The sequence below is a fragment of the Microtus pennsylvanicus genome, chromosome 16 (assembly GCF_037038515.1).
Source record: "Microtus pennsylvanicus isolate mMicPen1 chromosome 16, mMicPen1.hap1, whole genome shotgun sequence".
NCBI classification, from domain to species: domain Eukaryota; kingdom Metazoa; phylum Chordata; class Mammalia; order Rodentia; family Cricetidae; genus Microtus; species Microtus pennsylvanicus.
In genome coordinates, this window is record NC_134594.1 from 13,595,404 (window position 1) to 14,172,119 (window position 576,716).

The window sequence follows — 576,716 nt, forward strand, 5'->3', positions numbered from 1 at the left end:
GTCAATTTAGAGGTCTTGAACGACTTGTATTAAATATGTTATAATGCATCTTCTGACTAAGATTTAAAATTTTTCATTTCCCACTTTTTCAGTCGGCATACACAGAATTAACTTTTATATTAACATTTTTTTATCGTGACTTTGGTAATTGCTTACCACTGCTAGTAAGGTTTTTAGATTCCACAAGATTTTTCCACATGGCAAATTGTATTATAGACACAACTTTGCCTCCTTTCAATATTTATTCTTTGTGTTTGTGTCATTGCCTTACTGTATTTGACTTGGCTCTCAGATCAATTTTGGGGGAATATGGCCAGGTACAATCTCACACCGCTCCCTATCCCGCTGGAGAGAAACCTGGGCAGTAACTTAGTTCCCACCGTAGCTTCTCATGTTTGCAGAAATTTGGTTAATGTTGTAGAATAATGTTAAAGTTTGTCATATGTTTGTTTTGCATCTATTAAAATAACTCTCATCTTTAAACTGTGAATAGAGTAGATTTAATCCATTGATTTTGAATATTAAACACTGTATTAATTACACAAACCGCAGTTTATTGGAATGTAATACGCATTGTTTGTTTCACCAGGTAAAGCTTAATGATTTTAAAGCAATTTTTATAACTACGTTTTGGAGGATGTTAGCTTCTGATTTTCTTACATCCGTGTAACAATACCTTGTGATATTATTTGAAATTATCCCCTCACTCTTCTGAAAAAGTCTACAAGACCTTGACTTCATTTCTTTCATAAATGACCTAGAAGTCACCAGGGAAGCCATTTGAGCTGAGAGAGAGCCGTAGGAGACGCAGTAAATTTCTGAGCTCCCATCCTCTGCCAGACTCAAAACTCCTCATTTTTCTCACGTTGGTTTTATAAATGAATGCCTTAAGGAACACGTCCACTTTATCTGTCTAGTTAATGTGCTGATGTTCAAAGCCTTAAGGTAAGACTCGTCTGTCTCCACAATGGCTGTGGGCTCTATGGTGCAATCTCTTCTGCGCTACTGGTCAGCTCTCCTGCCCTCTTGCTTGGGATTTGCCAGTTTTATTCATTTCATCAAAGACCAAATTGGGGGCTTTCGAATAGAATTCCCCTGTTCATCTGTTTTCCTACTTCATGTATTTCTGGTCTATTATTTACTCTTTGCTTCTCTCTCTTCACTTCTGGTTTACTTATTTCTTTTTCTAACTTGGGATGGATCCTGGGTCATTGCCTTTCAGAATTTTTCTTTCAAATATGAGTGTTTAATAGCTAAAACTTTCCTTCGCACCCCGCTTTCACCGTCCACCAATTCTGATATGCTCTGTTGGATTAATGTTTTCAACGTTCCATTTTAACTTCCCTTTTTTTTAACTGTTATTGCTTGAAATGTATTTTAATTACTGCTAGAATAATAATATGAATTAATTTATCATGTGAAATTCAGCATCTCTGAACAATGTCATTTGCTATTCCACTTGTCCTAGTGATGAACTGCCCACGTGACTCAGAGTTACCTCAACTGAAGAGCTGATTAGTTCAGACTGCCCTATGGCAACGTCAGTGAGGACTGTCTTCTCCCATGCCCTTTGCCTGGCTGCGGAGCTGCCCTTACAGCAGAAAGTATCTCTGAGAATATTAGCTAATTGCTTTTGGCAGGTATGCGGTGACAAGGTTTATCCTTGGAACCTGGGCACTTGAAGTGCTTGCGTTCTCCCGACAGGTGGCAGCATAGTCTCAGAGTGGAGGGCCAAGGTGTAGCACTCTTGTGGGGAAATCGGCGATGCTGTCGGTAGCAGAGGCCAAAGTTGCCCTCCATCCCCGTGACACAACATGAATGTAACATCCGTGGTCACACTCCAGCCCCTTGACCAGCTCTTAGCCATCATCAATCACTTTAGAACAACGCCATGTCGTGAAGCTTCCGCTTCAAGCTGGAAAGCTATTAGTGCCCTTATCATTGGGAGCACCATGTGGGCGAGAAGCCGTGGACAGATACTGCCTGCCTTCCCTCCTCTCGGAGACTCGCTCCGGCCCTCCCGTCCCTGCTCTGCACGGTGTTTCTTTGGTCTCCTCTCTCTCTTCCGGGTGGGTTTATCAACCAGCGGACGGTAGTGTGGTAACTCCATCCAGTCTGCTCCAGGCCTCCACCAAGCAATGACTGGCCTCGTGTGAGTCAAACAAGAAAGGAGGAGGATGACTGGAAGTCTAGAAGCCGCTGTCTTCCAAGAACATGAATGTTTGTGTGGGGGCCAGTCTGTGTGCAGCCCCGGAGTTGTGACTGAGGCTGGCAGGGCAGGTTGGAGAGGGGGAGGGAGGACCTCGGGTGGGAAGGACTTGAGGTGCCCATGAGTAGTGTCAGATTCTGTTACTGAGAATTCTCTTTTTAGGGTGTAAGTCACTAGAATCTGGGCTCCTTTGGGAGAGAATTAAATTGTGATGCAGATGGCAGTTATCTAGATAAAACATAATCAGTTCAGAGGCTCAGCCATACCCTGATGCTACCAAAAGCCCCCCCCCCATGATGAATATATCATTAATCTCTTACCTACTTTTAAGCTTTGAAAAATAAACTTAGAAGAAAAAAGTCACTGTGACAATATCAGTGAGGGTTGATGTTCTCAAAAGTCTGCTCCGCCAGTTCTGGGAGCCCTGTCGCCTTGTCTTCTGTGTGCTTTGACATCCCGGAGTTCGGAAATTCTGGAGACTATTCTTTGACACGGGAGCGCTCTCCCTACACCTGGAAGTCAGCAGGTGTAACGGCTGTCAGGGGAGTAGACACCCAGACCCTCTTGCCTCTGAGGCAGCTAACAAGTCTCAGGTTCCCTGCAGGGTCAGGGCAATCTGGGGCCGTACCTGCCGTAACCGCGCAGCTAGCTAGTCAACTCTGCCTTCACATTCTCTTCCCGCAAGGGATTGCTGCCTCCTACCTTTTCCGAGGAACCAGACACCACACACACGTGCATGTGCACACAGACACACAGACACAGACACACACACACACACACACTTCGCTCTCTAATTTATGAAAGCATTAAGACTCAAAATAGTCATTTTTCTGATATATCAAGCAGCTTTGATCAAATGATTAGAAAACATTAAGAACATTAAGTCGCTTTACCTATCAGTAAAAGAATTCTGCCCACTATAAACCCAAAACTTTTCTTTAGGAAAAAAAAATATTTTATGATCCCAACATTTGGAGAGGTTGAGTCAGGAAGATTGCCATAAGTTTGAGACCTGCACGGGCTTCATGCTGAGTACCAACCAGGCTAGCAGCCTGGGTAAGGCCCTGCCTCCAGAAAGAAAAACAAAACTGTTTAAAGTACAAATGCCTTAAATGGAGTTCCGTGGAATGTTGGAGAAAGAACACCAATGTGCCTGGAGTCCGTTGAAAAGTAGCGCGGGGTGCAGAGGCGCAGGGAGACAAAGAAGCCCTAGGCGGCATGGGGGCCACTGGGACCTCTGAGTTGAGAGAGTGGTGGGTTGTGGCTTTTTTCTATATGTAGCACCGTGTACCTGTGGAGGGTCAGAGACAACTTTCAAGAGTCATTTCTCTCCTTCTACCATGTGTGGGTTCCGGGAGTCAGATTCAGGTCATCAGGTCCCACGGCAACTGTTTGCAGCCACTGAGGCTTCTCACGGGCCCCGGGGTTGGGTTTTCAAAGGATTAGACAGGTTACTTGTTACAAATAGGTGTTGGCGAGGGGGACGTACAGAAGCAGAGAAATTGCTTAGACCCTCCAGCTACCCAAGTGGGAGTTCTTGGTGGCCGCAAAGCAAGAGTTCATGGTGGAGCAGCTAGAGAAAGCGTGACTCCAGGAGCTGTGGAGGGCCCTTCAAATGTTTGCCGACGTAAGCAGCCAGAGTCAGTGCTTGAATCCGAAGCAGAACAGCAAGGCTGAGACAACCAGGAGGAGGAACCACGTGCTGCCAGGCCGGTATCTCCAGGAACTCATGTGGCCGGGGCTACGTGACTGAGGGAAAGTACTGGGAGATTCGGGAAGAGTGGAGGCCTGGCTTTGGGTGCAGAGGCGGGAAGAACACAGTGGTTCTGGGTGCCTGACTAACAGGTGGTGGGTTACACGTGCGGCTGTTTAGAGAGAGCAGGATTCAGGATCGTGGCCGTGAGAATAACGGTGGGGTGAACGGCCCAAGTGCTCAGACAGACATTTGAGGTTCTGGGGAGTTTCCTAACGAGAGCCCTCCCCACCGAAGCCGCCTCAGCAAGAAGCATAGCTTAGTGATGAGCACGGCATAGTGACCCACAGGCAAGGGACACTGAGAACAAGAAGCTGAAAGGCACGCGGGGCCAACATGAACCGGGGAGTGGTAACTGCACGCAGCTCAGGTGTGATGGGAGAGGCAGGCAACTCTCAACCCCTTCCAAACCTGCTGGGCACTCAGAAGGGGGCTGCAAAGGAAAGGGGATCGCTGAGCTGGAACTGGGGATGGTCTCATTTCAGCGGCGGTGGGTAGGAAGAAAATGCCATCTTCCTCACAGCCATATAAAAGCTGCCCGCTCACCTTTTCTGCCGGGATTAAGGGTTTTCAGAGAATCACAACAGACAGTTGTACTGACTGGGTAGTATTTAATATATGACCAGGTCTTAAATAAGAAGCCATGAACACAAACATTCAAATCCAAATACATAATAAATAATCATTAAGTTATAAAGTACATCATTCATATTAAAACTAAATTCTCAGGTGTAACTGTAAATAAAACAGAGCAATAATGTAGATTAATAATGCTATGAATTTATTCACGAGTACAAAGGAGACATCTTCAGCTAAAATACTAACAGTCGTAACTAATTTTCTCTGAACCCTCATGACCTACCGCAACCTTTCATCCCTTCCTTCCTTCCTTCCTTCCTTCCTTCCTTCCTTCCTTCCTTCCTTCCTTCCTTTCTTCCTTCCTCCCTTCCTTCATTTCTTCCTTCCCTCCTTCTTTCCTTATTGAGGAACTAAATATTATACTTGAGCTGAAATTTAACTCAGAAGTGGGGTCAGATGTTTCTGTAAGAGTACCCAGGATATTAATACTCAGACCTACAAAGATCAGAAAACAAAAAACACAGAATAGACTTAGGAAAGCCCAGTAGCCCTATTCTACAGACAAGGAAATGAAAACCAAAAGAACGTAAGCAAGTGGCCACATTTCATGGGCAACAGCATGTCAGATCTACGCGTTTTCACCCGCAGGTGGACGAGGATGTCCACAGGCTTTCCTTACAACCCTCTCAAGGACTGGCAGAGTCTCGGACACAGAGAGGTGGAGGTACTGCCGCCTAGGACTTGCTTTGTCCAGTTTATACGGTCTGACTTTCCTTTGGCTGGTGGTGGACCTTCCGCTGGGAGCTTTCAAACTTTTCAAGCTCTCAGCTGGGCACCACTGAATTATTCTTACCTCCAGAGTTAGAAATGCTCAATGACCTAAGAGGCTAGAACAGATTTTTTTTTTAAACGATAAACACACCAAAATAAATATGTTGTCTTAAATATAAAACCACAGTGTCAAGAAGTCGACAGTTACAAAGCCAGAAACAACAACAACAACAAAATAAAACATGTAGACACCCTCTCTCTCCGCCATTTCTTCCTGAAGGTTTGCATGTCTGCTTCAGCGTCCAAGCCTTGAGCTCAGCAGCCTGTGCTAGCACCATTTGACACTCAGGGGGGCTCTCTGTATATAACGGCATCACGAATTGCACATTTGCACAATTTCTTTACAATAACACATTTTAAACTTTTAAGAGAGTACATTGTTTCTGATTGCGACACTTTGCTGGGAATTAAATAATCGGCTGTAGATTAGAGCTGTACACTGGGTCTGTGTTTGTTTCTAAAGCACTTCTAAGAACAGACATTTCTTCCTTGGCGCAAAGCCCCCCCACCCCCCACCCCATCCCCCACCTCCCTCCCCAGTACATGCTCATGGGCCCTCAGGTCCATTTTAACAATAAGAAATTCTCAAAGAGGTTGTACTATTCCAGGGCAAATAGCTTTCTGACTTTAACCTCACATTGAAACAGACTGTCAGAATTTACATCAAATGCCAAATCTTTTAACCTCTGGGGCTAAAAGATTGAAAAGTTAAGTAAAAGTCTGTTTAAAACTGGGACAGAACCTCTGGTCTCTCTTAGTTTATCTCCTGGTTTTTACTTTAAACAAATGGTCAAATTTAACTTATCAAAAGGGTTCACGCAACGTGTCTTCAATGCGCCACGTGTTTGAAATGTCTTTATCTCAGAAGGCTCGCTCTACAAAGAGGGAAGGAAAGAGCAGAGGTGGGAACGGAGTCTGAAGGCTGGAGTTAGCATTCTGATCACAAGACACCCACACCATTTGAGATGAGAGCTACAAAACTTCGAAACTCGATTGGCTCCAGAAGATTCTGCTGATGTTCGCCCCACCATGGGTTTTAGTTCCGTCCTCACAAGTTTAAAGTATTAGCTTATAAAAGGACTTAACACCGGGGGAAGGCAAGTTAAGCCTGCTTCTTCATATGCTATCGCCACTTTAGAAAGACAAGGAAGACCGGGAGTGAAGTCCATAAATGGGTTAAATTCTAACATATTTAAATATTTTGATAGCCCTAATAAAGAAGAAAACTCTTCCCCTAGAGCATCAAGAGACTAGACATCTGCATGTTGGATGTTTGATTCGAATGAGCAAGCCCTCCAGACATGCTTTTAAGTACAAGGTTTTCCTTAAAGAATAAAGACTTCAATTTCCGATTTCATCCTCCGCGTCTGTATTTTCAGCTTACACCATTCAGTTTAGGATCACAAGAGATCTTATTCTTGCAGACCGACAAATTCCCTAGCTGTATTTTTAGTTAAAATCTTTAGTTTTTTTCCCTTCCAATCAAAGCATATCCCCGCTGGGAAAGATGAGAGGCCACGGAAATCCACGACACAGGAAGCTGAGCTCTCCGAGGAGAGACTTCCCACGTTGACAGCACGGAACCTGTCAGTGAACGCAGTATCTGTGTAGTAATTTGGCAAAGGATCTTAGCCTACAGCTTTTATGAGTCATTCCTATTGTAATACATTGTACTTCTCCAGTCACAATCCAGGAAGCGAGGTGCACCCCTGTGTTCATGGGCGTCTATAGTGTCCAGTGTCTCCTCGGGTCCTTGGGAATCTCCAGGTCCTGTGCGTTCTAGGAAAGCTGCTGATGTATCATCTGTGGAAACAATGGTCCATGAGTCACGGGGCACAAGAGGCAACGTGGAGACGACAATGAAGAGGAGAAATAAACAGAGCAAAGGCGCGTACCTTTTGAAGGAGCCATTTTAGTCTTTCTAGGAATTCCTTGGGTGTTTTTTTCTCATAAGAATCACAGGAAGGACATTTCTGGAAATCAAAATAAATAAACAAGACGATAAAAGGTTACAGTCTTTAAAAGCTTTCCTGTCTCATAAAATACTTATGCAAAACATATTTCTTCTATTGAAAACATAAGTCATGTGCAGTAACAAACATTAGGAAAAATTTGCAAAATTGTTCTAGAATTCATTTGTGATGCCATCGTCAGAGACAACTGTTTTGTTTTGATGTTTAAAATAGGATATCCTTTTTGCTCCTTTTATTCTGTTTCCTTTGCATTCTTGCTACCCGGGTTGATACATGCTCTTGGTTGTTATTTTTATTTCCTCATTTATTTATTTAGTCAATCACAAGCATTTCCTAAGAACTAGATACACTTTCAGTACAGGATATGAGGCAGCTGCTTTGTTTTCTGACACAGAATGGTGCTTGCACTATTTTCAGATACAGAAGTGGTGTCTAGCTTCCCCTCCTAAGCCCAATTCTACAAAGATTATCTCCGCAGATAATATTTCACATTGCATCTTTGTTTGACCTGATAAATTCCTCGAAGTGTATCAAGGAGAGCAAACCCTTATGAATGTTGTTAGCTGTCCTCCTTGTCGTTCTCTCTCCCTCCCTCCCCCTTTCTCCTTCACCTTCACGCTTAGTCCTGTTCTGACACCAAAATGCCAGGCCATTTCTGATGCTCACTCACGTGCTCACGTGCTGTTACAGTGAGAACATCCGGTGGAAACACAGCAGCTATGTTCTTCTTGACACAGCTGTTGGTGAAACCTGGAGAAAGTCGGCCTTTTCAGAAGACCTCACTTTCCTTGCCCATGAATGAAGGCATGAAGGCGCTTAACCCAGAAGAGTTGGGCTCCAGGTCTAAGTCCCTGGCCCTGAGTTTCATAACTGGGCTTAGTTCCTTACTTTCTTCCGTCCCTTTCTCCCTCCCTCCTCATCTTCATGTCTCCTTCTTCCTTCCTTCCTTCCTTCCTTCCTTCCTTCCTTCCTTCCTTCCTTCCTTCCACCTTCTTGAACACTCATAACCCAGGCTGTCCTGGAACTCTCAATCCTCCTGCCTCAGTCTCTAGGTACTGGTCTCATAGGCATGCACTACCATCTCAGGCAGTTCCTTTCTTTGTGAAGAAACTTTCAGAGGTACATTTTCACATAATAACCTGGTGGAGCAATCAAAAGAAACCAGACTTCTTTTCATAATGTAGTTACTACTTAATTTGAGTCTGTGTGGAATTTCTTGATGGACAGATGACTGGTAAACACAGCAAAGCAACTTCTTTTATGCTGTCTCTGCTGCTTTTGACTAATATCTGAGTTACTCAGTTACTGAGTCTCTGAATTGCAGGTGAGTTGGTCAAAGAAAAGATAGTCAAGAAGATTTCAGAGTCCCAAAGAAGGAACCTGGAAAATCTCCAGCCTCACAAAAGGTGTTCCACTTAAATCCAATGCTAACTCTGCTTTTGCCTGGGACAGTAATATTCTAATCCTGGCATCTCGGAAAGTTGGGATGTAGTCCCTGGTGACGATGGCACAAGCAATGCCAGCACAGGAAAGAAAGGAGAATATTAACATCTCTGCCTAACGGTTTCTTTCCTCTGAAAGCTTCCCTTAGCTGCCAGATAGTGGTAGCCAGGTCTGGTTGGGCTTCCAGACAGAGTGTGAAGCCTTGCTGGTGACAGCGCATCACGAAATGTGCCTTCTGTGAGGTGGAGGAGCTCTTCAAGAAGGCCTGAAGGGCTCTAGCTGTGTGTATGTGGGAAGCCTAGGACGCTAGAGCTGGTAAGTTAAAACAAGGCAGGCAACACACAGCAAACAAGAGAGATGGCAAAGGACCGTCTTACAGCTGTGCTCTTCTGCTTTCTCCCCTTCGTTTGGGGCAGCCTCCTCCTCAGCTGAGTGACCAAGTCACTGATGAGCGTTCTGTTTCCTGGGCTTGCTGGCTTGAGTTTGGCCTTCTGAAAACAGGCAAAAGCTGACCGCTCACAGTGCTCCTGAAGGAGAGGTAATTAGCATATGTTAATACTGCAAGAGATGATTAGTTATGTTAATGTCCTGAAAGAGATAATCAGCATGTGTTAATAACCTGAGAGAGATGATTAATCAGCGTATGTTAACAGAGGTTGTTCCAAAGGTTAAAAATGACCATCCAGACCGCGGTTTCTGCGTGTCCTATCTTGGACGTTTGTTTTAGAGGCTGCATTAGGTCTGGTTCTATCTCCTCTTAAACCCTGCTGAAGACAGAAGTTCCACTCACACAGCTCCGGTGTCTGGGAGAAAAAGGAGCCTCTTCCTGCTGCACAGACATGAGCAGGGGCCTCACCCTTCACAATTTCCTGTGCCCGGTGCTGTGCTGATGCCACTCTGAGGTTAAAATGGTGGGCATGAGCTTTATGGGACTGGATGTGTGTGTGTGTGTGTGTGTGTGTGTGTGTGTGTGTGTGTGTGTGTGTGTCTGTGTGTGTGTGTGGTGTGTGGTGAGAACCCAGGACCACCACACATTTACTAGGCGAGCAGTCTACCACTAAGCTAACAGACCAGTCTTTCTAATCTCTGACAGAATTTAGTTTAAGAGCCCAGTTGCTGAATTCTGAGGCTGTAATTGTGACCAGAGGCAACTCTGGACACGTGACCCAACAGTCTGGCTAAGAATCTGCCAGTTTTGTCCACTGTGCACACAGGAGTCTCCATGGGTGATATGCCTGGAGCAGGCTTCTAGTCTGTGCAGCGCCTGCTGCAGGTCTGGTCATCAGCAAGTTGCTCAGTTACTATTTGTGGAACTGACCAGCGAAGTGAACGAGTTAAGAGCACTGCAGTACCTCAGAGAGTCATTGCACCTGCTCGGGCTATCAAACATCTTATGAAGCCCCAGTCACTTCGTGCATCAAGAGTCCAAATACAGAAGGCAAGACTTGCTTAGCCAGTGGAAAGAAGGAGGACCCCTTCGGCAGAGCACCACCACAGAGAACGGAGAAGAAGAAAGATTTAGGAGCAAAGTCTTCTCTTTGGTTTGGCCAAATCACTACTGGGCAGTGAAGAAGCCCACGTCTTAGCAGTGGATTCCCCTGGAAGGGAACGCCAGGAAAGAGTTTTGTAGCTGAGTTACAGCCTGGGCTCTGGAAGAGCAACACCTGAAACTGGCCTAAGAGCTCCTTCCCAGTTGCTTTCGCCCGCATTGCTGCTTCCCTCAGCAAATGTCTCTGTGGTGTTACTCTCCCCTTGACGTTGTCACATCTCTTTACCACGGTGCACGGAAGCCACTAACTTCCAACCAAAGGCCTCCCTCCTTCCCTGCTACGGAGAGAGCCTGCGTCTTCTCAGGGACAATCAGCTGAAAGAGCAGCCTGCTTTGCATTTTTCCAAGCCCTGCACTAGCCCCGCTGTGAATGTTGACTAATAACACAAGCCCATCCGCCTTGCTTTGCATAGGTAGCCGCAAGCCCAGCACGCCTTATCTAGTTCCTTCTATCAGGGTAGCTTGCCTGTCACCAGGGCAAGGTGCTGGCCTTCCCGTGTTTGCCAAAATGCTTATTTAATAGAAACTATTTATAAACGTTAATTATAGCACTTTTTTTTCCTTGAAAACCACATGTTCATGTTTGTTGAAGTTTTTTTCTTTTCTCTTCTTTTTGACCACAACCGGCTTAACTTACTGGAAAAAAATAATATTCATATTTAAAGAGGTAAATTTTCCAGCTGAAACTGAAAACGCTAACTGCTTCACCCGTGATGATCTGAGAAACCATCATTTCTCACAGAGGTTCATTTTGCTGAGTTGACATTTTCATTTGTACACTGAAAGAAAATTAGGTTCCAGAGAAGCTTGGGGAGGGGTCCTAAGAGCAAACTCCCTGAGACTATCCTGCCAGGAGTGACCAGGCCCAGCCAGCAAAGCTTCACAGGCAGACTAGAAAAGAGATGTGACATCAGGTTGTGAATACACCGCTGTCCCCACCCTTCTCCAGCCACCACGGAGAGACACTGGCCTGCTTTGCTTCTTGTCCTACAGGAAATGTGTGACCAGGTACAAGAATCAGCTGCAGCAAAGGCAGAAAGGCCCTGAGGAAGTAGGCCCAGCCTACTGCCTGAGGAATGTGGAGTTGCGTGGGAGACCTGGAGGGAATCCAGTCTCAGGGCTCCCAGGAGGCTCAGAGTCAGAGGACAAGGCCAGGTGCTCCGGGAGGCTGTCCTCGCTGGGCCTCACTAGAGAATATGGGGAATTTTCTAAACCTGCATGGTTTCTGCATGGAAGGTACAGAAAAAAGCTGCAGAAAGGAGTTACAGAACCGGCCCCTCTTTAGCCAGAGATTTTAATAAAAGCCATACTGGCTTGCTAAGCTCTGCAACTGGATATCTGAAGAAAAAAAAATAAGATTAATTTCTTAAAGCCTATTTCTGACCTGGTTAGAGTCTTATCTTTTGGAAGGAAAGCCACGGCCCTTGAGCACAGAGTCTCTCACCAGCTGTTAGGAGACTTGCCTTCACTCTCACAGACTGGCTCTGCTCACAGATGGGGGTCCCTAATGGCAGCATGCTGATTACTCGGCTGTCAGATTCATTCTACACATTCTAGAACTTTCGCTAGCATTCCCGACCCCTAACGACCAGACGCCAGCGCTCTCATCCGCATCCCCAACTGTGCCAAGCAAAGTTTCCCTACAGACTGTCAAGTGCCTGCTTAGGGAGGGGCAGCAACCCCCTGGAGAGACGAGAAAAGGAAGAGCAAAAGAGAGCCCATTACAGATCTCTGTAGTTTGGTAGAGTTTGCTCCAGCCCCTGCTTTGGATGCTGGCTCTGAAAACTTAATATACAACTTCCGCGGCCCTCACTGCCTTCCTCTCTGCCTTGAGTCTGTCTGCCAGCATAGTTTGGAGATGGTAGAGATCTACTTAGCGCCGCCTGATCAGATCATCAGAAAGATGCAATCTTCTCAGGGAGAAGGCGGGTGGTCAAGATGCATTTATGTATACAATCACAGATATTCGGCCAATGTGTGTGAGCAATGCACATTAGCTATGTAATGATGATAAACATTAAAGTGGCCACTGGGAAATTCAGACTTAAAAAGACACCTTCACTAAAAAAGCATATGCACGAAGTAGCCATTGGGTCAACCCAGCTGAAAACAAGGGCTTTTCCTGATTTTTACTTTGCAAAGGGTAGATGGCAGGCAGGAAACCCCGGAAAGACCTCTACCCACAGCCGTCAACACGGTGCATGAGAGGCTGAGAAACAGACATATTAAGAAATATTTTTTGCTTATTGGAAATGTCCTTTCAATAAGTTGCATGTGCTACTTTCATTTTAGCGATAGCTGGTTAGGAAGGCCCTAGTAAACCCAAGAAGTGGTAGCTGGTCGCGTTCAGAGCCAGAGCGAACTGTAGAGCGAGCAGAGGCCGTGACTCATCCACTTTCTAAACTTTTACCCTGCCATTTACCATAACTCCTCTGTTGAATGCACCGATGTGGTGCTCCAATTACTGGCAACCCTTTCCTGGGTTTTCTAATTTATGTCATTGAAGTCTAGCAGAGAGAGCATCTCCCCAGTTTCATTCACAACGTTAGGTACCAAGCAGAAGAGCAGACCTAAGACGTTCTTGGGGAAAAGATTGGCAGAAGCCCCTCTGCGCCATATGCCAAGCCTCTCCTCGGAGGGACTGGGACCCGAGTTGGATTGAGCTGTTGAAAGTGACCCCTTTGAAAGACCTCGCCAAAGGCTAAAGATGAGAAGACTCACTGAGGCCAAGGTACACGGGAACTACACTCAGGGACTTTGGATTTCCGCACTCAGACTCTGTGCCTTCCTTACAATCTAAATCTTTCTTTCTTTTTAAAGATCTGTTATTCAGATGCAAATGTTGCCTCTTATCTTAAACACGATTACAAAGAGGGTCACAGAGCGTTCATGCCTAAAGCACTGAAAATATGATTATCTGTTTCTTGTTTAGAAACTGAGCCCAGCACAGATTTTTTTTTAATCCTTATGGGTTTGTCTTAATAACTTTGCTTAGGAGCATTCTTAGAGGCTTTAGAGGACAAACATATATTTATAAGGATACAATATAATATGTCATTGCATGGTTTGCTGGTAAATCTTTGGATACATAGCCAAAAATGCAAATGAATATTTTACCAATTGTTAATCCCCAAAGTCTTTGAAAAGAAGCATCCACCTAAATCATCATTCTAGAGCTGCGTTAGACTTTAAAGTTTGCATAAAATACATTTGCAAAATTTAATTCAGCTGATCTTACCTTTACATCTTGTGGAGCTGGCAGAAGGTCAGGATCCTAGCCGAAAAAGATTGAGTTCTGAGTTAGTGATATATAAGTCAAAAGGCTGCTTTTGCATTAGTTGAGAAATATTATTTAAATTGCATTGTGGCAAGCATGGTCTTACCAAGTCATTCACATAAATTTTCAGCTGTTCAGCAATGTCTATCAGGTGACGAAGTCTAATCAGGAGACGATCTGGCCCTTGGGGGCTTGTTTTGTGAGCCACTGTCCCCAAGCAGATGACTATCAGACAGAGAAGGGTCTTCTCCATGCCACCAGAACTGGGTCTCCAGCCACCAGATGAGCAGGGCCTGGGTCTGGTTTTCACTTCAGCCTGACTGTGGACAGGTTGTTTCTGCAGCTACCTATTTATTCATCCTTCAAGGAGAGGCAGAGCCCTCCCATTGCAGCCTGGAAATCTTCGTACAGTGGACGAGTGTGAGTAAGTCGTTTTTCTTTTCCATTGGCTAGGTGTACGTGTGCGTGTGGGGGCAGGGATGGACAGACTCCACAGAATGTGCCCCATCTGCATCTTAGACAGGAAAAAGAGAGACATGGGTGAATTCCAGTTTTCAGTACTCACCAAGAAGTGTGTGTGTGTGTGTGTGTGTGTGTGTGTGTGTGTGTGTGTGTGTCACATAGGAGATACAACCAGATTTCAAAGAAGTAAACACAAACACTTTGATCCCTGGCACCTTACCTGGTTTGTCTGACAGTCAGAAAGAGACTTGCACAATGAGTAAAGAGCCAGCATATCCTTTTCTGCAGGAACTTTTCATAGGGTAATGACTGTGCCTCTTGACTGAACAACCATCCTGTATCCCATTGCAAAAAAATGGATGAGGTTAACTTTTAGGGAAAATTAAGTGATAAGGTAGTTTCCTAACTAGCAAGAAGACTTAAGATCCTTATCAGGTTTCAGGTGTTAAAACAGGATTTGCTTCCAGTTTTCACCAATGTATCTCTAACTAGCACTATGGTGCTCCCTGACTCTTGATGTAATAATCTGGTTTATAAGTACAATAAACTGGATGAACTTGTAGATCTTACTCTGTCTTCATTAAAGTAAGGACCCACAAATTCTGTAGTGTCTACTGTTTGTATTTAATACATCAGTTTAACAAATGGAAAAGGCAAATGCTCTTTTCTGTCCAAGTTCAAACAGTATCTTCAAACACGAAGAGCAGAAGCATTTCTGCAGGACATTGTCTCCACTGGGTTTAGGCAACAGGCTTAGAGCTGCACTTGGGACCAGGCAGAGGCTGATAAAGTCTCAGAGGCCAGAAGTGGTTTCTAGCACCTGCCTCTTCTGAATTTCTTGTCCTGTGACCCTTCAGCCATTGGGAAAACTTGGGTATAATACTCTAGCTCAATGGATGTTTAAGCCATAGTCAGGTGTGTCTTACAAACAATCCTCTTGACTGCAGACTCTTATTCCAGAATGTTATTCTGCCAATCTAGAGTTTGTAGCTGACTTACTCTGAAGCTTGGACTGTGAATTCTTCTCATGGAATATCTATTCAAGCTTTGGTCTTATGCACGAATTGTACCTTCTTACAGTATGATGAAGAAGCGCTTCCTGTAATCATTAAATTCCATAAGGGAAGTTGCCGTATAAGCTTATTAACCAATAAGGGCTAAATTCCATTGCTTTGCCCACATGGTCTTTTCTACTACCTGTTTTCCCAATCCACCTCAATGGATGTCCCTTCCCGAAATCACTATCCATGGTGATTAAGAGTTCATTTTCAAAAGCAGAGTTCCCGAGTTCAAATCTAGACCTTAACAATGAATTGCCCTATTATCCAGGCAAGTTCTGGTGAAGGGAAGATAGGAGCCTTAAAGCTTACAAGCCAAAGGAAAGGGCTAGGTAAAATACACGATGAAGTCCCATGACATTGACTGATCCTGGATGCGGGTAGAAAGAACATACAGGCCCACAAAAAGAAGGACTGGATCAATGGTAAATTACACGCATGGCATGTTTTCAGAGGTGGTTTGAACACCTGAAGTCCTGCTGCCCACAGGAAAGCACTGTTCTTGGTCTCGATGCAAATCCTCCATCATATCCAAAGACCTCCTAGCCCTTGCTACAAGCCGCCTGCCAATAGCAAGTCTCAAGCACCCCGCCCTACATCCCAACCTAGGAGCTTCCCGTGGGAATCCCTAGAGAAAGTTCTACAGCACTGAGCAGGTTAGCATCATGGGACTCACAAGAAGGAAGGCAAAGGGTCATGGTCAAAGCAGATGTGATGACCCAAACAGGATGGTGTGTCACACACAGAGTCATGGGAGACTCATGCCCTCAGAAGCTGGGAAACTGAGGTATGACTGACTCTAGAGCCACGGCTCTCAACCTGTGAATAGCAAGGGGTCACGGCTCTCAACCTGTGAATAGCAAGGGGTCACCTAAGACCATCAGAAAACACCAATATTTACATTACAATCCATGACAGTAACAAAGTTACAGTCATGAAGTAGCAACAAAATTAATTTTATGGTAGAGGCCACCACAACACAAGGAACTGTATTAAAGGGTCACAGAGTTAGGAAGGCTGAGAATCACTGGAACAGAACACTCTGAAGGAACACAGCCCTACTGTGTGCTGATCAACCCATTTTGCACTCCTGATCTTTGGAAATGCAAGATACTTGCTTTGGTTTGATTTTGGTTGTTGTTGTTTTGTTTTTGTTTGGCTAGAAATATGGTATTACTTTATTTTCTCCTCTTATTGAAAATGGATTTTTCCTCACATAATATATCCTGATTATGGTTTCCCCTCCCTCTGCTCCTCCCAGCTCCTCTCCACATCCTCTGCCATCTAGATCTACCCCATCTCTGTCTCTTATTAGAAAACAAACAAACATCTAAGGGATAATGATAACTTAAAATATAATAAGATGAAGCAAAAGCTAACACATTGGAAAAGGACAAAATAAGCAAAAAGAAGGAAAAGGTTCTAAGAAAGGGCATAAGAAACAGACATAAACAGAGACCCACTTGCTTGCATACTCAGGAATCCCATAAAAACACTAAATATATACTAAAACATAAACACAAACATAAAAACACTATATATACGCAAAGGACCTGTAGGGAAAATTAGAGAGGGAAAAAATGGTAATATAATAATAAAAATTTTAGAAAAGATAAAGTTTAAAAAAGAGAAGAAAAGCCCTGACGTGACCTTCTGAGACAAGGAACCTCCAAAGATGATATTGGGTTCACTTCCTGCTGGCCGTCCACTACTGCCCATGCAGCCTGCCCTTAAGAGTATCTGTTTCCCCAGCGAGACTCCCTCGGAGGAAACTAAATTTTCTTTTGGAAGTAGTTATCCACTGGAGATTATTTCTGGGCTAGGGATCAGGGCATGTGTCTATTTCTCCTTTCAGCTCTAGGTCCCCATCTTTTGCAGGACCGTGCCGGCCCTGTGCGTGCTGCCACAGCCTCTAAATTCATGTGTGTGTCAGGCCTGTTAACTTAGTGAGCCATGTTTCCTCGCTGTCCTCCATCCCTCTAGCTTTTCCATTCTTCCCACCTCCTCTTCCACAAGGTTCCCTGAGGCTAAGGAGAGGACCTGATGGAGACATCCCACTTAGAGCTTTGTTCCAAGGTCCCCCACTCTCTGCGTACTGTCTGGCTGTGAAGGTCTGCATTTGTTCTGTTGTAGGGAGAAGTTTCTCTAAGGATGGCCGAGCGAGGCACTGATCTATGAGTATGGTTGAACTTCATTGGGAGTCATTTTATTGTTAGGAGCTCTTTGTTGCTTGTTTGTTTCCAAACAGTAGCATTTGGTTTTACCCCAGGTCCCTGGGCTATCGAGGCGCTTATTCTTGGTTACCCAACCAGTATATCAGGAATAGGTTCCATCTTGTGGATTGGGCCTTAAGTCAAATCAGATTTTGGTTGGTTACTCCCATAAGATTTGTGCCAAAATTGTCCTAGTATATCTTGTAGGCAGGATGCCATTGTAGATCAAAGTATCTGTGGCTGGGTTGGTTCTCCTTTGGTAGCACAAAGAGTGCCTTCCTATACCACGAACACTAATACATAGGAGTGAAGTTTCTTTGTAGGCACCAGCTCAACTTCCCCATGTTCATGTCTTCAACCACGGAGCCTTACACTCAGTTTGTGAAGCGCAAAGTATAGTCTTAGCAACAGCCTGGGTTGTATAGTGGTGTATTATTTGTATTTTAATAAATACATCTTGCCTGAAGACCAGAGGCAAAGCTAAAGCCACTAGAGGTCAGGTAATTGTGGCACACACCTTTAATCCCAGAATTTGGGAGACAGAACCAGATGGATCCCTAGGAGTTCAAGGCCACCCTGGGCTATACCAGATCAGTGAAGAAACAAATCCAGGTAGTGGTGGCCTACACTTTTAATCCCAGTTCTAGGGAGTCATATGCCTTTAATCCCAGCACTAGAGGGAGTATAAAATGAGAGGAGAGAGAGGCTGTCTGCCTAGTCTGCCGTCACCCAGCCTTGGTAGAGGTAAGAGCTCTCTAGTGGCTTGACTGCTTTGCTTTTTTGGTTTTTCAGGTTGAACCCCAGTTTCTGTCTCTGGGTTTTTATTATTCATGCTACTGGGTTGTTTGGCAGTTCCCATGGGAACCTTTTGGCCAACAATTTAAATAGGTGTAACTCAGTCCCCGTAACGGTAGCTTTATTTGAAGTTATGAGCTATCCAGCTGGGATTCTATCTACCCCATTACTTGGTGATTTCATTTAGATCTCCTTCATATATGTACATATTTTAGGAAGCATCTACTGTATTCAGTTTCCATAATACCCCTCAAATGGCCCTTAACTTCAGTTGTCTTTTCCCATATACCGTCCCTCATTCCCATCTCTCCTCTCCCTTCCTGCTTGATCCTCCCATTCCAACCACCCTCCACCAATTCATAACCATCTATTCTATTTATCTTCCTTAGGAAATCTGTATGACCTCCACTAATCCCTTACTTTATACCTAACCTCTGTGACTCTATGGATTGTAATTTAGTTATTATTGACTTAATGGTTAAGTCCATATATAAATGAATATTTACCATATTTGTCTTTCTGGGCTTGGGTTACCTCATTCAGGATCATTTTTTTCTAGTTCCATCCATTTACTTGCAATTTTCATGGTTTTGTTCCTTTTAAAGGGTGAGTAATATTCCATTGTGTAAACTTGCCACATTTTCTTTATCTATTAAATCTGCTGAGGGATAGCTAGGTTGTTTCCAGTTTCTGGCTATTCTGAAAAGAGCAGTAAAGAACATGGTTGAACAAGTGTCTCTGTGGTAGAATCAAGCATCCTTTGGGTATATGGCCAACAGTGATATAGCTGACCCTTGAGGTAGGTCAATTCCCATCTTCCTGAGGAACTGCCACACTGATTTCCATAGTGGCTGTACAAGTTTGCACTCCTACCAACAATGGATGAATGTTCCTCTTCCTCCACATCCTCATCAATATAAGCTGTCTCTTGTTTTATTGCTCTTTGTCATTCTGATAAGTGTAACGTGAAATCTCAGAGCAGTCTCATTTGCATTTCTCTGATGTCAAAGGATGCCAAACGTTTCTTTAAGTGTTTCTTGGCCATTTGAGTTTCCTCAAAAGACAATTCTGTTTGTGTCTGTGGCCTATTTGTTGTTGTTGTTTTGTTTTGTTTTTAAAGACAGGCTTTCTCTGTGTAACAGTCTTGGTTGTCCTGAAACTCTCTTTGTAGACCAGGCTGGGCTTGAACTCCCTGAGGTCTGCCTGACTCTGCTTCCCAACTGCTGGGATTAAAGGCGTGTACCACTGCTATCCCAGCTACTGTGGCCCATTCTTAACCGGGTTATTTTTTCTTGATATCTAGTTTCTTGAGTTCTTTATATATTTTGGATATTAGTCCTCTATCAGATGCAGGGTTGGTGAAAATCTTTTCCCATTCCATAGGCTGCTGCTTTGTCTGATTAATGGCATCTTTTGCCTATAGAAGCTTTTCCGTTTCACAAGGTCTCGTTTGTTAATTGTTGATCTTAGTACCTGTGCTATCTGGTTCTGTTCAGGAAGTTTTCTCATGTTTTCTTTTTTTTTTTTTCTTTTTTTTTGGTTTTTCGAGACAGGGTTTCTCTGTGGTTTTGGAGCCTGTCCTGGAACTAGCTCTTGTAGACCAGGCTGGTCTCAAACTCACAGAGATCCGCCTGCCTCTGCCTCCTGAGTGCTGGGATTAAAGGCGTGCGCCACCACCGCCCGGCAGTTTTCTCATGTTTTAGTGACTTCAAGATTATTCCCCTTTTCTCTCCTATCAGGTCCAATATATCTGCTTTTATGCTGAGGTCTTAGGTCCATTTGGAGTTGAGTTTTGCACAGAGTGATACGTATGGAGCTATTTGGATTCTTCTATATGCAACCAACCAGTTCAATCAGTACTACTTGTTGAAGATTTTTTTCAGTATGTATTTTCTGCTTCTTTATCAAAAATTGGTTTCCATAGGCATGTGGACTTATGTCTGTTTCATTAATCAACTCAATTCCATCGATAAACAGGTCTGTTTTCATGCCAATACCATACAATTTTTATTACTACCGTTCTAGAACAACTTGAAATGGGGATAGCTCTGCCTCTGTCAGTTCTTTTATTATCCAGCATTGTTTTAGCTATCCTGTGTTTTTCATGTTTCCATATGAAGCTGAAGATTATTCTTTCAAGATCTACGAAGAATTGTGGTGGAATCTTGATAGAGATCACACTGAATCTCTAGACTGTTTTCAGCAGAATAACTCTTTCTACTATGTTATATCTACTGACCTGTGAGCTTGGGAGATCTTCTTACCCTCTGATAGCTTCTTCAATATTTTCTTCGAGTTTCTTAAAGTCTTTATCATATAAGTCTTTCATTTGTTTGGTTAGAGTTACCTCAAAATGTTTTATAGTAGTTTAGGTTATTGGGAAAGGTGTTGTTTCCCTGATTTCTTTCTCAGTCCATCTGTCATTCATATATTGGAGGTCCCCTGATTTCTGTGAGTAAATTTTTGTATCATCTACCTGACTGAAAGTGTTTATCAGATTTAGGAGTTCCCCAAAGTAAATTTTATGGTCCCTTGTGTACACTATCATATCATCTGAAACTAAGAATCCTTTGACTTCTTCCTTTTCAATTTGTATCCCCTTCCTTGATCTCCATCAGTTGTCTTATGGTTCTAGCTAGAACTTCAAGTACTCTACTGAATAGATATGGAGTGGAAAACCTTATCTTGTTCCTGATTTTAGTGAAATTGCTTTGAGTTTCTTTCCATTTAAGTTGATGTTGGCTATGGACTTGCTGTAAATTGCCTTTGTTATGTTTAGGTATGTCCCTTGTATCCCGATCTCTCCAGGACTTTTATCATGAAAGGGATTTTGTCAAAGGTGTTTCCTGCATCTAATGAGATGATCATGTGGTTTCTGTCTTTCAGTGTGTTTATATGGTAGATTTCATTTATTGACTTATGAGTGCTACACCATCCCAGCATCTCTAGGATGAAACCCATTCGATGATGGCAAACGATCTTTTCGATATGTTCTTAAATTCAGTTTGCAGGTATTTGGTTGAGAACTTTTGCATCTTATTGCTCATAAGGGGAAATGGTCTGTAATTCTTTGTTTTGTCTTCATGTGTGGTTTGCGTATCAGGGTAACTGTGGCCTCATAAATGAACTGAGCAATCTTCCTTCTGTTTGTATTTTGTGGGATGACTTGAAGGGCATGCACATCAACTCTTCCTTGAGTGTCTGATGGAATTCTGTCCCAAAATCATCTGGTCCTGGGCTTTTAATGATGGCTTCTATTTCAGTAGGCATTGTGGGTCTTTTTAAATGACTCTTCAGATCATGGTGTACCTTTGGTAGATGGTCTGTATGGAGAAGGTTATCCATTTCTTTTAGATTTTCCAGTGGTTGGAGTACAGGTTTTGAAAATATGCTCTTATAATTCTCTGGATTTTCTCAGGGTCTGTTGTCATGTCCCTCTTTGCTTTCTAATTTTGTCAGTTTGGATATTCCCTCTCTGCCTTTTCGTTAATTTGCATAAGGGTAATCCGTCTTATTTGTTTGCTTATTAATAGTCAGCTAAGATTAAGGAGTTATTTCAGTTTTCTTGTATCTGTTGACACTTGCTTTGTGTTTGAGTATGTGGTCAATTTTGGCCATAGTTCCATGTGGTGCAGAGAAGAAGGTATAATCTTTTGTTTGCATGAAACATTCTATAAATATCTGTTAGGTTCGTTTGGTTCATAATGTCAGTTGGATTCGACATTTCTCAGTTTAGTTTTTTTGGTCTGGATGACCTGTCTATTCGTGAGAGTGGGGTATGGAAGTCTCCCACTATTAGTGTGAGGGTCAGTATGTGACTTAAGCTGTCGTGGTGTTTCTTTTATAAACTCAGGCACCCTTGTGTTTGGGGCATTGATGTTAAGAATTGCAATGCCACTTTAGTAGGTTTTGCTTTGATGAGTATGAAGTGTCCTCTACATCTCTTTTGATTGGTTTTGGTTTAAAATCTATTCTCTTTGGATATGAAAATGGCTACACACTAGCTTGCTTCTTAGGTCTATTTGCATGGAATATATTTTTTTATCCTTTTCCTTGATCTTAAGGTATGTTTCTTGGATGCAACAGAAGGACGGATCTTGTTTTCATTCATTCTGTTCATCTGCCTTTTTACTGGGTCATTGAGTACGTAACAATTTGCTGTGGAAGCAAAAGGAAAATAAAATGCTAGGCACAGATTTTGCTTAATTTTAGACAAGGGTCTCATATATCTCAGACTGGCCACGGACTTGTCCTATAACCCCCAAATAAGCTTGAACTTCTGATCCTCCTGATTCCGCCTCCCAAGCAGCAGGATTAACAGGTGTGGCTACCATACCTAGCATGTGTCATCCTGGGTGTGGGATCTGAGGTCTCCTGCACCCTGGGCAAGCACTCTGACAACAGAATTATGTCCCAGTCCTGTAGTGTTTACTCTTGGGGAAAAGGTAGAAAAGTCCTATGGGAGGGAGGAGAAACAGCACAGACCGTGGCAGTACTGGGATTTTGGAGCATGCGGGCAGAGGAACAAGGAAGAGTGACCATGAGAGGACAGATGTGCACAGCTGCCATCCATTGCTTCTTGTCACCTCTCAGTGGCTTCGACTCACGGACCCGCAGTCATTTGTGTAATGTGGAAGCCTGCTGTGACACCTGCTTTCAAAATGAGCATTTTTCTCAATGGGATGAGAGGGAGAATACTTTGGAATACAGCATGAATTTTGGGTTGTCTTGTGTGTGCTTTTTGTCTGTAAGAAGCAGAGGGTGACTGTAGTCAGCACTACTAGCAGAAAGCAGCACAAAAAACAGCACCAAGTACACTCGCCTCGGGCTTCAGCCCTGATGTAATGAGCCACGCCCATCGACTTTGATGCCAAGGGCTCCCATTTCCCAGACTTCCACACAACCGTAGTGAACCACAATAGCACCCTTTCCGAGGCCTGAAGGGGCCCCCATCAGAGGCCTGCACCTGGGGACACCAAAGTAGGTCTCCTTTAGATAAAGCACATTGTACTTGTAGCATATACTGCTTCATAATGGTTTGATGCACTTAAATCCTTTATGTTATATTGCAACCTTGTATATCGAGCGCCCATCTCTCTTTCAGTCTCAGTTTTTAGTGTTGCTCCTTAACCCCATTTTTCTCCTAAGCCTGTGGTTTTCATGGTTTTCTTTTTGCATGGCACAGTGACTTTTGTACACACATGTCATATTGTAGTAGAATTGACTGTATTTTGTTTGTAGCATCACTCTTAGGTATTATCAGTAACCGTTTAAATCCAGGTCACAGGCAAGGATTTTATTTGTTTTATCCTTTTTTTTTTCAGTTCTAGAGATTGAATCCCGGGTCTTGTGCATGAATACTCTACTGTTCGTAGGACCAAATCCAGGTCCATTTACAGGAAAGGTTTTTAATTGAGATATAATCTTGCTGAGTTGTCCTAGCTAGCTGAGTTCAGGCTAGCCCTGAACTCACTAGTAGCCAAACCTGGCCTTTAACTTGACACCATCTTCCCCTGTCTCCCAAGCAGCTGGAATTATAGCCCCTCTCTGGTAGTCTTGGCTGGGGTGTTCTCTGACATTCACAAGCCTCCTGGAACCCATTTGCAGAATTTGGTGTTCTTGTCGTAGGGGAGAATGGTCTTCAATTTCATCAGCTGGCTTCTCAGAGAAATCATCTTGCCACTGCTTTATTTCCCAGACTCCAGAGCCTTTTGCCAACTTCAACAGCCCAGTGATTTGGCCCAACAAAATCGATAGCTGGGCTTGGGAAGCCTGGTCTGGTGACATCATATGCACAGCCCACAGTGTCCTTACTCCTAAGACTGCTTAGAACGTCAATGTCAGGAGGTAAATTTCCTTGGATGTCACTCTAAAAGCTTGAAAGAGAGAAGAAGAAAACTTTAGTCATCTATATAAAGAGATTCATGGCCACATTTCAAGCACTTTCTGTGACAGCCTATGCTTAGAGAACAGGGTGAAAATATGGCCAAGGGAATGCCAGGTTAGTTCTACTCAGGGACGGCAAATGAAATGGACAGTGTGAGCTGAGCCGTTGAGGAAAGCTTTGCAGATTTATATGCCGTCGGGCTGGGGGCACCTAACTCCTGCACCCTGTCTGCGGGCTCTTCCTCTTGCCTCTAGTTGCCAGACTTCATTTCTACCCTCGTTTACACGGACCCTCAGTGTGGACCTATATGTCTTGCTTACCTGGCCTAGGAAAGAGCTTCCTGAGGGTTGGATGATCTGACCTTATGATATGTGTTGACCCTGCAGAGGAGGAATTCATGAGGATACCATATGTGTTCTAGGTGGGCCTGAGCCTTCTGTAGGCCTGTGTACACCTGGAAACATTTTCACTAGAATAATTCAAGGCAAGTTTTACACTTCCCAACAATATTCGAGAAACCCCTGAAATATCCTTGCTTGACTAGACAGAGAGAGAACTCTAAACAAGCTCAAGGGGATTTGCTAAGGTCCTGGCTATATGCTCTACGCATGCTCTATCTGTCCTACAGACTTTATCCTCTTCTTTCCTTACCCCAGACCCTGCATATGTGTTCATACAGACTTGATCACTTTTATCAGAAACATCTAAAAAGTATGTTGTACACTTGCAAGTGCCTCGAATCTAAAGAGGTCAGTTCACCCAGAACCCAGCTCTAACTTCTGGATCACTCTCTCGTGTATTCACACCAGGACGGCCCTTTCCATTCCAGGGTTTCCTGGAATCACACAAGGCCAGTAAGGCGATCTCCCTTCACTGTTAACTCGGGGGGGGGGGGGGGGCAGAAGCCTTCTCTAACTCCACACCCTTTCACCCCTATTCTGAGGGGCCACGCTACTTGGGTCTGGTGGTGGGTATGGCAGAAAAGCCACCCCACCCAGCTGTTCAAGGACAGTTGTATTCATTCTTAGGGCTTAGAGCCTCTTTTCTCATGGGGACGTAGGGAGGGTGCATCAGTGATGGGCTCTCTGGGGAGAGGTCTCGTATACGCCACTGACATGTATTCTGGAAGTGTCTTCCTGCTGCTGCAGATCTGGTCCAGAGGGCTGTCCCCAGCAGCCATGTGGATCTCTCTCCTTAGATCTTAGTGACATGTGCCTAGCGTCTCTCTCCTTAGATCTTAGTGACATGCACCTAGCATCTAATGGTGTAGCAGTGAGACTGGAAGCAGATGTCTTTATTGGAGAAAAAGAACCCAAAGATCAACATGGTCACACGCGCGCGCGCGCGCACACGCGCGCGCACATGCGCGCGCACACACACACACACACACACACACACACGCACGCACGCACGCACGCACTCAGGCACGCATGCACGCATGCACGCACACGTACTATACACGCACGCATGCACGCCCACCCCCTCAGCGGATCTTGGCCTCTCCTAGCCTCCTGCTCCATCTGGTATCGAGAATGGCCCATTTCCTTTCCTAGGGTGGGGTCTGGCTGTAGCATCAGCGAAAGGAAATGCCTCCTGAGCGCTGGGACCGAAGGCATGGTCACCACAGCGCACTTCAAGTCACTTATTTAGCCAAAGCCGCCACGTCTGCCATCTGAGTGCACGGCCAGCAACTTTAATGGCAAGACCGGGATGAAGGACTCTTTGGTCTTCCACCTCTCCGACCATCCACCTGATGGTTACTGCTGTGCTCAGAGAACAGATTTTTCATGTTCTTGGGCCTGGATCCTGAATTCATTGGTACTAAATGTCACACACTACACTACTGAACTGTATTCCCAGCTCAGGGAGCAACTTTTAATTCAACGGATGTTCTGGTCAACATTGAAAAAGTCGGGCAGTGGTGACACATGCCTTTAATCTCAACACTCGGGAGTCAGAGGCAGGTGGATCTCTGTGAGTCCAAAGTCAGCCTGGTCTATAAACAAGTTTCAGGACAGGCTCCAAAGCTACATAGAGAAACCCTATCTTGAAAACCAAAAAAAAAGAGAGAGAGAAAGAAAGAAAGAAAGAAAGAAAGAAAGAAAGAAAGAAAGAAAGAAAGGAAGGAAGGAAAAAATGCTATTTAGGCCATAATATTTAATATCTATGTAAACATTATATGTATATTATATATTCATCATTGATTCTAACATCTGAGGGAAAACAGCTGCATCAAGGAGAATGATAACAATAGCAAGTAGCAAACCATGCCCCCAATCTTTCTCTCTTCGCTCTCCCCCCCCCCCCATTCATGCATGCACACACACAAGCCTGGGAAGTTCTGGTGTCCCCTCTTATCCCTTGCCTCAAGGCTTCCCCTATGACTGCCCCCCATTGTGTTTTCCCATCCTACTTCATGTCTTCCTCAAACCCTCACAGTGTGAAACCAAGACACACTTGAATTGCCACTGATTAGATTACTCATCCAAATGTTTATCTTAAATGTTTGTTTAAAGTAAAATTAATTGAGCATTGTTTTGTTTTTCTAGAGAAGAGAGGATTTTGATTTGGGATGTGGGGTTCCCTCTCCCTACCTTGAATTAATGATCTTTTAACAGAAAAGTAAAAATATTGTTTGTCTCGATAGATGCAGGTTGGGGAGAGCAAGAAAGTGATGCCTACTGAGTTTCTAGAAGTAAGACAGCGTGGGATCATCCTAGCTGCTGAATCTGTTAAGGAGCCCTTTCTACTTTAGAACGCATCTCTTGTCTGTGGCTTGTTGCTATTTAAAACTCTGAGTTGCTCTCACTCAGGACTGTCCGCAAGCTGCTCCACAGCTTCTCCACTGCGGATAGTTAGAGCTATCCGTCAGTCACCCACCAGTCCAGCAGGGACCACAGAGAGAGAACATTTCCATGCAGTTTGTTTAGGATGAGAAAGAGTGTGTTTTTTATTTTTCATTTATCTGCTAAGTTTTATATAATACGAGAGAGATATTTACGTGGAAGGTATACACTCCTCACAGGTCCATAGTTGGAATATAAAATATAGTTACTACCGTTGGAGTTTTTCCTGGATTCATTGGTGGGAAAGGGGTAGCAAAAAGAAGGACATTAGACTGGAAAGTTCTGGAGCTGGCAACCCTTTGAGGGGACAGTCAGCATCCTTCGAGGGTGTTCTCTAAGGTCACCTGGGGGAGATGAAGAGTGGTCTTAGTCACATGCAAACCTGAGGTCACCTAGGGGAGATGAAGAGTGGTCTTAGTCACACGCAAACCTGAGGTCACCTGAGGGAGATAAAGAGTGGTCTTAGTCACACTGAAAGAGTCTATCAGACAGCGGAGACAGAAGAGGGGAAAGTGAGAAAGTACAGTGTGTTCTGTGCCCTAGACACACTGGGGAAGAAGCATCTCCACTCCAGATGCTGGCCAGATTGGGAGACATTAATCCGCCAGCATTAACAGGACATGTATGAGTTTCCTTATCTTACCATGACAGCGAGCGAACCACTGTCCTGAGTGGACTCTGGAGGCTGCGCTGAAGGAACCAAGAGAGGTAATGAGCAGAGGTCTGCGCCTGCCTCCCTCCTGCCCAAGCCCAAACCACAGAAAAATCTCTTCTTCCTCTGCACACCAAGTCCTATGTAAGATTTAGTTCGGAGGGCTACAACTATCTTTTGACTTTGCACTCCAGTCCTGTGTAAGATTTAGTTAGGACAGCTACTTGCTATGAAAAAAAAGGTCTTAGGATGACTCATTTTGCCCATTTACAGAGGCCTCTCAGAACGGGAGAGTTGCCTGTTCTGGCTAACCACACACGGACACGCTATGGTGTCACCGGGTCTCCTCTCCACCATGTATCATGGGTTACTAACAGACACTTTCACACTTATGCAGCATGGCAAAAGTTGTTCGTGCCCACGTGTGTTTCACTAGGTCCTGAACACCACATTTATCTCTTTCTATCTCTGAAGCCGGGCTGCCTTTAGTTCTCAGTACATATTAGGTCAACGACGTACAATAAACCAATCTCAACATATGTGAGGCAATGACCGTCATAATCACCATCCATTTTGAGGATAAGAAACCAGAGGCTGGTGAGTTGGCTCCCCTGATAAAATCCTTGCCCTGCAAGCTTGAGAGCCTGAATTCTAACCCCCAGGATCCAGGCCCAGTAACATGGATGTCTATAACTTCAGTGCTGGGTGGGCAGAGGCAGGGAGATGTCAGGGACTGTTTGGCCAGTGTCTTAAGCCCTGGTAAGGCATAAGTTTCCGTGAGAGAACCTGTCTCAAAAAATAATAATAAAATAAATAAATAAGAAATAAAGAACTGAGGAAGGCATCAGATGCAGGTGTTAGCATCTGGCCTCTACATGCATGTTCCTCCATTCAGATGCATGAGCCTACACACACACACACACACACACACACACACACACACATACACACACACACACACACACACACACACACACACACACACTCACTTACAGTGAAAACCCAGAGGCTCATAGAGCTTAGTGAGCTTATCTAAGGTTACCTCTAGTCATTCTGCATCCAAGGCAATGACAGGCTAGGAAGACCCTCCTTGTCCTGAGGACCAGCAACACATTGCTGGCATCATATAAAACTGCCTATCACTTGCCATTTCTGTATATTTCCTATCCAGCCTCTCTGTCTAACTGCTCTCTTCACAGTGAAAATTACCAGTCTTCAATGACATAGCTAACAGGAATTCTTTAAAAAGAATCTTTTTCATGCATTATCCTTTTTGAGTGTCCTAGTGATGGCTGTCACCTGTAAGGTTGGATGTGTGAGCTTTGGGGCCATTGCGACATGAGCATTGGTCATCCCAGGGGATAACGCATGAAACAAATTTCCCTGGCTACGTGAGAGTCAGGAAGAGTCTATTTAGCAAGAAAAAAAGTTCCAGGATAATCGTGCACTGTCACAGGAACGTCTGGAGGAAAGGGGAGGAAGATGCAATGAAGAGCTTGGGCCACAAAAGCAGAGCACCCTGGCTGTTAGAAAAATGATTAAGAACAAGACTGACAGGGAAGCATGGTGTACTTCCGGTTCATGTGTGCATGAGGTGGGGAAAATACATGGTTTCCCTGTCACTTATCAAAAGCAGATGGGCAAATGACGTGTTTGGCGTTTGTCACCTAAGAAGTCTGTGGCTTAGGAACATGCTGAGTCAGTTTGTTACTTAGGAATTTACACTACCGTGAGAGTGGACTTCCCCAAAAATGGGATTCTGAGCCAACTGTCTTCCCTGTGTGGGGAGGCCAAGCTCACATCCCAGCCTGGGGAGGCGGGGACATCCTCTTTCCCCTCTGACAAGCCAAATCAGGAACCCAAACCAGACCTCATCCCTTCCACCGGTTTTCCCTTACCTAACAGCTCGGTCATGGGCAGACTGAGTGCTGTTCTGAAAATCAGAAGTCAATGCTTTCAAGGAATTTCTTTAACAGTGAGTTGAAGATCCGTGAACTCACCGCTCAGCTTTCAGTCAACAAGGGCACTAACCTAAAAAGAGAAGAAAAGCAACCTGCTACCTAAAACAATAAATAGGAAGCATTACGTCATCAGACAAACATGCGTTGAGCCACACAGACTTGGTATGTCTCTAGATGCTATCAGGTCACTCTGTGAAAGACTAAACTAACCTGCAATCCATCTGCTGGGGAAAAGGAAAGTGAGCTGGTCTGTGCGAAATGACAGTCGAGATGAGAACCACATGACTCTCTCTAGGTCACACTGTCTTCCCTTGCCTCTGTAGCACACTGCCGACTTGTAGCCCACGCCGCGATACCGGCTTCAGTGTACAATCTCAGCACATCAAATGCTTTCTGTCTTCAGGATCTCGGTAGAAATCGGGACCATTAGCTAGTACGTTAGTTGAAGCCTTAGCAAATAAAATGTCGATGTGAGAATTTGGGGAAAGGTTTAATTTTTTTTAAGTATTAGTGTAAAATATTGGCAAGATGTGGATGGAAACTTGAGTTGGTTACTTCTGAACTTACCTATCTGGGAATACCCAGTGATGCACCGCTATGGGACAAGACCATTACGGTTTATCTGCAGGAATCCATCTTGACGATGTTGGCAAAAATTCCGTGGTCATTTTTTTCTCTCTTGGTTCGTGGCTGGAAAGCCATGTCATAGGCTGATGTGAGGGCGGGTCTTACTGCTCTGCTCAACGCTGTCTTTTCACGGTGCACAGCATGGAGAGACCCTTCAATCCTTGTGCTTGAATGACAAAATGAATGATCAGCTTGTATTGTCAGCAAGTGCTTAGGATATAAAGAAACATAGAGTAAGAAAATAGTTTCTGGCTCAGTGCTGGGTTCTGCAAAATAGTCTGATTCGGTGTCTATGAACCAAGCATCATGGGCTGCTTCCAGAAAACGCAGGGTGGTGTCTCCTCTGTTGTCACATCCACCCAGAGAAAGCTTGCCAAGGCATTCCAGATAAAATAAAGTTTCCGGGTATGAGCTAGACTCACTGCTAATTAGCAAAGAGAGGGTCACCTGAGTAAGCCAGGCAAGTACCTTGAACAGTTAGAAACAGTCCCTGCAAAAGAGTAGTTTCTGAAGATTGCTCTAGAACCAAACACGGGCAGTTTCCCTCTCAGGAGCAGCTTGATCTGGGCAGTGCTCACTGTTAGCCTTTGCTAGCAGCAGAAGCAGTAAGGAAATTATTCACCAGGGCTGTTCCGCTGTTTATTAGAAGGAGAGAGAAGGGTGGCCTTCAGGAGCCCTCTGTTCAGACAGCTACAGTCAGCAGAGGTGTGGGCCTCAGAATGGGGAGGATGTGAGAGAGGAGGAGGGTACTGGTTGGCCTCCGCTTCTGGGGAAGCAGTAAAATTTATAATGCAAAACGCCACGGAGGAGTGCTTCAAATGGAGACTAGCAACCCAGAGATTGAATCTCATGAAAATTTAACTTAACAGGAGTAAAGGGATGCCTTAAGAATGCTTTCTTTTAGTTTTTTTTAAAAATATGTGCAGAAAATAGATTGTGTTTCCTTTTCTCCTTTAAATCAGAACGAGTGTCAATCATCTCCCACAGATGAGCGATTGTGTCGATCACCTCCTGTGGTTGAAGCAGTTCTGTCAACCACCTCCTATGACTGAAGTAATTCTGTCAATCAACTCCCATAGATGTCTCGGTACAATGAAGTTAGACATTGTGTTCCCCTGTATCTGGAGTCTTACGTGTCTGTGCACAGTGACAGCACCTTTGTTTATTTAAGATGTATTCATGTAACAACTAATCATCCTATGCCTATACTTTGGCATGTATGAAAACGGGGTGCCTATTAGCTGTGTTCCTTAGGGCACAACTTGCAGGTTTTTAGCAGGAACTTCCTGCTACATGCAAAATTTTTGTGGAAATAAAATCAAGATAGTTTCCTGTCTGCAAAAAAGTCATTTTCAACAGAATGTCTCCTTAGAAGAAGACAAACGCCTGGGCTAGAAAGGAAGGTCCGACTCCGTTCTGATATCATTTCACAGGCCTGGGAGGCTCGCAGTACTCTTCAGTGAATCTTCACAAAAAAAAAAAATGCTTTGACTTTTATTCTGCTTTTGATAGCTTGGACTAAGAGTAGGAAGAATATCTTCAAATCTTCTTAGCTAAAAAACACCCAAAAAGTTCTGGGTCTCACTGGTCCTTATGCCAAATCAGAGAGCAGGACAGGAGTTAATCTTTTACCCAAATACAGACTGGGGTTCTGTAGCACAGAGATCAGGAGACAAGGCTGCAGCTCTGCCTGCCTGATTTTGTGCCTGGCTGTATGATGTCCCATGAGTGGACTCTGAAGGACTTTCTGAGCCTTGCCTTCATTTGTTAGATGGAGATGATGATTCTAATTGGTACCCAGCTCATAAAATCATAATGATGTGTAGAAAGTATTCAGTACAAAAGACTAGATGAAGCTCAGCAAATACTCAATGACCATCAACGATCATCATCGATCATGCAGTCACTGTGACGCCAAGTATTCAATAACTATCCGCCATCATTGTCATCATCATCATCACACAGTCATTGTGCATCCCAGGGCTCAGTAACCATTAGCTGTCGTCATCATCAACCCATAGTCCATGCGATTTCAAGAGCTCAATAACCATCAGCCCTTATGGTTATCATCATCATGTAATCACTGTGAATCTATATCTCCAGAGAACCAGCACATCCAACCCCACCCAATAGAGGTGTAGCATCACTCAACTCTGCTACCCCATGTAGCCTATCCAATGGCCACACACTCCCGACTCAGGTCTCATGCTTATGATAACATGATAACTCATCTTGTATTCTTTAACCAGGCTGATCCTGCTGGACACTACTTTAATAGTCCGGTAGACACTTGCTGCCTTTTTGAGGGTTTTGCCTGAATCATAAGATGGGTGCCTATAAGGATCTTCAATCAGCTCTCAGCAATAGCCCCTCTGGATTCTTAAGAGATCATCTCTCAGGGGGATTCCAGGTATACTTTCTACACAAGACAGTACACCAGTCAACCTCGCATCTATAGTCAATGGCTCCAAAACCTAGTGGTTAGAAACAATTGTCTTGGATAGTTCTGCCAGCTCGACACTCACTACAACCATGTGAAAGGAAGGAACCTCGGTTGAGGAAATGTCTCCATAGGATCCAGCTGCAGCACACTTTCTTAATTGCTTGATGAAGAAGGGCCTAGCCCATTGTGGATGGTGTTATCCCTGGACTGATGGTCCTTGGTTCTATAATAAAGTAGGTTAAGAGAGTTCTGATGAGCAACCCACTAAACAGCGCCCCTCCACCAGCTCCTGCCTCCCAGTTCCTGGCCTGTTGAGCTCCTGTCCTGACTCCCGTCAGTGATGAACAGTAACATGCAAGTGTAGGCTGAATACTTTTCTCTCTGAGCTTCTTTGGTCATGACTTTTTACGGCAGCAATAGTAAGCCTAAGTAGGACAGCAACCATCCCAGGGCCTGGGTTTGCTCCCTGACAGAGGTCTTGATTAGCATGCCTGAGTTCTTAGGTTTGATCTCCAGCATCGAAAGCAACAAGCAAAACCGCCATTCACCATCTTTCACCCCTCTGCGAGACTGTGGGTGGCTTGCTAATGCAACCAGCTGACCTCAGCTGGTTTGGTCATGCACCCATGACCAGTGCTTGACTTCTCCCCTCCTTCCTTGAGTGAGTGTCTCAAGGGGAAGGAAGTTGAAATATAATACCAAGCGGTAACCAAAACCTGCGGTGACTCTGACCATGACGAAGCCAATACAGAGATGCACGAGTTCTATTGGTGGTTCTTCAAGCAATGCAGCCTGCCTCAGTTTCCCTTTAGATCAGAGCCCACATTCGGCTTTGAGCTAGCCAACCTCAGCCCTTTTCCTCCTCGTCTCGTCTCGTCTCTTCTCTTCTCTTCTCTCCTCTCCTCTCCTCTCCTCTCCTCTCCTCTCCTCTCCTCCCCTCCCCTCCCCTCCCCTCTCCTCTCCTCTCCTCTCCTCTCCTCTCCTCTTCTCCCCTACTCTTCCCTTCCCTTCCCTTCCCTCTTCTCCTATTCTCTCCCCCCACTCTCCTCACACCGTAGCATTCTTTCACATAAGTACCCAGATGGGTTGGTTGCATGCAGAGGAGGTGTACCCAGCCTTATGTGTCATAACTGTGTTACTTCAGCCTGTTCTGTTGAATTTAGTTTCTGAAAGTGTATTGCCTAGAAAAGAGTGATCACAAAAGTTTTCTGTCATACTGTGAAAGTCGATCTCATTTTGATAGGTTTTAAAATTAGACTAGGGTCATACTTTCTGTGGTATTTCCAGAGAGGAGCAACTGGTGGGGGCAGGGACCCACCCGCAAATTGAGTAGTATCTTTTAACTCTCAATTCCCAAGAAAACGCTGGCTTTAGCTGCTTGCATTTCCCTCCAACACACTTGGTTCTGAAGCTGCTGCCACCACCACGCCACTGCATCTCCGTCTCCATCCTTCCGATGTGTATTGAACACCAGAACCTCTCCCCGGGGCTCCAGACCTTCACCGCCAGGTTGGGACTGCTAAGTCTTTGTGGACTGAGCAGCTACCAGGTTCTTAGTTTCTCTAGTATCCAATGGCCATTGTTGATCCACTTAGCCCATACTGTGTAAGCCAATCTAATGGAACCCCTTTGTAACACGTAATATATATCCTATTGGTTCTGCCCCTGCATCAAACCCTGCTCAAAGCAGTTTCTTATGCTTTAGAAGAGAATGAAGACAAGTCTACTGAGGCCCTTTACAGTCTGTCCAATATGCTTCATGCTGTTGTCTTCCCAACGTTGAGTATGTGACCTTGCACAAGTTTCCACGGAATGGGCAGAATCCATTGCTGAGAACTCAGAATCCATGCTGAGAACTCTGGTACAACTCATCACGGTCTCATCCTGTCCCACACGACCACTGCTTCTCAAGGGCCAACTCTACCTGCCCAGGTTTCTTCCAGCCACTGGGTCTCAGGATCACTTTTATCTTCCGTCACTCAAGGCAAGTGAGGCGGTTCTATAAATGCCTGCACATTTCTCTGCTAGTAGTGACTGTGCTGGGAGCCCTCAGCTGTCAACTCGATCAGACTAAGAATGCTTAGGCGTGAATGAGGCACGCTTTTGGACTTGCCTATGAGGACTTACCCAGAGCGGATCAACTGGGGGAGAAGATAGTTCCTGAGCGTGGGCAGCGCCATCTCATGGGCTGAATTTCCAAACGGAATTTAAAAAGTAGAACTTACGCTTCCTGGCTGCAGGTGCAGTGTGGCAGCTACCTCAGATTCCTGCTGCCTAGAGACTCCAATCCCCTCACATTGTGAGCCACAATAAACCCTTAGTGCCCTTAATTGCTTATTAGGAGATTTTTTTTACAACAATAAGCAAAGTAACTAATAGAGTCACCCAACATACGAACGCAAACATTTCTACCTCTTCTCCCACTAATTTTCATAATCAAGTGTTTTACATCATTCGTTCATTTTTAAACAAATACATGGAATACACATTTTGTGCCAGAATAAAAGACAAAGAATCCCTATGCATTCGGAGCTTGTAGTCTGACTGATGGAGACAGAAAATAAATCATTAATAATACAAAATAGGAAGTGTAACCAGAAACTGTTGAATGTCTAGGATACAATGGTCCAGAAGCATAGGGAAAGGGAATGGAGTTAGGAACTGGTTTCTAGTTGGATGAAAATAGGCAGTGAGAATGTTATATCTGCTAGGAGAACATACATCCCTGACAAAGGGACTGACAGTTGAGGCTCTGAGGACAAGCTAAATGCACAAATCTCAAGTTTGGGAGACTTTGGGGCTGGAAATGAAAATGGGACCCGCCTGCACCAGGTGTTCAAATCTAAGTTGTTTTTATATTACCAGAGGACTCAGTGTAGATCATGAATAGGGGAAGTGTTCGCAACAAGCCTCAGAGTTCAAACATTCGCAAGTTGGTGGTGATGAAGAGCAATCGGCAAAGAAAATGCAAAAAGATTTCCTATAGGCAGGAGAAAAATAAAAAAAAAAAAGGAGCCCAAAGAACTGAGTGAGCCAGCACACACCACTGGGAGATGAAGGACAATGGCGGAAAGTGGGCCGGACATAAGAAGCCACCCAGGCAGCGATGTCAGGGAGTTGGTGAGGATAAAACTCAGAGGAGGAGGGGGTCAAGAAAGAATAGAAGAAAAGGAAGAGAGACAGCTGTGGAGTTGTTGGTTCGAAGAGTCTGCCGGAATGAGAGCACAGAAATAAAACGTTAGAGAAGGTGCAGCGCTCAAACGTCTTCGAGATGGAAAAGTAGCGCCTGTGTGCTCATGGGAGTGGCGGCAGGAGCAAAGCTGCAGGCAGCAGAGTGGGACAAACTCTCTAAGGAAGTGAAGAGGGGGTTGGGAGCACAGGCAGCTGCAGGGACCACATGATGCTGCTACAGCAATGTGGCAGCTAGGAGCGAGGATGCAAGCCTACAGTCCCGGAATTCAGGAAGCTGGGGCAGGAGGATCCCTGTGAGTTCAAGGCCATTCTGGGCTCTAGATTGCAACCCTATCTTTAACAATTTTTTTTTAATTAAAGACATTGTGGTTGTTTCTATCTCCCAAGAGAAAATGGAAGAAAGGAGAAAGAGAAGACAGGATGTGAGACAGCCTTATAGCGGACTCCTCTGTCTTCCCACCCATTTGAGGATGGTGGTTACATCATTTTATAAAGGTCGCTTGGCATGGCTGCATCTTTTTCTCCGGTCAAGCTCAGCTGTAGGTGTGAGATAAATTTAACTTTAACCAAGTAAAGGAAGTGAGTTGAGAAATGAGCTGATAACACGGGAGGGAGGGAGGGAGAGAGAGAGAGAGAGAGGGGGGGGGGTGGCCACATGGGAAGGCAGGAACAACCCACAGGCAGGAGGATCACTACATTGAAGGCAGAATGAAAGGTGTTTGAGGCGGTGTGCACTCCGAGCCCACTGATAGAGGGGCTCCTGGGAGCATCGGGCTGGACGCCCGCCGGCCTCTGTGTTCCTTCGGCCTCGGGTTTCTGGATTCCGAGCCTCCTGGATCCACGTTTCAGCCGGTAGCTGATTACTCTCACCTGCTTTCATTCTCTGCACCAGGAACCTCAGGTCCAGGAGTATCAGCAGCAGAGGTGTCTAATGAGCCCCCCCCATCCTGGAGGCCCTACAGCCCCACTACTAGAGGAAAAAAGTGGAGCCCCACCTACCCCAGGCCGCAGCTCCCCAGCGGTGATGCAGCCGCCACCAGGCATGCCTGTACCCTCTGCTGACATTGCTCCTCCACCTTATGAGCCACCTGGTCATCCAATGCCTCAGCCTGGCTTTGTGCACCCTCACATGAATGCAAATGGCACCTACATGCCTGCAGGTTTCTACCCTCCTCCAGGCCCTCACCCACCTATGGGCTATTACCCACCAGGATCCTACCCACCAGGGCCCTATCCTGGCCCTGGGGGCCACATGGCTGCAGTCTTGGTCCCATCAGGGGCAGCCACTACAGTGACAGTACTACAGGGAGAGATCTTTGAAGGTGCACCTGTGCAGTGTGCCCCCACTGCCAGCAGGCAATCACCACCAAGATTTCCTACGAGATTGGCCTGATGAACTTTGTGCTGGGTTTCTTCTGCTGCTTCATGGGGTGTGACCTGGGCTGCTGCTTGATCCCCTGTCTCATCAATGACTTCAAGGATGTGGCGCACATGTGTCCCAGCTGCAAAGCCTACATCTACACATACAAGCGCTTGTGCTAACGGAGCTAGACTTGGACTCCCCCACCTATTACTCTGGCCCCGTGTGCTTTGCTCCCCATGCTCAGTGGTCACCATCCCTCAGCCCCCACTTAGGGTTGGAAGTTTTGCCACTGTACCCTGGAAATCCTGTCCTCACCTTGCCCTTCCCTGAGCATCTGACTCTTCTAGCAAAAACTGTGTTGGATTTAAGGCCAAGGGCCAGTGGGTGGCATGGGGGTAGCACAGATCTTGTGTGTTGCTTGGGCATTTGCCATCCAGAAGATAAGCTGGAGGGTCTCTTACTGGGCTCCTCATTCCTCCTTTCTGTTAAGATCCACGCTTGGTCCTTACTCTTCCTGGGACCAAAAGCACTCAAAGCATCAACAGGTCCCAGACTAGGGCCTACAGTGAGGGTTATGCCTGGAACCATAGTTGTTTCTGACCTGAAATGAGGTCAGGGCATCATCTAGAGTTAAGTGGACCCAAGCAATATAGGGTCTTAAGGCCTGGGCTTATATGGAGTATGTTGTCTGGGGTGCCAAAGGTAGAATAAGAAAGAAGTAATGACTGCCAACTCTGGGCCTCGGAACTCTCAGGTATGGAAACCCAGGACTTCTACCCACTGTCCAGGAGGTACCTAGGAGCTGCCTGGCATAAAGCGAAGAGGACACTGGGCTAGTTAAAGCCCTGGTAGCCAAGAACACTTACCCCTGTTCTTACTTAGCTTCCTTTGAGTCAGCCAGTGTGTAGAGATCTTCTTTCTGGCCACACCTCTGTGAACCCCTATATTTTCTGGGGCCAGAAAGAATGAATGCCCATGAGCCTGTCTTGTCTACTTTGTGTCTGTGCTGTGTGTGAATACAACTTGTGCCTGGTGGCTTGCTGACAGATGGCAGATCAGAAGAGCCTCCTCATAGGTTCATTGGTCTCTGGAGTAAGTGCCAGTCTTTTTTTGCCGTAGATGAGACAACTGTGGCACTGAGCTGGGGACCAGGAAGAAGTCACAAGTGGTGGGGGTGTCCTAGGACATGAGTCTTGCCCAGGATGTAAACCCAAACTTGTTTATTTCCTAAATGGGTCTGTGAAGATGCTCACGTGGGCACTGTGTCCTGCTGCTCTCCCTCTCCTGGTCTCACACTACCCCTGCATGGCCTCCTGTCACTGTGAACTGTGGCCTGGTTCCAGTTTGTAGTTTCATTAAACTGGCCCTTTCACTCTCCTGCCCTGGGGGGGAAAAAAAGAAAGAAAGGTGTTTGAAGATGGGATACCAGAGAAAAGAAACTGTGGAGTCGGGAGGTAGTGGCAGGTGAACTGGGTAGCTGGAGTTGGGTTTTAAGCCAGTCAGGCAATGGTTAGGAAGACCACGTAGGAGGCCATGGGAAGCATGGATGTGTTTCCACTCGAGACAGTGGATACCTACAAATGCAGTGCAACCCAGAACTGTAATCTCACTTAAACATGGACTATTTTGTAATTACATTTTTTTTTGATAACACAATTGTTCAGTTCTCACATGTGAACTTTGTAGATGATGGCGTCGTGTCACAGGACCAAAAGGTTGGACAATCCTGGTAGGCGAAACCTCTGAAAGAGTCAAGGCCAGAGAACTGGCAGACCAGAATGCTAGCATGGTGTGAACATTTACATCACCGACTGTCGGGAGCCATGTTGCGGAGAATGAGTGATAGCTAGGAGCTACACTTTCAAGAGATGAGGGAAAGGAACTTGGATGGTGGGGACACTTAAAAGGAAGAGCGGTCATGTCTGAGCCTTGTAGCGTCTTATCCAAACCACGTTTAATTTTCCAAGCAAGGACAAGAATGATCTGGAGTCAGCAATCAGGCGTGAGATGTTTGAGATCTTTGCTCGTCCTCTCTTCAGCTTTTAGAGTATGCTCTTTCTGTCGGGTGTTTGGGGAGCAAAGTTTCTCTACCCTTCCTTCTAATGCTTCTCCACTGTGGTCCATTCCAGACACCTAACCTCAACCCTCACTGTGTATACAGTCACCACGCCCTTCCCTCTCGGGAACCACACAAATGTAACTGCTTTTCACTGGGGTCCAGGAAACCATGGCTTTTTAGATTCTCTAGGTTAGTTTAGTGAAGCTGGCGAGTTAACACACGCTGGCTCAGGGACGGTTTTCTGCATTTGAAAACATTCCTGACCCAAGGAAACTAGGACCAAACCGTTCCTTTTAAAATCTAGCACACTCTTAATGAGTTTTCAGAATTGTCTTCATTAGGGTGTGAGGGCGGGCACTAGGGAAAGGGCAAAATCTTGGAAGTGGAATGTCAAATTAAGGAAAACTTGCCGTCCTTTTTTATTGCCATCCAGGCTTTGAAGCCTCCTGTCGCCGAGTCCTGCTCTGTGCATCCACCCTCACCGTGATTCCCCTCCACACCCTGTGGAGGTCAGAATGTGCTGGCCTAGCTGACTGGGTTTGCTTCAGTGCTGGCTTCTGCGTAGGAGTGCTGTGCGCACCAGGCACTCAGCACCTGCATCCTCATGATGTGAAAACTGCATATCCACCATTTAAGCATTACCTCAAATTGCATAATTTGCTCTCACAAAGTGGAAAAAAGAAGTTTCAGAATGCGCATGCAGCCTCCACTGGCCTCCTGCAGTTCCCAGATGGGTGAAGAATTGGGTCGCTGGAGGTGGACGGCCCTGAAGACGAAGCCCCGCGGGTAGATTGGGATGCCTCTGATGAAGATCCTGGCCTGTCTCTCATCTCTATCATGACAGAGAAAGGAGACATTTGAGGAGTGTGGAGTCCTGGTTGTAAAGTTCCAGAAGGCCATTTGCTCTACCAAGTACTGAGGTGGCCCTCACTCACTGGGATAGCCGAGAGTCTCCCGGAGACTCCTGAACTGGTCTGATGAGCTGGCATTGCCCTGGGCCCCCAGCTAACACGCTCACACCTGCTCTTCATGTTAGCTCACTAGTTCCTGAGAATGCGGACGTCGAGGAGGAGAGCCGGAAGGACTCTAGCGGCTGATATGCGGGAAATATATTGCGTGTGGCAACTTGGAGCCACACCTCAAGGGTTCGTGAAATGGGAGTATTTCATGAAGGAAAATCCAAGTTGATAGCAGCTAAGGGGGCTAATCAGTTAAACGAGTAGCAAGCATTGGATCTTAGACCCGTGAGGATTTTCTCCCAAAGCAACTCCTTTGCAGATTGTACCCAAAGGACAGCACACAATGTAGGTTGCTCTTCCTTCTTCATAACTTCCAGCAGGTCTGGGGGCACATCGTGTAGCTGTAAAGCAGATGCCTCCGCGATCTGCCCAGGAATCATAAATGACAAATGGGCGGGGAGCTAGGGTAAATGAGGGCGATGGGGACTCTGGCAGACGGGGCTACGTCTTCTACCTAAAGGGCACAGTAGCCCGTCATCACCTGGCCTCAACGCAGACACAGTATTCCATGAAAGAGGCTGTGATATCTTCTAATATTAAATGTTAGGTCAATAGTTTTGTTAAATATACTGTGTCCCTAACAGTATGTGGAGATATGGTGGTCTGAACAGAACACTCACCGCCGGCTTTAAAAGTCACTTCCAAACTCTCTCCTTGCTTTTCCGTTATCAAAGCCGGGCGGTGGTGGCACACGCCTTTAATCCCAGCACTTGGGAGGCAGAGGCAGGTGGATCTCTGCGAATTCGAAGCCAGCCTGGTCTACAAGAGCTAGTCCCAGGACAGGCTCCAGAGCTACAGAGAAACCCTGTCTCAAAAAACCAAATAAATAAATAAATAAAAAATAAAAACACCCTGACAGAAGCAACTTAAGGGGAAAGGGCTTTCTGTTATCACTGGTTCCTTCAACTGTCCACCCAGTGCGATTGCTGGGTAGACTGATTCTAACTGATCACCAGTCAGCTTGGTCATGGGGTTGGTCTAACTGCTTTGGACTTGAATGTGTGTGCAGAGCTGTAGACTATGGCTGCTGAGAATGGAGAACCAAGAGGCAGCCCAGGCATCTGTAGAGATAGGCGTGTCAAGGGAGCGCAATGAGTAACCGTGTGGGTGACTGAGTCAGTGAATTACATGTGGGGGTGTAAGCCTCGTGCACAGGTGAAGCTGGTGTAGAAGAATACAAAGAATACACACAAGAGGGAAAATGGAGGGGGGTGACCGATGTTTGAAGGGAGGAAAAGCCACATATCCTTTTGCCTAGTGCTCCTAATAGGTACACTGAGGAAGCAGTGACCATTGTTCATGAAGCCCAAACTGGGCATTTAAACTATTAGAAGCAGTGGGTAAATGCCCAAGGGAGATTAAAAACCAGGATTTTTTTTCCTGGTTTCTGGCTTCACGTGTGTGTGTTTGAGACAGGGTCTCGCCAGTCTTTTCTTTCATGACATGTTATTATATGAACACCAGACAGTAACCTATGTAAACACAGTGACGGTGAATATCATAGAACTCCTCTGAATGACTGGGGGCCATGTTAACGTATTACTTCTATCTAATTTATCTGTTCACACCCCCAATATCTCCTTCCCAAGTCCTCTGGTTCGTTTGAGGGTGTGGATGTATTGGCCTCTCTTTCAGGTGAGAGACATAGAAGACCGTCTCCAAAAGCCACGGTGTGGGTGAATGACAGCCGGATCATTCCAACAGCCATTCTGCCCTTCCAAGCCAGTCCTCACCTTCACCTGGGCAACACCAATGTAGTCTAGACTGTCCGTTTGTTTCGTTTTTATATCTATTTATTTTTAAATTAAATGATCACAGGTGTTTACTGGAGGAATTTTTTTAACATAGAGAATCACAATTAAAACCACCGTTTAAATTTGGTCTCCATGCAGCACCGTACTTTTTATTGAGAATAACTGTCCTGTGTCTCCTACTCTGTTCCCCAGGGAAGGGTTAACAGACCAGTGTGAGTACCTCCTTCCTTACGGGGTCCCACTCTCTATATGTCTTCGTGTGCACACAATGTAATGTCAGAGTTTAGTAGGAGCAAACGGATTATTAGGTGATTCTGGACCAACTTGCTCAGCTGAGAAGAGCGGACTATAGATGTTGTCTGAATAACCTGAAAACTAGAATTCTCTAGAAGACTTCCCAAAGCATAGACAAAGGACTTCGTGTGGCTCCGTGCACCAACAGCTTATGTTCACTTCGAGGCATTCCTGATTTCGTTGTCTGGGTATGCTAACCTACAGGGGGCGTTACTGCCATCTGTTGGCAGTGTGTGGAAGTGATGCATTTCCTCCTAGGGGCATGAAAAGGTTCATTCTAGGCAAGTCCTTAAATATGGGACACTCTATGAGGAAAGAAGGAAGGGAGGAGAGGGGGACAGCAAGGAGAGAAGGAAGAGAAAGAAAACAGAGACTACATGCAGAATCAGAGCAAGTCCAGATATCAGCAGACCAGAGTAACTAAACCCTCTTTGCTTCCCATCTTTAATGGGAATTCTGTCCAGTTCATAGAGATGTTATAAGAATTTGCTGGGTGGTGGCGCACGCCTTTAATCCCAGTACTTGAGAGGCAGAGGTAGGCGGATCTCTGTGAATTCGAGGCTAGCCTGGTCTACAAGAGCTAGTTCCAGGACAGCTAGGCTGTTACACAAAGAAACCCTGTCTCAAAATAAAATAAAACAAAGAATTAAATGACAATACATACCAATCTGAGTAAATGCTAATCCAGATCTCAGTGGTTGAACACAGTGGTGGTCAATTCCCAGTCAGTTCTCTTCTGAGTTGTGACTAAGGATAGATTCTCTCCAAAGACTACCAGTTTCTGTGTGAACTTTCCAGATTACCTAGGATGCTGACATGCTCGCCAGGAGAGGAAAGGGTGTGGATGCTTGCAGGAGAGGCATTTGTGGGCCAGACCTAGAAGCACATGCATGACTTCTACATACAGTACATGGCTTGCTAGATTTCAGTGACGGAGGGGCATCAGCTACTAGAAAGGTTGGAGATGGTGGCACAGTGTGCCAACCGATGAATATGTGAAGTACAATTATCCCACACCCTGGTAGCTTAGATGGGGAGCCTTTCTATGAGAAGCATCTTTAAACTGGTTCTTGGAGGAGCTAATGGCTGTGGTGAGTGGGAACGGGTGTGGAATGCTACACAAGGACCCTCTGAAAACGGCCACAAACAAGAGGGTACGGTGAGGAGAGGATCCTGGCTGAGAAGATGATGCACTAGGCGGGACAAAGAGTAAACTAAGATGAAGTTTGACAGGTAGAGGGAAGAAAGAGTTACTGAGAAGATACCAGTCTTAGAGAATTGTCCTAGGTCCAAAGGATGCCAGCAGAAAGCCTGCAACCCCATGAAAATCAACTGGCAATGGTAAGAAGAGATCTGAGTATTGAGTATGTCGCAGCACTTGACATGATGAAACCTTTTATCAAATTCCTGAACTTCGAAAATCTGAGTTGTTGCACTAAACAATCCTCCAAATAAATGTTTTTTCAAGATTCCAGGAGTTCCATTCCAGGAGTTAGGGAAAGGCTTACGCAGTCATGGAGAAACCTCGGGGCTATGGCAAGGACCAATTGGTTCCATTGGCAAGAGAGTACGCGCCTCTCAGAGAATCAAGAGGTGCCTAAGGCGTGAGTCAGAACCAGCTCAGAAAGCACCTAGCAGACTTCGCTGTTTGAAGCATGCCAGCCAGTTTCACGTGGGTGAAGTTTGGTTTAAAGTAGACAAACTGAAAACACAAGCTGTTTGTTTAGATTGTGCAGTTCTGTGGGAGGCTTAAGGGTGGTTCGGTGGGGGAAGAATTTTCTTGGTGGCTGGTGTAGCGCAGGGCTAGCGCACTGAGCTAGCAAGTACAGGGTCCTGGGAAGTCCCTTTCTGGGAACACCGAGTCTCTTGGAGAGAACATGGCCCCAGTGTGAACGACGTACAAGAAGCAGTGTTTCCTTGCCCACGTCTGGTAATGTCCTTGTTGAGGCAGGAACGAGCCCAAGTCCAGTCCCGTAAAGGTCTCTGGAGCCCCAGAGCGCTAGAGCCCAGAGAGCACCCTTGGCTCTCTCCGACTCTCTCAGCATTTAAGAAGCACAATGTTTGGCCGGGCGGTGGTGGTGCACGCCTTTAATCCCAGCACTCGGGAGGCAGAGGCAGGTGGATCTCTGTGCGTTCAAGGCCAGCCTGGTCTACAAGAGCTAGTGCCAGGACAGGCTCCAAAGCTACAGAGAAACTCTGTCTCGGAAAAACTAAAAAAAAAAAAAAAAAAAAAAAAAAGAAGCACAAAGTTTGTCTTTATTTCTAAGGCAAAGGTCAGTCTTCCCATTAGCTGTTATCTGTTGGGTGCTACTTCTTTATTTACGCAAAGGAAACGGTCCATTGAAAAAAAATGCACATGACCTTGGCAAGCGAGTCTGCTCTGGGCCTTTGTTTTCTTCTCTCTCCAATGTAGGGCTCGATTATATAATCTCTGAAGTCTCTTTCTGACCTGAAACAACAAATTCTAGAATAACTTCCTGTTTCTGGCAAAGCGACATGAATCTTGAGGTTACTTTATCGCATCGGAGTAAATCTCTACCATTGTTGAAAACCTTAGCACGCCACGGAGGAGCAGTCTGGCAGTGTTCTTTTTTTTTTTTTAAGATTTGTTTATTATGTGTACAGTGTTCTGTCTGCAGGCCAGACCGGAAGAGGGCACCAGCTCTCATTATGGATGGTTGTGAGTCACCACATGGTTGCTGGGAATTGAACTCGGGACCTCTGGGAAAGCAGCCCGCGCTCCTAATGGTTGAGCCATCTCTTCAGCATTCTTTAATGGCAACAGCACGCCTTTAGTTGTTGAGCCCAGAGTTGCTTCCTTTCCATCCCAGACAGGAGGGGACAGGCGCTTCGGTACAGCTACCTGCTTCCTAAACACACGGGGCTCCCATCACGGCCCTGCTGTGGAATCTCTACCTGCATGCGCTTCCCGAGTGGACGTGAGTTTGTCCGCTAGCCACTCTTAGACTGCTATCTGATTTCTGCTTATGTAGAATAAGTAGAAATACCAAGAGCCCTTCTCTCTCTGAAGGATATTTCTTCTAATGCCGAAATGTATCCCAGGTAGAGCAATTTTAACGCGGTGTCCAGCACAGAGCACGCAATGGTGTGAGCGGTGACAGTTGCTGGAGAAAGCCAGGCTTCTAGATCACCTACAACTGTCTAAGGGTAAACTAATTCGAATTACGCTAAATTCGTAAGTCAGTCTCCCGTCTTGAAAGCGCTCAAGGAGCGCTGTGGCTGGCTACCGTCCCATCACACCGTTTTGAACAGAATAACCCCACCACTATAGGGAGCCCACAGGACAGTCTGCCCACATACTGACCAGTCACAGAAATGGCAAAGCGCTCGGAAGGCACTTGGCTGTTCTTCTTGCCACCTCGCGAAGTGGGCCATTCCACTCTTGGAGAAGTTCGTGTTAGAAAGTTCTTCCCAAGGAATCAAAAATCCTGTACACCACCCTTACACACACACACACACACACACACACACACACACACACACGGCAATTTTAATGATCCTTCTCTCTAGAAGTTCAGACTTTAGCTCAGTGGTAGAGTGCCTATCCAGCATGAGGCTCTGGGTTCCGTCCTCAGCACTGAAAAAAAAAAAGTTCTTAGAGTTGAATTCCGTAGTCTTACATTTGATCTTCCTTTGTTGTGGTCCCTTGTTTTAGTCTTATCCCCCACCTCTCCCTCTTCTCTCTCTGTCTTGATGGAGATCACACCTACTGAGCCCCAGCCCCCTGGTTTTATTGATTTTGCACTATGCACTCCCGAAGAGCGTTCCTATGTCTTCCCCAGCAGAGCAACACTTACACAGATTGTGCGTTAGAGTACCAGCACATAAAGCAACCACCTTTCTCCTCCCCCAGGCCTAAGCACAGAAATCTCTAAGTGGCTTGCTTCAGTCTGACAGTTCAAAAGCATGTTATAAGTAAAAGGGGAAATTAGAAGCCTTGGAGATGATTGATGTACTACAAAATGGTGTCTAGACGAGAGGTTCTGGGTGTTGGGTTCTGCCTGAAAGGGCATCTCTACATGGGTGGAGACAACAGGGGAGACACAATGTTAAGGACCACTTACACCTTCGGATCAAATCAGCAGACGCCAGTCGGGTCTATGCTGAGACAGCAGAAAACCAATAAATTGTTCTCACCCTGCAGTCACTGGCAAAGGGGCCAGGTTTCCCTTTGCAAAGTTTGCACCGAGATGATTTCTGCCGACCCTGGGGATTCTGGGTACCACTGATAAACCAGGGATCGTCTTAACAGACACAAGGACTGATAGCTGATTCGCTTCACCAGCTTTAGCATGCCATCAAACGTGTGATGTTTTACTCTTCTGTCTTTTTGGGGTTGCCCACCACTCAGCTCCCAAATAAATCACACACAGAGGCTTGTTTTTAGTAAAGAATGCCCAGCCTTAGCTTGGCTTGTTCTTGTCCACTCTTAAGTTATTCCGACTATCTTTTACCTCTGGGCTTTTACCTTGCTATTTCTGTATATCTTTCTTTATTTCTTTCTCCATGACTTGCTGTGTATCTGGGCGGCTGACCCCTGATGTCCTCCTCCCCTTGTCTTCTCGTTGCTCACTTCTTCCTTGTTTCCCCTTCTATTTGTTCTCTCTGCCTGCCAGCCCCACCTATCATTTCTCCTGCCTTGTTTTTGGCCGTTTATCTCTTTATCAGACCATCAGGTGTTTTAGACAAAGACTCACAGCTTCACAGAGTTAAACAAATGCAGCAAAAACAAAAGCAACACACCTTAAAAGAATATTCCCCAACAATCAAAATCAGCACTGCCTTCTGTGTAGAGGCACCCCGCCACTAACACCTGGTACTAAGTACAGTACTAGATCTACAGTTGACCACACACACACACATACACTCACAAACATATACACATATACACAAAAAACACGTTCATATACACACATGCAAATACATATACACTATACATACATATAAACACATATACACAATAATTCATACAAACATATACACACATATCTATATATACACACATACACAGATACATACACATACATGCAAAGACACATGTCTATCCATAAATTCTGCATCCATTAATTCAACCAATCACCGGTTAAAAATATTTGAGAAAAGACCAAGTCTGTACTAAATACATGCAGATTTTTAAAGACTTTTATGTTTTCATTTAAGTGCGTGTGTTACATGACTGTGTACATATACACCAACTGCATGCACTCCCACCATGTCCAGAAGACAGCATCAGATTCCCTGGAGCTGGCTTTACAAGCAGTTGTGAGCTGAATGCAGTGGGTACTGGGAACTGAACTCAGATCTTCTATAAGGGCAACATGCACTCTTCACCACTGAAGTTCTTCTTGCTTTATCCCCTATGTGCAGTTCAATGCAATACAGACTAATACAACTGGTGTAAATAACCCAGAGATGATTTCAAACACAAGAGGATGTACATAAAGTATATGCAAATTATGCAGCAGTATATGCAGGGACATTTGGGGATATCTGCAAGGATAACTGTGATAGACAGATTTTATATATATACATATATACATATATATATTTAGAGAGAGATGGTAGATCAACATATATACATACACACATATATATACATACACAGAGACTACATATAGTTCTTTTTATATAGTTCTCTATATTTTGTTTTGAATAATAATAGTCTTATACCATATATATATATATGCATTTATAGTATACCTATCTCTAGTTACATTAACTTAATGTGTATTTTAATGTGACACAAATATCTATGTGCACACGCACATAGACACTGAAAATGGTTTTGGATGATGCAGGCGAGATCTCTTATTGTAGTCTTAGAAGAGCAGGAATGGATTCTTGGGACCTAAGAAGGGACCCGTTTCTATATACACACATATCTATATATACACACATACACAGATACATACACATATATGCAAAGACACATGTCTATCCATGAATTCTGCATCCATTAATTCAACCAATCACCGGTTACTGTCTCTCATACATTTTTGGTTTTCACCTTTATAGCAACAAAATAGTTTTATAATATCTGATTATACTCAGCAGCCATTATCCATCTACATCTCCTCCAAGATGAGTTTCACGGTACAGAATTAAAGTCTATTCCAGGCTGCGCTCAGCTCATGTTCTATAGCTTTCCCCCCACATCTGTGTGGTGTCTCTCTGCCTCCATCACAACGTCCAGCTCTGGGCCGATGAGATGGGTGTGTTTGCCCAGCTATTCACTGTTAGCAGCAGATATGAGCATAGACATGAACGGTCATAATCCAGTGTTCACTGTTACACACAGCGCGATGGCAGCAACTGGCTCCACAAAGGGAAGAAGGAACAACATGAGGGAAGGGAGAAGCTTGCCCAGGAAACTCTGCAAACACGAGCCGGGGAAAGGATGTGAGGCCTTGGGTTTGGCCTAAGTAGAGAGCAAAGACCAAGTGGCCAAGACCAACCTACAAAGGCCAGAGGGACCTCGCTACCCAGAACAGTGTGCTGTTCTCTGTCTAGTCACTAACAAGGCACCAGGGAATCAGAATTCCATTTGATTTTAAAGACATTTAAAGGAAAGTGTAGGTAACTATTTTTTTTTACCTTTTACAAATTAATAATTTGCTTGTAATAATTATCTTTAATATGTGTGTGCACATGGTGGTGGTGGTAGCGGTGTGTGTGTGTCTGTGTGTGTGTGTGTGTGTCTGTGTGTGTGTGTGTCTGTGTGTGTGTGTGTCTGTGTGTGTCTGTGTGTGTGTGTGTCTGTGTGTGTGTGTATGTGTGTGTCTATGTGTGTGTGTGTAAGTCAGCTACACAGCCTTGGGTGTCATTCCTTGAGAATCATCCACCTTGTTTTTGAGATGAAGTTTTTCCTGAACTGGAAGTTACCAAGTAAGTTAGGTTGGTGGGGTCAGGGAGTCCCTTAGATCTGCTCTCTCCACGTCAGGGCTGGGATTATGTCCGGTCTTAGTTTTTTTTTATTTTTAAAGGTGAGTTCTCAGGCTCAACACAAGGCCAGCATGCTAACGTGGGAGTCCTTTCCCAGCTAAGCTCTTTCCCAGACATAAGAACCCTTGGCAGGTTTCTCACTGCAAAGCAGAATTTTCTATGGCTATCTATGTTGATAAAATAATTTGCTACTCTAGGTAACTGAGCAGAAAATATAGAAGAAAATTAGGTCTTTTGGAAAGCTAAGTCCCATGTTAATAAGCTGATGAAAATATGGGGTTTCCCTCCCGTAAAATGTAGATGTATAGAGCCATCAAGATGGCTCCGTGAATAAAGGTGTTTGTTTCCACAGCGACGAGTTGAGCTCCGTCTCTAAGACCTGTATGGGGCAAAGAAACAACTGACTCCCACAAATTGTCCCCTGACTGCCACACACATACGATGTCATACAAATAGATGTAAAAAATTAATGTAGATGTAAAATATCACATACAATTCCAGGAAGTTAACGGGACTTCTTTTTTTTAAAAAAAAATCCCTGAATTTAAAGGTTATAGAAGTAATCCATTGGTAGTTTTGTTTTGACAGATTTGGGCTTTTTTTTTTTTTAAGAAAATTGTGTGCAGAGCCTTGGGGACTCACCTATAACCTACAGAGTTCTAAAAAACCGGTTCAGACTCTCATTTTAGCAGCAAGTTCTGAACACACCTCCCAAATGCTGTGTGTGGTGCTTTTGAAGTCTTCTGAGTTAGAAGAAACCTAGGGTAACACCAAGAACATGATGCGAAATCTAGGTCATAGACTGTTCTAGGACATCCAAACAGGAAGCGGGAGGAAAGCAATCCTATAGAACATGGTCAAAAGCAATGCCTTCAGATGCCAAAAAAATCAAACCCTTCCCCAGATCTGTGACTGCATATCAGAGTGAACCCAAACCCTCCCAGATCTGTGCATGCATATCAGAGTGAACCCAAACCCTCCCAGATCTGTGCATGCATATCAGAGTGAACCCAAACCCTTCCCAGATCTGTGCATGCATATCATAGTGAACCCAAACCCTTCCCCAGATCTGTGCATGCATATCAGAGTGAACTCAAACCCTTCCAGATCTGTGCATGCATATCAGAGTGAACTCAAACCCTTCCAATCTGTGCATGCATATCAGAGTGAACCCAAACCCTTCCCTGATCTGTGCATGCATATCAGAGTGAACCCAAACCCTTCCCAGATCTGTGCATGCATATCAGAGTGAACCCAAACCCTTCCAATCTGTGCATGCATATCAGAGTGAACCCAAACCCTTCCCCAGATCTGTGCATGCATATCAGAGTGAACCCAAACCCTTCCCCAGATCTGTGCATGCATATCAGAGTGAACCCAAACCCTTCCAGATCTGTGCATGCATATCAGAGTGAACCCAAACCCTTCCAGATCTGTGCATGCATATCAGAGTGAACCCAAACCCTTCCCCAGATCTGTGCATGCATATCAGAGTGAACCCAAACCCTTTCAGATCTGTGCATGCATATCAGAGTGAACCCAAACCCTTTCAGATCTGTGCATGCATATCAGAGTGAACTCAAACCCTTCCAGATCTGTGCATGCATATCAGAGTGAACCCAAACCCTTCCCCAGATCTGTGCATGCATATCAGAGTGAACCCAAACCCTTCCCCAGATCTGTGCATGCATATCAGAGTGAACTCAAACCCTTCCAGATCTGTGCATGCATATCAGAGTGAACCCAAACCCTTCCCCAGATCTGTGCATGCATATCAGAGTGAACCCAAACCCTTCCCCAGATCTGTGCATGCATATCAGAGTGAACCCAAACCCTTCCAGATCTGTGCATGCATATCAGAGTGAACCCAAACCCTTTCAGATCTGTGCATGCATATCAGAGTGAACCCAAACCCTTCCCCAGATCTGTGCATGCATATCAGAGTGAACCCAAACCCTTTCAGATCTGTGCATGCATATCAGAGTGAACTCAAACCCTTTCAGATCTGTGACTGCATATCAGAGTGAACCCAAACCCTTCCCAGATCTGTGCATGCATATCAGAGTGAACCCAAACCCTTCCCAGATCTGTGCATGCATATCAGAGTGAACCCAAACCCTTCCAATCTGTGCATGCATATCAGAGTGAACCCAAACCCTTCCCCAGATCTGTGCATGCATATCAGAGTGAACCCAAACCCTTCCCGATCTGTGACTGCATATCAGAGTGAACTCAACCCTTTTCAAGATCTGTGCATGCATATCAGAGTGAACTCAACCCTTTTCAAGATCCGTGCATGCATATCAGGGTGAACCCAAGCCATGTGTGGAGAGGGCTCCAATTTTAGGACTTGCTAGCTTTCAAACTAAAATGTGATTCCTTTCTTTCTTTCTTTCTTTCTTTCTTTCTTTCTTTCTTTCTTTCTTTCTTTCGTTCGTTCGTTCGTTCTTTCTTTCTTTATTTATTTATTTGCCAACAGACTCTTGAAATGGCACTGGACAGGGGAATGGAAAAGATTAGATTAGGAATTTGTGTACAGGGGGGCCAATCACAAATTAATTGCTCTCCTTCTGAAAAAGTGAAAATCGGGTTGTTTGGGTGAGGCAAGAAAACCTGGCATTTGTAAACAAAACTGGCTTTGAGAACCTTCTAGTCCTAACACGTGAAGAGCCTTCTCTTGAGATTAGTGTTAGAGAAGAGGAACTCAGCAGAGAACTTCAGAAGGTGGGAAGAAGTGTGAATGGGCCCGGCTAAGGGAAGAGAGGCCAGCGAGGAGGGGTCCTGGCTCCCTGGCTGAAGGCCCAGACAGGAAGGAGGGGGGCTTCTCTGTGCCTCTCACTGTCCTCGTGCCTGGACTAGTCCTCCTGAGTTTTTCTTGGCGCTCAAACAGTCCGAAACTCAGAAATCCCAGCAGGTAGGAAGAGGGCTATGGAAAGCGTCTGATGGTGTTGGCTATCCAAGAAGACTCTGCAGCCAGGCTGAAGCCAAATGTTAGGGGCCAAGCCACCACTGAGATGAGATCACACCAAGCCAAGAGGGCCCAGAACAGACCTCAGAACAGGCAGCCCACTCTCAGAGGACAACAGCTCCTCTGGCACCAAGATGCCCATCTCTCCATCGTGGTACCTCAGAGCATCCAAAAGCCCCTCATATCATCACCCAGGAGGGAGAAATCCTGAGGGCTGGGCATATATCAAAGACTGAATTTACCAAAGCAATTGTCAGAAGCAGCTGGGATTGCCATTTGTCAGGCATTTAAACAGACTGAGAGTTAAGTCACAGAGATACTGTGCTAGTGATTAGTTATTCCTCGATGTGTCTACGTCTCCCTTGTTCCAGCAGAACCTGGGATCACAGAAAGAAGGCCTCTATGACGGAGAGCTGAACAAGCTATATGTTCTGTGCACGTGAGTGTGTACCCCTGTGACGCAATTCTGCCACCAATGCAGGATTATATCATCTATTACTTTCTTAGAAAAATTAGAAAATTGATTGTCAAGGTTTATAATTTCAAATGCACTCCATGTCCTTAGACATGTCTAATAAAAACTGACTTTTTATGATCTCTGTGTGTGGCTATACACATGGGTATAGCATTGCATTTCTATTTCCTCTTTCTCTTACATTTCCGGTGTGCTGAGCTGGGGTATTTGGTTTTCTGAATGATGCAATGGGTTAACAAGATAATGTATCAGGAAGGAAATCTTTTAAGGTCCAAGGACCTCGACACTACCTTTGGTTTCATTTTGATTAAAGAGGTGGGATTCCACGCAGTGGAAAGTTGCGCAGGTGGCCGTCTGGGAGCATACACCCCCTCCATGAGCAAGGGGCGGGGAGACAGACACTGAATGCAAGTGGCAGAGGGGCCTCTGGCGTCTCATGCTTTGCCTCCGGTTCTTTACTGAATTGGGTCTTGATGCTCACGACCCAGGCTCCGTAACAAGAAGAAAAAGTGATGTTTTCACTTGTGAGGTTCTAAACCTGCTAACCCTCAGAGAAAGGAGTGGGTGATTGCCTGGAAAACGACTCATACATTCCTTGAACATTTCTGTCTGAAAGCAACCCCTTTGCGAACCTCTAGGGCCCATCAGGACCTCCAGTAACTGTGGGAGGTTTTCTTTTCTGAATAAAAATGACTAAAAGTATTGATCAGGACTATACTCTCTCTGTATATTAATGTTTTGGGGATGTCAACAGTCAATCAAAACTTCAAGTGCAATATTTTGGAAAGTTAGGCATGACCTAATTCTAGTTAACTGGAAATACTTCTAACTAAAAGATGAATATATTTTGAAAGGACAGAATGCTTAAATGATACTTTCCAACGAATTGGAGTATTGAAACAAGAATTAATAAAATACAATAGGATGTAAATTGAACATATTTACTTTTTAAAAAAGACATATCTTTTTTTTTGTCCTTTTTTTTTTTTTTTTTTTGGATTTTCAAGACAGGATTTCTCTGTGTATCTCCGGCTGTCCTGGAACTCACTTTGTAGATTAGGCTGGCCTTGAATTTACAGAGATCCACCTGCCTCTGTCTCCCTGAATGCTGGGATTAAAGGTGTATATCACCAGTGCCTGGCTTTTTCTTTCTTTTGTGAGGTAGGGTTTCTCTGTGAAACTTTGGATCAAGCCTGTCCTGGAATTCACTCTGTAGACCAGAATGGCCTCGAACTCACAGAAATCCACCTGCCTCTGCCTCCCAAGTGCTGGGATTAAAGGTGTGTGCCTCCATCACCCGGCTAGCTGCATTTTTAAAATACCTTGAACTGCAGAGATTATCAGCACGAAGATGGATATCTTAACATCATGTTATGTTTGGGTGAGTCTTTCAAATGAAAGATAATCCAATTTAATGAGCAGGGCTTAGGCTGTATGCTAATGAGTACACGAGCCATGAACCACTCATCAATTGAGACAGAAGAAGATTGTGTCTTACAAGAGTGTCCACCACCCGGTCAGATGAGGCATTTCCAGTCTTCTGCCTTTCACATCTGTGCCGTGAATACACACTTGGTGGTTTCCCTTCATTCCCTCTCCTGTAGGGAGGAAGAGCGATTCACACAGAAAGATAGGTTAGGCCCCTCTGTGCCAGTCACCCACATTCAGAACTTTGACAAGTGTTTCTGGGAGCCGGCGGTGAGCCACTCCAAAAACTCAGGTCCGTCTTCCCAAGAGGACAATTTTACCCCAGGGCGCCAAGCAGAATTAACTTCACCTCCGAATAAGGAGTGTTTAGGAAACATGGATGCTTAGTCACGGGGTGTCACAGAAGGCTGTGACATGGTCAGAAGGAAAAGGCGTGAGGATAAACGTGGAGACTCTGGGGATGACACCTCTGGGCTTCCAACCCAACTGGCTCAGGCCACCCAGGTCTCTATTCTTGACTGCTCAGGTAAGAGGGAGGAGTGACGAGAGCCAAGGGAGGACTGAGGAAGAGAACCGAGGGCCCAGTTCTTGCCCAGTCTTTGGGAGGACTCCTTAGCTTCCTTTGCTAGGATTTCTAGTAAAACATGTCAACACATATGTGTGTGTAGATAAAATTTGTTAACAGAAACATGTAGTTTAATGTGCACTGGAGATGCTGGCAAGCTTGGGAGTAGGCTGGATGCTCCAGCTGTGCTAGCCTTACGTCGTCTTCACTTCCTCGCCCACTCCCACCAGGCGCAGTTCAGAAGGTCCAATAGAAAAAGAACCCCAGGAACTACAGCAGCTTATGACTGTGTTCCTCATATCCAGAGACATCTCCTTGTCCGTGACTTTAACTTCCCCATGGTCTCCAGTTTTATAATTCTTACTGTAACGATGGCAGAGCACAAGGACAGCCGCTGTGGGTTCGCTCATACCGAGCCCTGTACGAGGTCCTCTATGCACAGTGATCCCTCCCATGATTCGGGGAAGTTGTGCTTTTTGTACTTTTATTCATACATTCTTGTGTGTGTTTGTTTGTTTCTTTGTTTGTTCGTTTTAGACAGACAGCTCGTAACTTTGGCTGTCCCGGAACTCACTCTGTAGACCAGGCTGGTCTTGAACTCCAGAAATTCACCTTCTTCTGCCTCCTGACTGAATAAAAGGCACGTGCCAAGACCACCACTCAGCTCTGAGTGTTTCGAGGTAGCAAGAGCTCTCTCTTCCTCGACAAAGTCCTTGAAGAGTTGGCCCTCCCTTGAAGTCTGGGAGAGCGGGGTGTGTAGACCACTGCCCCCAGCCTCTGCTGTTCAGCAGCAGCTCCGGCACTCTTGGTGACCGGCCATCTGCCACCAAAGGGTTTGAACTGACCCCCAGGCTATGTGGTGAGCTCTCACTTGGTTCAGCCACATTCTGTACTTTCCTCCCAACACCCTTGCCAAGGGCTCACCGGATTTCTAGATTTTCTTTTTTTGCCCAAAGGGACACTATAGTTCTTCCTCATGAGGTCTCCTGAACGAGACCCTGGTGATACCCCCTTGACCCTCTCGTGTCTTCCCCCCACAATCTCTCTATGAATTCTATGACTGCCACGCCTCCCTGAGTCCCATCCCTGCAGGCACAGTCTCAATGCTTGAAGATGCTCTTAAAATGCTCTCTCCTGCTCACAGAGACAGTTGTCAGTGTGGGCGAGATGACGGCTGAGGGTCACAGACAGCAGGCAGCTTTCCTTGGAATGACTTGGTGACTCTGGCTTAGACTGAGGTCTTGGTCTTGTGACTCTCAATTTAGGACTTTTTTTATGTATTATAGTAGACAGTGTCCCTTTCTGTCCCTTGCAAACATCACACGAGTCCATGGAAAATGCTTATCTCGCTGTGGTTCTCAGCAGCATTCACACGTAGCAGCTTTGAGCCAATTCATTAGATGCCGAATGCTGAGGAACATTAAGGACTTGAAAAGCTGGAGAAGTGATTCACTGCCACCACTAAGAAAGCTTCCCATGGGAGAAGATCTGTTGTAGAGAGTTTAAATAAGGCTGAAGTAGACCGTGCACAAATTTTAAGACAGCGAGAGCTAGAGACAATGAGCGGGGTAACACACAAACCTTTGTGGTTGCTTTTCTCTCAACAGAAGATCGTCTTACTAGAAAAGGGCTTGACTAATCCCGATTCATCCTGGAGAGGTGCCACTTTTTGTTTTAGATTTCTCTTGAAGACCGAGTGTTCATTTTCATCCTTTTTCTCTGTCTCCATCCTCTACCGCTTCTCAGATTCATTCTCTTCTCTGCCCTCTCTTCCTCCTCCTTTTCCTTCCACTGGAGGGGACATTAAAGTTTGTTCTTACCCAAAGCTTCACCTAGTCCATTACAAAACTAAATCTATCCAAAATGGATTTTATATTTGGCTTCGTTTATCCTTTCTCCTCGTCTACAAATGATAAGCTGTTGCCTTCTCCCCCCGAGAGAGAAAAGACTGTTGCCATGCAACAGGTTGCCTGTAAAGAGCATGGGCATGTAAGAAGGGAAGAAGGGACCGGTGCTCATCGTGTCCTTGCACACTTTTGTCCCTGAAGTTGGAGGCAGAGATGACAAAGACAGAGAGGCTCCGGGCCTCCAGACTCAAGAGAAGGGTGTTCCGTTCCACAAGCATCTGGGGGTCTTGCTAGAGACCGGCCCCATACCCTGTGTTGGGAATACAGAAATGAATAGACTTAGTCAAGGGGCTCCCATGATGTTGACTATGGGTGGAGAAGAAGACATTGTTGTCTCCTTCCTGGTTTGAGAGGAAGCGTTTTCAGTTTTCCCTGTTACTGTAGTGTTGGCGATGGTTTGCTGTATACAGCTTTATTAGGTTAGTAGGGTATATTCTTCTATTCCTACTTTGTCTGGACTTTTATCATGAAGGGAAGTTGGTCTTTTTTTGCATGTGTAGAGATAACCACCAGATTTTGATAAAGACTCAATTATTATTGATGGATAGCCAATCAGTGAGCTCCTTAGGTAGTCCATGCTTGTCATTGGTTCCCTCAGTGGGATTTGCTCGCTAATGCCTCCTGTGTCTGAGCACAGCATCAGGTATTTCTGATCCCACCTTTAAGTTCAGGGAGGAACTGAGTTTGATCCTCAGCACTCATATATAAAACCAGCATGGGAGTGTGCATTCATAATCCCAGCCCTGGTGGGGCAGGGTCAGAACCTGGGCTCACTGGCTGGCTAGCTTAGCCTAGTGGGTAAGCTCTGAATTCCAAAAACGGACTGTGTTCAAAGGAAGATGGCCACCCAACACCAGCCTCTGATCCTCTGATCTACACACACACACACACACACACACACACACACACACACACCACTCGCGCATGTGCACGGTGGGGGCAGGGAGGTAAAGTATGCAAAGCCCCAGGAAGTTTCTGAGCTTAGATTTCTTCACAAGAAGACACAACCTTTAAGGTTTTATCCACTTTAAAGAAATGAGGCTTCTGATAATAGGATGTTGCAGCCCCAGTGTGGTTAGACACCTCTGAATTCCACAGACGCCGCTGCCTCAGAGGAGGCTGTGGCTCCAAGCGCGGGCATAGCAGCCAAATACACAACTCTGGGTGTTCATAGGGCATGTTTAATGACTCCTCACTTTGCTGACCTGCCTGATCGGTCACTTAGGTGTAATACTGTAAAGAAGCAGGGATGTCACACATCAGAGATGATTGCACTGGTTTTTTTGTTTGTTTGTTTTGTTTTGTTTTGCCATGCTGCTCTCAAAAATGAGATCTACCTCTCAACAGTTTTCAAACATTCTGACATGCCTGCATGGACGCCTGTTAGCGTGAAGGATAATGGGAGTGGAGTTCTCTCCATGGCTCGACTGGGCATGAGGCAGAGTGCAGGGTGATGATGAGTCCATGGCTTCATAACCTGCCCCGTTTCGTGCTGGGAAAGTTGCTTGTTCTTTCTCTGCTTCCAGTTCCTCCTTGTAGGGGAGTGGTAGGCCCTACCCAAGAGGGCTGAGGTAGGCTTTAATGCTGCTAGTATTATTTCCTTTTAAATCAGGACAGTGTCTCTGCTGGCCAGACTGGGGCAGAGATTAGAGAGCTTTGTGCCAGACACATGGGAGGACACTGTGTGGTGCATTCGCTCACTGCTTTTACTCTCATCCTCATGCAGATGTTAGGACACAGCTGGAAACAGGTAAGTTCTTTGCCGGAATAATACTAATGACCTTTCATCCAATTCCTGTGGACCCTTCCTGCCATCTGAAGCCCCATGGCGTTCTTTCTTGCACTCATTTCTGCCAGTCCTCCGGCTTTCTAAACTCCCACCAGCCTGGCCCATTCAGTGAAGCTGCGGCACCCTTGGGCTTCCCTAATCCAGATCGCCAAACTCTCTTGCATCCCTCCCACGTGCCTACTCAAGAGCTTGAAGAACCACGTGGTCGGTTTGGTCACGGTGATCCCCACACTTTGCTGTGCTAATTTTCTGCGACCTTTCACATCATTGGGAACAAATACCTCAGGGAAGCAACTTCAAGGGGGAGAGATTTATTTGGCTCACAGTTTGAGGGACTCTCTGTCACCACAGTGAGGAGCTTCATCATGGTGAAGCCATTCCACTCGTGGTCACTGGGGTATGAGACACTGGGCGTTCATAAGACATTGGGCCAGGAGGCAGACAAAGTGGCCAGGGATGTATTATCCCCAAAGATCCTCCCCGAGTAACTGACTTCCACCAGCTAGACTCACCTCCTAAAGCCTCCACAGCCCTCAAAATAATCCCATAAACCAGGGACAAAGCTCTCAAAACATGAACCTAAGGGAAGCATTCCAGATTCAACAATGGGGACGGGTGGGTTAGAAGTGATTTTTATTAATGAGAAGCTAGGTTGACTCTGCTTGAACCCAGGTTTAAAAGAAAGAGCGATGGAGGTAAAGAAGCAGCGGTGGTGCATTCTTGTAATCCCATCCCTCTAAAGGCAGGTAGATCTCTGGGGCCTGCAGATGGGTGCCTAGAGCCAGCCTAGCCTACTCCTGAGCTCCAGGCCAGAAAAAGAGCTTGTATTTAAAAAAAAAAAAAGGCTCCTGGGAAGCAACACCCAGGGAGCTGACTTCTGGCTTCCACACATGTGTAACCCACATGAACATCCTCTCATACAAACGCACGCACCTACACACAAGCAACTTGCAAAGAGGAATGGTTTGCCTTGGTTCACAACTCCAGAGGATTCATCCCGCAATGTTTCCTGTTACTTTGGGCTGTTGGCAACATGGTGCATCAGACTGGGGACACACGGCAAAGAAAGATTGTTTGTATCACACAAGTCAGGAACCAAGAGAGTCAAAGTCCTAACGCCCCTTCAAGGGCATGCCCCAGGGACCTTACTTTCCACAACCCACCTCTAAGAGGTTCCTCTCCCCCCCCAATAACACTGGGGGCGAGACCAAGCCTGTTAGACATGGGTCTTTGGGAGACATTTAAGAGACAAACTACAGGAAACATTTTTTAAATTCTGGAATTATGCCATATATATGCATAATTATGCCATATATAACCAAGGGTCATGATTCAACACATTGATTATGATCTTTAAAAATTAGAAGACACAGTTATAAAACTGGTGAGGATACAGAGGAAAAAGACCCCTTGTATGGCTGGTCCCCTCCATCCCTTTTGTTCCTCTGTCCTACAGAAGAAAAGGACTTCCTGCAAGATGGCTAGCAAAGGTTGTAGCAGCGATTCTAACTCCGCCCTGCCCAGGTCGTTGACAACCTGATTCCAGTGGCGGAGCCATTTCTCCTTTGGCTTATCTTGCCATAGACCTCCCCAACAGAACTCTGTGCGGGCAGTGGCTCCACCTTCTGAACTTCTCTTCACTTAGAGGCCCCACAGTGTTTCTTTCCTTCTCTTCTGCTATGGAAGCTAGCCCAGGCCAAACCTCCTAAAAAGAGACTGCCTGAGAGGACACAGCCAACAGTTTCAATAACCACCAGACGTAAGCAAGCCCCCCTCAACCGCCCCTTCGACCCCCAAACTGCAGGTGATTCCAGGCACAGGTGTGACAGATAAAACCAGCAGAAGAGTTGCCAAGAGGGCTCATGGCAGCTACAGATCGCAGAACTGTGAACAGATAAAATAAGGGTTGTGTGAAACCACCAAATTTTCTGGTGGTTTTAAGACAGCAATAGATAGTGATCCAGCCTTAATCTGATTGACGGGTCTCTTGAGATTGCAGGTGCCCTTCCCGCCCCCTCTCCCACTCTCCTCTCTGCAAGAAGAGGCCCCCTTATTCTCTTTCCTCCTCTGGACCATATCTTTCAGAGCATTGTTTAGGTGGGGAAGCATGTTCCTTCCCAAAGGCCAATTAAGCCAGGGTCAGATCCAAACATTGCCTTGAAAGAAAATAACTCCCAGGCATCAGTTTGGAAAATAATACAACTTTTCCAAGTACTATAATTTTATTTTTGTGTTAATAGCTTAAAATTTGACAGGGAAATCTAAACAGACTTTAAATCTTCATTTGCCTTTAACAACGTATTCTGTGTTGCCTGTCAGAATCAAAAGCAACTCATTGACATTCTGAATGTTTCCCATTTCTCAATATTTTAAGACAGCAAATAGTAATTCACTTACTCCTTACAAGATTTGTGAAATTTGCAAATTGGGATTTTTATTGAAAACCCATTGTCCGTAAGTAGGACTTGGCCTTGACGCACGTCTGCTGCTTCTAGGGGAAGATGCTGTGTGAAGAGCCCACCAGGATCTGCAGCAGATAATCCTTTTACATTCCTCCCCGTCTCTTCCCCTAGCGCTTCTCTTTCATTAATACACCTCAAAGAGAGCATGCTTTATTGTGCAGACATAAAATTTTTCCTTAAGTCTTATAAATTCATTGTTGGGACATATCACCATAGCCAAAGAATTAGGGGGAAAAAAGCAGTCTAGTTTATTGACCCTGTAGAGCACACTCCACACAGGAGATTGATTGCTCAGTGAGAGAGACCCAAGGCAGTGGCGTGGCAGGTACTCTGGCCAGCAGGGGCTAGAGAGCTGCCTCAGCAGCTAAGAATGCATGCTGCTCTCTGGAGAACCTGAGTTGGTTCCCACCATCCACACCAGGCGACTCACAACTACCTGGAGCTTTGACCCCCTCTGGCCTCTGTAGGCACTCACATAGGTATGGCATACAAAACTGAATGCACACATACACATAAAATTTTTAAATTACATTTAAATTAAAATTATAAACCCTCTGGTTCACAAATCTGTAGGGATAATAAGGACAAAGGCAAATGGCTTTCGGCTCCCAAAGACAGAGAAGGTGAACATGTGGGAAGAATTAACACTGAGGTCTCTTTGTAGACGCCCTGCTGCAACCTCTGGGCTCAGCTGTCTCCAGAAAGAGAATCGTGCAGTCTTTGGGTGCCATCTGCTGCATCTTGATTGCCTATAACTCAGGTTTGCCTCTGTAAAATCAGAGAGGCGTCTTCCTCAGGCACAGCCTCCCTTACTTCAGTGCTCATCTTGAACACAGTGGAGAGTCCCGCTTCAAACATAGCAACTCTGGAGTGGTGTGGAGTTAGCAGAGCTACAATGACTGTGAGATAAACACATGGGTATGGCGGCAGGACTGTGAGCCTAGCCCTTGGGAGGCTGACCGGAGGACTGCCTGTTCAAGGCCAGCCTGGCCTGTGTGTAAAGACTGTCCAAAAGCAAATTAAAAGGAAGGGAGGGAGGGAGGGAGGGAGACAGGGAGGAAAGGAGGAGAGGAGAGAGGGAAGGAGGGAGGGAGGGAGGAAGGAAGGACTGAAGGAAGAGAGGAAAAATAGATGAAGAAAGAGGGAGGAAATGAGTATGTTAGACTAGAAATATAGTAATACAGGCAGCCTTAGCTTTGCCAACCACAATTAACACTCTGCATTTGTGTTTATGTTAGGACATTGCAGGTCATTTTTAAAGGCTATTTTCTGATGTATGAAATTAAGATTCTTGGACAAATATAAAATGAGAATGTATTAGAGGGTTAGCTCCCTCACTGGGGGGAGTCAGGAAGACGATGCCCTTTGTGTGAACTAGCTCCTCTCTCTCTCTCTCTCTCTCTCTCTCTCTCTCTCTCTCTCTCTCTCTCTCTCTCTCACCCACACACACACACACACACACAATACACACTCACATACATGCACACATACATACACACACACATACACACACATACATGCACACACACACACACAAGTTGCAAGCCAGTGGAGAGGACCGGTCAGTGTCCACAGCTCCCCGCTTACTCTGTATGGAAATACTTACTCAGAAATGGCAGTACACAACTTAGAAACACCCATTAGATGAGGCCTGCTGAGTCCCCCCCCCCCCACCAGCCGCCTTGAGAAAGTTGTCCTGATACAGAGAACTACATTTCCTTGGTGAACTGAGAGTTGGGAATCAGTGATTGACGAGGCCTGAGTTCCATCATGCTGTTACCTGATTCCCTGGCCATGTCTGTGCATGGTGTCTGCCAAAGCTGCAGTGGTCCTTTGTACGGGTTTAAATCATAACTATGAGGGAGGCTTGCTTCCTCTTGTTCTCTACTTACAAACAAAATAAAAATTCTGCCTCTCATAGGATACTTTTAGGCTGTGTTCTGACTAGCTTTATGCCTGTTTGATCCAGCTATACTCAGCTGAGAGGAGGGAACCTCAACTGAGAAAAAGCCTCCACAAGATTGGGCTAGAGCATTTTCTTAGTGATTGATGTGGGAGGGCCCAGCCCATGGTGGGTGGTGCCAACCCTGGGCTGGTGGTCCTCATTTGTGTAAGGAAGTAGGCTGAGCAAGTCATGAAGAACGAGCCAGTCAGCAGCACCCTTCCATGGCCTCTTCATCAGCTCCTGCCTCCACATTCCTACCCTGCTGGAGCTCCTGCCCCATCTGCCTTATCTATGGAAGTGTGAGTGAAATACCCTTTCCTCTCGGAGTTGCTTTTGATTGTTATTTCACCAGAGCAATAGATACCCAAAGACAGGCTGTGCAGCAGTGTGCACGCACACATGGGAAGGAAGTGGAAACTTAGCAGAAGTCATGGAGGCCTGCTTGCTTACTAGTAACTTTACATGACACTGTGGATCCTACAGATGGAAAAACCGGGGGAACGCCTCCCTAATTTGTGTTTGTAACCTTGGAGATAGTCGTGGAAGTGGGTGCAGGACTGTGCTGGGCATGGCCTCAGGCTGGCCCAATCTCTTTGCGGAGATGTTCTTGAGACTAACAGGAGGGTGCACAGGGACAGGGAGATGGTGGACGGAACAGCCGAGCTCTTTCTGCCCTCCCCTCCAACCGTTCAGAGCAAGCTGTCTCTGATGCCTTTGCCCAGCCAATTATATGACCTGACGTATAGAGTCGCAAGCAGGCTGTTTTTAAGGTCCCTTCACTGGGTCCACCGTAGGCACCTGTGATCAAGACCCATCTATTCAGGCAGTTTCCCTGAATCTTGGGGACCAGCTCTCAGTAAGTCTCTGGTTTCTATTGCCCTTGCTGCCTAGCTCTAAGTGGAGCTCACGGCGTGTGTGAGCTCTGCACACTGTGCTCAATAGTGAAGCTCACGGTGTGTGTGAGCTCAGCACACTCCTGCTCAGACAAGCTGTTTACTGCTGCCCAGTGAAGCTGCTTTACAGTTGGGGTGTTAAAAAACTGATGCTGCTGCTGAGACGGGCCAAGTCATGGAGCAGAGGAAGAAATGAAAGTGTGTGTGTGTGTAGTGTGTGCATGTAATGTGTGTAGTGTGTATGTGTGTGTGTGTGATTTCATCTCTTCTGTATTAGACTTTAGCCTCTAGACTTTAAGACAATAAAATGGAAGATCATAAACTCTTTAGCTACATAATTGTTCTTCTGTATGTTCATTGAATGAAAAATTGAACTATGTTTTTCTTCCTATAGCCATAGACTTTATGCACCTGAAAGAGCTCTGAGTGTATTCAGGTCATAAAAAAAAAAGTCTATCTTCTTTGAAGGTGTGAAAATTCGAGAGATGAATATTACATGCATAGATGACAATTTTGAGGGTAAATGTTCTGCTTTGAAGATTTTTATCTAAGCCCAGTTCAGTTTAGAAATCAGCATCAAAACTTTTATTTTTATTTAAATTTGTTTGTTCTCAGTTGAGTGATTTCTTTTTAACTCAAAGGGTGTTCTTGATGGCAACATATAAAAACAATCACATTTCTTTGTTTCACTCTTTCTTCTCTTTCATCCTAGTCATTGCTGGAGCAACGGAGACTGTTATGACTGGGCTGGGGAGGGTTTCTGGTAACTGTACACCTACACCGTGCATCTCAGGAAGTGGAGCCCATACCTGGTGGCCAGGACAGCTCACAACTTGATGAGTCATCTGCCAATGTAGGACTGTTGTTACTAATGTTGAAGATTTCGTCTCAACCGTGTGTGCTGCAGCAGTAACAGAAGGTATGGATCCAAGGGGGAGGGGGACGTATCACAAGCCTAGCCCTGCACCCCTGCACACACACACAGTTATAGTCACGTGGGTGCGCACGTGCACAATCGTGATTGTAAGTAAGCTGCGGGGTTGGGGATGAGGTGGAGAAGAGAATTAACAGTGATTAGCACCTCTGATGTGGATGCCAGGTGACACCCATTTATCCATCTCCTCGCTGAAATAACCCTAGAACAGTCCCCCAGTGACTACTTCACAGATGAGAAAAGTGTGTCTCAATAGTCAGTTAGCAGAACCCTGTTCGGAAACAACTGAAGCCTTGAGTAGAGAGGAGGTGTGGCTGTCCTGTCAGGAATAAACATATTTTTGTTTGTTTGTGGTTTCTTTGGTCTTTTGGGTTTTGTTTGTTTGTTTATTTGGTTTTTTTGTTTGTTTGTTTGAGTGGGTTTCTCTGTGTAACAGCCCTGACTGTCCTGGAACTCTGTAAACCAGGCTGGCCTCAAAGTCACAGGTACCCGCCTCCCTCTGTCTCCCCAGTGCTGGCATTAAAGGAGTGCACCACCCCAGCCCAGCAAATGAACATATTTTTAAGGAACGCTTGGACCCCTCCCTCTCCCATCAGCTATTGAGACAACAGACCTCACCCTGGGGGACTGCTTAGTGATGCTTATTTCTTCCTTTGGTTGAAACCTTACTCTAATCTAGAACCCTGAAGATGGACTGGGGTCGAGGGAGATGTCACTAAATCTCTATGTTGCTCTTTTCACATTGACTAAATCTTTTTCGGTTCCCTCTAATAATTCTCCTCTTTGCATGGCCTGTTGAGGACACGTTGCCAAATCTAGTTTGTTAGAGCTGCTGGGGCTCAGGCTCTTACCCTAACTCTCGTAACAAACATAAGACTTTATTTGTTACCCTGGAGTTACATCTAGAATCTCAAACTAAAGCCAAAAACCCAACAAGTATCCCACATTTTAAAAGCCAAGATCTGCCGTGCCCTGGAGCCAAACACATCCTCCCAGGCTAGGGTGGCTGAACTGCTCCTCCTGCCCATGGTACCCCCCACCCCACTTCCTTTCACCAATAGGACCGAGAGGGAAAGTGGAGTCGCTTCCCCTCTGAAGCCAATGAAAGGAAAGTGTTGCTCTGTCTTCAGCCTCCAAGAAGAGACTGACATTTCCATTCCCATGGTAGAGACTTGTTCCCAGGTGGACTTGTTGCTTAGCCCCCAAAAGATCCAAATGGGGGCAGAGGTTTGGAGAGAGACAGGATCTCAAGGTCCAAAGGCCACGCTGTCCTTCACATGTCATACCCGCCGCTTGGCAGTTGAAGGATGGGTATGGCACTGTGTTCTCACGTGAAGTCTACAATGAATGAACGTGTGCGGCGGGGAGGAAGAAGCTGACAGTGTGACACGTCATGGTAGCCCAGTAGCACCAAAGGGGAGACGCCAAAAATAAACCTCATTAAGAAAAACCATTACTGAAATAGCTTGACCGGAATAAGCCCCTCATTTGCACAGGGCTTTGAACCTCTTCACCAGCGCATGAAAACAATGAATGGGAGCCGCGGTCAGTCAAAAAAGAAGTCTATTTATTTGGCTTCCCTCGTTTCTACTTAAATACAGTTAGAAGAGAGGAGAGGAGGAAAAGACAGATCCAGGGCAAGTCCCAGGCATTGGGACTCCCTAAAACTGATCAGAATGGGTATCTATTTCCCATGGCTCCCAACATGTTCCCGCTGTTAGATATCCATCGTCCTCTTACCTGGCTTGATGGGAGAGTTCATGGCTTATTCTATTCATTAGAATTCTGAGATGGAGAGAGAGGGCTCAGTGGATCAAACTTTGAAAATCCACCCGCTGCTGGGGCAGCAGAAGCTCTGTCTCTAGCCACACAATTGCAGGGGTCCCAGCTCGCCATTCAGTCAGGGTGGAAGGTGCTGATGTGGTGGGGGAGGCTGGCTTCTGCTGTGCAGACACAGCTCGCCCTCCCAGCTGTGGAGAGTGTAAGTGTCCCGAGAGTGGCAGGGACAAGGAAAGGAAAGAGAACACAGCAGAATCTGATTGTGGCTGCATAACCCCAATACTCTGAGCATCGAGGCAGGAGGCCAGCCTGGGCTGCACAGCAAGGCCCTGTTTCCAGAAATCAAGGGCTGGTGGTGAAGCTCTTACCTAGTGTGTGAGAAGTGTTGGTCCCCAGCAGCGCAGGAAGAAGACAGATAGAGACCGGCGTGGGGATCTTAGAGAGTCTGGTTGTAACAGAAATACTTTGTATATCACAGTGAGCTCACTTTCATTGTCTTATAGAATTTGGAATGTAGTTTTACAAAGAAATGTTAATTGATAAATATTTCCATCAAACAAACCAAGACTTTCTTACAGCTATCAACCAGCGGTTGCAAACACTAGGAAGACTAGTCAAATATTTGACATTTGGGGTTTTAAAGGCAGAAAACATGTACCCGAGTAAGTAAAACAACACGGAGAACACAAAGTAAAAGCAGGTTGTTTCTGGAGTATGTGTGTGTATACACAGATGCACACACGTGCACACCAATATGTACACTAATCAATCAGAACATACTAGGTGGGTGAGCTCTATAGGCAGACAATTCCATTCTTTTCTTTTCCCATCATCTTGACTAAATTCTTGACAAGAAGGAACTTAAGCAAGGGGTGGGGTATTTTGGCTCCTGTCTTAAGGGTATAGTTCATCAAGGCATGGTGCGGGGGGGGGGGAGGGGGGAGGCAGAAGCAGCTCACATCTGTGGCAGCAGGAATAGGAATGCGACACCTAGAACTTCTGGAAGCCCAGAGGGACCAGGAGCAGGGGCTGGTTACAAACCTCCAGGCGGGTGGGTTCCCCAGCAACCCACTTCTGCCAGGTAGGCCCCACCTCCAGAAGCACAACTTCCAAGACAGAACCACCAACTGGGAACCAAGTGCTCAACACAGGAGCCTGTGGGGACAGTTTGTTTCTGCCGTGGTCCCACTGAAGCTTGGATCTGTGTGGATGTCTGTAGCCTGTGTTACCACAGGGGCCCTTGCAAATCATGTGTTGAGCCAGGGAGAACTGGCCCTTCCCCTCAAGGGCCCTGGGATAATGACCAGATGACCCATAGGAAAGCTGGCCCTGTCCCTACTAGGAAAGCCACACCCCCGCACTTGGGAAAGCTGGCCCTACCCCTCACAAGTGTGAGAAAGTGGGAGAGTTGGTTCCACCCCTCACCTGACGGGAGTGAGCCCAGTGGCTGGGTCAGAACAACCCAGCTACCACCCAGACACACATCCAAGACTTGAAGCTGGCACTCCCCAATATCCACCCCATCTATGACCTGCTGGAGGGCACGAAGGGACTGGGCCTACAGAGTCATAGCCTCAGGATCTCCATGACTGAGGCAACCACAGAATATCTGTGAGGAGTTTAGCTGAGTGCCATGCCAGAGGCCAGAGGCCTTGGACCTGACCAACAACACACTACATGATGAACATTTACAAGGAAAGCTGTGTTTATTTTTTATCTCATTTTTATTATTTCTTTTTCAGTTTTCATTTTTGGGGGTGTGGTGACACTACAAGGGTGAAGGGCTGATACGGGGAAGGGGACGGGGAGATGAGTGGGACTGAGTGAGGTACATGCTGTGAAATTCCCGAGGAATCAATGAAACATTATGTTAATAATAAAAAAATCAACTATGTTGTAATAATAAGTAACCTTGCTCTGGTGGGAAACTGCCTTAATTCTCTTTATCTCTCTGACCTTCCCCTTGTTAAAAGAAATATGAAGGGCCCAGATTTTAACTGGCTTCTTGAAGACTTCAAAATAAATGTCTTAATCATGATTGTAATAAAAATACCATCTCCAATATGTCTAGTTTCTTTCAAAGCTCTGAGATAGTTTTGTGGTGTCAGCTTGGAGTAGAGACCATGGTGCCACCAACAGCCAAACACCCCGATTTCTAAAATTGGTCCTGTTTGCTAATTTTCCTCTGAAGGTGTAACAGCCTAAATCGGAATCTCTTTTGCCAGCTCTGCACACATTTGCCTGACAGTTTGGAACAACACCTTTCTCCCCCCAGAGGAGGGCATTGTGGTGACGTAGATACTTCAAGTCAAGCATGATAGCGGTCTATCCAGAAGAGCACCGTTTAATCCTTTAACACGGTACAACTGTGTTTGTGTTTGAGTACAACAGACGTGCTTTGAACTTCTGTCAATCAGTGCCAGCGATTGAATCACAGAGCTTCAGGTTAGAAAGAGCTGGAAGGAGGCTCAGCTACTGGTGCCAGCTCTGAGGCTTTATCCCAGTTGCTCCCAGGAAGGCGCATAGTGCAACTTGGCAGCATTTGTTGTCACTCGCTGAGATCATACATATGTGTAGATCACCCCCAAACAGCCTTGTCTTTTAGTTGGCAGATGTTGAAGCCATTCCTGCCGACCCAGAAAAAACGTCACAGTGACTGTAAAGAAAAGGCCGGTGGGCTGGCAGGTACGAACAGAGGCAGGAAGAGGGGAGGCGAGAGGAAATGGATCCACTGTGACACAGAGTGTGAAATTCCCTCGCGAACGCTCAGCGCCTTTTTTTCACATAAAGGTACTATTGGGTACTTTTCCATTAAATTTTCAGAGGGCTTGACCTCCTCAAAAAAAAGTCTCTGACTAAAAGGGGTTTTCCTCAACCACTCGCTTCCTTCCCTGCCTGGTCCTACATCAATCAATGATCCTGTATTTGGCCCCTCAGATAGTTGCCATGGACACAGGAGCAACACTTTCAGCTTTCTAGCCTGGTTATGGGAGATCCTGCACAGAGTCACACCGAGCTGGCAGAGAGCCTCCCTAAGTAAAGTGTCACCTAGCAAGTAAGAGTTTCCAGGAAAATGGTGACACATGGGAATGAAAATAGATTGTTCAACTCATCTAAGAAAAAAAAAAGTCCCTTTGATTCATAGACTGTCTGCCTGAGTGAAACATGAGAAACCATCTTGTCTTGATTCACCTTCAAGCACCTCAGACGACAAATAAACCCTCCCCATTGTCACGAGGAGAAGTCATATTAACCTCTGTAAATCAGAGAAAGGGGATCAGATAGTGTGAAGTGGGCCATGTGGTTCATCTAACAGAATTCTGAACAGCACTTTAGAGGAATTCTATAGTACATACCCCTATAAAAAAAGACTATGAAATCCAGAAAAAGTAAAATGGAAAGGATTCTGAGAAATGATGTTGTGTGAAATTTGACATGAATAAAACAATAGTCTATAATCTCTCCATATATACTTGTATAGGCTAAAAAAAATCACAAGGACTTTAAACATATGCTTACCATTAAAATGCTTGCCTGTCATGTTCGACATAGTAAACACAACAGAGTTTCGCTGTGAATTAGAATCAGCCATGTAAATACCTGGTGGGATTCTTCAACTCAATTTCATGAAGTGAATGAGGCCTCAAAGAATGACTAATTGTGCCGAGAGATTACATCTAAATATGTAGCTTGTGTTTAAGCTCATACAAGTTTATTGAGAGATGGTGTTAGACATTATTGTCTGTCACACCTACGAGCTTAGCTAAGGTGGATTTTAAAATGGGCTCTCGCAGCTGGGCGGTGGTGGCACATGCCTTTAATCCCAGCACTCTGTGAGTTCGAGGCCAGCCTGGTCTACAAGAGCTAGTTCCAGAACAGGAACCAAAAGCTACAGAGAAACCCTGTCTCGAAAATCCATAAATAAATAAATAAAATAAAATGGGCTCTCACTCAAGTTAGATCATTATCTTTTTCCATGGTTCATGTTTGACTGATTTCCTAGTATGTCCCAAAGTTCCATCACCAGAACCTTTATTTATGGGAGAAAGCAAAGTTTGTTTTCCTGCTTATCTGACTATTCAGACTCCATTTTAAATCCCATCATGGCAACGCTGAAGGCACACTCTTGTCCCAGGATTCCCTGTGTTCTCCACCCAGATGCTGCCATGATAACCCCCTTCTGGCAAGGATGGTTTAACTCCAGTGCTTTGGGAAGGAGGCTTGTTACTCGGGTTAGCAGTGAGAACAGTCAGGCAATATTCCTTCTTGTATCACATTAAATGCCTCTGCTGGATGTCTGTGGGTGCCGTTATGCAGTAGCTTTTTTCATCTGTAGATTTTTACTTATCATTTTTATATGGCTTGGCATTTAATATGTTCACGATACATGTTTAAGAGAAGTTTAAAAAGTGCTTACAGGTTTTTATTAAAAAGTAATATACTGGCCAGGCAGTGGTGGCACATGCCTTCTATGCCAGCACTCAGGAGGCAGAGGCAGGCAGATCTCTGTGAGTTTGAGGCCAGCCTGGTCTACAGAGCTAGTTGCAGAGCAGCTAAGGATGTTACAAGGAGAAACTCTGTCTCAAATATATATATATATATATATATATATATATATATATATATATATATATATATATTACATATACACACATATACGTATATTTCCATCAGCTTAAAATTAATATAAAGATCCTTATGATGGACATAATATATTTTGCCTATGAATGTTTCTTATTTCTATATTCTTATTTCTTTTGTATATGTTAGACTTCTTCAAATTTAGTTACATATCCTTTTACTAACTCTCTCTTCAAAACAGGGTTTCTATGTGTAATAGCCTTGGCTACCCTAGAACTTGCTTTGTAGACCAGGGTGGTCTTGAACTCACAGAGCTCCATTTGCCTTGGCCTCTTGAGAGCTGGAATTAAAGGTATGTACCACCATGCCAAGTCCTAAGTCATTTATGAAATGTGGAAAACATGCTTAATTATCAAATAAACTGGTATATTTAGAATAACACCAAATCAAATATATTTTTTAATTTTATATTAAATAAATAGCTTATGTATTCAAAATACTTCCCATTTTCCTCATTTCAAGATTAGAATGAAAAATAGCTTCTATTCTTTCCCAGTGCCATACAGAGAAAGAGAAAAGTCCCCCTGAAGATCAGTATAACACACGCTTCTTTTGGGCTGCTGATGAATGTCTACTATGACATACTGGTGCTCTATTTCTCCATCTCTAGGCAGATTATATATATATCTAGATGTTAAAATTCACTTTAATAAGTATTGCTTTAGCCTCATTTGTACATGTAATTGAGTTTTTCTTTTTAGCTTACAGTTTTAAAAATTTTTGTTCATAAAAATTCAAATAACACAGAAGTGTGGCGGATAAAGCTCACAATCCCCCTGTCTTCTCAAATCATGTTCTTGTCAACTGTTGAATGAAACTCCTTTAAAGCTATATTTATGTTAAGTAATTTAGTTCCTCCTACTCATACTCAGAGGAAACAGCGGGCATCTTTGCAAGTGTGTTAGGAGGGAAATTCTGCCTCCAATTGTCAAATATTTTTCCCTGAATATTCAGCGACTATAATTATAGGATAGGATAGAATTGTGTGTGAAACAATTGACAGCATTTGCATAAATGGTCAGTTGTCAGGGAAGTGGGTTAAAGAATAGTGCAGCTTACTGGATGAGTTACAGTCTTCGCATTGGTCTGTCTCTAAAAGCATCACTACTTTATGTAAAACTATCCTGATGAGCATGAATCAGGCCACACCCTCACTGGGCAAGCAGAGACACGACCTTAATGCCCTCTAGTGGGAGAGTTTGGTCCCCCAGCACGCTCAACAAGGCCACCAATTCCAGTGTTGAAACTTGTGTTCATCCAATGCTGTTAGCATCGCTCTCCGTGGTTTTACTCACTGGACAAATACTAAACTTGTTTTAAAAATCAATCAAGCCAAAGTGAACTATCCCAAGAGAATCAGGCAAAATTGAGGGAGACTGTTTTGATACAAGATATTAAGTATCTCATGTTCTGAAGAGAATGCATCACCGATCTTCCAAGTATTTGTCTTGACTATTACTGGCCACATTACACCTCCCTACCACTGAATTTACAAATACTATTTTTAAAATGTTTTTCTGTTTAGCTTCATTTTTTTTCACTATAGTCATTTTCTGAAGGGTCCCTTCCTTTCTTGCTCCAAATAACAAAAATTCTGTCTTTTTTCTTCCCTTGGAAGTATAAACTATCAGTATTGTTTGTGAGAAAAAAATTCCAGTTTGGGGGCCTGGTGAGTGCAGCAGAGTTAGGAGCCTGGGGTATGACTTCTAGTCATTCAGACTCGCTGACCCCATTTCCCAGAGGGTGGAAGGAGGTGGGACTTCAGCTAAGCTATCAGCACCCAGCTGTGGCTCGACAGAGTAAGCTAAAACAAGACCACGTGAGGGAGGGTTTGAATAGAACTCATTTTCTAAGCAAAGGCGACTTAGTCCTGCCTTCCTGGCTTGTTGGAACACAGTCCAAGAATGGAATCATGCGAGAATTCTGGGTGCTTATGAAAAAACTCCAAGAAAACAAATCTTACAAACTCAGTTTCTTCAAACCATGGAGTTGCTCTTGGAATGGGTTTTCGTGTTCCTCCCAGGTGTAGTGCATAGGAGTGAGTTTACTTCGGATTTTTCTTTACAACTGGCTATTGGTATTTGCTTATATGCTGCCTCTGTGGAACATGTTTTTGCCCCGTGTGGCTTGCCCGTCATTTCCAGTTTGTCCTTGTGACTATACACTCTACTCTGGTGACTCTTCTTAACCCTTAGAGAAAATTCTCTGGTGCTCTGAACAAAGTTGGCTATTGCATGGGACTTTAGTCCACCTTATTTTTAGGCTCCACAACCCCAGGTCCCACCGCCCCTGGAGGGACAAACACTCTCATAACAGGTTTTTCCTGCGAGGTGTCAACCCCACCCCCCCAATTTCAGTACATTGTTACCAGACAAATTATTTTTCTAAAACATTTACATTTCTCTTTGGATCAGAACATACTGAACTAATCCATAGTGCATGGTCAATTTGCAATTCTTCATTAAAATGGCTGGAAGTAGAATAAAGCTCAATGCTCAACCATGGGCACTCAAAGAAAAATCATTTTAATTTCTTAAACATCAAATGTGGTATGGTACATAAATTTATAATCCAAATGCCTACAAAAAATGAGGCAGGAGGAGATCATGAGTCCAAGGCTAAACTAGGCTTCATAATGAGAAAAAAATATGTTATATACCAGACTGGATCTGATTTAAATTGGCTGGAAGTTGAGTCCAGTAAAAAAAAAATTTAGATGGAACTCTACTGTAGAATAATCCTTCTGTGCATTGTGAATGTATATTACTCTGACTGTTTAATAAAGAAACTGCCTGGCCAATAGCTAAACAGAATAAGGTTAGTCAGGAAAGTCAAATTCAGAATTCTGGAAGGAAGAAGGGTGAAGTCAGAGGAGACACCAGCAAATACAGGGAAAGCAGGATATGTAGAAAATGAGGCAACAAGCCATAAGCCACATAACAAAGGGTACATAAGAAATATGGGTTAATTTAAGTGTAAGAGTTAGCTAGTAACAAGCCTGAGCTATTGGCTGAGCAGTTGTAATTAATATAAATCTCAGTGTGTTTATTTGGGAGCTAATGGTGGGGCAGAAACTTCTGCATACAAATGGCATTCCAATGTGGGTCTGGAATTTCCACATAAGATCTGCTAAAGTTTAAATAAGGATTCTAAACATGCAAAAATGGAGTCATGCATGGCTTCTTGGTAACTGACTTTTCTTAGGTAGGTTCTGTTTGCTAGTGGTAAGCAGAGACATGCTTCCTTTAAGAGACAGCTTTTTGTCTCAATGCTAGTGGCAAAAAAACAGCATGGCTCTTGCTACTGAACAATTAAATGGGATTTATGAGCACCAGGGTGTGCACTGCTCAGTGACAGCATGGACTCAAAAACTCCCCAGAGTTGGGGCATTGCTCCAAGAGGAAGCTAGGTTTCCAGGGAACCAAGAGGGGCAGAGCCAGCCACCAAAGCAGAGGCTTTGGTCCTAGTCATGCAGATTAACAGTTTAAAGGCTCATTCTGTCAGAAAAAGATTACAGATATACAATAAAAAGAGATTCAGATGGAAAAAAACCTATGGAGAGAAAAGAGAAGGTATAGTTATAAGAAAAGAAACATATATTTTTAAAATATTAGTAAAATAAATATCAGTAAAGTCCTTTAAAAGGGAGTAAAGTGATAGAAAAAATAAGTCACATAAAGATGAAAATGCACAGAGTCTGGATTCTATATGCGATTGGGTTGTCTTTAAATGTTTTTTGACTGCTAAGGGACACTGGTTTATAAAAGGTACTAGATTAAACCAGCCGACATATTTTAAAAATAAAACATATAGTTATCCTCCTGGATATTAGAAGTTGACAAGATCGCCAGGCAAAAGTTGGGAGCAGGGGGGTGGGAATGGATTGGGGGGAAGAGGAGATGGGGAGAGAGAAGGGAGAAGGGGAGGATTGGTGAGAGCTTGGGGGAATGGGATAATTGAGATGGAGGAAGGGTGGATATGGGAGCAGGGAAGAAGTTATTCTAACAAAGGGAGCCATTTTAGGGTTGGTTAGAGTCTTGGCTCTAGAGATGTTCCCAGGTGTCCAAGGGGATTTCACCAACTAGGTCGGTGGGCAGCAGAGGAGAGGGTGCCTGAGCTGGCCTTCTCCCATAGACACAGTGATGAATATCTTGCATATCACCATAGATCATCTGGCGAGGGATGGAGATAGAGACAGAGACACACATTGGAGCACTGGACTGAGCTCCCAAAGCCCAGATGAAGAGCAGAAGGAGGGAGAACATGAGCAAGGAAGTCAGGACCGCGAGGAGTGCGTCCACCCATGGAGACGGTGGGACTGATCTAATGGGAGCTCACCAAGGTCAGCTGGACTGGGTCTGAACAAGCATGTGATCAAACCGGACTCTCTGAATGTGGCTGTCAATGAGGGCTGACTGAGAAGCCAAGGACAATGGCACTGGGTTTTGATTCTACTGCATGGACTGGCCTTGTGGGAGCCTAGTCTGTTTGCATGTTCACCTTCCTAGACCTGGATGGAGGGGGGGGGGCTTGGACTTTCCACAAGGAAGGGCACCCTGACTTCTCTTAGGACTGGAGAGCGAGGGGGAGGGGAAGTGGGGGGAAGGGTGAGGGAAAAGGGAGGATGGGAGGGGGTGGAAATATTAATAAATAAATTTAACAAAATAAAATTTAAAAAAAATAAAAGGTACTAGATTAAACCAGCCGAGATATTTTAAAAATATTTTGACTTCAAAATTTAAGTCAAAAGATATGTTACTTTGGGAAAGGGATTATGCTTTTATTTCCACAGAAAATAAAAAGATTGTGGATTTATTCAAAATTAAGATGATCAGGTTTTATTGAGGAAGAACCCCATGAAATCCTGACTCCAAATAAAGAAATAAACCTAGAAGAACTACAGGGCACAAGATGTATATTTTACCTGCTCAAACACATAACAAAAAAATCACCTTTGGCTTAATAATCTACAATGCACAGTCTGTACATCTATTAGTGCAGATGTGTATGTTACCTTTAAAAGTTTATGTACTTTCAGAACAAGGGTATCAGACACCAATAAAAACGAATGGCCCAGGTGATCCAGCAATCCAGAACATGCTGGGAGGAAGGAAGGCAGAGTCCGAGGAGACACCAGCAGACACAGCGGAAGCCAGATGTGCAGAAAATGAGGTAGCAAGCCATGAGTCACATGACAGAGGATAGAAAAAGAAATGAGTTAATTTAAATGTAAGAGTTAGCTAAACAAGCCTGAGCTATTGGCCAAGCATTTACAACTAAGCCTCAGCATTTATTTGGGAGCTGCTGGTGGGACAGAAACTTCTGTCTACAGAACTCACCTTAAACAGCATTCAAAATAGTTTCTGAGTGATCCTAACTACGCTTGTCCTTCAGTTTAGTTCATAGCAAAATGTCACATGCTAGGTAGTCCATGACAAAAGGACTGCTGTTAATCTGTGATGCCTTCTCTGTGAGCACCCATGGCAGAACACAGTGTGCAATCCCCCTCCTTTAAGTATACTTAATTTTTTTAAATTACATTTACAGGGATTGGACAGATGACTCAGCCGTTAAGAGCATAGGCTGGGGTTCAATTCTCAGCACCTGCATAGCAGCTCAAAACCTGTAAATCTAAAGCCCCCTTTTGGCTTCTGTCAGCACCAGACCCTCAAGTGGTACACAGACATATAAGCAGGTAAAACACCCACACACATGGTAATAAATTTAAATTATATTTATGTGTTATGTGAGCTTGCACACTGTAACATGGATGTGGTGGTCAGAGGACAACTTCTGGGAGCCAGTTCTCATCCTCCACCGTGTAAGACCAAATTCAGGTTGTCAGGCATGGTGGCACATGCCTGACCTGCTGAGTCATCCCATAAGGCTTGCAGACTCTTTAAAGCTGTCTTAACCTCATTAATAAAGGAGGGACTCTCATAGCCTCATCTCTTAAAGAACCCATTACCACACTGCTTGAACTGGGGTAGAGAGTCTCCTTCCAAACTCAGCAGTAATTACTAGAAGAAAATTAGAAACACTGAATGTCACTAGTTTTATTAATAATTTACATATTTGAAGAAATTATTAACAAAACAAATTTGTCAGTTTTTTTTTAAGTCACACAAAAGGAAATAATGGAAAATATTGCTTTCGGGTTTGTTATAAACAATTTCACTGGGATGTGGGAGCTGTAGGCAAAGGCTGCTTGCTTGTTCCCAGCTGCCCAGACCCGAAATAACTACACAGAAACTATATTAATTACAACACTGCTTGGTCAATAGCTTAGGCTTCTTATTAACTAACTCTTACATCTTAAATTAGCCCATTCCTATTATTTTGTGTATAACCACAAGGCTCATGTTTTACCGGCAAGGTCCCGGGGCTCTGTCTCCTTCAGTGGGTACATGGCATCTCCCTGACTCTGCCTTTTTCCCTCCTCTATCTACTTGGAATTCCTGCCTGACTCTATCCTGCCCTGCTATAGGCCAAAGCAGCTTAATTCATTAACCAACAAAAGCAACACATATACAGAAGGACTTCCCACACCAGGGAGCCAAGTTTATTAAACTGAAAAAAATTTAAATGTCTTTGGAACCTAGAGCTTTAAAAATAACATGTGAAAATACTATTTGGGGGGGGGGTCAAGGTTCAAATAAGTCATGCTTTTTTTTTTATTATTCTTGCTATTACAGACTTGATGGCATTCATTGGTGGGGACACATAACTTCTTGCATGGATTAGACACCAAGGGACTAACCTGAGCATATAAACTAGAAACAGAGAAGAATGAGATAAAGTAGTACATTACTGAACTGCTTAACAGGCAAGCTGTGCACACTTCCTAGAAGCCAGAAAGCAGAGCTAATAAAGACTGGTCTTCTTCATCATCTTCAAAAACTCTTCCTCGTTAATCTCTCCGTCACCATCACGGTCCGCTTCATCGAGCATTTCCTGTAACACGAAACATGGTAGACTGAAACCATTAAAAACGCCTCACGATGGAAACGCAGCAGGAATTTTTGTTTTGGCTGTGTAAGTTCAACTAAGCTACACAAACCGTGTGAAACTACACACGCGTCATCATTACAAAATAAACAAGATTTACCTGCAATTCTTCTTCTGTTAAGTTTTCCCCTAGTTCCTTGGCAACCCTCTTGATGTTATTCAGTGATATGGTGCCAGTAGCATCATCATCAAATAATTTAAAAGCCTTCAGCATCTCTTCTTTCTCATCCTTTTCATTCTTTAGGAAATGAAATGTCATGGGTTAATTTGTTTATTTGTTTGTTCTATCACGCTGAACTTAGTAGGTCTGTAATTCTAGAGCTGTGTGTGCACATCTGTGCCAGGAGGCTGAGTTCTCAGCCTAGAGCTCCTTTCACAATTATTCCGACGTGCCCACACCTGCCATTGAAGCACATCAGACAGCAAGCTCCAAGATCGGGGGTGTTTTCAGGGGCAGTGGCAAAAGTGGGCACTCAGTGATTGCCAGGGACAAGGCTTCAAGTTTGGGCTCCTTCCATCTTGCCCTATGTCAGTATTTCCCGAGAGACGTCTATTCTACAGTCTTTACCACCCTGAAAACATACATTCTTGCAGTGTTATCGTATCCCATCCACCCGTGAATACCCATTTCCAACCCCTCCACGAAATCTCTATGCTCCATACCCAGACATGCACAAGTCTCTGAGAGCATTTCTTTGAAAAGTAGAATGACTATACCATTTTCACACTCATAATGGCAAAAAAATCTTCGAAACAAATCGTGCCAGTCCCTTCCTTGTCGATTTCCGCTATCATCTGTCTAATTTCCTCTTTCTTTGGCTCAAATCCTAAGGCCCGCATTGCAATCTGCAACAGGAAGGGAATGTATTTTAATATGCCGTGATCTCATTTTGAGCTTTTAAGTTACTAATTAATAGCTGTTTTGTTCTCTAACAAAATCTGAGCATAGAGCCAATCCTACTGTGACAGAGTACACAACCTTGAGAATTCTGGGTCTTGACTTACTCATCAACCAAGGGCACAATTAAAACGTTAAAAGATATTGTTTTGTTGACTCAGGGCAGATAAACATACATACCTTTCAGAAGACTACCGTTAAAGGTGTAAAGAGTACCACAGATACAGGTTATGGGCAAGCCTAGTGGTAGAGCCCTGGGTTCCATCCCCGCAAACCAAACACACACACACGCACACGCACACGCACACGCACACACATACACAGACACATACACATGCACAGACACACACACACATGCACACACACAGAGACACACACGCGCGCACACACACGCACACACACACACACACACACACACACACACACACACTAATGTGATTTTTCAAATGTCCTAAAAATAATTCCAGAACCTTCAGTTCTTTCACATCTATGGTTCCAGACCCATCCACGTCGAATAAGTCAAAGGCCTCTTTTATTTCTTTTTTTTGGTCATCATTCAATTCTACTTTTGCTGCTTTTTTCTTCCATTGGTCTAAAGTTGTTCGATAGCTGGATGCCTGCAATAAATATACAAGTGGGTGAAAACTACATTACTAGAATGTGTACATTCAAGTATCACATTTCCTTCTATAGAATGAGTGTGCTCCCCACCCCCTCCTTGTTGCTTTTGGTTACTAATTTTTTTTTTTTTGTCTTTTGAGACAAGGTTTTCCTATGGAGCCCCAGACTGGCTTGGACCTCTCAATCCTCCTGCCTAAGCCCCCTGAGTAGGGTTATGACTCTCTTGATTGAAAGTGTCGTGTTATTTTTTTTTCATTTAGATTTTCCTCATAAAACCAGAGCCTCTGAAGGGAGAAGCAGCTAAGGAAGATAGCTGAGAACTGTGTGGCGTTGTCTCACAAAGCGGTTAGTCTCAGTTTATCGGGAAAGTATTAACTTGAGGAATGTGTGGTCACATACGTATCCCAGTGTTTGCCGGAGGAATGCTTAAGAGAACACAATTATCACCCCGCACTCTCCCTCCGCTAGCAAGGGTCCCAAAAGTGAAAAACCATGGTTTTGGTGAACAGCTACTTCACAGATCTGGATGAGAATGTTTGGCTTAGTATGTGGAAGATAAAGGTCTTTCTGTTTGCTTCTTTCTGTCACCAAGCTGGGCCACAGAACCACTATAGATTCTTCTCTCAGCAGGTGGAAGTGAGAAGGTCCTAGAGGTGGCTGTGGATCTAAGCGGCCTGCTTTATATTAGTTATGTGCTGTGAATTTTGATAAGTAGTCTTCTTAGATCCTAGGGCAGCCATCTGAGTCTGCCTTTCCTCAGGAAGAAGTCAGTGGTCCCTTATCTGTGAGTGGCCTGAGTTGGTGGACCCCTGACCATCAGGACTGAGTCAGTGACCCCTTCCCGTCCGTGGCTGAGTTGATGGCCCACGTCAGTGGCCCACGTCCTTGCATCCCTGTCTTGAAGCTCCTCAGTTTGGGCACCGTCTCCGGGGCGGTTTATCTTAACGTGGACCATTCCTCATAGACTGCTGGCGTTGGAGGATAAACGAAAAGGGAGACTCATCTCTGTCCCCTGGCCTAATCACTAAGGGCATCCAAGGATCCTGGCACGAAAGTCAGAAAACTGAGAACACCCGAGTCCCACAAAACTCACCATGACCCCAACCCGCTCCCCAGCCTCAGCCCGCGCAGCCCAACAACCACCCTCCCCTTCCTGGCAGGCGCTGGGGGCGGGCCGTTGCTAAGGGCGCTCAGGGTGCGCAGGCCCGCCCACTCGCTCCCGTGATTGACGGGCGTTGCGCCCAATGGAAAGGAAGGAGTGCTTTGCTCGCAAGCTGCCGCTGGACTGGCCGAGTTCCGGCGCTGTGTGGAGCGGCGCGCGGTGAGGAGGGTCGTGGTCTCCTTGGGCGGGGAGGGTGGGAGCGAGAGCCCTGGCTCGCGTGCCCTCAGACCCTCCGCACACTGGAGCAACCGTCCTGCGGCCTTCCCGCCTCAGAGCCGCTCGAGGGTACGCGGCGGCGCGAAGCCCGAGGTGCTGCTTGGCGCTCGCAGACGGGGGCGGGGAGTGGTGCTCGCCGCGCGCGGGGTCCTCGCGGGGTCCCCGGGGATCGAGGGTGGCTGGAGCCAGGCTTTCTCCTCGGCGGGAGAATGCAAAGCAGTCGCTTCCTAGCGTACTGAGTAAAGCAGGCACATTTCCCAAAGCCTCCGTCTCACCTCGCAGTTTGTAGTCCTTAAATCTCTCCTTAGGCTCCTGGGGAATAGGTAAGTTTATCCTGATATTAGAAGCCATTTTTCCCGTCTTAAGTTCTCCCAGTGTGAATTCAGATGATACAAATTCAAAATATTTTGTGAATGAAGTAGTAGTGTTAAAGCATTTAGCCGTAATCTATTTGTATCTCATCTGGAAAGTTGGCCAGTTTTCAAAGTCATATTTAACACTAAAGAAACCTCTGAAACCCAGAAACGAATATTATATATGTATGTGTCTAATATATGTACGTGTATATGTATTACGCATATACAAATAATATATACATATATATGACTGCTACAGTTAAACCAATTTTACATCACTTTTCTTTAGGAATTTGGATATTCTAGTTTTAAATTTCATTATTATTATTTTTTCGAGACTGGGTCTCACTATGAAGCTCTGGTTGTCCCGGAACTCACTAAGTAGACTCAGACTCATAGAGATCTACCTGCCAGTACACCCAGCTAAAAAAAAAAGTAATGCTAAGTTCAGATTCTGATTTCTAGACCTTGATTAGGATACCCCAGTCTTGAAAAGTGACCATTGCTCTTCTGTACATAAAACTTTTAATTGCTAAGCAAGATAGTAAAGCCGTACACATTATTAAACTACCGAATTTACCCAGCGCACTCTATCTGTCATGCGCCATGACGGCTTCTGGTGAGCTTGAAAGAAACCTAGTAAAAAGTAGACATTTACTTTGGGGCAGTTGATCATTTAGTTATGTTTTGTGTTTTTCTCAGAGACAGTTCTAATTATCATTTGAAGGAGGAGGCCCCTTTAAAAGCAATCAAAGGGCCCCAACTAAGAGGTCCAAAGGTACTTGAAAGAGGAACACTAGCAGTAACATCCCTTTGCTCCTTTAATATTTATACTCAACTTTGGGATGAGCTGGCACTTGTCAAATATTTGCTGAATGCTATGCTAAGTTGTCAGCAGTGTTCTAGATACCAGGAATCTAGTCTCAGTGACTAGAATTGTCGTCTGGAAAATCGTGTCAACAGAAAACGCTGGCCTGTGCGTCATAGATGTACAATGCTCATTTTGTAAAGTTTCAGAGGAGAAGAAGAAAGTTTATCTCCTTGGAGCAGATAAACAGTATCTGGCGTATGCAAGGGAAAAGGTTTATGGTTTGTAATAGGTTGACCAGGGTAGATGTCCCTGAAAAGGAAATTTGGGGAAGCATTTCAAGATAGTTAAGGCAGAAGATTTCCTGGAGAGGAGCATTGCAAAGGACAGACATGTAGAAATACTGAGGTAGGGAGCATGCCTTACATATTCTAAAAGCACACAGGAGGCCTGAGCGGGGCAGAACAGATAAGTCGGGGAGGAGGAAGCGAGGGTTTTAGTGCTGTGAGGACATGGTCTTTACTTGGGGTGAGTTAGGGAGACTCAGATTCTAGCGTAGAAGGGGTGTGACTCCCTTTCATGGGAGTGCCCATGCTGGACAAAGGGCTGAAGACTATTCTGAGAGCTTCCAAGCAGGGGATGTCATGGTTAGACTATCGTGTTAGCTGTAGACTGGAGGTGAACAAACTTGGTTCTCATGATGAAAATTCTAGTTATACCCATCAAGAAATAAAGTATAACCCCTGAAAGGCATGTCTAAGTGTTCTAACCTGAATATTTAGCCAAGGCAAGGTATGGTCTTTGGAAAGAAGATTTCTGAAGTCAATCTCCCAGTTAAATAATCTGATTCTCCCTCTCATTGCAGATATTAAGTTGAGGAAACAGTATTCCGACATTGACCTGTTTGTGGAGGGCGTCAGTGCGGGTCACCGCAGGACGACAGTCGGGTTGAGTTGGTGCAGTGCCCAGAACAGTTACCAGAGGTATTTGATCACTTTTGAAATCACCCATCTTCCCATCCTCTTCACTGTTACTGCCTTTTTATTCCCAGCCTTATTTTGAGTTTGTATTAGTGATTAGCCCATTGCAACCTCTTCAGAACCATTTAGGACTTCTCCCAAAGTTAGGACTGCTAAGACAATTTTTCAGTTATTGCTCAAACTGGAAATAGATTCAAATGCTAGAAGATCTCTTTTGAGTATTAACGTTGATATTTGTTATATATGACTTTTCTTTGCAGATGCTTGAAATTTATCCTGTGTATGGACAAACCTTTTGTAACATAATTCCATACAGACTGAGTTTGAAATACCTATGGGTTTTTCCTCTTGTTCCAGGTAGTTTTCCACTCAAAGAGTGGTGTCTTAATTATGATCTAGAAATAGACCATAAGCAGAACTCCTATCACGGCCCCCCCCCCCGTAAAAGACATAGACCCCGGCAAGGCAAGGGTCTCTACAGGGCTTCGAAGCAGTCAGAGGGTTTGAAAGAGGGAAACGAAGAGTCTAAAGAAGAAAGAATGAGTTGGGGTGGAAGTGAAGCAAAATGTAGCTGATACAGGAATTGACAGTGTAAACTTGGGCCGTGGTTACACGGAGATACCCTTAATGTGAGGAGATTTTGCCCATGTTTCTCAATATCATGCTTCATTTTCCACAAATAGGTTAATTATTTTAGTATCGACTTTATATTTTTGTTGTGATTTCATTTATGATATGTCTCAAGCATCTTATACAAGGTAAACTCAAATTTTGTTAGCAGTGAAAAACAGCCAGACTTTTAAACTTGTCCTTTCAACAAATTTTTCTCCATCAACTGGATATTCATGAAGGGAGAAATAGATCACTGCCTCCAAATATCAGATTATGGCAAATTATAAATATAAATGTAAGGAAAAGAACAGTATTTAAAAGAGAAATTTCCTGGCTCCAGAACTTAACTGAAAGTTACAGCTTTTGCAACAATATGGTGTTGGCATAAAATGATTACATCCTCCAGTGCAATTGCATTGACAGCCCAGAAGTAAACCCATGTGTGTATAGCAAGTAGCAAGTTCATTTTTGATAAGGGTACTAAGAACATACAAGAGGAAAAATAGTTCATTTAACAGGAGGTACTGAGACACCTGGAGAGCCACATGCACAAGAACCCCCGCCTCACACCATATGCAAAAGTTAGTCTCAAATCAATCAGTAAGCTAAATAAGGATAGAATTCTGAAGAAAATACTGGGTTAAGTATGTTTCACCTTGGATATGGCAATGGATTCTTCATATACCACCAAGAACATGAGCCACAGCATCCACAAATAAGTATTAAATTTTACCGCCACTAAAAGAACAGTATTTAAAACAAATTTCTTGGCTTCAGAACTTAACCAAAAGTTACGGTTTTTCTGAGTGAAAGAGCGTTATCAAACAGCAGAGACGTCCTATAAAACACTAGATTGTATGCAAATCAGATAGGGTAGCCCCTCAACATCCATCCATAGGGGAATGATTCTAAGACTCCACCATAGAAGCTAAAGTCCACACATACATAAGTGCTTTATATAAAATGGTAGAGTACTTAAGTCTAGCCTATACAAATACTTAGGTATATCCTTAAAATTAATATAATAATAAACTAAGAAAATATAAACACTAGTTTCATAGTTGTTATAATTCATTGCTTAAGGAATGATGACAGAATATAAGTTACCTGTTCAAAATAGATGCAGAGTTTATTTTTGTGTTCTTCAAACATTGTCTTATGAGTGCTTGTTTGGATCCACGAGTGTGAGGTTAGCTGTTGTTTCATAAGGGTTTGCTGTCTGACGTGTAAAGAGTGCTTCCAACTCAATAACAGAAACCTTTTAATAGCCCGCTCTTAAAATTGGCAGAAAACTTCAGTGGGCATTTCTCCAAAGAAGATAGACACATGTCCTAGGCCCATGAAAAGATGTTTAATATCATTAGTCATTAGGAAAATGGAAGTCAAAACCGCAATGAACGGTCTTTTCACATCTGCTAGTGTGTTTAAAATCTGACAAAAGCAGAGTTGTTGAATGTACTAGTGACTGAACAGTGCTGTCGGTCACACACGAACACACAAAATTCATACCCACCCAGAACGTGGTTCTGTTTGAAAGTAGTCTTTGTAGAGGCAATCAGTTGAGATGAAGTCATACCGGGTCAGGGTAGTCTGTGAGTGCAGTAACTGGTGTTTTAATTAACAAAAAGGACAATCGAAGCAGTCAGATATTAAAGTTATGCAACTAAAAGCCAAGGAATGCCAGGAGCAAGTAGGAGTTGGAAGAGAAAAAAAGGTATCCTTCCCTAGAGTCCTGAGGGAAAGCACTGCCCTGCAGCGCCGTCATCTCGCCGGTATGACTGTGTGTTGTCGCCTCCTGTAATCTGGAGTAGCAGCCTGGGGAAACTAATCCAGTAAGAATGTGGAGAAATCAAAACCTTTGTCCATTGCTACTGGCAATGCTCTACTGTTTGGGAAAACATCTGGGCAGTTCCCTAAGCTAAACATAGAGTTACCAAATGACCCAGGAATTTCACTTCTAGATTTGTAGCTAAAAGATCTAGAAACAGGTTCAAAAATGTGCTTGTCCAGAATCTTCACAGCAGTCAAGCACACAAGCTCGGTAGCTAAAAGGTGGAAACAGCCCAAGTGTGTAGCAGTGGAGAAATAGGTGTATAAAACGTGGTTCCTACTAAGTGAATTATTGTTGAGTAATAAATGTGGAAGAACCCCCAAAATATGCTAAATAAAATGTGGAAAGGTCACATATTCCATGATTCCTTTTATATAAAATACCAAGAATAGGTCAAAACAGACTGCAAGCAAATTAGCAATTACCAGTTACAGAAAGAAACAGAGTTACTGCTTAGCAGTTTTCAGACTTTCTTTTGTGACTATTAAATCTTTAGGAACAAGATAGAGGTGGTAGTTATATAACATTGTGGATATGCTAAATCTAAATTGTATTCTTTAAATTAAGGCCACTTCATTTTATCAAGATCAGTAGCCTTTCAAGGTAAGTAAGATGAAGTCAGAGAGAGTCAGAGGATAGAGTGATTGAAACCATTGACTTTAGAGTTTAGTAGGGAGATGATGATACAGGGGAAGGAGGTGAAGGACAGAAAAAGTAAGGCCAGGTAGATATAATGAATCTAAGGATTGCTCAAATTAAATCTGAGGGTATGTTTTAATATAATGTTTTGATCTTATCAAGGAATATGTGTGAGTGTATTGTAAGTGTTTGTTATGTAACACAGAAAATTTCATTGAAAAAAAAAAAGGACTTGGGAGTGAGTTCATATAATGCTGTAATTATTGCTGGGCCTGCCCATCCTTTCTACCTTTGTTAGTCCTTGAAATCCTGTAGGAAGCTGTTCTGGAGGAATAAAACCTGTGCTCAAGCCTAAAAGATGTGTGGACTGTAGCACTCTTCCCTTCCACAGATGAGTGTCGCTAGTTAAGAAACAAATTTACCAGAGTTACGATCTGTATTAGAACAAGATTCTGATTAAAAATATTCAAAGAATCGTGAAAGCCTTATGGTATCATCTAGCTTCAGTTCCTCATCTAGTGGAGTTCACACCTCCTCGGGTAGTAGTAGTTTTATTACAGATGGTTTCTCAGTTATAAAGTACCATTGTTAGCTGGGTACACACCTTTAATCCTAGCTTTAATCCCAGTACTCGGGAGGCAGAGGCAGGCGGATCTCTATAAGTTTGAGGCCAACCTGGCCTTCAGAATGAGTTCCGAAACAACCAGAACTTCACTGAGAAATCTGGTCTCAAAAAAAACCAAAAGAAAAAGCAAATTTAAAAAAGAAAATGAGAAAGCACCATTGTTTAAAACCTTTTTAGTATTGAACTAATAATCTTTCTCTTGGTCTCTTGATATTCATTTTGGAGGTGATTTCTAAAATATTATCTTGAATAATTCCAGTTGCCTTTGGATCTCCTTTAAATAGTACGCTTTTTCCTTCGTAATGTAATCAGTTCCCAAATCTTTCTCCCCATTATCTGGCTTCATAATTTTAGAAGATTAAGTGGCTGTTTTATTTTGAGTCTGGTACTTGGTTAGTCAGTCAAACTTAAAAGGATGGCAATATAACTGAACGTACATAAAACTGTGCTCTCCACTGTCCTGGGCACTGTCTCCTCGTGCTAGCTGTGAAGTAGCTTCTGTGATTAGTCTCTTTTCCCAGGTGTGTAAACTGAAGGGCTAGCTGCCTGTTAGCAGTGGAGCAAAATTCAAGCCCTGGCTCAGGTTTAAGAAGCTTTCAAACACTATATCAAGTGATTTCTTATTCTTAACACAAGTGGTTTCCATTATAGGATAAAGCTTGTTTCTTAACATAACATGAAATATCCTCATAACCCAATTCCTCCTCTACTGGAGCCTTAGGTTCTTCAACTCCTTGCCATGTGTGCCATATTCTCGTAATACCAGACTCCTAGTACACAGTGATTTTCCTTTTCTTTCCCTTCCTTCCTTCCTTCCTTCCTTCCTTCCTTCCTTCCTTCCTTCCTTCCTTCCTTCCTTCCTTCCTTTTTTAACATAGTTGTACATTCACTACCACCCCCTTGCTCAGTTTGCACAGTTTTCCCGCAGATGACATGATAGAACATGCCTGTAATTCTAGCACTTTCAAGGTGGAGACAGGGCGATCACAAATTTAAGACCATCTTATATAGTTAAAACCCTGTCTCAAAAGAATCGTAGCACAAATGTTTTAAGTCTCATTCTGCAGATTGCCTTCTGGAAACCTTGCTTGTTGCCTGTATTCCTCTCCATTTCCTCTGTCATGTGGAGTGGTCAGCCCTCTCTCTACTGCCCGGTCCCCATGCCCTTCTGGAAGCCTTGCTTATTGCCTGTACTCCTCCCTATTTCCTCTGCCATGTGGAGTGGTCAGTCACCGCCCTGTCCCACACCCTTGATTTACTCTTCTGCATCATCACACTGATCACAGTAATTGAAACTCTGTCCAAAAGTTTGAGCTGTGTTTTCTTCTCATTATAGAGCCCTTGTCATCAGTCACCCAGCAAAGTTTCAAGTGTTGGTTTATTTGCAGATAATTGCTCATGGTGATGGCTTGCAGCATCATAAACAAAAGAAGGCACATGGGACTTCAACAGCTTTCATCATTCGCACAAACAGGAAGAAGTTTCCTAGGCCCAGTAAAAGCCACCAAGTTTATTACAGATGCAAAGTGTCATGAGAGTGTGTTAATCAGCTCAACAGTCAGACTTCTTGAAGGTTTGGATTTAACCTGTGCAGTGGGGCAGCTTCTCAACGAAGCAGTTCAAGCACAGCATGGTGCAAATAGAATTGGAACCAGCACTCTCTTGTTTCTTGTTGGTGCATGGAGCAGAGCTGTTGAAGAATGTCTCCATCTGGGTGTTCCCACTACAATAATAGTGTCAGTAATGTCTGAAGGCTTGAACTCTTGTATTGAAGCAGTAGTTTCCCTTCAAGTACCCATATGCCATGTATTTGACCACATGGACAACTCAAGTATAGTTTACAAACTTGAAGCAGTTGATGTCAACTTGCGTCCTTCAGGTCCTGGGTTGTTACAGGAAAAACATGATTTCAAAGATGCTACATCTCAGTTACTGTCCTCTTACAGTCTTTCTGGGAGACATGCTGCATCACCCAAATTCTTCAAAACTCAGGCTAAGGTTGAAACAGAAGAAAACCTACCACAGACTCTGCGAAACAGCCTGCATGCAGATTCCTTCTGCAGAAAGTCAGCATTAACTCACAGTAGGCATTTTACTAGGACAGATAATAGCCACGGGATAAGCAGACCTGATGGATTTCTAGAACAGTGTGGGTCATCAACTCCCAGAACTTCTTCATGTAATGCATTGGTAGAGTTAGCAGTCGGCTTGAGCCATGGAGACCACCGCAGCATGGCATTGGCAGAAGCAGCTGTGAGGCTGCAGTGGCAGAGTGTGCATCTGCAGCGAGACAACTGTGAGGCACCGTTTGTGTTTGATGTTTCAAGACTCCTCACTTGCTGTCTCCCGGGCTTACCTGAAACTTGTTCTTGTGTTTGTTTAGGATATGTCACCGTCGTACCCATGTCTAGTCTTGCTCTGATAAAGGAATTGCAGGATCAACCTTTCCGGGTGATTCTCATCGAGGGTGACCTCACAGAGAGTTACCGCCACCTGGGATTTAATAAGTCCGTAAATATTAAGACTAAGTTAGATATTGGAAAGCTTCCAGAAGATAGTGCAGAAGAACTGTGGGCAAAAAGTGTGTTGCAGGTGTTAACCCAGTTCAGTGTGAACCTCGTCCTGGTACAAGGAAACGTATCTGAACACCTAATTGAAAAATGTACGCACAGTAAGCGGCTGGTGATTGGGTCGGTGAATGGCAGTGCGTTGCGAGCATTTGCAGAGGCTACAGGAGCAGCACCCGTAGCCTATGCCACACAAGTGAACGAAGACTGTGTGGGCTCTGAGGTCTCCGTGACCTCCTGGACAAGTCCTCATGATGTGAGCAGGGGCAACAGAATGGCAGTCTTGTTAAAAACAGAAAGAATTAATTTGATTACAGCCGTACTCACCAGCCCAGTAAGTGCTCAGATGGAAGCCAAGGAAGACAGGTTTTGGTCTTGTGTATATCGTTTATATCATGCCCTAAAAGAGGAGAAGGTCTTCCTTGGTGGTGGTGCTGTTGAATTTTTATGTCTTAGTCATCTTCAGATTCTTGCTGAACAACCTTTAAATAAAGAAAATAATGCTTGTTCAGGATGGCTTCCTGATTCTTCCTCTTGGATGGCCTCGTCTCTGTCCGTCTATAGACCTACTGTGCTGAAGTGCATGGCAAGCGGGTGGCGTGAATACCTGTCAGCTGTCATGTGTAACACCGCCACTCGCCCATCAGCCGTGGAAGCCAGCACGTGCATTCAACATCATGTACAAAAGGCCACCAGCTCTGGCTCCCCTTCATCTTACATCTTGAGTAAATACAGTAAACTAAGTAGTGAACTTTTTCATTCAGGTATTTCAGATAACCTGGAGCTAGTTCCGAGAGTTTATGATACTGTTACCCCAAAGACCGAAGCATGGCGCCGAGCATTGGACCTAGTGCTCTTAGTGCTTCAGACAGACAGTGAAATAATTACCGGACTCGAACACACACAGATAAACTCACAGGAATTAGATGGAGTTTTATTTTTGTAGGGTCAGCTAAATCTTTAGGAAATAAGCAATATCGTATTAATAAATTTTAAAGTGTGTGGGAGTGTGCATGCATGTCCAAGGAGGCCAGAAGAAGGCACCGGATCCCCTGGAACCACAGTTTTAGGTTTATAAGCTGACCAGTGTTGGTCCTGAGAACCCAACTGTGCAAGAGCAGCAAGCCCTCTTAACCTTTTAGCCTTTTCTCCAGTTGTAATAAATATTTATAGTCAGATCATAGTGTCTAAATTATTAGCAGTTGTCAAGAATGAGTTGATGTCTATCAATAGCTACAGTTCTGAATTTTGCCCTATTTATAAGCTAACGAATTAGCCTGTTCTTATTTCACAGGTGCTATAAGATACCCCTGGATTAGCAGCAGAGCGCTTTAGCCATTCACAGCAGAATCTACATTCAGAGTATTGTGTTGGTTTTATCAGTCCCACAAGAGCAGCACACAGGGCCAGTGGCAGGACCTGGAACAAAGGGTGTTCTCTTGTAAGACAAATGCAGAACTTGTGATATTTACTGCCAAAGCAGAAATAAGTCCACTTATTTGTCCAACAGGAGCGATTACATCCTTCAGCAGTGCTTATGGCAAACCAGCCATGGATATGGACTAGATAAAGATTGGTCAAGCTTTTATATTCTTTGCATCTATCTATAGTAAGTATAGAGATATCTTTATATTATTTGCATCTAAGTAAGTATGGAGATGCTGTCTCAGTTACTTTTCTATTGCTGTAATAAGACAGACCAGGGCAACTTATAAAAGACTTTAATTTGGCTTTATGGTTCAGAGAGTCAGAGCCCATGACGACAGAGCAAAAGCATGGTGGCAGTGACATCTGTGAGCCCACATCTTCGTCCCCTAGTAGGAGGTGGGGAGTTGAGGGGAGAGTGCAGTGACATCTGTGAGCTCACATCTCAGTCCCCTAGTAGGAGGCGGGGAGTTGAGAGGAGAGTGCAGAGACATCTGTGAGCTCACATCTTGGTCCCCTAGTAGGAGGTGGGGAGTTGAGGGGAGAGTGCAGAGACCTCGCCCAGTGTAACACACCTTCTCCAAAAGGGCCACATGTTCCAGACCATCCCAGATATTTCCACCATGGCCTGCCTTCTTTCCATTATTCTTTAAGCACATCTTTAGAGGACTGTCTTGGTCTTTTTTGTCTTTCATTTTCAATCCCCACAACCAGTATAATCACTATTAACATTTAGGGGATGGTTTTCTAAGGCTTCTTAAATTTGTATGTCTGTAAATACATTTTGACCCCAAAGTGGCATCACTGTATATAGTGACATTTCAACTGTATTTTAATAAATAAAGACTGCCTGAAGATCTGAGAGTAAAACAGCCCCACTGGTCAGCCTTACAGACCAGGTTATGGTAACACACACCCTTAATCCCAATAGCCACCCTAGTTGCCCTAGGGTGGTGCATGCCTTTAATCCCAGGGTGCACGCCTTTAATCCCAGCCCTAGAGAAGAATATTAAATGGGGGTGAGGGTGAGAGATGGGAGAGACAGCTCTCACACAGTCTCATTCTGAGATTCTAGGAGGCAGGGTCACCATTTCAGATAGAGGTCAAGGTAAGAGCCAGTAACTGGCTGTTTTGCTTTTTGGATCTTCAGGTTGAACCCCAATTTCTGACCCTGAGTTTTTATTAATTGTGCATCAGCTGTACATATTACAAATTGTCTACTTCTGTGGATTAATCTATTTAGCGTTTACCTAATATTCTTAAGAGTTCAGTGGTGCCACCATCGCTCCCGCACAGTGACTCACCACTACCTGTTTATGTGAGTTCTTCTCTGTTCAGTCAGTCCTGGTTTGGAAGACTGTAACAAGTCTTTTTCTGTCCCACCAGCCTGCTCCCAAATAATGACATGGGGACTTATTATAAAAGCTCGGCTTATAGCTTAGGCTTGTTCCTAACTAGCTCTTATAACTTAAAATTAACCCTATATTAATCTGTGTTCTATCATGTAGCATTACCTCTCTTCCATCTTGCACCTTCTGTTTCCTCTCTGTGTCCCCTGCCTTCTCCCGTGAGCCTAGATTCCTCCTCTTCCTTTCTCTCTCTAGAAATCGCACCTATACCTCTTGCCTAGTATTGGCTGTTCAGTCTTTTGTCACACCAATCATAGCAAGTACATCTTCACATGGTATACAGATACCCACAACAGAAGATGTAGAGGGATCTTTGCAACTTTAAGACTTTGTTGCAGTCTCCTAAAGGTTGTTAATTCTCCCAAGCTTGTACATACATAATTCATCTAGACTTTATCTTGGTAGACTATATGAATTAAGAACCTAAACCTTTTTTAGTATTTATTCACAATGTTAGGTTGTTGTTGCTCCTTCAGATAATTCATAGCAATGAGAAGGAAATGCTGGGGTATGGAAGAGAGCCCACATCACCATTTCTGTTCTTTTTCCCCGGGAGGTCATAGTGTTCAGCTATTCATTTATTCGTTTATCTGTTTACGGCCACCACGAATGCATTGCCGCACAAAACACAGTGCAGCGTTGTAATAAAAAAGTTAGCAAAAGCCTCTTCCTGTGTTGCCCACGGTTCCCCTCCTGAAGCACTCTTAGAACACTCAGTACTTGTCAGTACTTAGTTTTAAAAAGACCTAGTGAGGCCTTCTTTCCTCTGACCTGTAGGTGGCAGACTTCCTCTCCCGTGATCCCCAAATTTGTAGTCATGTTTAAAACCCCCAGAACTAAAGGAGATTGTTTCAGAGGAGGGTAGCACCAGTCTGCAGGGCCTTCACTAACCGGGGTTCTGTGGGCAGTAGTTTGTTCCCTGCTTGGGAGGCCTTCCTCTGCCGTTAGCAAGCCTTAGCTTGGGAAAGTGAATCGAGTTTCCTCAAACTTCTCCCAGGTGACAGTTGACCACATCACCCTTACTATGACCTCCAGCTCTAATGCTGATTTAGTTACAGTAAAGCTCATTTAAAGGGGTAAAAAATAGAGCTTTTTTCCCCCCTTAAATAAAGCTAGACTTGAAAATGTGAGTGAGCTTAATGCTGTGAGATTTGGAGGCTGCAGAGCCGTGTCTGCCCCTCCAGCAGGCATGATGTATCCTTTACTATAAAATGGTCTTTTGTGTTAGATGGTTTTGCCTTCTGAGCATGGTTAGGAGAGCTCAGTTATGATGGTAGGCAGGTTAGGTGTTTAAATGCACACAAAGCTTCCAGTTGCCATAGTTCATCGAGATATAACTCATTGTGAGCTAAAGGACATCCGTACTGTGTAAAGAGCTAAACCTTACCCTTGGCTGTCGCCCACAGTAGCAAATAGCAGGAATATTTCCTAAGAGCGGAGTGCCAGCTCTGATGTCCACGTCTGTGTGTGTCAATGTGAAGTTGTGCCTATTTGACCGCAACACATCATTCAGTCTGTTTCAGACTATTCTGACGTTTGTTTGCCTTTTCTGGTTTTTTTTTTTTCCATCTTGGTAATCGCATTAGAAAAATTTCCAATGTGTTTATCTGGTGTTCTGAAGAAAATTCTTTATACATGGTGCATGAATTAAAGAAAGCTAAGACGTTCCTGACCTATTAGCAGTATTGAGCAGTGTGGTTTGGTTAGAAATGTTTCCTGTGCTGACCTCTTGAGCAGAAGGGGGAAAAGCTATTTCCCGATATGTTTCCACAACGGAATAAATGTAAAATTAGACCTCAGACAAACTAGGTGTAATAGTACAATTCCAGCCCTAGGGAGACTGAGGCAGGAGGATCACGTGGGATACATGGAAAGATCTTGTCTCCATTAGGGGGAAAAGGGACATTGGAGATATAATGCATTTTCCCTTTATCTCTTGCTCGAGTAAAATAACCACAGGTTTCCTAATGTGTTTCAGGAGAGTAAGGATCTGGTGGGGCATCTCTCCAGCTTCAGAACCCAGACCCAGAGCCTGACTCTTGAGCTGGAACCTCCTGGGCAGCTAGGATTTCTGCAGTGGCTTAGCCTGACTGTGCTGCAGGGTTACCTGCTTTTACAGCTGCTCAGGGCCCATGACCTTTCTTATCCTGGGGAGGAAATACATACAGTTTACTCTGGGGGGTTGTTTCTGTTTGTTCTTAAGGCAGCATTGTGGGTATCCTAGGCTCTTCACATTTGATGCAGGGGTAAGGGTGTCTCCACCTTGCATGTGCTGGCAGTGTAGGTGTGCACCACTACATCCACTTTGTGCTGTCCTGGAAATGGTACCCAGAGCTGCATACGTGCCAGATAGGTGCCCTGCCAGCTGAGCCACATCCCTAGCCTCACAGAAGTAGTTTGTTCTCTCCGTAGCTCACACTAGTGTTTAATAAAAGAGCATCCAAACAAACAAACTGATAACAAAACAAAACCATTGCGTTTGGGAGTACAGTTAGGAAAGCCTTCACTGAGCTCCGCAGGCTTCCTTTGAAACAAGTTGGCTGCTGACAGCACTTGGGGCGCACCAGCCTCAGGTTGGGCAAACACCCAGAAGAGTTGCCCGGTAATGATGGCCGCTTGTTAATAAAGGCTAGTTTCCAGGGGCTCAGAAGGCAGATGGGAGCATTCTATGATTATATAATGGTGGTTGTTCAATAGTAGATGGGCTAAGAACCATTGACATGAGCGTTTAAGGTGGAGAATTTTGTATTTTATATATATCTTAATAAACTCACTAAGACCATTTTTATAATTTCTGAGCCAAAGGGCTAGACTCGGGGTTAGCAGCTGTTTGGGCGAAGAAGGAAACCAGGAAAGCAAGACAGGTAATAGGAGCTGCCTGGTCAGACTCCTTACCTGGTGTTGGGTACAAGATGAAGTAACTTTGTGATCATTTTGTCCTACATATTCATGATTTGTGCTTTGGAAAGACAAGGAATAGTTTAAAGAAGTTCAACCTCCTTCTGATAATGAAGGAGAGACTGGCCCAGATTCCACTTTAACATATAACAGAAATAACTCACTGTCGAGAAAAGTCAAAGTTCTTTAAATGACATATTTTGCAGGTCTTTGAAGTGTTGAAGATTATCTAACTGAAATATATCTATATATCTAGAAAACCTAATGTAACTAAAAGTTTGATTATTATAGATGGTTATAACTCTGTATTTAACTATAAATTACATTTTTAATGAACTGTATAATCATAATACCTTAAAAGAGTAGAAATATACATATAACAAAATTGATCATAAATTTGTATCAATAAACCAAAGTTCTTACCAATGTAAAATATTCATTACTATATCATATCCCCTGCCTTTTGTAGAAAGAGATTGACTATGACTATTAACCATTTACACCCAACCCCTTTTAAATGAAAACAAACATTTATAAACAGTCATTTTGGGAATTTGAACATAGTTTTCTCCCAACTGTTTTCTGTTGTTGTTGCATAAAGTATTTTTAGGGTTCATGGAGACCTTTGGAGGGGGTATTTTTCCATCAAACCACATTAGCCTGAAAGGAATCCACAGGTTCCCATCTTCTGTGGAAACAAAAGCAGAACCTCCTTTCCAAAGTAACACATCCTTAGGCTCAAATTATGAAATCAGGATACCTTTAAAATATGTATTTTGGTTTAGCTTAGCAGCCCCCAGAATCAAATGTCTCTCTGCAGTTAAAAAAATTCAAAGGAAACACAATAACATACAGTATCCAGATTCTCTGATTTTTCCATCTTTCTGTGACTTTTTTTTACTGTATTTCTTTTATTTTTATTTTTAATTTTTGGTTTTTTGAGACAGGGTTTATCTATATATGTTTGTCTGTCCCACATCTCACCCTGTAGACCAGATTGGCCTTGAACTCATAGAGATCAGCCTGTCTCTGCCTCCCAAGTTTTGGAATTAAATGCATGTGCTACCATGCCCGACTATATTTCTTTTTCAAAAAGACTTTCTCTATCCTTTTTCTTCTCTCTCCCAAGCCTACATATATTTTTAAACACAATGTAAACCATTTAGAGGGTTTTTCATCCAAATCTGTCTTTACTGTATAGATCTTTTATCTTTTTCTGACCACATGAGTCTTTAATTTGCTAAGCAATATGGCTAGGATTAAAGCTGTGGCTTTGGTGGCTGGATTTGTCCATTTCTTAGCTTCCTAAGAGTCTAGCTTTATGGTAGAGCTACTGGCAGGAGCCATGTTTATTGCCACAACACTGTGGGGGTTTCAAGGTCCCTGCCACCACAAAGAAGCATACTGCCAGCTACTCATAAACACCATATAAGTGTTTGGTGGCAGGACCTCTTAAAAGAGCTGCAACGTTTTGCAGCTAAAGCTGAGTAAGGAAGACTCTCTTAGAGGAGCCAGCAAACAGAGCCTACTGGAGAAAAAACGGTTACCAAGAAGCTTTGCTTGACTCTGTTCTTGTCTGTCTCGAATCCTTCTTTAAAAAATAAAAATAAAAAAAAACCCAAAACAAAACAGAAAAGAAAAAAACTTTCTCAGGCTTTATGTGGAAATTCTTGCCAAATGTTTGGGCGTCATTTGTAAACAGAGACTGCACTTTCATTTCCCAGCTGCCCAGACCCGAATAATCACACAGAAACTATATTACAACACTGTTTGGCCAATGGTTCAGGCATATTCCTAGCTCTTACGTCTTAAATTAACCCATTTCTATTAGTCTATGTATTGCCACGTGGCCATGGATTTACCTCATTTCCTACCTGTCTTGTTTCCTTAGTGGCCAGCTGGTGTCTGCTTGACTCTGCCTACTATTTTTCTGTGTCTCTGCTTGGATTTCCCACCTGGCTTTACTCTGCTAAGCCATTGGCCAAAACAGCTTTATTCGTTAGTCAATAAAAGCAACATATATACAGAAGTACATCCCACATCAAACAGCATGTAATAGCAGAATGTTTCCCTGAGAAGTTTGCAGAATGTCTCTGAACTCAGATGAACTGCTTGCTTTGTAAAAATCAGTTCTCTTTTAGGACCTTAGGGCAGCTGGTCAGATAACCTTTGAGACTTAATCTAGCCTGTTTTTAACTTGTAGCTACTTTTCAATATTCAATTCTATAAATCAAAACAAGAACAAGATAAAACTCAAGGATGCTTGGATTTCCACCCCAGGTATATGGGTTATTTTTTCATTGCTGTGACCACAAAGACATGACAAGAAGCATGTTGAGGGAGGGTTTGACTTCACACTACCATGGTTGGGAAAATACAGTGGAGTTCATAGTTGTGGTGTAGGTGGCTGAACTCCTCTTTCTAACCAAAACCCAGAGATACTGGCTAGCTGTAGGATGGAGCTATAACCCCGCAGGCTGGCTTCCCAACCAACTCACTTTCTTAGATATATCCCCTGTCCTGAAAGATCCACAACCTCCCGAAGAACACCACCACCAAGTGTTTAACAGACAAGCCTGTGCGGGCATTTCACATCCATACCTAACACTAGGGTTCTTGCTTAGGAATTTCCCGCAAACTTTATTGTGGTTTAGTAGTGATAAACCAGAAACAGTTTCCATGACTGTTGCCAGTTTCTTTGCTCACTTGCTGCTAATGTGACAGTCCTAGACTCTGCTTCCTCCTTCGCTGATGGCTTTTCCAGGCTAGGACTGGTTCTTTCTGCTCCTTTCCTCTCAACTCCATACCACCTTTCATATTTCTCTGGCTCTTCTCATATTTCTGAGAGCTTCAGTTTTGAGAAATGACGATAAAATATTGAGTTCTGGAAAATAGCTTCCTTCTGGAGAGGTATGTGTCCGCCTCAGCATTGCTCAGCGCTGACTCCTGCTTCTGTCTGTGGAGCTGACTGTCGCATTGCCACTGATTTCTTAATCTACTTTGAATGCAACGCATTCCCTTTGAAGTGTCATGAATATCCAGAACTCTATTCTGTTAACCACTTGTATACTATACCTTTATATTGTTATATGCAAGTTTTTATTTATTTATTTATTTATTTATTTATTTATTTATTTATTTATTTATTTATTTAAAGCATGGCAATTTAAAACTTTCTCTGTTCCTCTTGGCCAGGATATCTACATAAGAACGTATAATATTAACTTTTTCTACTTGTTAGTTGTTCTAATAGTTTTTATCACTGATTGACAAAACTGTCAAATCTCTTATTAATGATACATTTTATTTTAATTTAAGGAAAACAGAATCACATGCAGAGCAGCGCATCTTGTTCCTCAGATGGCCTGTGAAAGCCATGCTTTCATAGCTAGAAGAAACTAGGTTTCCTCCTTTTTAAAAAGCTTTTTCTGTTATTTAAAACTTTTTTTTTTGTGGTTTTTCGAGACAGGGTTTCTCTGTGGTTTTGGAGCCTGTCCTGGAACTAGCTCTTGTAGACCAGGCTGGTCTCGAACTCACAGAGATCCGCCTGCTTCTGCCTCCCGAGTGCTGGGATTAAAGGCGTGCGCCACCACCGCCCGGCTATTTAAAACTTTTTAGCAGAGTGTTTGTCTTCTTTTTTGTACCAATTGTTCAAGCTAAGCCCTTAAGTACCCTAAAATACAATATTGGCACAACTTTAGAATTATTCTGACTGCGTTTAATTGCAAATCTTTGGTAGACAGGGTGTGTGACTAAAAGAAGCTAACAAAATCCAAAGCATGTCAGACATGGAGCTTGTGTCTAATGCCAGAGCCTGTGGGCCATGAAAGTCGCATATCAGATCTCCTGCACATCAGATATTTACAATACTCTTCACAACAGTAGCAAAATTACAGTTATGAAGTAGCAAAGAAAATAATGTTATGGCGGGGGGGGGGGTCACCACAGCACGAGGAACTGTATTAAGGGTCACAGTACTAGGATGACTGAGAACCACTGGCCTAGAGGATTGTTAGATGTGATACTAGAAAGCACACACTTTGTATATCAAACTTGCAGAAGGAGAAAGCCAGCATCTGAAATTGGGCTATTGCTGTATTGCTGGGTGATTCCAATAATCTCAGGTTTATGCTTTTCGTTCTGGATTATTAAAAACTGTTTAACGTTATACTGGAGATTGACTGTCTTCCTGCTGCTTTCCTGGGTGTGGGCGAATATGCATAAAAAAGACCCAGCTCACCATCAGCTCTGGGGCCTCAGCTCATCTGCACCCCTTTTCTGTTTATCTTGATAAGACTGGTATAGAAAAACAACAGTGCCTGGGTTCTTTTGCTCATAATATTCTTTCCTGTGAACATTCTTTGCTTTTGTTTTGTTGTTGTTTTCCTGACGTCTGGGCATTTTGATCTCTTCAACTGTAAAAATCCACCAGTGCTGGAGCAAGCCTTGGCGTGATACAATGGCTCACATGCCAGCATCGGTTTAAAGCAGTTTTGGTTATGCTTTGCCGTAACCTCAGGCCATCAGGAAGGCCTTCTGGGAAGACTGGCGTTATGGCCTTCCAGATCTCACCTTCCAGATGGCTCTGCTTCCTACTCTTGGTTCTTGCTCTACTGTCCACCTGGAATGGGAAGTAAAGGGCAGCGGGGGGAGGGGGGGAACTCACCAGGAAATGAGATAAAGATGTGTAAAGACCACATAACAATAAGATGAAACACACATTTCCCATCTGGATATTACATAATCTGGTAGCCAGATTTTCTGTTAATAACCCCTGCTCATCTGCTTAATAATATTTGCTTTGTAAAAATCAATATTCTTGAAAACGCATTGGTAACATTTAAATAAAATGGAAAAATGCATACAATTCTTATATTTTAAACAAAAAATTATTTTTATGGAGAGTTACTTTTAGTAATACTTTAAATCTTCTTCAATACCAGTCCTTTTATTTTTTTAAATTCTCATGGGAAGGAGCAATTTGGGGACTGGGGAGATGGCTCTGGGCAAAGTATCTGCTGTGCAAGCATGAGGACCTGAGTTTGGATCCTTGGTACCCACATAAAAGCTGAGCATGGTGCACATCTAACCCCGTGCTATGCTGGGGAAAGGGGAGGGGCCGCAGGAGAGGCTGGGGGCTCTCTGGCCACCTATCCTAGCCAGTCGGTGATTTCCGGGTTCAGTGAAAGACCCTATCTTGATATATAAGGAAGAGAGAGGAGCAGAAGAAGGGCCCTTCCACCTCCACATACTCATGCACACAGAGACTTGAACACAGAAAAATCACAAAACAAAGGACCAGTTTAGGAGAGATAGGAAATCAGCATTGTCTGAGTAATATAAACTCTCTGCATTCTAATTCATCAGTTCCTGAACTGGCTGGACATGTGGTGTCAGTGATGCTAACAGGATCTTGAATTAATGTGTGATATGGGCATTAACTCAGTTTTTCAAATATGGTGCAGGAGAATTATCTGTAATCTGTCAATAATGTTTTAAATAAACGCTGATTGGCCAGGCAGGAAGTATAGGTAGGAAAACCAGACAGGAAGTAGAAATGATGTAATGAGAACAGAAGAATTCTGGGAGGGAGGAAGTTGATCCCTCCCACTCCTGCCTAGACCACCGAAGCAGCAGGATGTGATCTGCCCCACTGAAAAAAGGTACTGAGCCACATGGCTAACATAGATCAGAAAAATGGGTTAATCAAGATGTGAGAGTTAGCCAGTGAGAGGCTAGAGCTAATGGGCCAATCAGCTTTATAACCTATAGAGATCTATGTGTGATTTTCTTTGGGGCTAAATGGCTAGGGAACTGGGCAGGACAGAAAACACAAACAAACAGGCCCCCCCTTCATTGTTACACAAATATGTATGAAAGGCATTTGTGAGAATATGAATCTTGCCCCACCCCTGACTCCCACACTCAGGTTCCCTGTGTCTTGTGTACTTGAGGGTATTTCCTGACTCAGCTACCTTCCACCAGTGTGTGCTGCAGTGGCCTCTGAGTAACCAGTTATATATAGGGAGAGGGTTATCAGTTAATCAAGACATTGCTTCCATGAACCTGCAGGGTAGTGATGGAAATAACTGAAACAAAACTGGAATAGAATAGAAGCCGCAAGACCTTGGTGTAGGAGTTCAAGATGATGCCTTTTGGTGGGAGAAATGGAAAAACTCAGACAGATCAAGCATTGTTTAGTGTGGACTCTGCAGGAGCTGAAGTTTGGCAGAAAAATTGTGAGGCTTGGTGTGAGATTTGTATCATGGGCAATGACTCAGGCCCCCATGCCTAGAAGAGTTACAAACTGTCCCTCTATGCAGAGGCAGTGTTAAAAGTGGCAAGACTTGTGGGCAGGAAGGGTGGGAGGAGCCAGAGATGTAGAAGACAGTGCAGATCCCTTGGAGAATCTTCAGCAGACAAGTTCTTCGAAGAGATTACTGCTTAGACATCATTTGGCTACAGAGACTAGTTGCAGGCATAGGCCTCACCCAGAGACCCAGGGCGGGGGTAGGGGGTGGGAAGAAACCAGAAAGGGCCCTAGAGCTAGAGAAGCCCAGTCGCACACCCTCAAGAGTGTGTTCTAAGTATTTTTTCTTCTCTTAACCCTTCCTCTACGTTCAAAGTCTCTGCTTCATACTGGCTTGTTTTGAAATAGTTTTCTGTAGAAAACCGAAGCCAGAGATTCGGTTCTACCTGAACTGAGGTCCCTAAAAAAAAAAAAAAAAAAAAAAAAAAAAAAAAAATGGAAGTCCTCAGGCTGCTGTTGGTTCCATGGTAGAGTCCTGTCCTGTTCTCTGCTCCTGCTGATAGCTCCATGTGTGTTTTCTCCCCAGGCCTACAGCATACCTGGGCCTTCAGTATTTCAAACCACTTCCTTCCACTCCAGCTCCCTTCTTTCCTTCACCACCCACTCTCTTGAGAGATTTTCCAGCACCAGTCAGTCATTCTGCTACTCCCTAGCCCTTCGCCATTCAGCTGCGGCTGCTGTAAAGCTTCCCATCAGAACTGTCTCTGGCTTTCAGGCTGCACCTTGCCCTGAGTTACTCCATGTTACAAGCAACGTGGCTCCATTTCGAGTGTAAACATAGAGACAGGCCAGCTCCGCACCTTAGGATATAAATACCACCCCAGAGGCACAGACTGGGACCTTACTTCTGGAGTAAGTTACCGGCTTAGAAACTCATTAAGTCAGTTAGGGGCACATGAGCACATGGATGTATTACAATCTTATCAGGAAACCAGGCCTGATAAACTTCCCAAGTGTTCCAGACCAAGGAAGGGATGCAACTCCCTCACGTAACACAGGGCCCTGCAGTGGCAGTTCCCAACACAGATATGTCATCTAAGAACTCGATGTGTTTGTCGAGGAACCGCAGGCAGAGAGCGCTGGCTGGCTCCAGTCCTGCTGCTGATGTGGCGAGCTCATGCGGCTGTTCATTGCAGCCAGCACTGCCCCTTGCCTCTGTGACTTCCTTGATTCTGCTGTTTAATTAGACCCCGAGTCTCGGCTCGACTTTGATCCTGCAGCAGCGTTTCTGGCAGATGTCTAACAGGGCTCTTTTGCCTCAGTTCTCACGGGGACTCTGTCAGCTTCCTCCGCTCTGCCTCTTGGGCCTGTTGGTGCTCCTTGAACTCTGCTGTGGCCTCTTCCCATTAAAACCATTGTGAGACCTACAGATGGAGATATAGATATATTTACTCTGTGATATGTAATGTATGACCTGAGAGTTAATATTAGTAATTAAGATTAGAATAAAAGAACATACGTTTGCCTGTACTGGTTATCCAGGAAGTCGGGATTATATGGGAAATTACAACCAATAAAACCACTGTACCTTTTAAATTAATTGCTATTCAATAAATTCTGGGGCTAGAGATGGCTCATTGGTTAAGATTGCATCCTGCTCTTGCAGGGAAAAGTTCAGTTCCCAGCACCCACCTTGGGTGGCTCATGACCTCCTGTAACTCCAGCTCTAAGAGACCCAATACCCTCTTGCAGCTTCTGTGTGTGCCTGCACTCATATGAACACACCCCCACAGAAACACAGACATTGACATAGTATTTTTTAAATCTTTAAAAATACTTATCAATAAAGAAATTCTGACATGATTTGCCAGAAAGACACAAACATGTTTGTCTATGTTTCTGACATAGCACACTTACCGTGAGGGAACATTGCTTGATTCCAGTTTCATAAATAGAAATTACTGTACGATTAAGAACAGGCTTTGTAATTTAAATGAACAAATGCGTTCCAGAAACTCACCAGGGTAGAGTGAGAACACCTAATTCCTCTCAGCTCTAGAAAGCTGGATCAGAAAGACTTTGCCAACTCATTCCTACATAAGTGTTTTTGTTTCTAAACAAATGCTGTTTTTAACATTTTGTCCTTTTAACTAGTAGTGCGTCATCAGTAGGGTAGCTCTAAATTGGCTTTTGATCACATCAGCATTTAGAGGGTTAGAATGCTGACTGTACATGTGATAGCTCATCTAGTGTAGCATTCCCATTGTACAATGAGGAAGGTAAGGAAGTTTAAATACTAAACTCCAGGTACCAAGTCTCAGTTTTGATATATCCACACTATAGAATATTATGCTACCACTAAAATGATGCTGAAGATATACTGATATGTAAAAATATAAACAAAAAGACAAATAGCAACATATGTGTAGTCTAGTTTTATATTAAAAGTCCATAAAAATGCATGCCCATTTTCTTAGGAAAGAGCATAGAAGCAAACTTAAAATATGCTCTTGCTCAAAAATTAATTTCAAGATGGCAACAGCAAGCTGGTGTTTAACCTGAGCACAGAGTCCTCTGAGGCTGTCTATGTCTAAACAACTCTTCCTGTCCTTCTTTTGTTTGTCACCGTTACATAAATTGTGTTTCTTGCTTTGGTAATAACAAAGCAATAAACAACAGAATAAAAGTTGTCAAGTAGGGTGGTAACTGGAGCACACGTTTGTGACTACAGGGACCCACATGACACTTTACTGTCTTTGTTGCCTATCCCCTTCTCCCTTTCCTACCTTCTCCAGTGTAAATACTGCTAGCTTCCTAAAGGTCCATATGTTGGCCCCAACTGAGGGGCCTGAGAGGTGGTGAACCTTTAAGACCCAGTAGGACCTGGTGGGAGGAGATTGAGTTACCTTGGGAGGGAAGCATGTCCTTCTGGGACTGGACTTTCTTGTAGAGAGCAGGCTGCTGTATAGAGGTGTGACTTTCTCACCCAATACATTGCTGCTTCTTGCCACACAGCGTCTTTATCTCTTGTACATGATTTTGTCATGCAGTGCCATCTGCCATGAAGCTCTCACCGAACACCGATGTCAGAGTAATTAACTGGGAGCTTTAAAAATTATCCAGCCTCAGGTATCTCATGACAGTAACACAAAGCAGACTAAGACTTTGCCTAAATATGCTCCCCCAGTTGTTCTGGTGTGTGGGGGTCACAGTCAACCATGAGCTGCTGGCCACACCCGGGTCTAAATCAATGGAAGACACAGATGGTACTTCCCCAGACTCCTTAGTCTGGTGGTGGGGGTCACAATTAATCAGGAGCCATGCACAAAACTCAAGTCCAAATGGATTAAAGACCTCAATATCAGTCCGAACACACTGAACCTGACAGAAGAGAAAGTGGGAAATACTCTACAACACATGGGCACAGGAGACCACTTTCTACGTATAACCCCAGCAGCACAGACATTAAGGGCCTCATTGAATAAATGGGACCTCCTGAGACTGAGAAGCTTCTGTAAAGCAAAGGACACTGTCACTAAGACACAAAAGCAACAAACTGACTGGGAGAAGATCTTCACCAACCCCGCAACTGACAAAGGTCTGATCTCCAGAATATATAAAGAACTCAAGAAACTAGACCGTAAAAATCTAATCAACCCAATTATAAAATGGGGCACTGAGCTGAACAGAGAATTCTCAACAGAAGAAGTTCAAATGGCCAAAAGACACTTAAGGTCATGCTCAACTTCCTTAGCGATCAGGGAAATGCAAATCAAGACAACTTTAAGATACCATCTTACACCTGTCAGAATGGCTAAAATAAAAAACACCAGTGATAGCCTTTGCTGGAGAGGTTGTGGAGAAAGGGGTACACTCATCCATTGCTGGTGGGAATGCAAACTTGTGCAACCACTTTGGAAAGCAGTGTGGCGATTTCTCAGGAAATTCGGGATCAACCTACCCCTGGACCCAGCAATACCACTCTTGGGAATATACCCAAGAGAGGCCTTATCATACAACAAAAGTATATGCTCTACTATATTCATAGCAGCATTGTTTGTAATAGCCAGAACCTGGAAACAACCTAGATGCCCTTCAATGGAAGAATGGATGAAGAAAGTATGGAATGTATACATATTAGAGTACTACTCAGCAGTAAAAAACAAGGACTTCTTGAATTTTGCATACAAATGGATGGAAATAGAAAACACTATCCTGAGTGAGGTAAGCCAGACCCAAAGAGAGGAACATGGGATGTACTCACTCATGTTTGGTTTCTAGCCATAAACAAAGGACATTGAGCCTATAATTAGTGATCCTAGAGAAGCTAAATAAGGAGAACCCAAAGAAAAACATATAGGCATCCTCCTCAATATTAACCTTCATCAGGCGATGAAAGGAGACAGACAGAGACCCACTTTGGAGCACCGGACAGAAATCTCAAGGTCCAAACCAGGAGCAGAAGGAGAGAGAGTACGAGCATGGAACTCAGGACCGCGAGGGGTGCACCCACACACTGAGACAATGAGAATGTTCTATCGGGAACTCACCAAGGCCAGCTGGCCTGGGTCTGAAAAAACCTGGGATAAAACCGGACTCGCTGAACATAGCGGACAATGAGGACTACTGAGAACCCAAGAACAATGGCAATGGGTTTTTGATCCTACTGCACGTACTGGCTTTGTGGGAGCCTAGGCAGTTTGGATGCTCACCTTACTAGACCTGAATGGAGGTGGGTGGTCCTTGGACTTCCCACAGGGCAGGGAACCCTGATAGCTCTATAGGCTGACAGGGGAGGGGAACCTGATTGGGGGAGGGGGAGGGAAATGGGAGGCGGTGGCGGGGAAGAGACAGAAATCTTTAAATAAACGGAAAAAAATAAATAAATAAAATAAAAATAATAAAAGTAGAAATAATAACAATAATAAAAGACACTGCCTGAATAATTTGATCCTAAAAGCAGCTAGAGAGAGTCTGAGCAAAGCCTTCATATCAGGGAGTTGTGTGTGCAGTCATATTGGAGATGGAATCTGAGAGGGGTGAGAAGGGCTTCTCCATGGCGGGGATGGCACCCTGGTACCCAGGCTAGATGAAGAGAACACCCACAGAAGGGGACAGTCACCCAGCTTAGCACATGGAGGCGCAGTGAGGTGAGGAAGAAGCACATTTGGGAGAAGTATTGAGGAGAAGAGATTGGTTACCTTGCAGAGAGATCCAAAGAACAAACACACAACAGCATTTGGAACAGTGTTTCTCCCTGTTATAAAGAACTACACATATAGAGAGGGAGAACACTGGTGACAGGGCTAATGTGTATAAGATCCAAACTGGATGTGTCACTAATCTAGTGTTGTCCATAAAATAAGTGTGAGGTGTGTGTGTGTGTGTGTGTATGTGTGTGTAGGTGTGTTTGTGTGTATGTATGTGTGAGGTGTGTGTATGCGTGTGAGGGTGTGTGTGTGTGTGTAGGTGTGTTTGTATGTGTGTGTGTGTATGCGTGTGAGGGTGTGTGTGTGTGTAGGTGTGTATGTGTGTGTGTGTAGGTAAACGCATTCCCCATTAAGAAAGCTGAGAGCAGAATCTTCTCAATAGTGCAGAGCTGATCTTGCATCTAGATCTGTGTCTAAATTGTGTTCCGTGCAGACTCCCCCCAAATAAGAACAAACGTCTCAAAATCTCATAAACACAAACTTCTTACTTTCAGGGATGGGGCAGGATAAATTATATATTTGATCAATTTCATGATGTCAGAAACTAGCAAACCATGTTAAATGGATGACTGGAGCGTGTTAAAAGAACACAAAGCCAACTTGAAGGGCTAGGCAATTCGGGCATAATTCAGCTGTCTTTAAACAATGATAGGAAAATGCATTGCCTAACTGAATAAACAGCCGTGAGTCTATGCTGTATACAAGTGGGTGGATAAATGGGTGAAGGAAAGGAAGCTTTTCCTTACAGTAACATCAACCAGCAAGTGAAGGAAATGCTATTCAGATCACGCAAGAACCTCATGCGTCTAAGCAAAGAGACCACTTTCAAGTGTAAACTGCCAGAAAAGACAATGGGGCTGGTCACAGACTTGTTTATGTGACCTCACTGAGTCAGACAGTTACATTTATGTGTTCAACACATAGCTCTTAGCAGTGCTCCTACATCAGCAAGTGTTATCCTCAACATGTGTGTGCAAAGTGAAGTCTTCGACTTGGCATGTCCTCTGAAAGTGCATGACCAGGTATCACTCTGAGAAATGATCCTATCAAGTGGAAACAAATTTTATGATAAGAAAAGTGAAAATTTCCCAAAACACCAGTGAACAATGAAACTTGCAATGCTCTAAGTGGGTGATGATGGTTCATTGGGAATTACACTCTGACTCCAAGAAAGCCTGTAATTGTGTCTGGGATTGAAGTCCCGTAATCAACTCCAGATTTTGTCAATCAAGAGGATGAGCGGGAAGTTCTGAGGTCTTATTTCAACAGAAGTGGAGAAAGCAGCATAGAACTAGATAAATAGTCAAAACCCAAAGTAGTCAAAGTTGTTCCTTTGGCCAGAAGTGCATGGATTTAATCATGATGATGAGAGACTGGAAGACAATGTTAGTATAACTCAACAGCATGCGAGATTTTTCCTATCAGTCAAAAGTCATGAAATTTATGTTGGGGGTGGCATTACTGAATGTCCATTCAAAAGAACCACTCCCAAGCCGAGGAGCCTCAATAGACTGCTAGAATCTAGCAGTTAGACTGCTTTGGGCACATCAACTAATAGCCATCGCCCAAGACCATATGGAAGGGAAAATAGGGAGGTCGGTGATTTGTGGGCCTTGGTTAATTAAATAGGTGCTTTGGCTGAGAGGCCCTTGAAGGAGTCCAGAAGTGCTTGGAAGGCAGGACCTGTATTTCTCTATGACTGCAAGATTGTTGAAGTGAGCATACGCAGGTTCAACCGGGTGGAGCTTCCAAAGCCATGCTGGCCAGAGAGCTCTTGGGAGCTCGAGAGAGAGAAGTGTGGGCCATGCAGGGCCATGGACATGGTGACTGCCTCTGGTCTTAAGGCCGAGATGGCAATCATGGTAGGAAGGCTGGGGCAGAAGAAAATACCTAAGAAGATAGAGAAGCACTTCTCCGGCTGCTGGCTCCTGCGGACTGTGATACTACATAGGGATCTCAATACCTTTTCAGCAGTGAACTCTTGGCGCTTACAGCTTAGGTGCAAACCACTGTTGGAAAGATTCTAGGTTGGAGATGTAGCTCCTGTGCCTAGCACACCAGTACTGCATAAACCAGTTACAATAGTGCATGCCTGTAACCCTAGTGCTCCGGAGACAGAGGCAGGAGGATCAGAAGTTCAAGGCTACCTTTGTCTATATAGCAACTTTGAGGCCAGCCTGGGATTACATGAGTCGTAAATACATGAGTCTAAATAAATAGGGTTTATTTTATTTTTTAAAATTTATTTTATTTAGTTTATTCCACTAAAATATGTGTGAAAAAGCAATTGCCATTTGACAAGTTATGTATCTAAAGTACATAAACCTTGGGAAAAAGAACTTAAATGGCCAGAAATATCGGGAGGGGGAAATGAGTTATACACACACCCATTTGATGGAATTTAATGCTTAACAAAAAGTTCTACCAAAAATCTATTTTCATTGTATACAGTATTGGGATAAATTAGGACATTTTCACACAAATACACTGTGCATCGAGCATCCCTCCATGCTCTGCTATCCTGACCTTTATCTCCACCTCCTGCTGGTCCTCTGTCTTCTCCTAGAGCAACTGTTCTCAACCTGTGGGTCGTTACCCCTTTGGAGCCAGCCTTTCACAGGGGTTGCCTAAGACCATGGGAAAAGACAAATATTTACATTACGATTCATAACAGTAGCAAAATTACAGCTATGATTTAGCAATGAAAATAACTTTATGGTTGGGGTCACCACAATGTGAGGAGTTGCGTTAAAGGGCCATGGCCCTGCTTTAGACAATCTCACTTATACCTTCAAATGATAGGTACGGATGCCCATATGAAAGTAAAGGATATGTGTTTGTATAAAGTCTAGAGATCCCAAATAAGAGACAACATGAGAAACCAAAAGCTACGGAGAAACCCTGTCTCGAAAAATCCAAAAAAAAAAAAAGAGAGAGAGAGAGAGAGACACAACATGAGCTATTTATCTTTCTGAGACTGCCTTAATTCACTTAATATCCATTTTCCTGTAGACATGAACTTAAAATTTGATCCTTAAAATACTAATTCTACAAATTAAGTAGCAAGGTAGGAAGCTACAAGGCTAAGTAAGAAGAACGTTAAAATATTTGTATGTAAATAATCTTAGCCATGGCTGCAGCAGAGCACAAACAAAGCATGAACACTTGGTGTCTTAGGCGAGTGGAATGCGAGCGAAGTATTTATTGTGGTCATTATCTTGTTGTCATGAAGTTGCTTAAGCAATAAATGAAATCAAACACTTAAAAATAGGAAATAAATGGGTGGAAGCAACCACAGCTATTAGAGAATGCTTGAGGAATTTTGCTGTAGAAGGAAACAGAAAATGGGCCATTGTGTGGAAAGGGGAGTGGGCTCCGGGAAGGGAAAGGCTGTTTTGAGATAAGCAGCACTTATGTTTGAACGCTGGTGAGAATGAGCAGCCAGAAGGGGACCAAAACCCAGCTTGCTGTTGCAAGGTTCATCTGGGTACCTAAAGGATGCGAGAGAGTTGGGTCCTTGACCGCAGAAAGCTGAGGGAACTCTGCCCTGGTTGGTTACACTGTCTCCACGGCCTAAGCTAAGCAAGGATTTGACCTTGGGTTGTGGCTGTTGGAAGAGAGTCCCAGACCAAGGCAGGTGGAGGGATTCCAGAGGGGAACCAAGCAACCAACCACGGCTGCCATGATGGAGTACATCTTCTTGAACTGTAAAACAGAATAATCCCTTCTTCCCTTGAGTGGTTACAGCCATGCCAACACAGCTCATCTGTTCTCCTTTGGGTTTCCTTTCTGTTCTTGAGCATCCACCGCAGGGCCCATCTCTCTGCAGAACTGGCAGCCCTTCCCTTCCAGTCTGCAAGTTGATACTGAGTGATTTTAGCCAGAGGTGACGCCTGTCTCTCTGGTGACTTCAGCACGCCTCTTTGAGTCTGCTCCTTTGGGCCCTCTGTGGGTAACAGAACTGTTTCTAGAACTAGCCAGAGTAAAACCTCATAAATCACAGAACGAAAATACATACGTGTTCATTTTTTTCTACGGTAATTTAAAAATCTACATAAAATCATTAAAGAACTGCCCCTGTGTATGAAGTTGTTCAAAGACAGCTTCTAAGACATTTAGTGTTGAAGGGAGACAGAGGAAGCAACTTCACATCCTGCTTTTGAATAAGGCTTGAGAATACAGAGTGGATTCAATAATAAAGCTACAGAAAACTGCATTTAAAGATTTCTTTGTTTTGTTTTGTTTTGTTTTTTGTTTCTTCGAGACAGGGTTTCTCTGTAGCTTTTGGAGCCTGACCTGGAACTAGCTCTTGTAGACCGGGTTGGCCTCAAACTCATAGAGATCTGCCTGCCTCTGCCTTCTGAGTGCTGGGATTAAAGGCATGCGTCACCACTGCCCGCTCTAAAGAAGATTTATATTGATTTATATTGATGTTTAAGTGTGTGTGGGGTTACGTGGGTATGTGCATTTGAGTACAGGTGCCCACGAGGCCACAAGAGGGCGTCAGATTCCTGGGAGTTATGCGTAGTTTGTGAGCTGTCTGATTTTAGGCTGGGAACCAAATTCACGCCCTCTGGGAGTGGAAGAGCATCATGTGCTTTAGCCACTGAGCCATCTTCCTAACCCAGAAAACTACATTATAATATATAGGATATATTATCTTCATAATATATTGATAAATGGAAAATCAAGCTATAAAATAGTGTGTTTCATATGACTAAATTTTGTAGAAACAAAGCAAAGTAAAATCTACGTGTATATTTCTGTAATTACATCTATCTTCATACATTCTCTTCATCTGTCCATGACAGGTTTGCCAGCAAAATGTATCAATAACAATTTTTGGCTAGAGGCGTTTAGCTTACCTTCATGTAGGCTCATTTATTGGCATAAATAACATATAACTGAACATAAGAGAGCCGGCAGTGAGAGGAACTGAGAGACGCATTAATCACCCTCCCCTTTAAGTTATCTGAAGTCTGTCTTCTTAGATTAGATCAACAGAAAGTAATGTTCTTCGAACATCACTTTAATCCCCTGAAGTAATGCTGTTGCATAGCTATGAGTAAATATTGAACCCTTGGTTTTTATTAAGATGAAATAAAGAACATTTTTTTTCTCTTTTGCAAAATCATAGTTACAATCACTGATCCTTCTGCTACTCACTACTCTTGTAAAGAGTGACTAGCTGGGGTCCAGGAGCATTGCCACAAGAGATAACCTTTTAGTGAGTTTTTCTCATAGAGCACGAATTACTTCCTTCTTTGCCCTGCCTGCCTGCCTGCCTGCATTAATAGATGTAAAGAGCTGGTACAGATCTTGTATAATTAGGTGCTAGCCTATTAACTGATACATTATACACACTCTTAATTTTACTTAAAATTAAATTGCACATGTGCATGTACACACATACGTGTATGCATGCTATGTGTGGGCACATGTATATGGGTGCATGCACGTATTTGGGCATGTAGAAGTCCAAAAAAGTGTTTCTTCGTCATTTTCTATCTTACTCACTAAGGTAGAGTCTCTTCCCTGAACCTAGAGCTCACTAGTATGGCTGACGCAGCAGCCAGCCTGCTCCAGAGATCCTCTTCCTCCTCCTTCAAAGCCTTGAGATTACAGGTGGACCATCACAATCACCTCACATTCATATAGGTGATGGGAATCACACCCCAGCCCTCACACTTATGTGTGCATGGCAAGCAATTTATCCAATTAGCCATTTCTCTAGCCCCTTGTCTTAAACTTTCAGTCTTCTGTCATATTTTTGATAGTCAGTTCTTCTCAAAATAGTTCTCAAAGTAGACAGGTAAGTTCTGAGACTTCCAAATATTCTATAATAAATAAAAAATTGGAAAATTAATGCTTTTAGCTGTCCACATGGATTTATAAGATTGGGGTTTAAACAGTTGTCTTGTGGCCAACAGTGTGTCCTGCGTATTATTCTCTTCTGTACATGAGCCTAACCTATGGCTCTCATTGAACTTTTACTATAATTTCATTAAAAAATAGTAACTTCCCAAACAGTATATTGTTTCAGATACTTTAGTGGCATGTACTATCCTAATGTAAAAAAATAAATAAAAATAAAATTTTCAAATCTTATTCCAACTTTCAAAAAATTACTACTCATTTCTTCTGGTAGTTTGAGAGAAGGCCTCGGCCTTCAGAAGACTGCACTGAGCTGGAATGCTGTATTCTCTGGAGGACTGCAGGCTGAGGTGACTAAATGACCTTTTCCATGCCGGTGGGGAGTGGGTGACTGCTGTAGGTCAGGACTGAGGTCACTGGCTGGAAAATTACAAACAAAGTCATAATTTTGGCTGAGGGAAAGTAAACTTGGACTCCAGACAAAGCCAGCGCTTCCTTAGTGATGAAAGAAAAAGGTCCCATTTCCCCTGTGTCAAGGCAAACACTGGGCATGAGCACCGTCTGGAGGGCCAGCGTTTGTCATGTTCCTGAGCCTGGTGTGTGGACTGCCCGTGTGTGGTCAGGGTGAAGCTACTGATGTCTGGGACATGTCTGGAAAAGCAAAAATGTCTCTCAGGGAACAGAGCTTTGAGCTGTAGAGATGGAAGAAGCCTGCGGTGGTCAGGATCCTTTTGTCCCAAAAGGCTGAGCCCTGGAAGGGTCATGGTGACTGCATGTTCTGCTTGGAGACCTGCAGGAGGAGTATTCCTTTCTCTTGCTCGGTGAAGCATTACTCTGTCCCTGAACAAGAAGACCCTGCCGCTACATGGGAACCTGTACATGCTCTTCATCCTGCATGGTGGCCACACTGCCACCGTTTTTAACACCATCTGTATTTCTGTATTGTCTGAGGATTTCCCCAGTTGGTAGAGTGCTCACCGAGCATGCCAGAGGCCCCAAGTTCAACCCCAGCACTGTATCAAGCTCAGAATGGCAGCTTGTGCCTGTACTATCAATGCTTGGGAGATGGGAACATGGGAACAACAGGACCGGGAATTTAAGGTCATCTTCAGCAAACTCATAACCAGCCTTGGAAACACAAGATCTTGTCTGAAAACAACAGTTACAAAGCCGGGTAATGTTAGCTCTTTGCATAGGTAGGTGCGGCAGCTCCTCTTGGTCTCTGCTAACCCGGTATCTGCCATGTTCCACTGGCCAAGTCTTTTCTTTTAACCCTAGCTGCAGAGCCCTTCTTAGATCCACACTGTTAATTTTAGTTTAACCTTCCAATTTGTGGAATGGCTTTTCAACTTTAATTTTGTCAACTGTCTACTTATTAGGATCCTCAGCTTTCTAGTGTGGATGCTTGGGCAAGAATGACGTGAAGTTGTGTTCATGGTTAGTCTCAGAGCTAGACTTACGGTGTCTTTAAGGTTGGATGACTCTGTTGAGCAAAGTTTGGGGAAGAATCTTTGACATCCATGCACATGGAGACAAGAACATTATTGCAGCAAACACATATATAGCTTGCATGGGGGTCAGCACTGGAGCCTCAGTGTATGGCCATGCAGTTCTCTAGGTACCTGGCAGCTAGAGCGAGCCGAACGGAGCCATAGAACATCTGAGACACAGCTGGAGCGAGTGCCAGCTGCTAAGAGATGCTGACAGCATTGGACCAGCTCTGTCCACACACACGGTGCTGCTTGTTTCCTGTGGGAGCAGCATGGTCGCAAACACACAGGAAAAGGTGTGAAGTGAGCTCAGCAAATCGAGCTCAACCAAAGAGAAAAGATGGATTTGGACGGACCCAAGGGCATCCTCATTATTTGTTAACTTTTGGGGTTTTGTTTTGTTTTTGCCTGTGGGTTTTTTTTAAGCAGAAATATATCTTAAGTAACTAAAAGCTGGCATAAAAGACAAAAATAAATCTAACTCAAGTTATCAACGAAGTATTTCAAAGAAACACAGCTTTAAACTTGTGTTTTAAATTGTTCCTTTAATAAAATACTAACTGTCTGGGCTGCTGGAGAGAGCACCAGTGGTGCTCTTGCAGAGGACTTGAGTTTGGTTCTGAGCGCCCACATACAGTGGCTCACGACTTCCTGCCTGGACGCCAGGTATACACGTGTTGCATGGACAAACAGACATTCAGGCAAAGCAGTCGTACATGCAAAATAAAAGTAAATAAATATTTTTAAAAATGAATGCAATACTAAATTTAAAAACAAGAAACCCATGTTAGAATACTAGTTACATGGAAAGGGCTGGGGCACTGCCCACTTGAGGAGTCCCCTGTGCCCTTGTGAAGGTTTAAGGCCAGGCACGAAGCCACCACACATTGTTTTTGTCTCTGAGCCTTCCTTTCCTTGTATTGCCTGAGCTCTGGATCCATGTGTATTTCTGTTTCACCACTACTATGGAACTGAACGCCAAACGTATGAACCTGGGATGAGTGAGGCAAAAAGAAAATAAAGAGATACCGAAGTCTCTCAGAATATAAGGGGAACCATTTTGTTTTTCTAGTTGAAAGGATAAGATGAAGCTCAGAAGCCATTAGAGGGAGAGAGAGAGAAAGAGAGTGTGTGTGTGTGTGTCTCCCTGGCAATTTATAGGACATGGCTAGAGGTGACTCATGGGAGCTCTGGTTTCTGGACTGTCTGTTTGCTGTCCTTTTCTCTAACACTCTCTCTTCCTTATTTCCTGTGCTGTCTTTCCAAAGATTCATTTTCGGACTTAGTCCTAAACGACAGTGATTGTACCTCCACGCTCACATACAGCATGCAGGCTTCTGACTTATACATGATCACACAGGCTCCAGCACACACAGGCCTCAGCACACACAGGCTCCAGCACACACAGGCCTCAGCACACACAGGCTCCAGCACACACAGGCTCCAGCACACACAGGCTCCAGCACACACAGGCTCCAGCACACACAGGCTCCAGCACACACAGGCCTCAGCACACACAGGCTTCAGCACACACAGGCTCCAGCACACACAGGCTCCAGCACACAGAGACTTCAGCACACACAGGCTCCAGCACACACAGGCTCAAGCACACACAGGCTCCAGCACACACAGACTTCAGCACATACAGACTTCAGCACACACAGGCTCCCCTCTGCGTACTGGTGTGCTCTTTTTCCTTTTAGACAACCTCACAAGCACCGTAGGGCTCTTGGTAGAACCCCTCCAGGTTTTCCTGAGCCCAGGGTATTTGAGGGTTCCAGTATTCTCTAACCTTCCTGGTCAATAGTAAAGATTTCTGTAACCAATCCATCAACCTGGCTTTTGTTGGAAGTTGTACTGTAAAGCAGTCTAGACTGGTCCTTTCTGAGTGTCTCTGTACACTGTCCCCTGACAGAGGAGCTTTATGTTTTTCTTGAGGATTTCATACCAGATTATTATATCGCTTTATTATCTGTATGTTAAAATAAGCCATGTAAGTAGAAAACAATTGTACATGTATTGGGTGTGTCCTAAAAAGCCAAAGAGTATAAACACAGTTTGATGAGAACTCTTCCTCTGTGGATGCTTAGAAGCAGGTGTTCCTGAAATATAGCATGCCTGGACAGTGGATACATTGTATGTGTTTGTTGAAGAGGGTCACTTCAAAAACATGACGTGTGTGGGATGCATAGCAGGACATCCTATATTTTTCACTTGCTTCCTAGTTTCTCAGTACATGTAGAAAATAATTTCTTAAAAAAGCAACAATAGTTCATTAGAGAGGTATTTCTGGTAATGACAGGCTCACAAACTTTCTTAAGTGAATTACTATACTCACTAATTAATATTTATTACATAAGTCATTTCATTGAATGTGCTCCTATTAATAACCATTCATGCTTTAACTTTGAGTTGTTTTTGACTATTAGCAATTTATCTTGGAAACCGGATTTTCATAGAATTAGTTTAACCATTTTCTAAAGTATGGTTGGTATTTTTTGTTTGTTTGTTTTTTATTTTTTGATAATGGGTTTCTCTGTAGCTTTGGACCCTGTCCTAGAACTAGCTCTTGTAAACCAGGCTGGCCTTAAACTCACAGAAATCCACCTACCTCTGCCTTCCGAGTTCTGGGATTAAAGGTGTGCGCCACCACCATCCAGCATGGTTGGGATTTTTAGGATAAGGAAACATTTGAATAGATATTTCCCCCTGATATGGAATACCTTTCTGTATGCTGTTAATATATTTTATTGCCATTGGTTAATAAGAAACTAATTTGGCCAATAGCCAGACAGAATAGAGCCAGGTGGGAAATCCAAGCAAAGATAAAGGGAAAAAGAAAGCAGAGTCAGGGAGATGCCAGCAGCCACAGGAGAACCAAGATGTGAAGTAATGAATGCCAGGGCCACATAATACCACAGCCATGTGGCAATACATAGATTAACAGAAATGGGTTAATTTAAGATGTAAAAGCTAGTTAGTAAAGCCTGAGCCATCAGCCAAACAATTGTAATTAATATTAAGCCTCTGAATGGATATTCAGGAACTGGTGAGTGGGAGAGAAACCTCCAGTTACACCCTCTCTCCTGACTTTGGAGGGAACTAGGTGTGGAATGGAACATAGTTCCATAAATATGTGGCCCACACCAGCCAGTTAACTATTTGACATTGATGCTCCTCAGATTTGTAGTTGCTATCCCTTATCTTGTATGCCTTGCAGATGGAGTGCTGGGTGTGGTCCTACTACACATTCCCTGGGCATTCTCAACATCTGGAAGGGAACTGCTTGTCTCAGCGGATCCTCAGTGAAGATGAGAGTAATATTCTGGAGACAGATGTCAGAGAGCTGATGGGGCTGAGGATGTTGTCCCCAAAAGGCACCTCGGCATTTAAGAATACAGCAGCATTTAAGAAGGGCCAGCATAATAGCAAGGCTGGGCAGTGCTGGTGCACTCTGGAAGCAGAGGCAGATGGATCCCCGAGTTCCAGGCCAGCCTAGTCTGCAGAATGAGTTCTAAGACAGCTACTATAGCACTTCACAGAGAAGCCCAGCCTTGAAAAACAAAACAAAACGAAGGAAAAGAAAAGGGAAAAGCAGGACAGGTGCTCTCACAATCCCTTAGTATTCTCTTATTCAGGTTGTAAAACCCGCATTTGAGAGATGTCCACCTTATACCTTCAGGCCAGGGAGTTCCCATCTCTGAGGACAGGGTCATAGAGAACCAGAACAACCAAGACTCACTAAGTTCCTCACACCAACTTGTTGTGAAATATTAGTTGAAGATGTGATGCATTTGTTTATGCTGTGGAATATTTGTTTAATGATACTAGGATGTGTTGGGTTCTTTTACATGGCATTTGTTGAACTCTTAGGTTGCATTTGTTTGACTCTGTGAAGCTGTGCTACTTTGCCTGTCTAAAATACCTGATTGGTCTAATAAAAAGCTGAACAGCCAGTAGCTAGGTAGGAGAGAAATATAGGCGGGGCTGCCAGGCAGAGAGAATAAATAGAAAGGAAGAAGGGAGGAGGGGAGGAGTGAGAAAAGGAGTAGAGGCGGACAGGAGGGGCTAGCCTCCTAGCCACCCAGCCAGCCACAGAGTGAGAAGGAAAGCAAGATATAGAGAATAAAGAGAGGCAAAAAGCCCAAGACAAAACGTTGTTAAAGGGAAATAAGATAATTTAATTTAGAAAAGCTGGCTAGAAACAAGCCAAGCTAAGGTGGGGCATTCATAGGTAAGACTAAGTCTCTGTGTGATTATTTGGGAGCTGGGTTGTGGACCCCCAAAAGAATAATGCATAAAAAAATTTAAAGAATGAAAACTAACTACTCCAGCTTATGCCCATTAGGTGGCTCTCCCTTCAATCACTGTTCTCCGCAATTATACACAAGTCCCAACCCAAAGACACAGGTTCCTGTGTAGCATGGGGCTTTTGTTTCCTTTTCAAGATTACAGATTTACATTAGATAAGTTAGTAATTTTCTCATGTTAATTTGTCTCATGTCATGGGGGCTTCAGCCATGAGCCTAGCAGGAGGCAAGGGAAAAACGATCGTACGCACACTCCTCTGATTGCTTGGGGAAAAGGCGTGATCTTAAAGGTTTGGGGAATTTTCTAATGCCCGTCACACACTTGAGTCAAGACCTCCGTGGAGACTAAACGCTCTTCAGCATGACCTTTTACAGCTAGCATACAGTGGAACCTCTAGAAGCTTCCCCAAGCCCGCACAGGGCAGGGTACTCTGTTGTGTCTGAGTCCTCGGAGTAGTCTGTACCTTAGCCACCGTGGACCACACATCTCAGATGCTTCGAGCATAGACCTAGCGGTGTGCAGCTTTTCCAACTGGTATTTGGTAATCACCTTCACTGGAAAGGTGTGTCCCCAGGAGAGAAGGACTTAGGGGTGAGAATCACCTCGTTTCCGAATACAGAGTGCAAAGAATCTGAATCTACAACCTATTAGGGTCTACTGAAAATCACCAACCGCAATTAACTGTAATTTTGTGAAACTCAGTTTTTCCCAAGAAACATCTAACAACTGAGGCAGGGCAAGCGCCAGCTCTGCGCTTCTACGTGTTGCGAACTCCGAAGCCGTTTTCATCTTCCCACGCTGTCTAGGGCTAAGCGCCCAGAAAGGGAACCCAGGCGCCCCCTTCTTGGCCTCTGTCTCCTGCACCCTATCTTTCCACAGTTTACATTCTGCGGGGACTGGAGATTTTCAAAGCCTGACTCGATCTCTCCCCGGATCAGACCCTTTCTGCTGTTTTGCCGGTGGAAGGCCCTCGCCGCATTAAAAGACAGAAACCAAGCGAGAAAGTTGCATTTAAACTTTAGGAGCTGCGTCAGCGCAGTCGCCTAGAGAAAGCTCCTCCAAGCCGGACAGATTCCTTGCAGTTTTCAGGCGCCAGGCGTGAGGAGGAGGCGGCGCGGGGGGCGGGGGCGCGTGGGGCTGGGGTGCAGGCGGGGACTTGGGGTGACGCTGTCCCGGGCCGCTGTGGCACACAGGGGTTCTCGGCTTCCGGCAGAGTCCTGCGCCGGGCTGCGTGTGCTGCGGCGGGACGCGGACCGGGAGACTGGCTGCCCGCGGGCGAGGCGCGCTGGGAGGCCGAGGCCGGGGTCGGGGCCGGGGAGCCCCGCGATCAGCCACAGCGGGGTCCCGGGGCCGCGGAGGGGCCATGGCTGCCGGCGGCATCACCACGCTTCCCGCACTGCCCGAGGATGGCGGTGCAGCCTTCCCGCCCGGCCACTTCAAGGACCCCAAGCGGCTCTACTGCAAGAACGGCGGCTTCTTCCTGCGCATCCACCCCGACGGCCGCGTGGACGGCGTCCGCGAGAAGAGCGACCCACACGGTGAGCCATCACCTCCCACCCGCGAGCGTACGTGGTCTAGACCGACCTGCTCCCTCTCCCTCGGGGACCTGAGGACACTGAGATGAGGCGCCCTTCAGTCCCTAGGCATGGGAAGCAGATCCATTCCCGTGCCCTCATGAGTAGGGTCCCCGCTCTGCACCTCCTACCAACTCCAGGTGGGCTGGCTCCATAGTCTCTGGTCCCTCACGGGCCACCCGCTGCTGCCGGGTTGCTAGGATGCTAGAGGCGAGGGGTCCGCGGCTCTTGGGGTGGGAGTAGGGGGAGTAGGCGTGTCTCCTCCAGTGCTCTAGAACTCCTTGGCATTCTGCAGTCACCCAGGGAAACGGAGGCAGGAGGACATGTTCTTCAGCTGAGCCCTGCACTTCAATTCGGACTTGGTGACCAGAGCGATGTGGACCCTACCCCCATAGCTATCACTCACTTCCAGCACCCAGCTTCTCCAGGTTATTCCAAAGAGAAAAGCTAAGGAAGTCAAAACAGACAAAAGACTAGCAAACCAACCTTTGGCTTCCTTAGAGAGCAAGACAGATCTCGTTTCAGTGTGAAGTGCAGTGCAGATCCGTTGACAGCGCTGAAGGGAGGGTACAGGCTTTGTGGTGGAGTGATGGTGAGATAAGAATTACAACCTCAATTTGTGGAATAAAAATATACCCGGTAGTAGATGTAGAAAAGGTCCTAAGTCAGTAGGCTCAACCGTAAGGGCTCCAGAACATCACCTGCGGCGTTTGCTCTAACAGGTTGAATCCAGCCCCTGAGTCAGGGATGAAACACCTGCATTTTTGAGTTTGTATTTTCAATAGTGCTCCCCCAGAAACCACACTGGGGGGAGCCACTGTCTGGAAAAGGTCCAAGAGGGCTAGTTTAGGTATCTAAGGGTTGAAGGTGAGAGAGATGACCTGCGGTTAAAAAAAAATAGTTTAAACATCTGCTTAGGCCGGGGGTGGTACTGCATGTCTTTAATCCGAGCGTTCGGAGAGGTAGAGGTAGGCAGATCTCTGTGAGTTCAAGGCCAGCCTGATCTACAAGAACTAGTTCCAGGACAGCTAGGGTTGTTACACAGAGAAACTGTGTCTCGGAAAAAAAGGGGGGGGGGAGGGTTGTTTAAAGGGCTGCAGGCTGCATTCATCTCTAAGAGTTTGGGTGTGTGGGGTCTGAATTATTTTATTTTTATTTTTATTGGGGGGGGCTGAGAGAAGAGTGGTCAAGGGCCCGAGTTCCCAGTTCCCAGTTCCCAGTTCCCAGTCCTGAGGTTTTCCATTCAGGAGCTTTGTCTTTGTCTTAAGATGGCTAGGGAATTCTATTGGCTCTGTAAGGAACAAGAAGACCAGAATGCCCCATGAACAAAAGGAACTGCCCTGCGTATGCAACATACGCTTTCATATTTGCTGAATATTTTAAAAGCGTAATAATAGAATTTTTAACCGACATATAAGATATAAAAGTTGGACATATTAAGGGGAAAGGTTGATTTCCCACACACTGTGCAGTGTTTAAATAGGTTTTTAAAAATCCCCATCTCCTCACTTACATTTTTTATGGTCAGACCTTATCCCGATGCTTTCTTTCCCCCTTGAAATGTGGCACAGTGGTTTCTGTCATCACTGCTGGTGTCACTGCTGTGTCCACACAGCGAGACGTCTTGTTGCCACCTCCTGCTTTGTAGGGACCACTAAGAGTAATTTGGAAAAGATGCTTGAAAGCTATGATATGAATTAGCACTGTGTCTCTATTTTAGTTTATTGTGGATGTTTAAAAGAAAAAGTATCTTTGCTTTGAGATTTGTCTGCCACTGGCTCAGCTGCTAGGACAGGCTGCACATGTGTCCCAAGTGGTTTTATTCTTTCCCAAAGCATGTGTTGTTTGAAAGCCTGTCATGACTAAGGGCAGAAGGAATACCTTCCAGTCTGGGTTCTGTGTGGAGCGTTACCTAATGCTCTTTTTTAAAATGCTGTATTAGTTGCAGGATTATTTTTTCTTTGAAGCTGTTTACCTTATAGTAAGACAGAAGTGAGTAGGGATAATTCTGAATTGCATAACGTATTGCCATACTGTAAAAACAGCTGTGCATTCCCCCAAGTAGCGCGTGGTTATTGTACCATTTTTTTTCTTTTCTTTTTCTTTCTTTCTTTTTTCTTTCTAGAGATTTTTCTGCTTCGGTTTCCTGCCTCTTGAGTTTTTACAGGATTATAGGCTTTATAATCTTGGGATTGACCATGTGTCACAATGCCCAGCTCAGTTTGTAATTTTTCTTAAATTTTATCTTTTAGATTTATCTTATTTATGTGAGGGTTTTGCCTGCATGGATGTGTGTGTGCCACCTGCATGCAGTGCTTGTGGAGGTCAGAAGAGGGCATTGGATTTCCTGGAATTGGAATTAGGATTACTGTGAGCTACTACCACGTGGGATCTGAACCCAAGTCCTCTTAAAGAGCAGCAATTGCTCTTAACTGCCTAGCCATCCCTCCAATTTTGTAGTCTTTAACTCCGTGATTCTCAAGCAGAGTAATTTGGCAACTCTTAGAGGCATTTGTAGACTTCATAACCTAAAATGGTATTTCTGGGATTTATTGGGGGCACTCCTGGTGTTTAATGGGGTGCATTCCTGGGGTTTAATGAATGTTATTCCTGGATATTTGGTGGGGACCTGTTCTGTGTGTTTATTTAAACACTGCTGTGTGTTTAGTGGGGGAGCACTCCTGGATGGGTGCTTAGTGGGGGAGTACTCTGGGTGTTAATGAATGGCACTCCTGTGTGTTTAGTGGGGACCATTCTGGGGTGTTTAGTGGCAAGTACTTCTGACAACTTAGTGGGGACACTCCTGGATCTTCAGTGGGTAGGGAGGGACCCATACCCTTAAACATCATGCTGCACTCAGGACATACACACAGCTAAAACATTCTAAAACTAAGGTCTGGGATCTTCCTGACTTTATCGTTAGCAAAGACAGGATGCTGACGGTCAAGACAGTCTGACAGTCAGGAGTAGAATAACTCGTCCAGATGTGTGCCGGCAACTAGGTCCCCTAGAGGACATCTTTCTCCCAGCAAGAATACCTAATAGACCCTTTTGTGTGGTCTCATGTGTACGGTACATTTTCCTAGCACGTGAAAGGTACACTGATGGTTGAGCAGATCGGGATGAGGCTCAAGGGAAAGATACAGGAAAGCACAGTTAAGGGCAAATTGGCGGTATCTCCTCAACCACACAGTTCCCCAAACAAACAGAGAAATAAAAGCAGCCGCTTTCCCGCTGCAGTAATGGCTCCGATTCTCAGCTCTCTGTGGTCTCAGGCCTCAAAGTGTCCATTTGGCCCAAAACTATATCATCCAAGCTGTATTCCTTTCTAGGTATCTCTTCCAAGTTGCAGAAAGCTCTGGAAGGCGGGCACAATCTGATGGCACTGCTGGCTGGTGTTGACGGAAGCTGGAGTCGGCAGTGTTTTCCTCTTTGAGAAAATACCTCCATAAGGTCGGGCTCTAAGCAGACCTGCAAGGCATTGTCTTAATTAGTGATTGATGGGAGAGGGTATAGCCCATGGTGGGTGGAGCCGTCCTCTGGGCTGGTGGTCCTGGGTTCTATAAGAAAGCAGCCTGAGCAAGCCAGTAAGCAGCAGCCTTTCATGGCCTGTGCATCAGCTCCTGCCTCCAGGTTCCCATCTAATTTGAGTTCCTGCCTTGGCTTTCCACAGTGGACTGTGATCCAAGCTATGTAAGCCAAATAAATCCTTTCCTCCCCAAGTTGCTTTTGGTCATGGTGTTTCACCACAGCAATAGTAACCCTAGCTAAGACAGTAACTCGGAAAGAAATCGTGAGTGTTAGGGAGTTTTGGGAAGCATGCTTCGAAGACTGTGCTCTACACAGTGGGTGCTGGCTAGGTGGGTCGTGCAGTTCTGCTGGAGAGGAAGGAGCAAGGTGGGGACAGGGGTGAAATGTCCCTGAAGGGAGGCCAGAGATGACAACCAAACACGGATGTGTCCAAGGTCACAGAGTCCGGCATGTGGAGGAGTGTGAGATGCTGGCTGCTTATGGACCTGCTAGCAGTGGATATATCCCAGATGCTCTTCCTTAGAGGAAATGGACGCAGTTAGAAATGCTGCATCTACCCTGAGCTGATCCCTACTGCTCGTTGGGAACCAGTCTCTGCTTCCAGGCATCGGGGGGACCTGAGATGGGCAGAGGTTGTTAGCTAACCCACACCCATGAGGAGGGGGGTGATGGTCAGGTCAGCTTGCTCCCTGCACTCTTTCCCACTGCACACACTCCACACCGCACCAGAGTAAAAACATGGATTGTGAAATTCACAGATCTCGTTTTATAGAGGCTTAGAGTAGCAGCCGGTTCACTGAGTTACCCCCTGATTCGCTCTCCTGACCCAGCTTCTTGCCCACCTGGCTGCTGGCCTGCTTCTACAGCCTCCTCGCTCTCTCCCGCTCAGTAGTCGTGGTACCCTCTGGATGCCTGTGGCCAAGCTTCCTCAGGACACTGAGGGCCAGTTGCTTCCAGGGCTCTGTGAGCCCAATATTGCTGTTTTCTGAGGATTCTGGGCAAAGCAGCCTTAGCTTTTCCATTGCCCAGTGTAAATGCATCCTTTCATTAATGATTCTTAATGCTTTGGCCTCCCCCTCCTTTGGTCATATCTGGCAAGTGGCTCCTGCCAATTTGCCTTAATAAGCATGGTATTTACTGTAATGCTGCTTTGTGCAGTAAACAGATGAGGTCAGGCTCTTGGAGCTGATGAATCCTGGAAATCGTGTAATCTGCACAGAGAGAAAGGACAATTCATGAGTCACAGATATTACCACACCTTAGGAGTCTTTACAGATGCACTCCATGCCAAGTGACTTCAGCCCCGAGAAGGCAGCATCCCCCTCTGATGTGCCCTGAGGGCTTTTGTTGGGTTTATAAAACATCCGTTATATAACCAGACCTCTGACACTACAGCAATCTGAGTGTTCTCTGGCTATGTCATGCAACATGGACAGACATGATTTTAAAGTTCAGTTTGAAAACAGAGTCTTGTAGAAACAGTAAACAAACCAGATCCAAGCTTTGTACGTCACAAATGAAAAGTCCACAGAGATGCTGGGAAGCTGTCATCAGTGGGGCTGGCAGAGGCATTTAGGGTCCCTGCTACAGGACACTGCTTCTTCTCCCGGAGGATGCTGACAGTGGGATGGCTGCTGCACATGTCAGGAGTCTTCTCGTCTTTTCCCAGTTCCTGTCCTTGTTGATTTTCCAACACTCTTCCCGGGCCTCTTTGCCCTGACACATTTGTAAGGCGGCTGGCCTGGGGCAAAAGCCTGTGATCTGGAAATGTGCACATCTGGGACATGCATCTTAGCCTCATTAGCATATTCTGTGCAAACAAACCTGTGCGTGCGTGCGTGCGTGCGTGTGTGTGTGTGTGTGTGTGTGTGTGTTTTAGCAAAACAATGATGCAGAGTCTGGGCCAGTGGGCTGTCATGCGCTTGGTAATTAGGATGTCCACAGGACATTTGCCAGTCGAAGATGCTCTACTTTATACACCCAAACCTTTCTTACAATGCGGTACTCTTATAAAGGTCATGGTGATCTCATGTAAACAGACATCTCACCAAGTAGGGCACTATCGGTTGGTCAGGTAAAAAGCCTGCAGGTTTTCCCTGGGAAATCCTCTCTGGTGAGAATGCTTTGGGAGAAAGCAAAGCCACTAAAAGGTCCCTTAGATGTCACAGGCCAGGAAGATGCCACCATTGGAAGTCCCAGGAGGTCCTTGAGAGCGTGGCACAAGGGACTAGTGCTGGTGGGTGGGCATGTGTGGACTAAGCAAGCCAGAGCCACCCAGTGGCCAGTTGCAAAGTCCCGTTGCCAATGGGAACCTGCACAGGGGCTTGGGATGGTGTGTCTCGGGAGCATGGCAGTGCAATCCTAGGAGCTGTCTACGGAGTTCCAATGTTCGTAGTTTTGGGCGACTGCAGTGCCCAGCGCGGGGCTGGTTCATTAGCATGCGTACCGAAGTCTGTCTTGGGTTTGGCTCATCCTGGAGCTGCTTTGTAGTTTTCGTCTATCTTGAAAACATTACATTATTCCAAGTCACAGAAAATCGTTTTCAAGCTACATAAAATGGCTTCACTCGTGTTAGTAACAAACTAGAAATCATTCTTATACCTACAGGCCTCCAGTTAAGCATTAGATAGTAAGAGCTGGCTGCAATTTTGGGTGTTTCCTCCTCCTGCCCACTGTTAGCTCAGCAGCTAGTTATCTGCCTGTCAAATTTACTCTTAATAATTGTGTCTGGGGATCTTCTGGAACTTGGGAGGGGTTGAGAACAGGTTGTGACTTCCCTTTTGAGCCACAGCCTGTGGCTCTTAGAAGTCACACTGGACTCTCGTTAACCCTTGTCTGAGATTTTAGCCAGAGGAAATGTAGCAACGGTGAGCCAATAGCCAGTGTTTAACTTTGACTCATCCTGGCCGACCTGTTACTCTTCCGACACAGGGCGACCTGCCTGTGGTGACCCTGCTGCTCGTCCACCTGTTTACAGAAACCTGGAGTGTGTGTGTGTGTGTGTGTGTGTGTGTGTGTGTGTGTCCTTTCAGAGGGCCACTGACCCCAATCTAACCTCTGTCTTGGATTATCAGTAAAAGTTCCAGGTTTTTAAGGTATTGTGGATGTTAACAATATAAAGGAAGACAGGTGGAAAATAAGGATCACATCCCAGGTGCAACTGAACTATCAAAAAGCAAGCTCTCAATTAACAATTAATCCTATATTAGTTTATAACAGAAATTTGTCTTACTAATAATTCAGATTATCCCGTAAAGGGGTGGTTTATCTAAAAGAAGTATTTCCAGAGGAGTAATGATCCAGCCGGGTTCCATGAGCTTAGAGTTCTTTGTTTGTAACTCAGGCCCTGAGAGAGGATGCTGGGACTCATGGAGGGGCCCCGCCTCCTCTGCGAGATGTTTGATTCCGTACATCTTAAGTGTCGGAGAGTGATAGAGGCATTCATTCCCCAGGGATGTCTGCTCAGCTGACTGTTATAGTTTCCAGTGTGCATCCAGACACTTGCTGAGACTTCACTCGAGATAATTTTATCTACCACTGTTACAGTGGGGAAGCTTAGGGAATCTTGGAGACTGGGTTTTCTAAGGGTTGTCAATGGAAAAATAACACATTGCTCAGTGCAAATGAATGTTACAGCTTTTATTAGCGGTTCTGATTTCTTGAAAAGCATTTATGATTTTTGTTTTATATCTGACAGAATGTCTGATTATATCGTGTGTGTGTGTCTGTCTGTCTGTCTTGTACCTGCATGCCCACTGAGGCCAGAAGAGAGAGTAGATCTCCTGGAGCTGGAGCTACAGATGTGAGCGGCAAGTGCTGGCCACTGAACTTTGGGCCTCTGAATCAGAACAAGTGCTCTTAGCCGCTGAGCTCTCTGTCCATCCCCAGCATTTTGTTTTGTTTGAGATATGAGTCTTACCCTGTAGCACAAGCTGGTCTGGAATTTTTGGTGATCCCCTTGCCTCAACCTCCCTAAGTGCTGGGATTGCAGTTATGAGTCACCACAGCCAGCAGCATTTAGGATTTAAAAAAAAAAAACTATGTGTGGGGGCTGGAGAGATGGCTCAGTGGTTAAGAGCACTGACTGCTCTTCCAAAGGTTCTGAGTTCAATTCCCAGCAACCACATGGTGGCTCACAACCATCTATAATGGGGTCTGGTGCCCTCTTCTGGCCTGCAGGCATACACACAGACAGAATATTGTATACATAAAAAAAAAAACACCCAACTATGTGTGGTAGGATAAGTTTTCCTCAGGGTTCTGAGAGCTATTGGTTCTTTCTCAGTGGCTCACGCCCTGGAGTCCTGTGCTTCCTTCCACTTTACTTGATTTTCCTTTGATAAACTCTTTTAACTCATCCTGGTGCAGGATTCTGTGTCAGTCACTGGGAGGCTTGCTTCCAGTTCAACCATGTAACCTTTCCCAGTTTGTCACCCTCCAGTGACTTGTGGCCCTATCGCCTGCCTCTGCCTCTAAGGAATCTTTTGTTTTCATTACTCTGCAGGATGCTCCTGCCCAGCTGATCTTCCTGCAGGCTCTCTTGGGCCTGCTCCCTAGCTTGCCTGCTCCCTGCGTCTCTGCTTTGGGCTCTCCCTTCCTCCTTCTTTCTGTGTATGTTCTAGAATTTTTTCAGCACATCATTTTTAGTCTCTAGTGATACCAGCTCCTGTTTCCCCTGTCTAAGGACAGGCACCCCAGCACAGCCTCTGTGAACACATCATTGCCTCAGATGGGCTCCTTTCCCCACCGAGTTTCCATGTCTGGTTAAGCTGCGTTTCCAGAGGCCAGAGAGCTGCCAGCTGCCTTGCGCTTTCCTCAGTGTGCGAGTGTGCATGCACGCACGTGGGTCTGTCCCTCAGTCTTGTGGCAAACCCTACTCTCCATATCTCCTACTCCTTTCCCGGCACTTTAACTAACCCTCTGATATTCTCAAATATGGCTGTGCTAGTTTCTATGTTAAGCTACTCGATGAAAGGCAACTTAAGGAGAAAAAGGTTAGTTTAGCTCAAAGTTCCAGGTTAGCAGGGAGCTAAACATGGCAGGAACAGAGAGCAACTAATCAAATCGCAGCCACAGTCCAGCAGAGAGAAGAGGAGACCAGCAGGATTGCTGCTCAACTCACTTTCTTAACACTCTTAACACAATCTAGGACCTAGACCCAGAGAATGGTGACCCATCCGCTCACAGTAGTTAACATAATCAAGGTAGTCCCACAGGCCCGCAGACACGCCCACAGATAATGCACACACACACACACACACACACACACACACACACACACACACACACATACACACACACCTGATCGGGACAGTTCCTCACTGAGACTCCCTTCCTCCTTGATTCAAAATCATTTCACAGTTTAACCTTACCATCCCTGGGACCTTCAGCATCATCTGTCCCTGTCAGCTGCCCACGCTTGGTCCCTTGATGTCTCCAACATGGCAGAGCCACCTCTTTCCATAGTTGGTCTTTTCTAATGCAATTCTCCAAAGACTTTTTCTTCTCAATTCCCTCTCTCACCTCCACCCCCCACTCTCCACTATTCTTAACTTTCTCTGGGAAAATCCACTTTAATACCTCAACAGTCTTCTATTGCCCTTTCCTCTGTCCTGGGGAGAGCTCATAGAATCTGCTTTCCCATAGTGCTTGGCTCCTTTTCTGTATCTGATGGTCTGTGTCTGTCTATTGAGCTGGGTCTGTGAGCTCCTTGAAGGGAAGGAGTAGGTCAGATTTTCTTATCCATCCTCACACACAGTGGCCACTCAAAGATGTTTGCTGTGTTAACTGTCCAGGGCTTTTCACCTGCTTTCCGACCTCCTGGTCACATCCCTTTCTTAGTTCAGCCAAGGTGACCTCTATACCTGGACCCATCTCCTTTTGTCCCAGCCAGGTCCTGTGTACCATCCACAACTCAGTCGGGTCACTGAGTTCCTGTTACATGTCGCCCTTGGATTGAGCTGATAATGGTTTTTAAAGCACGAAGGTAATCCTCGATGTTCCCCAGGAACCCCGCATGTTCTGGGAGTCTGAGGTTCAGTTACTCCCTGAGGCTCCTTGTGCCTCAGCAGCTTAAGGCAGGTCCAGCGTGAGGTGTATGAGGGTTCAGCCAAGCTCCCCTCTCTCTCTGTTGCTTTCCCTCCCTTCGTTCTTATCTCCCTTATCTTTCCCTGGAACTCTTTCCTTCAGCGCTCACTTTCTTTCTCTCTCCCTTTCCGCCTCATCTTTCTTTACCTCATACCAGGCGAGCATTCCCCACAAACTGTGGCATGTGAGGGGTGTGAAATGCGAGTGGCCAGGACAGCTCCACCATTCTTTTGTGGGGGCATCCTTCTCATTAGTCTGAGGAAGCAACGCCCGTCACTTGCTACTGAGGAAGACTTTCTCCTCAGCTCTGGAGGAGAGATGTTTCTGTTTGATCTTGATGCTCAGCTCCACTGTCTCACAGATCTCCGTGCTCAGGGCCTGAGGGCTTCCCCATCACCTGACTGGGGAGCGCAGGCCCGGGGTGCACACTTGACTCGGGCACCTCAATGCCTAAGTCACTTTTCCTCCCGGTGGCAAACCAGAACCACTTCAGAAAGGAGGACTGAGGACATCTGGCACGGCCGCTGGTATCCTTTGGGGCTGCGAGGAAATGGCACAGAGAGCTCCATTCAGATTTGTGAGCCAGTATTCATCATAACAATCCGCAAACAATCTGCCAAGCGGCTGTGACCGTGAGTCAGCCTCTTTGTGATGGGATGTCTGCAGGGGAGGGTGGGGGCGAGAGGGCTGAGTGACCACCCTGAATAACTGTCTCCTCTGCCTCCTCTCAGTGCTGAATCATTTTACAAACAGGAAACAATTCACAGGTTTTGGAACGGTCATTATACAAATAGGAACCGGAAGAGCGTGAATGAGCAGAGCAGCACCTTCATCACAAAGTTCCTTTGCAGGGGACAGTGGCGGGGGGGGGGGGGGGGGGGGGGGGGGGGGGTGCGGAATTTTTCTAGCCTTGGTCCCATTTAAAGGTGGTGTATGCGTAGGATGCTTGCGGATGTTGCGTATGCTTCTCTATGTTGGGGACGGAACGGTGTCATTTACTCACTGGATGCTGGGGACTCGCTGTGGGGACTCACTGGATGGTGCAGCCCCTTGACTTCGGGGGCTCTGGTCCTTGGATGGTGTGGTCTTGCATTTTACATAGTTGGTGTTTTCTGTTATTCTTCAGTTTACTAGAAATAATGTTTATAGATCCTTTGTGTAAGCCATGTTTAAAACTTTCATTTTGAATGTGAAACCTCATAACCTTATTTCTTATTTATATCAGCTATCCAAAACCCGATAGTGCAGAATTGGAATATAATTAAAGTGGGATGGAAAAGGCAACTTTGATGGAGTTCACTAATATGTGAAGAAACAATCTTCAGAAGGTGCCAGAGTTAAAAATAATCAGATGCAGTGATATAGCCTCAACAATTAGAGTAGGAAGGCGAGGCACGTGTTGATTTCTGGAGAGGTTCATATGAAAGTCATGATCCATGGAACTATCTAACTCGGTTCAGATAGTGGAGATTCCTACACCAAGTAGCTGATTCCCTGTGTCCTACAGCGGGAGAAAGGCCAGGTGCTCAACTGTCACTACTCTATCTCAGGACCATAACTGAGGAATGAATGAAGGAAGGAAGGAATGGACAATTTGAGGGCATGCTCTGTTTCATCTTTAGAAATAGAATCTTTTAAACCTAAAATACAAACTTTTAAGTCAAAGATTATTCCTCATTTTACAGGTAAGAAGGGCTTTGTTTTGTTTTGTTTAACTTTAGACTTTTCAAGCCATAGTTTCTATGATAGCAAGCGATGGATTGTGCGTTCTAGAATCTTCCTGTTGAGAATGCAGGCTCACAGCAGAGTTCCACGGGGACAGAAATAAAAACTGGTTTTGTGGCAGTGAGATCTAACTTCTGATTTTGCTTGACATACTGAAAACTACATCCATGTTAAAGAGCGTGGCAAGTAAGAACCCAGGCTCAGGGGCCGGCTGAGGAAAGCTGCTGTCCCATGAAGCCAAGGTGGCTGTCCCATGAAGATCATGACATGGGGGCATGGGAGAGCCCTCCAGAAGAAGCAAAGATGGCTTTTCTCTTTCAGGTTGTCTCAGTTTTGTAGGGATAGATAACCAAATATCTATCCTTGGTCTTTGAAGTTTTGACATTGCCTTTTGGATGGGAGAAATTATTCAACTAATTTAACTGTTGGCTCTATTTAAAAACTGGTTTGAAGTAATTCTGGGGCCGTGGTATGCCAGAGTTAAAGGAGCCGACCGTCTGGCCTCCTCCCATTTGGCTCTTGTGTTCCTTCTCTTAGGAAATAGCTGTCTTAGTACTAAAGATTTCTTCACTATTGATGAGTTGTTTTCTAAAGAACTTTTTTTCCTTGTAAAATAAGATTTATTGTTAATTTACACGTGTGTGTCTGTCTGTGTGAGCGGGTGTGCCCCAGAAGACACGCAGGATCCTCTGGAGCTGGTGTTACAGACATTTGTGAGCTGTGCAGTGTATGTGCTGGGATCCATGCTCTGCTTCTCACCATAGAGCAGCAGGCACCCTTAACCCCGGGCCATCTCTCCAACCCTTGGAACTCAAGCTTTCAAATGCCATTCTAAAATTAGAAGTAATTTAGGAGCAAAGCTACAGAAGCATGGAGTGAACCCTGAAGTCAGGATCTGGAAGATGAAAACCCTGGGCAGGATGGTTCTGCAGAAACGCAGAGAGTAACTAATGGCCATTTTAACAGCATAGGAAGAGTCTTTCAAGGAATCTGAGATAGCCTTACTATAAAAACATGGTGTAAGATTTATAAGCAATTCAAAATAAATTGAAAGTAGACATACTTGGATCCCTCTTATTTGGTTTCCTGTACCATGCAAATGTATTGAAGGTGCCTGTGAGGAAGTGAAGCCCAAGATAGATGAAAAGACATCAAGAAAGAGCTCTATTGCCTGCACCCATAAGACTTCCTGAAGGCAAATTGCTCTTTGCTCGGAGTCTTCTGCCATGTGTGATGTCATTGCCATCTTCCCTGTGGATCAGTCCCTAGGTGGTCTCTCCACCATCCTTGCTTCCTGACTAAGCCACTCACGTCTGGTCTGCCTGGCCTTCCCTCATGCTGGCATCTGCCCGCTTACCATGCCATTCTACTTCTAGCCCCAAATACCGACTTCCTTGCTGCCCAACCCGCCCCATCCGTGCTAGTTCCTGAGGCCACAACAAAACACCAGCTTAGACAATGCACATTTATCTTCTCAAATCTTGTAAGCTAGAAGTCTGGGATCAAGGTGTTGGCTGACTTAGATTGCTCCTAGGCCACTCTCCTGGGTGTGGGTCGGGTGCCCTCTTCCCACCTCCACACCTGGTGTACAGACCCGTGTGCCCCCTAGATGTCCCAATTTCCTGTTATGAGGACACCATTCTTATGAGAGCTGAAGACAAGTATGCATTCACCTCTTCTGGACATGGAACCAGTCCATCTCCGAGCCAGTATTCTATCCCTCAGGCCCGGTGAACAAGGCTTCCTGCTATGTCTCTCTGTTCCACGTACTCAGGTGACATCATCAGTAGCATGAGGGTTTGCTCACCTCAAAATTATAAGCTTCAGCCAGACAGGTAGGCTCAGGCCTTCATACTTAGCTACTCCAGAGACTGAGACAGTTCCAGGTCCTCCTGAACTACCCAGCATCTTCAAGAACAAGACCTTGCTTCGACATTTAAAAACACAGAAAAAGGTAGAGCACTTACCATGTGCCGTGGCTTGAATGTGTAATGCTCCCACAGGCTCGTGTGCTGCAACAGTTGGTTCCCATCTGGTGGTACTTTTTTGGGGTGGTTCTAGAACCGTTATGGGGTAGGGCCTTGGTGAAGGAGGTTCGTCGCTGTGAAGTGGGTCTTTCATATTACAGCCAGGCTCAGTTACACCCTGGCCTCTGTTTCTTGATCCACCAAGATAAGCAAATAGCTTCATATTCCTGTCATCATAACCTCATTTGGAGGTAAGCACTCCTTGAGAGGCCCTGTCTCCAAATACAGTCACATGCTGCAGCACTCGGGTCCTTTGGGATTTAACGTCTGAGCTCACAGATATAACTTGGCTCTTAGCACCATCTTAGTAGCTGAGCTTTGTGCTTTGCTGGAGTATTTATTCAGATACCCCGACTAGTTGTTACAGCTGGGCCTGATTCTCTTCTGTTCCGAAGAACAAATGAGCTTCTCAAGGCAAACCCTAGCCTTGAGTGGGTCCCTAGGAGGCAGAAGCATAGGATAGGAAACCGAGTATGTGGGCAGTAGTGGTAAACAGCAAAGTGTTCTAGGAATAGGATTGAGAAAACTGAGGAAAGAGTAGCATCATGAGGAGTAACCGAGGCACCGCGTGGAAGAGCAGCGATGGCCATCAGCTGCAATGGCATATCTGCATTTCTCAGAGCTATGCTCTATGGGAGAACTATGCTCCCTTCAGGAGAGCTTCACGAGTTAGCTTCTTAGGCCAGATCCTACCTCATTTGTTTAGATGTTACCTGTGGCTGCTTTTTTCATGGCAATGGCCGATGCCCATCAAAGCCTCAAGCTTTTATTATTTAGCCCTGGGGTTTTATTTCTATTTTTATTTTGATTTCTTGACTATGGTGTTACTGCTGTTCCCACTATTAAATCTAATATAATAAGCTCAAAGCTTTTACTCCTCAGCCTTTTGTGTATGGGCAAAATTGCTATCTCCAGACTGATCTCTTAAAGTGTTTATTATCTAATGTCATGTAATACATTGGAAGCACATTTCCCACTAAATGCATGGAAGATAAAATGGTGATACTAACTTATTTATCTGTTTATTATACTAGAGTGTCTTAGGGTTTCTATTGCTGTGAAAAAACACCATGATCACAGCAACTCTTATAAAGGAAAACATTTAATTGAGGTGGTGGCTTACAGTCTCAGAGGTTCAGTTCATTATCATCATGGTGGGGAGCATAGCAGTATGCAGGCAGAAGGAGCTGAAATTCCCACATCTTTTTTGTTGTTGTTTTGTTTTTTGAGACAGGGTTTCTGTCTTGAAACTAACTGTCCTGAAGCTCCCTCTGTAGACCAGACTATCTTCAAATTCACAGAGGTCTGCCTGCCTCTACCTCCTGAGTGCTGGGATTCCTACATCTTGATCAGCAGGCAACAGGAAGTGAACTGAGGCACTGGGTGTGCCTTGAGCATATACGAAACCTCAAAGCCCGCCTCCACAGTGACACACTTCCTTCAACAAGGCCACACCCACTCCAACAAGGCCACACCTCCTCATAGTGCCACTCCCTTTGGGAACTGCTTGAATTCAGGGCCTCGTGCATTCTGGTGTATTGACTACTTCTCACTGTGACAAAATGCCCTATGCAAAGCAGCCAGAGGGAGGAAGGGTTTGTTTGGGCTCTCAGTTTGGGGACCTGGTGCAGTATACCAGGGCAAGGATGCATTGTGGGGGGAGTGGCCTGTGACTGTGGAGGCAAGGAAGTCAAGCTGTTTGTTTATTTGGAGGCACATAGGGAAAAACAGAATGGTTAGGTCAAAATCAGGGCTATAACCCATAAAATACCTCTCAGCCCCGCCACCCCCAGCAACCCACATCATCTAATGATGCTTCAGCTCCTAAAGGTTGCTCCACCTTCCACGACAGTGTCACCAGCTGGAGACTATTCGAACACGTGGATCCGTGGGGGCATTCCACATTCAAACTCTAACCTCCTACCTGTGGCTCCCATTGGCTCCCAGCCATCTCACGTCACAACGTGCTTTCAGTCCAGCTTCAAAAACCATCATAGTCGTACTCGTACTCTTCCAACAAGGCCCAAGACAGAGGAACGGGCAGAGCAAGGAAAGCCTGCACTCAGGCAAGATAAAACCCAGCAGGGAAAACAGACTCCCGTCTGGTATCCAGGATGGTCCCACCCATCCTGCCCTGCAGCCCAAAGCCTACGGCCTTTCTCTTGGCTACGCTTAGTACCTGTACCTCTCCTTGGCAGGGGGCCCGCATCCCGGGCATCTATTATAACCTACGTTCTCCACTACAGCCGGCTACCCTGGCAGCACAGCTTTACACAGTGGCCTCTGGGGGGCACCTTACAGGGAATCTTCCCAGCAGCACCTTGCCTAGCCTCTGTGGCTTTCTGGAGCGTTAGGTCCCTGTCTAACTGTTAACTCGATGTCTAGGAGGCAGGACCTCCAGCACAGCGCTGAGAATGTCTGTGAGGGACCGTCTTGATTGTTAGGCCATCTTCTCCTTCTTGAATGGACCCTGATGGAGGTCATCCACTCCTTCTTCAACGGACCCTGGTGGAGGCCATCTTCTCCTTCCTGAATAGTCCCTGGTGGAGGCCATGGCTCCTCCTTGAATGGCTCCTCCTTGAATGGATCCTGGAAGAGGCTATCCCCTCCTTCTTGAATGGAAGCATTTCTCATTTCACCAGTCAGAAACCTTCAGCTATCTCGCCAGGAAGTCACCTTGCACCCTAACTCCCTTCCGTTTCATAGCTCCTCCTTGAACACCAGGAGAAGTGTACCCTTCTCCTGGGGTAAAGTGAGAGAGACAGAAGAAGTATTCTTTCCTGTGGCCGTCAAGGAGGAGACAGGCTCAAAAGTCCAGCCTTCTGGCCTCTCAGAGATTGGTGGCAGCCTGGAATATCAGGGAGTCTGTTGGGATGGGAAAGTCTGTGGATACCTTAGGAAGGAGAGAACGTTAGGGGAGAACAAAATCTAAGGCAAAAACCCTGCTGTAGGAAGAGCAGCATCTGAACGCCCTCCACACACAGCCACCTGGGAGCACTGCGGTTTGATTGGATTCACAGGGAGCTGATGTTTCCCTGTTGTTTCTCTTACTGAGGGTTGAACCCAGAGCCCCAGACAGGCTTTCGGATGTTATTGCAAATCCAAGTTAGTATTTTTTTTTTGCTAGACTTTTCCACCCAATTTTACCAGCAAAGTAATATTCCTATGCAGGCCATTTCTTTGGTTGGTTGTGTATGTGCCTTACAATTCATTTTTCTTGGAAGGCGCCACAAGGGTTTGCGTTACCCAGGGTAGCTTTTTTCTCCATTTGTTCATGAAATTTAAAGGAAAAACAGTTGGGATATCTGTTTGGTTACACCTACTTTGAATATTTTCCAGACCTAAGTTACTTTTGGCCGTGTTTAATGAGGTAGAACTGGAGAGCTTTTGTGTTTCCGAGTTCCGGAGAACCTGGGCCTGTGTACCGCTTCCACAAGGGGACGGGTGTTCCCGGAGGGAGCACTGTTTTTCTGGAAGGAGCCTAACACACCCCGGCTGACAGGAAGCTTTCCCTCTGCTTTCCCATGAGGCCAGGGAACAGAACCTCTCTAGGGTCCTCCGGTAGGGTGGTGTTGAGGGTGGCCCGCACCAGGCTGCATCTTCTCCTAGCTTGGGAGTTTAACATGGGTTCCACTCGGATGGTCTCAACACCTTGAAAACAGATGCAAGCCGTTTCTCTGAGCAGGTGCATAGTCTCTTAGCAGGTTCTCACAGTCATCCACAGTCCAAAATGCAGTAAGAGGAGAGGATCACAGATGGAGAAAAACCGCTTTCTCGCTGCCCAGCTAGCTGTCTCTGCTAATCTTTGGAACTGCATCACTCTGAAAATGGAGTCATTAGATTGTGTGTTGGTGTGAGCCTGCTTGGTGAGTGAGTCCAGGAAACTTGATTCTCTGTGAACTGTGAGATGTGGAGAGGTAAATTTTAAGGAATGGCATAAGAGAGTATAGAGGCAGCCTGGAAAGGAAACAAGAGGGAGTGTGAGGTGGTCCGAGCCCAAGAGCCATTGCTATCAAAGTCTGTCCTTCTAAGTCAGGTCTTTTTGGCTGAATGAGGACAGCCCACACAAGGTCAGAATAGACCTAGACTTGAGTGTCCCGAGAGGAAACTGAGTCAGCCCAGGCTCCCTGTGGTAGTCAGCTTCCTGCTCCTGTAACAGTCAGAGACGGTCAACACATGAGGGAAAAAGGTTGGTGCTGGCTGACAGTTTGGAGGTTCCGGTCCAGGATGGGTTGATTGGTACTGTTGCTCCTGCTGCTGTGGGAAGGTAGCGTGTTGTGGCAGGAGTGTGTAAGGAACACCGCTGCTTGCCTTAGGCCAGGGAGAAAAGAGAGTGTCCGGTGAGCAATGAAACCTTGATGCTCTCAAGGGCAAGGTCCCTAGAGGTCTGAAGATCTCCCACGCTGCTGATGACGCCAGCCTGGACACCCATTATTGCCAATATGTTTCTGCTATGCCCAGTTATGCCAGTGCAGGACAGAAAGGCTTCATGATGATAGCTGAAGGTGGCTGTACTGCGAAGGAAAAGCTGGGGGACTGAGTGGCAGCCCACAGTTAGGTTGCAGGGACGGGAAGCTGGAAGGCAGTGGTTTCTAAGAGAAAGACGGAGCTGCAGTGGCACTGAATGGGCAGAAGGGAGGAGCAGACAATGCCCCTGTGGAGTTAAGGAACACAGCTGTAGAAAGAGGCTCCACCAGCAGCGTGGCAGATCTGGAGTGCCGTGGGCAGGGGTCCGGACGGATCCTATTGGAACAGGCAAATTGTAGGTTGCTTCCTGGTTTACAAGTTCTTCCCATGAGTCTAAAAAGTGCAGATGGGGTCTTGGCCCTGGCGCTCCAACAGGTAGGGTCTGGTAATCATCTTTTTCACTGTTTGAATTAGCATGTGTTCATTCCTCAGAATGATTGGCTTCACTGTGACAGTTTCATACATGAATATGATGCACTTTCATATCTCCTGCATTATCTTTTCTTACCCTCCCCCCAACACGCACGAACGCACACGCATGAGTGCTCACTGGCCCCAGCCCTGGGCTATCCTCTCTCTCCCATCACAGCCCTGGGCTATCCTTTCTCTTTCCCATCACAGCCCTGGGCTATCCTCTCTCTCTTCCATCACAGCCCTGGGCTATCCTCTCTCTCTCTTCCATCACAGCCCTGGGCTATCCTCTCTCTCTCCCATCACAGCCCTGGGCTATCCTTTCTCTCTTCCATCACAGCCCTGGGCTATCCTCTCTCTCCCCCATCACAGCCCTGGGCTATCCTCTCTCTCTCTCTCTCTCTCTCTCTCTCTCCCATCACAGCCCTGGGCTATCCTTTCTCTTTCCCATCACAGCCCTGGGCTATCCTTTCTCTCTTCCATCACAGCCCTGGGCTATCCTCTCTCTCCCATCACAGCCCTGGGCTATCCTCTCTCCCCCATCACAGCCCTGGGCTATCCTCTCTCTCTCTCCCATCACAGCCCTGGGCTATCCTCTCTCTCTCTTCCATCACAGCCCTGGGCTATCCTCTCTCCCCCATCACAGCCCTGGGCTATCCTCTCTCTCTCTTCCATCACAGCCCTGGGCTATCCTCTCTCCCCCATCACAGCCCTGGGCTATCCTCTCTCTCTCTCCCATCACAGCCCTGGGCTATCCTCTCTCTCTCCCCCATCACAGCCCTGGGCTATCCTCTCTCTCTCCCCCATCACAGCCCTGGGCTATCCTCTCTCTCTCTCTCTCTCTCTCTCTCTCTCTCTCTCTCTCTCTCTCTCTCTCTCTCTCTCCCATCACAGCCCTGGGCTATCTTCTCTCTCCCTTCACAGCCCTGGGCTATCCTCTCTCTCTCTCTCCCATCACAGCCCTGGGCTATCCTCTCTCCCCCATCACAGCCCTGGGCTATCCTCTCTCCCCCATCACAGCCCTGGGCTATCTTTCTCTTCCATTACAATCCCATTCTGCTTTCATATTTTTGTTTATCTCTAGCTTCAGCGAATGAGAGAAAATACAACGCTCACCTTCATCTGCCTTATGCTGTAACTATCTCCAGTTCAACTCATTTTCCTGCAGATATCCTGCGTTCTCTATTATGGCTGAAGAACACTCCATGTGCGCATCCTCCATGCTTTCTTTGTCCATTAGTTTAGTGGTGGGCATCTAAGCTGTCTCCACATGGGGTGCTTAGGGTTAGTGCTGTGCAGCGAGGCGGGGCGAGAGTACAGTGGGAGTCAGAGAACAGGGCCTGCAGTGAGAACCTTGTAAACACTGGGGATAGAAACAAAGGCACTTGCAGCTGTGAGGGAGCTACACAAGCGGACCATAAAAGGCAAACAGGCTTTGAGAAGCAAGGCCAGTGATGGCAGCCTTGCTGGCTCGCTTCCATGCGAACTTTCCCGTTTGGGAAACACACTCTAGGTCCTATTCCTTGTTTCATAGTCTTGCTTTAATACATTGCTTCTGGTGCAGCTCGTTCAATAGTCTGAGGCATAATTAGGATGGTTGATAACAAGCCAGCCCTATTTCAGGAACTCCAAACCATCCTAGACAAGGCGATAACCAAGAACCCTGCAGCTGCAGTTGGTGATTGTGAGACCCAAGAGCTCCACATAGCTAACAGCACTTGAGATCCCTGCAACATCAGAGAAGGCAACACCAGCCAGAGTCTAATCGCCATCAGGGAGTCAAGGTCAAGACTCACAATGCCAGGGAGCTTAATGTGATTGATTGACAGCAAGCCACCTGCAAGGTGGGAAGGGAGGAACAGTAGCCGAGTGATTGGCAGGCCAGAGATAGTCACAGTCAGTATACCAGAGTCAGAGGTGGGCAGAGGAGTCACAGGCAGTCCTAACTGAGTGGAGAGCACATGAGTAATGCATGACCATGCCCTTGTGCTTGGGGGACAGGCCTGCTATACAGTGGGACCCCCTCCCCCCTTTGACTCAGCCTGTAATAGCTCAGAGGAAAAGAACAATCTCAGTAGATATGACCTCAGCCTTCAGGCAGCTTCTGCCATGGTCCTACAGAAACCACCAGATGAAGGAAATCCAGCAGCCGTTTCCTATCCCCTCCCACTCAGAAGCTTTTCTCACTTTTATTTTTTTCCATAACTCTTAATAAAGCTTGCCCCACTTTGCATATGGGAGTCCTTCTCTTTCATCTTCATTTGTGTAAAACAATGAACTCGGATCCACTGTCCCAGGTCAGTCTTTGGTGACCATCGGTGGCTGGCACCTTAGGCCCTTGGCTCAGTGATTTAAGCTAAGTAGTGAAAGATCGAATTAGTCTTGCGGACCCTGCATCGTTAGCTTGGGTGCGCAGAGCTTTCTAAGGCATACCTAGTCTGATCCCTTTGAGTATGCTAGCTGTCTTTTGAGGTTTGTTCGCTTTTGTTTTTTATTTTGTTTTCTAATATTCAGACTAATATACATTCCAAACAACATTAGACCCACCCACGCAGCCCCCATTTATCACTGTCTTCTGTTGATATTCTGTTTTCTTGGTTGCTTCTTTCTTCATGTGCAAATGACCGTCGCCTTAGACCCAGACAGTAGGCTGCTCCAGGACAGGCCTGGGAAAGTAGGACATTGAGCAACATTCTACCTGTGTATATAGTCCTGGTCTTAGGATAATTTTTTTTTTTTTTTTTTTTTTTTTGGTTTTTCGAGACAGGGTTTCTCTGTGGCTTTGGAGCCTGTCCTGGAACTAGCTCTGTAGACCAGGCTGGTCTCGAACTCACAGAGATCCGCCTGCCTCTGCCTCCCGAGTGCTGGGATTAAAGGCGTGCGCCACCATCGCCCGGCTCTTAGGATAATTTATTTGCAGGAGTGAGTTTTCCTCTCACCTGAAATAGCTCAGCTGGGAGCATCTCTGACAGGATGCTTTGAGAAGTGGGGCAGGGTAGAGAGGACTCAGAAAGGATGATTTAAACTGGGGATAAGCAGGTTAAGGGAAGTAGACCTGGGAGTAGTTGGGGTTTGGGGGCACAGAAAAGAAGCGAAGAGCGAGCAAGCGGGATGTGGGTGGAAGCGTGCTTACTCAGGCTCTTGAGCCTTCCGTGTTTAGTGCTCTTGGCTGTGTCTTCACAGCGGCTACAAATGTGACCGGAGGAGAGCAGTGAAAGAAAACAGTGATTTGTTCTCACAGCAGGGGAGGGAAGAGAGCCCGCCCCCTGCCCCTATTCCCGCCCTGCACCGTTGTGGTTTTGGGCTCCTCAGCTAGGGTGGAAGTGTCTGTAGTGGAGCCAGGAGAATTTGCCATTCTCCTCCTGCGCCTATTTTATGGCATTTTAAGAAAATTTTATAAGCTCCAGCAGTTGCCTCTGCCCACTCTAGAAATGGAGTCAGGTCAGGAAAGCCGCCTCAGCGGGAGATGCCTCTCAAGTCTTGGGGTTCTCTTCCATCCTCCCAACACTGGCCAAAGCCCAAGGCGAACAATTGCCTGGGTCAAAGCATGCTCTTATGTTTCTTTGTAGTATAATTCTTAAAAGGTATATTAAAATTGACACATAATTGCACATATTTATGGAGTACATTTTCACAACATAAAGATGGACGGTAGTCATGGGACCTGGAAGAGCATGGAAGGACGCAGGCGATGGCTGCTGGGGTAGAGCTGGATGCTGGGTAGAAGGTCTAGCATCTGGGATACCTGCGGCCAGCACGGATTAGCTGCAGAGTCTCAGTTGTCTGGTAAAGAAATGCGGCGTTCCTAACAGAAAGGAATGTTAACTATGTGACGTGATGGTTTTGCCAGCCGCTTCTCTCCATTTTTACGGCCCTGGCGTGTCACGTGACTTGCTGCGCGTGACCTTTTCATGTGCTCTGAGTAAGGTCTACAAATGCCAGGATTTTGTTACCTGAGTGTTTCATATATGTAGACTGTGGTATCTATATATCTTTAACCATTCGTCTGCCAATGACACCTGAGGCGAATCCACATCTTGCTGTTGTAAACAGTGCTGCAATAAACTTGCTAGGGACGGCATCTCTGGCACACTGACTCTCCGCGCCGGCCTAGGTCTCGGGGTGGGATCACTGCACTCTGTGGGGCAGAGGGTCTAGTGTTTGGAGAACTCCCGTTCAGTTGTCCATGTGACTGAGCTAATTTACATTCCCTTCCTCGGTATAAGAGCTTCACTTTCTCTATATCCTTGTTATTTTTTTTCCTTTTGATAGAAGCCAAGACACAGGTTTTGCGATTTCCAAGGGGGCCTAATCCTTAATGGATGATATCTCAAGATGCCATCAAGAAGGATAGCATGGTATGCCTCATGGAGGCACCTGGCTGTGGTTCCGTACCCAGCCACCGAGGAAGGTGAAAATGCTCGGCTCTGACCCCAGGACACTGTGGCCTTGAGCGTGGTAATTTACCAAACTGGCTCCTGCTTCCTTGATGGTTATGGAAAAACTCAAGACTGCATGACTCTGGGCTGGGACGTGGGGACTTTGGTCTTTGGAGGCTCACAAGTGTAGGGAAAGGAGTGAAATGGGCCACAGAAAAGAATATTCTTACGTTAGACAGGCACTGGTGCTGGCCTGTGAGTACTAACTGTGCTTCTGTACTGGAAAGCCTTGAAACTAAACCATCATCTCAAATGCGGGTTCCTGGGACTCGGGGAGCTGCTGTCTTTGGCAGAGTTGGGTGGGGGAATGTATTGCTTGGCTGCAGGTGCCTCCTCTGCCCTGCCCTCACGTCCGCCCACACTTGTCCGGCCTCACTGGCTCTCCTCTTGAGGCTGTCACCTCTTCCTTTGTGCAGCTACTATGTTGTCATGGATATCAGCCTAATAACCGCAGCGGTTTGAATAAAACTGACCCCCTCCCCAAGGCTCGAATATTTAAATGCTTGGGTCTCAGTTGGTGGAACTGTTTGGGAAGGATTAGGAGGTGTGGTCTTGTTGGGGGATGTCACTGGGGGTAAGCGTTGAGGTTATAAGTCTCACCATTCTCAGCTCGCTCTCGCTGCCTCGTGGCTTTGTCTCACGAGGTGAGCTCTTAGTTGCTGCTCCAGCACCGCACCTGTCTGCCTGCTGCCGTGCTCCCCACCATGATCGTCATGGACTCATCCTCTGGAACTATAAGCCCTGTATGAATTCTTTCTTCTGTGAATTGCCTTCATCGTGGTGTTTCTTCATAGCAATAGAAAAGTAACTAAGATAATAACCCAAGCAGAGTCCTTAGGATGGTTCTGTCTCATGCTGCGTACTTGTTGGACTTTTTATCCTGGAATCTCCCTTCTAGAGTCTGGTGCCTCACTGTTCCCAGCGCCCTATTAGCCTATTGCTGTGTCACAGAGATCTCTAAGCCCAGCCCCCTAAAGTAAGCATTTCATTGTTAATCAGGGCGGATGGCGCTCCGCTGTGCCAGGTACGGCTCTGCTTGCTCACGGTTCTTACACAGCTGCAAACACACACGGCCTCCCCCATGACATCTGAAATGGCTTTTCTTATGTCTGGCACCTTGACAGGGCAATGGGAGCTCAAGGCTCTCCTTGCTCATGAGGCCTTTCGCCGAGTTAGGTCTGAGTGTCCTTACAGAGTGTCTGATCTGAAGAGCAGAGAGGTTCAGAGACTGAGGATGCTCACATGACGTCTGCCTTCATCCCTTTGACTAAATCTCACAGCGTGTCAGGACCACGTCAAGTGTGGGGAGGACGACAATAGTGCTGAGCCCAGGGGTTCTGGTTCAGTGCAGCCCTGCGCACGGCTGTTAGGGGGCCATTCAGAGCCCCCCTCCCTGTCTGAAAGCATCTCTATGTGGGTACACCTTTGGCAGCTCTGTTACAGACACTGCTAATGTACCAAGGGCTAACGAGAGGTGCTGCTATTGAAGCAGAAACTCCAGGCTGTCTCCATGTTGCTCTTGACATGACCAGCATGAACTCCCCATTGAAGCAGAAATTCCAGGCTGTCTCCATGTTGCTCTTGACATGACCAGCATGAACTCCCCATTGAAGCAGAAATTCCAGGCTGTCTCCATGTTGCTCTTGACATGACCAGCGTGAACTCCCCTTTCTTCTTCTCATTCTTTACCCACACGCAGACTTCATGGAAGCCAGGCATTCCGTCCAGTGTTGGATACTCTCTGGCACCATCAAAATCACGTGTGTTCTTTAACATTTGGGCAGAATTATTGTAATCCCCAGTACCGATTCTTCAAATGCTTTCAGCTCAATGAAATTCTTTCAAAGAGCCTGAAGTGTCTTTATAGTTCTGATTATATAAAACTCACTCTTCCCTTCCCACACCTCAGGAACCTCATTTGTCTTTTTCTATTCCGTTTATAAAACTCAGAGCTAGAGCCTGTCATCCATGCCCCAGAGCCAGAATGAGGAGGTGACAGAGTACCTCAGCGAACCACAATGTAGGGAAGAAAGCATTTATTAATAGGGGCTTGCAGTTCCAGAGGGGACAGGGTCATCATGGTGGGAAAGGAGGGGTGTGAGGCCTCACCTGGCAGTCAGGAAGGCGACATCATACCTCATGTACACACAAGAAGCAGAACAGGAAGTAGGGCCAGACTATAGGTCCTCAAAGCCCGCCCTCAGTGACCTGTTACCAAGGAAGGTTCCACCTCGTGTATGTTCTATAACCTCCCAGACAGCACCCCCAGTTAGGAGCCAAGTGTTCAAACATGTGAATCTACGGGGTGTTTCACATTCAAACCACAACGGGAAGGAAGTTACTTAAGAAAGTTGACGAGCATCCATGTTCAGGAATGTGCTAGGACCCAGCAATACTGTGAGGCCGTCTGAAAACCCTGACGGCTGAATGGGAAGAGAGGTTATTTTGTGGCTTTGCATGTTACCAAGGATTAAGGACGAAGCAGGAGAAGGAGGCCAGAAGTAAGATGGCTCCAGCATTCCTGTGTCTTTTCTGCTGACCGCCGGACTCCCGCCTCAGCGGGTCTGTTCCTGTAGCTGGCGTTTCTGGGGGAGTGTGCCGTGGTACTGAGCTAGGTACACAGAGGATGCTCCATCAATGCTGTGTGAAAGATATAGGCAAAGCCAAATCAGAGTCAAGCTCTTACAAACACAAGCAGGCAACGCGGAGGCAAAGTAAGGGGAGGCTGCCTGTAAGTTCTCTTCATCTTCACGCAGCCTTGCTGTACCAGGGACTGAGGCTGTGCCTGAGTCTGTGAAGGCTTAGCTAGTGATGCTGCAGACAGGAGTGCTTCCTCCTGCTGCTGGGGAACACAGGAAAGGCAATCTAGCCTGCCTCTTCTCTTGTAGATCTCTGAGACTTCGGGACCAGACAAGATAAATATAGAACAACACAAGGCTTTATATAGTAGACCTCCAGGCTAGTGCGAGTCTAACAAGTTTAACCATAGGCTGTTGGTCCTAGTCTGTGAGCGTCAGCTGTGTGTTCAACTCAGGAGCAGCCAGGGACAAGATGGCATGACGTCTCCCTTAAAGCTGTCAGCATGAGGAGTCAGCCTACTGACAGTTAGTCCCAGGCCAGCGCAACAGAGGGGAGAATGGTTATCTCAGCCCTGCTGCGGGGTGGGGGGAGGCATTTTTTCCTGGAGACTTTGAAGCAAGAAAATAGTTTTCAAGCTCGCTCCTGCATCTACCCAGTGTCTCTCACGAAAAGAAGGACGAAGGAGGTTTTCCCTGCAAGGGCCTCGGAAATCTTGAAGCCAGTCCTCGGGCTCTTGGCAGGGAGCAGGGTTTTCCAGAGTGGGGCTCGTCAGTGATTGAGGGACGTGCTGCAGGGCTATTTTCATGAGAGTCAAATAAAACTCTCTTGTCTCCAAGCTGCTTTGGAAGGTGTTTTCCTAATGATTTCCCCAGTCACACAGAATGGCTGTTCAGTTGCTGGAACACGTTGGGCAGCTTCCCGTCTACCCACACCACTCTGCTGTTCTGGAGCCGCCTGCATTGAGTTTTGTAGATGAATGTTGATTCTAATCCAGAAGGAAGTGCCAGGAACACAAACAGCCCGGCTAACTGGCACTTACCCGAGGGGAGGTCCGGGGCCAGCCAAACCGCTTGCATTATCTCCCCAGAACCCTTACCTAACTCTGAGAGAAGACGCAGGCACTGTGGAAGTGTCCAAGAGAGTTTCAAAAGGGAAGAAATAGCTGCCAGGAACAGGCAGGAGTCAGTCCTCTCTTGGGTACATTGGATCCGTTGCAGGAATACTTGCTTGCAGCTTGTGTTTCTGGCTAATATCTTTCTGAGCCTCTTATGAGTTTAAGATATTCTAGCTTTTAATGAAGGGTTTCAAACATATTGGTGACCACAGCTAAATGCCAATAGCAGATGTGTGTGTGTGTGTGTGTGTGTGTGTGTGTGTGTGTGTGTGTGTGGTTGGACCCTATCAAGGCTATCTGTCAGTTGGGTATTGTTTTCTACAGTGTCAGAGTTCCCACTATGCGTTCCTACTCTTTAGTCTTAACCACAAGCATTCTTCACTGTTAAGTGTTTCCTGTGTGGCCCCATCTATGTTTTTGTTGCTTGATTTTAAATTAATTAGGAGCCATTGGTTTTTAGGAGAGGGTTCAGGTTCACAACATTTGGAGGAAGACCTAGAGATGTCTCACAATCCCCCCTCCATCCATAGCCTCTCCATCATTGGCGTCTTACACTGCGCTCAAACCTTGGTCACAGTAAACCCACGCTCATCACTGACACAGAGTCTGCCTTTCGTGTTAGCGAAGGTGCTGTGCATTGCAGGGCTTTGGACAGATGCAGTGTGACACCATTTCTGTCACTGTGTCACATGCGGTCATCTCACTGACCTGGGAATCTGAGCTCTACATATTCACCCCAGTCTCCCATGGCCACAACCCCTCTTCCTCCCTTTCCGCACGGTTCTAATGCTTCCCATAGTTGGTCACTCATTTCTTTTTAGTTCTGAGTTTTATTCCATTGCCTGGATGTAGGATGTACCGGTTTGTTCTGTGATTAATATAAAGCTATCGTGCCTGCAGTCACATTGTAGCATGAATGAAGTTGCAGTGAGTAGCCCAAAGTTCTCAACTTGTTTGGAGGTGCTGCTCACTTCTGGTACAAGTACTTCCGTGTCCTCGAATGCTGAGACAACCAAAGGGGTTGGCAAGGAATTTTCAAGAATTAATTTATATCATGAAATGAAACTTTAAAAATACCAGCCATTGTTTTCAGCGATTATGTTCCTCAGCTTCTGGTTGCTGCCAACCCTGACTAACACTCTGACTTCACACGGTTTATTCCTGTGAGGGCTACTGACTTGCTCAGGGCCTCCTGTTGCTGGGCCTGTGTCCTCCCACAGCTTCTTAAGGCCTCTTCCAGAAGACACTGACTTCTGGGTAGTCCAAGCGTGCTGTGTGCACCCACAGCTTCCTAAGGCCTCTTCCGGAACACACTGCCTTCTGGGTAGCTCAAGCATGCTGGTGTGCAGCGTGTGTGAAGAATGTGTGGGGAGCAAATGTTCTGGAGCCACCAGAGAAGTTCCCTGGGGTTGGTTACTGATAAGAGTTTTTAAACACCCAGCTGTCTGAGGCACAGAAAGTCTTCTTGTTGACTCTTAACCCCCAACCCTGCACCTTCTGAAGCTAACATAGCAACCCATGGAGGCAGAGAGGTGTCTGAACCACAGCTCCCTTCTGCCTGGCCCTCGTTTGTCTCGGGTGAAAGCAGAGACCATAGGACAGAGGCGAAGGAAACTGAGAATCCATGGTGAGTTCTGGATAATTGAGGGCTTAGTAAGTAGAATAAGCCATCGGGGAGATAAAAATAACCCCACAATGACACATTCATTTTATATATATTTCTATGATGGTAAGAAAGATGAAATCATTAAAATTCGTTTAATCAACTAAAACTTCTGACCAGAGTTTTGTATTATGTTGTGATTTTGTGACCAGCATGTGTTTAAGGACCTGCATTCAGGTTGCTCTTTCTGCAGGAGCAGAGCCCCTCTATCTAAACGGAGCCTGGCTGAGGTCTTTGGGCAGCAATGGCTCTAGGACAAGACAATCTACAGGCCATGGGGGGGCAAAGCCTTTGGTCTGTGTGTGACTCTGGCCCTGATTCCCCTACTTCCTTCCCTTCTCCTTCTAATGGAAACTGAAGCCAGTAGAAAAATAATACCTAGAGGAAACTTCCTGCCTCGTGTGACATAACTGCTCTCAAAGAATCTGTAGACCTTATGCCCAGATACAAAACGTTGATTATCAAACTGTGAATCGAGATTCTGAGCAGTTGACTAATTTTTTATGTTAAATTTTAAACTTTTGGAGAGCTGAAGATGAATTCAGATGCAATGGTAAGGAACAATGTAGATTTCATCGCCTTCCCTCCAGCTCCCCCATGTGAGCATCTCGCAAAGCTGTTGTCCAGTATCCCAGCCACAATGCTGACGTCAGCACAGTGAAGACATAGGCTACTCCTGACTTAGTTCTTTTCCTGTGGCTGTGATAAAGTACCCTGAAACAAGAAACTTAAGAGAAAGGGTTTCTTTTGGCTCACAGTTGAAGAGATACAGTTCTTAGGGCAGGGAAGACATGAAAAGACGGGGAAGGCATGGTGGCAGGACCAGAGGCCGGATGGTCACATTGCAGCCACACCCAAGGGTGAACAGGAAGTGGGGCCAGGCTTGAAAGTCTCAAGTCCTGACCCGGATGACCCACTTACCTCCAGCGAGGCTCCATTCCCTAAGTGTCCTACAACCTTTCAATAGCTGGGCCTGAGTGTTGAAATACACAAGCCCATGAAGACATTGCACCAAAACCATAGTTCCACCATCACGGGGCCCCTCCACTGGCTGTCATGCAGCCCAGCTAACTCCCCAGCACCGTGCCTGGCGGCTACAGTCTGTTTCCCATTACAGTGGTTCCCCGGGCCACGTATTTTTAGAAACACTTTAGAAGCATTGAACACATACAGGACTAATGACTTTTATAGGGGAAGCCAGGTGTTTATTTTTAGCTTCATGTACTCGGCACTGCCTTGTTTTGCTCTTCCAGAAGACAGCGTGGGGTCCTGAAGTCTAAATTCTCGAGGTGTCAATATTACAGCTGTTTTCACCATAAATGCCCCTGCCAGAGGCTGACAGCACTCTCTCACTTGAACTATATGACCCCCCACAAAGCGGGCCAGAGAGAGTCCATGGTGGCTGCATTTGGGGCTCTTGTGTCTCTGAACTAGTCACCAAGGAAAGGGTAAGGGAAGGGCCTGGAGAGATGGCTTTGTGATTGAAAACACTTGCTGCTCTCCCAGAAGACCTGAGTTCTATCCCCAGGTGGGGAAGTTCCCAACTTCCTGCAACTCCAACTCCAGGGGATCTGTTGCCTTCTTCTAGCTTCTGTGGGCACTCACATGCACAATCAAACCCCTCCCCGTGTGTACACATAATTAAAAAATTGCAGAAAAGGAAGGCAGAGGAAGGATTCTCCATCAGCTCGTGACTGTGAGGCAGACCAGGGTTCTCTTGTCTCTCTCTGCACTGTATCTGCTTGAGTCCGTGTTGCATGCGGAGCTTTGGAACACCACATTCTGATTAGATGATGCCCCTGGAGGTCTAGAGCCTTTGTCAGGGCACACAAGCCATTGTGCCAGTGGAGGGATGCCACCCCAGTGAGACCTTGTCTCAAGGAGAAAAGAGTCGGGCCTCATCGGACGTGTTTCTAGACGTGTACCAGCTTTTCTCTGTAGACCGATAGCCTGAGTGTGTCAACCGTAGGGAAGGGAGGGACAGCCTGGCAGTGGCGCTCCTTTGAGAAACTGGGAAACTGACTTTTTGTGGATTTTTATTGATCAGAGTATCCTATAATGGCCCTGTTCTTGGCATGAATCAGATAAACAGTGCCACAGTTTATCTGTATAAATGTATAAATAAACAGTTTAATGTATAAATGAAATGGTGTACCCTAGAAGTAGGATAATTATGGCAGGAGATTCAGAATTTTAAGCATGTTACATTGTGCTAATTTTGATTAAATTTTTATGTAGATTATTATCATTGATAGTCCCATTTTATTTTGCCATTATTAGGGTTGATAACCAGAAAGAGTTAATGGACTCCTAAGCCTATGTTCTGGCTGGGCAGTGATGGAAGAACTCAGATATCTAAGCTGCTTGGCTTTCCTTTCCCCTTTCTCTGTTCCCTTCTTCCCCTGTTTTCCTCTATGACACCAACTTTAACCTTGTGTGCAAACACAATTCTTAAAATAAACTTTCTGCGTGTCTGATATGATTGATAAAATTTAGTTTTCTGGTTGAGTTCTGAGTAGGGTTTGGGACGATAGACCAACGAAGAGTTTTTAGAAAGCCTTTTACTGAGAGGAGCCTTGCGAAGCCTCTAAGCCGAATCCGCTTACACACATGCGTGTTGTTGGGCACGCCACACACACACACACACACACACGCACACACGCACAGAGCTGACAGCTTCCGTCTGCAGCAGTGGCCCGGCACGCTTTCATCATTCTTAGTTATTCACATGTTCAAGGGATCCCCGTGGCAGGTCCTGATCAAAGATGCACAGTGGCTTTCAGGTGAACGGTGGCCATGCTGTGCAATTTAGTTATCAGGGACTGATGAACTTTCGTTCCAAGGAGGCAAGCAGACCTGGTTTAGTTATCTGTTGACTCAATTGCACTAGCACAGGCCACCACTCAGAGAGACACAGCGTCTTTCTGAACGAGGAGAGAACGAGTGTGTGGCTGTGCTTTGCGGTAAGGATGTCCTGTGTTATGCGACCTGTCGCTGTAGGTCAAGACTGTGACCTTGATGTATATGTAGTTTTCGCTGCTTTCAGACTGTCTTTGTGTGCCGTGTGAGAAGTTTTGCTTGGGTTTCACAGACCTTGGCTGAGAAACGACTTTATTGCTGGCCCAAGTAAAGAAAACCCGCACAGCTGCCGCAAGAATGCATGTGTGTGAGGGGAGAGGCTGGCTTCATAGGTCTTGGTCACAATTTCATTTCCAGGTCTTGAAATAATTGCTGGTGCGTGAGAGGCTTCTGAGCCCGAGCTACTGACTGAATTACAGGGGAATGAGCAGAGAGGCCGTGTGAGATCGGCATTATTATTTCTGTCTCAGTTCTCCAGGGAACAGGGAAACTGGATGCTTTATGATACAGACAATGGGACTTCCTATAATAAGATAATGCACAGATACACATTTTCTTGATGTGTGGGATGGGAGAGGAGGAAGGGTCTTACTATGTAGCATTGACTAGCTTAGAACTCATTATGTAGACCAGGCTAACACCAAACTCGCAGAGCTCACCTGCCTTCTGAGTCCTGGGATTAAAGACATGTAACACCATGTATGGCCAGAAAAGAAACATTAAAAACAATATCCCTGACATAGTTCGTAGATCATGCTTGCTCTCTCCCACAAAGTCTCTTGCCCCCGATTAAATGTAAGGTTTCCTAACAAATAGGTAATTCCCCAAATAATAAAGCAAAGTAGCTAACATAAGAGGCCACGGTGCTTAAAATCAGTTTTCTGTCTCTCTTCTTCCCCGTCCCCACACTTCCCCAGGCAGTCTTGCGCCATAGCAGGTGTTCTCTCTGCAGGAGAGAGGGTGAGAGGAGAGGGTACCCCTGCTAAAGAGGGGGCAATGCTGCTGCAGCGTCCACCCTGGCTGTCAAATTCAGGCTTTTGTTAAAAGCCACCCTCATGGTTTCCACGAGTTTCCCGTGTCCGACATCCTTCCAGGTTATATTTCTGGTTATTGCAAACTAGTCTCCTCCAGGGTTGTTTGTGGTCATGGTTCCAAAGGCCTTGCAGAGGTCAAGGCTAACAGGTGCTTTTTAGCCTGTTACCCGACTTCCGAGCTGTGATGACGAGGATCTCAGGTCTCCAAGGTTCCTGGCTTCAGTGGGCTCCTTACCACTCCTGACTTCTCAGGTCGATGCTACCCAAGGGAGAGGAGTGACTTTTAAGTAATAGTTTTCTCCAAGCAAGCCCTAGACACTTTGCTATTACCATTTTTATTTTTTAAAAAAATTACATTTATTTACGTAGCAAGCCACAGGCCACAGTGTGCTTATGGAGGCCAGACAGGGACAGCTTTTGAGAGTCAGTTCTCTCCTTCTACCATGTAGGTTCTAGACTTGAACTCTGGTCCTCGGTCTCAGCAGCTTTGTTCTCTGAGTTCTCGTCAGCCCATTCTGCTGTCGTTTCCCTAACGGACAGTCTGGGATGTGGGCAGAGAATGGCCCTTACCTGCTGTTACGTTAGACAGTCTTGCTAACTAGCTGCGCTCGTTCTGGAGAATCTTTACTTTGGAGTAATTTTAGATTGTGGAGCGTCACGTGATTTCACAGTGGCTCTGTACCCTCTCTAACCCTTTCTCTAGACTGATCACTTATGCAACGATCGCTGTTTCCACAACTGAAAGACAGGGATGTCACAGAGTGAACTAACCCCAGCCTTATTCGGGTTTCTCCACTCCTCCCACGGGCGTCAGCTTCTCTGGTCTAGGACCCAGGCCAGGCAAGCGCATTGCATTGAGCCTCTTGATTTTTAACGTAGAAAATGGTCCCATCTGCAAATAATCATGCCTTTCCCTTAGTTTCCAAATCTGTATGCATGGGCATGGTGTGTGTATGTATGGTGTGTGTGTATGTGGTATGTGTATATATGTGTGATTGTATGTGTGGTATATGTATGATGTGTGAAGTATGTGTGTATGGTTTACTTATGATATGTATGTGTACGGTGTGGGTGTGTGGCGTATGTGTGTGTATATGTGTGTGTGGCGTGCACTGTATATGTGTGTATGTGCTATTCACTGTATGTGTGTGGTGTGTATGAGCGTAGTGTGTATATGTGTGTGGTATATGTTTTGTGTGCATATTTGTGTATGTGTGTGGTGTGTATATGTGCATGTATGTGTGTGTATGTGTGTGGTGTATTTGTGTGTATGGTGTATGTGTATGTATATGTGTGGTATATGTGTGTGTATGTATGTGTGCGTATATGGTGTTTGTATGTATATGTGGTGTGTATATGTGTGTGTATGTATGTATGTGTGTGGTGTATGTGTACGTGTATGGTGTGTGTGTATATGGTGTATGTGTGTATGGTGCATGTGCATGTGGTATGTATATGTGTATGTATGTGTGTGTAGTGTGCACTGTACTCTTGTCCCAGATGGACTGAACGGCTTCTCTCCTGTAGGTTCAGCTCGCTCTGTTCCTCCCACATTCCCTTTGATTAGTGCCTGCTTCGCCCTCTCCTGGGGTTGTCACCCACTTTACAGTCCCCATCTGCTTTGGGTGCAGCCTGTGCTCCCCAGGAACCCACCTTCCACCGACAGTGAGTATGTCTTGTGTGAGGTGCACATTTCTCTAACTGTCATCTTCTGGGATTTCCTATGCATGCTCTGACGTCAGCGTCCGTTGGGAATGTCTTTCTGCCGTCTCTAGTCACCTAGCCCTCAGCTGTCTCCCAGCTATTCAAGACAGAAACGTACCCGCGTCGCTCCTCTGAGCTCTCTCTCTCTTCCCTGTTCTCTGCCTCCCTTTCTTTTCCTTCCCCTTCTCCTTTGTCTCCACTCATGAATCCTCTCATATGTGTTGACTACAGTTCAGCTCACGGTTTCTTCTGAACTCTCTTTCCCTGATCTCATGTCATACTAGGAAACTCCTTGACACAGAATCCCGAGCAGCCTTGGTTCCCGGCACACATCTCACGCAGCCAGGCCTGACTGCCTCACACTCCCTCAGTGGGCCAGGCCTTCCAGCTTCATCCTTTCTGCTGTGGATCTTCTATGAGATGCTCTCTTGTTAGTTATCTCTTCCTGAGCAACTGTTACTTCCTTTTCCATCCAGTTTTCCCGGTTCCCAGGAAACCTCTGATCTCAGGCTAGGTTAGGCATCTTCTGATGTGCAGCATTCCTATCTCTTATTCATGTCACAGTTTGGATATTACCCCCCTCCCCCCATCATTGTCAGCTCATGTTTCAAACGCTTGGTCACCAGCTCATGGGCTCCAGAAAAGGTGATTAGCTCTTGAAGGTGGTAACTTCACCAAGGAACGACTCCATGGCTGAATGGACTAGCAGGAGACTGGGACCCGGTTACAGGAGGCTGGTCACATACTCTTCTCACTCCCCCTTTCCGCTGCCTCTCAGCTTTCCATTGATGCAAGGTGAGCAGCTCTACTCCATCCTGCCTTCTTCACCATGATATTCTGCCTCCTCATGGGCCCAGAGCAAGAGCTAACTGTGCTGGCCTGTTTTTGTCAGCTTAATATAAACTAGAGTTAGCTGGGGAGAGAGCATTTCCTCCATTGGATTAGTCTGTGCAGGCATTTTCTTATTAGTGATTGACATGGGTGGTACCACCCCTGGGCAGACTGAGCAAGTCAGGGAGAGCAAGCCAGTGAGTAATGTTTCTCCATAGTCCGTGCTTCTGTTCCTGCCTCAGGCTTCTCCCCTCCCTGGCTTCCCACAAGGATGGACCATAAGTTGTAAGCGGAGTTAACCCTTTCCTTTCCTGACATCTAAGTCAACATTCTGTTGCTGTGAAGAGACGCCATGGCTACGGCAGCTCTTACAAAAGAAAACATTTAACTGGGGCTGGCTCACAGTTTCAGAGGTTTAATCCATTATCGTCATGGGCAGAAGCCTGCCGGCAGGCAAGCAAACATGGTGCTGGAGAAGTAACTGAGAGTTTACATCTTGATCCACGGGCAGCAGGAAGAAAACTATGAGCCACCAGGCCTAGTTTGAGCTTCTGAAACCTCAAAGCCCACCCCAGTGACACATTTCCTCCAACAAGGCTACATCTCCTAATAGAGCCACTCCCTGGTGACCAAGCATGCAATTCTATGAGCCTGTGGGGCCCATTCTTCTTCAAACCACCCCACCTAAGTTGCTCTTGGTCAGTGTTTTCTGACGGTGGCAGAAAATCACACTGGGTCATCAGCTGACTCAACCCTTTGACTCTGCGCCAAATTATCTTTTCCGCTGTGAGCTGTTGTCTCGTCTTGACAAATCTCTCACTGGCTTGGATCTCCCCAAGTAAAGTAGGCTGGCTGGCCATGGAGCCCAGGGCCCTGCTTGTCTCTAGCTCCCCAGGACTGGGATTACAAGGACACAGCACCACGCCCAGTTTATATGCGGGTCCTGGAGTTGGAGCACAGGCCCTCGTGTTAGGTCAAGCTCTTTTACTGGCAGCATCTCCTCAGCCTTCAATGTCACTGAATATCATGTGGATTCTATGAAAAAGCTTCTTGGATAGAATGATTAATTTGGACCATTCAAGTACAGTGGGCACATCAGAAAGGATGACATGCCATACTGGTGGGGTTAGGATTTTCACACATCCTATTGAAGTAAATGATTGTGGTACTCTATCTGGAGTACCTTGGACCTGGCCTGGTGACCGGAACATGATAGCACTAAAGTCCAGCTCCGTTGCTTTTCCCAGTGATAGTGTGAGATTTCCCACTCCTATTATATGTTTAGGTTCTGTGTTTTGATTGTCTTCTCTTCATTTTATATTATCTTTTAAATTCAGTAGAAGAGTTTGGCCTGGGGGATTTTGTGCTTTACTAGGCCAGTGCTCTCTGGAGCCAGGGGTGACTTGCACAGAGAGAGCTGGAAATGACCTACCCAGCAGGACTACTGTTTTTCATATGAATTCTCAAACACACATAAGATAGAGTAGAATCATGAAATACCATGTTTTGCATAGATTTGAAGCACATCAATTGTGTTTTACTTCCCCTACCTACTCCATACAGACAGACACATACTGCTGGAGTATTTTAATACTAATCTCCTGTATTAGGTCTCATTTTATGTATATAATGATTTTCTGATAGGAACAACAGTGTGATATAATAACGGAAACATATCTAGCAACTTTAATAATTATTTTAGAGTCTTTCAGAAGTTGTTCCGTGCTGCTTCTTTAGCTACTTATAAACAGTAGGGAAATTAAATTTACCTTACAATCATATTCCATTGGCTTTTAAAATTTCAAAGTGTCATTAGGGTTTTCTACTCCTGTGGGTAGTGCCCAGATGGACCCGTGGGCTATTTGTACTGGAGGACTTATGACTTCCTTTTTTTTCTGGGACCAAACACATTTGATGAACACTCTGTACCCGACCCTGTTATAATGACTTACATCATAGGTTTTTACTGGGCAGAGTTGTGAGAAGTTTGGCAGTCAAGTTTGGTATTATTTTGAGTTTGAAATGACTGTCATGGGCTCACACATTTGACTATCTTGTCCCCAGCTGGGTCCTGTGTGGGGACTCTTCTGGTAGGGGTGGGTCACTGGAGGAGATTGCCTGGCCCTGCTCTGGTCCCTTTGATCTACCAAGGTGGCTGTCACATTGTCCCACTGAACTGCCCATCACGCCTTTCCTGCTACAATGGACTACACCCCCTGAAACCTTGAGCTACAATTGAAAAGAGAGAGAGAGGAAGAGAGAGAGAGGGAGAGAGGGAAGGAGGGAGGGAGAGAGAGAGAGAGAGAGAGAGAGAGAGAGAGAGAGAGAGAGAGAAAGAAGAGGCAGAAGCTGCCTCTTCAAGAGGGAGACAGAAAAGGAAGGGACTCAGGCTGCAAGCAGGAAGGAAGACCTGCCTGCCTCAGTGGACTGGGGTGAGGGGAGTGGGCATGGCTTGTCTCTTAAAGAGACAGAACAGATCATTACAACAATAAACTTTCCTTCCTTTAGTTTGCTTCTCTCGGGTATTTTGTTGCGCTCTGGGCTTTGTTAAGAATTCACAAAATTGCCAGGTGGTGGTGGTGCACACCTTTAATCCCAGCAATTGGGAGGCAGGCAGAGGAAGGTGGATCTCTGTGAGTTCAAGGCCAGCTTGGTCTACAGAAAGAGTTCAACAACATCCAGGGCTACGCGTAGAGAAACTCTGTCTTGAAAGACAAACAAAGGAATTCACAAAATTTATTTGACACCAGGACTTGTTTTTAGGTAACATTTGTTATGCAAAATACATTTTTGGAAAGGCTGTCCTAGCAGGCAGATGCTCCCTTGAAATAGCAAAATAGAAATGTTTAACTTCATTTTACTCTCAATTAATTTGATAACTTTTTGTCCAAGACACATTATTATAATCAGTGTTGTTTTCCTGAAATCTCCATAATGTAGTGCAGTGTGCCACACTGAAGGGGCAAATCATGTGTGAACATACTGGACTTCCACCGATACTTATAAAATAAGAATAGCTAAACAGAAAGTCCCTCAAGAGGAAAGATAATACATTGGAAAATGGAAAATGGAAAGAAAAGGTAGAAGTAAGCTGTGAGGAAGCCAGGGAGACTGTTCAGGAACAGCAGTGGACTGAGTTGCTCTTTATTTGTGAAAAATTGGCCAAACACGGCTTTAAAATTGTTTCACAGACATCTTGCAAATGTCCTCATTCCCACGTAGTCTTAAAATACATTTATTTTATTAAAAACAAAAGCCCATCAAAACTTTGTTCTAATTAACTCATAAGTAGGAACACCACAGAGCCGGTTTAAGAAAGCCAGTCAAGGCTTTCCCAGTTCTGTCGCTTAGAGTGGCCATGCTGAAGCCATGGAGCTTTGCCTGGAGTCTCACACTGATCACCAGCTGCGTGTTCATTCACGTGTCTACCAGAGGGAAAGACTAGGACAGAACCGAAGCTAGGAAACTTAGCCTTCTATCCTCTCTGATGCCTTTGCTGTGTCCAGTCTTTCCTCATCGCCCAGTGCCTGCTCATTCTCCTTTGTGAATGCTATCCCCACGCCTGCTCCTGTTTGTACACGCGCACTTAGAACCATACTTAGCGCAGGGTCTACATGGGAGGAAGGGCAGGAAGGTTTTCTCTGAGTTCAGGCTGCCTTACTTAACATTACCCTTTAAAATTGTACCTGTTCTGAGATTTTCATGGGCTTCTTCTTTACAGCAGAATAATATCCATTTGTTTGGTGAGGACACATAGACTAGGTAGTTTCTTTTCTGTAGTAAACAGCAGCAGACACAGGTGTGCCAGTCTCTCTGTGGTAGGTTGTCAAGCCTTCTGGGTATATGCCCAGGAGTAGAATAGCTGGAGCATATGGTGACTGTTTAAAAACATGAATGTGGGACGGGGTCAAAGGAGGCCAGCGAGGGTAGTTGTTCCCCATCCATTCCCTCCTCTGTCCTCTGTGTGCATGGTTGGGCATGGCATGAGGACTCTGCATCATCCCCTTTCTAGCCCGGCTCAAGTGACATCCACCCAGCTCCTTCTATACTTGCTGATCTTCACATTAGATCAGTACCTTGCTGGCACGGTGTGTGTGTATGTGTTTGTGCGTGTGGTGTGGTATGTGGTGTATGTGTGTGTGTTGTGTGATGTGTGTGTAGTGTGTGGTGTGTTATGTGTGTGTTGTGTATGTGTAGTGTATATGTGTTTGTCTTTGTGGTATGGTATGTGTGTGTTGTGTATGTGTGGTATGTGGTATGGTGTGTGTTGTGTATGTTTGTGGTGTATGTATGTATGTATGTTTGTGGTGTGTGTGTGTGTTCTGTGTATGGTGGGACTGCCTCTTTGCTTTCTGGTGCCATAAAGATAATTTTTCTGTGTTACTTACAGTCAAACTACAGCTCCAAGCAGAAGAGAGAGGGGTTGTGTCTATCAAGGGAGTGTGTGCAAACCGGTACCTTGCTATGAAGGAAGACGGACGGCTGCTGGCTTCTGTGAGTAGTCCTTTCTTGGGGTTTTCTTTCATTTGTTTTGTGTGGTTCTTTACTAGCATTGGACCTGAGTCTTTGTTTGGGTTTTATGTGCATCACTTTAATCTTTGTATCTCCCTAGATAACAGCAGTCTCTGCATTTCATAGACTTTAGGACTCTAGTAGGGAGGGACACACAGTGCACGTGAGGTCAAGGCCAGGCATTCTGCAGTCCAGTTGACTCTAGACTCCAAATGGCTACAGGTTGGCCTTGGCAGGATAATCGGCACGGCTGTGTGCAGGGCCCATAATTTTCGTTTGGTAGCTAAAAGCATTTTAAGACCCTCTACTAGAGTAGCCCATGCCTGTAGTGCAGAGTATGGCAGATGCACTGGACAGCAGCCTTCCAAAGCAAGTATTCTCTGCCCCAGTGGGTCCACTGTGCAGGAAGGCAGAGGAAGTGTAGTGTGGGTGCTTTATTGAGTTCCTTCTGTATTTCACACATATGCATAGTATACATGCATGAGAAGGTTGGAAGTAATTTAGGGAAGACAGGGACCAGCTTGCGGAGAGTACAGGGAGGTGGCTTCTACGCAGGGTCTGAGGTGAAAAGGATCCCAGGCAGAGGTAGAGCTGAAGCTGTGGATCCAAGAGGCCACTTAGCGTATCTCTCAAATTACACGCCGCCGCTCACCACAGCTGGAGTGTGAGCTGGAGAGGACAGAACACAATGAAAGGGACCGGAGAGGCTGGCAAGGCAACCAGCCAAGCCTGCTGTCAATTCTTACATCATGCTAACCATGCTCGCTGCGAGGCTGCAGAGTTCCCGGGCCAGCAGGGGTTGCCTCTGGGTGAGAGCACTCTGGCGGTGGAGCAGAGTGGCTTAGAGGAGCCTGGGAGGCTAATCAGAGTTGAAGAGGAAACACTGCTGTGGCCAGAACAACTGTGGGCATCTCCTAGGGACTGGGGAAGGAGGGCGAGGTAGACGGAGGCACACGACGCTGGGCCCACTTTAATGAGCTCTGTTTATGCTGCCCGCTGCTGTTCACACGTGGTGAAGCTAGCTGTTAGAGTACTAAGCAGCGCTCCAGCAAGCTATCTTTTACCCCTTTATCTGCATTCTTCTGTACTCCCTGCCTCTGCGGCCTTGTTTTGTGCTGGAGGACAGTCCTCCTAGGCTTTATCAGCAGTTTTCCTGCAGTCACAAGGCCACATCTGGGCCAAAGTTTCTGCCTGGTAAAGGAACTGCAGACTCTCTGGACACCGCCAAAACACAAGCAACATTTGCAGGGCTGGCCTTGTTTGGATCATAACCGGCTGTGGACAGCGCTCGCCCGGGAGCCATGAGGCTCCATTCTTCCCTTTGTTTTACCTGGTGTGTAACTGGATTGTGGGGAGCCTAGATGGCAATCATGAAAGGAACCGTTCTCAAGAACTCAGGCGGGTTGGCTGATTCGTCTGCAATGATTAAAAAGCACCATGGCTGTCAAGAGCTCTGGGGATGGAAGCCGCCCTCTCGCCACCACCATCTCTGTGACAACTGGGTCACAAATGAGAGGAAAGAAGTCAAAGATAATAGCGTTGAAAATGGAGTTGTGTCCAGGTCTTCATGGAGAATTCTGTTTCTCTTGACAAATGGGTGTCAAACTTTGTAATGTATTAAACTAGACCGTGTTTCCAAGTCCCTTCCTCAGCAAAGGTGTTGCAAGGTGAAGGCCATCTTGCCCTACTGAGTCTTACTGGATTTCTGTCCCCTTAGTGCAGGCCAACTCTTCATGATGCAACAGACTGCCACCAAGTTGATAGAGTAAAAGTCAGTTTAGGAAACTGTCACAAACTCTCAGCTGGGACAAAGTCCAGTTGTTAAACACACACACACACACACACACACACACACACACACACACGGACAATTCAGGATTTATCAGGCTCTTCTGGACAGCTGGCGTGTGTTCCAGCCCCCATCCGAGGGCTCAGCCCTGCCAAGTCACAAGCTACTCTCTGGACTCAGCATCTAGTTCAGATGGCTGGCTGCCATGCAGTCTCAGAAAGTCCCTCTTCTCTGCTGGTCAGGGTGGGCTGAGTCTTCTAGTGAAGAAGTCGGTGCTGTCCCTCACAGCAGGAGAAGTGCCGATGGCCTTGCCAAGGGGCCCTTCTCCCTGAGTCTGATCTGCCATATTGAGCTGTCAACAGCAATGACTTCTGGAGTAACTCCAGTGTCCTGATCGGGAACCATCACTTGGAGAAGCTGTTTGTAAGCTTGTGCTTGCTCAGGCTTAAGTCTGGCCACCTTCTAGCTGGCCCCATGTCACCCGGTGTGTATGTGAGGGCAACACAGGATTGCTGTGAATGTCACCCACTGAGTGAAAATGGGGACATAAAACGCTTCTAGGGATAGTTGCGAAGGCTTATTGTACATATGAGAAGAGAACAGACAGAAGCATCTGGAAGAGTCCAGATTGAGCACAGCCAGCAGAATAGACCAGGCCATGAGAGGAGAGAGGGCAGAGAACATGCAAAGAAGAGAAGAGCGGGGGGAGCAAGTGAGGGAAGGGGACCAGGAGCCAAGAGTGGAGAACCAAGAGCACAAGCACTGAGGACCAAGAAGGAGGCCAAGAGGAGGGAAAGAGCCCCGGGCCAAAAGGGCTGGGTTCTAAAAAGCGAAGCTGGGGAGGGGAAGGGAAGCTCAGGGCTGGAGCGGTTTAGAGTGGGGGTGAGAAGAGCTGAGAGGAGCCAGGATTCTGTAGCTGGTCTTGTGCAGAGAGAGCCTGGCAGCCAGGGTCCACTGTGATGTGTTAATAGGCTTCCCAATTAGCCATTGTCTTGAGTTTCTTTGGGACCTAACATTCACTAGGTAACTCCCATAGTGGCTCCCCAAACACACACATCCTCCTGGCGGCAACAGCACTCAGAGAGCTGAGCTGGCTTTACTGCTGGTTGAAGGTGCAAGAAAGGACTGCAGCACCTTTACCTGACGATGTCTGACAGCATTCAGGTTAAAGCTTGCTTGTCATTTAAAACTGTGTGTTTCTGTGTGTGTGTGTGTGTGTGTGTGTGTGTGTGTGTGTGTGTGTGTATTCTCATATGTGTAACTGCTTGTTTGTGTATGTATCATTATGTGCAGTTCTGTGGAGTCCACAAAGAGCAGCAGATCTTCTGGAACTGGAGGCAGTAGACAGTTGTGTACCTTGTTTTGGTTTGTTTTGCCCAGGATCTCTTGCTAGAGCTTGCCCAGTAGGCTAAGCTGACTGAACTGAAAGCCCCGGGGTCCTCAGCCTCCACTTCAACAGTGCAGGGATTGCAAGCACATGACACCATGCCTTTTTTTTTGTCCTTTTTTTTTTTTAAAAATAAGATAGTGTCCTACTATGTAGCCTCAGCTAGCCTGGCACTACCTATGTGTAGCTGGAGGCTTTCTGTCCCACCCACCTGTTCCTAATTAACCAATCTGAGGCTTAATCTCAATTGTAATTGTTTGACCAATGGCTCAGACTTCTTATTGGCTAGCTCTACATATAAATTAACCCATTTCTATTAATCCGTGTAGCAACATGAGGCTGTAGCTTATCGGTAATGCTCAGACATTTTTTTTGCCTTTGGTGGCGACATGGTGTCCCCTGACTCCGCCTTCTCCATATCTCTGTTTGGATTTCCCACCTAGCTCTAGTCTATCCTGCCATTGGCCAAATGAGCTTTATTTATCAGCCAATAAAAGTATCACATATACAGAAGGACATCCCACATCACCTTTGTAGATCAGGCTGACCTCTGACGCATAGAAATCCACCTGCCTCTGTCTCCTAAGTACTGTGATTAGAGACATGTGCTACTATGCCTGGCAGCGGCAGGCTTTTTAAACGTGAGTCTGGAGCTCAGATGCAGACCCTCATGCTTGCATGGAAACCCTTTGACGGCATCTCTCCAGCCCTGGAAAGCATTTGTTAAAAGAGATGATCCTCTTTTCAGAGCAAGGAAATACGAATGTCCAAATAGCAGCTGTACCCCACTGTAAAGGCCAGTATTTGGAAATAAAGTTGTAGTTCTTTGATACATGGCAGGCTTCTTACTCAGTTTCTTTTTGTTTGTTTGTCATTTTGTTTGAGACAGAGCTTCTCTGTGTAGCCCTGGCTGTCCTGTCTGTAGACCAGGTTGGTCTTGAACTCACAAAGAACCACCTGCCTCTGCCTCTTGAATGATGGGATTAAAGGCATGTACTACCACTGCCCAGCATACTTGAGGGGTTTTAACAGGGAGATAGATTCTATAATGCAGAAAAGTAGGGGAAATGGTGTTTTAGGGTTCAGTATGCAGCTTGAATGTCTGCACTGGTCAAATCTGTCAGAAACAAGAGTGGTTTTTTAAAGTTGCATCATTGTAAAAAGATGAATTGCTAGATTGAATGCAGAAAGTATGGTCAAGTCAGAATTGATGCTCTCAGAAGCCACTCCCAACAATCCTCCACAGCCTTTTTATAAGATTGAGACCACATTGGCTCTTAACTTTTCCCATTTGTGGTTTTTATTTAGTTTTGAAATCCTCAACAGGGATACTTGCATCACATCTGCTTTGAATTCTCAGAACTGGCACAATCAAATACATTTTGAGATTCCTATTGAGCAAACGTCTTCATAAGCCAAAATTGCAGAAATCAAAGTACTGTAAATGAGTAAATAACTCAGAAAACAGAGCATGGGGAAGTGGCTCTAAGGTTCAAACCTAAAACGGAGCAGAGGACCAGAGCCAACATGCAAACTCGAGAGGTACTGAGAAGCCGTGGGGCATCTTGCCGAGGCACAGATTTCTCTAACTCTGGAAGTCATCTGATCTGGTGAGGCCTGGAGAAGGGACAGAGCTTGTTCAGAAATTGTGCACGTTAGTTAGGGGGTGAGGCAAAGCTGAAACCCGGGCTGACTGGCTGGCTGGAAGCTGTCGTGGATGTTAGACTCTTGGAAAAAGCCGTCTGAGTTTCCCCAGAGAGTCTGTCGTCAGTACAGATAAACCACAGTCTATATTTCAACTCAAAGCTGGCTCTCTCGGGCCCTGTTTCTCCCCGATTCAGATTCTGCAACATCAGTGTAGCTTTGACCTATCTAAAATATTTTATTTGCTCATTAATTTAGCAGGTGTTTATTGACCACTTACTATGTGGCAGGCATGGGTACCACAACAGATATACTAAATAAAAATGCCACATGGATTTTATAGGAAGGGTGCCACCAAGTAGCTCTGGTTATTTCGAGACAGAGTTTCTTTGTGTAACAGTCCTGGCTGTCTTGAAACTAAGTCTTGTAGACCAGGCTGGCCTCGAACTCACAGACATCTGCCTGCCTCTGCCTCCCGAGTGCTGGGATTAAAGGCGTGAGCCACCGCCTGGCTGCAGTTTACTCTCTTACTATACTAGTTTTATTAATTCTTTGAGAATTCCTTATATTTTGCTCATATTCATTCCCCATTCTTTCCCCTAACTTCTCCAATATCCATACCTACCTTCTCACCCTTCCCAACTTTATACTGTATTTTTTAAAAACCCGAGTTTAATTTATGCTGCTCATACACTCCTGGGTGTGGGTCATACAATGGAGTATCAGGGGTCACAGCCTTTAGGAAAACTGATTCTCTGCCCTAGAAGTCATCGCTGTCAAGGGTGGAGGCTGGCAAGCCCCTCCCACCTCCTGCATAGAATGCGGGTTGGCTTGATCTTGTGTGACTCTTGTGCGGGCAGCAACAGCATCTGGGAAAGCCGTTCTCTCTTTAGGGATGATTACATTCAGCCCCTGGAGAAATGATTTTCTGCATGTGTACATGTGATGGAGGTGGTGCGGGTGGTGCAAGTGTGTGCATGCGCATTTAGAGGCCCAAGGTTGACATCTCGTATCTTCCTTATCACTATCCACCTTATGTACCAAGGCAGGGTGTCATGGCAGTTTTATGTCAGCTTGACAGAAACTCTAGTCATTTGGGAAGAGGGAACCCTAGCTGAGAAAATGCCCCCAACAGATTAGCCCATGGGCAAATTTATGGTGTGTTTTCTTGATTGTTGATTGATGTGGAAGGGCCCAGCTTATTGTGGGCAGTGCTGCCCCTGGGCTGGTGGTCTCATAAAGCAAATTGAGCAGTCCATATGGGAGAAAGTTAGTAAGCAGCACCCCTGCATGGCCTCTGCATCAGCTCCTGCCTCTAGAGTCCTCTCCCAACCTCCCACAGTCCTGGACTGTGATGTGGAACTACAAGCTAAAATAAACCCTTTTCTCCCAAAGTTGCTTTTGGTCATAGTGTGCTATCACGGCAATAGAAACAATAATGAAGACATAAGATTTCTTGCTGAATCTGGAGCGAGTTTGGCTAGTGTAGCTAGCCAGCTTGCTCTGGGGAATTGGTCTGTCTTCAGTTTGCTGAGCTTACAGGTGACCACCACTTCTACCTGGCTTTTATGTGGGTTCTGGGCATCTCAACTTTTGTCCTGATACTTGCCTACCAAGTGCTCTCTCCACTAAGCTCTCCCTCCAGACGGAGGGGTTCTTTCCTGTAACATTAGCAGTTCTAGATTGGTCTTTGTAACACTTGTGTTTTAACTTTGTCGTGTGGTTTTACATATTTAGGGGGGACAGTGCATGTCTGGTATAGTTATATAATATATAACGATCACATCAGGGTAAACTTTTCTTAAAAATACAATTTGCTTTTATAACAGTTTTAACTGTGCAGGAAAGTCAGGAAAATGGTTCACTAATGGATCTTGCACTAGGGCAGCTGGCTGCCTGACACGCCGTGATACCAGTAGCTAAAGTCCACACTGACTTACAAAACTTTAATTTTTCCCTGAAGACCCTATTCAGAGCTAGCTTTGGTCATCCTGTCTCTGGAGTTTCCTCTAGACAGTGACCATTTCTTAGACTCTCCTTATTTTTCACTACTTTGACATTCAGGCAATTTAAGGATCCTCCAGTTTGGGATTTCCTGGTGTTTTTCTTGTGGCTAGACAGAGTCCCAAAAGTTTGAGAGGACAACCGCAGAAGTACAGACTTCATCATCTGGCTGAGGGAGTGGGTGTCTCCGCTCTGAAGTTAGTCTTTCCTTTCCTTGGAAAGGGAGTCACTAAGAAGGAGTACATTGTTAAGAGATGGAGCATCATAAGGAAGTCACCATGCAGCAGTTACAGCTAGGGAATGGTGTGTTGCAGGCAGGAAGTCACCATGCAACTGTTCACACCGAGGGGAGGTACTTTTCAGGTAGGAAGTCACCATACAACTGTTCACACCTAGGGGATGGTGTCACTGTGTAGGCAATCACTCTTACAGGGTGGAATATGGTGGTTTTGCTTTTTATCATTGAAGATGGGAAGTGTTACCTAGATAAGTTATTTGAAATTTCTTTATGTAGGATATTTGTCTATTCTCCATCTACTTCTCAGTTCAATTATTTTGAAAAGTATTTAACCAAAGATTTTGTTACTGAAACGTTTGAGAACCCTTGCGTTTGGCTCTGTGCTCTTGATACCTCTCAATGTGTTTATTTTGAGCACTCCATTACTTCTTGGGCACCAAGACTCACATGTACCCCCCGCCCCAGTGTGACCTAGAGTGACTTATTTCTCCAAGGAGTCTTGTTCTTTTTATTAGAAAGTGGAATCATACATGACTTAGTGTGCTTGCTGCTTCTGGAGCTGTTGTTGCTTCCAAGCTCTGCCAGAGATTTGTATATTACCAGCCTTCTTATATGCATATGTATGAATATCTCTCTATATAGTTATCTGAGTTTGCATTATACTAAATAAACATGGGTTACTATGTCCTGAGGCCACCATCTCATCCATGATCTGTTGGTGTCATGGAATATTAGGCCCCATCTTGCTTGGCTCTCATTTTTCACTCCAATAGTGCCTTGGAGTCACGCCATCTCTTCACAACAATAGAAAAGTAACTAAGACAAATGGTTTCTTGGAAGTTTTGTACATAGTACCCTGTGGCATCCCAAATTCACAAGTATTTTTCAAAATCCTATTCTGTATTCATTAGTGAAGGAAAGGTTTCAGTGGTTAAGAGGACTTGTTATTTCAAAAGACCCAGGTTTGGTTGTCAGCACGCATATGGTGGCTCACAGCCATTGTCAGCTTCAGTTCCAGGGGATCTGATGCCCTGTTCTCACCTCTGTGGGCACATACATACATACAGGCAAAGCACTCATATACATAAGATAACTAAATCTACAAAAATATTAAAGTGGATCCTAATATACCTACTAATACATATCATATATTTGTATATTTATTTATACATCTTGAATTTATTTGTATGGTTTAAAATATCCATGTTATGGTATAAAAAATCAGAAGCTAACACTAAGATGCTTCAACGTAAAATTTAATAATGGTTGGGCCATATTTTCAGTCTCCCATAGTAGGAGAATGAAAGTAACCCAGATTAAAAGCACAGCAGTCTCTTTATACCAAGTGAGCAAATGATTAAAAGTGGAATTTTGCAGTTATTTTTTATGATCATAGGAAAGGGACATGTTATAGGTTTATGGTTAGACAGTTAACTTACTATGAAACATCTTATGGTCAGTCAATTCTCAGAACCATAGAAACAGTTTATGATATGATTCACAAGATTATTGGGGAAGAACCACCTAACATTGTTAACTAAAGAGAAAATGGAGTCAACTTTCCCTTATAATATATGATAAAAGGTATATGGCTTTCTATATAAGTATCATTTGGTTGACATATATTTATTAAGAAGCAGTGATTTTTTTTCCTGTTTTCTTTTAAAGGAATAGTTGATTGCCCATGACGCAAGGCTACTCTGTGAAGTTGATTTCTCAATATTTCCCTAAATAATGTGGTAGCTTTTTAGACTCCTTTACTTACATTATTTCCAGACCCAGCGATCTGAAGGCTGTTTTCTTTCTTTCTTTCTATTTATTAAAGACTTCTGTCTCTTCCCCGCCACCGCCTCCCATTTCCCTCCCCCTCCCCCAGTAAAGTCCCCCTCCCTAGTCAGCCCAAAGAGCAATCAGGGTTCCCTGCCCTGTGGGAAGTCCAAGGACCACCCACCTCCATCCAGGTCTAGTAAGGTGAGCATCCAAACTGCCTAGGCTCCCCCAAAGCCAGTACGTGCAGTAGGATCAAAAACCCATTGCCATTGTTCTTGAGTTCTCAGTAGTCCTCATTGTCTGCTATGTTCAGCAAGTCCGGTTTTATCCCAGGCTTTTCCAGACCCAGGCCAGCTGGCCTTGGTATACAGGCAAATTGACACTAAAAGGCAGAGTCTCTTCCTCCTCTTTAAAATGAGAATTGCAGAAACCAGTATGTTCTAGATTGCTTATTCCACAGAAACCAGTACATTCAGCTGGGCAGTAGTGGCGCACACCTTTAATCCCAACACTGGAGGCAGAGGCAGGCGGATCTCTGTGAGTTTGAGGCCAGCCTGGTCTGCAGAGTGAGTTCCAGGGCAGCCAGGGCTGTTACACAGAGAAACCCTGTCTCAAAAAAACAAGAAAAAAAAAAACCCAAACAAACCAAAAAAGAAACCAGTACATCCTGGGTTGGTTATTCTTCAGAAGCCAGTGTGTTTGATTGCGTATTCTTCGGGAAGGCGTATGTTCTAGAGTGCTTGTTCTTTGTCACTGGCTGGCATGTGGAGATGGTCAATTGCACCCCATTCACTGTCTCAGACAACCTTAGATGTTTCTACAGTGCAAACTAAGCAACTTTAGCCACTGCCAACGCTTGTGACTTCAGGGAACTTACTCTGTTCCCCATTCATTGTAGAAAGAGTACTCTGAGTTACCTTTTAACACTCTTTCCCTTAACCCCACGAAAAATGGAAAACTGAAAATGTCTAACTGTAAAGTTGCCCCAGGGATGAAGTGTGTGTGAGCCATACCTGGAGGCACTTCCCTCCCTCTGGTTCTTGTACAGCACGTGGCCCTCCTGGGGTGGTTCTAGGCACAGCACGTGGCCCTCCTGGGGTGGTTTTAGGCACAGCACGTGGCCCTCCTGGGGTGGCTCTAGGTACAGCATGGTGCCCTCCTGGGGTGGCTCTAGGCACAGCACGTGGCCCTCCTGGGGTGGTTCTAGGCACAGCACGTGGCCCTCCTGGGGTGGTTCTAGGCACAGCACGTGGCCCTCCTGGGGTGGTTCTAGGCACAGCACGTGGCCCTCCTGGGGTGGTTCTAGGCACAGCACGTGGCCCTCCTGGGGTGGTTTTAGGCACAGCACGTGGCCCTCCTGGGGTGGCTCTAGGTACAGCACGTGGCCCTCCTGGGGTGGTTCTAGGCACAGCATGGTGCCCTCCTGGGGTGGTTCTAGGCACAGCACGTGGCCCTCCTGGGGTGGTTCTAGGCACAGCACGTGGCCCTCCTGGGGTGGCTCTAGGTACAGCATGGTGCCCTCCTGGGGTGGCTCTAGGCACAGCACGTGGCCCTCCTGGGGTGGTTCTAGGTACAGCATGGTGCCCTCCTGGGGTGGTTCTAGGCACAGCATGTGGCCCTCCTGGGGTGGCTCTAGGCACAGCACGTGACCCTCCTGGGGTGGTTCTAGGTACAGCACGTGGCCCTCCTGGGGCGGTTCTTGTACAGCACGTGGCCCTCCTGGGGTGGTTCTAGGCACAGCACGTGACCCTCCTGGGGTGGTTCTAGGTACCGCATGGTGTCCTCCTGCGGGTCCCTGAATAGGTGTAAAGTTCTGAGTCTGGGGCAGTCTGAACTTTCCCTCCATGTGGGCTGCTCCGACCCCGCTGTCTGATCCTAGGGCTGGCATGGTCCCTGGGCTACCACTGTCCAGGAGGCGCACTCCTACCGTCTCGCCACATCTTCACCTATAGCCTTGCTCACGTGGTTATCTTGCTGTCCTTCTTTTTCAGAAGTGCGTTACAGAAGAGTGTTTCTTTTTTGAACGACTGGAATCTAATAACTACAATACTTACCGGTCAAGGAAATACTCCGGTTGGTACGTGGCACTGAAACGAACTGGGCAGTATAAACTCGGATCCAAAACGGGACCTGGGCAGAAGGCCATACTGTTTCTTCCCATGTCTGCTAAGAGCTGATTCACTTTAGAAACTGTTAATGAGAGAAACGAATGTACGCAACTAAGTTTGGACGCCTGGATAAAAACTCATTATGTAACAGTAAGATACTTAACCGTTACCTCAGTAAAGAAAAGCAACAATTTTTGGAAAAAAGTTTAGAATTCTCCCTTTTATAGCTTTAGTTGTGACCCAGTGATGATCAGAGCCACAATATTTTTCATTTATTTTCTTTATTAGAAAAGAGGATTTAAAGCGATGTGCATTTACAAATTTCCATCATGGAAATCATGTATGTGAGAAAGAAAGCTGGTGCCAGGTATGAGCCGCAGACTGTGCCCACCTTTGGTTCACTCAATCTGTCCCCGTGGTGGCTGTGTAACTCTCCGGCAGTTCCCTGTGATAGAGTTTGTAGAACAGGCCTGTGTACACTGCCGGGAGTTCCTCCATGCTGAGGTCAATTTTGTCAAACCCTTCCCTGTGTCCATATAGCAACAGCTTAGCTACCCTGCTGGTTATAGGGGTTGTGTTTTTAGTCCTGGCCAGGTTTTCTAGATCCATCCATTCACACTTCAAGCATTCCTGCCGGCAGAAGTTGATGGTGAAGGAACACGGCTGCAGGCGGCAGATCAGGTACAAGTCTGACTTCCCGAAGGCTCCAGGGTGCCTGTGCTGCTGCCGGATGCTCAGCAGAGACCTGAATTCTGACTTCACCCCAGTCTCTTCAAACACCTCTCGGACTGCTGTGTCGCCTACGTGAAAGAGAGAAACAGACAGAGATTTCGTTCCTGGAGATGCTGTCAAAGGTTTTCAGTGAAAATCTGGAAGGTTAAAAGCAAAACTTTGTCTTCGAACTGCTTTCTTGACGTTGTGAGATGCACTTTGTATTTAAGGTGCCTCTGAGACACTGAGGGTCTCCTTGGAGGCTATGCATGCGTCAACACATCATCTGGTTCCCAGAGGCAAGAAGACACTTGCAAACACAGCTGCAGTTAATCTTCTGCTAAATCCTTCAGGAATCTGTAGTGCTGAGCTTACTTGAGTGATCAGTGAATGGACTCTGACTTGTTTGTGATCTAAGCCCACTGCCCCACAGGGCAAGGCCCTTCACCATGGTTATGCCCCCTCCTAGCCGCCGGTGGAGCCTAGCCTGATTTGGAAACTGCTTTCTCTTGAGATCAGATTCCAAAGAACTTGGGATTCAACCCCTCAACACCAAAATGCAATAGCTGTTTAATCAAACATTTTCATAAGGCTAGAAGTGCACATAATTTTATAATACAACAAGGGTTTTCACATTTTATAAATATTTTTAATTAAATACAAATTTCCATGGCAGGACTTTCATTGCCATTAACATAGGTTTATGTCCAGGAAGACTGCCTGAATGGACTTCACTAGTTCTGATGCTCTATAGCTCCCTGTCCTAATCGCTTTTCTGGTCCTCTTTAGAATTATTATAGATTCTTTAACACCCTCTAATGCCTCGCTGGATGTTTGCCAAATAGCACATAAGTTTGTCTTGCCAGTAAATCGACTAATAATGTCGATGCGATGAAGAGCTATCAAAAGCACATAGTTCCTGTGCACACAAACCACAGACTGTCTTCCCTGCCCCCTGGGCACATACCCGCACCTAAGACATGCTCTTGTTTCTAAGAAACAGTCCTAGAAAGGCTCACAGGAACAATATCTTACTCTAAAACACAAGACATCTATCCACCATTCTTTAATTATATACTGACTTCCCTGTGACTGAGATTTGTCCATAGGTTAAGCATGGTTAGAAATTACATTTCATAACCGAAAGCACCAAGACAAGGCATACCTTGTCTACACCGTGTAGATACCTGCTTCGGCGTGTGTGAGATGCTGGGTTCAGATCCTGGTACCACATAATGAGAGGGAGGGAACAATGGCATCAAAGAACATTCTAGGCTCACAAAGTCTCTGGTAAGAAAATAGTTTTCATCTAGCATACATTATTAAATTTATTATTAAAAATTGTGGCACTAGTCTTAAATGTTTATATAGTGGCCTCTAACTCTTGTTTAAATATATATAGTCTTTAATATGCATATATATACATATATATGTATGTATCTCTAAATGCTCTGAAAATGACCTTAGGGATCCCGCTCAGTTCTTAGCACCACTAATCTGACCAGCTGTCTTAAATGACAGAAACAGGACAGGGTAAACGGGAGAGTGAGTGTCCTGCTTAGCAGTCACTATAGCGCATGGTGGCGGCAGGACAGACACTGCTTGGGTAGACCAACTAGCCGAAACCAGAAAATGCAAGCCAGTACTTTTGTTTCTGAGATGTGGGACATCCTCCCCTTACACTTCAAAATGGAAGCCTCCCCCTCAGTTCCAACGTGAATTTAAATTTATCACGATAAACTGTTGTTTCTTTCCAATTATTTTAACAGACTTTAAACTCAGCTGAAATAACAGTCACTGTGTGTGCATAATCTAGAAGCTCATTTTTGCTGCTGAAGAGGTACATGCTTGACTGTCAGGCTGGACTGCTGAACAGTAGGACAGGGCAGAGGCTCCAATTTCTCCTGTTTTGTAGGACGTAATGATAGGTGTCTTGAGATGATCTAAGTGATGGGAAACTTTCTTTCTGTGAGCTCCCTCGGGCCCTGCTGAACATCCCTGATTGCTGAAACAGAATTTGGTTTTCACCCATGGTAATATCATATTTTAGGAAGGCATTTTGTTCCTTTGAATTGTACAAGACACCTTTAAACTCTATACTTAAAAACTTCTATTGGTTTCGCATTTTCCCAATTCAATTTCTTAAAAAACTCTTGGCATATCAATGTTTTACCTACCTACCATTACCAGAGAACGAAAGATTCCAAACAAATGAGTTCCCAAACTAACTAGCATTTATTTACTGGTATTTAACTGGCTAATTACCAAACAGTAAATATCAAACTGTTCAGGATGGCAGCATTCCAAAAGTGCAGTTCATGCCTTCCTAAACAGAGGTGTCAAGAATCTAATCTCCAGGTGGTCTAAACAATCTGACTTCTTCATTAGAGAACGAGTACTTTGTCCTGGAGATCACTAGAAACAGGCTGTAGAAGAGAATTCCAAGGCTACGGTGAATACCAACTTCCGCTTTACTTCAGATAAGTTATTTTGTTAACCACAGATACTTAAAAAAAAAAACTAGTAGGGCATTTAAAATGATTTAGGCTTAAAGGTAAGATTCTGGAATTATACTTAAACCTGAATTTACACATACTTAACTTGAAACTGTGTTTTTTCATTTACATCTAAGTCTGTCTGAAATTCTTAGGATCTACTGGAGTTCAAAGGAAAATAAACCCACCTCAATACATTTGAAAAGGCATGTCCCAAGAAGGAAAGGCACATGGGGCTGCAGACAGCTTCCCCTCTGTGCAGGGTGAGAAAGCTAGACTTGAGTTACCTTGTTCACACACACTCACATACCACATAGGTAACGGGAGAAAATGAAGAAGGTGGCCTTATAGAAAAATGGCCTTGGCTCTCAGTATTTGGCACCCCTACAAAATACAGATATTTTTTGAAGACATGGTCTAAGTAGCACAGGGTGGCCCGAAACACCATCCTCCTGCCTCAGCCTCCTTAGTAGTCGGCTAAATAGGCATGTGCCATCACGCCAAGGTCCCCAGAATACACAGTGTCAACAGACTGCCTGCCAGAGAACTCAGCAGTCAGCGAGCATCTAAAACCAAGGTTTGCTTCACACACCTGAATGTCATCAACGTGCTTATGGCTTGTTAGGAGCTGGCCACGTAAACACATACAGGGCGTTTGGATCTATGTAAGGAGCTGGCCACGTAAACACATACAGGGCATTTGGATCTATGTAAGGAGCTGGCCACGTAAACACATACAGGGCATTTGGATCTCTGTTAGGAGCTGGCCACGTAAACACATACAGGGCATTTGGATCTCTGTTAGGAGCTGGCCACGTAAACACATACAGGGCATTTGGATCTATGTAAGGAGCTGGCCACGTAAACACATACAGGGCATTTGGATCTCTGTTAGGAGCTGGCCACGTAAATACATACAGGGCATTTGGATCTATGTAAGGAGCTGGCCACGTAAACACATACAGGGCATTTGGATCTATGTAAGGAGCTGGCCACGTAAACACATACAGGGCATTTGGATCTATGTAAGGTGTAAACTCAGACTTCATGGACATACACTCAAGGAGACTGCTTCATACAGTGCTGGTTAAAGAGAAATGAGGATGTGCATGTTAAAGGAGGGATCTTTGAGAAATAATATTAATATCTAATGTATTATTTGCTGATCAGGATAATATTGAATTTAACCTAATGGTTTAAGGAACAGCCTAATTCTATATTTTGAAGATCAGTAACTGAGTACTTAGCTTCCATCCTATCTCCCTATAAGCTGATTTGGTGGGAGAGGGGAGATACGTCATTTCTCACTTGAGACTTCCTCATAAGGTATTTTGAGGATAATAATAAAACATATTATTATGTTTTAGATTATTCGTAAATAGTTGGCAAAAATTTTAAAAGATAATTATATCACTATTTCCTTGTGGTTGGCTTTATTATATTTCAAGCTCATTTTTAAATTATTATTCACCCATATGTGACCATAATGTTGTCAAGAATTCAAAATTTAATAATTTTAGCCCTATTTAAGAAACCTTTATAGTGAACTTTACTGACAAACGTCTCAGGTCGCTCCTTTCCCTATGGCCACAGAACGCCCTGGACAGGTGTGTTAATGCTCCCCTAGGGCTGAGGTGTGCCAGAAAACGCATGCTCACTGTGCATCAGCACTCACGAAATCTGCCTAAAAATTTCTGACTTGGTCTGAACCAATTAGAAAATTTAAATTCTTATTCTTAGATATAAAGCAGAAAAGGAAACATGAATTTTCCAAACATTTTCAACCTTATCAGAAATACATAAATACATACCGATATCTTCTCCAGGCTCTGACAGGCCTCCTGGAAACTTCCACATATTTTTCAGCTGCAGTACAAAGTAAATAAATAGCTCTCATTCTCTCCGGCCTCTCTCTGCCGCTCCTACCCTAGTCCACCCGCAGCTGGTTATGGTAGTAAAAACGTGTTTATTTTACTCTATTTCCTCAGCTTTCTTACTACTGCAGTTTTTCTCATCTGAGGGTGATGGTGATTGATGAAATCTTTCCCTCTTACTCTTCAGGAAGCAGAAGCGGTGTGATTCAGCTAATGTGATAACCTTATATTACTGAACCTTTGGAGGGAAATATCTATTGATTTGTGTACTTTACAGAACTCGGCTGCTAGTTGAATATGAACAATAGGATCTTACAGATGCTGCTATAAGTAGAGTACAGATTAAATGTAACCACCAAGGTTTGCTACTCCGTAGAGTTTTACATGCATTTACTGTATCTGTTTCTGTTCAGAGATTACTCAAGACTTCTGCGTGTTAATAGTTTTATGTAAAATGTTACTGCTTTTTATGAATAGTGTGAATAAAATTACTTTGGTTTCTTGACTATCATTTCTTTGTATTTTCCCATTGATCACTTCTAATTTGGGGGGGGGGGAGGAGGATGCTAAGGAGGTAAACCTGATCTCTGGAAGAAATAAGGATAGGGTGAAATAATTATGAGCTGGCACCAGACAGTTTATTCAAGGCTGACATGATTTGTCTCTTTGTAGAATTCTTCTGTTATGTGTTCAGCGTACTATAAATCTCAAGAATGATGTGACCTCATAAACTAGCAGATCTCATACTCTTCATTCGTAAAACCTTTGTGGACCTTATACTGTGCGCTGTGCCCTCTGGCTTCCTGGAAGTGTGCTTCTGAGAGCATGCATCACCTCTCAGCTACGTGGACTTGGAGGCCTGTGGCAGGGTTCCTGCTTTCCATACACTGTTGCTTACTTGGTACAGGATCCAAGCTTTCCATCCTTCTGTGTCCAGCTCAGGCCTGACATGAACTCATAAAGCATATTATGCCTCACTTTACTAGCATCGAGATCTCTCTCATCTGCAAGGATACATTGTCTTTTGGGTCACACTTTGAAATGGTTCTGGAAGCTTTGTTTTTCTGGAAACTCCTATCTGTAATAAGAATGAATGATGCCATAGGGCATTTGAGAACTTGGTATTATTATGACATTGGCTGCCCATACACCGCCTTTCTGTTTTCACAGCAAAGCCTGACAGTGCCTACGATTTGCATTTTAAACCTAAACCCGTGTCTGGCTCCCAGGGTCCCACACATGGGTCCTACCATGTCTGTCAATCACATTGCCTGCTCTCCAGTCATTACCATTAAATGGATACATTTATGTCCAATCCAAACATAAACCTTACTAAAGGCTAGGTCCAGTACTACCTTAGGAACTGCGTAAGTTTATGTTGATGGTAGAAAGTTTTGTTTGGGTCAGAGATGTGACTTTAAGCCTCATAAGTTACTTAGGATAATTTCAGATAGCGTTTCTGAGAAATTATGATGTTGTAAGTGTATATAATAAGGAAAATGTTTAATTTTGTTCATCAGTGTTTAACGAAGGGTCCGAAAGTGTAGAGTTAGATATTCTTGCTGGGCTGGCTATGGCTCAGAGGCGGCACTGGCCCCGACTTGATTCCCAGCATCACAGAAGTAGAAAAGGCATTCTCCCTCACGTTGACATCAATGCCAAGCATGAAAACATTTATCTTTTTAATTATTTATCTTATGTGCATTGGTGTGAAGATGTCAGATCCCCTGGAAGAGGAGTTACAGGCAGTTGTGAGCTGCCATGGGAGTGCTGGGAATTGAACTTGGGTCCTCTAGAAGAGCAGCCAGTGCTCTAAACCACAGAGCTGTCTCTCCAGCCCGTGAAAGCATTTCTAATTGTGGTTTTCCTCTTAATCTTTGATGCTTCTAGTAGCTTGGACTCCCCCTTTGACCTTTATGTACTGTTGCCGGTCTCTCAGGAGAAATCCCACCACCAGCATTCCTGACCACAGTGACGGTTCTGCATGGCATCCTTCACACAGTCAATTCTAATTTCTCAGTTTATTTCTCTAGCCTTTAAATTTTTAAAAATTATTTTAAATTTTTATTTATGGGTACGAATTCTCTGTCTCTCTCTCTCTCTCTCTCTCTGTCTCTCTCTCTCTCTTCTCTCTCTCTCTCTCTCTCTCTCTCTCTCTCTCTCTCTCTCTGTGTGTGTGTGTGTGTGTGTGTGTGTGTGTGTGTTACATGGCTGAGAGCACCAGAAGGGGTCAAATTCCCACAAGCCATAGTTAGAGGTGACTGTGAGCCTCCTGACATGGGTGCTGTGAGCCAAACTCTAGTTTGAGTAGCATTTCTGAACCATTTCTCTAGCGCCTAGCCTTTTATTTCTTTTCTTTTTCCTCCCCTCATCTCCTCCTCTCCCATGCTCCTTCTCTCCTCTCCTTTTTTTTTTTTTTATGTAGCTTTGGTGTCTCCTCTCCTTCTTACCCCAGTAAGAAACTCCACCAGTCTGAGTTTGAAATGTCACATCCGCTGAAGCATCTCTGGAGGCTCTTAGGGCCAAGAATCCGTTCTGCAACTGTCTAGAGACTGAGCTGCAGGGCTGTCAGGATGGCATGTCCTCAATCTCTGTCCTCGCCATACTGGGAGCAGAGCTGGCAATGCTCAGGATGCTCCCTCAGTAATGTGTCTTCCCAGTAAACACCATCAGCTGTGATATTCTACAGTCATGAGGAAGCAAGACCCTGAGGATCTCACTGGCAATGCTCAGGATGCTCCCTCAGTAATGTGTCTTCCCAGTAAACACCATCAGCTGTGATATTCTACAGTCATGAGGAAGCAAGACCCTGAGGATCTCACTGGCAATGCTCAGGATGCTCCCTCAGTAATGTGTCTTCCCAGTAAACACCATCAGCTGTGATATTCTACAGTCATGAGGAAGCACGACCCTGAGGATCTCACTGGCACTTTCAGGCCTCTATCTCGACTCGATTTAAATATCTAAGTGTTCTATAACTGCTCAGAAATAACTATTAAAGTATCTCTCAGTATTCCTTTAGCCAGCTCAACATTTCTGCTACATGATCTTTTTCCCTAGGGAGAGTATCTAGAAAGCAATCTACAAGGCAGGGACAACTTACTTTATTTCGATCTTGTACAACCAGCACTTTTCTGGTACTATCATCAAACACAGCACCTTTGGGGGGGAAAAGATAATTGCAGAACATTAATTCCATTCGCCTTCAACTCCTCCCACAGTCACCTGTGGTCATTAGGATCCCACCCATATTTGAAGGTCCAGATACCTCAACCAAGAAGACTGTGAAGCACTTCTCCGCTAAGGAGAGCCTTGCTCAGCTGACCAGTTTTCTTTCTTTTTCTCTTCTCTCCTTTCTTCCTGTTTGTTTTCTTTCCTTCCTTCCCTCAACAATTTAGAACTCCCAGGGTACTTACAGCCTATGTTAAACTTGTACTAGAATCATCTGCATAACTTTTACTATAGATTGTCTATGTCTCATGGCACAGATGAACATCTTTTTCATACTTTAATAATTCTCTTTGGTGTTCAGTTATGAGACACCATCTATTGAGTGTTTAGAACTTTCTCTGTCTCACAGATCTAGAAGCTAAGAAGCCCAGAATCATAATGCCGATACATGTAGTGTCTCAGAAGGGCTGCTCCTCAGAGAGAGCGCCCCCACAGGGGGAAGGGGCTCTAATGCCTTGCTGAAGCTCTGCCCATGGGATACAGCCATCTGTGCAGGCCTCACCTATTCATACAGCACCTGGGGACGGGGTCTCTAACCTGACACAAGCATTCATCCCTCAGGACTCAAAGCACTGAAGACACAACTGCACTTCTTGCTCTAATTCTTACTCCTGAAGCACAGTGCAGGCCTCTGCTTCCCGAGAGAGATCCCGACTATCTTGATATCCATCAAGACCTGTCTGAGACCAGTTCCGTTTCCTTACTGTGCACGCATATATTTTATAGCACACTCATACATGGAAAGCTTTATTCTCCATGTGCTTTCATTCCCCCATTCATCATGCACACTGCTCAGTACACTGCGGACTCTGCTAGATGTTAGGACCCAAACCAAATATTTCTATAGTATTTAAATATTTTTACCTTTATATTTGTATGGGTGTTTTGCCTGCATGTATGTCTGTACCATGTGTGTGCGGTACCTAAGGAGGCCAGTGAGGGTGGTGGATACTCTGGGACTGGAGTTACAGAGTATTGTGAGTTACCATGTAGGTGGCAGGAATCAAACTCCTATCCCCTGGAGGAGCACGAAGTGCTTTTAACTGCTGGGCCATCTATCCAGCCCCTGTTTTTAGTATCTTTTGTTTGGGCAATCCTGGGTCAAAACAATAATAACACTTTAATGATTTATAATAGATTCCTTGACATGGGCTAAGTTAACCATATCCATATATGAAGGCATTTTCTATATACTTACCCATTGTTTCAACATTCATTGAGTCTTTTTATGTAACAGACAGAAGTCCTCTGTGTATTAACTGAGCTCCTGTTATGCAGGAGGCATTTCAGCAGGTGCTGGGGATACAGTGGTAAACACAGCAACACCTCCCGAGACCTCATATCCTGTTGTGTGTGGAGGGGAGACAAACTGAAGGTAAGCTACACAGAATGTCAGAGAGGCCACGCTTGTGAAGAGCAAGCCTTTTTGTAACTGAGGGCCAGAGAGATGCTCAGAGGTTAGGAACCTATACCGTCCTTGCAGAGGCCCCGAGTTCAGTTCCCAGCACTCATTTCAGATGCCTTACAACTACTTGTAACTCCAGTTCCTGGGATCTGATGCCCTTCCCTAGTCTCTATGGGTACCTGCTCACACATGGCAGACACGAACACACACATGCTATAAATAAAATTTACTTTAAAAATTCAGCATTAAAAAGTACCTGAAATGAAACACTGCACTTGGTACTTGGAAGCAGGAAAGGACACCAGTAATTGTAATTAACTCCAGTGAGGGAGGGGTCGAAGATGCCAGTCTCATTGGACTTTCCAAGGGTTAGAATGCCAAGAAACCTATTTTTAGATCTGAAGATTTTGTGATTCCCTAGCATCTCTTTTCTTTAATGTATTCACTACCATCATAAATATAGAGTGAAAAGATATTAAACACAATTGGAGCGACCCCTGCTGGCCACAGGACAAAGCATAAAGCAATAGGGGATTAAACAGAAGTTCCTTTCTAGCACATTAGATAGACATGGTGTGGTTCCTGTGCAGTAGCTCAGACATTTGTCATATGGTCACACGAGTGTCCTAAGAAGTGACCGAGTTCACACAGCCATCTGTGGGAGAGCTGGGCTTAATAGTCACGCTTCATTTCAAGTGGGCACTCTCATGGACAGCATTGCTCTATTAAGATACAGCAACTGTTCCGTACTTAACGATGTCATCATCCATCTATCATCCATCCATCCATCATCCTTTCAACCCACCCACCCACACATTCATCCATCTACCCACCCACCCATCCACTCATCCATCATCCATCTATCTACCCATCCATCCATCCATCCATCCATCCATCCATCATCCTTACACCTACCCATCCATTCATCCACTTACCCACCCACACATCCATCCATCTACCCACCCACCCACCCATCCATCCATTCATTCATCCACCCACCCACCCACCCACCCACCCATCCATCCATCCATCCATCCACTCATCCGTCATCCATCTATCTACCCATCCATCCATCCATCCATCATCCTTACACCCACCCACCCATCCATCTATCCATCACCCATGGTATACTGGGTGCCTACTTTGTACTTGGCTCTGTATTTTCTTGAGGAAACAATGGTGAACAAGACACAACATGTCTGGCTTCAGGAAGTTTGCATATTGTTGAGGAGAGTAAGTACATTCATAACTTTGGGTTGCATTGGATGCTATGAAGAGAAACAGATCTGGATAGAGTGTCATAGACTGGTGGAATAGGCATGGAGGAGGTCCCTATCTTAGGTAGGAAGTTTGGGAGCTTTCCTGAAGTCAGCAAAATGCTTCCAATGCAAGCACGGGAAACTGGATCCAGATCCTTCGCTTCCACATAAAAAACCAGGCACAGTGCATCTGCAGACCCAGTGCCAGAAGGTGGAAGATCCTCTTGGCTTGCTACCTCACCAGCCTAGCCAAATCAGTTGCTCTTGGTTATAAACCACAAGGCAGATGGCACCCAAGGTGGCCTACACACACACACACATACACACACACACACACACACACACACACGATGGCTTTGCATGACTTCCAATGAAGCATCAGCCTATCACCAAATGCAGGGGAAGAAGGCTACAGATAGAGCATTAGTACTGGACATTCCCATAAGCTCACTTACAACACTTTAGATATGCAAACCAGCCTAAGACCACATACAGATTACATGCAAAACCCAAATTACTAAGGTAGCCATTAACATGCATTGTTCTTTTATTTATTTAAGAATTCCTTTCTATTTTAGTTTTTTTTCCCTGCAAACCTAAGAATTCCCTTAATCGTGGTCACAAAGGATGGTCCTGAGAGCTGCAGCAACAACAGCCGGCACAGAGAAATTAGCAGGAGTCAGAATCTTGGGGATGGAGGTAGCTGCTCATTTAGCAAGCCCTCTAGGAGATTTTAATGACCTCTGCAATGAGACTTTCCTGTTCCGAAGCCAATGGAGAGTTCAAGGCTCTACACTAGTTATGTTGTTCTCTCAAACCACTACCATTCGGCACAGAAACAATGTAAAAGTGTTAGGGAGTCACAGTCAAACTGCCTGGCCTCACGTTCAACCTAGAAGTTATCCTGCATGACTTTACACGTTTAGTGCGTATTTAATACTAGGATGTGTGAAACAACCATGAGCGTTGTCGTAATCAAGATGGGGTTCCTTGTGTCAATCCTAACAAAAGGAGATAAAGCTGGGAGATTAGGCAGACAAGTTCTTAATATGAATGCCTGATAATAATGATTACGAAGGACTGCTGGAACCAGAGCTGGCTGAAGCCAGCACACAGAGTACCCCACGCCACCATTATCCTTACTGTCTGTGTGCAAGGATTACTCTTTTAAGTACCTGCTCTAATAGTCTCAATTTATCCCCCCCACCCCACCCCAGTGTATGAGACTCTGGCCATGATGCTACAGTACATCTCTACTTGGCTCCTGGAGAGAAGCAGCGGGTTAGGAGGGAGCAGCTGCTAAGCCAGGATGGGACATGCGTCAAGTCCCAGTTGGCAGCTGTCTTGACTGTGCCTACCTACAGAGAGGCCCATAAAGTGATGCCATGGCCAAGACACCATGCATATGTGAGAGGACAGACCTAACCCCTGCCCTGTTTCTCTGTACTATCCCAGGTAGGGAAAATCTGGCTTCTTGTTGTCATCACCCTGTTCCCCACCTTCCAGTCAGAGCATGGGAAAGGTAGGTCAGATCCACTAGGAAGACAGAGCAGATAGCTCTGAGAGAAAGAAAGAAAGAGAGAGAGAGAGAGAGAGAGAGAGAGAGAGAGAGAGAGAGAGAGAGTGTTCTGAGTATGCCTGTGTCTCAAAGAGCCCAAGGACACTCAGCCCAGCACCCTGGCTGAAAGAATATCTCATGTACTCCAAACATATAATGCAAGGAAGACCTGGGAGATTGTGCTTCGGGGTTTAAAGTTTTGCAAAACAGGTTCAGGCACTGTTAAACAAAACATTCATACACAAAAATAAATCTAAGGGCTGAAGAGAAGGGTCAATTGTAAGATTACTGTTGTTCTTGCAAAGGGCCTGAAGTCAGTTCCCAGAATGCACACGGGGGCTCACAACCGCCAGTAACTCCAGTTCCATTTGATCTGACACCCTCTTCTGTCCTCTGCCAGCTTCAGACATTTATGCGGTGTGCTTACATGCATACTGCAAAACACTCACACATATAAAACAACTGGCTGGGTGTGGTGGCACATGCCTTCAATCCCAACACCCTGGAAACATAGGCAGGTGGACGCTGTGGGATGGAGGCTGGCAGGACATACATAGCGAGTTTCAAGCCAGCCAGATCTTGTCTCAAAAATGTTTAATTGAAAAAGAGGCCGAGGACTGGAGAGATGGCTCGCTCAGAGGTTAGTAGCACTCCCTGCTCTTCCAGAGGACCCGAGTTCAATTCTCTCAATTTGCCTCCTTGAATATGCTCCAAATTTACTATGACATGTGTATTCTATTGCAATACACTTGAATCACAAAAAAGTTACTTTCTGGAGAATATCATTGTTTATTTGGGGTGACATATGCTTTATTTCCTTATTCCAATTCAGTGCCACCCCTGAGAAGTGGCGGTCAGTCATCTGTGTGGAACACGCTCAGTGTGGCCTTTCGGAAGCCCGCTCCTCCCGTTCTCTGTGCCACCCTGTGATTCACATGACAGACAGCCTTTGCTGTTTTAAAAGCACGATGCCACAGTCACGCAGTGCTCACTGAACCAGCATCCATGGACAAACTCGCGGCTCAGCTGCCAGAAGACATGGCAAACCTGTGAAATGGTATTTCTGGTAGGCATGGCTCTGAAACTGACCTGCAACTCCTACTTGGTGTGTAGCGTATCCTGGCAGTCTGCTGGGTCCTTCTCCCAGCCAGAGGGTCAGCGTGGAGGAATCGGATTCTGCGTGGTGGAAGTGAAAGCCCAGGGAAGCGGCAGGGGCGATGAAGTGGCTTTGCAGGATGGGGACGTGCAACCATGCAGCCACCCTTCCTTCAGAGCGCCACCGTTGGATGGCAGCTAGAAGAGAGGGAGGGAGATAACAATCTGTAAATCTTTTCTGGGACATGAGCAGTCACTACAGCCCAGTTATGCGATTCTTCTTCACCTATCACTGTACTCGAGTTTATAACCACACCTCCTAAGGACAGGTCAGCACACAGCATAAAGTGGACTTCAAGTAAATATGGGCTTAATGATTTCTTAGTTTCTTCTTTCCAGTGTTGGGGACCAAAGCTAGGGTCCTGCATGCGCTACAGGACATACCACAACCGAGCCACATCCTCACTCCATTCTGTTTCTTTTAATGCCCTTAATTTTATCATTCTTAATGATAATGTTTTTTTAACCCTTCCTGTGAGAGTTCTGATGTTAATTTTTGGTTTACAAACTGTAAGGTGGTTAAAAATAGAAGTAAAAAAAGTCAGAATTCTCTATTACTAGCTTGAAGAAATTTTAAGTTCTTTTTCTTCTGATTTTTGATTTTCACATGTCTACAGCTTATATTATGCCCTTTATAATATGTTAGATATTAAGCAGTCGATAATAGGAAATATCACTATTCTTACAGTGAAAGTGGATTTCTCAACAGCAGCAGCTTCCTTCATGTATCCTATGCTACCCAGCTAACTTTTACTCTAAACATTTGTTATTTAAAACTCTCTTTATTGTAAACACCATTCTGAATATAGATAGGTTTTCTATCTTAGAAATCTTTAATTATTTTATTTTCCTGTGAGATTAAGGCAGAGGTGGCGGCGGGGAGGGGCTCACTTCTTTGAGCCTAAGGTGTCTTAGAAGCTCCCGGTCAGCCAAGAGCTCAGACCTTGAAAGACATGTGACTTGTGGGCGGGGAAATGCGGTGTCACAGCTGAGACCTCAGCAAAGCCTCTCAATCACTGCTCACTCCCCCGCCCTTCATCCCACCTTGGTTCCCAGGTACGTCATTATCCATTTCCTGGTCACCTGCCTTTCTCTTCTCTTCCTTGGCCTTAGGTAAACTCCTCCCTGCTAAGGATCATGGGCTCACCATCTATGGAGGTCAATTTTCCTAGCACAGTGACAATTTGTTGGTCCTTAAGAGACTTCTTGATTTGATCCACCATGAACTATAGCTACAGAATCAGATTCAGATTCTTCCAACTGAATCATTTTTAGTTGAGGTATAATGGCAAAGAGCAAGGTGCATTTGAAGAATTCTGACCTCTTGCAGACACCATAGCCAATGCCTCCATTGAGAACATTTCTACCACACATTCGCCCCCCACCCCACCCCTGTGCTCCTTCCCAGGCAATCCTCCAACCAAATGAAAAGGCTGCCTTCTAAAGCTGTGGTGTTTGATTTTCCCTTTAAACTTTACCTTGGACCATCTGTGTTACCACTGCTTCAACTAAAACACGAGGTTGCCCAGTTCTGGCCTCGCTTAAGTCTTAACTTTTCCTCTCCACTTGTTACCTCAAACCATCTCAAAACTGAACCCAGTGCCCGACGGAGCTTTGTCCAGAGGCCTGTTCATGTCATTCCTCACAGCAGAATTGGGAATCTCAGACCACACTCCGTCAAGAATGCTGTCCTTCCTTTCTGTCCCCCTCTAAGAAGCATGGTCCCTCCCTGCATCTCCACATCTTGTACCTGTCCCTGGCAGCCCAGCTCCTGTATGACCTCTCCAACAAGATTTTCTTAACCACTGCGCAGGTGCTACTATTGCGTGAACTGGAAAACACATGCTGTCTGTGTAACTCCCTAGAATGTATCGCACACCACCTAACCTGCCTGCTGGTTTTCTATTTCTAGTTAAAATGTCATGAACTTGCAATCCTCGAAGTAGAAGCAGGGCTATTTCGCTGCCACTGCAAATCGTATGCGATGCCAGTCATGGTAATTACTTCTGTAATCCTGGTGATCTGGAAGCAGAGGTAGGAGGGTCATGCGTGCGTGATAACATTTGCCTGCCTCAAAACTCCTCTGCCAAGGAAGAGTCTACATAGGGCTATAATATGTAGGGTGATAGCACACTGTAATCCTAACACCTGAGCTGTCCGGAACAAAGCAGCAGTGACCGGATAGTGACCTTTACGTGCAAACATGCTTTAGCAGCCATCACTAACACATGACAATGCTTAGTCTCCTCCAAGAGTCAGGCATCCTATCAGGCTTTCTTCTCTGATTAGTTCTTCTTTACAGGCACTGCCGGTTAGCTTTGTATGACTCCATCACAACAAACTCATAGAGCAGCGTGGAGAAAACACAGACCCAGAGCCAGGGGAAGGTACACACAGCCTCCGTGCCTTGGTGCCATGGTCAACTGGGATGAGCGTGTACGCTTCAGGTTATGAAGATGACATCAAATCCTATTTGTTAGAGTCTTAAAACGATAATTACAGTGAAATGTTTTATTAAAGAAATGCAAAAAAATTGTACTTCATAGCTGAGGGATTTCATTCAGGGTGTCTTTTGCTCATCCGTCCCCAGTAACTAGGGCTGGCTAGCGCTATTCACTAAGAAGTCTTTTCAGGGGTCATCTGGTTAGTGCCTGGGAAAGCTCGTGGAACAGTCTGGGACTTAAACCCTGGACACGTTTCCAAATCCAGCCCACTTTCTGGAGTGGCGCTTGGATTAGCACTGGTCACCGGCACTACAAATCCACACGTGTAAACATCCCAGCGGATGCGTGGATCCGATTCTCCTACTGGGGGTTCTCAGCACTTACTAGCAGGAGAGATGATGTGAAGCAGACTGGTTTGAAGAGGAAGGTGACGCAGCATTGGAGATGCTCACTTGCCATGCTGCTCACAGGGTAAGGTTCATCTGTGGTTGCCTGGTTGTGTGCAAAAAACCTTTCCACAGCCGAACTTCCATACTGTGTTTTCAGTTTGAAAAACAGACTGCTCGAATAAACCACACTTATCCCAAAGTTAGGGCTCCTTCTCTCAAGCTTCCTTTCAGCTACTTGGGCTCATCATATGTTCCTATTGGAAACGGCAAAGCTCTGCGGGTAGAAACAAGAACTGGTTCTTGACCTGTCAGCTCCTACCTGCCCCGACTGGGAGACGGTTTTGCCTAGCAAATACCGTGACAGAATCTAAGTGCCAGCAAAACTAAGGCTGCAAGGTAGCAAACAGTGAGCTTATCAGCATTTCCTAAGAGTTAAAAGTGTGGGTGCAGCGAACCAGCGGCAATCGCAAGGGCGAATATCCAGAGTTTAGACCCGGACGTGGCTGAGGGCACTTGCAGGTCACAGCTAGAGGACTGCGGGGTGTCCTTTCAGCTTTCACTTCAGAGCCCGCACGCTCCGCCCTGGTTTCCGGGGCCCGAGTCCCGCACTTGCCCTGCAAGAGCCTCCGGAAGGCGGCAGCGTCCAGCCCGTGCAGCCCGCGGTGCCGTGCCAGATGCACCGAGACGCCCCCAAATCTGTCCAGCTCGCCTTGCAGCTCGCCCGCGTCCCGCGGGCTACCCGAGGCTGCGCGCGCCCCTGCTCGGAGCCAGGCTAAGCCCGCACGGAGGAGCGGTGACAGCCAGCAGCCGGTTCCCTGCAGCCACCTCACCGTTGCGCGTAGCTTGTCCGACTCCTGACGTACGCCTCCGCCCCGCCTACGCCTGCCTCGCATCGTCCCGCCCACGCCTGCGTCTCACCGTCACGCCCACACCCGCCCCGCCCACCTGGCCTCGCATCGCCCCGCCCAGTCCCGCCTCTCTCCCCTCGCATTGCCCCGCCCACGACAGCCTCACCCGCCCATCTCGCATAGCCCCTCCCACGCCTCCGGGCTCTCCCCGCCGGGTCTCACCGTCCGCGGCACGCCCCGCCCCTTCTCGCCCCAGCCTCGCCTCTCCTTCCGGCGATCGCCCCGCCCCACCTCGCCGAGAACAATCTCGCGGCGTTTTCCGGCGCTCGCTCCGCCCCTCTCGCCGGGAGGAGGGCTGACCGTAAACTCTCGAAAGGTGTCGCCACCCGCTGAGACTGAGCCGGGCTTCCTCTTCGGCGGCAGAGTGCAGCGGATTCGACCGTGGAGTGTCTTCGGTGGCTCCAGACCGGAGAGAGGGGAGAAATTTTAGTGTTTTTTTTTTTTGGCTACTTTTACCGACACTTGCTTCGGGTCTCTGCAAAGCGGCGGAGCACCCGCAGTCCGCTTTTCAGGGGTTATAGCGTCAACGAAGGTTCCCGTTCTACGCCCATCTTCCTTTACGAAAGCGTCACGAGAGCCCCTCGCTCACCAGCTCAGACTGCGCTCTACGTGGAGCATTACGGACGAACGCGCCGAGCCGCTGACCTCTGACCCGGAAGTTTTCTCCCCGAGCCGCGCACGTTGAGCCGGCTTTGGCTCCGGTTTGTTTCCGACAGCCTGTGGTCATGTCTTCCAAGAAGAACCGAAAGCGGCAGAAGGAGAGCGCCGAGGGCACCTCGCCTTCGCTGTCTGCTGCTTCGTCTCGCTCGGGGACTCCGGGTCCACTGGCCCGGCCTGACGTGGCGGCGCCGGGGATGCTGGTGGTGACCAACTTCCTCGAGAAAGGTGAGGAAAGCGCGGGCAGCGGCGAGGCTGAGGCGCCCGAGGGCGGTGCGGCGTGTGTAGGTGGGCGTGACCCGGGAGCCCGCGGGCTACGTCGAGCCCGGCCGCTCCGACGCTCTTTGCACAATATTCCGAATTTTCCTCTTACTATTCGTCCTTCCTTTGCTTCCTCGGGCGGCGGCACCGGAGGGCAAGTCCCTGGGCCTTGCCGAGCGAGACTAGTAGCCCTCTATGGCCGCGCTCGAGATGGCCTCGGCTCCTTGGAGATTTTACTGCCCAGCTAACCCTGCAGAAATGGTTCTTACTCAGCAGGCTGACGCTAGAAAGCCAGATAGCGGTTTTTGGTGGGGAATCCGTGCTGCCTAGCAGACAGCGTCGTGTCTTTAGGAAGGACGGCGTTTTCTTCATTGACCACGCAGGTTCTGATATCTAGTTGTTGCTGTTGGTGCATTGCACACTAGCGGTAATGGTCACACGCACAGCTCATCCAGTTTTCGCAGAAGCCGTGATGGATGAGCACCGAACGAGGGCCGTTTTACAGAGTAGAGAAAGCTCACGGGGTTCCATCTGGGTTACACAGCCACCAGGGGCAGGGTCCATGTTTGAGGTCAGATCTCTTTGATTCCAGAGCCGTTGTCTTAGATGAGTTTTGTTGACTTGGGTGAATGAACAGACTTAGATCTGAAAAGTCAAGACTAACTAGGGACATGGTTTTTATGTTCGGTAAGACTTTAAAGACACTCTTAGCGTGAGCATAGTGTTTTTATTCTGACGTAGAAATTAGAATACAGCTTGCTCTGTACTGTAGACTCGACCTCTTTTCAAGTAGACCCTCCCCGCTGTCGTGTACAGACGTTCATGTTTCTTCTAGTTCAAACCTCTGGGAAAGTTCCACGATTCCTCCCTGCCACCACGCTCTGCACACCTTCGTTCTCCGCCTCCTTGTCAGTCCCACTCTCCTGGTCCTCTTTGACTTGCATGCCATCGTCCCCTGGGAGCTGCTCTGTAGTGGTCACAGCTCTTCTGTGTTGGCAAGCCGAGTGCACGGTTTTCAGTACTTGCCTTTGGATGCTGGTGGCCTTTGGCATTGTAGGTCTCCTCCTCCTCAAAGCACTTTGCTGCTTACTTTATTTATCGTTAGACTTTCATAACTTTTCTCCATGTGCCTTGGTGATCATTTTCTTTGCAGGTTTAACCTCTTCCATCTGACTCCGAAATATTGAAGTTCCTTAATTCTTAAGTCTGTTACCCTCTTTTTTTCTCTTAATTTATGGCAAGGATATCCAAAGTTAAGTTTCTCGTTTATATCATCTTCAATTTTGATTCATTTTTGTAAAGCATTCTGTTTTTGAGTCTTGATTCAGTGTGTTTTACATTAGAATTTCTCAAGCACTTCCTGTGGCAAAAAATGGCCAGTAGGTCACATATTGACTATTTGTAACAAGTAGTTTGTAGATTATATCTTGACTAGTATTGTCCATTACTTCTTCCCTTAGTTTTTCATAGTCCTTGTAGAATCAATTTCCTAAGTCTTCTACTTCCAGTAATACAAACTTTAGTCCTTAAATCATTCAGAAACTGCTGGGCGGTGGTGGCCACACTTGCCTCTAAAACCAGCGCTCAGGAGGCAGAGGCAGGTGGATCTCTGAGTCAGCCTGGTCTACAGAGTGAGTTCCAGGACAGCCAGGGTCACACAGAGAAACCCTGTCTCAAAAAAGCAAAAAACAAATGGAAATCTAGGGGTTAGACATAGCACAGCTTTCTCACATCTCTATCTGCTCCATTACTGAGTTGTGTATAAGCCAGATATTTTCTGTATTCCTTCTCACAGCGTTCCTGCTGCTTCTATGTCAAACCCAGACACCACCATCTTTCACCTGAACTGCTACAATGGCCGTTATTTGATTTCTCTCCTTGAAATTTTGTCCTCTTACTCTTTTTTCTACTTTGTAGTCAGAATGATGTTTTAAAATGGAAGTCCTATAGTGATACTACTGTTCTTCCCCACGGTTTTCCATGGTTATTAGGGTTATGGTTGGAATCTTGATGTAGTACACTACCCTGCATGGCTTTTGCCTTCCTGAAGCAACTTTCTTTGTCGCTCATCTTTTTTAGTCTCTGAAGAATGGATCATACTCCACAGCATCTGTGCTTGCTTTTCCCTTAAGAAAAATAATCTGTTCTTCATAGTTATTTCTTCCTCCTCCTCCATACCTGAATTTTAACACCACTTTCGTTGATTAGCATTCTCTAATTCTTCCTAATTAGGTCAGATCACACAGAATAGGCTAGGTCTCACAGTCAATTTGAGATTGTATGGTCTTAGTTTGTAACTATACAGTTACTCAGAGCTCATTGGATAGCTAGTCCTACTAGATTACAAACTCCATGAGGCAATGGAGCAAGGGTGGATGATTGTTTGAAATTGACTTTATGAGCTGGTGAAATGACGGGGTGAAGATCTTGTGGCACAGACATAAGGACCAGATTTCCGATATCAAGCACCCATGTGGAGGCGGGGAGGATGATTCAGTGGTAAGAGCACTTGCTTTGCAAGCAGAGGACCTGAGTTTGAATCCTGAGCACCCATTTAAAAAGCCAAGTATGGTTGGGTGTGTCTTGTATTTGGGAGCTAGAAACAGATGTATTTTGAGAGCTTACTGGCCCAGAGTAGCCAAAAACTATCAAGGTTCTTTCTGATTGAGTAAGGCCCATAACACAGAGTTATAATGTAGTGATACATATCTGTGGTGCGTGTGGAGGCTGTCTTAGTTTCCTTCCCATTGCGATAAGATACCTGGGAAAGCAGATTAAGGGAGAATGGATTTATTATGGCTCACAATTTCAAGTTATAGTTCATCATCACAGGAAGGCACAGTGGCAGGACCTTGAGAGAACTGTCCACGTTACATCCACAGTTAGAACAGAGAACAGTAAGGTCTTGTATGTGTTCATTTTTTCCTTTTGATTGTGAATGTAATGTGATTAGCTGATCCAAGCTGTGAGTGCGAGTTTGATCCTTGGAACCTGCATGGTATAAAGGAAAGAATAGATTCCTTAAAATTATCTTCCACTACCCTGTGTATGAATGCACCTACTAAAAAGGACTGGTAGAATTCTGTGGTCAGCTTTAGTGGATTTGGATGTTATAAGCAGAGAAGTGTATAATAGTGGTATATTAAGACACAAGGACTTGGCTGAAAGTTTGTACATGAGCTCCATTAGCAGGGAGATGTGGAGGGGTTTTTTTTTGTTTTTTTTTTTTAGGAAGGTTTTGAAATCCTGGATTATGTGGTTCAGAAGGGAAAACAAGCCTCTGGAGGTAGGTAGATGTTCCGGTTGTAGTCTTTGAAATCTAGCACCTGACTTGGTTCTTTCTGTGCTAAGTGCAGAGACTCTTGGAAGTATAGTTAGTTTTTGTAGTTGGTGCCATTTGTGACAATGCTGAGGACAGAACCTGAGGCCTTGGCCATGCTAGAGAAGTGCTCTACTCTGAGTTAATATTCCCCATCACAATATGTCCTTAATGAACCAAAAGATTTCTTCTCCTTACGTTAAACTTTGTAGGTTATTCTCACAATTTACCAGTAAGCATTCCAAAAAGTTGGGTTTTACGTTAGTTTAAAAAAGAGGATTTCTTCAGGATATGATAAACTCAATAGTATGTTTATATGAATATAGGATTTTCATTTATTCTAAAAATGCCTTAATTTCAGTTATAAGAGAGTATAAAATAAATTCTCTCTTTTTTTTATAGTAGATGGCAAAGTTCCTAAGACATTCCAGAATTCCCTTGTTCATCTTGGACTTAATACTATGAAGTCTGCAAACATATGTATAGGCCGACCGGTGCTCCTTACCAGTTTGGATGGAAAGCAGGAGGTAAAATTCCTTATCCTTTTACTAGAAGCATTGGAAATCATTCTGGTTTTAACTTTGAATACAGTCAGGAGTCAGTGAACAGAAGTTTTTAATTGTATGTGTGAATCAGGAGTTGATTCTTTCCTTCCATGTCTGTCTCAGGAGTCAGTGAACAGAAGTTTTTAATTGTGTATGTGAATCAGGAGTTGATTCTTTCCTTCCATGTCTGTCTCAGGAGTCAGACTCAGGTTGTCAGGCGTGGGGGTAAGTGTCTTTGCCTATTGAACCACTTGCTGACTCTAAAAAAAAAATAAACTTTTAAAGAGAGCTGTAGAGATGGCTCAGCAGTTAGAATATGTTCTTCCAAAGAATCTGAGTTCAGTTCCTAGCACCCACATTGGTCAGCTCACAATTGCTTATAATTCCAGCTTTTGGGGAACCCGATGCCTTTGGCTTTTGTGGACACCAGCCCATGTGCATATACCCTCACACCACACATATGTACATATACATAATTAAAGTAATAAATCTTTAGAAAAATAAGTCTGTCATGTACATAGTAGTCAGTCAAATACCATAGAGAAAGGGCCATTGCTTTTTTGTGTATTTTACAGGGAGGTAGTGCCCGTGTCCCTTTAAGCTTTGTTTCTCCTAGTCGTTAAGTTCATTTCTGTGCAGAAACGTGGTCTTGAGGTAAGAAGAGCATCTTCCCTACATACAAATACTTACTGAGTCTCCCTGGATTTGCCCGTATTTCTCCTTGATGTCATGTGGATGAGGACTTCAAGACCAGAGCTTTTCCCAGATTTTCAGCAGCCTGACTCTGCCTGTTGCCAATCCCTGCCTCTGCCATAACCCCCTTCCCCGCTCCCTGCTTCTTTCACCCATGGGAGATGTTTGTTCTTTCATGAGAATGTGTGTGCATGTGTCCTATGCATGTAGAGACCACAGATGTTTCTTTGGTTGCCCCACCTCATTTTTGAGATGGGTCCTGTCATTTGACCTGGAACTCATAGATGTGTCTGTGCTATTTGGCCTGTGTGCTCGAGAGACCCAGTGCCTCCTCAGCACTGAGATTACAAGTGTGAGCCACCACACCTGGCTTTTTCCATGGGTTCTGGAAGTTGAACCCAGGTCCTCATACTTGCATAGCAAACACTTTACACTCTTCAGCCCTAAGACCCAGGATTAAAGAGACTCTTTTTGTTCGTTTGTTTGTTTTTTTTGTTTTGTTTTATTTTTGAGACAAGGTTTCTCTGTAGCTTTGGTGCCTGTCCTGAAACTAGCTCTTGTAGACCAGGCTGGCCTCGAACTCACAGAGATCCACCTGCCTCTGCCTCCCGAGTGCTGGGATTAAAGGCGTGCACCACAACTACCCAGCTGAGCCACTGTTTGCAATGTGTCATAGAGAGGAAGTACCGGACTGTGTTCATTACAAGTTATCCTGCTTTTAATATTTTTCTCCTTTATTTATTACCATCTATTAATGTTTTTGTCTTTTTTTAAGTCTACCTTCTATCATCTCAATATGAGCTCCTTTCTGATCTTCAGAGAAGATGTAATAGTTGTTAAAAATAATTTGCGAACTTACATAGGATTTCGTTTTATATTTTTGAATTGCAGTTTATCCCACTACAAGTTGTGTGAGATATTGTTTGGGAATAATGATTGTTTTCTGTGTAGTGGATGTGCTTAACATTCCCTTCCTTATAAATTGATGGTATTATATGTACTGATTTTCTGATACTGTTATTTTTTTTTCTCTGAGTAGGTTTATACAGCCTGGCCGGTTGCAGGATTTCCTGGAGGCAAAGTAGGCCTGAGCGAAATGGCACAGAAGAATGTGGGTGTGAAAGCTGGAGAGACCATTCGAGTCCAGCCTCTTTTGGGAGCTGTGCTCCAGGCTCAGGAAATGGACTTGGCACTGAGGTTTGGTTCTTTTCTTTGGTGACTATCTAGCTCAAAGCTGCCCAAAGGAAATGTAGTGAAGGGGATTGGAGAGATGGATCAGTGGTCAAGAGTTCTTGGAAAGACCCAGCTTTGGTTCCCGGCACCCACATGATGGATCACAGCCATCCATTACACTGGTTCCATTGAATCCAAAGCCCTCTTTTGACCTTGGGGAGCACCAGGTACAAATGTGGTACACAGACATACATGCTAGCAAAACTTAAAATAAAATAAATACATTTTTTAAAATAAAGAGAAATATAAACATGTTCATTTTGGGTTTTCTAAATAGACGAAGAAATGGATTTATTCACACATACACACTCTGGCTCCTTCTCTAAATCAAATCTTTAAAACCCAACACGTCTGCTATATTTGTAGCTCATTTGTCTGTTTGAAGCAAGTTCTTACCATATAGTCCAGGCTGACCTTGAACTTATGATCCACCTGACATAGCCAATAGATACTGGAAAATTTCTCCTTTGTGTTTGGGGTGGAAACCAGGGCTTTGCATATACTCATACTCCCATGTCTAGCCTTGATAGCCACATGTTAAATGAGTAGTGATACACTATGATAGCATTGGCCAAATGGGTGGATACAATTTATGTATAAGGGACTCTGATGCCCTGTAGTTAAGTAGCCCTGACATTTTAAGTGAAGGGATTATAACTGAATACTTAGCAGTGTATTTTATCTTAACTTGCAGTTAAATCAAGGCACTTACAGCTTATTGTGACTAGCTAAGAAATCGTTCTTTTCTCTTTGCCACTGAAGAATATTTATTCTAATATGAAAATGTCAACTACTTTATAATTAACAAAGCATAAGTTAACTTCTTAATGAGGCATAACCCCCAGAAATATCTTTTTTATTTTTTTGTTGTTAATTCTTTTGAGAATTGAATACAATATATCTCAGCCGTATTCACCCCCCCCTTCACCATCTCTTCATTCTTTACCCACCTAGGTTTATGTTCTTTTTGTAAGCACTAATTTGTGCTGCCCACATGCCCTTGGATATGTGGCCTTCTACTGGAGCAACATTGACTAACCAGGGTCTACATTCTTAGATAAAACTGGCTCTTCCTCTCCTAGCAGCTAGCAGCTGCTCTCCCAATAGCTTCAGGTCTAGGGGCAGGGTTTTGTGCCCAATTCCCTTCTCCCTGCTGGGATTTGGTGTGGCTTGTTCTTCTACAGGCCATGTGCATGGTGTCACAGTGACGGTTAGTTCATATAGGCAACTCTCTGCTGTGTCCAGAAGATACTGCTTCTTTGTATCCACTGTCTCTGGCTCTTAAGCTCTTTCTGTCCCCTCTTCCACAATGATCTCTGAGTCTTCAGAAGAGAGGATGCCATATATGTGTCCCATTTGATGGCTCAACATTGTGCAGTCTTATATTTTTTTGCACCTTTGCTTGTGGTCTCTTTGTCAATTAGCTACAAAAAGAAATGTTTTTAATTTTATTTTTAATGTGTATGAGGTCTTGCTTGTGTGTATGTATGTACATCATATGTGTGGCTGTGCCTGGTGCCTGCCGAGGCCAGAAGAAAGAATAGGATTCCTTGAAACTGGAATTGCAGGTGCTTGTGAACTGCCGTGTGGGTACTGAACTGAACACAGGACTCTGAATAGTAGCAAGTTCTTTTAGCAACCGAACTGTCTCCATGTGTTTTTATTTGTCTGTGTTTTGAGGCAGTTTTTCTTCAACTTTTTAGCTCAGTCTGGTTTCCTCCTACCTCCTCCTTTTGAGTACTTTAGATACATGTCACTGTAGGCAGCTCAAGAAATAATTTTAACTATGATAGTTCAAGCAAAGAACTTGATTGCTCACATTCAATCAAGTAAAAACAAAGACCTGTTACTACCAAGAGTTTTAAATTGCTCCTACTGAAGGGTGAATATAGTGTCTCACCCATCCTCCAGTAGAATTTTGAGTTAAATTGATTGCTGATGAAAGTCTAACCCAAATTTGCTTTAATAAACAGAGCCTTTTGATAATTTAATGCCAGCTTAGTAATAATTTAGGCAATGTATGTGTAAGAATCAAAAAAAATTGTTATCTTGAGTTTAAAATGTTTTCCTTTTTTGTATATTCCAAGCTTGGGTTTTGGCATCATCCCTCTGCCCCCTTTGAAAACAGGAAACTGTTTTCAGAACAGTAATGAACATTTCAGAACTCCTTAATGAACATTGTTTTAGATAGCAAAAGCAAAGACTATAATATTGAGAATCAGTTTTATATATTAGGAATATCAGTCATTTAAATCAGGGTAGCCAAAGAATTTTATTAGTGATATTGGAGCTATTTCTAATGGAAATGACTTTTATCTATACCTGTTCTTCAAATTTGTAACTGTCTTTTATTCACTTAATAAAGTAAATAAGTAAGGGCCAGAGAGACTGCTCAGGGGTGAAGAGTATTTGGCGTTCTTGTAAGATGGCTCAGGTTTTGTTCTTGGCACCCACATGGTTTTCTAGTCACCTGTTTTTCTAGTTCTAGGATATTCAGTGCCTTCTGGCACTTAGATTGTGTGTCCGCATACATGAAGGCAAAATACACATATATTTTAAAAAAACAAATCTTAAAAGTAATGTAAGTATAACTTGATTTGGTGTTTTACAAATATAATTCAATTTAAGTTAAACTAAGTATGTAGTTGATTCTCGTTTCTTTGTGGTAGTTATGTTCTCTGAGGTTTCTTTCCTTCACACTGATAGAGAAAACAGAGCCATTGTTCTTGGTGAGGAATTTGTATAGCTGTGTATCTCTTACATAGACTGTGATCTTGAATACCTAGTTCTGCTAGGATTCTATGTATGCTGCATCGGAACAGGAGCACCATTATGTTAAGAAATTTGCCCGAGGCTATCTCCGTGTGGAGTTGAGTTCAAACCCCCTCTGACTGGCCCCAGAGCTATATTTTGCACTGTACCACATCCGTCCTGCATTATCTCTGAGTCAGAGCTGAAACAAAAGGCAGAGTATCACCTTAGTCTACCTCAGTCGACGATATAGTTAATAGATGACCCAAACTTTGGGGTGCTGTCACATCCATAGCAACCACAATTACTATGAATTCTGCATGTAAAATTAATCTTCAGTAAAATGAATTTGTAACATAGCATTCACAGATAGGAGTTTTGGCCATATTAATACAGTTTATATTTCTATTAAATGAGCTTGTTAATCAGTCTCCCCTGGCACAAAATTGCCTCTGTTCTATGGGTCACTGACAGTTGGACAATTGTGGCTTCCTCTGTTTACGCATTCCTGCTGACACATGGAAGAGGGAGAGAGTGTTTGATAACTTTACGTAATTATTTAAAATATTTTCTTTAGTAGGGTGTGTGTGCATGTGTATACAAATGTATGTGGGGCTGGAGGTGTGCTCTCTTGTGTACAAGTGTGGATGTCTTTCTCAGTCATCTCATTCTATTTTTGTCTGTTTGTGCCTATTTGTCCACACATTTGTTTCTCTTTCACTGAATCTGGAGTATGCCATTTTGGGTAGATTTGCTGGCTAGAAAGTTCCAAGACATTTACCTATTATATCTTCCTTTGCAGTGTTGGGGTTACAAGCCCAACTTTTATGTGGGTGCTGGAGATCCGAAACAGGGTCCTGTTGTTTGGGCAACAGATACCCTCCGAACCTTCTCTTTAGCCCTTTGGAAACTGTTTATAAACAGGCTTTTAAAAGTAGGTGCAGTGGTATTAGATGTGCCTACTTCCCGTACTCCTGTATACAGCTCTTCTGGTGGAGACAGTGATTACTAGGACGATCCCAAACTTCTACCAATCAGAGACCCTTCAACAAAAGCATTCAAATATTATGAGCCCTATGTTTTCCTTAGGCATATCCCTCAGAATCAATTTTCATTGCAGTTAGTACCTATTTTTCCCTACTTGTACCTCTTCAGGTAATGCACTATACAGGATTTGATTTTCCTGAAGATCTAATGTGTAAATTATGCAAAAAGGATGAAGTTAGCTATGAATAAAAGCCTTTCTCTCTTCTAGGCAAGTTCAGAAATGGAGTAATCAGTTTAGGCAAGTGTGTTTTCAGATGTGTTTGACTGATACACACAGAAATACCCTTCTCATTATGATTTAACATGCATGTTTCATGAATATCTAGATAGATGGATAGCTATACATACACATGTATATGATACGTGTACATGAAGTATATGTGTATAAGAAAATGTTTTATAGAACAGTATTTACCATTTCCATGCAGTGTGCTCTGACATTTCATATGGGATTGGTTTTTATGGTTTTGTGTTCTCCAATGAATATTACCTTACGTTTTGAAGATCACTGCCCTTAACCTTCTGTAGCATCAAACTGAAGATATTTTCCTGCAAGAAATATGTATCTTAAAAGTATAAAAAACTGCCTAAATTGTGCCTTTTGCTTTTAGGTTTTAGACAAATTGTTCTTCTGTTCTATAACAGCCATGCTTGGCACTTTTTCTGTGGTTTAGTTTTTAATGTACCTAATGCTGATTTCTGTTTGTTTTTCTTTTCTCTCTGTAGTGACAAAGATAAGGAAATTAACGAAGAAGAACTGACTGGTTGTATTCTGAGAAAACTAGGTGAGAATAGTATTTTAAATTGTCTTCAGTTTTAAGCAACAAAGCAACAAACAGTGCTTGTAGACTCTTTTTTTTTTTTTAAATAACTAAGTGACTGTTCTCTTATTTTTGTCCATCTCTCTGGCCCAGACTATTTTCATTCTTCAAATACCCATTTGAAGACAAAACTGGTGGTAGAAGTAAAGCGCGCGCGCTCTCTCTCTCCCTCTCTCCCTCCCTCTCCCTGTGTGTGTATGTGCGTGCATGCATGCATGCATGTATGTATTGTGCCGCAGTGGTTTGGGTCCTCACACCCTAAATAGGGGTAAGGGAATGAAGAAAAGACAAACACAGAGAGACATATACAGAAAAGCTTGGGTCTAATGTGCTCACTCTGAGGAAGTAGCAATTGCTACTTCCACCAAACAGAAATCTCAGTATTTTATTAGGTACAACAAAGAGGGCTAATCTCGGGAGGAAGTGTCTGTAGGTCGACAGTCTCAGGCTGTAAACATCTGGGAGGAAGAGGAAGCTGCAGTTGCTAGTTTAAACACACTCTCACCTGGACCCCGAGGAAAGCTTTGCTCTCCTCCTTTGGAACCTGGTCCATAGGGTAAATAGCTTTGCTAATTTAAAATGGGTTTGAGACTTTGGAGTCCTTCTCATAGCTGTGCACATGTCTTCAGTGCACACTGACTCAAGGCGTCAGTCACTCAGGACTTTCTCTTCTCCATACACGACTGCATGCTTGTGTGTACATGCCTGCGTGTGCTTGAGTAGACGTGGAGGCCAGAGGTCGACACTGGGTGTTTCAGTCCCCACCTTCTTTATTTATTTAGAGTCTTTGACTGAACCCGAAGTCGGTGGGTTCAGCTAGACTAGTTGATGAGCAAGCCGAAGGCTTCCTCCTGTTTGCTTCTCCGGGGCTGAGATTACAGGGGTGCATAAAGATGCTAGGGATCTGTGCTCGGGTCCGTGTGTTTGCTCAGTAAGCACTTTACTTTTAAAGATTAACTTATTTATTGTGATTGTGTTGTACACAAATGTTTGTCTGCGTACACCACATAAGTGACTAAGTTGAGATTTTTGACCTTTGTGCTTGCGCATTTTCCAATGAGGAACATTGCAGTGATGGTGTGAATGTGCCATTTAAGCTTAGTTGGTAAAAATGGATCTTTTTTGCTATGATTTCTAGAATTTTAGATTTACTGGTGTATAGGATTTGGAAGAATGAGTTTTTTATACATCTGATACTGTGTCAGGGGAATTTATCCCCTCTGTTTTTTGTGACATTTTCTTTATTAGTGTTCCAGGTTTGTTAATAGCAAGTAAGTTGCTGTTAAAACTGTTAAATGGGAAAATTATGCTGATGTCTATATATTTAATCAATTTTTTTTTAGATGGCAAGATTGTTTTACCAGGCAACTTCCTGTACTGTACATTCTATGGACGACTCTGCAAGTTACAAGTCTTGCAAGTAAAAGGGACAGATGGCACTACATTGGGAAAGCCTCAGAGTGCCTCTGACACCCAGGGAGTGGCCTCTGAACATTCTAGCGTGGAGAGCAGTGACGTGGATATATCTTTCCAGCTCAGCCAGTTAGATCTGAAAGAACCTCAGAGCCCAGTGTCACAGAGTACCCCCTGTAAATCCGCTAATGACAGGACTGTGAGTGAAGCAGGGGAAGTTTGGTCGGATGTTACACAGAGCCCCAGAGACGGCAGTGGACTTGGACTTAAATGGAGTTTGGATTCATCCAGAGAAGGAAATACACGGCCTATCAGTGAAGAGAAACTACTGAAGTCTACCAATGCAGGAGCAAAGAACAATACTGATACATTTTATTTTATTTCTTCAACAACAAGAATCAACCTTAAAAAAATTTGTACAAATTCAAAAGAACAAGACAGCCAATTCAAAGTAACTTACGACATGATTGGAGGCTTAAACAGTCAGCTGAAAGCAATAAGAGAAATAATTGAACTGCCTCTCAAGCAGCCTGAACTTTTCAAGAGTTACGGTATGTCACCTTTAGTTTGCTATGTTCGTGTTCCATTCAAACTCAGGCAGTTGGTTAGCCCCACTCTGACGCAACTCCTCATCCTCTTGTCCTTAGCTTCTGTGTTGTCTGTTGTACTGTCTTTGGGAGATGATAGTTGAACGGCTTTTCTCGATGGTTGGTCTTTGAAGTTGTGATTTGTATGAGTGACAGGTGTGTCCCCTGTGTTAGCATCTTACCCAATGTTGGTGGACTGGATCTTCAGAAAATACCTTTATTTTATTTTTGGTTTTTTGACACAGGGTTTCTATTTGTATCTCCAGCTGGCTGTCCTGGAACTCACTCTGTAGACCAGGCTAGCCTCAAACTCACAGAGATCCGCCTACCTCTACCTCCCTGAGTGCTGGGAATAAAGTGTGTGCCACCATCGCCTGGCTGAAAAGTATCTTGTTATGCTAGATAAGTCATAATTTCTAGAGAAATAAGCAGATAGTCATGGTTCAGTTAAACCTTGTTAAGAAATTTAGTTCTTTGTGTGTCTGCCTTGAAGCAAATAGTTAACGAAGTAACTCACTCCTAGGAAACTCAGAGCTATTTCTGCATGTTGTTGTACAAATTCTGTGCTTCTATTTCTTATGTAGTGCCACCCATTTTCCCCCTTTCTTAGGAATCTTCACGTATGTAAAAGGAACTCATGGATTTGTGTAATTTTTTTTTTAGTAATTTTTGTATTAAGAGTACAACTTGGAAGAAATTATGTTGTGTTCTGATTGCTGAACTGTGCTACCTGAGATGGCGCAAGACAAGGGCTCTGTTTTAAAAAAGAAACAAAAACACCAAAAAAAATTCATGCTTCCCTCACTGTGTGATTTGTAGAGATAGAGAAAGTCATTGCTGGGCTCAAGATTTGGGATAAATAGTACATCTTTCTGGGAAGTAGGGAGAGGTAGGATTCCATTTCTAACTTATGTTGGAGGTTGTATGGCAGTTTAACAAGAAAATTAATAATCATACTGAATGCACTGTGTATTTTTGTGTTTTTTTTTTCTTGTAGGAATTCCAGCACCTAGAGGGTTGTTACTCTATGGTCCTCCCGGCACTGGGAAGACAATGATTGCTAGGGCTGTTGCTAATGAGGTTGGAGCTTATGTTTCTGTAATTAATGGTCCGGAAATTATAAGCAAGTAGGTATATGATTTAAAGTAAATGTTCACTACTAAGTTTATATATTTCAGGTGTGGCTTCTTAAATAGTTGTGTTATATTTTTGCCTAGATAGTCCATGCTTTAAACTGTTTTTGAGTATTTTAAATTTGCCCCTCTTTTTCTGAGGCATGGTCTTACCTATGTAGCTTAGCCTGACCTTTACTTTCGATCTTTTTGCCTTCATTCCCCAAATGCTGATATTTTATATTTGCTTCTAAATTTGCTTTATATTATGCACAAAATTTGAAAATAAAAGTAATTTTAAGTATTTTAGAAATGCTTGAAAATTCAGACCACTTTTTTATAGAAAAAAAATTTATAAATACTAAGAAATGTAAAACACTACATGTTTTTTATTCCTTACAGATTCTATGGTGAGACTGAAGCAAGGTTACGCCAGATATTTGCTGAAGCCACTCTACGGTACTGTTAATATTTGATGTTTTCGAATTAATAATTGAAACTCTGTTTAGTGAAAAATAGTGGCACTTTATGTAAAACTAAGGAGTAACACAAAGATAGTGATGGCCTTAGAGATTGATGGGAGACTTCAGGAAATGTTATCTGTTTTTGGAAGTTTGATAAAGAAGTTACTATATGACATAAAGTAGAAGAATTAAGACAATGAAGGAAACTTAGGCTGGGTGGAGATTCATCGCAGGAGAATAGACTGCTTTTGTTGGTTCTCGGTAACATTTCCCGTGCTATTGGAGTCTTTTCCAGAAAGTGTTTGTCTGTACTGACTCTTAAAAGTATTTGTCCATGATTTCCTGTAGCATTTTCAGGATTCAGGTCTAGTAGTTTTTAAACCTTTGCATATGTTTTGGTGTAATATATGAAATATCTTCATTCTACATGTGGGTATTTAATTTTCCAGGTTTTTTTTTAAAATCCAACAATTGTTTTAGACATGTTTGTTAAAAAATTGTATGAGTATTGCTGTGTCCTTTATTCCATTAGTCTCTGTGTCTGTTTTTGTGTCAGTACTGTGCTGGGTTTTTTTGTTGTTTTGTTTTGCTTTTCAAGATTGGTTTATTTTTATGTGTATGAACGTCTTCCCTGCATGTATGTCTGTCTACCACTTGCATGCAGTGCCTCAAAAGAGGACATCTGATCCCCTGGAATTGGAATTGCAGACTATTGTGAGTCCCCAGGGTACTGAGAATCAAACCCACTTCATCTGCAAGGCTCCCCAAGTGCTCTGAATTGCTGAGCCATCTCTCAGGCGTGCTGTTTTTCTCACTGTGGTTCTGTAGTAGTCTGAGATTAGAACCTGGTAGCTCCAGTGTCCTCTTTCTGCTTACTATGACTTTGGATGTGATAGTGTGCCACAGAGGTCTGTCCTATCCTTTATTTCTGTTACTGTGATAAAATACTCAGATAGAAAGCAACTAAATGGGGCAAGGGTTTTTTTATTTTCATGTTTTCCTTTTTCCCTTAGCTTACAGTTCTAGGTTGTAGTCCATTATTGTGGGAAAGTCAAGTAGCAGCTCAGCTCAGCTGGTCATATCACGTCCATGGTCAAGAGCAGAAAGAAATGAGTGTATCAACATTTGCTTGCTTGTGCTCAGCTTGAGTTTTCCGCTCTTTAACAGTTCAGGGCATGTAGGGAATGGTGTCTTTCCTATGGATTTACTTCAGACAGAGTTCCTCAGAGACATGCCCAAGAACCAATTCAATTTAGATAGTTCCTCATTGAAATTGTAGAGTGATTTTAGGTTGTGTTAAGTTGACATTTATAGCTAGCCATTATGGAGTCTTATTTTCTATGGATGCTGGAATGTTTTTCTAGTTCTATGAAGAATGTCACTAGAATTTGATAGGGAGTACATGAAATCTATAGGTTGCTTTTAGTGACCTTTGTAATGATTTTAATAGTATTAACTGTCAATCATGGAAGGTCTTTCATATTCTCTTGCCTTCTTTATCTTTTTCAGTGTCTTGAAGTTTTCATGTAGTTTTTTTTCACCTCCTTGGCTAGATTTTTTTTCCTAGGTTGTTTTTCTTTGTCTAAGTCACTGTGTGTGGATGTGAATTGGTTTAGTTGTTCTGATTCTCTCTGGGAAAGTTTGTTATCACTGTATAGAAAGGTACTGGTTTTCATTTAATTTTGTATTGGTACTTAGCTGAACCTGCTCACCATGTCTTAAGTTTCCTGCTATAGCTTCTAAGTTCTTATATGTAGGATTATGTCATTTGGGAGTAAGGATACTTGGGACTTTTTCCTTTTTGTTTGCACCTCTTCCCTTTTACTTTCCCTTTCCTTTTTGATGATACTGAGGATTGATCCTAGGGCTTCATGGATGTAAACAGAGTTACAGCCCCAGCTGTCCCTCTTATTTTTCTTACTTACTGCTGTCCCTGTGTCTGAGTACTGTATTGAGAAGGAGTAGTGAGGGTAAATACATTTGTATTGCTCTTGATTTTAGAGGAAATGCTTTTAGTTTCCCCCATTTTGTGTTGTGTTGACCAAGGGCTTTCTTGGCTTCATTATGTGCCCTACGTTGGTCTGCTTAGGCTCAGGGCTATGGTATGACATGCCAGAGTTATTATAAGTATATAAGTTCTACTCTTGGCCCCAAAGTCAGGCTTGTCTTTCTCTGTGCACTCCATTGCCAGAGCAGAGCTGCTTCAGCTTGTTAGTATTTGGCCTCAGGCTTTCCATAACTGCCTCTTAGGGCTTTGGCTTTGCTTCACTTTCCGTCAGTTCCGAATAATGGGTTTTTTTCTCAAGATCTTCCCCAGTCTTGCCCTTAGTGTCGTACATACAATGGGATTTCTCTTTGCTGACCCATCTGCTGAAGGAAATGCTGTCTCCCTGACAACCACAACTGGCTTTCAGGCTTGTGCAAGCTCTGGGCTTGTTCCATGTTGCTTGTGTCTTTTCACTAGTCTCCCTTTGAAAAGTGGGGGTTGCAGGTGGTTCTTCTGTTTTTCCTCCTTCGGCTCAGAGACAGGTGACTGGAGCTGTGTACCTCCTGACATTTTATCTATGTCTTTGAAGCATCTTGCCACTACTGTGAATCTTTGGAATCGTCTGGTTTTTCTTTTACTTACTCTTACCCTTCCCCAGGTCACACAGAGGTCTTTTATGAAAGGCAGATAGGCTAAAATGTGAGGTTGATAACTTTGCAGTAGAAATAATTGAAATTTTTTTTATTTAGCATTTGAGTGATTTTGTTTTTAATATTGATAAATAAAATTGATATGTAATGCATTTGTTTTTAGGCACCCATCAATTATTTTTATTGATGAACTGGATGCACTTTGCCCTAAAAGAGAAGGTGCTCAGAATGAAGTGGAAAAGAGAGTTGTAGCCTCACTCTTAACATTAATGGATGGCATTGGCTCAGTAAGTCTAACACTGGCATTTAGAGTATGCAGTAGCAACACCTACCAAATGTATCTGGGTGTGTATAAGGGTGAGGGAAAATCAAGCATGAAGCTGGGTTAACAATCAAGTAATTAGCTTCCGTAAATTGCTTGGTAACTAAGAGACCCACATAGCCTGTCATGTTTTTCTGTTACATAAATAATTTACCAAGATATATTTGTGTGTGTGTGTCACGTGATATTAATTTAAAACCCAAGACATACGTCAGTAAAGAAGATTCCTTATTAAATCTTAGTGAATTTTATTAAGTTTCCCTGGATATTATGGTATATGCTTGTAGTCCCAGTTCTTAAGGAGGCTGAGGAAGGACGATCATTCCAAGGCCAGGTATATAGTGTATATAAGGCCAGCCTTGGCTAAGTGAGATGTGTCTCAATAAACTAAATTTTAATAAGTTCATGAGGTGGGTTTTTTTTGCCTTGAGATATGTTTTGCTGTGTAGCCCAAGGTGTCCTAAAAACTGAGTTATTCTTGTAATTCATGAGTCTCTTTCTCTTCTTGAGGTAGAGCCTTGCTGTATAACTCAAGTGTCTTAAAAACTCAGTTCTTTTCTTGCAGCCTCTGAAATGCGTGACTACAGCCTGCTTTATATTTGTGTATTAGTCAAAGCTATGATATGCTAATTCTGAAAATGACTAATATAAACAGGAGTAGAGGAAAATTCTCTCAGACTTTTGACATCTGTTAACCAGAAAAATGTACTTAGATTAGATTGAAAATGGCCAACGTTCTTAGATTCACAGTATGTTAGCACCAAGAGAAATCTTAGACAGCACATAGTCCCACACCTTCCTTTTGTACAGTAAAAAGCAAAAGGAATGTTTGATTTTTATTTCCCATTGGTGGGAAATGAATATGTGAAAATAATGTGAATTTTTGTATTCAGTCAGATGTTTCTTTAAGCAGGCCAGGTGTCTGGTTCTGGATGACTGTGATACAAAGAGCTGCATTATATTTGGATCTAAGGTCTTTGGTAAGAAACGTGTATTGGGATCAATGTTGGAGAGTCTTAGACATCAGGGCTTTTTTGGTGGCTTTTCTTTGCAACTGGGACAAGCCATCTGTGGAATGTGTTCTTGCTTTTGACAGGACTAGAACCACGTGACACAGATTTTTTTTTTTTTTTTGAGACAGGGTTTCTCTGTAGCTTTTGGAGCCTGTCCTGGAACTAGCTCTTGTAGACCAGGCTGGTCTCGAACTCACAGAGATCCACCTGTCTGCCTCCTGAGTGCTGGGATTAAAGGCATGCACCACCACCACCCGACAGACACAGATATTTTAATCTGCAAACATTTAAAGCGCCTGGATGTGTACTTTTAAATTTATAAGTTCATAGTAGTTTATACATTTTCTGCTGGTATTAATTGATAATGTTTTTTTCTTATGAAAAATCACTAGATTCTGTTAATTCTTATCTCTAAAGTTACACTTGGATCATCTGATTAAAACATTGGATAATATCTGAAAGTTACTAAACATGGTGATTGTAGTTCTTTATAATTTGCTATTCTCAACCTCATCTTCAGATTCAGGGATATTGGTTATGGTTCCATATTTTCTGGAATTTAAAAAATTTATTACAATAAAAACCAGGATTGGCAAGATGGCTGGCTCAGCAGGTATAGACTAGTCACCAAGCCTGACAACACGAGTTCCATCCCCACAACTTACATGGTAGGAGGAAAAGACCTGTTCCTGTAGGCCGACTTCTCTGTGTCTTGGCAGCTGCTCCCAAATAACCACACAAAGACTTAATATTAATTTTAAATGCTTGACCAATAGCTTAGACTTGTTTTTTAGCTAACTCTTATAACTTAAATTAACCCATTTCTATTAATCTATGTACTGCCCCAGGCTCGTCTACCTCTTGTATGTACTTTCCACCCTGCTTACGCTGCTTCTCATGGTGTCTCCTCTGACTCCTGAGACTCTGCCTAGCCATCGGCCAGTCAGCATTTTATTAATCAAGAAGAGTAATACATATTTACAGTCTACAAAAAGATTATATCAGCACACTCTTGAAAATTTTGGTCTCTGAAAGAAAACAGTTGATGTGTGAGAAAGAATTCTTAGATAAGTTGTTAGTTTAGCCTGGTTCTGTATGAATACTATTTAGGTTCTAACCTTCACCTCTAAGTAGAGGAAAAACTACTTAACTACTAGATACTTTTATCAGATAAAAGGTATTTAGACCAAACTCTGAAATAGCTATTCTAAAGTTAATAAATGTTTAATAAAAGTTTATTAGAAATAAAATTTGAAAATTTGTTAGTGGAAGTATATGGATTAATGCTTAATACTCTAGACTATCCTAGTCATTCTTTTCCAGAGTCAGTTTTTACCTCTCTATTTTTTTAAAAAATAAATATGTAATTCATTCTTATTTTGTTAGGAAGGAAGTGAAGGACGGGTATTAGTTCTTGGGGCCACCAATCGCCCTCAGGCACTAGATGCTGCACTCAGAAGACCTGGACGATTTGATAAAGAGATTGAGATCGGGGTTCCTAATGCCCAGGACCGGCTTGATATTCTCCAGAAGCTACTCCGAAGGGTGCCACACTTGCTCAGTAAAGCGGAGCTTCTGAGGCTGGCAAACAATGCCCATGGATATGTTGGCGCAGACTTGAAGGCTTTGTGTAATGAGGCAGGTGAGAGTGACTGTCTCTCATGAGTCTGTATTGACAGTTTATATATATACTGATAATTTGGTTGTTTCTAATTAGAAACAGCTTTATCTTGTTTAGTCATAAAATGTATGTATTAAATAAAAATGTACATAACTTAGAAAACTATGAAGAAAAAAATACTTTCATTTTTACCTCTAGTAGAACATACTCTTGGAATTTTCTTCAACATGTATGTGCATGCACACATAGCAAGATGTGTAGGTGTTAGAAATGCTGACATTGTTATTACTTTGTTTTGGAACTCAGGAAGTTACAGTTTATTTACAGAGTAGTCTGGTGTTTGTGTTGGAACCATAATAGCAAAACTCAAGAATGTGTTACAGAGACATTTTAACTGAAAATGTGTGAGGGCTGTTAGTTAACTCCTCCACTGTCTGCTTAAGAGCATCATAAGGACATAATGGAGGATGTGTGGACACACATACCATAGTGCATGTGAGGAGGTCAAAGGAGGCCTTCAGGTGTCTGCTCATTTTTTCCAGGCTAGATGGCTCTGGAGTTTCTGGTAAGTAGTCTCCTTTCTCTGTGTCATGCTGCTGCAAGTGCTGAGATTCCAAACACGCACTACTACATCCAGCTATACACGAGTTTTAGGATTCAGACTTGGGTCCTCATGCTCTACCCCCTGGGCCGTCTTTGCAGCCCCTGTACTTACTTTTGAAGCTCTTCTGGGCAATAGTTTAGAGTATTTTCAACTGTGGAAAGCATGCTTAAGTGAAGGTAACTTAGAAATAGTTGATTCAACAACTAAGTTATCGAAAGAAGTCCATTATGTTTTTCTGAAGGATCAGGCATATCTGTAATCTTAGATTTATCCCCAGGTCTCTATATGGCATGTTTTCACATTCTTTCCTATACTAGACTCTCTTTTTCTACTGTGGCATTATGTCAACATCCACCTTATAGTTTCATATTATACTTTTTAAAAGGTTTAATTCTTGTGGTAATAGAAGAAATTTGTTTTTAAATGAGAAATTTCATTATGTTGAGCTTTAATTTTGAATGGAAGGCAACTTTTGTGTAACCAATTTATATTTATTATGCTTTGAAGATTTCTTTAATCCTTTACCCTTTTCAAAAAAGGGTTTATTTTATATTTAGTTTTGTGTATGTGTGTTTTCGCATATGTGCACAAGTACTAGTACCCTCAGAGGCCAGAAGAGGACATGTGATCCTTTGGGCCTAAGTTACAGGTAGTTGTGAGCCAACTGATGGGTGTGCTGGGAACAAAACTGTGGTCCTCTGTAGCAGATGCTCAAATGCTGAGCCACCACTCCAGCCCCTTGTTTTATTCTTTTTACCTGCCCCATGTAAGTATGGGAAAAGAAAGAAATACAGGAAAATAAATTCAGATGAGATAGATGAGAATGTTTGAATGTCTTTCTTTTGATGGAAAAAATATTTTTTTTCATTTTCTCAAAGTTGCCATAATTTCCAAATTGGAGGACTACTGGGTGGGGGAGCTGGTAAATAGAAACATTACATGTGTCTGGTACCTGTAGGGAGGCCTGAAAAGGATGTCATATCCCCTGGGACTGGAGTTAGAGATAGTTGTGAGCTGCCATGTGTCTGCTGGGAATCAAACCCCTGTCTTCTGGAAAAACAGCCAGTGTTCTGCTGCTGAGAACTTCTCTCCAGCGTGTAAATAGGCTTTGAGGAAGGGTTGGGTAGGTTTGCATTTAAAATCCCATTTGTGATCTTAGTCAAATTTGAGCCTTATTCCTCTCCATTTGTGAATTGAGTAGCTTAGAGGAGATGATATTGAGGTGCTGTTGCAATCATGACATTGGTTAGATAAGTGAAAGGGAGAAGATAACAGCAATACTCCAGTTACTTATTAAGCCTGCTGTGGCCTCATACAGAATATGGATTTCCAGGCTGTCCCAGTCTGTAGGACTGAGGCAGCATCTTTCGTGAAGTACTTAGGCCACACTGGCTGTAACTTCTGGCCTAGTTCTTCTCTGTGTCTCTTCAGATGAAATATGAAAAATATGAAAATTGGAAATATTGCAGTAGTATATACCTAACAACTGGATCTTTTTTTGATGTCCTACCAGTTATAATATTTAATGTTGATAGTTGGGGTCAAACTTACTTCAGATGTTAATTTTTGAGGTAGTGTGATGTGCTGTGCACAACTTGTCCAGGACTTTGTTTTGTAGCTCACCCTTGTAAGCAAAGAGCAGCTTTTTGAAGTATTTTATCTCAAATGGACATTCTGTTTACAACCTAGACTGTCTTATCCTGACACTTTCTGATGGCCTTTCTGATTAACCAGCTGCATAGCTTTTTATTCCCTTATTTTATAATTTTCTAAAGTAACAACCTAGACAAGCAGAGTGACCTCTTTTGGAAAACATAAAATATTAATTATGTAAACTATGCTGAACGTTGGAAGATGCTTAGCAGCAGTGTTTTCCATGTATAGAGATTTATAAATTTACCTTTTAAGACTGCCTAATTATATTATGAAATAGAACTTGATTTCTTCAAGGAGTGGGCTGTTGATTTTTTTTTAATAGAGAAAGGAAGAATTTGCTTTATATTGCTGAGAATTTATCTTAGCATTCATGTTAATTACACATTGTTTCAACGTATCCATATCAAACTGGGGTTCTTGTAAGATAACATCACAAAACAGAAGAAATTAAAATTTATTTCCATTGATATTATTGTTATGGCACTTAAATTGGTTTAATAGCAGTGCTGAATCTGATTTTTATGACTCAGAAATTCTTAACCTATGGTGTCCAGAGCTATGAGATGTTCATACTTATTTTTTTTTTAGCAGAAATTTTTGGAGTATCTGCTTTGTGCCTGAAAGAACCTGTTTCTGATGTTTTTTCACCAAAATTTGAATTCTACCAACTTTTTTTTTATTTGAACTAAAATATTGAGTTAATAAAAATTCCACATTTTAAAGACCAGGGAAATAACATGGCTTACTAGAAGAAAGCTTGCAGAGCTCTGGGTTAAAATGGTAGTTTTATACTTTATCAGCTAAGAGGTAGGGCAATCCATTCTGCCTCTTGATTTCTGTTTCTCCAGAAGTTAAATAGGGGAGATAGTCTTAAGATATCACAATAGTTGGCCTATTGTATGTATCTGTCTTACTTACTATTAGTGCTATGCTGGAAGAGATAGACATGCTTTATTTATTCAGATACACAGGCGCTCAATGTGTTTATTGAATAGATTGTAAGTGTAGTGATATTTTATTTGTATTCTAAGATCAGAGGGCAAAGCAGCCATACTAGATGACGATACTGGCTAGGGAGTGGTGGCTCATACCTTTAATCCCAGTGTTTGGAAGTCACACACCTTTAATCCCAGCACTAGGGAGGTGAAGACAGGAAGGGATATAGCTGAGCAATCTGAGGGGAAGAGACAGGAATTCGCTGGACTTTAGAGTCTGGGGTTTGGTGGAGATGCAGTGCACTGTAGGCAGTCTGAGGATCACCCCTTTGGTCTGAGCATTGATAGAGGTCTCTCTATTGGCTTACTGCTCTGCTTCTCTGATCTTCAGCTTTAACCCCTGTCTCTCTCTCTCTCTCTGGGTTTTTATTATTCTTGCTACATCTGAGACCCAGTGTTTGGGGTATGAATTTACCCAAAAGCCATTTGCTTTCTAGTTCTTTTCTAGCTTTTCTGTTCTCCATACCATAAACTTTCTTGAGTGAGCATTTTACTCTTTTTATCTTCAGTCTCCCTCAGTACCCTCGTAAAATTATTACTCATTACATATTATGTATGTGCATCTAACTCTCAAGTCATCTTCTGTCTTGTGTTCCACCTCCTTTTAGATCTTCTCCCAGTCTCTCTAAAGTCATGGCTCAGTTTTAGTGCATTCAGGAAAAGGGCAGTAGCAAAAGGCACGCGACTATTGTACTTGTTTTAATGACACCCTATCAGTGCTATTCTTTGATTTTCTTCGTAAATATTATCTGTAAATCGTTTTATGTTTGCAAAATACCTATTCTCTAGTATATAATTTCAGTTTGTCATCTTCCTGCTGCCTAACTTAAGCACTTGAGTTGTGCTTTATCTTCCTTATATTTCTGTCCCCATCACCATTAATTCCTCCCTCCATTTTATACATACCTGTAAGTACAAAATACTGTAAATGCTATAATATCCACAGAGTTTGGGGTTAGTAGTGTTGTTACTTAGTCGGTATTTATGGAATAAGGGATCAATTTTGTGTTCTTTTCCTCTTCATAGGTCTGTATGCCTTGCGAAGAGTGCTGAGAAAACAGCCTAATCTCCCTGATAGCAAGGTGGCTGGTATGGTGAAAATTACCCTCAATGATTTCTTACAAGGAATGAATGACATCAGACCTAGTGCTATGAGAGAGGTAGCAATTGATGTCCCAAATGTAAGTAATTTATACCCTATGCCTCCCTTACTGTTTGAATACTGTTCTTAAGGAAACTGAGACTCGGAGATGACTGACTTAACTAGGCTAGCCTTTTTAAAATAGACATGTAAAATTAAATGTTCTCTTGAGATAGTTATAAATCCAGGGTGTAACATGAAGGCCTGCTTGTTGGGGGTTTCTGTCCTCCCACCAGGTTCTATAGCTGTTTAGCTCCAAAGAAAATCACACAGAAGTGTTCATAAGTTATAAACTGATTGGCCCATTAGCTCAGGTTTCTTATTAACTCTTATAACTTATATTAGCCCAATATTCTAGTATATGTTAGCCACATGGCCTCGGTACCTTTTTCAGCGGGGCAGGTCATATCTTCCTTCTTTGGTGTCTGGACAGGACTGGGGAGGAATGGGCTTCCTTCCCAGGATTCTCCTGTTCTCTTTGACCCACTTCTACTTCCTGTCTGGTTGTCCCGCCTATACTTCCTGCCTGGCTACTGACCAATCAGTGTTTATTTAAAACATAATTGACAGAATACAGAATTGCCCCACATAACCAGGGAAGTTTTTTAATAACTCGGAGAGGCCCTGTGTTGTATATCCTTTGCCTAGTTTTCTCTGGTGATAGCATCCTGCAAAACCAGATGGGGTATGCATATTGCTAAACTCTGCTGCTCTGTCTTGAACTTCCTCACTGTCAATTGGACTCTTGAGTATTTGGTGTATTTAGGCATATGGAGTTTTGTCAGATGGAAACACTTGTGTTTTTATCATCATATTCAAATGATCACAGTGTCCTCATCCCACTTAACTTTAAAAAGGATATATAAATGGAATTATACGAGACACAACCTTTTAGAATTAGCTTTTTCACTTAACATAATTCCCTGGAAATTTTTCTAAATCAATAGTTCTCCATCTTTGACCCGTGGGGGTTCAAAAGACCTTTTCACAGGGGTCACATATCATATACCCTGTATATCAGATATTTACATGATGGTTCATAAAAGCAAAATTACAGTTATGAAGTAGCAATACAATTTTATGGTTGGAGGTCACCACAAGGCATGAGGGACTGTATCAGGGGTCACAGCATTAGGAAGGGTGAGAACCACTACTCTAAGTAGTTACATTTTTCAGTTTGTTCCTTCATATTGGAGAAGTTATGTCACAAGGGATGTCCAAACTCAGGTCCTCATGCTTGTGTCTTACATACTTGGTCTATGTAGCCAGTTCCTCATGCCTTGCCTCAGGTTTTATGGTGTCATTGTTTTCAGACCTGTGATGAGGCAGAGTTGGTAGGAGTGCATGGTAGAGAACATTTCTTGCCTGTGCAAGCTAAGAATTGAAAGTGAAAAAGGACTGCAATCCATAAAGGCAGATTCTTGTGACTTAAAACCCTCATTAGGCTCTGTCCTGTAATATTTCCACCACTGCCCCAGGTTGCTTAATTAGGAAAGAAGCCTTTACTACATTGGTATTTGAAGGAAGTTTTAAAATAGAAACTATAGCAATATTCTATAACAAATGCATTTATTGATGACATCTTGGTTGCCTCCAGTTTTACTGCTGTGCTTGAAGCTGGTGTGGACTGGTATTCTATGAGTGTAAGTTTATCTTTCTCTTGAATAGATGACCAAAAGTAAAAAAGAATTTTTTTGGGGGGGGGGAGGGGTTCCAGACATGGATTCTCTGTAGCTTTGGAGCCTGTTCTTTAACTTGCTCTTGGAGACCAGGTTGGCCTCAAACTCACAGAGCTCCACCTGCCTCTGCCTCCCGAGTGCTGGGATTAAAGGTGTATGTCACCACCAACTGGTCCAAGAGTAAAATTTAATTGCTAGGTTGGGTTGTATATAAAACTTTTTTTTTTTTTTGGATTTTTGAGACAGAGTTTCTCCGTAGCTTTTGGTTCCTGTCCTGGAACTAGCTCTTGTAGACCAGGCTGGCCTCGAACTCACAGAGATCCGCTTGCCTCTGCCTCCCGAGTGCTGCGATTAAAGGCGTGCGCCACCACCGCCTGGCTAAAACATTTTTTACTAAGTTTAGTTTTGTTAGAAAACATCAGTGAGCCTAATCAAATTTGATCATTATCAACTAATGATCAAATTCTTCAGGGCTTACTGTGCATAGTTTCACAGGAAAAGAAAGTGTGGGTTTTGTTAATGTCCCTCATGACCTAGTGATGCCTAATGTTCAAAAAAGAAAAAAGAAGATAAACGTGATCTGGATGATTAGTAATAATAATTATTACTAGACTAGACATGGGCTTATTGCTGCCATGTTGTTTGTTTTCTATATTATGGTTCTTTTGTTGTTCTTTGTATTATGAGGATTTTTTTTTGATTCCTTACTCTTGATATCTGTGTTTGTTACAGGTTTCTTTTTTTATGATTATGCTTACCTCTGATTTCTAATAGCTCAATGATTATTTTAAACAGATAAATGCAGCTGCATACAAACTACAACTTTGCATCTTTAGTAATACTGATATTTTACTTCACATTATTTATATATTGTCTGCCTTTACAAGTTACTATAGTTACTACTAATAACATTTGCCCTTTAGGTTTATAGTAGAGTTAAGATGATGTATATGCCACTGTTAATGGTTTACGCTATCTGAATTTTAGTATGTTTTTACCATAATAGGGACTATATATCTTATTGATAGATCCTTTCATTTCAAATTGGAAAAATGTTGATTGCCATTTTCTACGAGGCAAATCCAGTTATTTTTGCTTATCTGGTAAAACTTTTCATTTTCCTTCATTCCTGAAGGTTCTTTATATATATAGCATTCTTGGTGGACTATTTTTTAAAATACATCTAGTTCTGGGGATCTGGTTTATAGTGGAGCATTTATCTGCTTTTTCCAAGGCCTTGTTTTCATCCCAAGTTCCACAAAGACAGAATTTACCTCAGCCTCCTAGTCTGCAGTCTTTCTGCTGAGAACCCTCATTGGGGGCGAAGGGCCCAGTGTGCATGATGGCCTGCTTTTCTCTTGCGTGCGTCAGCATCCCTTGATATTTGAAAACTTGACGAAGCATGTTGGTGAATAGTGAAGTCTCTGGTCCTCGGTCACCCAAGCAGTGTTGGATATGGGTTACATCTATCTGATGGAGTGGGCCTTAAATCAAATCAGACATTGGTTATTCCCATAAGTTCTGTGCTTCCATTGCCCTAGTTTATTTTACAAGCAGAACAGATTGTAGACTTGTGGCTGGGTTTACATTGTTTCTTGTTTACATTTCCCTTTTGGTAGTGTGCACAGTAATTTGTCATACCAAAGATACTAATGTAGGGGTGAAGGCTCCATGTAGACACCAGCTGGACTTCTTCATGTTCAGTTAGTTGTCCTAGCGATGGTGTCCTGCTGTCAGTTTGTGGAGTGCAGCCCATTGTCTTAACAACAGCCTTGGTTGTTTGGGGATTTCCATGTGACCTTTTTGGTCATCAACTCAATTGAATGCAACCCAGTCTCACTACTGGATTCTTGTTTGGTAACAGAGATGGCTAGTCGAGACTCTGTATCTCCATTATTAGGAAACCTCATTAGAATTACCTTCATGTATTTTAGGAAGTTTCCACTGCACTTGGTTTCCATATGAACCCTCAAATGCCCCTCAATTCCAGCTGTTTCTTCCTGCATTCTTTCTTTCTACCCTATCTTCCTTCCACTTTCCCATTTGATCTTCCTATTCCCTTCCCACCTGCCCCTGTCCACCTGAGAAGTCTTTCTCTCCCAGGGATATCCATGTGTCCACCCTAGACCTTCCTCTATATATCTAACCTCTCAGAGTTTACGGATTGTAGCTTGGCTATTAGTCACTGTGTTCTTCAGCATTAGAATTTCTGTTCAGTTTTTTTTTTTTTAGAGTGTCTCTCTTGAATTCCCTTACTTATATATTGCTTTCCTGACTTTATGCAATTGTTTATATATGGTCTCCTATAATTATAATTCACTGATCTTTTTAGCATGACTATTGTGAGGTTTTTGTTGATGAGTTTGAAGTTTCCCCGTATTATTATTGTTAAAGTTTTGTTTAGTGTGCATGTGTTTGTGTACAAGCACATTTATCCTTGAGCCATCCTGTGGTTCTTGATATCCAATTCTTTCAGATATAGTACAAGATATAAAAACATCTTTACCAGTTGACCCTTTTACGAGATCTCAGGTTCTACATACTAGTTTGCTGTTCAAGCCTCATATGGTCTGGCCTGGTTCCTGGATCAGCGGATGAGTAGATCTAACATCTTGTTCTGTGAGTTCTGGCTTAGAAACTGGGTCTGTGGGACTTGGACTTGATGATGGGCTAATAGTACTGGAGCCTGAATCCACAGAGACAGGCTTGGAGCCCAAACCCTGAAGACTGACCCAGTGCTAGGGTAGTCTAGAGAAAACTATAGGAAAAGACTTCAAGCATAAGGCCCGCCTGGGTCTGTGAGAGCTGTTTGAAGTTTGGGGTTGTGATCATAAGCCCAGTACATCCGTGCCTTTCTTTAGGCCAAATGTAAAGCTCCATCACCTCAATAAGCCCACATCAACTTGAGAGAGATGGCCATCAAATTAATGTCACTTAGGAAGTAAACATTGTTGAGTCCTGTCTTACAAGTAACACAAACCACTTACATAAACCATCAGAAGTCTGTTTCACTAATTAGATATTCAAAATGTACTGCTGTGTTTTCTTCTGGCTCCTTTTTAGGTGAGCCTACCTCTGGATGTGACTTTTCAGTTGCATTTTATCAGATGGACTCATTAGCTGCTCTTTTTCCTGCTGTAAAGTTTGAATGAAGCAGTTTAATTGACTGTAATTATGTTTCAATCTTCATATGCCCTCAGGATAATTGTGAGGAATCTTGAGTTTCTATTTTTTTTTAGCTGCATGAATCAATCTTTCTTTCTTTCTTTCTTTCTTTCTTTCTTTCTTTCTTTCTTTCTTTCTTTCTTTTTCTTTCAACAGACTCCATGAATTGAAGGTTTTTATGACATGTTGCTAAGTAAGATTTACTTTTTGGAGTAGATGATACACCCTGTAGAAACTGCTAAGTCCATGTTGATTCTTAGCAGACCTTTTTAATTTTATTTGTTTTGACTTTGCTTATTGTTGTCTAGACAGAAAAGTGTCTTCTATCACTCCCAAGACTCTAGTCTTCCTGGCAGTTTGTCTCTTACGTTTTTGTGGTTTTGAGTAATAAAACTGAACAGTAAAGCACATTTGGGAAATAGATTAATATTAACCAGGAAATATGCACTGCCAAAAACAAGAATGTAATTTCAATCTTATGAAATATTTTAGGGTTTTAACACCTTCATTCTGCTTTTTTATACCTTTTTAGGTGAAATGAGAGACAGTACAAAAGTTAGTGAGGAGAATGTTACTGTTGCTGGCAATCCTAATTATTGTGCTAAAATCAAATAGCTTTATTCTTACAATACAAGTGGAAAACTTAATTTTCAGTACCTGATAGTTATCCCTTATATTTGTACAAGTGTTGAAGTACAGGTGGCATATACTACACCTGTATATGTATTTACAGTACTCTTAGTGACTGTTGCTAAGAGAGTGTGTTGTGTGTGTGTTTTAAGAACAGGAGAGAGATCTAAAGAAGCCTCCTGGCATCACAACGAACTTACAACACAGGCTCTTATTGGGGAAGCATCACTGACTATCTTTATGAATAGAAAGCTCTGCCTGTGGGGTTGTGGGGCTTTCCTTCTTTACCTTATCCATTAGTATGGAAGAGCACACTTTCTCATTAACATTTTCTTGCTTTATCTCTACTGAAGAAACATCTAGAGATTTGGTTTGTTTCTTTGTTTTTTTTTTTTATTTTTCTGGAATTTAAAAGTTAGGTTTACATTTTTTTTTGGACAGATTTGTGTATTTTAATGTTGCAAAGTTAATGTTGGCCCCTGAAGAGCTTTAAAACAGGTACTAACCCACTGCCTGTCTTTTGCATTTATGTTGGCACTTATTAGTGCAAAGTGACAAAGTGTGAAGTACTTTTGTCATGTTCTGTAAAATACCACCTTTAAGAGCATTTTTGTGCCTGACATTGTGAAACTTGGCTCCTGATTAAAGATCAGCAGTCACTCCAGAGCTGTCACAGTCCCCACAGTAACCCCAAGGCTCTGTTAGTTTTCCTTTCCCCTTTGGAACTTGTCCTTTAAATGTTTTTTTTTTTTAATTTGTTTTATGTTTTTAATTTGATTATTGAGTTCTTGGGTTTGTGTGGCTATATAACTAAAATGTTCTGCTAGAGTGCTTATTTAGGAAGAAGGATGTTGCATTTTCCTTGTGAAGTTTTCTCTCACTTATCTGCTTGTTTTCCCACAGCTGTTTCTTTACTCTCAACTGTATTAGCATTTAAATATATTTTAAAGCTGTATTGACCAGGATAGGAGCAAAAGAAGAAATGGCCCAGCCTTTAAAGCTGTATTGACTAGGATAGGAGCAAAAGAAGAAATGGCCCAGCCATAGAGCATATACTTACTAAGACAGACCTAGAAAGCTTAACATAGCATTTATTGAAAGATGAAATATTGAAAGCTAATATTATTGTCTGAAGTTAAGGTGGTAATCAGTCAGTACTTTATGATTTCATGGTGGTGTTAATCCTTCTAGTACAACCATCTTTTCCACAACTTCCTTCTGTACCTTAGAACTTTTGCTCCTGCAAAAGTAAACTGTGAAAGCTTATGTTAAATTTTTTTATTTTTAAATTATTTTCTTAGTACATTGAAAGGTTAATCAATTTTTGACTTTGAAATGCTAAAATTAAAAGACATTCCTTAGTGTAAGGATTGTAGTAATTGTAACAAATACACAACACAAAAAAATCCCCAAAGATGTAGAATAATTATAATAGTTAAATATTACTCATGAAATTACAAATGCCATGACTTCTTTATCTTTTGCCACTGGTCCCTCAAAACATAATAATGACTGTCTCTCAGACATCTGAATATAGGGATACTTAGTAAACGTATGTAATTAATTTGATATATGCGATCCTAAAATCTCAAAATAAATCTGAGGGGTTTTTTTGGTTTTTTTTGGTTTTTCAAAACAGGGTTTCTCTGTGGCTTTGGAGCCTGTCCAGGAACTAGCTCTTGTAGACCAGGCTGGCCTTGAACTCACAGAGATCCGCCTGCCTCTGCCTCCCGAGTGCTGGGATTAAAGGCGTGTGCCACCACCACCCAGCCTCTGACGTTATTTTTATCTTCTAAATTAGAAAGAAATTTAAAGAGATGGAATAAAAGATCCAAAGTTACTTTGAGTAGTGTCTTCAAGATTTAAGCTCTTTTAATTATTCTGAATTTTAGAAAATAGTGTTTTTAAAAGGCATGAAACTAAAAAGAAACAAAAGACAAAACTGTGAGTGTGCAATACACCCAGTGCTGGTAATGACTACTTTAAGACAGAAATACAGCTGGTTTTTAAGATTCTTCCATAATTTCTTATAGCTTATTCTTCTGTCAGCTATCTCTGGCATAAGGTCTTACTCTGCTGCATAGTAAGGAAACTTAATGCATAACTCCTGTGCTCCAAGGCATGGGCATCTGCTCCTGGAATGTGTTGATGTTCTTGCTATGTACATGTAACTATAGAGTCAAAAGTGAATGACTTGCATGCAGGGTTCTGTTCTTGGAAGTTGGAGAAGTTCTTCTTTGACTTGCACATGTATGCTGTGCTGCAGTGCAGCTCGTTTACTCTTCACACTCAGAGGATAGCCTCTCAGGTGTGCACATGTGAGGAGAGGCATGCGCATACATATGTATCCACTGGCAAAGCATTGAACTGAAAAGCACTCCCGTGAGATCATCTTTCCGTGCCTTAATATCAAATTAATTGAGCGATATCTTATTAATGTATGTAGAGAAAAGGGACATCTCTCCAACTTACTGTTAAGAAAGATCTGCAGAAATTCAAAAATTGATTATGCCAGTATGTGTACTGTTTTATGTATAGAACTGTCAGAGGCACGAAAATACTACAGATATGGCCAATTGATCATTTAGATGTCAACCTACTGGAGGAGAGACTCTCTGATGTAGGTTATTCCTGTCCAGGCAAAGCCTGCAAGAACTACAGGACCATTGACTCTGGAAACTATTGCTCACTTTTGCTAAGGCAGCTTGATGTCTTCTTAATACCTGCACTGTAGTGTGTATTATATGATGTGTATATGTAATCTCATGATTACGTCTCAATCTTATGGACACATATATCTGTGGATGGTCAGGAAGATGACTTTTCATTAAACTTCATGATTTTGATATATAGAATATATAATAGGACATGCTTCATAACTAGATCTGTTTGTTCCACGAGGACTGTAGACACTTAAAAACCTGCTTTGTTCCTTTTGCTCAAACTAGCTTCACACAGTCAGCTCATTTTTACCTCAGACAAATTCAAACTAGATTAAAGGCTTAATAGATCATAAGTTTAAAACTTTACAGCTGTGCGCAAGGTCAGAGTCACGGGTGTCTAACGAGGTTGCTACACAAAGCACCCTAAGGAAAACATGCCTGTTCTTCACTTGCCAGTCTGCTGGCAATAGACTTACGTCTCAAAGTTTGTCACTGGGCACTGTGCACCCCCCCCCCCCCAGTCTGGTTGGTAAAACTCCTGTAACTTTGAAACTTTGTATAGCCATGGCAATGGCTCAGCTCCTTATCGCTTACTCTAGGCGTGTGCTTTTGGCCAATGAGGGGTAACTCTTAAATCTTTTTTTATTGCTTCAAGACGCCTGTAAGAAGAGGGGTTTTTTTTGTTGTTTTTGTTTGTTTGCTTGCTTGCTTTTTGTGTTTTGTTTTTCGAGACAGGGTTTCTCTGTGTAACAGCCCCAGCTGTCCTGGAACTAGCTCTTGTAGATCATGCTGGCCTCGAACTCACAGAGATCTGCCTGCCTCTTGAGTGCTGGGATCAAAGGTGTGCACTGTCTCTGCCCACTAAGAAGAGTTTTTAGGCTAGAGGAGAAGAAGCTAGGAGGAATTAGAAGTAGGAAAGGAGAATGAGAATGGAGGCGAAAAATAAAGAGACTTGTTCAGAACAGCACATGATTGAGAGAGTTCAATCTGAGCCCTGAAGAAGACTTTGGAGCAGGAACCCTAAGTCCCTCTTTAAAAAACAGTGTTTACTAAATCAGATGTGGGAAATATTGAGTCATTTAGAAGATAGTTCTTATGTGTACTTGTTCATCTTTTGTATATGTTTGAATAAAATTAAAAAGAAAAAGTAAAAAATTAGAATGTACAGAAAGGAACTGCTCATCTGGGTGTAACAACCCTGTTGTACTTCTGCCAAACGCACACTGGTTTATACAGTAAGTGTGATTCTGCCAGTCATTGGTCTAGCTTCTAGGCTTATGTGTACCAGTATCAAGGCTAATTTGTAAAATCAGCAAATGGGGTTGGGGAGGCAAAAATAAGTTCATTGCATATTATTTATTGAGTTTTCAAGCATGTCTTAGTCACTGTTCTGTTTCTGTAAAGAGATGCCAAGATCAAGGCAACTCTTATAAAAGTAAACATTTAATTGTGGACTTGCTTACAGTTGAGAGGGTTAGTTCTTTGTCTTAGTGGGCAGTATGGCAGCACTCAGGTAGGAACTGAACCATAACCTGAGAGCTATATCCTGATCTCTAGGCGTCAGGCATAGACTAAACCTGACATGGGCGTTTGAAACTTCAAAATCCACCCACAGTGATATACATCCTCCAACAAGGCCACACCACCTAATCCTGCTCTGGTTCTCAAACAGTTCCATTCCCTGATGATTGAACTTTCAAATATATGAACCTTTGGTATAAATGGGCCATTAGTATTCGAACCACACCCTGTGAGAAGTGCTTGCTTTTGAACTAGGAATATGTTGACAGCCAAAGCCTCATGAATAAAATGAATCTGTTATGCCAACACAGCCTACCAAGTTTCTATTTAATATGACCCTGAGTCTACAACGGAATTTATACATATCTACATTCCAGCACCACCTGCTTTTAAAGTATCTAGTAGTGACTACATGCTCAGAAAGCATGAAACACAGATTATAGCCAGACTTAGACAGCTATGTCTTTGCCTTTCTTGAGACTTTTAATGATCTCACCAAATACCGTCCAAGCATGGAAAACATCGCTTAGTTTTGTTGAAATCTGGCATGCATATCATCTGAATGTTTTACCACCTCCATCCCCAGCCCTTTTGTCTGAATGAATCTTGTAGAAGCTTTGCTGAAGCTTAGATAAGACTACATCCAGATTAAAAGCTTTCAGTGACATCTCAGTGTGTTCAAAATGTATTGATCTGCTTTATTTAGCTTTTATGGTCCTCTTTTCCGTGGCTCCCTCCCTCCCTCCCTTCCTCCTTCCCTCCCTTTCTGTTGTCACATCTTACTCTCATTCAAGCTTGCAAATGATCTTCCAGCTGGAATTGATGTTTTCTTCCTGCGAGCTCCTGAAGTTTCTATTTCTTTTAGTGCACTTAGTTTTGTACAAGTTTATTGTTTTTCAAACTTGGTATTTATAGCTTACTCTCCTATTTCCTTTGTACATTATCTAGTGCATAGAGTGTGTCCTGACCTGTATTTATATGTAAATTTATAAGGAATACTTTGTCAAGGTAAGGTAGTGCATGTCTTTAATTCCAACACTCTGGAGACAGGCAGGGGCAGACTGATTTTGTGTATATGTGTGTGTATTTTACTTTAAGTAAAAGTACACCCTGACCACAGTTTCTCAGTGTCATCTTTTGTATCTTTAATTTTTGAATGTGACCCTTTTTTAAATTTTGAGAGTTTCTTACAGTGTGTTTTGATCATATTCAATCCACATCACCTTTCCATGACTCCTCCAATATCTTCCCCTTCTCACACTCCATTTCCCAACTCCATGTTCTCTTTTTTTATATAATTCAAGGCATCCAGTTTGTTTTGCCCACTGGTTATGGGGTCAACCACAAGAGTTATGGTTCTCCTACCAGGGGCTCTACCCTTAAAGAAAACTGACTCTTCCTTCCCTAAAAGCCATCAATGATTCATAGTTAGAAGTTGGGTCTTGTGAACCTTTTCCCCCTCCATGCTTAACTGCCAGTCCTGATAGGCGACCACAGCTGCTGTTTATGAGCTCACTTGACAATTGATGAAAATAATGCAAGTAGATCTAGGTATCCCAGTCAAAACATTGTTGTGCTCTAGTCCTCTCTGACCTGTGGCTCTAAAAACTTTCTGTCTGCTCCCCATTGCTGGTACCTGAACCTTGCAGGGGAGTCAACGTGTGGTAGATATTGTCTTATTTATGCATGGGCACTTTACTGAGTCTCTGAATGTTGATTAGTTGTGAGAAATTTCTATGATGGTGTCTGAGAACTGAACTAATCTATGGCACAGAGACATGAGTGGAGAAGGCAGTTATTTTACTATGTCCATTTTGCAGAGTAGTTATTGTAGGTTCATCCAAAGGGACTATGAGCTCCAAAACCATGAATTTTTAGAAAGACTGAGGCAGACAGATCTTTATGGATTCCAACCTAGTGTGGTCTACATAACTTAGTTCCAGAATAGCAAAGGCTACATGGTGAGACCGTCTCCCTCCTATTCCCCCGGGGGGAGGGGAACAGCTTTGTTTGAGAGTTATTTCTTAGTTGAGAAAAGAAGCAGGTATGAAGATGATTTATTCTAAAGGCAAGGATTTACAAAACTTGTACTGACTGGTTTTGTGTTTCAGCTTAACACAAACTAGAAATGTCTCCTTGAGATCCTCCCAGTATTTTCTGAATTAGTGATCAGTTCGGGAGGGCCCAGACCCCAGTGGGTAGTGCCATCTCCTGACTGGTGGTCTCTGTTCTATAAGAAAGCAGACGGTGCAAACCAGGGAAGACAGGTAAGCGTCATTCTTTATGGCTTCTGCATCAGTTCCTGCTTCCTGGAGCCTGCCTGCCCTGTCATGACTTCCTTCTAAGGTGAACAGTGCTATAGCAGTATAAACCTTTTCCTCCCCAACTTGGTTCTTGAATCATGATCTTTCACTGTAGCAGTAGAACTCCTAACTAGGATAACATTATCCTTTAAAATCGTTTTGTTAAATTTTTAAATTTAAAAATTGGTGGTACTTTGTGCAGTGACATTATCAGTTGACATGCTCGTGGATGGGGGGTTCTCACAAGGATCTACCCCCAGATGAAGAGCTATAGACAATGGCTATGAGAGGAGAATCAGTTGGCTTTGAGATGGTCAGCCCTAAACACATGTGTATATTACTCACACCAAATGAGCCCAATAAGTTGTATTTATAAATTTGTGTGTGCATATGATGATAAGTAAAGAGTAAGAGGCAGTGAATTTGAGAAGTATTGGGCAGTGAGGGGTGACGAAGTAAAGGATGGAGAGAGAGGGGAACAGTGGTATAACTACAGTACTCATGCAGAAGTACCAATAAATAAATAAGGTATTTTGATGAGGTGTTACTTTTGTTTTGAGCAGGAGTCCTGTGGTTAGCTAACTTGAGATGAGTATCATAAAGGTCATGTTATACTTACTAAGCACATGTTAACCTAATGCTGCGAACATAATATATTTACTTAAAGAGGCTTCATTTGTCCTTCAAAGACAAATGTTTTGTTACAATTAATGATAAGAAAAAAACATTTTGTTTTGTAGGTATCCTGGTCAGATATTGGAGGACTGGAAAATATCAAACTGAAATTGAAACAGGCTGTGGAATGGCCCTTGAAACATCCTAAGTCTTTCATCAGAATGGGTATTCAGCCACCTAAAGGAGTTCTCTTGTATGGTCCCCCTGGATGCTCTAAAACAATGATAGCAAAGGCTTTGGCCAATGAAAGCGGGCTGAACTTTCTAGCTATAAAGGTAGGATATTGGAGTTTCAATGGCTACTCTCTTCTGGCTTCTTTTCATTACATCCTGTATGATGCCTGTTCTATAAGGAGCAGTTAATTTTATTTCTTTATCTGAGGTAGATGACAGTAAAATAGTAGGTAGAGAAGATAAAAAAAATAAGGTGGAGCAAATACCCAGTTTAATTAGAGTTATCTTGGTATAATCAAAATTCTGAGGAAATACGTCTTTCCCTGTCTTGCCTCCCCAAATGAATGGTTAGGAAGTATATATTTTTGAGAGAACAGTTTAAATTCCCTTTCCTTTCCTGCTAATCCCTCTCCCTTTTCAGAGCTCCTACTTGCCTGCAGCGTGTCTGACTCAGACTTGCTGTCTTTTTCCCTGCTCTTTAAGGAGTTTCCCGGGAGTGGTCTTCTGTGTGTGTGGATCCTTTCCTCACAGTGCCTTTGTGTAATTCTATCCCTTGGATGGTTTGCTTTTTGTCTAGTGTGTTAAATGTGTCAGGACCAAGTTGCTGAGGTTATTTGGTAAATAAAATTGTTAAACAAAAGCCTCCTGTGATCTTAACAGTATCCAGACTGTACTGTTTTCACCCCAACTGTATAGTTAGGTACAAAAGGGTGTCTTATTTATAGCACAGGATTTTCAAATTAGCCATGTAGTTACTTAAAAAGATTTAGAAGTCATCCTTACAACTTGATCTGTTCACTGCCTTTTAAGTTACAGTGCTGGCATTCTATGCAGTGAAAGAGACATTACCTTTTTCCTCTCTGGATATGAAGAAGACAAAGGTGGCACAATTACAGAAACAGCATTGTGTGTGCAGTGCAGCCCTGCACACTATCGCTTTTAGCTCTTGCTGGGACTTTGAGTCTGCCATTCAGCTTCTGTGTCCTTTTGTTTACCTGAGTAAAACCTGCCCAGTGAGAAGTTTGGTGCAGTTCTCTAGCAGTATGCTGGTTTTTCACTCTTTTCGGTTCTTTCTGGGGCCCACCGCCCAGCTCCCAAATAAATCACACACAGAGGATTATTCTTAGTTATGAAAGCCCAGCCTTAGCTTGACTTGTTTCTTGCCAGCTTTTGTTAAATTATCCTGACTGCCTTTTGCCTCGGGGCTTCTTTCCTTTTCTTATTTCTGTATATCTTACTTTCCTTCTTACTCCATGGCTGGTTGGAAGGATGTTCCTGACGTCCCTCTCCTCCTCAGTTCTTCTATTTACACTCTCTGCCTGCCAGTCCTGCCTGTCCTTGTTCCTGCCTTGCTATTGGTGATTCAGCTCTTTATTAGGACCATCAGGTGTTTTAGACAGGCAAAAAAAAAAAATCACAACTTCATAGAGTTAAACAAATGCAGCATATACAAAAGTCACACACCTTAAAATAATGTTCCCCAGCATTTCTCTGTCAACTGTAACATTTATGAGCTATGAACCCCATGTTGCCATTTAGCCTGTGTGACTTTGGCCCTTAATTCACTTCTTTGTATTTAATATTTATAGTTAAAATTATGACACACACACACATATATATGTTTATATATAGATACCATGATTAAAGCAGGATTATGATCCATTTTTTAAGATTACAATTATTATGAAAAGTGCCTGAAGCAAGCTGATGCCTGATTTACTATACAAATTTTGAGGCTAAAATTCTGGAGGGCGTATTGTTAGATAGCATCTTGGCAAAAGCACAGGAAGGTGTAAGAGTTCATTATAAAGCAGGTAGCCAGAGAGTGAGAATCAGTGGCTGAGCTCCCTCTTGTAACAATTCATCCCCCAGAAAGTCATGCTCTCACAAGAACTGACATTCCTCCTGAGAGGAGGATGATCTCATTGATCAACAAGTTTGGTAGCAGATTGTGAACTATTTTCTTTAAATGTAAGAGCTGTCTTTAAAACTGAATATAAACTTGTTTACTCTGTACTCTGTTCTTGCCAGCTTTTATTAAATTATCCTGACTGCCTTTTGCCTCGGGGCTTCTTATATATAACTGAATATAAACTTGTTAGTGTACTTAAATACACTAAATATAGTGTATTTAACAGCTTGAACTTCAACCTCAAGGTAACCTTTCTTGGTGATGAAACTGCTCTGATAGACTGAATTCTAGAGCAGTGCGGTATAGCAGTTTAGCATTCTGTGTTGCATTGTACTGGCACTCATCTGGCTGAGGTTCAGGAGCCTGTAATTCAGTACACAATCACAGACTCTCTTGGGCATGTCTTCCATTACTGCCATTACTTGTTAGTAATGCCTGACTTGAATTGTTCTGGCCCATTTTTCTCATGCTAAATAATTAGGTTAACTTCAGATCTGTGTTGTTCACCTTCTCATCTCCCTCCCCTTTCCTTTGTTTCTTCCCTGGGCTTCTGGTGATCCGCTTCTACATAACTACTATGAGGTATGAAGGATCCTCAGATGGTTCAACTGTTTGGCATGCTTTCACATTTCCTATATGTTATCAAGTCTATTTATACAATGGATTTATGTCATGTTTATATTTCTGCTAGTGGTGCTAAGACACTCACATAATACTCAGCAGAGAGGATGCATCACAGAATCATCATATTCTTCTTTCCAGCATTGATATTGAAGTTGTCTTTTTTTAGAACCCTTACCTATGAAAGAATGAAGACCTTTCTTAATATTCTCTAACTGCTCTTACTTAAGCTTAATTAAAAAGCTGTGTATAATATGCCTGGGTTTACATTGCTTTTTTTAAAAAATTATCTTTATTATATTAGTATTTTATGTCATATTCTTCACTTTTATGGATAGTTGTTACCAGAATAACAGTAGTAATACCGGGTTAGCATGTACATCCAATAAAAATGGTGACTTCAATATTTTTCTTTCTGATGTTTGTCAGGACACACGTGGCCTAATTAGTTGCCCTAAACTAAATAAAATCGACATTCAAACTCCTTACCAAATCCTGCCTCCAACAAAAACTCATTGTGCTAATTAAAGCCTGTTTTATTGGTTGGGGCTTGAGGTTTGTCTGATTCACTTTGGCAATGCCTTTCTGTGCTCATATTTAGGAAAGTAATGTATATAGCATGTGTGAATGAAAAGCACACTTTGCCATGTCATGAAAGGACAGTCCTTATTCTCTATCATTTTGTGGGACTATAGAAATAATCTTGCCAGATAAAACCATGCAAAATGGTCTTACTCTAGTCAGTGGGGAGGTTAGGAATGTCACACCGTCCTTCAATTTTCCGTCAGAACAACACTCATTGCTTGCACTGATGCAAGGCAGTACTTCTTTGGTCTTACGGCAGCTTCTTTGCTGGCTTTTCTTGGAATCTTTCTCTTCTTGTCCTCCACTCAGACCTCGACACCCTGGTCTCCACTTAATGAGCACCTTACAAATTTATTTACCCATTTTATATTATTACGTTTTGAGATTTTTTTTTTCCAGATTTTGTTTTCGTTGCTGTAACTAGTGCGTTAGTAATACTCTTTCACACGTTTCCTTGTATGCATGTAATGGTCTCCTTAGGGTATCTATGTATGTAGAAGTTCCGACCGTTGCATATGAATGTTCTTAATAGTACTAGATAATTTGAAATTGCCTTATTTTGGTATGTTACGGGTTTTTTTTTCTCAATGTCTCGTGAATTTTTTTTAATATATTGAAGTCCATGTTTACTCTCCAGCAGTCAAAGCGCTGATATTGTAGATGTTTTTCAGTATTTCAGACAGAGTTGAGCTCTTTAAAATTGTAGTAGATAAATCTATAGCAGATTCAGACAACTATAGTCTTTAGACAAAATGTTTTGGTTCAGACATTTCATATTTTTAAGGATTTTTTTTTCAAAAATGAAAAGGAAGAATAATATCTAGGCTGTTATTTCCAGAGCCTAAAATGTATAAATAATTGTACTATTGTGTTATTTTTAATGTGATTAATTTTTGCTTGCACAGGTAGGTTAGAAATTCTCTTATTAAAGTCAGTTAGTACAATTTGATAGAATAAAAAGCAGTTAGACAGGGACAGCGTATTGTGACTAGACACTGTGAAGCTTTACCACAAGGTGGTTATGAGAATGTGTTTCTGGGGTAGTTAATAGTCTGGATGGTCCCGAGACTCCTCGGCAAGGGTAGTGACTAAGACGTGCCTGCAAGGCCTTGTCATGTTGAGGCTGGTAACATTCAAGGACTTTTATCATAGATTACTTGAATCTTCTGTTTGCTTAGTTTTAGGGTTTATCATGAAATTATAAGAAGACTATTTCTGCCATCTTTACTTCTTGCCAGATAGGGCTTTTAATCTAGTAGATTTAGGTATAAACTAATAAACAGATGTGACTGGGCTTAGGAATCTATACATGTGACTTCTTTGTTGGTCTTCTAAATTAGCCTGTTATATCTTTGGTGCTTATACCATTCTTGGTATATCATAAAACTACACATAGGTGGACAGTCAGCGATCAAGTTGCTATCAAACATAATTAGTCACAGCCTCTCCTTTGTATTGATGTATGGCTTTAGAACATGTGGCTTTAATATTTGAGGCATAAATAACACCTAAGGGCAATAAGCATGCTTTAGGAACTAATTTAAATAAAAGTGGTGGGTTGGGGGTTTTTGTTTGCTTTGATTTGATTTTTTTATTTTGCTTTTTGCTTACTTTCTCTTTGTGTTTTTCCCCCTCCTTAAAAAGAAAATATGGGTGACTATGTGAAGACACTAAAGCACTGGCTTCTTCCCTTACAGGGGCCTGAGTTAATGAATAAGTATGTTGGTGAATCTGAAAGAGCAGTTAGAGAGGTAAGGAGAGAATCACACTTTTCATCCTTCTGTGTAGTTCTTACTTACTTTGGGGTAATGGAAAGTGGAATAAATCTTCAAGCAAATGCTATTTTATGATTTAAAATGCAACTTTGAGTATTCTTTAATATTTTTGTTTGTTCTTACCTATTATAGTATCCTAACTTTTATTTTTCCCAAAATTAATTTTAATAACTATCATCCCTTCCCATGTTTGTAAAAGGAAATGTCTATCTTTCTGAAGGGCAGTCAGTCTTCTATGGAATTGTAAGCTTTTATATTAGGTAGCTTTTTATTTTGAAATAAGCATTGCATTTGAAATTTTCACCTTACTGACTTGATCTTCTGCCTTGTGGTTTAGACAGTGTATCTTCCTATGTTGACTGACTTTTAAATCCAACTCCTGACTGATAATGCTTCTTCATTCTTGTTGTTAAAGTTGGTCCAAATTTGGGGCAACTAGAGTCACCATTTGATCATAGCCATAACTTTACTACTTTTTCCCCCTTTGTTCATAGAACACACAAATAACAATGGGATATTGGCTCTTATTTGTGAAGACTTTAGTGCTAATCAGGAGAAATGGGGTTTCAAATATTTTGTCACAAGAAAATATTTAAAATTATCTTTTGTCTTTTCTGCTTAAAATATAGATGATGGTGAATTTTAGAAAGTGTTAGTTGAAATGATAGCATGAAAAACAGCAGTATTTACTAATATTGAATTGGTCCCTGTATCTTTATGATCATGTGACACAAGAACAAAAAATAATGGTCTAAGTTATAAGAGATACATATTTGGATTTTTTTTTCTGCCCATGCTGCCTTCTTCGAAGTTCGTTTTCATGCATTGCTTTATTGACTGTTCCATTGGGTAAGACACTGACTTACGTTCAGTCCAGTCTGTGGTCCTTAACATCTAAACATTTTTCTTACCTGGGTTTTATGTCAACCATTTTTCCTGTACATTCTTAAATGCTTTTAGCTTTGAGATGTATGAGCATCATATATGGCTTTTATTTTAATGTTTTATGATAGTGTTATTTATAAAGTTTCAGGTATTGAGCCAAATGTTTTATGCCCCTGTTTGTTACTCATTTCCTAATCTTCCTGAGATCTGTATGAATTATTACCTTCATCATTTTCTAGATGTGGAAATTGAGTTCTGCTGAAGCTCATATAATATTTGATGGAGCTGGTATTTAGCTGAATTTCTCTAATTACGTAACTGGTTTTCTTCCTGTAATGTGTTAATTGGTAGTCTGTTCACCACTAAGGAAGTTACTCTTAAAGCACTAAGTGTTTTGGGCACCTGTTATGAGGTATAAATGACGCGATCAGGCTAGTAGTTTTGTACATGATAGATTTGATTCTACATGGTTTTCATAAGGAAGCCAACTTTGGAATTTTGTAGCATTTGTTAATTTTGTCTATTTTGGTATTCTTTCCTCTAGATATTCCGTAAAGCAAGAGCAGTGGCACCTTCCATTATCTTTTTTGATGAACTTGATGCTTTGGCAGTTGAAAGGGGCAGGTAAGAATTCTTAAATATTAGCATGCTAAAATAGTAGCTAATATCATTTTGATGCAAATTTTACTTAATACTATATTTTTCTAGAAATCATTTCTGAATCTGTGCAGTTAATTTCTCCTTTATCTACTTTTTTCATCTAATTACTCTGTATAGTAGTTTTTTATACAATTGGGGAAAAAACTGATACAATTGAAGCATTTGAATTAATTTTTAGTTTGCTTATAAAGTTCCCTCAGTACTATATATTAGAAGTAATAGTATTGATATAAACATATAGTTAAAATATGAAAACAAAAGTTTAATTAAATACAGTTATTTGGTATAGGAGAAGTAAATTATATAAGTTGTTATATAAGTTATATGACCCACACAAAACCCTCATTTTCATGTTTCTCGCTTTGTATTGATAAAGCATATCTTTAAACAGTGTCGAAATATAAAAGATTTGAAAGAAAGAAAATATATAGATTTTAGAATTCTTTAGAATAAACTGTTGTAATTAAGTAGAATGTAAATTATCTAAAATGATTGGCCCAAAATGCCTTAAATTTCAGGATTTTTTTCTTTTAAGTTTTGGGATTTTTTTTTTAAGATCTTGATGACAAGATGCTCAAAGAGTTTTAAGTCCTGGAGCATTTCAGAAGTGTTATTTATCAGCTTTTCAAAAATCAGCTTAATAATTATCATGGCAGTGAGCTTTCCTTGAAGATAGATTTCAGTAATCATTTCGTCACTTTTTTTGGTGCTGGGAATCAAACCTAAGACTTTGGCTTTGCTGTGTATGGATTCTACCCCTGAATTAAATCTCCTGCCCAATAAATACTTTCTGTAACAGGACCAGTTAGTCCATGTCAAGTTTCTGTTCACAGCTGGTTTTCTGTTCTGTAGTGTGAAGACATCCACAACAGATACACAATGGTGGGAAATTGGCTGGCTAGCCACACAGTCTGTGCATTGTTTGCCAGTGTCTGTTCTGTGTTTTCATATAACCCTTTGATTATATTAAATGCCTCATGGCATTGCACGTCTTTTGAGAATAATTTGCACAGCGGTCTTGACTTAGGAAAGGAAAGAGGAATTACTATATTATAAATGTCTAACTAGTACTTCCTATTGCTGAATGTTTTTGAATGCCCTGTTGCCTTTCTCTAGCAGATAATAAAGTTTTATGGTATTTCATTATTTTAGTGACTTAAATGTTTGTAGTTAAGCTTTTTATTAATGTTGGTTTTGATTTTCTAGGATGTCAGTTTTATGGATTTTGTTTCCTACTGATGTATTAAAAGTCAGCCAAGCTGTTTTCTTGTCCTATGAAATGTTTTCACCTAGTTGTTCTCAGACTAGGTCTAAGTGGTTATGTGGAAGGAAATAAAGGCAGAAATGATATGGGTTATCAGAATGGAAGAATTCCCCTCTTACTCTCAATGTTAAACCACCACTTTTTCCTATAAGATAGTGATTGGATGTGTTAACCCTCCCTACTATGTAGACGTGACAAGAGATGTCAATAATATGTTTCTAAATATATGTGATTTACTGAGTAAAAATACTAAGTAATTTCCCATAGGTACTATATAGCAGCATAGAACCACAAAATTTTTAATCAGAAAGGGTAACCAAAATATTGACTAATAGGAATGAGGGGCTAGAGGGTCGGAGGAGCTGGTGATTTTGATCCATCTGGGTACTTAGGAGCACCTGAGTCCAGCTTCTGCTCGTAGGTTTTCCTGTCATTGGTTAACAGATTTTCTGTTGTATTTAAATAAATTTCTTAGTAAATTTTATTATAGCATTTCTGTTTCTGAAACCTTTTGTTTTTTGGTATAGACTCTCTTAGAAACTTTGCAGTAATTCACCCTAACAAAGCCTCCCCCCCCCCCAAAAAAAAAGGAATAAAATGCACTTGGGAGGCACAGGTAGATGGATCTCTGTGAGCTCAAGGCCAGCCTCTTCTACGGAGCCAGGACAGCTAGAGTTTTTACACAGAGAAACCCTGTCTGACCACCACCTCCAAAAAGAGGGATGGAGGGAGGGAGGTTGAGCATTTCCTTAAGGGAGGGAAGGAGGAGAGAGAGAGAGAGAGAAGAAAGAATAGAATGCTAAGCAAAGCTGAAAAACAGCAAAAACTCCCAGGTATTTTTATGCAAACTAAATTGAGAAGTAGGTGGGCCTGAATTGAAAACCTTTGTCACTTATGCTAAATATACAGAATTGATTTTGCTCTTTGTATGTAACTACTAAGAGCAGTAAAGAAAGGATAAAGGTTAGCAATGGAATGAGGACTATGCTCTTTTTTTAACCTTATTTGTATTATTTTAAAGTATGTGCATGAGTGTGTGTGTGTGTGTGTGTGTGTGTGTATATATATATATATATATATATATATATATATATATATATATATCTGTCTGTGATTATGTGCACATAAGTTACAAGCAATTCTGAGCCACCTGACATGGGCATTGGGAACTGAACCCAGATTCTCTGTAAGAGAATACACTCTTATTAAACTCTGAGCCTCTCTTCAAATGGAGCACGGTGCTTCTTGGGCCAAAGAGAAAACATTTCAAAAGAGATGCCGTCCAATCATGAGTAGTACTAATTCATTTTATAGAAAAGGCATTGTATTACTTTTTACCCAAGGGTCATTCTTTTGCACTTAAAAATGTTTTTGCTATAGAGAAATCTAATACCATTTTTAAAAAAAAAAAAAAAAAGTAGATGAATGCCCAAGTTACTAGGTTCAAATGTTATGTGCCAAAACCAACCTAAAAGCTTAAAGATTATGATCTTGAAGCGTTATATACAAATGCTGGGTAGAATTCTCCTCCTAAAAATACACATCCCCCATTTTTTTTAGCTAAGTAATGAAAACTGTTGAAGAAGTTAACAAGAAGCTAAAGAAGTTGGAATTTTTTTTAAAACATAGTTTATTTCCTGAGTGAAGCATTATTGTATCTGAGTATACAGTCTTTGTCGGGTTTGGAGGGATTTACATTTTACTTTTACATTGCAAAACTCTGAAAAGAATATACTATATATAAATCTTAGGTTTTCAAAATAAGTCATTTCTTGAGGACTCACAAGGCACTTGAGCATGAAATAAACTGTTGAAACTAAATGTAAGGAACTCTATAAGTCTACAACAGCGGTCCGCTCAGACACCCAGGAACAAAGGCCTTTAGTAAAATATAAGGAAGTCTGTAAGTCTATGACAGCAGTCTCCTCAAACACCTAGGAATGAAGGTTTTTTGTAGTACATTGAATACAGGCTGATGCATTCCATCGTGCCTGGTTGTTACAAAGCATGTCAGAGGAACTATTCTCAGTACTGGATTGATGGTTTCCATAGCAAGACTAAGGGATGTTTTCTACTATTTCATTATGAAGGCTTTGAAGGGAACTGGCAATTGATTTCTTGTTTTGATTTGTTTTCTTCAGACAAGGTTTCTCTGTGTAGCCCTGACTGTCCTGTGTTTTTGGTTTTCTTTCTTTCTTTATATATTTATTTATTTATTTTTGCTTTATGCCTAAAAGCCACTTATGAGTGAGTACATATGATATTTGTCTTTCTGGGTCCGAGTTACCTCACTCAATATGATGCTCTAGCTCCATCCATTTGCCTGCAAATTTCAAGATGATGTTATCTTTTTCTGTGTAGTATTCCATTATGTAAGTGTACCACATTTTCCTTATCCATTCTTCGGTCAAGGGGCATTTAGGTTATTTCCAAGTTCTGGCTGTGACAAACAATGCTGCTATGAACATGGTTGAGCACATGTCCTTTTGGTATAATTGAGCATCTTTTGGGTATATACCCAGAAGTGGTTTTAAGGAAGGTTATTTTCTAATTTTCTGAGAAATTGCCATATGAAATCCAAAGAGGCTGTACCAGTTTGCACTCTTACCACAATGGAGTAGTGTTCCCTTTACTCCGCATCCTCTCCAGCATAAGTTGTCATCAGTGTTTTTTATCTTGGCCATTCTTACAGGTGTAAGATGGACTCTGAGTTGTTTTGATTTGCATTTCTCTGATGACTAAGGATGTTGAGCATTTCCTTAAGTGTTTTTCAGCCATTTTAGAATCGTCTGTTGAAAGTTCTCTTTTAGGTCTGTACTCCATTTTTTTATTGGATTATTTCTTCTTTTGATGATCAATTTCTTGAGTTCTTGGTATATTTTGGAGATCAGACCTCTGTTCAACGTGGGCTGCCATTTGGCCTTGACTGTCCTGAAACTCTCTGTAGACCAGTCTGGTCTGAAACTCACAGAGCTCCGCCTGCCTCTGCCTCTGCCTCCAAGTGCTGGGATTAAAGGCATACATCAACACCATTGCCAGTAGAAACTGGCAATATTGATTTGAATGTGTCGACCCTGAAGTGTGTTATTTCTAAGATTCTGAAAAGCTTACGTTATGTTCTCCTCATTGCTACTGTCCCTTACTTCCGTCCTTTCTTGTCCTTCCTCTTTTTTATGGTCCTTTGCCTCTTCTTCAACTTGGCACTTGGCATCATATAATACCTCATGTTCACTTGTAAGTTGTGGGTCTGATGATTCTGTCCTATAGATGGTCAGTAAGTTTTTAAGCTTCTGCCGTATGTTGAAATCTGAATCCTGTCAGTAACTATACATGGTGATATGCTAAATGTCCTTTCACATTTAGCATATGTTAAATGTATGAAGATAATATTCATCCTAGGACAGAAGACTCTGTGTTCTTTACTGTTCCTCCCCAGTCATTTTACTGGATATGTGTGTTAATATACACACAGTGCTGTTTCATTCCGTAGATTAGATAAAAGAAATCAGCATGATTGTGGATGAGAATTGTTATCTTTTGATCTTGATAAAGGGTTCTCTTACAGTATTCTTACTTGATTTAAGGGTTTTGTATCTGTAGAACTGGCTTTGTGAATGACTTCACAAATGAGCCAGTTTGTTCAGAATTGAGGACTGTGGTGACTACCCACCTGCTGCTGTGTTTTTAAAATGCTTGATAATTTCTGTGCATTCCATTCCTGGGAAATATGCAGAGTTTTCAGCCTTCCTTTGAGCAATGAGTCTATACCATAAGGAACTTAATTTCAGTACCTATCCTTGTCAATAGATATATTGCAGATATAAATTTTGACTGTCTTTAAGTCTTTGTGTATTTGAGGAACTGGTTAAAGTAATCTTACATCTCGCTTCCCAATCCTAGTTTCATTTACTATTTTAGTTTTAGAAAAATCACCATATTTCATGATATAGGAAAGGAAACAATTGGAATATAGTTTTTGATATAATAATTCAGTTATAAATGACTCTTCAAGCATACATTTGCAAACATCTTTTTTCTTATATAATAAAGAACTTTTAAAATAGTAAGTGTATTTAGGATAGGAAAGAAGATTTTTAAAACTGTTTTCAAAATATCAGTTCTTCAGGTGCTGGGAATGTTGCAGATCGTGTATTGGCTCAGCTGTTAACAGAGATGGATGGGATTGAACAACTAAAAGATGTAACTGTTTTGGCAGCTACTAATCGCCCAGACAGAATTGACAAGGTAAGAAAGGAGGTGATATCGGTGTTGTAGTTATTGGGTTTATGTCTTTTTGTATTGTATTGTCAAGTTTGTTTTGTTGTATCACTCTTTTGAGTTTTTCATTAAGAGGACATTGGAGGATGTGTAACTGTTTTAGTTACATGCTACAGTTTTACTACTTCCTGTTAGAGGACAAGAGAAACCTAGGGTTTTTGGTGAACCAGTCTCCCAGTGTTCAGGAAAGTTTTGAATGGAGTTTTGACTATGCATGACCCATTTGTATTTACACTAAGGGTATTAGAAAAGTCTGGTCCCAGGTTTTATTCTCTTGAGTGTAGATGAACTAGAGTTGGAATGGACTAGCCAGCCTCTTCCTAACGCAGAATGTCATACCCTTTCATTGAGAATTACAGTGAAAAATGGGGAGAATGACTAGGTCCAAGGCCACCCAGGGAACTACTCTGTTAATGAAAGTATTTTGCAACTCTCCAGCATCCCGTCTACCCCCTCACTGCTGCCACAAACTTTTCTTTTATACCTCTAGAAAATTAACTATTCAAGACATTTTTTGTAAGCTAATTAGGCTTCTTTAGGATTTTTTTTTTATTCCTCTATGTCATGGTAAATGTCCAAGCCATTTCATACTTGAGAGAATCATGTAACCTACCATAACTATAGAAATCTTGTTGTAACCATTGCTTTCACTGTATTAGAATGAAAATAATAATGGATTCTGTTCTCACAATATGTACCTTAGATGTAATTCTGAAGTTTTTAAATTGTGACTTTTAAAAGAGCCTTGAAGGTAAGAAGGATCCTTTCTGTTAGAGGAGCATTTTTATTTAGCTCAGGCCTTTGACTGTAGTGAAGGCTTTGGTCAACAGCAGGTAAGCGGACACGCTTTCCTTCACAAGCCAGCTGATGCCGAACATCTCACAGATTTGTATGGAAGGTAGGAATAAATTTTATCAAGGAGTATGGAACGTGGTGATGCCAAATAAATCCATTCCTCACCAAGTTGCTTTGATCATGTGTTTCACCACAGCAATAGAAACCTTAGTTAACTGGGACAGAGGTGTAGCCATCTCTGAGCAATGCTGATTTGGGTGCCTTTAGGTATATTCCCAAGTATGAAGCAAATCATATTAGTTCTGCTTTTAGTTTTGTGAAGCTTGGATACTGCTTTCCGAAGTGGCCTGTGCTACTTGTACATTCCCACCAGCAGGGTTTAAGTACCCCTTTGCCCTTGTCCTTTCCAGTGTTTGTTGCTTTCTTATAATTGTCTTTCTCACTCATGTGATGTGGATCCCCAGTTTAGTTTTGTTGTGCGTTTTCCTCCTAGTTATGGATGCTTAAGATTATTTTCATGTAGTTTTTAGAAGATATACATTATCACCACAGGGCCTTTACACAGTCAAACATCAAGATTCAGATAATGTATTTGACCAGGATGGCCAGGACCAGAATAGAGTTGCCAGGACCAGAATAGAGTTGCTTGAAATCGACGAGAGACATCAACTTTGGAAGAATTTGAAAGACATGCAGGGAACTTAGCTTCCAGTATTCATGAAAAGTATTCAGCCTATTAGTTTTCTGTGTCTTTTGAAATGTAGTAGACAATCGTATACATCATTAAAGTCTACAGTTTATTTTTTTTAACTGAAACATATAATAATAAAACATTCCAAATGCTACCCCAAATGGTATAGTATAGCAAATTTTGTGCTTTTCGTTTCATTGTAGTTATGGGTTGGTTGGTTGCTTTTATTTTGAATGCTACCTTCTTATACTTAAGATTATAAGTTTCTTTTTAAAGACTTCATTAAAAAAAAGCAAGTCTTATCTAGGGGTGGAAAAGTGACTTTTCTTTTTTAACTATGAGAGTTTTCAGAAGTAGGGGGATAAATTACCCTTAAGCTGGTGGTTGTGTAAAAACAAACAAAAAACCCTTTGACCATAGAACACTAACTTTTTTATTTAAAAATTACTACAAAGATGACTTGTCAAAAGCTACATATTTTCTGTTTTCGTGGTTGTTTGTTGAGCTTACAAGATTTAGATTATGTTTAATATGCTATCCTGAAAACTGCAAATTTAAAAACAATTTTTATTTAGATCAAAAGTAAGTAGTTGTATAATTGCTTAAAGTTCGATCACTTTTAAATTTAAATAAAACTCCTTCCCTTTTATTGCAAATATTCCTAGATTCCTGAATTTTGTAACTGATGTTGAAATTAGCCAGGAACCAAAGTCATATATTGAATATTTTAGAACCATTAGTAGAATTAATTTGATAATGTTTTCAAACTTACTAGAATATTAATAGTAATGAAATGCCCTTTCCTGTGTGGTACTCAGTGTGAGTGTGAGTGTGTGTGTGTGTGTGTGTGTGTGTGTAGTATTTGAAGTAATAAAGGTGTGCATATAATTATAAGGAGCTTCTTTTACTATGTACAGTCTAATTTGTCTATCTAGGCATTTTAATGCACTATAATCATGAACTGTTAGTGTTCCAGACTTTGCAATATTTTAGTGATATGAACAGATCAGATGTTTTTGACAATGGATTTGGTGTTGCAGTTACTCTGTTCTAACACAAGATGGTGATCCTCACTTGAAATGCTTTGAGTGGAAGCCGCTCTGCTTTCAGAATAGTCAATCCCTCTGTGTTGATGTGTTCACTGTGAATTTATGTAACAGAAAGTGAGAGATTTATGTTTAGATTTATGTGAATTAGAGATAAAGGAGATGTGAGCTTTAGGAAAGGGCAAAGTTGAGTGGTGAAGTGATTAATCAGGTTATCATGTGCTAGGCTAAATGAAAGAATTCAGATGGAAAAGGCACACCAATGTGTACTTAATGATTCTATTTATTTGACATTCAGAAACAGCAGGACTTTGGTATCTAAAAATAGATGTGGCAGAGGTGGCTTAGCAGTGAGAATACTTGCTGCTTTTCCAGAGGACCCACATTCAATTCTCAGTACCACGTGCAGTTCAAAGATCTGTAACTCTAGCTCCAGGGACTCCAGTGCCTTCTTCTGATCTCCAAGCACTGGTATGCATGTGGTGAACACATATGCATGCAGGAAAAACACTCATGCATATAAATTAAAAATAAGATCTGGGAGCCAGGTCATGGTGGCACACACCTTTAGTACCAGCACTCTGGAGGCAGAGGTACGTGGATCTCTGTTAATTCAAAGTTAGCCTGGTTGACAGAGCTAGTTCTAGGACAGCCGGGGCTGCACAGTGAAATCCTGTTTCTTAAACAAAAAAGTAGATTTGAGTCTTACAGAATTTGTAACAAAATGGTACACCAAACCTTTTTGAGATTATATAAATATCCTGTGATTTGGGTGTGAGATGATTTCCAGGCTGTGTGTATGTATCCGAATTCTTAGATTCTTGCACAAGAATGTGCAGACTTTCTAATATTACAAATTATATCAATAAATTTTATTAGTAAGGAAATACTCTTGAACAAAAAAGTGTTGTTTTTGTTTGGTTGGTTTTTTTTGAGACAGGGTTTCTCTATATAGCTTTGGTGCCTTTCCTGGAACTCGCTCTTGTAGACCAGGCTGGCCTCAAACTCATCGAGAAATCCACCTGCCTCTACCTCCTGAGTGCTGGAATTAAAGGTGTGTACCACCACTGCCTGGCACTAAACAAAAAAGTTTTAAATTCAAACAGCAAAGAAAATTTTGGCAAGTTGGGTGGAGGTGAGGCTTTGTACTCCTTAGCTCTCTCCAAGCCTTTGATTATCTTTGCTAACCCATTTACCCAGATCCCACATTACCTGTCTTCCTGAGTTCAAAGCTACATCTGTCTACAAGAAGGGCACTTTATTTCAAACTATACTGCCTGGAGTTCGGCTCTCAAGTAGTAAGAGTTGTAATGCTACAAAGATTCTTAGAGAATGGTGTGCATTGTTAACACATTGGACCAGAACTAGAGATTTTACCAGTCTTTGAGCTGTTATTCGGTAACATGAGTCTGTTTAGTTTTGTTTTGATTGCATTTTTGTATGTTGTGTGTGGTGTAATACAGTATAATCTAAAGTATCTCTCTTTTCTTTCCCCACTACCTTAGTGCAAGATCATCTTCTAGTTTTATAGAGCAGGTAGGACAGGGGAACTAGAATAGTGAGTAGCAAACAGTTTAACCTTCCTTGGCTTTCAGTTTGTGATACAGAGTGAAGTGTGTGACCTATGTAACAAGCTTACTTAAGGCTATGTTTTGTTCTTAAAAAGCAAAAACAAAATAGTAAGCCAGTTGTAAGATTGCCTTTTAGATGTCTGTTCTTATCCCCCAATTTTCACTTTGTGTGTTAAAATGCAGAAAAGTATTTATGATAGTACATTTAAAACAGGTGTGTATTATTTAATTAGAAATTTGAACACAATAAAAAGCACTGAGCAAGGTGAGCAAGATAGTTTCAAGTATATTTATTGGACTTTTTAAAAATTTTTCATTAATACCATATTTGAGCACTTGACACTCTGTTTCCTTCCTCTTTATGAAGTTTCTGCCCCCTTTTCAGACATTGGCAGAGGCATGATATTTATGAGTTTAATAACTTTTTGAGATTTATTCTAAACTTCTGTAAAATGTATTATTATGTGCTTAATTCTTTTTTTACTATTCATATCTGAAATCCATAATATAATCTTTGACATTCACATTGTATTACTTGATGACCCACGTACAGTGTGAAGCATAGGAGAAGAGATGGGGAGTGTAGAAGGCAGAGGAAGGGTAAAATTGTGTAGCCATTTTTCTATTTCTGTGACCTTACATATCTGGTAATTTATGAGTAAGCATTTCTAAAACAGTTGATAAGTTTTGTTTATGCTCCAAGGAAAATGTAGCAAAAGACTGAGGGCAGTGAGCTACATATAAAACAAGCTAAGTAGAAATTGGCACACCACTGTAGTTGGTGCCCATGTTTGTGGTATTTTTGGAGCCCAGATACACTCATTCATATACTGTTGTATCTCGTTTTTATGATAAATAGTTATTATATTGACTGTATGGCTGACAACTAAAGTTATGTATTTGCTTGCCCTTTAAGAAAAAAAATAGTTTCCAGAACCAAAGAAAGTGAACCCTTGTGGACCATAACTTTTTGGATGAACTGTTTAATTTCTATTATTAGATCATTCACCAAATATCTGCTTAGTACCTGTGTGTGATGTGCAATAAATAAGATTCTAGAGAAAGGAAGCCAACCATGCCGAACAAAAATGTTCACCTTTTTTTTTTTTTTACCAGTTACAATAGCTCACAGGAAGCTGATACTTAGGAAAAGAGCTGGGCATGCTCGCATAGCAGGTGCTTCTTCATCTGAAGCACAGCAAGTGCCTGACATTATACAGATGTTGCAACCTGTTTTCTCTTTCTGCCTCTCCTAGTTCCTAACACTATTTGTTAGCGTACAACATAACTGACGACTTGGAAGGATTGTTATCTCTTGTGTTCACTGATATGGCTAGAACCTAAAACACATAGCACTAGTTAGTATGTTCTTCTTAGCTTATTGCATTTGGAAAGCATCTGCTTTTCATACATCAGCTATAATTTTACCAAACTAGATTGTGTCAGGCTCTAACTTTTGTTATATGTACTTCATTGAAAAAACTAGTATTTCCTATTTTTTTTAATTTGTCCCTTTATTAAGTTACATGATATATATGTAGTGATTTTCTTGGAGATTGGCATATTATATACTTTGAGTAGTTCAGAAATACTTTATTGAATGCTTGTGAATAAAGCTTACATTAACCACTCTGATGGCTCTGAGGAAGTAATGAAAAGTAGAGAATTTTACCACCTTTACCTATGAAGTGTCTCATGGAAGTTAGCTTTCTTTCTATTACCATTATTACTGTATGTTGATGATGATCCATTACTTTCCCTACATAGCTGCCAAGTTAATGAGAATAGTATTCTGCAGCTAGGATCTTATGAATTGATGTTTCATGTTCACCTTTGTGGTCTAAACCTTCAGATAGTGAGAAAGGATGTTTTGTCAACTTGACACAAGGTTAAGTCATCTGGGAGGAGGATAGCTCAATTGAGAAAACGACTCCATCAGCTTGCCAGTGGGTAGGTGTGTGAGCAGTTTCTTAATTAATAAATGCTGTGGGAGGGCCTAGCCCACTGTGAGCTGGGATGCCCCTGTGCAGGTGGTTCTAGGTTATATAAGATAGCAGGCTGAACAAGCTCAGAGCATGCAAGTCCGTAAGCAGCACTCCTGCATGGCCAGTTCCTGACCTAGTTTCTCTTCATGATGGACTGCGAGTCAAAATAATCCCTTTCCTCCCCATGTTGCTGTTTTGTCGTGGTGTTTATCATAGTAATACAATGCATACTAATATATGTCCCATAAGCCATCAGAATTTTCTTTATGGAAAACAAGAGTACAGTTTAGTTAAAACCAAAGTATATTTATTACTATACATATTAATATTCTAAAATATGAAATTGAGTCCTTGAAAATAATTCGAACAATTTAGAGATACTATATAGCAACTTGTCCTTGAAAATAATTAGAACAATCTAGAGATATAGCAATTTATTAACCACTCTTACTTACACATCTACAATATGCCAAGTAATATACATTATTATATTGAATTATCTCTAATTCTTCTAATAATTCTAAAGGTAAACTTGTTTTTCAGTTTTGAAAATAAGAAAAGTACTGTTCAAAGAGATTAGTTTTCCATAGTTGAAAAACTAATAAGTAATGAACATAGTGCTGTAAGTTGACTTGTGTCGAAATTTGCCTTTTATTTTAATCATATGGTGTTAGTTTCTCAGTATTAATTACCACAATGCTACTTATTTCTTAACCTTCACTAGAGATTGCTTTAACATTTACATTTCTATACTGTAGCATACTTTTAAGTAATCTGAGAGTTGTACAGTAGAAGAAATGAGTTGCTAATTCCAGAGAATAGTAAATTCTTCATTTTGAAGTTAGTACTTAGGTTTCTTTGTAGCTTTGGAGCCTGCCCTGGAACTAACTCTGTAGACCAGGCTGTCCTCAAACTCACAGAGATCCACCTGTCTTTGCCTCCTGAGTGCTGGGATTAAAGGCGTGCGCCACCACTGCTGTGCTTCTCTTAAAGCAGTCTGACAGATCTCATTTGCTTTGTCTTGCTCACCCCCTCAAGGAGCTTGTGATTGGCCTTATATAACCATGTTACACATGCAAAAAATAATCAAAACTCATTTTTATTTGGAACTTTTTAATCACTATTTTATTTGTATCATTAACAGGGATTAGTCTGCCATATGAGCCAGGAGTTGGTCATTACTTCATTTTGTCATCTGTCATGTAGGATTCCCTTTGTGTCTAAGTCAGTTGTTTAGTTCCAGTACTGCATTTAATCAAGTTTCATTGTTTTAAGACATTAATTGTTCAATGTGTTTCCTTCAGTGTGGTTTACAGGAATACGACCAAAGAGCACTAGTATAGTGTTTTATTCTTTTGGCTTTTTGGTGGGGGCGGGCACCACTCAACTCCCAGATAAATCACACAGAGTCTTACTCTTATGATTTCCTGGCCTTATCTTGGCTTGTTTCTTGCCAGCTTTCATTAACTTAAATTAACCTGTTTACCTTTGCCTCTGGGCTTTACCGTTCTCTTACTTCTGCGTTTCTTACTTTCACTCTTACCCTGGCTGGCTGGGTGACTGCCCCTAGAGCCCTCCTCTCCTTTTTTTCCTCATTGCTTCTTCTGTTTATATTCTTTGCTTGCCGACCCCGCCTATCTTGCTTCTGCCTTGGTATTGGCCACTCAGCTCTCTATTAGGGCCATCAGGTGTTTTAGACAGACAGAGAATCACAGCTTCACAGAGTTAAACAAATTAAGCATAAACAAAAGTCACACACACCTTAAAATAATATTCCTCAACACACTAAAATTTGGTGCTCTATCGTTGTTTTGAGCATCCAAGTTTTTAACTCCCCCAGATTTCACACTTAACAGGATAATAGAGAAGATTTGTTACTATTCATTATAAAAATGAGGGGAGACCACAGAGAAAGAAGTGAACATTTCTGGTCATAAAGTTTGTATATGAATGTAACAGCATATGAAAATGATACAATGGAAAAACTAGAAGATTTTTCAATATTATACTTAGATTATATTTTTAATCAAATATCTTCATTTTTACATTTTACATTTATTCTTCACAAATCTAACTTTCCCTTTCATGGTAGAATTTACAACCAGAAAAGAAGTAAAGATCAATTATAATAAATATGATGAACCTTTTCACTAGACTCAAAACATATTGACACTGGGTTTATCATAGTAAGTTTACAGAGAGGAACTTGTAGACAGTGTTCATTAATATCTGAGATCACCTTAAGTTGTTATTTATTGACTAAATAACTGAAGTTATTTAGTCAGAGCTCGACCAAACCCTAGAGCCTCCTGTAGAGTAAAAATTTTCCTCTTAGTTTAAAACATTAAGCTAAAAGATAACATAGCGTGTGTGTATATTATTACAAAAAGAAAATTATAATCTCCCCCTACACCCAGTGAAAGGGAAAAAAAAGCAAATATCTTGCTGATCTCTTGTTAATTTTCCTTTATGTATGCCTCGGGTCATTGAGATTAAAATTCAGACAGGCAATAAAGATGGCTTAATTCTGTTTTGCTGTGAGATCTTAAGAATCTAGGTTTTTATCCCAGCACTATATAACAAGTCAGGCATCCCACTAATGATGTAAATTCATCTGTGAGGACCTAAGCCCTCTGCTGGTACACGCATGTGTGCGTGCGTGCTTGTGTGCATGTGTGTGTGTGTGTGTGTGTGTGTGTGTGTGTTTTTGAGTTACTTTGAAGAGTCTTATCAGACAACCCTGGTTCTTTAGTTTAAGGAGGTGCTGATTTGATTTGTTATTGAGACAGGCTCATGTTCTTTAACCCAAGCTGATGTTAAACTTACTGTTTTCCTCATATAGGTGTCTGTAACCAGGAAAGATTTGAAGTTTTTATACTTTATATATTTACATATCACATTTACGTCTTGTGTGTCTTGGTTATTTCTGTTTTTCTATGTTCAGTTTCCCTCCCAGCAGAGACTAATGATAAGGAATCATTCTGTCCATATGGTAGGCTAAAATTATACAGTACTAGCATAAAAACGGATATAAAAAATAGTATATTTTCTGAATTTTCTAATTGCCAAACAGCATCTTTATCTTATGTTTTATATAGTTTCAAAAGATCATCCTTTTAAAATCACAGGGCACAGACATTTTATTTATTGGCTAACGCTTTTTGATGTAACCTCAGAGTAAAAATTAACTCTTGAATGATTTTAATTCAGGCACAGAAGCCAAAGTGATCACTGTATCAGTTACCCAAAAACCTTTCAACAGTGGATCAGGTTAGCCTAGGGATAGCAACACATTTCTATTTTGAGAGTCCAGATGGACTGTAAAATTCCCACCACCTTAGAGCCAGATTTGAAAGGAATATATTTTGTCATGAACTTAGAGATGAGAAAGAAAAAACATCGAAGATCTACCATGATAGGTAGATTGCAATTAAACAATATTTTGAGGACATTTTACTTTTTAAAACATTAAATTTTTTCCTCTGCAGGCACCAAAACTATACAGAAAAGCCCTGTCTCAGAAACAACAACAACAACAACAAAAATTGGCATGTCTGTGCATAAGGGAAACAGTAAAGAACTACAGAAACGGCTGGTCCATGGTGTGGTTAAAGGGAAGGTTTTAGGAGAGGCTATCTAGAGGCATATGAAGAGTCCAGAGCAGACAAAAGAAAGAAAGTAGACTGAACATGGGAAGCAAGAGAGCATGCACATCCCATCCATAAATTTAAAGCTTGTTCTAATACCTAGTGTTCTAAACACTCAGGTCCTAGATACAGGCATTAACAATTTTTCCATTAATGTGTCATAGTGCTGTGTAAGTATGATATCTTCTGTAGAACATAGCAGCAGCTTTTTTGTTGGTTTTCTCCTTCTTTTGCCCCTGAAGACATTTTCTCCCCAGCATGAATCACTTTGTTTAGTTTTTGTAGCTTATGTCCATTTAAAAATCTTTCATTTTCCCAACTGTGTTAAAAGTATACTTGCAAAGACATCAGTGATTACAGAAATATTCAGTTCTGCTTTCCCCCATCCCTAGAATTGTCATTAGCTCCAATGACAGTTTTCTGTTCTGTAAACTCTGCTCTTTGATCTCAATTAAATTCATTAATGATCATTATGATGTAGGAATTAGACACAAATTTGAATCCAGTCAGGTCACTGGTTGTCCTTTTTAATTTAAAACATATCCCATTTTTTCTTCCCCATCATTTTGCTGTTCTGGTTCAGTTCTTTCCCAGGGTTAGTGGTTGCCCTGAATTGGTTTCTCTGACACTGGTTTCTTCCTCTTCCACTTTATCATGATTCTGTTTTATACTATTATTTCTGAAAGAATGTCTACCATGACAGCATTGCCTGCTGAGTGACTTAAAATCCTCTTTTGACTGCTCAAGTATATCTCTGCTGGCTCTCACTGTTGAAAGAAGTGTGCCACCCTGATCTTACCTCCTTACCTTAACAGTTGTGACTGCAGTCAGGGTCCTGCACCTGCTGAGCTCATTTATTTCCTCCCTACTTACTTGAAGACCTGTTGAACAGCTAAACAGCTGTTGTTCTCACTTGATTCCCTCGACATTACCTAGTTTCTGTCCTGAGGTTTTGTTGTTGCTTTGCTGTTTTTCTCACTTGGTACATCAGTTTTCTACCTTGCTTCTCTGCCCTGTCCAGTCATTGATTTTCTGACCTTGTTTATCCTTTGCTGTTCTTGAAGTCAGAAGACATAAAATCGTTCTGAATAACTCCCAGATAGCTGCTGTTATGCCCACTGAAAGAAGACATACAAACATTCAAATGCTATTACTACCACATAATTTTTTTTAACATGAAACATTAGTTTTCTTAGGAATTCTAATGAAATCATCAATTAGGAAAAATTGTTTCAAAAGAGAATCTCAGTTTTATCTCTTGTGTAGTTCTAGAAATTTTGAATCAGCAGGGGGCAGTCAAAGCAAAATTTCATTCTGCTAGCTTATGAAAACGTTACATTTTTATTTCTGTAACAATTGTTCTATAATAGGACGTGAACTGCATTCTATAATGTATTTATGAACAGAATTCAGAGCTCTCTATTGCTGGATCTCTTAGAACTGTACTAAATATGTTTAGCTGTAAAAGATAGTCTTTTTTTCTTGTTAAATTGAAAAGAAATTTGACAAATATAACTTTATTTGTTGGGTTTTGGTGGTGTTTTTTAGTTTTTGTTTTGTTTCTTTGTTTTGTTTTATTTCTAAGTAAGTGAACACTACTTAGAAAATAGTTTTCTAGCTTAGCAGCTTTTCTTTTATTAATCTTTTTTTGTTAAAATTATTATAGTATTTATTTTTTCCTGTGAATTTGGGGATAGTCATTTAGAAGCTGTGGCATAACACTATAAAATATGGCTGATTTTTTTGGTCATATTTGTTTTCTTCCCGAGGCTTTCCTGGCAGTTTCTGTCTACTAGTGATACAGATAATGTTCCACCATGTTAGCCTGGCTCTTCTGAGGAAGAGAGAATTTATTCTAAACAGGATTTATCATATGCTGGAGGTACCCTTATATCTCCTGTTTTGTATACACAATAAGAAGATTCGGGAAAACTGCCTTTGTGTAAACACTTGAGTGGCTCCCAGACAAGTGCAGTCCTGTCTGCCGTGGGCAGGAAAGAGCTGTGTCTTGGAATGTTGCTGAGAAGGAAATCCCTTTTGTGTTCCACAAATGATATCCTTAAACTTTTTAAGAATGTAATTTTAAAATGACAGCTCTGTTTGTGTTTCTTTCTATTTATTAACTTTGCATGCACATAGTTCAGAAGTGGATTTAATCGGGGGAAAAGGATTGCGTTTGAAAACACATCTTCTTGGTAGTTTTTTTGGAAATCATTGGTAGAAATGTTATGGCAAACATTAAAATATTTTAGTATTCTTTGTTCTCTTAGCATAAAAACTTTTGATAAATCTTTGCAGACTTAAAGAATATAGCATCTGCCACTTCCCTTGAGAACTTGCACTAGAAAAATAATATGGGAAAGTGCTTTTTAACACATAGGTTATATTGTTTTCAAGTTTGGTGTGATGAAGCTTTATTTATTTTATTAAAATTAATTGTATAAGTTTAACCTTGAAAATGTTTAATGAATGACTTTATGTGTTGAATTATAATAGTTAATAATTCACTTAGAATTGTATTTAAGTTTCTTTTTAATGACTGAAGATTTGTTATGGCTAGACTTTGTAAGCAATTAGCAAAAAAAATTATAGACTAGAATTATGTCCAGTTTCCTGTGCGTGTGGTTACTTTTCTTCTTCCTTATGAACTCTCATCAGTAACTATCTCATTGCTTAATAATGATTCTCTACTTCAACTCTTCCTCTAAAACTCAGCAGCATGTACCAGGCCTGATGACACACCATATACCTGTAATACCAGTTCTCTGGGAGCTGAGGCAGGAAGGGTCCTGTCTCAAATATAGAAATCAAAACAAAAGCATAGCAAAATAGGGAGTGATCTATAATAATGTCCAGATGCAGGATTTTAAATGCTTGTTGATAATTTTAGAAAATTATCACATACTTAATACGATCAGATAAATAAATATATATATATATATATATTTTCCACCAGTGGTTCTCAACCTTCCTAATGCTGCGACCCTTTGATACAGTTTTTCAGGTTGTGAGAGCCCCTCAACCGTAAAATTATTTTTGTTGCTACTTTATAACTGTAATTTTGTTACTGCTATGGCCCGTAAATAAATATTTTTGGAGAGAGAGGTTTACCAAAGGAGTCCCAGAGTACAGGTTGAGAACACCAGCCTCACACCCCTCTATTTACTTAAAATACATTGAATATTATCATAATAAAATTAATGCCCATTCTGCTAAAACTGTTACAACGAATCCTAAGTATTGGAGCTACAGAACTTTTTCTTAAGTCTTTGAAAGAGAAGACTGTTCTGTTACAGGGCTGCATACAGTGATATGATGGCATCAGGATTATGTTGCAGTTTTATTTGTGTTATGCTAATATTTAGGATATCTGCCTATACATGTCTAAGATATTACTACTTCTGCTTATTCTCTTATTTTAGATTTTTTCATTTCTACTTATGAATGACTGGAATAATTTTCATCTCCCCATTTTAATTTTTCAGTAATCCTTTTTGCCATATTTCTTTGGTGCACTTTTATTAGCTTTTGCAATTATGTTCATAGCTAAGCTTTCAAGGTCAACTTAGCATTAAGAATCTTTTATTTGAAATAACGTCTAAAAATCTTGCAACTCTCTAGGTCAAGAAAATAGGAAGAGAACACGTGAGGAGTACTGGTTGAGTTCTGTCCACTGTGCTCTTCACCTTCCCTGCCCTGGCTTTCTATTAGACTTAACTTCGTGTGGTTTTATTTTCATCCTATAGTATAGAAATATATGGAAAATAACTTAGATCCATGTCTTCCTTCCTCAGATTTGTTTTTAATTTAGTGTGAGATTATTGTTAACAGATGAGAATCCCAGAGTCAAAGCTTTTGTTTCTCCAGGTCCTCCATCTAAAATGTGTAAGAGCTAGAATTTGTACTGTGGCTTCAGGATGTGCACATTTGAGGAAAGCCTTTTTCAACTGTCTTTAAATTCTGCTTTTCAGATTGACCCTGCGGTTAGCTTCTGTTGTTAGGAATGTTAAGTCTACATATTCCTGTAGATTTTGCTGTTAGAATTCTGGTTTCCTTTCTCTTTGTATTGAGCTCCTCAACAAAAAATGATGTGAATTGATTCTCATAGGATTATGACTAGTCTGTTCTGTCATAATTTCCTTAGACAGTGATTGTGGTTGAGGGACCCTGTCTTCCCTGAATTGCAGTGTCACCATCCACTTGATAAATACACAGTCTTCATTCTTCTCCCAAAGAACAAGTAATAATGCTCATTCTTTAATTTAGATGGCCTCTTAGTGTAAACCTCCTAACAATTAAATAGCCCAAACTATTTATGAGCAGTGTAACTTTCCACAGCACAGCGTGATCTAGCTTCCTTTGCTTGTTTTTTTCTTATGTAGATAGCCTACACTAGAAATGGGTTTTCAGTCATTTGAAGCTAGATTGAGTTCTAGTTTGGACTTTGTGTGAGAAGAGGATTACTGTCTATAAAATAAGAATAGCTCCTTGGCAGGAGTGCTGGAGAATTGGGTGTGGGCAACTCATGTAAATCAGTGAGCTTAGAGACTGTTAAAAAGTGCATAGGTAAGACATAGTAGTTATCGGTTCTCTTCTGGTAAGGGGTGGAGAATGAAAATATCATGGGTAAATACCTGATTTTATGTTTTGCTTGTTTGAATTTTAAGTTGTATTTTAATTAATATTAAATTGTACTTTATCTTATGTTTCACTTTAATTTTTAATTGTGTTACTGAAAGTTTTCATCTCAGTGTGCATCAGCTGTTTTCAGAGCAATCACTGTTAGTAAACTACAAATACTCCTTTGGGACCTCTCAGCACCGGTTTCTCTCAGTGTGAAAGTAAATGACAGGCTGCTCAGACTGTCTGAAATTCCATGTGTTTGGTGTTTACGTGGTCCTTCATCATATTAGAAGTCCAATTTCATTTGAGCTTTTCAACCTTTGGCAAGTGCTTCAATGGATTCTTTCTTCTGATCACCTTAATTTGATGAGTAACTTTGTTATTTTTAGCTATCCCATGTTGATGCAAGTCTACTTTGAGTAGAATAGACTAGAAAGTATTTAGGTATAAACAAGGAAGGCTGACAATTGAAGAATCCCGTTCATCGTCCACATTTCCCCTGGGTTTTTTATTCTAACTATTAGTAGCTCCATACAGGCCTAGCAACAACATTGTTCTCTTCCTCTCCCATTTCTGCCTTTCCCATTGTCATGTGATTTGCTTTAGATCCGCATACTTAACAGACAATCTATAGCATGTACTAATTGAAATACTATCTAAAGCTTCTGTCTATTCTAATAGTTTGCCAGCATCTAATAGTACTATAGAAGTGTGGGGAAATTTGAGTTCAAAATAAACGCGATCTAGACCTAGAGACTTTATTCTTTTAGAACTGTTTCCCATTTTCTGAGGTATTATGAACATCTTACTATGTATTTGCCTTTTTAAATTTTTTTTTATTCTTTAGAATTATCACAAGATAATGAGCAAAACATGGAATTCTTATTGGGGTTTTTTAATGTACAAATTCAAGGAAAAGAGAAAAGGCATTTAAAAGTTTTCTAAGCCAGGTTTAAATGAATGGGATGTCACTGTGGACTGAAATCTCCTGGATACTTCAGAAAGACTATGTAAAGCTCTTCCATTTCAGTTGCAGTGTAAAGCTGGAAATCACACCTTTTATAGTTACTTAACCACACACATATGTAAAGAAACAATAATCTCAATTTTCTTATTTAGGTATGCACACTGTTCTTTCTCAGCACTACTAAAAAATTACGTGTATGCAGGGTTTCTAACAGAACTGAGTTTCTGGAGAATGGAGTCGAGCAGAAAGACGCTAGCAGTTAAGCTGCAGTGAGACTTTTCTGGGGCATGGTGCACAGTGGGTTACAAAGTGGGTTTTGGAAGCAGATCTGCTAGAAAGGTGTATGTTTCAAAAACAGGTATAGCACGGAACAACGAAGGTGATCCTTGGCCAGACCAGAGCAACTGCTGTATTCAATTTTAGTACTGTATATGCCATTATATATATGTCTTTTGTTTCTTTCTAATTTTTGCCAGAATGGCTGACTGTAGTAATGAGAGTTGACTTAACTGGATCATTGCTTGTAGCCTAACCTTTTCTAGTTTACTGTGCTTTTCTAATTTGAGAGAGGAGGCTGACAGTTCCAATTTTCCATAAAAAGAATATGTCTTGACAAAAGCTTATGATAGTGCAGAACACACACACACTTCTAAAAATAATGTTGGTTTACATTTTACCCAAGTAGAGCAGAGATAGATAGTAAGCCATCAAAATACTTGGGAGTAGCTTAAAATACATAGTGAAAGAAATTGTAGGAACAGTAGAACCTCCCAGGAAGGAGGAGGGTCAGCAGTAGTATTGAGCATATTTAGTAGTTCAGTGGACTGCTTTGTATGATGTCATGGCACATGCCATGGATATGTGTCACTGTGCTTTTCTCCAAGTCTGTAGACTACAGCTCCAGGAGCACGCATGTAAATGTCTGCTTCTCTGGAAGAAACTAATGATGGGGGAGGTTATGTGACTGTCGAACTGCTGAAAGAAAAAAGTGCCCTAAATGCCTCTCTTCTTGACAGTAATTTTGGTAATAATCATTTAACTGAGGTACAAGTCACATAAGAAGAAAGAAACCAAGCATCTGTGTAATATATATAGTCTTTAGAAAAATTTTGTTACATTTATTTATTGGGAGAGAGGGCATCTATCTGTGTGCCTGAGTGCACACATACCACAGTGGACATGGTGGGGGTCAGTGGACAAAAGAGAGTCAGTTGTCTCTTTGCACCATGTGGGTGCTAAAGATTGTGGTGGCGAAGCACTTCTACCCTCCGAACCATCTCCGTGGCCCAGATCTCCATCATTTTTAAAGGGAAAGGAAGATGGGATGGAATGCTTTGAGTGTGGACTGTGATGGGTGCATTTAGGCACATTTGAAAAGAGAAAGCTTCTTTTGGCCAAATCACCCAATAATAGAAGACAACAACTAACATTTCATAGTTAAAATAATAAATTTAAGGGATAATTTGTGTTGTTAATTAATTCTGGCTTGGCTGCAAGGTAAAAGGCGAAGGCAATTACGCGAGGAAAAGACACAGACACGCAGCGGTCCCACGTGGGTGCACTTTAATGGGGGGAGGGGCAACAGGCAGGTACAGGTGTGTGGAACACTAGGAAAAACAGAAGAGAAAGAAGGGGGGAAGAAGAGAAAGAGAAGAGAGAGAGGGTCGTAGGACCCTCGCTTTTTAACGAGGAATACAAAGGCTTCTGGGAAATGTCCGTATCCAGGAGAATGCTGGGAACTGTAGTTCAGCAAAAGAACAACAATTTGAGAATTTTTTAAACAACTAATTGTAAAAGCAGACATTTCTTAAACATACTGTCCTGAATAACTTACAAATGCTGAATTGTCTTCATAGTATTGACCATGTACTTGTCCTACTTTCTAAAAATATTCCAGTGTTCTTCCTGCTTGCTTTTATCTTTTAGAAAATGAATTAGCTTTGTTTTTGTCTGAGTAACAAAGCCTTGTCTTAGCTTTGTCTTGTACATGTGTGTGTGTGTGTGTATCACATTTATATACATGTTCACATGTGGGTGAGTGGATGCACATGGATCCTTTTGCTTGTGTAGGCCCAAGATGGATAACAGGAATCTTCCTTAGTCACTCTCTGTCTTAAATATTAAGGTAGGCTCTCAGTTGAAACCAGCTTCACAGATTCAGCTATTCTGGCAACCCAGCTTTCCCTGGGGATCCAGTTCAATTGCAGGTGGTCACCAAGCCTGTCTTAACTTTACATAAATGGAGACTCTGAACTCCCACCCTCATGCTTGTCTAGTAAATGCGTTGCCTATTGAATCTTTTCCCCAGCTCCTGCTTCCTCTTTTCATTAGAAACTTAGTATGCTAAAATGTTTGCTGTAATCCACTTATGTGTCTGTGTCAGGTTCATCTTGGCAACTTCCTGTTATACTTTGGAGCAAGCACCTCTGCATGACCTTTGTGCTTCTTATGCATAGTAGACAAGGGTCTCATGATGATAAGAAATCACCCTGAAGGGGCTGGAGAGATGGCTCGGCTGCTCTTCCTGAGGACCCAGGTTCAATTTCCAGCATTCACATGGCAGCTCACTGCTGTCTGTCACTTCTGTTCAGGGAATTGGATGCCTCCAAACAGACATACCCAGAGGAATTGGATGCCTCCATACAGACATACCCAGAGGCAAAACAGTAATGCACATAAAATAAAAATAATTTAAACAAAAGAAAAAGAAAAAAGAAAGCAAGAAACCACCCTGAAAGTTTCAGGTCATACAGTATTTTACTGAGCAGCTATGCTGCCATTTTGTCCATTTTCTCTTTGTCAAGTGTTTGATCACAGAATGTGAATGAGAGCAGAGCAGAGTTGGCCTGTGGTCGCTGGTAGCTTTCTGTACTGTCACTATTGTTAGATTCCATTAGAGGTCTCTTTACCTAGTTTATTTGTGATATGAGCCTGATTTGTCTGTGCCCTGCCTATGGCAGTTTTTAAGGAATATCTGATAATAGGATAATGTTTTAATACGAGAGCATGTTAAAGAGGTGAAGATAAAGAATAAATGGGCGTGTGTACAGTTTGGATCATGCAGGAATCTTTTCTCAGTGTTGACATTAAAGCAATTCAACTTAAGGAATGTGGTAGAAGGGAGGTTGCAGTTACTTCATTCCAATGCTTTCCAGAAGCTGTCTGCTTTATTGAGATGAAGTGAAGCTGCCTTAAAAAAAAAAAATTCAAATAGGAAAGGCCACAAAGAAGGCAGGACTCTCCTTCACTTTTCCTTTCTGAACTCTTGCTTTTTGAAAGGGAATTATATGGCAGACACTGTTAGATATCAAAAATCACAATTGGAAATGAAACGTTCACTATTTAATAGCACATGAGACAATGCAAAATAAAGAACAATAAACAGATGAGCTCTTGGCAGTGACCTTGTTTACAGTGAGTGGCGCCCTCAGAGAAGAGACAAACAGCATCAGTAAAGCAGGACGCGGAGTGGGTGATTAACAAAGATGACATTAGATTTCTGGCACTGCAGTGGGAATAAGATCAGAAAACAAGCTTCAGGCAGTAATACCTCAAGTTTTCATAGAAATAGCAATGCAGTATATAACAGTAACTCAAAGAATATGCAGAATGAACAAGCACAAAGGAACCTCCTCTTAAAATCACCTTGCCCTGCCTCTGCATCATGATAGCTGTGTTGCCAGACCTTCCCTTCTGAAACCATAAGCAAACAAATCCTACCTGTCCTAAGGTGGGTTTTTGTTGGGGTTTTTTTGTTGTTGTTGTTGTTAGTGGTATCAGTAAAGTCATTTATCACAGTAACAAGAAAAATGAAAGCAGAAATTAGGACAAAGAAATGAGGCCACTGTGATTAAACCTGTTCATGTGGTTCTTAGTCTTTTGGAACTGTTATTTCAGGATGAACTTGGAAGGTTTTGCAGCTTGAGGGTAGAGAATCAGAGCTAGATGAGAAATTCTGGTGGGGCTGTAGATCAGAATTCTAGTAGACAGGCACACAGAAAAGACTGTGCTTTTGATGTTTAAGAAAAGAACAGTGACTCTTGGGTGGGGTGGTTGGACTTGAAACCATTCATTTTAGATTCTGACAAAGAATTGGTCTAGGCTTTATGTTCTGAAACCTTGTGGAAGTCCTTTAAAAATGTGACAGTCAGATTTGCTGGAGTAACTTTGACATCAGCAAGCATTTAGGTTGTGGGTTAGGATTACAGTGGAAACCAGGAACACAAAGCAGAACATAGATAAAGTCTGATGCTGGCATGGGTGTTTGCTGTTGTTAACGGGGGTAAAAAGTTAGAGCAAGTTCTGGCAGAGACCTCAGAAGGGGATCAGAAGGTATGGGTGAGTACTTTTGAGACTGCACAGCCTGAATCTTTTTCTCTCCACTGATGCCTATGTTCCTTCTCCCTCCCCTCAGGCTCACTTGATGTGTGCAACCCTAATCTGTGTCTTTTCTCTTAAAATAAAAGTGAGTAGAGCAGCGGCTCTTGAGTAGACTCTAGATCCCAGGAAAAGGATATAGGGTTTTCTTTTTTGAACTTAGCTGTTTCAGTTTTCAAGATTTTGAAAGGACATGTTAACAATAAAAAGGTGAAGAACCCCTGTGAAAGAATGTTCTGCAAAGAAGAAATAAAAACCTTTTTGCAAGAACCTTTTTATTAGAAAGAACTCTACTTTTCCTGCTTGATGGGCACAGTAATGAACTCATTGTTTTCTCAAGCTACTGTTAAGAGTAAGTCACCCTGAAAAGAATTCTAACTTCTGATTTATTTAACAAAGTATTACTCATGCATATCCTATTAACATAAAACTAATCCCTACTTAAGCTCACATATTCCAACATCACAGGCTATGTAGTTTTTACTAAAAAGGACAGCTTCCTTTATCATCAAATGTAAGTAAACACCATCAACTCTGAAGGAGCAAAGCCCATTCATTCATGGTAAACTGAAGTATGCTGTTGTGGAAAGTACTTTCCTGTCGTGGAAACTGGACCTGATGTAGTCCCCAGCAGTAGAAACAGTGAGAAGTTCAAATAGACTCTAGCCCCCAGTGACATTCACTCCTCCAGGTTTATCAGATACACCTGGGGACTTCATAGACACATAAACCAGCCCCACCACAGCCTTCTCTTTCTCCATAGCACTGCTAGGGAAGGAACTGAATGGCAGCAGTGATGGGTGATGTTGCTGGCGTGTTACAGCAGAGAACAGATTGAAATTGCTGCCAGTCTGAATCCTCGTTTTTACATGAATGTGACAATTACAGCTTTGAGAAGATGAAAGAACTTGTCTAAAACTACTTTAGCAAAGAAAATGACTAACTTGGATCATAGATTAATTTCTGTCCTCCATCTATCTACATATCCGCCAACTTTTGACATTTCAATTTGGGGAGTCTTTTCAAAAGACCAGTCTTGGGTCTTGATACAATTTCATATAAACATACTATAAAAACGCAAGTTTACTGGGGCAGTCTTAACTTCCATGTAGTTTGATAACAGTAGGGATGAATAAAACATCCTTTCAGTGTTTCACTTTCAAATTCAAGGTGTGCTAATAACTGTTGTATAGTAGCTTCTCAAAGATAGCTGAGTCAAGAAAAATAGCACACAGGTAGAATATAAACACAACTGTTGCTTTATGTCAGTGGGACAAAACACAAACACAACATTTTAGCACAGTAAACCTCCTAAAGAAAACAATGCCTGCCACAGCCAGGAAGGAAGTCAGCCAGGAAGAATACCAAAGTGTCTCAGCACTGCAGCACACGAGACCAGATTCCTACAGGAGAGCAGACTTCTAACTCAGCTGCTCTAATTACAAAGGTGTTGATTTCAAAATCTATTTAATACCAATAAAGTAGACAATAGCATTTAAAAAAAACTTTAGAAATCCTGTTTAACCCCTCTGTTTTCAGTAGGTGTTAATATTGGATCAGTGAGTGTTGTATTCTCCCTGCTTCAGCATTCTGTCTATTGTGCTGTGGGAAGAAGAGTCATTCTGGGGGCTGGAGATATGGCGCAGTGGTTAAGAGTACTGACTTGCTCTTCCAGAGGATCCGGGTTCAATTCCCAGCACCCACATGGCAGCTCACAACTGTCTGAAGATCCAGTTGCAGGGGATCTGACACCTTCACACCAATGAACATAAAGTTAAATAAACCATAAAAAATATTTAAAAAAAAGAAGAAGAAGAAGAGTCATTCTGACAGATTGCTTTCAGAGTTCAGGCTATTCTCCAGTAAGAAGGAAGCTTCCTTGCTACTTACTGATAGCTGTTCCATGATTCTGAAGAGATAGTTCTCACAGATGTGCAAATAGTTTGTTAGTAGGTGTTTTTTGCTTTTAAGTTTTTGCAAGTTTTTAATCCAGTGTTCCAGTATATATACTTACAAAGTCTCGGTTGTCTGTTCAAAATAGCCTTGACCTCCAAGAGAATAAATACAATATAGTTTTGAACCAAATAATAGTAACCATGATCCAAGAACAGGGATTCAGCTTGCCCAAAGGCATGTTCTACTGTAAGAGTGGTTATATGAGTTTAGTTACACAACAAGTCATAAATCTAGGTATTTAACAGATACATTGGTAGGGACCACAGGTATGGGGTTTAGAGCAGAGCAAACTCTGTAGGTTCAAGTGGCAGCTGATGGCATTCTTAGCTTTTAGATTGGCAAAAGCTTATGTTCTGCTAAGAATACATTTTACAGATTTTGATATTCTCTAGAATGTTAGGTCAAATACAGAAGTGAAGAATAATTGGTGTTAATTAAGATAGATAGCCAGAAGTAATTTGGCTCTCATCTACAGCTTTTTAACTCCATTAATTTTAGGTTCAGTCATTTGACCATGTGGGATCAGGTGTTACTTTTAGTTTTTTTCTGGTAAATTCATATTTCTTCCTCAATTCCAGCTTTGATAGTTGGCATGGATTTATAGGAAAGTGTTGTAATAGCTGCAGTGCAATCAAGTTGAAGTCACACATGTATTTTCAGTTATGGTCCATTACTTATAAGAATCACTGTTTATAGACTATAAAGAAAAAAGTCATCTAGTTATACCATAATGTGTGTTGATCTGAGTCCCAGATGCTCATAGATAAGAAATTATTTCATTTAGATACAGAACATAGAAGGCTAGGTAGGCCGAATCTTTCCTGAAGGGAAGGCAGTAGAGAAGCAACAGGGCTCTCAGATAGATCAAGCTTGTGAGGGAGCACAATAAGATAAATGAATGGTTGGAGGCCGTTTAGCCAAGAGGTGCAGATAGTAAAGATGTGGTAGTTTGAATGTAATTAGCACACATAATCTCATAGGGAATGGCACTGTTAGGAGGTGTGGTGTTATTGGAGGGAATGTGGCCTTGTTGGAGGAAGTGTGTCACTGTGAGGGCAGACTTGGAGGTTTCTTATGCTCAGGATACCAGTAGTTCAGTGTCTCAGTCAACTTCCTGTTGCCTGCAAGATGTAGGACTCTCAGCTACCTTTCCAGTACCATGTGTGCCTATGCTGCCATGCTTCCTCTGAAACTGTAAGAGAGCCATCCCAATTAAGTGTCTCCCTTTGTGGGAGTAGTCATGGTCATGGTGTCTCTTCAAAGCAATAAAACCCTATGACAAAGGACAAGGTACAGAAGAGAGCAAGATGTCTGGAGCTTCAGCCTTCTGGTTCTGTTCAACAGTGAGCACAGTGAAGTGTCAGAAGTCAAGAGTGGGGAGAGCTGTGGTTGAATTGGTTACTTTCCTAAGCTGTGAGGTCCATCCCTACTTATAACTACTGCTACCAACCACATACACACACACAAAAAGAAATAAGTCATGAAAATGGGCGAGCACTTCTCAAAATCTTGAAGCTTACAAGCTATGTGAAATTATTTAATGTCTGTGTAAAGCACTTACTTAACCTTACTGTAACTTTTTATGAAGCTAAGCTAGCAATCAAGGGTATGTAATTGCCATGATGTGATAATGCCAATAGCTGTCCATAGTAGGTTGTTTTGTTTGTGCCTACTAGCTGATGAAGAGAGAGAGAGAGAGAGAGAAGAAGAAGGAGGAGGAGGAGGAGAAGGTTACACTATTGATGAAAACAAGAAATACGTTTGGAGAATGGTGTATATTCCGAGTTCTGTGGGTCAGAATTGTTACTATATTAGTAGCTGGGAAATAAGCTTAAATTACATTGTGAAACAGTTTGAAATTTGGTAGGCCATTGGGAAATAATTTCTGAACTAAACTCATTTTATAAAAGCTATTCAGTGTTGTACTAAACTAGAAGAGGCAGACACTAAAGGCTAGAGGTAAGTCATTAGTGGTTAATTTAGAAGATGAAAACAAGAAGTTAAATAAAAACAAAAGGCTCCGTACTACCTGCTGGTGAACTCACATTTCATCTCTGATTTAAAAGAAAACAATAGCAGCTCAGAGTAAATCCAAATGAAAGTCATCAGGAATTGAGTGCTAAAGAGAAATAGCATCTTCATCCTGGTTAAATATACAGTTCCTGAGTATCTAGAAGGGAGAAAACACTTGAAGAAAGGATTGACAGATAAATTCAGGTGTTGGGACAATTATCTAGAAGAGACAACACCCTCTTCAGTTAATTCCAGGGAGCCTGAACGAAACATGATAAGTGGTCTGTGCCAAATAGCAAATATTTTGAGAGTTTATGATAAAGGCGCCCTATAAGAAATTTAAATTCTTATCATTAGATACTCGCAAGGTCTGCCATGTTGGAAAAGATTTAAATATATTAAACTACCTTCATACATAAAAACTCTTTTGTAAGTTGTATAACTTCCCTCCCTCCCTTCCATCCATCCATTTCTTTAAATGTGTATTTGAGTATGTTTTGTTTGAGTGTGGGGGTGGGATGTGAAATACCATGCACAGAGACCAAAGAAGGATGTCCAATATCTTTCTTTATATTTGAGGCAGAGTCTCTCCTTGAACCTAAAGCTTTCCTTTTTATGTTTTTATGTCTTAGAGCCAACAAGTACTTGACTCCCAGTTGTCGTGATCCGTCCCATTACTGTTCTGTCAACTGTCCCATCCCCTACCCATCTAATTGTGTATGTACTGGGGTAATTCTGATCCTCATACTTGCACAGCAGACTCTCTTAACTGTTAAACTGTCTCTCTTACCACAACTTTTTAACATTAAATAATTTACTATCAATGTGAGCTGGCTATCAGAAATACAGAAAATGTATATGAGGAGAGAATGGTGACAGTACCAAATGTTTCAAAAGGTCAAACTGTGAATGTGTTACATCTATTGGTAATCCCCCCCCAAAAAAATAGAAAAAAACAGTCAATGGACCACTAATAGCTTTAAACTGACTTGTATTATTGCGTGGGCACTTCAGACTTACAATGCTCTAATAATCATAATATAAAGACATAGCTAGACTTTTAGATGCTCATGTATTCAGTAGTAAATCTGTCTTAAAATGAACACAACAAACTTCATTTATAATAGGTCATCATGGCATTGTTTGTAAAACAACTGGCTGACCTCAGGCAGGCATACCTGAATTGAGACACTGCTCCGCCACTTCCTGCTCTAACTTTACCATGTTATTTGGACTATTGCCCCTGCCATTGATAAAATAAGTCAACACAGGATGTGCTTCGCTGTCTTGGAAGGATAAAGTTTGACATGATGGTTTGATGATAGCGAAAGGGTTTCTAAACCAGTTAAATAGATTATTTCAAAGATCATCTGAATAATAAGTAACAAAGACCAAGTTGAAACTTGAGAAGCCAATTTGAATTGTATCTATTATAGTTTTTCTCTTTTAAAATCTGAAGTGCAGGCAAAGCAAATAATTATGCCTTAATGCTCACCATTTCCAATCTAATACATCAATCTCACCGGTACCAAGTCTTTTTTCAGGTTAACAAGTCTTGCTTTATTTGTGTCCTGGGCATTCATATTGAACAGTAGGTGAGCAATATATAATCAAAATACCCATGAAATATTCTCCTAAAGAATGTTTATGAAGTTGATGTGTTGGGAAAGTTGATGAGTTCCTTTCAGCAGTTATGACACTTGGTGTTTTTAGTAATCATAATACGGAGTTGTATCCGTTCCTTCTTGTAATTATAATGTGCACGGACTGGTTGCATATGCTCTGACCAAAGTTCTTGGCACTGAGAACCCTAAACAAAGCGGCAGGCACTAATTACCTTCTTTCCCTAATCTGCATCTGGTGTGCCTTTGAACTAGTGATTCTTGTGGTATTCTGAGAAGCCTTCCCAATCATTGGGAGGGCTTTTACTTCATAATGCAGGAAACTGGATCTTCAATTAGTGTTTTTTAGAGGAATTTTTGGTGTTTGTAACACTATACCCACACAAATAAATGGGTGTGTCTTTATTTTCATGAACCTCAATAAGCATTTGCTTGTATATAAGGAGGCAAGTGAAAATGATTTGAAGATACTTGTATAATTAGTTATAAAATGTAAACACTATAAAGAGGATTTGTTTTTGTCAGATTCAACCTAAGAACAAATCATATAGTCCTTGACCTCTTTGACATGCTGTTACCTGAGTTTTCGTGGCAATCCTAACAGAGAAGATAATAAAAATGAATTTTGATGGGAAAGTGATTAATTAAACTGTTGAGTGAGTGCATCTGAAAAAGAGCAAGTAACTCAAAGAGAAAACATCAACTTCTTTGACTGGTGACACTGTATTGACCAGATTTATTTTAGCCAAGGGAATGCCATCTCCTAAAAATAAAGATGATGTACTTTTTCTCTTCTTGAATTTGAATTTTTTTGCTTTTTTCGCTTCTTTTCCAGATGTTAGTTAATGCAAGGAGACATCTCTTAGCTTATTCAATTACCATTTATTTCCCTCCCATTATCACCTGTCTATTTAATGAGTATGTAGTGAGGTTTGGAGGAGATCATGAAATGATTAGCAGTTAAGCTGAAACTAAGTGATCTCAAGATCACCATATGATGACATAGCTTTACTTTTTGTGACCATAGGAACTTGTTTGTACTTCAGTTTCTCTCTCACATGGAAGTGGGATTGATATCTATCTTGTACTTGTAACGTTCTGTACTACAGAGGTAAGAATATCTCAGTAGCCAACATCAAAGCCAGTCTGCACTTCCACAGAAAAGGATGGTTCTTGTGGCCTAGCTTCTGCTAGATTTGCTGTGTCTTGCATGGTGGGGTACTTTTAGTCTTTCCCAAGTCTTTTGAGCGAAGTTATTGAGGCGTCTCCTATAGCCCCAGGATGGCCTAGAACCTAGTGTGTAGTCCAACTAGCAGCAAACTTGCTATTCTGCCACAGCTTTTGAGTGCTCAGATTATGTATGTAGTATGACAGCTTGTTTATCTCTTAAAATATTGCAAAGAAGGCAGTTGTGGGGGTTTGAATGAGGTGTTCTTTAGTCGCAGACATCTGAGTTCTTGATCCGCAGTTAATGTTTTTGGAAGTCATGTTCTATCCCTAGTTTGCCTGCACTCTCCCTGCCCCCTTTTTCTTTGCTTTCAGCTTGCAAATCAAGATGAGATCCCTCAGCTTGCTTCCATAATTGCCATTCTACCTATTGCCACACTTCCCTACCATGATGCTAATTCTTATGCCTCTGGAACTGTAATCCCAAATAAATTCTTTCTTTTATAAGTTGCCCTGATCATAGTGTTTTATCATCACAATAGGAAAGTAACTAATATAGCCAGATATAATGACATACACCTAAATCCTAACACCCTGGAAGCTGAGGCAGAAAAGTATTCAAACTCCGAGGGTAGCCTGTGCTATAAAAACAAGACTATGATTTAAAAATGTTAATAAAGAGAGGTGAATTATATCTCCTTGGAGGCATATAACATGACTGACATACTCTGTTTGCAGTGAAGAATTGTAGAAAACTAGTGCTGCAAGAGTAGAGGCCAGCACTTCCCCTGCTCCTTTACTTCCATGCATTTCTGCAGACAGCTTCCCCCGTGCTGGACATCTAAGCTTATTGCCATTAAAGATGTGTCATTGAGCTTATGAAACAAGGGAAATGATGGTGTCATGATTGTATGCATACCCACCAAATTTTTCTTTTTTAAATAGATCGTTTATATTTACTGTATATAACATTTATTTAACATTTGTCCCGTTTTAAAGCTCAGTAAGAAACCAAAACAAATGAACATGTTGGGAACGGGTTTTTTGTTTGTTTGTTTGTTTTTTCTCAAGCTAGCATGCAGTACTGGACAAGAGCCATGGAATCTTTTCCTAGGACTCTGTCAGGAGAGAAGTGCAGAGCAAACTAGTTGTTTCCTTGACTGACTGACTGACTGACTCACACTCACTTTAAATAGAACATAATGTAAGGTATTTGCTTATCAGGATAAAACTTGATATAATTTTACATTCATGCACAACAAAATAAACATCGTCTTCTTATAACTTTATTTATAAAGGCTTATAACCACTGTACATTCTGTTAAATTCATGAGCTTGAAATGGTGTTGCTTTTTTACCCCAGGGGAGTTTTACAAAGGGTGTAGGGCAGTTAAACTATGTAACTCCAAAGGAAGGAAAAAACAGTGAATAACTTGGTGATATTGCCATTTCCTTAGCTATTTTTAGGTTCATTTGGGAGCTAAGATTGATTTTTCTCCAAAACTCCTTCAACCTTTAATAGCAGGAGACAGGTTTCATATTCTCAGTGGTTCTTAGGTAGCACATTTGGGATGGCAGGGAGCACAGGACAGTCTGTTCTGAGCGGGAGTAGATTTCTGTTATAGATGGTGTGAATATGTCTTCGTAGGAGAATCCTGGTTCTTGTGATCTGTACTTTATAAGTAGTAAATATGGCTTTTCCACTCAGAGAAATTATTGAGAGTAAAGTGTTTAAAATCCATATTCAGTTTGTCTTAAAATATTTCAAGAGTTTTGAAAGAGAAATTGATTTTATACTAATACTCTATAAAGAAGTTTTTAACTAAACTCGAAAATTGACTCATTGTCCTACACACAGGAGTATGGGTGCTGCTCTGTATTCTCACCCTTCATAAGCTGTTTTCCTGGTAAACAGAGGTCAACAGACTCTTCTGTAAAGGGCCACATAATAAATACTTCAGATCCAGGCAAGTCATACACATTCCACATACCAGGAAGTAGGGCAGGCCAGGTCCATCTCTGAGTTTGTGGTTATCGTGGACTACAGAGCGAGTTCCAGGGCAGCCAGGGCTACACATAGAAACTCTGAGGGGATTTCGTTCATTTGTTTTGTTTTGTTTCTTTAATGGGTGAATAAATAAGTACTTGAGGCTGTGAGGACCACCTATGATTTCTGGAAAATCTTCTCTCCTTCTGATGCTTATTTTAAACTTGAGTATGCTATAGTGTGCTACTAGCTACTCATTTTGAAACCTTAGTTCTTGATACAGCTTTTGTCCAGACTAAATTTGAACATTTGGTATGATTGGCTTCAGCTTCACTGACATCTTTTTGAGACTTAGTCTCTTCCAGCATGATCAGTGAAATTCATGTTTGTTTTCATCTCCATGCGCTGTCTTAGTTGGTTTTCTCACTGGTATTACCAAATGCCTGAGAAGTACTGCACACATCAGCCCACATACATTTTTTCTTTTTAGTCATCTCATGGGTAGCCCACTTAAATGTAAAGAAAAGTAACCTTTGAATAGAAGAGGCGATACAAGAAAGTATTAGAAATTGTTTGCCCAAGCATGCACAGCACAGGTCTACACCTCTTTCTGGGGGAACCAACGTGCTCTTAGGGGTAGACTGCATGCCCAGTAGACGGCTAACAGAAACTGAACTCGACTCAACAGCATCTTTGGAGGTTCCTTGTCTCATAAGGTCTTGTCAGGGCTCTTTCTCCCTCCCCGGCCCCTCCAGAATTATCCTTTTTTCTCTCTTTTATACCATGGTCCTTTGCATATTTATTACAGCTTCTGTCTTTGTGGGTGTTTTGGGGAGGGGGGCAGTGGAAGATTTCCGTGTCTGCAAATGAATGGGTCTCTGCATCTATAGCTGATTTTTGAGCATTTTCTTGTTCTTTTCCTTCTGTTTGTTTTGTCCTATTCTAGTGTTAGATGTTTTTTGTTTATCATTTTATTTTATTAGTAACCTTTAGATGCCTGTTTGTTTTCTAATGAGAGATAGAAAGGGGGTGAATCTAGATGGGAAAGTAGGTGGGAGGAACGAGGAGGAGTTGAGAGGGAAAACTATAATCAGGCTATATTGTATGAAAAAAAATGTGTTTTTCAATAAAAGAAAAAAGTTGCTTGTTGGTATCCTAACTTGGTTTTTGAGCAAAATCCAGTATAAACCCAAATTTTATTTATATATAAATATATATATTTATATATTATATATAATATATTAAAATAGCAGAAAATAGTGTTAACTATTAAGACTATTAAAATTTTTTCTGGCCACAGATTTTCCTGTTTTTTTTTTTTTTTTTTTTACAAATTTCCTGTTTTTGATACAAATCCTGTTTCAGAGTCCAGGGTTGGAAAGTGTTTTAGTTTGATGATTTTTTTTAAAATTTGAGTTCCAGAGAACATTATTAAATAGCTAATTACTAGGAGTTAGAATTTAAAACTTAAAGACAATCTTCGTCTCTCTTGGTTTTGTTATTTCACTGTATAAAGTGGGTCTTAATGCCTTTCAGAGCTACACGAGAAAATTTAAATCTTTGATTCCCCATCCTTGGGTTCAGTAAAGAATGGCAAATCCATCTTTCTGACTTTTCCTGAGTTCATGTTTCAATTCATAAAAATGGTACCATGCAGAAGAAGTGGAAGCCTATCTTCACGTATTAACTAGCTCCATTCTTTAAGTATTAACTGTAATAATAAATTTTCAGCTAGTTGTATGTGGTGGGACATGTCTGGAATTCCAGCACTCAAAAGGCCGAATCAGGAAGATCCTGGATTTGAGGTCAGACTGGACTACATAGCAAAACGAATATTTGTTTTAAAGGAACTTCTTAACTGATGGATTGTGTTGGGCAAAAGACTTGGCCATGTTCATTTTGACCCATTATTGCCTGTTTCTGGAGCTACCTAGTGTTGAAGGGAGTGGGGTCCTTTGTTTGTCTTGGCCGCCCAGATAGCTTTCACCCAAAATAATCACACAGAAACTGTATTCATTTAAACACTACCTGGCCCATTATCTCTAGCCTCACAGTCAGCTGCTCCTTTGGGTCACGTGATTCAACCGGTCAAGCAGAAAATTCTAATTTGTGAGTTTACCCTTTAATACATGCCTGTTTCTTATTTCTGAGCTAGCGTGGGATTTCTTTTAAGCATCTGACCACCTTAACTCTTGGAACAACCTAGAGCCCCACAGTTTCTCTGATGCCTACTATCCCATGCCCGAGAAGGAAGTCAGCAGCTAGCACCTGTGATTATGTAATTTGAAGGTAAAATATTAGCAAATCCTCATAACTGTGGATGTGAGCTACATCTGCCAATCATAATTAATAGTGTTTTAATGCTTGATCACAGACCCTCTATAGTCTTATCCTCATATCTGTCCATATCTCTCACATCATGCCCTCTCCTTATCTATCTGTCTATCTGCCCTGACCTCTGACCCCACTTTTACTCTTGTGTTCAAATAGGGAAGATAGGATGGAGGGGGGATTCCAGACAGGGTTTCTTTGTGTAGTCCTGGCTATCCTGGAACTTGCTTCATAGACTAAGCTTGCCTCAAACTCAAGTATCCTCCTGCCTCTTCCTCCGAAGTGCTAGGATTAAAGGTGTGTGCCCCCACAGCCTGGATGGGAAGATAATTTTTTTTTATACTCCTTGTCCCCAAACATTACCCATTCCCTTTGCCATTTTTGTTTCCATCTTTCCAATGACTTCCTATCAATTTGGGGGGGATTTTTTGTATATTAATGGTTAGCAATTCTTTTCCAGATATACGAAGATAATTGTTTTCTTATCCTATTGTTTTTGTTCTTTGTTTAATGTTGTCTTTTACTATAGAAGAGCTCATCACTGTATTTAAATTTAGCAATCTTTTACCTTATGGCTTTTGTTTTTGTCTTTATAATCCCTTTACATTAAAATTATACATTTCAATCGTTTTTATTTACGAGTCTGTGTGTGTATGCATGCATAATGATATTCCCATAGGGACCAGTAGATGATATTGAATATTCTGGACCTAGAATTGCAAGCACTTGAGAGCCACCAGATGTGGGTTCTAGAAATGGAACTCCAGTCCTAAGAAGGCAACAAAAAATGCCAGAGTTAGACTTCCAAACAAAACAAAACAAAAAACCTCTTTAAAGTGCTGCATTTTTATGTTCTTAATCAGTCTGGGGTTTTTTTGCTACTAACTTATTTACGCATCTCCCCATGCAGCTATGGACTGTGGAATACAGGGGTGTGCCTGCTCTCTGTAATGCAGATGCAGTCTTCTCTCTGCTTGCTTTTGGTGTGCAGGGGGTTGTTTGTTTTTTAACCTAGATGGCCTTCTTGCGCTGTGATGCCCTTTCCTTTCTTCCTGGACCTAGAAGTGTGTTGAGTGGGGAGCTAGTTTTCCATCCTTCATTAGCTCCTTCCAAATATTAGAACTGCTGCCACATAAAAGGTAACCCTGAATTCTAGTCCTGGATATCATCATTACCTGCTAGCTTTCTTAATTTGTTAGTTCATCACGGTTTGGTGTTATTGTCTCTATTTTTGTTTTGAAACAAGTTCTCATATAGCCCAGGCTTGTCTCTAGTCCTAGAAATATAACTGAGGATGGTCTTGAATGCATATGTCTCCTTGTTCCTTCTCTGGAGTACTAGAATTGCAGATGTGTACCATTCCACTAGTTTACGTGGTGCTGGGGATCCAACTGGGGCATTTGCATGCTGGCCAAGCACTCTCCTAAGTGAGCCAGAGCCCCAGTCTCAAGCTTAGATTCTTCAAAGTAATGCTTAACATCATTAACAATTTGGGTCTTTTATTTTTTCATTTTGAGCTTATTATAAATTGGATTTTATTTTTAAGGGAATATTAAATTCAAATCCAGTTTTTTTTACATTCTACCTTTGATTTGGGCTTGTGTAAGAAAGCATTTTAAATAATGTTGAATTCAGCATTAACTTCAAACATAAAATGTAATGTTTGTCTTACTCATGTTAGTAAATAAGAAATAAATCTAGTCATTATCTGGAAAAAATGCATGGTTCATTTGTTTTTATATTCTTTGCTTGCTCAGTCTTTAATGCTTCTGAGAATACCAATAAAGTCCATGTGAATACAAGAGGCTTTGGAAACCCGAAGCTTTTAGTAAAACTTTGCTGAAACATGATTCTATGGAGAGAGTTATGAGATCTGCAGATAAAAACAGTGTTACTGATTTTCAGTAAGGCTGTCATTGGTGTAAATACACTTAAGATTTTACTGTGCCTAGCTTTTAACAAGCAGTATATTTCTTGGGGTGTAGATCAGCTCGGAGAGTGCTCTTCAAGCATGTGCAACACTGAGTTCAAGCTCCAGCACTGCATAAACTGAGTGGTGGTGCATATCTATAGGCCTGGTCCTCAGGAGATTGAGGCGGAAAGATCAAGACGTTCAAGGTTACCCTCACTTAGCTTTATTGAGCACGAAGTGACCTCAGTTATCTGCTAGCTGCCATAGGAACAGCAGGGCTGGGAGGGAGAGAACAAGTGTGGGTGAGGCCTGGAGAACAAATGCAGTGAAATTCCCACCGTAGTTTCTCTAGTTAGTGCCTTTCTGTAGGGTACCTGAACTTGTGTTCAGTAGAGCCATTTTGTAAAAGATGTTTTCCTCTGTGAGGAAATAAAGAATACAAAGAATTTTGGTTACGTTTTCATTACAGTCTTGGTTATTTGAATTTGTGAGTGATGTTTCCATTTTTTTAGTGTTAAATTCAAAGTGGATGATGGATGCATTATGTTATATACAAAATCACCTCTTTTCATGATGATGGCAAGACAAGTTTGTGTGCTCCGAGTACTAATTGTAAAATGGGAAACCTGAGTTCAGAATAATGTTTCTTACTTACCCATCTTCTTTCAGAATGCTTCCCATAACACTGCTGTTCCTAAAGAGCAAATGGCGAAATAATTCAAAAGCAAAAAAAACTTTATCTTTTCTCATTCTTCCATTCATTTGCTTCTTTTATTTATTTCTACTTTCTCGAATAGTCTAAAACAACATATAGTGGCTTGAGTAGATAGTTAAGAAACTAAAACAAATACATGAATGGTTGGCACAGTTCTCTAAATCATGTCAGTCAATTAAAAAGCAAAGAAATAAACATGGCAAACTGCTGAGTATTTGATCAAAATTGTTCCTTTTTCTTGCACTTGCTTTCTGTCCTCAGATGTAATCTCTGTCGACTGATGAGAATCACTCTACAACCTCTCGCAAAAACAAAGCTCTGTCAAGTCAGCATTATAAATTTCTGACACTAAAATAATTTAAAACGTTCATTAAAATTTTAGATTCAACTATTAAATAATTCTTGGTAGGTGAAATAAAATCAATAGTAGAAATTTCAAAATATATGTAAAGCGAGGGATTGTATGTTTACTATGTCCACAGTTTTATAATCTACATTACATTACTAATAAAATTCAAGTTGATTGATACCTTATTCAGATGAACATCTTATTTCTCTATGGAAAGAAAAACAAAGCAAAGCCCTACCAACAGGGCATTTGGGGTAGGATTTCCCTCTCTTGCTTTCTCTGCATCCCTCCCCTTTGCTAAAGCATCACTCCACTAACTGTTCCTGTCAGTATGGGTGGCGACAGCCAGTCTGACCTGACAGAAACCCACACTCTTTTTCCATCTAGATATGCTGGTAATTTATCTCACCATCCCCAGTTCCTCTGTGCCTATCTAAAACACATAGTACCTCTTACATGTATATGGGAGCTGTTGGTAGTTCTTACAATAACTTAGTATAATTTGCCTGAGCATGTCACAAAAAAGAAAAACATTTTTACATCTAAGACTGTCATTTCTAAAATTCAAATATTTTCTTATGTGAATGCTGTAAATGGAATCAGATTTGTTTGTTTGTTCAAGGAACAGTATGGCGATTCCATGAGAATGAAACGTGGGACTGGTTTCTCTGTTGCAGAAGCAAGGCTAGCTTTGTCTTCATCAGCCCTGTTGGAAGCATTGTCCGTGGCACTGAGTCACGAGGAAAGTTGCATTGCTTTCTACAGCTTCCCTGAGAATCATCTGAGGGCCTGGGGGCCTTATGTATTCAGAATAGCAGTGTCTGTTACTTATAGGCTTGTATTTTAAACAGTCCCTACAGATCCTGATTTGACAGAGCTGAGAGCATCTTGGGGCTGATACATAAGCAAAATCTGTTAGAACATTTCTTTGGAAATACTCAGCTAAGGGCTGTGCTCTCAGTCTGTTGTGACTCTGGGTTTGGAATGACTCCTTCATTGTTTGACTTGGGTCATGATGAGAAAGCAAGCCTGTTAGTTCATGTATGAAGAAAGTTCCTGCCCAAGCACGCTGTACTCTTGACAGAGCTGCTCTTTGCCTGTCTGCAACTCGGATAACTTGTTAACCTCTCCAAGGCAGGGGAGCTATGACAAGGTGTCAGTTACTTTCAACAGTAAATAAATCATAGACTTTGAGTTTCATCCTAATAGCAGTGATCCCGTATCCTCACATGACTTTCTCATTCCATAATTTTGAATCATAAGCTTTTTGGTGAATATTCTACCTTCAAAGTAGAACATTTTAAAAGTACATTTTAGACAGCCTAGTACCCAGAGGAAAAACACTAATAGAACACTAAGTTGTCTTTAACAACATGAGCTGAAGGGGAAAAAATGAGGATATATTTGAAATTCTATCTGGTATTTTCTTTACCAGATCATTAAATATAAGTCATAGTGGGAACATTTTTGTATTTGAGAAGTAATTTTAAATATTTCAAGAAACTTTGTTGTAAACAGTTTAACACTTGCTAGATGTTCACCCGCAAGTTAGAAATTTGGGGGAACTACGTTAAATTTACTCTGAGCAGTTCCTCACATACCTGCAACTTAGCCTTATTAGTTTATTAATATTTAACAATAATCCTTATTTGGCAGGTCCTATTCCAGATTCATGAGTTGGACTTTTTCATTAAGGCAGTATAATTTCTCAATCACTGGTTAAATACAAACACTATTTTATTTAGAATAAAATAGTCTATAAATATGTTGCACTTGAGTTGCCAGTGTTTATCAGTTAGCTCAGGACTTTGCAAGTATGTTTTACAAACAAGCTTTCTGAGCAAACCTGGGTGTTTCACTTTTAGTTTCCTGTGTTCTGCTGATGTCCAGAATTGTTGGTTGCATTAATCCTGAGTCATACAGACTGGGGAAGAAAAAGAAAAGGAACAAAGGAAAGAAGAAGGAAAAGCCATATGGCTCAGGCCTTTAATCACATTTCCTACAAGGCTCAGGCTAGAAGTTTGTTATGATTTTGATGCTAGTCTGGAATACTAAGTGAGACCTATCTCTAAAAAGTAAAATAAACACACATACATACACCACTTATATTTTGTAGTTTAAATGTTTTTATGGCTTTAGCCCACTTGCTAATTAAACTGTTCATTCATCTACTATTGTTTTGAGAGTCCATCGTGTATTTTAAATATACATCCTTGGCTGGTATTTGCAGGTTTTTAATACTGCCCTTTGTAGATTTGCCTTATCTTCTAAAGCTATAATTCATAGCCTTCCTAACACTGTGACCCTTTAATATAGTTCCTCATGCTGTGGTGACCCCCACACACCATGAAATTATTTTCGTTTCTATTTCATAACTGATTTTGCTACTGTTATAAATCATAATGTAAATATCTGATATGCGATCCCTGTGAAAGGGTTATTTGACCTCCAAAGAGGTCATGACACAACAGGTTAGAAACCACTGCTCTAAAGAGGAAGAACCCATTACTCATTGAGTTACACTAGTTTGCTACAATTGTGACTTTCTCATAAGGGCTTATAGTATGTCATGACTTAGAGCTGTTCGAGTTTTGTGAGTGTCTGGATATATTTAAAATTGGACCCAATTAGGTGCTTAAGCTGTTTCCTCTACACTGCCAGAGGCACTTTTTAAACTTTCAGAAATTCTGCAAGTAAGTCTATTTTTAAACAGTTAGTAGCCACGTTGGGAGGAATGTTCTATGTTAGGGGAGCTGGTGCTCGTTCTGAATTAGTGTTGTCTTTCCTACCGTGAAAAAAACATAATATAAAATATTCATAGCCCTTTACTAGTAGAAAGAGCCAAGAACTGTGAAAGAAAATAATTGAGGGCCTTGAGAGATTTCTCAGCAGTAAAGAACACGGGCTGCTCTGCCAGAGGATCTTGGTTCAATTCCTAGCACCCACATGGCAACTCATAATTGTAATTGTCTGTAACTCCAGTTCCAGGGGATCTGATTCCCTCTTCTGGTATACAAGGGTATTGCACACACATGGTACACAGACAGGCATTTAGGTAAAATATCCATATACATAAAAGAATAAAAAAATTTAAAAACCGAAAGAAGAAAATTGAAGTTTGTTTTTCTTTGTCAGTGCCCATTGAGGTAAATATCGTGGATAACTATGACAGTATGTATCCTCTTGCTTTATGGTTTAACTTGTATTTGTGTTTCTTCAATTTTATTCAAAACAATAATTTTTCAGAATATAGTAACAGCATAGTGATATGTTAAGTACTTTAGTGGTGCGTATTAGACCAGGAACTTGATAATCAGATATTCTTGATTCAGTTTCCACATTAATTTGGTAGCCGTATGACATTGGCAATACTGACTCAAATGTAAGATTGTGGTAGTGATGAAGTTTTTATGGAGGTGGTATTTATAAAGCATTTAACATACTTTGACTCACTCTGGTACCACTGTGCCATATTGTTATGGGCACCTTTGAGCTTGTACACATCCTAACTGTAAAGGAACATTTGCTTGGTTGACAGGCAGCGGAACTTTCCAGAATACTGTGACCCAACCTTTCTGATTCTATTGAAACTGTAACTTGAGATGTTTGTCCATGTGTCTTTGTTTAAAATGTTATGTTAAATTTGAGGAATATACTTATAAATTATTTCCTGACAGATGCAAAGTGTTGACAGATATAGTTTAAGATCGGGTGGCGTTCTCTCCTGAGGATGACAGGGTGTACCTTACATGTACCTGTCTGCTGTATGTTGTTCACTTAACTGGATGAAGTACAGTATAATGAAACATATGCCTGAATAATGTTTCACAATTTAAAAATACTTATTATCATAGAATCTTCGATGAGAAAATAGAAAATGGGAGCCAGTGGCTTTTAATTTTGCAAAAGTTGGCATAGTTTTGTATTGCTTTTTGAGGTCTCCTATCCTGGGTAATAGTATGGAAGAGCTATTATAAAACTTGAAATGCAGCAAAGAAAATTTTCTTCAGTGTCTCAAGCAGATCCAATGTCGATACCGTAGATTAGTGTCCTGCCTCCCTTTCTGCTCTGCAGGAGGTTTTACTTCCTGTCTATCAATGCCATTGTGTAACATGGAATTAGCAAATTTTTGCTCTTTAGTCTAACTTAAGCTTTCTTCTTTTATGCTCTACAGTTATTTACCCCAACTATATCTTTTTGCCTATATATTTTCAGAAAAATGATGATGGTGAAAAGTATTGAAAAGTTTGCTAGATTGTTTTTCTTTTACTGTCTGATAACATTTCATGTACTGAAGAACTTGACTCAAAAGAAAGTCTACTTGTTGAGCCAAGCATACCATCCTGCTGGAGGCATAAGTTACAAAACAAATGAGTCTTCAGTGGGGAGATGAGGTAATGGGGAAGGAAAATGTGGATTAAGACGATGTATACCAGAAAGTTCTATTGAAAATTTGCTTCTATTTAACTCAAAAGTTCTAGATTAAAAAACCAAAATAAAACATTATTTTGTTCAGTGTCAAATCACATTCTGGCCTTCAGGTTTCTTAGGTAGCATTTACTCATCCTATTTACATTTCCTGGGGGTCCATCTCTCTTGAGCCTGACACATAATAGCTTTGTCTATTTAACATCAGTGCAAGCCCTTGGTCTTTGTTACGGCTGTGTCCATGTCAACAATATACATTCTTAAGAGGACTTCACTCCCTCAGGGCTTTCTCAAAGCCCTATACTTGACCTTAGTCAAGACATTAAACCTCTTTAAGCCTTAATTGTATCATATGATATCTGGGTTCAGTGAGAGATCCTGTCTAAAATTAGGTGGTAAACGAAGAAGCCACACAGGTACACACAAACCATGTATGTACAAAGTCATAAATGCATTATAAAACTATGTTTGGAAAAAACTTTTCTCAAATGCTAATGGAGCCTTTTTACTGTTAACACATATTAATATCCTTTATGATAAATATGAATTAACTTTATGTTCAGAGAAACCATGAAGTTGTTTTAAAGCTAAATGTTGTATTAGTGATATGGCTCAGGGTTAAACACTGTTACAGCACAAACCTAACAAATAGGGTTTGATCCCTGAAACTCAAAAAGGTTAAAAGTAGAGATCCAACTCCACAAATTATCCTCTGACGTCCATGTGCACATACTCACATGCATTTATATGAGCATACCTGCACAAACACATATTTAATTAAAACTAAATCTTTAAAAGAGGGACTGAAGAGATGGCCTAATGGCTAAGAATGTGTACTGCTCACAGTAGATCAGAGTTTGGTTCCCAGCACCCAGGTCAGGTCTCTTGCAACTGCCTGTACCTCCAGCTCCAGGGAAATCTGATGCCTCTGGCCTCTTTTGGCACCTGTACCCATATGCACATATTCTACAGTTACTTTTTTGTTGCTATGATAAAACTCCATGACCAAGTCATCTTATAAAAGACAGTGTTTACTTGGTCTTATGGTTCTTTGCGGGTTAGAATACTTGATGGCAGAACAAATACATACTCTCTAATGAGGGACCAATTATTCAGATGCCTGACATTTAACAGGGGACATTTCATTCAATCTCTCTCTCTCTCTCTCTCTCTCTCTCTCTCTCTCTCTCTCTCTCTCTCTCTCTCTCGCTCTCTCGCTCTCTCGCTCTCTCGCTCTCTCGCTCTTCCTCGCTCTCTTGCTCTCTCGCTCTCATGCACACACAATTAAATGTCTTTGTACAGGTATGATTTTAAGTAGATAAAATGTTTTTGTTTTTAACCAAATGTCCATAGCCTTGCAGGTTATTAACAATGAAACTTTTAATTTTTGTGCATGTAAGAGGAAGGTAATGATAAAGTCTTGAGTGTAAATGTCAGGCATATTCCCATTCTACCATCACATGCTTTCACAGAGGCCCAGACTTTTTGTCAGCAATAAATGCTGACCAAGATTGGAAAGATTAATGGACCTAAAAAGTGGACCAGCTTTGGTGAGATGAGCAAAGCATCTTTGGCAAAGGGTAGAACGATACCGGCCATTGAGGACTGTTTTTATTCTTAGTTTTATTGTATGGTGTATGTTCATATTGAGACCCTGTACCTGGAAGTCAGATGACAACCTTAGGTGTCAGTCCCCACTTTCCTTACAAGTTTCCTGAGATTGTCTACTTCCTATCTCCATTAGAGGTGTGCTGGACTTGTTGAGGTTTGCACTACAGTGTCCAACTTAGTGGGTTCTGTGGAAGTGTAAGCCAAATAAATGCTTTAAAAAACAGTGAAATAACAAAGGAAAGCCTTAACACAGGGAGCTGACAGAAATGGTGTTTGAGCTGAAGGTGTGTCCATGTGAGTCACGTTCTTCTTGCCTACCCCAGAACCTCTACATTAAAACAAAAGTGATTTTTCTCTGGCTATTCTTAGAAATCATAACATTCTTAAAATAGTACACTGTCATCTAGCCTGAGGGGTTTAAAACTATCCTAGCATGCAGCATATAATTTTGAGCATTATGGCCTCCCATACCTCATCTTACGTAATATGAGGCAATAAAAGTCTATTTCTAAATTATTGAGAAAGAAGAAAGTAGCATATTAACAGCTGGAGCTGCAGATGTTCCCTGGGACTTAGAATAAACCCTGAATTGACACCAGACTTCCTCTACCTAAGACAGTAAAATCTGAAGTCTTGTGTAGGATGACCTACAGTGTGTATGCAAGTGCTTGAAAAGGTTGGTTTAAAGTGCCTCTTTTTCAAAAGCAAGGAATAAGAAAATCAGAGGGTGGGAAAAGGGTGATGTATTAGATCCTCAGCTAAGATTACCATCTCCACATCTGCCCCTGAAGACTTTAAACTTCCTGTAACATTCTTGCTGTGAGGTATAGAAGTGAGTCTTACAGAAAGTACTACATAGATTTTCTGTATGATCTGACTTCTGTTTAGGTGTGATAAAAGCTGGCAACTAATACAAGAAAACAAGAGTTTCACTTTATTGAACTACACACTGCTCTGTCTGTGAACTTAAAAGTATCTAGAGGTATTTGTTATGGAAAATTACCCATTTTGCCTTGAAAAATAAACTTGCAGTTTCTCTAAGAGGTGATACTTACACTATTATCTCTCCTTGACACAGGCAATTTTATTAGTCTAATACCATATTAAATCATGTTAAATTTGTTTTTTGATTGCTTTTTCTTCCTGTATGTGTATGTACATGTTCATGTGTGTGCACATGTGGACAGAGTGCATTCACACATGCATATTCTTGTGTGCGCTGGAGATTAATGTCAGGAGTCTTCTGTTGCTCTCCATCCTTTTTTCCCAGTTGCCTTTTTTTAAAAAAACAAAAACAATTTTTACTTTTTTTCAAGTTTTTCCATCTTATTTTTGAGATAGAACCTCTTACTGAAGCTGAAACTCTTCCAGTGTCTCAGATTTATTGAATAAATTAACAGCCACACAATCTAAAGGAGTTTTTTCAATAAATACTACTCTGGATCTATATGAGGGAAGTTGTATGGGAACATTAGAATGAACTGTGCACAAATATTGAAAAAGAGAAATCTTTTTTGGTTAACTTATTGTAATAAAAATCACTTGATATGAGGTCTGACTTTTTAAATTTCTAAAGTGTTGGTGGCTTAAGGGACTGTATATATTTTGTTTAACTGAAACTGTGTGCCTGTTGATTACTAATTCTCCATGTTCTTTCTTTTTTAGCCCTTGGTAGCTACCATTCACTCTGATTCTCTTAAAGTGCAACATGCCTTGTCTCCCACAAGTGAAATGTTTTACTATTTTCCTTGTGTCCTTATTTACATAATTGAGATTACTTAAATGATTAAATAATGTTTAAATACAAATTATCAGGTGTTGATATCACTGTGTCTAACCTCTGTCCTTTCAAAACTTGGAGCCCTCTAAACAGATGGAAGACTTTGCCAGTGAATTTAAAGCAAAATCTAAAGTATAAATAAACTGTTGGCCAAGAGCAAAATGTGGTACAGAATAAAACTCTATTCAGAGCCTCCAACTTTTGAAAAGACAGAGGTTACCAGAGTGATATAGATCACTTGAAGTCTGATTTCAAATATTATTTAAGCATTTGGAGCAGTCCTAATGAGCAGAACTATAACTCAGCTTTAGAGGCTATGACACAAGAATAGACACCAGATAGAGGTGAGAACATAAAGTAGAGTAAAGTGGGTGGAGATACTCAAATTCACAAAGTTTAGGTATGGAAATGAAAAATAAGAATGCACAGCTCCTGAGTGAGTTCTTTCTCAAAGCTAGAAATGGCACCATTGGAGGGAAATTGTGAGCTGTGTGTTTATAGTAACGTTGTGCCTGTCAGATAGGCAGTTTGACACACAGGCTGCAATTTCCAAGAAGAAATTGCGTTGCACGAGTGAAGAGTCTAGAGAAAGCTGTCACTTATTCACGTCTTCAACTGTTAGTGTAAGAGTTGGTTGAGCAGTAGCTGAGACAATGTGAAGTGTTAGACCAAGTATCTAGTAACAGTAGACAGCAATAGAGAACAACCTGTAAAGCTGAGAAGTGCCACAGCCAAGGGAGCTGAACACTGTATCCGTGTGGTAGTTGAAGGGTAAACAAAAAAATGCTTTTGATAGAAACTGTTGACCTTTTGCAAAAGTGGATAAATATTTAAAGCTGTAGTTTTAAGGCATTTTGAAAACCTTATTTATATAAATAAATATAAATATAAATATAAATTTTATTGAAAACATTATTTATATAAAAACCTTATATATTTAAAAATTTTAATGAAAGATAAAAACAAATGCACAAAGCAAGATAATAAAAAATCTATAAAAAAAAAAACCCTTCTTTAAAATGAACCAAAAGTAAATAATCACTGAAATGACATCAAGAAGAAAGACTGAATAATGATAAATTATTGTAATTATATGTAATGTTTATATCCATAGTCCTATTAATTTTAGTGCTCTGAGCGGTGTTTTTATTTATTTATTTATTTATTTACTTACTTACTTACTTACTTACTTACTTATTTATTTAAGATTTCTGTCTCTTCCCCGCCACCGCCTCCCATTTCCCTCCCCCAATCAAGTCCCCTCCCTCGTCAGCCCAAAGAGCAATCAGGGTTCCCTGCCCTGTGGGAAGTCCAAGGACCACCCACCTCCATCCAGGTCTAGTAAGGTGAGCATCCAAACTGCCTAGGCTCCCACAAAGCCAATACGAGCAGTAGGATCAAAAACCCATTGCCATTGTTCTTGAGTTCTCAGTAGTCCTCATTGTTCGCTATGTTCAGCGAGTCCGGTTTTATCCCATGTTTTTTCAGACCTGGGCCTTGGTGAGTTCCCGATAGAACATCCCCATTGTCTCAGTGTGTGGGTGCACCCCTCGCGGTCCTGAGTTCCATGCTTGTGCTCTCTCTCCTTCTGCTCCTGATTTGGACCTTGAGATTTCTGCCCGGTGCTCGAGCAGTGTTAATCTAATGACCCATGTAGAAGATGTTTTTAAATGCCTTATTAGGAGAACATGTTATTTTTGTAACACGTACAGTTTCAAAGCTTCCAAACCTTTTTAAGATTTGAAGTATTTGGCTAGAGGTCACACACACACACAGACACACACAAACACACACACACACACACACACGGGGGGGGGGGAGAGGGAGAGAGATTACTATCTCCAACCTCAGGAGATGTTTAATTGCCACTACTTCTGTCAGAATGTCACTGGTCTCTAGCATCTGTTTCTTCAGATAATACTTGTCTCCTTTTCTCTCTCAGCTCTCTCTTCTGCCCTTCCTACTTTTTTTTTAAAGAATAAGAAACTTATTTCTCCTTTCTTACTGAAATTTAGGCTAGAAGAAAAATAGTAAAAATCATCTGTCCTCATAGCACCAGCATGCCAAGTTGAGTATTTAGTTTGGAAACCATTTCTTCCCTACTGCTTTAAAAACAGGAAACATCTCTGCTAAAGGGCAGATAGCTCCCTGTTGCTGGAAAGGAAAGATTCATTTTACTTCTGAGTACATTTTTATGCAGTAAGATGATTTCTCCATTTCCACACACAGGGTGTGTTTCTGTTTTTATATTGCAAAAATCAATTGTCATTTTTGCATGTATACATACTAGTGTGGATATGTTAAAATACTTCGAAAGAGCTTAGTGATGGTGGTGCATGTCTTTTGAGTTTGAGGTCAGCCAGGGGTACACAGAGAAATCCTATCTCCAACCCTCACCACCCGCAAAAAGAAACAAAAGCAAAAGATTTTAAACATAGACTCTTTCTGCCAGGCGGTGGTGGCGCACGCCTTTAATCCCAGCTCTCTGGAGGCAGAGAGGCAGAGGCAGGCGGATCTCTGTGAGTTCAAGGCCAGCCTAGTCTACAAGAGCTAGTTCCAGGACAGGCTCCAAAGCCACAGAGAAACCCTGTCTCGAAAAACTAAAAAAAAACAAAAAACAAAAAACATAGACTCTTTTTAAGCTAGCCCAGGTACATGACAGAAGCAGCCCATAGGTTTGCAGCAGGTAGCCCATTGCCAGACACTTCTGAGACTGTATTCCACACTTAGGATTGTTGCCTTTTCTAAAAGTGTTCTTTTATTAGCCCCATCTTTAAAAAGGGTGAAGTATGCAATTCCAAGTATAGCACTTCTTAGGAAAAATAGGGTACAATGCTAACTAGTCTACAGACAGTTTTTCTCCCACTCTTATAAAGAAATTATATTTTAACTTATGCTCAGTCTAAGGTGATAGAAAAAGTAACATAATAAAATTTAGTTAGATCAAAATTTAGGGGCTGGATAGAGATGGCCCAGTGCTTGCCACAGAAACCTGTGAGGCATGAGTTTGATACCAAGAACCAACAAAAAAACACTGAACATGGTGGTGTTTGCTTGCAGTCTCAATACTGAGAAGTCTGGAGGATTCTTTGTAACCGTGGCCAACCATTAAAGCTGAATTTGTGCACTCGGGGCCGTCAAGAGGCCCTTCTTTAGAAAACAAAGTGGATGGCTGTGGTAAAGAACATCACTCATCGCTGATCTTCAGCTGTGTGTGCACATGAACACAGAAATAGAGACCCATAGGAATGTTAGTATTGCAGATGCATGCAGCCTCATCCATCTCTTAAAGGTGAAACAAGCATGTCCTTTGAATAACTGTTCTCCAGTGGGCCTTAGAAGATGAGCAAATACATTTCTGTAACATGTGCAGTAGAAATGTGACCAATGTGTAGCAGAGATACAGAAAACGAAAGGCCTTTTCTTGTGTTTACATCAGTGGTTTGGAGGAGTGACTGGAGTCTGTCTGGAGGACAGGACATGGAGTATGAACAGTATGCTCCAGCAGATACTCCTGGAGAATAGTCCTGTCTTCTGGGAGTTGTAAGGATATGGAGGGGTGGTGGAGAGATAAGCCGAGAACTGCTCACCACCACCGTCCACTCATTCCACTAACAGCTTGTGGATGGATTTTCCTGCTCCTTCCTACCTTCTAAAATCCTGTTTCACAACATGAAGTTTATAGGGATACTTGAGGAATTAGTTGCATCGTTTTCCTCCTCTTATAGCTTTTCAAAAATCAGATTCCCATTATATAATGGAAAAATTAAGATAATTCTAGATATATGGTATCTTGACTTTATAAAAGGACCTGTCTTAGGTGAGAACATGTCAGGTTAATAAAGAAAGATTGGAGACTGAGTTGTTCTTGTTCAGTTTTCACCCTTAAGGCTGCAGTGCTCTGAGGTGCATTCCTTCTGAACACCTGCTCTCACATGCATCAAGTCTTTTCTTGCACAGTACTATGGGGTTTTTACAGACCTGAGCAAGCCCAGCAATAGACAGAAAGCTATGGATTGATTGATTTGTTTTAATACAAACATATGCTCAGATGTTGACACATAGAAATCTGTTTTTAAAAATTGTTTTTCCAAAAACATTGTAACCCTAGCTCCTGGTGCTATGCCTGGCACATTGTAGACACTCAGTAGATCTGCTTTGAGAAGCTCGGGCTGGACAGAGCTATTGCCTCAACTGCTGTATCATGAATTTCAGTACTAAGGAAGTTTCACTAGCATTTGAAGGTGAAGTGGCTAATGAGGGTTCTGATTGGCAAGCACTATTTTCTTTGCAGAATTACCAGTCCATTTAAAGGAAGGGAGGCTTCTGTGTCTTTATCTCCTTTCACAGTGAAGAGGTATGATCAGAAGGGAGTGTCTGGTAATAAATTAGGTCCTGTTCCCTGAAATGCTGTTGTGCTTTATTCCTGTATTTCTTCCGTACTACATCTAGAACCAAAAACCAAACCTCTCACCTGATTAAAAATCCTCCACAATTGTTTGTGAACTGTGAGATTGCCTAATGTATAATGCCGTTCATGCCTGTGGTTTTTTTCCATCTGCCTACAATGTATCTCCACGATCCTGTGTATCCTCCAGTGTTTCCCAGATGTGTTCATCATCATCATAGATAGAAATCACCATCCATTACTGTCTTGGTCTTCTGAAGCTGAAGGAAGCAGTCTCTTGGGAGTGTTCTGCCCCTGCTCTGCCCATTGTTGGTGTAGAATATCTCCCTGAATGGACTACATGCTGCTGTATAAGTTCATTTGCTCACAGAATTCCCTCTGTAGCACCTGGCCTTCTCAACATGGAAATCTTCACTTTGTGATTTATGGCCTAACTCCTTGTCATTAGAAAATGTTTGTAAATATTTTAAATCTCTTCGACCTTTTTGTTTGTTTATTTCCAGAGTATCTTAAATTAATAAATCTTAACTTAGAAGTTCTTATTTTGCATTTTCTGAGCCAGTTATAATAACTTTAATGTTAATTACCTAATATATTAATAATGATTTTATATTGGTAAGTTTTTATTACATTTATTTATGTGGGGTAGTGTGGGGTTTGAATGAAAATGACCCCTATAGGCGCATATGTTTGAATACATAGTCCCCAGTAGGTGGAAATGTTTGTGGAGGGTTAGGAGGGGTGGTCTTATTGGAGGAGGTATGTCACTGGGAGTGGACTTTGAGGTTTCAAAGGACTCCAGCCATTCCCAGCCATTCCCTCAGCCGCCTTTTTGTTGTGTCTCAAGATGTGAGTTCTTATATCTCATATTCAGACTGATCCAGTACCATGCCTGTTGCCATGATGGTCATGAACTCCAACCTTCTGAAATCATAAGCCTCAAGTATTCTCTTTTATAAGTTGCTTTGATTGTGGTCATAGGAATAGAAAAGTGATTAAGTGTGTGTGTGTGTGTGTGTGTGTGTGTGTGTGTGTGTGTGTGTGTGTGTGTGTGTCAATCAATGTGGGCATACATGTGGAGGACAGAGGACAACTTAGAGGAGTCAATTCTCTCCTTTCACCATGTAGCACCTGGGGACCCTCAGGCCCTCAAGCCTTAAAATAAACACTTTTTCCTGCTGAGGTTTCTGGACTAATTATGGACTTTTAGAAAAGACAAATAAAATGCTAGTTAGCAAGCAGTGCCTCGAGTTGTAAGAATTAAGAAGCATCTTTCTCCCATAGATGATACTTTCCATTATTTTCAAATGGAAATCTCCAAGGAAAGTACAAAACACATGCACGCCCTAATGCAGATCCGAGGAGGACTGCTGACCTGAAGGCTGTGAGTGAAGAATTAGAAAGAGGTTGGAATGAGTTTTCTGAAAATATAGTTGTTAAATGATTTAACTAGAATGTTCATTCAGTTAGGTGGATCTTTTGCCCTCACTTTTAGTGTAGCCTGCCAGATTATAAGTTTAAAGTCCAGTTACATACTTACAAAGATTCAGGATTTTTTTATAAAGGAAAACACATAAAATTGAGCTTTCATGCAAGAGATTGTGCTTGCATGATAACAGGGGAGAGGGACATCTCATTCTGAGTAGAGAAGTGTGTGTGAGGACAGGGAGGCAGAAAACCCTGTGGTCAGTTTGCAGCGGGAGCTTCAGTAGAAGAAAAGATTAGGAGCTGCAGATTGGGATTTCATTAGAAAACAGGAAATTTATGTTTCAATGAAATCAATCACTTTATGTAGTTATGCATATAAAGAAAAGGGGAGACAAGGAACAAAACAAGACTGCAGGCAGAAAAGTGTCCAGCAAGGCAGTTAGTGTTCCAAGCGCTTTATTGGCTTGCTTAACTGAGAAAGCATTTATTAAGTGGCTCATGTGTGCCATGGTTGAATAGATGAGTGAGTGTGGTTTCTGCCATTCCTTTCAGCCTGCAGTCTGTTGGGAAAGAAAGACCATAATTAAACACACAAATATAGTGAAGGACCCAGTAGAAGCCATGATGTCAATAGAGGCTTGGGAGTGGCATTAACCACACACACTGCTTTGCTAGATTTAGAGGAAAAGCGGAGTGACAGAGAGAATGCCAATATTCCTCTGAAACAGACCAGAGCTGTGACCAAGCTTTACCTCTTCCCTGTTCTGGAAGTTTTCTCCATGAATGGTGGGTGACTCAGTGGTCTGTTTTGATTGAGAGATGAGGCCTGTCTGCCCTTCTGTACTCGAAGAGTGCACACCCCGTACTACAATGCCCTTTCTCACGTTCAATGAACCCGAGTCAGTGGGTCCTGATTTTTCTGCTTTTTTGGTTTGGCGGCTTCTTTTTTTTTTTTTTTCTAGACAGGGTCTCTACATGTAGCCTTCACTAGCATAAATTTACAGCAGTCTTCCTGTCTCAGCCTCCTGAGTACTGAGATTACAGGTGTAATAACACCATTTTTGGTTTCAGAGTATCTATTTTAATACTTTGAACTACATGGGTATTTCTATACTGAGTAAATTAAGTTGGAATGTTTGATAAAATCCAAGTTTGCAAGTGTTAAATTTTAGAGCTTGTGAAACAGAAATGGAAGCCGTGTAGTTGCTACTAGGCTTTACAAAAATATTTGCATTGTTTTGAATTGTTTTTGTACAAATCAGAAAGGGAACAGGTATTTTTTTTTTAATAAAGAACATGTTTTCTCTAATGGTTATGTATTGTAAGCTATGTAGGATGCCATGTAGACTCTTAGAACTGGAGTCTTGGAAGCCCATTTTAAAGGCTTTCTGGCTCTGATAGAGAACCCTTGCTTAGCATGTACAAAGTCCTGGATTCCATTTCTGTACTGCAAAATACATACATACAATCCTAATATATGCACACACATGAATACATACAAAGTTCATGTATTAATACTGTCATTCCTTATCTGGGTACAGAAGCAGAATTCAGTGACACCCTCAAAGTGTTTACAAAAGTGAGAATTTGCATATTAAATATTTGAGGTTGTCTGTCAGATACACACTGCTCCTCTGCTTAGTGCCCCTTTATTCTCATCCATAAAGATACCAAGGCTGTTAGAGGTGTACAAACTTGCCCAAATCTTAAATGAGTTCTCAGAAAATGCAGTTAGGGGCTGGGAAGATGGCTCAGCAATTAAAGCAATTTTGCCTTGTTCTGATCTCCAGAAACCTATGTGAGTGCTGGGTTGTTGTGTTAGCCCCCCTGTCATTCCATTCAGTGAGTATAGAGAAACCTGGCTGGAAAAACTAGCCATATCAGCATGCTCTGAGTTTGAGTGGGAGACCTTTCTTCAGTGACTACATACCTGTAAAACACAAATACCACATATACATGCAAAGTGGAAAAAGAAAGAAGCAGCAGCAGCTTGCTCTCTGATTGGTTTTTTTTTTTAATGCTGTTTAGATGAAGGCGCTACAGCATCCAGTGTGACTTCATAGCAGGGAGAGTTCAGTATTAGAAAAGACCTGGCCAGCTTCTTCAACAAGTACTATGCTGATTTCACAGAGTACTCATGACTCAATATATCTATCCTCATATCCCAGAACAATACTTAAAAAAAAAAATCTAGGAAGGGTGTTAACTCATTCTTAGTTGTACAGGAAGGAAGGCTCTTTCCTGCTCTTCTTAAAGTCTGACTTTCACCGACAAGATCAGACCAGAAAAGGCCTCTCTGGCCGTAGGCCCAGACTTTGACCTGCACTCAGCCTGCACTGCCTGGAGCAGCCTCCACAGCGCTGAGCACAGGTGCATGCTGGACGATCCAGCACTAGCCAGTATTCGTACTCTAGTCATTGCTGTGGGTTTTTTGTTGTTGTTTGTTTTGTTTTTAAGCATTAGAAAAGAAAATTTAAGCTATCAAGGAATTTATGGTGTTTTTTTTTAGAAGAAAAAAAAAAGACCAGCCTATTTACAGCTGTATCCCCAACAACCAAACAGTGTCCAGTCCGAGTCGTTATTTGGGCAACAGGGAAAGACTTACCTTTGCTTTCTTTCTCTCTGTGTTTTAAGTTTCCACTTGTAGCTCTAGTTCCAGAGGATCTGACTCCCTCTTCTAAAGTCCTTGGGCAACTGCACTCATGTGTACATATCCACACAGAGGCATACATACACATAGTTAAAAATTTAGAAACATAAACTTTTAAGGTTTTTTTTCTGCCTGATGTTTCGCATACGCATTAAAGTGCCTTACTCCTGTTAGCACTAACTAGACTATTTTATTGCCACTAAAGTGACCCACACACATGCGCAGACTCTTGAGGATTAGCATTGTGGGTTAATTGAAAATTAAGAAGTGATTACTGTGGAATTGAAACAGTTGTAATAGCTGTCACTTGCACTTAGAGCCAAGTCATATGGTCGCTTAGAAATTGTCATCTCTTACTTGATTCTTAGGTAAATTCTGAAACTGCTTAGTCAAAGAAAATAGTCTTTTCAAAGAGAGGAAGAAAATGCAACGATAAAGATGTGTGTCAACACACCCGGTGTCAGTTTCTTATTTAAAATATCTTATGGGAATTGCATGTGATCTATAAATTTTGGAATAATTATCTTAGTAACATTGAATATTCTAATCTTAATAAGCATCATATAGTTATTTAGATCTTTTTCAATTTCTCCCAAGAGTGTTCTGTATTTTTCAGTAAAGAAGTCTTTGCTTATTTTTATTTCTAGGTTGTGTTTGAGTTTTATAATGTATTTCAAATAAGAGATCTTTTGCTGTTTATTATGTAGCACCAATTAATTTTTTTAAAAAACACTAAACTTGTACTGTGTGGTGTTTGTATAGTTCTATACTTTTTAAAAGAATTTTCATATAAACATATCCTCTAAAGACTTTTTAAATGTCCTTTATCAATTTACATGGTCTGTATATTCACTTTTCTTTCTTTCTTACTGCTTTTTTAGAATCTCCAGTATAAGAGATGGTAGATAGCATTCATTATTTAGTGTTAAGTATGTTGCTGGCTACAAGTGACAGTAAGAAAATACCTTTTGTTATACCGAAGAAGATCCCTTTTGCTCTTCGTTTCTGGAGAGTTTAGCATCATGAGCAGGTCTTGAATTGATTGGCAAGTGCTTTTTCTGCATATATCAAAATGAAAAATCAAAAAAAAAATGACTGTAGCGTTTCTACTTTTATAATCAACGCTGCAGTGAAGTACTCTGATTAAATTTTAAATGCTAACAACCCAGCCTTTCCAGAGTTAACTTATTTATCCATTTTGTGAATCAGATTCTGTTTGCCGGTATTTTGAAGATTTGGGGGGTCTATATTTATGAATGCCATTTTACTGTCATTTTCATTCTTTGCCAAGTTTGAGGTTGATAGCCTAACCTTATAAAACAATTTAATGAGTATGTCTCTTTCTGTGTTCTGAAATGGTTGTATAATTTTAATGTTTTATTTTTTGGATTTGGGTTGTTGTTGTTTTGTTATGGGCATTGAAGCTCGCTTTCATTCCTCTTAACATGGGGCTTCTAAGTTATCTTGGCTAGTTTTTAACTTCTTCAGTAGTCTAGATGGGTCTTGAGCATTTTGCATGCTACCTTGGCTCCTGTTGTTGGAGGACTGACTGGCATTTGTCAGACGACCAGCTTTAAAACTATTGTTTCTGATTATACCAGCAGTAAGTTTAATTTAACAGTTTTGAAAGGGGAAGGAGACCTTCCCCCCTTTTGAAGTATTTATTTCCTGGTGCTTTTCTTTTCTTGCTGAAGGTTTTGTACCATTTGCCTTCAATCTGAAAGGTTCTTGGCCATTTCTGTGACACAGATCTTCTTTGACCTTCGTTGTTGTTTTTTTTTTATCTGAAAAGACTTTTGTTTGTCCATTATTGAAAGCTATTTTTGTTAGGAATACGATTTTGTGGTAGATGTTGTTGCTGTTTTAGCACTTTAAAACTGTTACTACCTATGTGTTGGGTTGGAGAGTCAGTAGTTGTTTGCCGCTCTAATTGGTGCTGTGAACCAGGGCCTAAAACTGAGGTGGTCTAAAGTCTCAGCCAATAGCCAACGTTATTCAGAACATCAGACGGTTTATACTCTGCCAGTTACAAAAAATCATCTGAATAAAGTATACACACTCACAAGGACGAACTGCATGTGGCAAAAACATGTTTTTCCATAGAGGTGTATGAATAACAGCTGAAATAAACTCACTCCTATCCACTACACATGGGAGGAACATGAAAACCCATTGGAAGAACAATTAATTCAGTGTTTCGAAGAAACTGAGGTCACAATACTTGTTTTCTCGAATTTTCTCACAAGTACTCAGAATTCCCCTCAAACAGCTCCATTCTTGACAGTGTTCTGATGAGTAGTGAGTCCAGATCACTTTATACACCTGTGTTCAAGATACTCTTGAGTTTGATGTTAGCAGTTTGACTGAAACAACTTTTTTTATCCTCTTAGAGCTTCTTGACTGTGAATGTGTTTTGCCTGCTTATTTGGGGGAACTTTGAGGCCCTTAGTTCTACAGATATTTTTTGTGCCAAATTTTCTTCCTTTTTCCTCTAGATCTCTGGTTATGACATACTAGTCTTTCATTGTTTTTACTTCCAAGCTTAAGCAGTAGAATATTTTTTAGTGTGTTTGTGTGTGTCTCTCTGACTTGACTTCTTGCTTTCTTTATTCACTGTTGGGTTTCTTTCTTTCCCACCATGTGCCTCTTATTTCCCTTTGTACTTGATCTGCTCTTTACCTTCAATGGTCTTCCCATGTTGTAATACTAGCGGCTGGGCTGCGTCCCTGGCACCCGGCCGCCCGCACGGCTAGCTTTACCCGAAATAATTACATGGAAACTGTATTCTTTTAAACACTGCCTGGCCCATTAGTTTCAGCCTCTTATTGGCTAGCTCTTACATATTGATCTAACCCATTTTTAATAATCTGTGTAGTCCACGAGGTGGCTTATCAGGAAAGATCTTAACTTGTGTCTGTCTGGAGTGGGAGAATCATGGTGACTGTCTAACTCAGCTTTCTTCTCCCAGCATTTTGTTTTGTTTTCTCCACCCACCTAAGGGTTGGCCTATCAAATGGGCCTAGGCAGTTTCTTTATTAATTAACCAATAAAAGCAATATATTAAAAGAATCACTCCCACATTATTTCCACATCTCTTTGTCTGGCTGCTTTGGGTATCTGTATAATTGCCTTCTCAGCAAAGCTTTTCTGATTGTCCTATCTACCCCATTCCCTTAAAAAAAAGTATATTCAGTTTCTTTATTGAGTTAAGCCATATACCATAAAATCCACTCATTTAAAGCATCTTTATTGGTTCTTATTCATAGACATTTGTATGTGTAATTGTTACTACATTAGCTTTTCACATGTATACTTTACACATTTGTTATTTTTCCAATACCAAAGCTTTCTGGCCAGTAACACATGCTCAGTAAGCTTCCTAAGTTCATTAGTCTGGCATAATATATTGGAGGCATTAGCCACCAATAAAACGCTAAAAAGTGTTCAACTGACTAAATTAATCTCTGGGCCTCTTCTTTTATCATAGCTGTGCTATTTTTAGGACTCTCTGAAACAGCAAATAGCCTAATATGTATTTTTAAGAGTTATTCAAGGAAGTTTTTAAAAATGTTGGATTTTTTTCATATAAAAGTACAAGTCATACATACATTTCCTTAATTGTTATCATTTTTTACTTATCTTGGCAGTTGTATAGAAAGTTTCCCAGAACTACTGTTTGCTTATCCCCAGAAATCAACTAGACACTGTTTATATCTTGAAATTATAGAGTATTTAGTACTTGTCTTATTTGTTTAATTGAGGATAATAGTTATGTGGGTATTTCTGAAAAACTAGGTACTCTTTTCTCTGCCTGCCTTTGATATGGAATGTCAGTTCTGAGCCTTGCTGTTTCATCTGTATAGGCTTTGATGAGGCCTGGAAGAATTGACAGGATCATTTACGTGCCCTTGCCGGATGCAGCAACAAGAAGGGAAATACTGAACCTGCAGTTCCACTCGATGCCAGTCAGTAACGAGATTGACCTGGATGAACTAGTTCTCCAGACTGAAACCTATTCAGGAGCAGAGGTAAGATCATTCCCTAAAATGCATGTGTAGCTCAGAGGTAGAATACATGCTTAGCATGCAAAGGGTTCCTGGATTCAATCCCCAAGCACACACCCACGTCCCACATACCCCAAAAAGAAAAAAAAAAACTGGGTGTGGACGGGAAGTAGTTTCATAAAGAGAGGCTACTTGTTAATAACACCTGTTTTGAATTTACTGTGAACCATCAAATTTTAAAACAAGAAACCACTGAGTCACTTGACCTCTGTTGAATCTCATTGTTATCTGGCTCTGAGTATTTTTCAAACTAAATTTTTTCAGTATACCACATAGCACAGTGGGAGGAACATTGTACTAGAAGTAGCTGACTCCATTAGGCTTCCTGTCTCTATTTTCTAGCTAGTCAGCTAACATACACTTTACTGAATTTTGGTTCCTTTTGTTAAATTAGAAATTAGGAGTAGAATAGATTTTTCAGCTATATTTTGTGGATATTAGGATATCATAAGCATAGAGGACTTTGCAGAGAGGTAATATTATTAGTTTTTATAATTGTGGACAGTTTTAACTATTTAGATCTAATTTTGGTCACAAAGATTATTTCAAAAAATAGTGAAAGGGACCATCTGCTCTTAATCTTAAAGAACTTTTTTTTTCTTTGTTTTTGTTTTTCAAGACATGGTTTCTCTGTGGCTTTGGAGCCTGTCCTGGAACTAGCTCTTGTAGACCAGGTTGGCCTTGAACTCAGAGATCCATCCACCTGCCTCTGTCTCCCGAGTGCTGGGATTAAAGGCGCACGCCACCACCACCCAGCTCTTAGAGAACTCTTATCAGTAACTGCAGGACCTCTAAAAACTCTAAGATCACTTTTATATATGGAAGATAAGCATTTTTCCTTTTCTTAGAAAATCTTCCTCTTAGTCTATTTTTGTTACAAAATAAAATTCCATGAAGTAATTGTGTAACTTTTCTTCATTCAACCCCACCCCCATTACTGGGACTTGAACCCAGCTCCCATGCATGCCAGGCAAGGACTTTACCACTGAACCACAACTCCAAACACACATATATTGAAAAGTATATATACAGTATACTGTAGCAGAGAATTAGCTTCAAAATACCACTCAAGTGGATTTTATTGGTAATTTAATATTTTAAATTAAAAAATGTATATTCTTTTAATTGTTTGTTGCTAGTAGGTAGGGGCCCCATACCCTCTTTTATCTGCTGTTGTCATCCAACTTCATAAAATCAGAAGTGATAAGCACATATAGCCAGGCAAGTTTCCATAGAGCTGTCTTTAGTGTCTCATGCACCCATAACAGCTATCGCATCTACTCTCCACTTTGTCTTAGGAGCTGTGGCAAGTAGCTTAGGAGGCAGTTGGAGTGCACTGACCTAGTCCCATTTGAAACAAGGGTCTTTATGATCATCTCTTTGGTCATAAGGTCAGCGTAAGCTTGTAGTTAATACGGCGGAATACTCCAGCATTTTCTGGCATTGAGTATATAACATGTCAAGTTACAAGAAAAAACAAGAAGAAGAAAGTATAAATCCCTCATTTGAGCAAAGTGGAAGAGTAGTTAACAAGGTGTTAATGTGCCTTTCATATTGAACTAATTCATGATATTCACACTTAGTACAAACTAGAAACAGAAGAGACAATGGGGTATTTGGTGGGATGGGAAGGTACATCTGTCTGGTTGGTTGGTTGGTTGGTTGGTTGGTTGGTTGGTTGGTTGGTTGGTTGGTTAAATAGTTAATTTCACAGACATATTTTTAAGTTTTAAGACTGATAACAGGAAATTTAACAGTCAAAACTTAAATTTAGACCAAAATGTAAGATCTCATCTTTCTCTTTCTCTCTCTCTTTTTTTTGTCTGTCTTTTTATCAGAATGACAACAGTGCTACAGTGTTTGAAGGCCAAAATTAGGTTTGATTTTTTTTTATAGTAAAATGAATTTAAGATGATAACCTCAGTCATCTAATACTGCAGACAGTACTTTGTGAACTCTGTTGTGATTGACTTTCTCCCTAGGGTAAGGCCATGTCCTGCAGTACAGAATGTGTTTACAGATGCTTGCTAAAGTGGGAGGGAAAAGAAAAGGTTTAACTTACAGTTGGGAAAAACAGGCTTCCACTTGTCAACAGGAGCTGCCAATGAAATTTGACTTAGATAAGATTGATTGTATTTGACAATTGTCAGCCACATGAAGGGTAGAGATGAGTAAATTCCTGACACTTATGTTGCAGTTTTGAAAATATTTAGCTATTGTTAACATTTTCTTCTTTTCATGTCTAATTAAAACAGTATAGCTGTGGTTGAAGTATAGATGATTGTCTTTTAATGACTGGGATTGGGTAAGGTTGCTTTCAAATAAGTGTCTTCATTTGCCCAATCAGTGTCGTTCCATGAAAGCCTTGTCATGAAGCAGACCCTGTAATTCCCGAGACACTCCATGTTCCCTCCTGGAGGGGACTTACCAAATGATGTCTATGCTGGGCAGTGGTGGCGCATGCCTTTAATCCCAGTGCACGGGAGGCAGAGGCAGGCGGATCTCTGTTAGTTCCAAGCCAGCCTGGTCTACAAGAGCTAGTTCCAGGACAACTAGGAATGCTACACAGAGAAACCCTGTCTTGAAAAACTGAAAAGCAAAAACAAACAAACAAAAGAACCAACAACAACAAAAAAAAATTTTTTTAAAGGACGTCTATTATAAGCCCTAGTAGTATTCTAGAGGAAGTGGTACCACACCAGTTCTCAACCTTTGGGGGTTAATAGGCCCTTTCACAGGGGTCCCCTAAGAACATTGGAAAACACGGATGTTTACATTACAGTTCATAGCAGTAGCACAATTACAGTTATGAAAATGAATGAAAGTAATTTTATGGTTGGGGTCACCACATGAGGAACTATGTTAAAGGAAGGTTGAAAACTGCTAGCAGAAGAAAATGGAGTGTGGTCAGCTCTCTGGGACTCTAGCTGCTGAGTTCCTCTGGAAGGGTGTTATTTGTCTTCTGGCTGCCCCCTGGCTAATGGGACAGTGTTGCCTTAAGCAAATGGAAATTAATCTTGGAGGGAAGAAAATCTTTTTTCCTCCGGTGGTGGGGGAACTGTTTTCTTTTGCTTTGATTTTGTTTAAAGTAGTTTTTTAACAGTCAGTCGTCCTTTTATGAAGTTATTCCTGCTAGTTTTGGAAACCTTTTATCTCTGACATGTAAACTAGAGCTGATCTCCTTGCTGGTTTTGATTAAGTGATGATTTCCTGTGTTTTGGAGAAAGTACTAGTGCAGGCCGATAGCCATCGGGGTCTGTGGCATTTGGGTTGAATTCTTACTTGCATTTGAATGTCACCTTCTTTTCAGTGGTTATCTCAGTAAGAGGCATTTGTAAAAATGGTTCCCCAAGTTAGAATGACTTCACAAGATTTTTCAGCTTGATTGATGGTCAAAAAAAAAAAAATGATGAGCATTTGACAGAAGCCACAAACCATGCTTCCACCTTTAGTTTTGATTATTTATTCATTTGCTTATTTGCTATCAGGTTTTGTATTTTGAGACATTACCTAGCTTTTTTTGACATGGCCGGGAACTTATTATGTAGCCCAGGCTAGCTCCAGGGCATAAAAATTCTGCCTCTGTCTCCCACTAAAATGTCACGTGATGTTGTTATGAAGTGGCAATATTTTGTATTGACACAATAGCTAAACTTTTCTAAAAACAGAATAATTATTGTATCTTTCACTTTATTAATTTTTAAAGCTTTCACTTCTTAAAAAACTTAAGCCTTTTGTGTTTGTTTCAATATTTAAATGATATGTCTTATCTAAAAACCTGTTTTGTAGTTTATGACCCCCTGTGGTCCAATAAGGGTTCTTGAAGTTTCCATACCTACTTGACATGAATGGAGCCTCAGTGGGCCTCATTAATTCAAGAGGTTCTGTTAACTTTGGACAAGCTGTGGTAGCTGCCGAAAGAAGTGCCTTGAGTTACTTTTTGTCTCACTATTGTTCCTGTTAGCATCATCACCATTGCGTGAAAGTAGAAACAGATAACTGGCAAGTAGAAATGTCTTTTCTTACCCTGTCCAAAGTCTCCTGTAGTAGCATTGCTTAGCACACTAAGTCAGAACCCACGTCTGAGAATCTGGTATGCATTGACTGTTCACCTGAACAGTTTGCCTAACAGCACATCTTAGATTGAAAGAAGAATTGAGCATCAGGACAGGAAAGCCTTTTTGTGTCTCAGGTTCTCCACTTATGCTAGTAAAAAACGGCTGATTTCAGGGCCCATCTCCACAGCTTGCAAAATCTTCTCCCAGCCCTAGGGAGGAGCCCTATGAAGATCACTGCCATAACCAATAAGCCTTCCATTCACATTTGAGATCTCCCTTAATCCTCTCTGCTCTTCCTGGAGCTTTTATCCTAAAGCCTAACACCAGAATTCAGTGTTCTTTCCTTGCTCAGTCTGCTAACAGCATGATGTCTTCAGAGCATTGGGAGCACCTACTCTAGAGTAGCCTTTTCTCTAAGCTGTTGTACTCCTGTTTCTGTTTGACGTTTTTACTCTTCGCTCATTGTTCACAGCCTTGTATGAGCTGTACCTCACCTCCCCTGACTCTCTGGACAGAGGTTAGGTCTTGCTATAGATGATTCTTACATCATTTTCCAACCAAAACTACTGGTTGGCTTCAATACTCACTAAAATGGCACTCTAGTTTTATCTTTTCTCACATGCTATCTAAGTATTCTGATTCCATGTAAGCAGTCTAAAGAGATGGCTCAGCTCTTAAGAGCAGTCACTAACTCTTCTTCTAGAGGACCCAGGTTCAAGTCTCAGTACCCACATAGCAGCTCAGAAGTGTCTGTAACTTCAGTTCAAGGGGATCTGACACCCTCATATAGACATACACACAGGCAGAACATCAATGCACATAAAATAAATAAATCTTTTAAAAAGAGCTAGAGCTAAGCAAAAACAACCAAAATTAGATCTTGCCTTCCCTTTGAAAGACTCATGACCTCTTGATTCCTTGACCTCAACAGTAGAATCTCCGTAGCTGTTTGGTTCACCTTTGGCCTCTCCAAACATTTGATGAAGTTTTGCCTATTGTTATGATAGCAATTTAACAAACTAAACGTATATGAAATGGGTTTACTATGTACTAAATGAATTTATATTTCTCTTCATAATAATTGTCTTTACCTTTTTAAATCTTAACCCCAAAAAATGTATAACCTATTTGAAGTTGAGAATCTAAGGGTTTTAATTCATTTATTTAATTTCCCAAGCATTATGAATAATATTTACAGTTTAGAGAAAAAGGAATGTAAAAACTAAATTCTGTACAGACATGTTTGTGTTGCCAGATCTTATGATGTGCAGAGCGAGTGCCACAGGAGTAAAGAAGGGGAACTCACAGGCACATTTGCTCTTAGTGGCCAACAGTCTAGGTTAAGCATAAATGGAAGAAAGAATTATATTCAAGGAATAGAAGATGAGGCAGGAAAAGTAGGTCAGGCTTAGAAGGGAACTTATAGTCTGCCTGGTGGAGGTCCTTGGGAAAATGTGAGGTTGTTACCAGATGTATGTTACTGTTAGATTAGTGGCATAAGTAGCTAGCTGGCCAAGCATCTTTATGTAAATATGGGTTTTTGTTTGTTTGTTTTGTGGGTGTTGTTTGGTTTTTGTTATTGTTGTTGAGTTTCCTTGAAAAACAAAGCTTATCTATCACTTAGTACATTTAGAGTATTTCAGTTCTTTTCACCTCTTATCTGCCCTTTGTGTAAGAAATGAGTGGAGAGCCGGGCGGTGGTGGCGCACGCCTTTAATCCCAGCACTTGGGAGGCAGAGGCAGGCGGATCTCTGTGAGTTCGAGGCCAGCCTGGTCTACAAGAGCTAGTTCCAGGACAGGAACCAAAAGCTACGTTGAAACCCTGTCTCAAAAAATCAAAAAAAAAAAAAAAAAAAAAAGAAATGAGTGGAGAAATCTCTGTACCTTTTGTCTTGTTTACTTTTGTCAATCGTATTACTGAGCACACTACCTTGTATAGAATGGTAAGTGTTCATTGAGCAGACCAATTTATATTTTCTATTTTAGGTAGATAAACTACATTCTGGCTATAAGATTTGCCTTCTATGACCTTAGAGGTAAAGAAATCATAACTGTATTAGCACCTCAAACCTGCCATGTATTCACAATACTGCTATGAATTACCAGCTAATTATAGAACATGTGTATAGAACATAAACTTTGAGGATAACTTATATGGCAAAGACTTCATTTGCAGGCTTGAAGTAAATGAATTACAGAAGCATCCTTCCGAGCAGGAAGGCAGCTTTTCAGTATATTTGCATACCAGAGGTTGTAGAAGCTAGCTCGATTCGGGAAATAACCAGGCCAGCTTAAAGATAAACATTATATTTTCAATTGTTATAAGGGGAAACTCATGCCACAAGAATGGGAAGTCCGAGTCCCACTGTGTTCGGCGGGAATCGCCCTGAGAGAGAGCGTGCACCTGGTCCCAGTTTTTCTTCCTGGGCTCCAGGTAGCCTTGCCTTAACTAGGCTCCACTTCTTAAAGGTGATTGGTTAACAGAGCTTCCCTCGTCAAGAGGTAGATGTGTCAGAATGACTTTCAGCCAGCTCACCCCTTTCCTTTATACTTTATGGTCTACATGTTAAGTGATCAAACGTGGTAAAAATTAAGACCCATCTTAGCTGTTAGCTATAGTATGAGTTTTTTTTTAACTAAATCATTTCTCTCTTCTTAGACTGTCTTCTCATATTTTAATAAGGGGAGTAGGATGTGGTCTATTGATCTTCTTCATTGTTAAAAATATGATTCCATTATTATTATGGATTATCATTCTTGTATAGGAATCCACTAGAGGTTTGAATGATGTTTGACATGGCCATGCTTAAGATGCTTTTGGAAACCGGTGCTCTAAATACTTCTTGTGTGATTTATAGATCCCCATCGTGGCAGAGGAGTGAGAGCCTTCACAGACCATGCTCTGCACTCATATTTCAATGAAAGTCTCCTTAGGACACTTAAACACTTCGACAATAAAGAGAAGTGGCTCTCTCACTTACCTAGGCCTCAGTTCCTTTTTTGAATGCACAATGTGGTTTTGTTCATTTTGTGTTCTGAATTCTTTGGTTCTTCTCTTCAGTATCCTTCAGTACCTGATCAGGTTCACAGATATGGTTTAGAAGATACTGTAATAAATAATATAAATAGAAGTACATATCAGCCAAGTTCTTCCTTGCGGTCTCTTAGTAAGTAAATGAAGGCTATGATATTGTTCACTATAACTTTGTTTTTAAAACTTAATATATTGTAACATACAGCCAGTTCACAGTCACTTTTGTATTTCCACACCTCAGTTTTTACTTAATCTGAAAGAACACACCACTTGAACTTTCCTGGGGCTGTTCTAGATGTGTGATTGTTTACACCACAACAAGTCACCTGCCAGAACACTTTGTGCTGCTCTACCTGTACTCTGGGCTGCTTGGCAGGTGTTTACACTGCTGTCATCTTTCAGGAAGCATAGTCAGAAAGGAAGTGGATGGCAAATAAGCAGCAAGCTTAAAACAGTATTTTATATCCAGACATATAAGCCCCACTGTAGGAAAGCCTATCCTAGCAACAAATCAGGGCCTACCTCAAGGCTTGAATTCAAGGTAAACCTGTATCTCTAGAGGATTAAACCTGTGGTGATAAGGACTTAGCTTTTTAATACTCACCCTTGTTTATTTTGTGCCAAATTTTCTATTTCTTCAGGCTAGGTCTTCAAAATTCTTGAAGTACACTTGCTTCTCCATCTTCAGAGGAATTATAAAATTTAGGAATTTTTTCCAATTTATGAGACCCTATGATTTCTTTTTTATGAAGTGTAATAAAGTATGTTAGCTCTGTCACTTAAGTCGTTGTATGATTAGTTCTTTTTATTTGGTTTTCTGAGGTGATGGGAAGCTAATTTCCAGTTATATTTCTAATCTTTTTATGTGAAAAAACATGTCCTCATTTTATTTTAAAACTGATCCTTGTGTTAAGAGCTTTTTTTTTACTGCGTGAAATTGCATGATGTGTAAGTACAGATTATGGAATGAGGACATTGTAGAACCAGATAACAACCCTGCCCACAGAGTTCTTGTCAGATTCAGTCTTGGAGAGCTGCTCTTCTTTGTCAGCGTAGGGCAAGTGTTCCAGGAATAATGCTTTTATCATCAGCAAATCACATTTGATCTCTATATTAAAAATTTGCAACTTAGCCTAAGCTTTTTCTATTTTATCTTAGAATTTTTAAATATTCATAATAATTTTACATGTATTGTTTTCAGTTTTAAGTCACTAAGCTTATATTTCATACTTGAGTGTAGTGTTTATTTCAACTGTCTTATCCGTACTTTTGATTCTTAGTTTAGTCTTTCCTTGTTAAAAATACGTGATATTTTATATCTTTAAAGCAAAAGTTAATGTTTCTTTTTAAACTATTAGATATCCCTCTTCAGTATATTTTCAGGAATCCCATTTTCCTGTCTTGGAGCTTAATTTTGTTCTCTTTTTATGTAAGTCTTCCTAAGTTAAGAAAATTATTAAAACTAGTAACTTTGTATAACTGAGAATTTCTGACTCTACAAAAGCTGTTTAGAAAATAAGTATTCCGTGACAACACTCTTCTTTAGACTGGGATTGAACAGAGTTGTGTCACTTGTCCGTTGTATGTTGAGCAGGTTCTCATGTTTGATCTCCTCCAGGGCTGAGCTTTCATCCCATCAGAGTGTTCTAAAACTCTTACAGTGGGTGTCTGGACTTTCAGTCTGCTTACTCTGTAATATTGCCTTGAGCTAAGAAAGGAAAGCGATTTGTTTCTATTTACAGAACTTTTATGTTTCTTTGTTGTTATTTATATTTTTTCTGATGTTCTTTAACACAGATTGGATATCCTTTTAAAATGCTTGGAGAACCTTGGCTATTTCCAACATTATTGTGTTTACAATAATTTGTGTGTGTTAACTAGACCAGTAGATGCAATGCACATGCTTTGCTGTCATGGGAAGTCCTCATGAATAATGTGTTTTCTCTTCAGAATGCAAAAGTTGTCACCCTTTTAGCATTTGCACAAGGTATTCTTTCAGTTGTAGCAAAAGTCACCCCCTCACATAATCTCACTTGAAAGGAGCCACAGGAACTGCACAAGGGATGTGGTGATAGGGCACTTCCGTGCCAAGCACAAGGCCCAGTCTGATCCAGTCCTAAGAAAATTAAAAATCAGTGCCTTTCTTTTTTTTCTTTTTTTTTTTAAGAAAACAGAACAAAGGTTTCTTATTTACGAATAAAATTAACTAAAAACTTCACTGTGATCCATGCACTGATATCTGTAGTATCTTGAACTGTTTTTTTATTATTCTGGTAATGAGCTGCAACATAACTGTAGGTGTGGAGAAATCTGTACAATTACCGAAATCTAATCTGTCTGTAATGATTTGTCTAAATAAAGCTTTTTGTGTCAAGTGTCCATAAGCTAATCACCCAGGAAAATCGAACATAGGTTTTCTTCTTTGGCAGCGAATACTTAAGATATATGTCTTAATGTTTATATTCATAGTATAGACACACAAAAGCAGGGTAAAGTGAAAGAATGTTTTTGTAGTACTTCACATAGAAAGCCACAGAGTGAGGAAAAAGAGGAATCAGTGCCTAATTATGGTGCTTTCTTGCCTTTTTTCTTCCTAATGGTAATTGCTCCTAAGAATTCCCTATTGGCTGAATTGAACCCTCACAGAATTCATACTGAATTCTTCTCCCCCTCTTAACCGTTTTTAAACATAGAGCTATAGAAAGGTACCAAGTTTAATAAAGCCATAAGGGACGTCAAAGCAGCAATTGGAAGAACACAGTAAGTGACTCTAGACAAGCCAGATGAGAGGCCTGACCAGAAGTTAATCATGCTCATACTTGATCTGAATTTTCCAGCCCCAAGATACATGAGAAATTAAATTCCTGCTGCGGAAGTCACCTTGGCAATGATAGGCAGCCTTTAGTGTCTGCAATTTGGAAAAACATCCCCCAGACATGCAAACAGTTCCAAAATGCAAAACCCAAATCATCATGCTCCAGGCACTGTGCTGACTCTAAACGGCATGATAGAGGCATACCTGCTGTGATCTGCCCTCCATAGAGACACAGTCTTCCTCTAGCATTTGTTTTTTGCTGTCCTGTGTATGTCTTGTGTTGTTAGACTTATGATAGTCTGTATGCTACATTTATTACAGTTTAAGTAAGCATTATTGTTGTAGATCCTTTGGGTGTTGACAGGTATATTATGTGTCCACCATAACTGTACCATGTAGAACAGCTTTGCTACCCTGAGAATCCTGCATTATGTCTATTCATCCTTCTTCCACCTGCCCCAATCCCAGACAACAGTTTTGGTTTAATTTTTGACTTTAAATGTCTATGGCTTTGGCTGGGCAGTGGTGGCTCACGCCTTTAATCTCAGCACTCAGGCAGAGACAGGAAGATCTTTGTGAGCTTGAGGCCAGCCTGGTCTAAAAAGTGAGTTCCAGGACAACCAGAGCTACACAGAGAAACCCTGTCTTGAAAAAACAGAGAGCTAGCCTGTCTGTGACTTGAACGTTTGTATCATGTCATCATTAGAGTCTTTTCACTTAGTAGCTTGTACTGGAATATTTCTGTGTGTATCATTCCATTATCTAGCTATGCCAGTTTGACTATCCATTGGCATATTGGAGGACAGCTTGGTTGCTTCCAGGTTTAGACACAGGAAGATAAAGTTGCCCTAAATGCTTGTGTATGGGCCTGTTCTTGAATTTGCAGTTTTGACTCTAAGGAGTGGATGCTAAAGAGTCCTTGGGTTATATGATGGAGTAGGGCAGTTGTTTCCTGATAAACTGTCTTCCAAAATTTCTGCACCATTTTTCATTTTCAGCAGCAGTAATTGCTGCTTTGTTCCCACTCTTGCCAACTTTCCTGCTGTGGTGGCTTGTGTCCGAGTAGTGCTGTGGTGTTGCTGGCTGTGACTTTCTACTGACATATGCTGTGGAGCATCTTGGTGTTTGCCTGCTTCCCAGCTGTGTGTCTTCATGGGTAAGGTGTCACTTCAGAGATTTAGCCTGTTTTTTTAAACCGACTTTTTTTCTTACTTAGTTTTAGACTTTCTATTTCATATTCCAGTTCTTTATCAGTAATGTTTAATGTACAGATTCTATCTTAGTCTGAACATTATTATCTGTCCTTTATTATCTGGTCTTTCGCAAAGGGGAAATTAACTTTACAATCACTGTAGTTACTCCATAGTTTTTGCCTTCATTTATAAGTGTGATAATTTATAGCTTCAATATCAAGGAGACTGATTTTCCCCCAAACTATTACCTGAGAAGTAAACCTTCATACCTTCCTCTTCTTCCTCTAACTAACATTATGCTACTGTATAGAGCAAGAATTTCTACCTACCCAAGTCTCTGGGTCCTAAATTAGGCAAATTTGATGCTTTGTGTGTTCTGGTCGGCAACAGAAAGAGTACTTTAAGTACGAGACAGAGAGACAGAGAGACAGAGAGAGGCCACCTGGAGACAGAGAGACAGAGACAGAGAGACAGACAGAGAGAGGCCACCTGGAGACAGAGAGACAGAGACAGAGAGACAGACAGAGAGAGGCCACCTGGAGACAGAGAGACCACCTGGCACTCTTTAGTGCTGCTAATTCGTAGCTGTTAAGACTTGGTTAACTTTTTTGTTTTGTTTTGTTTTTTGAGACAGACTTGGTTAACTCTTAACACTCTGTACTTTAGCTTCTCTGTCTTGAATAAAATTCTCCCTGAGAACCAATAAAATTCTCATGGTTTTGTTTTTAATTTGAATGTTTATTACTACTTTTTTCAAATCTCCTAGGGAAATATTTATATCACTTTTATCCCTCTCTCTCCTCTAAATCCTCCAGCTTCCCCCTTCTTGAATTTATGACCTCTTTGATAATTATTATTGCTTACATTTAATGTTTTCTATCCAGTATGATTTTTATATTGTATATTGCTTACTTTCTGTAATGATGTCAGAGCTAATGTTGGGGAAATTGTCTACAGAAATTCTAGCAATGCCCTGTTTTAAGATGCTAAAGTGAAGTCAAGTGTGATGGTGCATACCTATGATCCTAGCATTCAAGAGAAGGAGGCAGGAAGAACATGAATTCAATACTAGCTAGGTATATAGTGAATTTGAGGTCTAAATAAATAAATAAATAAAATAATAGCGAGTAAGAAAAAAAGGGGTACTGATATTTAAAGGAAGTAATTTATCCTCTATTTACTGAAACCTAAAAGAGAATTGAGAAATTTTTAGTGGCATCACCTCTTACAGACTTCTTTTTGGGGTTGGAATACAGGGTTAGACTCAATCAAATACATGCTCCTTCACCCTTCTAAGAGCTGGGACTACATACATGAACTACAGTGGCCTTTATACATGTGTATAAAGAAGCAGAACTCATTTTTCTTTAATTACTGTGCCCACATTAGAAGGCTTTATACCAGAATTCTTTGTTTCCTCCTTGAGCAAAAGAGAGGAGAAGCAGACTTAATAGCCAAGAAGCAAAAGAGAAACAGCATCCAGAAGATATAAAAACATGCTCTAACTACTGGGCTTTAGTTTACATCATGTGCTGATATGACACATTGTTCTTTATTTGATTCTTGCTGGAACCATGCTAATAATGCTTGTGACTTTTGTAACTAGAGCTAAAGTTCACTTAATATACACAGTGTGTTGTTTACTGACTCAGACATTCCTTAAGTTAAAACGGCCTTGTCACCTTCTCTAGTACCCAAAGATGCTTTCTCTACAAATCTGTAATAAGTATGTGACACTCTAATAGCATCCCTACCCTAGCATTCTTCATGTTCTCTGGAGGCTTGATAACAACCTTTATTGCTTCTCCTCTGATAAGCTTTCTTGCTGCCTTCAGAAGATACCTTTCACTCACATGAGCACGTTAAAGGTTGAAACTTATGCTGGCCTTACTTTTAAAGCCGTCCTTCATTGCTTTCTTCTCTGTGCATGAGTGTCTTGATTGCTGATGTTATTCTGTAACTTTTTAAATGGTGTGTACCACCACCCTAATCCACATATGGCTAGATTTTTTTTTAATTGGGTGAGAAACACAGGAATGTTTAGAGACATTGCAGCTTTATGGAACCCTGATTTTGAATCCCCCTCCACCATATCATCCCTCCCAGAAAGTTGTCTGTGTTCATTCCCTGCCCAGAATAGACACCACTACTCATCATTCTTAAATGCTTCCATGTTCCCGGAGCCAGAGGTGCATGAGCTGTACTTCAGGTGTGTCTGTTGTGGCTGGGCTCTCACAATCTATTGATCTTTGCATGGTGTCCAGTTAAGGTTATCTCCAGGGACCTCCATTATGTTAGGAAAAATCCTAACATGAGCCACTCCACCTGTACTAAGAAATCCAATTAGGTCAGATTAAACCAAATTAAATGCCCATGTTTTATTAAGTAGTGGCACTCTTGGTTAACCGAGAGCTTGTCAGGGGAGACAGAAAAGCGAGGAGAACATGCAAACCCGGGACCATGTGTTCCTTCTCTGGGAGCCCACTTAAATACCCTATGGGAGTGGTCCTTACTGGCATGCTGGGATTTGGAGTCCAGACCAGTGCAACTCCCAGGCCAAGGGGCTGAGATGGATTCCAGGCACTGCACTCCCGACTTAACAGTTTCCATTTGCTTTGGAGAGAAAATCTTTTGACAAAGTTTGATAGCTACACTTAATTGTGGGTATTAGGATAAAATTTAAATCTAGTTAAGGAATTATACTCATCAAAGTGGTAGTAGTAAAGTCTCTTCTAAGATCCAAGACCTCACCAGCCCTGGGAAGTTGACTGGATTTCTGGTACCAGGCATTATTTCCTTCCTGTTGAGTGGGATTAAAGACAGATGGAGTGTTTCTGTTGTACCTTAGTGGATGTCTTGCCCTGCTGGTCATTATAATGTTTCATAGTTATCACAGATGGGTAGTACTGTTAATTTCTGCCCTCCCTTGGCTGCTTACGTAGTACTTTCAGGTACACTGGAGGCTATACCACAGACAGGAGACTTTCATGTTAGAGTTCTAATCCATGTCCTGTTTCCTAAGTGTGTGTTATCTTCAGCAATAGCTGCTTACCTCTAGCCTCTGAGAGGTTATCCAAAGGCTACATCCAAAGGCCCTGTATTGTTTTAGAGGAGTCATTTGAACCATGACCACTGAAGAGGAGGTCTCTCATGACTGATACTGGGGTTTTTGTTAGTCTGTGGTATTGTGGGGGTCATTGTCATTCCTCCAAAGTGGCATGTCTTCATTTAAGTTATAGATGGAAACACACACACATACACTTAAATGCATTTTGCATAATTTTAGGTAAGTGTAAAAGTTATTTGATTCGTTAAATGTTTATCAAACAACCTTAGTGTTATTTGACTTCTGTCGGGGACCATCCTTGACAAAAATACTTCTCCTTACCAGGGTAGGGGCGTGGAAATTGAAGAAATATAAGTAATGCCTATCATGACACATAAAAATATCAGAACAGAAACCATAGAAGGTATGGGTAGGACATTTCCATGACTGAAATCCTGAAATCTTCCCACGTTTATTTTCCCACAGCTTTTATACCCAACATAAATGGGAGAGAAGGTAACAAAAGACTATCAACATGATACAAAAGGATAACTCACACAGTCAGTGACTTTATCACTCTGAGGCATCAAATCATTAGCATTCTGTTGTCTAGGTAGCAAAGCTGCTCTAGATCACATTATGTGCTGAAGACCACAACCCTTCCCTTCCCTAGGTGACCTCATAGGTACAAAAGAAGGAGCAGAAGTACATTTGCATATCCCACCACCTGTCAGGATGGCATTGAGTTATCTTAATTTCAAAAGAACCAAGGAATCACCTCCTGAGTTAGGACTTTCAGCTATGCTTGTCAATCTCCAAACTCTGATCATCAGACAAGGTGGAAATGGTCCAGCCTTTTTCCACCTCCACAGACTTCTGTTTCCTTTCTGTGTTTCTGTCTCTCCCTTTATATCATCTTTATCCTGCTCTTTCAAGCCCTTGTTTCTACCAATCTTTTTCCTTTAGAATTTCCTTATATCTGTGGTTAATTGATGTTCTCTGAGAATTTGGATCTAGGAACCACGGGTGAGAAAAAATTATGTGGCATTTGTCTTTATCATGCAGGATATTTTCTAAGTCCATCCATTTACCTACAGATTTTATGATTGCATTTTCCTTTATAGCTATATTGTATTTCGTTTGCTGTATGTTCATTATCCATTCCTTTGTTGAAGGACACTTAGGACAACTGAAAAGGACATTAGGATAGTAATTTATTTTCCCTTTTAACAATGACATGGAATGAACACAGATCACCCAAAAGCACTGTGTTTAGGGTGAGAGAACCTGAGTTTTCAGTGTTTCTTATAATAGGCCCTTTAACCTCTTGATGCCATCCTTTTTTTTTTTACCCATGACACTTCTGTAAAAGCAACATTTAAAAGATGGATTAGAAAGTATTTCAGTTACAATCTTCTCTGGTAAATAAAACTAAAACATGGAGTTAAAGTATGAAAACAAATGATAACTCAATGCTTTGAAAACTAGGATTTTGTGCTATGATCATTGTGAGGTGTCTATCAATCACATCATAATTGAAACTGCCTCTACACCTTGGAAATACAAATGCCACAGTAGTAGAACTTGGCCATGACTATTTAGTGTTAAAATATGTTTGTCCTTTATATTAAAAGTGCCAACTGTCTTTATATTAAAAGTGCCTTCACTGTCTAGAAAGAACTTAGTGAGAAGTAACTTATCCAACTATTTTTGTCAACTTGTTAATATTATTTGTTAGGCATCAAAATTTTAAATTAATGTTTTGCTTGCTCACCCATTTCTCCTTAGAGTCTTTAAATAAATCTTGTAGAACACATCCTTCATGAAGTTAAAGAAGAAAGAAACATTTGGAATTCTTTCATGTCCCTACCTGAAATTTTTGAGAATTACAACCTTGAGCAAGTGCCTATCTTGGCAACAAATTATTTTAACTTGATCAAAGTACAGTGAGAACACTGAATCGTAGCTTGAGATGTTACTATTTATGTTAAAATAAAAAGTGGAAGTACAGGTTAGCATTTCAGCTGAGGATATAACTTACGTAGAATACCATGAAAAGTGGAACACATAGGAAATATATTTTTCTTTCAGTCTATCTGGGGATGAATATTTGGGGAGACACCTAAAACTATGAGGAATTATATCAGAAAGCATCCTTCTGTCCTAGCATCAGCCTGGGTTCTTTAGGAATCTCCATGGGACCCTTGGCCAGCAACCCCAACTTATTGCAACCCAGTTTCACCTTTGGAAACCTTGCCTGGTAGTTCAGATTCTGTATCCTCCATAACGAGGAGTCCTAGAGAGGGTCTCCTTCATAGATTCCACAGAGTTCCCACTGCACTGAGCATCTTCATCATTTCCTATAATGCTCCTCAGTTCTAGCTGTCTCTTCATATTCTCCCTCTACTCCTCCCCACCTGGTCTTTCCCACTTCTATCCCCAACCATGCCCAGTCAACCTGCAGAATTGATTCTGTTTCCCATTTCCAGTGAGATCCATGCATCCCCACCCCCCCACACACACACAACCATCCCTCTGGGTCTGTGGATTGTAGCTTAACTATCATTACTTAACAACTAATATCTACTTATTAATGAGTACATATCATATTTGTCTTTCTGAGTCTGAGTTATCTCAATCTTTTTTTTATAGTTGCATCCATTTGCATGCAAATTTCATGATGTTAATTTTTTTTAACAGCTGAGTTATACTCTATTGTGTAAATGTGCCACATTTTCTTTATTCATTCTTCATTTGAAGGATGTTTATGTTGTTTTCAGTTTCTGCCTATTATGCCAAGAGTGTTAGTTATGTCTTGAGATAGCTCAAGACCCAATTTTCTGAGGAGCCACCATTTTGATTTCCATAGTGGTTGTACAAGTTTGCACTCCCACCAGCAATGGAGGGGTGTTCCCCTTGCTCCACATCCCCACTAGCGTGAACTGTCATTTGTGGTTTTGGTCTTAGCCATTCTGATAGAATCTCAAAGTAATTTTGATTTGCATTTCCCTGGTGGCTAAGGATATTGTTCAAATTTCTTTAAGTGTTTTTCAGCCATTTGAGTTTCTTCTATTGAGAATTATGTTTAGATCTGTACCCCATTTTTAATTGGATTATTTGGGTTTTTTGATGTCTAATTTTTTGAGTTCTTTATATTTTTTGAATGTTAAACTTCTACTCAATATGGAGTTGATTAAAAAAAACTTTTTCCTTTTGGTAGACTTCCTTCCTCTTTATCCAATTGATAAGTGCCTTTTGCCTTACAGAGGCTTTTCTGTTTAATGAAGTTTCATTTATTAATCATTGATCTTAGTACCTGTGTTATTAGTGTTGCTGTTCAGATAGTTGTCTCCTGTGCTGATGCGTTCATGACTATTCCTACTTTCTCTTCTATCAAGTTCAGTGTATCTGGTTTTATGTGGAGGTCTTTGATCCACTTGGACTTGAGTTTTATATAGGGTGATAGGTAGGGATCTATTTACATTTTTCTACATACAGCCATCCCGTTTACTAGCACCATTTGTTGAAGATGATTTCTTTTTTCCAGTGTGTATTTCTAGTGGCTTCTCAATGAAAAATCAGGTGTGAATTCATGTGTGAATTTATGTCTGGATCTTCAATTCCATCGATCAGTGTGTCTGTTTTTATGCCAGTATTATGCAGTTTTTATTATTGTAACTCTGTAGCACAATTTGAAATCAGGGATACCTTAAGCAGTTCTTTTATTGTTCAGGATTGTTTTAGCTGTCCTGGGTTCCTTGTGTTCTCACGTGAAATTAGAATTGTCTTTTCAAGGTCTGTAAAGAATTGTTTGGAATTCTGATGGAGATTTTTGTTGAATCTATAGATTTGCTTTTGGTATGATGGCCATTTTTATTATGTTGATTCTACTGATGCATGAGCATAGAAGATCTTTCTATCTTCTGATATCTTCGATTTCTGTCTTCAAAGACTTGAAATTTTTGTCATGCAGATGTTTCATTTGTTTGGTTAGAGTTATCCCAAGACATTTTATATTACTTGAGGCTATTGTGAAAGGTATTTCCCTGATTTCTTTCTCAGTCCATTCATCATTTGTATGTAGAAGGGCTACTGATATTCTTGAGTTAATATTGTATCTAGCCACTTTGTTGAAAGTTTATATCAAATGTAGGAGTTCCCCTAGTGGAAGTTTTAGGGTCACTTATGTGTACTATCATATCATCTACAAATTATGGTACTTTGACCTCTTCCTTTCCAATTTGTATCCCCTTTATCTCCTCTGGTTGTTTTATTGTTCTAGCTACAACTTCAAATACTATACTGAATAGGTAGGGAGAGAGTGAATAAGCATGTCTTGTTCCTGATTTTAGTAGAATTGCTTTGAGTTTCTCTCCATTTAACTTGATGTTGGGTAGAGGCTTGCTGTGAATTGCCTTTATTATGTTTATAATATGTCCCTTGTATCTCCTAGAACTTTTATCATGAAGGAGTGTGGGATTAATCAGAGGCTTTTTAGGAATCTAATGAGATGATTGTGTGATTTTTTTTTTCTTTCAGTTTATTTATTTGGTGGATTACATTTACTGATTTTCCTATGTTGAACCATCCCTGCATCTCTGGGATGAAGCCTACCTGACATAGTGGATGATCTTTTGATGTATTCAGTTTGCGAGTATTTTTTGAGAATTTTTGCATCTGTGTTTATAAAGTAAATTGGTCTATAATTATCTTTCTTTGTTGAGTCTTTATGTGGTTTGAGTACCTTGGTAACTGTGACCTCATAAAATAAATTGGACATTGTCCCTTCTGCTTTTATTTTGTGGAATAATTTGTGGAGTATTGGCATTAGCTCTTCTTTGAAAGTCTGATAGAATTCATCTGAAACCATCTGGTTCTGGCCTTTTTTTGCTTGAGAGACTTTTAATGACTGCTTCTATTTTACTAGGGCCATACATCTATTTACATTGTTACCTGATCTTGACTTAACTTTGGTAAGTGGTATCTATGGAGAAAAATTACCCATTTGTTTAGATTTTCCAATTTGTTAGAATACAGGTTTTCAAACAGTGTCCTTATGATTCTCTGGATTTCCTTGGTGTCCATTGTTAGGTTCTCCTTTTGGTTTTATTAGTTTGGATATTTTCTCTTCATCCTTTAGTGAGTTTGGGTAAGGGTTTGTTGGGAATTAGGTCGGTACGATAAATAACCAGGCTAGCTCAAGAATAACAGTTATACTTTAATGGTTAAAGAGGGGAAACTCACACTATAAGAGTAGGTCAGACTTAGAATCCGGCGCAGAGAGAGCAAGCACCTGGATCTCCCAGTTTTTCTTCCTGGGGTCCAGGTCGCCACGCCCCTATTAGCTGTGATTGGTTAACAGAGTTTCCCCCATAAAGGGTTTGTCTATCTTGGAGATTTCCTCAACTAACCAACTCTTTGTTTCATTAATTCTCTGTATTATCTGTTTTATTGATTTCAACCCTCAGTTTGAGTATTTTTTGTCATCTACTCCTCTTGGGTGTGCTTACTTCTTTTAGTTCTAAAGATTTCAGATGTGCTTTTAAGTTCCAAGAATGAGATCTTTCCATCTTTTTTCCTTTGTTTTTTTTTTTATGTAGGTACTTAGTGCTATGATCTTTCTTCTTTTTCATGTGTTCCATACATTTGGATATGTTGTGTATTCATTTTCATTGAATTTTAGGAAGTCTTTAGTTTCTTTATTTCTGTCCTGACCCATTTTTTTTATTCAGTAGAGAACTGTTGAGTGTCCATGAGTTTAGAAGATCAGTGTTGTTTCTGTTATTGTTGATATCCAGCTTTAATCCCTGTAGGGATAAGTCCCGCCCCTTAGGGGGCGTGTTCGCCTCGGGCTAATGTCTGCCTATAAATTTGGCGAGCATGCTCCGAGCTGTCTCTTCTACTTTCCTGGTCTCCGCGGGAACGGTGGTTCTGAAAGTCTATTTCTACATTAAAACTATATATATTTTTACAAACTGTCTGCATTCGTTTACGCCGCTACAAATCCCTGATGGACTGATAGGATGTGGGGAGTTACTTCAGTTTTCTTGTATCTGTTGAGACTTGATTTTGTCTAAGCATATGATCAACTTTGGAGAAAGTTCCATGAGATACAAAGATGTGTTTAGATGAAATGTTCTGTAAATATCTGTTAGATCCATTTGATTTATAACATCAGTTAGCTTCTGCGATTTCTCTGTTTAGTTTTTGTCTGAATGACCTGTATGTTAGTGAGACTCTCCCAATGTCGAAGTGTGATGGTCAGTATGTGATTTAAGCTGTAGTAGTCTTTCTTTTATAAAAGTGAGTGCCCTTGTGTTTGGAGTGTAGATGTTAAGAATTGAAATCTCATCTTGGTGAATTTTTCCTTTGAATATGTTGTTAATTTGTATATTTTTATTAGGGGAATTATATTCATAGATATCAATGAATATTGATTGTTAATTCCTGTTATGTTGTAGTTCTTGGTGGTGGTGTGGGGGGGTGTACTTTTGGTTTTGCTGGTATTAGATTATTTTCTGTATTTTCATGAGTATATTTATTTCCTTGGTTTGGATTTTTTCTTCTTGCTCCTTTTATGGGGCTGGATTTGTAGATATATATTGCTTTAATTTTATTTTTATTATGTGATATCTTTTCTTTTTTTAAGATTTATTTATTTATTTCTTATGTATACAACATTCTGCCTCCATGTATGCCCACATGCCAGAAGAGGGCGCCAGATCTTATTACTGATGGTTGTGAGCCACCATGTGGTTGCTGGGAATTGAACTCAGGACCTCTGGAAGGGCAGCCAGTGCTCTTAACCACTGAGCCATCTCTCCAGCCCTTATGTGATATCTTATTTTCTCCCTCTATGATGATTGACAGTTTTGCTGGATATAGTAATCTAGGCTGACATCTATGCTCTTGTCTTGATCTCATCTGTCCAAGCCCTTCTGACCTTTAGAGTCTCCATTGAGAAGTCAGATGTAATTCTGATAGGTCTGCCTTTATATGTTACTTGGTCTTTTTCCTTTGCAACTTTTAATATTCTTTCTTTGTTCTGTATGTTTAGTATTCTGATTATTATGTGTAAGGGGTACTTTCTTTTCTGGTCTAATCTATTTGGTGTTCTCTAAACTTCTTGTACCTTTATTGGCATATCTTTCTCTAGGTTAGGAAATTTTTCTTCTATATTTTGTTGAAAAATATTTTCTGGACTTTTGAGCTGTGATTCTCCATCTTCTATTCCTATTGTTCTTTGATTTGGTCTTTTCATAGTGTCAGATTTTCTGGATGTTTTGTGTCAGGAATTTCTAGATTTAGCATTTTCTTTGACCAATGTCTATTTCTTCCATTGTATCTTCAATGCCTAAGATTCTCTCTTTCACCTCTTATATTATGTTAATCAGGCTTGCTTCTACAGTTCCTGTTCACATTCCTAAATTTTTCCTTTCCAGATTTCACTCAGTTTTTGTTTTCTTTATTGTTTGTGTTTTCATTTTTTGGATCCTGAAAAGTTTTTTTTTTCTTCAACTGTTTTGTGTTTGTTTCTTGTTTTTCTATAAGAAATCTGTGTCCTCCAATTATTTGTTTCTGTTTTCCTAGCTTTCTTTGAGAGATTTATTTGTTTCTGCTTTAAGGACCTCTATCATCTTCATAAAGTTGGTTTTAAGCTCTTTATCTTATGCTTCAGTTATATTGGAATATTCAGAGCCTGCTATGGCAGGCAAGCTGGACTCTGGTGAGATGTTGCCCTGGTTATTACTGGTTGTGTTCTCACACTGGCATCTAGGGATCTGGGTTTGGGGTGATCTAGGTACTGATTTCTGGGTTTGTTTTTATTGGGTAGGTGTTTGTCCATTAGTTTCTGTTTCCTCTCTAGATTTTCAGAGCGTGTGTTGGCTGTGTGTTGGCTGCTTCATTGGCCTGCTTATGTGGTATGTTTGTGGGGAATGCTTGCTGGTCTTAGAGGCTGGGGAAAGGGGAGGCCTAGGGAGATAGTCTGTTGCAGTGCTAGAGGCAACCTTGAAAATTGGGTCTTGGGGAACAGATTGTGGAGAAGGTCCATGTGCGGCCTACCTGGTCTTCTAGCAGGTGTGACCTATGGTTGAGCTAGTGGTGTCTGCCTGAATTGGGGCCTGGGACATAGCTATGAGTCAGGAAAAGAAGTTGTGTGGGGATAGGGGAGGGTGGTCTGAGGAATCAGTCCACGGGAGGTGTGGACAGGATTCTCTTTTTTATTGGCACATGAATGAAATTTACTAACATTCATTTTGAAAGGCTTAATTAACATTTCACATGCTTTTTTTGTTGTTTTGGTTTTTTGGGGGTTTTTTTGTTTTGTTTTTTTTTTGGCAACAACGTTTATCTGTGTAGTTTTGGAGCCTGTCCTGGAACTCACTTTGTAGACCAGGCTGGCCTTGAACTCCCAGAGATCTGCCTGCCTCTGTCTCCCAAGTGCTAGGATTAAAGTCGTGCGCCACCACCGTCCGGCTCCCCGTCCGGCTCGCATTTTACATGCCAAGACTAATGATATAAACAACATCACACTGTATTACAAGTGGAACTCTTCGAGGAGTTGGCAAGGATGATCTTAAACAGTGCCTCACAAGTCACCCAGGCTGGTCTTGAACTTTGCTCTTTCATGGTGGGGATTATAGGCCTGCTCCACCAAGCCTAATGACAAAGTGTTACCTTGAGCTCTGCAGACCTCCTTTAAAATGTGTTCAGAGCCCACCCAGACTTTCATTAGCTGTAAAACTTGGTGTATACAATTTCGTATTTGACCTCACCTTCCCTCCATTCTTCATTTGGATTTATTGTTTCTGGTGTTGCTCACTCTCTATTCTCACCAGTGCGTGCTGTGACTACAAAACTGGTTTGATCTTGCTGTGTGCGGTTTAGTCATCGTAACTCAGAGCTTCCACTGAGCAGTTTTTGTCATCTCTAGTGGGGAAGAGGCTTCAGCATATCATGAGCTTCAGGAATAGGAGACAAGTACAAACAAAAAGAATATATCCACCTGCCAGGTATTAAAATAACTCATGAAGTGTAAACATCCTACATGAGTCACAGTGATATCCACTTAAATTCATTCATGTCTGATTTTCCGTTGGAAAGCGCTATGGGCAACCCCTAGAGCCCTTGAGCTCCAGTTTTGTGCTGATGATAGATACTACTGATGTTTATTACAATCATTATGTATACTTTGTAAATTATCCAACTTACTACAGCTAAGGTACAAAATTGGGATAGTCGTTTTTATAGAACAGGAAACTACAGATTAGAGTAACTTTCTCAAAGTCTCACAGTATAACCAGGATGTGAGCCAAAGTCTAGTCCCACAGTCTTGTGTCCAGAAGTCCACATTTTCTTGGTATGCATTATATATTTAGAATGGTTTTGTCTTTAGGTGACAAAGGTACTAACAGTGGAAACTTTTGTTCAAAACCTCGGAGTCAGTGATTCCCAACATAGTAGTAGGTAACAAGCTCTCTGGTTCACATGACTATTGGTTGTCTTCTAAATATTCTTAAGGAACAAGATTATACCGTCTAGAATGCTATCTTTAAGGACATATCTGAGCAAGAAAGAATTTATTGTCAGACAGGCCCGATCTCATTGATTCAACGTGTTTGTGTTCTCTTCCCTGAACTCAAAATTAGGCACACTTATCTTTCTGTTCAGTACCTAGTCATGATGGCAGTCCCGCATGAAAGCACTAAGAGGCTTCCATGGAAAGCGAAAAGTGAAGCTTGGGTTTGCAGTAGAAACACCTAGGTGCTGGAGAAGCCAGAACAGTGGGATGATTTTCCATGGAGAGGTGCATGAGGAAGTAGAACCAACCATAGAGAGAATTGGATGTTGGCAGGAAGCAAAGCTGGAAGGACAGACATCTAAGTCTTTTAATACCAGACATAAAACTACAGGGTTCCATGTTTTCTCTGCTGGGTTTCAGTCTTGCTTTGGTCCGGTATTCCTCACTATGCCCACTTTCCTATTCTTTGGAATGGTAATGTATACCATATAGTCTGTACCATTGTATGTTGGAAGTATATAGTTAGTCTTTGCGTTTTTTTTTAATGAACAAAAAGAGCATAATTAAGAGGTTGTGTTGAGTCTCAGAAGAGACCTTAGACTTTTAAATTGTGTTGATACTGTGAAAGACTGATGAAGACTTTTGAAGTTGGATTGAATGTTTTGTTTTTGCATCATGATATGGCTAGGAGATTATAGGATCCAGGAAGTAAAAAGTAGAAGCTTGAATGAGGAATGTCCCCAAAGGCTCAGGTGTTCAGTTAGTGGTGCTGTATAGGGAGGTTTAGGTGATGCAGGCTTCTTAGAAGAAGTATATCACTCTGGGAACAGGCTTTGATATTAAAGCTTCAAGCCCTTTTCAGAAAGTTTGCTCTCTGCTCTGTGCTTGCATTTGAATCTGTGGACTCTCAGTTTCCTGTTTCTGCTGCTATACTAATTTAGCTAGCTACTGTGCCTCCCTCCCTGCCCTGATGGACTCTGATTCCTCTGCAACCAAAGCCAAAATAAACTCTGTCTTTCCTATGCTGCTTTGGTCATGGTGTCTTACCACAGCAACAAAATGTAACTAATACAAACTACATCCCCTCTTAAATTGCCCCTTTCTTGAGTTGTATTTAGTCAGAGTAACAAGAAAGCAACTAATACACTATTTATTCTATGAGTAGCTATAATATTCTTCTCCCCAACTAAGGAGTAACATCCTATTTGATACCACAGGACTATTGTTCTTCAGGTTATAATATTCTGTGGTTCTCATTTGTTCCATGACTTTGTTGATTCTATCTTGCCTTAGAAGATGCTGGTTTATAGAATACAATAGTAGCATCAAATCCCCTCTTTTTATATATAGTTCTTGACATCACTATAAAATAAATCAGATTTGTAATTAACCAACAAACCCTGTAACTTTTTGCTTATAAATATAATACAGTAGTTAACTACTTTTTCTGAAGTGGACTACTTTGTATGAGAATAGAGTGAATGCAATAATTCCCTTGACCAATAGTAATAGAGCAAAAATGGTATCGTAGTGTACTCTCAAAGTGCTGTATAAAATAAGAGTTATTCACCCGAGAAGGACACCTCAGAACACATAAAACAGCAAGAAACTAGATGTAAGTGAGGTAAAACCAACTAAGCATACAGCTAGAAGGTTTTGAGTCTATTGTACTAAGCAGTCTGCAGGTAGTTAATGTCTTTACTGAAAGCTGTTCCCATGGAATAGTGAAGGAAGAATCTGGATTTTAGAGAACTGAAGTGAGCACAGAAGGTCCTTGTTCAAGAATCTTAAGTGAATAATTCAGGCTTGGAGAAATGGCTTGGCTAGTAAATGTCTGCTGCCTAGAGGGAGGATCTGAGCTGAGATACCAGCACTCATATGCAAAGCTGGGCACGTGATTGTATGAATCTCTAACTATAGCCTTTAGTGGTGGACGGAGGTGGCAGGAGGAGCTCTATATAGCACATGCTGACCAACCACCTAACCATTCAGTGAGCACCAGGCTCAGTGACCTTTGGCCTCCACACTTATCTTAGAGATGATTTCCATACTCTCTGTGTGTACATGTATGTACAGATCTATGTCTGTGTTTGTATGCATCTGTGTATGTATCTGTGATACGTGAATGCATGCTTACGTGTGTGCATGTGTGTGTTGAGGAAGAGCTTAGGGATTGTATTCATGACTTTACATATGCTGGACAAGCATTCTACTGAGCTATTTTCAGCTGTCCAAACATTGTGTTTCCTTTTCCCCACTCCTTTGTAAATATCCAGTCTGTGCAATTTTAATCACTGTATGGATCGATTCCATGAAGAGAAAGGAGAAAGCAGTTCTGTGTGTGTTGATGGCAATCTACTGGTGGGCGTCGTTCAATCAAATGTTTCTCTAAGTTAATTAGGAGTGGATGTACTTTTAGCACTAGACTTTGGCTTTATGTAATTACTAGTTTCTTAAGACCCCCTGTGCTAGAGACACTTTTCGTGTAATGCTTCTGATGAATTTAAACTCTAACTTATTGTTGTTTTCTTACCTGTTGTGCAGTCTAGTCATATATATCACAAAGAATGTTTAAAAATTGTCTTTTTTAATGATTGACCTTCTGCAGTCATCTGAGAACCATTTCCACATTACAGACCTAATGTCTCTGTAATGCAATGTTAATGCTTCAGAATTTTAAAAATTGATCAAAAGAAGTGATGGGACTGAAATTCAGTGTGGTGGAGGGCTTGCTTAGCATGCTAGAAGCCCTGTGTCCTCCCTAGCACCACATCAACCAGGCATGGTGGCTCCATACTTGAACTGCCAGCTAGCTCAGGGTCTTCTATGTCTACATAGCAAGTTTGGGGCAGGATACGAGACCTTTTCTTTAAAAAGGGAAGAGACAAGAGTGAGAGTTGGGCCCATATTTTGCACTTCATGAATGTTTGAGGGTGGGTGGGTGGGTAGACGCATGGATGCAGTTTTCTTTTTTATGAAATTTTGTCATTAAAAATTATAATTTCAAAAGGTGTGGTGTAATGCACTGTACACCTTTAATCCCAGTACTTGAGAGGCAGAGGCAAGCAGATGCCTGTGAGTTCAAGACTCACTACATAGTGAGTACCAGAACTGTATAGAGACCCTGTCTTTAAAAAGCAATAATAATAATTTTAAAAATCTTTTTTAAACTTCACTTGGGAAGAAGTACCATGTGCTCCTTTTAGAACCTCTGCAGCCATTCACATTCATTTTCTGTCATTACAGATCCCTGAGTTGCTCAGCTTAACAAAGAGGTTTATTTGGGCTCACAGTATGTTAGTTTCAATTTGTTTGACCACATCATTTTTGGACCTGTAATGAGACAGGAAATCGTGGCAGAAATGTGGCAAAGCCAAGCTACTTTACGTCATGACCAAAAGAAAGGAAGAAGCAGGCTCACTGGTGCTCACTCTTCCTGTGACTGACACCTTCATTGACTTCATGACCTCCTATTAGCCTATTAGACCCATCCTCTTACTGCCTTACTGAAGACTATACCACTGACACTGGACCTTGTCAGAATCTTGGCATCCATGTACTTATTCTTTTGTGACATCTGGATACTCACAAGACTAGCAAGTTTTTTAAAAAATAAAGCATAGTCACTTCCTTTTACCTTGGTTATAAGTTCTGGTGATTGATTATAACAAGTTTAGGTAATTGCTGGCTTGGGCAAGGTTCAGATCAGTTATTTAAAAGTTCGTGGTTTGTTAAGCCCTGGTGTATCCTGTTACCCAGTTCTCTGGTCCAAACCTTTAGATGCTGATTTAATCTGGAAATGGTAATTAGATTAGACTCCTAGTCAATAGTCCGTGTTCTAAGAGGCTGTCTGGTAACGAGAGGATATCATTCCTTTATTGATGACTGTGAGACAAGAATTCAGAATGTAGACCCATCCATTTGTTTGAGCAGAGTTCAGGCAGCACTGATCTGAAACAGTGGTCAAAGTCAAATTTACTAATTATCTTAATTTTTAGTAAGAAGAATTCTAAAGAAAGTGACCATCTAATGGGTAGGGATAAAAACAATATTTTGCCGAGTAGTGGTGGTGCACGTCTTTAATCTCAGCAGGCAGAGGCAGGTAGATCTCTGAGTTTTAGGTCAGCCTGGTGTACAGAGCAAGTTTCAGGACAGGCTCCAAAGCTACCCAGAGAAACCCTGTCTCAAAACAAAACAAAAAAACACATTTCATACACAGCTAAGCTAAGCAGGCTAGCTGTGGGGAGCAGGGTTAGTTGCTGTTGTTGTTTTGTGCTGCATAGATAGCATTCCCATCATAGCTTTGCTGTTTACAAGCTGTAATACATTGAATTTAGTGAGTTAGTTATTGTTAACACTGTAAAATTGCATAGTAATACTTTGACAAGTTTTAAAGATTGTCAGTAATATGTAGAACACTTAATAAAAAATAGCTGTTTTTATTATTATTATCTTTATTGAGAAATGCTAGTTTTCATTTAATAAAGTTAGATTCTCACATATATAAATTTTTCCTATTCCTGCTATAACAAGTTACACAAAATAGCTCCTCAGACAATACCGGTGTTTTGCTACTTGGACCATAACACAGTTACAGGCTCTGACACTTGAGTTGGGAGTTGTTCGTGGGCAAAGGAGATAGTACTCTTTCTAAAGAGTCAGAGAAGGCAGCTGTTGAGCAAGCCTTCTTGAGAGACGTGTAAATAAATAGAGCTCATTTGGTGCCACCTGTCTTCAGCCCTTACTGTTCACTTTCATCTTTGGTTTATATGTATATTACTATATTGTAAAAATTTACTTTCTTGATCACAGTAGCTCTTATTTGCTTTTTACTTAGTGCCATCTTTAAAGACTGAAAGTTGCATAAATGTTTGCGTGTAAAACTTGGAACTTTTATAGATAAAGGCTGGATTTGGATCTTGTTTTCAGCAGCAGTTACAAAGCTAGTAGGGAGTGCATCTTCCTTCTAAGGTTTAAACGTACCTTGGTGCCTCTTAAGAAACATTTGTTAAGAGACACATGAGTCTTTTGTTTTTGTTGTTTGAGACAGGGTCTCATTATATAGTCCTGGTTGGCCCAAAGATTGTCATGTAGACCAGGCTGCCTCAGGCTCGTCTGCCTCGGCCTGCACCTCCCAGGTGCTGGGTTAAAGGCCTACATTACCACACCTAGGCTCCCCCCCAAAAAAAAACAGATGTGAACTGGAGTGTCAGCCCTGCACTAACGTCAGAACTCACAGATTAGTAGACCTTTAGACTGCCAGACTTAGCAGCAGGGAGAAGAACACCGTGAGTTGTGATGAGGCCTGGCTGACTAACCTGTGGAGAGGGCAGGTCTGTGTGTTAGTCACTCTCAGACCTGCTCTAACGGTTATTAAGACTTTATCTGCATGGTGCCCTTTGATTCAACAGTGACAACACAGCAAGAACAATACTGAAAACAGTGGAGGCCACAAAGATGTCCTTGAGCAGGCTAACAGGCATATAACCTGTGATACAAACAGTACAGTATCATTATACAGTATAAGTAAGCAAATTATTATGCCAGGAAAATACACACAAGAACCTCAGGGGCATGTTGCTAAGTAATAAAAGCCAATCTGAAGAGGCCGTATTTCATGATCCAAATATAGAGACTATGATTCCAAATATACGGCATTCTGGAAAAGATAAGAGAGAGTGAAAAGGTTTGGGAAGGAAGGAGCAAGAAGACAGAGAAAAAGCATTTTTCGGGACACTGTTATGGTTTGAATATGAAATGCCCCCACCCCCAAGCTCAGATGTACTCAGGCGTTGGAGCCCATCAGTGAGAGATGACTGAGTTGTGATTTTAATCTATGAGCAGTTTATAGTCTGATGGTGTGGGCGGGGGGTAGGGATAGGCAGTGGTATCTGTTTGGAAGGCGGCCACCTGAGGTTGTGTTTGTTCCCTAGCCATTCCTATCCATCTCTTTGCTTCCTGGCTATCCTGAGGTTTGTAGCCTCCAGTCACATGCCCTTAGCACGAGGCTGTTCTGCCTCAACATTGACTGAACCTTTCAAAACTAGGCAACAAAACAATGAGTCCTTCTTTAGATGATTCTTTTAAGTGATTTGCATAGGGCCAAAAAGTATGACTAAAAGAAACAGTGAAGCTACTGCTGTCTAATAGAGTACACAGTGAACTCTGATGTAAGCCGTGAGACTGGGGGACAGTCAGTATGGCCTCAGATATAACCAGTGTGTATTGATTGGGCAGGGTAGATGAAGAAGGGTGCTGTATGTATAGGGCAGAGGCTATATGAGGATTCTGTACTTAGGAATTAAACTGTGGACTTGAACTACTCTAAAAAGCACCTTTTTAGAAAAATGTAAAGGGTGGGAAAGTTAAAGACCTCTCTCTGTCCCCATCTCCACCGCCAGTTTTCCACAGTCTTCTCGCTCAGCTTTGTCTCTGCAGTGTAGCTGATCAAGCCTTTTCCTACCCTTTGGGTTCTTAGTTCCACAAAGCAGATAGATGACCGCAAAGTTGATACTGATGGAAAGAATCCTGTCTTTCTAGAACTGCTATCTCATAACTAAGAACTGCATTCCTGAGGAAGAACTTGCTATCATTTTAATGTATGGTCTACTTCCTCTGGAATGCAAGTGTACTCTACCCACGGAGGTCCAGTATGCCATGAGTGATTGGCCTATAAAAACAGTTCAGGAAAGTCATTCTTCATTGTTATTCCCCAGATGCCATTAGCCTGGGCCAGATGGTCTTAGAGTACAGGGCTATAAGGCTGATCTTTAAGGAGGGTTGGAGTAGCTGAGGACAGTTTCTTAAAGAAGGCAGCCTCATTTGTTTAGAAGCTAAGAATTACTAGAATTATTTACAAATACATGACTGGACAGAACAGAAAGATTGGAGAGAGGGAAGAGAAGGGGGTAAAGGCACAACACCATGTTCTCTGCATCGTGGTTTTGAGGCACCTGCTGGTGTGCTTTACAACATTTTCCACATTGACAGAGTAAGAAAAACAGTGCTTTGGTTTTTTAAATCAGAGACAATATATAAAAAATATTTGCTTCCTAAGAACCGTAGCCACATAAGTGTGTCACAGTGTTATGATTGCTTGGTTTCTGAAGCTAGGTCAGGTGGTCTGTAAAGGTTTTACCACCCTGTAATCGAAACATCATGTGTTCAAGAAAATCTTTCTGGGGGCTGGAAAGATGGCTCAAAGGTTAAGAGCACTGGCTGTTCTTCCAGAGGTCCTGAGTTCAATTCCCAGCAACCACATGGTGGCTCACAACCATCTGTAATGACATCTGGCGCCCTCCTCTGGCGTGCGGGCATCCATCGAGGCAGAATGTTGTATACATAATAAATAAGTAAATCTTTAAAAAAAAAATCTTTCTGGGCATCAGCTTTCTAATTTTTATAGAGTGAGACACTGGGTATTATTCCAATCCAGCATTGGGCTACAAGGGATGCCAGAGCAATGTGAGATTCTGCTTTAAGTGAGGAACATTTTTTTTTTCTTAAGTGAGGAACATTTTTAAGTCAGTCTTGGCCCCTGAGTGATGCCATGGTGTTAATGGTTAAGTAGTAGTTCACTTCAGAATCTCTCATCTGTACACTTTGATGTTTGTGTTAGTGTATAGAGATGCTAGAGAGGAAAGCATATCTTTCAAATAATTCTTTCTTTCTGTTACTGCCATCTTTTAATTCAGGTAATTTAGAAGAATGAAAAGAACAATTTTTCTTATGCAGAATCTCAAGTGAAGATTAAGTCAGTTCCATAGGAAGATTTTACTACATCCTAGGGAGGTAACCAAAGTCTGAGGAACCAATATGGCTCGCAACCTGTTTTCTACTTCAAAAGCTAGAAACAGAGTTACATTTTTAAATAGGTGGAGAAAAATCAACAGATTTTGTGACACATTATTATGGTTAGGGTTTCTGTTTCTGCACCCGAACACCATGACCAAAAAGCAAGTTGGAGAGCAAAGAATCTATTCAGCTTACTCTTCCACATTGCTGTTCATCACCAAAGGAAGTCAGGACAGGAACTTAAGCAGGGCTGGATTCTGGAGGCAGGAGCTGATGCAGAAACCATAGAGCTGTTTACTGGCTGGCTCAGCCTGCTTTCTTAAAGAATTCAGGACCACCAGCCCAGGGATGGCACCACCTACCTTGGACTGGTCCCTCCCCCATGATCACTGAGAAAATGCTTTAGAGCTGGATCTTGTGAAAGCATTTCCTCAACTGAGGCTCCTTCTCTCTAGTGACTATCTTATGTCAAGTTGACACACAAAACTAACCAATACACATGTTAAAAATGTGTGAAATTCAGCCAGGCGGTGGTGGCGCACACCTTTAATGCCAGCACTCGGGAGGCAGAGGCAGGCGGATCTCTGTGAGTTCGAGGCCAGCCTGATCTAGAAGAGCTAGTAACAGGACAGGAACCAAAAGCTACGGAAAAATCCTGTCTCGAGAATCAAAAAAAAAAAAGTGAAATTCAAATATCAGTGTCATAAAGTTTCGTAGGAACACATCACACTTGATCTTTGCATCCTCACCATGCTTCACCTGTGACACACTGCAGGGACAGTGCTTATAGGAGACACTGGTTTCTTCCCTAAGCCAGATCTGCCCTATCAAAAAATCACAGGATCATTTTGCCATCCACTGATCTTTTCAACTATTCCCTACCCTCACCTACACACTGGATTTTTCTTCTCCCCTCCGTTTGGCTTCACGTGTGTACCCACATGAACACATCTCATTCCTTTTGCATTGTTTACAATTACAGTGAAATCCTTTGTGATTCTGCGGTAAGTACTGAGAGTAGTGGTTGTCTGCCTCCCTCCCTGGGGCTTTCCTTCCCTCTATCTTTATGGAGAATTTCTAAGGTGGTTCCTTTTTTCCCCCCCGCATGTTTTTGTTTTCAGGGTGGGAGTTAGATCCAGATATGGTCTTTCACTTCCATGGAAAGTTCTGTGTTAGTATGTGGTCTCATTTTTAACCTACTTGCAGACGCCCAGTTATCTGAGATCCTTTCACATGGACTGAGGCTAAGCTTTATTTCTTTTGGCTTGTCCCTCCCTCAGCAGACACTTCCTCTTTGCCTTGAAAGGACAAAACGATGTTCAGCTGTCTGGGCTTTGGCCCAGTATTTGATTTATACATTATTTAATTTCCTCCTGAAAATTGGAAGCAGGGCTCTCAGGAATGGAAGTGAGTAGTTTTCGTTTGTTTAAGAACACTTTTAGATTTAATATAATCAGTAGTAGATGGCAGCGTGATTGGGGGCGACTTAAGGTGAAACAGATACAGGTTAATACAAAGGAAAAGTATATGCCAATAGAAAAGTGCTGAGGTTTCTGAATCACTGCTGCTTAGGTTGTCTGTGCCATACTTGTGGTGTACTGGTTGGGTGCCCTCTGGCCTGGGTTAAGTTGCAGTTCCAGAGCCTTTCCTTAGAACCACTATTGCCTCTACCTCCACAACTGCCCACACCAGTATGAATGTGAGTGCCGAAATGATTGGAAATTTTTATATTAGTGGATTCAGGAATTAACATTCTGTGCTTCCTAAGGGATTGGGGGTGGCATATTCCTCTTGACAGATTCCTCTGAGGTTACAGCCTACCTCCTCTTCACCACCTACATTCCTAAGGATCTGGAACACCTGCTGCCTGCTCCTTCCTGATGGGGACTGTCTGCTCACACCTCCCTCCCCACACTGCTGATCCGATCTCACTGGAGCTCTTTCCTGCTGGGAATCAGTCCTGGCTAGTTTCTCTGTCCTTGCCCCATCTGCCAGGTAACCTTCTGAGGACCTTCAGGCTTCATGTTCGTTTCCTTTTTTATACAGACCCCATTCCGTAGTATGGAGATGAGCTTAAATGTTCCCAAGGTTGTTTCTTGGACATCTTTTCTCCTCAGTGTGCTCAAACTTTTGACATTGTGTCACAGCATTGTCATTGACAAAGTTCATACGTGAGAACTGTTCGGTCACTTTACACAAAAAGAAAATGACAGGGGCTGGGAGATGGTTCAGTCAGTACAGCACTTGCCATGCAAATATGAGAACCTGAGTTCAGTTCCCTGGCACCCAAGTAAAAACTAGGTACAGTAGTGGTACATGTCTCTACCCCCAGCACTGGGGATTGGTGAACTCCAGGTTCATTGAAAGATCCTATCTCAAAAGATAAGGTGGAGAGCAATTGAGAAGGACGTGCATTATGCATATACTTACACAAGCATGCATACATCACACACACAAAATGGAAATATTTTAAGGCTTATAATTTTGTATTGATGTATTGAGCCCCATTCATAGCAATCTTTGTCTACATGTGACCCATCACTCACAGATTGGACACACCAGTGTGGCTGCACTTGTCCAAGTGCCAGCACCGTAAGCTTAGAAGAAGCTGCAGATAAGCATAGTTGAAAAACTACTCCAGTCCTAGCCAGCTGCTTCTGTGTATCACACAGACCAACTTCCCAGGGAGTGAACACCACCTGCACATCACCATGGTCCTTTAAAGCTCAGGCCCTGAAGAGCTCCTCATGGATGTTGCTCAGCTCCCAGTGCATGCTCACAACTCATCTACCTCAGGGCAGTCTGCTGGATTAGAGAGAGAACAGTTGCTGTAGGTGGGCATGTGGGCGTTTAAACCTGGGGCTACCACATAGCTCTTGTGTGATTTGGGGCCATCTCTTCAAATACATTATTAGAACCTGGTTTGTTGGTTTTCATTTATTAGGTGTGTTTATATCCGAAGAAGATGCAGTCTGCATGATGGATTGTTGGAAAGCTTAGATGAAGGCCTGGGGCCCTTGAGACTTCTCACCACCGTGTGGTGGTGCTATCAGTAGTCCTAACTGTCATTAGAACTATTCTCCTTTAACAGCATTCCATGTTTCTCATGTCAGCCACGTTGTTACACATTCTGAACAGGCATTGGTGGCTTATTTTCCCATCTGCATTCCACAGATGTTGAGGTTTTCCTTCTAATCCATTTCCCATGAGTGTAACGCAATGACTTGTCACAAAATTTTTCATAAGTGGGTTCATTCAGGTGAATAGAATAACTCTTCTTCTCCCCAAGGGAAATGCTGGTTATATGGTGCCCGTACAATTCAGAGGTACAAAGTTTACAGTTGTGTTTTCTCTTATGTTAGTATACTGAAGCTTGAAACAAACCAGCTTTTTAATTTACTACTTTGTAGTTAAATTTACATCTGTTCTGAGTAATTTTGTTTTCCTTTGAGACATACTTTCTGTGTAGCTCCACTTGTCCTGGGACTACAAAGTTGGAACTGCTTTGCAGACCAAGCCAACCTCAGACTCACAGATACCAACCTGCCTATGCCTCCCTCGTGCTGGGATTAAAGTGTGTACTACCACGTCCACCTAGCAATTCTTTTAAAATAACCACTTTGGTACCCATTAGATGGCTCAGCAGGTAAAGGTACTTGCTGCTAAGCCTGAGAACCTAATTTCATTCCTGGGGCCCAGTTCCAGCAGGTTGTTCTTTAACCTCCACTAGTGTGAGTCTGTCCCCCATCCTAATACACACACTCAATTACATTTAACTTTTAAAAGAACTACTTTATAGTTGATTTACAAATGCTATCAGAAATAAAATATTTGAGATATTTTATTATCTCAAGCATTAAGTTACTTTTTAGGTTGTTTTTATTTTATAAGGTCAGCCAGCTTTTAAATACCAGTAGTTTTTCCATCTACTTATTTTTTTTTAAAACAAATGTTGTTTCTTTAGCATATTTCTGAAACATAACTTTTCTGCTTTGGAGAAATAACACTTCTTCACAAATCACGCATGGCCAACTAGCTTGTCATCTAAAAGCTAAGTATAGATTAGGCTCGGCTGCTAGTTTGAAGGCTCGTTCCCACAAGTCTGAACTTGTCTCAGGACAGAACCCACTTGGATTTGGCATACAGCATGCCAGCTGCTGAAGGGGTGATCAGTGCTCAGAAAGGCCGCTCAGCAAAGTGGTGGGTCAGGACCTGGGGCCTACTTGAGGTCCACACTGAATCCACACTGGAGCACTTGAAGAAACTATACCCACTGTGGAGTGTAAGTAGTGTCAAAGTTGAGATCTTTATTTAACATTCATTTAGTCTAATCCTATTTAATTGCTAGAATTTTTATTTTCTGTGTGTAACGCAACCCAGTTTTGTAGAACTCCTGCCAACCACAAACATTAAATAACTAGTCACAGGCAGCTCTTTACTGTTGTATAGTTCGGTGGTGCTCAAGTTATTTTAGTTTTTGCCAGATCCCTCTTTTTAATTTTGTTTTATTATTTTGTGTGTTTGGGTGTTTTGCCTTTCTGTATGTCTGTGCATCACATGCCTACCTATGTTCATAGCTATGGTACATAAGTGTGTGATCATCTGGAAGTTAGAGGATGTACATGTCAAGTCGATGTGGTTGTACCACACTGGTTCTAATAACCCCTAAGCAAGACCGTTCTGAGCTTCCTCTGTCACTTCCTAAGCCTATTGTTGCTGCTCAAGAACTTCTGAGCTCAGACTAAGCTGACCTGAGACAACCCTGAGCCTCATTAGCATGGCTTCTGCAGCAGACTGTCTGCAGCCATGGAGAGCCCCAGAAGACTGACTAACTCTAGTAGCCATGCTAGGAGAAAGGCCAGGTCAGTGCCGTGTGTGTGTGTGTGTGTGTGTGTGTGTGTGTGTGTGTGTGTGTGTGTGTCTGTCTGTCTGTCTGTGTGCGCGCGTGCGCATGTACAGTATGTGTGTATGTATGTATATGAAACTCCTTGGAGAAATGTAGAGACAAACTGTGCCTAGAGCTGGCAGACACAAAGCCTTGGAAAACTGGTGAGAAAAAGGAAAGTGGGCAGGTGGGGATGATTTTTGAAATTATCTTTTGTAAAATTTTGGATGAACCGTGAATAAAAGATAGATTCAGGTTGGGAAGGCTTCTGTGACAACACCCACCCCCACCTCTAAAAAGTAACATTCTAGACAGGAAGCCACCAAAGAGAACACTAAAAAGTGTAATGGAGCCGGGCGGTGGTGGCACACGCCTTTAATCCCAGCACTCGAGAGGCAGAGGCAGGTGGATCTCTGTGAGTTCGAGGCCAGCCTGGTCTACAAGAGCTAGTTCCAGGACAGGCTCCAAAAGCTGCGGAGAAACCCTGCCTCGAAAAATCCAAAAAAAAAAAAAAAAAAGTGATGGAGATGCTGAAGAGTAGCTCTCCACAGTTGATGGCTGCTGGCAGAGGTGTGGGAGGAGAAGGATTCTGTTTAAGGGGCAGGCCGCTAAGAACTTGATCATGCTCCAGCAAGCAGAACAAAGTGAACTTTCTTTTGGAGAGGTCACAAGGAGAGCAGACATGGAAGAACTGTGAAGGGATTGTGATGGGCACATGATGTGAAACTCCCAGAAAATAAATAAGAATGTTATGATGGGGTGCAGGGTGCAGGGGTGTGGTGGCACACACCTTTAATCCCAACACTTGGAGGCAGATCTCTTGAGTTCTCTGCCATCCTGGTCTACAGAGCTAGTTCCAGGACAACCAGTGTTCCCGGAAAAGCCCTGTCTTGAGGAAGGGGCGTCATATAGGCATATTCATGTTCAGTGAAAGGGAACATTTAACTAGGTTTGGCTCTTTGTCCTGTTTAATTGTCTTGACACTTGGCATATAAGTAAGTCTTAAGAGAAAAGGGAAACAAAGGACTGGAAAGAGCTCAGGTGCCTTTTACAGGGGACTGGGTTGAATAAGCTGCAGCTGTGAAGGGAATGAGAAGCAGTTCTACATAGAATGTGAAGTGGGCTCTTGGGTATGTTGTTATCTGAAGAGGCAAGGCAGAGGAACGTGTAAGATAATGTGCTAACGTTTGCCTAAGGAGTTAGGAATAGGAAAGCTTCCCTTTAGAGACAATGGCCAAAAACTAGGCATGAAGGCATACACATGTAATTACAACACATGGGCAGTGGAGGCAGAATCTACCCAATGCAAGAAGTAACTCCCAAAAGTTGTCGTCTACAGGTTTGCAAAAACATACACATAAAAATAAATAAATGTAAAAAAAGCACATTAATGTAGACATGAGAAAATACATAGGCCATGAATCAGTCCCTTTAACAAAGTGGTAAGAGAAAGATGTGTGCTGTGCTAACTCAGTGCAGTAGTTGTGAACCATGTTAAGTCAGTGCAGTAGATGTGGGCTCTGCTAACTCAGTGCAGTAGGTGTGGGCTCTGCTAACTCAGTGCAGTAGATGTGGGCCCTGCTAACTCGGTGCGGTAGATGTGGGCTCTGCTAACTCGGTGCGGTAGATGTGGGCCCTGCTAACTCGGTGCGGTAGATGTGAGCTATATGCACTCAATGCAGTATGCTGTAACTGTTTTAACCCCAACTCAAACATTTGTTGCTAATTGGCAAGATTTTAACACTGATTACTAAATCACTGATTACTGAAATTTAAGTACTTTTTACACTTTTTAATGTAGAAAGTATTATTTTAAAGTTATGTACTATTTAGTAATTAGATATTCTGATTCTGGATTTTTTTAAAAGTCCAATGTGTTCTAGGAATTAGGAGAATGAAAATCAATTGTGAATATGTTGGTGTAAAAGCTGCTCACAGGTGAACGAGTGCTCTCTGTGTTCAGTCTCTCTCTCTCTCTCTCTCTCTCTCTCTCCTCTCCAGCCCCAGCAGGCATGTGCGTGTGTGTAAGTTTTTTATAGTTAAGTACTAAGTTTCCATAGAGTGTTTTCTCTCCCTAAATGGTCATTGATAATTTAAGTCTCCTCTATCTTCCCTTACACTTGAAAGAAAGTGGGTTATGTAGGCAGAGTTTTTCTGTGTCCCAGCAGTTACTTCCAAATAACCACAAGAGACTTAATAGTAATTATAAATGCTTGGCCAATAGCTTAGGCTTGTCTCCAGCCAACTCTTACAACTTAAATAAGCCCACTTCTGTTCATCTTGTGCTGCCCTGAGGTTTGTTCACCTTATGAACTTGCATGTTGCTTTTTCTAAGCATCTGGCTCAAGACTCTCCATACTATGCCCTTCTTTCCAGCATTCTCTCTGCCCCCAAAATCCTGCCTTGCTATTGGCTGGCCAATCAGCTTTTTATTAACAATGAGAGCAGCACATTTTTACAGTGTACAGAGGATTTGCTGTCATTTCCATCTATTCAGAAACTACAGCATGCAGTCAGAGGTCTTTTTTCTTGGGATGCTGTCCACTTCATTCTTTTTAAGCTCTGTCAACATGCATTTCTGATTATATGTGTAATCTTAGTTAGTTTTAAAGACTGTTTCCATATAAAATTTCTATAAGCTTCCAAACTGAAAAGCCTCACTTTAGAACTTTGAAATCAGTCTATTTTGACCACTTCCCCCAACAAAAAAAATAGTTGGCACATGTCTGCTTTTTATGTTGACATCTCTGATTGCCAAGGAAAAGAATGAATTTAACATAAAGAAACTGCTACTGACTGTGACACATTACTAGAATTAATTTCAAAAGAATATCTTAACTTTTCCTATATCCTCCTTAAGAATTTCCAAAGTTATTGATTGGTGTCCCTTGAGGATCTTCAGCCTAATGAATTGAATGTTGTCTGTGACCTAGAAATCAGTTGTATGGCCTGGTGTTAGGAGAATAGGTAGAGTCCTAATGGCACACAGAACACTGGTTTTTGGAAGTAAGCACTGCTTTTGGTACGGCATAAATTGCAGTGTGGCACACAGCACTTCACTATAAAGCAGTTTGTCACCAAAGCTGTCCGAAGGGCCTGCGCAGGTGCAGTGTGAGGTCACACCTGAGGACCTTTTGAGCACAACTTTCCTGTTTGTATATGCAGTACAGTTAAAGACTTAAGGATTTGGATTTCTTTTAAAATAAAATAAATCACAGTATTAGTTTAAAAAGGATTTAAAAATTCATAATTCTGACCTTAACCCTGAATTTAACATAACTTACATGGGAAGATTTAAGTATAGGAGAGGTCAAAATCTACAAATACTACCAAAATGAGAAGTTGTCAGAAAGATGTTTAGAATGTTTTGTTTCAGCAACTAAAATGTTTTATGGCAGGCTTCCTTTGTTAAAGGTACAACTGTGTTGCATTGCTTCCAGAAAGGTGTGAGCTTAGCAGTCTGGTTCATTTAAATGATTGGCAAATTCCAGAACTTGACAACTGCTTGCAGTCTCACAGTATAGTTAAATTATACCACATCTTCAGAGCATTCTGGTCTCCCGGTGAATGTGTATGTGCTAAATGGATATGGATATTCTTACTTCAGAGAGACCAGAATTGATGGAAAATGAGCAGGGCACACTGATGAAGAAATGGAGAATCTCTGCTTGCTTTCACATTCTTTACTTGTCTTCATAAAACATGTTGAATACACTGGAGATCAGTAGTTTCAGTCATATCATGATCCCCGTGTCCAGTGAGTTTATATTTCTATGGAAAAGATAGTTAAGAACATTTACTGATCTCTTGCCAGTGATCCTCTTTTTTCTTTTTCTTCTCTTTTTCTGTGGTAATATTTACCTAGTTAAAATGCTATAACGTGCATGGGTACAGGCCTAAGATTTACTCAAATTCAATTAATTTTGTATATTTAGTTTTTTAGAATTAGATAAACAATATTCCTAAAATTCACCCTCAACCCATCAGAGACAGCAGCTGCTGCATTCCCATTAACCTAGTCCATCTTTATATTAGTTGTGAGGGATGTTCCTTTACCTGCTTGTATGCTCAGCAAGCATCCTTAGGCTTCCTCACCATTAGACCTTAGAGCAAACATTTTCATTAGTATTCTTGAAAAGTTTGAGTAGTCAGTCAGGAAAGACCTGTTAGTTTGCTGTCCATTTTGTACTCAGTGGCCAAAAGAGAAAAGTGTGTTTTGGTTAAGGCTTTTCTCCACCTGAAGATCATTCAAAATCCACTTTGGGCAAAACAGGACAATACTGGAAATGTCCCTGAAGTTTGTTATGATCTTTGAAATTATGTCAGAAACTCATTTTTATTGTTAAAAGCAGGAAGTGTATTTCACTGTTAGGCTCTAACTCAGTGAAATTGGAGACTTCCTTTTGAGTAGACATTTAGAAAATAGAGTTTAAAGTTTACAAGAGTTCTTAACAGTTTTCAGATGAGACTCTGGGTTACTAAATGTGTATCTTGTTACCAGATCGGCAAAACAGGCATGTGTGTGCCTTCCCCCTCTATTACACATGGTTATCTCTAATTATACATTGTTAATGCCTGCCACTTGTAAATTCTAATCTTACCTTGGCCATTGATTTGGTTTTACAAGTCCCTTACTATATATAATTTGTAATCTTAGTGTCTACTGCCCTAGCATTTTTTTATTTGAATAAAGATAGGGTATAAATCTTTCCAGCAAAGATCCAAATAAATGCACTAATTTCTATGTATGAACAATTGTAGAAATTTTCTGGACACAGAAAGTAGAAGCTAGGAAAGGAAAAACTGCTCAACTAACTCTTTTACTCTGTATTCTCCAACCTCAATAATTACAGGCATGTGGATTCTGGCCCAGTGGGGTAGAGAGGTCTTGTGAGTCAGGGCAGCATGGATAGTGCAAGCTCAGGATGCTTGCCATTAATCCAGAAAAGAATTTCAAGACAAGCCAGTATGAAGCAGAGTTATTTTATATTAAAATAAAATTTAAAGGACTGGGAGATGATGTAGCCTGCAAAGTGCTGGCCAGGTAAGAATGAGGTCCTGTATTCAGATCTCCGGCACCTGTTTAGAAGCCAAGCACAACAGCGCATATTTGCAATCCAGAGTTATGGGAAAGAAGTATGCAGTTTTCTGGAGCTTACTGACAAACTAGCTTTGCCGAATTGATGCACTCAAATTCCAGGAGAAGAACTTGTCCTCAAAGAAAATTTATACATGTTGAGGAGTTGCTGAGTTGGCTTGGTGGTTCTTCCTAGAGACCCAGGGTCAATTCTCAGCTTCCACATGGTGGCTCACAACCATCTGTAACTCCAGTTCCAAAGAATCTGATGCCCTCTTCTGGCCTTTATGAGTATTGCATGTATGTGGTACACAGCCATACATGCAGGCAAAACTGCCTTTCACATAAAATACAACTTTAAAAACTTAATGTTGAATTGTAGACAGATTTTTCTTAGGCCTGCCAGCTCATAAAAAATGTCATGGAGACCTATTAATTATGAAAGTTTATCCAGTAGCTTATGTTTGTCCCACTAACTCCTATGAATTTAACCCATTTTGATTAATCTACATTTTGTCTCAATGACTTTTTATCTCTCTTCAATCTTGCACCTCTTGTTTCTTGTCCATGTTCTCTGGTGTCTCTCCCTGCACCTAGATTCTTCTCCCCTCCTTCTCTCTGCACAGAAGTCTTGCTTAACCTCTTCCTACCTAGCTATTAGCCATTCAGCTCTTTTTTTTTTAACCAATCAGAAGGCACCTTGGCAAAGACACATCTTCACAGTGTACAGAAGGTTATTATGCAACACTGAATAGCAGTGGAAAAGGACAGCTGGTGTTAACCTCAGCCTTCATGGGTACATGCTTTTGCACACACCCACATGAACACATACATACATCATTCACTCACACACAAAAAGAAGTTCCAACACAGATTTTAAGCTCAGGGGTTAAGAGAAAGAGAGGCACTCTGAAAGAAAATAAGACACACCCCAGAGCATAGGTATTGGTTTCTTAAAGATGAGTCTCAACTCACTGTCTTCAAAATAAATATTGGATTTTGACTGATTTTTTTTTGGTTGGTTTTGAAATTGATATCTTCAAAGGGTTGCTGAGGAAATAAATAAGATCACAAAGTGATCCCTGCGATGTACCTGACAGGATTACAGGTGACAAAGCAGAAATCTAGATCATGAGGAAGGAAACAAGGGGTTCTTCACTGTAAGCCAAATTCACAGTCTTGTGGGAGATTTCCAAGAATTTCTGGGAGAAGAGTAAGACCACACTTGAAGGTCGTGTAGGCTGTAAGTATGGTTCACTGGTATCTTAAATGAAATGGCTAGTATATGAAAGCAGTATTTTATCTCAGTGTCAGTAACCTTTACAGCAAGTATTAATTCTCTTTTCTCAGCTGGAGAGAGGCTCCAACTAGACTCTAGGGTGATGGTCTCCTTTTCCTTACTGTGTCCCTATAATTTCTGACTTTCTGGTGACTCAGTGAAATTTAAGGAGGTTTGAAATGTGGTTATTATAAAACAGTGTGGTAGTTCTTAACCTCTTTTAGGTCATGAGACCTTTTTATTCTGTGATGAGAGCTTTGAACCCACTGGAGTCTAGACAAGTAGCAATGTTTATTGCTAGTAGGTGTTTTCCCAGGCTTCAGCTATATGCTAAGGCCCATCTAGATAGCCATGGACCCTAGAAGACTTTAATATGTGGTCAACAGTAGTACACAAAACTGGTGAGATACCACTTGAAATACTGATAAGTATATTTAAGAAAGATGACTATTTATTTGAATTTTAAGCTTCATGATGTCAGTGTCTATACAAATGTAAAACATTATAAACATTACCAGTCAGAGGACACACACCTCAAAGTCCAAAGCAAAGGTATATGGAATGTGTCCTGGATATTTGAGGATATCTTAGCTAATGAAAACTATGTACCTTCTCATAAATGAGATGTATTTTTATGCTGGGAGGACATCCTTCCTTTCAGAAGACTCCACTATCAGAGTGACACATGTGAAGTAAGTATGAGCTAGTGACATTGTCTCCTCCCTCTGGTAGGTGATGAATACAGTTACTCTTCCCAGGACCTATCTCTAGCTCCCCTTTAGCTGACTATATATATCTAGCCTCTCTCTTCTTCCTGCTTAACATAAATAGCCATAAATACTATACCATACTAAAAATGATTTCAGGATAGGGCAACATATCTCTCTAATCTCTAACCTCAATACTGATGCTGAGGCCGAAAGATTACCATGAAATTGAGGCTAGCCTAGGCCATGGAGCAAGCTGTCTTGTGTAAGCAGAGACTGCTCTTTGGTTTCCCAGCGGCCCAGACCCGAATAATGGCACAAGAACTATATTAATTACAGTACTGTTTGGTGGGTGGCTTAGGCATATTTCTAGCTAACTCTTACATCTTAAATTAACCCATCGCTATTAATCTGTGTATTACCTCAAGGCTGTGGCCTACCACTAAGATTCTCCAACATCTGTCTCCTTCAGCAGCTACATGATGTGTTCTTGACTCTGCTTACTCTCTCTATAGATCTCTGTTCAGATTTTCCACCTGACTTTACTCTGCTAAGCCATTGGCCAAAACCACTTTATTCATCAACCAATAAAAGCAACACATATACGAAAGTACACCCCACATCATCTTCCCTTTTTTGTCTAATTACAAAGGAGGGCTTTAATTTTACCATAGTAAAATTACATATACAAAACCATTAAGAATTAAGCAAGAATTATAGTTAAAATATTAAATCTATTTATATTTGTCAAATTAAGAAAAATATCACCTATCCTATCTTTGTAATACAGTTTAAAGTTTTATATCTAATTTACCTTTTATCATCACTAAGAAAATCTATATGTCTTCAACTCCACCAAATTCCCCAGAAGGATACACTATTACCTAAGTAAACAGGAAGTACATTGTAAGCAACTTCCAAAACTCTAGAATTGACAAAGACATCTCGCTGCCCAGACAGTCACTCAAAGTTCTTCTGTAACGTTGGAGCATCCATATGCAGTGTATAGTATCTGGCAGACTTTTTCATGAAGCAGAAAATTTGAAAGACTGTATTGTCAGTTTGTCAATCACTTTCTTCTCTGTGTCCTGCAGAATGTTCACTGCCTCTACTAGCCATGCTCACCACCCCAGCCCCAGGACCTCACGAAAGATCCAGAGTTGGTGCTGCCAGCACAAACCAGGAAGCTGTCTCTTAAAGAGGCCATACAGGTTTTGCTGCTAATGCTGAGTCAGGAAGCCTTCTTTGAAATGAGCCATGCCTCTGCTCACCTCCAGCAAACAGAGCCTGTCTGAAAAAATATGCAGCTACCAAGATGCTCCAATTGTCTCCTGTTTTTTGAGGGTCTAAAAGCACTTTTTTTAAGTTTTATTTTTCTTTTTTCTTTCTTTTCTTTTTTTTTTTTTTTTTTTTTGGTCTTATACATGTCAGATGGTGAGCGCTATGTTGTAAGCAAAGACTGCTTTTTGGTTTCCTGGCCACCCAGACCCAAATAATCACACAGGAACGATATTAATTGCAACACTGTTTGGTGGATGGCTTAGGTATATTTCTAGCTAGCCCTTACATCTTAAATTAACCCATCTCTCTTAATCTGTGTACCATGAGTCTATGGCCTACCATTAAGGTCTGGCATCTGTCTCTTTCAAGAACTACATGGCGTCTCCTTGACTCTGCCTACTCTCTATATGTATCTCTCTTTGGATTTCCCACCTAGCTTTATTCTGCTAAGCCATTGGCCAAAACAACTTTATTCATCAACCAATAAAAGTCATACATATACAGAAGTACATCTCACATCCGTCTTGAGTGAGTGTAATGAGTGGTGTCCAGTCAGGTGCTGATCATCAGGCCAGCACACAGGAAAGAGAATGACTGGCAATAAAGATGAAAACATAGCACACATTAAAACTACCTCAACAGCAGCTGCTTCCATCCACGGTTCCAGAATACTGGCATAGAGGATCAGACCCTCCAGATTTATTAGGGAGTCCTGGAGCTACATAAAGAGTACCTGTCTCAGAAACAACAAAAACTGGTGCCTGCATTAGGACTCTCCCAGCAAGCAAGGTCTCATAAATGACACGGCATCATAGCATGTTCATTGTGCCCAGGATGATGGTGTTCTTTTACTCTAGGTAAGGAATTATCTTGAGGACAACTAAAAAGGCAAAAGCTAGCTCATGTGTATCTTCAGAGATGATAAACAGCAGGAGGTCTAATGTTCTAACCTAGTGTATCTTGGAAGTAAAACAGGACTGAGCCTGCAAGGCCTTCACAGAACTAACGTGTAGGGAATAGCCATTTAGCATAGGTAACTCTAAATCTTGACAATTGTGGTAGTGGAAACAGTTCAAGCAGCAGGCAATTAGTTAGAATCTGAAACTAGAGTTATTTGTGGGTCATGAAAGAGCTGCCGCTGAGGCACCAGTACTACACTGAAGGAAGACTAGAGAGAGGCCCTGTGCACCTTGCATTAACATGAGCTTTGGGTTTTACTGATGTGTTCCCTGGATCCTGCTGCCTTGTAGGCAGTCAGATTCTTTGAGACCAGAGAACAGAGCTTCTGCCAGCTAGTCCATCTTAACATTGCACTGGAGTGCTTCCTGCCCTGTTCATTTCCATGATAGTTTTCTTTTCAAAACCAAAAATAGTCCTCTTTTATCTTGTTATGATGGTTCCATTGAAAGTAGAAACACTTGAAATTCCATAGGAACAAATAATATTCCGGCTCTTTGCAGCCCAGAACTTCTGCAGGATACTTGATCTGTGTGTAAATTTTCTTTTGTGTTTTCTTTTGTCTTGAGCCCAGGCAGGCCTAGGACTCACTGTGTAGACCAGGCTAGCCTCAGACTAAGTCTGCATCAACCTCCTCAAGTGCCTAGATGATGTGTAAATTTGAAAAAAAACAAAAGCCATTGCAGGCATTTCCTTGTGAAAAATAATGAAAGGTTTTGCTCCAAAAGCAAAGTTATTTAACCATGTCCCAAAGACCTCAGAGTAGCTTTTAATCAGCAAAGTTAAACCACCAAATGTTTTCCCCATCTCTGTCATTGGGTGTGAATGTGTCTTATAGACATTTTTGCTTTATTTTGAACGGAGTGCTATGCATGGCATTCTAAAGTATATGACTTTAAGCCCAGATGTAGTAACTGTGGTGAAGATTGTTTGCAAGAGAATTCAGCATAAGACCATAGTTAGGTATTATTACTCTAAACTTCAGTTCTTGCCTCACCACTTAGAAGTTTTCCAGTGAAGAAACATTTTAAAGTATAGGTGCTGTGAGCGACCCTTAATTAATTAGTTCCCTCTGCAAGGCAGCGTGGCTCCCTGAGTCTGTGAAAGCCCCACTTCAACTGCCTTACCCCCGCCGCCGAGCCTGCTGCGCTGACCCAGACCCACCTTTCAAGCTGGCCTTTCAGCGTCAGTTCAGCAGTTCAGTGGCCCGCCCCCTCCCTGCACAGGAGCATAATCTCCCAGGTAGTCTCCTTGAAGCACCTCCAGAGCACGCTGTTCAGGAACAGCAAGACACCACTCTCACTGGGTTCCTAATCCCTCCAGCACACAGGGGAAGGAGGTCTCAGGACTGTGAAAGTGAAAAGAAAAGAGATGGGGGGCGGGTGAGCCAGGACAGCACAATGTCCGCGCCGGTGCTCCAGTGGCAGCGCCACAATCGGCGCCAGCTGCAGCCCAATTAAGCTCAACAGGTCACAGGTGTTCCAGACAGAAGACGCTTTTAACAAAACCACTTTCTGAGAATACAAGAATTTTTAAGCACTGTGGCCCGTTTCTTTTGGTGGATTTTTTAAAAGCTATTTACTACACTTGAAATACAAAGCTGAGATTAGGCCTCGCTAGATGGTGTGCTTTCTTCCTGCCAAACAGCAGGAGTAGCACAGACAGCTTCTGGGCCATTGTGAGCTCATTGTGCAGCTGCAAGGGATGGAAGGGGTCTGTCTTGAATGCAGTCGGAAGCCTGAGGGGCAGCTCTGCAGCTCCAGCAAGGAGCAGCAGTGTGTCTGTACCTTTGCCCTCTGAAGTCACCATCACACCGGTGTGCTGGAAGTTGAACTGCCATGTATGTTCTGTATGTCCTGAGGAGTGCTTTTAAGAAGGGCATGAGTTCAGCTATCAAGAAATACTTTTCCAGTGGAGAAGGATGGTGGTTGAGATGTAACTCAAGTGAAGGAGGCCCAGGGTTTGGCCTCCAGCACAACAGGGCATGATGGAGTTTGCCTGTGATCCCAGCACTGGGAAAGTGGAGGCAAGAGAATCAACATTATTCTCAGCTCCTGCAAGTTCAGAGCCAGCTATGATACATAAGACCCTGGTGGGTGGAGATGTTTTGATATACTAAAAATGTGTAGCTTGGTGATAAGAGCATGTGAAACACAGGTACTTCATTCGCCATGAAAATTTTAAAAAGGAACTGGAGAGATGGCCCAGTGGTTAGCAGTACTTGTTTGGTTTCCAGCTCCCGCAGAGATAACAGAACTCCAATTCCAGGGGATTCAACTCCCCTTTCTGACCAGGCACCAGGCACACCTAGTACATATATATATATACATTCAGGTAAAACACTCTTAGGCATAAAATAAACCTTTAAAAAAAAGTAGCCTGCCATGGTAGCACACGCCTTTAATTAATCCTAGGACTGGAGAGGCGAGGCAGTCGGATCTCTGTGAGTTCTAGGACAGCCAAGGGGGGGGGGGGACTTTTCCTGTCTAAAGTCACCTTGTTCTCTTCTGCCCATTGAGGCTGATTCTATTATCTCCAGATCTGCCTCTGTTCTCTGTCCAGGCTAAGGTCTGCAGGGTGGCTCACTCATTGATTGTATCACTTGGTGTTCAAGGCAGGAAGCAGATTCCCCACCCCGCCACATCCCCACACATTCAACCTACTTGTGTGCGTGTTTCCCTGTGCTTGTCTGGTAGCAGAAAGCAGGTTCACCCAGGCCATGCCTGGAAATGGAAGCAACTGCTTAAGTTACTGTTTCTGATGCTAAATGCATCAGAAAAGAAGCCAGTTCCACTTGTGAAGCTGAAACAAGCAATAAAAGAGAGGGCTCTAGTACATGGGGGATAAAGGCCAGCAAACTGCCAAGATGGTCAAGTTGTTTCTATTGACTACTTTTTATTAGACAGTGGTAACCTTGACTTACTTATTACGTTTTTAAAAACCTTTACTGTCTGCTCAGAAGCTGTGTTGGTTTTAGTTTTTGCTGTTGTCCTGCTTCTAACTTGCTATGCCAAGACATCTGTTCAAACCCTACTGCTCTGATAGATTGGAGAAAGAAACAGAGTTTATATATAAGAGATTTCATTTTTTTTCTCCCACAGTGAAGTGCAACATTATTTATTCTTTATGGCATTCAGAATTCCACACAATTGCCTCTTTTGCCCTTTTGCACCTAGTAGTGAAGTGATTACATTTCCCAAGGCTCACTGGTCTACCACCTTCTCATCTTGGGGCACTGCTTCGCCATGCAGCCTGCTGCAGCTCTATTACTGTGTGTTGCTAAGGGTACTGCTGCTGCAGAGTGCACACAGAAAATGAAATTTGTACTCGCTTGAGCCTCTCCACTGCTGACTGCCTTCCTCTCTGTTAGGTGAACCTGGTAATGTGTAGATATTTTTAATAACAGAGTTTTCCTCCTAGGTGTCCATCTCAAATTCACTCTTTCACATGGTGTTCCTGTTTGTCTTGAGTTCTTGTTACGTCAGCAGATATATTTTAATTGCTAAATGAATGGAAAGAAATTTTGTGATATAGAGACATCAAATAAAGTGTGGTAGCTGCCGAAGTAAACACATCTTAGTCTGGATCTGACAGAAAGAGCTTAGCACAGTCCTATAGTTTTTGTCTCATTTTCTTATTCCCACAAACACATTTTCAACCTCACAGCAAGGCACCTATGAAAGTTCAGGCATTGATTGTTTAGTCAAAAGAGACTATTACACACTCATTTTGTAGCCTGTTGTACCCCACCCGCCCACACCGTTCTGACAGCTTGCTGATAACTCCTTTAAAATATGTAGCCTGCACTATCGGGGGTAAGGTCAGGATGCTGAAGAAATTAAGGCTGGCTTCTAAAATCCTCTTTGCTAGAGCAATTAGAAAACTTTCTGAACAGTCTAATATTCCTGACTGTGAGTCAAAGTCATCCATTTATCTACACATCTTTTCAGCAGAGTTCTTCTGTGGCCTCATGGAAAAAGGGAAAAATTGAAATGAATCCCAGTGACTAAAACAGTCCTGGACATTGTCTGGTTTGGGGCATGATGGGTAATGTTTGTGTGCTTTGTCAGGTGGTCAGTCCAGATCTCACACACAAGCTCATCTCATTGGATTTATGGAATTTATTATATAAACTACCATACAATCGTAGTTAGGCTGAAAGCCTTTCCTTGTCATTTCTGATTCCCAGAGAGACTCGTGGGCAACTTTATCTAGAAAATGTGCTCACCCTCCCAATGCTTACTGCAAGAAGAAGGCCAAGGACAGGTTCCTTGTTACAGGATTCCTTCCCCAGGGGAATACCCATCTGCATGTTTGCTTTTAGCAAACTTCCATTTAAGCCCTCCAGACTAATATATATTACTGTACTTTTTTGCAAAAACATCCCTATCCCTGTGTGACAAATCTTGATAACCTAAAGAAATGGCCTCAAAGCACACTTGTGTTCTCAACAGAGATGCAGAAGTGACTGAAGCCATAGTAGCACTCCAGACCAAAACACAGCGTGGTAAGAAACAGTGTTTGTTGTTGATTCCTCTTTGTTTCAGAAACTTAAAAGTATTGTTGGCAAGCGTATATCCAATACACGTAAAGGCTCTACAGACCCTGACCACAGTGCCATAGCTGAACATGTAGAACTGATGGTAGTTACAAACATGCTCAGTACGAAGCATGAGTGGGGGAGCTGTGGCTCTTGTCTGGCTCTGTGGTCCTCTCCTTAGCTCCTCAGCATGTCCGTTGCCCTTGCATCTGCCCTCAGCCCCTTTCCTTTGGTCTCTGTTCTGAAATACAAGAGAGCAGAGTTTGAAAGGATATAAATGGAAAAGAACTGCACTGTTGGCTTTGAGCAAGTCTTCTGGTATAGCCATGCTGAAGATCATCAGTAAGGACTAACAAGATGGCTTAGATGTTGCTAAGCCTGACAACCTGAGGTCAATCCCCAGGGCACTGCACACAAGAACTGACTTCTACCCTTTGTTCTCTGACCTCCACGCTTGTGCTGTAGCATGCACACACCACCTCCAGAAATAATAATCAAATATATTAAAAAGTTTTTTCCAAAGGAAACAGAAAAGGCCAGTAATAAAACAATTTATTGGTGGTCTGCTAAAATTAGGAGGGGAGAAGAGTTCTATGGGAAGCACTGGGTGTCTTATCTGATCCCAGGTACTGTGTTAGATTGACTGGCTAATTGGGTGTCTGTGGAACCCCAAACCAGGCATGTGGATTTGTTTCTCCAAGACAGAACTTTCTCACTGGGTCTTCATGTAGTAGATAGATCTAACCAGCTCTGAGGACCCTTCTGTAGGGTATTAGGCCTGTCCATGCAGGTGGAGATCTAGTGGTTTGCATTCCAGTGCTGCTGTCTTGGAGATTAGGCTCCAGAGTGTGAATCTTGGTGTCATAGTCAAAGTTCTGTTGTTGTGGAAGACACCATGGCCATAGCAACTCTCCTTATAAGGGAAAATATTAATTGGATCTGGCTTACAGTTTAGAGTTTTAGTCCATTATCAACAATGGCAGAAAGTGTGGCTGCATGCAGGCAGAAGACAGGTGCTGGAGAGGTAGCCTAGAGTTTTATACCTGGATCCTCAGGCAACAGGAAGAAAGCTACACTAGGCTTGGTTTGAGCATTTGAACGCCTCCCCCTCCCCTGTGTCATACTTTTCCCAACAAGGCCATACCTCCTGAATACCACTCCCTGTGGGCCTGTAGGGGCCATTTTCATTCAAACCACCACACTTGGGGACAAAACACTAAGATTAGAGCAGACTGAGCAGCTGTCATTGCTGAACTGCAAAGTCCGTCAGCTTCCCTTCCTCTACCTGTTCCTGGGTGGAACAGAATGTGTTTTATGTTGGCTTAAATTCTTTGATCATGGAGTACTGACCATTGATATCACCCATATTGGCTTGGTCCATGGAGCTGAGTTGCATTTTTTTTTTTTTTTGAGAAATATGCTATCTTGGAAGTCTTGCCAGGGTGGTCTCTAGAACAGAAGAGGAAACCCCTGGTCGTGAAGTAGACCCACCCTTTATTTAGGTTAGAAGAAAAGAGCTGGTAATCACAACACTTCTTTGGATTCCTACTGGAGGTCTTCTGTGCGGAACAAGTGAAAAGAAAGAGGACCTTAGTGTCAGCAGGTTGGGTTAAGGGCTTTCAGGGGACTGGTATCAGCAGTTTTGCTGCTATTGGTGACTTCAAAAGCTCCTTTCAAAATTATCCTGATTATCCTTTTTTTGGTTCCTGAAGCGATAGCACACATGGAAGTCAGAGGACAAATTTTAGAAGTCAGTTCTCTCCTTCCACCATGGGCTCTAGAAATTAAACTCAGCCTTGTGCAGAGAGACCTTTACCACTGAGAGACCTCTCCAACTATCTTTGCTCACTTCTGTTTCATCTAATCGTGTGTGTGTGTGTGTGTGTGTGTGTGTGTGTGTGTGTGTAAGTATAAGTGTAAATTCTGTTCTTCACGCTTTGGTTTACAAGATGACAATGTCTTCTTTCCACACAAAATTCCATGATTTTTCCTTCCTTGACAGTCAACCTGTGTTTATCCCCTGCTGGTGTGTGGGGACAGGAAGACAGATACAGTTCCTCACACCCTGAATCTTGTAGTTGACCTTCTGTAGTTGCTGCCCGGAGCAGCTGGCCCCTTGGTACTGACTGAAAAGTGGAAGCCTGGCTAAGGAATCCATACTGTCCTGTTGTTGGTTGTATATTGCTTACGTAAATGTGGTAGGAAAGCAAAGGATTAGGTTTTTTTTACAGAAAGGATTATGTAATTGCTTCTTCCAAGCATTCCCTATCATGATAAAGAAACAAGGTAAAAGTTGTCGAAGTAAGTGCTAAACTTACCAGTAGGAAATAGAGTAGCAGCTCCTTCCAGAGGTGTCTAGTTGGTGCATTGTGGTAATATTTTATCTAGAGATGAACTGAGAACCATGAGTTGAGTTACCTGAACACCCCATAAACCTTGCAGTTTACTCCTCTGTGTTGGGGCTCTGTGGCAGCATGGGGCCATCAGGCCCAGTCTTCAGCACTTGTCTCACATTGTCTTCCTTCAAAGGTTCTACAGAACATCCCATCTAATCCAGATATTTCCAAGTGGACTCTTTCAAAGTTCTATCCCACAACATAAATGAAATTTTATTAAATAAAATTTAATAAATCAAGGCCACTCTCAGATAATGATACATAGTAAGAACCTCAAGTTATAAGCATTTGCTTTTCAGCAGCCAGGGTAGTCATTTCTTTCTATCCCAGTTGAATCATTGCATGCTAACAAGAAGCCTGGTAGATTAGACCATTGATCCCTTGCCCCAGTGTGCCATGGTGCTATTTATCCATCCACCTTCTGACCATGAGAACCCAGAACTTACAGGTTCCAGGCATCCTTTTTAGCATCTCTTGTCTTACCACATTCCCCTCCCCAACACAACATCACATATGTTTCCTGTGGTTCAGTACATGCTTCAGTCGGGGTGCGAAACCTGAGTATCAGTAACAGCAAATGAAGGAGTAAAGAAGTGTCTATCTGGCACTTACGGGAGATCGTCAGAATAATTACGTGCTGGGCTCTGTGTTTTCTGGTATGAGACTCAGGTGAGGTAAGGAAAATGTTATGGAAGCAAGGCCTAGCACTTTGCTCTCCCTTATCAAAGAGCCACACTCTGGAGATATTCCCTGCACTGTGAAGTATGCAGAAGGGATACTCCAGCACCCAGCATTCCCTGTTTCTCCAGTGACACTTCAAACCTTGTCAAGATGAAAGACGTGCTTCTTAGCTGAGGTCCCTCACCTCCCTTTGTGGAGGCTCAAATTTCCACTGAGATCACCAGGGAGCGTTTGCTGTGTTTTCTGCTTTAGCAATTTGGTGGCCACTCTATTTTCAGAAAAGCATTGACATCATGTCAATGCAGTTAGCTTATGTGCTCATTAATGAAGCCCAGAACTAATAGTTACATTATTGGAATTTGACAAAGCCACTCAACTCAATCAGTCCCTGCCTTGTGTGTGTTTGAAAACTGTCTAAACATGCTGCTAAATCCCCTAGAAAACTATTCAACTGCTTTGGCACCATTAGCCCAGCTAACCAGAGGAACTATTTGCAGTAAATGGGCAGACTGTGTGACTGCGTGGCTAGAACCCTTCCTGCCCTTTCATTCACCTATATAAGGTGTGGTTGGTATTGCTCATTGTTTTCCCTATTGCCCTGAAAATTGAAATCCTCTTCTCATCCAGTAAGCTTGTTCGCCACATCAATACAGTTTGAAATGGCAGTGGCCTGGGCCAGCTTCGGCTCTCTGAAATCCAGAGAACCGTTCTTCCCTAGCATTTCCCTCTCACATGCTCACCTTCCCTCCCTGAGGAAACAGTCCACTCCTCTGATATTACCAGGAGTCAAGAGCTCATGAAAGAGATGTGAGAAAGGAATGCTGCCTATTCTGATCATACAGCAAAGCAATGTATAAACTCTGTGCCTGACAAGAGTGCTGATTAGCAGGCCCACTGTGCATCATGGTACCTCTGCTAAGGGTCCCCTCCAGCCCACAGGCCATCCTGTGTTGGGAGTGGGGATAGAAGTAGGGTGGCACATCCGATCCACACAGTTAACGGGAGATGCTGGTCATTCATCTTTGTGCTGGTTCTGGTCTGCTCTGGAAATAACACTCTGATGTGATTGCTTTTTCTATTTGTATGCTTAAAGTAGAGGGTTTGCCTAACATGTAAGGCCCTGGGTCCATTTTTTGCATCATCAAAAGCCAAGCCTTAAGTTGAGTAACTCCCACAGGGATATGCTCATAATGCAGAAGTCATACCACGTGTCAGAAGCTATACCCAATATGAAGTCTCATCAGCATGGCTGCCTGAATGTGACCTGAACAAGGACAACCTATAGACATGCTAACATGGAAAGCCCTCAAGACCTTAACCATACACAGCAACTAAACAATGCTGAGAGCACCCAATTGGTCATCCAGTTCCTAATGGTCGACCATGAAAACATACATACAAATAAGACTATACAGACTGAGCAAGTTGTATGTATGTATTTAGAATCACACCCCTATTCCCATCACACACACACAAATAACAAAGAAAAGAGGGCGTGAACTTGAAAGATGGGGGGAGGGTACATGATAGGTTTTAAAGAGACAAGAAAGGGAAGGGGAAAGATGTAATTATAGTATAATATCAAATGTAAAAGATTTTTTTAAATGTCACACCACAAATAAATATGTTGAAAACAGTTTGTTGACAAAGGAGTGCGTAACTGCTTTCTCCCTCATTTTCCTTGTTCAATTTCAGATCATAGCCGTCTGTAAGGAGGCCGCTCTCCTAGCCCTGGAAGAAGACATTAAAGCTGACCGCATTATGAAGAAGCATTTCACTCAAGCCTTGAGCATTGTGACACCTAGAATCCCAGAGTCACTGATGCGCTTTTATGAAGATTACCAAGAAAAGAGTGGGATACACACCATCTAAGAAATACATACTTATATGCATATATTTTGTAGAGAAAAGTTTGCAAATTTTGTCTTGAGTGTTTACAGTTTCTTAATAGGTAAATGTTTGAAATATCCTCATTGGAGTTGAAGAGCCTCCCCTAAATGTTTTTGAATCATTCAAGTACAATAAACATATCTCTGGGCATGAGTTCAGACCATCTTGATTTTCAACAGCATACATTCACCCCTGCATTATTTCTGTACTCCAGAATTAGCCAGGTCATTGCTTTAAAGATAGGATTTTATGATGCCTAGGTTGACCTCCAACTCTGTGTATAGCCGGGGGTGACCTTAAACTTCTGAGTCTGCTGCCTCTGCTTCCCAAGTGCTGGGATTACAAATATTTTCCACTGTGTTGTTTATGCAGTGCTGGACATTGTACCCAGTGCGTGCTAGGCAAGTCTACCAGCCAAGCCACATCTCCTCTCCCAAATCTGCACTCTAAAAAGCCAGCCAGGTTTAGTAAATGTGTAGTTTTCGCTGCTGTTGACACCTGCATTTATGGCCAGAAAGCATGAAATTATCACATACAAAAAGGCTTAGAAAAGTTAAAGTGTAGGGCCAGTTTGAGCCCAGAACAGGACCCTCAGCTTTTGCTACAATATTGTAAGGAAATCAAACGGCTATCGAGATGGCCTAGCAGGTAAAGGCATTTGCCACCAACCCTGACAACCTGAGGTTGCTGTCTGGTGGACAGAGAGAACCCATCAAGCTGACCTTTGACCTTCATATGTGCGCCATGGCATGGATGAATACACATAAATAAATGTAGTTTAAAAACTAACAAATTTTACCTATAACTCTGTTGTATTCTAAATATGTATGTTGATGCCTCTAGGTATATATCCTCTAAATTCCTTGACACTTTAATACTGCGTAAAACCTCTTGCAGTAGTGGTGTGGTGTTAGTGAAAAGAAAGGAGTTGGAAGGTAAGCCTTTAAACAGATTTTAGGGCCAGGCAGTGGTGGTATTAAGATTTAAGATTTCAGAGCACCAGTTGTTGAAGATAAAGGAAGCTCTGAGTGGTAAAGTTCTGAGTGACTATATCATTGACATAGACACAGCCGTAATAAAGATTCCTAAGCCCTTATCCCCATAGTCAGTTGGCAAAGCATTCATATGGGCCATGCTCAAGATGAGTGGCTAAACTTCCTGGGGCTTCGAGTGTAAGCAAGTGACTGTAGCTTCCTTCTCCCTGGTGTTTACAGCCTGAGCCTGCTCGCCTATTAGATACCTCCTACCAAGACTAGCCAGCCCCTTCACGTGCGCTCTGCAGAATAGACAGTGGGTTCTGGGTCGCTGGCAGTAGTAAGTGTCCTCCATCAGCATGCACACCCCCACCTGGCCGCAGCTTTTCCTGCACATGTGTCTGGGTGTCTGTCTTTTCTCCATTTCCCCCTCACCCCTAGTCACGGTTCCAGGACCCAACCTGCACACGGGTTGCAGTAATCCACCCCAAAGTCTTATTTGACTTGTGTCCGTTTTATACCAATACTGTTACAAAGTGTTCAAAAGACCAGGCCAGCTTTGTCTGAAAGGTTTCATTTCTGATCCCAGAGGCTCATGTTTATGGATAAGTGATGGATGATCCTACTATTTGTGTTTTTTGTGGTGGAATGCATATATAGTACATATAGGTCATGGCCTATTTAACACAAAAGTGACCAGCTTCTTGGCTTCATATGGATTACTTTTTTGCATCTGGTCAGAAGTTTGTCCTTGTACTTTTTTTTTTTTTGGCATTTCAGGAATATTTGATATTGATGTCAGTAAGTGTTCCAAAAGGTTTAAATAATTTGGCTCTTTTTCTGGCTATTTTCTAACACTGAAATTTTAAAAAACAGCCCCCACCTTTTATCTTCGTGTCTGATAACTCACCCTGATCTTTCTTTAAAATCCTTCAGTTTTTATCTCTGATATGTGAAATAGTTTTCAGAGAAATGTATGGTTTGTTTTTACTTAAGACTAGGTTTCACTTTAGGACCCAAGCTAGTCTTGAACTCAGGGCGAGCCTCCTGTCTCGGGCTCCCAAGTCCTGGGATTGCAAGCTCAAGTATCTGCTGGGATATATCCTAATGAGAAGACAACTATAGAAGTCTGGAATGAAGTTATCTTCTGGTCTGTGACTAGTTAACTTTCTGAAAGTGGAGGCCTCGGGTACTTGGTTGTTTGCCCTCCTGGAGTCCTGTCTGGAAGTGCAAATACACACCTGAAGCACTCACTTGCTTGTTCCTCCCAAGCCAACCTGGGTATATCTCAGACAACACAAATAAATTCCTTATTTGAAAACCACAGGACGGCTGTGCTTCAGTAGTGGCGTTTCACAGCTCCTGACCCCAGGCCTTGAAGCTCTCCCGTGTGCACACTAAGACTCAAGGAGAGAAGGAGTACCGGAAGGGTAGGGCTAAAGAGTAGACTCAAGATAGCAGCTAAACTCCTGTGCCAGCACAGTTCTCATCATGAGAGGTGTGCAGACAGAATTAAGATTACCTTCGAGTGGGGAATAACCACAGGTTGAAGTCCCCCACATGGACCCAGCAGACACTATGCCAATAATCTAGTAGGGACCAAAAAAAAAAAACTTTAACAGTGCAGGGGAGAAGTATTTTCCAAAAACAGGAAAAAATAGTCTGAACTAAGAATAGGAATTAACAAAGGTAATCCCTCCAGGCACTACCTTTAGATTGAGAAATCCTACTTTATTCTGCAAATCCTTGGGGAGGAATGTCAAAGGGAAAGCCAGCAGCCTTATTTACATAATGACAGTATTCTAAACAGCTCAATTACCAAACATAAAGGGTGACTTAAATCTGTGTATCTTATCCACATAATAAAACATTACTATTAAAAAGGGAAGAAAAGTTCTTCTCTGACCTGATACCTTATCCCAAAATAGAATAACAATCCAAGGCAAATGCGTTTGAACAGCAAACCCCAGCACCTCACAGTCTCAAGCACAGCTGTTTGCAGAAATATGTGATCCATGCTTTCTAACTGCATCACAGAGAAACCGAAACCCAGTATAGGATCAATACATAAACAATTGAAATGATCCCTTGGCCAAAGGAAAAGCCGGTACATCGATGTGAAGGTGAGTGGGTTCATGAGTACCACACAGCGAATGACACGGCTGGATTCAGCATTCCACTTGTGGTGGGCGGGGGAGTTAGCCCCGGGGGAAAAACTAAACATTAAATTAACACACGAAAAACAATAGAAATGACAGCCGTCAGTGCAGTTTTTTTGGGAGGCAAAACCCCAAAGCATGCTCCTCTGTGTGAGTTAGAATGAGCTCCTTACAAAAAGTCTCTTAACTTACAAAGGTTCTCTTATCCTAAACTGGATGCAAGGCCTCACTCTCACCTGGCCCAGGTGACAGTCCTGGACTTGCTAGGTCGTCCTGCTGTGGTCACAAGGCTCCAAAGAACTGTGAAGATGCACAGCTGGCTTTGTGCTTGAAAGATGGGCTGCAAGCCAGGGAGAGCAGGGTTCCAGAAAAGGCAAGAAAGTTCTAGAGTCTCCAGATTGATTTAGTAACCCCTCAGTTAAGCATAACTTGGCTTAAGGATCCATTTCAATCCTGTGAGCTAACAGTCGGTTTGTATCACTTTAATCCGCTGGAGTGGCAATACATAGCAGAAACAGGAAGCAATATGACTTTCAGCTGGATCTTTAGAAGATGACAGAACTCAAGAAAAGTGAACCTCAGTAAAAAGAAAATGTAAAATTAGGAAGTTTGTGTAGGTTCAGGCCAGTATGTGAAAATACACAGCCAGCGATATAAACCTGCAGCCTCAGCACAGAGGCCTGCTCGATACTCTTGCTCTATCTGGTCTCAAAGACCTGGTCGATGCTTCTCACAAACTTCATAGCAAGGCTTGCCACTTGATACACACTCCTAGACTTGACTGTCAGCTCTAACAACGTCACATTCTGGCTCAGACACAATTCACATCATTTTTTCCTAATACTATCCAGAGGTTCATTCTGCATATTTTACCACCTCAAGTGTTTTCCCAGATCCCTGGTGAATCCTGCGATGGATTTGTCCTGTGATGGATTTGTCCATCTTGGCTACCCGTGCCCACACATCTGTTCCTCTGTGTGCCTCCAGGTCCTTGCTGCTCTACTGCAAGAACCAGTCCGTGACCTTCCTTGGGACCCCTGAGCCCATTGTGCCCACTGCTATGATGTCAAAGTCAATAGTCTCAATCGTTTTTTATTGTAGAGGAGTTAGTTGTGCTTTTACTTTTAAAAAGTTACTAATTTTGTGTTTGTGCCGGTGTAGTGCAAGCATGCTTGTGCCACAGTGGGCATCTAGAGTTCAAAGGCCAACTTTCTGGAGGATTCTGTTGTCTCCTTTGTCCGGAGGTTCTGGTAATTGAACTCAGGTTGTCAGGCTTGCACGGGGAAGGTTTCCACAGCTGAGCCGGCTTGCCGGCCCTGGACTAAGTTCTTTAACCAACTATCCTTGCCCTCAAAAGAGTTTTTCCTCTGTTAGGAGAAAAGTCAACGGCATCAGTCCATTTCACCTGGGCAGGGTTCCAGAGACACATTCCCACCTTAGGAGAGCCGGGGGTGTCAAATGCTCTGCTAGGGCAGAGACCCTGAAGCAGCAGTTCCCAAAATGTCCTTGCTGGGAATCTAAGAAGTCTCTCTGCTGCTTCTTTGTTAGTTAAGGAGCACCTTGTCTACCATTGTTCCCTGACTCTGATCTGCTCTGATCCGCTCTGCTCTGGGGGAAGGAGAGGTCAGTACATCCCTCTTACTTCCTGGTGCATCCGTGGAGAAGCCAGGGAGACCGCACACCCTGCACCCTGTGTGCCAGCAGCCCAACCTTCCTGACAGTGCAGCTCACGCTCCTCTTTTGTTTCCTTTTACTCTGGTTCCTGCCTTCCCTGTGGACTTGACTAGCCAGTTCAGCACTGAGGATGAATTCCATTCGGAAGCACACCGGGGAAGAAGGCAAAAGAATTTTGGCAAAATCACAAAATGGGAATAATAATACAGAAATCGGAATGGAATCCTCGCCCATCTCACCCGGGTGCTGGGAGAATTAATTAACGTCTGTAAAGGCCTTTGAGTTCCTTGGGGGGGACGTGCACCAGACAGCTATCGTTATTGTGAAGGGATTATGTGCACAAATACAATACCAGGAGCCAGGATAGTACTAAAAATAAAGCCGACTTTTCTGTGAGGACCACAAGGAAGGAAGTGCCTCGCTGGAAAAAGCTTAACTGTCCTTTAATACCGTCACTTGGATTGCGAGGCTCAGGTTCCATTGTAAGGGGGGGATTATGTTTTCTGAGCATTGTCAAGGTGCCGGGGGACAAAATAAAATCTCTGCTTTGCCAAAAGAAGGTTATAGTCTTTGGAAAAGAGATTAGGGGACTGTTTGGCTAGTGCTCTTGGTAGCCTGTCCGTAGGGGGAAAAGGCAACAGGGAAGCAAATGTTTGTTTGTATTTGAGGGAAAAAGAGTTTAGTTTTTTACAAAACGGGAAGAAAGGGAACCGCCTCAAATGAAAGCCTCCACCGACAGTCCTCAGTAAATCTCACAGAATTCTCCGTGTACTTTTCCATCTGCGTGTCTGTCACGCAGGCACTCCAAATCCTAGTTTTAAAAACAAGGAAGAAGTAACCTTGCTTATGTGTTTACCGAGGAGGACCATGTTAAGATTGGGGGAAAGAACAAACAAACTCCTTTGTCTGTCTTATAAACAGTCATGGCACGGTTCCTATGGCCTTTGAGGTCTGGCCTCCTGGGTTAACAAAACTGCCTGCCCAATGGGGAAGAAACCCTGTCCTGTTCCCAGTCCCTCCCTCCAGCCCCTTTCCTTCTTCCGCCCCCTTATTTTGTAACAAGGCCTCTGGGGCCTGAAGCAGATTAGCAAACAAATAAATCCTTTAATGTCCCGGAATACTTTCCCAGTACAAATGTGATTAATCTGCCAGCCCAGCAAATTCGGCACATCAAATACCCCAGCTGCAGAAAGCCATTTCTCCAGCCCCCTAATTTGTGGCCAAGAGGTCATGTTATTTTGACGTTTGTATTGGTTAGACTTTCTTCCTCCATTTCCTATCTCTGAACATGCTCTTTAAGCAACCTTTAGAAAACAACACCCCGTGGCACACAGAGTGGGGCAGCCTTCCCAAAGCCTCCTGGGCATACAGGCAGGGTGAGAGGGCCCTTAACAGCCACCTAAGTGCTCACCCGCCATCAACACCTAAGTCCTGGGACTCTGTCCTTCCCCCCCCCCCCCCCCCCCCCCCCCGCCACACACACACACCACTGGCTCCTTTTAAGAACTGAAATGGACCTGGGTTTGAGCTGTGGTCTCTGACCCTAGCATTAGAATCCAAGGGTCTCTGAACACGCATCACCCCATGACTTGCCCAAAGTCATGCAGTCAGGTGGATGGCTCTGACCACTAGGCCCTCCCCCTGCCCGAATATCTGCCTCCCTGTGGGAAACATGGAGAGAAAAGACCATTTTGCGTTATTTACATGAATCTGTAAGCTCTGGTTCACATTGATGCTTCCTTTTTTCCCCCTCAGAAGTTGGACAACGTGGGTCCCTTGACATTCTGTCCTCTGGTTACAAAGCAGGTCCTCTGGTTGTGGTTGATAAAACTAACAGACGCTCAGTTGTGAGCCCCATGGTGTGAAGACCAGAGAATTCCTTCTGTGACCGCATAGAGTCTTGGTCAGGCCTCTGCACTAAAGCAGTAAGAGCTGTGGGGTGGGGCCAGAACTCAGATCCATTGCTGGGGAACAGTGTGTGGCAAAGCAACAAGACATTCGTGCAGCATCTAAGAGTTCCCCAAGGCTGAACCCTCGTGCCCTTTGCATATTCTAAAGCTTATCAAACAGTTTAATAAACACTTCAGGAATAAAAACCACGAAGGCAAAAGCAAAAAACAGTGAGGGCTCAAACATAGGGAGGGTCTTAACATGAAATAACCTTCCATCAAATGTGAATATTCTGTATATTCTTTGTATACACAAACATATTTTATTTTTTATTATATATTCTTTGCATGTAAGGGAGGGCCTTAACATGAAATAGTGCTGCATCAAACGTGATTTCTTCAGTGGTGATCACACAGAGGTGCACTGCATTTAGAATACGTGAGGCTGGGTGTGGTGGCATACACACTTAACCCCCGCACTTGGGAGGCAGACACAGGCAGAGCTCTGTGAAGTCCAGACCAGCCTGGTCTACACAGCTCCAGGGACAGCAATCCCAGGACAGCCAGGAATATGTAGACCTTATAACTGAATAAAAACTGGATGTTCCTGCCCAGTAATGACAAAGGATGAATCAAAGATCCTGATTGAGCCATACACACGAAACATGCAAAGGACAGTTGTGTAAGTAAGAGCCCTGAAGCAAGTGGCCCAAACATCATGAAGGAGGCATGTCACACAGTGCTGGAGGGGCGTGTCCAGGAGCCCCAAGACTGCTGCTCTCTGCCTACAGCTGCAGGGAAGCTTACAAGCAGACATCACATGATTCCTGTGCCCTCTGCTATGTCTGCATCCCCTTCATTTAGAAAGGCAGTAGACACACAGTGTAGAATTAAAGCCATGCTTGCCTTCGTTTCACCTAAATTGCCTCTGTGAAGACCTTTTCTCTAAAGTCACAGTCTGAGGTACCCGTGGCCAGGACTTCAATACATCTCTTCTGGGAGGGGACATTGGATCCCTAACAGCACCCTGAGTTCTTGACTTTTACAGCCCCTGACGGGGGGGGGGGGGGGGGTTGGAAGACGCAGATGTTTTTTTCCTCCTGCACTCTGCAATACAGGTTTTGACATGGTTTCTGTTTTTTTTCTTATTGCTGCCTTAAATGTTTGAATAGAAGAAAACAGTGAAAAGAAGCTGGAAAAATTCAGAAAGACTACTCAGGGAGGTGGGGAATCTTTCTCTGAAAGTCTTTTTTATTTTAAAGACATTTTATTACTTATTTGAGAATCCCATACAATGTATCCTGATCATGTTCACTTCCTATTCCTCTTCCGACTCCTCCCAAGTCCTCCCCCACCTCTCTATCCCCTGACTTTGTATCCTTAAAAACATAATAATCTACAGATTTTAATTTGTACTTCTCATATACTCCTGGGGGTGGGGCCACCCATGAGATTTTGGTAGACCTTCTAAAAGCACATTCTTGAAAACATTCTTATAGCAAGGTGGTAGTGCACACCTTTAATCCCAGCACTCAGAGGTGGATCAAGGCCAGGCTGGTCTAAGGAGTGAGTTTCAGAAACTGTCTGTAGCTTCAGGGTGGGAGTTCGTGAATTCCTCCCCCCTCCATGCTAGAATACTGACTAACTCGATCTTGTAGAGATCACGTGCAGGCAAGCACAGCTGCTGTGGATTCCTGAGTTCAGCAGTCTGCCATGTCCGGAACTCACTCTTCCACTGTGGTCCTCCCTATGCCCTGGATTTTAGGATCTTTTCAATCCCTCTTCTGTGATGGTCCCTGAGCTGAGGAGTGATACAGATGTCCCATGTGTGGCTGAGCACACCAACCCATTCTCTGCTCTGGCTGGCTGTGAGTTTCTTTATTAACTGTCGTTCGCTGCTCAAAGAATCATCTCTGAGAAAATCAGAGAGTTGCATTAATCTAAGTCATAGAGATTAAGTTAGAGGGTAGTTAATACCATGTCCATTTAGGAGAATAATAGTAGAAAGTTTGCCCTGGGGTCTTTGAGCTCTTTAGCCATGAGTTTGTGGCCAGATTACAGCTCCAGGCATGTGCTTCCTTCTGTGGGAGAGGCCTTAAATTCCACCCAGAAAATGGTTGGTTACTGTCTTAGATAGAGTTTTTATTGCTGTGAAGAGACTCTGGGACAAGCCGAGGAGAGTGGGATTTGGGAGACTTGAGAGGAAATGTGAGTTGCCAAAGAATACTCAACTGGTAAAGTAGCAGAGCTAGGACTCAGAGCAGAAGCATAGGAGTAAGAGAGGCGAAGGCGCGGTCCACCAAGATGTGAACTCGGCTGTGAGTCTAAGGCAGTGGGAGTGTGGACAATTCTAAAAGACAGGAGGGTGTGGGCATGGGATGGAAGGAAAGGCAAAGGAAAAGGATGGGAAGGGAAAGGAGAAGGCATCTCTTGTCTTCCTGCGCATCCTTTCCCTCCTTTTGTACTGACTACTTCCAGTTAAATCCAGTTTCATTTCTGTTAAAAATTAAAAAATGAAAAAAGGCTAACTACCTGAAGGTAAGATCCTGTATTCATTACTTTTCTATTCTGTGATAAAACACTGTGACCAAAAGAAACATCCAAAAGGGTGTTTGCTTTGGCTTAAGCGGTCAGTGGTAAGGAGTCTAATGGCAGGAGAGCCGTGGCAGTAGGCAGCCAATCAGGAAGAGGAGCAGTCAGTCTTCAAGGAAACTGAGAGCGGGCAAGGCTATGTATTCCCAAAGCTTGCCCCAGCTGACACACTTCCTCTAGCAAGGCTCCACCTCCTGAAGGTTTCATAACCTTCCCAAACAGTGCCATCAACTGAGGGCCGAGTGTTCAGATGCCTGAGCCTATGGGGATTTGGCCTGAGGCAGAGTCATACAAGGTGATGAACTTCTGTTGGAGGAGACTGATTGTTGGTTCCTGGCCATAGGGCTAGCTTAGACTTGAAATAATCACATAGAAACTGTATTAATTAAATCACTGCTTGGCCCATTAGCTCTAGCTTCTTATTGGCTAACTCTTATATTAATTTAACCCATTTCTATTAATCTGTATATCACCACGTGGCTGTGGCTTACTGGGTAAAGTTCCCAGCATCTATCTCTGGTGGCTCCGTGGCATCTCTCTAGCTCTGCCTTCCTCCTCCCATGCTATAGGCCAAGCCAGTTTCTTTATTCATTAACCAATAAAAGCAACACATAGATAGAAGGACCTCCCACCCCAGACTTCCTTCAGTGTAAACATGGTGGAGCAATCCCGACTGAGGGAGCAGATGGTCAGGGGTTAGTAGCCCAAAGCAGCTGGAGCCATTGACTTCGGTATCCCTGGTTGTCTCCTACAACTGATCCTCTTTTCTTCCCAAGGGGCATACTTCTTACCGACTTGCCCAGGCCCCAACAACAGAGTGTCCTATCCTTGAACTGATCCTTCCCCATGACCCATGCTAGGAGCCTGTTGTCAGGTCTCCAGGCCACTGCCTGGCCTATATGGAGGTACCCACATGCTCGATTGAGAGATTGTCTGGGATCCTGGACTTGGTTTGAACCTAAAGTCGGTGCTATTTGCACCTCTTGTATCCTTTCCTTACGTGGGCTTATCTCCTGGTTTCATACACCTTGGGGGGAAGGGGGACCACTGCAGAGAATTACTAAAGTCTCAACCAAACGTTTCCTTTGCCAGCACTGGAACCCCGTCCTTCTGAGACCCCAGTGGCCCATGGCCTCAGTTAGACTTCCGAGGAAAGAGACCAAAAGGTTTTAAAGATCTAAAGAGAGATTACTGGAGGTCCTTGAAGGCAAACAAGAAGTGTTCCTGGTGCAGTTAAGACAGATATCAGATGGGCAAGGCCGCAAGGAGGCAATTGCGGGTGCCCCGTGAGGCATTGTCTGTCCCATGAAAGGGATCAGGGTGGGGATTCAGAACTGACAGCAGCTGGGTTTCACTTAGTGTCTCATCTAGTTCTCAGTGAGAGTCTCCAGGGTGCCACAGTACACAAGCTCTAGGTTACAAGTCTGGGGACATGGCGGTGTGGAGAGAGTGGTGCCCGAAGGCAGTGTGGCTTCCTGTGTGTGCTTTCCGGTGTTGGTGCCTTCTGCCTGCTCAGCCCTAGACATGGAGGGTTTGGATCTGGACTCGGTCTCTCTGACCTTCCCTCGCAAGTGGATAGGGCACAAGGAGGGCACCAGTCAAGTCACAGGAATAGCAGTGTCCTGGCATCAGAAACACCTTTGACCCCTCTCCAGACCCTTAGGCTCAAGGTCACCTTGAGCGAGCAGCAGGGACCTCACGGTGACTCTGGATTTGAATCCTTTTCTACTGGTGCTTTGTGTGGTCCTCAGGAAGTTATAGACGTGCTTAGCATACATTTCTTACTTGCAAAGCGTGAAACTTGTATCATCCACTGTGTGTGTGTGTATGTGTGTGTGTGTGTGTGTGTGTGTGTATGCTGTTGTGTACACCTCTGTGGAGGCCAGAGGTCAATCCCAACTGCTGTTCTCCGTCCCCATCTTCTCTTTTTGATTGTTTGTTTAGAAAGGGGTCTTTGCTTGGCCCAGAGCTCACTGATTTGCCTAGACTGGCTGACCGGGAGTTCCTAGGATCCTCCCGCCTCTGCGGCTCCAGCACCGAGACTACAAGCACAGGCCACCATAGCAGGCTTGACTTTTTTCAGTTGTACCAATTGAATCAAGTCCTCTTGCCCCCAAAGCAAGCACTTTTACTGATTGTATTATCTGTTACCCCCCGCCCCCACAGTGAAGTCACAGACAATTGTGAGCGTGCGCAGGGAACTGAAGTCAGATCCTCTTCAAAAGCACTGAGTCTCTCTCTACCCCAAGCAGCTACTTTCTAAGACTGAAGTGTAAGTGAGGTGACTTACCGTATATGCCCCAGCCTGGCCTTTGATGGCAGCTCATGGCCCGTTCTCCTACAGATGCTCAACCCGCGGCACAGCCCAATGGCTGCCCTTTGTCCCTTACATACAGCACTTTAAAATCAGAGCAGTTGGGAGATTTTCTGTCACCACTGTCTCATGCCCCTTTTTCACTGAAATTATTTTATAATGTTTAGGGGAACACACTGAATGAAAAAGAAATAAAAAGGAAGTGGCCAGTCAGAGGTATCATGGAGAAGGTTTATTATGACCATGTGGGAAAGCACAGCCAGAGGCAGGGACATCTGGAAGGGTCCAGAGTGGACCTGACCAGACTGAGCTGTGCTTTGTGGGGGGAAGGGGAGGGCAGAGAGGGGAACCAGGTGCAGCAGCCAGGAGGCCCAGAGTAGACAAAAAGGACCAAGTAATCAAAATGGTTGCATTATATAGGAAAGGGCATGGGGAGAAGGGCAGCCCAGTCTCTGGGCTGGAGAATTCTGAGGTGGCGGTGGGGGCTATCAGCCAGGAGGAACCTGAAACAGGTATGGACAGAGGGAGACAGGGAGAACCTGGCAGCCAGTGTCCTCTTTGATAAGTTAAATGGGCACCTCAGCCATTTGTACCAAATTTGAAACTTAACACAAACCTACCTACCTTCCTTCCATCTTTCCTTTCTTCCTTCTCTCTCTCTCTCTTTCTCTCTCTCTCTCTTTCTTTCTTTCTTTCTTTCTTTCTTTCTCTCTCTCTCTTTTCCTTCCTTCCCCTCCCTCCCTCCCTCTCTCTCTCTCTCTCTCTCTCTCTCTCTCTCTCTCTCTCTCTCTCTCTCTCTCTCTCTTTTCCTTCCTTCCTCTCCCTCTCCCTCTCCCTCTCTCTCTCTTTCTTTATCTTTCTCTCTCTCCCTCCCTCCCTTTCTCCCTCCCTCCCTCTCTCTCCCTCCCTTTCTCTCTCTTTTTTGTTTGTTTAGAGTTTCCCTTTACTGTGAGCTGTATTCCTGGCGGGGGGGGGGGGGGGGGCGGGCTAGTGCTCATTTCTCTGGACCTCCTGAAGCTCCTCCAGACCTCAGGTCAGCTTGGCCTGACGGACATCCCCTTCATCTCCAGACCCGCGATGACCTGCTCATTTCTCCTCCAAGTTCCTGGAAGTAGCGCAAGGCCCATCAGTTTCTTTTTCATCAGAACTCAAGTCAAGAATAGAAGTTCCTGTTGTTTGCCTTGCCGCCTTGGTGACGAGAGCATCGTGAAACTGGCAAGGGCTTGCGTTTCCTTTACCCAAGGCCAGTGTGATCTGGACCTTTGAAGCTTGTCCCCTCACACCTGTCTTGCTTGTCTGTATCTGGCACTGGAGAAGTGTTTCCTGAGTTCCCTCAGAGTGAGAAAACACGAGAAAACAGCCGGCCCACACTGGCCCTGCATTTACCCTGGGGCTTTGACTGGTGAAGCCCTTCCTTTTCCATTGTCCAACTCCGGGAGGCAAGTCCTGTCATTAGCTCCCTCTTTATAGATAGGGAAACCTAAGCACACAAGAGTATGTGATTGGCAGAAAGCAGCATGGGGGGGGGGCTGATAGCAAAGCTAGGGTCCTGACCCCAGAACCTGGCTCCCAACCCCAGGGTTCACTGGTGGATCAGCTCTCTGACCAGGAGAAGCTGCTGCATGCCTGAACCTTAGGGTTTGCATCTGTAAAAATGGGAGTAACAGCAACACCATCCTAGAGGGTGTCATGGAGACCATGGGACCACTCTCAGAAGCATCAATTTGTTTGTTACTGTAGCCTGTCACAGCTTGGCCTTCCAGCTGCCCCTGGTCCCCTTCAGCATCTCTGGAGTCTAACTCCTGGTCCACGCACTTGGTGAGGTTCAGCTCTCTGCACCCCTGAAATGTTCCTTACTGGAAGATCTGTCTTTCTGTAGCAGGATTGGAATCTTAGAAAATACATCGGTCCCATTCATCTCTGTGTTCTGTGGTCCACTCAGCGTCTTTGGGCTGCTCCCAAAGTCCCCCCAATGCTCACCCCAGCCCCTGGGAGCCACAGGTTTTCACTTAGCAAGCACGTCCAACCATCCCATGCTGTGCTCAGTAAGAGATGCCTTTTCCTTCACCCAGGCACTGGGGAAGCCAGAGCTGGCAGGCAGCCATGATGGGCGGTGTGCTTTTCCTTCTGCAGGGAGACAAGGCTGGAGGAAGCAGGCAACCACCCCTTCCCCACCTTATTCCCCTCCGCAGCTCTGCCGAGGGGATGTGTCCCTGGAAGCAAAGGAAACATTCCCTTGTCTGGGCCACTGTGCCTCACTCCCACTGAGGAGTCTCCGAGGAGAAAATAAAAACTGGTTTGGACCTGTTCTCCAGATTCTTCATCCCCGGTTTGGGGGGTGAGCATGTGTGAGCGTGCACACTTCCACACCTGGCTAGCCACTGGGACATGCTGCTGCACATATCTGTGTGGCGCTTTATAAGACAGTCAATGCATTCAGGAAGCTTGCCTTGCTGAGGGGCCGTAGCTGTCCTGACCAGAAAAAGGCCAAGCTCGGGCAGAAGTTGCTCTGATTAAGGGCAGAGACCAGGCTCAGTTACCTCAGCCCTTGTTCTGACTAGCCTCTCCGACACAGATGCCTACAGCCAGAAAGCAAACGAACACGGAAGGAACAGTTGGCCTAAAAGGGAAAACGCAAAACAGCCTGGAGGTCAGAGCTTTTCTGAAGTTAGGGGTTCCTATTTGAATTGCCTGTAGACAAGTGTGGTGGTGCTTAGCGAGGAGACACTTTTACTTGGGTAGCGAGGAGACACTTTTACTTGGGTTTCGATTGCGCCTTTCCACCGCGTTTCCTTGTCCGGGCGTCCTCTCACCCCGAGTGCCCAGCTGGGCCATGTGTGCCGAGATGAGAGACCCCAGGCCCGGGGCACGAGCGTTCCCTTCCCGACAAGGGTCTTTGGTGTGTGTGAGGGTGCGTGCACCGGGTAGAGGTGTTGACTTTGAGAACAGACTGGTCTCAAACTCAGAGATCACCCTGCCTCTCCCTCCCAAATGCTGGAATTAGAGATGTGTGCCACCCTCCCGGTAACAAACAGATCTTGATTCACACAAATCAAGTGGGGGGGACAATGAGTGCTTGTCTTGACTTTGCTCAAGGACAGAACGAAGAGGAGGAAGAAAGAGTTGCTGTCAACAGACCAGGATGGCGTCATCTATAGAAACCCTTTAAGTCATTTCTTTTTTGAGATTATAATATTATTACATCATTTCCCCTTTCTCTTTCCTCCCTCTAAAACCCTTTCATATTCCAAATCCATGGCCCCTTATTCATTAATTGTTGTTATATACATACATACATACTCCTAAATATGTAAATACAACCCACTCAGTCTGTATCATGCTACTTGTATATATGTTTTCAGGGCTGACCATTTGGTACTGAATAACCAACTGCTGTGTTCTTCCCTGGAAGTTTCTGCCCATCTCAACATTCTTTTTTTTTTTTTTTTCAAGACAGAGTTTCTCCGTAGCTTTTTTGGTTCCGGTCCTGGAACTAGCTCTTGTAGACCAGGCTGGCCTCGAACTCACAGAGATACGCCCGCCTCTGCCTCCCGAGTGCTGGGATTAAAGGCGTGCACCACCACCGCCTGGCTTTTTCATCTCAACATTCTTTAACTGCCTGTAGTTCTTTGTGTAGAGTTGAGGCCTCTCGGGAGTTCCCTGTCTCTATTAACATGTCTGTCGTTGTACATGTTTGGCTAATGTCTAGGTGGTCGTGTTGGTGAGACTTTATGAGTGCATCTTTTGAAATCCCTGCAAATGGAGCAACATGCAGCCACCTGCCCCTTTATGGAGCCTTCATTGTTCCCCAGAGCCCTTCAGGCCGTTACTCACTTTGGGTCTCGTCCATTTACTATAGAGTTAGTCTCACGATGGTGCTGATTCAAAGGATATGAGAGTATATGTGTGCGAATATGCACAGGCGACACCATTTTACATTGATTCTTGAGTGGTCCTTGACTTTGGTATCCACACGGGGCCTAGAGCTAATAACTCTGCAGAGGCCAAGGGATGGCCGTATCCTTCATGTGCCACGATGCTCCCTTCCCTTTCTGCATTAACCTTCAAGTCTCATGACAGCACTCTAAATTGAGTGAACCTGATAGAACGCAAGAGGATTGTGTCACACCTTTTCCTATTGGTGCTAAGACCCAAAGATGAGCTAGCTTTTGTTAGCGGTGCGCGAGGGCGCTAACACAAGCTGCCTCTCCTGTCCGTGTAGCTGTCTTGGATTTTGCCTGAACTGTGGCTCAGTGGGTGAGCTGATGAGTTCTTCACCGTCTCTTCATATCTAGGCGCCATGATGGTTCCTGCTCGTCATCGCCACAGGGTAAATCTCCAGGCTGAGTTCAAGCCACCGGAGGAATTCTCTGGTCAGGGATTTCGGGAGAGCTGTACACATCTCAGAGTCCGCTGCCTCGCACCACTGACCTCCTCCAAGTGGGCACGAGCTCCACACAGGTGCAGCTCTCCTGCCTTCTCTGGAACATTGCCTAGGAGGATGGGGGGGGCTTCTCTCGTGCCCACACTGGCTTTCTCATTTAAAACCAAAACTCTGCAGACCAGTGAGAGGAGGAAGGAAATTGTAAACCTCTTCAGGTCTGTGACTTGCTTCTCCTCAGGCCGTTAGGCACACGGACACGGGCCTATCTTTATGGCTTTTCTAGAGCGCATGTGGCTTATTCGAATCATTTTCGTCATTGGGGCCAAGTCAGTGGGCCAAGGGAAGTAGGTCTTTGTTGCCGGTCTGTTTCTTTTTTGTTTTTTAATATTTATTTATTTACTTATTATGTATACAATATTCTGTCTGCGTATATGCCTGCCGGCCAGAAGAGAACACCAGACCTCATTACAGATGGTTGTGAGTTGCCGTGAATTGAACTCAGGACCTTTGGAAGAGCAGGCAATGCTCTTAACTGCTGAGCCATCTCTCCAGCCACTGCCGGTTCTGTTTCTTTATTTCCTTGCTTTTTGTTTTTTCTTCTCCCCCAACTTTCCTAAGGGTGGTTGGACCCCTTCCCAGAACTCTTCAGAGAGAGTTTGGTGCCTTCACGGGAGGCTGTGACGTCACTTGAATGTCAGGTTTGTGGTGGAATTTTGTTTTTCAGTGTGCCGTTCAAAAACGGTGATGCATCTACCATGTTTTATGTGGGTCAGTAAAAAGGACGGGCAGTTAGCTATTTTGGCAAAAGTTCAGTTGAGTCTGGAAAAGGAGCATGTTACACGATTACTCCTGACCCACTTGAGGGAAGCTCTCCAGCGCATGCTCAGTCTCTCCCATGCTTGTCTGGACACAGCCCTGCAGGAATTGCTGTTTTAGAAGGCGGGGTGGGGAATTGTCTAGAGACAGTGAGAGCCGAGGTTAATTGCAAGGTAGATTTGTTTTGAGGGAGCTAAAGGAAGAACTTTGGTTCTGGGATGCAGGGGCAGGGACAGGCTACAGATGCCAGGGATCCATACGGCAAATGATTTTGTTTCCGAATTGAATTATGTCTCTGAGTGATTCTCTCTGGCCGGGGGTGGGAGGGGGGTGTAAGCGTTTTATTGAAGTACTCCATGATAAGGGAAGAAGTTCCCAAGTTCTCAAGGTCCAAGTTGGTAGACTGAGGCAGAGCACCAGACATGACCCCTGGAGGTACCCATGTCCAGGTCCAGAGATGGACAGTGGAGTGAGGCTTGTCCTCCTAAATCTGGAAGGATGTCTCATTCATCCCCAAGTTGGCTCTCACACCTCATAAGGACTTTGCACTTACTTTGCCAGTTCTAAACAAAGTTCCGATTTGTTTTACTCACTAAACTAGATGCTGAACTTACTCATGGTTTTTATTCACTCTCCGGCGATTGAACCCACGACCTCACACGTAGAAGGCAAGGCCAGCTCCAACCTTGCTGTACTGTGAAACTGCGGAGCACAGGGTGCTCGGGAACATCACTGAGTCAGACACTGACATCTGTGTGGCCGGGTCCCCTGTCTATGTAAACAGTTTGGCTAAAATTAGCAGTGTGGGGACATGGTGACATCACAGAGCTTTGTCAGGGTTGCGAGAGGCAGAGTCCTTCCGTGCTGGCACATTGTTGTGTGGGAACACCTGCACATGCCTGGTGTCTGGGCACCATCCCTTCCTTCCCAGGCCCCGGAAGTACTTCTTCCTGTTCCTTATTGTCAGATGTTCCACTTTTGGCTAATTCTACATTTCCAACAGCAAGAAAAGGGAGCGATGCTGTTATTAATAACCCACCATGACCCTTCTGTGTCATGAGACAATGTGTCTGTTTCTATGTGTCCCTAATGGCCCGTGACTAAGTTGCTTGTGACATTAAGTCACACAGGGTGCCCTTGGTGAGTACCAGCTTCCACCCAGCAAGGAGCTGAGGACAAGGGACGAAATCCCGCCAGCACCCACAGGGGCTCCTTCCTTGGTTAAGTCTTCTGAGGACACTTGGGTGCACTCACAGGGCAGACTTGCAGGTTTGTTTACGTTAGCTTTCCTTGCATGGATGATAGAAGATTTAGCAGGGTTTTCCTTCTTGCTGGGCAAGTTGTGCATCAGTACAGGGAAAGTGTTTCTTGTGTTCTATTCTATATGGGAAAAAAAAAGCAGGCAAGTGCAGTATTAACAGTGATGGAGGAAGAGAAACATACAGAGGGCAACAGTAGAATCTGCTGAGCGCTCAGCTCACTCTCCTTATGGCTCCGTTTCCCAGATGGAAGCATTTGAACTTCAAAAGTAATTCTGAATTTGGTGATGAGGGCTGAGTGCACCCTGACCGGCGTTAATCGCTGGTCTCAATTGTTCACACCCAAGACTCATCTTTATCATTATAAATGAGGATGATGGGCACTTAATTTCTTGGAACTGCTTGGGTATGCTTTTCTGGGGAAAATACATGTAGCTAATTTAACCCAGTGTTCTAGGGGAGAGTTAGCGCACAAGGACACATGGATGTATTTTCATGGGGAGTGCAGTACTGGGGGGCCATGTGGCCAGGTAGAGGACAGAAGGTGGGCAGGAAGCTACAGATGTCCATAGTGATATTTTGTTCATGTCTGAATGAATAAAACTTACCTGAAGATCAGAGGGCAGAGCCAAACCACTAGAGGCTAGGGAGCTGTGGCACATACCCTTAATTTCAAGACTCGGAAGACAGAGGCAGACAGATCTCTATTAGTTGGCTACACAAGATGGAATCTCTCTAAAAGACAAGCAGAGCTCACACAAAGGTGATCACAGAATTTGGGATCACGCACCTTTAATTCCAGCACTAGGGAGGTGGAGACAGGAGTGATAGGGCTGGGCAGAGAGAGGAGTGTAAGGCGGGAGGAGACAGGAGCTCAGGACGTCTGAGGTTTGGTGGAGAAAAAGACGGAGTCTGGAGATACAGTCTGAGGACTGCCTCTTCTGTCTAAACATGGGTAGAGGTAAAAGAATTCTCTAGTGTCTGGCCTCTCAGCTTCTCTGATCTCCAGCATTAACCCCTGTATCTGACACTGGGCTTTTATTATTAAGACCAAGTAGAATTCATGCTTCAGATGTCCAGTATACCATCAGGAGGTCACCGCTTTGCATCAACGTGACCGACTGCCCCCTCCCACATTACTGCTTCCCAAAGCCCTTTTTCTCTGATGCTCTCTGTTTCTCTGGGAGGAGACAGCATAAACTGGTTCCCGCTCCAGCCCCTCGTGGTATACCCACAGCATGTCTGCATTTCCTGGAGCATGTCTGGCCCTGTTGGAAGCTGGTACGAGAGGCTCTGCAGTGTGAGCAGACACAGGACGTCATCAGCATCCCTCACCTGCTCACTTGCAGACCACACAGGACAGGTGGCCAAGCGAACCCGGACAAGAGTATATATACAAGGATCTCGCAGAATCCCACACACAAGTAGCAAGAAGGCCCAACTAGGGAAGGAGAGGTTGTGTAGTGAGGTGTTGGGGTACGGTGTGCGGAGGTCATGTCCGCCAATGACATGAAAGTCTGCTCACAGCTGTTGCCATGGAGCCAGCAGCTAAGCATATGGAGCACCAACATACAGCACGATCCTACTACCAAGCAAAGCAGCGTTTTCTCTCTGGTCCACAGGAATACGGCCTAGACCAAGAACCCGAGCAGAAATCCATGATGAACACACGAAGAATCCTCCGACCTCGGCTGCACATCCTGCCAATCATTTCCCCTTCCCTCCGCAGCTGTACATGTTTATGGAACGTCTGGAGCTCTGACGTTATGAAAACAAGGTTGTGTCGAGAACGAACCACGTCTGCCAGGCGGTGGTGGCGCAGGCCTTTGATCCCAGCCTTCAGGAGGTGGATCTCTGAGTTTGAGGCCAGCCTGGTCTACAGAGCAAGTTTCAGGACAGCCAGAGTTGTACAGAAAAATGTCAAAAACCCAACCGAAAAGAACATGCAAGGTGGCTTCAGTTGGCAGCGGTTGTTAGCTCTAACCACCAAGTGAAATGGCGTTAGGGAAAGGCATGTGACTTGGTGCGATGAAATCCCTCAAGGTGTGACGTGAGTGGGTTTTTGTTTGTTGTTTGTTTTATCAGACCTCTCCTTACCTTTGTAAACCAAGGGTGGGCAAATTACCTACCTGCTGTTGACCGTACGCTTGCCAACATTCCCCATCTAACGCCAATGGTGTTGAAGCTTTTCTGCCTGTGCTCTGTGTGACTTAGACCTGTGACTTTGGGGTAGATCAGGCATTCATGCGGTTCTGAATTTGGTAATGGCCGGGAGGTTCCTGGCTTCTTTCCCACTGAGATTTTACAAGAGCTTCCTAACCCCCCTCTCCCCGCGGAGGAGGGGAGGCACTTCCCAAGAACAGGCTCCAGGAAGCATAGAAGCAGGCTGCTCGTGTGACTCTATTAAAACATCCAGAATTTAAAGGTCCCTTATGGGGACTGGGGAGCTGGTTCGGCGGGTAAAGATGCTGTACAGGTGTGAAGACCAAGTTCAGACCCCCAGCATCCATGGAAAAGCCAGGCCTGGCAGTCCAGTGTGTAACCTCATGCAGGGGAGGTGGAGGCAGATGGATCCCAGGGGTTAAAAGTTCCAGCTGTCTGAACATTTTCTACTTAAAAACAAACAAACAAAACATGAATCGGACAGGAACATAACGGTACATGACTCACAATAAACAAACGCCGAACACATGTTATCATAATTACATTGCACAAAAGCCAGGAAATCGTGTGAATCGGAAAAAGATTTGTCCAGAAAGAACCAAACGAAGGCTGTGCAGGATACAGATTTGAAGGCTTATCTCCCACACTGTCAACTTTCTGACTTCAGTCAGCCACACGGACCGCAATCACTCGGAACACAGATGTAAGGCCATTTAGAGGGTCTGTCCTAGCTGTCAACCTGACTAGACGAAAAAAAAACCTAGAAGTTGAAAATGCTCAACTGTTTGTGGGGAGTGTCCCTTCACCACGCTGAGGCCCTGACCTCAGGAGGCCTGATCAGTGAAGGAATAAAAACCCCAAGAGACTCTTGGAACAGGTGGGACTGGAGGAATTGGCCCTGAGGATTCCTGCCAGTTTCTGGTTGCCATGGTCTTAGGCACTTCCGCCACCACGATGTTCTGCCCCACCATAAGACTGGAAGGGATGGAGACAAGGACTTTGGGACAAAATCCTTGAAACTGTGAGCAAAAACAAATCCTCTTTGGGAAATCCACTTTCCTCAGCCTTTTGTTACACAGTGGGACGCTGACACAGAAAGTCTGCCCTCGTTAACATCTGCCAGGTGTTGGCGGAGGTGGCTCAACCCCATCAAACTTTTCCTTCTTGAGTTTCAGTGATGGCAAAGATTTCTTTTTGTGGAACGCTCAAACAGTAAGTGTTTCACGAATAATAAAAACTCAGAGACAGATAATTGGGATTAAACCTGAAGGTCAGAAAAGCAAAGCAGCCAAGCCACTAGAGAGCTCCTACCTCTATGAAATCTTCAGACTGAGAGAAAGCGATTTCCTGTCTCATCCTGCCTTATATTCCTCTCTAGTGCTGGGATTAAAGGCGGGCACCACCACCACCACCCAGCCTCTATGGCTGACTTGTGTGGTTGCTGGTATTAAGGTGTGTGCCCCCACTGCCTGGCCTGTATGGCTGAATAGTGTGACTGTTTTGTGTTCTGGTCTTCAGGCAAGCTTTATTTATTAAAATACTAATGAAATATCACTACAAGTAAGTTTAAAGGACATAAGACAGTTTAGGTATCTATTTCACACTGGTGGGATTTTATTAGCTTTTTTTAAAATTTTTATTTATTCTTATTTTGTGTGTATTAGTGTTTTGCCTGCATGTATGTCTATGTGAAGATGTCAGATCTTGGAGTTACAGACAGTTTTGAGCTGCCATGTGGGTGCTGGGAATTGAACTCTGGTCCTCTAGGACAACAGCCAGTTCTCTTAACCTTTGAGCCATCTTTCCAGCCCCCTAGTTTTGTTTTTGAAAGTGGTGCATCTCTCCCAAGTTGTATGGTCCATAATCAAGAAGTTGTTCATGGATTTCCTTATTTGTCTTTTAATGGTGTAGGAACTAGGGTGATGCCTCTTGCTCAGCGACAGTAGGTGATTCATGTCTTTTTTTCAATTCTTTAGTCTTTGAATCTTTAAAAAAATTTCTTGGTGCTAGTTTGATGGCTCAGTGTGATCAGCACTTTCTGCTCTTGCACAGGGCCCAACTTCCATTCCCAGCACCCACAGCAGGCTGCCTACAACCACCTGTATGCAACTCCAGCTCCGGGGGATCTAATGTCTTTCTATTTAGGCCCCTGCACACAGTTGGTACACATAAATCCATGTAGGTGCACACACATACACATAAATAATAAATAAATAAATAAAATATTCATATCTATAAGATGACAATATTAGCTTCCATTTGCTCCTGTGACAGCTGATAAAAGCCAATGGCTAGAAACAATACGTATTTATTACATAACAATCTGGAGGTTCGAAGTTCAAAACAAGGTTTGCCTGCCAAAGTCCTGGTACCCAGCAACCTCTGCTCTTGGCTGGAGGCTCCGAGGAGAATCCGTTTCTGACCCTTTCCAGCCTCTAGAAGCCGCTCTGCATTGTGTGGGCCAATGGCACAACCTTCAAAGTCAGTGGAAATGGCTGGAGGCTTGTGACATTTTCCATGTTGACTCCTCTGCTCCCCTGGTCCACACCTAAGGATGCGGTGGTTGTCCCACCCACTCGGATGAACCCAGGCAGCCTCCTTGCACAGGGGCAGCTGAAAAACCGCCTTAAGGCCACCTACAACCCTAACTTCTCATTGCCATGTAATACAGCACACAGAGGCTCAGGAATAGGACATGGATCTTTGGTCGGCCCTTATCCTGGACTTCAGTGGTGTGTGCAAGGGTTGTGTCTTTTTTTTTCCTTCATTTTTTGCAGCACTTGGGACTGAACCCAGGGCCTCACTCATACAAAGCCAAACACTCTACAACTGAACCATATACCCAGTCCTATTTTTACTCTTTATTTGAGATGGGGTCTCATTAAATTGTCCAGGCTGACTGTAAATCCATTCTTCAGTCTAGACAAGTCTAGTGCCCTCAGTTTTTCTGCCTCAGGCTCCCAGGTAGTGAGGTTTTTGGGCCAGTACCACCAATCCAGCAAATATTGCTGAAAATTTTTAATCACATACACTCAATATTTATTGAGTATTGATATATCAGGTGGGTTTCTCTCCTGAACTGGGTATTCCAGGTAACCCCTTCATTCTTCCAGCTGAATCTCATGTCTCCTTTTATCTGCAGACCTCTCCTTGGAGGTCCCAAACCGGTTAGGCATTTCAAACTCATATGACTTCCCTAGACTGTTGCTCGCTGCCCACTTCTTAATCAGGGAAGCCCTTCGCGCCTCCTTCCTGTCAGACGCTTTGACCCCTGTACTGATTACAGTCCCTGGGTCTCCCCAGGCCTTTGAACAAGGCTAGCTCAACACTTGACGGGGCCTTAGACCCAGTAACAGTCTCTCCGTTAACCTAGCAAGGTGGTGAAGCAGAGACCCGGTTCTGGTTCCCTTTTGTGTATTCAGGACCTGGCCCAATGTCTGAAGCAAAACAGCCATCCAGTAAGTTTTGGTTCAATCTAGGAACAGCTCCTGGGATGGATAATCTTCATTGTCCCCACGACAGGATTGTGTCACCATGGTAACACTCCTGTGGGTCTATCAGTGAGGCTGTTTTCAGATGGGTTTCACTGAGGCAGGACATCCCCCCACCCCCCACCCCTCACCCCCACCCCCCACCCCCGCACTGAACGCAGGTGGCGCTATTCATGTGTTGAGGTCCTGGACTGAATAAGAAGGAGAAAGTGAGCTGAGAATCAACAGCATTGCTCTCTGCTTAATGACCGACTTCTGGTCACGGTGGGCTGTACCCTGGAGCTGTGAGCCGAGTCAACCCTTCAGGTACACGGCCAGGATAAAGGTCACTGGCACTGTTCCCGAGTCCTAAAGCATTGTGCTCAGGCTGCTCTCGGCCTCAAGATTCTATTCATATTTTCAGCCATCTGTTCTGCAGATCAGACTTGATTACCCAGATCTCACGTGCTCCTCTTGCAAGTCTTTTGTGTCTCCTGGGAAGATCTCTGTTCTTACAGAATTCACCACAGACCTTACCATGTGCAAATATTCCTTATAGTCTTGCCAAACCAGCCCTAGTTAGGACTCAGGATGTGTTTTTAAAAATTATTTGCATTCTAAGCTAAACAATTTAACACTACCTCTACCGACTGTTAGCTCTAGCCTCCCACAGTTCCTTTCCAGATCCAAATTACCTATCCAGTCAATGCCCTGCTCAACTCCCTGGTCCCCCCTCTTCATTTCCTCTGGCTTGTCAGGCCTTCATCACTTGGTGCTCAGCTACTTCAATACCCTCCAGCACTCTTCCTTTTGATCCAGCCTATGACCTTAACAACCTGGAATCACCAACACCTTCAGTCTGCATACTGTCTGAGACATGGAATTGAGCTCACCATGAAGCCTTTCCTTTCCAAAGCCAGCCTCACGTCCTCATCCCTCCAGTGTCCAGCTCTCCCCAGGATTTCTGACACAAACCTCAAGTCTGAACGATGTAAAGAGCATCACTTTGGTCCAGCGGGCTGTGAATTCTGGAGTCCTTGTGTTTACAACAATGCTGTTCTCCCTGCACAAACTGAAGGAAGAGGTGAGTAGAGTCAATCATACCTGGGAAGATCCGAAGTAGGAAGCAAGTGTGTCCTCAGAGGCACTGTGTCCCCTCTGGACATCAATGTGTGGCCATCCATTATGGAGCTGCCTGCTCAGGAACTTCCAGGCTTTGGTGTACTAGGTTTCTGCTAACCCTATAATGGCTTCTTCAATATCTCTCTTCTTGCTCTCATCTCTGTCCTTCCTCCATCTTAACCATCCTATTCCCTCAAGTTCTCCTCTACCCTCCTCTTCTCCTTCTACATTCCCCTCTCCCCCCACCCCCATGCTCCCAACCCTGCCAGTCAATCCTGTCCATTTCCAATTTCCAGGTGGGTCTATATATTTTTTTCTTTGGTTTCACCTTATTATGTAGCTTCTCTAGGATCGTGAACTATATGCTCAATGTCCTTTGTTTATAGCTAGTATCCTAGTACTTATGAGTGAGTACATACCATATTCATCTTTTTGGGTCTGGTTTACCTCACTCAGGATGGTATTTTTTAATTCTATACATTTGCATGCAAAATTCAAGATATTGTTTTTTGCTGCTAAGTAGTACTCTAATGTGTAGATGTGCCACACTTTCTTTATCCATTCTTCTGTTGAGGGGCATCTAGGTTGTTTCCAGGTTCTGACTATTACAAATAATGTTGCTATGGACATAGTTGAACAAATGCTTTTGTAGTATGTTTGAGCATCTGTTGGGTCTATGCCCAAGAGTGGTATTGCTGGATCCTGAGGTAAGTTGATTTCCAATTTTCTGAGAAACCACTATACTGATTTCCAAAGTGGCTGTACATGTTTGCATTCCCACCAGCAATGGATGAGTGTTCTCCTTACTCTACATCCTCTCCAGCATAAGCTATCATTGGTGTTTTTGATCTTAGCCATTCTGACAGGTCTAAGGTATCTCAGAGTTGTTTTGATTTGCATTTCCCTGATGTGGGTTCTGGTGGTCATTCTTGTATGGTAGCTGGATGAATTAAGGTTGGGTTTCTAATAACCTTGGGCTGCTCCTCTATAGTTTCATAATGCAGTGGTACAGTAGCTTCTGCTCTAATCTCCTCTGTATGTAAATATATTTTTAGTTTTACTAGTAGGTCTTTCTAAGGATTGTATCTCATCAGTCAATTTTTTATATTTGGTGCTGATATCGAACTGCTTTTTAAAGAATAAAACATCAATTACCAAACTGATAATAATTATAATCTGCACTAAATCCTTCTTCTTTTTCTTTCTTTCTTCTTCTTTTTCCTTTTCCTTCTCCTTCTCCTCCTTCTCCTTCTCCTTCTTCTTCTAAAACCTAATTCTCCCCTTTAAGAATACCCAGGTGTCTCACCAGATCTGCCGACAATGATAGCAGAGGTGGAGCTGTTCAGGGGTAGCCAGTTGCATTGATGATGCTTGGTTGTGTGGGCAGATGCCCAGAGCCAGACTAGGTGTGCTGCATGCCCAGACCAAGGCCCGCTGCAGCTGATCATGTACTGCAAGTGGGGGGAAGGGGAGACGCTGTCTGAAAAGCAGACCTAGGGAGACAGGTAGGAGGAGCTTACAATGGGAAGGTCTCTCTTCCGGAGTGACGGAGTGACGTGGACAAACAAGAGGTTACTGGCTCCCACTTAAGGGTGTTTTCATTGTTGTTCTTAAGGTGACTGTTTGTTGCCATATAACTAATAGCTTTCAAAAAGTATTTGTACTTTTTAACAAAGAATTAGAGCGATTTCCTTACAATAAAGACCCAGGGAGGTGACTCACTGTTACAGCATTCAGAGATTTGGGGGCTCAACCCCAGTAGCAGCAGCAGCACCCCAGGAAGCCAGCCTTGTGGGTGAACAACACAGCAGGACACAGGACATAAGCCCCTCACCCCCACCCACTGCCACCTCAACCTGTGCGTGTCCTTCAGAGACACACAAACCTGATGCCAGGCTATCAAAATGGGAACTGATTTGCGCAAATGATTGCAACTACTTTATAATTAGATGTCCCGGGACTTGTGTATGTGAAATCAGTATCTATGTACAGAACAGGGGTTTAATTACATCCTGGATTAAAAGAAATCTTGACCCAGGATTGAAAACAGATGTTCAGTTACTTTACGTCCCAATGGTCGCCTTGTGAGCAAGTGGCATTGGATTCTCTGCCTGCAAGACGTCTCCTCCGCCGCATTGTTTTGCCAAATACTCATTAAAGAAGAAATACAAAGGACTCCACTGTTAGGTTTTTGAATCTAGCAATCAATGGGATTAGCGATGTTTGATTGGAAATTTTTCTCAGGCATTTGTTCCTGTGATGTGTCTCTGTTTTGAAGGGAAACAGCCGACGGAAATCACCGAGTCCAGGCTACTTCTTTCCGGCTCGTCAAAGTACAGAGCCCAGCCTTGACACCATGGTTTGCCTCGTTTCTGCCTTTCTGTTTTCACTTTATTTATTACTATTTTTAATATATTTTTTTATTTGTGGCTCACACACGAGCAGACAGTGTGAGGGAAATGCATTGAACTTCCCTCTTCTTTATCTCCAGCGGGAACATGAACCCGTACTGACAGTAAGCTACAAAAATATGCTTGGTTAGAAAAACAATCCTTATTTTGAGCTTTGTTGAACTGATTGCTACAAAATTAATCCCCACTTTGGTGGTGCATAAATTTTTCCTTAGAGAGATAGGGAGTAGGAAAGAGCTTGCAAGCCCAGTTACTGAGCCTCAGGTTGGTGCTGTGCACTAGGAATGGACTGTGGCGTTTGCAGATGCATTGATGTATCCTGGAGCTCTAGACAGACCAGACATGAAGGAGGAATTTTTTTTTTTTTGCAGGGGGGATGGGGGTTGAGATGAAGTTTCTCTGTTTAATAGCCCTGGCTCTCCTGGAACTCACTCTGTAGACCAGGTTGGCCTTGAACTCATGGAGAGTTGAAGATCCTCCGGCTACTGCCTCCCAGTGCTGGGGTTAAAGGTGTGCATCACCACTGCCCAGTTTTAGGAAGGAGAATCTTAAATAAATTATTTAAAATAAGTAATTACAATTGTGTACAGAGGTACAGAATGTTTGAAAAAAAAAAGTCTCATAATTGAGGAAGGAATAATGTATAAACCTTTAGAGGCAACAAAATCTTAAGGAGTGACTTCCAGGTGGCTACAGCACTGGGGATTGGGATATGGCTAGAGAGAAGGGAGGGACCAGCTCCAAGATCACAGCCATGTTCAGCATTGGGACCAGACACTGTGCACAGTGGGATGCAACTGAAGACTGTTCAGATTGGAAAAGAATGAGCAGACGTGAGTTTGGGAAGCACACCCACACACATGCCAGGCTTCTGTGATGGACACCATTGCTGATCTGACATTACCTAGGAACAGTCTCAGCAGGGACTGCCTCCGTCATGTCAGTTTGTGGGTGTGTCTGGGAGGGATTTTTTTTTAAAATAGGGTCTCATTTCATAGCCCTGAGTGGCCTGGAACTCACTATGCAGACCAGGCTGGCCTGGAACCCACAGAGACTCTGCTCCTGATGCCTCCCAAGTGCTAGGATTAAAGGTGTGCACCACAATGCCTAAGGTGTGCGTTCTTTTTCCTTAGTAGAGTTAATTGAGGTAGGAAGACACATTTGAATGTGGGCAGCACCGTGTTTCTAGGGAGCGGGGCCTCCAGAAGACAGGGTTGGGGCTCAAGAGAAGCACCCCAGGGCTGGAGAGATGGCTCAGTAGTTAAGAGCATTGCCTGCTCTTCAAAAGGTCATGAGTTCAATTCCCAGCAACCACATGGTGGCTCACAACCATCTATAATGAGGTTTGCTGCCCTCTTCTGGTCTTCAGACACACAGAGACAGAATATTGTCTACATAATAAATAAATAAATACATTTAAAAAAAATAAAATCTTTAAAAAAAAAAGAGAGAGAGAGAGAGAGAGAGAGAGAGAGAGAGAGAGAGAGAGAGAAGCACCCCAAACAGGGTTGTCAGAAGCAATGGAGCAAGGGAGAAGACTGGAGGCCATCTCTGCCTGTTCTCTTCTGTAGTTACTAAGCGGCCTGCTGGCCTGTTAGGTGGTGCCAGCACTCACTGAATGGGCCTGCTGCTCAGGAGTGAGGGTCAGGCTGCCCGCAGGTGAAGGGGGCAGTAATGGGATCGCTTAGAGAATGAGTCGTAATGAGAATGGCAGTTTGGTTGTGAATATATGAGCTTTAGGGCTGAAGCGGAACCCTGTCAATGTTTAAAGCTTGAACAGGGCAAATCCTGAAAGTCAAAACCAAGAGCCAGACTGCTCTCGTAAGAGCTTTTGCACGTGGAATTTCACAGCACTCTCTTGGGTTCCAAAGAATGAGCATGGAGGTCTAACCCTCATGGGAGAGAATAGAGGAGGACAAACATTGGCTTGAAAGTTTATCAGTGGGGTGTGTGTGTATGTGTGTATGTATGGTGTGTGTGTGTGTGTGTGTGTGTGTATGTATGGTGTGTGTGTGTATGTATGGTGTGTGTGTGTGTATGTATGGTGTGTGTGTGTGTATGTATGGTGTGTGTGTGTATGTGTGTATGTATGGTGTGTGTGTGTGTGTGTGTATGTATGTATGGTGTGTGTGTGTATGTGTATGTGTGTATGTATGGTGTGTGTATGTATGGTGTGTGTGTGTGTGTGTATGTATGTATGGTGTGTGTGTGTATGTGTGTGTGTGTATGTATGGTGTGTGTGTGTGTGTGTGTTTACGAGTGCGTGAGAGTGTGTGTTGTATGAACGCTGTTAGTTCGTTCTCAGCTGCTCAGTCCCGAAATAACCACAGAAACTATATTATTTAAATCACTGCTTGGGCAATCACTTAAGCACATTGTTAACTAGCTCTTATATTTTTGAACACGCAACCTTCTGATCTGGAGTCAGACGCGCTACCGTGCGCCACGAGGCCTCCAGCTCTTATATTTTTGGTTAACCCATTTCTATTATTTTATATTTTACCAAAAGCTCGGCCGGCAAGGTTCCAGCTGGCAGCTAGCACCTTTCCCCTCTGGTGGCTACATGGTGTCTCACAACTCTACCTTCTTTCTCCCAGCATTCAGTTTAGTTTTCCCCCACCTAGCTCTACTCTGCCCTATCACAGGCCAAGGCAGTTTCTTTATTTATTAACCAATAAAAGCAACACATATACAAAAGGACTTCCCACACTAAGTATGTGAGTGTGTGTGTGTGTGTGTGTGTGTGTGTGTGTGTGTGTGTTCTCATGTGCAAAGGGACATTGAGTGGGAAGACAGGATGGGACTGGACAGGCTGGCCCTGGAGCCAGATAATTGTTACTGGGAAAAGTCAAGCACATAGAGCTTCGGTGCTTAAGAACAAGAAGACCTTCTGCTCTTGGCAAATGAATTGAGAGGCTTAAGATGTTAACATCGGCTGAACGTGGTGGTGTTCAGATCACATCCCAGCACTCAGGAGGCAGAGACAGGCGGGTGGGTCTCTGTTTTCAAGGCCAGCCTGGTCTACACAGTGAGACCCCGCCTTACAGCAGCAACAACAACAAAACCAACATTAGCGGCAGGCACTCATAACGCTGCACAGTTGCGTCCTGTTCCTCAGTCAGGCTGTGGTGGGTTGAGCTTCATGTTTTCACCTTTGTTTTTCCAGTCTCTCCATCTTTTCCTCCACTCTCGCGAGAAGAAGGTTCTAGATCACCTTCCCTATGAGCCTCCTCTAAGTTAGAGCCTTTCTGAGGTTGGTGCCTCTCCCCTGCCTCCTGTAGGCTACAGTCCCAGGGGGTAGAGCTTCCTTTCTGCACATTGAAAGTCCCTAGTGTTGGAGAGATCACTTTTCATTTCGTGGGTATTACAAACTCTCTAAGAGCTGAGTTAGAAAAGTATAGGAGAGAAATTGGACCCATTTCCTTTTTCATTTTAAAATTACATTTATTTATCTGTGTGTCACGGACATATCACAAACATACACAATAAATAACAGAAAGCTAATACATGTATATATGAACTCTGATCCCCCCCCCCCAACTTCCTCATGGTCTCTTGACTGGCTGGTGTGTATAGTTTTAGCCAGACTAGCAATAGGAAATAACATCTCTTTATTTCCGATTGTCTTCTGGACACGTACGGTTGATCAGGTTTTTAGGGGTTTATTGCTACTAATGTAAGAGAGGAAGAATTTGCTTGGTGAACAGTATCAGGGCTTGCAGTTTATCACGGTTTGGGAACTGGGGTGGCAGCAGTATGTGCCCATGTTTATTGACTGGAAGCTGCTAGCCAGGACTCGGAAGCAGATACAACCTCCAAGACCCATGGCCAGAGACTTACTTCCCACAACAAGGTCACAGTTCCAAAAAAAAAAAATCCCCCCAAAATAACACCACCAAGGGGTGAAGAACTTCCCACATCCATCCCACAACACTATGTGTATATTCTTTGTACTGTGTTAAGTCTTTGGTCCATTTAAACGCTTGGTTATTGGTTTGTTTCCGATTTATTCTTACTTATAATTCTGGATGTAAGCATGTGTCCTGTACATACACGTTCCATGTATTCCCAGTGCCTGTCTTGTGCTTTTATCCCAAAGTAAGCTTTTAGGCAGCTTACTTCAGAGAGCTGGGATAGCCAGATAGACCATCAAATAGTCTCTGTTTGTTTGTTTAGAGAAAGGGTCTCACTATGAAGCTCTGCCTGGCCTAGAACTCACTATGTAAACCATCAGAGATTCATCTGCCTCTGCCTACTCCATGCTGGGATTAAAGTGTGCCCCACCATGTCCGCCCTTGTTCATTTATTCTTAATTACATTCACTTATTTTTTTTGAGGGGAGAGGCAAGTGTACAATAGGCTCCTGTGTGTGTGTGTGTGTGTGTGTGTGTGTGTGTGTGTGTGTAGAGGTCAGAAAACAACTTTCAGGAATGGAATTCTCTCTTTCAACCCTGTGGGATCTGGTGATTAAACTCAGTTTGTCAGGCATGGTGGTAGGTGCCAGGGAGCGATCTCATAAGCCTCGTGGTCTTTCTGAGATATCAGATCTTAATGTTAAGTCTGAGCAGGTGATGGGGACAAATTGCGAGCTTTGCCACAGTCATTTGTAAGCTCAGTTCGTGAACTGGAAAACCGTTTTGTGCTGTGCTCCTCTTAGGACGCCATCATAGACGATCGTATCTTTTAAGCTGAGCCCTGCAGACTCTCCCCGGTGTTGCCACATAATGAACGGTCCCACCCATGCTCACGCGTGATGACTGGGATTGCTACGGTGATGTATGCCCACGGTGTTTACTGTCTCTGTGAGCCGAGGGAGAACCCAATTAGTAATGTTTGCACAGGGCCTTACAAAAATAGACCCATCAAATGGCACATTGTCATTGAGAGTGGGGCAACTCATTAATAGAGTTCCTGTCCCCGGATCAAATTCCCCGTGTAGCTCTTTACAAATCTCATTAATCTCATTGATTCAGGGCCGACTTTGGAAAGGGCAATAATTCAGATCTGGAAGAAGTTCACAGTAGAAGATACAACTTAAAAGGGCCGTAAGAGTCAGGCAGCAATACGAGTCTGTGGGCTAACTGGGATCTGCAGTTTTTGCATAGGTAGAAACTTTACATAAAGCTGCATTTTGCTTTGTTGCCTCCTCTCCTCAGGACACTTCTCCCCCTCTTCCAGTCTTCCTTTCCCTCTTTCTTGCCGTGCTCACTGTTTTCACCTCTGAACCCAAAGCTACAGAGGCACTCACTCACCTGCAGGCACAGAAAAAGCTAGTTACACAGAAGGAATCACACCATATTGATGAGACTGCTCATTCATTTCCCTGTCACTCAGATCTGAATAATCACACAGAAACTATATTAATTACAACACCATTTGGCCATTGTCTCAGGCATATCTATGGCTAGCTCTTACATCTTAAATTAGTCCATTTCTATTATTCTGTGTATTGCTGTGTAGGCTGTGACCTACTGGTAAGGTTCCTAAGGTTCCAGCATGTCCTTCTCCTTTGGCAGCTACATGGCATCTCTTTGACTCCGCCTACTCTCTCTATCTCTTCCAGCCTGGCTATATTCTGCCTTGCCATAGGCTGAAACAGCTTTATTCATTAACCAATAAAAGCAACACATATACAGAAGGACCTCCCACGTCAGTCACATATGCATGAAAACACCACTGGAGAAGACAACGAGAACGGGACTCTGTATAGTTTTGTAGGTTTTTTTGTGCATTTTAATGCTATTGCCCAGCTCTCAGGGGGCTAGTGTGGGGATGCGCATGGCTCTCCTGGCTGGGTCCATTAATGCTGCAAGGGCATGTGTCTTTGTTTCTCCTCTGCTGCTGTGATGGAATAACAAGAGAGAAGGGGACTCATCTGGCTCTCAGTTCATTCTACCACAGCGGGGAAGTCCTGGTGGCCAGAGACAACTGGTCACATTGTCTTGCTAGGATCACCCTTGTAGATTCTTGGAAGTTTTCACTGACCTAAGTTTCCACATTGCCCCCTAAATCCCCTCCAATTACTGTCATCTCGGCCAATACTCTCTCCTCCCCTTCCTCCCTATGGTGGTTTGAAAGAATATGGCCCCCATAGGGAGTGGCACTATTAGGAGGTGTGGCCTTATTAGAGGAAGTGTGTCACCAAGTGGGTGAACTTTGAGGTCTCCTATGCTCAATCGAGTCACAGTTCACTTCCTGTTGCTTGCAAATCAAGATATAGAACTCTCAGCCTCTCCTCTAGGATCACGTCTGCCTGCGCGCTGCTATGTCCAGCCATGATGATAACGGATTAAACCTCTGAAATTGTAAACCAGCCTCCATTAGATGTTCATCTTTATAAGAGTTGCCATGGTCATGGTGTCTCTTCACAGGAACAGAAACCCAAGCCATGACACTCTCCTCCCCACCTGATCCCTCCTCTGCCCATCCCCACCTGCTTCCAGTCCACCCGCAAAGCCTGTTCTATTTCCCCAGGGAGATCCACGCATTCCCCCATTAGATTGCTTCTTATTGCTCAGCCTCTCTGAGTCACGTGTGACCTAACAATCTGGAAATCTGTGTAGCCAGGAGTGACCTTGAACTCCTGATCATCCTGCTTCCGCTTCCACCTTCTGAGTTCTAGGGTTCCAGGCCTGTCCACCTGGCAGTTAGAGTTTGTGCAGTGCTGGGGGCTTGAACCCAGGACTTTGAACATGCTGAGCAGGCACTGCACCAATGGAGCTGCACCTCCGGGCCAGGAGCTTGCTTTCAAAGCTTAGAGCACCATGTGTGAGCAAGGTCCATGACTCTCCCACACCATTTGACAATGAATTGTAAAGTTTAAAAAGAAATTTAGGAGGCTGAGAAGGGGTTCGGCCTTGCTGCTAAGGCTGATGCCCTGAGATGGAGCCCTGGGATCCACACGGCGGAAGGATTTTCTCTGGGAGACAATCCACAAATTGTCCTCTGACCACCCCCCCCCTCACGGGCTCTGTATCATCACCTGTACATGAGAGCATGCACCCACATAGGTGATAAAATTCAAAAAGGTTTCACCACAATACTATCTCTTCATGTACTAGATATGTATCAATCTGACTTTCATTTCCTGTAAACGTAGGACTTGAGTTATGGCTGAAGGCTTCCTACACCCTCATGCGCCAACTTGGAGAATTTGGGGTCATCATTTTGATGCCCTGACTGACTCCAATGACGCATCCAAACTGCTTGACTCGTGCGTTATAACAGCCTGATGCGTTCAGCTTTGACCCTGGAGTGGGTAGATACAGCTGCACACAGTAGGGGCTCTCGTTACTACCAATCTCCCTGCAAACATTGACAGCTGGACGCAAGAGACAAACAGACTCCTTGTCTGTGATGGGGAGTCTCCTTTTCATCCTAAAGACCCCAGGGCCGAGTCATCTCTGTTCAAGTCTCCTTACATGACTGGTTACTTTCAGTCAGGACCCTTAGCGTGACTGACTAAGGTCGGTAAACTTACCATTTCTTTCAGATTTTGCTAAGACCTTTGGGGGAGACTTCAATCTCCTACCATGACATCATTTGGGAAGGGACAGTAATTTAGACATGAACCTCTTCCTCTTTTTACACGGCCACTCCCCGCTGCTTCAAAGGCTCCCCTTCAACCCATTTGGATTACCACTGCACTCCTAAGCCTGCCCAGGACAGCAGCCTCTTCTTGGTGCAATCGTGTGGTCAGATGGATTTTCTGGGAAGAGACCCTTGCACAGGCTAACTCCCTTGGACTGACTCTACTAAAATTGCATTGTCTTTGGGAGGGAGCCCAAATCTTCATGTAGCACTGAAATTCTGATGTAATTTGTCCTTAGCTTACTTACCCAATTTTGACAATTACAACCTTATAAAAGGAAATTTCCGGTGCTCTCCCTCTGCCCTGGCAATCTGGCTGCAATCCCAAAGTGACTACAGCCTGCCAATGACTTGTCCTTTTCTTTTCTGGTTCTGTAAGCCCTATTTTTTTTTTCTGCAATGAGTCTCAAAACCTTTGTCTTCCAAATAGGCCTTATGTTTTATAGAGCTATGTAACGTGTACCCTGTTCTATCTTAGAAAATGGTATCAGATCTAGAACTGACATCATGGATAGTTTGAGCCACCATATAGGTACAGGGGACTGAACCTGGGTCCCGTAGAAGAGCAGCCAGTTCTTTCCACTGTTGAGCCATCTCAGAACAAATGAATGAGCACCCACATGGTATCCCACAATTACCTGTCGATCCAATGCCTTCTGTTCTGTGTGGGTACCAGGCATGCACACGATGCACAGACATACATGCAGTCATACACTTTAGATAAATATATACTTATTAGTAATTACTTTTATAATATGCACATGTGCGCAGGTGCATATGCATGCAAGTGTACTTGGGATTCCTTCCTCAGGAGCTGTCCCCTGTTCTTAGAGACAGGGTCTCTCACTGACCTGGAGTTTGCTTGCGTACTCTACACTGGCTGGTCATTGAACCATAGGAAGAATCTGCCTGTCTCTGACTCTCCAGTATGGGGATTACAGTCATATACAAGGCTCAGTGGTTGAAAACAAAACCAAAAATAAATAAATAAATAAATTAAGAATGGATTCCAGGCTTTAACTTGGGTTCTTTTGCTTAAAAAACAAGAGCTTCACTGAGTCATCTCCCTATCACACAAATTTTGAGTTTGAAGTAAAATCACAAGTATCTCTTTGGTATTCAAGGAGGGAGATTTGAAGAAGTAATTCAGCCAAGGAAGGGGAAAATCTGAAAGAGAGGCTTGCCATTCTCAGATGTCTTATTTCCCTTCCACCACTGTTCTCCTGGTGGGAAGGGATCCTTAAGGAAAATGAACCTTGTGATCCCTGCATCCCAGCTCCCTTCCTGTGATCCCTGCATCCCAGTTCCCTTCCTGTGATCCCTGCATCCCAGCTCCTCTCCTGTTCTCCCTGCATCCCAGCTCCCTTCCTGTGACCCCTGCATCCCAGTTCCCTTCCTGTGATCCCTGCATCCCTGCTCCCTTCCTGTGATCCCTGCATCCCAGTTCCCTTCCTGTGATCCCTGCATCCCAGTTCCCTTGCTGTGATCCCTGCATCCCAGCTCCCTTCCTGTGACCCCTGCATCCCTGCTCCCTTCCTGTGATCCCTGCATCCCAGCTCCCTTCCTGTGATCCCTGCATCCCTGCTCCCTTCCTGTGACCCCTGCATCCCTGCTCCCTTCCTGTGACCCCTGCATCCCTGCTCCCTTCCTGTGATCCCTGCATCCCAGCTCCCTCCTGTTCTGGTACAGTATGCTTACCTCAGGACACTACCATTACTTTAAAATCCAGTGTGTGTGTGTGTGTGTGTGTGTGTGTGTGTGTGTGTGTGTGTGCGCGCCATGACATGTTCATGTGTGTGTGACCAGAGGACAACTTGTGAGAGTTGGTTCTTTCCTTCTATTATTCTTTTGAGAGATCTTAATACTTTTGGTCCTGGGGATTGAACTCAGCTGATCAGACTTGGCAGCAAGTGCCTTTACGCACTGAACCCTCTCGCCATCCCATAGAAAGCATTTTGGAACCCTGCGTCTCGAAAGTGCCTTCATTTTATTTAGAGTAACCAAACTAGAAAACTGCATCTTGTTAATTTTCTGTTGACATGTTCTCAAACTGTTTCTCAGCCTAAGAGCTTCTAACTCAGTATACTTGATGCTATTGAATCCACTAATAAAATCTAAACCCAGCCTCAGAAGGAGATGGGCTTCCAATCCTGATGTTATTCAGTCCATACAACATCTCACATAGAAAGTATTAGCTCTTTCAAGAAACTGTGATGTCAGCCCAATTAATACTTACAAGGATTGTAAAGAAAGCTTTGTCTCCGTTAGATTTCTCTTGTTGTGATAAAATACCATGACCAAAATCAACTCAGGGAGGAAAGGGTTTATCTCATCTTACAATTTGTAATCCATCACCCGGGGAGGTCAGTGTAGGAATTTAAGGCACCTGGAGGCAGGAGCTGATGCAGAGACCGTGGAGTAACACTGCTTACTGGCTTGCGCCCCATGGCGGCTCAGCCTGCTTTCTTAAACAGTCCAGGACCACTTTCCTAGTGACCTGGGCCTGCCCCCATCAATCATGAATGAAGAAAATGCCCTGCAGATTCTGCCAACAGGCAATCCAATGGAGGTATTTCCTCAATTGGGGTTTCCTCTTCCTAGGTAGGTCTAGGTTTGGGTCAAGTTGAAGCTTTGTATAATTAGGACACAGTTGGAGAGAGTGCATACATGTTCTGGGGAGTCCTCTTCTTGGTTCCGTTGGTTCTCACGTGTTAATTAAAAAGTTACATGCTACTTTACTCATGACTTTCTGGGGGTACGGTGTTTCACGTCTCACACGGATTCCTCAAAGAGCCATGTGTGCGTACAGATTGCATTTTGTAACTTCGCTGAAGACTAACCCCCAAAGTAATATGCTGGTTTCTAAAAGAAAAAGAGCACAAAACACTCTATTTTATTTATTCATTCGTTCATTTATTTTTTTTGTCAAAACTGAAGTCCAAGCCCCGAGCTTTTTCTGTCATCCCTGATATTTGAAATGACTTATTTCTAACAATAGGTGGCGCTTCAAGGAGTCTTTGTTCATTCCAGGGCTCTTCCCACTGACCTTTGCTTTCAGTTTTCAAAACCAACACAAAAATTCATGATCCTAAAATACTCCAACAACTGATGGGCTACTGCTACTAACTCTGATACTTGTGGAGGACCAAAATTATTGTAAAAGTCCACAGCAAACTATGATGACAAGCAGAAGCAGCTTCAGGCTTTTCAAAAATATTTTTATTTCCACTTTTAAAGTTCCTCAATTTATTTTTTAAATATTTATTTGCTTTTTTTAAAACTCTTAATAATAGAAGAGTTTAACATTTTATAGTAAGGATTTAAATATTTCTATTTTTTTATGTTCGTTTTCAAGATAGGATTTCTCTGTGCAGCTTTGACTAGCCTGGAACTTGCTTTGTAGACCAGGCTGGTCTCGAACTCACAGAGATCCACCTGTCTCTGTCTCGCGAGTACTAGGATTAAAGGCGTGTGCCACCACTGCCTGGCTAAATTTTAAATCATATGTTTATGTGTATTTTTCTATGTGGGTTTGTGTAGGTGCAGGTGCCCAGAGAGGCCAAAGGCTTCAGATCCCCTGAAGTTGGAGCTATACGTGGTTGTGAACCACCTAACATGGGTGCTGGGAATCAAACCTGGATCCTCTGGAAGAAGAGTAAGCACTCATAACCACTGGACCGTTTTCTCAGCCCTTGTGAGGATTTTTAACGTTTACAATGTTCGTTGTCTTAACTGAAAATAAAAGTTAAATCACTAAAGCCTCCAGATAAATGTTAAAGTTACATGTCTTAACCCGAACTTAATGGACAATTGTTACAAAACCTCAGTCAAGATACACATATGCATATGTGAACACACACATACATGTTTAAATGTGAATATGGTAAAGCAATTGGTCAAACCTAAAAGTCTTAGAACGAAAATAAAACCTGACTGACCTGAAAAACAGTTATAAAGCAAACTAAGCTTATTATTTAGGGACGAAACTCCAGGAATGAGGGCCCTCTTATTTCTTCTTTATAAAGTATGTTGATACAACACCAGCCAATTATTGATACAGATTTTCCCAGCTCACAAGCACTTGTATGTGTTTGACTCCATCCGGAGCATCAGGACATCAGAACAGAGTTTCTGTTAGCTTCAGGAGGAACCAAATCTCACTTAGCTCTGTGCGGCAGAGCTGGGACTTCTAGTGGCTGGGTCCTGCATCCAGCTTGCTTCAGGACAGTGTTCTTCTGACCTGCCTGCCTGTGAGACTGGACAGAGGGCACGTGGGTAAACAGGACACCCTAGAGATGGGCAACCATGGAGCAGGAGGACACAGTCAAAACTCAGACCTTTGTATGTGCTTGTATGTGATCACTCACCATAGAGCATCTGAGATTTTTATTGTTGTTGATGGGATTGCTTTAAATGCCCTGGCAATTATGAAGTAAGGAAGCTAAGTATACATTATTAATTTTCTTGTGACCTTTGCCTATAGTGACCTACAATATGCGACTTTTTCCATAAATAAAGGACAAACTGTGGTTTTCTGATTATTTCATTCCATTAGGAAACAAACATTAAAGTAGACAAGCCCTAGGAGATATCTCAAGTCTTATTTGTTTTACTGAAAAGATAATTTGGTTTTCTGTTATTCCGTCTTGAAGGAGGCAGAGCTCCAAGGGTCTTACGCCCATCTGTACCGATGAAGGTGGGGGGAAGCGCTCAGATTAGGAATTGCTGTTGCCCAGAACTGAAGAAACAAGTTCATTACTTTAAGGGACCTTCCGCTCCTCATTCCAAGTCAGAAGAGCAGAAGAAATGACTCCTTGTGCTTTCTCGGGAAAATGAAAAGGGAGCCAGGGCCAAGGAGCAGGATTTAGCGTGCTGTGGGCTAGGTTAAAAAGTGCCTGTTTTGTATTGAGGCAGAGCTGCTTCCTCGTGAGGACTTACGGCTCTCATGAGTGGACAGCCGTGTTGTTGTGATTCACCTGCACCTAGGAAGGGGAGGCTCTGGCTCAGAACAACCACATCACTGGAGACCAGCAGTACACAGTGGGGCTGAGTGAGAGTCCAGAACATTCGGCGTCATCTACTCAATGCAAGACTTCATCTCTCCCATTGGCAGAATTTAAGACCGTGCAGAATATGCGAGGGTGGGAACTAGGCTTCTGAAAACGAGGGGAACGTTTATGGAAATCTTAGCGACTAGGTTAGTCTATTTGCGTCTTCACAAAGGCTGGTCACGAAAAGAAACTGAAAATACATGCCCATCCTTTCAGTGCCTCTGAAGATGCTCAGGAATACAGCGATTATTGCCCTAAAAGGAAAGGAGAGAAAATGCCCATCACTGGCCCCTTATCGATGGATTTGGGTCTGCTAATGCGTCAGCTTCTGTGATGTTTTGGTTTCCAGTTTGTTTCTCAACAGGATGCGAGGCTATGGATGATAATATAGTTAATTCCACCGCTAATAACGTAACTTATGACTAAATCCTCGGAAATGTAGAAGGTATTGCTTGCTAGCCTGGAAGCACACACACAATGACTCTGATGTTTTTATTTGGGCAAATAAATAAATCAACAAGTCTTTGAGCACTTTAATTCCTTTTAAGTCACCAGCACTTCTGAAGCATCTGCCAGATGAGTTTGCCACTTTATTCTCTTTCAACAAAAGAGAAGGCTAATTGGGTTTCCCATGAAACTGAAGAGGGAGTCTGGCCTCCCTTCCCACCCCACTCTCTTTAGACACATCTTAGCTTGGGGAACTAGAAATCACTGCCATTTCCCCACTGACCCTTACATCCCCTCTTTTTCAAAAAACATTTCCTACAACGGCTGTTTACTGCTGGACTAAACTCACTGCAATGAAGTTTGCTAAATAAAAAGGAAGGTCTGTTTCTAACTAAAAACTGATAATTTCTCTCAAATCTCATGACTGCAGGAAATAAAAAGATGAAGCATACTTCATTAAATGTCTTCCAGATTCACGGCGGCAAGTCTACCCTGATCCTAACTAGGACTGTGACATCTAAGAAAACATTACAGGAGGCATAGAAGCAGAATCAATTTTGCACAATATATTCAACTTTGAAATAGAACATGACATATGATGATAATATTTTTGACAAAATTTCATGAATTATTGTTATTTTAAAGCAGGATATTTGTTTTAGCACGTCTCTGACTGAAATACTCTGAAGTGCGTTTTAACAGGAATCTTTGAAATTAGATTTTTATAAGTGTTGTGTCATGAGAACTGTGCATTGCTCCCTGTCTGCGTTTTATCACTTTGGCGAACTGACCTCTGCCCCCGATTTGTGCAGACGACTGGGAAGAGCCAAGTCCAATACTCTGGGATGATGCTGTATGTCTGATTTGACCTTTCCAAACCAGTCACAAGAAACAGAGCCACTGCCGTCAAAGCTCATTGCAGTCCTGCATCTGTGGGAAATAGACAAGACACCAGGGCCCCGCCAGCTTTACACTTGAAAACGCGACTTTAGCACAGTCACTAGCGTGAAGGGTGAGCAGACAGTCTCTTGGCTTCCAGCATGTCCTGTCATGCTCCGGTGGACCTGCTGATTGTTGATGTTCTCGGCAGGGAAATATCCTGGATTTCTGGCACACAACTCTACACACAACTGAATTCTAAAAGCTCGAAAGTGAAGTACGCAAACAACAACAAAAAAAAAAAAACAACAACCCGTTTTTAAAACCCGCTGCTTTAAAAAATTACTTGGAGCCCAAAATATCCAAACTCACATTGGCGGATGATTTAGACCCTGGAGTTCTGTTGTTTATCAAATAATATTCCTGATGCAGTTCCCTGGGAAAATATTTCCTATAAACAATTTTTGGGGTCTTAGGTTATTTTTAAAACCCTCTATGGAATTTTTAGTTCCGCATATGGTTCTCTTCTCTGTATCCTGAGCTACACTGTTCTGATAATCGATGTCCTAAATCCCACAGTTTGTGAAGAAGCAAAAAGCATTCCCCACTTACTAGAGTTCCCCACCCTGCGGCAGACACGCGATTAAAACTGAAACTTCTGATGAGTTATGCTTATTTTGCTTGATTTATAGATGATTAAAAAAAGTTGGTGTTTTGACAAAATTATCCAAATGTTACAAAACAGGAACGACTTGGGATTTTTTTTTAATTGTAATTTTTGGGGTGTATCACGAACAGAAACAGAGCCATCACTAAAATCCCACAGCAGGAAATCCCACCCTGTGGTATGCCACTATATTATGTTTGCAAAAGTGAATGTCCTTTCTGGAACTTTCATACTTCACATCCTCCGAACTTTGCTGTTTTCATTTTTCTGTCTAAGCACACATTTTCCCTCTACCTGGGGCCCAGTGGAGTGGTGTACAAGGCTTTTTTGTTTTGTTGTTGTTTTTTTTTAATGTTCTTCATAACTCTTTTCTAACTCATTTTTAAAGGGCGAATCCACTGGTTCCCTTAAATTGGAGGCTGACAGCTCACACACTAACAGGGGCCCTGGAACTTGTGTTCCTGCCTATAGTTGCGCTCGCAGGCAACTTTTTCAGAGTCCACATCCACCGTCGCTCAAATCCTGCTCCGGGTTTTCGCACAGCCCGCGTGATTGACACATGATATCACCGGAGGCGGGTCCCAGCGTGGAGGTGGAGGTGGCGGCGACGCTGAAATGCTGCGGAGCCCGCGCGCGAGTGCTCAGCACGCAGGAGTTTGCGGCGGACCCGCAGCCAGAGCTCTGCGGAGTAAGGAGCGGCTGCGGGCGGCGTGCATGTGCCGGGAAGGCCGGCCCCGGGCTCTGCGCTAGGCGAGAGCCTTGCCCTCCCGCCGAGGACCTGGCGAGGTCAGGTAAGAATGGTGCTTTTTATTTATTTATTTATTTATTTATTTATTTAATTATCAAGGAACTGGACGTTTTCGGAGCTGGCCGTAGCTCGGTGCCCGGCGCTCTGCGGTCGGCCCCGCAGCTGGAGAGCTGGCTCCTTTCGCTTTCCCGTAGCCGGGCAGCGAGTTCCGCGGGTGCGGACGCGGGCTGGCATCGCCGCGCACCCGCGTGTCTGTGCGCATTGTTGGCGACCGACCCGCCGGGCGCTCGTGCCAGACCTGACTTTGCCGTCCCGAGTGCGGGCTTGCCTGGAGCAGACGCGCGGCTCGGACGCGCTTTGCGCTGCTGGGCATTCCGTGGGGGCAAAACGTGCACGGCCGCGTGTGTGTCCCGGGCTCGTGACTGTCCATCACCGCGAGTAGGACAGCGTCCCGGGCTGGCAAGGGACTCACGTGTTTCTGTCTCTGCTCGTCTGCAGCCGGCGTGGCGACTGCGGGGACGCGGACCTGCGGGGACCCGAGCGCCCGGGACGACGCCGGGCCGCGCGCCTGACGACCGGGACGGGACGGTGCTGTGGAGCGGGGGCCGCGCGCACCCGGCGGATGTCCCGGAGCCGCCCTCGGCCGCCGCCAACCGCGGAGAAGCGCCCCTGCCCGGGGGCCGCCGAGGCCGCAGCGCGGGCTATGAGCGCCCGGCCGCCCCGCCGCGCTTGATGCGGCGCGCACCCCGCCCGATCGGCGCCCCGGGCCGGCGCCGCGGAGGCCGAGGTGAGTGCGGGCGGCAGGTGCGGGCCGGGGCGGGCCGGGCGATCCTGGCGGTCGTCGCGCAGCCCGTGCCAAGCGCGCGGCACCCGATGGCGCTGGGGATCCAGGGGCCGCCTGTGCTCGGAGCGCAGTGCCTCGGGACGCGGGGAGAGGGCGCTGCCTCCTCCCGCCCGCGAGCTGTATTCATTCATAACTTTTCCCCCGCCGGAGCTGCGGCGGTTCGGTGCCCCCGAGGCCTCGGCGTGGGACCTTAGCCCCTGGCGCTGCTGCCCACAGTGCTGCTGTCCGCGTGCACCGGCTCCTCTCCTGGCGGGTGCGGGGCGCCGAGATGCTCCGCCAGAGCGAACTTGCTTGGGAATGCCCTGTAAAATGCGAATTAAAGCTATGCCTGGGGGTTTCATTACTCAAGCCATTCCCACGTCTTCCTTTCTTGTGGATGAGACTTGGCACATTTAAAGTCTTCGTTTTGGAGTTTTAAATTTTTTTTTTTTTTAAAAAATAGATAGGGCACAGGAGTAACGATTGGCGGCTTTCCAGTATCGTTTAGGGCTTTGGCACTAAAGGCTGCTGTTATGCATGTGTATCTCGTGTGAGGAGAAGGTAAAATAAACCAGAGGGGCTCCCAAGAAGCTAAATATGTGTAGTCTAGGAACATTAGTTAGCATCCGTGGCAAACTGCTTTTCCTTCAGACTTGTTTTTTTTTTTTTCTTTTGGCACCTGAAAAGTGGAGAGGGGTGCTGTCTTGATTTAGGGTGCATCTGTGGGTTTGGAGGAGGGCATTTCTGTGAAAAATATCCTAGATATCTACTGCCCGGAAACGGAAACGTCAGCGTTTGGTCTGTTTTAGGAAGAATACATTATAAATTGGAAATTATTTCTCGACATGGAAACGTGTTTGTTGTGTCAAGATATTAGTGTATTTATCTTCTGACAAAAGGCGTGTCGATTCGGGGCTTGTTGAAAATCAAGGTCTGCCGTGTAGGCGAATGAAAGGCGTTAAAGATAATGCAAAAAGACCAGGGTTCCTCTCCCTGCTCTCTAGGCTTGACACTTGTGCGCAAAAGTTATTCTGGTTTAACTTTTAAAGAAACTTATACACAGTGTGTGTGTGTGTGTGTGTGTGTGTGTGTGTGTGTGTGTGTGTGTGTATGTGTAAGTATGCATGCCTGCGCCCGCGCGCTCTAATGCCCAGGACAGCCAAAGCCGCAGCCTTCTTAGTTCCGTTTAGATTCTTTTTCCTCATCTCACAGATCAGTGATGAGCTTTAGATCCTGACTTGGGCCTATTGAGATTCCACGTGAGCTTGGAATAGCCAGTGTTTTGGAAATTGCCTTGATTAATTTTCTCATTAATCTAAAGCTCTTAACAGCGTACAAATAGCCAAGAGGCCGCAGAACTAAAGCCATTCTTAATCTTTTAAAAGTAGCTGACATTTTCCTTACGTGAACTGCCAGTGAACTGATAGTGAACTCTCTGAGAACAGTTCCAGGGCGCACACTGAATGCGGCCTTCGAAGGCATGCTTCATCTTAATTATTTGTTAGGTTTGCAAACAGGAAGGCATGACTTCCTCTGCATTTTAGAAGCCGGAGCGCAGCTTCTAATTTTTGTGGCATGAGATCTTTTGCTCGCTTGCTTCCTGTGATGTGGTCCTCTGCAGTCTTTTTTGGAGTTGGATTCTTGCCAGGATTCTGCATCACTGAAACCAGCCGATGGAGGAGATCATTACCAGGTGGTTTGGGCAATTTGTTACTTGACAGGCGTCCCCCCTTCCCCTTTCTCATTTCTTTGCTCTCTCACTCTTCTTTAGGATTTCCGATGCTTGCCAGGTTTCCGCTGACTGCCGGAATTGGAGATCGCTCCACATGGATCCCCCAAGCCAGCATGGCAGCCACACTTCCCTAGTGGTGATTCAGCCACCGGCTCTGGAAGGCCGGCAGAGGTTAGACTATGACCGGGACTCTCAGCCTGCTGCGATTCTGTCCCTGGACCAGATCAAGGCCATTAGAGGCAGCAACGAATACACAGAGGGACCTTCAGTCGTGAGAAGACCAGCTCCTCGCACTGCACCAAGACCCGAAAAGCAGGAAAGGACTCATGAAATCATACCAGCCAATGTGAATAACAGCTACGAGCACCGACCTGCCAGCCACTCCGGCAATGCCAGGGGCTCGGTGTTGAGCAGGTCCACCAGCACCGGAAGCGCCGCCAGTTCAGGGAGCAGCAGCAGCAGCAGCGCCTCTTCTGAGCAGGGCCTCTTGGGAAGGTCTCCGCCCACCAGGCCCATCCCCGGTCATAGGTCCGATAGGGTCATCCGGACCCAACCCAAGCAGCTGCTTGTGGAGGACTTGAAGGGTTCCTTGAAAGAGGACCCCACCCAGCACACGTTCATTTGCGAACAGTGTGGCAAGTGTAAGTGCGGAGAGTGTACAGCCCCCCGGACTCTGCCCTCCTGCCTGGCCTGCGACCGCCAGTGCCTCTGCTCGGCGGAGAGCATGGTGGAGTACGGGACCTGCATGTGCCTGGTCAAGGGCATTTTCTACCACTGCTCCAATGATGACGACGGGGGCTCTTACTCGGATAACCCATGCTCCTGTTCGCAGTCGCACTGCTGCTTCAGATACCTGTGCATGGGAGCCTTGTCTTTGTGCCTCCCCTGCTTGCTCTGCTACCCTCCCGCCAAGGGCTGCCTGAAGATGTGCAGGGGTTGTTACGACTGGACCCACCGCCCTGGCTGCAGGTGTAGAAACTCCAACACTGTCTATTGTAAGCTGGAGAGCTGCCCCTCCAGGGCTCAGGGCAAGCCGTCATGATTTCTGGAGGTGGCTTAAGACCTCCGGAGCGTCTGACTTCTGAACTGCGGCTGTTAAGAAACGTGGTGTTTCTTCTCGAGTCTCTCCTGTCTCTGTAGGAGCAGACGGTGTTCCTGCGCCCAGCTCGCTCGCACCCCACGTCAAAGGTGCTGGGAGCTGGGGGTACCTGTGGAGCGTTGGTGTGATGCCAGCTTTCCAGCTGTGTCCAGCGAGGATGTATGCACGCCCAGACTTGGCTGAGAGATGTTCGGGGTCGGGTACTGTGGGATCAGGGACTTGGTTTGGTTTATTACAAAGTAACCATGTAAGTGCTTAAATAAGCTATATATTAATCTGCCTCTGATGAGAGCTATCTTAGCCCCCATCCCCCAGTCGAAGGGGAGGATCTGCTCCTTAGAACACCGTTTGCTCTGCGACGGACAGCTTGCTGCCCTCTCCTTCCAGCCCCCAGATTCTCCCCACAGTGCACTGTGGAGATGCCAGTGTGTAGTCCCCCCCTCCCCACCCTTTCTGCCCTAGATCTAGATTCACCCGGCAATGTTGGTTTTCACATTGGAGATGATGCTGGCTAGTCCGCCCTGTTCCTCCTAGCGTCCTGTGTCTGTGAAGGACTTCCCACCCCAACTTCGCTGAGGGCAGAGCTAACTTGTAGTTGAAATTCCTGTCTGGTCCGCCCCTAGGCCTCTCAGAGCTAGAGTCCCCTAAGGTGCCCTTGGCCTCTGACTGGCCTTTTGACTCTTAACAGCTGGGTGTTTCCAATCCTTCCTGTGTTTTCATTGCCTTAGCCACAAATTGTGGTGCTTTTTGTATATTATATGTGTAAACCACAAAGTTGAATCCTGGCTATTTTTAAGACAAAAGTCTGTTAAACTTTTTTATTGTAAAGAATATTTATTATGCGAATCTCTATTATTTTATGATATTTATTGCAAAAGACTGTTGAAATGTACTCATATCTGAATATAACATATCACTACTTCATGAGAAACAAGATGACTCGAAGAAAGTACATATATGTTAACTACAATGCAGAAAATATATTAACTAATGAAACCGTCTCTTGAGTTCATCATTCTTTTTAGCCTATGCTGCTGTGGAAATGTGGAAATGTTACTTGATTTAATTAACCTTTTCAGACTTGAAGTTACAAAGTCTGGGCACAGGTGGCTTCAAGTTTTAAACAGAATGTTTCCTGCAGAGTCATTTAGTCAAAATTCTATGGTCTGGGTTGTTTCATCAAATACCCAAATGAGTTCTTTGTAAAGTAAAGGGTGTGTTTTGTTTTTTTTTTAAGATTAATGTCCCCACTTTATTTTGTAAGTGTGAGTTTTGTTCATATCATAGTTTCTTAAGATGAGGCAAAACTACTTTTTGAAAAGTGTTTACCTTAACTCTGACCGTTCAGAGATTAGTTTCCAACCATAGGGCTTAAATGATTTAGTAATGTAAACATGCTAGGAGCCTCTGGAACTGTCCCTCCTGGAAGCATTTTTATAATTAGGAATTAGGATTGCCAAAGGAAGCTCATATGCCAGAGAGCTGTCCAGGAACCTTCCTGTGGCAGCCTTGCCTTTTCCTTTGGTGGACGTCACCCAGCTGCATTCCGTGTCCTGTTAGCCTGAGCCTCACATGGGAAAACAAAATGTCGATGCCTTACTCCTAGGGCTGGAAAAGTGACTATGGACCCGGAGTCACGGTCTGGTAGACCGTCTGCCTCTTAGGTTTTGTTTGTAGACCTCGGTCTCACCAGGTCCCTGACCTGCATTTGAGAGGAGGATGGCGGTAATTCAAACCCAGGGCACCGGAAGCCACCCAGCTTCCTGTCGTGGTTTCTTGTGTATTCTTCCATAGCTGAGCTTTCGTGTTTTATCAGCCTACGTGCGACTGGGAGAAACTTGACGTCGTTTTCTGTCGGGTCACTAAAGCTGCTGCTTGGCATCATGATATTTTATAGTTAAATATTTTCTCAGCTCGGCCCCCAAGGGGAAATTTTAAATAAACTAAAGTGTTCAAAGGGCACTTTGAAATACTACGTATTTCAAAATGTGAACTTGGGAGCTTGAGTACCCATTTCACTGATGTCTTTAGTGTTTGTATTTTCCCGAGCTGGCCCTTTGCTGAAGTCTGTCAGCAGCGGGCTGCTCGGGCTCTGGCTTTTCCAGGTGCTGTCAGACACTGCGTAGTTAGGAGCTGTAGTGACCAGACTTAAGAAGCATTGGCTTAGTCTAAAAGCAGTTGAACCTCTTTTAGCGGAAAGCTTGCTGTATGTAGGGGTTAGCATCAGCTGTGTGCTGTAGAGTTTTAGCGCCAGCTCTAGACAGAGAGCTTATTGCTTGTCTTGGTGTTCGTTCCTTCTCTGATAACTTCAGACTGCTCAGAAGTGGCGTAGGTTTACAGCTGGGCCCTCTTGACAAGCCTGTCAGATTGGCAAAGCATAGATCTCTGACTCTTCATAGACAGGACAGCCTGCTCTGTGATGTTGTCTCTTGCTAAGTTCTGGAGGCCTGGGCTTCTGAACCTAACTAACCCTGACCACTGCCGTGAACTTGATAATGTTGGCAGGGAAGGCACACCGGGCATACGGCCTAAGTGTTTCTTACGCTTGGCCATTCTACTTCAGCTGGAACCCATGGCAGATTGGATGCCTATAAAACAAAACAAAAACAAACAAAAGCTAGCCTTGAGCTTCCAATCCTCCTGCCTTGGCCCCCCAATATGCTAGCATCATAGATGTACCAAGCATGCATGTTGCTGGCTTGGTGTTGAGGAAATGCTTCATTGCTGGTGTATTTTCTTAATGCTGATTTTTTTTTTGAGACATTGCTGACTTAGATAATTTAATTGGGAATAGTGGAAGCCATGTGGGATTTCTGAACTGAGCAATTTCCTGTACCAAAGCTTGTGAGATGGAACCCAGCAGGAAGGGGGAATAGCCAAAGTAGACAAGTTCCGTTCTCCGAGGGCCAAGGTGACTCTTTAAATATAGCTCATACCATAGGACGCGCTAGTTGTCACTCGAAAGCAGTGGTCTTCAGTGGGAAAGGAAATGAACTGAGAGCTAATCAACTCATTTTTTTTTTAAACCTGATTTGGAGTTGAACAAAAACTCAACTGAAAAATTCTGTTTTCTGAGCCTAGCGGGGGGAAAAATTATCATGAAGCATTAAAACAAGAGGCTTTATTATCTTTCCATTTAAAAAATAATGTGATGAGTTTGTGGCAGATTTTATATAAAACCATGTAAGAACATCGACTCCTTCTGAAACATACCAGTTACTGAATCAAAAGAATCTGGATGGGCCTTTAGTACATCCCCACTGTGCTTTTTTTTGTTTGTTCTGTTTTTAGGTGTTTGGGGGCTTTTAAAGCATCTTCTAAACTTGAATTCTTTCCGTTAAATGATAGTTGAGATCTGTCCTCTGCCATCAGCAGCTCATGAGTATAGTACAATTAAAATGCCCATATATGTCCCCAGCAGTGGCTGTCACAGGCATGTTTACGCACAGTAGACTGTTAGAGCTGCAGACGGATCCCTTCAGATGTTTTGTATTTTACTGTGTGATTGATGGGGGAGGAGTGATGGGCCTGCTGCAGTGCACAGGGCGGACGTACCAGGTAAACTCTTTGCAGTCATTATTGGTCCACCATGTAGACTGCGCCATGGAGCAGGGAGGCAGGCGTCAGCCAGTATATTTTAATATTTCTCTATCAGGTATGAAAACATGTTGCTGGTTAAACATTTTAAAATTCATAGGTATAAGGTCATAGGTCAGACCTGGTCTGAAGACTCTGGAGAAGGGACCCCCGTACTGTTTCAAAAGACTTCTTGGGTGTCTTTATCAGGCAGTTTGGGAACGGACTCAGGTAGCTTGCTGTCTTCACTTTGAGATGAAGCAAAGCCCTGACTTCAGAAGGTAAAAGCTTGTGGTGTCTGGGGACTGGCCAGGACTCTTTCATGTGGTAGAGCGTTTTTCCTTCATTTTCCTCCTGGCTGCTCGTTGCCTTTACTGTCTCTTTCTTTTATTTTTTATTTATTTATTTTTTTTATCAGTCTTGCTTCACAGTTAAGACACTTGACTGTGAGTTAAGAAATGGACCCGTCTTCTCCGTATGTTTGCTCAGGTGTCTGGGACAAGTGGCAGATGGCTTTGTTGCCCTGGTTATTTTTCATGTGTCAATATTAAAATGAGCGTCAAGCTGAGCCTGTGCCTGCCCTGTGCCATCTTCTGAGGTGATAATAGACCTGATAGGGTCCTACCTTTGGCGAGAAGCAACAGCAACTTGGTGTATAGGTGTGAACTTGAATGGTGGCAATCTTACCATTTTCCTGAGTGTGATCAAGAAACTACATTAACTGTGCTTTCCCGCATCCTTGATTGATGGTATCTGTCAGGCCGTTCCATACCTGGCATGCTAATAATTCTAACTGCGAAAGCCAGGAGAGGGGCCCAGGACTGTTCTGAACTGGCTGTTTAGGAAGGTGGCCTGGCAGCACCGCTTGCTTGCAATCTGAAAACTATTTGAAAAAAGCCATCACGGACCTTCGATTTTCGTGCAGAAAGAAACAGCGGCTGTCTAAACCAGTCTTTATCTTAGGAGCAAGAAGTCCAGTGCCAGATAGCTATCGGTCTGGAGTCACACTCTAGCAGTCAAAATAAACTTTATTGAAAAACAAGTAAACAGAGCCTTGCTTTCTGCATTTGTCTCCACAGTAAACAGCTGGAAGGAAGCTTAGAGACATCGACCAGGAAGATGGGGGCTTGGTGGATGTTCCAGGTTAGTTTACAATAAAATCGAGCGAATTTGTTAAAACAGTGGATGAGACCAGCACCAGAAGCTAGACATAAAGGATGGAAGAAAACCGAACTCCGTTTGCCGGCTGAAGATGTTAGTGTTAGTCTTCCAGGAGGACAAGCCACCTGCCGTATCACTGATGGGCAAAACTTTCCTACCTAGAATCTCTGAAAGGGTCCTTGGCTTCTGACTCAGAAACGGCCCCCATGCTCCTGACACTCAGTGTAGTAAGGTTCCAAAGTTAGCTTGCAGGCGCATGCCTAGAAATTGTGAAAGCGGAGCGGAGCTCGGGTGAGGACAGCGACCCAGAGGAGGAAGGTCCGGAAAGGCTAAGCTGAAGTGGACGGAACTGGAGACGCAAGAGTAGGGAGAACAGAAAGCCGCAGGACCACAGGGCTGGTTACACGTGGGCTCGCAAGGGAGCCAGCCGGGAATAAGACCAATGTTTGGGGCCCCGGCAAACGGGAGAAGGGTGGCTCTGTTGAATGGGTGTGATTCATTGTGGGTGGACTTGAGGAAACGTTTGAGAGCTACTGAGGTAATCATGAGGCATGACCGTGGGAAAGGGCTGGAGTTCAGGGAGGGAGCGAAGGCTTAGCGTCTGCGTGGTAGTGGGGGTGGCAGGAAGTTAACTGAGAGGTTTTCTGTTTATGGTTTTCCTTCCTTCCTTCCCCCCCTTTTCCTTCCTCCCTCCCTCCCTTCCTCCCTCCCTCCTTTCCTTCCTCCCTCCCTCCTTTCCTCCCTCCCTCCTTTCCTTCCTCCCTCCTTCCCTCCCTCCCTCCCTCCCTCCTTCCCTCTCTCCCTCCTTCCCTTCCTTTCTTCTTCCTTTTTTTTTTTTTTGAGTCCAATCTGACCTGGAACTTACTGTGTAGCCGTCGATGACCTTGACCATCTGATCCTCCTGCCTCTAATTTCAGAGTGTTGGGGTTACACGTGTGTGCCGCCACTCTGCTTATGCAGTGCTGGGGACTGAACCCAGAGTCTCCTGCCTGTGGGGCAAGCACTCTCCGGACTGAGCTATCTTTAGCCTCAAGAGTTTTGGGAACCCCCTATGTTTTAGGCATCAGTAATGTACATCCAAACCGTGGTGAGCCAACTAGTGAAGAGCCATGATGAACAGCAGCGGTCGTATGATAAACTAGTTAAAAGTAACTTGGCAAGCCCCAAGAAAGAAGAGAGGAAAGAGCAAGCGGATATTGAGCGAGGACAGGAAGGCTAGAAAGGTAAGAAGACATGGGAGGTAGAAGACGTGGACCTGTTGATAGGTGCTTCACGGACTGGCCAGGCACTTGGGCGAGCGGGACCTCAGCACACATGGAGCAGGAATGTCTGAAGGCCCAGGGCCTTTGATGTTACTGAGGCGCAGTTAGAGGTCGGCGAGGCAGGGTGTCACCCAGGGGCGGTGAGAAGCGCTACCTCACCAAGGGTTTGGGACATTTTGGACAGTGCTCAAGGGTTTGCTGAAAGGCCCGGTCAGAAGACTGGGCGGTTCCGGTGAGGGTGGTACAGGTGGACCAAGAGGGAAGAATAGGAAAGACAGCTGTGGGCCCAGCAGCTCTGAGTCAGGATCCTGGCAGGCAGCCACAGCTTGTGCTGAGGAAGTCCGGGGAGGAGGAACGGCAGGAGGAAGGGGAGGCTGAGGATCTGGAAGAGTGTGTAAGCAATAGAGTGCCAGAAGTAGGGCTGGAGGAGCAAGCCCAGAGGCTGGTTCTCCCGTCTGGAAAACAGGTGCTCTGATTTTTAAAAAGATTATCATATTTATTTATTTATTTTGTGTGTATGGATTATTTGCTTGTGTGTATGCTTCACATCCCTGCTCCTGGTTCCCGTCAGAAGCCAGAAGAAGGCATCAGATCCTCTGGAACTAGAGTTGGTTATGATTGTGTGGGTGCTGGAAACCAAAATTAGGTCCTGTACAGGAACAAGTGTTCCTCACCAGCGGGCCGCCTCGCCAGCCTGCTCTAACTTGCTTCAAGTTCAGCAACGGTTTGTCTGAATAGGAAGTACTCCCCTACAGCCTCAGGTATTGGTGTTCAGGCAGGTTTAGGTGGTACAGCTCTGCTGGAGGAAGTCATCTCTAGGAATGGCTCACGGCTCTGTTGGTTCTGTGCTTGCAGTGTGAGGATGTGTGCTCTCGGCTTCCTTCCTGCTCACGCCCGTCCATAACTGCCGAGCTTCCCCCACATGATGGATTCTTGCTCTTCTTGAACCGTAAACCCAAATAAACCCTTCTGTGAGTTGGCTTGGTGGTATATCACAGCTACAGATAAGGAGCTGTGGTCTGATAAAATGTACGATTCTTCTTATAGATGGCATCTCATGAAGTCTGGATTGGCTAGAGCTCAACACATTGCTGAGGATGACTTTGAACTTCTGATTCTCCTGCTAACACAGGGACTCCAGGCGTACGACTTTACATCTAGGCTTATGTAGAACCGAGGATGGAGCCCAGGGTTTCATCAATGCTAGGCAAATGTCCTGAGTTTTATCTCCAGTCCCAGGCTTATGATTTCTTTTTTTTAAAATATTTATTTATTTATTATGTATACAATGTTCTGTCTGTATGTATTTCTGCAGGCCAGAAGAGGGTATCAGACCTCATTACAGATGGTTGTGAGCCACCATGTGGTTGCTGGGAATTGAACTCAGGATCTTTGGAAGAGCAGGCAATGCTCTTAACCGCTGAGCCATCTCTCCAGCCCCCTTATGATTTCTTAAAGAACAGTCTTCAGGAGCAAACTAGGAAGAGTTTATGGCAAGTGGGGTGTGCCTTATTTATGGAAATGGGCTGCACATAAAATCCCTACTGGACAGAGAAAACACCTTCGTGAAGACTGGTGAAACAGTTGGTTCACTCGAGGAATAGGCAGGAGCAAAAGGCCTGTTTCTCGAATTCTTGCATTGGCAGAGGCTGGCACAGTGTGGCTAAGGGTGGCTGGGCATGGCTGAGAGTGACAGAGAGTGGCCGAGGGTGGCAAAGGGTGCGGCACCTACACCTGAGTTCTGTCCTTCCCTCTAGGTTTGCATGCTGCAGATTGGCAGTAAAAGCTGCAGTCAATCTGATTCCCTAAGGGAAGAACAGTCGGTTTTTCTGGGATGCTGGGAACCGCCTCTGCCCACCAGGAGAGAGAGAGAGAGACCCTGTAGTGTCAGCCGTCGGGTTCCTCCATGGTTTCTAACCTGTTTGAAATTGCCTGTCCCTTGGTCTTTGTTATTCATGCTTGGTCAGGTTGTTTGTTTGTTTTGGTCTTTGGTGCTGGAAATATAATTCAGAAGGAGATAAAAGAAAGTAGAAATGACGCTAAAAACTGCAGTCAAACTTCTGGGACCCCGAACATGCTTGTTCTTACTGTAGAGGAGCTAGTGGGGCCTGGGACATGGGTCATGTCAGGGGTATGCCTGCCATCCAAGCATAAGGACCCAACTCGGATCCCCAGACCCCATGTGGGAAGCAAGCCATGGTGTGCACATCACTGATTGGAGGGAGACAGATGATGTTGGCCTCTGCTGCTCACACACACACACATGTGCACACACACAAATCAGGAAATATCTTTTATTTCAGTGACTTTCAGTTTCACCCCTAAAAGCTTCAGTGTAAGGAAACAAGCCAAGACTGATAACCAAACTGAATCTGTTCCTAAAGTTAACAACATTAGCAAGTTTTAGAAAAATAAAATTAATTTGACTTTGTTGACAGTGTGTTCATGTATCCAAAGACCACACACATGTGCTCAGGATCCCAGCATCTGAGCAGTGATTGGGCAGGTTTCTGTATCACCATTGGTGCTGTTGCAGTTGGAAAACTGGGTCATGTGAACATCCTGGGGGAGAGGAGAGTGGATGTTGCAAGCCTGGGGAGGCTTCCCTGAGAAGACCCGAGTGAGCTATAGAATATGGCAGGGTGGTGGGGAAGTGAGCCACAGAGAAGTAGCAAGGTGAAATCACACACATTTGGTGTCTGGACTTGGAAGTTGCCTGGTGTCTTAGGTTTATGTTGCTCTGATAAACATCATGACCCAAAACAACTTGGGGAAGAAAGGGTTTATTTCAGCTTATAGCTCTCAGGACACATCCGTCACTGATGAAGCTCAGAGCAGGAACACGAAGGCAGGAGCTGAAGCAGAAGCCATGGAGGAGTGCTGCTTACTGGCCTGCTCCCCATGGCTTGCTCAGCCTGCTTTCTATACAGTCTAGGACCACCTCCCTAGGGGTCACACCACCCACAATGGCCTGGCCCTGCCAAATCAATCAATCAAGAAAATGCCTTAAAGACTTGCCAACAGGCAATGTGATGGAGACATTTTCTCAATTGAGGTTTCTCTTCCCAGATAACTCTAGCTTGTGTCATGTACACACACACACACACACAGAGAGACACACAGACACACACAGACAGACACACACACACACACACAGAGACACAGACACACACACAGACACACACACACACACAGACACACACACGCACAGACACACACAGACACAGACACACACTCACACACACACACACACGCAGACACACAGACACACACAGACACACACACACACCAACAAAACCCAAACCAAACCAATTGAAAAAAACACAAAAGGCCAACCAGGACACCTGAGAAGGACTCAGCTTTGGCAGCAGTAAGCTCGGAAAGTGAGCTCTGTCCTGTGGGAAGTCGGAGCTATTCCAAGAACAATGGGACCAGACTTGGAGTTTCAGGGCGGTTCCTGGAGAAAGCTTCAGGAGAAAGCTGAGGAACTGGTGTTGGGGAATATTATTTTAAGGTGTGTTGCTTTTGTTTATGCTGCATTTGTTTAACTCTGTGAAGCTGTGATTCTTTGTCTGTCTAAAACACCTGATGGTCTAATAACGAGCTGAACAGCCGGTAGCGAGGCAGGAACAAGGATAGGCAGGGCTGGCAGACAGAGAAGATAAATAGAAGAAAAAACAAGGAAGAAGAGGAACAAGAGGAGGAGAGAAGGACACCAGGGGCCAGCCACCCAACTACACAGCAAGACACAGAAAGAGTGAAAGTAAGATTCATAGAGGAGAAAGAGAAAAGCCCAGAGGCAAAAGGTATCGAGGTAATTTAAGAAAAGCTGGCAAGAAACGAGCCAAGCTAAGGCCAGATATGTATAACTAAAAATAAGCCTCTGTATGTGATTTATTTGGGAGCTGGGTGGTGGGCCCCTCAAAAAAGTCAAAAGAGCAAAACTTTGCACAACAGACCGGAGGTTGAAGGAAAGGCCCAATGGACGGTGAGGTGAGCTCTCGGCTGAGACCGGATGTCTGGTGACGGAGTTGGAGGAGGATTCTGGTGTCCGGTGCAGCTGCTGTCTGTAAGCGGAGATGTGTTTCTAGAAAGGAATGAAGAGCTGGGAAGGCCAACATTTGTCTCCCCACTGTTCCACTAACTGCACCGCTCGCTCCCAGAACTGTTAATAAGTAATCCAGCGGCCAGGAAGCAAGAAGGCAGCCGAGAGCTGCCAACCCCAACAGAAACAACATTATCAATTCATTCCTCCACCCCAGTGCTCCGGAGTTCCCTGCCTCACACTCAGAAAGGTGTATTAAGTGTGTAAGCCCTGTTGCCAGAGTCAAATCCTAGAATTTTAACATTCCAAGTCGGCCACACCCTGTTTCCTCAAACCACTCCTTCCCTGGGAGCCCCATCCCCAAGGGCTTCAACCAGCCCTGCGCTTCACACCATTGGAGAAAACCAGTATTTCAGGGTCCTGACTTTCCTGATCCTGCTGTGTTTTTCTGTCCCTTGGCGAAGGAAGGTGGGGGGGGGGGGGCAGTGCTGCCTGCGGAAGAGTCTACAAGGCCTTTGGAAGTTAGGGTCTTAAGCCTCTCAAACTTAAACCAGGAGGGGCTTTAAAATCAACGTGATTTTTTTCTTCAGTGCTTAAAAAGCTGGTCCGAAAGAGAAAGGGTGCACAGTGGTGGGGTGGGGAGAGCTACTGTTCAGAGACCTGGACTGGACTGGGAGCTGGCTCAGTGGGACTTCTGGGGAAGCGTGAGAACTTGAGTTTATAGTCCCAGCACCCCAAGCCAAGTGGCAGTGTGTGCCTGTAACCCCGCAGTGGGTGGGTGCGGACGGTGGCTCTCTGGAGCTTGCTGGTCAGGTCACCTGGCTAAGCTGGAGCGTTCCAAGTTCAGCCAGAGACCTTGTGCCCCAGAATAGAGTGGAAAGCCCTAGAGGAAGCCGGCCAACGTTGACCTCTGGCCTCCACACGTGTGTGTAGGCTCCGCCCTCGGGCTGCTGATTTCGTTGCACAGACCTGCCCATACTCGGAATCCGGGGGCTTAATTGACAGCTTCTGAGAGGGGCGCATAGGAAGTGGATGCAGGGGAGTCGTGTGTGTGTGTGTGTGTGTGTGTGTGTGTGTGTGTGTGTGTGTGTGTGTGTGCGCGCGCAAGTGCACGTGTAGTAATTGAAAGCACAATAATTCGGGGTTCAGAACTGGTCCCTTTTGTTTTCGGGTTTGAAATGCTTGTAGATGCCGGGCTGGAAGTGGGATGGCTCCAGGGTTTGCGGTGGAGAGAGCTGGAAAGCCCCACTTGGAAGGTGATCATTAGAATTGGGGGGGAGGGTGATGGATCTCAAAGTGTACCCGTCAGCACTGCCTCTCCACCCCAGACAGTGGCCAGTACGTCCCTCCACACACACGGAGTGGGTGCATGGTCTCGGGTGGATGTTTTAGTGGGGGTAGGGACCCTCTTCAGGGGGATGCCCTTTGTTTGGATGGTAAAAAGAAGGCAAATTCTGGAAAGAAGAAAAACTGGCAGAGCTCTTGAAAAAAAAAAGTCTGTTCCAACTTGCCTGTCTTGAAAAAAGAAACCCCAACATTCCTTGAGAAGCAGTTTTTTCAAAGTATTTGCCCTGGAGCCCTCCTTCCTACTCAGCCAAGCCTACCTTTCAAAACAAACATTTCTTCCTTTCTACTACAGAGTGTGAGGAAGTTCCCCTGAGCTAGTGCCCTACAAACAGATCCCAGAGGCAACTGTCACCCCCACCCCCAGGGCAGGACAAATGACTAAGGCAACCACAGACCTGGGGAGCCCAGCAGAGATTCTGTGACCCGGGGCTGCTCCGATGTTACCGAGGGGAAAACACACGCAGGCCACCGGACTGCTGGGTGCCAGGAAAACCTCGGGTCGCCTCGGCCCCGTGGAAAATGTGCGCGCCGTGGAAAGAGATGAGTGGCGCTTGGAAAGCTTATGTCATTTATCATAAGATGTTCCCGGCTCCAGGCATGACTGCAAGACAAATAACCGTACTAAAGGCAGTCTTTTCCAGTTCATCACACCACCAGCTGTTTTCTCTGCCTCCCGCCCTGTCCTGTTCAGCCTCGCTTTACGCTGGTGACCGGGCTCCGCTCTCAGCGCTTTCTGTTTTCTCCCCCACTTCTCTGACACAAATCTATTGGGATTGTTTCCCTCCTAACCCTATAACACACCTTCCAATCCAGCCCTGGGAGGCCACCTCTGCCTCTTTAATTTTATAGTTTGGAAGTCTCCCTTCTCTCTCTGATGGACTCATCAGCAGGCAGTTGCTTTTTGGAAACTGTTGATTGCTCTCGGTGTTTGCTTTTCAGTCTGAGAGTGGCACCTGTGCCCCAGTGCCTGTGGGCCCCTGTGAACTTGCCGAGGCTGTTCTAGAACTCTCTGCAATAGTTCCTGGAGCCTGGCTCTCTTAGTTATCCTCCAGTCTGCAGCTCTCACAGCGCCGGGGGTTCCAGGCTCCTAGGACCACACCCAGCTTTTTGGGTGGGTGGTGGGCTTCAAGCTTACAGTGAGGTTTCTCCTGCACGCACAGCAAGTGCCCTTACCTACAGAGCCAGCTCCCTATCCCCTTAAGACTTAAATTTTGCCTCTGTCCTGCACTGGGACAGTCGGAATTACAGAGACAATCCTTCTATACCTACAGATGACTGGTTCATGGTAGGCGTTCGATACATATTCATTGATATTTTTCTTACATTTTACAATTGAGTTATAAAAGGTAAATTTGATTCCTGTTTTTTTTCTGATAAGAAGATTATTTGCTCCATTAATAAGTTCATATTCTGATATGATATATATCCGACTTAAAGTCAGCTTGATCTTTCAAACATAAACAGAAGTCTAATGTTATCTAACTTCTGCTGTAGGGAATTTTTGTCTTATCGTTGCTCACACCAGCTGTTTCCAGAGGAGGACAGTTAGGGGCTGTGGCAGTCGCTTTATGAACATCTCACCTGGGACCCCTCCGTGAGACCCTCCTGCCTAGGCCTGGCCTGGACAATCTACTACTTCCTTATCCGAGGATGAGTTATTCATAAAGCAAACCACTTGGTTTGTCCTGTAAAGGGTTGGGGTGACTCGGATTCTAAGCTGAAGCATCATGGGGGAACCAAGGAATCTTGGGAACGGCCAAGGCCACCCGAGCAGTTCAGCCGCTGGTTTACTGTGGCTCTTGTTTCTGAACACGGAGTAGAGCTCCTCAGATACCCATCTCAGGAACGAACTAGGGCTAGCAACACTTTGCTTTTCGAGTAGATCACCTTTCCCAGCATCTGTGGTGGTCCTCCGTATCTGCCAGGCAGATAGCTCCTGTGGTCTAGGATGGGATCATCTCAGAGTAAGGAGGACTATTATGTTGAACATATGCTGAACATAACTATTTTCTCTTAGTTTTAGCATTCCAACAGGCTTGCAAGTCAAGAGGGGCCGCAAGCTTGGCATAGACCTAGAGATAAGGCACGTTCACAGGCGTAAAACAGTTTTCACCTTGATGGAGAACTCTGGGGCTGGACAGGGCTTTCCTGGTGCTGGCAGCTCACTCCACTGTGGAGGAGAAGAAGTAGGATCCATCCCAGCTGCTGTGCCCTGAGGGGAGAACAATTCCTGGGCTGGGAAGCTGGGTCAGTCAGCAGCAATGTTTGCTCTACAAGCCTGAAAACCTGGGTTCAGTCCCCAGAACCCAGGTGTGGCAGTATGCCCTTGCCCAGCATCGGGGAGGCAGGTGGATTCCTGGGGTTCCCTGACCTGGCAGGCTAGTTTACTTGGGGAGCTCCAGGCCAGTGAGAGAGCTCATCTCAGAAAAGGTGGTGTAGGTGGCGTCTAAAACACCACCAGATGTTGGCCTCTGGCCTCCATGTGTGTGCACATCTGTACATACCAGTGCACCTGCACACACGTGATTCCTATTCCTGTTGAATTTGACAAAGGGTTCAAATTCACTCTTAAATTCGAAAGGAAATCCTAGCAGTTTTTGCATCATATTTCGCTCCTGTGGCTCAGAATCAATGTTATTAATAGGGAGCGTAACACAAATATACAAAAAGGGAAAGTGTAAATCACCTTAGGGTTTTTATTATTTTAGTTTACCGTAACTCAGCTAGCTCCAGGGAACAGCTGACATCTTGTAAATCTGTCCCCTCCTGCTCTATCTCTGCCCAAATTACTAAGCCGGAAGAGTCTAATTATATAGTTTTATCACGTGGCAGGGGTGGTGGCGGGAACTGGGAAGTGCAAGAAGTCTGAGTGGCCTGGGCTACAGAGAGCAGAGAGAGCCACTCTAATGACCAACTTGCCTTCTGCGACTTTGTCCCGCAGTCCGGCACAGGTCGGGCGTGTTCTGCAGAAGTTTTTCTGCAGGAATGTGGGCTTTGTTTCTTTGAATAGTTGAGTACAGATTAGTGCTAGACCAATTTCCTGTGCCTTTCACAGCTGCAATTTGAGCCCTGTTTGCTCCTGGCCCTTGCACCAAGGAAAACAATGGGTAGCTTCTTTTGGGTTTCACTTCAGGGCTCTTAGGAACTGGGGAGGGACGAAGGCCCGACTTCACAGGTAATTAACAATAGATAATGTTTGCTCTGCGCATCTTTTTTTAAAAAAATGGCTGATAAAAGGTAGACAGATTAAGACATTGTGGTGGTTTTTTACATATAAGAACTGTCTTAACACGGCGACATTGTGTGTCTGGGTCACATAGATGACAGTACTTTTAAGAAAGAGAAAAAAATATATGGTAACTAAGGAAGCTTATAAGATGCGCCAGAAAGGTGGCTAAGAAATTGTCCCTTACTGAAATCTCAAGGTCCAAATCAGGAGCAGAAGGAGAGAGAGCACTAGCAAGGAACTCAGGACCGCGAGGGGTGCACCCACACACTGAGACAATGGGGATGTTCTATCGGGAACTCACCAAGGCCAGCTGGCCTGGGTCTGAAAAAGCATGGGATAAAACCAGACTTGCTGAACATAGCGGACAATGAGGACTACTGAGAACTCAAGAACAATGGCAATGGGTTTTTGATCCTACTGCACGTACTGGCTTTGTGGGAGCCTAGGAAGTTGGGATGCTCACCTTACTAGACCTGGATGGAGGTGGGTGGTCCTTGGACTTCCCACAGGTCAGGGAACCCTGATTGCTCTTCAGGCTGATGAGGGAGGGGGACTTGATGGGGGAGGGGGGGAGGGGGAGGGAAATGGGAGGCGGTGGCGGGGAGGAGGCAGAAATCTTTAATAAATGAATAAATTAAAAAAAAGAAATTGTCCCTTAGCCATGCATTTCGGCCCAAGGTGCCTTGAATACCTTTGTTTCTGATTTAGGTGGTGAACAGTTGTCACAGCCTATTGATATTTATTCAGGGTAGCTTTGTGTTTTACGAATGTTTGGCTGTGTTGGCTTTAGTTTTTTAATAGCCTATCTCATTTAACTATCCAGTATTGTCATCCTTTTTGTCTTTGTGGTAACTGGGTAGCAATGTTCTGGGTAAATAATATCTTGTAGACCGTCTCCCCCAAACATAATGTCGCTGCTTTGGGCAAGGTAAGTATAGGGTGTGTGAACCACACTGGCGGTCCAACACATCCATAGCCTCCAGCATCACTGGGAGTCTGGTCTGCAGGGTCTGCACTTATGGTCTCAGCACTGGAGAGGAGAGGGAGTAGACAGATGGCAGGCTGGGCCTTAGGGCGGTACAGAAAATAGTCACCATTTAAAGCTAACCCCCATTTGAAATGGGTACGTGACATTCTTGGTAAAATGTCAAGACTGGGTCATGGCTGCCATGCTGCCATGATTTGTTTTTGTAGTGAACATAGAAAATGTTAGCAGCCCTCTTGTTCCAGGACAACCCCCCTCCCTCCCTTCCTCCTTCTCTCCCCCCCTCTCTTTCTCCCTTCCTTCCTCCCTCCTTCCCTCCCTCCCTCCCTCTCTCCTGAGGCAGGGTTTCTCTCCATAGCTTTGGCTGTTCTGGAACTCACTCTGTAGACGAGGCTGGACTCACAGAGATTGACTTGCTTCTGCCTCCTGAGTGCTAGGATTAAAGGCGTGTGCCGCCACCGCCAGCTTCCAGGCCGCTTCTAACTGTCCTTACCCGCCAGCTCTTGAGAGAAGATGGGTTCATGCAGGTGCTTCAGCAGAGAATTTATAGATTGTTTAGAGCCGGAGTGACTCCTTCCAAGTGTGTTTGGACACCACGGAGAGCAGTGTTTTAAGAGCAGGGTTGACCGGAGGTGAAGCCAGTTGCTCTGTGGTCCACACTCACTGCCAGGCTGGGGAGCTCCACAGGCAGCTGGCTCAGGAGGCTCACTCCACAACCTGCCGAGGAAAGCCACGTGATGTTGACTCTACTCACATTTTGGGGAAACACAGAGAAGCATAGAGAATGAAAAGAAGCCGTCATGGGGCGTGACTACAGTGTCTTTCTTTCCATGTGACTCTCGCCAGTATGTGCCGCACCAGTCTGCTAGGGCCTTTACGTCCACGCATGGAAAATGACAAGCAGGATATTCTGTTTCTCTGCAGTCCTTTCCTCTGCTGTAGCCTATGGAACCTTCCAGAACAGAGGCAATCGTCCTTGTTAGGTCTGTTGCTGTGCAACCCTTGCGTACATTCCCCAAATACGGAACGGAGCAGGGTGGACTTCACAGTCACTCTGGAAGTATGAGTTTGTGTTTGCGTTTTCACTGTTTGAATCAGTTGAGGAGGTGGAAACTCAGTGTGTAGCTCTTTCCAGCTAATCACAGGTATTGGTAGAGAACTGCATGTTTATTGATGAGAAATGATAACTCAGGGCATGTGGGCTGGTAGCGGGCGTGTAAGAGCTCAGTGACTAGAACCTTCTTTTGGCCAGCCCCTAGGATGGGATCGCATGTGTCCCAAGCTGGCCATGAACTTGCTACATAGCCAAGGATTGCCTTGAACTTCTGCTCCTCCTGCCTCTCCCCACACACACACAAGAACTGAAATTACAGACATGAGAGGTCACTTCAGGGTGGGGGATCAAACTCAGGGCTTTTAGCTGGCTGTGAGTACTGTCTTCTGTCAACTGAGCTACAGCACCAGCTACAATATACAATTTTACTTAAAAAAACAAAAAACTATAAGTATTTGGCATTCCTATTGATTATCAGGCAGTAATCCCCAAAAGTCTTTAAAAAAGCCCGTGAAGCCAGGTTTAGCTGTTAGAGCCTAGCGGCTGTTCCGTCCTACCCCCCCCCCCCCCCACACACACACACACTTTACGCTAACTATGTTAGCACTCTTCCTTTGGAAACACTATCGCTGCTATGACTCTACCCAGGGCAACCGGCTTGGGATTACATAACCAGCTTCTTCATCACTGTTGTTAAAATCATCATCCCATTCCAGTTGCACAGGAAGTGATTGCTGAAAGCAGTCATTCGAAACAGGGCTTAGGTGGCGAACATGTGTCTATCACGGTAAAGCTTCAAGAGACAGTCTGTACGCCTTGACCTCCTCTCTGACTGGAAGCGAAGCGATCTCTCCGTGTGCTCATCCGTCTTGGGCTGGACCAATGGCATCGCTCCTCTTTCCCATTGTGGGGGAAACAACAACAGCACCTTATTTCCTTTGGAGGCAGGGGCAGCCCCATTCCAACTTTATCGAATGAACTTTTACTATTAGGTAGACAGGTTTTGGTTCGTCTAGAAATGAATGTATCGCAAAGTGGTAATGAGCTCATCCGGTTTCTGTTTTAAAACAGAGAGTGCCTGAGGGCCGACAGACAGAACCTCACTTTCACGTTTCATACCCACACTAGGCAAGTTGGAGAAAAACGGGGAGCGTCAGTCCATGGTGTGGGGTTTTGAGACTGTAAAAGAGAATTAAATCCACAACGGTGAGGAATCAAAGATACACCTCCTTTCTCCTCTCTTCCTGGAAGAAGGAGAAAAGCTAAAACAGGTGGAAAGAATTGTGTAAGCCTGTCACTCAGAAGAGCTAGCAGGCCATCTAAAGGCCTTGCTTCCTAATCACAACTAACTTGGCCTTTTCTGTCTGTCTTAGTTAAACTGTGTTTCATAGTCTCCATAAGAAGGGAGACTTGCTGGGCGATGGTGGCGCACGCCTTTAATCCCAGCACTCAGGAGGCAGAGGCAGGCGGATCTCTGTGAGTTCGAGACCAGCCTGGTCTACAGAGCTAGTTCCAGGACAGGCTCCAAAGCCACAGAGAAACCCTGTCTAGAAAAAAAAAATAGAAGGGAGACTTAAGGCTCCTTCAGGCTCTAAGACTGCTTGATCTCTTGCAGTTAGAGTCTAGTGGTGGGGTTGTCCCTATGGATCTCTAGTGTTTAACAGTGTGGTCAACTCTTTTCTTCGGTATGTGGGAAGTTTTAAAAATTAGCATTACACATATTTACTTGTGTGTGTGTGTGTGTGCACTCGTGTCGCAGTGTGCTTGTACAGTGTGGGGACTCAGTTCTTGCCTCCACCTTGGTGAGGGCTGGGCTCTTTTGCTGTATCTGGAGCTTCATTGTTTATGCTAGGCTGGGGCTGGGGGGGGAGGGGCTTGGCTTCCCTCTCTGCCTCCCATCTCACCTTAGGAGTGCTGGCATTACAGATGTGCACCACTGGATCCAACTTTTCATGTGGGTTTCAGGGATCAAACTCGGGTCACTGGACTCAAGTGGGTAGTACTTTTACCAGCCAAGCTGTTTCCTGATCAACACGTAACTCTTACATATAAAAACAAACAATGGCAACAGAAAAGCCTTCTTACCAAGCTACCAAATGACTGCTCTCCGGAAGCCCTGTCTGAGACCTGTATAATTAGACCTGATTATCTGAAAGTCACTAACTCAGTCCTGAGAGAGGAAGCACTAATATGTGATAAGTGAATTAAACTTGTAGATTGCAATAATTTGGTTTTGGTGTGTGTGTGTGTGTATGTGTGTGTGTGCGCATGCATGTGTGTATGTTTGTGTGTGTTCATGTAAAGGAATTAGGGCTTGGTTTCTTACAGTGCTAACTACTTTGCTTTTAAAAATGAATCCATTAGCTGTTCATTTATACATGTCTTTTGTTAATGTATGTAGACTTCTGTGTGCGGTGTGGAGGTGAGAGGGCAATTTAGAGGAGCTGGGTTTCTTCTCCTACCATTTGGCCCGGAGGATCACTCTTAGGGGCTTGGTGGCTGGTGCGTCTTATCAGCCCCACCCTGTTCTTCTGAGACAGCCTGGAGCTGTTGAGCTGTTTTGGAATTTGGCACCTTAGGATCCTCCGCTTGCTTTTACTTCCTCCACCCTGGAGTTACGCAGGCAAACCACTTTTCCTGGCTTTTATTTTGTGATTCTGGAGGCTCAATCTCGGGCCTTTGTGGGTGCAAGGCAAGCACTTACCAACGGGACTTGGTAAGTGTCTTTCAGTGATACAAATGACTAAGATCCTGATGTCAATACAAACAATGCCATCTTTTTTTTTTCTTTTTATTACACCAGAGGCAAAGGGCCTCAATCGTGCCCACTGAACTATATCCTCTCCTGTGATCTTTAATAAGGCTTAAATTTGAGAAACTGGTCTTGATGGCAATGAAGGATTAGCTAGGCAATGCCTGATCTTTCCAACCAGCAGTAACCAGGAAAGGGCTGGTACAGGTTCCTGGTGTACTTCCGGCTGCATGCTGGTGTCTTGAATCAGGCCATGTACATATATGTGTGCTTATGCATTTGTATATCTATGCAAAATATGTACTTGTGTTTAGTCGCCACACTGTATTAATCCTGGCACTGACTTTCACAAATGCCTAACAAGCTAGGTGCTGAACTTATTCATGGAACTTGGAACTGGCTTACTGGGTGCCCGGGGTGTGGCAGCTGCAGGGGTAGAGCCCTTCTTCTTGTTGCATCTGGGTCAGAGTCCCTAGGTGTTCTTCACTGTGAGCCCCTGCTCAGGATGACCCAGGAGAATTGTGAATTCTCCCCCCATCCTCCCTGGGCTGCTTCGCAGGAGGCATCATAACTGTAGATGGGATGCTGAACACATGAGCCGCAGCTTTTCCTCATTCTGTCTTTCATGTCATAACACACAGGGAAAATGTGGGAGCCGCTGGGAGGTCCTGGCTCTTCTATTTCCATAGCACTGACTTCCAGGTGCCTCTCTCCCTGGGTGATGGGAATGCAGGGAACCCTTGGATACTATTTCTTCACTGATGCTCACAGGGTGTGTCTATCCAAACATACTTGATATTTCCTTTGTAAAATTGACTAAGACTTCATTATTAAAGAACTTGCAGATGAAATCATTATGCAGTAAAATTAACTCAAGTTGTATACAACTTAGAGAACAGAAGAGCTGATTTTTCTTGAAGTGATGAGATTCTGATAATCAACCCTGTTTTGTCTTTTATCATGCATCTGAAGTTACTCTGAGCCTCAGCCTTACTTCTCCACCCCCATTCTCCACAGCCTTATCTGAAAGTTCCTTTGCACACAAGGGCTCCAGCTGTCCACTTAATGGGATGGAATTTTCGTCTTCTTTTGCAATGGGCTTTGCTGCTTTCTAGGCTTTATTGTCAAGGTAATTTTACATCTTGAGGCTATGGGCTATTGAGTTTGGTCTTATGGTCTCCATGTGTGACTGTAAGATTTGGATCCAAAACAGGGCAGGTCTGAGAAGGTGTCCAGTTAGTGTGGAACTGCCAACAGGGCAGGTCTGAGAAGGTGGCCAGTTAGTGTGGAACCTGCCAACAGGGCAGGTCTGAGAAGGTGTCTGGTTAGTGTGGAGGTTGCTCCAGATTAAGCCCTACTTTGATTTTGCAATGGAACAATCGTTACTGAATGACAGTCGTGAAAAAGCAAAGACTGGTTTCAAAATAAGTTTTATTTTCATATTTGCTATGGGATGACTAGGAATCTTCATTTTAGAGGAAACTCTAATTTTTATTTTACAGGTATCAGTTCACAGAACTAAACAGCTGACACCCGATTTTTAAATATCTGGTTTAGTCCTATGATGGATTTCTGTTTAGGAGTCACCTCGATTTACTTAATCACTGTCTTATAGAAGGTGTTTCTGAGTGGCTAAGACATTAAAAACGACCATTACCAAGGCAGAGAGAGAGGACCAGAAGGACACGAGAGGCTGGAACACACACCTCTGGATGGATAATACATCTGCTGCGTTGGACTTCGATGTGATCTAAAATTTCTGCCATGCTAGAAGAAATGGTAAAAAATATTGTAAGAATTTGAATAAAAATTCAGACTTAAAACCAAATGCATGAAGTCTGGCAAAATTTAAGCTAATTTAAGAATTCCAGAAGAAAAAACCCACTAACCAGATGGAGTCTTGCATTTTAGACACTACTTTGGGACTCGGTATCTGGTGTGGCTCTTAGTTTGCCTTAGTGATTTTGAGACAGGGTCTTGGATGCAGTTCAAGATATCATAAAATTTGCAATCTTTCTGCCTCTGCCTTCTGTGTGTGATGGGAAATCTCTGTCAGAAAAATAAAAAAACAAAATAAAAAGAGGGAAAGTTGAATGGGATAATAGGTAATTTATTGTGAACTTATTCACACTAATAATAATTATAGTGAGTAATAGAGTGAATACTTGTGAGTATTTATGGACAATTTACATTGGTATAGTTTTTGTATATTGATACAAGTTCAAATTATATTTGTTATTTCTGTTTACAGTATTTGTACACCTATACAAAGTTATTTTGTCAGACTGTATGCATGCATGCATGTTTCTACCTCTGTTTAAGACATTTTGTATATTGATACAATTTTTAGGGTATATTTATCATATTGTATTATACATTTCTACATCTGATCGAGATACTTATACATTGTTTGCATTCTGAGGTCATTGTCCTCCTTTACTGCACATTGTTTAAATATTGTTTATATTCTAGTATGAAGTCTTAGTCTTTAAGTTATACAGGTATTAAGTATTATAGGTCAATAGTCACTTTTAGGATACAATGTTTATGAACATTTAACATGTGTTCCTTGCTTGATATTGTTTATGCTGGTTGTAATCCTAATTTTATACTTGATATCTGTTCCTAGTGTATATAGTTTTTTTTTTTTTTTTTTTTAAATTTATTTATTTATTTATTTATTTATTTATTACATGTACAATATTCTGTCCGTGTGTATGTCTGCAGGCCAGAAGAGGGCGCCAGACCTCGTTACAGATGGTTGTGAGCCACCATGTGGTTGCTGGGAATTGAACTCAGGACCTTTGGAAGAGCAGGCAATGCTCTTAACCGCTGAGCCATCTCTCCAGCCCTAGTGTATATAGTTTTGTATTGGGTTTGGAACTCTCTTATTTAGACAAAAGGGGGAGGTGATGGGGAACCTCTGTCAGCCAATGATCTTTAAGAGGTTGGACCAGGTTAGGGCATGACCTTTTGGGTACCCAGAAAAAACCTCTGGCCCGCCCAGGGTTAGCTCTCTCTGTGGTTCCCAGGCTATACGGCTGAGGCTGGACTTCTCGTTCCTGTTTCGTGAGTCTGCCCCTTATAATAAAGAAAATATAATTAAAATATTTTGGAGTCAGCCTGGGATTATTTTGACCTGTGTCCTCATCCCTCAACGTGCATGTGCGTCATTCCATCTCAGAGTATTTCTAAAGAATATTGATTTTTGGGCTGGAGAGATGGCTCAGCGGTTAAGAGCACTGGCTGCTCTTCCAGAGGTCCTGAGTTCAATTCCCAGCAACCACATGGTGGCCCACAACCATCTGTAATGAGATCTGGCGCCCTCCTCTGGCGTGTGGGCATACACGGAGGCAGAATGTTGTATACATAATAAATAAATAAATCTTAAAAAATAATAGTGGTTTTAGGGCTAGAGAAATGGTCAGGGGTTAGAAGCATGTATTGCTCTTAGAGAAGATACGAATTCAGTTCTCAGTCCCCACGTCATGTGGCTCACAACCACCTGAACTCCGGCCCCAGAGGATCCGATGCCCTCTACGTGCTCTCTTCTTCCTCCATATAATCCTACACAGACACGTGCATACACATGTTATTGCCATTATTCATGTATGTGTGTGGAGAGTCCTGAAGAGGTCAGACGAGGTGTCGGATCCGCCACAACTCTTCAGAATTGCCAATCCAGCTGTCCTGCATGCCAGGACAGACAGATGCCTCCTTAACTCTTGGCCAGAGAGTGTTTGATGCCCATCTCAGCATTAACTTGTCTCTGAAGCAGCCTGACAGAGGCCGAGTATGTTTTCCCCAGAGCAGCCAGCATTGGGCTTGTCTGAACTTCTTGCCTCCTACAGGAAAGCACCTTGATGAAACGGACCCCTCGGTGGCGATCCCACCACATCTGCTGCTGAGCTACTGATGCGCAGGAGCCCTTGCTGTGAGCAAGATGCGTTGATGACATTAAAAACGTACTTCACTGTTCTTCATATAGTATCTCTCCCGTGGCAGTCAGAAAGGAAGCTCTGATCTCTTTGTAGCTCTGTGTCCTACTCAGATGAAACCTTCTCTGTCCAGCCTTCTGTCTGCATGCTCTCTGTCCAGCTTTCTGTCTGCATGCTCTCTGTCCGGCTTTCTGTCTGCATGCTCTCTGTCTGGCCTTCTGTCTGCATGCTCTCTGTCTGGCCTTCTGTCTGCATGTTCTCTGTCCAGCCTTCTGTCTGCATGTTCCGTGAGACAAAGGTGCAGTTGTTCTCAGAATAATGCTTGAGTGTTGTTTCCTTCCTGGGAAGGCTGCTGGGTGGTCTCATGGACATTCAAGCCAAATCCCAATTTTTTTTTCAAAAGATGTTTATATTTAAAGATAGTACCTCCCCAGTGTCCCTCCTGCTGATGTGCTAAGTGAATAGGGCAAGACAGTGCAGAGGTTCCTAGAATATTGGGTCTTTTTTTTTTTCCTTTGTTTATTTGAAACAGGGTTTCTCTGTGTAGCTCTGGCTGTCCCAGAACTTGCTCTGTTGACCAGGTTGGCCTTGAATTCATAGAGATCCGCCTGCCTCTGCCTCTGGAATGCTGGGATTAAAGGAATGTGCCACCATCACCCAGCTCTATTTTTATATTCTTGCTGAGAGCATTTCAGGTTTAACTCGAGTTTAGTTTCCTGGGTGCAGAATCCCACGGGAAAATACCCAACTGTTCATTCGAAGAACCCAAGGTCAAGATGTCCCAGCTAATTCACATTAGCTTCTGTTTAACTGCCTACTTGTGCACCCCCCAAGTCCCCCCCCCCCCAGCTAACCACTTACTTAGCTTCTGTTAAGCTGCTTGCTTGTGCAAAGCAGAAGCTGCTGAGATTCCAGGATGTGGTTTCTGTCTTTAAAAACCCTGTATGCTGGACACTTGGGGCAACACTTAGGTCTCGAATACTTCAGTGTGGCCCTAGCTGGCTGGAATAAAGACTTTCAGTTGGCTGTAAGCAGTGTCTGAGTGAGTGACTCTGGTGGACTCCCCATTATACCATGCCCCTTGCTGCGCTCTCACCCCCCCACCCCCACTCCCCCTCCCCCCACCCCCCGCCAAAAAAAAAGAGAAGAGAAACCGAAAAGTCTGAAAACGGCCAGGCTTCCCACCTTGTGGATTCCGGATTACTGTAATTAGGGCCTTTGGTTTACAGCCCTTTGGCCAGCTGTGGTCTCAAGCCTGGACATTTGTTATTACAGTTGATAATTACACAGCCTGCAGAAGTGAGGACAGAGTTACTTGGAAACAACTCCTATGGGGGACAGACAGGATGGAGAGGTGGTAAGAGCAGGATTTACCAGCTGCAATTCCAAAGCACCTTCCCTAGCTGATGCCTAAGGGCCCCGTTACTTCCCCTTCCTCCCAGGAGTGCCTGGATCTTTGGAATCCCAAGTGAGAGGACTCTGGAAGCTAGGGGACCGGATGTGTGTGTGTGTGTGTGTGTGTGTGTGTGTGTGTGTGTGTGTACAGTGTTATTTTAAAAGAGAAAATAATATTCCTTAAAAACCAAGTGCATGTGCTCACGTGTGCAAGCTTGTGCATCAACTGAAGGTTGACCTCAAATGACAGCTAGCAGCAGCTGTTAGCTCCTCTTCAAAATGCCTTTTACTGATCTGATCCCCACAGACAAGCGCATTGCTAAGCTCCACCCTCTCTCTCCCTCTCCCTTCCTCTCTCTCCCTCTCTCTCTCTCTCTCTCTCTCTCTCTCTCTCTCTCTCTCTCTCTCTCTCATTTTTCTCAGCCTGGGAAAGCAGGTTTTATGTTATTCAAGTTTGAGTTGCACAGCCCAGAATCACTGGCCCCTTTAAGGGGGTTCTCTCTCTTGTTTCCAACGCAGGTCTGAAGGGAGGCAGACGGTTCCCGTCTGCTGCCCAGAGTCAATGCGCTTCCTCCAGTGGACAGGCCCCTTCACCCTCCTTCCCTCCCTCCTTTCCTTCCTCCCTCCCTCCCTCCCTCCGGCACTCCGCCCCCACCACTGGGCCTCTCTGTTTTGTCGTCGCTGGAAATAATCTTTTATTGCCCAGTAGTTCGGAAGTGACCTTCTGCCCTTGATTAGATAGGGCCAGGCTGTGTCCTGAGTGCTGTGGGGGCCGCGGTGGCTGCTTTGTGTGGGTTGCTGTGATAGCAGAACAATGCAGGCCTAGGGGGCCTGTGGGGGTGGAGCCGTGGGGTGAAGGAAAGCAGGCTGTAAAAACAAATGGCAGATCTAAAAATGCACTGTCCTTAGGAAAGGCCTCCTGTTTACTTAGCAGGCCCTGCAGACAGACAGGAGCTCACACCAGGGTTTCAGGGATGCTACGCACGCACACAAATAAACTATAAATCGTGCAGGGCTCTACATCTCAATATTAATCAACAGGGCGATTGGATTTCTACAGGAACAATTTCCCAGATGGTCCCTATTAGTTTAAGTAAAATGTGTACAAAGCCACAGGGTGGGAGCATGTTGAGACTCTGAAAGACGACTCTTATATTTGTTTTCTCTTTTTTTTTTTTTATAGATGATGCCCAGGATGACTCTGCTGCCCTGATAAAGGGAAGTAAAGGGAAGAGCCAGCGATTTTGCGTCTTTCAGAACAGTCCGTAGATGCTCATGACGTCACATCCATGGGGATGTCTGTCAGGACTGTAGAGAGGAAGGGCAGGAAAGCTTGGCTTCCCAGCCCTAAACTACGGTGGAGTGGATAGCTCAGTATCCAGGATAGTCAAGTTTGAGACCCGTAAAGCTGATTATCCTACTACCACCTTAATTTCGAAATTTCCTTACCTGGGGGTAAACTGTCATCTTGGTTTCCAGCTTCTGTGCGATCCTGTATTTCTGTTATGATTTTACGGGGAGCAGCCTGGTCTCGTGTGGTGGCTTTCTATTTTCCGCTTGCCTCAGGTGTGTAGGGCTGCCTCTGTGTGGAGAGGTCCCCCCCCCCCCCCGTGAAGGTGAGGGGGTGGGGAGGTGGAGGTGGGGTGGGGGTGTTGGGGAGGGAAGCATGTGAATGGAAGGAGTTAAAGGGTGAGGGGGTAAGGGGGTGAGTGAGTAGTTCCAGTTTTGCAGTTTTGCTGCCCAGACGGGGCAATGTTCTAGAAGGATCCAGAACAGCTCCAGCCATAATTGTCTCTGTCCTCACTCAACAACAGATGCTTTCGTTAATGTCACACACGGATGGAAGGACAGAGAAAGCAGTTGGTGCTCTCTCCCTTTTTCACTTTTTACTGTTTGTGCTTTGCTGAGTAGATTTATTTCTTCCAAAAAAAATCGACATGAAATTTTTACACATGACTTTGAGAATATACTGATACATATATATGTGTACCTGCCTATAAGTACCTGTCAATCAGGCTAGTCACGTATCTATCACTTATCTTTCTATCATCTGTCTGTCATGGGCTTTAAGCAGCGGCTACTGTTTTTATTAGGCTAGGTTTTACTAGCAAGCAAGATAAACGATTTGAAGCAAACTTGCCATTTGCTGACTTCTTGAGTTGTGTCCCTCAAGAATGGCCTTGGGAGATGGATCCTGGCGTGCCTCAGAAAAGCATGGAAACATGTCGACCTTTCAGCCTGGCTTCTCGTTCACTAGCAGAGGTAGGAACGTGGGCCTTTCTAGAAGAGTAATGGTGAGTGCTGGCATTTGAGGCTGTTTGATCTTGTGTGTCTTGGTGTTTGTCTGTCTGTATGCCTCTTCACCAGGTGCATGCAGCCTGTGGAGGCCGGAATAAGGGGCCAGATCCTCTGGAACTGGAGTTACAGAAGGTTGTGGGCCACCTTTTGTGGGTACTGGGAATCAAACCTGGATCCTCTGAAAGAGCAGCAAATGCTCTTAATCACAGCGTCATCTCTCCAGCCTTCGCTTTCTCTGTAGCTGTGGAGCCGGTCTTGGCACTTGTTCTGTAGACCAGGCTGGCCTCGAACTCACAGAGATCCACCTGCTTCTGTTTCCCAAGTGCTGGGATTAAAGGCGCGTGCCACCACCACTTGGCTTGCATTTGAGTTTTTTAAAAAAAAGTCAGAAAATGGTTCTTCTACTGTTTGTTGTTTGTTTTCCTTCCAAAACAACTCTCAACTTAGCTCTGTACTGAGAACCATGTGGCCTGCAGTCGTGACAGGGTAGGCTGCTGTGGGACCTTGGTAGGTACAGCAGTGGTTCCAGATGACAGACACTGGATCATGGAGCTGTCTTACTTCCTTTAAACTCTTCTGCAACAAAGATACTTTTTTACTGCACGGGACTGTCAGATGGTGCCGTGGTTTGAAGGAGAGCGACCTTCATAGGCTCATACGTTTGGGCATTTGGCCCTGAGTTACCAGAAATATTAGGGAAGCATTAGTAGATGTGACCTTGTTGGAGGACATGTGTCACTAAGCGTGGGTTGTGACGTTTCAAAAGTCCACACCAGGCTCAGTTTCTCTCTCTCTCTCTGCTTATTGTCTGCAAACCCGGATGTAAAGCTCTCAGTAACAGCCCCAGCGCCATGCCTGCCTATCTGCTTCCTGCCACGATGGTCATAGATTAACTCTCTAAAGCTGAAAGCAATTTTCTAATTAAACGCCTTATTTTTTTTTTATAAGAATTGCATTGGCTGTGGTGCCACTTCACAGCAATAGAACAGTGACTCAGACAGATGATAAATAGTTTGCAAGAAGAATTTGCTGTATAGGTGAGTTGGAGAGAGAGCAGAAAGACCGAGGACTTGTTAGTTAATAATTTCTAAGGAGAGCTTCAAGACTTCCCCTGAATTTACAGTTATTTCGTAGTAGGTGGACTGTGCATTGCATCTGGGAGCCACCATCGCTACAGCAAACTGAACAACCGAGCAAGCAAACCAAACCAGTAGTTACTCAGAGTCAGCGCTGTTATTGAGCTCTTCCCATGGGAGCACATCATGTTATTAAAAAGTCATGTTGCTGGGTGTGGTGGCTTACATACTCAGGGGCCAGGGCAGATTTGGGTCTTTGAGTTCAAGGCCAGCCTGGTCTACATAGTTGGTTCCAGGCCAGCCAGGGCAACACAGTGAGATCCTGACAGACTCTAAGAACAAAACAAACAAAATAATAATCCATGTTCAGGCTTGAGAGATGGCTCAGTTCTTAAGTCTATTTTCTGCTCTTGCAAAGGGCCTGGGTTCTGTTCCCAGCACCCAAATGGCAGCTCACAGCCTTCTGTAGCTCTAGCTCCAGGGGCTCTGGCACCTCCTCTGACCTCTGAGGGCACTTCACATATATGGTGCACAGATACAGATATAGGCACACACATATGCAATTAAATAAATATTTTTTAGAAGCTCATGTTAGAAATGAACACCGTAGTATTTCTCCAGTTATCATGCTCAGAGAGTTGACTTTCTAGAGATTTAACATTGCAGTTTCTGTTTCACTTTTGTGGGGAAAAAAACACAAATGCAGAGATAATGATCTAATTACCAAGGAGGCTCGCCTCAGGATGGAGACATGCTAGTGAGAGCCTCAGAGCTGACAGAACTACCGTCAGATTCTTTTGAGTGGGAAGAGAACGAAAATATCCTCTTTAAAGTTGATCCCAAGTAAAAGGCTGGGTCGGAAGACAATGGCATAGCCAACAACTATCACGTGGAAATGCTGTCTTCAGTTGGCCAACCAGATATTAGTTCTGTCATGAAAAAGACAGGCAATTTTCTGAATTGCTATTGCTGTCAATATTTCTTAATATTCCTTTTCACATACACCTCCTTAAAATTTGAATTTCACTCCCTTGGTAGGCTCTCCATGGCTCCTAAAAGTCCAACACAAATCCCGTCATCTGTAGACTCACATCCAGTCTCAGGGCTAGAAGGCTTCGTGTCTCTCTGCAACTCCTCTCACAGGCTTGAAAAAGTCTTGTCTTTTCGTCTGTGCCGGGCATTGAACCTAGGGCTTCATGCACTCTAGGCTCTACCACAGGGCTCTTCTCGGCCCAGTGCTGCGTTTCTTTTACCTGATTAGGTGAAGACTTTTCAGTTCAGTTCCATGTGGGTCACTCACGCTCTGTGAAGAAGGTCCCCATATGCCTCTATGGAGAACTTGTGGGGAAGGGCATTTTGGTTTCTTGTGCTGGATAGTTCTGTGTCAATTTGACAGAAGTTAGAGTTATCTGAAAGGAAGAAATCTCAATTGAGAAAATGTTTCTGAGGGATTCAGCTTTAGTACATTTTCTTAATTAGTGATTGATGGGGGGGAAGGCCCAGCCCATTGTGGGTGGTGCCAACCTACTGCTGGTAATTTTGGGTTCTGTAGGCAAAAGTTACTCATCCCCCCCCCCCCCCCCCCGGCTATCCAAACCCAAAATAATTACACAGAAACTATATTAATTAAAATGCTGCTTGGCCAATAGCTTACGTGCATCTCTAGCTAGCCCTTATATCTTAAATTAACCCATTTCTATTATTTTATGTATTACCACGAGGCTCATGGTTTACGGGCAAGGTTCCAGGGTGTCTGTTTCCTTCGGCAGCTACATGGCATCTCCCTGACTCCACCTTCTCTTCTCCTCTATCTGCTTGGAATTCCCGCCTTATTCTATTCTGCCCTGCCATAGGCCAGAGCAGCTTTAGTCATTAACCAATAAAAGCAACACATATACAGAAGGACTTCCCACACCAGGGTTCTAGAAGAAAGCAGGCTGAGCAAGTCATGGGGGACAAGCCAGTAAGCAGCATCCCTCCATGGTTTCTGCTTCAGCTCCTGCTTCCTGGTTCCTGCCCTGCTTGAGTTCTGTCCTGGTCTCCTTTTGATGATGAAGTGTGATATGGAAGTGTAAGCTAAATAAGCCCTTTCCTCCCCCGGGTGGGGGTGTGGGGATGTGGGGGTGTGGGGGTGTGGGGGTGTGGGTTGGGTCTTGTGGTTCTTTACCCTGCTGGAGTTCTGTCCTGGTCTCCTTTTGATGATGAAGTGTGATATGGAAGTAAGCTGAATAAGGCCTTTCCTCCCCAGGTTGCTTTTGGTCATGGTGTTTCATTGTAGCAGTAGAAGCCCTAACTAAGGCATTTGTCTTGGGAGCGTCTGTGGAGGGGTCTTTGCTTTTGTCTCCACAGGGAAGTTTTCACATCAGACCTTTGGGCTTGGGTACCACGTGACCCCTACAGCCATTTCACAGGCCTGGGAAAGAGTTTCCTACAGTTTTAATAATTTTTCTTTTTAACTTAAAGAAGTTCAAAATCCCTTCCAGAACACCATAACCCAGGGTTTGAAATCGCCATACCTCTAAAATGCGTCTGAAATTAAGGTTAAGTCATATAGTTAAAGAGAACGGGCTTGGAGTTAGGGGTTTGAGGCCAGACTCTACCACTAACACACAGCACCCACCCACTTCCAGCATGGCTCTCGGACCCAGGCAGCAGACCTTACACTGGTGGATTCCCCATTACGGAGGGCCTTCTTCTGTCCTTTCTCTGACTTCCTCATTCCCAAAGGCTGAGACTGTGCAGGTCCAAGATGCTCCCAGACCAGGCCTCCCAGTGTTCTTATCTTAGAATCTTAACTAGCTGCAGGGCAAGTTCCTGAACCACCCGGGTCAGAGCTGGACTCTTACTCTGGTCTGTCTTCACAGGCTCGATTACTACACCATAACTTTCGTGAGAGAAAGCCTCCAGAAAGAGGTAGAAATTAGACATAACTGGGCATGGAAAGCTGTGATATGCTTCCAGTGTGTCTGTGGATCGGGAGAGGGGTGGTCAAAGGAAAGGTGCGCTCTTCACACGAGTGATGGCCGCAGACCAATGCAGCTAAAGAGATGATTGATTAGCAGAGTGAGGGCTGTCAACGCCATGGTGTTTCCGCTGAGCTTCTAAGTGCTGAAGCTTCCTTCCTGCCAGGCCGGGCCTGAGCTTCGCCTGCATGTGGTTAGGCTCAGTTATATAAAAACCTGGAGTTTTAAACCGTGGGATACCTGAGCCTGCTTCTGTTCAGGTGGTGGAGTCAGAGATCTTGGAGTGAGTGTTGCCTGTTACCACAGACAGACTCATGTGAGTTTTAGTCCTAGCTTGGGCGGAAGTCCTTAGTGATGATCAAAGGCCCCCACCTGAAGCCAGAGTTGAGCCAGAACTCAAGAATCGAAGAGAGATGTCTCTCAAGTCATCCAAGAAGGGCCATTTTACGTTTAGAATTACTTTTAAAGTCTCGAGGTCATAGTTGGACTGTTTTGCATGTAAGTGCTAATACAAATTAAAAATTAAAACCCAAGTTGGCCTGAAGCAGTTTACTCTATGAATGTTGACAATGACAAGAACACTTAGCCTGTTACTTGTGGGCTGAAGAAACACTTTTTGTTGTTGTTGTTGTTGCAAAAATCAAGGTATATTCTAGGGCTTCCTGGTTGACCTCAACAGACGAAGTTCAGACATGATCTGAAAGTGTAGGTTTACAGTCACTTTTACAGTTCTGCATGTATCCCTGAGGCTCCCCATTAGTTACTGGACCCCTAAAACTGGTATTGTAACATTACAACAATATTTTGCGCCAATTTTATAAACCTTCACAGTGCAATATGTGTTACTGAGGCAAACCAAGGGTATATTTCTCAAGGTTCTGCTGCCATCAGCAGCGTTAGATGGAGGATCTTTTATACATTTGTAATAGATAGAAAAAAAAACAGATTGCAGTTTTCCTTTCCTTTTCTTTTTTAATTGTAAACCATGTACCAAGTTTTTGGTCAAGACTGTGTAGGATAAGTTAAACAAAATTGCATTCTATTAACCAATATTAGTGTATTTCTTATGCATATAGTTACATTGACCCTTTCACAGGAATTGCCTAAGAGTATTATAAAACACAGATATTTACATTACAATTCACAATAACAGCAAAATTACAAATATGAAGTAGCGATGAAAATAGTTTTATGGTTGAGGTTACATAACATGAGGAACTGTGTTAAAGGGTTGCAGCTTTAGGTGGGTTGAGAACCACAGCTTGAGTTCTGTCCCTGTTTGAGTTTCTGTCCTGACTTCCCTTGGGGATGGACTGTTACCTGGAAGTGTAGGCTGAAATAAACCCTTTTTTCTCCAAGTTGACTTGGTCATGATATTTCATTCTAACAATAGTCACCCTGACCAAGAATCATGTATTTGAACAAAGGACTATCAAGATTTCTTTTCAGCTTGACTGACAGTTGTAAGAGTGAGGTTTGAACACACTGAGCCCACCCCAACTCTGTGTCCCACTATGCCAAGTAGTTAGCATCCTTCAATAAGGGAATTTTGCTTTCTCTATGGTAGAATTGATTTTGCACCCCCACCCGGCCCTTCCAGCAGGGTTTTACCCTGGAGCCCAGGTTGATTTCCTAGCTCAGATTGGTCCCAAGCTCTTGAGTTTCTTGCCTCAGTCTTCCACGTGCTAGGCTTATAAAATGTGTGCCACCATGCCAAACTAGACATGTCTTTCCACAGTCAAGAACTTCAGTAATTTATGAATATAGAATATGTATCTCATATATTCTTAGTGTTTTCAAATCTGAACCTATGAACATATATTTTGTTGACACTTTCAAGCGACTGTTTATGTAGGTCTCTAGAATATCCCCACACCTTCTGGAATTCTTCACATTAGAGACAAGCCTCCATTGGTCTGGTGGTGTGCTTAGGCACAGTGCTGATGGGTGCCCACCTCAGTCAAACTGGTAAAGAGACTCATGTCTGCAAGTGAAAGACTCGAGAATTCTCAGAACTGGCTGCAAACTTCAGTGGGTGACCTTCTCCTGTTTTCAGTCAGTTGGGGACTCAGTATTCCTTCCCCATGGATTTTGAAGCCACAGGAATGGGTTCCTCTTCTGGGTGCCTCCCACCTTGGCTTGACCTGGAGCCTCAGTCTGCTGCCTTTGAAAAGGACACAGATCAGGAGACCCAGAGCCTTTCTATCACCTGTCAGAGAGAGACAGATGGAAAATGTGTGCAGGAAGAGGCAGGGTTTACAGTGAGACTGACCAAGTTTTAAATAATTTAAGAGTGTGCGTAAGACACAGAGTTTCCTTTATATCTTTGGGTCTTCCCCCACCAACCCCTCCTATAGCAAGATAAGAAATAATGGCAGAAGGATTTTCTCAAGTGATGACTCGGGCTTGTTTCCAATAGCTGCTTTCTCGAGCGTTTAAGGAGACGAGTTCATTGGAATTTATCTTTTTATTTTTTTAAATCAGTGAGGCGGGGGCAGGGGTGTGAGATTCCCCTAGGTTCAGTTCTGTCTGCATTGGCATTTCCACTGGAAATTCGAAGTGTGGCCTTTTTGTTTGGGTGTCTAATCCCATTTTAAAGTTTCGTCACGCTCTTGCTGAGGGTCAGCACTCCGGGAACAGACCCTCTGCACCTGCTCGCCTTTTCTCTCTCATTCCCCTCTGAGGAGAACCAGAGGATGTTCCGGAGAGCAAACAATACCACGCTTCACCAGCTTCAGTGGCAGAAAACGGCCCTGGACCTGGGAATTTGATAAACTTTAAAGGCTATGTGAGGATAAACACAAAAACAAGCAAGGCTGAAGAGGGCTGGTGGGGTGGAAACACTGCATTGGAAGGCTAAGATGCCAGAGTGAGCATGCCCTTGAATTTCTTAGCTGACAGGGCTCAGGCCCTGAAGAAATCGCTGTATCCACACACCTCACTGACAAGGTCTTAACATGAGGTAGCGGCGGAAACAGCTCCAAGTCCTCCAAATGACCACGCTGACTGGATATGGTTACCCTGTTTCCCAGAGTAAAATTCCAAATTGTTAGACGTCCTGGATCTGAATAAGCATGCCGCTGAGCACACTGAACATGGGAGTGGCCTAGAATTGGGAGTGAGCGAACCCCAAAACGAGCCTCATAGGCTTGCCCACATTTGGCCAGGAGAGGGGTGTCATGGCAGCTGACGACAAAGCCTTATCTGGTAACATAGTCGGGCACACGGCCAGCGCGGCAGTGTGATTGGCAAGCAGGGTTAGAGGGGAGAGAACTGTGACTATGGTCAGCTCCAGATCCTTGTCCCTTGGGTCTGGAGAGTCAAATGAAGCTGTTTGGGCAGGGGAGAGGTATTATCCAACATGACTTGCTCCTTGGAGAAGCCCAGGGCAGATGGGGTGGGGTAGCTGGGTGGAGACTCCTCAGAGGGAGCAGAGAAACTGGTTAGAAGTCAGGTGTTACAATCTAGGTCTTGATTAGGGTGAAGGGAAGGAGGAGACGATGGTGTCAAGGAGATACTGAGAAGGAAGGACGTGCGAGATCTGGAAAACCAACTGGCTAGCCAGCAGACAGGATTAAGGAGTCACCCCTGGAGGGCTGTGAGAAGCTGGAGTAGAGAGCAGATGGAGGTTTTAGATGCATGTTGCGGCTTGGGTTTATCTCACTGAAAAATGTCCCACAGTGTGGACTAGGATGGTTATTTGTCTAGACACGCACATTTGAAACTGTAACAGCGCGGGCGGAAGCCATAAACATGGTAAGGCTGCCAAATGGTGCAGGTTCATGTAGTTTGTATATTTATGAGTTAAGGAAAGTAGGAAAAGAAGAAAAAACGAAAAGGCTAGGAAGCAGAGGGAAAGAAGGTAGGGTCCCAGGGATGGCCGCCTCTGAGTGGGGACTAGGGGTTGGCGTGAGAGAGAGGAGGAGGGCAGAAGCGAAGACAGAACCAATCATGAAGCCAACAAGGAAGGCAGGCTGTGCTTCGGCCAGAGGACGGTTGGGCAAGTGTGGGGAAAGAAGTCATATCACAGGTGACAGGAGAAAATGAGTTTTACAAAGGGAAAGTCACCAGTGTTTATGGGAGGCAGAAAATGGGGTGTGTGTGCTGGGGGTGTACGTCAGGTCATAGGTGCAGAGAGAAGGCCCAAGGCACAGAGGAAGCCTGGAGCAGGAAGGCAGAAGGGAGGGAACCTGGGGATGAGTCATAGGGAGGGCTCTGGCCTGAGTTTAGGAAGGCCCAGGGGCTGTGTGGTCAGAGGGGCCAGACACAGGGCAGAGCAGCCCCTGCCTCCCCCCAGGGCTGGGTTTGGTTTTGCTGCCTCTGCAGCTTGTGTTAGCTCATCCTGCCGATAGCCCCTTACTTGCCCTCCAGGTACAATTGCATCGAATGTCCCTGGCCCACTAGAAGCAACTGATAAATTCGGGAGGGTGCAGAGGGTTCTCTAGATAGGGGGGAACAGGGTCTTCCTGCCAGGTAGGAAGAGAAGCGAGAAGCAGAGAAATCAAAGGAAGTGTCTGCTCTTGCGAGACAATTTCCATCACCTTAGGAATGTGGCCTCTGAGAGCTTCCCCAGACAGAGCAGTGGCTGGGCCTGGGGGATGTGAGCGTTTTCTGTGAGTGAGTTTACCCAGCAGCCAGTTCACCCACACCTTCTTTAAGTTCGTAGTAGCGCAAGGGGCCGTTGCCATTCTGACTGACATAGATGTGAACCTAGAAAACCATAGTAAAAATTCAGATCTCTTGACTGAGAAACCAGCCAGGCTCTCCCATGCTCTGTTGCTAGAGGAGACTCAGAGGAAAACATTGCCCAGAGTCAAGAATCCAAACAGGGTGAATGAACGTGAACTTGTCTAATATCCAGGCAGTACGCTTTCGCGACTTCTAGAAGCCCAGAAAAGGCCGAGGCTGTGGAAATTCAGGCTTTGCCTCGCTTTAGTGAGGTGAAAAAGAAGTTTTAGGAGGGAGAGTGAGATCAAAGGGGTGGTGGTCCACTTAGTCATTACTTTTTAGGAAGCTAGATTTAGTCTCCCATGAGGCTGTGCGGCTCTCAAACCTTTCCCTTGCTGAAGCCTCACAGGTGGACTGACGGTGCCGGCAGCGTCCTTGGGTTTGTAGAGGAATGTGACTCAGGCTCCCCAGCAGGCCCACAGTTCATCTTCACTCAGGAAACATCCCCTTTCCCTCCACACCAGTGCTGCCAACCGTGTTTGGAAGGAAATCCTTTTTCTTACTCAAGCGTGTGATGTTTGTATCTCAGCGGCTCCTTGGGGAAAACGTTCAAATCCTCACAGCCTGTTTTCCTGTCTTCCCATAAACACCAGAGAAACTGAGCCAATCTGATGCCCCTGGTGAAGACACTCTTTATGAGAAGAACAATGAAGTTTACCGCACTGACTGGGAACACAAATTATAGGGGAGACTCCACGGTGTGTAGGTACCCCAGGCTCGAGGGGGCCATTCAAGGCGGGGAGTCTGTCTCCTGTGACGCTCACACGAGGAGCTAGATACTAATGATACTTCCTGTCCTGAATGTTTCACTCAGAGTCAACTAAGAGAAAAACGGATTCTGCTTTGGAATAAGTCATGTTTGGATTCTGAAAGTCTCTTTTTCCAGGCATGTTCAACTGTGGCGTGCATGCGCCTCAAGACAAGCGTGAATCAAGCCCCAAATCGTACACTTAGCACAATATGAGGATGCTGCCGAGCGCCGAGTCCCGTGCTGAAGGGGCTGAGTTGTGATTTTTTTTTTTTTTGTAAAATTTTGTGATTCTCAAATGTGACCTTGGCAGATGGCAATAATTTGTGGTATCAAAAGGTCAAACACCTGGAAAGGGCATAACTAATCAAGACTGATCTGGAAGACTGCTTCTCTAGGGCTTTTCAAAGCTAGAGTGCAAATTCTTGCTACTAGCTCAGCCAGCTCTAAAGATCCCGGTTACTCTCATCTAAGAAATGGATTTCTCAAACTACAGTGCAGGACAACCAACACACACCGCGAACTCGTCTCTAGTGGGAATTCCTTTACTGAGTGTCCAGAACAGAAGATCATGTCGGCCATCTTTTGGGATCCGTTCAGCTGCTATCTAGGTGAGAACCTACAGTACACACCACACAGTTAGCCCAACTGGCGTCTAATAGAAAAACACGGTTTCACCAAGATCGCGTAAAATTCCTCCTGTGTTTGCTTTCCTCGCTAGGGTTTTTCCTTCTAGAGGAATCAGCTGGGACAGAGCTTCATGACAAAATACCCCACACCTGTATGTATGCCCGTGTGTGCCTGCGGCCACGCTTCCACAGGGCTGTGTACACAGGCATTAACTCGCATATTTTGACATTGATAACACATTCCTCTTTGCCTGGGTCCTGACAGTCTCGAAGTATGACCGGCTGGTACCCTCTGCCTGCTGCAGGATGGTAACGGGCACTTTCAGGTTTAATGTGTAATTAAAACTTTTGTTCTAAAATGTCTAAAGCCCAAATGTTTGACAAATGGCACCAAGTACCAACGCGAATAAAGTAAACATTGGCTCGCCCGACAAGTGGGAGTTCCCCACGTCAAGTTCTGAATTTTCTACTAGAATTATTTCAGACGGATGAGGCTATAACCTTATCAGATTCCCCAAAATGAACTTTCTATAAAAACCACACTGGTCCTTCAGCTGGATTTTCTTCTATTGCTTAAAGATAAATTGAAAACAAATGTTTTAAAGAAAAAAAAACCCAGTGAACTGAAACAGGCTGCCAGGGTGCACACTTTTCTCTAGAATTAATCTATACAGAAGCGTGGTGACCAGAGTCGCTGAAGTCATGCCTTTTCTAATGGTGGCTTTTACAACGCGCAGACAGCCAGCGACAGCCTTGATTTCATCCAGCGGTGGCTGAACTTGAAACAGGAGACACATCATTTTTAGGATGCCACTGCACTGCAAAGGTATTTTACATGCAAGAGAACTTTGGGAAAGTTATTTAAGTGTTCTAATGAATATTATACATGGGCTTGTGGATATTTCCTTCATCTATCCAAGCCTGGAGTGAATGCTTGATCAAAACACAAGATCACAGACAATATAATTAGTAGAGAACCTCAGAACACATGTACAGATTTTTTTTTTCTTTTTCTTTTCTTTTTTCAAGATAGGGTTTCACTGTGTGGTTCTGGCTGTCCTGGAACTGGCCTTGAACTCAGAGAGATTCCCCAACCTCTGCCTCGAGGGCTGGGATTAAAGGCCTGCGCCACCACATCCCATCACACCTGCCCAGGTTATTGGATGGCTTAGTTGTTCTAAAACACACACACACACGCACACCACACAGCCGGACAGTGGCAACTCACACCTTTAATCTCAGCACTCAGGAAGCAGAGGCAGGCAGATCTCTGAGTTTGAGGACAATCTTGTCTCCAGAGTGAATTCCAGAACAGCCAGAGTTATACAGAGAAACCGTGACTCAAAAACAAAACAAAACACAACAAAACACACGCACACACAAACCGAAAACAAAACAAAAAAAACCCGAAACACAAAAAATATCTACTTAACAAAAATACTTAATTTAGAAAAGGCATATTAAATTGTCAGGAGCTTATATTGAAGTCAAACATTCAGGTTACTAAAACACCCTGTTTTTTTTGTTTTGTTTTTATCTTTTATCTTGGGCTGGAGAGATGCTCAGCAGTCAAGAGCATGGGCTGCTCCTGCGAAGGACCTGAGTTCTGACCTGGTATCTGCACAGTAGCTCACAGCTCCTGCAACTCCAGTTCCTGGGTATCTGACGTCCTTACCTGGCCCCCGTGGGCTCTTAAATGCACACGACACTCATAAACTCACACTGGCCACATACATGCACATAAATAATAGACCAGTTACTAACAAACAGATCTCTTGTTCAGATGCTGTTCCTTACTTAGGAAGGATGCAACACACTGAGTTCTGCCAGGCATGCGTAATCTGAACTCAAACACGAGGAAGCCTTGGACAACTGTAATGAAGCATGTTTAAGAGAGAACGAATATATGTATTTTTTTCATGTTACTGTTGTTAAGTAGGGAGCATAGCCCCCAGCCCCTCGCATTCATCCCAGCCCCCCAGGCCTGGGAGTTGTATTGGTCTGGACTCCAAATCCCAGCATGCCAGGTCAGGACCACTCCCACAGGGTATTTAAGTGAGGTCCCAGAGGTCTTCAGGCTGCATGGGCTTTCTGCTGTTCTGTCTCCCCACCGTGCGCTCGGCCACCCAAGAGCATCATTCTTAATAAAACAATGGGCATTTTGATTTGGCTTGATTTGACCAAATTGGATTTCTTGCACCGGTGTAGCTGCCCTTTCCTTATTAAATTTTACATATCAACTACCATAAGAGACAAAGAAAAGCTAAGGAAACATTTCAGAATGACCAGGGGCTGAGGATGGGAACCTGAAGAAAGGGTCATGTGATTCAAGAGGGGACCGGGACACAGGTGGCACATTTGATGAATGTACTGTCCCCTGCTAGTGACAGATCGGACGCTATGTGGCTGTGATGTGTATTGACAGCTGACAACAGGATAAAATGCCAACCCCAACCACCCAGATAAGGACACACGGATGCACTGTGAATCTCTCTCACTTTTTCTAAGTCTGATTGTCTTCCCAGAGTAGCAATGAAATCTTAACTTATTTTCAAACTGATCTATTCATTTTTTCAAACTAATTTATTATTTTTTCTAAAATCATCTTACTAGGAAAATCATGCTTTTCTGAGGACTAGGGTCTCTTCTTGTTAAGAACTGTTATTGGGGTCCTGTGACAGCAGCCTCTGGGTGACGTTGAATGCTGTCTCAGTGACTCCGTAACTAGGCGAAGGACTCGGATGAAAGGCTGAATGACTTTGGATTTGTTTCACACTCAGTGGTCTCTGATATGAGGCCCTGTGTAGAATATGTTGGTCTTGTCCTTATGTATTCTACACCTCGTTCTGTTATTCCAGAACGGTCAGAGGAGTTGGCTTTTTTCTTGCTTAGGTGACCATCAGTCTCAGAGGGATTTAGTAGCCTTACATTTCTCTCCAGGAGAAAAATTTTTACTAATGTAGTGTGTGTGTGTGTGTGTGTGCGTGCATGTGTGTGTGGAGTGTTTGTACACCTGTGTGTATGTGTGTGTTGTGTTTGTACACCTGTGTGTATGTGTATAGTGTTTGTAAACCTGTGTGTGTATGTGTGTGTTGTGTTTGTACACCTGTGTGTATGTGTATAGTGTTTGTACACCTGTGTGTATGTGTGTAGTGTTTGTACACCTGTGTGTATGTGTGTAGTATTTGTACACCTGTGTGTATGTGTGTAGTGTTTGTACACCTGTGTGTATGTGTGTAGTATTTGTCCACCTGTGTGCATGTGTGTAGTATTTGTCCACCTGTGTGTATGTGTATAGTATTTGTCCACCTGTGTGTATGTGTATAGTATTTGTCCACCTGTGTGTATGTGTGTTGTGTTTGTACACCTGTGTGCATGTGTGTAGTATTTGTACACCTGTGTGCATGTGCGTAGTATTTGTCCACCTGTGTGTATGTGTATAGTATTTGTCCACCTGTGTGTATGTGTGTTGTGTTTGTACACCTGTGTGCATGTGCGTAGTATTTGTCCACCTGTGTGTATGTGTATAGTATTTGTCCACCTGTGTGTATGTGTGTTGTGTTTGTACACCTGTGTGCATGTGTGTAGTATTTGTCCACCTGTGTGTATGTGTATAATATTTGTCCACCTGTGTGTATGTGTATAGTGTTTGTACACCTGTGTGTATGTGTGTAGTATTTGTACACCTGTGTGTATGTGTATAGTATTTGTACACCTGTGTGTATGTGTGTTGTGTTTGTACACCTGTGTGCATGTGTGTAGTATTTGTCCACCTGTGTGTATGTGTGTAGTATTTGTCCACCTGTGTGTATGTGTGTAGTATTTGTACACCTGTGTGTATGTGTATAATATTTGTCCACCTGTGTGTATGTGTATAGTGTTTGTACACCTGTGTGTATGTGTGTTGTGTTTGTACACCTGTGTGTATGTGTGTAGTATTTGTACACCTGTGTGTATGTGTGTAGTATTTGTCCACCTGTGTGTATGTGTGTAGTGTTTGTACACCTGTGTGTATGTGTGTAGTATTTGTACACCTGTGTGCATGTGTGTAGTATTTGTCCACCTGTGTGTATGTGTGTAGTATTTGTCCACCTGTGTGTATGTGTGTAGTATTTGTCCACCTGTGTGTATGTGTGTAGTATTTGTACACCTGTGTGTATGTGTGTTGTGTTTGTACACCTGTGTGTATGTGTGTAGTATTTGTACACCTGTGTGTATGTGTGTAGTATTTGTCCACCTGTGTGTATGTGTGTAGTATTTGTACACCTGTGTGTATGTGTATAGTATTTGTACACCTGTGTGTATGTGTGTAGTATTTGTACACCTGTGTGTATGTGTGTAGTATTTGTCCACCTGTGTGTATGTGTGTAGTATTTGTCCACCTGTGTGTATGTGTGTAGTATTTGTACACCTGTGTGTATGTGTGTTGTGTTTGTACACCTGTGTGTATGTGTGTAGTATTTGTACACCTGTGTGTATGTGTGTAGTATTTGTCCACCTGTGTGTATGTGTGTAGTATTTGTACACCTGTGTGTATGTGTGTTGTGTTTGTACACCTGTGTGTATGTGTGTAGTATTTGTACACCTGTGTGTATGTGTGTAGTATTTGTACACCTGTGTGTATGTGTGTAGTATTTGTCCACCTGTGTGTATGTGTGTAGTATTTGTCCACCTGTGTGTATGTGTGTAGTATTTGTACACCTGTGTGTATGTGTGTTGTGTTTGTACACCTGTGTGTATGTGTGTAGTATTTGTACACCTGTGTGTATGTGTATAGTATTTGTACACCTGTGTGTATGTGTGTTGTGTTTGTACACCTGTGTGTATGTGTGTAGTATTTGTACACCTGTGTGTATGTGTGTAGTATTTGTCCACCTGTGTGTATGTGTGTAGTGTTTGTACACCTGTGTGTATGTGTGTAGTATTTGTCCACCTGTGTGCATGTGTGTAGTATTTGTCCACCTGTGTGTATGTGTATAGTATTTGTCCACCTGTGTGTATGTGTGTAGTATTTGTACACCTGTGTGTATGTGTGTAGTATTTGTACACCTGTGTGTATGTGTGTAGTATTTGTACACCTGTGTGTATGTGTGTTGTGTTTGTACACCTGTGTGTATGTGTGTAGTATTTGTCCACCTGTGTGTATGTGTGTAGTATTTGTCCACCTGTGTGTATGTGTATAGTATTTGTACACCTGTGTGTATGTGTGTAGTATTTGTACACCTGTGTGTATGTGTGTAGTATTTGTACACCTGTGTGTATGTGTGTAGTATTTGTCCACCTGTGTGTATGTGTGTAGTGTTTGTACACCTGTGTGTATGTGTGTAGTATTTGTCCACCTGTGTGCATGTGTGTAGTATTTGTCCACCTGTGTGTATGTGTATAGTATTTGTCCACCTGTGTGTATGTGTATAGTATTTGTACACCTGTGTGTATGTGTGTAGTATTTGTCCACCTGTGTGTATGTGTGTAGTATTTGTACACCTGTGTGTATGTGTGTTGTGTTTGTACACCTGTGTGTATGTGTGTAGTATTTGTCCACCTGTGTGCATGTGTGTAGTATTTGTACACCTGTGTGTATGTGTGTTGTGTTTGTACACCTGTGTGTATGTGTGTAGTATTTGTCCACCTGTGTGTATGTGTGTAGTATTTGTCCACCTGTGTGTATGTGTGTAGTATTTGTACACCTGTGTGTATGTGTGTAGTATTTGTCCACCTGTGTGCATGTGTGTAGTATTTGTACACCTGTGTGTATGTGTGTTGTGTTTGTACACCTGTGTGTATGTGTGTAGTATTTGTCCACCTGTGTGTATGTGTGTAGTATTTGTCCACCTGTGTGTATGTGTGTTGTGTTTGTACACCTGTGTGTATGTGTGTAGTATTTGTCCACCTGTGTGTATGTGTGTAGTATTTGTACACCTGTGTGTATGTGTGTTGTGTTTGTACACCTGTGTGTATGTGTGTAGTATTTGTCCACCTGTGTGTATGTGTGTAGTATTTGTCCACCTGTGTGTATGTGTGTAGTATTTGTACACCTGTGTGTATGTGTGTAGTATTTGTACACCTGTGTGTATGTGTGTAGTATTTGTACACCTGTGTGTATGTGTGTAGTATTTGTCCACCTGTGTGCATGTGTGTAGTATTTGTACACCTGTGTGTATGTGTATAGTATTTGTACACCTGTGTGTATGTGTGTTGTGTTTGTACACCTGTGTGTATGTGTGTAGTATTTGTCCACCTGTGTGTATGTGTGTAGTATTTGTACACCTGTGTGTATGTGTATAGTGTTTGTACACCTGTGTGTATGTGTGTAGTATTTGTACACCTGTGTGTATGTGCGTAGTATTTGTCCACCTGTGTGTATGTGTATAGTATTTGTACACCTGTGTGTATGTGTGTTGTGTTTGTACACCTGTGTGTATATGTGTAGTATTTGTCCACCTGTGTGTATGTGTGTAGTATTTGTCCACCTGTGTGTATGTGTGTTGTGTTTGTACACCTGTGTGTATGTGTGTAGTATTTGTACACCTGTGTGTATGTGTGTAGTATTTGTACACCTGTGTGTATGTGTGTAGTGTTTGTACACCTGTGTGTATGTGTGTAGTATTTGTCCACCTGTGTGCATGTGTGTAGTATTTGTCCACCTGTGTGTATGTGTGTAGTATTTGTCCACCTGTGTGTATGTGTGTAGTGTTTGTACACCTGTGTGTATGTGTGTAGTATTTGTCCACCTGTGTGCATGTGTGTAGTATTTGTCCACCTGTGTGTATGTGTGTAGTGTTTGTACACCTGTGTGTATGTGTGTAGTATTTGTCCACCTGTGTGCATGTGTGTAGTATTTGTACACCTGTGTGTATGTGTGTAGTATTTGTCCACCTGTGTGTATGTGTGTAGTGTTTGTACACCTGTGTGTATGTGTGTAGTATTTGTCCACCTGTGTGCATGTGTGTAGTATTTGTCCACCTGTGTGTATGTGTATAGTATTTGTCCACCTGTGTGTATGTGTGTAGTATTTGTACACCTGTGTGTATGTGTATAGTATTTGTACACCTGTGTGTATGTGTGTAGTATTTGTACACCTGTGTGTATGTGTGTTGTGTTTGTACACCTGTGTGTATGTGTGTAGTGTTTGTCCACCTGTGTGTATGTGTATAGTATTTGTACACCTGTGTGTATGTGTGTAGTATTTGTCCACCTGTGTGTATGTGTGTAGTATTTGTACACCTGTGTGTATGTGTATAGTATTTGTACACCTGTGTGTATGTGTGTAGTATTTGTCCACCTGTGTGTATGTGTGTAGTATTTGTCCACCTGTGTGTATGTGTGTAGTGTTTGTCCACCTGTGTGTATGTGTATAGTATTTGTACACCTGTGTGTATGTGTGTAGTATTTGTCCACCTGTGTGTATGTGTGTAGTATTTGTACACCTGTGTGTATGTGTGTTGTGTTTGTACACCTGTGTGTATGTGTGTAGTATTTGTCCACCTGTGTGTATGTGTGTAGTATTTGTCCACCTGTGTGTATGTGTGTAGTATTTGTCCACCTGTGTGTATGTGTGTAGTATTTGTACACCTGTGTGTATGTGTGTTGTGTTTGTACACCTGTGTGTATGTGTGTAGTATTTGTCCACCTGTGTGTATGTGTGTAGTATTTGTACACCTGTGTGTATGTGTGTTGTGTTTGTCCACCTGTGTGTATGTGTGTAGTATTTGTCCACCTGTGTGTGCACGGGGAGGGAGTTCATGACATGACTGTGTGGATGACATTGGGTGTCCTGCTTTATCTCTCTCTCCCTTATTCCTTTGACACAGGGTCTCTCCTGAACCTTGAGCTAGTCTGGCTGCCAGCAAACCCCAGGGGTTCTCTTGTCACCAAGCCCTTAGTGCTAGGGTTACAGATGCATGACCACACCCAGCTTTTTATGTGGGTGCTGGGATCTGAACTCAGGTCCTCAAACCATGAATAGCAAATGCCCTTACCCACGGGGCCATCTTTCCAGCCTCATACCTTCTCCTTCTTCAAGACAGGATTTCTCTGTGTGGCTGATCTGGAACTCACTATGCAGACCAGGCAGGCTGGCCTCGAACTCAGAGATCTGTCACCTGCCTCTACCTTCCAAGTACTGGGATGAAAAGGGTATACCACCACTGCCTACCTGTGTGCTGTCTTCAGGTTTGTACATATTTAGGATTGTTGTCTTTCTCATAGATTTTTAATTTATTTTTATAAAATTTATTTTTTTTTACTTGTCTGATATTAATAAAGCCACTATTTGTCTGGATATTTTCACTCTTTTTGTTTCTATGTAATGTATCTGATTCTTTGTTTTTTCTTTTCTTTCTTTCTTTCTTTCTTTCTTTCTTTCTTTCTTTCTTTCTTTTTTTTTTTTGTTGCCTGTAAGCTGGGGTTTCTAGTCTCTTTGCATTTGGTTATTATGGATAGGGTTCTATCCGTCACTTTCCTGTTCGCTCTGTTTGCCCGTCTCTGTCCTCGGATCTTCCTTTTCTGCTGTGGAGCTCATTAAATCCCATCCTTTTGCTTCCCCAACTCCTCCCACTTCTGTAAATTGTCATTATTCACGTACTATACAGCTGGCCTTACATGCTTCAAATGTTCGCCTTCTCAGGAATTTGCGAGAAGCAGAGCAGCCTTGTTAAAAGGACAGTCACTTGCCTTTCTGACCGTTTCCTCCCTGCAGCTCAACCTTCCATCATGCATTGCTACTCTTTCTTGGAGACAGGATCTCTCTTGGTTTGAACTCACAGAGTGGCTAGGATGTTTGGCCAGGGAGCATCAGGCAACTGAGTGTCTCCAGCTTCCCAGCACTGGGCTTACAAGTGTGTGCCACCACATCGGGCATTTTTCCATGATGATCGCGTGCGTGTGCATTTCTCTGCGGCCTTGGTTTGTGACATTTTGATAAGGCGGGTGTCTCTCTGTCTGTGTATTTACATTGCTTGGATTTATTGGACCCCTTGTAGGTCACTATCTTTCTGTTAATATTAGAGTTTTGAATCATCGTTCTTCAACGTTTTAAAAATAAAACTTTACTGTAAAGATCTCGAAACTAAAAACAACGCACGGTGATTAGCCAGACGCAAAGTCTATACAGTTCGGTGAACTTCATTACAGTCAGAAGAGCCATTATGGAGCTCTGGAACTTTCCATCGAATTGACACTTGCACTGGCAGCTCTACTTTTATGCATGCATCCACCTCAGCCTCCCTTCCCCAAATATCTATGACAGAACTGAAGCTGGAGATCGATTAATTTTATATCCTGCGACTCCCGTGTCCATCACTTCCATCCAGTTCTTCATCACCTACTGTTTACTCATTCTCATTGTCTTTGTTACATACGCCGTATCCACGTACACATCCCTATGTGTACTTATTTGGCTGGGGATCAGTGTATGAAGGAGAGTTGCAGTTATTTTTCTTTCTGAGATTGTGTGACTTTGCTTGATGTTACTATACATTCTACGTCTATCAATTTTCTTGCAAATTTTGCAGTTTCATTCTTTTCTTCAGAGTTAAATAGTATTCCATTTTTTTTTCCTAGATAGGTGCCAGATTTACATTATCTGGGGTCAGTGGGACCCAATGCTTTGTGCCACAGTGGGAAGAGGTCACTCACATCTTCGCAGCCAGGAAACAGAATGACAGGGGCCCCGGTCCCTGGACAGGATATGCCCTTCTGTAAGCGTATACTCGGTGACTTACTTCCTCCAGCTAGGGCCCGCCACCTGGTTTCTGCCACTTCTCAGTAATGACATCAAATTGTAACTCCATCAGAGGACAAACCCATTGATTAGGTCAGAGCCCTCATGATGCAATTGCCTATCACTTAGTAGATCTCCAGGCTGGGGACCAAGCCTTTAAAACAAGAGGCTTTAGGGGGTACTTTGTGTCCAACTCACACATGAAGATTATTTTATTTCTTTGAACATGCTTATGAAATTTGATTTTAAATTTTGTGTGCTAAATCTATTGTCCAGGTCATCTCATAGTCCGTGGTAAAATTTCTGGGCTCCTACCCTTCTGTAAGAAATGATGACTCCTGAATTAGCAGACGGTTCAGTTAGACCATCTCTCAAGCTCTGTCTTCCCACAAATCCTGTCCGGGCAGGTTCTAGGTGAGCTAGGGCAGGCTTTCACCAGAGACACCACTTCAGTGCTTCAAATGTGTTACTAGGGCAGTAATGGGCTGCTAACAACGAGCTTCTTTGGCAGGGCATCCTCCATCAGTGCAAGGCTTACTGAGAAACTGTTCTTACGTTCTAGCTGCTTCTGGGGCTTACCACTCCTGCGTCCAGTGCTGCCTCTACCCACAGACCGTGTCAGGCTTCCACACAGGCCTCTGTGGCTCTCTTCTGGGCAGTTGTTGGCTTGCCCTGCAGGCTCCTGCCACTCCCGTTGTCCTGAGTTCTGACCTCAGCTTGCTCAGCACAGCCCCAAGATCACACACTGGTTGGTTTTCCTGTTCGTCTTGAGCTGGTGTTGGAATCTGATCTCTTTCCCATAAAACCAAATTGTGTATTTGGTCCCAGCTAGTGGGGCCATTTGGGAAGCTGAGGAAATTTTGAGAGGTGGCAACAAAGAAGAGTCTTTAAGAATGTTACCCATGCTGGGTGGTGGTGGCCTATGCCTTTAATCCCAGCACTTGGAAGGCAGAGACAGGTGGATCTCTGTGATTTTGATGCTAGCCTGGTCTACAAGAGCTAGCTCCAGGGCAGGAAGTTTCCCCAGGGCCAGAGAGCTGGGCATCCTCTGAATCTGATGATGAGTTTCCGTGGTAGGCTTGGCTGCCTGTTCTCCCTTCCTGGAAACAACCATTTTGTTCAATTTTATGATACATTTAGAAGAAAGAGGGCTACTTTGGTCAAGTTATACCATCCTGGCTGGAAGCTGCTGTGGGTTTTACATTGAGGATGAAGAAAGGAGGGGAGGAGTGGGGAAGAGAGAGTGGGGAAGGAGGAAGAGACAGAAACAGACAAGGAGAGAAAGCATCTACTTGGATGCCTAATAAAGGTTAAATGACCTAAAAAGTGATGTTTGCCCAGTAGAGCTTATATCTAACGTTTACGGTTTAATAATCTTAGTAATGATTATTTCCTATTATTGAACATTTGTAGTTCATTTAAGATTTAAGCTTTTCAAAAACCATTACTTTATTAGGATGCTGTTTAAATTGAAATAATGTACTCTCTAGGCTATTTTGGCTCTTGTCCCCATTAATTGGTTTAGACATATTTTTAAAACGAAAAGTAACTATTTTTTGATTAAACAGTTTGTTTTAATTTATCCATACCAAGAAAACTCCCACACTTTTATGGAATTTCACAGAACACTGTCAGAGGATAAAAAGAGTGGTTTGCAACTTGCACGCGTGTTCCCTGGAAGCTGCCAGTGACTGTGGGCAGTCCAAGGCTGCTACAATCTATTCTGTCATGAATAGAAAAGTGCTTGGGGTTGGGGAGGTGTCTCGGCGTGCAAAGGGCTTGCTCTGCAAGTACGGAAACCTGACTTCGGATCCCCAGCAACTGGCGGGGTAAGCCTGTAATCCCAGCACCAGGAAAGCAGAGGCCAGCCTAGCTGAATCTGTGGGCTCCAGGTCCAGCAAGAGTCTGTCTCAAAAAACAAGGTGGAGAGTGATGGAGGAAGACACTCAGTGCTAGTGCTGACCTCTAGCCTGCACATGCACGCGCACACACATGTGCACACACACACGTACATACACACATGTGCACACACACGTACACACACACACGTACACACACATGTGCACACACACGTACACACACACACACACACACAGAATGGCAGTGTATGTAAGTGCTGTATGTCGGAACTGAGTAAGTTGAAGTTCTCTCGTTGAATGATGTTTCCATTGCCCAGAGGACACGAGATGCTCAGCTTTCCCTGACTACTTCCTTTAGTTCCCCTTTTAAAAAGAGAACTGAAGGCCTGGTGTAACTTCCTGGTATGGATCTAGTGTGAAATATTTTTAATTGTAATAATAAAAGCTACTGCCTAACTTTGATGTCAAACACAATTGCTCCCAATTCTCTTCAGAAGGCTCGCTAGGAAATGACAGCTTGTCTATATATTTTCCCAAGGTAAACCAGCACCTTGGTGCATTTGATTTCAGCCCATGAATAATCCAGACCTGCCCATGAGGATCAAGATGGGATATATCATCCCTGCTAACCTGGGGCAGGAAGAGTTTGCCTTCGAATGTGCAGGCTGCTCACTCAGGTAGGAGTGGTGTCTGTTTCCTGCCAAAGAAGACTCCCTGAAGCATTTCTGCCTCTCTGTGTAAAGACAAGCCCCAGAATGAGGGACTCCTATATTTTCAGAAAACCACACAGGAAAATGGTTTGGCTACAATGATGAGGATGAAAAGTAAAATCTCCAGAGGACACATTTGGAATTAGAACTTAGATGATTCCACAGGCTTGTCACCAGACCTGCTTACCCGAATTCTGAGGCAAGTGTCTTAAGACTGAGCACCCCTCATCTGAAATGGTTGCCAGAACAGTGTTCTGAATTTTAGGTTCCCTCTACCCGAGATTTAGACATGTTCGAATATGTATCATGAGGTGTCTTGGGAACGGGACCCAAACCTAAGCAGTCCCGTGTACTCTCTATTCTTCCTGTTCATGCAGCCTGCACACGCAGCCTGCACACATTCTGACAGAAGGTATTCCGTGTGTATTTCCGCTGCAGTCTACCACAAAGACCCGTGAGGAATCTGACCCCAAGAGACCTCACACAAGTACTCAGGAAATGTCAGATTTTGCTGATATCTGATAAGACTTCAGTTTCACATCTGGACTGTGCAATTTGCATAATCGTTCCCACTTTGCCCATAAGGAAACTGGCGCTTCAGAAGATGGAGCGATCCTTCCAAATGTCCAGGGGAGCCGTGAGCAGGCTGGGATTCTGACTCAAGATGAGCTTGAAGACAAAGCTCGTGATTTCCAAATGCTTCCGCAGCATCTAGTGTAGCTCCAGTGGGGGGACCCTGTCTGTCTGTCCATCTCTTTCCCTTACTTCTATAAAGTGCTGACTTGGGGCATATCTGGTCACTGGTCAGGAAAACCCTTCTCCAGGCTGAGCTAAATGTGACCAGAAGATGAGTGACCACTGTGCATGTCTACAGTCCAGAGAAAAGAAAGACATATGGATCCCTGGACAGACACCCCCAGAAATACAGTGTCTGTTGGCCAAAGAAAAGCATAAAGTCTGTGGCCTGCTTCAGGAGCTGAGATTTGCTAATGATAGCCACAGTTGCCGGGCAGAGGGAAAGACTGACTGCGTCACTCAGAAGCTGGGGACATGCCACCTCTACCATGAAGCAAGAGTCAAGAGTGAGCAGTGACCTGGTGCTCCTGTTGACTATCGCTGCTGTTCTCAGTGGTTACAGTCCTCAGATGGACAAAAGCAATCGCCACTCAGGAGATGGTAGGAACTTCACTGAGCAGCCCTCCCTGCTTGGTGGTGGTGGACCTGAGATCACTCTAACCCCACCCTTAAATGACGTTGGGATGATATCGGTGGCTATTAATCCGTCTTGGTTGACTTTCAGACGGTGACTGCAATGGATGTTATACTAAATTTCCTTGCACTATTTGACCTCATCAAGAAGCTGGCTTTCACGGTGTTGTCGCCTGCCCCGTTTCAGACCGAGACACGTGTGTCTCAAAGTGTTCCCCGAAGTCTAGGGATTGCCTGCCCACGGACTCTGTGACAGGGTAGGAAAGAAAGCAGCCCAACAACGCAGGAGTGAGAACGTGTGTCCTTGACAATAGCTAGAACAAAAGGATGCAGTTGCTCATCCCATAATATAAAGTGTCTGCGGCGGGGAGGAAAGGCAGGAGGTTAGCAGTGGGAGCTCATCCAGGGGAAAGGTCACCGGGCAATTCTAGCTCATGCCTCTGTTTCCCCAGTCTGTTTCTGCTGGTTGTGATGAGTACTCAGTTTGACATTGTTATGCTCCTGTGTGCTCTCTTCCTTTTTTCCTTTCTTTTCTTTCTTTTTCCTCCCCTCCCCTCCCCTCCCCTCCCCTCCCCTCCCCTCCCCTTCTTTTCTCTTCTCTTCTCTTCTCTTCTCTTCTCTTCTCTTCTCTTCTCTTCTCTTCTCTTCTCTTCTCTTCTCTTCTCTTCTCTTCTCTTTGGTCTTGGATACTTAATAAGCACACCCATTCAACACCAAAAATATAGCTAATGCAGATCACTCTCTGGACTGTACAAAGTAGTAACTTTCTAAAGGTTTACGGCATGGACTGTGTTTGTTCTATCACACCAGGACCAGTTGGAAGGACGGTTCGTTTTCACTTGAGGCATGCCCACTAATAGCTTTCAGGAAGTGGAGGTCTGATTCTGACCCAGAGTTCACTCTATGGCCCAGGCTGATCTAGAACTCCTGATCCCCTCCTTTGCCTCCTGAGTGCTGAAATTACAGTCAGGTGCTACCTCGTCCAGCTGAGGATGCACTGCTAAGCGTGGGGACGCGAACCAGAGGAGGTCAAGTCTTTACTCTTTCCCTTTTAGTCTTCCCTCGCTTCGGCCTCCCTCCAACTGTTCCGTCGGGTCACAGAATTAGAGACAGGAGCGGGGACAAGGTGCACTTCCACGCAGCAGGCTGAGCTGCCCTGTCACACCGGGGGCATAAGGGCTGCCAGGCTCCACTTTGATGTGGGTCAGTGCCCTGCCCTGAGCACAGCGAGAGCTGGGGGTAGGGTGTGGCAATGGATTCCAGGGAGGGTTGTGCAAGGCAGGCACCCTGCCAAGGCAGCTTGGACAAACATTCTCACCCCTGGCTGTCTCCCTCAGGTTGGTGCAGCTTGTACGGGGCATTCCTGAAAGACAGGCACATTTGTTTGACTTACATAACGTCTTACATCAGAAGACTAAAGCTGTCCTTCCGGGCTCGTGTCCTGTTGAACCGGGTCCAATCGAAACTTCTTCCCTTTACATAGGAGAAACCTGACTACCTGGGTGAGTGCTGCCTGCCGGTCCATGGCACAGCTGCCTGCCCGCCCTCTGCCCTCCTCTCAGCCGTCTTGGTGACACCACTCCTTCCTCTTGTAATTTCACGGATATGTTAAGTCCTTAAAAGGACTTGTTCAGAACTGGCCCGTGAGGGACTTCTCTCCCATACACTTACACCGAGCATGTACTGAGTGTATAGACTTTTGGGGCAGAGGAGATGCAGGAGATTCTGAACTGTAACGGGGCTGGGGGATTATTATGGGATGCATACAGGGACTGCAGCACGGGGTCTGAACTCTCATTCTCTGCTTGCCCCAGGAAAGGGGGTTTAATAAGCAGATGCAGTGGTACTTGGTCTGACCTCCGTTTGCTGCTAAGACTTTGGTCATAGCTCCCTCCCCGCCCCCACCTCCTTCGGTGACAACTTTGCTGTCAGAGGATGATCTTGAACTGTGGTCTTCCTACCCCCACCTTCTAAGTGCTGGGGATCTGGTTATTAAGCACTAAGCCAGGTTTAATGTCTGGATATATTTTTAGTTTGAAGTCCTTATTATGAGTTGCTTTAAAGGCCTGCGTCTGAATGGACCCTGGATGGTCACTGAGTCTCCCAGTGCTTCTTTGGCTATGGCCCCACCTGAAGACAGAAGCAGCCCCCGGGGTCAGAGGGGGACGCACATAGACTCTCTGTGCTTTGGGGTGTAGGTGTGCCTTCTCCCAGGCCTTCCCAGCTGACTTCCAGTCAGGTTATGAGAGAATAGCACAGACACCGTGAAGGCTAGCGGGTGGGTAAGGCCACGGCACTCAGAGAGGAAGGACTTCAATCCAAGTGTTTCTTCAACTACAGGACCCCAAGGGTAGCAGCCTGTGTCTCCATGCCCTTCATCCCATATCGCCTACTAAGATGGGCCCAGGCTCAGGACAAAGAAGAAGAGAGGGAGGGAGGGATGGAGAGAGAGAAGGAGCCGAGAGCATGTGGCATGCTGGTGGTACTGGTGGCAGTGTGGCTGTCCCAGGTCTGTCCATATGAGGTTAAGCGTTAGGCATAGCCATTCCATGCCGCTGGGGCAGGATGAGAGGCCACGAACAGTCTTTAGTGAGCTTAGGGGCTCTCCAGAGAAGAGGCCAGTATAACTCCAACTCCAGAGGAAGGAGACTCTCAGCATGGGATAAGTCTGTGTGGTTAGTGCCCCAGCAATCTTGACATTCTGACTGGAGAAGTCTGGCCATCCTAGAGAGCTTTACCTGTCAGCTTGGCACAGCCTAGGTTTACCAGAGAAGGGAGTCATCAATCGTGGGACTGCACGGATCTGATTTGTCTGTGGGCTTGTCTGTAGGAAATTGTCTTAACTGTTGATTGATGGAGGCATGCCCAGCCCACTGGGGGTGGCCCCATTCCTCGACAGGAGGTTTTGGGCTGGGGAAGAAAGCTGAATGTGAGCCTGAGAATAATCCGACAAAGAGTCCCTCATGGTTTCTTCTTCCAGCTCTTGCTTGAGTTCCGGGCTTGACCTCCCTCAGTGATGGACCAAGCCCTGGAAGCGTAAGACAAATAAACCTTTCTTCCCTTGAGTTGCTTTTTGTTAGTGTTATCACAGCAACAGGAAGAAAACCAGAGCGCCCTGGAAGGAGGGCTTTCAACACAACATGGGCCCTGATTGTCTCCTCCGGCCTCCCACAATTTCTCTCTCAATCAATCAATCCCCTCCCCCCATTATCCTTACGTTATCTATTAGTACCTTTGGAGAATTTGTCAAAGACGGGACACACAGTGGGAAAAGCCAGACGTGGAAATTTTGAGTAAAAATCTTCAGGAAAATACAATAAAAAAATGTTCCTACGAATTAAAATTAATCACTTGAATATGTGTGGCTTATATTTGTAAGTTAAAAATGAAGTTTTAAGGTGTGGCCTTTTATCCCCTTATAACATTCATGAGGCTGGCTATAAAATCTTGCCATTATTTTTGAAACTTTCTATTTCAAATGGTGGTAGATGAAAAAAAAAATTCTGAAGTAAGAACTGTAATATCAGCCAGAGCCACTCAGTCTTTCCACTTATAAATGGGAATTTAGGATACCTGCTAAGAGATATGGATTCATTTTCAGTTACTCGAGATGCCAACGAAAGTGTGATTATAAAAACTAAGACGTATTATTCTTTATAAAATAAATATAAAGAGCCAGCCAGCTTGATATCGTAAAGAATAATTGGCTGAAATTCTCATGGCTCAGTGTGGGACCGCAAAGCCTTGTCTTTGTGTAGTCTGGCTCCTTTTGTACAGTAGAAACCATCGTTTGAAACCTCAGAGATGGGGACTTTTTACCTGAGTGTGGCCATCCGGAGGGGCTGGGTGACTTACATTCCTTAAACAAATGGTTAGTGGCCGAGAAGATAGAGGCCACCTGTGTGTTTAGCTGACAGAGTTTACTCTAGAATTAGATACTCAGGAAAGGGATGTCCTCCTGGTGCAGGAGTTATAAAGCTGGCCCTTTAAGGTCGGGGAACTCCCCAAATGTCAGAAGAACAATGCAGGGTCTACAACCCAAAACACTCAGAGCAGTTTTCAAGACCTTGATGGCAGCAGCTGAACTCTGGGAGAGCCTAGGAAGCCTTCTTCCCTGGTCCTGAGCACCTAGGTGACAGTCATGACGCCTCCACAGCTGCTGGCATATGCACAGGGCCATCTGCTCTCAGCAGCAGTTGGTGCCCCATCTTTTCATCTGGATTCCCATGAAGCAGTTCCCACGGAGGTCCTACACCCACAGCTGTGGCTGATCAGGGCAAGTTGTTAGATGACCAAGTTCAGAAGGCCAGCTTCTCTGAACTAATGAACATTATCAAAGAAAAAGGATTCTTGGGGGGTGGAGAGTTGTAATTATACTGTAGTCAGTATAGTTTTTGCATGCTTGGAGCTCTGGATTCTATGTCCAGCTTCCATCCACCCATCCATCCATCTAGCCACCCAACATCTATCTATCCATCCATTCATCCATCCATCCATCCACCTACCTTCTGTCCATCCATCCATCCATCCTTCCACCTACCTTCTGTCCATCCATCCATCCATCCATCCACCTACCTTCTGTCCATCCATCCATCCATCCTTCCACCTACCTTCTGTCCATCCATCCATCCATCCATCCATCCATCCATCCATCCATCCACCCAGCTGGCCAACAATGAAATGAAAAATACCAATGACATGTTTTTACTCCCTCTGTTTCTTACTTTAAACGGCGAGGTTCTACACGTCTCCCCAGGGAAGACAAATCCTCAGCCATGCTGGTTGAGGAGACAGTTAATCTGTGAGCAATGCTCACAAGAGATTCTTGAGCTTCTGATCCTGCGCAGAGAGTAAACGGTGTAGGGTGTTTCAGGCCGATGGGACGGTCTCTACTGGAAACTAGACAACGCTGGGAGAAAACCAGTGCCTGATCAACACAGAGCTGAACTACATGGGTTCTGTTATTTAAGGATTTGTGGGGAGGTTTCTACAATTTGAATAAACCAGATGAATTACATGACCTAGAAATAGAAAAATAATTGAGTTAGATATGTAATAATTACGCAAAATATATTTAGATATAGAGAGTCTGTCCTGTGACTATCATAAAGTACACATAAAAAGTTAACATTGACAGATACAGTTAATGTTCCAGATGAGAGAAATGTAAGCAAACACCAAGATGCAGCTTACCTGCAGTGCATAAGTGCAGTCATGTTCCTCAGGTGCTGTCCCACCTGTAAGACTGCGGATGCTGCAGACCCATGATTGGTTGATTCCCTAGAGCGTTGCTCATTTCAGTAAACAGGAACCTGTCATGGCTCTCTGGTAATTCTCAGCACACATACATGTGGCAAAGAAGCATGGGCTAATCTACAGTTTGTGCTCGGGAAGGCTTCAGGTCAACATCAGATTATCGGTTTGGTTTTGGAAAAGCCAAATCACACGGACTTTTGATGACATTCTAAACCCCGTGCTGTTCAAAGTCAATCATATTTTTCATGTCCTCAGTGTGGCTTTAAGAGCTTGGGGAACAGGACAGTTAGGTCACTTCTTTTCCTTACAAGTCTTGTGCTAAGTAGGAAAGTAGAGATTTAAAAATAAAAAAAAAAAATGTCCGAGCTGGGTACCGTGGGGAGAGCTCAGACCTGGCAGAGCATCGGGTGCGGTTTCCTTTCCGCACAAGGTGGCTCATTTGTGTGACCAGGTTGCTCAGCTGCTCCTGCGTTCCTTGATTCCTTCACTGGCAGCTGGGACCCCAGCTTGGATCCTAGCTTTTAGAGTTCTAATCAAATCTCTCACCTTTGAGGACTGGGCCACAGGTCAGTCAGTGCCAGGAGCGAGCCAGTCGGTGCATGCTAACACTGGCGTCTGGTTAGCCCACACAGACGTTATCTTCTTCCCAGAGAGGATGTCTCCACCAAGGGTTCTGATTCCCCTAAGAGACAAATAGGAACAATTAAAACGCTCTAAACTCAGAACAGACTTTTAGCATGGATTCATCAGAATAAAAAAATTGGAATGAAGACAGTAATTGATGTTGCCAGCAGAGTAATTTTTTAGGACTTATGAGCAGTAGGGGAAATGTAGGTGTGTTTAGAGTTGACTTTGGAACAGTGTCAGACAGAAGACCCCATCTTGGGGCTGGAGAGGTGGCTGAGTTAGGGAAATGCTTGCTATGCAAAAATGGAGATCTCAGTTCGATCCCCATAACCCATGTTAAAAAGCGAGGTGTATTGGTATGTGTCTTTAATTCCAGTGCTGGGAGGCAGGGACAGGGGATCCCTGATGCTTGCTGCCAATCAGCTTAGCCAACAGAGGAGCTCCAAATTCCGTGAAAGATTCTGCCTTAAAAAATAAAGTAGGGAGTGACAGAGGAGGACATTCAAAGTTGACTTCTGGTCTCCAAGTGTGCTCCATCCAAATGTGGCCACACACACAAACAGTAGGTGTGTATGCATACAGAAGTCCCTCTTTCTGAAAGGCAGATCTTGCTGTGAGTACATTGCTTCTCACAGGCTGCTTACGAATTGGGACTTATAGTCTTTTATTCTTCAAATGTTATCAGAATTGAGGCATCCGAAGGGAACTATGTTGAGTGAGTTTCTAGTCTCTTAGACCAAGTCTCAGTGGAAACCTGTTGAAACCATCCCCACTCCTGTGGTGGAGTTCCCTGGTAGGAAGCCTTCTGCGCACCCGGAACTGGCCGGAAAGACCGCTGCAGGTGTTTACTGCTGTGTGGAACAATATGGCGATATCATGGGTGAGACCGGCAAGAAACTTGTTCTGGGTCCTTCCAGGGCTTTACCGTTTTGCTGTCCTCTTCCTTAGCTCTCCCTGACTGTGAACTGCACAGATGGGTCCCCAGAGCATCCTGAAGATGGACCACTGTGAGCAAGTGGCCCAGTGCCTCAGTCCTCTGCCTCCTTTTTAAACCTCTAAAAGTTCAGGGCTCACTGTAATCCAGGAGGCGTGCACTTAGGTTCCTTCCTTCTGCCCGGTCTTTCCTTTTCTCTCCCCTTTCCCTCCCCTTTCCCTTCCCTTCCCTTTCCTTCCCTTCCCTTTCCTTCCCTTCCCTTCCCTTCCTTTCCCTTCCCCTCCTCTTCCTTTCCCTTCCCCTCCTCTTCCCTCCCCTCCTCTTGCTCCACCTTTTTTCTACTGTTGCCTTTAACTATTTCCCCAGTAGTGATTTATGTAATGTCTGTAAGGAAGAATATTGATCCCGGCAGCATCACTACAAAGGACTTCTGGGAGAGCCACTGCAGCGACCTCCACTGTCACAGGCTAGGGGACCAGAACATGAAACTGTAGTTTCCCTTGACTTTTTAACCATTTTTTAAAAAAATCTTCTCCTACCTTCTTCTCCCCACATCAGCCCAAGGTGCACTGAGTTGTGCTGCAGGTCATGATGGGATGTCCTGAAGGCTGACAAGGACCGAGAGCAGGCTCTGGCAAACGCTTCCGTGAGCCCTCTAGGTCTTTGAAGTCACAGGGGTGACGCTCCACCTACCCCGTTGGCTTTCCAGCCTCTGCCAGGCATAAAGGAGAAACGGCCCTGGAAAATTAAACCCTCAAACTACACATCACTGTGATCGTCATATGTGGACGCTGATCTGTGGTTTTATCTGCGGAGACAAATGAATCAAAATATTGATCATTCGCTTCCTCTGGGCAAAGCTCACGTGTGCTGAATGCTCCTGTGTAAACAAGAACCCATGCAATAGCACTCAAGTATCTTGTGGGGGGCTGGGGGGCTTGCCTCTTTTCTGAAATGTATATGAAGACCCCAGTGCCTGGCTCTCCAAGTGGAGCAGGGTGTGTGTGCCATAGATGAAGTCAGTGCTTCTCAACCTTCCTAAGGCTGCAACCCCCTAACACAGTTCCGAATCATGTTGTGGTGACCCCCAAGCAGACAATTATTTTTGCTGCTACTTCATAACTGTAATTTTGCTACGGTTATGAATCATCATGTGCCTATCTGTGTTTTCCATTGGTCTTAGGTGACCCCTGTCACCTAAAAGGGTTGTTTGAGCCCCAAATGGCCCACAGGTTGAGACCTGTTGAATTAAATGCTTTTAATTGGGGTATATCACACAGGCTGAAGAAGTATCTTCATGTGGATCAATGTGGGGAACTTAGCTTTGACATCAGGGATCAGTGGCTAAACACAGAGGATGTGAGTGGAATTAGTGTTGGAAGGAAGGACTCAGATGTGCCAGGAAAGGCCTGCCACCTGAAATGCCAACTGAAGGCCTTCTGCCCCTTTGCTTCATAGATAAGACGCGCTGACTTTCTTGAGCTCTGTCATATGGCCTTTCAAGGCTAGAACCTAACTTCATCCTAGTGTGAAATGCTCTTGTCCATAGAAACCAGCTCATTAGTCTCCTAGAGCCTGGTGTACAACCACAGTGTCAGGCTATTTATTTACATTAAAATGATTGGCAGGGGCCTGGAGCTGGAAGGAGTGACCTGTCCTTCACTAAGTGTCTCTGCCTTCTGTTTGAGCCCGGACTATACAATTCCTAGCAAGAAGAGCAACGGGGAAAATTGCCTTGACTTCCCGCCAACTTCTCTTCTTATTTTGCCCACAGGTCCTGTGTTTGCTGTCTAGGTTTGTTAGCTGTGATGATGCTCAGGGAGTCTCCGTTGCTTTCTGATCTTTCTAGATATCTAGATAGCACAAGTGGATGTTGAACTGTGTTCAATACTCGCCTGGATCTGTTGAGGTAGCTTTCTTTTCTAATCTTGTTCTATGGCCAGAAGTTTTTAAATGTTACAGTCTTCTTGCTACGAGTCAGTAAACGGTGCTCACTGACATTTCTTTTTAATTTCCGGCTGAATTCAGTGGACTCAACTCATTCAGAATATTTGGAATGTAGGTCTGTAAAAGTGGGATGGGTCTGTAATTTTCCTTTCTTGCTCTGTGCGGGTCTGAGTTTTATATTGCAGTTATATAAGCTTTATAAAATACTGTGAGGTCTTTGTCCCTTTTCCTTCCTTCTGGGAAAAGTTGGTGTAACTTTGGAATCGTGGACTTTCTAACTGTCTGGTGGAACTGTTTTGTAAGGCCGTGTGAATCCAGCATTTGTTGTGTGTAGGGATACTCAATGGCTCCGTTTTCTTCCCAGATCTTGTATGAGCTTCTCTTTCATGTAACATCTGTTATGCTTTCTAGACAGTTTCCATTGTGCCTAAGTTTTTGTTGATGATGTTGTTGTTTTCTTTTGTTTTTCAAGACAGGGTTTCTCTGTGGAGCTTTGGAGCCTGTCCTGGAACTCTCTCTGCAGACCAGGCTGGCCTTGAACTCACAGAGATTCTTCTGCCTCTCTTGTGCTGGGATGAAAGGCATGCACCACCACCACCCGGCATGTCTAAGTTTTGAAGTAAGTTTAATTCATATTTTTTTCCCCCAGGATTAAAAGCTCACACTACCCTTCCAGTTCTTCTCCTCTTCATCTGTTTTAAACATCACACTTCACCCTTGTCTCTCCTCAGCATCCAGTTTATCCCAGCTGCTTCTGATGTAAAAGTGCTGTTTCTCTCGGTGCTAAGTCAACTCATTTGTCTTGGTATTTCTTCTTAAGTCCATGAGTTAGATTTATTTTTAGGCTTTCAGACAAGCATTTTAAAATGCTTTTCTTGCCAGCATATATTCTTGGTGAAGAATTCTGGCTTTCCTTTCGTCCTGTCGTGTGCTGTCCTCTCTCCCCGCCCAGCACGGCTCTGGCTTTTCCTCTTCCCATTCCCCACTCCCCCTGTCTTCCCCAAATGTCCCTCCTTCCACTTCCATGTCGGATAAATGGCTTGCATGTATATGTAAATACATGCAGATGTGTTTTGTTTGAAATCTAAATTCCGCTTATGATACAAACCAGACAACGTTTGTCTCGCGAGTCTGTTTTATTTCATAGCACATGATCTCCAGTTCCGTATACTTCTCTGCAAACGAAATAATTTCATTTTTATGGCTGAATGAAACTCCACCGGGCCTATGTGCCACATTTCCTTTATCCATTCATCTGTTGATGGGTGTTTAGGCAGATGCCATATCTTCACTATTGGAAATATGTAAAATCAACATGGGTGTGCTGTGACCCTTGGTACATTGATAGATTCCTTCCCGTGTCTACCAAAGAGAGGGATAATGGTTTGTATGGTAAGTTTAATCAATTAAATTAATTAATTAGAGACAAAGTCTCATGTAGCTCCGACTGTTCTTGAACTTTTAGTGGTCACTCTGCCTTGGCTTCCTAATGGCTAGGATTGCATGTGTAAGCCACATTGTCCAACCTTGCGTTGAGTTTTTGAGGAGCTCTTTGCTGATTTCGAGAGTGGCCACACCTATTTACAGTCCCACTGTGGTGGTGTGAATGCTTGGTCCACATTTTATGTAACTGTTTGGGAAGGATTAGGAGGAGGCGTGTCACTGTTTGGGTGGGCTTTGAGGTTTCATAAGTCCACATCATTCCCAGTTAACTCTGCCTTGTGCTGATGGATCAGAAATAAGCTCCTAGCTGCCTGTTGTTATGGTCTGCGCCTTCTGGAACTGTGAACCCCCCTACTAAATCCTTTCTGAGTGGCCTTGGTCATGGTGTCTCTTTGCAGCCACGAAAAAGAAATTAAGACACCACTTATAGCCATTTAACATATAGTCTCAGTGTGTGTGTATGCGTGTTCTATTTTTATTTTGTGTGTATGTTTGCTTCACTGGCATCCATGTATGTATACTACATGTGTGCTATGCCCACACGAGCCAGAAAAGGGTGTCAGATTCCCTGAGGCTGGAATTACAGGTTGTGAGTCACCATTTGGGTACTGGAGCCAAATCTGGGTCCTCTGGAAGAGTAGCCAGTACTCTCAACCACCCAGTCATCTTTCCAGCACTTCCTCCACGTGTAGTTTTGATTGGCATTCTATGTTGGTTAAGGATGTTAAACATTTTTTTCATGTATTTATTGGTTATTTGTATTTCTTCATTTGAGAACTGTCTGTTCACTTTAATTTTCCTTTTACTGATTTGGATTATTTGTTTTTTGGGTGTTTGAGTTCCTCATAAATTCTAGACCTGAATTCCTTCTGGTATGTACCTAGTTAAGTTCTACCCTCTCTTGCTGTGAGCTGTCTCTTCATTCTGCTGACTGCTTCTTTGGATGGATGGCATCTTTAGTGTCCATGGCACCCCTCCCCTCCCCCATCTGCTCTTGGGGTTCCCCTGACCTGGTGCCATCTCTTAGGAAGCCCCCACTATGCCTACACCTTCAAGTGTTTCATTTGCAACCATCAGAGTTTCCGGTCTTACATTAAGAGATTTGGTCCATTTTGAGTTGATTTTTTGGCAGAGTGAGAGAGGTGGGTTGACTTTCATGTAGATACTCAGTTTCCCTAGTACCATTTGTTGAAGATGCTGTTCTTTTTCCGGTGTATATTTTTGGCAACTTTGTTGAAAACCCAGGCAGGCTGCTTGGGTTTGTTTCTGGATCCTCCATTAAATTTCTGTGGTCTGCGTGTCTGTTTTTGAGCCAGGACCATGGCGGTGTTGTTGCTGTCTCGGTAGTATAAGTCGGAATCAAGTGTGTGATCCAGCATCGCTCTTTTCTGTTCAGAATGCCTTTGGCTAGTCAGAGCCTTAAGTACTTACGTGGGAATTTTAGTTTTGTTTGTATTTTCCTACTTCTGTGAAGAAAGTCATTGGAATCTTGATGGGACTTGAACGCATTGAATCTGTAGGTAGTTTTTGTTACGTTAGCCAGGTTTATTATATGAACTACATGGGAGAGGTTTCCATCTTCTAGGATCTTTAATTTCTTTCTTCAATATCTTAATTCTTGTTGTAGTCATGCCACTATGAATGGGATTATGTAGCATGTTCAGTATTGATACATAGAAAACTGCTGATTTTTAAATTTGGATTTTTTAGTTGCCCACTTCGCTGAGAGTACTTACCAGCTCCAAGCACTCAGTGGCGGAATCTTCTAGGTGCTTTAAGTGTCGGATCCTAGCACCCGCAGGTAAGTAGAGCTGGACTTTTCCTTTATTTTGCAACTTAAAAAACAATTTATTTATTTTTATTTTATGTGCATTAGTGTTGTGCCTGCATGCATGTCTGTGTGAGGCTATCAGATCCTTTGGAACTGGAATTACAGACAGCTGTGAGCTGCCATATGAGTGCTGGGAATTGAACCTGGGTCCTTTGGAAGAGCAGTCAGTGATCTTAACCACTGATCCATCTCTCCAGCCCGAACTTTTCCTATATTATTTGTGCCTCTTTTAAAAGTTATTTTATCCGTGTTTGGGACATAGGATCCATCTGTTATCCGTTCTTTTTTTTTTTTTTTTTTTTTTCGAGACAGGGTTTCTCTGTAGCTTTTTGGTTCCTGTCCTGGAACTAGCTCTTGTAGTCCAGGCTGGCCTCGAACTCACAGAGATCTGCCTGCCTCTGCCTCCCCAGTGCTGGGATTTAAGACATGCGCCACCACCGCCTGGCCTGTTATCCGTTCTTTATTGGTTTAGATGGACTTGGTGGTCCTTGTGAAGTAGAACTTTCGAAAGGGTTCATTTGTGTTTGAGTTGAATGTTTTTCTTACTAGGTCAGTGCAGGCTACACTGTGTAGATCCACATGCTTTTCATATTCACTTGGAATCGCTTTGAGCACTTTGTTGAGGCTAATTGTTAAATGTAAAATTCACTTAAAAATATGTAGTTTAAAGTTTCAGCAAATTGAAAGAAATCTCACTGCAGTCAGATTTAGAAAATTTTGCTACAAAAAACTTTCTTTCTCTCTCTCTCTCTTTCTTTCTTTCTTTCTTTCTTTCTTTCTTTCTTTCTTTCTTTCTTTCTTTCTTTCTTTCTTTCTTGATGGTAATCCAGGCTGAATTCAAACTCTATGTAGCTAAAGATGACCTTGAGCTTCTCTGCTGCTCTGGTTCCACCTTCACAGTCTTGGATCGCAGGGATATGCTAGTTTGTGCTGGTCCGGGCACCGAATCCATGGTGTCATGCATGTTAGACAAACACGCTACTGTCTGAGCTACATTCACGGGTTTCAAATGGGTGTATGTGTGAATATACCAGTCTGTTACATGGTGGGTTTGTTGATTTCTCTGAAATACTTTATACTTCCTATGGCTGACTGTTGTAGGAAGCTGCGGGCTGTGTTCCTGCCACCCAGCTCAAGCCACCAGGTCAGACATGCTGAATCTTTCCCAGCAAGACTGGTGCTACATAGATTACTAAATATGAGCTAGGCAAGTTGTGAGAGTTAGCCAGAAGAGGCTAGATATAATGGGCCAGGTAGTGTTTAAATGAATACAGTTTGTGTGTTGTTATTTCGGGGCATAAGCTAGCCAGGCAGCCAGAAGCCAGGCTGTGGGAAGAGGCCCTCAGCCCCTACTACAGAATGGCGCCCAATGTGGGGCAGCAATTTCTCGCGTCTGCCCTGGAGAGAGCGGCATGGCGGCTGAGCTCACTTCCTCTTCCTCCCAGCATTCTGTTCTGTTTACTCCGCCTACCTAATTTTCTGTCCTATCAGGGCCAAGGCAGTTTCTTTATTTAACCAATGACCTTCCTCCATCAGCTGACTAGTAAGCACAAACAAGTTTACAATTGCTATATATTAGCGGCAACTTACTCCTCCATTGTTCCACCCAAATGCAAATGTTAAAATGATGTTTATCCTTACATGGCATCTGTCCTTATTTCTAAACATTTCTTTTGTCTTCAAGTCTGTTTTTCACTATCTATGGAGCTGAGTTAATATTTACTTGTCTCAGTGTTTCCCCAAAGTCATATTAAGTTTCTTAACTTATAGGCATCACTATTGGAATGGATATGTAGACTTTCCTGAAACCTGACAGTCTCTGCCTTTTAATAGATGAATTTAATATATTTGCCTTTAGTGACTGTTATCACGTTTATCTTTAAATGTGTTCTTTATTTTAGAATCATGTGTCTCTCTGTCTGTGTGTGATTGTGTGTGTATGTGTGTATGTGAGTGTGTGTATGTGTGAGTGTGAGTGTGGCAGTGGGTATGCACATGTGAGTGAAGTTCCTTCAAAGTCCAGGAGGGGGCACTGGATTCCATGGCGATGGAGCCAGAGGGTTGCAAGCCACCCAGTGCAGGTGCTGGGAACTGAACCTGGATCCCTTGCAGAGCAGTCTGTATTCTTAACCACTGAGCCATCTTTCCAGCCCAGTCCTGTTAGTGTCTATCAGGACTTATTTGTTGGTGTCTCTTATGTTTTCCCTTACACTGCCTTCTTCCTTTTTTACTTCACTAAATGCTTCCTGCTGCCATCCCTCCTGCCCTCATTCTCCATTAACACTCTATACTTCCTGTTTCTGCTGGAGGCAGAGACTCTTTCCCATGTGGCTTTCCAAGGACAATGACGTGAGTTGATAGCTCATAGCAGTGCCCCAACAGGTCAATCACTGGGTGGACTGGTCCTTCTCCCTAACTCTACAAACACGAGGAGGCTATGAATCAAAGCATAAGTCTCCAGGTGGCGTTCCAATCTGGGACTCCTTCTTCCTAGATGCTTATTCCCTGGGAGTTTCTCTTAGAGTCTAATCATTTGGTGGTGATGTTTCTGTAAAATGTATTCCATATATTTTCTGGGGATTGATGCAGGGTTCAGGTATTCCATATACGTCCCTTATGTAGCAGATACCTTTTTTTCTTTTTACCATTTTGAAATAATCACTGCAGCCATTATGATATGAAAAATATGTGTGTTAATCCCCGTGTCAAGAAGTCCCAGGTAGCAAAGTTAACTTTTAGTTTGATAGGGAATTATTTCTCCCTAGAAATGAAAGGTTTAACCATTGACTAATAAAACCTGCAAACTAGGAGAGATAAAACCAATTAAGCTAGAAACAAATTTAACAGAGAAAGACTGCTTTTGCAATTCCTTTGCTACTGGACCCAGGTGTCCTGGTTGCCGAGGAAACAGGAATCTCTTATTTAGAGAACATGGCAACTTGACTTGTCAGGGTTCTCTGGAGGAAAAGAACGTATAGAATGCTAAGCCCATTTATTAGATTTACTAGAACGCCTGACAGGCTGTGGTTCAGTTAGTCCAACAATGGCTATCTACCAATGGAAGGTTCAAGAATCCAGTAGTGGTTTGGTCTATGAGGCTGGATGCTTCCGCTGGTCTTCAGTATATGCTGGAATCCCGAACAAGTAGGTGCTAATGCCAGTGAAGGAAAGCAAGCAGGCAGAGAGCAAGCTTCCTTCTTCCATGTCCTTTACATAGGCCACCAGTAGAAGGTGTGGCCCGCATTAAGGGTGGATCTTCAAAAGATTTGTATTAAAGCTCTGTCTTCCTGCCTCAAAGATTAGAAGTGGGTCTTACCTTCAAATGATTTCTTTAAGAAAAAAGGTTCCTCACAGGTGTGCCTGCCATTTGGGTTTTAGTTAATTTCAGATGTAGTCAAGAATAGCCATTCCAGCATCCCCTGTAGGGCAGCTGCCCAGGTGTCCAACATAGATTTTTACCTAGTTCTGGAGTCTTCAGGGAACCATTCCACAGTGTGTCTTTTTTAACCAAGCCAGCTGTTTTGGGATGGAAGGGTGACCCAGTGAGTTTTAAGGGCAGGAGACCAATGTTTGATCTTTTCTCGTTTTTCTCCAGTTCCTTCTCTTCTGTTTAAAGGAACGACGTGTAGGGTGTTGTGTTGGAGATGCAGATGCTCATTTAGCACATGCCAGTTACTGCACAAAGAACTAGTTCCAGGCATTCTGGTCAAATGCATATCCCAGTTAATGAAAGAGAACTGGCCTTCTTGGGATGCAGAGAAGCCTGTGTATCTGATCTAGACTAGTTCCGCCATGTTTGGGTTGTCCTGTTAGGGCTTCAGCACTGGTTTCTGCTACCTGAAGACTAGAACATCATACCTGCAAACTACTGGCTGAGTGAAGGGAAAGAACAAAACATCTTTATAGCACAAATAATATAAACCCAGAAATAGATGTTGGGGTTCAACCTGAAGATCAGGAAAGCAAAGCAGTCAGCCACTAGCGAGATCTTTTACCTTACCAACTCTTCAGACCAAAGGGGTGAGATCCAGTCTCAATAAATCCTCAGTCTCCACATTCCAGGGAGCTCCTGTCTCATCCTGCCTTATACTCCTCTCTCTGCTCAGCCATATCGCTCCTGTCTCTACTTCCCTAGTGTTGGGAATAAAGGTGTGTGATCCCAAGTGCTAGGATCACCTTTGTGTGAGTTCTCTTCTCTTTTAGACAGATTCAATCTTGTGTAGCACAGAGTGGCCTTGAACTCATAGAGATCTGTCTGTCTCTGTTTCCCGAGTCATGGGATTAAAGGTGTGTGCCACTACTTCCTGGCCTGTATGGCTGACTAGTGTGGCTGCTTTGCCCTCTGATCTTCAGGCAAGCTTTATTTATTAAAACACAAATAATATGCTATTATACATCTTAAATAATAGGTGATCTTAATAACCTAATTATTGGGTGCTTTTATTACTGAGAGTTCCATTCAATGCAACTTCATTCTCTTAGCTTATTTCTTTTAAAAATAATATTGTGTGTGTGTGTGTGTGTGTGTGTGTGTGTGTGTGTGTGTTGCATGACTTGTTTGAAGGTCAGAGGACAACTTTTGAGAAAGGATTCTCTCTACCATGTGGATTCTGGGGATTGAACTCAGGCTATCAGACTTGGTGGCAAGCATCCTCACTTGCTGGGTCATTTTGCTGGTCCATCCATTCCTTTCAGATACATTTGAATGGTATGCCTTTAGATTTTCTTCTTCGACCTATCTTGTTGATAATTCTTTACTTCTTTTGTCTTAGTCATGATTCTGTTGCTAAGAAGAGACACCATGACCAAGGTAATTCTTATGAAAGAAAGCATTGAATTGGAGGCTTGCTTACAGTTTCAGAGGCTTGGTCCATTATCATTGCAGGGAGCATGACATCATGCATGGCGTTGGAGCAGTAGCTGAGAGCTACATCCTGATCATGATAGGCAGACGGGAGTGGGGGAGATGGTAACATTGGGTCTGGCATGGGCTTTTGAAACCTCAAAACCAAACCTAAGTTATATACTTCCTCCAACCAGGCCACACCTCCTAATCCTTATAATCCTTTAAAATAGTTCTACTCCTTAGTGACCAAACACTCAAATATGAGCCTATCAGGGTCATTCTTATTCAAGCCACCACACTTTTTTGTCAAGACTAGACATCTGATCAAACTATTTATCTCAATCATTTGAAGAGATATTTGCCTTTGATTCTCTCTTCTATGAGGCAACATTAACAAGGTGTCTTCTGCAATGTTTTGCCCACTTGTGATTGTTTTCCTCCCCAGGAATTCCAGGAAAGACTTAGAGCTAGAACCAGCACATATTCTAGAACCAGCTGAGCTTCTTTCTCAGTCCGGGGGTCAAGTGACATTGATGGCAAGGCCTTAGATATATGTTGGTGACTGGACAGTTGAGAAGAGGTGTCCCATTTGAGGAAGGCTGGCTCTCCATTGGCCTTGGCAGGAAGACAATGACCTTGCTGAAGAATCTCAAAAATCCTTCCGTTTTTAAAATAATAATTATTCTGTTACCACTGGCCCTGTAGGATATCCTTGTGTGCCAGATCATTAACAATAAGATTACAGCTACTTAGGCTGTGTGATCTGTGAAATATCATCCACTGCACCGTCACTCAAAGCCATAGTTATTTTGTAAATGGGTTAAAATGCTTCTACTTCAGGCAGAGGCTGCAGTACCATATATATGTGCATCCAAGGAACCTACTGAGCATTGTGTTAGGGGCCCACTGTGTGGAAAATTGTTTCTTTACTTGTAACAAAGATATGGACATTCTTGGGCCACTGAAAGGTCAGAATATTCACAGAAAATTTTTGCATCCAGTTGGGTTTCACTCTCTTTACAGGATGTCCTTGTCTTTCTGGGGCATTGGGGTGCCTGTGACTGCCAATGCACAGGTCCTGTAGTTTATTGTCATCCATATAGTGAGGCAAAGGATGGCTTGTACAATGGTGGTGACTTGGTTCTCAGCAGAATAAGCTGACGTGGCCTTGAGGGGAGGTGATAAAAACATAACTCTAAACCTTCCAAGGTGGCTTTGTTCCTGTTCTATTGCTGTGAGGAGACACCATGACTAAGGAGACTTTTAAAAGGAAGCATTTAGTTAAGGACTTGCTTACAGTTTCAGAAGGTCATCATCATCGTCGTCATCATCATCATCGTCCTTGTCGTCGTCATCATCATCATCATCCTCGTCGTCATCATCATCATCATCATGGAACATGGTCATGGCAGAGAAAGTCATCATCATCCTTGTCATCATCATCATCGTCATCATCATTGTCGTCATCATCATCATTATGGCACATGGTCATGGCAGAGAGAGTTGTCTTCATCCTCATCATCATTGTCGTCGTCGTCATCATCATCATCATCATCATCATCATCATCACCGTGGCACATGGTCATGGCAGAGAGAGTGGTTTCAGGCAGACATGGCCCTAGAGCATTAGCTCACATCTGATCTGCAAGTTTCAGTCACACAGAGAGAGTAAGACACTGAGCCTGGCATGGGCTTTAAAGCTCAAAGTCCCCCTCCGGTGATACACCTCCTCCAACAAGGCCACGCCTTCTAAATCTTCTCAAACAGTTCCACTACCTGGGAGCCAAACATTTAAAAATATGAGCCTATGGGTGGGGGGAGTGTTCTCATTTATATTATTACCACACAATGGAAAGCAAACTTACCAAAGGTGGATGCTGTGTTGATGACTTCAGCCCTCAAATGTGATTCCCAACACCGGGGTTGTACAGATTGTCCAACTGAGGTCACATTTAGATGAGACGTGCTGTAAAGTCATCAGTCAGAGGGACAGCAGCTTTGGGAAACATCAAAAGATGTTTGAGGCAAACATGCCTGGTGTGGGAACCCATGGTAAGAAACCCATCTCCAGCAATGCTACCAGGCACTCTCGTTGCCTGGTCTCCCTCCTCACCTGTCTGCTCACGCAGTCTATACCTCCTTCATGGCCTCTGTTCCTTCAGCTATGGCTTTGCTGTGTTGCCCAGGCTTCTCTTGGAGTCACAGGCTGGAATGATCTCCTAACTTCCCGAGTGGGGACTGAGGACCAGAGAGCAGTGCAGTGGAAGCGTAGATTACTAAAGTGAGAGGAAAAGGCAGTGTGTACTCCACATGTACTGGTTTAAGTGGGCAGCGCAAGAGCTTGGAGCTCTTTTGGGGTTCTTTTATAAGTTTAGTAGAGGGAAGAAGCTGTTCCTCAAGGGAGGGGAGTGGTGGGCCTTTGCCTGGATTGACTGATGGGCTGGTATATAACTTTGGGTGATCTGTGTGCGTTTTGACTGTACAGTCTATAATTATAAGCATATATATGCCATCTCACACATACACATTACACTTGACTGGTTGCTTTAAGGATATACTGGCTTGCAACTTGCTAACATCCGTTGTGTTTAAGCTGGCCTTTATATATTTTATTTAAAACTTTTCTAATAGTTATTTATTTACATGTGCATACCCGTGAGGCCAGGCGGAGGTCAGAAGACAACTTTTTGGAGTCAGTTTTTTCCTTCCACCATGTGGGTCTTCTGACATTAAGTTCTGGTGGTCAGGGTGGGTGGCGTGTGTCTTTGCCCACTGAGCCATCTCATCAGCCCAAAGTTTGCTGTTTTTATATCTCTAACCAAGATGTGCCCAACCACAATTATCCACGGGAGGGAGATACTGGGTGTTGTTCTAATGGAAGAGCAGTTGCCCAGGGTTACTGCGGTGTTCTTACTGTTGCGTAGTTCAGAACTGTAGAGGTGCATCACCTTCCCTTACGTCCACCGTGGAGTTCTAAGTGGTTACATGTGCTGGGCAGCAGCTAGATCGCATGCGGACCCCTGTGCGGCAAGGGAAAACATGCGGTCCATCTTCTAGTCTATATCCTAGGAGAGCTCAAGACTCAGCTCGTAGGAAGTCCGAACTGCAAACCTTAACCCAGTTCTACACTCTCAGAGAAGCTGTCTGACCCTTTTCAAATCAGCTGTGAGGGTGGGAGGGATGGAGGTGAGAGTCGGGTAATTTCCCCTCAACAAGGAGGGGTTTTACAGGAAGAGTGGAGTTTTCCAGGAAGTACTAGTAATTATGATACAAAAATAGAAAGCAGATGTGTTGGATGTCGTAGCAGGAAGGGAAGGAAAGGAACAACGTGTTTTTAGAACCAAGAACCCATGGTGTGCCCTTCCCATCCTTCCAGGGGCGTAGCCAAGAATGACAAAGAGCAGGGAGAAGAAAAATGAATGGCAGGCAGCGTCTTATCTTCATTCATATTTAAATTCTCTGTTCTTAGACTTTTAAATAAAAACAGCAGCAGGGTTGTAGCTAAAACTGGAGCGATCAAGACACAGACTTTGAAAACAAGACTGAATTTTTTTCTCAGGTTCATATAAACACATTCAAAGCACTGGTGCTGATTGTTAATTGAAATTTTTTTTCAAAATGAGGCTAAGAACCCACAGTTAGGAACCCTGATTTCCCCTGACCATGACACCCCAAAGAAATGGTAAGACAGCAGCCGATCTGGTGCCACCGTGAACATCAGAGAAAGGAGACCAGCACTGGAAAATGGAAGGGCTTCCAGGAAGATGTCTGTGCTCGACAGAGCTCTGCCGCATCCCAGATGGCTGACTTCTCTGTTTAAGTCACTTTGGGACCAAAACCAAACACTTGTTAGCAAATGGGAAATTAAGTGTAACTTCCCTTAGTGGAGTTTTCCTGCTATCTGCGGCTGTTGTTCCTTGTGAAGCTCTCTGTTCCTGGGAGAACAGGCTCTTTTGTTTGTTAATGTCTTTTGGGTTTATTCGGGCTTCTCGACAGGTGTGAAAGGATGCTGAAAAACTGATTCCAGAATGTTAGGTGCCTTTTACTTAAAAACAACGTTTAACCAACTCAGAAGACTAGTGCCCTGGTGAGCGTTAAGACTTCCTGTTGTACGGCATGGAGGTGCTGTGTGGCGTGAGGTGCTGTGCGGCGTGGAGGTGCTGCGCGGCGTGGAGGTGCTGCGCGGCGTGCGCGGCGTGGAGGTGCGCTGCTGTTCAAGGCCAACCATCCTCTATAAAAGGAGAAACGTGTTACAGGTTTTCCTGCTCAAAGTTTTGCCTGGAATAGAAACTTTAGAAAGGAAGACTCGCAGCGGAATGTGATAGCACATACCTACAATCCCAGCATTTGGGTGGCTGCGGCAGGGAGATGCTGTTATGGGAGGCGACTTGTTCGTTCCTGGCTGCCCAGAACCGAAATAACCATTCAGAAACTGTATTCATTAAATCAGTGCTTGGCCTATTAGCTCTAGCTTCTTATTGGCTAGCTCTTACATTTTTGGTTCACCCATTTCTATTAATCTGTGTAATGCCACAAGGCTGTGGCTTGTTACAGGGTAAATTTCCATCCTGGTGTCTGTCTCCAGTGGGGCTACATGGCTTCTCTCTGACTCTGCCTACTCTCTCTATGTATCTCTTTCAGTCTGGCTTTACTCTGTTAAGCCATTGGCTGAAAGCAGCTTCTTTATTAACCAATGGCAATAAAACATATTCGCAGGATACATCAGCTCCCACATCAGATTGCTATGAATCCCAGGCCAGACTGAGTTATAGTATGAGACTCTAACTTAAAAAACAACAAAAACCAAGAAGAGGAAGAAAACTTATTAGTTACCATCTTATTGGTATGACAACCACCCAACAAAAGTAAGTGGCTTACGGCATGAGGGTACAGCCGTCATGTAGGGAAGGTACTGAGGCAGGAGCATAGGTGCTCTCTGTGTGCAGAGAGCAGTAAATACGGGTTCTCAGCGAGCTTCCCCCGTTTGCTCTGGAACCTCAGCCCATGGGATGGAAAGGTTCACATTTGGGGGGGTGCTTTCCCATCTCAATTTCCTGAATCGAGATAATTCCTCCCAGGCATGCAGAGGTTTGTGTCTATGGTGATTATTAAGTCCACCAATTTAAGGAGAAATTCCCCACCCCCTTGTCTAGACGAAGGACAGCTGTGTGTGGATACTGGACGTCATGAGATCAGAACAGAGATGTATTTATTCAGATTCACAGTCTGGAGGTTTCAGGACTTGAGTGGTTGGCATAGTTGCTTTATGGCCCATGAAGTGTGGGGTGGAACAAAGCAAGCTCTTCCCTTGGTTGGTTTCTAGGAGAGACAGGCTGTTGGAAGACTGACAGATTGCTGCAGGGGGTCTCCGATGTCCTTTCTGTCAAATACGCAACAGGCAGGAGCATTATAGCTGGGGGTGTTGTGTTCTGAGGCCCAACTCTGCCTGTCAGGCATGTAACTAGCCTTTTGACATTATGACTTGATGTGTCATAGACATGGTTCATGCTTGAGAACCATTCAACTGAGTAACCAAAACATCTCCCCAAACAGAACCCCCCCCCCAGTTCCACAAAAATCAAAACAAACAAAAAGGCCGAACAAAAAACTAACTAAAATTCATCAGGAAAACAAATGAAAGAACCCCCTTACACGTTTGTGATGGCCACGTTCATAGCTATCTCTAGGCGTGGCTATTGTTTCACTTAAGCTGGGCAATATATACACATGAAACTCTTCATAATAGCCACTAGCCTCTGAGCATGTGCAGGGTCTATAAAGAAGTCATCTCTCTCATTTCTGATATTAGACAGGGAATATTGGGTTTTAAATGGTAAAATTAATTTCTGGCATCTGCCAGGTGATACTCTACAGTGTCAAAAACTCAAGACTCAAGCCTGAGGCTTCAGACCACTTCTCTCTATCCACTAACCTAATCACCTTCTCAATCCCAGCCCATTTGCTGGGTTTTCTCGGCAATTCAAATCTCTTCCTCCGATGCTGACTGAGTATGAAATCCCACAGGCTCACCAGTGTTTGTAAGTTGGTTTTGTCTCCTGTCTTAGTCACTGTTCTGCTGCTGAGAAGAGACACTGATCAAGGAGATGCTTATAAAATAAGCATTTAACTGGGGCTTCCTTACCGGTTCAAAGGCTTAGTTCATGATCATGGTGGGAAGCATAGCAGCAGGTATGGCGGGCAGACATGGTGCTGGAGAAGGAGTTGAGAGTTATAGCCTGATCTGTAGGGGGAAAGAGAGAGATAGAGATAGAGATAGAGATAGAGATAGAGATAGAGAGAGAGAGAGGAGCCCTCACTCTGTAGACCATGCTGATCTCAAACTCACAGAGATCCACCTGACTCTGCCTCTTGAGTGCTGGGATTAAAGGCCTGCGCCACCACTGCCCAGCTTCATTTGTGTATGTGTGTGTGTGTGTGTGTGTGTGTGTTTGAATAAGATGTACAGACTTCTAGCCTGCCAGCCTCCTCTCCTTTGTCTCCTCAAATCTCCTCCTAGGCATTTCTGGAAGACTTTTTCCTCCTCTTAGTCCTCTCGTAGAATTGTCTGGCTCCAGTCTCCTTATCAACTCGGTGTGGACCTCTGGGTCGGTCCAGATGCTTGTTCCTGCTTCCTTGCCTTTCTCCCCCATGACACTTCAGAGTGAGCAGTGGGCCTCTTGTTTCCGCTCACCCTCAGGCGGTTTGGAATTAACCCTCACACTCCTTTACTGATCACCTCTCACCTGGGATCGGATGTGGAGGACCTCTTGTTTGCCAAGCGTTATCCAGCCTCACTTGAGCAAATCTCTTGTACGGGGGTTTGTCCTGTCCTGTATTGGGTTTTTAGAAACAGCTGGATATGATTTCTGTTTTCCATTTCGTCTGCCTGTGCCTACAGTACCTCAGACATGTTTTCCGCTGAATGTTCTTTGGACTTTGCTCATATTTATTTTTCTAAATACATTTTGCTACTGAAATGTTGTGTTGTTTTTGAATAGAAAACCCCAGTTAAGAGAAACTTTTCTTACTTTGCATGTGTGTGGTGTGTGTGTGAGTGTGAGTGTGTGTGTGGGTGTGTGTGTGAGTGTGTGTGTGGTGTGTGTGTGGTGTGTGTGTAAGTGTGTGTGTGAGTGTGTGTGTGGTGTGTGTGTGGTGTGTGTGTGTGAGTGTATGTGTGAGTGTGTGTGTGTGTGTGAATGTGTGTGAGTGTGTGGTGTGTGTGTGTGTGTGAGTGTGTGTGGTGTGTGTGTGAGTGTATGTGGTGTGTGTGAGTGTGTGGTGTGTGTGTGTGGTGTATGTGTGTGAGTGTGTATGTGGTGTGTGTGAGTGTGTGTGTGGTGTGTGTGAGTGTGTTTGTGAGTGTGTGTGGTGTGTGTGTGGTGTGTGTGAGTGTGTGTGTGAGTGTGTGGTGTGTGTGTGTGAGAGTGTGTGTGTGTGTGAGTGTGTGGTGTGTGTGTGAGTGTGTGTGAGTGTGTGGTGTGTGTGTGAATGTGAGTGTGTGTGAGTGTGTGTGGTGTGTGTGAGTGTATGTGGTGTGTGTGTGAGTGTGTGTGTGTGAGTGTGTGTGTGTGAGTGTGTGGTGTGTGTGTGAATGTGTGTGAGTGTGTGGTGTGTGTGTGTGTGTGTGAGTGTGTGGTGTGTGTGTGTGAGAGTGTGTGGTGTGTGTGTGTGTGTGAGTGTGTGTCCCTGCATGTGCACTTTTGTCCTTTGTGTGTGTGGAGGCTGGAGGCATAACCCACAGGACACAGTCTCTCATTGGCCTGGAGCTGACAATGGAGTTAGCCAGGAAGCCCCAGAGATCCTCTTGCTTCTGCCTTTCCGATACTGAGATTACAGGCATATACCACCATACCCAGACATTTTAAAGTGGGTTCCTGGGCATTGAACTCAGGTCCTCATAATTGCACGGCAAACAAACACTGTAGCAGCTGAACTGACCCTCAGCCCCCACATTCTGACTGTAAAGTCCTTGTCACACTGCCGGTCAGTTGTCACTTTAGTATTCACTGGGCAACACTGAAGCACATCACAGGCTGATCCCACATCGGAGCAGTGTGTCAACGTTCACCCGTCTAGTTCCTCGTAACTCTTGTCCCTCAGGCCACCATCTACTCATCTTCCCATCCAGCCCATCGAGCTATCCAACAGGCCACTCTCCTCTTTAAAGGAATGTGGTGGGTACACAAAACATCTTCATGCTTCATCTTCATAACATATTATAGGTACAAATCCTTCCTGTCATTCAGCAATTATATTTCAAACCCAATTTATCTTTAAGTAGGGATGAAGAACAGCTGCCTGGCAGCCCACTTTCACAGATCCTTCTTCTAAACCAGTGCTTCTCAACCTTCCTAGCGCTGCGACCCTTTGATACTGTTCCTTACGTTGTGGTGACCCCCAACCATAAAATTATTTTGTTGTTACTCTGTAACCTTACTTTTGCTACTGTTATGAGTCAGACTGTCAATATCTGACAAGCAACCCTGAGAAAGTGTTGCTCAACCTCCAAACCCACAGGTTGAGAGCCGCTGTGCGGAGAAACACATCTTTAGCCGGGTTCATCTCAACCTGTGCCTCGTGAGGCCTCCACACATTTTACACAAACCACTCAGACATTTTGTACAATTAGTCGCCCGAATTTACCTAGCACAAGATGCTGCAGGCTTCCCGACACTCAGACCAGGGAAGGAGGGCCGTGACCTTGGATTTCTGCTGGTGTTTGATTTATCAGTTGCGTCTTCCATCTCTTACTGGAGTTGGAGGGTGAACCGATAGCTATTTTACTTCTCATTTTGTTTATGTCAAATCCATAGGGTCCTTTTTGGCTGGGACTAGAGTCCAAACTTCCTAATTTAAGCAAAAGTGTTTGTGAACTCCTGGGGCAGGCTTACTTCACTCTGTAACCCCACAACTATAAGAAGGAACTTGATTAGGGGCAGATTTCTCTTCCAAGTCCATCCTGCCTGCCTTGGGAGTAGTTACGCTTTTGTTTTGCTTGACCTCCTCAATCTTTTCTTTAGTAGTTTGCCCACCAGAATTCATACCACAATAATTTACTCTTGCATCCTCCCCCTGCCCCCTAAGAGTTTATAGTTATGGAACTGGAGGAAGAGCTCTTCCTTTCAGAGCATATTCCTTTGGACTCCAGTTTTGTTCCCGGCACCCACGTCAGCTGGTGGTAAAATGCCCACAACTCCAGCTGCAGGGGATCAGATGCCCACTCTGGCCTCCATGGGGACCCACACACATGTGGTGCCATATGTCCACACACATAAGAAGAGAATTTGTAGTTCTAGATTTCTCATGTAGGTCTTTGATCCACTTAAATCTCTTTGGTCTGACCTGAGAGGGGCGTGGCCGACCTCTATTTGGTTGCTACCTTTCTTTGATCTCCTTCTTTATCTTTTCTGTCCCAGGGCTTGGAAGCTTTATTTTGTTTTCGTTTGAGACAGGGTCTTGTGTGTAATTCTTGCTGGCCTGGAACTCGTGATATAGACTAACCTGACCTCAAGTTCACAGAGATCTACCTACCTCTGCCTCCCAAGTGGTGGCCTTAAATGTGTGGCCACGAAGCCCGGCTTCAACTGAAGCTCTGCTCTAATGTCGCTATTCCAGTTTTAACCGGATGCTGAGGCGGCTTCACTAGGCATCATGTTAGACCGTTAGACGGCCTGGCCGTGCTCTCTGTGGGGAACACGGTCTGGCTGGGTTTTTCTTTGACTAGCAGCAGAGTCTAGGTTATTTCATTGGTATTATTATGTAGGTCACATAGGAGAGAGCAGGGACTGGGTGACCGGTTGAGATCCTGTGATGAGCAAAACTCCATGTCCTCTTAGCTGTGGTTCTGTTTGGATGCTGTGCAGAATACAATGCTCTTTTACAGGCAAGGAGGATTCCCCAGTATGCAGCTATAAACAGCTGAGAGCCAACAGCCGGGAAAATCAGGCTGAGCGCTAAGCCCGTGCTTAAGTGGATTCTTCCAGTGAAGGGCTAACGCTGAGACTGCGGAATCCCATTGTATGCCCTTGTCCAGAGCAGAGAACACAGACGATTTTGCCTTTCTGTGTCATAATGAGAGTGCTCGCTCTAACCGTCTGCCCAACAATGGAGAGTGAGGATGTGGCTCAATCTGTGACACCAGAGAAATCCTGAACAAGCCAGGGGTGGGGACGCGGTGGAGGTTCTGTGTGTTCTTCCCAAGTCAAAGTGACAAAAGCCAATACAATCTTTGGTAGATTGTCAAAAGAAGAGTCAGCCTGTGGGCCAGCTTCTGGGCAGGCACGTCCTCCCTGAGGTGTGAGGAGGCGTGAGTGGACGGGGTGGGCCCTGTTCTGGAGCAGTTCTGAGTGGCGAGAAGGTTTGGCTATCTTGGAGAGCATACAGGCTGAGGAGGAGGGGCGCTAGGAAGCAGCAGGGTGGAGCAAGGCTGTGTGGCTGGCCTAGCAATCTTTGTTCACCCTGAGCTGTCCTTTGAACTAGCCTGATGCTCAGGGAAAAGGAGAGAAGAAAATCTTTCTCCTTTAAAATTTCTTTTTTTTACCTCTTAAGCCATAAAGGTTTAATTCTAAAATTTAAGAACCCAGAGTGAGAGTCAGATGTATTAGCACACACCCGTACTCCCAGAATTCAGGAGGAGCTACAATTCCTTGCTGAGGCAGGAGAATCACAAGTCTAAGTGATATCTGGGCTGTACAGTGAGTTTGATGCTATCCTGGGGTACATGGCTTATTGTCTCACAGTGAGAGAAAAGAATAATGAGGCATTTGTGAATTCTTAATTCACCTGCACAGCTATGCTGCAAGTTAAATAGGAATTTGGGAGCCAACCCCCAAATCTGAATGTTATGGGAGAATTGTTGATGGATGAATTCCCCATGGGAGCTGAAGTGCTTATCTGACATGGTTGGGTTTTCAATCGTGTATTATCCAGCTGCGTGCAGAGCACGGTTGTGGATGTGCACATCTAGTGTGTGTGCGCATGCGTGTGCACATGCGTGTGTGCATGTGTGTGTATGTGCATATGTGTGTGTGTAAGTAGCTTTATAAACCACCTCTCTAAAACATGGAGGTGCAACAAAGACTACTTTCTGTTTCTGATAGGGTTCTGGGTTCTTGATGGAAAATCCGTCCCATGGGATCTGTGTCTCAGGAATGAGCAATAGGGCTCTCATAGTCTAGAGGCTGTTCCCATGAGCTTTGCTAACGTCACCCTGCAAAACTAGGGCGGTGACACCTGGAAGCTTAAAGAGCATCATACAGGCAGCAGGCTCGGGACAATACCTGACCGTAGCTTTTGTAGCTAGCCACTGAGCCTTTACTGCTTTCTTCACTGCTGCTCAGGAGAGGCAGAGCTTCTCAGTCGCTGTTCAGTAGTGTCTGATGACGGTACCAAAACATGACTTAAGGGGTATAGCTGCTTTCTCTCTGGTCTGATGGTGACTAGGGTGGGTGCAGCCCTGCCTGTGGTGGTCTCCTCAGCTTGATGCCAACAGCTCAGGTCATCTTTCTTACATGCCCTCTGATTTCAGCACTGTGTGTGTGTGTGTGCGGTGGCCCAGCAAATGTACCTGACTGATGCCAGCCACTTGCTGCAGACACACTCTGGGTGTGGGGAGCCTTCCTCTGAGCATGTTGTTACACGGACTTGGCCTTTGTTGAGCGCACATCCTGTCAGTCCAGATCAACGCGCTGACTGCAGTTAAGTTCAGGGACACCTGCCATGAGCTTCTGATGACGCTCCAGGGCGTTAGACAAAAGCTTGGCAGCACTGGTGGACTTCCCTTCTCCCGTCTTAGGCTGTCAGGCAACAGCAAATTTAACCCTACCCAGGAACAAATTAAAAAAATACTCTGGGTGGCCCCTTTAGTCCTGGTTACATTGTCATCCTCTTCGGCCTAACCAGTGCTCTGAAAATATCAAACTCATACACGGTGGCTGAGGAGGGGAGCGGGTGGAATATAAGGTTAGGCTGAGAGCCAGGGGGTAGTGCCATGCACCTGTAAACTCAGCAGAAGGCTGTTGCAAGATGGAGAGCTCCAGGCTAGCCTGGGCTACATAGGAAGATCCTGTTTCAAAGCAAGCAAATGAACTTTAAAAAAAAAAAAATCAAGGCCGAGGCCCTTGGGCTATAATTTGCCTGCCTCCAGAAGCCATCAAACAAAAACAATACAAACAAACGCCCACGAAAACAAATGCCTGCTTCTGTTCCACCAGCTCCAGGGGCAGCGTGAACCCACTGATTTCCCGTTTCTGACTCACTCTTCGGGTACTGCGGCATCAGCTGCCACGCCTCCGCAGCCCTCTTTGTATCCGCGTGGTTATGGAGCTGAGCGGCGCAGACCAGAACTGGCTGTGTGAATGTCTCTCTGGGCCGAGCGGTAGGCACTTCGTTAGTGAGCATCATGAGTCCCGTGGTAACAATTTGTAAAGTCCTTTGGGGTGAAAGGCGCAATCATAAATATTAATTATAGCCATTGTTTTGATGAAAGGGGGATTACTGGAGGCCCAGAAACCTCTAAATCTACCTATTAAACCACGTTCCCCCGCTCAAGCTCTTGAATGAGGGGGTTAAATTATATTAGCGAGAAGGTCCCTGGATTCCGCTGTGGTTGGAGTCTAATGAAAGGCTCACTTTTCATATGACATCGCTGTGGAAACACCTCTCGAAGCTTTCGGGAGCATTTTCCTGAGAGGGAAAGAATCCAACAAAGAAACTCGAAGCCTTTCGTGTGTTTCATCAGGAACGCGGCAAGAGCCAAGCGGCTCGCTGGCGCAATGCTCGAGACCAGTGTTCAGATGAATCCCAGCCCCAGGTTGAAATTTTTAAACCACACGTAACAGCTTTTGAAGCCGTCGTGAAACGGAATAGAAAACTTGAATAAACATATTTTTCATATTTCATACATGTTGCTATGGAGAAAAATAATGAGAGCGTTACCAAGTGATTTAATCTGGATCAAAAATGTTTCTTTTAAGTCTGGCTCCTCTGGTCCTAACTAGGCTGGTGGAAGGTGATCATTATTAGCTGTCCCTATAAAATGCCTTTTTCTCAAGTCCCAGGGCTGAAGAAGGAAGAAATTCATTCAGAGGTGAAGGAGTGGAAGTCATGTGTTAGTTGGTGCACAGGCCTGTATACGACTATTAGACCAACAGCTTGATTTTTTTAAAATGTAATTTTCACAGAACAACAACAAGTGGGAAAATATAGGAATTTACTGTGTTGATTTTAGACAGGGTCCAGGCTGGCCTTCACCTCCCTGTGCCGTCCTGGATAACCCTGAACTCTTAATCCTCCTGCTGTAGCTTTGGAGTGGATGTGGGATTTAGCTATGTCACCCGGCCCTGCCCGCAGAAAATAATTTTGTAATTCCAACACCTAGAACAGCAGTCACCGCTAAACCTGCATTGTCTCCAATCATCCATCATTAGCCACATTCATTCATTAATCCATCCATTCAGATTTTTAGCAAATTATGTAATACAATATATACTGTTTTGTAACCACCTACTCTTACTTAACACTTGGGCCATCACTGCATTTGTCATCTTTCTATTTGGCTAACTTTCATGGGATGTAGTTGCTTGGTAATATCGATTCAATCGCCCACATGCTTTTTGGTTTATTTTGTTTTTGAGACAGGGTCGCATATATGTCAGGCTGGCCCGGAACTAGCTATGTGGCTAAAGATAGCCTTGAACTAGTGCCGGGGACTCGGTCCAGGTATTTGTGTGTGTTAAGCAAACACTACCTGCTGAGCTAACGCTCCAGGCCTGAAACCTCTTCATTTCCTTGTCACATTCCCAGATCTCCCGCTCCCCGTGGAAGCACCGCTTACTTCCTGTCAGTTCTTTTTTCCAGACATCGTCGCTCTTGGCTGAAGAAAGATATAGGTCCCTGCATACAGCTTCCTCACTAGGGCACTAATTTCAGTTAATATTTCATCATAACAGCAAAACCTAACCGGTACGCAGCCTCTGAATGGTCTAATTCAAATTCACTTGCTAAATCACTGGGAGATTTTTACTTTGAATGAGTAAATGTACCAGATAGTAAGGTTTTTATCTCTCTTTTTAAAACTTAATTTTTTTAAAAAAAAATGTGGATTGGTGTTTTGCTATGGGTGTCAGACTATTGTGACCTGCCATGCCGATGCTGGGAATTGAACCCGGGTCCTCTGGAAGACCCTCTGGCTAATGCTCCTAACTGCTAAACCATTCTCTCTAGCCGAGGTTTTCATCTCTTACCAACCATTTATCAGAATGTGCCACCTGTAACCCATGAGTGCAGAGGGAAAGAGACTTAATTGTACTTCCGGAGCTCTGTGACTGGAGCCCGGGAACTAACTCAGAAGAGGTAAACTGAGGCAGGAGAGGTGTGCTCTGCATTCACACCAGGGAACTCCCTGAAGAGTGAGAGGTCCATTGATGATTTGGGAAAGCAGAAGTTTGGCTTTGCCTCAGAACCACGAAGAGCTGGAGAACAATCCCATCCTTGATGAGTAATGGGGGTCTTGGTCTTAGAAACGGTTTGCCAAGATTGTGCATCGAAGAGTCATAGGGCTTAAAAGAAGAGATTCCCAAAAGTTAGAATAAGGAGATGAAACCTCAGACTTGGTTTTAGGCCAGGACATGGGGGTATAGACTGCCATCAACACAGAGAAGGAAAGGGGAGCCCAGAGCCTGTATAAGGAAGCTAGGGAGCAGGGGACAGTAAGCTCTGGGTCTCCTCACCATAGAAGAGCGAGTAAAAAAACCTAGGAGAATTTCTATGTAGGTATCAGGAAGGGGCATGGCTCCGAACAGAAGCAAGGGTAGACCTGGGATTAAAGCAGAGAGTGCAGAACCGAGAGTCTGCAGGAAGCAGGATTTGCATCCATCCAGGTCATGTTCCTCGTGCAGAGGAGCAGGGATCACCTCAGCGTGGGTGAACACTTTGTAGGAATAAGGACAGTTCAGGAGAAACTCGCGTCGGTTAAGTGATAAGGACATGGTTAGCTGGACAGTCATTCTGAAGATCTGGGCTGCTCCAGCACGGATGTTCCCAGGACTGTAAACATGTGGGCTGTGCTACTGAAGTGAGCAGACTGCTCCCTTCTGAGGGAGAGCTGAAGGATCCCTACCAAGCCAGGGAAGCAGGACTCTGGGCCTGGCTTCCCTGACAATTCTTGCCCGGGTCTCACATATGCTTCTGACCATGGGGGCTCCACCAAACAGAACTAGAACACTTCATTAGGTCCAAGAGAGGCTGGGGAAATGTTCATCTGTGTTTGGGTCGAAGCTGAGCTCTGCTTCTCTCTTGATCCTGATGGAAGGTCTATGTAGAATCTTAGTACAGAGTCCCTGAAGCTCGTCGACAGAGTTCTGTGATTGGGAACTTCTTCTCCAGTCTGTGCAGTCAGTGGCCACCCTGAGCTATATTGCTTGACCACGTTTATTGATCACATTTGCTAGACAATACTTCAGTGTCTCGTCAAGTACTATGAAGATTCAACTCCTAGCTAATCCCAGTGGTCTGGTGGGCATCAAGAACGAAGAACTCAAAGCAGGCTGGGTGTCCTGGGAGTAAAGATATGTGTATGCTATTACAATAGTCTATGAAGAACATGATTCATGTTTGTTTCTTGGGCACAGGGTCTCTCTTTGGAGCCCACAGTGGCCTTGAACTCATAGTGATACCGCCTGAGCCTCCTGAGATTCCTGAGGGTTGGAATTACAGACATGTGTACCACTATATCTAGCTCATCAATGTAGCATTTTGATTACAACATTTTTTTTTATACATTGAACTGCTGATGCTCAACAATACTACAAGAAAGCAGGGCTGTTACTACTAATGTTTTACAAGTGAGAAATCTGATGCTCAAGTCACTAGCTAGGCATCGGGGTGCATGCTTGTAATTCCAGCACTTGAGAGGCTAGAGGCGGGAGGATAGTGAATTTGAGACCTCTCTGGGCTTAGTGAATTCCAGGCCATCCCAGGCTACTCCGTGAAACACCGCCTAAAAATAAAAACAGCGACTCCAAACACACACACATACAAGTTACCAATCGGAAGCCACCAGAGCAGTCAGTGACTCAGCCAGACGTATGTCAACTACGTGTCTGGCTTCAGGTTCCGTGACTAGTCACTCGTTTCTTATTCTTTGATGTCCTCTGGTTCTGCATTGATGCTGGACAGTGAGTCAAACCCTCTTCCTGTCTTTGATGATTGTCTATCCCAGGACAGAAGGCAGACAAGTCAATGCCACCATAATCAGTTAAGGAGAGGTCTCTGGAGTTCTTCACATGTCCCATGGGAGCGCAGAGGTCACGTCTGGGAAACTGAGATTGTCAAGCTCCTCATGGTTTTTGGTTAGGCAGAGCAATCCCGGCTCAGAGCAGCTTGGTGGCCCAGGATTTCAGTGTCTCACGGCATTCTGTGCCGCTGGAGGATTGGAGCGAGGAGGATTCTAAATGTCAAAAGAATTATCAATACCACAAGAGGGTCCCAGAAGTTCCTCCTGGCTCAGGGCATGTGCTTCAAGGCAGCCATCACTTTTGAAGGGGTGGGGCTATGAAGAACCTGAGTCTGGGCTCCTAAGCCCGCCACTAATGGACTGTGTGGAGACAAGGAAGTGGGAGTGGCTTCTTGTCAGGTTGCCAGTTCTGCCTTTTTTGAGGTACTCATGTCCCAGGTGACTACGTTTTGATAGTACTTAAGCAGTTAGATCATGCAGAAGATATATATATATATATATATACACATACATACAAACATATACATATGTATATATATATATATATATGTTTTAAAATTTTATTCTATGTGTATGGGTATTTTGTTATCTTGTTCTCATGTACGTCTGTGCACCACTTATGCAAGCCTGGTGCCCACAGAGGTCGGAAGAGGGTGTCAGGTGTCCTGGAACTGGAGTTACAGACAGTTGTGGTGCTGAGAATTGAACCTGGGTCCTCTGGAAGAGCAGTCAGTGCTCTTAACCTCTGAGCCATTTCTTTAGCTCCCAAAGGAGTCGTGACTCGGGAGCCATGCCAATGTGTGATCCTTTGCACTGTGATACCAAATGTGGGTAGTCCACGGGTTCTGACTCTTTCTTCCTGACTGGAAGATTTTGGCTTTTTTTAGGCTCAGAAGCCCAATCCGCCTCAAGCATCTTCCCACTCCGAAGTCCTTTCTTTGGATCAGGACTCCAGTCCCACCATCTTTCCCCAAATAGTATTATCTGGCTATAATATTAGTTCATTAATAATCATGGCTAAATACCAGGAAATATAAAATACCTATTAAAGAGACCAGAGCTGAAGAGAGATGAACACACGGTGAAGGGAAAGTTGGGCATCCACGAAAAGTGAGCAGGATGAGGGTTTTGGCTAAGGCTCTTAGAGCAAACAAGGCACTGGATGTCAGAGATGCCGACGTTGTAGTCAGTGGCGGTCACACGCAGCTGTTTTCAGCGCTTTGCTCCTTTAGAACTTATTTCATTATTAAACACAAAAATACACGGCATTTAGAGTACAGTTTTAAAAATTCTGTTTATTTTTATCGGGGTATGTATATATATGGTGTATATATATATATATATGTATATAGACGCCGGATAACAACTCTGTGCGGCTGGGTTTCTTTTCTTCTCTGTCTTCAAGGCTTGTACAAAGGATTAAACTCAGGGCCTCAAACTTGTGTGTCAAGTGCCCTTACAGGCTGAGCCAGCCTTGTTGGCCCTGGTTTTCTTTAAAACACGCACGTGCACATGCACACAGACCCAGACACACACACACACACACACACACACACACACACACACACACACCTCTGAGCATGGTGATTCTCTGACTTAATGCCAGCATTCAGGAAGCAGAGGCAGTCAGATGTCTGTGAGTTCAAGGACAGGGCAGTCAGGGCCACTTAGAAACCCTGTCAAGAAAAAAACCCCTGAAAACCAAAAATAGCCGCCCCCCCCAATCATATACATATAAATTTATCTTTTAGAAAAAAAGGAAGAAGTCATGATAAATTCCAAATGCAAGAAATCACTCACTGTCACGTTCCAAGTTTGGTCAGATTTCAAACTCTGTCACTGACCCTGAGATATCTCCGCGTCGCAGGAATACTGATGCCTGGCTTCCTGCCCTAGATCCCCTTTATAAATATGCAGAATCCAGAAATCTGCATTTGGGGAGGTGCTGGGGACTGAACCCAGAGCCTCAGACATGCTGGGCAGGAGTGGTACCATGATGCATCTCTACTCCTAGCCCAGGAAATTTTACCAAGGCTACCAAGGTAACACAAATTACCTTGGTAAAACTGGGGCACATCGGACAACCCAGCCATAGAACATCAGGAATTTTATTTTATTTGGGTTTTCGAGACAGGATTTCTCTGTGAAGCAGCCCCTGCTGTCCTGGAACTCTCTTTGTAGACCAGGCTGGCCTCGAACTCACAGAGATGGCCACTACACCTGGAGACGATCAGAGATTTTAAACACCCACCTCTGCCTCTCACCATCCACATCCCATGGTGCTTTAAGATAATAATGACTTTATAGACTGTTTCTGGTTGATGCTTGATCAGCCTGGAGTTGTCTCCAGGACTTTCTCTCAGACTTTTCCGTCAGAACTGGGGAGTGAGAACGTGCGCCAATTTTCTTCTGCAAGGAACACTGCTTGTTGTCTTTGCTGGAGTTCTTTCCTGACTCAGCTCTTCTTTGCACAGGTTCAAAGTGTTAGAACAAGCAGAAGCCAAAAGGCAGGGGAGATTTAGAGGTGGTGGGGATGGTGGGAGGGTTGGGGTGTGTCTTAAGGCTTGCGAGTACTTATCTGAACTTGCTTCCCCACCCCCATTTACTTCCAGATTGCCCCCGACTTCCTCTACCGCTTAGAGATTCTTAGGGAATTCTTCCTGGTCTAGCCACATCTGCTTCCCTTTTCTGGGCTGGCCTGCTGTGTCTGCGGAAGACGGCTTGCTTCTCAGACTGCAGGCGGGAACTTAGTTCTTCCCACCCACCCCTTTCGGGCAGGTAGAGAGAGGAAAGAAAGCTCATAGCTCAGGTTCTGTTACCAAGCAACGGGGTTCCATTTGCCAATTGCCACCATTTCCTTCGCATAGTATTACAGGCCGTATTTTTAACATTTAGTTCAGAGAAATTGCCGTCATTATGTGCAGTAACTTCCTTTGGAGGTTACTCATTAACCTTAGGTATTTTACTGTGTAATTATAACCGCCGACGCCCCAGGCTTGGAAAACCTTTGAACTCCTTAAGGTATTAGGGGACGGCAGAAAGGGTATTATCTGACTTTTCTCCCTTTTCCAGTTAGGTTAATTTTGGAGGTGCCTGCATGCACCCCCCCCCCTTCCGAGGGGGAAACGCTTCCAGCGCTTTTTGCCTCCTTTCTGGTCTTAGAGTCTGAACTAAACCTGTTCGTGTCCAATTTCTTTGATACAGACCACAGTGAAACTGTTTCCCCTTTGTTTTAAAGTCCTGGGGGACACTGAGAAGTCCCGGAGGCTGGGAAGTGACTGGCAGGCACCCTTTGGCTTCTCGGGGCTCTGTGATGCCCCCCACACAATGACTGGAATTAGATATCCTGTACAGCCTTCTTTTGACACAACGGAAGGCCTCCTCTCGGCTTTCTGCAAGCAGCATTTCACTCCCAGGCTCCTCGGGAGCCAGGTGCATAGCTTCATAATGCGCCTATTATACAGCCAGGCTCAGTCGCCATGGCTCACACAATGACCCTTCTGATCTGGCCACAACAGTGGGGATGGGTGCCAAGACTTCAGTCCCCACCCACTGCAGATTTAGGTATGCACTTCGGGTATATTTGCAACCCCTCTCTCCTCCCTCAAAGAGGGGGATTGAATGCACCCCCAACATACACATACTCCGTTTCAAGACAAACAAGACTAACTGGGGCAAACCACCTGCGCGCGCAGCTCCGGGTCTTTCTGGCCTCCGCCTAGACATTCCAGGTAACTCGAGGCGGCCTGGGAGGCCACGTGATCTTGTTGGCAAAGGCTCACCTTGCTCCAGCAGGGACAGGTGAGCCCCGCGCCCTGGTGGGAGCCTGCGTTTTGCAAACTCAGTCTGCACCGCCCCACTGCTGCTTAGATCGGGACAAATGAAAGGCTGGACTGGCATTTCGGCTTCACGGAGCTGAACCGCAGGACCCCAGCGGGGACACAGCGGCCCAGCATTGCAAATCTCGCGAAGGCCAGAGCGCAGCTCTGCCTGCTCCCACGACTCGCATCTTTCATCTACCGAATGGGGGGCAGTAAGGGACACTTTGGTTTCCTTTAAAAGGCTCAAGGTCCGACCGCTTTATCTTCCCCAAGTAAAGGACTCCAGAGGTTTCTCTGACGGTAGGACCATGTTGTCACAGGTGACCTAGTACTGCTCCAGCGTTAATCAGCCAACACCTAAAGCACCGGGTGTCCAGTGTTCCCTCTGAGTACTTGGGAGAAGGCTGGCACAGGCTCCTCTCACAGTGTTATGGATTAGCTAAGGGTTGGGGAGGAGCGTGTGAACCACGGATACGGATACGCATTCCATTCTGTGAGCGCTCCCCAGCGCCAGCACTGTGGTACCCTCTTTTATTCCTCTTGACACCCTGTCAAGTAGGTATTCAGTCATCACCTCCACTTTACAGGCATTTGAGAGGTCCTTTGCTGGAACCCTCAGTGTGGGTAGTAGATGGTGGCAGGCACAAATGTCGGAGTCATAGGGCCTGCTTCTGCCCACGCTGGTTTGTACTAGTTCCCTCTGGATAGCAGAGACCTTGCCTGGGGTCATGGTCCAGAACATTTTTCCCCATTTCACTTTTTCTTTTTGAGGCAGGGTCTGACACTTAGGCTGGCCTTGAACCTACTATGCTTCTGAGGTTCACCTTCAACTTTGCTCCTCCTGCCTCCACCTTCTGAGCTGGCAAGGCAGAACTTTCTTTAGTCACCACGTCCCCAACCCTGCCCCTACTTCTGCTTCTTCTGCTCTGGCTGTGCTCAATTTCTTCTTAGGCAGCGCTTGACCTAGCCCTGCCCTCTGTGGTTTGATTTTGGAGGTGGAAAGTAGAGACCTCGCTCAAAGCTGTGAAATCTACAAAGCCAACCTTCACCAGACATCTCCCAAATCCCTTCCTCTGACGTCAGTGACACCCAATGCAGCCAAAAGATAGTCGTGTGCGGTCTGTGTCTTACTGACACCCTAAGGCTACTCTACTGTCCTGATGGCTTCAGATCAACTTGCCACATCCGGTCATTCAGCTCCTGCACCATTGCTAAAGAACCCAACAGGATGTGGTTTCACAAGTAGGTCAACATTTTGATACTTTTTAATAGTGTGGAACCCAAGCCAATATGACTATCACGAGGAGGCATATCCTTTGACCTGGTATATAATCTTACATCTCTGGATGTGGGGCTAATGACAGCAGTTCCTTTGGGCGTAGAAATGAATGGACAATGTTCTGATGTTCGAAAATCAACCCCAGGGTATTTGTTCTTCATGTTGTGTCTTTAACCAGCCTAGTCAGTGGGGACTGAGACCTCCTGGACATTGCAGCTTAAGCTCCGTACCTCTTCTCTTAACTGACAGTTCAGTACCTGGAGCTGAAGGGCTTCATTCTGCGTTCACTGAGCATCTCAGATCACATGGTAAATTGGTGAAAGCAACAGAAACAATAGGGGCCTGCTGCCCACCAGTCTCAGCCCAGCCACAGCCACCCCTGTGAACCTCGGCTTCCTCACCGTAAAGGAAACAAACTAAAAACATGGCTTTAAAATCAGCAGCCCCTGCATTTTATTGTAATATTTTTCTTTGTTTTTGTTGCTTGGGGTTCTTGAGACATTTTTGCAGGATATTTGGTTGGAACCCAAAGGGGAGGATGCATGAGAAACCTATTGCTATAGCGAGAATACCTGGGCCATGGGAAAACCAGCGAGGCTTCCTGCTCAGCTCCAGGAACTGGCCCTGTGTTCTCACAAATGTCATCACGACCCTGTTCCTAGGAAGTACAAATGAAGAGAGGAAGAAATCTGGAAATAAAAATTGGCTCCAGACATTGGGTTGCCACAGCTCTTCAGATCAAGAGATCATTGTTTTATTAGAATTTGGGAGCCATTAATGATTTTTGAGGGTAGAGTTTTGATTTACTTGAAGCTATGGATAATAAAGATAGCCGGGCAGTGATGACTTACGCCTTTAATCCCGGCACTCAGGAGGCAGAGGGAGGCGGATCTCTGTGAGTTTGAGGTCAACTTGGTCTACAGAGAGAGTTCTGGATATTGAGAGGTAGTGAAGGTCTCTGTGTCAGGGTGGCTGTTAAAACTCTGGCCTGGATTTATTTATTTGGTGGCAATGAGTGAGACACTGGAGGCTCAATGGAGGGAATGAGGACCTGGACTGTGGAACCATGGACAGACAGGAAGAGCTTGACAAGGTTCTGCAGCTGAGCTAAGAAACTGGGAATAGTGCCAAAGGGAGAAAGAAGGTGATGTCATTATTTCACATTTTGTATGCCATGTTTTTAATCCTAGTCCGTTGAAGGGAAGCAGAGGCAGGTGGATCTTTGTGATGGAAGCCAGCCTGGTCTAGAAACAGAGTGAGTTCTTCAACAGCCAAGGCTACACAGATAAACCCAATCTCAAACAACAATAACAACAAAACCCAAAAAACAAACTCACATAAAACAAATAAACACCCCCCCCCCACACACACACACTAAAGGAAAGCTCATGAATCAGGAGTCAGATGCACACTGTGTCTGGTGGGCCACACTGGGCCTGGTGTTCAGAGCTATTGGTGTAGACATTTCCAAGTGGATACTGAACCCACTGTTTTAAAATATCCTAATGTCGGGGCTGGGGAGATGGCTCAGAGGTTAAGAGCACTGGCTACTCTTTCAGAGGATCCGAGTTCAATTCCCAGAAACCACATGGTGGCTCACAACCGTCTTAATGAGATAAGATGCCCTCTTCTGACCTATAGGAATATATGCAGGCAGAATACTGTACATATAATCAATCAATAAATAAATATTAAAAAAGACAGTGATTATTTTAAAAAATATCCTAATGTTTGTAGTAGTCATAATCTGTCACATGTATTTTGGGGTTTCATAAGTTGCTGCTTAGGGTGCTCTTAATTGTTCTGGAAGAAGGGTTAGGGCTGCCTCTTTCTACTGCAATGCCACTGGGCTTTGCAGTCCTAAGAGTCATGGCCAAGTGATATTCTTCCCCCTTTCCTTCCTCTTCCCTCTCTTTCTCCTTCCCCTGCCTAATTCAGTTCCTGCCTGCCTGCCTATCAGCCTATGTGGTGGTAGGAAGCATGAGATCAATGTCTCGGCTACGAACTCAGGATAACACAAACTTTAAGATGCTTGTTTGCATGTTGTATATTTTAATAAAATTTGAGTAATTAACAGTTTAAGCTAAAACAATCCCCTGTCACCCTCTACTAAATCCGCCTTTGTCTTAGAGCTGGGGACTTGCCAGTGTTCTAACTTGCCCTACAGTTGGATTCTAATCCAATTCTAGTGTTAAGTAGTGCTCTAACTAAGCATTAAGCAAGGCTTTGAAAGAGTTGGATGGGAATGGACCTAGGACTTCTGCACATTAGGCAGGGTTCCAGTCCTGACATTACCCCACACCCACAGGAAGTCTAGGGGTACCCATTCTTTTCCCACGCTGTCTTCCTGCCTCATCCCCGGATCTTCTGTTCCTAGGCTGTTGCCTTCTAAGTCCTCAGATGTCAGCGCTCCCTTTCCTGCTTCTTCCTCTCCCTCTTTAATTACACGTTTCCCACCAGGTTTTCTGGGTACCAGCATCAGGATCACCCATAGCCTGAGCGGGTCTACAGAATCAGAACCTGTAGAGGATGGTGGGAGAGATCCAGGGGTTCCCATCTGTGGAAGCTCTCCCCAGGGCTTTTCCAGCACTTAGGAATTTTGCTCTGCCTCAGAAGTCCACAAACTTAGCATGTGGCTCTGCCTTGTCCTGGTGGGTTCTTGAGATGGTCACACCCCTGTAGGCTTTATCTTCAGCCCACTCAGAGACCCTCAGCTCTAACCCCTATCTAGTATCCCACCTGATTGTATCTCTGTAAGGCTCCAGGTGCTAGGAAGGACACTCATAATAGGTATCTGCTGTAACCCTTCTTTCCCCAGAGTTGGGTATTTTTCTACCTGCTTATTTGATAGTTCAGGACACAGGCAAAAAGGAATATATATATATATATGCATTGAGTATGTTGGAGAATATCATAATAAACACATAGGGGATGAATGGGTGAAAGAATGATTCTCCCGGGCATGGTCCTTCTGTAGACTCCAGCGGAAACCTGGACTTGCCGATTTTCTTAACATTACTTACTAGGACCCCTTGGTGGGAAGAGGGAAGAAATAAAAGGTGAGGTCTGTGTTTGACTATCAAAGCAGATAAGCGCAGGGGTCGTGGTGGTGGGGACTTTTGGTTTGACTATCAAAGCAGGTAAGTGATGGGACCAACGGGTGGGGGGGGGGCGCTAAAATGAGACAGACTAGCAGTATTGAGAACAGTTGCATGAAGCCAGGGAGAAAGCTTGGTGGACAAAGTGCTTGCTGTGCAAACATGGGAATCTGAGTCTGAACCCCAGGACCCACAGCCCATGGAAAGAAAGGCGGAACACTTGTAATCTCAGTGCTGGGGAGGTCGAGTCAGGAGGATCCCCGTGGCTTGGCTTGATAGCCAGCCAGCTTAGCTGAATTGGCGAGCCCCAGCCCAGTGAGAGACAGCGTATCAGCAAAAACAATGTGGAGGGCTCTGGAGCACACATAGGCTTCCTCTACCCTGTTAGCGAGGACACATACAAATTGTGTGCAGCTCATTGACTGCTAATTGTGAGAGAACTGGGCAAGTTGCCGGTCAGGGAGTGGGTTGTTGGGGGGGGGGGGGGAGAGGAAGCTGTGGATTGAGGGATGGCAAGAGCAGTTCTAGAAAACATTGTGTCCCCAGGGAGTTTTAAAAGACACACACTGGATATTTTTCTTTATAAAGTTATCAGAAGCGATCCCTTTCCTGGTCACACTTTGTACATAAAGCCTTGGAAACATATGGCAGGAAGGTGTTCCGAAAGAGCTTTTGCAATCACAGCAGGCTGTGGAATGAGGCCACTGCTGTCAAGAACTGGCTGGGTTTTCAGTCAGTGAGAAGGAATGCTTGGTCTGACAGAAAAGACTTTGAACAGCCAGCTTCTCTCCCCCTCCAGCATCCTCCCCTCCAGGCATAGGTTAATGACTTGGGGCCCCTGGGGAAGTTACTTTCTCCCAGGAGCCTGCCCTGCAGCTGGAAGGAGCCCTATTGTTCCAGCTGTCTAACCCTTAGTCTTAGCCTTCTGGCTTTGGCCTCCTAGGTTTGTAATGCCTTGGTTGATTTGCTTGTCCGAATTGTATGGTCTCAGTGAGAAGCCTAACAGCAGAATCTGATTGCTTCTTCTGAAGAAGCAGGAACAGGTTTGGGTCCTCTGTGGCTAAGGCTGACCATTCTGTGATAGTCTTTGTGACTGATTTATGGTCATTGTTGTTGATTTATTTTAACAGCATGTGGGGAAGTCTGGTGGGCAGAAAGACTTTATATCCCTGTTGGTGACAGAGTTTGCAAGCTCATCTTTCTGGTTCCTGGGAGTTCTAGGAGTTTGCTTAGCAAATGGCCTGGGACATCCCTGTCCTTGTTACCGGTATCCCCCAACACTGGACACTTAATGGTGTAAGGCATGGAGTTGTGTTCAGGACCATATACATATTTTGTGCAAATGGTGGCAGAGTTTATCTTGATGGGATGAACCTGAGTCTATCACCCAGTCCAACAAAATGAGGAAGAAGAAGGCAATAAAATAAAATAAATAAAACAACTAAATAGCAGAGGCAGTAGGGAATGATGCTCTTATGGCTTGCTTTTCTGTCCATGTGGCCTCATTCCAGCCTGTTGCCATTAGCTCTGGCCTGTCTGTGGGACACCCTTGTGCAGTGGCCTCAGAGGAAGGGAACTTCTACATTTCTGTTTGACTGGGCTCCTCGCCAAAGCCTGAGTTCAAAGTGCAGTTTCCAGTAATTTATGGGGACTTCTCTGGGACTTCACTGGGCCAGGACAGAAGCCTTCAAGTTCAAGTAATTTTTCCTATTTGCTGTCGTTCCTTATGAGGAGAAGGAGGCCAGCGGAGGCTCTGGTGGCTAAGGTTGTTTCCTTGGCAGGTAACTGGGCCTCTCCATCTCTGGTCATCTGCTGTGGAATTATCCTGTGGTACTCTGTGAAGATTTGTTGCCATGATTGGCTTAATAAAGAAACTGAATGTCCCATAGCTGAACAGGATAAAGTTAGGTAGGAGAGCCAAACTGAGAATGATGGGAAGAAAGGGGCACAGTCAGAGGAGTTGCCGGACAGACAGAGAGTAAGCAAGACATGCTGGAGAGGTAAATGCCACAAGTCTTGGTACAGCACATAGATGGATAGAAATGGGTTAATTTAAGTTGTAAGAGCAAATTAGTAATAAGCCTGAGCTATTGACTGAACATTTCTATAATTTTATGACTCCATGTTGGTTATTTGGGAGCTGGTGGGTGGTTGGGACAGGAAAACCCTACCTACAGTCATCTGCAATCTGTCCTTTTCTATCCCATCCAGTCATGGGGAGCCCGGCCCAGAAGGAAACATACAGTTACCTCTTTCTTAGAGCATTAAGGGCGGCCTGTGTTGTCATTTCTCCTCTGCAACCCTCTTCTCCACCCTGTACCTTCCCTGTCTCTCAAAACATGGTAATTGGGAGTGGACCTTTGTTAAATGAAGGTGTGGGTAGTGTTGCTGTCTTACCTCAGAGAAGTGGTTGGCAGTACAGTGGCCTTTCTATTGGGTAGAGACACACAGGGACAGTGTTTAAATGAATTGTTTTCCCTGGGCACTGAATGAGTCAGTCTTGGCATGGGAAGGACCTGGCTCAAAGCCATCTTTTGAGGTTGAGCAAGAAGAGTCTTAGGCCGCTGAGATCTTGAGCCCTGCCACACAGGACAGTGGCTTTTAAGACAGTTACCTTACCTTAGTTATCCCAAGGCCACAGAAACAAACCTTGGGGCACATAAGAGAGTATGGGAATAGTTATACCCCACACTAAGATCTGCAACACACTTTTTATTTGTTAATCCACCTTGTAGGCTATCCATGGTGCATTTCCTTCAACCTGCAAACCCAGGTCTAGCAATTTCCCATTGTAATATCCTTTTGCAACATCACGTCCTCCTTCTGTAACATTGTAACGTCCTTCCGTAACATTAAAATGTCCGTCTGCAACATTGTAGCGTCCGTCCGTAACATTGTAGCACCTGTCCGCAACATTGTAGCGTCCCTCTGCAACATTGTAAAGTCCCTCTGTAACATTGTAATGTGCTTCTGTAACATTGTAATGTCTTTCTGTAACATAGCATCCTTCTAAAACATTGTAATGTCCTTCTGTAACATTGCAGTGTCCTTTTATAACATCATAACATTCTTCTGTAACATTGTAAAGTCCTTCTGCCGCAGTTGGGGTGTGTGTAGTGATTAAGAGGACCCCCAAAAGAGGAATTCGCCTAAAAAATACAAAGCCATGTTGGTGAAAAATTTCATTTAAATATTTTTATTGGAAAGGCAGTGCTCTCTGAAACCATACAAATATGTTTATCTATACAATTCCAAAATAGCTCACTAAAGTTTTAAAAACTACTTCTTGGTTGTATGGCTTTTATTATACAATTAATGGCTTGTGCCTTGTGGAACTTTACTCGTCTTTACTAAGTTGGTTTAAAAAAAAACAACTTACATAGGCAAATTGGTTATTTGTTGTTAAAATGTGGTATGAAGACATGAAGAGTCTTAAATATCTCTGTAGTCTTTAGTCACAAACAAACAAACAAACCATCTTGTGACAATGATAGCAACAACAACACAATGAAAAACAAAAACCCAGGTGCCTGGCTAACTCTGCAGGGCAATCTTGGAGATGACAAGCAGAGAGGCTTTTAAAACTTCTCCTTACCACTGAGCCAAGCAGAAGGCTCAGTTGATGAAATGCTTGCTGCATGAGCATGAGGGTCTGGGTTCCCAGCACCCACATAAAAAGTGGGTGCAGTAGGCACAACACTTACATAATCCCAGCTCCAAGGAAGTGGGGGCAGGTAGATCTGCAGGGTTTGCAGAGCAACCAGCCTCGCTGATGCAGGTTCAGTGAGTGATTCTGTCATGAAAAGTAATATGGCAAGGGGTTGAGGAAGACACTGAGGAAGACTTCTGGTTTCTATGTGTGCATTCACATGTACCTATATGAACACGTGTCCGCACACACACATACACACACACACACACACACACACACACACACACACACACACACACACACACATTTCTTAAATGTTAGTCCACATCACGATAAAATGAAACTAACCAATGTAGACTCTTGGACAAAGATGGTCATCACAGACCAGATCTCTTCAAGTAGGGTATGGCCCCCACACACAGCTGGCTAATTATCACATACTCCTTAGCAAGAGAATCCAGGCACCTCAAGAAGATGTCGGTGTCAAAATGGAACATGTATGTCACTTTTGTGGATTTGTGTTGATGTTTATGATTGGTGGTCTGGTTAACTGTAGTTAGATTTTTCCAGAAATAGCACTGACAAGTTTTATCTGCTTCTGAGGCACCTGAAGAATCTACAATAGTTTGTGATCGCCATGAGGCCAGAAGCTCTGAGGGTTCATCTTGAGAAATTGACATATGAGGAGAGTTAACTCCTCCTCCCCCACGTCGCCTCAGGGGACTCTGTTATTCTTCACACACCCCAGTCCATGGAGCTGCAAAACTCCAGCCAAGAGATCAACATTTGGTTCTTTTGTGAACCCTCCTTCCCCCACAAAATTACTCCAGTGGATGGTAGAAATGGCATACAAAAGTTCAGGGAAAATCAAAGTTTTTTTGAGGGAGAAGTATTTTTATGTCTTTATATTTATCCAATTTTTAATATTGTATTTTAAACTTCACTAATGTATTAAAATGACCACGGAGTCAGTTGACTTTAAAAATAAATGTACTTTCACACATTTCAAGCACACAGGGGAGGATTTTTCACGCTACCGTGAGGTTGGAGGGTTTGGATGGCAGAGGAACTTCTGGGGTCACATCTTCAGTTGTTCTTATGTTTGGGGATCTTGGAAAATATTTTTTCAAAGAACCAAGCTGTAACAACTGATACTTCCTCCCTCTTTAGTAGAAGGGACATCAGTCACAGAGCTACGGGACTTAGGTGGACACTGTTGAGAGAGACATAGGCAATCCACTCCCTGTCTTTGCCAAACTCAAGAAAGCAGCCGCCTAGATTGGGTAAAGCCTCGATCAGAACAACTCAGAAGGGGCAAACAATGCCAGAGGTGTGCGGAGTGTGTTCAAGGCCCTGGGTTCCATCCCTAGTGATTTGTGCACACCCTTACCCTTACGCAATGAAGGTATTTGGAGACAGTTATTCACGCTGCAGAAGTATCTTTCCCTTTAGGCATGGCTGTGTAACCCTGTTCAGGTCACACTTCCACTATGAGGTGTGAATCCCTTCCTTTGGTTCTTCAGCTGAGGTACTTCTGCAAAATCAGTACTAACTTTATAATAATAATAATGAGATTTTTAAAATTTTACGTGTGTGGATGTTTTGCCTGTGTGTGTCTGTGCACCATGGGCATTGTGCATGGAAGTCAGAAGAGGGCAACTGATCCCCTGGAATGGTAGTTATGGACAGTTGTTAGGGCTGTGTGATGCTGGGGATTGAACCTAGGTCCTCGGCAAGAGCAACAGGTGCTGAGCCATCTCTCCAGCTTCCTGATTCTACTTTTACCCTTTCTCTTCCTCCTCAGTTTCTTTGGGTTTTTTTCTTCCAACTCAAGATCTCAAAGCTGTCCTGACCACCAGGTGGAAAGGAGGGAACTAAAATATAAGGACTGTTTCCACGTGGCTTAAGCCTCCTAGCATCACTGACTAAAGTGCTCCAAAGCTCAGAACCATGGAGTCATAGTTCTAGCCCACACGCACTAGAGATGGCAGTTTCTAGGGAGGTTTCTATAGCTCTCGGGGCAGGGCTCTGGACTCCTGTGCAGCCTCTACCTGGCAGGGATTTGGCATCCACCATCCCCACAAGGTGTGACTTCATAGTTTCACTTAAAATGAGTTTCCCTGATATGTTGAAAACTACGGTTGAATCACGGCACAACTCTGTTGCATAAAGCAAGGTCCCTGGGTTTCTTTACTCCTGTGACTGTGGGTGCTGGGCTGGAGAGCCATGCTGACCGAGAGCAAAGTTCTTCCTGCAAGGCTGCTTCTTTCTAACACCCTCTGCCTTGTTCTTTATTTTCAAGGTGACCCTCAGATAGCTTAGCCTGAAAGTTATACATCTGGGCTGTTGTTTAAACCTTCCAACTCAGTTCTCTCTCTCTCTCTCTCTCTCTCTCTCTCTCTCTCTCTCTCTCTCTCTCTCTCTCTCTCTCTCTCTCATTATCTCTAACTGCCTGGGCTTTTTAATGTGGGTTTCTGGGACCCTACTCAAGGTGTTAGACTTGAGTGTTGAACACACTTATCTGCTGAGCCATCTGACTGGTTTTTTGAAATTTTAATACCTGGATTACTAACTGTGGGTGAAAATAGCAAGTTCTTACAGTGTCTGTGTTAGCATTCCAAACATACCGTACCCTTTCTTCCAAGACTGTCATATCTATTATTATTATTATTTTTTAAAAGGAACATACAACGTTTAAAACTCAAATGACTTTTCCAAGCCAGTTCTCTAATCTCAGACATAAATCTCGCTCCATTAAGAAAGGGAACCAGGCAGTATGTCGGAAGAATCTAAACTCAAGAGAAACAAAACCTTTTCAAGGTTAGGCATGGAATTATTTTCCACAGCTTTTGCTTACGAAGCATGTTGAATTAAAAGTCTGCGTTCCGGCACACATCCAGTGAGCCGATGGATGGGGTCTAGATGTGGATGCTGTCTGTCCTTCCTTAACAGTCCTTAACAGGCTCCCTGCAGGTAAAGGTGTCTGCATGCCAGCCTCCGTCTCCAGCCTGGCTTTAAGGTTGCAGAATTGGCAAGAGTCAGCGAAATGATCGTTTCTTTTTGTCTTTGGCCATATTGTTGAGAGAATAGAAGACACAGTTTATCCTGGAGCATATATAAATGATGAAGTCCCATGAGCATACCTTTCCGTCTCCCCCAAATGCAACGTTCCAACATGGAAGCAGTTTCGTGATGTTCTCAAGTCGCACAGGAGAGAGTAAATCATAAACCATGGCAAGTTTAAAATACATTGGTGGGTATCTCAGAGAGGCAGTTTCAGCAAGAAGCTTAGCTACACTCCCAAGATGCTGTCTGATGGGCTTTTTAGGTCTTGGGTTGGTGGAATCCAGGGGTCTTCCAAGTTAACAGCTTCCCAAACATTTTATCTATTATTCACAGGAAGTTAGTTCTGACACTGAGGTGTGTGTGTGTGTGTGGGGGGGGGAATTCAGAGGGCTAGAATTAGCCCGGGATAAGAATTAAGCCTCTGGACCTTCATCCTTCCTGCCTATCCCCGGACTGCAGCTCTGCTAAGTCACTCAGTGTCTGCCGACACCATTTCTTTCCAGGAATTCTTGTTCACAGGGGGTTTGGAGTGATTCTGTGATGTACTGAAAATACACAGCACCCCTGGAGTTATCCAAATACTGAGCATTTTATCAAGAACTTGTGAAAGGCACACTCAGAGCTCACACAGAGAGAGGATGTGATGGGCGCTCATATCCTAGAGGCTATTAATGGTAGGATTGGTGGCACTCTTTTATTTTCTGTTTTGAACATTTCTTTATGTATTGTGTGTGTGCTATATTGCAAGAGTGGAAGGCAGAGGGAAGTTTGGGGGAGTCCATTCTCTCCTCTTACCATGTGGTCTCAGGACCTGGGGCATCGGGCTTGAGAGCGAGTGCTTTCACCCACTGAGCCATCTTGCAGGCCTTTGATGCTGTTCTGCTGACTTAGGTTCCCCGACAATCTTTTAGCTGCTCCAAGTGTTGCCGTTAATGTCTGAGCAGATGTTTTTCATGACAGCAGCTTCTTTCAGTCAGTCACATTTGCCTTCCTTAGTTTCTTTTATAAGATTAGTTTCGTTCAACTTCCAATTCTTTTAAACTGTGCAAGGATCAAACCTAGGGCTTTACACAACCCAGGTAAGTGCTTTACCTCAAGCCCGCAATCTTCTCTTTACAACGTTCACTTTTAGCTAGATGTGGTAGTGTAGGCTTTTAATCCCAGTGTCTGGTTGTCAGAGGCAGGAGGATATCTGTGAGTTCAGGGCTAGCCTCGCCTACATAGTGAGTTCCAGGACAGCTTGAGCTACAAAGTAAGACCGTGTCTCAAAACAAAACAAAAACAAAAACAAACAATCAAACAAACAAACAATCAAAAAGTTAACAGTTATCCAGGCTCAGTGGCCCATGCCTGCAGTCCCAGCACTCTGTAGACTGGAGAAGTTTGGGCCCAGCATTTCCCATTTGTGGCTGAGCACTTTGCCGACATTTATTTTCTGTTCCTTGGTCAATTATGAGTGTCCGTGTTAACTACCATCTACTGCACAAAGAGACTTTGCTGAGATCTGAACACTACACTAATCTATGGTACAGAGACATAAATTTAGAGGGCAATTTCTTGCTATATCCAGTTAGCAAAATAATAGTTGGTTTACTTCTGTGGCTTGTGAATTACTGAACTGTTCCCAACCATGGGTTCTTGGATAGAGTGACTATGGAGTAGACCATAAATGCATTCAGAAAGTGGTTGGTTAACATTTGTGCCACTAATGTGCATATCTTACCATGCTGGTCATCGTTGTAGTTCAGAGCACTGACACGTGAATAAAACTATTGATGACCACTCCCAGCCCCTAGCATTCTACATAGCTTCTTCCAATACTATGAGATCTAGTCAATGGGGAGGAGGCTTCCTCATCAGTACAAACTTGATCTCTCCATGACCTGCGGCAGAGTGTGGTGTCTTCAGCGATAGGCCCATACCTTCAAGTTCTGGTGAGCAAATAGGAGCTTTGGCAATAGCCTGTATTGTTTTTGGGGCGTTGTCTCAGGGTCACCCCAAACAATAATTTGAGGGGTGCTATCCCATTCTTGGCACTGGCACCAAATGACCTTTTATTTGTGGGCTCTCAAGATTGAGCTTAGGACCGTGTGCTTGCAGGACAAACCCTGCACTGGCTGAGCTGAGACCCTGCTCTTGTCCTGCGTATGCAATGAACGCCCTGTTTCTCATCTATAAAATGAGGACAGTAACGCAATTATTTTCAGTTTGGGGAGAATTCAATGAGACAGTGTGCAGGAGGCAAGCATGTCTGACCACCTGCCTGTGCGCAGGAGGCATGCAGGGAATACTAGTTACTTCAAGAAGCCGTAACAAGAATGACTTAGACATTGCTGAACCTGGGGGTGTTCCTCCACGAACACGCTTTAGGGCAGGGCGTGATTTCAGCACATGAAACAGAGACTACTTTCATAAATCCAAATCTAATAACGATAATAATAATAATAATAAATACACTTTTTCATCTGCTGGGGATTAAATCCAGGATTTCATGGATGGTAGTCAAGTACTCTACCCCTAGGCTTTATCTTTAAGCCAAAAAGCTTATATATGTATTTGCTTAGTATAACAGCGTGTAATTCTGGACCGTATATACAGTGGGATATAGAAGAACAGGGCTGGGGGGTGGGAAAAAACGGAAAAGAGAAAGCTGAAAATTAAATGACTAAGTAATACATGTTATCAACATATTACTGATACTATGACAGAAGACATATACATGTGCATACAAATAAGTACTCAGAGGAGAGCCTTCAAATATTAATGGGCTTGTCTCAGAGGTGCTGCGATGCCCAGTGGATTTCCTTCCTCACATGTTACAATAAGCATAAATTATTTTTGCTGTCAGGAAAAGCCAGTAAAATCTTTCTACTGTTGAGAAAGAATAAAGCAACAGTATTTCTATGGCTCTGTATGCATGTATGCATGGGAGAAAGAGGCCTTTGGAGTTGTTATAGCCCCTTGGAAGAAACACCAGGGCATGAGGTCCAAACAGAAGGCAAATTTGTGTTGTGCGAATCTCATGCCTTCTACCTCAGTCTTCTGAGGGATTGTGTGAACCAGAAGTACTGCAAACACAGGTAACAGCCTTAAGTTCCTGAACACACATAGAGTTACAGCACCCAGGTTGAATGCGTGATTCAATCATAGTGGCTGCAAGGGTTTCAAATCCACCAGGGGTTCTATAAAATACCGTGAAAGATAAAGGTTTGCTTTATTTATTAATTTGCTTTTCATTATTTATTTATAAACTCCTGCTCGTGGGTCTGTAGCTAAGAGCACGCGCTGCTCCTGCAGAACAGGTGAGTTCAGTTTCCTATGTTCACACCACACAGCTCATGTGCATGCAACTCCAGCTCTAGGTGATCCAACACCCTCCTCTGGACCCCAGGGGCCCCTGCAGCCGCATGCACGAACCTAGACACAAACACAGGCATATGTACATAATTAAAACTAAAACTAAAATCTTCAAATCCAAACCTCCCTGTCAATGGCTGGCACTCCTAAGGGAGGGCTAGGGATGAAGTTCAATAGTAGGGCACTGGTCACCATGCTCCAGCAGTAAACACCAAGTCTGTTCCCAGCTCCGCAGAGGAACAGCTTGCAAGGTTGAGATTCAGTGCATGTGTGGAAGTCAGGATACAACATTCTCCAGGAACTGTGCTTCTCTTTTGTTTTTGAGAGCAGGTAACTCTGTGGTCTAGAGCTCACCAAGTAGGCTAGGCCGGCTGGTCCTCCAGCCCCAGAGATCCTCCTGTCCCACCTCCCCAGTGCTGGGATTACAATAGTGTGCTTACCTATTGTACCCATCTGAGCGAGCCATCTCCCCAGATGTCGGGGGTGGGTGGGGTTTGAGACAGGGTTTCCCTGTAGTTTTTAGTGCCTATCCTGGAACTAGCTCTTATAGACCAGGCTGGCCTCGAACTCACAGAGATCCTCCTGCCTCTGCTTCCTGAGTGCTAGGATTAAAGGCGTGTGCCACCACCGCCTGGCTAATTCAGTGCATATCTTGCAGTACCCATCGGATACCTCTGTTTTCCTTCACGCATGCCCTTCTTACTCCTTTTGTCCTGACTCTTACTCCTCCCTTGCATTTAAGCTCAAAGCCATCTTCACTGGGAGGGCTGGTGCAGTGCCCGGTCCTTGGGGGCCTCTCTGCAGTCTCCATACCCTACTTCCTCTTCAAGGATGATGTAAGCAGGCACAGGGCAGGTTCTGTGGCACCCACCCTTGCTCCCTTAGACTCTCTTCCTCACATGCCACTTTCTCCACCTGGCAAACTTCCCGAGGGAGCTTGAGCCTCTTCCTTTCCTGTTTCCACAGTTCCTAATGTGTTGCCCTGGCTATGGTTAGCGTGCAGTAAATATTTGCTCAGTGGCAGATAGGACCTTTCTTGAAACCAGAAGTATGTGGCAATCCTGCAATTAGCGCATGTGTCAAGGCCCTCGTGTAGAAACCAGCTGATTTGCATGAAAGCTCATCCGTCTAGATAAGAATGTCTTACATAAACAGGGAGTCTTACATAAACAGGAATGACTTTCCACGCCTCAAAAAAACGCGTGTGCACCCCCATGACATGGACCTACATTTGACAGAAGTGGGGATGAGTGAGAAACAAAGCCACATGAAAGACATTAAAAATGTGGAGACCCAGGAACAGGGACATATTAATAAAGATTAATAGCCGCTAACACTTGTATGGATTTTATTATGTGCTAGATTGTCAAAATGCTTTACATAGATGAAGTCACTCCATCTTTTAAGCAACCCTAGAGGGAGGCCTGCTGTGATTGGCCCCATGCCAGAGAGGGTGAAACGCAATCGAACTGGCTCTGCCTGTCCCTAGAAGTTTCTTTAACCTGCTTAATTGAAATGTGAAGGGTTTTGTGATTTTTCTTCTTGTAAAATTTCCTATATGGCTTCATCTACACAAAGCCTATGCTCTCAAGTACTACATAAATGAGACCGCATTCTACTCAAGGTGTCATTTAAAAGGAATAAACTTGGTTTAAAGAAAAACTAGTAAATATCCCCCCCAGTTATCATTCCCCCCAAAAAAGCTTTTCTAAGGTAAACAGTCTTTAGGGAGATTAGGATTTTTTCATTGCCTGTTGACAGAGTTTTCTGTCTTGCCTGATCCCGCAGCTGTTTAGTCCCAAATAAACACATAGAAGTCTACACTAATCATAAACTGGTTGGCCTATTAGCTCAGGCTTCTTATTAACTCTTATAACTTATATTAGCCCATAATTCTTGTCTGTGTTAGCCACATGACTTGGTACCTTTTTTGGGCAAGACAGTCACATCTTGCTTCCTCTGTGTCTGGATGACGGTTGCAAACTGAATCTTTCCTCTTCCCAGAATTCTCCTGTTCTCCTTGCCCCACCTATACTTCCTGCCTGGGTACTGGCCAATCAGTGTTTTATTAAAATACAATGGACAGGGTACAGACCATTGTCCCCCAGCAACTGCCTTTCTGTGAGAATGTTTCTTAAACCTAGAATTTGTTTCCTAGAGTTCCAATCTCACTTTTTAATGGCTACATCTGGTTTTAAACCAAAGACAGCTTTATTAGTGCACTCATACAGATGCTGTTGGCCATGCGTGGTTGTGAATTCATCCCTGAAGGCTGAAGATTTATTGTTAGCGAAGGATGCTCAGAACACTGTTCTCATATCTCCACGGGGAATTCCAGTGCTTCCAAAAAGGTGTCCTGAGCCTTGTGTTATCTCAGTTCTTAAGGATGACCCTATCACCAACAGCTGCAGCACTTTGGGGTCTGAACCATCAAGGAGACCTCAGGTTTTCCCTTGTTGAGACCTCTTGGGTCGTTTCAGCAGGTGATGGCTAATTTCAACTATCTTCTATGGATCTGGGTTTGTTAAGCTTCCAAGGACAGCCTTTCCCCATGGAGCCACTTGGATAGGCTTTGGTATCTCAGAAGCTGGGCTCTCCACTGAACTTTAGCATCTTTTAGAATGGTTAGAGATTGGGCATGTGAGAGGGATCAGCCAGTAAAGATGCTTTGGAGCAAGGAAAAGCTTTGGGAAATGAAACTGCCTTGGGCAGTATATGGCAGCTTCCCTTTGATTAACAGGTAGTTAAAGCCTGATCGAACCTTATTTTTCCTCGTATAAATTCTGCTCACACTTCATAATGTCAAGAGATATTAATTTTTCTCACCTTCATAATGATAGAAGAAATGTAAACAACCAAGTGCTTGTTTTCCAGGGCTTCAGAAGAAATACAAACAAAACACAACGGAGTCTCTCTGTCAAAGGCCTGGCAAGATCAACTATTGGCTAGATTTTTCAGGGACCTGTTTTGCATTAAAATACCAAATAAAACAACATGATGGATTATTTTGGCACCACGTAAGCTGCGCTTGGGGGGTGAACATTGTATATGAAATATGGCCAGTTGCTGTCACAGTCGATGGTTTTTTTTTGTTTTTGTTTTGTTTTGTTTTTGTCTATAAGCTCAGTGTATGAGCATCCCAAGGCTCAGGAGTGTTTCTGAATTCTATGTGAGGAATGATGTAGACCTCTTCTGTAACAGAGACCAACTTTATCTTTCTGGTTTGAAATCTGGAAGCTGCTGTCTTGCCTGTCATACCACTTGAGTTCCTAGGGCTTTGTGTGTGATAGATTGTCACTATTTGGTGCTCTCTCTCTCTCTCTTTCTCTCTCTCACTTGTGTTTTAATGTTGACTAAAAGCACTGGTCAGATTTAACAACGCAGTGCAGCACATAGCTCAGGAGAGAAGCTCAATCTTAGTCTGATGGGATCGTTTGGGGCCGCTGGTAAGGGATCTATCTCAGAGGTCCAGACCAAGGATGGATTTTGCCTTGAATGGAGAAAAAGACAGAGGTCATGGAGACTACAGGCTGGAGTCTCTAGTGTTCCACCTTACACCTTTGTGATACAGGATAACACATCATATCAATGGGTCCTTCTTGTACATCTATTAATAAGAGAAATAAGAGAGCTGACGTGAACTCCAAGGTTAAATGAGGAGCAGATATTTTTGGCACATGTTCACATTTGTTAGGTAGCTAGCTGTGAGAACTTACCACTAAAATTCCCTCATCTGGGAGGAGGTTTCACTGCAGGTTGGTCACTAAAGCTAGCCCAAACCTAAGCACCTTCATTTTCATCCAGATTCCTAGTACCTTCATTTTGTAGAAAAAGAAGGATGAATAATTTGCAAAGGGCTTGGAGAGCACATGCTGTTCCTGCAGAGGACCAGAGGTCACATCCCAGCATCTGTATTCATGCCCAGTGACTCATAACCACCTGTAGCTCCAGCTCCAAGGGATCTGATGCCCTCTTCAGGCCAGTGGGAGCACTGCACACACACACACACACACACACACACACACACACACACACACACACACACACCAATAAATTCTAAGTATCTCACTCAGGATGAGTTCCTGCTCACCTGCTGCCATTTTTCTTCCCTATCTTCGCTGATGGATTATTGATTAATTTGGAACTCAGCACATTTGTAAAAACTAACATAGCCTGTTTATCTTTTCCACCAAAGTAGTGATAAAACCCCACCCTTCTGCATTTCACTCAAGCTTCTGTCAACAGTGAGAAAATTGAAGAATGCCCTCTTTGCTGGCACTGGGTTAGGGGAGGCTGGAGGTGTGTTTGGATGAGTCCTGCTCACGCTTCCACTGAAGGGCGGGTCTTAGCCTTCCAAAGTTCAACAGTGCTCCTGGGAACGAGAGAGATGTTTAGGAATTGGCCTAAAATGGATCATAAATGACCCCCTGGTAGCTGCAGTGTAGCTGGACATTGACCGATGTCTGTCATCATTGCCCTTTCATCCCAGAAGGGGATGAGAACCAAGCCGCCAGCCACAAGTGCTTTTGTGGCTTGCTGCCAGCTTGACTACCCCAAGAGAGAGCATTCTTTGCCCCATCTTGACTTTTTATTTGGGTATTTGAGTCATGTACCCACTAATGAAAACTCCATCCTTTGGGCCAAGCTGCCCCTTACAAATGGTTAAGGGACCAATGACAAAATTCCTTCAACAAATGTCTCACATAGGGCACAGTCTAGGAAGACTTATGCCCTTGTGTTTCCTTGTTTATGAAGTAAATATAAAGCATTCCTTCAAAATGAAAAGCTCCTAACTAGTGTATTATCCATATTTTCATATAAAACACAGTTCTCAGTTTGACTTACCAGGCAAATGCTCCAACTTTCAACTGATTTCACAGAAACAGGATTTCAAGTTTGCCCATTCCTTGCCTGTAGGAAGGTGATTCATGAGTGATCTGAACATGTAGCCTGGTGGGTGGGGTCTTGGGAGTGAGCTTGTGTTTTACGTAGTGGGAATAATTATGGCTAAAGGCATGACTGGCCCTGTCTTAAATGTGGTTATGAGTTTATGGAGGGGCCAGGTCCTACCTCTTTTCTTGGTCTGGGGAAGGCAATTTCTCCCACTCACAAAATTCCCATTGCCCATAGTTCTTTATTTATTTATTCTTGAGCCTTCACTCTTCCATGCCGTTACCATGTCCATTGTTGTAGGTGCTGTTCAAGTCTTGTGTAGGCAGCCATGTTGATGAGACTTCATGGCGTATTCTTTCTGACATCTCTAGGAGATACAGTCAGCTTCCTGTTACTCTGTCTCTTACAGTCTTTCTGTTGCTTGTTCTACAGTGAGCCTGAGCCTTAGGTTCAGGAGTTGCGTTGCAATGTATCGTTTGGGACTGGACAGACATGATCTCCTGTTCTTTGCATTTTGATAGGTTGTGGTTTTCTGTAACGGTCTATGTGCACAGAGAAGTTTATTGGATGAGGGCTTAGAACTCACCTCCATGTGGGCATAGGGATAAACATTTGATTTTTACAAATCAAATTATTTGTTACAGATTATGCTGGTTTAAGAAAGTGGTTGTTGTAGTTTCTGCTAGGTTTCTGGTACCAGGCATGATTTCCCTCTTTTTCAGCAGTTCTTAGGTCTAGTTAGAGAGTTGTTGGTTACAGCCGAGGTATGCATACCACTATTGCACCCTGATGGTTATCATGTCATGTTGGTTGTTTGTGGTTCATATTGTGTCATAGCTGTGTAGGACTATTGTTTGCTTTCCTCCCCTGGAAGCTTGCATGATGCCTTCTGGTACCATGAGAGCTAGTCCTTAGGGTGGAGGTTTTCTGGTAAGATTAGTCTGGGGGCTTTCGGGTCAGATTAGCACTTGTGGTAGAAACTAGGGGAGGGGGATGAACTGGTCAATTCAGGTTTTCTCAACCAGAGGCATTCAAATGCCTCCCTTAGCTTTAGCAAGTATTCATGAACAGTCTGTAGGCAGGGGCACTCATTAGGAGCTCACAAAATAATAGGAGCCTCAGTTCTTGGCATTCCTGTCTCCAGCAAGGACATTCTCAGAACTACTGCTTTGGGGGTCCTTGTCCAGCCTGTCCAGGTTCTATTTGCACCAGATAGGCTCAATCAGATGTAGGCAGGAAGTATGCACCCAGGAAATACATCAGGATGTATGTCTACACCTGATTGGACCTGGTGGGAAATACGGTGACCCTGTGGGTTTGCCTTTTTAAGCCCCTGCAAAACGTGACTCATGGCCATTTCCTGGGAACCCACAAGTGGACCTGGCCAGAGAGTCCATCTTCCTGGACAGAATTTAATTAAAATTTGCTTCAAATTTAGCTCAAAGATCATAATATAAAAAAGCCATGTGCCTGTTTGCATTTGTCAAAACTCACAGAACTGTACATTACAAAAGGAGAATTGATGTACAAATTATACTTCAACATAAAGAGATTCTTCAAGTTCACTGTATACCAGAGATAGCCACTGAGCACTGGGAATGTGATGATCTGTAAGAACGTCCCTTTCACCAAGAGAGCCAATGTGAAGAGAATCACCTAAATCCGCGAGTGAGCGAAAGCCGGGGCAGGGTGCAGGAAGAGTTTGCGGAGAGCTCTAACTGTATTTGTGCGGCTTCTGTTCTAGGCTGACAGGGAGAGCCTCACCGTGGAGGAAAACCTTCCCCAGTCAGTTACAGGTCTGAGGGAAAGGAAGCAGACACTCCTGAATCATACACCAACTTGGCAAAGGAGTCCCCTCCCTGCAATAGTGACATTTGAGCCAAGGAACTGGTTAAAATGTGTTTATTTTAAGAAGAATCATGGCATTCTGGGAATAAGGCAAATTGGCCGTTTTCCTTGGCTACCGCCAGCGGTACAGACCTCCTTGCAGGGGCTTGGCTATCTCCGCCGTGACCAGGAGGGCACACCCTGCTTTCGCCCCAGGCAGAGGGATAATAACAGCGTGCTAGGCTGGTAGTCTGTGTGCTGGAAGGGTTTATGAGGAGGAAGTCCGCAATTACATATTTCTGGGCAAACATTAACCAAGATTGAAACCTAGATTGGAAGAGAAAAAGCAGGCTGGGATCTTAAGCTGCCCTTGGGAGCTGTTCTGCGGATGGTGAAGAGTGGTTAGGCACCCCCCCCCCCCCTTGCCCTGCTAGCTGGATGGAGGAGAAGACAGAGGCTACGAGCTGGTGGGAAACTTTTCTCACACCTGTCCCCAGCGTGTGGCTGTAACACACAGTCGCTGTTGATGAGCGATGATGGGAAAGTACTGTTGCTCCCATAACCAAGGCGAAGCCGCCACACAGGGCCCATTGTTGCCCTCCTACTGATGACCGAATCCATTCATCCCTGCGGCTTCCCAGCTGCCGCTGAGCACTGAGAGAGGCCTCTTCTTGGCAGAGTCACCCAGAGCATCTCAATCACTTCCTACCATCACCCGAACAATTTTGGTTCAGCGCTGTGGTTTTGTAACTTCTATTTTTAAAGCTTCATAGACCGAACCCTGATGCGCCCAGTTGGGCTAGGCAAACTTAAAAAGAAACGGGGGGAGCTAAAATTAGCTCGACGTCAAGATGGTACAGCTCGTGTTCGTTCTATTTTGGACCAACCACAGTCATTATAGGAAAGGCTTCCGGTGTCTTGTCCTTACCACACACTTTAGGGAGCCACAGGGCCAGAGTTGCCATCAAATAAAGAACCCAGCGTCTTTCCAGACAAATAGCCGCTCTAACTCCTCTTAGCATAGGTCAAAGGGCAGAGGATGGCACTCAGAGCAGCAATTGATCCTGCCGTCCTTACCAGCTGATCAAGGTGATGGGACCTTCTCTCAAGGTTGGGTTTGGTGATCCGGAATTTAACTTCTGTCACCACAAAGAAGATACAGGCAAACACTCCTCTTAGTGTGTCTTCACCAAGCACTCAGAGGTGGACAGATCCACTGAGGAAGAAAACCTGACTTACCACACAGGGTGAAGGACGTTTTGATGAGGGCAGAAGGTCAGAGTTCTAATTCAGTTTTGCTCGGTAGCTGGTTGTATGGTTTGGGCTCATTTTCACCTGTTGAATTCAGAGGTTTGAACTCAGATTCTAAGGCTCAAAGTTCTGGCATTTCTTAGCTCTTCTAAAGGGAGAGAGAGAGAATTAATCATTCTCAGCTCTCATTGTACGTCACATAGAAAGAAGGCCTCATCAGAACCACAGAGAACCAATATTTGGACTCTTTTCTTTTTAATTCGAGAAAATTGTGATTGAAACGGCTTTGGGGGTAAGAAGTCTTGTGAGACAATGTATATTACTCACCTTCAAGGTACTTGACTTTGAACTGAAGGCCATAGAGTTCTGGATGCTTTGCCCATTGAGCTAAAATTTCCAGGGGGAGACATAAACAACATCTATCCCCCCCACCCCATCCCCCACCTCTACCCCTTCTGGTCCCATTGACAAACAGAGGCAAGATTTCTCTGGGGAGTTCACTCTGGGGAACCTGTGAATTTATTGGACTTTTTCATGGAGCACAGTTGAGGGATTAATTTGCAGGAACGTGAGTACTCCTCCTCTAGAAGGCTGCACCTGGAAAGTCTTACCTAGTGGGAATGAGGGATTTCCTGTAGCCGTATAGATGGAGCCCCAATTCCAGTTTTTCCTGGCCTAAGCCCCCCTGCTTTTAAGACCCTCCCCCAGGTCATGTAAAACTAAGGCAGGGGCCGAGGGCACCTGGATATCCAGGTGAGGGTCTCATGACCCTTCCCAGTCCTCCACAAGAGAGTGTAAACGGTCAATAAGTCCATCTGGGACAATTCTTTCACAAGGGGACACAGCTGAATTCCCCAAGATGGAGGCTTCACCTGTTAACCCTTCATTAGCTTGATTGGGATGGTAGGTAGGGCAGAGCCACCAGCCTATTTGATGTCAGGCTGTAGAGTAACCTTTCGGTGTGTCATGGGGAAGCCCAATGGGTTATGTCATCTAAACTGGCAATATAAGGATCCTTACAACCTGCTGACTTCCAGGTGTGTCATTATAGTCTTTTTATCACTGCCCCCACCCCTGGAGCCGTCATTGCTGTGTTCACCCGAAAGGGAGGACCCGCAGAGAGAGTGCTGCTCAGGGCTACTTTGGTGACAGTGGAGACAGAGTTGGGTTACTGAGGGTGAAACTTCAGGACACAGGGAACTGGAATTCTCTGACTCCCTCCAGTGTCTTTTGTAATATCTTCCGTCTAGTCTCCATTTTATCAGTTTGGGGTTTGGCTAGAAGTTTGTCAATCTTCTTGATTTTCTCAAAGAACCAATTCTTTGTTTCATTGATGTGTGTGTGTGTGTGTGTGTGTTGTTTTGTTTCTATTTTACTGATTTAAGCCTTGAGTTTGGGTATCTCTTCTCTTCCGGGGCATTCTTCTTCTTGCTTTTTGAGAGCTTTCAGGAGTGTGCCTAAGTTACTAAAGTAAGATTTCTCCAATCTTTAGATCACTCAGTGCTATGAACCTGTGTCTTAGAACCACCTTCACTGTGTCCCATAGTTTGGGGTATATTCTGTCTTCATTTTCATTCAATTCCAGAAAGGTTTAAGTTTTCGTCTTAACCCAATTTTCATTCAGTAGAGAGTCCCTCAGCTTCCGTGAGTTTGTATACTTTCTACTGTTTCTGTTGTTAATCCCTCCTTTAATCCATGGTGGCCAGATAGGAGGCATATTGTCTCATGTTGTCTTGGTTGTTTGTGTTTGGGGCGGGGACCTAGGCATCTGGAGTTACGATGTTAGAAGTATGTCTTGGTGGAGATACCTGGTCTTGTCTTTATTGGGTAGGCGTTCCGTTCCTTGGTTGCTGTTGTCCACTTTGGGCCCTAGCCAAGTGTGGTGGCTGCAGGGTTTCTGAGTACCAGGCAAATGTCTCAGGCTGTGATCCCTAGTAGAGATCTGATCTGTGGGTTGGTGGGGAGTCACAAAGGAATGGAAAGGGAGAGAAAGGAAGAAGTGAGGGACCCTGGTTGCTGGCTTTACACCACGAGACTGAGCCCCAAGTTCTCTTTTAATTATAGTTCTCTCGGTGTCTCTGTCTCTCTCTCTCTCCTGTGTAGGCCAGAGGTCAATAATACGTGTCATTCTCCAGGGGCTTTGTTTTTTGAAACAGGGTCTCTCACTGACTTGTAACTTGCCATGTCGGCCAGGCTATCTGACCAGCAAGCCCCAGGTTCCAGAAATCAAACTCAGGTCCTCACCAAACGAGTCATCTCCCTAGCCCTAATTATAGTTTAATAGCACTGGGCTCAAAGCCAGTAATGTGTCTTGTGTTGGTTCTAGTTTTTTTCTTTTGGCTTGATTTATGGTCAACATTTTATAAACACACCACAGACTCCCGAAGGGCAGGTGTGACAACTCTGCCGGTCTCTTACATTCAAGTTCATCATCGTTACCAACCCCAAATTTCACTCATCATTCGCTTACCGAAATTTTAGCTAACGCTTGTCCAGTTGATTTTTAACTTTTAAAAGTATTTATTTACCTATTTATTGTGCTTTATGGGGGAGGAGGTAAGCGTGTCTGGGAGGAAGCATATGTGCTGTGTTGTGCATATGGAGGTCGGAGCAAAGGCTTGATTCCCTCCTTTGACTGCATGGGTCCTGGGGACTGAACTCAAGTCCTCAGTCTTGGTGGCTGCTGAGCTATCTCTTTAGCCCCAATTGGCTTTTCACACTCTAATGATTGCAGGTCCTCTGGCCTCCTGGTGTGTGTCTTCATATTGTCTGTGCATTGTGTGCTTTAATGTAACTATTTTGTGCATCAGGGCAGCTATAATCACGCTATCGTTTTCCTTCCCCTCCCTCTGTTTACCTCCTTCCCTTCGCATCCCTCCTCCCTTCCTCCCCGTCCTCCCCCACACCCTCCTTTCCTCTTTCAGGTGCTGGTGCTCTGCTGCTGAGCTACACCCCCAGCTCAGGGATTGCAACCATTCTCACAAAGGTTCCTATTTGTTTTGTTTAATAATTTTGCTTGTTTAACAATAACACCGTGACCAGCATTTGTGGTGATATGGGGTAATAACTATAAGTTAGATGGACAAAGACAAGGCACTATGCATAAAACATATTGTTCATGCCTTTTCTTTAACCTCTAAGGCCAGTGTTCAACAAAAGCCATTACTGGGGTAGGCAATCAGTAGCTGCTCTCTGGGTTCAGCCCTGGCATTCCAAAGGCTTCTGGATTGGCTTCCTTGGTCAAAGCTCTGGAGATTATATTCCCTCCTCTCCTGGCATGGCTCAGTCTGGCTGTGCCCTATGAGTTGGTTGATCTGTCATCTGGGGACCTATGCTCGGTCTCCTCTATGCCCTCTGGGGCCATATGTCTGTGGTTTCTTATGCTCTGGACTTGTCTTGAGAGCTGTGCATATTTTGAGCTCTCTGTCTTTTCTGATGTCAGGTCTCTGTGTTCCCTTAGCCTTCCTAGGTCTTTTGGGTCCTCCAAAGGGTCCAAAGTTTTTCTGGGACCCCAAGTTCATGGGCCTAGCCCTTCCTTTGGTCAACCCATGTTGCTCCCTTTCTCCCCCAGGCCATGCGACTTGGTTCTAAAGGGACCAAGAATGGTCCATGGGAGAGTGAGCCTCTGCAAGCCAAGGACCACCCAGGCCGTGATGTTCTCAGGCTCTTCCGTACTCATTGGGCCATCCTTTGTTTCTGGACCTTTCTGTGTTCACTTAAAAGCTGGGGCTTTGGTAGATTAATGTGTACTTGAAATCAGAAATGGCTCTAAAGCTGGTATCAAAGCATGATGCCCTCCCTCCTAACACCTCTCCTTCGCTGAGTGTGTCCCGCAGTTACCTGATGGCTGTTCACCAGCGCATCCTGTTGATTTTATCTCTAGGATGTGCCTTGGCCCCAGCTGCTTCTTGTCTCCACCCTTCCTAACAGGAGCGCCTGCTGGCTCGGTTTGTTTTGTTTGGATTTCTACAGGACTTTCCAGATTTATCTCCCTGATGCCTATCTTCACGGCAGCTGAGTGATTATTTAAAAATGTAAATGAGATCATGTATGTTTGCAAGACCCAACCAGCCTCTTCACAGGCCGAGTAGGACTGGCCTTGTCTCCCCCGCCCTGCGTGACCTGTGATTTTAGCCAGCGCTCTCCTTCTCAGTCCCTTTCTTCCTCTCTGTGTGCACCAAACCACACTGACATGCTCGCTGCTCAGGAACAGGGGACATTTTGAACCAGGTTATCATTGTAGTCCAGGCTAACTTCCAGTTTGCTATGCAGACAAGGATGGCTCTGAACCACTAGTCCTCTTGCCACCACCATCTTCTGGGTACTGGAATGACAGTCACTTCTGTCACCGCCGGAGTTTTATAGTACTGGCCGTCAAACCTTCACGTTAAGCAAGCGCTCTGCCAATGGAGTCACATCCCCGGCGCCCACAAGACCATTTTCCGTTCAACCACAGCACACATTATTTCCTGATTAATCATGTTGCTATATTTGTTTGCCTCTGCTGGAGAATGATGAATAAGGTGCGTGAATGTTTACATATGCTGCTGAACATGTGTAAATATGGAAATATGTTTAAACTTAGTATGCTTTTTACTTACAGTCACGGTCACCATAGTCACGTAATGCAACCCCATTTCTCAGTCCCTAGCCTGCGGCCCTTCTCATGGATTAGGTCTTTAATCTTCAGGACAGTCTTATGAGGTCAGGACTATTATTATCTATATTTTATTGTTGACAGAATCAAGACACAAAGAATTGCAATGACTTTTCCATGTCCAAATGAGCTAATAGGGGTAAAGGGATTCGTGATCCGGAAAACGAAAGGCAGACACTTGAGGGCTCCACACAGAGTGAGCAAGGACAGACGCTCCACGTTTAACTGTTGGGGAGAAAAGAAAAGTAGGGGAACAGTCACATCCAAACAGGAGAAGGGGTCAGCAGAGTAGGAACAGGGAACTTTATTACATTATCCAAGAGTCTCTTGCTATTAGAGTATGTCAGAAAATACTGAACCGTCTCCACACGTGCTGAGACTTCTGGTTTTGCTAAGGTGAATATTTGGCATCGTCTTTGTGCTAAGTGGGGAGGCTGCAGGTGAGGTGGTTTAATTATAAAACGCACGGAAGGTTCTGGATGTGGATCAGTCGGTAGAGTGCTTACCTAGGGTAAACCCTTAGTGTCCTGGTCGCTGCTCGGTAACTGTGAAGAGAAACCATGACCGTGGCATTTAACTGGGGCTGAAATTCCAGTTTCAGAGGTTTAGTCCATTGTCATCTTGGTGGGGAGCATGGTGGTATGCAGGCAGACATGGTGCTGGAGAAATCCACGGGCAGCAGGAAAAGAGTAACACTGGAACCAACTTGGGCTTTTGAAACCTCAAAGTCCACCGCCATAGAGACACACTTCTTCCAACAAGGCCACACCTACTCCAATAAGGTCACATCTCCTCATCTTTCTGAAGCAGCACCACTCCCTAACGACCGAGCATTCAAATCTATGAGCCTATGGAGGCCATTCTTATCCAAACCAGCACAGCTGGGCTCAGACTCCAGCACAGTATAAACCAGGTACCATGGTATGTGTCTGCAGTCCCGGCACTTGGGAGGTGGAAGGAGGAGGATCAGGAGTCTGGAAGGCATCCTTGGCTACAGAGCTAAATCAAAGCAAACCTGGTCTACACCAGACCCTGTCTCAAAAAACAATAGCAAATCCAACAAACAGTGAAGAACATCTGTAGAGATTTTTTTCCCCTGAAATGATTTTGTGTCTGGGCTCGTTTATTTTTTTATAGTCATTGTGAGGAAGAATATTTAAAGGTGGTTTGTGGAGGGCTGAGAAGTGAACCCAAGGACCGAGAGAAAGCTGCTATGTATTGACTTTGAAAACTCATTTTTGAACTCTGACACACCATGTCAGAGTGTGAGATTGCATGTGAGTGTGCAATTCCCACGGTCAAAGTGCCAACCTGATGCCAGGTCCACCAAGCTGCTGGGCACGCCATGCTGAAACACCAGTAGGTACGACTAACTGCAGAGACTGAGTCACGGCTGCCTTCCCCAAGCACACTCTTCCCTCCAGCTTGGTGATGAGATTTTTTGAGAGCCACAGAGTCTCTGTTGAGTTCCAGTAACTCAGGAAACTTGAGGGTTGGACAATCAGTGGTCACCAAAGCTGTCCTAAGCTCCCGAGTTGACTGTCTCACACAGAAGGAGAAAAAATGAGACCCGGACAAGGAATGGGCAGCGTGAACATAGTCTGTCAAAGGAAAAGGGGAGTTGTCGCTCCAGAGTCAGCAAATGGCTGCCTTTTTCTTTGCCTGACCCCTCCACGGAGTCAGAGAAGCTATCGGCTCTCACCCCTCTTGTTGGCATTCAGGCATTTACACTGGCTTGCCCTTGGGGACCTAGTAGGACAAGTCATCAACTGCAGCCAAGATGAGACCCTCCTTCAGCCTCCTTCGCATGTGCTATACCGCCTTGTAAAAGGCAAGCCCTTCTCTCTAGCTCCCGATGCGCATGTGCTATACTGCCTTGTAAAAGGCAAGCCCTTCTCTCTAGCTCCCGATGCGCATGTGCTATACTGCCTTGTAAAAGGCAAGCCCTTCTCTCTTGCCCAGAGGCCACCACTGCACACCCCCAAACCTCCCTCATGAGCTCTGTTGCGTGGTGTGACTGTGTGGTGCCCCTTAGCTCCAACCCGCCAAGGTTACCTTCCGCTGTTAAATTATCACAGCTCAAATGGGGGTTGAGTGGGGAGTTTGAGGGGACACCTTGATCCACTTTCCCCCAACATGTTTTGCTTATTTTGTAGGTTGCTGATTAAGTCTTTCTACACCACTACCTCATGACCCACCACAGGCCCTGCCTTCTTCCCCCTCCTGGGTACCAACTCTTGTTCTGCTTGAAGCCAGCCTAAGATCCTTGAGGGGGTTGGGGGAAGAGTTTACTGTTTTTCATCCCCATGGCAGACCTAGTGTTATGATCCCAGTTGAGGAAATTGAGACCAGAAAGGTTACGCAATCTGCCCATCAACACACAGCCTCAAAGTGGCAGAGCTGGGATTTGACCCCAGTTACAGGCTTGTGTAAAAACAAGAGAACAAGGAGTGGAGAGGCTGTTTGCCTGGTTCATGTGCCTGTCTTCCTTAGTCTTCGTGAAGGTGATGTTAAAGCCTTGTCCCAAGAAACAAAGGCTCAGATAGGACTGAAGCATTTTCCCTAACTCCAGAGTCTGTATATAGTAACTTACCTTAACTTCTGCTAAAGTGCTTGCTTGTGCAAACCTCCCCCTCCAGCTAACTGCTTAGCTTAGCTTCTGTTAAACTGCTTACACACACACACACACACACACACACACACACACACACACACACACACACACACCACCACACCCCTGCTGAGTGAGATACCAGGCTGGAGGTTTTGCCTTTAAAAGCCCGTACCTTAAACACCTAGTGCTACACTCGGGTTTCCAAGCGTGGTTCCACCTGGCTGGAATAAAGACTTTCAATTGGCTATAAACTGAGTGGTCATCTCTGGTGGGCTCGCTCTAACACTCCACTGAGGATTTTACTCTCATTAAGAATTTAAGAATGAGACCAAATGGAAGCTTGAGGACAATTTTACTTAAAACAGACTTAAAAAAAAAAACAAAAAACCCCAGGACAGGCAAGCTGAAATATTACAGCCTGTAGGAGGAGAATAGAGAAGGAAAAAAAGCCTTGCTGTTTGTGTTAAGAGGCCGTGGAGCTCAGGCAGCTTGAAGCTACATGGTAGGGGAGGGGAATGTTAAAGAAAAAGTCAAAAGAAAAAGTCAGGAAGCCCCAAGTACCAGGAAAAACATGCTTAGGTTCTGGCCTTCATTGGAAAGAAAGAGAAAAAGTAAAAGGAGAAGATGCATCTTTTTTGAATCACAGAAGGGGGCAGACCCAGTGGGCCTCATGGTGGCTAGTGAGGACTACTTTAGGGAGTGGGAATTCTGGGAAGGAAAAGCACATTGTCTCAGTAAGGAGCTAATTATTTTACCCATTTCTCATCATGGTTTAAAGTAAGCCTGCCTTCCTAGGGGTCCCTTAGCCAGGCCATTGATCAGGCCAGCTAGGATGTTAATTCTTCACCTAGCTCAGAGATTTTATCCTCTTGACCAGTTCTTTCCCCTTAATGGCCTTCACTGCTGTGACAATTACGCCCTCCGGGGAGGCGACTCTACCATCCTTTAGGAGATGAGCTGAAATGGGGACTATATATAATCCATTTTATCATGGAAATCTGGGCAGTTCTAAGTCTGTCCACCGGAAGGGCTCGTCTCCATCCCCAGGTTTATCCAGACCTCCCTTCTGGCATTCTGGCCAAAGAAACAAGGCCACCGTGTGAACTGCGGCTTTGGAATCCCTGCCCTGCGCAGCCTGGCATTCCAGCTTCTGTCTTCTGTTCTCATAGTTTATGCTCTTATTGTGTTAATATGTTCATACTATAAAATCAGCTGGCATTTATAGAGCCAAGGTTGTGTTCCGGGCCACTATACTAAAGTCATCATTTATCTCATTGAATCCTCCCAGGAGCCAGTGCCACAGGGACTATCTTTTATGGAGGAGACTGCAGGGGTTAGGAAAGGTACTGTAGTCGGTGGCCTGATGAAGCCCTTGTTGCAATGGTCTGGGCAGAAGAAGGGACATTTTCAAGACTTTGTCTTTCCCTGTGCTGGGAATATAAAAACTGGAATCAGATGTCTTTAAAAAATTGAATAATAGATCCGGGCGGTGGTGGCACATGCCTTTAATCCCAGCACTCGGGAGGCAGAGGCAGGCGGATCTCTGTGAGTTCGAGACCAGCCTGGTCTACAAGAGCTAGTTCCAGGACAGGCTCCAAAACCACAGAGAAACCCTGTCTCGAAAAACAAAACCAAAAAAAAAAAAATTGAATAATAAAAAATACACTATCTAATTTTAAAATGGTCTTCTTTTGGAAGGGGTGAATAGTTTGAAGTTGCACTATTTGTGAGATATTTCTGCAAAGGGTCTGCAAGGCTAATCCGGTTAACTCTGGTGACTTCCTCTTCCAGTGTTTCTGGGGCTCTCTTCTATTCTCTGGGCAGCCCCCATTAGTATGTGTCTCTGGAAGGATTGAGGTGGGGGGCAGGGTGTCGGATCCCTGGGAAACTCATTTGCATACCTCTTGTGACAAAGGCGACCACATCCTGGTTAAGACAATGTCCTGTCTGATAAACAGACCGTGTCTCCAGTGTCTGCTGGGCCTGCGCCAGAGTGTGGCTGCCTTTGATACAGGTGCTGTTTATTCTTCCTGGAAGTCAGGACAGGACAAACTGTTATGGGACCTGCGGTCACAGCCTGTGCCCTAGTGAACCAGGTTTGGCCACTAGTCCTCTATACACCAATTTTAAAAAGCCAAATTAATAATGAGAAGCAGAAAAAGGAGATTTATTCAACGTAGCTACATGGGGAGGAGGGACAGAAAGATCCAGTGACTCCCCTTCCTCAAATCTATCTTTGGAGTCCTGACAGGAGGATAAGGTTGAAATAGAAAGCAAGAGACTACAAACTGAGCAGTCTGGCCAAGGTGTGGTCCGCCATTGTCTGGGCTCCAAGTCTTTCCAGAAAAGCCACTGATGAGTTGTAACTCTTTCTTGTGGAGTCAGCTTTCCTTTGGCTGTCCCCAGGCTTCAGTATTTTCTTCTCCCCTGGAGGAGATCCCTGGGGCGATTCCTCTGGGTCCAGTGGGAGGGACACAGGCAGGTGGGTTCTGCCTTCTCTTGCAGACATTCCTTGGGTCAAAAATCTTTCTTAGTGTCAGATTATGGGGAAGCACTGGAATTCCCCACAGATGCTGCCTAGCTTAGTGAAGAAGCTATAAATAAGAAGGTTTTGTCTTCTCTAGCTATAAATATCTTGGGGTTTGGGGAAATGAGGGAAATACAGCGCAAGGGAGAAATACTGATCAAGGTTTGCCAAGCTTTTGTTGATAAATATTTATTTCCACTTCTTGTTTTCTGCATGTTCTCCTCACCCCTCCTCTTTCCCAGCCGAGCACACACAGATAAAAGGAAATGGAAGTTTAAACAATTAACTGGGGACAGAAAACTTGCGGCTTCAGAATCCGGATAAAGTGGACCAGAAGGATGGCTCAACCGTCAAGAGCTCTGCTTGCAGAGCGCCAGGGTTCTGTTCCTAGCACCAATATGGCGACTTACAACTGTCTATAGCTACAGTTCTAGAGGCTCCAGTACCCCTTCTGAGCCCTGGGGAATCTGGACATCCAATGGCTGCACATAGATATAGGCAAAACACCATACACATAAAAAATCTTCAAGAGAATCTGAGTAATGAAGTAATAGTTTCTGTCTTTTTCCTACAGCTGATGACTCTGAGACATCCTTTTTGGCAGTGGAGGATAGAAATCTCTCAATTCAGCTCAGCATTTCCTGTTCCACTCAAAAGACCTTCAAATCTAAATGTGACATAGTTGAAGACCCATCTCAACCAAGAATTTTATTGGTAACTGTAGCCACGGAAAGAAAGGTATTCTGCGACACACAGATTGCTTTATCTTGTTTAGTCAGTAATTCTTACAAACATGCTTTGCCTAAACATGTGTTAGGTTTTTCTTAAGAAGAGCCTCTCCGCCAATGCAATAATAATTCCAATCAGACCAAATTAAACCGAATAAAAGACACCCATGTTTAATGCAATGCTCCCGGGTGGTTCTGGGAAGCATGGGGAGGGAAAGAGAGGAAAGGGGAGACCATGTGAAACTCTGAGGCCACATGTTCATTCTCTGGGGACAGTTTTAGTAGCCTGTGGGAGTGGTCTTGACCCTCCCTGGGGAGGGGTCACAGTTTGGCAGGCTTTCTTGGTCCTTCCTGGGGAGGGGTCTTATTCCAGGAGCTGGGGTGAAGCCCTCAGGCAAACAATCCAGACTTTTCATATAAAGGGGTGTTAGGGAACTGGGGCGATGCTTCTGACCAAACACCAGGGAACAGATGGTGCAGTTACATCCTTTCTGCATCTGCGGTCTCCCAAGAAAGAGCTCCTGAATTCATCTGAGACCAGTCGTGCAGGAGCAGGGAGACCTGCTGCCTTGGAAGCTGCTGTGGAGAGCGGGAGGACAGTTTGAGACAGGTGGCAGCTGGTGCTCTGAAGGATCACATGTGACCCGTGAGAAAGTCTCATGGTGTTATGGCTGCTGAGTGGTGCAAAGTGGAGCACTGGGGGGCCTAGACGCTAAACTGGCAGAATGAGACATTACAAGGGAGGCCTGTGGGAAAACCATGTGGCTGCAATGTCCCCAACCCTCTGCTGCAGCTGCTCTGTGTCCCCGGCTGCCTTTGTGTCCTTGCTGGTGCCAGGCAGAAACTTTTAGGGGCAACCACCTGTGCTTCCAGGAGGAAAAGCTCCTGCCTGTTAAATAGCTGCAGACACTCACCTGGATTGTTCGCTGTTTGTTTCAAACAAGATCCTCTAGAGAAACCTGCAAGAACAGTTCAACTTGTGCAACTGGGACTCGGTTTTTGTTTCTTTCGGTGACAGAGTAAACGTTGGTCATTGTCGGACTGAACTTTCTTCTCAGAGGTCATCTGATTTGGCATTCTAGGAGCATGTAATTCGTGAGCTGATCTGAGCAAGCTGAAGAGGTCCAGTCGGACCCAGGATGTCAGAAGACATCCCCTGAAAGCCCCTCGCTTTCTCACCTAGGCCTTGCTTTGGAAAGCCTCTCCAGTGCCCCCTTCAAGGGGAAAACCCTTCACGTTGGTGACAGTGCTGAATAAATAAAGGCAAAAGAAATCCGCCAGAGTCTAGTGCTCATTGCCAATCTAGAAAAAGATGACATGACTTGGCAGACAGCAGCCGCTGTCAGAAAAGCAAATCCTGCCTGGGTGCCATGCGTTGGCCGTCTGTGGAAGTTGGGCTTGGTAGCAGGACTTCACCCACATTGTTTTGTCTTATGATTTCGCCCACCTGCTCAGAAACAGATAGAAGAATATCTTGGTTCCCTTTCTGTCGCTGTGATGTGACGATAGCATGACCAAGATGGAAGGGATTATTTGGCTCCCAGTTCCAGAGAGTTCGTCATCATCACCATGGCAAGGGGCGTGGTCAGGTATGCAGGCATGGTACTGGAGCCGTGGCTGAGATCTTATAGGGGCTCCACAAACAGGAAGTAGAGAGAGCACACTGAGTGGACCTAAGCTTGGTCCAGCAGCACCTCCTCCAAGTCCCCCACTTCTTAGTCCCTCCCCAACAGCCACCATCCAGGAACCAAACATTCAAATGAGGAGACTCATTCAAAATACTGTAGTGACGGCTGGCCATCCCCCCACGTGGAGCTTTTCCTTCTGCCCTTCCAGCCTTCTGCTTTCTCTCATCCATTATCCTGCCGTGTGCTTTATGACTTTCTATTTCAAGGACTATGAGAATGAGGAACAGGGCATTGGGTCAACTTCTAAAGTGCAATTCCGTGATGCAGTCTCCTCCACTCCAATGCTTCAAGCCCCACTATGACTGGAGCCCAGCTGCCTTTCTGGGAAGTCATGTTCCAGTTCTCTGCTTCCCAGATTTCTGGGGCTCTGGCTATCTCTTGACTGTCTAAAGAGAACAGCATGGATGCTGCTTGGAGCCACGATCTCAGAGCAAAGGCATGGCATAAAGAGCAGAACTCAACCAGTGTGGGCTGCTCCTTGATGGCATCTGTGGCCAACGACTACATCAGAGGAGAAGGAAGGTGAAGCCCAGGGTTTCCATAGCCATTTGGCCCATTTCCCAAAGGTTTTACTAGCAGGTGTTTGAAGACAGGAAGCGGTGAGGGTGTGGTCCAGCCCTGGGCTTGTCTCTCATCAAAGAAGCTGGGAAGAAACCTGTAGGTCTTTGTAGGTCATTCACGTATTTGAAAGAAGTCTGGCATTCGTGCAGGGTTTGTAGGCCAACCACATGTCTCTGTAAGGCATAGCACAGCACCTGGTCGGTTGGTTACGGATGCTTTTTATCAAAGTTCTTTGACATTCAAGGCCTGAACAAAAAAAGTACATAGTTTTGGTTGGTATTCTATGGCCCTCTAACTGGGCTTTTTCACCCTTCTTCTTGTGTGGATACTTGAAGGTTTAAACTTTCTTTTTTCTTTTTCTTCCTTCCCCCTCCCCCCTCCAACTAGGTCTAATTTAATTATGATTCTTTCTTTCTTTCTTTCTTTCTTTCTTTCTTTCTTTCTTTCTTTCTTTCTTTCTTTCTTAATGTGCCCAGAGTTTTTGGTTATTGGTAAACTTTTAAAAAAGCACTGGACATGTAAACATACATAATTTATAAACCAGTCGTGATTGGAGCCCATGAAATCCTTTGCTCGCTTGGAAGGGATTCTAATTAGCAAGGACAGTTTCTGGTCTCCATCCGGCGTGCTTTGTTAATAATAATGTTTCTAATCAGATAGAATCTCCTTCCTCTATGACTTAATCTCTCCCCATTCTGTTTCTCAATAGCCAATTCTATTGCAGTTACCTTTAATAAAAGTTGTGGTTAGCATATGATAACAAACAGCTGACATGTCAGAGATAAGAATGGTTGGACGCTTAGAATTTTCCAGATGTTCTTAGGCTCTTTTATAACAAATTCAGTGAAAATGAGTTGCAGAGAAACCTCGTTAAACGGCACTTGTTTACTCAAAAAGAACTCTCCAATTTAAAGAACATGCTCTTCTCCCTGTTAACGAGGCTCCCTGCTCTTTATTTTTGTCGTAAGGATATTGGGTAGCTGGCCTGGCTATTCAGAACAATTTATTTTTCCTGTCATTTGAATTCCAGGTTGGGATGGTTTAATTCTTTTAAGTAGTGGGGAGATGAAGGCCGGATGAAACACTGGGGGATTTACTGCTGCAGTGGACAGGAGTGGCCAGGGGCTAAAATCTTGTATTCAGAAAGTATGGTGACTTGGCTGTTTATGTGTGAGCTTGTAAAGGACCCATGGGGGTAGGAAGGGAGTGTCATGAGGTGCCTCTGCTGAGCCTCTTGACACTCACGTGCTAAGGCTTGTAGCCGGGAAGTCATCTCAGGCAGAACCGTGTAGGTGATTTACTTCCTTCTCTGCTCATATCTTGCTATCGATTGATGACTTAAATATGCAGTAAGCTGCTGATATTTCTTGGGGCTGTTTTGTGCCATAGCCCCACCCACCTGCCTCCTGCCTGGTCTCTGCTTCCTCTCTGGAAACACAAGGGATGCCTCAGGCTCAGACATCCTAGCCCTGTTCCTTCCCACCACAGTGTCTAAGCTAAAATTAACCCTTCCTTCTCCGAGGTGCTTCTTGTTGGTACTGGCTGCAGCGATGAAGGTAACACAGTCTCCATGGACTGTTGTGGAATCACCCTTTGGTACTCCCGTGTCAAGGGGTCTTCTTGCGTCTCCAGCCCTGTGGAAGCTGATTACTATCTTCCAGACTTGAAACAACCAAAAGCTGTTCCCGCCTGCTTGGATGTTTTCCTGCTTAGCGTTAACTATTTGTCTTTTTCAGGTTGGTCTGCAGGCTTGTCTGTGAGGGGTTGGTTGGATAGTCTGAACTGATGAAGAAGGACCCAGCTCCCTGTAGGTGGTCCTAGACTCTACAGAAAAGCTAGCTAAGGGGCCTGGAGAAAGGGTATAGCAGTTGAGAGAAGGGGTTAACAAACAGTGCGCAGTGCGTACTGCTCCAGCAGAGGACCAGGGTTCGATTCTCAGCACCCAGGTTGGATGTCTATAACTCCAGGTCCAGGGGATCCAAACTCTTCTGGTCTCTATGGGCACCTGCATGTACACAAAACCTATATATAGACAGGCGTAAACATAATTAAAAATAAAATCTAAAGCGAGGAAGGAAGGAAGGATAAGAATGACCACTACCACAATTTTTGAGCCAAATTTGAAGCAAGCTTTATTAAATACTGGCCAGGACCATGGAAACTGGTGAGGTCCATACCTGGGATTCCCAAAGTATGGCGCAAAATTATATTAGTCAGGGGCTTACAAAGGCAGAACCCATAAGGTGATGTACTCCCCACCGTCGTCCAATCAGGCGCAAGCATGCATCCCGACCCACTTTCTGCCTCCTTATTTCCACCTATGTGGAATCAAGCGCATATCGTGTGCCCTTGGGGCAAACATGCTTGTTTACAGAAGTGAGAACACTGGGCTTGTTGTCTTACAGGAACGACCAACCCCTAGAAGTCCAGGAAGTTATCTGTCCTTGGGCAAGGGGGGCCTTATAGGTTAGAGGCATTTTTGCCTTTTAGGTCTCTTAAGCATAGTAATTTAAACTTAAAACACATCGTTATCCATCGCAGTCAACCAAAGAGAAGAGCCATCTTACAGCGTCCTCAGATAGCGGGGTGGTACCAACAGTGACCACACCACACCCTGCGCCACCTACCGTATCCATATGCTGCCTGGCACAGCCTCCTGCAGTCAGCCCAGGCTGTCCTTCCTGCCCCACGGAGTACACACAGGTCTTCTTCAGTCAATGTTTTCCTGTGTAGGTGGGTGATGACTAATACCCTGCCCAGAGAACAAATTAAAAAAGGTTTATTCATCTCACAGTTTCAGATTATAGTCCATCACTGTGGGAGTTTAAATGTAACTGGCCCCATAATCCCATGGGGAGTAGCACTATTAGCAGGTGCGGCTTTATTACAGTGACTACAGCCTTGTTGGAGGGCGTGTGTCACTGTGGCGGCAGGAGTTGAGGTTTAATTTAGTCAGTGAGTATATGACATATACTCATAGACAAATATATACAAATATTCATATGCGTAAATTGTCACTTGACTTCCTATTGCCTGCCACTTGGCTATTTCTCCAGTACCATGCCTGCCTGCATGTCGCCATGTTCCCCGCCATGAAGGACTGAACCTCTGAACTGTAAGTGAGCCACCGCAATTAAATGTTTCCTTTATAAGAGTTGCCGTGGTCATGGTGTCTCTTCACAGCAACAGAAAACCCCAATTAAGACATTCTTTGAGGGGGAAGGACACCAAGGCAGGGATTCAAGGGCTAGCTGCATCGTGCTGGCCGTCAAGGCAGAAAGAGACAAACAGGCCCTTGCTGTGGCCCACTTAGCCAGCTTTCCCTGTCGTAGCTCACACTCGGGCCCTGAGACTCAAAGCCCAGTGGTATACGCCGTAATGTTCAGATGGTGGAGCAGAAGGATTGAGAGAGGCCATTCTGGGTTACATATGGAGAATTTGTCCCCAAACGATGCATACTAAATAAAGAACAGAGGGCTCTTCTAATGGCCCTAGGTTCACAGTGTCCATCTCCAGGGGTGGCCAGCTCCTTTCAGAGACCTTGTCCTGGTGTTTTGATCCAGTAGGTACACTCTGCCTACAATTTTTCTGAGCAAAATACAAGCTCTAGGGTTGTAGACCTAGGTTCCCGGCACCAGGAGGAAATCACCAGGTGTATGATGCTTAGTCGAAAGCACTGGTTTGTCGGAGGGAGTCTCGGACGGAGTTTTCTAGATCGGATTGACTTGGGAGCATCTTCCTTGTGAACCGAGGTGGGAAAGACCCTCCCCGAATGTGGGCAATGCCATCTCAGGGCTGGAGTGTGAGTTAGTGGCAACAGCCCCTTCATCTGTTCTTTCGTAGGGCTTTGGCGAAGGAAGGGATTTATGTGTGGCAGGGGGAGACCCGAGTGGCACCTTTTGGAACTTCGCCCTGCCCGGCCACAGGAATAGGCCTGGACTCAGCCCACCAGGCTTCCCAGCCGCTGGAAGGGGCTGTAGCCACGAACTAGTTTTCAGCTGAGAACCACCGAGTGCCGGGCCTGTGTTCAGCATCGCATCTGCTTTTGCTTTTTAGGCTGGACCCTGAAATTGTTTCAATAGTAAAGACAGCAAACGTAGATGGACAGAAGAAAAAAAAAATCAAGCACCGTAAAAGGAAGAATTACCCAGGAGAAAAGCATCGTATTTCCCCTCTTGGGTTAATAGCTTTTAAGGATGCTAGACACTCTTTCCTGGCTGAGCGGATGTCCCTCACAGCATAGATCAATTAGCGCACTGTGTTATACTTTCTGTCACGACTTTGTAAATTTACAGATAGTAAATTTACATCATAAGCTTGGCCTGATGTTTTCAAAGAAATTCCTCCTTATTAAACAAATTTTAAACAATACATAACAACTGTCTCTCTCCGACTTAGAATTACAAACCCCAGATGCAAGCCGGCTTTTTAAGAGTCAGGAAAAATAAATCTTTAAGTAAACACCGTGAAGTGGGCCACAAGTAAAGTCTTTCCGTGAGGCAGGAAGGGAGAGAGACGTTCCTGTAAACCAAGACACTCGAGAGAGAAATGGGCCAAGGGGACCCTGATGGCAGGCCAGGTTTGGAAGAGGCAGTTCGGCTGATCTCCAAGCGTTCCTAGGCTTCGAGGAGTGGGAGGGAGTCCACATTCCAGGGACCCCCCACCTTTAAGCCTTTGCCGTTTTGCTTTGCTTGGTTCCTGCAGTATTAAGTACAGAGCCTGGAACCCTACAAAGGCTTGGCAGGTACTACACCACCGGGCTATATTATACCACAGCGTGGAATGAGCAGGCAGTGGAGATACCACTGGGCTCCTGGGGGACGTTCTGTCTGCTCTACACTAGACTCCTTTCTCCTCTCGGCCACCTGTGGCTCACAACGACAAGGGTAGAGAGCTTCTGGCAAATGCTGTCTCTCTCTGATCAAAGTTTTTGTTTGTTTGTTTGTTCCCCCTCCCCCAACACTTTCCGGAATCAAAATTAAGATCTGGATAAAGCAGGTGGTGGTGGCACATGCCTTTAATTCCAGCACCTGGGAGGCAGAGGCAGGTGGACCTCTGTGAATTCGAGGACCCTGTCTTGAAAAACAGTTCCCCGCTCTCCCCAACCAAAAGAAGAAAGATCTGGATAAAACTGGACTAACCTCATCATAACCCTGTCTATTTCAAAACTCTTAGCAGAAAGGAAAATAGAGGCGGGTGGCTTTGAGCCTGTGCCTTCCCTGAACACTTTCTTTTCTACAGCGCAGTGACACTAGCCTGGGTTTACAACTGACAATGAGGAACATTTGTGTATCACATGACCTCCGCTGCTTAGATTTTAATATCTCCAGGTTTATATCTAGGAGAGCCCAGGTACGGGAAGTACAGATGGTGAGACCAACTCTCTGGGGGAAAGAGTGGAATTCGACTTTAAATGGTTCCCTTTGGAGGCTGGAATCTCTAGGTCAGAACACAGATTGATAAAATCAAGTCAATGATTTCCTGCCTCTCTGCTTGCGCAGAGTCAGGGAAGACAGGCTTGCTGCAGCTGGCTGACTGCCCCCAGCAGCTGCTGTCCATAGGTGAGGTTCCGATGTTCCCGGGACAGGGTCCAAAATGATAGGCTTCTGGGGTCTCTCCTGTAGACCAGAGTTGTTCTCTATTTTCCCTCGTACACACCAGCTCACGGGCGAGGCATGTTTACACTGATTCGCGTTTATACACAGCTCCATTCCTGGCTTCCCCAGGCTTTATTCCAACTTGATCAGAGGGACCTGCTCTGTGCCAAGCCCTTGTCTTAAGTAACTTATTACTGCATGAGGATAGAGACAGATCTTGTGGTTTAAAGTGCATTGCCTGTGTATGAGTGTCGATAGAAGGAACCCTGTTGAAAGAGCGACTGTTCTTGCTTTATATTAGTGATTTAAGGGTAATCTCTTTTGACTCTTCCTAGAGGCTCCAACTTGTATCTGTAAGTCCTCCAGAGTTCATCTCTTCCTGCGAGAGAAAGAGTCTATAGGTACCTTCTGTCCCTACACCCTGTCTAGATGGAAAACCAATCTTCAGAAATTAAAAGAGTCCATTTTTTTCAAGGCAATGAATAAATATAACAGTATTGACAGTAACACTGAGGGTTTGATTCAGTGCCACAGGCAAAGGAGGCTGCCCCCCAGGAAAACAAAGTCCTTTGGTCTGGGAGAGGAGCCCAGACACAGGTATTATTCACCTTTTAAGCATGGTACTGCTTACGTGTCCCTGATTTCTTTTTTAATTTGGAAGTTGTTATTAAGTTATTGCCTTTAAATCACTTACTTTCTGCATACTCAAGCTCCAAACAAAGCTAGGAGAAAATAAAAATAAGACAAGTGTGCAAAACCGGAATTATTGTCTGAGAGCCCGGGATAAGAGAGTGAGCGGCGATTGCTGGATGCAGCGGAAGATGCTGCGTTTTTCCAGGAGAGTAATTTCCCTTCTCTAAAGAGGGGAGTGTGGAGAGAGCTTTGCAGGCTGCTGCGGCCTGAGCTGAATTGCTAAGGGCTCCTCTCTGTGCACCACAAGCTTGACACCAGGCTTCATTTGACTGAGCCAAAAAAAAAGGGTCCTTTTGTTGCTATTTTTTTTTCTTTCTTTTCCTCCCTAGTGTCATCTCTCATGGTTGCTGGGGCAACCACTGTGTATCCTTTCAGCATAGGTTCCTGGGCCCCAGGAAGGAAGTGCTCCAGCACCGGCCTGCTATTTTTATAGAACCATTACATAACACAGTCTATTAGAGCTCCCGCTTGGCCTTTTATTGCACAAAGGGGAAATTAAGTTTGATGACTCCTAAATGTTGGATGAAGGATGTCAGGTGACTCCGGGATTGTTTGGCTTAGGCCCTGTAGCGACAATATTCCCAGAAGCAATTCTAGGAGAACTGATATTCAATCAAGCCCTTGGCAATGATCCTGCCAGAGGAAGAAGGGCTCTTTCTGGTTCTGCAGTCACAGACAGTCAGGCCCTCTTCTCGGTTGAGGCAGAGGGAAGTTGTTCATTGTTTTGTTTTTTTTTTCCCCTCCCAAGACAGGATTTTTCTATGTAGCTCTGGCTGTCCTTAAACTCACTTTGTAGAGCAGGCTGGCCTCAGACTCACAGATCCACCAGCCTCTGCCTCCTGTCTGCTGGAATTAAAGGCATGGATGGCCACTGGGAGTTTTTTAAATGCTTGTACATCTTTTCTGCGGCTGGGTGGTTACTGGCAAAAAGAATAGGGTTCAAAGACAGGGCTAGACTGCCTCCCTGACTACTGCCCAGTCATGGCAGTGTGGCCTGGATGCTGTGGTCAGCTCTGGGAAGCTCTGAAGTGGTCCTTGGGAGGGGGACAGAGTAAAATAAGCAGCCTCTAGCAGACTCAATAGGTCAATAAGGTCAGTAGGAAATGCAAGCTGTCAGCTCTGCTGTCCCCACTGGATTGCCTACAGTTTGATACCAACTTGAAATAATGAAGGTAAATGAGTATGGTGATCAGAGGTTCCACCCCACAGTAGACGCCTCTTTGTCCACAGGGAGACTTAAGACTAAAAGAGTCTGGGGTACTCTCATTTCCATGCCCTTCCTACCATTTTGGGCCTTCCCAGCATGCACTGGGGGCTGCCAGGACTTGTAGGCTCAGCTTTTCTTCTCTGTACTGCTTGGTAGAGGAATTTGTTATGGATGTCTCACTGGCGCTGGATAAACAGATTTAAACATTCCTGCTTTTTCTTGTGTTCCTGCTCAGCAATGCTCTGACCAAATCTTTGCATTTCTTTCCTATCAAGCATTTCTCAGCAGACAAGTGGGTGATAGGTGTCTTACAATCTAGTTTGAGTCTGACTTTAGCTGCCTGGGGTTGAAGATACCTTAGGTGACGGTCTCAATGTCCCGTGCTAGAGGCCAGCTCTCAGTGGTAGGTTCGGCTTTAGCCACAACTTCTGTCTGATCTTGCTACAAATCAGAGGTTTCCAGGGCTCTCAGCTGAGGTCTGGCAGTTTGCAGGGATGGCTGACAGAATGCCAAATACTTACTGGTGTGGGTATCTATCTCAAGTCCCACCCATTTTAAAAACTTACCTTATTCATATAAACTCAGATGTGGCTGGAAGGGGCGTCTTATGAAAAGTAAAGATGGCGTATGAACAGCTCTGTGAAGAGCTACATAGAAAAGGCCAGAGAGTCCCAGGGCCAGGGGCTTCTGTCTTCATACATAGACAACAGCACTTGCCGGACATGAAATGTCCATTGACCTGGAAGCTCTCTGAATCCCTTCCCGTGAGTACTTCCTGTATAGGGACATGCGATTTAATCACTGGAGTTGGCCATCAAGTCAACCCTGACATCAACTCCCTTTCTAGGAGACCTGGGTGAGCCTGATGTTTCCCATCCTCTGAACAGGTGGCATGCTTTCTGTGGTTAAAGGAACTTGCTAGGGGGATTGAAGATACCCCCCCCCCCCCATCACAGCAAGGGCCTTTACAATTTCCAGTAACCGGTATGAAATACCATCTCTTGCTGTCCCCTTCAATGGCTCTCCTGGCTCCCTTTTTTCCACAAATAACTGAATTCAAATACTGAGTTTGGATGCCCACCTAAACTTTCATCTCATGGATGGAGAAAATGGGCCTTAGATGGTTGTTCAAAGTTACCTACAGATTGGGCACAGAGGAAATTGCTTCGTGCGATGGTCCCCAGTCTCTCCTCCTTGCCCCACCAGGCCTAATGGGCTAGTTCTACAGACTGTGAGACATGGCCTTAGGCCAATAGAAAGTCTTCATTAGCCGAGTGGTGACTGCCCCAGGTATTTGAGACCCCAAGGTAGCCCCCATCCTTTCTCACAGTGAGTTTTTAAGCACAAAAACCATGATCCGGGTTGACATACTTCAGTTAACAAGAACAGTTAGCCAGAGTGGCTCTACAGAGGCCAAAGAGCAGGATTAGAACGTTTTGAGATGTTCCTGGAACCACGGGCTTCCGTGGAGTCAGTCTTTGTTTCTGTCTTTGCAGGTGGTGCTGTCTTTGTGCCGAGTTAGAGTCCCTGAGTGGTACTTCCATCATGGAGTTAGTTGTGATAAGATCTGGGCCCTGTTACCCTCCTGTCTTACCGGTCCTTTTCTCACGACCTTCTCTAACTCAGCCTTCTCCCGTTCCCACCCACTGCGGTAACTGAGTCCCTTGTTTATCCTGAAGGTAGATTATTCTGGTTTCCTAGTTGATTATTTTTCTCAGCCTTTACCTCTTGAATCAATATTGTATTTGCCTTTGGAATAAATTCATAGTATTATCATGCCACTTTTGATAGCTGAACTATTTTAAAGCTTGAATTTCATACCCAACCATCTGGTCCCCTATCAACCTTTCCTGGTATTTATTTATTTATTTATTTATTTATTTATTTATTTATTTATTTATTTTTGTGTGTGTGTCTGAGAGGCCAGAGGACAACCTCTGTCACTCTTTAGGTGCTATCTATTCTAATTTTGAGACAGGGTCTCTTCCTGCCCTGAAACTCAAGTAAGCTAGCCTGCTGGCCAACAAGCCCCAGGGGTCTACCTTTTCTGTGCTGAAATTACAAGAACAAGTTAACATTTTTTTAATCTATTTTTTGTTTGCATTTTTGCTTACATACTTTTGTAATTTTTTTTTACACACTTATTCATTGTGTGTACATGTGTATGTGTCTGTGCATGTGTGTGGGTCGGTACGCACATGGCTCTATACCAGCGTGGAGGTCAGAGAATAATCTTCAGGAGTTCAGTTCTCTCTTTCCCCCATTTGGGTTCCAGGAATTGAGCTCACTCAGATCATTATCTCGGTCGCAAGAGCCTCTACCCCCTGAGCCGTCTGACCAGTTGTCCCCCCAAACCCCACCTCTTTATTTTTATTATTTTATTTTTTTATTTATATTTTGTCTACAGAATGAGGATGGTGGAGAGGGACCTGTTGCTGTACCTAGAGTTAACACCTTAGCACTGGATTTGAGGCTCATACTTCATTGCATTACAGTGGACATCAGCCCCTTTTGCGGTGGCTTTACCCAAACACAATTCCATGGCCATTCTGCAAACCACTTTTATCTGTAATGCAAAGTCACCTATCTATTTTTTCAAAGGAATCATAAAATTATAGGTACAATATAGTGTGTCCACAGTCTTCCTCTGACCAAGAGATCCTTTAAAAACATCACACAGTAGAGTCAGGAGGCAATAACAAAATAATAATATTTGTGGTCCAGATCGGACATAAGAAAAGGTAAGTTTATAATATAAACTTTGTGCTGCTTAGCCTCCATTGGGTTGCTTGGTACTCTACCCGAAGCGGCCGAGACACTGAATGGATTTGGCTCCTTAAGGATTTCCATGGTGCCTTGAGGTTCCTGAAGCGGGACCACTGATAGAATGCAGGTAGGAGTGGGAGGGGCTTCCCGGAAGGGACAAGTCTCCCTCCCCTTAAAATGAGGATTCTGAGGTACTGAGAATTCATCTTCATACTCGCAGGTCAAGAACTTTGCTTACTCGGCCCAGTTCTCCTGCCTTTAATTTTTGTCTCCCACGGGAACTAGTCTCAACCCTCATCCAAGGCAAAGTGATATGGAGCTGATGGGCTAGTGTGGACCTTGCATGAAGACCTGCAGCCTAAAGCATCCCATTGGGTATTTGCATCACGCGCAAGTGGCAACCAATAGAGACGCTTCTTGCTGTCTTGGCGTGTATTAAACGCAGGAGGGAGTGCCACATAAAAATGGCATAGCTGTTAAAGATGAAATTATACAAAGAATCAATTTGCCACCAGCTCCAAAAGCTGTGAAACAGAACAGAGTGCGTTAGAGCGCCAGAATGGTGGCGCGTTTGAGCGACCTTCAGTGAGGAGCGGAGATGGGAGTGGCGCTCAGGAGAGATGAAGATGCAGGGAAGACCCCTTCGCCTCCAAGCCTGAAGAGCTAGACGGAAGAAGAGAAGCAAATGGTCCACCTGGGCAGAAAGAACACAGTGCTGAGAGCCAAGAGGAAGCAAGGGTCTCACCGTTTCCCTGCGACTGAGAAAAAGCCAGACTGTCTAGTCTGAGGCCCAGGTTTGGGGTGGGGGTGGGGGGTTACAGAACTGTGAGTTGTTCTGCTTCTCCTCGCTGTGACACAAGCCGCGGTGACATCGCTGTGACAGAAGAATTGAAGTGGGGAGGGGCTTACTTTGGCTCACAGTTTGAGAGTATAGCTTATAATGGTGGGGAAAACAGGTTGCTGAGGTGGTTTGTTTTCTGGTGACAGAAGCTGGCGCAGCTGGTATCTGGTGATGGAGACTGGTAGCCGAGAGCCTGGGTGGAGACAGGCTGGGCTGTAGTGTCACCAGCCGCAGCGCGAGTGTTCAAGCCCAGAAGCCTAAAATGGGAGGACATTTCGCATTTTAACAATGTGCGTACAATTAAAGAAATGCTTGTTTTTTTTTTTTTAATGTATATGTCTATGTGAGCGTTTGCAGGGGCCTAGGGAGGGCGCTGGAGTTCCTGGAGCTAAGTCATAGGTAGTTGTGATCTGCCGGACACAGATGCTGGGAACTGAACTTGGGTCCTCTCGGAGAACAGAAAATGCTCTTAATTACTCAGTCCCTCTCTAGTCCCTGAATGCGGTTTTTTTTTTCCTTCTTAAAAGAAGTCCGGCAGAATGGTACCCCATGTTTCTGCCAGTTTCCTGTTTTATTCCACCACCACATTCCCAGCCCATCTGCCCATGCGCGGAGCAGGAAGGGACTATTAGGGCATGCAGCGGCTGCTTCCTACCCACCAGCCTTGGCAAGGGCTCTGCGCTCCTCTCTGTCTTCTTATTTTTAGAGTACTCCTCTTTTTCTCTTTCCTTTTTCAGAACTGAGGGTAAGACAAGGGCCTGCCATCCTCAGAGTGAGGTGAGCCACAAGCTCGGGCTTCCCACGAGTCAGTGTTCGGTGGCCAAACTCGTGGGCGGGCGTCATCTTTATGACTGAGGGTGTCTTTTTTGTGGAAGTGTGGTAGGAACCAGAGGTACTTCCTCCTTCATCAGGCTGAGAAAAAACACCTCTGGTTCTCCTTCTGCCCTATCAATAATTCTCTCTGCCTCGAATCGTGAGCTAAGCGCTGAGTGGCTTCTGAGGGTGTGAAGTCACTGTGGTTTTTTGTTGGTGTTTCACGGAGACCTATCAACTATTTTCTGTGGCTTCAGTAAGAACAGGCGTTTCCTCTTTTGTTAGCAAACAGAATAATGTATCCTTTTTCAAGGCTTTGGGATCCTAAAGGAGGCATTTGGCGGGTCAGACCAGACTCAGTTAGTTGTTAGGACTAGAACAAGAAACAAGAGGTATAATGTGACTTATCTACCCGGATACACATTAGTTGAAAGAAAACCCCTCGGATATGGCAGACTTAGAACTGCTTGCTTTTATTGGGAGAAGAAAGAGCCTTATATCAGTGGACAGTTCTCCATGGGAGGGGAAGATCTCTTCCCTCAGGGCCAACAGAGCAGAACCCACATATCCACCTATGTAAAACGCAAGGCTCTTGCCAACGACCTTGGATTCTGTTGGCAGCCTCCCGGCTGGAGGGTTGATGCTTTTAAGAGTGAGGTTTCTTCATAGCTGCTCAGTTTTGTGAGGCTTCTGAGTGTCAGGGGAGGTGATACGTAGTGGATACTCTGTGTATCAGGGCTGAAGGGCAGCTTGCTTATTACTATTATTAAAATTACTATTATTATTAATTTCCTGTCAGAACTATGAGGGGAACTTTACATGCTGTTGCCAGGTATCAAGTCTCTGGCTACTGCCACCTGGGAAGATATAAACTATATATATATATAAGATATATCTATAAGATATATATGGTGTCAGGTTTTACAATTCACCTGTCACTTGGTTTCCTTGTGTTTTAAAAATGGATGCTTTTCATAAGAGAAAAAAAGCATAGATTGTGGGCTGAGTCTGATGCCTGGGGTCAGAGTGCTTATGGGTACTGTTGGACTTCGGGCTTTTACTTCAGCTTTGGTGAGGGTGACATGGTACACGTGTGTGTGTGTGTGTGTGTGGTGTGGTGTGTGTGAGACTGGTGGTGTGTGTGTGTGTGTGGTGTGTGTGTGTGTGTGTGTGGTGTCGTGTGTGTGAGACTGGTGGTGTGTGTGTGTGGTGTGGTGTGTGTGTGTGTGTGTGTGGTGTGTGTGTGTGTGTGGTGGTGTGGTGTGGTGTGTGTGTGTGCACGCATTGGTTCATATTTATGCTGGCACATATGCATGGAGACTAGTGATCAGCCTTGGGTGTCATTTCTTAGGATCCATCCATCTTGTCTTTTGAAGCAGGGACTTGGGCCCTGCGCTGCTGGCATCGCTGCCCCCCAGTGTAGGGATTACAAGTGCATTCCTGGCTTTTCCCCTGGGTTCTTGGGATCAAAACCAGGGCGCTGTGCTTGCATGGCAAATGCTTTACTGACTGAACCATCTCCCCAGCCCTGAGATTATGCTACTTTATTTCTGTCTGCTTCTTTGTAGATTGCTTAAGACAAATAATTCTACAGACTTTTTCTTTTTGCTTTATTGTCCGCTAAAATGAGTGACCGACAAACATTTCCAAGAGCAGCAGTTGACTTTCCAAAGCCTCATGCTTCAAACTCCTTAAAGTTTTGCAGATTATGATTATTGGTGTTTTTGCATGTTAGCCAATCAAGGCAATACAGGAATGTTAGCCATCTTGAATCCCAGCCAAACCCACAGCTTCTAAGAAGTTCTTGCTTAATTCTGGGTCTCTGGAAACTTTTGGTTAATTCTTACTTTTCTCTATTCTGTTTTATTCTTTTTAACTATAATGCTCTTTAATGATGACTTTTTAAAAAATTCCCTAAAAAAAAATCCACCCATTCTTCAGGCGGTACTTAATATTCAGTATTATAATAAAAGGTTGCTATGAAGAAAATCTTTTGGTAAAGTTGATTCTTAGACTTTAGTTTGCCAAAATAGCCCAAGATATATTGCGGGGGATTTGCACTGTGGCAGTGCCTTTGAAGTGTGGTTGCCTGCCTTTAGTTTTGCAGTGAACCCTAATCTCATTAGGTTTCATAAGGAAGTGTTTGTACTGGCACAAAAGCTGTCCAAACAAAGCCAAAATGTTGACACCACCGTCCTCTGATGGCGTTTCGAATGAATACATTAAACACACTTGCGATACATTGCATTAAACTAAGGAATAAATTTTGAACTTTGAACTCAGCAGGATTAAAAAAAAAGGCTTGGCTCGGTAGCTGAGCAATTGTGTTGTGGTGGTTCCCCAGCAGAGGAGTCGACTGCGCTGTTGCACACACCAAACAGGCGAACGTTTTCTGCATGCAGGAGGTGCCGTGAGATTAAAGAATTCAAGCATGGATTAGAACTCAGGTCCAGTTGTGGGGGGCCTCAGTGGAGGGGAAAGTAGGCTGATGGGTTCACTCTGAAATCCTCAGAATAAACTTTGATTAAATTCACTCCTAGCAGGCCAAGAGCATACTTCCCTGTTAGTGTGTGCGGCCGAGTCTATCTTCAAACTACACTGTTGGCAGTTTACATATTTAAAAATTATCTTTACAAACCTAGTAGTCCTTTTCCTACTGATGGGATGGAAACTCAGAATTCTCAAGATCAAATGGCGAGAGATTTCTTTGTTGCTTCCTCGGGAAAGGGAGGCAGCCACAATTCTGGAAGCGAGAATTAACTAAATCTAATGGTTAGGGCCATTGATGGCTGCTATATAGATACTGTATAAACAACAAGATTCTCCCATAAAATGTTCATTGACCTACATACTTGGAATGTGACTATTAGGAAGCCTGCACATAGAGCCTTCCATCGGGAAGAACGTGGACCATAAACCCATGTGCTAAAATGCTGTGCACGTTACCATGGGAACCTTGTAACCCCCCAGTCTGGTCCCTTCCACTCTTTTGATGCTAGTTGCCTGCACTTGGCTTTCAGCTTGCACTGAAGGCATCCTAAGACATCTATTTACTATCTATCACACTAGAGGTAGTCAAAGAGGCATTGAGGGCATGATTTATGGAGTCCCTTTTTTATGACGGCCATGAAAAATATTCTTTCTGGTCTTCATGTCATGAGAGGTAGAAATTTTTCTGAATAGCTGGCTTGATTTTATTAGTGCATGGTGATCCTGTGACTAGTTATCAGTCTTTTTATCTTTATCTCTGTGTGTGTGTGTGTGTTTAGAAACCGTAGAGTGCTGTTTCCTAATGTGGGTAATTAGAGAGGGGATGAGTCCATGTGTAGTATTTCCCTGTGGCTTTGTTGTTTGTCCACCTTTATTTTCCCATTGTGTAAACGCTCCCCCAGATCAGTATCTATTTAACCACATACTGTTTTTAAAGCTGCCTTTTACCCTTTTTGGGAAGGCACACATGTCCATAAATTCATACAAACACACTCCATTTCATGCTTGCTCGTACATGAAGATTGTGTATTCTGGACCTGAGAAATGCACCTCTATAAATTCGTACACAAAGGTACCCCGACTCACGCATGCATGTGGTGTGAACGAGTGTGTTTTCTAAAACCGCAGCAGACAGGAACCACAAGTTGTATGGCATTGGCTGAAGAAGGGACAATGAGAATGTCAAGTGTCACCACAGTCCAGCAGCTCCACGGAGGACCTTGGGAATGGTCACAGCAAGGACAGCTGCCCAAGCCAGGTCAGACAGGGTCCAGGAAACTTTCTCATCCTTGTAATGAGAAGTTTGGCATCTGACGGCAAGTCTGCGGTGTTCCCGGACACTTCAGCAGCGTCGGACCACAGCGCTTCACTGACTTTGTCCAACAAGACGTGTTCTGCTTATTACCAGCTAAAATCATGAACCTCCCCCAAATTTACCTCTATGGACCAGAGCACCAGGTTATCAAGAGAAACCCTTACTTCTCACCAAGGCTGGGTCAACGTCCTTTGAGAAGCAGTGGGTGGAAACGGCAGTATTGCTGGGCTTGAGGCTGTTGCTTTGCTTCTAAAGAGCTGCTGGGGCAGGTGTAGCCAGGAAGACGGTCTCCTTTCCCATCTTACTTGAGCTCAGCTGGTGTCAAGGTCTCCAGCAGGTCCTCAAGATCAAGAATATGATGCGTCTTCCATGGACAAAAGCTAGTGGCCATAGACTGAGTGGGAATTTGGCTCAGAGTAGGTGATAATGTAATATGTGATGGGAAACTAATGCCTCCTTTCTTTCCATTGGTCCTGGCCTGCACGAGGAGATTTCTCATCAGAGAGGTGATTTGATTCCCACTTATGAATGACCCAGAGAGTGGGACCCTTACCCTTACTTGAGCCATTGTGGCAGACAGCCTGAAGGTAATGACCCAGTGTAACTCCTGGGTTTAAGTCTCTGATCTGCTGACATCTAGCTCCCTGATCTTAGGCAAGTTACTTCTTATCTTTAGGTATTAGTTTTGCTGTCTTGGAGACAGAGCTAACGCTAAGGGGTGTGTGAAAGTTCAGTGCATTTCCAGCTAATGCTTAAGACAGTGGCGACTCTATTAATCGTCATAGAAATGTCAAGAGGTTGCATTCATTGCTGTGGGATAACCCTTCGGTACCCTGTGATATATGTTCCCCTCACTGGTTGATAATAAAAGCTGCCTTGACCTATAGCAAGATAGAATGTAGCTAGGCAGGAAAGTCAAACTGAATGCAGGGAGAAAGAGGGGTGGGGTGAAGGAGATGCAAGTCAGCTACCCAGGAAGCCAGATACTAGCAGACTGATAATACCATAGCTACAAGGCAATACATAGATGAATAGAAATGGGTTAATTTAAGTGTAAGAGCTAGCTAGTAATAAGCCTGAACTACAGGCCAAACATTCTGTAATTAATATTAAGCCTTGGAGTGATTATTTAGAAATGGCTGTGGGATGGGGCTGGACAGAGAAACCTCTATATACATAATGTTGGTTGTTTTTTACTCTTTACACTTTTTTGGGGGGCCCACTACCCGGCTCCCAAATAAATCACACAGGAAGACGTATTCATTCTTATAAACACTTGGCTTGTTTCTAGCCAGCTTTTCTTAACTTAAATTTTCCCATCTACCTTTTGCCTCTGGGCTTTTACGTTTTCTTACTTGTGTATACCTTACATTTACTCTTACTCCATGGCTGGATGTGTGACTGTGTGGCTGTGTGACTGTGTGGCTGTGTGATTGTGTGACTGGCCCCTAGCATCCTCCTCTCTTTATTCTCTTTCTCCTTCTTCCCTTCCTCCCAGTTTTCACCTTTTATTTATCTGCATACCAGCCCCACCAATCCTTTCTCCTGCCTCGCTATTGGCCATCCAGTCCTTTATTAGGACCATCAGGTGCTAATTTTAGACAAGCAATGACTCACAGCTTCACAGAGTTAAACAAACACAACAAAAGTAACACACCTTAAAATAATATTCCATAAAAATTCATCATTAAATACACTGATGTCAGAAGAAGGAAAAGGCCAATCAAGTTCTAAGATAATATACATGCCCCATGTATATTTTGAGACAGGCAGCCCTGGCTCACCTGGGACTCTCTATATAGTCTAGGCTGACCTTGAACTCACAGAGGTTTACCTGCTTCTACTTTCTGAGTGCCAGATTAAAGGTGCGTGCCATTGTGTCTCACTCCTTTTCTTGATATTGCATTAAACTTACCTTTATCTTAAATTTAATTTGAGAATCCTTCTTCTGATCTTTTCACACATCCTAAGACACATAAGTGGGAAAAAAGGTTTAGAAGAAACAGATTTGAATCTTGACAGTTAATGATTTGAGATCTACTGAGAATAGAATTATTATATGGGAAAGGAGGATTGGCTCAGTGGGTAGAATGCTTGCCTAGCATGCACAAAACCCTGGGTCCAGTCTTCAGCACTGCATAAACCTGGCCTGTAATCCCAGCAATGGGGAAGCAGGAGAATCAGAAATTCAAGATCATCTTTGTCTGCATTGCAATAGCAATTTGGAAGCTGGCCTAAGCTACATGAGATCCTGTCTTAAAAGCAAAACAATTTTATGCATCAGACCCTAGGCCTCCCATTGTAAAAGGGTTTACTTTTTACACAACTTCAACTTAATTTAAAAAGTTTCGTAACAGCAACATTTCAGAACCATGTCTCCTTATTAAACAAAGCAATCACCCTCGTGGAGTAACTGTGTGATGTGCTATACTAGCCTTTTTTGGTATGGCTACATGCATTTGTTTTAGTAATGCTTGTTACATGTCTTTCTGTAATGCATAATGAATGGTTATTTAAGATGCTCAAACTATTGCCATGGACATCTCCTGGCACACTGCCTCCCTCCCCTCACTGAGAGGATAGCTTCCTTGCCACTGTAGCGGAACTAGCAAGGGTCCTTCGTGATGCCGAATGGCCGTATTCGTGCTCCCTCTTCTCACTCTGAATGGGCTTTGGAAGTTGTTCTTATGAAGATCTTCCTAACACACACATAAGCAGGCAGACAGTAACAGCCAGCTCTCATCAGATTGCATAGCTGCCCCGTACTTTGCCAGCCTTGCCTTCATGTGTCCTTGCTTTCTCTGGTGGGAGCGTGTTAACGCAAACTTGACATTTGATTTCTGAACACAAGTGTGAGTCCGTACAGAATAGAGGAATTTTATCATAGAACTGTCAGATTGTTATCAGGGTCAGCAAAGTTAACCCCTAACTCGCGGTCTAGTTCCCTAAAAGATTTGTCTAAGCCAGTGGTTGCCTATCTCTTCAACCTTTTCAGCCTAAATGTCACCTAATAAGGTAACTGCAGGCTACAAGTCAATTTTAAAACTGAAACTGAACAGGATGAAGGAAATCAGATATTGTCACACTTGTCCCCTTGTGGAGCTCAGCACGACTGCTGTTTTGACAGGGCAGGCATGGGGTGCTTTCTTCTTGTGCTAATTAGATTTTGCCAATTTGACACAAGTCAAGGTGTCCCTCTAGGAGGAGGGAGCGTCAACTGAGCAAATGCCCTATAAGATTGGTTTATGGGGCATTTTCTTGATTGATGATTGATGTGGAAGGGCCCAGTCTATTGTCGGCATTGTTACCCCTGGTCAGGTGGTCCGGTGCTGTTTGGGAAAGCAAGTGGGCAAGCCAGTAAGCAGCATTCTTCCACAGCGTTTTGCCTGTTTGCTGGTTTCTGCCCTGAGGTCCTGTGCTGACTTCTCTCAAAGATGGAGCATGATGTGGAAGTGTAAGCCAAATAAACCCTATGGTCAGAGAGCTCGTTAAAGTGATAGAAAGCAAACTAGACTACTTGTTCATCGGAGGCTCAAGGCTTTGGGCTAGGCAAAGGCTCCTTCCTCACTGTTATCACTTCGATGTGAAGGGTGCCCTGAAAAGTTCATGCTTTGAAGCTGCTTGCCAGTGGGTTGGGGGCCAGGAAACATTTGGAGCATGAAGAAAGCACTGACCTTATCAATGGCTACTCCATCGATGGACTCACCAGTGGGTAACATTGTTGGGAGATGCTGGAAACTCATGGAGGCCGGGCTTCCTTGGAGGAGGTAGGTACCTGGGGTGTTCTTACCCTGCCTGTTTCTTGCTTCTCTGGGTGTATTTCTGAGCAGCATTGCTCCACCGTGTCTTTTCTGTCACCTGGTTCCTTCTATCCACAAGCTACAGGAATGAAGAAGCCACACGCCACGGTCTGAGCGATGAGCACACATTAAGTTGCTTTTCTCAGGTATTTTGTTACTGCAGTTAAAAAAAAAAAAAGTGCTATCACGCCCACTTGGCCTTGGTCACCGGGTAGTTGGGGTGGAAGTGCCGAGGAGTCCTTACTTATGCACAGGTTCAGCATTGCTCCTTTCAATCCTAGTTTACCTTGGAATTTTTATTAAAAATGCGGTTAAAATTCAAATTTAAAAAAGATTTATTTTGTTTTTTTTTTCTTTTCTTCTTCTTCTTTTTTTTTTTTTTCGCCTCAGAGTCAAGGCCTGAACCCAGGGCCTTGCGATTGCGATTGTTATTCAATGCTCTACCCCTGAGCTAAATCTCCAACATCCCAAGAAAATTTATTTTGTTTTGATTTGTGTGTGTGTGTGTGTGTGTGTGTGTGTGTGTATAAGTGTTTGGATAGCTATGGAGACCAGAAGAGGGTATCAAATTCCTTAGAGCTGGAGTTAGAGGACCTTGTGAGTCACCCTATAAATTGGTGCTGTGAACTGAAGCCCTATCCACCTGGAGAGCAGCAATTGCTCTTAACCACTGAGCCATCTCCTTGGCCCCTAAACAGCCATCTCTCTGGCCCCTAAAGAGCCATCTCTCAGGCCCCGAAAGAGCCATCCCTTGGGCACCTAAAGCTCAACCTATTGAGCTTTATGGAGCAGAGATGCTTGCCAGTGACCACCTGCACTTAAACAGCCAGGATTTTCACTCTAGCTTGGCATTTCATTGAGCAAATTGATTTGTTGTTTCCCGTTATTGGCTGTTTGCTTTGCTTCCATTCCTTCGCCTTCTATTATCTCGTCACCCCAGCGACCAGAGTCTTAAAGGATCCTCATAGCCACCAGCGTAAGCAGGGACCAGCTTGACCACAGCCTCCCCAGCATCAAGCATCATGGAAATGACTAGGTTCTGCTGTTTAATACTTCCTGCAATTTGAATAATCTTTTCTTTCATTTGTTCTTACTTCTTCATGTGTAGGGTTTGCTATGCCTGCAAGAGCTTTCTGCAAACAAGGGAAGCTTCTATTGTCCTGGGTTTGCAAGGAGGATTGGAGGCGGCTTTGCACAAGGCCCTTCCTGCCTGGCTCCTGCAAGCCTAATAATCCATCTTTTCCCTCTATGATTCATTCTGAGCTTAGTGGTTAATCTCCTATTTCTAGTTTTCTGCCTGCTCCACCCCCTTGCCTGGATCTGAGGCATCCTTTCCGTCAACAATTCAAATGTCTTGGCTATTCATTCTCCCTTTTGGTTCAGAAAGCTTTAGCTGTCAACTTTATTCCCTTGTCAGCAACCACTTTTATCCTTACTGGCTTAGGCAGGCTGCTTGTCTTGGCTTTCTTTATATGTGTTCTTGTGTAGAGTGTTTGCCTCCTAGGAAGGCCACTGTAACACAGCACCGTTAAGTGACAATGTATGAGGGGCCAGGTCTTTAATGAGCAATTTATAACTCCTTGGAAGATTTATAGCCAAGAGATGATATCAAAGAGAACTGAATGCTCAAGTTCTGGGATGATGATGATGATGATGATGATGACGATAGGGCTCACATTATTGTTTAATAGTTACTTGAAGCACAGTCCACGGATGTGTGCATGGCAGCTGCATGCTGTCCAGTATAGCTCCATCTGTGCCTGGCATTTCCTGTATCTCTTCTACCTCCTATGACCGTCTTCGACTTTGATTTTCCAGCTTGCTGATCTCTGGCCTTGCTTTGATTCTGCTTTCATCCCCTTCATGTTCTCCACAGAAATGAGGTCAGAATCTGGCTCATTGCATAGCAAACCAAAATGCAGGATGCTAACGACTGCAAGGGACGTCTGTTACAGGAAAGTTGGAATTGCAGAAAGAGACTTGGGTTTGGAATTTCCCACCCTACCTGACTCTTAGTGAATTGATGTAATGGTCTTATTTGGATTGAAAGGGAAAATTAGAGTTGAGGTGGAAAGGAATTAGTCAACAAGCAAATACAAAAGCCCACAGTAGCTCTCCTAGTCTGTGACAGAGCAGGGCTACGGAACAGCTCAAGTCGCAAAGAGGGCTAGACAAAATTGCCGGGGGGAAAATGGGATCTTGGGGGTGGGGTGGGATGGGGGTTAGGGGAGATGGGGAGAGAAAAGGTAGAAGGGAAGGAGGGTGGACTTGGGGAAACAGGAGGATTGGGATAAAGGAAGGTTGGATAGGGGAGCACGGAACCACAATTCTTAGTTAAGGGACCCACTTTAGGGTGGGCAGGAGACTTGACCCTAGAGGGGCTCCCAGGTGCCCAAGCTGAGGTCCCCAGTTAGTTCCCTGGGCAGCTGAGGATAGGGAACCTGAAATGACCCTACCCTAGAGCAATACTGACGAATATATTGCATACCATCCTAGAACTTACATCTGGCGATGGATGGAGATAGAGACAGAGACCCACACTGGAGCACTGGACTGAGCTCCCAAGGTCCCAATGAGGAGCAGAAGGAGTGAGAACATGAGCAAAGATGTCGGGACCACGAGGAGTGCACCCACCCACTGAGACAGTGGAGATGATCTACTGCGAGCTCACCAAGCCCAGCTGGACTGTTACCAGAAAAAGCATGGGATAAAACTGGACTCTCGGAACATGGCGAACAATGAGGGCTGATGAGACGCCAAGGACAATGGCACGCGGTTTTGATCCCATGCCATGTGCTGGCTTGGTGGGAGCCTAGCCAGTCTGGATGTTCACCTTCCTAGATATGGATGGAGGGGGGAGGACCTAGGACGTACCACAGGGCAGGGAACCCTGACAGCTCTCTGGACTGGAAAGGGAGGGGGAGAGGAGTGGGGGGAAGGGGAGAGGGGTGGGAGGAGGGGGAGAAGAGTGGGAGGAGGGGGAGAAGAGTGGGAGGAGGGGGAGGGAAATGGGAGGCTGGTGGGAGGAGGTGGAAATTTGTTTTTTTTTTCTCTTTTCTTTATCCTCCTTTTATCAATAAAAAAAAAAATAAAATAAAATAAAAAAAAAAAAAAAAAAAAAAAAAGAGGGCTCCGTTGGTGTTTGCAGCGAGGAGTGGATTTTATAGCAAAGTGGCTTCTAGATTCCTTGGCATTGTATCATAGTTACAAGATTTGTTTTTCCCCAGAGCTCATAAGCAGGCCTGTGAGAATATATATATATATATATATATATATATATATACACACACACACACACACACACAGAGTTAAATTAGTTCTCTGTATACAGAACTCTGTGATGTATTTCCTCTTTGAGAGTGTATTTCTACTCCATTTGGTTAAATATAAAAACACTGAATGTCTACACTAGAATAGCAGAAAGAGTTTTAAGATTATATGATGAACCAGTTCCTCTCAAAGCCTATGGGGCCACAAATGAGATCAATCATGGTGAATAAAGCTGTCAGGCAATAGGATGACATACTGCTCTTCTATAGTATTCTAGAATCCCTCTTTCCTCCAACCTAGGGCCTAACACGTACTAGAATCTGTTCATGTAGCTGGAAGCACACATTTCTTCGAGGAAATAACAGGCCTCGCTACTCTAATATAATTTTTTTTTTTATTTTGGACATGGATGCCCATAAGCCAGTGCGAAGGCCGTGAGGAAGGACTGGCTGCTCAGGCTGCGGTGTAAACAGGAGCTCACTATGCTAATTTTTCTTATAAGAGTAAGGGAAGGCCTGGGTGTGAAATGATACTTCCATTTGGCTCGCTCTTCTCGCTGGCTTCTTTTATTCTGTGTTAGATGCCTTACAGATGATTCCTTAACAAATAAATCACAAGCAGAAGGAGTACTGTCTTGGCCAGGTGTGGTGGCTCGCATCTGTGATCCCATCACTTGGGAGACAGAGGCAGATGGAGCTCCGATTTTAGGCTAGCCTGGTCTATATAACAAGTCCCAGGCCAGCCAGAGCAACATAGTGAGAATCTGTCTTAAATATATATATATATATTGGCTTGGGTTAGGGATGCAGCTCAGGTGCCATAGTGCTTGCCAAGAATGAACAAAACCCTGTGTTCCACCCCCGGCATTGCATAAGCCAGGCACACATCTATGATCCAGTCTATGATCCCGGTGTTTGGGAGAGGGAGGCAAAAGGATCAGGAGTTCAAGGTCACTGTGGATTTCACAGCTCTTCGGAGGACAGCCGGGCTTATGTGATACCTGTCTCAAAAATGAACACAAAGCAAAACAAAAACAAACAAGCAAAACAAAAGAACAGCCTCTCCCACATCCCAACCAACAGTATGAAAGATTCCAGAGAGCAGTGGCCCACATTGGCATCAGCCAAGTGTCTAGATCTGATGGACAATTAAGGACTGATTGGTGGTCGTTTATGTTTAAGGCAGCCAGTTCACTCTCACGGACGTTCAATATATTTATTGAAGTAGAAGAAGGTCCTGGTTCTGTTGGGAGCTAATATACCAGGAGGTGAACAGGTGGAATTAGTCAGTAGCGGGGGACATCAAGCTTAATCTGTGCTAGACTTGATCTCATTCAAATACATATAACATTTTTATTAATTTTTAAGAAGAATGTCCTACTTATGTCAAATGTATTTTGATCGTATTCTTCCTTACTCTTCCCAGGTCCGCCTTCTCTCCCCTCCCAACTTGGTGTCTTTTTCTTAATAACTGAGGCTAGTCTCACAAAAGAGAGGAAAATACACACTGGAGCCCTGCTCCAAGTGAAAACCTTTAATCCCTGACGGCTGGGAAGACAAGCCACGGAGAAGTGGTGTGCGTCAGGATGCCAGGGACATTTAGCCGAAGAGCCAAGCCAGCTCTTGAAGAGTGTGGTGGCGTGATTGACAGGCGAGAGGCATCCTCCAGAGGTTCCAGTATCCCAGCACTCAGGTCTCTGCTTGGTGGCTCCTTGGGGAGGGTTAGGAGGTGCAGCCATGCTGGAGGAAGTGTGTCACTGTGGGTGCGGTCTGAGGGCCCTTGGTCTTGAGAACTCTCAGGTCTCTTGATTCCTGCCCTTCTGCCCTGCCTGCTTGCCATGGTGGACCCTGGGGCCCTGGAGCCCTAAGCGGAAACAAACACTTCCGTTAGTGCCTTGCTTTCGGTCACAGAGTTCTGTCACGACAACAGAGAATTCGCAAAGAATCTGGCAGAAGCAGTGAGAGCGAGCAGTGGGACATGGGTAAGAGAGCTAAGACCTGAATGTCATCTGAGACATGCTCCTGTCATCGTGAGACCCTCCCCTGTCACCCTGAGACCTGTCCCTGTCACCCTGAGACCTGACCCTGTCACCCTGAGACCTGACCTTGTCACCCTGAGACCTGTCCCTGTCACCCTGAGACCTGACCCTGTCACCCTGAGACCTGACCCTGTCACCCTGAGACCTGTCCCTGTCACCCTGAGACCTGACCCTGTCACCCTGAGACCTGACCTTGTCACCCTGAGACCTGACCTTGTCACCCTGAGACCTGTCCCTGTCACCCTGAGACCTGACCTTGTCACCCTGAGACCTGTCCCTGTCACCCTGAGACCTGCTCCTGTCACCCTGAGTTCCTTCCTTTCACCTGAGACCTGCCTCTGTCACCCTGAGACTTGACCCTGTCACCCTGAGACCTGTCCTTGTCATCCTGAGACCTGTCCCTGTCACCCTGAGTTCCTCCCTTTCACCTGAGACCTGCCTCTGTCACCCTGAGACCTGTCCCATCACTCTGAGACTTCACCCTGTAACTGAGATCTGCCCGTCACTCTGAGTTCCTCCCCTGTCACCTGAGACCTTCCTCTGTTACCCTGAGTTCCTCCGCGTCACCCCGAGACCTGCCCCTGTCACCCTAAGGATTGTAAATGGACGTTGCTCCTTGTCTGGCACCAGCCTGCTTCCTGAGTCCCCGTTGTTGCCGGAGCGTTACTGAGGACAGGCAGCACGTTTGCCCCTTACGCTTATAAAGTCTACAAACCCTCAAAGTAGCAAAGAATGCGGATACCTTTGTAAGGCTCATGTACAGTCAGTGTGGCCTTTCTTATGGAATATGTGGCATTGCCCTTGTGGGCATGTGTGGGAAGAAAGGAAGGAAGGGGGAAGGAAGGAGGAAAGAGAAGGAAATTGGAGTAGGAAGGAAGGTGGGAAGACAGGAAGGAAGGAGGAAAGAAAGGGAACAGGGAGGGGAGCAAGGAAGGAAGAGGGAGGGAAGGAGGAAGGAAGGGGGAAAGGAAAGAAGAAGGGAAGGAAGTAAAAGGAAGGAAGTTGGGGATTTTGGAAGGAAGGGAGAAGGAAAGAAAGAGGAAGAAAGGAGGGAGGAAGGCAGGATGGGGGAAGGAAAGAGAAATGTGCCCTTGAACTCCCGGCTGCGCTCTGCTCCTCCTGAGCTTCCTCAGCCTGACCTGAAGTTGAAATGTGGTAGTTTGCAGGCCCCAGAGGCTGAGCCTGTGCTTTTGACTTCCTGCCCCAGCTGGAACCCAGACATCCCTAAAGTGGGTGTTTGGGATCTGGGACCCAGCCTCTCTCTAGAAGAGCCTGGACTGCAGAGTCTGCTCACATGGAACTCTTTTCACAGGCTACGTGGCAAGCACTCAGAATAATCATGTCTGTGAGGTGTATTTGTGACGTCTCCGCTCCCGGCTTCGCATTGTTGCAGGGGCTTGAGGATGCTTCAAAGGACAGAGTACTCAGCTGGCTTTTGGTGACACGGAGTAGCTGGGTGGTGTGGAGTAGCTGGGTGGTGTGGAGTAGCTGGGGGTGCTATACTGTGTGGTGGATGCAGGGAGGTTTCTCTGGCCTTTTCCTCCCCGCATTTTAATTTCCTTTTCTGCCGCCTAAGAGGCACCACAACATACTGTAACATACCATCTCCAACACAGTTTTAAAGTGTGTGCAAGGGCCTGGGGAGATAGCTCAGGTGTTGAAGTGCTTTCTGTGTAAGACTGGGGACCTGAGTGTGATCCCCGAACCCGCTGAAGCCATGTGTGGTGGTCCGTCATCCTCATAACCTCGGCACTGAAGAGTTTCCCACAGAGGGATTTCCAGGGCACGCTGGCTAGCTAGCCTAGCCTGATGGAGAGCCCAGGTCTCCCATCTCAATAAACACGGCGTATAGTGCTTTGATGAAGGACTCCTGAGACTGACTTTGATTTTCACATGCGTGTACACCCCCCCACCTCTACACACAGATGAACACGCACATGTGTGCACACCTGCACACTAAAATATGCAAATAGAGTAGGAAGTTGTGGTTGGAAATTGGTTTTATTCTTTGGGGCTCACTGTAACTTTTCTAGCCTGGGTACACTGACTTGGTGAATTCCTTAACCAAAAGGATGCTGTGGGTGAATTCTTCTGGCAAAGCGGCCCTGTTGCTTTACTGGGTTTCTTGGCTTCCTACCTCTCCTGACTCAGGAGCTGGTTGTTCAGACAGTTGAGTTTCCATACTCCCTGACTCCATTTTAATACGAGCCAGGGGTGCAAAGTGCCCAGCTTAGCCTGTCAGAACTTGAGAGCTCTGTAAACACTGGAGTTCTTGTTGCCATAACACTAGGAAAAATAATATGGGATCCTGCGTATAAATATAGCGGAAGCCCTGGGGAACGGGAACAGTTCTACATGACTTGAAGCCCGGTCGCAGTCCAATCTCTTAGAAGGAAGCGTCAGCGGGGTCCCTGAATTCGGAGTGGGTTTTTGCCTACCTGTGGTGCTCAGCTTCCTAGACAATAGCTATGCTTCAGGATTAGCTTCACCACACTGTTGTTACCTCTTCTGTTCTCTCTCTCTCTCTCTCTCTCTCTCTCTCTCTCTCTTTCTCTTCTTTTATTAATATTCACATAAGCCATGTGAATGACAAGCATCTTACGTCGGGCACAGGGGCCTGTGAATGATTAACTCCTGTTCCGTGGGTGGGGACTCTGCATAGCAACCTCTTGGCTCATACTCCTTTGGCCCAGCCACAGCAGCCCAGGGCTCTGGACCAACTCTCCCCTTGGAGGTGGAGTGAGCTTTGCTGAGGTACACGCGGCATTGGCGTGGTGTGTATAGGCTGCTGTCTCTGTTGCCCACTCCTGGTGTTCTGCATGTGGCTGGCTAACTGCATTTCCCTCTGTGCAGATGTATTTGGCTGGTCTTGACTTTCATACTTATTCTTGCTTTTTGAGGAGTACTTTTGAGAATCCAAGTTAGATTTGGCCATGGTCATGGCTGAATCTGGCTTATACCATCGACTTTTATGTGTTTCTCTCAAATACCATGAGAAAGCAGGCAAACCTTGGCAAATTCCATACTGAAAAATTAGAATCAATAGAGAACTTCATAATGGCCTAAGTTTTAATTGTAAGTCAACTCAAATTGTGTTGTTAAATCTTAGCAGTCTTGGGGTGAAAAACTTAAGCCGTTCGGTAACGGATGGAAACCCTGCTGGGCCTGATAGGTGCACATCTTTGCTTCTAGCACTAGGGAAGTAGAGGTAGGCCAATTTCTGTGAGTTTGAGGCCACCCTGGTCTACATAGCAAGTTCCAGGCCAGCCAGGGCTACAAAGTGAGACCCTGTCTCAGCCCCCTCCCCACCAAAAAACCCCACCCAAACCAAAGCAACAACCACAAAACCCACAAGGGGTAGAAACAAACGGTGTGTGGATATGGGCACAGTCAGGAGACCAAGAGTATGTTGAGGGCCCGTATGGGTAAGTAGAAAGACTGAAATCAAGACCAATTTCACCTATTGTTTTTTCTCAAACAGTTACGTAATAAGATCTAGTTTTGAAAAAAAAAAGCAACGTGAGTTAAAAGTGTCTGAAGAAAATGAAGGGATGCTAAGTATACAAGGGACAGTGAGGTTGTAGGAAAATGTACCCTAGTTATGATAAATTGAGCTGGAATACTTAGGGCACTTAAATTTAGATTCAAGCCAATCCAGATGTTTGTTTATTAATAATGTCCCCAGTGTTCTAGAACCCCAAATCCCAGGAGCTCCACTTGAAATATAAAGACAATGCATGGTCTTCATTCTTTCTTGGCTGTTTTAATTCCAGGGGTTCTTCTGTAATTGTGATTTTCCTGTAAATGTGCTCGGAAAGGCTGGCACTCCCCATGCCTTGCAGGAGATCTGCCCCAGCAAAGCTTTCCTCTCCTAACATTTCTCTTCTTGCTGCCATGGCAATAAAGAAAGAAACTTGGCAGTGGGATATAATCTCTCCAGCGCGGTTCTCCTCTGAGGTCCTAAGCTTCGGCTATCCCACCCAAGACTTAGAATCAGCTGGCACAGACCAGCTGCCTGCTCACAGCTTTCTTCCGGTAGTAACTGAAGACAAAACCATTGTAGTTGAGTACCCTCGGCTGCTCTCCAAACCCTCACAATGCCTGGGTCATCCCCAAGAAGAAACTTTTGAGGAAAGGGTGAAGGGCCAGCATTTCTTACAGTTTTTGACACGCTGTGTATTTATGGAGTTGAAAAGGTTTTGCACTATTGATTTCTCTAGGTTGGATGCCTTGGAGGCGAGGAGGGTTGCAAACCCCCAAGCTGTGTAATTCTGAAACAGAAGCTCAGCGGGGGTGGGGTGGTGGGGGGGCTGGCTGCTGTGTGGGGGGCGAGCCTCCCACCAGCATCTGCTGCTCCCTTTGGCTCATTGGTACTACGTGGGGAGTGGAGCACCCCAGTGCCAGCGATCCCGATTTGTCAATAACGTTCCCAATCTTGCTATTTATGTGACTCCTGCATAGTTTTAAACGCTGGCAATTAACATGAGTTAAAGTCAAAACATCTGGAGGGCCAGTCCAGACTTGCTCTGGTATGAAGGCCGCCAGTGCCCGACCCCAGGCTAGGCTGTTTCCCACTTCGTGTTTCTCAGCATTCCGGATTCTAAAATTATCAGCTGTCTGGGGCCCCTCTCCCAATCCCCTTAAAAACTTAGTGCCTTGGTGGTGCTACCGGAAGGGGGATACACCTTTCAGAGGTGGGGCCTCGCTGGACTGGGAGTCCTTCAGGTCACTGGGTGAATGACCTTGAAGGAAGGGCACTGTGGGACCCTGGTCCCTTCCCCACCAGGTTTGTGGCAACCCTTACTCTCACCATGGTGTTCAGTCTGATTGCAAGCCCTAAACAACAGGACCAGCCCATCACACACAGAGCCCTTCAGGGCTATGGGCCAAAAGAAACGTTTTCTCTTTCATAAGTTGATTATATCGGATATTTGTCACAAGGATGGAAGCTGTGTGGCACATGGCATAATTTATTTATACATTTCATTGTTATTCTGGTTGAGTATCACGTAAAGCACATATGTTTTGGAGGCAGAGAGATGTCAGCTTTAGTCGTTCCAGAGTTTAGCAAATTGTGCTTGCAGTAGCTTGGATACTACACATAGAAGCAAAAACTTGTTTCACGTGGTGCTGGGCAGATTCAGTAGACCTCTCCGTGTGGCCTGGAAGGCTAGTTTGGTGATCTTTGCATGGTTATTATCAACTGTTGGTTACTGTTTTGAACTTTGACCAGCGCCATATAGTTCTGAAGACACAAGTCACCCCCACAAAGAGTTTCTCTCAGAATCAGGAGAGAGTTCTCTGTATTGGCCACCTTTCATCGCTGTGATGAAATGCTCAAGCAAAGCAACTTGAAGGAGTTGGTTTACACTTGAGGAGAAACAGTCATTCCATCATGAAGGAGAAGCCTGAGTGGCTGGTTCCATGGCATGGCATCTCCAGTCAGGAAACAGAGGGGGATGGACGTTGGTATTCAACTTGCTTTTTCTTTTTATTTAGTTCAGGACCCCGGTTCATGGAACTTAGGGTGGGTCTTCCCATCTCATTTAACCCAACCTAGACACTTCCTCATAGATATGCCAGAGGTTAGTTGTCTAGGTGATTCTAGATCCTGCCAAGGTGATGATCACTATTAACTATCATAGTCTCTCTCTCTCTCTCTCTCTCTCTCTCTCTCTCTCTCTCTCTCTCTCTCTCTCTCTCTCTCCTTAAGCAGCCTTTAATGAAAGTTATATTTGAGATGCCTCTACTCCTGCATCTATTTTCAGTTGTTTTTCCTTGTATCTTGTATTTAACCTTCTTTCCCACTTGTCAAGACTTGGCTTTCCTTTCCAGGATTTTGTGTGTGGTGTGTGTATGTGTGTGTGTGTGTGTGTGTGTGTGTGTGTGGTCTTTGTCCAGCTTTAGCCTGGTGATAACCACCTTGCCGGGATGGATGCCCACACGGGCCTTTTCTCATTGGACTCGTTCAATGTAGATGGCTTATTTATGTCTACACACCCGGACCACTTGCCAATCTGCTGGCCTTTGTGGTGTCCGCAGAAAATCTGAACTTCATTATCTTTTCGATGGACATAGATTGAATATTGTACTTCCATCTCCACTCTTTGGAAAGAGGGGAAGGCATACCCTCCTCTGAATGTGAGAAGGTAGATTGAAATACAGTTTGCAGTTCTCGCTTTACAGAGAGACTGGCCTTCATTTTGGTGGTTGCCAATCCAGCGATGGCAGATATATTCTATCCAGGACTATCTGCAGCCTTCAACAAGTTCAGAATTTTGGAACCAGAAGAACCCAGGAAGAAACAGAAACTCTAAGAGTTAGGGACTGTAGAGCCGTGCATTTTATCAGAGGCGATGAGCTGGAACTTGACAAATGAATGCCTTCATTCAAGCGGTGAAGAACAGGACCTCTTACGAAGATAAAACCGAAGGCTCCACCTGCAGCGGCCTTGTGAAGCAGAAGGATGGGGGCTACATTCTTCCCGTCTGTTTTGCGGGATGATTGACCTTGGAATTGAATAAGTGATCAGGATTTAAAGTATTTCCTTCCTTTGGAGGCTCTCAGGTCTGCTGTGAGAGACGACGTCTCTCCTGCCTGTAGCAAGAGGACATTTTGTCAGTTGGGGTGGACAGGGTGGGGTCTGAGAAGACACCTGCTGCTTCTGTCTTGCTTTCTGCTCACAATGTGATCTGAGTAATGCGTTTGTATTTGAAGGACAATCCCTTCTTCTTTGCCTCCCTTTCCTGCCCTTTCTTAGAAATAGAACTCTGAGTTTATACGTTGTCAAATGTGATAGGCAGGTGTCCTCCCTCTGGATTGTGCAGACGGTCAAATTAAAGATGTTTTATTCCTGGAGAAATGTTCCCAGAGGCTCTATAGCCTCTGCCAGCAAGCATTTCTTTAAAATTTTTTTTATTAAGTTTTATTTTCTGTGTAAATGTGTTGCCTTCATGTATGTATGTATGTATGTATGTATGTATGTGCACCACACGCATGCTTGTGGCTGCAGAGCTCATGAGGGGACGTTGGATCCCCTGGAACTGGAGCTATGGATGGTTGTGACCACCATGTGGGTACTGGGAACCAATCTTTTGGTAGTCTGCAAAAGCAGCAAGTGTTCTTAGCTGCTGAGCCATCTCTTCAGCCCCCAGCAAGTGTTTCTTAACAGCGGTTATCTACCGAGCAGGCAAGCTTGCAGAGCTGTTTTAGAATTTGTAACTTTATTTTATAGTTTATTTGGAATGGTTTCCAGTTAGGGCTATGACTTGTAGTTGTTTGATATGTTCAATCTTTGGAACTATTAATTCCCCCTTTTATAGTTTTGTTTATAATATCCTCATCATTTCCATTTCATAAAGTATTTCCACAACTTGCAGTCTGCCCTATGGATCCCCTCGGTGTTGTGAAACCCCCTTCCCCTCCCCTGCATTTCCTCTAGGCTGGAGTTAGACCCAGAGGCATTGCTTTGTTCAGGTCTGGCTTCTTTTCTTGGCAAAGAGCAGTTACATACTTCCACACCCAGCATTTGGTGGGGGCCGACACCTACTATGGGAGCAGACTGTCCTGCAGAGATGGGTCTCCATGGTGACAGGACTGCCCTAACATGGCTGCCACTAGCCTGCTGAGCTGCTAAGCACTCAGAAGGTGGCGAGGATCACTGAAAAACGGACCCTTTCCTTTAAAAAAACAAAAAAGATTAACTTTATGTTTATGACTGTTTTGCTTGAATGTATATCTGTATCATATGCATCCTGTAGCTGGAGTTACAGACAGTTGTGAGCCACTGTGTGGGTGCTGGGAATCGAACCCAGGTCCTCTGCAAGAGCAGGTGCTCTAACTCCTGAGCCATCTCTCCAGCCCCAGACACTGATTTATTAATGCAAAACTTTCTAATTATTTTAAATCTAAATAGCAGTATGTGGCTACCTGTTTGAAAGCCACGAACTGATAACTGTTAGTTTTCTTTCCTAATCAGAAACTTTCTGTTATGCACTGCTTTCTACCATGAGGTTCAGTTCATATAAAGAGAAGGGCAGAATGCACACAAGCCCATATTCATTTGTTGGGAACTTCAACCAGGTCATGAATAAGACCAGAGGCACCTCGGGTTAACATCACAAAGTGACAAGGACTGCAGCAAGCAACGGAGAGAAGAATGAGTTCAGATGCTTAGTGCTGACTGCCAACGGGATGGGATTCAGAATCTCCACAGAAACAAACCTGGGCATGTCTGGGATGGCTTATCTAGGTTTGGTTAGCTGAGTTGAAGAGACTCACCCTACATGTGGCTATACCGTCCCAGGGGCTGGAGTTCCCTCTGAATGAAAAAGAAAAGCCCAGTTGTGTGTCATCATTCATCTCTGTGACAGCTGCCTTGAACTCCTGCCATGATGGTCTGTACCCCTAAACCATAAGCCAAAGCCTCCCTCCCTCCTTCCTCCCTTCCTCCCTCCCTCCTCCCTCTCTCCCTCTCTTCCTCCTCCCTCCCTCCCTCCCTTCCTCCCTCCCTCCTCCCTCTCTCCCTCTCTTCCTCCTCCCTCCCTCCTCCCTCCCTTTCTCCTCCCTCCCTCTTCCCTCCTTTTCTCCTCCCTCCCTCCCTCTTCCCTCCCTCCCTCCCTCCCTCCTCCCTCCCTTCCTCTCTCCCTCCCCCCTCTCTTCCTCCTCCCTCCCTTTCTCCTCCCTCTCTCCTCCTTCCCTCTCTCCTCCCTCCCTCCCTCCCTCCCTCCCCACTCTTCCTCCTTCCCTCCCTCCCTTCCCCCCTCTCTTCCTCCTCCCTCACCCCCCTCCTTCATTGTTTTTGTCACAGCAACAAGCTGAGCCACTAATGCACTCACACAGCTCTGAAATGTGACCTTCACACAGGAAATGAAGGAAGATGTCTAGGGAAAACACTCGAGAGGGTTCAGGCTGACCTGTAATGGGTTATGATTTGCTTCATGGGTTTTCTCTCTACCCCTCCAAGTGCCAGCTTTCTGGATGGAAGTCCTTGAGTCTTGACTCTTTTTATCCCTCCCTCCCTCCCTCCCTCCCTCCCTCCCTCCCTCCCTCCCTCCCTCCCTTCCTTCCTTCCTTCCTTCCTTCCTTTTCTCCCCTCCCAATTGTTCTTTTTGCGTTATAGGGCCTCACTATATAGCCCAGGCTGGCCTAAAGCTTATGGTCCTCAAGCCCCCGCCTCCCGTCTGTTGGGTTTGTTGCTGTGCACCACCATAGCTGACATGTCCGTGATGACCTACTCCTGGCGAGTTACTGTGGCTGCCTCCATGTTGAACTTCTAACGTGAATTCTTGAGCATGCCTGTGCTTCTTCTAGCCAGAATTTCACATCTCAGCATTTCAGTGTGGCATTAGCCTCTTTCCTATAGGTCTCCAGGCCTCTCATCCTTTTCTGAGCTCACTTACAGAAGACCAGGGCTGTGGGCTCATGAGAGGGTCCAGAGAGAGAGAAAGAGAGAGAGAGAGAGAGAGAGAGAGAGAGAGAGAGAGAGAGCGAGAGCTGCCTGGGTGTGCCATGTGAGAACTCTTCGGCAATATTAGGTCATGTTTGCTTAGAAGGGGTAGAGTGTAGCCCCGGGTGGCGGTCCTAGATAAATGGCTTCATCAGTTATTAAAAGAGATGTGTGTGTGTGTGTGTGTGTGTGTGTGTGTGTCAGTCTCAGAGGGAGCTGGTCTTATTCCAGGAAGGAGAATGACAATACTTTAGAACAAGGATGGATAAGCTTTTCCTGTAAAGGATTAGGTAGTAAATATTGGCTGCAGGAGGCTGAACTATCTCTGCTCAACTCTGAGTCACAGTACTAAAGCAGCTCAAACAACAACTCCTCCTCCAGCCATATGAACAGACCCGTCACTGTGACTCAGTGACACTGAATTTCCAAAATGAAGCAGCGGGTTGAATTTAGCCCATGGCCCCTGCTTGGTGCACCTCTATTCTAGACCTTCTTCCTCTTACTTTTGAATTTCTAGTGTGAAGTAGGTGTTGGGGAGCTAGGAATCAACAGTTCTTGGGAAGAGCTGAAGTAGACATAGTTCTAGGTTGGAAACGTTGGATTGGAGTGAAAAGGGCTATTTAGTTCCCAGAGGCAAGTCAATCTTGTGCCTTGTTCTCTAAAGCCTACTATGTGATAGGTTTCAGAGACATGAAGATGAGAGGTCATCCAGGTTCTCAGGAGAGCTCTTCCCATAGGAGGGTCACAGCACACTAGTGCTAGATGGAAGTAGTAGGCCTTTTGGGTGGAGACAAAGTTGGCTCAGGACACAAGGCAGGCAATGCACAGATGATGGGGCCAAGCCTGGTAATAAGTGTTGTCTCTCTGTTGGAGAGGCTGCGTATTCATTTCCTGACCACCCTGACTCAAAATAATCACACAGAAACTATATTATTTAAACCACTGCTTGGCCAATCACTTAATCGTATTGCTAGCTAACTCTTAGATCTTTGGTTAACCCATTTCTATTAATGTGTGCATTGCCACATGGCTGTGGCTTACCCACAATGTTCCCACATGTCTGTCTCCTGTGGTGGCTCTATGGCTTCTCTCTGACTCCACCTCAGTTTAGTTTTCCCACCTAGCTCTATTCTGCCCTATCACAGGCCAAAGCAGTCTTTTTATTCATGAACCAATAAAAACAACACATTTACAGAAGGACCTCCCACACCAGTCTCTCTTTTTCTTTTCATTTCTGGCTTATGACAGTTCTGTGTCTTGAAGGTTGGTTTTCACAACCTCTGTGTAGTTGCTATGGGGATTTTGTGTGTCTTTGTTAAGAAATGTCCCTTAAAAGTTGTTGGGGCTCAGCCAGGTGTATCATGGGTAACGACACTTGCTGCCAAACCTGAAGACTTGAGTTGGTTCCCTGAGACCCACAGGGTGGAGGGAGAGATTCAGTTCTTGGAAGCTGTCCTCTGATCTCCCAGTTAGGTGCATATGCTCCCCCCCAAAAGTGTGTTAGTAAAAGGTGCTGACGTCACCTTTCATTAAGGCACACTCATCCACTGGCAGCATTTAAAGGACTTTAGCTGGGGCCTCTCACAGGTGGACAGGAAGCAATGGAGCTGTTCCTAACACTCAGTCTCAATCTCAGAAGCTCCCAAATTCTCAGCGTGTGTGTTAGGACCTAGACTCTTAGACATCACAAGTCAACTACCTATCCATCCACCTGGTCCCTGGAGTGGCTCATGCTCAGTAAAGAAGTGAGCCCAGGAAGCTTAGGAACCTACATGGAATCAAGAGAATTGGCCTTGAAAGAAAACTCCAAGTTCAACTTGAGTGTTTGGGAGATACTTACATCTTTCCAAGCGGCTGTGCTCTTGGCACACACACAGCAGGTACAGACTGAAGTGTCTCAGTTTGCATCTTCCAACACTCAGAGATCTGGCCACGAGATGACAGACAGACTAAACAGAGTGCAGTCACACCGTGAAGGCAAGGAGCCCAAGAACCGACTGTTGCCGGGTTTGCCACTCTTTTATTAACACGTTCTTTTCCAAGCGTGGTGTGTCACGGTCCTACAGAGACCACGCTCTAACCCCGAGTCTTTGAAATCTTAACTTGCCAGTGGGATGCGTGCATTTCAGATAAAATTTAATATCGGTTAAGTAGTAAAGCTGCTTGTTTCAATAATCTGTTGTATGTGAATTGTGTGGTTCCTTTGTGTTTTGTTTTTTGCTTCCTTTAGTCTCAGGAGGCTGAGATTCGAATGAAGAGGATGAGCTGGACACAGAATCAAAGAGAGTCTCAGAAACTTGGTCGGCAAATTCTAATGAAGCGTTTTGATGACACACCAAAATAAGTGAAAATACTTAACAGTGAATAATATCATATCAGAACTTGAAGGAAGACTGTGGGCAGTGGGAAGGGAAAGAGGCCCTTGCTGGGAGTCTGAGGAAAGCCCCTGACCAAACAGGGTCAGGATCTTATGAGTCAGGATTCATTGTGATGAGGTCAACCTATAGACAATACTCCTTCTGTAGAGAAATGTTTCCTGAGGAGGATGGAAATGGCAAACCGTGTTTAAGGTCTGGGTGTGTACAGCCTTGAACATGGCCATTTTCCTTTCCCATTATTTTCTGAGACTCTTATGAAGAAGATGAGCAACTTTTCCCAGTGAAATCTTCTGAACTCTTTGTGTCATCTTTCTGTCCTCTGCAACGGGGACATGCTTGCAAGACATGTGGGTGTAGCAGCAGCGCAGAAACTGTGGGAGTAACCAGTTACTATCTGATTGGATTGAATGCTTGGTCCATGAAGTCAAACTCACTCCTGACGCTGCTCAGGTGGCCCAGGACCTGAGATGACATAGATTGTGGATCTAAGGGAAAAGCAAATATTACTATTTCGCTGGAGGACCACAGCAGTGACATTCTTCTGTCCTCACAGAAGAAGGTGTTTCAGAGAGACCCTTGTGTCTCTCAATCTGATTACCAGACTATTAAAACAATAGATCACTAAGAAATGGGAATTGTCTCCAGGAGTCTCATGCTGGCAGAAAGAAAGAGCCCCAGTCAGAGGGAATCTTGTCCCCTGGAAAGAGATGTCACACAGCTCTAAAAACTTGTTGACCACCTTACAGGATATCCTGAAGTCCTGACAATGGTGGGTCAATGGCAGGACCACACCTTGGCCAGAACGGCTTGCTTAGATGCTATCCCTGCCCACTATTTAAGCATTGACCTCACCTTAGGTCCCAATGTAGCCACATCCAATAAATCTCCTTTTCATATCTTCTACTATTAGTTTGGCTTTTAAAATTGTCTTACTGTGGGGGTGAGGGGCTGAAGTGGACTTAGGGCACAGGCTATGAACCCCAAGTTTGATGTGGGGGTTTCTGATCGTGCCCTTAGAAGAAATGTTGACAAGAGGCAAGAATTCAGTTTATTTATTGATTTTTTTAAGTTAGACCACATTTACTTTGTGAATACACATGCACTCCCAATGTGGAACTCAGAGGACCCTTTTTTTGGAATCTGTTTTCTTCTTCTACCATGTGGGTTCTGAAGATAAAAATCAGACTCAAGTCAACTTGGTAGAAGAAAAACCTTTCACCCTCTAAGCCACCTCAGCAGCCCCTAACTTATATTTTAATTGAGTCAGCGCTCTTGATAGAGGTTCCTTCATGGAGGCAGAGTCCTCATGAACTAATCAACTTATATGTAAGTGTCTCACCTCTCACTCTGTTGGCTGAAGATTAAATTTTCAACACACGAACCTTTGGACACAAGCTATAGTGTTTGTTCTTATTCTCTATCACATTCCTTTCACATAGAAAATACATCCATTCTAGACCATTCTTCCAGAATCAATTGAAATTTCCAGAGATCAGATTTTAGGGGAAATCAGATGTGAGTGATACTAAAATATGATTCACAGTGAGGAAAATTCTCCAGCTGCCAGTCTGTGAGGTCAAAGCAAAGCAAAATACTTCCAAAACACAACAGTGGGCCAGTAGGCCCAGGACAGACACAGCAGGGTAGGCCCAGGACAGACACAGTGGGGCAGACCCAGGACAGACATAATGGATATAGAAGAGGCCCCAGCAAGATCAAAACTCAACAAGACAGACATTAAATCTTAGGACATACAATGGGAGAAGGGATCGGGTCCCAGACCTCAGCAAGCTTTAGATTTGCAGCTTTCCTGGCCTTAGCCTATGCTGCAGCTCTGGGGCTGCGGCCTCATGCCTGCCACTTCCCCAAGCACTGCACACTGGTGGCTTTTCCAGTTCTGGAATCTTGGGACACTCCTACAGTGATGACTTCATTAGGTCTTGTTACAGGAGCCTCAATGACCATCGAGGACAGAGCCCCTCTCTATTAGAATCTGCCCCTGCCCCTAGGCAGAAATATAGCATTCTGATCTTCTCCAAAGAAGGGAACATTGCATATTATTGTACCTATACTGAGGTAAGGATTTAGTTGGCCTGGTAGGGGGTTGGGTTCCTGCTGTCCTCCAAGCCCACTGTCCTTTTCACGTGCTAATTCTGTAATGCAGTGTATAAGGCCTCTGGGCTCTCTCCCCAGCTCACTCTCCTCTGTTTTTCTTCATGTGAAAAATACTGTCTTGAAAGCAAGAAGTAGGTAGGATTTTAGGAGGTTTCAGAAGAATGAGAAGTTCCACCCTGTCCCTCTCTGGTCCCCAAAGATCTTTGCACTGAACCCGTCTCCGGAGACCCTGCCCTTTGCCTTTTCTCCCGGGTTGCACTGTCGTATGCTTCTCACCCCTAAGGCCACATTCCCAGGCTTGCATTGCTGGACTGTCTGTCTCCTCACTTCCTACCGCGGCTCGGTTACCAGACTTCAGTGGTTCACAGGGGATGAAGCCTTCAGGACTTGAAGAAATTTCAGATTTGCCAATGGCCTCTAAAATATCTCACTTTCGCAGTAAACTATGGTTTGTGGGCAGAGGTATCGAGAAGATGAGGTTGTGAGAAGCTCTCATTTTCAGCAGGAGGTCCTCTGTGCTCATCTGAACAGCGTGAGGGCTCAGCCACGGCATTGGGTGCTCCTCAACAGAGCATCCTCAGGCTCATCTTTTAAGATCTCTGCCTGGATCTTGGTCACTTGTGACTCACTGAGGACAGGGATGGCTGTAGGGATTTACAGGTACATTTCAAACCATGCTGTGCTCTCATGGTTGCTTATACATTGTTGGGAGTGTAAGTGTGAAGCATACTCTTTACTTAGCAGAGACACCTTGTCTCAGTGTGTGTGAGGTCTCTACACGGTTCCTTCCCCTTTTTCTCTCTTATGGGAATCCAGCCCCGCATCTGATTGTAGCAAGCAGAGATGGAGAGAGAGAAGAGGTGGGTTTTAGAACGAACGGGGCATGTCGACCCTCCCTCTTACACCTGGGGGAAGCCATTCTGAGTCACGTTGAGAGTCTTGAATTGCCCTGTGGTTTTTGCCTACAGCTCAGCGCAGCAGCAAGGGAAGACGGGGCCTGGCAGTGCTAGGCCACACTGAGATCCGTCTTGGCTTGTGAAGCTGGCACTGATCCAAAGCGTCTTCCTTTCATGCTTGGCGGGAAAGTATTTTACATTCAAGGACTCTGACCTCACATTTGGAAGAGTGGTCAGAAGAGAATACTGGGCTGACTAGAAGGCTCAGTGGGGGAAGGGCTTGCTGCGCAAGGCCTGACATCCTGAGTTCGAGTCCAGGAAACACTCCATAGGGTGGTTCTCTAACTTCACACTCTCACCGTGTCATGTGTACGCCAGCATTCGCCTCTCTTTTCTCTCTCTCTCTCTCTCTCTCTCTCTCTCTCTCTCTTTCTCTCTACACACACACACACACACACACACACACACACACACACACACACACAACAAACCAGTACTTTAAAACGGATCCCGCTTACTGCAAAGGAGCATGGTGATATTCCTGTAAGGATGACTGGAGGGGGTGGGAGCCCATGCACCACCTGGATTTACACTTCTGCTCAAGTAAAATTTAATTGCTCTTTCAAAGGCAGGAAAAGATTCCACTGCCGGGAAATATGGCATAAAGGATTTCTGCAAGCTTCCTCTGGGTTTTTCCTTACAAATTCTAAATGAGAATTTTCTGCCAATTTTGGGGCAGAAGTGGAGGGGGCCGAACAGTTTTGCCAATGGTTTTGATTATGGATTGTCTATACGACAGCCATAAAAATAACAAGAGCTGGGTCTGATGGGCACCGGGCTTTCTTAAAAAGCTAATAAAAATTATGGGCAATGGGAATACATCTTAAGTTTTAGATGTTTTTCTTATACTCCATATGGAAAGTCTATTTCTCAATAGTTTAGTGCTAGGAGCACAATAACCGGAGAAGAATATGTTCTCTTCAAAGTGCCAATAAGAACTCAAAATCTCATTTTCCAGCACAGCCCAGCCTGAAAATCAACCTGCTTTACGGTCATTACGGGCTCTGGCAGCAGAACACAGCGGAGGGTCAGAGGACTGAATGATCGATCCGGTCCCAGCCTCCTGAAACCTGCAACACATGAGCTAATTTGTGCGACGGGAAAGCGGAGAGTCTTCGGCACGGTGCTGGGTGTTCAGAGGAACAGGAAGCGCTCTCGAAGAAGAGCCGAGGGTGGACATGTCCTAGGATGTTGTGTCTTGGGAGTTAGTGAGGCGTGCCATGCACGGGGTGTTTTCTGGTGTCACCGCGAAGGGAAACCCACATATATTTCTCAAACCGCTGTGGCATTGGGCGCGAAGACACAAGAAGATGACAAGCCACACGGCAGTGATGGGGAGCAGCTGTGGGAACACTTGGTCCTCACCTGCCTCCCTTCCTCAGTGTAACCAGAGCCCCTTGGGACACAGGTGTTCTGGCATGGGGCTGCCTTCGATGGCTATTAAGTGTGTCACAAGAGGGGGAAATAAAAGAATTTAAATCCTTTAGTGTTCATATGTCTCGTATTATAGACCCAGATGGAGTGCTGGCCAAATCTTCTTAAGTTGCATTTTTAATCTAAATTTAGTAGTGCCTTAACCATCAAACACACTGAGCCAGTAGCTAAGTCGTTTTCCGACAAGGGAAACTTGAGGAATAGATTATTTTAACTAAAGGGTCTTCTAAACACTGAAGTTATAATTCAGATTGAGCACATTTTGCTCCAAAACATTCAAAGGGAAATCAGTCACCTGCTTTGTGTGTCTGGAATAATCTTGATTAAAAAGCAAAAAAACAAAAACAAACCAAAAAAAACAACCAAAAAAACCCCAAAAACCAAGAAAAAAAGTAAAAGAAAAAAAAAACAGAAAATGAGTAACAACAAAAATAATCCCTCAAATCTGACAAAGAGTACAGGATTGAATGGACAGGCTGCTCTTATCCAGAAATTCAGATGCCACATCCTTAGGCAAAATAATTAAACCAAATTCAACATTATGTTTTTAAAAACATCGTTACCAGGTTAGAATTTTTCCTGACTGCAGGTCAAAGGGAAGAGTCATCAATTCAAAAAGAAAGGCCTTTGACAAAGTTTAGAATATGGTCATGGCAAGAACACTTAGGGACTTGTAATATAGGTACATTCTTGATAAAGGGTATTTGAGGAAAAAAATGCACTAAATGTAACACTAAATTGTGAAATATTGAAGACAACCCCAAAGCTATGTAGATTTAAAAACAACGAGTACTTTAACATGGCCCCATAATCTTAGTACAATAGAGCAAACCCAGGGCCTTGCGCATGCCAAGAGTTATCCCTAACCCAAGAACTACAATGTGTAGGCCTAGGAAGGAGGTAAGAAAGTACTGTGTTGCAAAGTGATTTGGTTGCATGCATTAGGAAAATCCAGGAATCCACAGATAATCATTCCAAGATTGCTGGATACTGCATAGAGCGGAGGTGCATACAGGCCTGCCTGGGAGCCTCCAGCTGGGGAACTATTGACAGCTGATGGCTTCTGGGGGAAGGAGGGTCAATTTTCTTTTTTTTCTCCTTCCCTCCCCTCCTCTCTTCTCTTCTTTTTCTCTTCTCTTCTCCCCCTCCTCCCTGCAACCAGACATGGTCTCACTATGTATCCATGGCTGTCCTGTCCTAGAACTCTCTATGTAGACCAAACTTGTCTGGAACTAACAAGCTCCACCTGCCTCTGCCTCCCAAGTGCTGGGATAAAAGGCCTGTGCTACCACACTGAGTGAGAGGCAGGTTTTTTAAGGATGTGGCACAGGTAGGTGACCTCCCAGTGATGGCTTTACATGTGTGTGTCCACAGGCAATATACAGCAACACAAATCAGACTTTATGGGTTAAAAAAACCCACAAAATTGGATGGTAGATCTGGGAGGAGTTATGGGGAGGTGTGGGAGTAAATATGATCAAATAGGCATGTATTAAATCTCACAGTATTAATAAGATGTCATATAAAAAGACAGCTGGATATTCGGGGACCTGGGAGATGGCTCAGTGTGTAGTAATATGGGCGGCGGCAGGGTTGCGTCCCCAAATCCCCAGCCGCCTGGCTCGGCTAGCTTATGCCCCAAATAATTACACGGACACTGTATTCTTTTAAACACTGCTCTGGCCCATTTCTAATAATCTATGTAGCGCCCCTAGGTGCGCTTACCGGGAAGATTCTAGCCTAAGTCCATCCTGGGTCGGAGCTGGGGCATGGTGTGCGTCTTCCCTGGAGCAGGTAGCATGGCGTCTCTCCTGCGTCTGCTCCGGAGAGCAGAGCTGTGGAGTCTGACCTCACTTCCTCTTCCTCCCAGCCTTCCCTTCTGTTTACTCCACCCACCTAAGGGTGGGCCTATCCAATGGGCCTAGCAGTTTCTTTATTGCTTACAATGAAATCAACAGATTGATATATGACACTCCCACATCACTTCCCCTTTTTCTGTTTAAACAAAAAAAGGAAGGCTTTAACCTTAACATAGCAAAATTACATATAACAAAACAGTTATCAAGTAAAAGTTACATCAGAAACATTTATACATATAACAAAATTGACCGTAAATCTCTATCAATAAAGCAAAATCTATACTAATGCAAATTATTCATATCTATATCCTTTCCCCCTTTAAATGTAAAAGAACGTTTATAAACCATATTTGGGAACATGGGCGCAGTTTTTTCTCTCCAAACTGCTTCCTGCTGAATGGGGGCGTCGTTAATTAGGTCTTTCATGGTATAACCTGTGTGCCAGGGTCATCTCAGTTGACAGTTGAGTGAAGTAATTTTTTGAAGGTGTTCACAGCAACCCTTCAGGAGGACGTGGTCCATCATACCAAATCGGAATAGAAGGAATCCATAGAGTCTCATCCTCTGTGAAAACAAAAGAAGAATCTCTTTTCCAAAGTATCATATCCTTAGATCCAAATTCTGAAATCATACCCTCATGATATCCGTTCTGGTTCCACTGGGCAGCCCATATAATGAAATGTCTCTCTGTACTTAGCTCCTTTACAGTCAAAAATTTTAAAGAAAACACAATGTACATAATCCAGACTCTCTGTGAATTTTCCATCTTTACGCGGCTTATTTTTATTTATATCTATAACTATCTGTACTCTGTCTCTTTAAAGACTTTACTTTTACTTTTTCCTTTTTAACCATTAACTTTATTCTCTATATTGTTTTTCTTCTCTCTCCCAAGCCAACGTACATTCATCCAACAGTGTGACTCATTTAGTGGTCTGAATCTGTCCTATTGTGAATCTACAATTTTTTACTATCCAGGAGCACTTTTGATTTGCGCCTTTAAATCACTAGGCACTTAAGAATCTAAGCTGTGACATTCCTATGTTAACTTTTTGCTTTTTGAGCGTATATCTGTAGACCAGGCTGTCTTTGAACTCTCGGAGATCCGCCTGTCTCTGCCTCCCAGGCATTGGGATTAAAGGCGTACACTACTACACCTTGAACTCACAGAGATCTGTTTGTCTCTGCCTTTTAGGCACTGGGATTAAAGGCGTGTGCTACCACACCTTGAAGTCACAGAGGTCTATCTCCCTCTGCCTCCCAAGTGTTGGGATTAAAGGTGTGTACACACAACAACTCTCTTCCTTTTTTTGTTTTTTGCTTTAAGAACTTCAACTTTCAGCTTGCATATATTTTTAACACACTTTAAACCATTCCGAAATTTTCTCTGTCTTTGAATCTCTCTTTACTGTATATCTCTCTTTTTCTGACCACATGAGTCTTTAATTTGCCAAGCAATCTCAGTAGGACTAAAGGCGTGGCTTTGCCAGCTAGATCCAGTCCATTCCTTAGCTTTCCAGCCTCATGGCGGAAATACAGGCTGCAGCCATGTTTATAGCCACACCTGGCATTTCAAGGTCCTTGCCAGCCAGAGAGCTACAACAGACAACACTCAAGTCCTCTCTCAGTAGCCGGCCCTCCTGCCTCAGACAGTCAGAGTTTGCCCTGGCAGGATGGCCCAGAAAGCCGGCATTTTTAAACGGCACAGCTTTTTTCCTGCTACGCCTGAAAACCGAAAAGCATGCATTCAGCTTTTCACCAACACTGTTTAAGTGTTTTGTGGCAGGACCTCTTAATGAGCCGCAGGGTTTTGCAGCTAAAGCTGAGTCAGGAAGCCTCTTGGGGCTACCAGGTAGGAGCAACACTCAGCACTTTAATTCTGAGACTGAGCACGCAGCACAGAAATTCTTTTCATCCAAGTAACATCCAAATCTGACAGGCAGAGCACTGCGCAGTCTAAAAACACGTCTCTGTATGGCAGCAGGAATCCGCCATGCTCTTCCGCCTGCCTAAGCCTGATTCTGCCTTCTGCCCAGGAGCAGGCGGGGAGCTCTGAGTCATCGCACGGTCTCAGAGCACTCTCCTTCCAATCCCAAGCGGGAACACAAACATAAAGCCAGAGTTTGCACTGGCGGCATAGCCCCAGGAAGCCACGCTTTGAAATGACACAGCGTTTTTTCTGCTGCTGTTGCCGAATCAGGAAATCTCTCTACAGCGCACCACCAACAAACAGCAAAAATCTGTGTTAAACTCTCTCTCCATTATTTTTAAGACTTCTCAGGTTTTTTAAGTGGGTTTAGTTAGCCACACGTCTGGGCGTCATTTGTTGTAGTAATATGGGGCGGCGGCAGGGTTGCGTCCCCAAATCCCCAGCCGCCTGGCTCGGCTAGCTTATGCCCCAAATAATTACACGGACACTGTATTCTTTTAAACACTGCTCTGGCCCATTTCTAATAATCTATGTAGCGCCCCTAGGTGCGCTTACCGGGAAGATTCTAGCCTAAGTCCATCCTGGGTCGGAGCTGGGGCATGGTGTGCGTCTTCCCTGGAGCAGGTAGCATGGCGTCTCTCCTGCGTCTGCTCCGGAGAGCAGAGCTGTGGAGTCTGACCTCACTTCCTCTTCCTCCCAGCCTTCCCTTCTGTTTACTCCACCCACCTAAGGGTGGGCCTATCCAATGGGCCTAGCAGTTTCTTTATTGCTTACAATGAAATCAACAGATTGATATATGACACTCCCACATCATCAGTGGCAAAGAATTTGGTCTTTAAGCTTGAGAACCTGAGCTGACATCTCCAAGACTCTCCTAGGAAGCTAAGTGTGGTGTGTGCTCCTGTAAGCCCAGCACCGGGGAGGTGGGACATTTGGGACTTGCTGGTATCTACTCTGGCTACACCAGGAAGTACTATGTTCACCAAGAGGCTCTTTCAGTAAGGTGGAGAAAGACTGAGGAAGACACTTGATGTTGACTCTGGGCCTTCATACATATGAGTTTGTACACACACACACACACATACACACACACACACACACACACACACACTCTCTCTCTCTCTCTTTCTCACACACACACACACAACACACACAAACAATAAAGTAGGCGACAAATTGCTTTTCTATTAATAAAAAGCAAGCAGTCATCAAATGGAGCTTAAGTGCCCTTAGTGACATTGTAAAAAGTACCAGATACCTGGAAACTCAGCCAACGTCATCAAGATCTGTATAGGAAATGTATAGAATTACGTAAAAAGATCTAATATATCACAATAAATAAGACATCAATATTCAAGGACTGAAAGAGTAAACTTTGCAATAGCTTTTTTTTATTATTTTAAAATTTTGCCAGACAGTGGTGGCACACACCTTTAATTCCAGCAGTTGGAAGGCAGAGACAGGCAGATCTCTGTGAGTGTGAGACCAGCCTGAACTACAGAGCTAATTTTGGGATGGCCAGGGAAACGCAGAGAAACCATGTCTTTCTCTCTATATATAAAATATATTTATTTATTATCATGTGTATGTGTGCATACATACACGTTTGTGCATGCACATGTGTTTGTGTGTTCTCACGGATGTGCAACAATACACCCGTGGAGGTCAGAGGATAGCTTTGAGATGTCAGTTTTCTCTTTCCACTTTTCTGAGTGTGACAGGTTTGTACCATCAGGTGACAAATTGAGAACTGGTGATTTGCTTTGCGAAACACCAAAGTTATTATAAAGCTACCATTGTTGAGTTGGCTTAGTACAGTCAGAGGAATAAACAAAATACAAAAGTGGGAGGAGGAGAAAGAACGACTTAGGAGTTATGAAGGTTGCGTTTCAATGATCAACCTCACACTGTAGAATCACCCGGGAGGAGATCGTCAGTGAGGGATTCTGAGTCGAGCTGACCTGTAGGCATGTCTGTAGGAAGTTATTTTGGTTTATGGGAGCCCACCCACGTGGATGGAACAGTTCCCGAGGCAGGGGGTCCAGACCTGGATGTGTGGATCAAGCTAGCAGAGCACGGACACTCATATTCATTCCTTCTCTCTGCTTCTCGACTGCAGATACCGTGTGACTGGAAGTCTTGATCTTTTCCCTCCAGGGATGGACTGGACCCCGGAGACGTGAGTCAAAATAAACCCCTTCTCCCCTAAGTTGCTTTAGTCAGAGTACTTTATCACAGCAAGAGGGAATGAAACTAAGACAGACACATAGCAAGCATGGATATTTGATTTTTTGATAGCAGTGCATAGCTGATTGTGAAGGGATTTATCTTTCATAGCCAGGGTAAGATGAGGAGTAATTAAGACAGAAAAACGAGGCTGTAGTATTACCTCACACCTTGAAAATCACCTCCAGGACTGTGCGGTCTGAAAAAGTAGAACCCTCTGCGGGCTCATGTGTTGGAAGGCTTGTTCTCCGTTGGCGGCAATGTTTTGGGAGGTTATGGAACTTTAGAATGTGGAGCCGTGCTGGAGGGAGTGTCACTGCTGGCAGGCTTGGAGAGTTTGCTTTCTCTGCTTCCTTTGTGTAGTTGAGATGTGATCTCTCGGGTTTCCGCTCTGGCTGCCCGGGGCCAGACCAGCCCCCATGGAGCTGTAAGCCAGAATACACTCTCTTCCACCCATTGCGTTTGGCCATGGTATTGTATTTGAGCAACAAAAAGCAGCTAACAAGGACACCTGCATCCCAAAACTTGGTAGGGTTTGTTGCTGTTGTTTCTGTTTGCTTTATTTTGTTTTATTGAGACAGGGTCTCTTGATGCCTTGGGCCTTATCAGGTTGGCTGGACTGGCTGCCCAGGAAGCCCCCAGGGTCCTTCTGTCTCCACAGGTCCCCATCGCATGGATGGCAACCATGCTTGCTTGCCTTTTTGACATGGGTTTTGGGGCTTGAACTCAGGTCCTCGTGCTTGTAAGACAAATGCTTTATGTGTCTCTGTGGCCTGGTCATGGTTTTCAGTTATTCCTTGAGAATTTCATATAATATATTTGTAGCATACTCTTTCACCTCCTCCAGTTCCTCCCTGATACTCCTCCAACTCCCAAACTCATGTTCTTTCTCCCTTAAGAAAACAAAGCCAAAACCAAAACCAAAGTCAAAAACAGAACAGAAAAAGGCATGAGGAAACATGGCGTCTATTTGTATGGGCTAACTACTCCTGGGCTTGGGGCCTTCAGGGGAGTGTGCCTGATACACCCGCCCCGAGTCTCTGCTGAAGAAAACTGACTTTTTTTCTCTCCCAGCAGCTATAATTACAAATAGTTTCTTGGCTAGGGGGTGAAAGTTTTTGTCTACGCCCCTTCCTCCCTGCTGAAATTCCTGTCTGCCTTGAATTTGTACCTTGACCACGCTCTCAGAGCTTCCAGGAGCTCGTGTGAGCATCAATCTGCTGCTTCTGGAACACACTGTCTCTTCAGGATTCATCTCCCACCTCTGGCTCATACTCTCTTTCTGTTTCCTCTTTCACAGAGATCTCTGAGCCTTGAGGTGGGAGGGGTTGGGAAAAGACACCCATGTAGGACCGAGTGCTCCCAAGTCTCTCCCTCTCTGCACGCTGGCCAATTGTAGGCTTCTGTGTTAACTCCCAACTAGGGCAAGAAGCAGCTTCCCGGAGTGTGGAGTGAGGCTCCTGTCTATGGGTGCAGCAATACGCCATTAGGGTTGTTCTGTGCCCATTGTCATCTAGCAGAATAGTAGTAAGTTCTCCCCTAGTAGCCGTGGATATTTTTAAGGATCAGGTACTCACTGGCCTTTTCTTTCCCAGTAAGGTTGTGCTAATTTGCATTTTGGTCTAAAGGTGCATGGGAACGTCAGCCTACCAATCCACGCACTAGCATTTTAAAGAGTTCTGCCAACCGAAACAGCTCCCAGAGGCCTCTTGTTTTCATTAGAACCAAATTTTCTTTATTAAAGGGCTGAAACTTTTCTCACGGCTTTATTAACTATTTGACTCTCGTCTTTTGCTCTCGTTTCCACTACAGCGTCTGCGCTTTCTCTGTTCCCTGGGGATACGGCTACCAGATGCTTTTCTAACAGAGCATCGCTCTTCCCCAGGGACACGAGCTGTAAGGGAGAAAAGTGACAGCTTCTACTTCCAAGGCGATCGGTCCCAGGATTATAGTCGATACCTGTATTGTGTTGCTGACTGTAAACTTTCTGGGCCATGCACTTTTCCAGTCTACAGGCGTAGATAGGGTAGTATCATCATGGAAACAGTACTCTGGGCTGGACCTTGAGTCTTCTCCAAAGGCTCAAGCGTTGAAGACCTGGTGTGTAGTGTTGTGCTTTTGGGAAGTAATGGAAACTGGTGTCTGTGTCTGTGTCTGTGTCTTTGTGCACCTGCACGTGGGGAGACAGGGCAGTCTCAGCTGTTACTCATCAGGTCTCATCGATTTTATATTTTGCAATAATAGGCCTAGAATTTGTCAGTCTAGTCAGGCTGGCTGATGGACCCTAGGGACCTGCCTAGCCCTAGTGTTTGATTGACATGTGTACTCCATTATGCTGTCTTATTTATTTATTTTTAATTAAAATTATTTTAATATAAATTCTGGGGTTTGAACTCAGTTCCTTACTTCAGCTCGGTTGATGGAAACACTTGAAAAATGGAATCTAGTAAGAGAATCCCCATTTCTTTTTCTACCTTTCCTCTCTGCTTACTGGTGTGTGTGTGTGTAAGAGAGAGACAGAGACAGACAGACAGACAGACACACACACACACACATACACACACACACAAAGAGAGAGAGAGAGAGAGAGAGAGAGAGAGAGAGAGAGAGAGAGAGGTTTCTATTCAGTCCAGGCCTCTCTCAAACATGGAATCATAAATGCTGTCATGATTTGGGTTTCATGAGTCCTTCAAAGCCTGAGTGCCGCAGGCTTGGTACCCAAGGCAGTGATGTTCAGAGTGGAATGTTTGGGAGGTGAATTAATTTGGGTCAAAACCTTGATGACCATTCACCTCATGGTCCTTTGTGGTTCTACACGAATTCTTGAATTTTTTCCAAACCTATGAAACATGACAATGGAATTTGGATAGATATTGTATTAAATATGTAAATTAATTTTGATAGTATAATCATTCTCATACTATTAAGCATGCCAGTCTAAGAGCATACCAATCTAGGAATGTCTTTCCATTGTCTGATATCTTCTGTGATTTCCCTTTTTAATTTCTAGAAGTTTCGTATAGATATTTTATTTCAGTTAGATATATTCTTAAATACTTATTTTTTGGAGCTATTTTGAATGGGATATTTTTTCTTAATTTCTTTCTCTGAGAGGACACTATTGGTAAAAGTAAAAGCTACTTTTAATTTTAAATATTGATTTTTGTATCCTGCAACTTTATTGTGCTTATTAAGCCCAAGAGTTTTCTAGTAGACTCAGCTGGGTCTTTTAACTTAAAAATCATGTCATATATAATAAAAATAATTTGACTTTTCCCCTTCCTATTGTTACACCTTTATGTCTCTCTTGTCTAATCACTACAGCTAAGACCTCCAGCATTATATTGAGTAGGAGAGGAGAGGCTGGATAGCCTCACCTCATTTTTGGTTTTAGAGGAACTGCTCTCAGTGTGTCTTCATCTAGTAACATGTTGGCTATAGGTTTGTTGTATGGAGCTTTTATCATGTTGATGGATGTTCCATCTCTTCCTAAAGTTTCTAAAACTTTCAACTTTCATCGTGAAGGCATGATGAGCTTTGTCAAGGAGACTTTCACTGCCAATTGAAATAATTATGTGATTTCTGTCCTTAAACTTATTTAGATGGTGTATTAGATTTGTTGAATATATAGCATTGCCTTGCCTTTGTGGAATGAAATCCATTTGGTATTAATGTATAATCTTCTTAATGTGTTCCTAAATTAGTTTGCAAGCATTTTGTTATCAGAAAAAATCATTTGGAGCTCTGTCTCTCTCTCTCTTCCTCTCCCACCTTCCTCTTCTAGCATCTTCACATGGCTTTGGCATTAGAAGACTATCGACTAGCCTCATAGAATGAATTTGGTAGTGTTTCTTCATTTTCTGTTTTATGGAACAAATTAAGAAGAACTGAGCTGAGGTCTTGACAATTTGATAGAATTAGCAGTGAACCCATCTGGGGCTGGGCTGTTCTTTGAGATGAAGCTTTTAATGAAAATGCTATCTCATTGTATGTGATATGTCTGTTTAAGTTATTTACATCATCAGGGCTTAATTTTGGTAAATGGCATGCATTTATAAATTCTCCACTTTTATTGGGTTATGCAGCTTTTTCGAGTATAAGCTTTCTAATGATGGTCTGTATTTTTGTAATGTATTTTAAAAATGAAATTGTGGGCATGCTTGCCATGTAAGATATAATACTAGATATTTCAGATCATCTGTTTTTTAAATACAATGCTTTTTGATGAGAAGGATTTGTTTACAGATTTTGTGTTGTATTTTGGATATTAAATGTCCCTCCAAAGACACTGTTTACAGAAGACTTGCTCTCTGGTTGGTGGCACTATATGGAGGTGACTGGCTTATAGGAATTATAACTTCATCAATAGATTTGTTGAGTGGGGCCTAGAGGTAGCAGCAGGTCATTATGGGTTGTCCTGGAGTGATAAACTTTGGTCCTGGCCCCTCCTCCGTTTGCCAGCATAATGCTCTGCTTCAACACAGACCTAGGAGCTATACCTGCCCATCAGCCGGAGCCTCTGAAACCCAGAGCCAAACCCAATCCTCTCTCTTCTCCACCCCTTCCTCTCAGTGTTTCATCACAGTGAGGAAAACATGGCACTCATCGTAGCAAACAGATACACCTCCTGGCTTCTGAGTCATAGTTCCAACCACAGACATCACCGCAACCACAGGAACCTTTGCATGGAACGGGTCACTCAAGAGTATAATGAGTTGTCCTTGTGTCCCCATCCTCACTGTCGCTGTTCCTGCAGCGAGAAACCAGGAACAAAGGCTGAGTAGTTTACTTGCTGCTCAAAGGGACATGGCTTCGGCTGGGAGGAAGAGATGTCTTAGAGTCAGCAAGCTGAGCTGTGGTGGTGTGGGGAGCTCTGGGGAACATTTCCATGCAGAAATCACAGCTCTGGGCTGCAAGGCTTGGTGAAGGTTTTCCTCATCAAGACATTGCCTCACTGGACCCAAGCTTCCAGGTTTGATATGTTTCCTGGCTGGTCAAAATATGAAGATCTTCTCTCATCACAATTTTTTAAAAAGTGTTTCATATCACACGGCATATGAAATGTACAAAGCTATAGCACATAATTACTGGGTATAAAAATCTTTAAATCAGAAATACAAATCGCGTTATAGGCTTTAGGTAGCTCAAGTTAAGGTCAGTAACTTTTATCATAATTTTTCTGGAGCTACGCATGGTTTCTGCATCTTTGTTTCGCTGTGCCATTTAAAATGGAAGGATATGACCCTCATGAGACCCCATAGAACACACATAGCTTCTGCCAGTCTTCAAGAGTTCACCAGGATCGAATAGTCCCAGTGGATTCATGGAAAGCTTAGAATACCGGTATTTATTTTCAATCTCTGTGGTAGTTTGAATGAAAATGGTCCCCACAGGTCCATAGGGAGTAGAATTATTAAGAGGTGAGGTCTCGCCTCATTGGAGTGGGTGTGGCCATGTTGGAGGAAGTGTGCCACTGGGGATGGGCCTTGAGGTTTCAGATGCTCAAGCCAGGCCCAGTGTCACTTCACTCTCTCTTCCTGCTGCCTGCCAATCCAGATGTAGAACTCTCAGTGGCACCATATCTGCCTGCATGTCACTATGCTTCCAGCCATGATGATAATTGACTAAATCTATGAACCATAAGTCAGCCCAATTAAATGTTTCCTTATAAGAGTTGCTGTGCGTATGGTGTCTCTTCACAGCAATAGAACCCTAACTAAGACAATTCCTCACTACTGGGGCAACTCAGGTTTCTGCCATACACTATATTTTAAAGTAAGCCCTATATAAACATCCCCACAGACAGTACACAGCAGGTCCCCCGACACACCTGACACTATTCCATTTGAAAAAGTTCTCACCATTTTTGGTGGCGATAATAAGGTGCCGTGGAAACATTTTGTTAGCCCCATATGATCTTTAAACATAGGCAATAGATTGTAATATTTGCAAAGAGCTTATCTTTAGCCCTATTATGCTGCTTACATTCCTGCTCAAAAATGGAGGGTATTTTTGTTGTTTTTGTTTTTCTTGAATCATAATTCCAGGGGCTGGAGAGACGGCTTACTGGTTAATAGCCCTGGGTACTCTGCAAGAGTACCAGGTACAGGATTAGTTCTCAGCACCCACAGGACAACTCACAGCCCTCTGTAACTCCAGTTTCAGGGTGTTTGATACCTTCTACCTCCAAGAACACCAAGCATGTATGTGGTATACATACATACATGCCGGGAGACACATTTGTACACACCAAATAAATTAAATCTAAAAGGGTAGCAGTTCTAACATCTTTAAAATTTAAATAGAAATCATGATTATTTGCCCGAGTGGTGGAAGCTGGGCACTGACAATAACTTTTCAACCTTTGTACCAAGATCTTAATTTGACATGATGCTAAGTTTTAGCTTCGTTTGCCTTTCCTGTCAAACCGTCAGGATGCTCGTACACGGTACCCATACTTAGATCATAAAAAGAAACCCAGGTTTGTTTGCAGTTTTTTAATCTGTTGTTAATAAGCGCAAAGGAACACAGCCTTGTCTAATAAACACATCAAGCTAATGGGTACCAGAGCCCTTCAGAGGGGTGTTTGCTGTTTGCTGTTTAGATTTCAGTCAGAATTAATCAACAATGGATGGGGCCTGCTGCATTTATTAGCAGCTCGAATCTCTGTGATTTAATGCCAGGTCCCTTTGACTCATTCCAGTGAGCGCTGGCAGGTTTACAGCGTGGATACATACATCCTCCAGCCTCAAAAAGAAAAGGAAAAATAGAGCCTACACAGAGGGACCACAGGATTGGCAAGCCTTTCCCGAGAGCCATTTTGAATTTAGTCCTGTACTGTGAGCCTGTGAATAGGAAGCAATTGATTCAGGAACAGTGGGGCCTCCTCCCCACCCCCGTCTGCCCAAGGAAGCCTTCAGCTGTGCAGATGGCTGGCTGGCATATCCAGTCTGCTTTTGTCTTTTCCTGTACATGGTGCTACTTTCTTCTCACACTTTACATTGCCTTTCTTCTTCCCCCCGCCTCGCTCTAAGCTTCCGAATGTGGGGGGACAAGGAATTGGTTGCAGGGCTTAGCAAAGATGCTGGAGCCACAGACTCTTCCCTACAGGTTAATGACCTGCTGCTAAGTCGTTGGCAATGCAGCCTGCTTGTCATGGTTGGCACCCGGATGGTCTTTGCACAAAAGTATCAACTTTTCAATGAGTCCTCTGGAAGCAGATTCAAAGGTGAGTCTAGAGAATATGCCCCCGAACCCCTGCGCCAAGGCTCCCCAAAATGTACCTCCTTGCTTGATAGCCCTGTTTCAGGACATTTACTTTTCAAAGTGGCCTCATTTTTCAGTCACAAAGATGAGCATTCTTTACCAGAACCTTCCACAGTCCGTGGCCATCTGTCCTGCTTCTCAGACGTGACTGTGTTGCCAGAGCAGATTATCTGTAGAAAGGCATTATTATCAAGGAACTCTTCAGTAAAAACTGGATGGAGCTTTGCTATTCTAGAACCATCTACTTCCCTCAGAGGATATGATCTGCGATGGCGTCCCTCTCTCTTCTTCTTTCCTGGGTCTTGAACTGTGGGCCTGGTAAAGCTCTCCTGGATCCCAGGCTGGCCTTGAACTCGTGTGCAGCCCCAAGGAAGACCTTGTACTCAAGCTCCTCCTTCTACTGTCTACCTTTGGAATGCTGGGATTACAGGTGCGTCCTAGCATCCCTGCCCCTGAGCGCCAGCCCAGCCCTAGGAACTGCCCATTGAGTGAGCCTGAGACCGTCTATTCTACGCCCCAGAAACTAGTTCTCTCTCCTGCTGTCTCGCTTCATTGCCTGTAGTCCTTTGCTCTCCCTTTCAAACAGAAATGCATTTTGAAGAACACTATGGAAAAGGGATATTTGTTCAAATATGTCATCGTTACATATTTAAGGTATATCAAATCTGTGTAAAGATGAGAAGCTGCTGCGGGTCCCCCTCTTCTCTTTTGCATAGTTGGTCCAGAAATGGGGAATCAATATGGCTCTGGAATATCTTCCATTTACATGGGAAACATGTGTAGACAACTCCTCTTCTCGAACCGTAAGCAGCGCGTGTAACACATTTAGCTGAGGGTAGCAAAGGACCTTGTTTTGTGCATTTTGGCACACCATCGCAAGCTCCTAACGCGGGGATGCTTCCTCCCTGCTCAGTCCTTCGCAGATGCAGCTCTCCGGTTTGTGAAGGGCTTTCATTTAGACTCCACCATGCTTCATTTTCTTACCAGCTCTCTCCTAAATTGTGTGACAAAGGCATGGCGTGTAACAAGCAGCTGTACTCTCAAATGAAAAAACGTTTCAAAACCAAGAACAAATTTTTGGCTAAAAATGTGACTTTGTTATATCTTTGAAATGATAGTAATAATAACTGATGATGATGGTGGTGATGATGATGATGATAATAATAATGATGATAATAAATACCCAATAGTGGTAAAAGACAAGAAGGATCATGTTCAGCGAAACTGGGCAGCAGCCACAAATGCAACCATGGCAACACAGAGTAAGTTCCCCCAGTGGGAGACCAGGCAGACACTGTGACTGTTGTGTGCTGGCCCCAATGGATGCCCTTGGTCTTTGACGTGGGTTCTGATTGATGTTCTGAGAGAGATTAGGGCACACACAGGGAATCGCTGATGTACATGTAATGCGTTGCTGCATGCTGGCCATTGGGGATAGAGTACACAGTAGGCAAGTGAACTTGCTGGGGAACCACAGGCAGCTGAAAATTCATTTTCTTGAGCTGGCTCAAACCTTCTCTCTAGAGCTCACCTGTACACCTGGCAAAACTTGTAAAAGTTGATCATTAACACAACCATTATTAACATGTTATCTAATGCAGTAATGTATTGCATTAAAAGTAAAAGCAGTTCCTAGGAATGGTGGCTTATGCCTGAAATCCCAGCACTCAAGACACACGATTACTGTGAGTTTGAGGCTAGCCTGAGCTACATAGTGAGTTCAAGACTAGTTTGATATATATATGAAGAGTAGATGGATGGATGGATATCTCAAGTTTTATATACATATACAAATATATAAAACTTGAGACCCAGTCTCAGTTTTCCCACCCCTAAACTCACAGAATAGCAAAGGTAGTAAGTTCTAGAAGATGACCACTCTTCAGCTTGGAGGTGACATCATTATCTATGCTCTGTCTCACTAAATGTCAGCTTCAAGTGTGTTTATAGGCACTCAAACTGGAGCTCAGTGGGAGGAGTATGCCTAGTGAACACAAAGTCCTGAGTTCATTTCCAGCACCACACAAACTGGGAATGGAGTTGCATGCTTATAGTTCCAGTACTAAGGAGGTAGAGGCAGAAGGATCAGAAGTTCAAGATCATCCTTGACTACATAGGGAGTTTGAGAACACACTGGCTATAGGAGACCCTACTCAAAAATAAAAGGTAGTCTTTTTTTGTCAACCCTGATATATCAGGTTGTTAAGAATGTTACCAATCAGCACCAAAACTGAGCTTATTTTTACATTTCATCCATCCATCCATCCATCCATCCATCCATCCATCCATCCATCCATTTATCCATCATCCATCCATCCATCTATCCATTCATCATCCATCCATTCATCCATCATCCATCTATCCGTTCTCCATTCATTCTTCATCTATATGTATGTATGTATGTATCTATCTCTCTCTACCTATCCATCATCTATATCTATTTATCTATGTACCTATCTATGTACGTACGTATGTATGTATGTATGTATGTATGTATGTATGTATGTATCTATCTATCTATCTATCTATCTATCTATCTATCTATCTATCTATCTATCTATCTGTGTGCGTGTGTATGTGAACACATGAGCAAGTGTATGTGTATGCATGGGTTTGTTTGTATATAAGGGAGATTCTTGTCACAATGCATGTGTGGAGTCCAGACAACAACTTTCAAGAGTGAGCTCTCTTCTATCACATGAGTCCCAGAATCTGAACCCAGGTTGTCAGGGTTGGGGGCAAGCATCTTTATTTGATATGCTATCTCAATAACCCAAGGCATTTTTGTTTGATTACTCAACATGATGGAGACAATGCTAACGGTGTAGAAGAAACAGCGCCACAGACCATCCCATCCGAGGTACCAAAAATTAGGGAAAGACTGATTTAGTATTTGAAACTCCGCCTGGTGCACAAGGAAGCTGCTCAGCTCATGGATGAGGGAGGGGACTCTGAGAGACATATCCTCTGTCTTCATGGCTTCTCTTTCAGCTTGACCAACGCTACCAAAGGTCAAGCTGAGCATGCACGATCTGAAATGGCACTGTGGTCTTCCTCCTCGAATCTGTGGGATTAAGAGAAACAGCGATGCAAACTGGGACAGGCACCACCAGACCAGCCCCGTAAGAATATGAAGAACGGCAAGTAGTTCTGAGGCAGGTACAGATCTCCAGGCTTCCTGTGGACATCAGACTTGGCAGTCTCCAGCCTTCCGAATTTAGATTTGTAGTCATTTGGGAATTCTTAGGCCTCTATATCTCTTCCCTCACCCCGTGCAGTCCTTCCTCTGCCCCCAAGCCTCCTCTCAGGGTCCTGCTCTCTAGCTCAGGCTGTCTTTGAACTCATGGCTCTCCTACTGTCACCCAAGTGGCTAGAAATTCAATATTCTGTGACAACATTACATGGTCGAAAGGGTGTTTCGGGTAGTCTCTTCCTTTGTGGGGAGCTGCAGCGGAGAAGGAGGTTGGGGCAGTGGAAAGACTAGACATTTGTTAAGAGCCCCACCCGTGTCCTGTGGAGGTGCGGGGAGAAGGCAGGCTGATGCTCAAGTCTCTCAGTTAACAACCACTCATAGAGCTAGCCACTGTGTACTGTGTGCGGAGAGGGCAATTTCTGGTAAAAATAGATTTAAAAAAAAAACAGTTAAAGCTCTTTAAGAACAGCTGTGGGGAGTTTTAATCACAGGGTGGTGGTTTCTTTCCTGGAAGAAGAAACAGACATTTCCGTTTTGTAGTCAGTGGGTTGGCAGGCCTTTGTCCTTCAGTCAGCGTGGATCATGCCTGGCGGTGGACTCTTCTCCGTGGAAATTATGACCTGACAATGGAACATTTCCACCGAACAAACAAACAAACAAAAATCCAAGTGTTCCTGTGATTATTATTATTACTATTATTATTTTTACCTCAGAAACTTAGATCATGGCTGCATTTAGAAAGCAAAAGCAAAAATACCGGACATAACTTTTACCGTTGTCATGAAATAGAGATCTCATTATAGGCTACATTTCTTAGTATGGTGAAGGTTTTAAAAAAATAGCTGTCCTTGGAGACAGAAAAACCAGCTTGCTAGTTTGTTTTACAAATTGTTGCTTTGAGGAACCTGAGAGCAGGATTAGCAGTTACCAGCACTGACTCCTCCTGCCGAGGACCCAGGTTCTGTTCCCAGCACCTACAAGACACTCCACACTGCTTGGAACTACAGTGGACCCTGTGTGCTCATAGTACATATATTATGTGTATGTGCAGGCAGAACAAGTATACACATAAAAATAAATCTTACAAAAATTAAAAAAACAATTATGCTTTGCCTATGAGAGTTTCAGAGGAGGTGCGGACTAAACTGTAAAGTCCTATATTTCATTTTAGATTGTAGCTACCTTCTTTGTGAGACCGGATTTCTGTGGACCTGGGACTTGCTTTGTAGACCAGGCTGGCCTTGAACTCAGAGATCCACCTTCTTCTGCTTCCCAAGTGCTGGAATCAAGGGCGTGCACCGCCACCACGCAACATTTATGCCCTTCTTTTCTCAGGCAAGTTCTTATATTTCTTTCCAAACACATTTTCCAATCTTCTGGCTAACCGATTTTATAAACATGAACGCAGAAAGCAGAAACTAACAAGATGAGTTTCCATGCGTAGGTCTTGAAACAGATTTCAGGATGAACACAGCTCCTGGCATCTTCATAGAGACAGTGTATTTAAGCTTCTGCTTGAACTAGCTATTGTCACTCTAACAAATGCCCAGATGACCGATTTGAAGACAGTAAGACTCATTTGGACTCATGGTTTCAGAAGCCTCTTGGGAAGGACACAGTAGAGGAAGGCTGTCTACTCTGTGGTGACCATGAAACACAGAGTCCCACAAAGAGCAAGAATGAGTGCCTCCAGAGATCTACTCTCTGCAAGCAGGTCCTGCCTCCTAAAGTACCAGTTCAGCTATGAGCCTATCAGTAGGTTGATTAATCCCTTGATGAAGACAGCAGCCGCACAATCCAATCATCACAATAGTGCCGTCAGCTGGGAGCAAAGCCCCCGAACACATGAGCTTTGGAATGGGCAAAGGGGCACTTCATGTCACTTTATATAGCAACGAAACATCATACAAGATGTGATGGTTAGTGCTAATTGTCTACTTGATGAAATCTAGTATCACTCCAGAGATAGGCCACTGGGCATGCCGGTAGGGGAGGACCTTGGTTATGTTAATAAAGACCTGCCCACTGTGGGCGGTGCTGTGGGATAATGGTCTGTACCCGGACCACTTGTATTTTAAATGAACGCTGATTGGCCAGTAGCCAGGCAGAAAGTAAAGGCAAACCTTTATCCAAACTAACCAAAAGGCAGAGAGAGAATGTCCAAATTAATAAAATCAGAAGCAAAAAGGGGGACATAAACCCAGACATTGAGGAAATCTAGAGAATCAATAGGTCATATTAAGAAGAAAGCATATTCTTTTGTGTTTGGGTAAAATGTTCTATAGATGTCTGTAAAGTCCATTTGAGTCATAATATCTGTTAATTCCTTATTTCTCTGTTAAGTTTCTGTCTGGCCGACCTGTCCATTGGTGAGAACAGGGTGTTGAAGTCTCCCACTATTAATGTGTGGGATTCGATAGAGATTTAAGGTTTTGTAAAGTTCCTTTTGCAAATGTGAATACCCTTGTGCATGGGGCAATGTGGGGGAGGGGAGAGTTGGGAGTTGGTAGGCTCATGCTCAGTGGGAGGTGGAGAGGAATCAGGTGAACTCTCATCCTGGAGATCTTAGGCATTTCTTCCTTAAGAGAGCAGAGAAGGCAGGTTGCTAGGAGAAAAAAAAAGATTGTTATTATCAACCCTATGAACCAGGCTGGTCATGGGAAGGGTGACAACTTCCAGAAAGAATGGGACAGAGAAGTGCCCTGGTTGTAGGGAAGAGGTCGGGGTGAATAAGGGAGACATGAGAGCAGATACGCTCCCTAAAACCAGATTCCAGTTGCTGGGTTGGTGCCCATTTGAGCCTGGAGAGAAAGTGCCAATCGTGAAGTCCCAGAAGCTGGTGCAGGTGCTGGCAGATTTGGAGGGTCTTGGCCCAGGCAGAAGGAGAGAGCCTGCAGAGTATGCTCAAAAATGGGTGGGGTCAAAATAGGCTCAGGAGACTTAGTTTTTACCAGACCAGATTTCTTGATACAGCAGCAGAAAGAACTTTTTCCATGGGAACTGCAGGTAAGGCAACTGAAACAGATTTACATCTTGGTGTCATAGCAAAAGGCTGTGACTTTAGATTAAAAGGCATGGACATTTTAGAAGACAGTTATCTGAAATCTGCTAATCCTGGACTATGAAGCCTGTGAAAGAGGCACACCTGTCTGTATTTTTAGCAGGGAACATAAATAATGAAGTAATGAGTTACCAGTACCTTAAGTCGCCAGATGCCATTAGACAGATCTGAGGGGGATTACTAAATGAGCAGAAGGGAGACAGCTTTTCCCAGTGACCCAGGCAACTCCAAGTCTTTCCATGGTCCTTGGTGAACACCATGCTTAGCAGCAGTGCTTGCCTGCAGCTGTTGAGCCCAGGAGGCCTGACAGATTTTCCTGTGGGGTTAGGGTTTGGTCTTCCTGTCCTGGCAGGATGAGATGATCCATCCCCAGTGTCATCCAGTCCAGGCAGGGTCCAGGCAACTGATGAGGTTAAAGGCAGCTTTTAACTGTATGGGTGGTTTTGCAGGGCTAGATGGTCCGTGTTCTCAGTGGATTAAATTCCACGATGGCAGGGTTCCGTAGTATTCATTTGTCAGTGACACACACGTGTGGCACCTTGTGTGGTAGGCTATGTGACAGCCAGAGTCATTACAGGAAGGGGTGCGCCAACTTCACTGGGATCCTGGGCCTGGTGGCAGTGGTGAGGGGATCCTCGTTTGCTTTTATGGGGCTTACCAAGTAGTTGGCTCAACACTGGAGTCCCTTGCAAAAAAACTTAGCCATCCAGATAGTCAAACTCACAGCTTTTATTTTTTTATTTTTTGTTTCATGGTATGCGTGTTTGCCTGAATGTAAGTATGTATCCCATATGTTTATCTGGTGCTTATGGAGGCCAGAAGCAGGTGTCAGGTTCCCTGGAACAGTAATTATGAGTTGCGATCTACCAC

At 43.8% G+C, this 576,716-nt stretch overlaps 7 protein-coding genes and 1 pseudogene across 14 annotated transcripts; 5 read left to right on the forward strand and 3 right to left on the reverse strand.

Annotated features, from left to right (window-relative positions):
• Window positions 1–5,924: 5,924 nt before the first annotated feature.
• Window positions 5,925–13,867, reverse strand: Il21 (interleukin 21). Its single transcript, XM_075950777.1, has 5 exons — window positions 13,721–13,867; window positions 13,576–13,611; window positions 9,166–9,315; window positions 7,268–7,345; window positions 5,925–7,175 (listed from the first exon to the last, which is right to left on the reverse strand). Exons 1-5 carry the CDS (start codon window positions 13,865–13,867, stop codon window positions 7,152–7,154), a joined length of 435 nt encoding a protein of 144 aa, XP_075806892.1. The 3' UTR covers window positions 5,925–7,151.
• Window positions 13,868–36,509: 22,642 nt separating this feature from the next.
• On the forward strand, window positions 36,510–38,491 carry LOC142836540 (cell death-inducing p53-target protein 1 pseudogene; annotated as a pseudogene).
• A 39,350-nt stretch (window positions 38,492–77,841) lies between these two features.
• LOC142836643 (centrin-4) lies at window positions 77,842–80,470 on the reverse strand. Its single transcript, XM_075951057.1, has 5 exons — window positions 80,330–80,470; window positions 79,365–79,511; window positions 78,714–78,842; window positions 78,097–78,234; window positions 77,842–77,942 (listed from the first exon to the last, which is right to left on the reverse strand). The coding sequence occupies exons 1-5, from the start codon at window positions 80,468–80,470 to the stop codon at window positions 77,853–77,855; spliced, it is 645 nt and encodes a 214-aa protein (XP_075807172.1). The 3' UTR covers window positions 77,842–77,852.
• Window positions 80,471–80,763: 293 nt separating this feature from the next.
• Window positions 80,764–91,961, forward strand: Bbs12 (Bardet-Biedl syndrome 12). 2 transcript variants are annotated; one of them, XM_075950859.1, is made up of 3 exons: window positions 80,764–80,836; window positions 82,923–83,040; window positions 88,133–91,961. In XM_075950859.1, exon 3 carries the CDS (start codon window positions 88,143–88,145, stop codon window positions 90,255–90,257), a length of 2,115 nt encoding a protein of 704 aa, XP_075806974.1. In that variant the 5' UTR covers window positions 80,764–80,836; window positions 82,923–83,040; window positions 88,133–88,142; the 3' UTR covers window positions 90,258–91,961. The 2 variants fall into 2 exon arrangements, with proteins under 2 accessions (XP_075806974.1, XP_075806975.1); XM_075950860.1 differs by lacking the exon at window positions 80,764–80,836 and adding an exon at window positions 81,063–81,216.
• Window positions 91,962–119,372: 27,411 nt separating this feature from the next.
• Fgf2 (fibroblast growth factor 2) lies at window positions 119,373–175,267 on the forward strand. Its single transcript, XM_075950864.1, has 3 exons — window positions 119,373–119,716; window positions 158,615–158,718; window positions 169,560–175,267. Exons 1-3 carry the CDS (start codon window positions 119,542–119,544, stop codon window positions 169,743–169,745), a joined length of 465 nt encoding a protein of 154 aa, XP_075806979.1. The 5' UTR covers window positions 119,373–119,541; the 3' UTR covers window positions 169,746–175,267.
• Window positions 170,079–186,503, reverse strand: Nudt6 (nudix hydrolase 6). 3 transcript variants are annotated; one of them, XM_075950861.1, is made up of 5 exons: window positions 186,193–186,503; window positions 183,299–183,502; window positions 177,860–177,915; window positions 174,694–174,748; window positions 170,079–170,476 (listed from the first exon to the last, which is right to left on the reverse strand). In XM_075950861.1, exons 1-5 carry the CDS (start codon window positions 186,245–186,247, stop codon window positions 170,079–170,081), a joined length of 768 nt encoding a protein of 255 aa, XP_075806976.1. In that variant the 5' UTR covers window positions 186,248–186,503. The 3 variants fall into 3 exon arrangements, with proteins under 3 accessions (XP_075806976.1, XP_075806977.1, XP_075806978.1); XM_075950862.1 differs by lacking the exon at window positions 186,193–186,503 and adding an exon at window positions 185,736–186,159; XM_075950863.1 differs by lacking the exons at window positions 183,299–183,502; window positions 186,193–186,503 and adding an exon at window positions 179,186–179,207.
• Window positions 186,504–187,440: 937 nt separating this feature from the next.
• On the forward strand, window positions 187,441–346,218 carry Afg2a (AAA ATPase AFG2A). Of its 4 annotated transcripts, none has more exons than XM_075950858.1 (17): window positions 187,441–187,990; window positions 191,748–191,869; window positions 193,620–193,777; window positions 198,338–198,396; window positions 199,776–200,396; window positions 201,430–201,559; window positions 201,947–202,003; window positions 204,809–204,932; window positions 207,367–207,622; window positions 211,883–212,037; window positions 224,699–224,908; window positions 229,622–229,675; window positions 231,129–231,208; window positions 236,627–236,753; window positions 290,709–290,873; window positions 292,748–292,786; window positions 345,871–346,218. In XM_075950858.1, the coding sequence occupies exons 1-16, from the start codon at window positions 187,831–187,833 to the stop codon at window positions 292,784–292,786; spliced, it is 2,517 nt and encodes an 838-aa protein (XP_075806973.1). In that variant the 5' UTR covers window positions 187,441–187,830; the 3' UTR covers window positions 345,871–346,218. The 4 variants fall into 4 exon arrangements, with proteins under 4 accessions (XP_075806973.1, XP_075806972.1, XP_075806970.1 ...); XM_075950857.1 differs by having other exon boundaries at window positions 187,442–187,990; window positions 191,745–191,869; XM_075950855.1 differs by lacking the exon at window positions 292,748–292,786 and having other exon boundaries at window positions 187,442–187,990; window positions 191,745–191,869.
• A 42,287-nt stretch (window positions 346,219–388,505) lies between these two features.
• Window positions 388,506–393,329, forward strand: Spry1 (sprouty RTK signaling antagonist 1). 2 transcript variants are annotated; one of them, XM_075950725.1, is made up of 2 exons: window positions 388,506–388,717; window positions 391,269–393,329. In XM_075950725.1, exon 2 carries the CDS (start codon window positions 391,324–391,326, stop codon window positions 392,269–392,271), a length of 948 nt encoding a protein of 315 aa, XP_075806840.1. In that variant the 5' UTR covers window positions 388,506–388,717; window positions 391,269–391,323; the 3' UTR covers window positions 392,272–393,329. The 2 variants fall into 2 exon arrangements, with proteins under 2 accessions (XP_075806840.1, XP_075806839.1); XM_075950724.1 differs by lacking the exon at window positions 388,506–388,717 and adding an exon at window positions 389,320–389,461.
• The last annotated feature ends 183,387 nt before the right edge of the window (window positions 393,330–576,716 follow it).

Coding starts and splice junctions, on each gene's coding strand:
- Il21 (XM_075950777.1), bottom strand. CDS start 13,867: ATGGAGAAGACCCTTCTCTGTCTGATAGTCATCTGCTTGGGGACAGTG. Junction 13,612..13,720: donor AAATTTATGTGAATGACTTG/GTAAGACCATGC, acceptor TTTTTCGGCTAG/GATCCTGACCTTCTGCCAGC. Junction 9,316..13,575: donor CAGCTCCACAAGATGTAAAG/GTAAGATCAGCT, acceptor CCTCTCCTTCAG/GAGCACTGTGAGCGGTCAGC.
- LOC142836643 (XM_075951057.1), bottom strand. CDS start 80,470: ATGGTCCACGTTAAGATAAACCGCCCCGGAGACGGTGCCCAAACTGAG. Junction 78,843..79,364: donor TAGATGTGAAAGAACTGAAG/GTTCTGGAATTA, acceptor TTCCTGTTGCAG/ATTGCAATGCGGGCCTTAGG. Junction 77,943..78,096: donor TAACAGAAGAAGAATTGCAG/GTAAATCTTGTT, acceptor TTCGTGTTACAG/GAAATGCTCGATGAAGCGGA.
- Bbs12 (XM_075950859.1), top strand. CDS start 88,143: ATGGTGATGGCTTGCAGCATCATAAACAAAAGAAGGCACATGGGACTT.
- Fgf2 (XM_075950864.1), top strand. CDS start 119,542: ATGGCTGCCGGCGGCATCACCACGCTTCCCGCACTGCCCGAGGATGGC. Junction 119,717..158,614: donor CGAGAAGAGCGACCCACACG/GTGAGCCATCAC, acceptor TGTTACTTACAG/TCAAACTACAGCTCCAAGCA. Junction 158,719..169,559: donor ACGGACGGCTGCTGGCTTCT/GTGAGTAGTCCT, acceptor CTTCTTTTTCAG/AAGTGCGTTACAGAAGAGTG.
- Nudt6 (XM_075950861.1), bottom strand. CDS start 186,247: ATGCTGCGTCACCTTCCTCTTCAAACCAGTCTGCTTCACATCATCTCT. Junction 177,916..183,298: donor ACACCAAGTAGGAGTTGCAG/GTCAGTTTCAGA, acceptor TCCCCCCCAAAG/GTGCTGTGTTTGATGATAGT. Junction 174,749..177,859: donor TTGTACAAGATCGAAATAAA/GTAAGTTGTCCC, acceptor TTTGTACTGCAG/CTGAAAAATATGTGGAAGTT.
- Afg2a (XM_075950855.1), top strand. CDS start 187,831: ATGTCTTCCAAGAAGAACCGAAAGCGGCAGAAGGAGAGCGCCGAGGGC. Junction 207,623..211,882: donor GGCTTTGTGTAATGAGGCAG/GTGAGAGTGACT, acceptor TCCTCTTCATAG/GTCTGTATGCCTTGCGAAGA. Junction 212,038..224,698: donor TAGCAATTGATGTCCCAAAT/GTAAGTAATTTA, acceptor TTTGTTTTGTAG/GTATCCTGGTCAGATATTGG.
- Spry1 (XM_075950725.1), top strand. CDS start 391,324: ATGGATCCCCCAAGCCAGCATGGCAGCCACACTTCCCTAGTGGTGATT.